This window comes from Patagioenas fasciata, chromosome 1 (genome assembly GCF_037038585.1).
Source record: "Patagioenas fasciata isolate bPatFas1 chromosome 1, bPatFas1.hap1, whole genome shotgun sequence".
NCBI classification, from domain to species: domain Eukaryota; kingdom Metazoa; phylum Chordata; class Aves; order Columbiformes; family Columbidae; genus Patagioenas; species Patagioenas fasciata.
Genome location: NC_092520.1, coordinates 87075808 through 87652523, shown reverse-complemented (window position 1 = coordinate 87652523; position 576716 = coordinate 87075808). Strand labels below are relative to the sequence as shown.

Sequence of the window (576716 nt, the reverse complement as noted above, 5' to 3'; positions counted from 1 at the left end):
CATATGCTTAGATTTGCAGGCAAGGTGCACCTGAAATAGTCTTTCAGGTAAATAAGTCATAATTATGTGGACATTCATAAATCCATAATACAAACCCAGAGGCTGCTTTAATACCTGAAGAATCAAGATCATAGGAAAAAAAAAAAAAAAAAAAGGTTGAATGTGGGATGTTTCAGGGAGAAAATAAATATTTTGTAAAAAATCATGCTACTTCAAGTTAGGTTTTTACAGCTATCTAGTAGTGATCATTGTAGAAGCTGATGTTTAAAAAGCCGGCATATGAGACACACAGAATTCCCTGAGCCATCTTTTCCCTTCTGGTTCCGCATCCATCCCTGAGAAATCTCCATGCATTCCTGTTGCTCTCTCACATCCAGGGCAGCTTCCTTACTCGCCATTCTCTCTTGTGCTTCCTAAAAGGTATGTATCCATCCATCACAGCACATCAGTCATGTGACTATGTGTTAATAAATGTCCAGTTAGGTGAAATATTACAGATTTTCTTAGGACCTTGAAAGTACTATTACACTGAATGAAGAAAAAAGATAAAGTACCCAAGAGATACCACAGATTAGCATAAGGGTACTTTGTGAAATGTAATAAAGCACTCATTTCACAATTAAGTCTTTCTGTCAACCTGTTGTCATTCTGATGTCTTGAGATCAGGCATTCTTTTATTGTTTGAACGTACGCACACACTACTATCCAGCCTTCCTTAGATGAATGATGTGAAAAATGAAAACTTGTGTTCAGAAGCCGCAAACCTTCCATCAAAAGTAACATAAAAATCTGTGGCTCCAAGTCAGGAAATTACCAACTAAGAGCCTGATGAACCATCAAAATAGCTATAGAAATTAAACCAGTTTTATTTTAAAATTACAAAGACTACGTATAGAATATATATTTACACATAAACTATAAGGTTCCACATCCATTATAGTTTGAATGTAAATAACTTGGCCTTTTGTTGACTTCAAAAGTTCAAAACCAAAAATCAAACACCCTGGTTTCCAGAGGGTTTCCTTTAATGTGTTGTATATTTTTATCTAATTTCTAGCTACCAAGAATTCAGCATGAACACTATTATGTTTTTCTGTGACACTTCTGATAATTACCTCCATGAAATGAGATGAGAGGGGAAAGAAAAATTGAGTTGAATCATGAATCACCAACCTATTGTATAATGACTACTGCACATATCATGTAGCCAATATTATACTTCACTCTCTGTACAATTCACTGTTTTATAACCTATAATATTGGGAAATCAAAATATGATACGTTAGACCTTTTGAATTAATTTGCTTGACGGCTTTGAATTGCAAATTTTACATGCATAAAATGTGGCTTTTCAAAAATTCTGTTTTCATTTTGGGTTTTTAATATTTTAAAGTAAAACATTGTAATGTTATCTTAAATCAGATTATTCTCAAAAATATTAAAATGCCTCACCTTGATATATATATGAATTTTAGTTCTTTAAGGAGTTTTGCCAACTACCTTGGATAAATTTCTTTCTAAGTGATATTTACTAAACTCATTGCTTAAAAGACAAGGTATTCATAAAAAATAAAATTAAAAAAAAAAATAAAAAAGGAGGTTATTACATTAGCTTGCGTCTGCAAGGAAAATGTTATAAAACTGTTCAGTGATGTGCTTTAAGGAATATGCACTGAACAGTTGGGATTCTTACTACCACAACATCCTCTTCTTGTTGCCGTAATGTTAACTAAAACACTTAGATGAAAACAGAAGATCCTATTCTCTTCTTTCCTACCACATTTCAGTCCACAAATGTAAATCCTTACTTCATCTTCCCTTGTCCTACCCTCTCAAAACCAAAGTGTGTGGAAACACAACACCACAGCAAGAAAGCATCTCAGACTCTAGCTGTGCCCACACAGCTTCTCAGACAGCTGTCTCCCAGTCAAAACTCGGCTCCCTGAAGTGCAATGATAGCGAGATCATACCCTGAGCCAGAGGACTCTTTTTCATTTTGTCAGCCTCTTGCCCTCAACCGACATGAATAAAAAATACTCTTCTCACTGTTGTCAGTGAGTAGGAGTTACACACATATAGCACCTGCAGATGTTGCTAAAGCATTTTTTTTTTCTAAATCAAGTCACATGTTTCCAATGCATGAGAAAATAAACTGTGCAGAGGCAGAGAACTCCCGATTTCAAACTTCCTAAGCATGACCCATATACTTCTGCCCCAAATATCCTTAGTTTTATAAAACTTTTCCCATCTTCTGTCACTATGTTTCCTCCCACCTCCATCAGGGCATGGAGATTCTCCTTGGCCCTCCAAGAGATTTTGTTTTGATTATAACAAGACAAAAAAAACCCTGAAACTGTACAATTGCATGACCACTACTGCACCGTCCACATGACCACTACACACACAGCATTGAGTTTTGGTTTTGGTTTCTTGTGCTTGTAATCTAAGAAATCTATGCCAGTGCCCCTCCTTTAAACTTAGGAATTAAAGAAACTTGTTCTGCAATACTTTGGACAATTAATTATGTAACAATTACATACAAGAATCAAGGAAGTTAACATTTTTAATTACAGGATTTTGATTAATGTTTACACTGTTTCATTTTAGTACCTATAAAACACAATCTTCAAAACCCCAAGAATTTAAGTACAGAGTTTAAGTTATATAAAAGAAAAAAAACACAAACGAACAAAACCAGTCCAGCATCTGCTCTGTCATATTTGTGATTGGATGCCTTTCGTGCAATATGAAGGCCCTCGTTGCAAGCACAAATTGCTTGGGGTTGAAATTTATCTTGCAAGGCTGGTGGTCTAAACGAATCCTTTAGTATTTATAAGTAACAAGCCCTCTGCTGTCACTGCACTCGCTGCAAGTGTTCAAATGTATATTCCCATGATCTGCTGAAAAACACAACCCATTGAGCAGTTAAATGTTCTTAAGTCAGCATCTTTGTCTTTCTGACAATGTTAATAAACTAATGCTGGAGTTCATGCTGTAGGACTTAATCATTTTTGGCATGATGACCACTTGTACTAGACTATGTCATATGTCGAAGAATTACAAGACTATCAAAATTCTCTCACCCAATCAGAGTACAGAAATGCTCAAGCATTTTATACAAGAATACAGTTTAATTCTAGAGCTTGGATTTAACCAGATTTCACTTGTCTGACAGAAGGAAGGTTATGAAATGTCTCCTCACCTTTTTGCTACCAGGATTTTGCCTTTGTTTAGGTTATTGCCAGTACCTTTTTGTTGTTATTGGTTTTTATACATACATGCATACCTACATACATTTATATATGTGTCTACTCAGACACACTGGGTCCAGAGGTTTTTCACCAGGTATTTATTGAATTTTCACCATCAATATTTTCAATCAGATTATAGTACTTAGTACAACATTTGAATAATATTTTCTGCGATAAAATAATATGAAAGAACACTGGAAAAAAATAGATGAAAATTCAGTTCAGAAAAATAATAGCCCTCTTCAGAAATAGGTCTTTCCAAACCATCCTTTGCCTCCTGCCAACCAAGGTTAGTCTTAATTTATTTATTTATTTATTTATTTATTTTTCTTTCCAGATAAGAGTTTTAAAAGCACTTGGTTCACACTTCAGGCAAAAACCCACCCTTCCATCTGCCAGTGAGCAATATATAGGTTGTGTCATGCTGGGCGGTTATTGAGGGGAGTGCTGGTCTCTGCTGCTGCACTCCCCAGATGTCCAACACATCAGTCAGACACCATAGCCCACCCAGACCTCTCCTTCATGTGCAGAAAGAAGAGGTACTCCTGTTTGATATCTGTATCGCGGAAGTAAAAACCTAAGTTTTGTCACTGCACTACTAAGATTTCATGCAGTTGTCGAGATATTTAAATTCTGCTTGTCCTCATACCTCAGCAAGTAGAAGAACAAAGAGATCATCAACTGAAATATGCTCTGTCTGTTCACAAGAGGAAATTGCACAGTGCGGGTAAGCAAACTGATAGAGGTGGCACCCCATTTTATTGGTCTGCTTTTATCTAAGGCAAGAAATAATTAGTCTCATTTAATAGGATACATTTAACATTATCAGCCATATCACCTCAGCATTTTGAAGAACGCTTGCCTCAGTATCACCTAAAGAGAAGAAAATAGGTTTGGGTTTTTTTTAACATGTTCTAAATGTCAACCTAATTCAGTTCTATCACTTCAGCCACAAGTCCTACTTGCTTTTCCATCCTGAAATAAGACTACAGCAGGGGACCTCATGTTTTTAGGACATCAATGAAGATAACAGACCAAGAATAGAGTACAATCTGAAAGTAACAATTTCATGCTTATGCCTTTGGGGACATAATTGATAAGGGAAATAAACTTAGATAGTGCTCAGTAAATATGCTGTGCAGTTACTGTCTTTCACATATGTTTTTTTATAAAATAACATTTCCTAAACGGTGACTGGGAAAAGAATCAAACAAAGTCCTCAAGTCTTTATTTGAAACAGATTAGCTTGTGCTATGTGGGGATGTTTATAAACAAAACATTCGGCAGAAATAAATAAACGTCCATTTCAGTATCCACAAGACAAATAAAAATTGATCTCTGAAGACATTATTCCTCCCCCTTTGTTTCTCTGTACGTGAAATCTATTTTGCACAGTTAGGATATTCACTGCTCATTCCTTTTATTTTTCTTCTAAGTCGAAAAACTGGAATTGCTTTCAAATTGAAGAGGCAGAACCCCTCTTTTGCTGTCACTATGCAGCAAATTGTTTTAATTGCTTTTGCTATTTCTTAGTCATTTTAATTAAAAGATTCAGACTTCAGTTCTGTAAACTGTTCAAGAAGTGTGAAGTCCATGTCACTTGAGTTATTTACCTGACTGTAAATAAATATTTTCATCCATATTTGCATAAAATAGGTCTACAGGCTCTATCTCTTTTTAGTATAAGTAATAATTAGTTAAAACATAATCCAATTTTATGGTATTAAATGCTTTGATAATACCAAACAAATTATTTATAAGCCTAATGAATCTGAATGTGAAAGCTTTCAGTTCTTCCCAAGATAGTCTTCATAGCTAATCAACATCGGTACAGGGAAAACTTCAAAACTCACAAAAATACTTCTTTGACACTTTAAGCCTATCAAATGAACACCGTATCTCCATACTTTTTAGATAAAACTTTCTTCCTGTGATTTTTGTTTAGGAAATTTCCATAGAGGCATTGTATGAAATTGCTTTTAAAAACTGTCATTAATGGAGTATCAACTCTTCCTCTCTATTGTGAATTAAAACATGCAATTTTTGAGCAGAAAGAGTAATGCTAGCATTAATATTTCATTCACTCTTAAAGACTTCTCATTAGTTTCTTTGTGCTCAATTTTATACCACAAAACTCATGAGGTAATGGTAGAAGGATTAAGCATTTAAGAGACAGCTACCGTTACAGCTTATTTCAATTTATCTTTTGATTCTGAAGGCAAAATTAAGACGTTTTATTAATAACATGGATTAAATTTACCTATAACTGTCTGTCTTCTAGTATACTTCTTGTGTCAGACAAAGCATTACTAGTCAAATATTAAATGAATATGTGTTGTACGTGAAGTTCACACATCTCAGTTACTAAATGAGAAAGAAATAAAAGCAGTGAATAAAAAATAACAGTTGAAATAATCAGCTGTTCCAGAATTCCTCCCCTGATTTATGAAGTGGGTAAATCAATACTGTTTTTACTTGTAAAGCTCTGTATGTAGGCCTGTGAAGTAAATTTTACCTAAGCTAGTCATACCATCACACTGATCAATACTGCTCAGTCATCATTACTGCAAACGAAATTGCAGTCTCATTTGCATAGAGCTAGTATACAGTTCATGTAACAGTAACAAACACCTTCCAACATTTCATAAGCACAGAACCCTAGAGATTACTTTTTAACCTTTGCTTGCGTTTCGTATACATCTACATTACTGTGCTTCTTCAGGCCAGAAGTTCATTAATGTTTTGTTTGGTTTTCCTGATTTTTATTTTTGTATTTCTGAAATAGGCTTTCAAGTGATCCCTCTAGTTGGTCACTGAAGACCACATACAGAAGACTTCCAGACATCAGTTTGAAAACTCAGAACTGAAATACATGTGCTGAAAATTCATTTTGTATGAATAAGTTAAACATCTGGATATTTCCACACAAGATGAAAGGACCTCATCTCCTATGACAGCAACTGCATGATTCTGTTAAGTCACTGAACCTCCAGTTATCTTCAAAGGGACTCTGAACACACACACACACACACACACACACACACACACACACACACACACACGCACACGCACGCACGCACGCACGCACACACACACACACACACACACACACACTGTCCTCCGTAGATTCCTTGAAAGGATAAAGGCCTTGGAATTTGCTAAACAAGTTAACAGGATCTTAAGATGTAAATATGTTCATGAAAGATTTTTTAAACGGTATTTATTTATCAGGAATAATGTGGCATTTTTAAGGACTTGCTTATACAATACTTAAGGCAATTTTCAGCACCTATCTTGTGCTACAAGTGTATACTTCTTCTGCCTCTCAATTTGAGAAGTCTATTGTGCTTTCTCAGAGATAAGAAAGAGCTGAGATAACAGAATTTCTACCTGTTTTATATAGGAAATCAAACAAATGAGGAGTCTTCTGTAGCTGACAAGTTTAGGAGAGAAAACCAGGAAGTTTCAAAAAGTAGAAAAATACCTTTTAATTTGCATTATATTTTTCAAAGAAAGTTAGAAGAAAATAATAATATTGCAATGACAGTACTTTTTCAAGAGGGAAAAACAACTCTTGGATCAACACGGTGGTTTTAAATTTGTTCATTCAAACAAATAAAACAAAAATGCATGTTGGTCTCTAACTAGAAAAATTATACAAGTGTAAAAATATTTTTAATTTAACCTTTTCTGTTTTCAAGAAGTGGTGCACAGGTTTTTGGTTTTATTTTCTTTTTTTAAAATATTTTTTTTATTTTTATTCAAGTATTAGGGAGTGCGGTGTTTTAGAATTCTGTACATGTTACTATCACTCGTATCTACTCATGTTGTATAGAATAAGCAATGCACCATTATAACTCCATTGCTGGATGATGTATTAATGGTTGCCATAACTGTGACAGAAATACATTAAGGATATTTCTACTTAAATTTAAGGAGAGGAAATCTGAGACAAGCTTTAGGAACTGTTCATACTTTACAAACTTGAAGTATTTGTCTGAAACCGGACCCATGTATGCCTACAGCACTAGTTTTAAGGAAAGCTAACACTTTTTCCATTAGGAATTAGTATTAGCAGCTTTAGGAAATCTACTGAGACTTAAATTTGAATAGTAAATCCCAGTTTTGTTATGACTTATGTAATTGCTTAAATAAGCACCTATAGATTTCATACTATTCCTGCATGAAATGATAAACATAGGCACATTTCTAGAACTTTTAATTGATTCAGCTACTTAACTTCAAGCACGTTAGCCAAACTTGAATATATGAGATTTGTCAATGAGATATAAAAGACTAAGTTAGGATTTTGTTATGTTATGCATGATATTATTTTACTGCATCATATGGAATTTCCCATACTGAAACTAAAACATCTGCATTATTTTTTTTTAATGTAAATTTAGGCAGGCAGTGTTCATTGTTATATTATTATATGAAAAAATCAAGATTCTAACATGGTAATCTTTTAAAAGCCAAACATCTCTCTTCATACTCTTAGTTTTAACCTTATTTTCCTGTTGTCTGTCACCCCAAACACCTAGAGGTGCCTAGCCTCTCCAGTTGTAAAGCTGATTTCCTATCAGAATCCTCACTTGGTTTTCTTTCTCATTCAGCCCATCTAACAAGCAGCAAAACACCAGATTATTGATGGTAAAAATAACAAAATACCAGGAAAGAGCTATGGAGCAGCTGCAGTCTTAAAGTCTGACTCCCCTCATACACACTGCCTATGGTCTTAATCACACAACCTCTCCCAGACTGTCATTAGCACACATTCATGTTAACATAAGGAACATGAGTTACATGTCAAGCATTTTCATAATCAAGAAAGTCAAAGTCTTTTACATCCATTAAGACACAAATGTATCACTTTTGCTAGATCTTATGTCCCGTTATGTGTACCTATGAAATATCAACATCCCCAAACTAAGCATTCAAGAACAATCAGTTACAGTGTCATAAACCAGTTCAGTTAGACCTCATAAAGCAATAATTTCAAAACCAAGGACAAACAAGGATGGGGAGCAATAATACATTCAACTTATTTCTGCAATTATTAGTATGTACTTATAATTTAAAGAAGAATTAATTTACAAAGACAGTACTTTCAAGATTGAGGAATTCTCAAGTCCATAAACAAAACCGGGTATCCTCACTTTAATGGTTAACCATGTAAAAGCATCTAAATATCACACAATGCATAAGGAAATTCAGGTACCTCAAATGTGATTCCTACTTGCCAGATTCTTGAGAACAGATATTTCTTACCTTTAGTGTTTCTTTTTGCCTGCTTGGTTATCTAAAACACAACCTCCATCCTGATGATGGAATTTGCCAGCACTTCAAATCTACTGCATATGTGAAACTGAAAACAGTAGTCTAAGTCTCTGAGATTCAGATGCATATGTAGACCATTTGAGAAGGGAGAACAGGTTACTTTACTTTAGAAGGCAGACAAAGGATACAGTATTGTTACCTCTTATTTTTTTATGAAACATTCTGAAGAAGAAGTTATTTCATATGCTTTTCTTTCAAAGTGATCTCTCATTTTGACCTTTCAGCAGATCTGTCACAGTAGTAAGATACAAGGAAGGCTAAATTAAGTAGTGGAGTACTGGATCAAACTCCCCAGGGAGGCAGTCATGGCCCCAAGCCTGACAGTGTTCAAGAAGAGACTGGACAATGCCTTCAGACACATGGTGTGAACTGTGGGGTTGTCATATGCAGGGACAGGAATTGGACTCAATGATCCTTGTAGACCCCTTCCAACTCGGGACATTCTATGATTCTATGACATAATCCATACCATTTCTTTCAATAGGCAGCAAGAAGAAACTATTAACAAAATTGGACAGCATGCACAATAAAGGAGAGCACAGTATCACAGACCAGTAATAGATTTTATTCCCTGCTTGGTAGGATTGTATTCTATCTTTGGCCAAAGGCTGCTGAGGCAGGTAGAATTATAGAGGCAGAAATCACAAGCCCACTCATCACTGGGCTTCTTTCTTAATTTTGCAAACCACTTATCTGTGCCGCAGGACCTTGCTTCAATAGAAGTTAAATAATTTTTTCTAATTTCAATCAAGTCTATAACTTAGGGCTTAGATTTATGAGACATAAATATGAGTTCTTAATACAATGCATCTGCTATAAATTAAACAGAAATAAGTCCTAAACTTTAGCACAGTGAGTTAATCTTTGGAGATATTCAAAACCCAATGAACCAAGTCCTCAGCAACCTGTTCTTGCTGACCTTGCTTGGAAGAGGAGGGCTGGGCTAGACAATCTCCAGATGACCCTTCCAACATCAACCACTCTGTGAATTTACTTACTCCCTTCTTATTCAGTACAAGCAAAAAGTTTCAGCAACTCCAGTAAAACCAGCATGCAATCACCCAGCCCTGTTCTCTTTGTTTGCAACACAAACTCAAAGATGAGCTGAACCAGCAGTTGCTGCCTTACTTCACCAGCTCTAAACCTATCTCTTGAGTACTGTTGCATGTGAGTTTACTTCCCAGTGACATGGCATCACTCAGCCTGTACATGAAGGTTAGAGTACAGAACACACATGTATTATTATTTGCATTTCTAATTTACTTGAACAGATTTATAAAAATAAACCTTTACATATGTTTCCTGAGATTGCAGTAGGGACATGGGCTGAAGAGCAAATCAGAAAGCAATACACTTTTTCCAGCAAAGGGGTAGAAGAGCCTGACACCAGCGAGAAGAAACACTGATAACATTTAGTACCCTTAACTAAGTAATGACACAGGAATTATTCTTCCTTCTTCCTTTTTTCTCCTATGCTTGAAGAAGATGTTAACTGCCTTTTATATCATAGCACTTTCTCTGTTGTTCCACTATAAAATCCAATATTTTATGTATTTCTGGTTTTTTTTTTTTTATTGCTCCCTAGAAAATCTTCTGCACAACTAAAGCTTGCACTCTTTAAATGACCAGTAGTTTATAATTTGTTGTTTATGTTTGTACCCTTGGTGTCCCTGATATTATCTTGTACTTGCGCTTTCAAGGCTTTCCCTGTCATCCTGCAGCTATGCTCTCAGCAAGCCTTGCTACAGCATGGATGGGAAGGGTGAACTGAATTTGGCATATTCCTTCTCCTCCTCTTTATGACTCTGAGGCACATTTTCCTAAGTATCTGAACAAAAGCAGCTTATAGCTTCTTAGGGTAAAAACACAGAGAATGGGGAAAAGTCCACTTGCTACAAAATCTACCCTTCTTATTTATGCCATTACTCTTAAAATCAAAATAGCAGTGGCAAGTACAAACTCACTTGCTCCTGGGAACCTACCTGCTGCTTATCTACTGTCTCCATTAAATACTACCTCAATGCACCAGACCGACCACAGTGATTCTGGCAGATTCCAGGGCCAAGATAATGGGAACCACAGTTTGATTTTAAAATATAAAAACTGTCAGTGCTTTGTAAGTCAGATCTTTAGAAACAAAACTTCAAATGCGACATAAATGTTTAATCTCTGATCTACATTTAACAGAATTATGTAAGTCATATATCAATTGCATGTGCTTTTCTCACATTTGAGATGCTCTCACAAGTTTGAGACCCACACAATTAGCCTGACTACTCTGTAAATACCGGTAGCACAGGAGCATAAGAGTAATCACTCATACCCAGCCTTGCTGGCAGTGAGTGTGAACACATCGAAACAGAAGAGTGCACCTTGTAGAGATCCTGCACCACAAGCTGTCTCAGGTTCAGAAAAAGGCTATGTGAAGTACCTGCTCTGACCAAGCCCCAGTTTAAGCATGTCACTACGGAAAGACAGGCCTGGAATGCCTTTAATGTCATGTAACCAGCATTGTATATTAACGATTAAGCAGAGATCATCTTTCTGCTTACTATCTGTCATGGAGGCACCCCGAGGTTAGTTTAAGGGACAACAGGGTCCAAAACAACTTTTATTAAACTGGTGAGAAACAGGGTTTTAGCACTCCAAAAGTGACTTAAATAGAGGTTTGGATATCAGTTGAGGAATATTATTAAAGGGCAGCAACTAATACAACAGGCGGTCCACAGAGTGCATGCACGTGGCTTCACTCAAAACAATGCCGGAATCATCTCTGAGTCCCGGAGGAGTACACACTTGCCTGAACACGGTGCAGGATTATTCTTAAAGAGATACAGGTACTTGTAGTGAGTATGGAACGTGTACGCTCGCGATTCCGCGAGGGTAAATTTATAATACACTCGCAATCCTGCGAGGGTTAATTTACTTACACGTGCAAATGTGCACGGAATACTACACGTGCTTATATGGAAGCACGGGAGGAAAATACACTCGCGATTGTGCGAGGAAATAATTTAAAGTACGCTTGCAAATGTGCACGGAAAGTTACTCATGGTTGTATTAAACACGGAAAGTTACACATGCTTATGTGGAAGCACAGGAGGAAAATACACTCGTGATTGTGCGAGGAAATAAGTTTATATGTGCTTGTATTAAGCACGGGAAGTTACACGTGCATATGTGCACGGAAAGTATAAATATACTCTCAATCCTGCGAGAAGTTTTACTCACACCCGTGGCGGCAAGGCAAGCGGAGTCTCCATCCCAGGTAGGGGGGCTCTCGGCAGCAGCATCTCCCTCATGCTCCGAGAGACCCGCGACAATGGGCAGAGTCTCGACGAGAGTCCCGTTTTTTATAGGCTGATCCGACCTGACTGTAGACATTCTAGAAGCTTCTCTGCACCCACACACCGGCTGTGGGGTGCCCCTGAAGCCTCCAAACATCCCCCACACTTGTCGCAGGTGCCCAGTGGCTCACTGGCACCTCGGCCCTCCCTTCTCCTAATGGCCCTGACCAGGGTGTTCTGGGGCCAAACAAAAGAAGCTGTTGCCTACTCCTTCCATACTGAAGGAGGAGGGGGGGGCGAGAGGGGGCTTGCATTCTGCCACACTATCTTAAGAGAAAAATGAAGTAATGAGATTCAGAGAAAATATCATAGAATAATAGAATCATTTTGGTTGAAAGAGACCCTCAAGTTCACTGAGAACAACCATTAACTTAACTGGCACCAAACCACGTCCCTAAGAACCTCATCTAAGTGTCTTTTAAATACCTCCAGGGATAGTGATTCAACCACTTCACTGAGCAGCCTCTTCCAGGGCTTCACAATGCTTTCTGTGAAGAAATTTTTCCTAATATCCAGTCTAAACCTTCCCTGGCACAACCTGAGGCCATTTGGTCTCGTCCTATTGCTTGTTACCTGACAGAAGAGACAACACCCTCCATGCTACAACCTCCTTTCAAGTAGTTGTAGAAACCGAGAAGGTCCCCCCTCAGCCTCCTCCAAGCTAGACAGCCCCAGTTCCCTCAGCTGCTCCTCATCAGACTTGTGATCCAGGCCCCTCACCAGCCTCATCACCCTCTTCTGCACTCTCGCCAGCACCTCCATGTATTTCTTGTAGTGAGGGGCCCAAAACTGAACAGAGTATTCAAGGTGGAGCCTCACTAGTGCCAAGGACAAGTACAAGGGGCGATCACTTTCCTAATCCTGCTGGCCACACTATTCTCGACACATTCCAGGATGCTGTTGGCCGTTTTGGTCACCTGGGCACACTGCTGGCTCATATTCAGCTGGCCGTCAATCAACACTTGCAGGTCCTTTTCTGCCAGGTAGCTTTCCAGACATTCTTCCTCAAGCCTGTAGTGCTGCCTGGGGTTGTTGTGACCCAAGTGCAAGACCGGGCACTTGGCTTTGTTAAACCTCATACAATTGGCCTCAGCCCAATGATCCAGCTGGTCTAGATCCCTCTGGATGGCCTTCCCACCCTCCAGCAGATCAACACTCCCATCTAACTTGGTGTCATCTGCAAACGTTCTAAGGGAGCACTCAATCCCCTCATCCCGATCTTTGATAGATTGAACAGAACTGGCCGCAATACTGACCCCTGGGGAACACCTCTTGTGACCAGCCGCCAACTGGATTTGACCCCATTCACCACAAATCTTTCGGCCTGGCCCTCCAGTCAACTCTTTACCCACCAAAGAGTATGGCTGTCCAGTCCATGAGCTGCCAGTTTCTCCAGGAGAATGCTATGGGAAACAGTGGCAGAGGCTGTGCTGAAATCCAGGTACACAACATCCACAGCTTCTCCCTCATCCACTCCATGGGTCACCTCTTCATAGGAGGAGATTAAGTTGGTCAAGCAGGACCTGCCTTTCATAAAACCATGCTGACTGGGCCTGATCAGTTTGTTGTCCCGTATGTGCCATGTGATGGCACTCAGAATGATCTGCTCCATAATCTTCCCTGGCACCGAGGTCAGACTGACAGGGTTGTAATTCCCTGAATTCTCCTTCTGGCACTTTTTGTAGGTGTAGTACATCATTAAAAAAGAACTGTCTAGCAATTATCTTTGTCTTTATAGCAGCTACAACACAATGATCTGTTAGCTTATATTCCTTGCCTGTGTATCTTTAAGTAAAAATAATACAAATTTATATTTTCTTTGACTGCTCTGCTCTCAGCAAATTATAATGTTTCACAGAAAGTCTCAGGAAAAATAATGTTCCTTGCTTACATAATTTTAAGACACATGTGAAAGATGCATAAATAATTATTGGAAAAGTAATCTTGTCACAATGAACACATTGTAGAGCAAAAAATCACCATCATGTTATATCTCATCCTATGCATCTAGGAAGTTAACAATGCTCTCTATACAGTATGGAAACGATCATGTCCTAAAAGTGAAATTGCATTATTAATGGCAGAAATCTAGAAACACTGGAAAGATGAAGACTTCACCCTGAAAATATTTTTCTGATGATTTCTAAGGAAGGAGATCCTACTCACTCTGAAATTAAAAATACCCTCGGTTTGACTTCAGTGGTAAGAGGATCAAATACTAACAAACAAATAAATGTATCACATACCTTTTTAGCTGCAGAAATCTTAGCTCTTCCTTTTTCTTAGCTTTAGAAAAAAAATGTCTAATTTGAACACAAAAGCAAAAATAAATTCAACATGTCATGTACCTTTAGTTGCTCAGAAAGAGCACCGCATACTCAATTTACCATTTTTATGAGATATAAGAACATAAAAACGTTGTTCAAAACAAATACGTTCCTGTGCTTGACACCATATAGCAGTATGAAACAAACCTGAACTCAGCTCCCCAAACAGGTTTTCAAGTTACATAGTTTGGATAGAGTTAGGCATCAAAAGCAGTTGAGCAACAAATGAATATAGGTTAAAGCAGCAGAATAAATTACCCAGAATAAATTAGTCAGCAGTATAAGACTACTGATAGTAAAGAGCATATGAGCAGCAAAGGCATCAAAGCTGAGTTCTCAGGTTATCTGAATAGGCTTAAGTTTAATCATAAATATTAAATGTCTCCCTTGGACTATTTATTACTAAACTGAACAGATTCAGATCTCATTGCTGATGTTTAATATCGATATGGTAATTCCTTGTGATATCTGCTTTAAGAATTATTTCATCCATTAAACGAAACAAAAAATAGTTAAGTCCACTAAGTTTACTATGGAGTAGGTAAGCCTTTGACTGTCTCTCCAAACACAACTGAGGCAGAATACACTATGGTTGATAGTTAAGTATTTTAAAACTAGAAATAGGTCACTATGCTGAGTTGAAAAAACACCCATTTCAACTCTTCTTCTTTACCTAGTTATTGTATAAAGTTGTTACCAAACACTCTGATTTTCTGCTAAGATTCCAGATGCTCACAACTTACCGTATTGTTGAACAGAACCTGCATACTGCTGAGACAGTTTTTTAATACCATGCTATATTTTAAACTTACAATCTAAACAATTTATGTGCTTGTATGTTAGTGTAATTACTATATAATGATGCTTTAGCAATGTACTATTGACTTACAGGAAGCAATATGATAATAATAAAGGATAATCTGTTCCTTAATGCAGTTTACAGTGTACCAGAAACTTGCTTTGATTATTGTAAGAACAGCTTGGCTCTACCTAGTAAGACATAATGCAACAATATCAATTCCACAAGAAACACAAAAGAAACCCCTGTCCTTCTTAGTCTCCTGGTTGATATCTGAACAAAACACCAGAATCTCTGCTTCATCTATAATGTCACACACAGAAAAGAGTAACAAGGTGCGTACAACATATTAAAAGCCACACATAGAAGCACCATCGTGAGTTGAAATACTCCCCACATTAGAAAAAAGCCAACAGAAATACTTAATTTAGATACAAATATACATGTCTACATACAGACACACACGCAGGTACGTATGCTCACTTTGGGCAGAGACCATTCTGATCATCAAATCTGATCTTCCATTATCACAGATAATCACGTAAAATGACTAATCCAGAGTCTATGAGACACCTGTGCAATCTACTTTTTGTCTTCCCTAATGTATATTTTCTAGATTGTCTAGTATTTTTACTCAGGAAATCATGGTCATAAGCTTTCTGTCAGTTCTTCATACTTTCTATTTAATTATCCTTTGAACTTTGAAGGAAGTGGAGTGAGTACAGAAGGTCTTACAGTTGTTAGTGGGTGGGGAGGCTTAGGGCTTGTGATACAGATTGAATAGGCACCACATATTACCTGTGAGAGAGAAATTATTCTGAGGGGAAAAAACATTTACACCTTTTCCTTAGTATCTGTCAGTGCCAAACATCTGGAAATTCCACCCTGGAAGAAATTCAGGTCAGAGTAGTTAAAGGTTTTGAGCTTCTGTGTTCATCACAAGTTCACACAGCAACTAAGGAAGATGGAAGTACTGGAGACAAAATAATTACTAGTTCATTACAAATACTTAAACATCTCCAGTGCTCTCTACAATATACTGGTAACTCAACAGTCAAAAGAAAGTTTCATCCTGGTTGAAAGTGTTAAAACCTGAATCAGAGATGTGTGTAATGGAAAAGGCATTACAAATATTTATGGTAAAGTTCTTTAATCCATTATTTTAAGGTGGTTTTAGACAAAAACAACTGGCTATCAGTTTTCCTGCCAACAGCTTTCAGAACAAATATTTATATTCAACAGAACGGTGGCCATATCCAATCCCATTCATTTCCTGTACACAGTGAACAAACTGGGCTGATATACTTAGTAGATCAGTAGCAACATTTCCTAATTTGTTCACACCTCCTAGAAAGGATGTGGCATTACTCTCACCCCACAACATGTATAAATCAGTTGCTTCCTTGTTCAACAGGTTGTCCTTGCATGGGGGATGCCGGAAACAATTTAAACTACAATACAACAGAGAAAATCAAGGTGGAATCGGGGGGTGGTGTTGGGGAGAAGTGTTTCAGATGTTTGAAAATAACACGGTTCAACTCTGTATACAAATTAAACCAAAATTCATTCATTTAAAAATCTCCCTGTTATGGAATGTAATTACCATCCCATCATGCCTCCTTAACCTACCATTGTAAGTCAATTCTCTGAAAGTGTCTTGAAACAATGGTGGGTTTCCATTTTGGTGTGATTGCAAATATACTGAATTAAGTTTCTGTCAAGAGACAGAAAGAAAGACTAGGCTTTAGTCTTGAGTTACATGGGTGTCAGTTTCAGAAGAAACACTGAAATAAAGAGGAAAAAAAAAAATTTACAGAGAATCAGAGAAACTAGCTTAAAAAGAATAGCCAATTACCCCTTTCTGTTTGGAAAAACCTGCATTGAATTTCTTAATAATTTCCTAAGCAAAACAAAACAGTTTGGCAAAGATCCCAGGTCTAATGACAATGGGGTTTTGTTTGTTTGTTTGTTTTGTTTTGTTTTGTTTTGTTTTGTTTTTACAGAAATATTGCTGTTATTGTAGGGAGATGAAAGTATTACAAAATTCAGTAGTGGTGCAGGACAGAGAAGTACTCCATTACCTTCCTACAAGTTAGAACCCTGATCAGTGAGAGGCATTTTCACTGCTTCTGGAGTACAAACTTTCAAACTGGCTCATAAATCATCTCAGAGGGAACACTCTTAGGATAGTTCAGACAAGGTGCTGAGGAAGTGAGGCAGTTATTAAAACGAATCAGTTCCCTTGAGAGGTGGTATATAGAGAACCAGACGCTGTTCAGTGTTTTCTATTATCGTGAAATAACACAACCTAGATTAAGGTAAAAGCTCAAGGTTTTGTTTACAGTATCCAAAATAGAAAACTGACACATTTATCTAAGATACAGATGAAACAAACAAACAAAATCACAAAACCAAACAGCCTAAGCTGAAGTTTCTAAGCCTGTGCTTACTTGGCTTGCTATAGAAGGCTTCCCTGACACACTGTCATAAACTGTTTTGCCAGAACACCCGATATCTCAAGTCTCGTTCATCATCAATAGTATTTACTTTGTGGATACACGAGCTTTCAGTTTCCTTTTAATAATCTGTATAGGGTTTGAAGTGATTTAATCTTTCCCTTGCTCAAAAAAAAAAAAAAAAACCAAACTAAAAGAACCTAAAAAAACCACAAACGCCTTGAGGAGATAGTGTCATCTTTCTCTAACATACACAAAACCAAATTTCTTGATGATGCAAGTGTTTATTAGATCAAATGTTATTTCCTGTACCCAGCTGTACACAATCGATAGCTGTCTACAACAATCACGAGTGTCTCAACATGCACCACACACAGTGTGACGCAAATCTCTAGTGGTCTTTGTATTTCACATTACTCTGTATATTAACAATTTTTCCATGTAAAAGTTTTCTAGTTCACGTTCCTGAGATGAAATACTAACCACTTCAAAGTGACAGTGGTTTGGGGATAATCATGCACATCCAGTATCAAGTGGTACTTCAACTGACATTGTGAAGTCAATCACTTTAAAATATTGAAGATTTCTGTGGCAGGATGCAAACCCCCGTCTCTTCCCCTCCCTCCTTCAGTATGGAAGGAGTAGGCACATCTCCCTCTCACTCTGTTGTTTGAGGCTAACAGCTTATTTTGTTCAGCCTCAGAGCACCCTGCCAGGGCCATTAGGAGAAGGGAGTGCCGAGGTGCCAGTGAGCCACTGGGCGCCTGCCGCCAGTGTGGGGGATGTTTGGAGGCTTCAGGGGCACCCCATAGCCAGTGTGGGGGTGCAGAGAAGCTTCTGGAATGCCTACAGTCAGGTCTGATCAGCCAGTATAAAAAGGGGACTCTCGTCGAGACTCTGCCCATTGTCGCGGGTCTCTCGGAGCACGAGCAAGATGCTGCCACCAAGAGCCCCCTCCCTGAGATGGAGACTCCGCTTGCCTTGCTGCCACGGGTGTGAGTAAAACTTCTCACAGGATTGCGAGTGTACTATAAATTTACCCTCGCAGAATCTCGAGTGTACTAACTTTCCGTACTCACTACGAGTACGTGTATCTCTTTAAGAATAATCCCGCACCGTGTTCAGGCAAGTGTGTACTCCTCCTGGACTCGAGACAGCTCTGTCATTGTTTTGGTGAAGCCATGTGCATGCACTCTGTGGACCGCCTGTTGTATTAGTTGCTGCCCCTTAATCATTTCTTCAACTGATATACAAACCTGTATTTAAGTCACTTTTGGAGTGCTAAAACCCTGTTTCTCACCGGTTTAATAAAAGTTGTTTTGGACCCTGTTGCCCCTTGAACTAACCTCGGGGTGCTTCCGTGACAATTTCAAAAGGAAAGTCATTCGAGTAACTAAGATGTGAACTTTTTTTTTTCTAAAAAGCTCAAAAACATTCAGGTTTAGCCCTCCACAACTTGAGAAATGCCATAAAATAATGTTTTTCCATTTTCTCTGGTTTATCATTCACTGCAGAGATGCTGGTAGAAATTTGCAGTTTATTCTGACTTGCACTGATGTCAACATTGCTCCTGGAAATGTGAAAACTCTTCTTCTCAGATATGAGATTTATAAGCAAATATAATCTGTAGTCTTTCAAAAGTAGTTATGTTAATATACATATGAATTCGTACACATTCCTATTGCGCAGAAAGGGAAAACATAGTCAGAAAGTGGAGAAAACTCTGAGTTGCTCTGATTACATTTAGTTCCTGTTCATCCATGCTCGGCAGATTTCATTACATCTAGGATGCTAGATGGGAGAAAAGAAACCACTATAACATGAGCAGCCATGTCTATCTTAATCACCATCAAGATCATTGGAGATAGAGAGCAGAAACTACGCAGAAACTTCATGATTAATTTATGACAAGCCATTTAAAAGAAGAGATAAAAATAAAACCTTATGGAATTTATCTACTCATACTATACCTCTTAAACATGACTGTCCAAAATGACATTTCAATGTCATTGAGAACATAAAAGTTCATCCAATCCTTCGCACATCTCTAAATGTAATAAATGTGGCCCCAAAATGTTGAAATCTACAGTATTTGATAACAAATATTGATACTTCTATAAATGCATGAGAGAGGACAACACAGGATTGGGTGTACTGTAGCAGGAATCATAGAAAGTTGCATGACTGGAAAATGCAGGAGACACAGCTAATTGAAAAAACAAAAAGAGAAAGTCAGGATGAACAGACAATACTATGTATTCTCTGTGGACGAGTCTCTTGAAATGTATTGTGTCTTACAGATGGTGGTACATTATCCTAAGCAACCATTGCATTGCTTTGTGTTGTACTAATGCCATATGAACAACAAACTCAGGTGGGCTATTTCTGCTCACTGAAAAATGCTTAATTGCTCTTACTACAGATTTTCAGTGCTGACGTACTCTTGCACTGCAACACAACTATGTCACCTCAAATAAATCAAGAATAAGTACAGATATGACAAACTACTTCAGGACACCAAAGTACTATATACAACCTGTTCCCTTCTGCTAAAATGAAGTATTCCTTTACCTGTGCCAAAGGGAAACTACAATAGTGGTACAAATCACAACAAATAATGCATTTTTCGCCCCAAAAATGCAACTTGTTCCATTTAGCAAATCTTGCAAGATCATTTGTGTGCTACTTGGTGGCTTTTGTCATCTAGTGACTAGCATCGCCAACAAGGATGGATTTTTATAACTTTAAACATGATTCAGGAACTTTCGGGACATATTTACGACATTTTAAAAGACTACATGAATTATTTCAGTTTATATTTATGTACTTATTGACTGACATGGAAATTATATTGATATAAAATAAAATACTAAGTTAATAGGAGAAAAAGCTTTTCAAGACAGCTAGGTACCTGTGGATTCGCTGAGATAACAAACTGTGTTCATTATACATATACAGCAAAAATTTGGAATGTTATTAAATAGTTTGCACATCACTATTAATATTCCAACCAAAATGAATTAAATTGTTTTGGGTTTTGTTTGTTTGCTTATTTTTCTAATAGGACTCACAATTAAAAGTTAACAGATGATTTTTAGTCAACTATTGAGAAAATGTGTGTGAATTTGATCCTACCATGAGACTCTTAGTTTTATTCTAGAAAATAGTATTTAATAGTGAATTTTAATAGATTTATAAAGGCTTTACTAATGTCATTGATATATTAAGTAGAAAACAAGTATCAGACGAAAGTAATCCTTTTTAAGTAGTTATGGTAGCGCATTATACCATGTACTTGCCGGAACCAAACTACACAGCACCTGGGATACCTACCTGACATTCTGCCCTCAAAGGACCTCTCCTGCCTAGAATGTAAAATGAACTCAGAACTTTAATTAATGGGCCTGCTTCAAGAAGGCCATCCCATTCTGAAGTTGTGACATTTATGTGTTTGAAGTCTATAGCACTCTCAGTGAATGAAGCTACCTAGTGAAGAAAAGCATTATCATCAAAACTTATGACACTCATTAAGTCTTTTGATGAGCATAGGTGAATTTAATTGCTCAGCAGAGCCTGGAAGGTAAATTGTAAAGCTTGCATACAAAATTAACAAGATCACCTCAAGAAACTGGTGGTTCCTTATTGACATCCCTGAAAATAAAATGGTCTTCATATATCACCTGGGGATTCATTACTCTTGAGTAATGGATTTACCATCTGTGTTCGTCCTAAACTGCTTCTGCTAGAGAGTCTGAACTTCATAAATATTCTTGGGTAAACAACTCTCATGCTTCTCTAGATAAGTGAACAGATAATTATTCACAGTCTCATTTTTCTTATATAGAAATAGTAAAAGTAGTCAGCTAGACTAAAAGTATGTTTTAGATCAGGAAACAATGCTTGATTTTATATAAAAGGTCTCAAATTTGTTAAATGAAACCAACTGGGATACCACATGTTTCAAAACCTTCTAGGTTTGAAAACTGTCTCCAGTTTTCATTAATTTTTGATGTGAATGCTCCTTGTCTGGCACTGTAACTTATGATCACAGTATCACAGTATCACACAGTATCACAGTATGTTTGGGATTGGAAGGGACCTCAAAAGATCATCTAGTCCAATCCCCCTGCTGGAGCAGGAACGCCTAGGTGAGGTCGCACAGGAATGTGTCCAGGCGGGCTTTGAATGTCTCCAGGGAAGGAGACTCCACAACCTCCCTGGGTAGCCTGTTCCAGTGCTCTGTTACCCTCACTGAGAAGAAGTTCTTTCTCAAATTTAAGTGGAACCTCTTGTGTTCCAGCTTGATCCCATTGCCCCTTGTCCTATCATTGTTTGCCACTGAGAAGAGCCTGACTCCATCCTCATGGCACTCACCCTTTATATATTTATAAACATTAATAAGGTCACCCCTCAGTCTCCTCTTCTCCAAACTAAAGAGCCCCAGCTCCCTCAGCCTTTCTTCATAAGGGAGATGCTCCACTCCCTTAATCATCTTTGTTGCCCTACGCTGGACCCTCTCCAGCAGTTCCCTGTCCTTCTTGAACTGAGGGGCCCAGAACTGAACACAATATTCCAGATGGGGTCTCACCAGGGCGGAGTAGAGGGGAAGGAGGACCTCTCTCGATCTACTGACCAGCCCCCTTGTAATACACCCAAGGATGCCATTAGCCTTCCTGGCCACAAGGGCACAGTGCTGGCTCATGGTCATCCTGTTGTCCACCAGGACCCCCAGGTCCCTTTCCCCTACACTGCTCTCTAATAGGTCATGCCCCAACCTATACTGGAACTTGGGATTGTTCCTGCCCAGATGCAGGACTCTACACTTTCCCTTGTTAAATTCCATCAGATTATCCCCCGCCCAACTCTCCAGCCTGTCCAGGTCCCGCTGGATGGCGGCACAGCCTTCTGGCGTGTCAGCCACTCCTCCCAGCTTAGTGTCATCAGCAAACTTGCTGATAGTACACTCAATTCCCTCGTCTAAATCATTAATGAATATATTGAATAATATTGGCCCCAGTACTGACCCCTGAGGCACTCCACTAGATACTGGCCTCCAACTGGACTCCGCACCATTGACCACCACTCTCTGGCTTCTCTCTTTAAGCCAGTTTGCAACCCACCTCACTACTCTATTGTCGAGACCACACCTCCTCAATTTAGCTGTGAGGATGCTGTGAGGGACTGTGTCAAAGGCTTTACTGAAGTCAAGGTAGACCACATCCACCGCTCTGCCATCATCCATCCACCTTGTTACATTCTCATAAAAGGCTATGAGGTTGGTCAAGCATGACTTACCCTTGGTAAAGCCATGCTGACTGCCCCTAATGACCCTCTTATCCCTGATGTGCCTTGAGATGGCACCAAGGATAAGCTGTTCCATTACTTTCCCAGGGACAGAGGTGAGGCTGACCGGTCTATAATTACCCGGGTCCTCCTTCTTGCCCTTTTTAAAGACTGGAGTGACATTTGCTTTCCTCCAATCCTCGGGCACCTCTCCCGTTTCCCAAGACTTGGCAAAAATGATGGATAGCGGTCTAGCAATGACTTCAGCCAGCTCCCTCAGCACCCGCGGATGCATCCCATCTGGACCCATGGATTTATGGATGTCCAGACTACTTAATTGTTCCCTAACCCAGTCCTCATCGACTAAAGCAAACTCCTCCATTGACCTGGCTTCATCCGGGGTCTCAGGGGTACAGGGTTCCCCAGGACATCCTCCAGCGGAGTAGACAGAGACAAAGGCGGCATTCAGCAATTCTGCCTTCTCTGTGTCTTCTGCCACCAGGGCACCCACCTCATTCATCAGTGGGCCTACATTGCCTCTGGTATTAGTTTTATCTGCTATGTATTTGAAAAAGTTCTTCTTGCTGTCCTTGACCCCTCTTGCCAGCTGTAATTCTAAGGAGGCCTTGGCTACCCTAGCTGCCTTCCTGCATCCTCTAACAGCTGCCTTATATTCCTCCCAAGTGGCCAGTCCCTGCTTCCATGACCTGTAAACTCGCCTCTTCTGCTTGAGCATACCCAACAGATCCCTATTCAACCACGCAGGCCTTCTGGCTCCCTTCCTCGACTTCCTACGTGTGGGGATGCTCTGATCCTGAGCATGGAAGAAGCAATCTCTGAATGCAATCCAGCTCTCTTGGGCCCCTTTTCCTTCAAGCAGTCTTGCCCATGGGGTTTCCCTCAGCAGTTGCTTGAAAAGGCCGAAATTAGCCCTGCCAAAGTCCAGGGTTGCAATTCTACTTGCTATTCTGTTCCTGCCACACGAGATGCTGAACTCCACCATCTCGTGGTCACTGCAACCCAGGCAGCCCTCAACCTTTACTGCTTCAACCAGACCCTCTTTGTTAGTGAGGATGAGATCCAGCAGTGTACCTCTCCTGGTCGGCTCCTCCACCATCTGCATGAGGAAGTTATCATCAATGCACTGGAGGAACCTCCTGGACTGTGGCTGGCTGGCTGAATGGTCCTTCCAGCAAACATCAGGGAAGTTAAAATCACCCACAACAACCAGGGCCTGTGACTGTGAGGCCACTCTCAGCTGCGCATAGAAGGCCTCATCAACTTCCTCAGTCTGATCTGGTGGCCTGTAATAGACACCTACAACAGTATCACCCCTACCAGCCTGTCCCTTGATCCTGACCCATACACTCTCAACTCGTTCCTCATCTGCTCCTGGGCAGAATTTAGTACATTGCAGTTGCTCTCTCACATAGAGAGCAACTCCACCACCACGCCTGGCTGTCCTGTCTTTCCTGAAAAGGGCATAGCCATCCATGACCACATTCCAGTCATGTGAACTGTCCCACCACGTTTCTGTAATTGCCAACAGATCATAATCTCCCGACCGAACACAGGATTCTAACTCCTCCTGCTTATTCCCCATGCTGCGCGCATTGGTGTACAGGCATTTCAGGGAGCGAGCAGAGCACACCAATTTCTCCCTAGGGGCACAGGAGGCCACCCGGTCCTCATCTGTTTTAGAATGCTGCCCCTCTGGGGCAAGCCCAACTACAACCCCATCCCCCTTCGAGGCTAGTTTAAAGCTCTCCAAATGAGCCCAGCTAATTCCTGCCCCAGCATCCTTTTGCCTCTGCGAGATAAGCCTTTCCTGCATAACACTGTCCGGACTGGAGTCTTATAAAACCAGCCATTATCAAAAAAAAAAAAAAAAAAAAAAATGATCTACAGCTCCAACCATCTGAATAGCTGAACATTTAAGTATTTCTAGGGATAAAGCAATAGTCAGTGCAAAGAGTGCAAGAGTTCAAAAGTCAACTTAAAAAAAAAAAAAAAAAGTCAACAAATGAAAACAAATGTTTTCATGATTCTTATGGTTGCTTTAAACTTCCAAGAAGCCTTCTGGAAGTTTTATAGCATCTCTCAGAAGGTCAGAACCCCTCCATACTGTTCTCTAATTCTGATAATGGCATCTCACCTGAGAAACTTCATCTCTTAAATCTGTGGGTGGCCATTTGTCCTGTTCTTAATAACCAGATTTTCCATCATAAGAAGCTCTAACGAAATTCCTGACAAATAATATAACTGTCCTTCTGGTAACACTCACTGCCTCCCAAAGCAAGGTTACTTAACTGCGATAAGTTTTGATGGCCTTCTCAAAGATTTATTGATAAATCCCAAGTCTGTCACTAAGTGTCAAACCAGAAGAGCAAAACACACACTCTGGACTGCAGTTTAGATCAAAACTTTGCTTTTAAGAAGTTATTCGTTTTTTTCAGTATTTCTGAAAAGGAGATAGATATTAATGTGATGTTTTAATTCTATACATATATATGTATATATGTATATACATATATATGAAAATATCACAGGTTTCTTCAGTTTCAAGTAACGTGGTTTGGAAGCCGATACACTTTTCTCTGCCAAACGCAAGGCCTACAGTTTCAACACAGACAAAAAACACTACTACACAGGGCTGCCATATTACAAAATATGATGGTCTTGGATCTTTTCTTATAATAAAGGATGTTGTCCAAGAATTTATACACCATAACAGGGTACCTTGGAGAAAGACATAGCTCCTACCTAAAGTTTAAAACAGCAAAGCAGTGCATTATCACTGTTTCATTCCTCTCTTACAGAGTACAACTACCATCCATAGCTCCATTCAAATGGAAGGAATTATATCCATTGACAATAAAGGAAACTGTATGTACAAATAAGCCTATAGAAGAATAAATGGTATTATGTTGCACTGCAAATACATAATGACATTGCTGTACCAACTGGCGACAAATCTATTTTAGAACCAGTATTCAACCAAAGCACAATATAAATACTAAACGGATCCAAGCAAGCTCCCAGTGCTTTTAGATCTTGAAGAGAGAAATGTTCTTACTCTAAGCTAGTTAGACCTGTAAATGGAGCACAGAACTAATTTTATGCCAGCAAATTATTGTTTTTAACAGGTTATACAAGGCACAGAACCACATAATTGCCCTACACTTGAAAACAGGTTCTCATTCAAACAGAGAAAATGAAGTTAGCTGAAGGTGCAGTACATGAGGGAGGGGGAAATCACATTTTATCTGTGCAATGACTTGTTCTTTACAGGTGGTTGGTTAGATAATTAGCAGCTATTATTTTCTGCAGTAATAAATTCTAATATGTGACGAAAGCAAGAACAGATGGATTGCCAGTTCATTGCCACTTGCCACAGCACAATGAAGATTTAATCTTTATGATGAGCAATTAACTCTTTACATAACAACTACACTAGCGTACTAGTATTAAGTCTCATCATCCCGTTTCAAAGCAGATTAGTTTCTCACACTTCTCCGATATACAGGTTGGTTTTATTTTTGTTGATACTATATATTAATTACTCTAATACATTTTAGCCTCACTTAAACTAGATGTTACCCGTCAAATCAGTATGAAAATCAGAACAGTAATACTGTTAAAATTATTTGAAATACATGCTTAAGTGATTTCAATAAGTAGATAGATTTTAATTAAAGAAACTAAAAGCCCCCTGTTTTTTAGGCATAATTCACTTATTTTAATTTTGCAGAAATAAAAAAATCATTATCTATATCTACAACTATAATTTATGTTGGTTTAATGAGAAAAGCTTAATAATCTGACTTGAGGAATTTCTCCCACTAAAATGTACTGGCAGATAGGTGAACACATCTGTCTGTGGCTACAGTAAAGTGATATTTTATCATTCTCTATAATGCTTTCCATTGTATGGCCTCTTACTGTAAAAAGGGCCAGCAATCTGCAATGGGGAAAGCTGTGGCTCAGTAGCATCCCTAATTCTGAATCTCAGCCAGCTGCCTTCTGACCTTCTAAAATCTTTGCAGTCTAACTTTCTAAAAATCTTGAAAGCAGTAAAAACAAACAGACAAAATGAAAACAACAACAGCAAAACCCAGCTGTATATGGCTAATTATTTCTTAGATTAAGTGAGCAAACTTCTTTTTTTTTTTTTTTTTTTTTTTTTTTTTTTTTTGTACTATAGCTATAGCTTCATTTGGAGTATTAGTATTCTATTATCAGGCTTCTGTACATGTCATGACACAGACTATGGGGTTGAGTTGTTTAACAGTTTCTCAAGTAACAGCAGTGGAAACATTAAAAAATATATGCTTTAAAACTGAGCAAAATACAGCATAAGTACCTTCTTAATGGAAAATATGAGATGAAACAGTTTTTGCCTTGCCACTTCACTTATCTACTGCTTTTTTCAGCTTCTTTGTGCTTTATTTCCTAGAAACAGTCTTATCAAAAGCAACAGGATCCCTTCAGCCCTTTGCCTTAGTCCTGCTACCCTTCATTCTGATGTGGAGCTCAGCCTGCTTACATTTGCAGCATAACTCCTCTGATTCCTAACCTTATGCAGCAGGATTACTGATCTGGAGAGAACTCTGGTGTTTGCTTAAATAGGTTCTATCTTAATATTCAGGAGCAAGTATGGAATAATTACTGAGAGGGCAAGTTATTGAAAATAATTATCGAGGATACACTTACTTACAATAAAGTTATATTTACACCTTCAGCATATAAGGCAGCTGCTCAGCAGATAAGGAATCTGCACTGCATGGTTCACCCCTGCAACCTAGCCTACATTTTTGGACATTAGTGCATGGGGGGAGCCCAGTGTGCTAGCACTAAGGAGTATGAGAGTGGAATGGTGTGCAAATACTATGACCAGGCCCTGTGTAAAAATCAGGTACAGGAACCAGATGGTATAGCTGCTGTCAATTTAAAAATATATATGTTCAATTCTGTTCAAAATGCTATTTACTGAGCCAGAAATTTGTCCCGTGGGTGAACTTTGCTCATTATAATCTTATTATAATACCAAAACACACCTTTATTCCAAAAGATACACACCTTCCTCATGCACTTATGCCCTGTTAAGCATGCTCTGTGAAGTTTTTACCTTAAAAATCAAAGCAAGAGAATTTTACACCAATGAATAACAAAGGTATGTATGCTACAGTCACTCAAGCTCCACCTAAACACAGAAAATAATATAAATACCATATTAGTAGGGGAAAGTTAGGGAAGACACCACCACTGAGAAGTCAAGGAAACAACCTCATAGACTTCTGGGATCAGGCAATGGGCACTTTTGGGTAAGATACGCGCACTTGGTTGTAGCAAATGTTTTCCCGGGACACTTACAACTTCAAGTTTTTATTTGTAATCACATCAGTAGAACTATATAGGCATTTTAGAATTTATATATATTTGGTACCAATAAGTACTTCTTACAACTAAAGTGTATTTTTTTGCAACTGAAGGGTGTTTTGCAGGCAGTGTATCAATGGAAATCTAAAAGAACTTGCACCTGTTGCTTTAATAAACCTCATGATTTGGGGATCTGGTAATGATAATTTCTCACTGGATGTGCTCAGACTTATAGTACATACTATACTATTCATGAATCTGTACAAGCACCTAAATTCAATGGCCACAACCTGACCTTGTGCCATTAGTGAATTCATAAATTGTGTGAATTCAATGTAACGCTGGACTGGCTGTTGAGCACAATCAGGCTTACAGTGTCAACTTCACGTTATTTGATGTAATTGCGCATCACTCAGGGGTTCAGCTCAGCTGCACCCAACGCCCAGTGAAATACTGACGACCAGATGGAACACAAGGCAGTTTAACTTCTGCTAAATTAACCTTCTTAATGCAACAGCTTGGTAAAGCTATATAGACAGAGAGAAACAGGCTCCTCAAGGAGATGGCTTAAGTCACCTGGATAAAGCCACAATTTAAAAGCACTACAAAAACACAGGCAGAGTTCTGTGGAGATAAAAGCAGAAACTTGAATGAATTCATAATTGAAATATGGATAGAAAACAAAACAAAAACAAAAAACCCACAAACAAACACACACACACACACACACAAAAAAAAAAACCACAAACCAGAACAAACCAAAACAAAATAAACCCCAACCAACCAACCAAAACTGACCAAACACAACACTATTTTTTGTTCTTTTGCTTATCATCTGCTTGGACAACTTTTGTTTCATGGGTGTTTTATTTATGCAAATAATTATAAAACCAGTAGAGAGTGCTGAAGAATATCCACCATAATTTTAGGCTTTGTAAGAATAATATAATGTAACCTTGTTTTTACATTGCAAAGAGCAGCTTCTCTTTAGCCTGTACAATTGGTACAAATTCAACTCGTATTATAAAAAAGCAAGTAACTCACATTACCCAGCCTATTTATACACCTGTCTTTTGGCTCAACTCTCTGTTTTCACCTAATCTTTTTCAAAAGCCTTTCCAATATCCACACCAATCCATGAGTGCACAGACCACCTCCTGAAGCACTGTAAGCATGTCAAACAAGCTGCAAAGAAGCACAAAGTGAAAACCTTTTACATTTCTGCAAGGTCAGGCTACATGATGAGTCATCTTCCCATACACTGTTCTCAATCAAAGCACTGTTCAATCATCCTCTGGAGTATTGAGGACAGTGAAAGAAGCACAGATTTATGTACTTTTTCAAATGTGCTTTTGGTTCTTTTGCACTCATATCAATCCATATAAATCAGAAGAATTTGAGAACATGAAATATTTTTTTCTTAGATAAGTTCAAAGACAACTAAAGAGATACATCATATTCTGAAACTACTAAAATAAGCTATTTTTCAGTACAGTAAGATAAAATATTGGGGGTTTTGTCTGAAATCACAATTAGTTTCAATGGAAAAATAAATAATAGAAATAATCTTCATAATCTCATTAGCTAGAACCACCAAAAATGCTGTAATATTTTGACTGTGTGTCCTGGCTTTGTTGAAAACAAGACCAGTTTCTCTTTCAATGAATTTTCCTTTCAGCTAAGTTCTTCTAAATAATTGCACTTTTCTGAATTTGGCTACATGTTTCTGCAGACAGGAGCTGATAACATAGCAATGGTATGCAAGGTTACTGATAAAAATGCACATCCCGTAAGTGAGAGGGGCATATTTGCAAGGAGGGGTGAACAGTAGTGGGAGATTATGAGGGTCTTGCTCTCTTCAACCATGGCTGGCATCTGAAGAGGACTGTGCCTGTTGTCCCTGCAATCTGAGGCCTGGTTCCAGACCCTGCATCCCTTAATCCAATTCTGGTTTGCTTCAGAGGCTAATCCAGGACTTCCAGGTGCCTCCCCTGCAGCTGCCAGAGCAGCTCCAGCTCCACTGGGCAACGCTGTACTACCCCAGGAAATCCAAGTTTGGTTTTGCATATTTTGTATTATTTGCTCTATTTTATTAGTAGCATTAGTAAAGCATTTTTAACTTTTTCCAACTTGCAAGTCTGTGTCTCTTTTCCTCCTATTGCCTTTACTTGGTGGAGAGGGCTGAGGGAGGACGGGGTGGGGAGGGGGGTTAACAGAGAGCATCTTCCACGGTTTATTGTTGCCCTGGAGTAAATGGTGACACTGCATAGAAAAAATGTTCATTTTAGGTAATACATTCGGTCTCTTTTAATCACAGAAAAACTTTATGATTACTTCTAGTGTAGTCCTACAAACTAATAGAGGAATAAAATGTCTCTTGAATTGTCCTCTGCCTGCAAAAATACAGGAAACATTTTGAGGCAGATCTGCCCTTTTATGTGCACAGGAACAGACTTAACTGGAGGATTTATAAGGTATGCAATGTGTATTTTGCACACAAATATAAAGGTGTCATTCTCATTGAGTATCCTGGTAGAGAGGCTGTGTTTAAAACTGTATTTTTCAACTCATGTGATCTTTGATGGAAGGCTTTGAAAAATAAGAACTTATTTGATTCCTTGTTGAAATGGTCATTGGCCTGGCTTAGAAATACCAGCAACTAATGCTGTCTAGGGAAAATGTGTACCTGTATCTTTACAAAAACATCAGGATTTGCTGCTCAGTGACATTTTCCACTATGAATTTTTGTTATTACTGAGTGGCATGCAATATTCAGAAGTTCATTTGATTCCCATTTCAAAGAGCTCTTTTTAGACCCAGTTATGGTATTCTCTTTGATTTGGAAGCACAGTAACTGCTGAATTTTGACATTTGTACAGGCAGCATGTGGATGGAGGTAAAAATACCCTTTTCTCCCTTACACAAAAGCAGAAAAAAAAACCCTGAATATTTCTTGCACAACAAGATCAACTATGGAAAACATTAAACAAGAAAACTATCAAAAACCTGTAGAAACTGAAACAGAAAAAACAGAGTAGAACTAATGTCTTTCACAACTATCTAAAATGAGACCTTCTAAAGCAAATATGGCCAATGACTTCAACTAACCCTGGTAGTAAAATTATTAAAAAATTATCAGATCATCCAGGTACTCAAGTCCAGGTGTGTTAACACATATATTTAAAAAATAACACCCCTTGCTTTCCTAGAGGCATTGTGGCACATGGACGACAATTGCTACAGGACTCAGACTTGGACCTTTTAGGTTTTGATCCATTTAAGTAATTTCCTCTTTTAATCAACATATACAAGATTATACCAGAACACCACATCTGCTACAAAGTCTATTGGCTATTAACAGTAAAAAGGGCAAAGAAGACAGAAATTGCAGATTACAAATATACAGTTGTAGGAAGAACCCTAAAGAGACAAGAAGGTGAGAAAATGGTATCTGAAAAAGATGAATGTATATAACAAACTCATTTTTGTCAAATCAATAATTATACTCAGTAAGGTATAAGCAATGGCACTACGCTTCAAGATCTACGTTGATTCTAATGACTGGATTAAAATCTAGCTGTTTCTTAAAGTGCACTGAGCAAGTACCAATACCCCACTCATGTTATAGCTAATTTTTAAATGGAATCATAGGAGCTGGTATGTCTGACAGTCAACAATATTATCTATTACTGATCTTCTGAATATCAATACCATTCCACTCATTTTTCTTGGATTCAGTTTCATGAAAATATAATAACAGCTCCATGCATTTTTTTAAATGAAATTCATAGGTAATAGTTATGGTTTTGGTGGGTTTGGTTTTATTAGTTTGCTTGATTTTCGGTTTGGTTTTTGTTTGGTTGGTTTGTTGCGTTTTTATTAGGTTTGTTTTTGTTTCTGGTTTTATTTTAATTGTGAATTTATTGTCAGTCATATGCCACATAGACACATCAGTATACGAAGTCTACTGCTTCAGTATGTGGCTATTGGCAGTACCAGGAAATCAGCAGCCTTATATATATTTATATATATATATCTTTTCCCTTTATACACAGCACTGTTCTCCATTTCTTTACCTCTTGAAGAAGAAGTTGTGATTAAGTGACAAAAAAACAGCAAGTGTGTAGTACTGGTCAGTCTTATGAGTTTTCATCAAAAATTGAGTTTTTCTTGTATTTAAAAGTAATTTATTGCTTTAGGATGTAGATATGAAATCTTACTACTCCTTAATAGAAAAAAAAAAAAATCTGGAGATACTTATAAGCTAGTATGTGTCTTGCATAAAGCAGAAATACATTTAGCAAATAATAGTACTATGTGTAAAACTCATACATTTTTCAGTTCTGCTCTTAACAAGAAAAATAGAGGACACATAAAAAGATTTTCTTATAAAATCAAGAGAGAAGAAATCGGTGGTGAGACACAATTTCCTAATCTATCACATTCTTTTTTCACCAACTGCTAAGTAATATAATCTCTTTTTCCATCAGTCACAGACTTCACTTTTATTTTGTGGAAGATATCATGGTCAGAAGGAAAAGTGGATGAGGACAGTAAACTCACTGGTGGTTGGACAGGATGATCACAATAAACTCTTGACGCTTTAAAACTAATGGACCTGATTTAATTGATGCTTTCAATTAACGTTTTATCATTTGATTCAAGATTCACCCTTTTACCTTCATCTTTAGAGCAGCTAAATTCAAAGGACTGACATTTCCCTCAAGTATTCTGCATGTGTTACTTTATTAAAAAAAAAAAAAAAGTTGCTCTCCATTTTCTAAATATGTGCAACAACTCAACAGAAAACTTTATCTTCTAGCAGATCTAAGGTATCAGAGATATGATAAATTATGCAACGTAGGAATAAGCAAATATGGTTCCAAATTTGCTAATCAAAAGTAAAACGTTTAGAGTGTATATATTGAACCATGCAGCTGTCTGTAAAGCATCTGCCTTAGGTACAACAATCTCACTAACTTTGAATCCTCAAAATCCAGAAAAAGGAACGTTAAAAATAAATCACTTTATCACTCTAAAAATACTACTTTTTAAACACGTATTTTGGGAACAATCTGCGTGTCCTGTGTTTTTTGACGATTTATTTAAAGCAGGGTAAGTTCCCCACACAGCCACAGTAGCAGAAGTTTGGATTTACTACTCAATGTAAAAAAAAACACTGGAAAAATCAAGACTTTCACATTATCATTCAAGAAGGTGAGTATTTATGAAAAACACCAAAGTGGATACACCTTTTTAAACTCTGGATACTGACGTCTTAAGCTTCACATCTGAGGCAGCTACTCTGCATGTTGCTAGAGGCTGTGCATGCAATCAACAGACAGAAATGGGCATAGTATGTGTGCAAGACACTTAACCTACTTTCAATCCTCAAATTGCACATTTTCTGCTCATTGAAATAAAATGAAAATAATGGTAGCTCAAACGCAAATGTTGTAAAATAACTTAGATGAATCTCAGTTCATGTATCCTTGATGTTATCACCCACTTTTCAGTACTGTAATTACTGAAAACCCTAGAGGAGGAGTCTAAGCTTCTCACTCTTTAGGGTACATGTGGCCTTATTCTGCTCCATTCTGTAGCATTCCCATAAGCACTATCTGCAATTATTTTTTACAGTAAGTGTGGCAGTTGCACTTCCAACCCACAGAGAACTGCTGTGGCAGTTTCACATCCCCCTCTGAGAACTGGAGCCTTCAATGGGGCAGTTAATGGCTCTTTTGTGGGACGGAGTCAGCTGACAGGGTCGTTAGCAGAGGAGGGGCCCAGAGAAGCTGAGAAGCTTCTGGAATGCCCACAGTCAGAGCTGATCAGGCTATAAAAGGGATTCATGCCAAAGATTCTCTTTGTGTGGTCTTCTCGGGGCAGCAGGTCTGTGCCAAAGCCCTCCCCTTAGACGGGAACACCATCTAAGGAAACTTCACGGGATTAGGAGCGTCTCACCTCCTCATTTGGGTGAGTGGTAATTTACTGTAAGTCCTTGCTGTACTAGGCAAGTGTTTATTTCCTACAGGTATCCAGGGCAGAGGGCTCTGGTTTTGTTTCTTGTGAGTGTATGCATGCACACTGTGGATCCTCATTATTCTCATTTGATCCACCCCAATAATCTCCTCAACTGATATTCAAACCTTTATCTTATGTTATCGGAGATCTAACTAATTGTATAAACGCTGTTTTGGTCAGTTCATTGGCTGTACTTTTCTGTCCAGAATAAAGTCTGTTTTGGAACTTGTTGTCCACCTAAAACTGACTTTGGGGTCTCTCCGTGACAGTAAGAAAGTATATTGCTCCTTTGTCATCTTTCTTCTCATGAGTCCACTGCATTATTTTGAGGTCTGTTAAAAACAAGGATTTAGGATGATGACCCAGAGACACGGTGACACAATGTCACACAGAAATAGAAATCCATAGGTGTATCCAGGGTGTGTATGTGTATCAAAGATACATAAAGATACAAAATGTGACAAACAGGAGGAATTAGAAGTTCATGCATTGTTGCAGAGCTGTAATGTCACTGGGATTATTACAGAATCATGGCAGAATTATTCAATGAATAGAGTGCTGCAATGGATAGGCAGACTTTCCAGGAAAGAAAGGAAGAGGAGGAAATTGTGCTCTACGAAGATGACTCTCCACTACAGTCATCTATAGCTGACAGAGAAGGCTGGCCAAAAGCGTAGGCTGAGTTTGGAAGGCCAAAAAGAAGGAACATACTGTTTGATGTCTGTTACAGACAACTCAGAAAGAGAAAGTGAAAAAAACAAATTTCTTTCAAGTATCAGAAAACTAAGTTGCAGACCTGTGTTCACATGGGAAAATTTACATCCCAACATCTTCATGGGATCATCATGGAAAAAATTGTTGGGCATCAGAACAGGTTGCCCAGGGAAGTGGTTCAATCACCATCCCTGGAGGTGTTTTAAAGATGTACAGACGAGGTTTGGTGACAATGTTAGGTTAACAGTTGAACTCAATGATCTTGAAGATCTCTTCCAACCAAAATGATTCTATGATACTCTGGAAAGGCAACATACCATGGTACCAATAACCTCAATTTATATACTTAGTTGGGGACAATTTTTTGATGCAGTTACTAGAGGAGATGCTTTGCTGGATCTGCTATTCATAAATAAGCAAGCAGTCACTAGTCATGTGATAATCAATGGCAGAGTTGCCTGTAAGGACCATGAGATAGAAGAGTTTAAAGATATAAATTACCCATAAATTACCATGCCACAACAGAAACAGGAAAGTCCAGCTGAGCCTCAAGTTAAAACATGAAGGAGAACAAGAGTTTCTATAAACAAATCAGCAGAAAAATTAAGACCATGTAGGTCTGCTGCTGAGTGAAGCAGGTAATCTAACTGTCAGAGAACATGGAAAAGGCTGATAAACTCAGTGCCTCAATCATTCCTAGCAGGGTCTGTTCTCATGTCACCCAGGTTCCTGGTGATAGCAAAACTTAGGGAAGAGCAGTATTGCTTATTGTAGAAAAGGATAGATATACACAAGGCCTGAGATCCAGAGAGAATTTATCTGAAGGTGTTGAGGTGTTATTGACTTTGAGGCCAGTCTACCATCTCTGACAGATTGGGGTGACTGTGGGAAGTTCCTGAAGGAAACAGGCAAATGTTACACTCTAAGGTAAGAAGGAAGGTCAAGAAAGCTACAAGCCAGTCCAGCTCACCTCAGGCTGGGGAAGACTATGGAACAAATCAACATGGAAGCCCTTGCCATACATACAACCACAGAGAAGACCAAACAAAGCCATCATTTCTAAGGGCAAGTAGAATTTTGAGCTTCATTCTCAACACAACCCTAGACTTGTAGTGCAAGCTAGCTAAGCCACTTTTTAGTTACTTTGTTTTTCTGTATAATGAGTATCACATTACCCAGCACCCACTGGTGTTTTAAACTAATCTGATTAGCACTAATAACATGATCCAGCTTTTCAAGAAAGAATCTCAAAACTCTCTCCAGTGTCATTATCTGAAGGTATATGTCCTTCAGACACCTTTTATCTATCACATTAAGTAATGACCTTTATAGAGGAAAGAGTTCTATAATTCGTGAACTTCAGTTTGTTTAGCACATCTCTTGACAAAATGTCATATTTAAATTAGTATGCACAACATGAGAGCAGCCTCAAATCATTAAAAAATTCATATTCAAAATACTTTCGAAATTAATAGGACCCGATACCCTTGGCTCATTATTTCCTACTCCAGCAGAATGTACACTGGCATTACAAATTTGCGTGGGTCATTTCAGAACTTTCCGAGGCACCATTATTACTCTAGATAGTCATCCATGTTCTGTCACTTGACTTTGAAGCACTACAGTCATCTGCTAGCTTTTTCCTGAGGCACTTGGAAAGATTCTGAGTAGTCCTCAGAAAAATTTGCTTCCTATCTGTTTTCACCATGCGTAGGCTTAATGTGTGTTTTGACTTTTCTGAGAAGTCTTATATTTAGGCTCCTGTGAGATGTAGTTCTATTAGGTTGGTGCAAAAGTAATTGCAGTTTTGAATAATTAATTTTAAATCTTTATAGCTATACTCAAGCACATCTTAAATTAATCAAAATAGGAACCATTACAATCAACATATATTTGTGAAAGATAAAGAAGTTTGTTTATTCCTGTAGGATAAAAATCCATACTTCAGGATTCAAGGAACTCTTGGATAGCATTTTCTGCATCCCACTGCCTGTGGAAGTATTTTCCCTGCAAAAAATCGTCAAGATGCTTGAAGAAGTGGTAGTTGGTTGGTGAGAGGTCAAGTGAATATGGTACATGAAACAAAACTTCGTAGCCCAGTTTGTTCAGCTTTGAAAGTGTCAGTTGTGCGACGTGCAGCTGGACATTGTTGTGGAGAAGAATTGGACCCTTTCTGTTGACTGATGTCGGCTGCAAGCATTGCAGTTTTTGGTACATCTCATCAATTTGCTGGGCTTACTTCTCAGAAATAACACTTTTGCCGGGGTTCAGAAAGCTGGAGTGGATCAGACTGACGGCGGACCACCAAACAGTGACCATGACCTTTTTTTGGTGCAAGTTTGTATTTGAGAAGTGCTTTGGATGTTCTTCTTAGTCCAACCACTGAGCTAGTCATTGCCAGTTATCATATAAAATCCACTTTTTGTCGCACATTATAATCCAATAAAGAAATGGTTTATTGCTGTTGCACAGAGTAAGAGAAGATGACACTTCAAAATGACAATGTTTTTGATTTTCAGTCAGCTCATGAGGCACCCACTTATCAAGCTTTTTCACCTTTCCCATTTGCTTCAAATGATGAAAGACCATAGAATGGTCAATGTTGAGTTATTTGGCAACTTCTCATGTAGTTGTGAGAGGATTAGCTTCGATGATAGCTCTCCATCCGTCGTTACCAACTTCTGATGGCCGACCGCTCTGCTTCTCATCTTCAAGGCTCTCATCTCCTTTGCAAAACTTCTTGAACACTGCACTGTACGTTGGTCAGCAGTTCCTGGGCCAAATGCACTGTTGATGCTGTGAGCTGTCTTTGCCAGTTTACAACCCATTTAGAACTTGAATAAGAAAACTGCTCAAATTTGCTCTTTGATGTCATTTCCATAGTCTAAAACAAACAGCAAGTAATAAGTCAGCAGCTAAAAAAAAAAAAGGGGGGGGGGGGGAAGAAAAGCTCATTAAAATTATACATAACATAACCACATTTATTTAAGAATGCATCCAATATTGAATGGCAAATTTCAACAATGTGAAAACTGCAATTACTTTTGCAGCAACCCAATGCATCAGCTCCTCCCCTCAAAAAGAAAGACTCTTTTATTTTTCAAAACCAACTGTTTATATCCGGGTGGTTTGAATCTTGACTGGTCCTGCCTAGAAAGAAACAGTACTGTAATTTCAATTAAACATTGATTCCTCTCTTCCCAGAAACACTGTAGTCCCCAAGACCTGCTATTGCTTTTTCCTTCATGACAAACAATTTGTCAGTGGTGCCAAATAAGTGGTACAAATGTAATTTCTACATTTCTGTTCCATTCAATGTCAGGAAGATTGTAACTGAAAAACAAAGACATAGCAACTTTAAAAGAGTTTAGGGAAACAATTCTTTACAAAATTGAAATAATGCATAAAATTTAAGTGCAGTGAATCAGAAGGTGCTTTGATGAACAAGTTGACACAAGACATTCGTGACTGATGTGCTGTATTTTTCTGCTGAGAGTCTGCCCAGGCAGTGTTGTGGAAGAGACATGCTATTTTACCCATTATTGCTTTCAGTCCTTGCAATTGCTAGACAAAACAAAGTAAATTAGGAAGAGTGGCAGCTGTCAATTAATTTTGATTTCTTTTTAATTTTTTAAATTTTCATACATAATTAGTTTTATAATTCCCTTAATATGCTTGAAAATTACATTTCCCTTTTCAACCTTCCTTAAATAAAAGCTGATTCTTTTTTCTATTGAAAGCTACACTCCCTTATTTCTAGTGTAAGGGAAACAAATTTGGCTTTTATGGCTTTCCCCTCTACATTTCTTGGCAGCAAATGTGCTTTTTTTAGTCACACAACTGAGAACTTGCACTGTCTTCTTATAACACAGGTAGACAACTTGCTTTCCTAGTGTGACTTTAGCTTGTGTGTATGAAATATTAGTGTTTACAAATATATTGCATTTTCTAGCAGTCTCCTCCCAAGTTTGTATACTATGAGATCATTCTAACATCTAGAAACTGAAATTGGTTGAGGAAAGATTAGTCAATCATTAAGAGCCAACTGCAAAATTAGCTGGGAGTTATTTTGTATTGGGGCTTAAATATGTATTGCTTACAGGGTGAAAAATTACTAATGAGAGGGAAAAACACATATCATTAAATACATATAAACATATTGTTAAATTATGATGAGAGTTTAAAATTTGATTTAAACTGATGCTCTTTATTCTTAATACTGTAATTATGCAGCCAAGTCAGGATTCTCCCATGACTGCTAACTGCAGATTTACCTCCAGCATTGCTCTCTGAGGCATATGGAAGCGAAACATTAACGACAGTCTCCAGCAATAATTCTACCTATAGCCTGTCATCAGAGTCTGCTGGACATATGGGCACATTCTACTTATTTTATCTTAGGGAAAACTGAAAGGAAAAACAACAAATCAACCTTGCTGGCTAGTTACGAACACACATGGAGAACAGATGGTTCCTTTGTTTTCTCTGTACTAGTTTACCTAGGATGTCAAAAATCCATGGGTATTAATAACAGAGGAACCAGAGAAACCCATTAAATTTTGCCAGGTTGTGAAATATACCAAAAGATACTGAAAATCATACAGAGTATAGACAACCGCAACAAATACTAGTAAAGTGTAATTCTCTCACAACATGAGTGAAATTTAAAATACGAAGAAAGTGATTATGTTGTAGCAACTACAATTAGAGCACAAAGAATGAGTAGACTAGCATGAAAGTTTCTCCAGCTAACCAGGGAAAGTTTCTTTACTAAAGGAATTGGAGATTCCTTAAACCAAAGGGATTCTTTAGATTTAAAATATCTTCGCTATTCTTACTCACCATGATGAATCATTAGATCTCATTTAATATCAAACATGTCCTACTAATGTACTGCCAGCCTGGGAGAAGAACTTATCTCTTCTGGCCATGCCTTGGACAGAACCACAACCACTGCTGTGCTAGCGAGAACACATTTTTGCTCTTTATAAAGCAGAGCACAAATCACATGCACCACTAGTTCACAGCTGGCATAAGTACCTATTATGCACTGTTCTTTCTGCTACATGAACATCAATCATAATCACTTTGGCTTAATCAGACAATATAGTTATTTGATTTTTGTGAGGTGTTTCCAGTCAATAAACAACCCCCTATACTGCCCCATAGTTCCATGAAAGAAGAGGGAGATGATGATCAGAGGTAGGTATATGAATGGATATGTTTTTAATACAGAGACTGGAAACCACAACAAGTGGTAGGACTGTCAGATATGTTCAGTAGCTATATACATATACATACATATTTATCACATCACTTATTTATTGCCAGAAAGGGTTTTTCTGCTTTCCACTTTTCCCAGATGTTCAGTGTTGAATAAAAAAAAAACAAACAAACAAACAAAAAAAACCAAACCTGTCTATTTATCCTCTGTAGTAGACTTCAGTTGATGATTCAGACCACTGTTTATCAAAGGAGAGCCCACCTCCTGCCAAGAAAACAGGCAGACTAAACACATACATCACCATTGGTTCTGAGTACATGATTGCTACTTGTTAGGCATATGCTACATTTACTGGTCAGGTAATTGCTTTACAAAGCAGCCACAGAACATCCCCTTTCATAGTTTGAAAGGAGAATGAAGAGGGGCAAGAAATTAAGAAATTCATAGAATTTAAAGTAAAAATCATAGAATGCCCTGAGTTGGAAGGGACCCAAAAGAATCATTGAATTCAATTCCTCTTGCTGCATATGACAACCCCACAGTTCACATGATGTGTCTGAGGGTATTGTCCAGTCTCTTCTTGAACACTGTCAGGCTTGGGGCCGTGACACCTCCCTGGAGAGCCTGTTCTCCGGGGGAAGAACCTTTTCCTAATGTCTAGCCTAAACCTCCCTGGGACATCTGCTGGTCCCTCAGGTTCTGTCATTGGTCACTAAAGAGAAGAGTTCTGTGCCTACCCTTCCTCCTCCCCTTGTGAGGAAGCTGTAGACCGCAATGAGATCTCCTCTTAGTCTCCTCTTCTCCAAGCTGAACAAATCGAGTGACTTTAGCCGCTCCTTGTACAGCTCCCTCTCCAAACCCTTCACCAATTTCATAGCCTTAAATCTTATTTTTTTCACTGATATAGTCATATTTCATCACTCTCCCATATGACATTGTATACTGAAACATTGACTTGCAATTCTTTTTTTCAGACAAAGACCAAAACACGGAAGCACACAATGGTTGAGATTGTAAAGGACCCCTGTGCAATCTACTCTAGGTGTACCTGCTTTAGTAGGTGGGTTGGAGTAGATGATTTCCAAAGGTCCCTTCCAACCCCAACCATTCTGTGATTCTGTGATGCTGTCCTCTGGTCCAACTCCCCTGCTCAAGCACAGTTGCATAGACCCAGTTGCCTTCAAGGGTGGAGTCTCCAAAACTTCCCTGGGCAACCTGTGCCAGTGTTCAGTCACCCTTACAGTAAAATGTTTCTCCTTATGCCCAGGCAGCCTCCTGTGTTTAAATTTGTGCCCATTGCCTCCTGTCCTGCACAGAGGTTTCTGAAACCACTAAAAAGAGCCTGCTTCTGTCTTCTTTGCACCCTCTCTTCAGGTATTTATACCCATTATTAGGATCCTTCTGAGCCTTATCTAGGCTAAGCAGTTCCAGCTCTCTCAGCCTTTCCCCATATGAAAAATGACCCAGTCCCTTAATCTTCTTAACGGCCCTTTTCTGGACTCTTTCCAGTGTATCCATCTCTCCTTTGCAGTGAGAACCCCAGAACTGAACGTAGTACTTCACATGGGAACTACTGTAAGTTCAAGAATACTCTTAACTTTCTTTAATGTTGGACAGTTGGATGTTTCTACACAGTGAGGAATATCCTGCACCTTACGTTGCAGTACTTTCTTCCAAGCTCACTGTAAAACCAGCATTTTGAGACTTAAAGATCTTACACAAAAATTAATTTTGCTATAACACTGAGATTGAGATTTAAAGCAGACAAAGCAAGTACTGCCACTGACTTAGTTGTGAATGGGATGCTACTAACTTGGCAAATAAGAACAGCAGAAAGAAAACAGGAAAAGCAATCTGATCTATCACAACTCTGTCATCAGCAGATAGTTATAAGAAAACTCAAAGGTAAAACTTGGGAGGCTCATACAGATCTTTCCTAATTTCAAGCTCACTAGCAGGCACCTCCCAACTACACCATCGTCTACCAGCAGTCCTCTCCACTGCTATCAGCCAGCTACAAGTTTTCTACTTCAGTGCACAGAGACCTCAATCCCCATCCTGTACCCATATCTTCAACCGAATGTACTCAAGTGACTCGAGCATTGTCACGTAACAATTGTTTTGGTAGCCATAATGCTTACTTAAATAACCACATTGAATCAGGCTGAGTTTTAACAATTTTTACCTCTGAGGAAGAAACAGAGTTGCGCCAGAGTATATCTGACTACCCAGAATCAAACAAGGCTAAAGAGTCAAGCCACAGCAAGACTAAAGCTGCTGTTATCAGAATTTGTTTACCCTGTCAGATCATACAGTCAATGTGTCACTCAGAGTTTAGTTCGCAATACAAATACATACAACACAACCAATAAATTAGTGTAGGTTTAATACACTCAAACATGTCACTCATGCCATCACATTTTTGCTACTCTGTCTCTTTAAGCAAGTGTGAACTTTTTTGATGATTCTATACATAATTCCTTAAAACATGAGATAGCAAATTTATTTGCTGGGTAGTTTCAATCACAATTAGGGATTACAATGAGCTAGAGTTAGCCAAAAGCTCAGTTGCATCCACAAAGGAAAAAATAAAATGACCCCTTACTACCTTCCTCCATTAGCTGTCTACATGAGTATATCAAACTATGGCAACACAAAGAATTAAGACAAACAAGTACAACCCCATGCCCATTCACTCCACTAAAGTGTAAGCAACCCTTAACTTAGCAGAGATTTCTCTCTTTGTGTATCTTAATACATTGAAGAGGACAGTATTGAAAACTTTGCTTTCCTTGCCATTTACTCCCATCACAGTCATAAAGTTGATGGACATTTCAAATTCACTTCAACATTGTGTGCTTGAATATTCCTTGAAGAGTTGACATTTCAGCAGGCTTAAACATTTTTTTACAACTATCTTGCAGGGGAAGGAGTGCAGTGAATTTGAAGCATCTGTGCCCTGCCCCGAAACCAACAGCCACTCAGGTGTGCAGTTAATTTAAAGCAGTAACAGAAACAGAAGGAAACTAAACAGATGGCTATCAGCCATTTGATGGTCATTGATATTTTGTCCCTCTCTTAATCGTAAAAAAGAGATATTTTTGTGTGTTGGTTTCATAATCAGGGATTTTGAAGACCTTGCATCAGCCACTGCTATATTTCTGTAGTCCAACTGTTATGAAAGTGTACTTTCCTCTACATTTAATTAATACCTTATATAGTAATCAACAGCCCCAGAGAGTCTATCTTAAAGAAACAGGAAAAGTAACCATCCTAGACCCTTGTAGTCTCAGGAAACCCACATCCATGGTAAACTCTCCTTCCAGGCCCCATATTTACTACTTCTCATGCCTGTAACCCTGTAAAAGCAGAAGCAAAAGAACTTATACAGATGATTCAGCTACTTTAGTAGAACTGGCCACAACAGAGGTGCTGCATTCTTATTTTTAACCCCTAAAGAAAGTAAATAGATTCTTGTGAATGCATACCTGAATTCCCAGGTTTGTATCTCTATCATGGTGTAAAACATAGGAACAGGTCACTAGTGTCATGTTTTAAACTCAGTGACAAACCTGTTTCATCAAAGCTCAGCAAGAAAATAAAATAAACAAAACAAAACAAAACAAAACAAAATAAAATAAAATAAAATAAAATAAAATAAAATAAAATAAAATAAAATAAAATAAAATAAAATAAAATAGAATACCCACTTCTAATAAGATTTGTGAATGACAGAAAATGGCTTGTTTGTTGGTAATGATCAGAAGAATTTTGTTTCTTTTCATTGTGAAGTTGCTTGAAGTAAAATCTGCGTAAACACAGCTAATTTACACTACACTATAAACAGCAAATGAATGGAAATATTAAAGAATGAGGAACACCTTCCAGAAAAACCATATATCTGGACATCCAAATGAAAATTTAATTCAATGAGTTCTCAGTGAGATCCTGTACATGTACATGTAAGAATAGTAAGAAAAATAAGGTAATTTAATCTCACAAGCAGGGCATAATGAAGTATCATGTTCTTAAGAATCAAAACAGACACAACAACATGGAAACACCTCTGCAGGGAGAAAACAGACTTCACACAACAGACTCCAGTGTAACAGAGAACAAATCTAACAAGAAAGGATGGTTGGAAATTATGATTAGGTAATTTAAAATGAAGAATTAATAGCTTTGGATATTTTATGGTACAAGTCATAATGGAGTGGTAGCACTGTTCCTATGGATATTTTCAAATTAAGTCTGCTACACTTTTATGAGATACTCACAGCATATTCCTCAGACACCTCACAAGCAAAATATAATTGTTCCATGTCTTTATCCCAGAATTTCTTTATAATTATATACAAAACACAGTAAAATTACCTTTATCCACATTGAAGAACAAATAGATGGTCTTATGCAAAGACAGATCAGAATTTAATCAATGGGTATTTTGGTATTCATGAGGCACTTAGCACCTTGGGTATTTTAAACCTGGGAAAATATTTCACAACATGGAGTTAGGCATTCATGGTACTTTTATTGGTTATACAAACAAAAATATTCCAACAATATATTGTGTTACTTCACCTGGAAGAATTACATGTGGCAGGAAATTCATACACTATACATACCTTCCCTGTTAAAATGGGTTTTAGCCTTGGTCCTACTTGCTTATTCCAAAGACTCAGTAATCATACATTTTGATTGCTGTAATTTACATACACTTAAGCACCAGCTAACTCTCCAGAAGCAAAATTGCACAAACTCATCTTGAAGTAACTTTTCTTCTAAATCACAAATGTACTAGCATACAGACTAATGCCATAAACATAACACAGAAAAGTATTCACTCCTCATTCACATTACACCCCACAACATGAAATGTGTTGGTTTTTTTCTCAAATAAAATATAAAACCACTGTAAAAACATCAGAAATTAACAGGGTTATCTTTATTCTCTTCCACTCCTTAAAGGCATCTTTATTTTATTCGTTCTACTAATTTTGGATACTTTTGGTTTTGCCATTTGGAAAATCAGCCTAATGCCACCAAACCTCCAGTTGATCCACCAATGTTGTCTTAAGGATAGGACAGCTGGTAAAACACCTTCTCAAAAAGCTGCACTAAGTTACCAGGCAGCTGTGTTTTCCCAATTTGATATTTTTAAAAGGGGCAAAAGTGAATGAGAATTAACTTAGCACATATTGATGTCTTAATTGTGTTCTACACTCAAGTCAGGGACCTGAGAGGACACAGAGTGAAAGAAGATTCTAGCAGAACTCCTGCCTCTGCCTCTTTTATAGGGGTAGATCAACAGGATCACACTTGGGATACATGAAAAGATCAGCAAAGAAAACTACATCTAAAATTATGTGCTGAAAGACAGTTGTAGGCAGAAGTAAAATGAGCCCCAAAATAAACCTGTTTTACGTAAAAAAGGAGAGTACTATTAGATGAGACCAAGGTAACTAGGATGACTAGTAGGAAATTGAACCTTGTGACAGACATTTATGGGAAGATGACGAGAACACTATGGTAAATTATGGGAATTTTAAAACCTTGGAGTAATTGAGTCCAAACAAATGAGATCCTGAGAAACCCATATCCTGGTGGACCGCTGCCATGAAGAATGGTAGAAAGTTAAAGATTTATGTTATATTCAAAGTGAACAAGCTAGTAAGACCTGCAATAACACTTGTAATAATACTTGTGAATAAAAAGGTAAAGCCTTTTAGACAAAATTTCAAAGCATAGTTAAAAGTCCTCTTCACTTCTCAACCTGAGTGGAGAACCAGAAAATATGACCCACTTGACCTGTGTAGACATAGGTCGCTTTGATAGTAAGCTGTTGAACAGTATTGAGGTATAGTTCAATATCAAGGAAAAGGCAACTGGACAAAGTATACCTACTGTACGATAGGAGACAAACTTGCAAGAAATTTGAAGTATCTAGATGAAGAAATCTGAAGAAATTCCTCCAGAAATTTATGACTTTAGAAAAGAGAGCTTTTCAATTACTAACCAATAGCATCTTGGCTTTTATCAGAAATAGTGTGCCCGGCAGGACTGGGGAAAGTGATCATCCTCCCTGTACTTCGAACCGGTGAGGCCTCACCAGTTTTGGGCCCCTCACTACAAGAAAGACATTGAGGTGCTGGAGAGAGTTCAGAGAAGAGCAACAAATCTGGTGAACGACCTGGAGCACAAGTCTTATTATGAGCAGCTGAGGAAACTGAGGCTGTTTAGCCTGGAGAAAAGGAGGTTGAGGGGAGACCTTATCACTGTCTACAACTACCTGAAAGGAGGTTGTAGCAATGTGGGTGTTGATCTTTTTTCCCAAGTAACAAATGATGAGAGGAAATGGCATCAAGTTGCAGCAGGGGAGGTTTACACTGGACATAAAGAAAAACGTCTTCCCAGAAAGGGTTGTCAAGCATTGGAACAGGCTGCCCACGGAAGTGGCTGAGCCACCATTCCTGGAAGTATTTGGAAGATGTGTAGATGTGGTGCTTAGTGATATGGTTTAGAGGTGGACTTGGCAGTGTGAGGTCTGTAGTTGGACTCAATGGTCTTAAGGGTCTTTTCCAATCAAAACTATTATATGAGTCTATAATTCTAAATAACAAAAACAATGGCCATAATGGAAGAAACAACTAGAGGATCTCAGTAAGAGAGAATGAGCTTATATGGACTGAAATGTTCTTAAAGCTAGGGTATGATATTAATTATAGCCCATGCAGAGGTTCTTTGAAGGAGGTTAGGCACCACAATGTAGCAAAATTCCAAAGGAACTGGAAGGAAGTCAGCTTGGAAAAAAGAGTGGCATTTTAAGGCAGGGATCATTTATGACTGAAAGATCTAGACCTTCCTTCAAATACAGCATTTTAAGGGACACCTTTTAAGGGAAGACAAATAATTTCATGAAGAGTAAAAAACATCTATTAACAGGGCCAAGTTTCTAGCAAACCAGTGCTGGCTTATTATAGGCAGCCTTTCTGAGTCACTGCAGTTTCTCCTGGTGACATTTGTTTGCCTTTAGGAAAACATTTCAGTAAAAAAAAATGAGAGACCTAGAAAGAAAGACTAGTCAAAGTGATCTCTTTTGTACAAGAAGCCTGAGAAAATGTACCGCAGAAGACATAAGGGTAATGTGAGAAACAGGACATGTCTAAAATGACCTCAACCACCTAAGTCCTGCAGCTCCCCATCCAGCAAGGATCTGTGACCTGAACCCTTCCAAGCAGAAACCAGTCAACAGGGGATTATGGTGACAGCATGAATTGTCTAATTATACATAACTTTTTCACTTCACAGGAATCAGTCTTTACCTTTGCAATAGCACCTTTGTGAACTAGTCTTGCCTTAAAGCTGTTACCAAAAGCACCATATTTCTAGGTTTCAGAGTATCCCTAAAAATCATGTAGGATTTCTTTGGAAAGGATTTTACCTTTTTTCTAACAATTACTATCCCCTTTCTATGAGTGCATGAAGTGTTACCATTAGTAGGATTCATTTTTGTCTGTTTGAGCCTTCCTGAACCTGAAGGTTGAGTATACGAAGGTGCTCATTATTTTAATTCCTGGTTAGTCTCTTTACTAAACAAATCATACATATTTCTCAACTGCACTTGGATTTTTTTTAATTTTAGTGAGGCTTTTGTACATGAGACTGTCAGCTTCTCAGCATAAGTGGCACAAAAAAAGTTCCCATATAAACTGATTGACGAGTTCCTCACAAAAAAAAAAACATACTGTCAACATTGTTTTTTACTTTATGCTCTAATTTGGGGCAATCGACACTGTCAGAAAGCTAAAATAGAGTAAAATACAAAGACTACTGTAGCAATTCTTAAATAATTTATCATCCAGATCTTGGAAGAACAGTCTTCGTTGTCTTAACAAAGAGAATTTGTTACCCAAAGACTTTTAGTGAAGTGAGAAACTATGGAGAGAAGAAAGATTTAATGCACAAATATTTTCAAGTTCACAGGAAAACAGGACTACTTTCTTGTTTTATTTATTTTGCCTCTTTGCTGAAGGTAGGTAGAATTCTTTAGAGTAAATAAAATAGGTTACATAGTCTTCATTAGTGTACTAACAACTCTATGTTAAACTAGCACAAAAAATTTTTGCAACTTATGCATTTGTTAAAGTATTCATTACTGTCTTTAAATGCTTTTTTGAGCATAAATCTAATTAAACTGCTCTGTTTTCTAAAATAAGACACACATCTAGGCCAACATTTCAATGAACAACACTATCTAAGTAATCAAACCTTTCCTCATTTTCACCCTGTTTTTCCGACTTTCATCCACATTTATAAAATTTAAACTTGAAATGCAACTAAGCAAAGAAAAGTGTCAGAGCTGAAAATATAGTCTGAAAGATATAATACAAACCTTAAATATTTGCATAAAAGAATTATGTATATAAACAGCATTAAACAGCTATACCTGGAGGGTATAGACTGTGAATTCAGAAATTGCTTTCAATGTTTTCTACATTCTGGAGGCTATTAGAATTCACATAAAAAAGCAGTTTTGTTAGTCTTGAAAACTTCACATGAATGTTTCTTCATTTTTTATGTAATGTTTCAACAGCAGCAGAGAAAACAATATTGAATAATCATTAAGCAAATGGAGAACATTATGTATAGACTGTGTGTTTTCAAACAACATTTTACTACTCCTTTTTCTAATATGTCTTGTTCTTACTCCATGGTTAAGAATTAATAAGCAAAATCTTCAACAATTCAACACTACCAGTGAGGACAAACTATGAGAAAAACGAATTAATTATAAAATCAGAATATGCAAAAAATAAAATAATACCAGCACCACTCAACATTTATGGGTTTTTTGTTTAAATCAATTAAGAAAAATTTTTTACTCCCCAGAAAAGTTGTTTCCTAGACACTAAACCCACCTCTTTTTACCTTTGATTATTCAATTGACATGGGCAGTAATACTCATTAAAAAATAATTAATTAATTAATCAAACTTCACAAAGAATCTAGAGGGTTTAGTCAATTGTGGCACGAGTCTATCTGAACAGACACTGATCCGACTGTCAACTTCCACAAGCATTAGCTGTGAAGAAATCCATGTATGTAAAATACACACTGAAAAATTACTTGCAAAGTCCGAGGTAAAATTGAAATCCATGAATTTCATTCTAAGTAATTGTTCATGGTTCATGTCTCGCCCTCAGAATGTACATAAATTTGAATCACAAATTTATTTTTATGGTTATTTTGACATCCACAAGAAGTACTACATCACTAAACAGCCAAACGCATACAGCACATGTGCCCTCATTCTTTCATATATTAAATCAGGTTGACAATACATGTACAAAGTTGAAAATCTGAGCATCAAGTTCAGGTTCCTCTCTTCCTTAAAGCCAAAAAAAGAAAGGCTATACACAAATTGCTCGATACATTGAAATCTATGTAAGACATATATGCACAGAGCAAGCTATGATACAATGTTTAGAGCATCTAGAAAGCTTTGTGTGAAGTGTTCCAGGCAGCCATGGAAGACAAAGAAATAGCAAATAGATAAACTAACAAACAAATAAATATATTAAAAAAAAAACAAAACCACAAATAAAACAAAAACAAAACAAACAAAACCAACCAAAGAAACAAACAAACAAAAAACAACACAAAAAAAAAGTTTGAGAAGTGTAAAAGATCCTAAAGGTCAAAACGTTCCAAGTCTCATTTGAACAATTCCTTTGAAATCGATTTGAAAAAGAGCTTCATGTGAAGAAAGAAAAGGAGTCTGATACTTCAAAACCCTCCTGTATGCTACACTGTAACAATGTAGTCACCATTAACAGATAGAAACTTGTCTCCAACAGCGGTCTAAGAGTGTCATCTTGGGGTCCAAATCTCTCTCTTTAGACTGCAGGCTTGAGATGATCAGAGGAGAATGATATTCACTACTTAAGCAACAAACTGATACAAAACTAATAAATCAAATAGCCATTAACTTAATCAAACAGTTAACACACTACTTTTAATTTTCAATGACATCATTGTGTACACTAGCATACATAAAGCTACTAATTACCTATCTTAAAACCTATGGACCACAGACAGCTACTGCTGAACTACAGATCTCTCTCCTATGAGGGTGAAGGTCTACCCCTCTTTGCTCTAGCCTCCCACACCAAGTCTTTTGAAGGCAGACCTGACTGACAGTCCAGGAGGCTGACCAAGACAGGGTTCCTCTAGGTGGGCTTGGATCTGTGTAGTTCAGCCTTTGCAAAAATCTACACTCCTACCATCAGAAGGGCAGCCTCCTCTCCTCTTTGTGAACTGACTTCACACCTCCTTCTCTATGTTTTTCCCATTTTTGGAACTTCCATTTTTGGAACAAATAAATAACCTGTCTTAACTAGTCTTTCCAATTTTTTCTGTGTCTTTAACCAAATATCTTTTTTCTTGTGTCATTACCTGGCCTACCACAGCTTTATGTGATGTTACTAATACATATTATAGTAAATACTAGTTACTTGCATGGCACAACAAGGGGCCAGCTGCTCCCTAAACAGTGGGGAAGCTGGGAGCCAAACAGGATCCTTGGGCTTTCAGAGTATGGGCCTTGCCACCTAGGGCCCATCCCATATGCCAGGGAGGGAGCACGGCAGGTTGGACGGAAGGGTCCCAGTCTTGAGTCCCAATCACCATGGAAGTCTGTACTGAGTCAGGTCTGACATCAAGCTAGGAAGCTGGGATTTGAGCAGGTTCAGACAGGTCAATGACTGCCAGGCAAGTGAATAGCAACAAGGCAGGTCTAATTTCAAGCTGGGAAGATAATCCACAGGTCAGGACCAACAATATCCACAGCCAGGCAGCAAGCACAGCTGTGAAAGGGCTGCAGAGAGACCCACCTCTTGTGTCAGTGGGCTGATGGCCCCAGGTCAAGCTAAAGTGGGGGATCCTGAATCCATGGCAGCACTGGCAGAGGTCTCAGGGAAAAATGCTCAAGGCCAGGAATGCCCTCTTAGCACCCTCAGCACCCTGACAGTTACCTAGGCACTGTTTGCCTCTCAAGGTCCTAGTCCTCAAAAGGTCAAAAAAATATCTGGGTCATCATAGTTACATTATCATTTGCCTCAGATGCTCCCCAGCACAAATCATTCTATTTAGCCTTGGTACCCATACCTAGGTCAAATTAAGTTTAAACATTTTCTTACCTTATACACAGAGAATCTTTATACTTGAGCAATATGTTTTTCATACAATTTTGTGCTCACAAAGCATCCTGCTTTCTATGGTAGCTGCTAGATTAGAGACCAATGACTTTGAAATGCTCCTTGGGCAACAGTCTGTTTCCCTTCAAGGGTCTTAGCTTATTCTTGATATTCTGTAAGGGCCTTCTTTCTCACAAAGTCAGAATAGCCTTCAGAAGGTGTCCTGCCAGTTCTCTGCTGCTTAAGAGACATAACTGATTTTTGCTTGAAGTTCTTCTTTTAATATCTGTATGACCTATGAACATAATGAAAACAACATATGTATTTCAGAACTGAAATACAAGCAGTCCAAAATCTCATTTTAATGGTAATTTTACTCCTGTAAAACACATATCACTTTAAACCTCGTACAAAGTGTATTCAAAAACAAAATACAACCTTTGTAACACATGAAAAAAGCAAAAGGCTCTGTAATATTTTCTCCAAGAAGTAACAGTTCTCCTGACTTTTTTACAGTCTAACACAGACCATAGCACTGCAGGGTTTTAGAATTTATTAGTATTTTCAGATTTTTCTTCCAGAAAATTATTAGTTTTTCATTAACAGAAAAGATTAAACTACAAATCTAGTCAATGATTAATTATTTGGTAATGACCAATTAATAAGGCATCAGCTCAATGGTATTAATCGATATTGGCAATTCTCTGCTTCTATAACAACATTAAAATTTAATTAAAAAATAACATTTGGTTATGTTTTTAAAAAAGTCATCCCTATTTTCTTTAGATACCTATGTCTAATCAAATTATAATCTAATTACAGTGATGGAATGCTAGACCAACAAAATAGCTTAGAAGAATGTTCAAAGACACATGAGATAATATTCTATTAAGCATTAACTATTTCATTAAGATAATGCCTCTTCATTCTAGGGGACACACCTCTGTGTTTCACAAGGGTTCATGCAACTAGATTGGAAGGCTGTACCCTTTGCTCCCTTGTTCAAACTTCCGTTTCAACGAATACAGGGTCACAACGTCTATCAAGTGTATGGAAAACTCTCAATCATCTGAAATTATGCAGTGACCCCCATGACATTCAGCTAATCAACACTGTACTTTAATTTCTGTGTAATCTTTATTAATTAAAGCGGTCAATCTTTCCGTTGAAGAACCAAGGTGCAATACCTTCAAGAATAGATTCAACAAGAGGGAATAGTGACAAAACAGACTTCGGTATGCAAATATTACAAAATTAAAGGAAATGAAAAAAATTAACAAACTTTCCTAGTTTTCAGCTGAGGGAGAAAGCAAGATACAACCTGTGTTTTCAGAAGTATATTTTATTAGTGTTCTATGTGGTTAGTATCAACTTCAGTTCTCCTTTTTTTACTTTTTTTACACCTGTAGTAGCTTCAGTTTAGTTGAAACAATCAAAGTCAAGGAGATATCTTCCTGCAGTACAAACAACTTCAATAAATAGTGTGCATGTCCCACATATATCCAGGAGACAGGAAACTGAGAAGACATATGCAAGACGTAGAAAAAAGGGAAAACTGTGCTTCGGAAAAGTGGTACTGGAACTGCATTCTGAAAAACCTTGAGGGTCTAGACTGCCATCCTACTAAAATTTTTTCAGATAATAATCCACTTTGCTGTGTGGTCTCCAGACCATTAATATTTTGCCAAGTAAAAATCTCAGAAGACTGATGAACTGATGGCTAACAGAGACCTAAGTAACAAGGGATTCTAGAGGAAGCAGTTGGAGAAAGAATAGCTTAAAAACCATTCTGTAGATATTATTACTAAATATAACACATGTATTTCCAATGTGTCAACCCCTAATGCATAGAATAAATTTACCTCAAAGTCCAAAATAAATTACTTTTCTTCCAATGCTGCATCCAAGAAATACTGGTCAGTTTGAACTGCTGTTTGCATAACATCACATGTAACTCACAGCCACCACAACAGATAGAGCTTTACAGTGTTCTCATGGGAATGCTACCACTTGAGGAAGGTGGAGACATTTCCAAGATGCAATACATGTTCTGTAGCTCAATGTATGGAAAACCACCACCTATGTACTTATTACATGAATCCCAGAGACTACTGCTAGAATTTACACTCTATCATGTTTTCATGTGTCAATTGTCAAAACAAGAATCTTTTTACCAGAAACATAGAATATGTATAGATAAGAAAGGAAAAAGATACGGAGAAACATGTATCAACATCCATATTTTATGAGAACCCAGGTACAAAAACGTTTCGTGATTCTTCCATTTATCTGATCACAGAAGTCTGCAAATTCCATCTTCTATAGCAAGGAGAGATAAGAGATGATGAAAATAAATATTAATCATTCTACAATATGGAATTAGAAGCCTGATCTGAAATTCAGTTTGGTATTCTGTATCAAAACAGAAAATACATTTATTATAGATTCAGTTTCCCAAAACTTTTCAGTTGAGGAAAAAATCCAAACAGCTGCAACAGAAGTATTTGGATGATAGAGTGCTGTATTCTGTAATTGCCAGACAACAATTAAAATACAGATTTTCCATAATTCTACTTATAACAAATATGAAAGAATGTTTCAACACTGGATGTAAAGGAAAATAGGTGCAGTAGGGTCTGATTTCTGTAAACCCCTTTTTCTACACAGTGTGCTTACTTTGCTTTTAATTAACAACTGAGATGCTGCAAGAACTAAGACTCTTATGGTTCTTGGATTTGGTTTCCATTAGTAACAATAAATTTCCTTTATGTCATTTACAGTGACAAAGGAACTCATCACCTGAAATTATTGTAAGTGAACAGCTAGCAGGCACTCTCTTTTCCTCTCTCATTCTTTTATTCTTCATTTTTATACATTCAGGCATTCTGACATATAAATATGCATGTACATATATATTAATGTATACTCATATAATTAACACCCCCTCAGTAACATGGCTTAGATATTTACCTACATATTTTTTTGCTATCCCCTTAATTGACATTACTCTTTCCTGACCTGTTTCTTTCCTTACATAGTCATATGAATGTAAGATCAAAAATTTAGCTAGAAGGACACCATGTAATGAGGTATGAGAAGCAAAATACAAATCACATCATGTACATAAAGCAATTTGTATAGAGACAAAGAAAAATTATTAAAATACTTTTGAGTATTTGTCAACCAAACCTGACAAAAAATTATTTGCAATCTCTTTAATTTTTCTGAAATTATGTCCTAAACACAAGTAGTATTTTTTCTTTCATTTGGAAACAAATTTTAGCATAAAGAGTTGGTTTGGTTTTACTGGTGTTCTCTTGTTTGTTTTGTTTTCCCAGCAGCATTAGATAAAAACAAATGCATAACTTAAAAATTCAAAAGTATCTTTAGTTCACAGATGTAATATGTTTGTGTATGACATACGCTTAGGTACAAGATGAGACCATCATCCTCAGCCTCCAGTACTCCTGATCTCAGTTATAGAGAATTCCTTAATCCAATTATTTCTTGATCACAGTTGCAGAATACTTTTAGCCACAAAAAATACTCTACCAGTGAGCTTTGGCATTTTTATTTTAAAAATATTACATCATCTTTGCTTAAAGAGCCCCTACTACAAAGCATTGCTTTTTTTCACTGCCCTTTCTCAGTCCGTCATCTTCTTCCCTCCTACTTTTTCTTCTCCCTTGTGATAGTTTTAAACTCTTTTTTCTGCCAACCTTCCTCCTTCTCTAGCTTTTATTGGCTTTCATTATCTCATCTTTATAGATTTTCATACTGAACTTCTCACTAACACCTGCTTTCAAAGGCAAGAGATATTCTAAGTTCTCCCTATATATGAAGCTACCAAAAAAAAAAAAAATTAAAATCAATAAGTTCTTTTGGTGTAAGAAACATTAAGCCTTAATGTCCTATAATCTCCTTACAAGCCTATATAGCACGAAATATTTTGTCAGGAACATACTGCCTGGGTGTTTACTGGACATTTGGTTAACACTCCTTATTGCTATATCTTTCCTTGCTCTGAGGAAACTTTTGTCTTCTAGGGAAGCAGCCAGTTCTGCTTCAGTGACCAGCATTATCACTTTACCTAAAAAATGAATACTCTAGTTTTATTTCCAGCCATTTCTGCTCTGATACATGGGTAAGTATGGTGCTATCAGGGAACAGTGAATATAGCTAAAGAGGTAGGCAAAACTATTAATCTGCTAACTAGTAGAGTCTTTAATATCAAAACCAAGATTCACATATAGAGCTATAAAATTTATAATAAAACTCCCAGCAGAGATAGTGTGTTCCAAGCAAAGAAATTGTATAAGTACACCCATGAAATCACATTCTGGCCAAGATACAGAGGAAGGGATGAGAAAAGAGCATCTTTTGAAGATACTTTCTTAGATTCTCCCTATGTTCCTTCAGAATGCTCCTTACCTGCCATTAGAGAACACACAGAGAGGCCAGCATTGCCACGTGGTCTTGACTCCCCTAGCTGTGATTTCAGCCCTTTCAAAAGACTGAATAAAAAGCAGGGAGGGAGGAGGAAAGGACATTGTTATGTCTTATTTTTCACTTCAACAGTTTGGATAAGGAACCTGCACAAGCACTTGCTATGTGAAATAAGCATGCAAAAATTTTACCTCAAAACAGTTACAACATTTCCCCTGTCTACTTTTTATGTAGCTTCAACAATTCAATACATTTGCTTGGAATTTATTATAATCTAGTGTATTTCCATTCCACAGTAGCAATTTAGTAGCCTTCTGAATGCAAATAGACCTGGATATATTTGAGATCCATTGGCAACCATGATAGTATGTGCATGAAGATTTTAAAATAGCATTTCTAGCTCTTCTATTTTTGATCCCACATAGTGCTCTGTGGGCTTAAGTACCTATAACATACTACAGTTAACTTTTTAAAAATGAATTGGAAGAGAAGACTAATGTAGGATGGGAGTTAGCGCCAACAAAATAATATTTAATTTGTAACTCAGAAATAAGTGGTAGTGTTCCCTTTCAAATATTTTGAGCCCTCACTATTTAATATATTATAAAAGTGATCTATCATATGTTTTAAGTACAAATTATCTCTAATAATCTGTATTTATATACACTTTTATAGAAACATGGTCACATGAGCCCTTATCCATTTCGGAAGGAGAAACAGAGACTACCAGATACACCAACTCATAAACTGTGATCAGACCAGTTTCTCTGCTGAAATTCCTATAAATACAACCATCAGGTCCAACATTTCCCTGGTTTCCTCTGACAAACAGAATGATGCAGGAAAAATTGTAATCTTCTTTGATGTAATTATTCCTGGTATTTTTTTTTTTTTTTTCTGACAGACATCAGAAACATCTATTTAATACATCTGTAAATCCACAAAGTATTTAAAACAATTATTAATGTCATGCTCTGACATAGTAATGAGATACCTTGTTATGTCAGTGCTGCCCATATTTCAAGGAAATTTGACAGGAGTGGTTACTAGAGCGCATCATGCTCACTGAAAGATACAAGATCTGTTGTGACATAGGATGCGCTAATGTAAGAATACAGACAAAGGGAATACATGCACTATAACAATTTAGAGCAAAGCTTCCCATTGTTTGCTACTTGGAATAACAAAAGAACAGTTTGAGAAAAGGCACATGTTCTGACATCCCTATTTATGTTAAGTACTGCCTTATGTCAGTAGCATTCAAATGAGATTCTGAAGTATTTTTTGCACTTAAAGCAGTATTCAAAACACAGACTCTGTCCCACAGCACTCTGGGGTTTGACTGACAGAAAGGCTAGCTTAAAGGATGAAATTATCTCCTAGCTCTGATCAGTACAAGGATAAATGAACCCACTGTACCAGATTTAATATCATGGCACTGTCTCGTGACAGGACCTTTCTTTTCTCAAAAGTTCCCACACAGTGCAAAACCTTAGCTTGGCACTCACCCCGAGTACAGGATGAAGGAGAACACACAAGAAGCTGCAGCTCAGCTACCACAGGTACCACCATGCTACAGCCACGTCCTGACTGTACCTTACCACAGTTCATAAAGCAGATAAAGATTTTATTGCACACAGGCTCCAGTTACTGAACCAAGAACAGCCAGGCCTCCTTTCATTTCTTCTACTTACAGAGGAAAGATATTAAGTAAAATAGCTTGTGTTCTCATTTCTCTATGCCAGCAGGGCATTCAGATAACACTGCCTATGTAATAACTTAATCTTCAATAACTAGATAGCCTCATTCTGGTAGAAGCATGTTCTATTTACTTTAAAAGTTACACAGCAATCTAGAGATGGGCTCTTCTTATTTCAAAGCATCTCATAGTCCTGTTTTTCAAGTAGGTTATGTCAACTGTCTTCTCTAACAGCAATTTATTTAACTCCTTCATCCCAAGCAAGAACAAAGTCTCGATTTGAGGCTACCATGATTTTGTACTTCTTACTAATCATACAAATCTGGGACTTAGATGTAACACCAGTGACAGCATCTCAGCCTAGTGTAGCTTAAGATCAAGAGTCTTCTTGTGCTGTTCTCGCATTCAGTGTCATCTGAAACTGTAGTGTCACTCTGCATCATCATTCAGATCACTAATAAACATAACACAAAACAGAACCAGAGAAACATCATCACAGAGCTCCACTTGATAATACTCTTCCAGAGAGTGAGTGCTCCAAACAAACTTTTTGTGTATTCTTATTCTGATCTTGCAGGAGTTTTAAATAGAGTATGGTCATCAAAATAATGTTAAGCTCTTCACTAGGGTGTTGTGGTTTTTTGTTTTCAAAGCTTTCACATAGCCTGAAACATGGCCTCCTTCAACAAATTCTGTTGCCTGTTATTCTTGTCACTACATTCCAAAACTACAGCTCAATTTTGTGATTGTTTCTTCTGGTACTTTATTGGAAATTTTAGAGAAAGATTTATAACACTCTAGTTCTTCCCTTTCTTCTCTGTAATAAAAAATATCAAAAAAAAAAAAAAGTAAAAAAAAAAAAAGTGTTTTCCGTTATTCAGTCATTTCATATTTTACTTGTCCTTTGAAAATTCTGGAACACAACTGCTAATACCATTGAGATTTCACATGGTCATTAAATGTCTAGGAATAATGTTCAACAGGCTCAGCTAACTTGAAAACTTCTAGCTTACCTAAGCATTCTTTAAATCCTTTTTCTTTAGTTAAGGATGATGTGAGTTTGTGGCCAGCATTTGTTCTGTTAGACAACAGCAGTAACCCTTTTAGCAAAGACCAGAGCAGAACAGCATTAAGCACATCAGCTTTTCTCTGCATTATCCATGAAAAACACAGTCTCACACTGTGGCAGGATTCTATCATTAGTAGGAAGAAAACTAACTAGCAATGTCCTTATAGAGTAAATGGATTGTTTTCTTGGCTTCAGTTCCTAGTTTCATTCTGTGCTTTGATCATCCCAATGTTGACCTTGAAATTACAGAAATCACCAAAGGAGAAGAAAGGGATGATTTACTGATCCTCACCTTTCTCTGTTGATAACTCTCACCATGTAAATGCTGAACAAAATTTTAGCAATGAGATCCCCAACCCTCTTGGCTTAGACAGATCCACTCTTCTGCTGACAACAGGTTTTATACCTTTAAAATGCTGAAATACATGGACATTTGATGATAATCTATTTCTAGAGAGCAATAGAGAGCAACAGAGAAGTGCCAGATCTCTCGTAAGTTAACTGAACACTGACAAAGCAAATTTTTGAAGATATAAATGTAAATTATTTTTTTTGTTCTTGTTGGAAAGAGAGGATTATTTCTGAGTGTATATTATCAGTTGCCTCCAGTGTTACTTCTGAAACACATTATTTTATAGCATGCTATTGCTTCAGGCATAACAGTTGTGTCTAACAAATTATCATAATTCCCTGAACCCACTATTTATCACAGATCTTCTCTGTCTTAGCACTAAGATTTAAGCCTCTTTTGTGAAACTGACATAGTCTGGTTGCCATGCCAGATATCACTGATAACCCAGTTTGCACCAGCTACAATCTTTCCCATTAGCCTGTCTCACAAGGTGTGCTCTCTATAAAATTCAAAGTCCACTTGGGAGTTGAATATGTAGCACCAGAGCTGGTTATTGCTACCATTATCTTTTCAGACTGGAGGTCTGAAAAGTATCCTCCAAAAACCACCTAAAAGGCAATACACCAAAAAATATTGAACTGTATTAAATATCTCATTTATTTCTTCTGAGCAATAACTATAGAAAATGCTTCAGCATGGCAATGCTGTTGCATTGCTAACCCGCTCTGATCCAGCTACAGGAGGAGCACAAACTTGCACATCTAAACCACACGTTTCTCTCAGCCAGTAGACAACGCTTCTGCCAGCTAAAACTGGTACCAGCTTTCTGAATCATCTCAATGCTATTCACATGCCATTACCCAAGCCTAGACCACAGCGTCAGAAAGATGCTGGCACATAATGACACTGATCTGACTATCATGAGGCTGAAGCTCAAGGACTACTGAAGTGGCAACTGTTTCTCATTAGTTTCATTTTGGGAAAGACGATAAGGCAGTTTTGTATCAGTCTCTTCAAAAAGAACACCAACACTTTGGCTTTATTTTCATATTTCACTTCAAGTTACTAAATTAATAGAAACTAACACCTTATTATCATGCCAAGGCATAACACCCATTATAAAAGTGTGTTTCTCTTCACTATCATCATGTCTTCAGTTCTTCTTTGAGGTTCGGTTGACATAAGAGCTTTGTATTTATTATTGCTACTAAAGGGTGCTTCAAAAACACGGACCAATTTCAAAGCAGTATATTTCACGATGGCAACATGTTACAATTACACAAAAATTTACAAATTGTTTGATGACTTATCAGGCAGTAATCATTTGAAACACTATGCCCTGCCCTTTCAAGTTTCATTCATTGGAAGTTCGTGGTTGCAGAGATATAGTGATTTCAAATTGGGTTCATCTTTTTGAAATGCCCTGTACAATTTGAGAATACTACGTTAGGGATAATACTACCTGCAGTTCGAGCTATTGTGCTTACAAGAAAGTCTGCAGCCTTAGAATTTAATCCGGTTCCTATGTGCAGTACCTCACACTTCTGTAATATGCGATGGAGGCTAAAAGCCTCCTGTATGCAATAACCACTCATGCACATTAAAAATGAGGTTCTTCTAAGACACCTCAGCAATCAAAAGTTTTACACTTCTACTGCTTAATCAATACATCAGTGTGAGAGAATGCTAGTTCTGTAAACAAATTATTTGCAATTTTAGTAAACGACAAGCACCTTTGATTACATGTTCTATGGACAATGCTTTTGTCCATTTCTACAAGACTGAAATTACATGCCAGATTTTTTTAGATTAATAAAGGTGAAGTAGAACTTTATGGAAAGAAAAAAGATTTATCATGTGAATGATGACTATCTTTAAACAACAGCTACTCTCTAAGCTTCTAGTATTCTAATATATCACTTTTAAAAATCACCTTACTGTACAAAGGAATGTAGCTATTAATGTTCACAAAAAATATGGAATGCTGGCTTAATATTTTATGTCTTAAGAATTTTGCAATTTGATCATAAATGGAATTTGAAGCATATAGACTATTCTGAAATTCAAAATTGCTTTATGGTTTATTGAAATATTTTCAACCAAGTATTGAATTTAAAACAAATTAAGCTGTATAATTACACAGAAAAATACTACCATTTTGAATATCAGCAAATGAAAGTTGACTGTGTTCTATAAAACAACAATTAAAGCGCTTGCTGCTGGATATATTCGTATCCAATTATTTTATGATAAATCATCCCCTGCTACATGTGCTTGGCAGAAGACATTACTTTTGCTCTAACAGCTGTCTTTTGAGTTACAAGACTTACAAGAACTTCTGATCACAATTATTTCAACAACAAACTATCATAGTACAAGCAGATCTTCCAGGTAAAATCTCTTCCAGAACAAAACAGTGAGAAAAGAAGATGGCTTGCGGGGATGATTCATCTATAGTTATAAGCCACCCTGAGAGTAAACTAGCCATTGAAAGGAAAACAATCCCACAAGCCTAACAGGACTTGTAGGTTTAGCTTTACATAGCAACTTACCACTGAAAGTTTTAGCAACTACAAATGCAGGGCTGCAAATATATCCTAAGATGTCAATATAACTCACAGGTTAAAATACAACTTATTTAATGCACTAGGGAATAATGAAGGGATAATATAAATTTTTTTTAAATGGGTTCTAATAGCAATAATTTATGATTAAAATTTGCCTGTGAACTGGTCTATATCTGTAATTACCTATACATACATTTACTGGTATACTTAAAAAGGAATGGCCAGAACTAATCTGTTGTCAAATACGTTTTTATCATCAGTACATAAAACAGAGCAGTTTGTCATATTTAAAGTACACTGGAATTCAATAAGTCCATATCTGTCTCTAAGAAATGTTCCAAAACGTTCCATCCTAAATCTCCACCAAAGCTTTACCTCACTTCAGCACCAGGTCTGTAAAAAATACCTATGATGAGAACTACTTTCTATTGGTATCAACAGGCAATCAAAGCTGTATGACAGATGTATGCCACCGGCAAAATTTTAGGGTGAAGGTGGGGGATCAGGCCTTTTGCTTTCTACAGTCCATATTCCTAAACCCATGGAATTACTTTTATTTCATAAATGGCTGGTTTTATAAGACTCCAGTCCAGACAGTGTTATGCAGGAAAGGCTTATCTCTCAGGGGCAAAAGGAAGCTGGGGCAGGAATTAGCTGGGCTCATTTGGAGAGCTTTAAACTAGGCTCGAAGGGGGATAGGGTTGTAGCTGGGCTTGCCCCAGTGGGGCAGCATTCTAAAATGGATGAGGACCAGGTGGCCTTCTGTGCCCCTAGGGAGAAATTGATGTGCTCTGCTCACTCCCTGAACTGCCTGTACACCAATGCGCGCAGCATGGGGAATAAGCAGGAGGAGTTAGAATCCTATGTTCGGTCGGGAGATTATGATCTGGTGGCAATCACAGAAACGTGGTGGGACAGTTCACATGACTGGAATGTGGTCATGGGTGGCTACGCCCTTTTCAGGAAAGACAAGCCAGCCAGGCGTGGTGGTGTAGTTGCTCTCTATGTGAGAGAGTAACTGCAATGTACTAAATTCTGCCCAGGAGCAGATGAAGAACGAGTTGAGAGTGTATGGGTCAGGATCAAGGGACAGGCTGGCAGGGGTGATACAGTTGTAGGTGTCTATTATAGGCCACCAGATCAGGCTGAGGAAGTTGATGAGGCCTTCTATGCGCAGCTAGGAGTGGCCTCACAGTCACAGGCCCTGGTTGTTGTGGGTGATTTTAACTTCCCTGATGTTTGCTGGAAGGACCATTCAGCCAGCCAGACACAGTCCAGGAGGTTCCTCCAGTGCATTGATGATAACTTCCTCATGCAGATGGTGGAGGAGCTGACTAGGAAAGATGCACTGTTGGATCTCATCCTCACTAACACAGAGGGTCTGATCGAAGCAGTAAAGGTTGAGGGCTGTCTGAGTTGCAGTGACCATGAGATGGTGGAGTTCAGCATCTCGTGTGGCAGGAACAGAATAGCAAGTAGAATTGCAACCCTGGACTTTAGCAGGGCCTTTTCGGCCTTTTCAAGCAATTGCTGGGGGAAATCCCATGGGCAAGACTGCTTGTAGGAAAAGGGGCCCAAGAGAGCTGGATCGCATTCAGAGATTGCTTCTTCCATGCTCAGGATCAGAGCATCCCTACACGTAGGAAGTCGAGGAAGGGAGCCAGGAGGCCTGTGTGGTTGAATAGGGATCTGTTGGGTATGCTCAAGCAGAAGAGGAGAGTTTACAGGTCATGGAAGGAGGGGCTGGCCACTTGGGAGGAATATAAGGCTGCTGTTAGAGGACGTAGGAAGGCAGCTAGGATAGCCAAGGCCTCCTTAGAATTACAGCTGGCAAGAGGGGTCAAGGACAGCAAGAAGAACTTTTTCAAATACATAGCAGATAAAACTAATACCAGAGGCAATGTAGGCCCACTGATGAATGAGGTGGGTGCCCTGGTGGTGGAAGACACAGAGAAGGCAGAATTGCTGAATGCTTTCTTTGTCTCTGTCTACTCTGCTGGAGGCTGTCCTGGGGAACCCTGTACCCCTGAGACCCCGGATGAAGCCAGGTCAATGGAGGAGTTTGCTTTAGTCGATGAGGACTGGGTTAGGGAGCAATTAAATAGTCTGGACATCCATAAATCCATGGGTCCAGATGGGATGCATCCACGGGTGCTGAGGGAAATGGCTGAAGTCATTGCTGGACCGCTCTCCATCATTTTTGCCAAGTCTTGGGAAACGGGAGAAGTGCCCGAGGATTGGAGGAAAGCAAATGTCACTCCAGTCTTCAAAAAGGGCAAGAAGGAAGACCCGGGTAATTATAGACCGGTCAGCCTCACCTCTGTCCCTGGGAAAGTAATGGAACAGCTTATCCTTGGTGTCATCTCAAGGCACATCAGGGATAAGAGGGTCATTAGGGGCAGTCAGCATGGCTTTACCAAGGGTAAGTCATGCTTGACCAACCTCATAGCCTTTTATGAGAATGTAACAAGGTGGATGGATGATGGCAGAGCGGTGGATGTGGTCTACCTTGACTTCAGTAAAGCCTTTGACGCAGTCCCTCACAGCATCCTCACAGCTAAATTGAGGAGGTGTGGTCTAGACAATAGAGTAGTGAGGTGGGTTGCAAACTGGCTTAAAGAGAGAAGCCAGAGAGTGGTGGTCAATGGTGCGGAGTCCAGTTGGAGGCCAGTATCTAGTGGAGTGCGTCAGGGGTCAGTACTGGGGCCAATATTATTCAATATATTCATTAACGATTTAGACGAGGCAATTGAGTATATTATCAGCAAGTTTGCTGATGACACTAAGCTGGGAGGAGTGGCTGACACGCCAGAAGGCTGTGCCGCCATCCAGTGGGATCTGGACAGGCTGGAGAGTTGGGCGGGGAATAACCTGATGAAATTTAACAAGGGAAAGTGTAGAGTCCTGCATCTGGGCAGGAACAATCCCAAGTTCCAGTATAGGTTGGGAAATTACATATTAGAGAGCAGTGTAGGGGAAAGGGACCTGGGGGTCCTGGTGGACAACAGGACGACCATGAGCCAGCACTGTGCCCTTGTGGCCAGGAAGGCTAATGGCATCCTTGGGTGTATTACAAGGGGGGTGGTCAGTAGATCGAGAGAGGTCCTCCTTCCCCTCTACTCTGCCCTGGTGAGACCCCATCTGGAATATTGTGTCCAGTTCTGGGCCCCTCAGTTCAAGAAGGACAGGGAACTGCTGGAGAGGGTCCAGCGTAGGGCAACAAAGATGATTAAGGGTGTGGAGCACCTCCCTTATGAAGAAAGGCTGAGGGAGCTGGGTCTCTTTAGTTTGGAGAAGAGGAGACTGAGGGGTGACCTTATTAATGTTTATAAATATATAAAGGGTGAGTGCCACGAGGACGGAGCCAGGCTCTTCTCAGTGGCAAACAATGATAGGACAAGGGGCAATGGGATCAAGCTGGAACACAAAAGGTTCCACTTAAATTTGAGAAAAAATTTCTTCTCAGTGAGGGTGACAGAGCACTGGAACGGGCTGCCCAGGGAGGTTGTGGAGTCTCCTGCTCTGGAGACATTCAAAACCCACCTGGGCCTGTTCCTGTGCGACCTCACCTAGGTGTTCCTGCTCCAGCAGGGGAATTGGACTAGATGATCTTTTGAGGTCCCTTCCAATCCCAAACATACTGTGATACTGTGATAATTGCACTCTCTCACCCACTTCTTTCCTTTACATCATTGGATGTAAGCTATAAAGAGTTAGGAAAGTTTTTATAGCTAGAAAACCCAAGTGTTCACTAAGTAAAAAGTTCTTATTGCTATAGGAAAACATCACGAGACATGCACATCTTTTTCAGTCTTCTTTTCACACTACAGCCGTATCCAGCCAGTCTAGTAATCAAGACTTCTACAGTCAAGGAATAGACACAGCCTGTGCTAAAGGACAGTTCATGAGTCTCTCCGTCTTAAAAAATGAGAAATGTCTGTGTTGTGTTGGCTGCCTACATGACTCAGCATATCTAGGCCAAATGGAACACCTCTATCCCTTTAATGCAACACCATACTGAACCCCTGTAAAAGCAGCATACAAAACCTACCCTAAATCCATTTGTGAAATTGAGTTCTGCATTTCCAGGGGCTGTGACTCTAAAATGTTATAAGTTAATTGAGCAAGAGGAATTTCTCAAAAGAACCAGTCAGAAGCATACTAAAATATTGTGGAATAAATTACTGGCAGCACTTGTAACGATGTGATATATCAGTTGTGAATATAACCATTTTTTCATTAGCTCTTCAGAGTTAATTTCAACAAATGAATTCATTTTTAAAGCTCACTGTACTGTACAAGATTTAGCCCTACATCTACAAAGAATATTTGACAATAGCAAAAGAGTTTCTGGGCTTAGTTGACATTTTATGGCTTAAGGTGAAAGAATTAAACAAATGGGAGTTAGGCTTGTTTGACATTCTAGATACTCTTCAGTTTATATACTAAAGCTGTCCTAATTTTGCAGCAATAAAACTGTGCTGCCTTAAAGCCTACTGTCAGAACTATATAGTTCTGAGTAGCCTCACAGTACACCCACAGTTTTTAATTGTGGGTGGTCTTGCTCTTGCTTAATTACTCAGATTTCAAATTAGTAGTGGAAATATTTTCGTCAGAATACAGATTTCACAGAGTATTTTGCTGAAATTGAAGAAACTGAGGGTCGTTTAACTTCTGCAGTAACACAATCTCCACAGCCTGTTTTTCTGAACCTTTTGGCTGAAAATGCAAATACTTTCTACAGAATATTAGAACTCACAGAGCTTTTCATGGACTGGAGTTCAACTCAAAAGCATAAGTAGATTTTACCTATAAGTTTCCAATAGATCTAAACTGAGATCTTCCAAACCAGAAGATTACATTCATAGAGGATAGCATATTTAAACTAATTGAGTGGATTTTAGAATGTCTAGATTGAGCTCTTGAATCTGACACTCTTCACTTGTGTTACAACAATATGTAAGCACACATGTATCAAATAGAGATCCATTTAATTTATCCAGGGGCTCATTTTCCAAACATAAAATAGTTCTTCCTCTATTTGCCTATCTTGTGGACTAAGATTATACAATATTCAGAACTAAAGAGATCTTTGAGAATTTCTTAGTAAAATGGATACCCCAATCTCTAGTCTTTTAATATTGACTACAATGCAAATAACACACCATAAAATCTTAAGAACTCCAAATCTGTTAAAAGTAAATAGTAAGACAGCTTCCTAATGCCTTAAAGCATTTTTCCTAAGTTCTCCTGTACTGAAAAGTCTAACCGTATTGGAAGAACATTCATAGAACAGGGATTTCAGAAACACATCTGCCGTACCTGATCCAAATTCACCCAAATTCAAACTCATTAAAGCTTTAAGGCTAAAAAGTATTGATAGATGGTTTTACTATTACTATTTAAATTACAGCCAAGGCAACTGCACGAAAATCATCATTCTGGTCCTGCCAATGGGAAAACTCACACAATCAATGGAAAATAGTTGACACATAAGGTTGTCTACTTTAAGATTCTTTGCATTCTAGGTAACACAACAGATCTGAACTACACAAACAACTTTTATTTTCATTTCAACATAACAGGCCTTCAGACCTGCAGTGCTGGAATCACTTGATCAAGACAATGGTTGATTTTTTGTCCTTTGCTCTTATCTTTCCAGGTTCCAAGAGCTTCAGTCATTATTAAATACATTATTGAGACCACGGTTAAATTTAAGAAATGAGTTGTAGGAACTAAAAGCAATAAATAGCTTTCAAAATAGAACTGAACCTGTTTTTCACTTGCTTGGACAAATTTTAACCATGTATTCTAGTGAAAATAAGAAGCATGCTGCTAATTTAGTGTATAATGGGCCTTGAGATAACCATTTAAAAATCTTGCAGAAATAGTGTGGTACAACAGCTTACCTAAATTGACAGGGAGTTCTTTTGTTTGTTTTTCTGTTTTGTTTTGGGTTTTTTTTGTATTTTTTGGTTTTGGTTTTTTTTTTTTTTTTTGTAAGGACACATATTTTTATGACAAGAGACTTCTCAGTTAAACTGCAGTTGCCTACTCTAAATTTATTGAGCTTGATGAAAGCAAACACAAACTCTATGCTGCCCCTGGCACCATCAATCAAAGTGCTAGATAGTAAAATATTACATCTTAAGCTTCTTGATTGAGAATTCCATTTGTGCTTGTTTACTGAGATGTGCAATGCATGCTGATGCACCTGTGGATGAAGAAAAGTATTGTGATAAACACATGATGTATTTCCTCTGAGATCAACAAAATACAGAAAACTGTGACAAATGAGAGATCTAGTGGGACTATGAAACATTTTATTAAAAAGTCAAATGTCTGATTACCTTATCTGCTGTAATTTATCACTCTTTTCTCTCAAGACTTATCATCTTTGCAAGACAATCTCAGAGGTCTAGAAAATTTATTTTAATTTTCCCTCTAAAGCTGAAATAGTATATGTACCACATGTAAGGTTATTCCAGAATCACAGGAAGCTAGTGAAAAAGAAAAAAAAATATCATATTGAAAAGTCTCTTTTTCCTTAGAGGAAATTAACTGTCAGAAACACCTTGTACTTATATAACAATTGGGCCAAAGCCCAACTAGAGCTAAGCCTGGCTACTGCCGTAAAAGGGAACAACAAATGGTTCTATAAATACATCAGCAACAAAACAAGAGTTAAGGAGAATCTCCACCCTATGATGGAGGGGGGAAACAGCGAGAGAGGATGAGGGAAAGCCTGAGATATTAAATGCCTTCTTTGCCTCAGTCTTTAACAGTAAGACCAGGTACAAAACCCCCTAAGCTGGAAGACAGGGAGCAGAATGAAGCCCCCATAATCCAAGGGGAAATGGTTAGCAGCCTGCTACACCCACAAGTCTATGGGGCCAAATGGGATCCACCTAAGTGTACTGAAGGAGCTGGCGGAGGTGATCACCAAGCCACTTTCCATTATTTCTCAGAAGTCCTAGCTAATCGAGAAGGTCCCAGTTGACTGGAAGTTGGCAAATGTGATGCCCATCTACAAAAAGTACCAGAAGGAGGATCTGGGGAATTACAGGCCTTCCAGTCTGACATCGGTGACAGGGAATATTAGGGCGCATATTACGCTGAGTGCCATCACATGGTACACACAAGACAACCAAGTGATTGGGTCCAGTCACCATGGATTTATGAAAGACAGGTCCTGCTTGACCAACGTGATCCCCTTCTATGACAAGGTGACCCACCTAGTAGATGAGGGAAAGGCTACGGATGTTGTGTACTTAGACTTCAGCAAAGCCTTTAACACCATATCCCACAGCATTCACCTGGAGAAACCGGCAACTCATGGCTTGGACAGGTGTACTTTTCACTGAGCAAAGAACTGGTCAGGTGGCCAGGCCCAAAGACTTGTGGTGTATGGAGTCAAGTCCAGTTGGCAGCTGGTCACAAGAGGTGTACCTCAGGGCTCACTACTGGGGCCAGTTCTGTCTGATCTCTTTATCAATGATTTGGATGAGTTTGCAGATGACACCAAATTGGGTGGGCGTGTTAACCTGTGGGAGGGTAGGAAGGCCATACAGAGGGATCATAAAACAGTCCATTCTCCTTTACCAGTCAACTCATGTTCTACAGTGTTAACATCACATTTCTTAAAGTTTTCTATTTTGTTCTGCTTAAGTTCTGTTGATGCAGAAACACAGATTCAAACATCTTGAATTTCCACTCAATGTAAGCACAGGTACTTTGAACACAGCTAAATAGGCACAGCTTATCAACACAAGTGAGAAACAAGCACACTGTGCATCTGCACTAGCTGCCTGTAAAGTCTTAAAATGTACATGGAATATTACTGTAGTATTACGCAGCTACTATGTTTTTAATTTTTTTTTTTTTTTTTTTTTTTTTTTAAACTGTGTGACATTCCTATTTTTCTCCGAAGTTTTCTGGAGAAAGCAGTAACTTAATTTTTCTGGTGTGTTCTGAAGTTTTTAGTACAGATAGTAAGATAAAGTCGGACACATTTATTTTTAAATAACATTCATCCCAGACTATAAGATCAGAAGACATTACTAACCATACTTAAATACCTGAAACAAAACATTCAGGAGCTAAAAGGAGTTAAAAACACAAGAAGATAACTAGATTCTTTTCCAGCTTAGAGTAGAAAAAATAGTGATGTTCAGAACATAAGACTTTTTCCCAGATACTGAAAAATAAAGCATCTTGTTAAAGAAGGAAAATCTTCATTCTCTGCTGTGTTAGCTAGAAGCCTGTAATGCAAGATAATGTGGTCCCAAGATTCTGACTAACTGCTGTTACAATTTATGGAAATCAGACACCTACTTAGCTTTTAGCATAGCTGTTAAAGTACAGAGCACATCTCAGTCCACAGAACAGCTGGACAGAGTGTTCATAAACATCCAGTTTTCTGTGGGATAGTTCTGCCTCCCTCCGCTAATGTAAGAAGCAAAGTATCAAAAGATCATAGTGAAGCGTCATGTCAATAAAATACTCATTGTAGTTTAAAAACACACAGTCATTAAAAAAAATCATTATACTAGAACTTGTTGGGTTTTGTATTTCAAAAGTTTTGGTACTGGAAACCCAGAAGCAACACAGCACTAATTACAGGCATCGGTAATGCCCAGAGGAAGTAGTTGCAGATTTTCTCAAAGGCAAAGGATAAGCATATACATCTTGGTAACACTATCCAAAATTCCTATAGAAAATTTTCTGTAATTGGTAAGGAAAAAAAAGAAAAAAAGAAAAGAGCATTTTCTGAAATTTCTATTACAAGAGTCAAACTGTTGCTCAGTTATCTGTTTTATATCTCCCAAAATTAAAATTATTTTCCTTCAATAGACACTAAAGCAGAATTTAGTGCAAATACATTTCCAGCTCTTAGCCAGGTACAGTATGTGAAATTAAAATACAGTATGAAGCATTTTTCTGCACTAAATGCACAGACAATAAGAGATCTTTTAGTTATGTGGATATCTTTTACCATGACCATTAGTGTTAGTTTCTAAAAATACCTGCATAGTTTTACCACAATAAGTTTTCTTTCCATTACTATCAGTGGAGTACAGTAATCCAGTATTTCCCCATGGAATATATTAACTCACATGTTTCTACTTCTGTAACACTAACAAGTGAAAGATTTTTCTTGTTACTGATGACAAAAATGGAAATATATGATTCAACACCAACTCCACTCAATGAAACAATCGGACTTCCAAATAAGCTGTTACAACAGCTATATCTCATCAACTTCAACTCAGAATTCCCAGTAACTTAAGAGGATGTCCAGCTTTCTTAAATTCTTTCTGAAATTCTTAAATGTAACTCAGGTAGTACACTGTTCTCTTATATGAAAAAAAACATATGAGTGGTTCTAATACAGGATTTTTCCATGGAAGCATTTAATTGTTTCAGACAACTCTTCAACATCTCTTTCTTTCAACAAGGTTTATTTATTTTCTGTTATATAAATACGCTTTGTTAACCAGCAGTTTCTTTACACTATTTTTCTTTGAAACCTCATTTAAGTTCATGTATTTAAAAATAAAACACAAGACTCTCAGAAGCAACAAAAATATTCCCAAAACACTCCATTACAAAAAGATATCAATTTCCATTATTTTATTTCATCTTAGCTTCAAGTGTATAAATTCAAGCCTGTGTGTTGCTTAAAAAGGATCTTGTGAAGATTTAGTATAGTATGTTATACCTGCTTACATTAATTACATCAGACAGGAGCTATATGAACACAGGCACAGTGAAGTATTATACTGTTAGAATATGTGGAAAAAAAAAGTGAGTTAACACAATGCCATTTAGTTCAGCTCATTTTCAGAGAAGCTTTTTTCTGCCAAGTTACGGTAGAATATGTCTACATTAACATTTGTTTTTAGATCAGGAATACACTTCTGAACCGAACATCTCTTATCATGTGTTGCACTGCCTTGGTTTGCATTGCAAAATAGTCTCAGAAGACAAAATTGCATCCCTTTCAAATCAAGGTAAACTGACACTGTACTTCAGAAACATCTAAACCTTCAACTGTTCTTGACAAGACCAGAGTAGAGTCAGTCCCAGGTAAATCCCTTGAAACTTGCATAAATACATAAATACACAGATTTCAGGTCTTTAACCACAAACTTTTTTGTTGTAGGTTCACTCCTGTAATTCACTCCTACAGTAATTACTAAAGCAGAGACAACTTACACACCACCACCAGCCTTGGTGTCCTCAGTGGAACTGCTGGCAGAACCAGCACCCTGATGACAATGGACTGGGCAGACACTCAGGCAGCAACTGTTTATAGACTAGCCAGCCCTGGTAAATTGAAGAGAATCTCTCTTCTTCCTCAACCCCACGAGCTTGCATCTTGGCTGAGGAGAAAGTGTTCCAACAGGTCCACCAACTCAAAGAGAGCAAGTCATCTTCTCCCCTACAGGCTAGGGTCTCAGCTATCACAAGTGCTATATGGAGTCAGGGCAAAGGTAAAGGGAACAATGTGTGCATGCCACGTACCACCCTGTTGTTGTATCTGCATAACCACTGAGGAAGAGGGGTGATACACCTACATGTGGTTGGAGGCAGGTGAACTGTGAGAAAAAGCTGTGGCCAAAAAGCATACATCCAGGAATTTTACACCTCCAGGCAAAGCAGAAGATCTGAGGACACTTCTGATCCTGATGAAGGGACTCCTGGTCTGCAGTTACAGCAATCAGGCAATGAATGCTCTGACCAGCAATAGAGGGACTCTACCTCCAGCCACGCAGGGGAAAGAGACAACTAAGTTTACTGAACTGTATAGAACAGATTGTGTGGCACATCAGACCAATGGGAGCATAATGGTTTGGAGAACACTGGTGCTCAGCATAACCTAATGCCATCAGGATACATGGGGGCAGAACCTACCTGGGTTTCTGGAGTGACAGGGAATCCCAACTGGTGTCTTTGTTGGAGACTAAAGTGAGCCTAACAGGTAACAAGTGGCAAAAGCACCCTACTGTGGACCAGTCCACATGCTCTGGCACCCTTGGCATAGACTACCTCAGAAGAGTATACTTCAAGGACCCCAAAATGTACCACTGGGCCTTTGGTGTAGCCACTGTGAATACAGAGAAGATTAAACAACTGTTTACCTTGCCTTGCTTTCCATATGATCCTTCTGTTGTGGGGTTGCTGTGCATCAAAAAACAGCAGGTACCAACTGCTGCCATGAAGGTGCACTGGCAGCAATACTGTACACTCTGAGACTCTCTGGTTACCATCCATGAGGTGGTTCATCAACTGAAAAACGAAGAAGTCATCAACAAGATTTAATCGCAATTTAAGAGTCCCATACAGCCCATGCAAAAGTCTAATGGAGCATGGTGACTGAAATAGACTATCATGGACAGATCAAAAACACTCTACCACTGAGTGCTGCTGTACTGGACACACTAGAACTCCAATACAAAATGGAGTCAAAGGCAGGCAGGTGATATGCCACAACTGATGTGATCAATGCTTTTTTCTCTGTTCCTTTGGCAGCAGACTGTAGGCCACAGTTTGCTTCCATGTGGAGAGGTTTTCAGTACCTGGAACTGGCTGCCCCATGGGTGGAAGCACAGCACTACCATTTGTCACGGATTGATATAGACTGTACTGGAACAACGTGGAGCCCCTCAATACTTGCAGTATGCTGATGACATAATGATGTGGGACAATGCAATGAGCGAAGTGTTTGAGAAATAATTATTTGGATTATTATCTTACCTAAAAGCTGGTTTTCGCCAAAACAAAGCAAGGTCAAAGGACCTGCTCCAGAGACCTAGCTTCTGGAAATAAAATGGCATATAGATATCACCACACTCTAGTGGATGTGATCAATACAATACCAGCCATGTCCCCACCAGCTAACAAAAAGAAAACACAGGCATGATGCATTTCTGGATTCCTTGGTTACAGCCAGACTGAGAGCCCTCTCCACTGAGTGACAAAAAATAAGTATTTCAACCAGGACCCTGAGCAGCGACAAACTTTTAAAGAGATTAAACAGGAGACAATTTGTTCAGTAGTCCTTACACGAGTTGGACAGGACCAGATGTAACAGGCATGGTTTAAACCGCAGCCAGGAAACATTACTGCAACTAGAGCCTCTGTCACGGAGGCACCCCGAGGCTAATTTAAGGGACAACAGGGTCCAAACCAACTTTTATTAAACCGGTGAGGAACAGGGTTTTAGCACTCCAAAAGTGACTTAAATATAGGTTCGGGTATCAGTTGAGGAAAATTATTAAGGGGCAGCAACTAGTACAACAGGCGGTCCACAGAGTGCATGCACGTGGCTTCACCCAAAACAACGCCGGAACCACCCCCGAGTCCCAGAGGAGTACACACTTGCCTGAACACGGTGCGGGATTATTCTTAAAGAGATAAAGGTAAAGCGTACACTCGCGATTCCGCGAGGGTAAATTTATAATACACTCGTGATTGTGCGAGGGTTAATTTACTTACACTTGCGAATGTGCACGGAATACTACACGTGCTTATGTGGAAGCACGGGAGGAAAATACAGTTGCAATTGTGCGAGGATAAATGTATAATACACTCGCAATTGTGCGAGGAAATAAAGTTACACTCGCGATTGTGCGAGGAAATAATTTACAGTACGCATGCAAATGTGCACGGAATATAAAGTTACACTCGCGATTGTGCGAGGAAATAATTTTATACGTGCTTGTATTAAGCACGGGAAGTTACACGTGCATATGTGCACGGAAAGGATAAATACACTCGCGATTATGCGAGGGGTTTTACTCACATCCGTGGCGGCAAGGCAAGCGGGGTCTCCATCCCGGGGAGGGGGGTCTCGGCGGTAGCATCTTCAACTCGTAGCTCCGAGAGACCGGCGACAATGGGCGGAGTCTCGACGAGAGAGTCCCGTTTTTATACTGGCTGATCAGACCTGACTGTAGGCATTCTAGAAGCTTCTCTGCACCCCCACACCGTGTGTGGGGTGCCCCTGAAGCCTCCAAACATCCCCCACACTGGTCACAGGTGTCCAGTGGCTCACTGGTGCCTCGGCAATCCCTTCTCCTAATGGCCCTGGCCAGGGTGCTCTGGGCCAAACAAAAGAAGCTGTTAGCTTCAAGTAGCAGAGAGAGGGAGATGTGCCTACTCCCTCCATGATGAAGGAGGAGGGGGGGGAGAGAGGAGGGTTTGCATTCTGCCACAGCCTCTGATAGAGAGCACCTGGAGAGACTCAAGGTCAGTCTCTAGGGGTTTGGAGCTGGGGTACAGAGGATCTGAGGCCTGATATACCCTAACTGAAAAAGAGATACTGATAGTACACAACGTCGTTCAAGCTGCTTCAGAAGTAGTTGGTACAGAAATATAGTTCTTCTTTGCACCACAAATGTCTGTGCTGTATTGGGTGTTCAAATGAAAGGTCCCCTCTACACATCATGCAATTGACAGTACATATAATAAGTGAGTAGCATTGATCATGCAATGGGCTCCAATAGGAAGGCCTGGCTACCCAGGAATTCTTGTAGAGATCATGAGCTGACCACCGGGCAGGGATTTCAGAGCATTGCCCAAGGAGGTTATTCACATCAAAAAGGTCCCAGTGTGTAATATGTTACCAGAGAGCAAGAAGCAACATGCTCTACCAAGGAGTCCTGTTGCGTTGTGGGAAACCACTGGAAATGGAAAGCTATTATATAGAGTCCCACTCAAGTACAGAAACTAAAGGAAAAGACAAATCAGGTCAGTTTGCAGAGGTGAAAGCTATCTAGTTGCTTTTAGATATCACTGAACAAGAAATGCGGCCAGAGCTCTCCCTCTGCATGGATTCATGGATCCAACTGGCAGCACAGGCATAAGGCCACATAGCATCTAGGCCACTATGTTGCAGCAGGATGTTGCTGCCTGAGTGCAGAGTCTTGTTGTAAAGGTCTGTCACACAGATGCCACTGATGAACATCAGAACAAGCAACAGGTAGACCAGGCTGCTAGAATTGAACTGGATCATGTGGACCTGGACTGGGAACACAAGGGTAAATTACTCATAGCTTGTTGAGCCCAAGAAAACATCAGACTATGGCTGAGGTACCAAAAGAGGAAAGCCTAACAGGTTAAGTATATCACACTACCATGAATATGTTGATGGAAACATGACAGGCTTGCTGTAGTGGAGGTGACTACTATATGGTTAGAATCATACCCTGTAACCAATGCCACCACCCAGAACACCTTGAGCGTTGAAAAATAAGTTTTATTATGATTTAACACTCCAGAAAGAACTGAATCAGACAATGGGACTAATTTCTGAAGCCACTTCGTAGACATCCAGGCCAAGAAACACAGCGCTGACTGGATGTATCCCATCACCTATCATGCACCAGCCACCAGGAATGCTGAACAATGCAACAGACTGTTAAAGACTACACTGAGGGCAATAGGTACTGGGACATTCAAGCACAGGGATGCAAATTTACTGCAAGCTACACATCTGGTAAGCTATTCATGGAAGGACCCAGGTGCATTTGATGGTTAATGGAGGAGGATGGAGAAATCTGATGCGTACCTCCAAGAAATTTAACGGTGGAGGAAAAATAACACATTATTTGAATTATCACCATAGCTGTATTTGATTGAAAAGTACCACAGCAGGAGTCATCCAAGCCAGTAAAAGAAGAGCCTTGTAAAGAACCTCTTAAGTTCGGTAGTGATCCAAACTGAGCTGGCTTCTGTACCAAACAATTCAATGAAACACACCACATCTCTCCCCTCCCAAATGACTACCAAAGCAGACCGAGACGAAGTCATGGACTTCTTTCCTCCCCATCCTGCTGGAATTGTGGGGCAAGTGGTGACATAAGCAGGAGACTGGTGACTACTTAGTTGCTATCTGTGTTCAAATAACAATAGCTAATTTTTTTTTTTTAAAGACAGAGTCAGATTCTTGGCTGGACAAGGGATCCTGGAGTAATTTTTGTTTATTCTAGGAATCATTTTGGCCAAAGTGAAAGTGGTATGCATTTAAATATCTGCTATTTTGTGCATTCATCCTTGGGTGCTAACTTCCTATAAAATCTTACATATATACATGCATATATAGTTTTCATATAATCAAACAATTTTTGGTTCTTGTAGCTCGCATCTCCCTGCTGAGTTTAACAAATGAGAAAAAAAAAACAGATATAAATATCTGTACACTACTAATACCACTAAAACCTAACTTAATCTGCAACTCCCTTGTAAACATCTGTTCCTAAAATACATCCACCCTTTCAGCAATTATAAGACTACCAGGGAGCAAATCAACATCTAAATAATCTTTATTTCATTTCACTTCCCACTGAAAGTCTCTGGGATATATATTTCCTTCACGCTTTCTCATCTTATTTTCTACCCCCTTCTGTCTCTTCCAAAGTATTTTTATACTGCATGTATGCCTCAAAACATGAGCTGTTTGTCAGAAAACATGCTCTAACTTTAAAACTTGGCCAAAGTTATAATAGCTATTCCTCTAAGCCCCTATGAAGCAACCCTGTAATTAACCATCTGCTTCCCTGAGGGTTGGTGTCACTCAGCATAAATCAGAGAATGTTTTCTTATTATTAAACATTTATTTTTCTCATTATGAAAGAAAGCAATTGGTATTTTTTCTAAGATAATGCAGCATGCAAATTAAGGACATTGAAGGTACTATATTTTTTTCCCCATAGCTGAACATCCCCCAGTAATTTTTGTTTTGCTGCACTAATATTTAAAGATCTGGGGTTTTTTTATAAGCACAGATTCCTGTGATAATGTAGCTGGTTAGGAGATTGAACATTTCATGCCATAGGACAGTTAGATTGTTCCACTGAAACATTTTTCCCCAAAAGGGAAGAGTTTTTACTCGTCACTCCCCATAAAGCTTTTGCCCTGACTCCTGAATACTGTCCCATTTTCTGCAAGGAGGATAGTTAACATGACCTGGACCACAAGCACTGAAGAGGTCAATGGATTTATCAGTAGCCCTCCAAGATGACTGGGAGAAAATTAGGTAGGTTTCCTATAAATAATTCTCTTCAAGCAGTTTGTACCTTATTCCCTCAGGAACTCTGCTGACTTTTACTATGTAATTGATTCTGACTTGAATAGAGCACATAGGCATATGCAGACTAAACTTTAGCCAAATATATTATACCAATCCATTATTCTGTAGATGCAGCAGCAGTAGTAGTAGGATCACACATGGTAAGTTCTATCCAATGAATATGCAGAGTTTTAATAAGAAATCAGGTCATGCAAAAAGTGTAATGCATAAAATTCAAAACAATATTGTAAACCCACAACAAACTAGTGCCAAGGGAATCCTAAAAGAGCCTGGGTCAAATTATCATGGATGACCTCTTCATATTATTCGATCATAATATCCTGCATACTTAATCTGCTAGTCCTAAATAGCACACTGGCATCCTATTTCAATAGTAAGCAGAAACGAAGTGATACTTAAGAGTATCACCCTAAACTTCAGTTACCTACATCACATATCCATCTCACCGTTGTCCTGGTAAGAACACATCTCAAAGCACAAGTTTGTCACAGATTGAAGCATCACAAGTGCACTAGCAGAAATATCTGGAGAAATAAGTAATTCCATCTGTGAATATTGTGGATCATGACTGTAAGTCCTAAGCCTGAGAAGCCTAACAATGCTGACTCAGCAGGACATCTTTCAGCACAATATGGTGTTATCTCTGCTTACATAATTTTGCCTCAGATAAGAAACTTCCAGCAGTTTATAGAATTTTCCCTCCTGAGAAGAGCACACCCCTTCAGAAAAGGCACCTCAACCAGTTAGGAAGATAACACACACAAAACTGCGTATTTTCAGTGCAGGATTTGGTGCTTTGTAGGTCTACAAAAGGAATTGTGTGGCATGGTAGCTGCAACAGGAAGTCAAATAATTTGATGACCCAGAAAATCCCTTCCTACCATGCAATCGCAGCCCAATTAGACTACAAATCAGTAGGCAGTTCTCAGAGTAGACATGGTAATACGCGAACACTAGTATAGAAATTAAATATCCAGTATTGTCTCAAAATACAGATGTTTGGGTTTTGTCACTGAATAAATGATTAAAAAAAAACAAAGCCTTGAACAAACAAGTATCCTCAATTTTTAAATTAACCTTTAGAACAAATTCAGTAATGCATACGATTTACATTCTAAAAAATCCTCTAGTGCCAGGAATGGACACAGTTATGCCCTGCAACTCACTTGATTTACTTTCCCTGTTATACCGTGGAGTTTATACAAAGTAACACCAAACTGTCATTTACAGCACCTGAAACGCATGTCATAGTAATGCTAATAAATTCACATTGGAGAATTGCCTTAAATTGCCTTAAATTATCAAAATTCTGTAGCTACAAAATTAAATATTTTTTACAGGCTGGCTACTAAACCTGAGTTATTGTTTTCTACGCAGACTGGAAACAGTGCAGTCGGCAGAGATGTAAACCAGATTGTAAAGTCTCCTATAGTCCTTATTCATGTAACAAAGCTTACTCAGCAAGATGTGTTTATAATAAAGTAACTCATCATTCTCAATTTCATGTTTATTTTTCCAGATGATGAGAAAACATTAAATGTAGGTAATTCAAACTTGCTTTCCAGAATTTAAATTCTCACCATAGTTTTCATCATCCCTCTTCAGTTATAAAAACCACACCAGTTTTCAACTTGTTATTTTGTAGGAAATAACACAGTATGAAGCACAGGACACTTCTGTCTAATAATTCACTCTTAAATTACCATGTTTTAATAAACAAAGATGTATTTACAGTAATGTCCTATTTATTTGTTATAACCAAGAAAGCAAAAAAAAAAAAACAAACCAGATCATTAAAACAAGCATTCCTGCAAAATAGATAGTAACAAAATGTCCTGTAATTCTTTTGAAGAAATAACTCTTCTTCTTCTATCAACAAATATATTAACATACACTCAACTTCAGTCCAAGTAATTACAACATAATTTACAAAACTACTTGCATACTTAAATCAGACCTGTACATGTAGTTACACAAATAACTAAACCAGGGCATAGTTAAAATTCAAATATCTGTTTCTGGGTTTAGATTTGTTTTTCTTTTACTATGATTCAACTTTTCTTTAGTCACTAGCAAAACAAAACAGACAAACAAAACCACAAAACCAAACAAACAAAAAACCCACCACATTTCCCCCACGGACAAGTCTTCCTATGCTAACACAAATCACTGAAGACCTGAGCAGTTGATCTATATTTCTCCACAATCCCCTCCCTCTCTCCATCACTATTTGTGAAAAGCCCAGATCCTTTGACTTGCTGAAAAGTTTTAGAGAAATTACCCTCCTTGGCCAGTTTAGTTGGACCTCAAATGTTGTCGCATAACAAAAAGGCATCTGCAATTTTTCTGCCTGTTTAACAGCTGAATATATTTAAATCACTTTGGAGAACAACTGAATAGATACTATTCTGAAAATAAAGTGCACCTGTTAAGAGTGCCCCTACAAGGTAGCTTTGCTCTTACCCACACAGGGAGTTGTGGATTTCCCAACAACCTGACAGTTACATTGCCTGGCACAGCCACTAGTGATGTCTTAACAAGTGTCCCTGTTGCAGTCAACACTAATCAACTGTCATGATAATAGCAAAAGGTGAAGCAAAGAGAAACAACGGACCACTGTAGGCTGTAAGTATCTTAAAAGAAGTGTAAACATTATCAGAGTCATTAAAAACACTCTCAACTATGCAAAATATACTTGCCATATATTATGAAGGACTATTCTACTTAGGTTTTTGTATCAATAGCTCTCATAGCTCTAATTCAAGAGATAAATGTTCATCTTATGGGCCCACGGTAAAAATATTAGTATTTATACATTACAAAAGACCACTTCTAGACATGTAATATACATCTTCAGTAAATCAAAGCAACTATGAACTGTTCTGTTTTGAAATCTAGTACATACTTTTAGAAAGCATTACAGTAGTCACAATTAACATATATTCAACTACTGGAGCAATACATTATACCACTTGCATAATCTCTGAATTAAAGATCATCTGTCCAGAGAATTACTTTACATATTGAGGCAAATAAAGGTCAGTAGAAAATAATTTCACTCATGAGGAGCTTTCCAAAGTATCTAAGTAATAACCAACTATGTTTAACATATTTTTTTTTTACTAACTGTAAAACATATTTTTATTCTATAAAGGATTTTAACTGCAGATACATTTCAAAAGCAGGAATTCTCAAGAGGGAGAGGGAGACTACAACCCATAGCTAAGAGAAGCAATGGATCTAAGCAGTTGAAAGTAAGCAGTGTCACACAATGAGTAAAAGAACGACCTCAAGTAACAACAAAACAAGGCTTTCCTCAAACTTATGTACACAAGTGACCACAGTCTGGGGAAAAAAAAAAAAAAAATGCAGAAGGAACTAGAGCTCCAGCTATTCTGACTGTGGAAATAACTGAGAAGTGTTGGGAGAGTTTGCATTACTAGAATGCTGTGATGCACAGACTCCAGCTCTTCACGAGAAAAAGGCTAGGAAGACCAGAAAAGGGAATTGCCCTCTGTGCAAAAGAGCAGCTGAGATTCAGGGAGCTTTTCTGCAGGATGGGAGACAATTTTTTTGACAGCTCATGGCTTAGAATCAGGTGAGAGGCCAGTAAGTGTGATATCCTGGTGGGATTCTGTTACAGACTACCTGACTGAGGTGAGGAACCAAGTGAAACCTATAAAGAACTAGAGGAAGTCTGTATCACAGACCTTCATTCACAGGTGCAGCTTTGACCTCCCAGACATATGCTGGGAATACAACATTTCTGGAGAACGTCAGGGACTAATTGCCATATCACAGGGATACATATACTGCATGGAACAGACAAGGATGATACACACTTGCATCTGCTACTCACTTATCAAGAAAGAAATTAGTAGGGCATGTGGCAACAGGTGGTAATCTTGTTAGTCCCTTAGCAACTATCCTCACAATGCAAGGCACATAGCAGAGCACAGAACCTTGACTTTAAGAGAGCAGATATCACATTATTCAGACAGTTGGTAAATGGGATCCCATGGGCAGCTTTGAACAGCAAAGAAGCTCATGAAAACTGGTTGATCTTTAAAAACCTCCAAGCACAAAGAACAGTTCAGCCTGTTGATGGAGAAAACAAGCAGACATACCTTGTTTTCTCAAAAATAAGACCTAGCCGGATAATAAGCCCTAGCATGATTTTTCAGTAGTTTTGAGGATGCTCAAAATATAAGCCTGTCAAGGTTTAAATGCAAGGCAAACATTAACTGTGGCAGATGCTCTCTGTTATCCCCTCATTCGCCCCTGCCTTTAGATAGGAAAGATGACAAGGAGGAAGGGAGGCTTTGATTTGCAGGGTTGGAAAAAGTTTTAAAGGCTTTACTGAAATGCTACTAATAAATAGAGAATATATACAAAGTATATAAAACGCAGTCTCGAATGTCCCAGCTAGCAGCGTTTAACCCCTCATGTGGTGGGCAGAGCTGGTGTGGCTCCAGTGGCTGCACAGCAGGCACCCAGAAGTCATAGGCAGGACTTCACAGCAAACCAGAAACTGGCTTCAGGGATGCAGGGTCTGGATTGAGGCCTAGGATGGCAGTGACAGCAGGCATGGTACTCTTCAGATGCCGGCCATGGTCGAAGAGAGTGAGACCCTCGTGATCTCCCTCTTATACAGAGTGTATGACGCTTATGGGATGGAATATTCAGCTGGTCAGTTTTAGTCACCTGTTCTGTTCACCCCTCCTGGCAAACATGCTCCTCTCAGTAATGGGATGTGTGGGCTTTTATCAGTCTTTTTTGGCTGTCATAGCAATAAATCTAAACATGGGGCTTCTTCAGCATTCCATTGACCACTCTTATCTGGAGTGCAGTGTCTAAGAAACGTGCAAGAAAAAATATTCAGAAAAGTGCAGTTACTTAGAAGTACTTAGCTGAAAGGAAAATTCACTAAAAGAGATCTGGTCTTGTTTTTAACAAAACCAGGACAAAGCCTTACTTCAAAAATAACCCCTAGTTACAGGTCAGGAAAAAAAAAAAAAAAAGTCAATTAAAATAGTGTCCAGCCAGTTACACATGTAAAACAGTAATAAGTTGTGGAGGAAAAAATAATATAAGACCCTGTCTTATTTTCAGGGAAACACGATATCAGGAGGCCATTATGACTAAAACAAGGATCTCATGAAAGGCATCTGGTGCAGTGTAGGTTATTTCTTCTGCTTACCATACCAATAACTGGGAAAATAAGGACAATAAACCAAATGTTGAGACAGCATTTTCACATCCCTAAAGCATTCAATGAAGTTTTTTACAATCCAAACCAAAAGCTCTGAGTCTTGAACTAGTCTTCCACATCTACTTGACTGTTAACTTACAATTTCAATTTAACACAAGCAACTTGTGTATCAATAATATGAAGAAAAATTTAAGTGACACTGTTATTAATATGATGTACAGGCCTAAAACAATAATGATAAATTAATCTGGTCTCTCTACAGACCATATATTGCCAAATTCATAGCTGAAGAATCCCATATGTTTTCCATAAATGATATGTTAATCTTTAAAACAAGACACTAAAGTTAGATCTAAGTGTGCATTTAACTTTACAATATTTTCATTTCAGAGCTTGAATTGATAAACATAATTTTAAAGGAAAATAATTAATAAGAGATACTTTCAGTACGATCTTGCATACGAAAGGTTTAAGATACATTTTCTGGAACTGGAAAGAATTGGAAGGTGACTGTAAAACATCTCACTGTAGGGTATTTAAACATTTGAAGCCAGAAAGTTTCTCTGTTTCGCAGAGCTAAATGGAGAACGCTGACTTTTAGAAAGGTTAATAACACCCAATGGCATGCCCTCATGCTTATATTTAAAATATGATGATGACCAGTTATGATGGAAAGAACAAATACCAACAGCCATCCTTTAAGGACACGGATCCTTCAGGACTCTGCTCTTCCACCATTGTTATGAAATCTGCTTTTAAATCTGTCTCAAAGGAAAGCTGACAAAATGCATGTATGCTGGTATACGCTACAAATCCTGGCAAAGGCACTGAGTATGAAGGAGGCTGCTGACAAATTAATCTCTTTTAATAACTGTAGGCTTTTGAGATGATGGAGCTTGTACTTTCCTGCACTAATCACCTTAAGGTCTCAAGACACATTCTTAAGCTCACGTTCTCTCAAGATTTTTTTTTCCAGTAGCTTACTTCCTTCTACATCCCTCCTGAAATCTTTCAGTAAATGAGTTTTTATAGATTTTAAATTAAAGTATCACATTTTATCACAATTTACAGCCCACAGTAGTTGATTATGTAACTGTAGAAGAGGCACCAGAGATTTCACCAAGTTTGCTTCCAGCTTCGCTATCCTCATTTAGCCTTCTGCTCTGCTGAACAAGGGAGCAGAAATAAATTGAGGGAACCAAAAACTACAGAAGCTAGCATTTCATTCATACTCCACCTGTTTTAATCAATCTTACAACACATAACACAACCTATATGATGGCAAAAGTACAAATGATTAGGTGAATTATTAGCCATACAGTTTCCACAAAACAGTCCTATTTATACTTTAGTGTGGTAATTCAAAACACCTATAGTTTATAGTTGCTATATGTAAGCAGCAATTCTAATACGAGTAGCAATAACTACACGGAAACCAGAATGTGGTTTTTTGGTGTTTTTTGTTTGTTTCCTGCCCCACACTATCCACCCCCACAAAAAAAACAAAAACAACAACAACAACAACAACAACAACAACAACAGCAACAAAGCTTGAATTCCAGACTTTGTCAAAATGCTTCTCTAAAGCAAGAGTAGGCCTGATCCAGCACCTTCATATCACCAACACGACATGCACAAAATATTTCAGAGAACTGAGGGATTACAGTATCTTAGTACCAATTCCCAGGTAGAAGACTTGTTACCCAGGGATCCTTCCACACTATCGAAGGACCTGGCTGGACCTGATGCTGGTGACAGGTTTGTAAAAAATACTTTGTAGCCAAAGGTGGCAATATATTCCACCCATAAGTGAAAAACTGCCAAACAAATCCTTTTTTTTCTATTTTTTAAACTTTGCCTCATCAAAGGAAAAGGAGAAATACTAAATAAAATTTAATACAAACGAGTTCTAAAATTATATGGGTTATTTTTCCCTCTCTACTGGCTATATATGCAAGACCTTCCACAAGTGTCCTTTCCAAAAACCTGGAGTAGGACTACCAATTCAGAGTGTCTCTCTCCATTGTCTTCTATAGAAAGAGAAAGCTGAAATAAAATGATTGCTGCAATGTTCATGTCTGTATCTTTCACATTTTGTGTAATAACTCTTCCCACATCTACCTTTGCTACTGCCACTTTCTGAAGTGAACCCCTTCCTTACTTTTGAAGGCTGTCCCTGTACCACTATTGTCAATATTGGAGAAACTGAGAGCATTGTCAAATTAAAATAAATAAATAAATAAATAAATAAATAAATAAATAAATAGATAGATAGATAGATAGATAGATAGATAGATAGATAAATAACACTCTGACTCTCATTGTACTACATTTTAAAGTTTTGGTATTAAGAGAACTAGTTAAATGCAGTCTTCAAAGTTTGAAGCATCTCGTTAAGTATTTTGAAAGTAAAAAATGCTTTTGTAGCTATAGTACATAGTAACTAATTGGAATATCTCAGTTCTTGGGGGGGATGTATTGTTTGTTTTTTTCAAATGTGATATAATTTCAGGTGATTCCATTTTCTTAAGTGGCAGAGTACTCAATAATCTCTGGAAACTGCTGAGCAGGCACTTCTCAAAAAGCAGAACCAGTACAAATTTTTAATAAGTATCTATTTCTGAAAATGTAGGGCATGCTTATTATTATAGATGGCACTGCTACCAATGTACTTTAACAGTTTCTTCCACATTTTTTAAACTCGTTTCTTCACTTTCCCATTTGTAAAACTAGTCTAATTTAATTTACCTTCTTCATATGGTGGTGTGAAAGTTAATTAGTTTTTGACAAGCATAGTTAGTTATTTTTGTTGTGCTCCTTAACAGCCTTGTGTGCCAAATACCCTACCAAGAAATACCATTTGCTGGCCATTACAAGCTGTTTACCAATGAAAAACTGTATTATTGGAAAGCATAGATGTCACTATGAGGCATAGGTGATATGAAAAATTTAGTGGCAGTCATTACAGCTGTCATATGACACAAAGTATCTCCCTATCAATTAATTAAATGATGCAAAACTACTCTCAGATATTATGGGCTTACCAAACAAATTTGGTCAGTCAAATCCCAATTCTGCAATAAGTTTTATGCAGGGAAATCCCTGTGGTCATGTAGAAGTTACTCTAAGACTTTCCTTATTTCAAATTGCATGCAAGAAATGCTTACATTTCTCACAACATATCTGTACATCTTTGTTTTTGCAGTTAGTCATTTTACTGCAACCCGTCCTTGTGTCTCACCACAATGCAGAGGCCCACCTGCAGATGTGAAAGCTTTGTATTTCAGCTCTCAGCTCAACTGATTCCACAACCCAGCAGATACTTAGGTTTTGAACATTGGGCCCTCCAGAATAATTTCCAAAGTGAACATACTTGTTTTGTATACTAATACTGTGATTTACATAGTTAAAAGATGCTGCAAAAGTCAGATTTTTGAGATGCATAGTTTTCCCCTAGTCAAACAATTTTCATTTAGTGGGGTTAAATGCATTGCCAGTTTAAGCAAATGTTTAGCCTTCAAAATTAATGCTAGTAGTTTTTTTTTTGTTGGTGAAGCCTCCTAAAATGTTAGTCTCAGGAATAATATTATATCCTCATTTTCTATTTCTGTTTTGTTCAAAAAGCATCATACTACTGTCCTTGAATTTGATGTCTGTATTCAAAATATACAAATGGGCACAGCATTTCTGATTTCCACTGCAGAGGCTGCAAATGGCCAATAGAGGATTTGGTGCAGGGCACTCCAGGTGTCTCTGGGGATCTTGCTTCTCTGGAAGACCATGGCACTTGTTGCTTGGGCTGCAAGGCCATCAGGCAAGGAAGGCAAGGTCTTAAGAAAGAAGAGTTACAGGTAGGATCTTGAGGTTTGACATACAACTGATCCAACAAGTCCCAGAAATCAGTCCTCTTAACTACAGAACCAAAACCCCTCTTTTTTCCTTGCAAAGGCAGAAAACCAATACTTTTCCAAGGCAGAGGTATTGTCTGCTTCAGTAGAGGTGCACCACAAGCTGTTTGGCAGATTTTATGCTTTGTTTATGTTTAAGACTAAAATTAAAGGCATTTAAAATGATGAAGTTATCTTTTTTTTTTTTTCCTTCTATGACTCAAAATAGGAATTGGACATTCAATGCAAGCTCCCTTTCTAGTCTCATTTCTAACCTATGACCTTTCCCCATTTACTGTTTCAATTAAATATGACAATCAAGTTGCGTATTCAAATAAATCTAATGTAATGAAATGCTGGGTTACTCATTATGTTAACCTCATTAGCATTAGATTAATGTAGTGATAAATAGATTGAACTGTCTTTAACTGATGACAAACTGAAAATGGAGTACTAAAGAACTCCCAGCACTAATTTAAATAATAAACCAATTTCAGTTTTCTAATTAATTTAATGTGATATGAAAGCTGTATCTGGCCTTCAGTTAAACCAAACTGCATTTCTCTTAGCTCATTTTAAATAAAATTATGCATTTTCTTACTATCAAGCAAATGCTGTTACATTTACCTCTTATCTACAGTCATTAATCTCCTTGTTTTCTCATCTAAACTACACACAATCAGTTCTTTGAAAAAATGTAACGTGATGAAGGAGGGTTATCATCCACAACTTCATCTGTAGACAGAAAAGAAACCTGGAATTTTGACCTACAAGAATGAGAAAGGGGAAAGTGCCCCTGCAATCGAGAGAGAAGGAGACTTCACAGTGGAAGCCACATATGTTCACCTAAAGCCAAAGATAAATATCTCAGTTCAATATTAATTTACACTAAAATACTGCCTGGCACTACCACTAAAGGAGGTGAAGTTCTTCTGCTGTGGAGCCAGAGATGAACAGTACTAGAGGCAGAGAACAAATGCAAAACTTTTTCCTTAAGGTAAGTTCCCCAAGTAGATACCTTCTAATATGGAATACATTTAACAGTTGCATCTTCAATGATTTAATCCCATTGCATTCTTCTTGTAAATCACCAGTAGTTTTGATCTTCGCTGTTTATTTCTTAATTCTTTACACATTTTTCTGCATCCAGTTTAATGAATATTTGTTCCCATTTGTAGTGTAAGATGGTAAAGTGCTTAAAAGCAAGTAAAAAAATAAACCTACATAGGAAGAGATCAAAAATTTTGTTTCTAAGGCCTTCAGAATATGTACAGAAGTGAAGTAATCCCTAGATGTACAAATAAATGGCTACTAATCACCAATGAAATGACAATGTTAAGTATATGAAGGTGTTCTGTTTTCTCTTCACATTTATATACATGAGCTTCATATTAAGACAACTCCCCTGCTTGTACAGGGCTTTCCTTCACATTTTGAGGTGGCCCCAAGATGCTACTCACAGCACTCCAAGTGGCAAGTTTAGATGTCCTAATTATCAGTTCCATTAAATTCCATCAAGTTCTGCCAAGAGATCTGTATCCTTGCCAGTAATGCAATCTGCAACTTCAGTCCTACAAACTCCCAAGTAAAAAGCAGACCAGGACTGACTCTACATCATCAGTCAAGAGGCTTTTATTTAATTTTGAAATTGTGCTAGTCCTCACATTTAAAGGCCAAATCAAGACTATGACAGTTCATTCAGGGGTAAGCAGGCTGAGAACATCATTGATCTTGCCAATACATTCACGAACCAAAAAAAACAAACACCTTCATAGATTAAGATTTCTGCAGTATGATCCCAGAGGAAAAACAAAAACAAAATTAAACAAACAAAAACAAGCAAACAAAAAATAGAAAGCAGCTAATATAATCAAATGTAGTATAAATTGCAAATTGTGAAAAAAAAAGAAACACACAACATAGCCACAGGTGTACCTATGTAACTAAAAGGCTAGAAACCCCCTTTTTAGAGTTTAATACGATAATCCCAGAGTTGAAATGTCAAATTACTTCATAAAATATGACAGTCTTAAATTCACTACAAAGACTATATAATTTCATATAGTATAATTTGCATAGAATTGGAACACTGAGAAGTAATTCAGTGGCTGATAACATAAATCAAATTGGTCACAGTTAAATGAACCCATTACAAAGCACTCTTCACACTCCACTTGGATAGTGTCTGACCCACAAGGATTTAATTGATTAGTCATGATTAAGGCTGACTTGACAATTCTGAATTTAGCCAAAGACCATCATGTTTTTTCTGTTTGGTAAACTTCAGAAAGATGCAGACCTTTTCTCAGGACCACTAAAAAAATACCAGAAATGATCAACAAATCTTTACCTCTGATGCTGGTTACAGAGGAATTTCCAGTTTCAGGAAGCTTCCTAAACTAGCATGAGTTCACCCTGTCTTACCACAGAGAACAAAGAACTCTTACTAGAGTCAGTGCTAAGAATTGTACACTTGTTTTCCACAATGAAACAAAACACTGAAGAAAAACTGCTGACAATTGGAGCTTGGATAGCTTCTACTAGCTTTGCACTATCTACATGTATATCACTCATGAAAATAGAGTCTTTATGGTTTAAGATGCCAGGAAAAGTAAACATTTACATAATTGGACACATTTCTTCCTCTGGAAGAAGAAATGTGCTAAAAAGCAGCTGCCAGAGCAACACCTTACTCCATTTTCTTGATGTCTGCATGTTTTGATGAAGGCTGTGCACCAAATCTAAACCACTGAGTGGATGATGCACTTAATCTTTTATGCCAGAACTGATTTTAAGCCTCCACAAAAGTACTATTGCATACCTCATGGAACAACAAAATACATTAATAACATGTATTAAAAGGGCTAAATGTTATTCTCTTGTGGTTCAACCTGAGCTAGCAATCCAAACCATGATAGCTGCTCACCACCCCTCACCCCCAATATGAAGCATGATGCTAATGCCATGGAATATTCTTACTGATCAGTCTGGATGCCCCCCTTCCTACCTGACTCACACTTGCAGACAGAGAATTCCATATTTCTGTATTAATTCTGGGGATGGCAGTAGTTCTTATGTTTGGGTTGTTTTAATAAAGTGATCTTGGTAAAAGTGCATATCCATCGAATGCTGCTATATTGACAAAATACAAACAGGAAGCCAGTCTCAAATATTCTTACTGCAATACTGGAGCTCCATAGAAATCAGGGTTCAGAGGTTTTCTCCCTCTTTTTTCAGGGTTCCCATGTAAAGCCTAAATGGTATTGTTCTCAAAATCTTTGTTTACAATAATCTCAGCTTTAATTAACCAGGCTGAATAACTCTAATTTTGATGAATCATTGAAAAGTAGTTATCAAATGGTCTTTGAACCTGTGGGGCAGAACAAGATATCACGTTGAATAGATACAACATTAAACATCATGACATTGCAGTCAGAAAAGTAAGTTTTCACTTGTCAGTTGACGCTTTGACTCATTTTAACTTAAGGTTTTCTTTACCAAAAAACTGTTATTGAAAATAGATACACCCTGCTCATCTCAGCTGCAAGTGTTGGGAGAATACAAATTTAACACACATTTGTATAAGCATAGATATATGACTTAGAGAAGAACAAACAGCATGAAGGCCCTTCTATCAAACACAATAGAACTTGGACTGCTGCACAAAACTTTATTCATTTGTAAAGTCACCCACTAACATGAACCAGGTTTTGTGACTGGATCTGAGGAAGAATTTCCACGCATAGTTAATACAAGTAACAGTATGATCCACTGCAAAAACTCCTAGTTCTATTTGTCAACAGTAACAGACAAAAGAAAATATGTGTCATTTCTTAATTTATTAACTACACTTTAAATAATAAATACACTCATTAATGTTTACCTGACTTGCTTTAAGGGCTTCCACAATTCTTATTCCGTCAGCCATACAAAACTATTACTCAACTCAACCAACTGAAAAATCTCAAAGTCACACAACAATTTCCATAAAAGCCCAATGTATTCTTTTCTCAGAGACCACATACTCTGACAAATAAATGAAAACCTCTCTGTAATTTATCCAAACCCATTATTAAAGCAAAAAAGTCAATTAACTTAGAACTAACAAGGATTACTCATTTGGAAAATTCACCTTGCTGTTCTTGGATTTTGATTTTTAAACTCTAAATAAACTGGCACAATTTTTATAGGACACCTGCTATACACAGAGATTTAAATAGCTCAGATGCACAATAAAAAAGGAGCAGATACTCCTGCTTCATAACGTAGCTTTACCACTTTCTTACAGTGTTTCTGAACAACCAAAGTAAGTATATTCTGTAGTAACATTTGAGAATAAGAGCAACCTTTACAATGTCTTCATACCAGCAGAATCCATCCTCAGAACCAGGTGACAGACTGCCTAATTCCCAGGCACCTGAAAACATTAAGAAAAAGACCATTACAGAAACAGTATAAATTTGAAAATATAATTAAAATAAATGCTATGTTAGACTATATGGTCCTTAGCCATTTACCTTCTTTCAATAAAGTGAAAATACCAGTATTTTTTGAAAGCTTGGATAAATACAGAATATATGTATGCAATTTTAAAGTACTTGGTTCTACTTAGCACTGCATTAAAATCAAAATATGAAAACAAAAGAGACAGTAATGATTTGTTGACAAGTACATCTAAACAATATCTTTCACATTTGTATTTTTTTTCCTGAATAGAGATAAAATAGTTCTGGCAAGTAACTAAAAGCAACCTAATGTAATTACATCTGAATTATGTCGAAGTAAAATCTCAACACTTAAATGGATTCATTTAGGCTAGGCATCAGGAAACCTTTAAGATACAGCTGAAGAACCAGTTAAAGACATTGTGAACAAGCATGCATGGCTTCAGAAATATGATCCTTGTAAAAAGTGCATACCTTTTATAGTTAATAGGATTGTTAAAATCCCCCAAGTAGCTGTAGACCTGTAATTTCCCCTTGGAAGGTTTTAGTAAAGAACAATTCAATCATCAAAACTGCTGTACTTGAATATATACACAGCCACAGCCCAAAAACTCCAGGCACCTGAAGAACTCAAAGTGATGACATTAACTGTTCCATTTTCCACTACCAGTACTTTGAACACTGTTAGACTCTTCCATTTATTTTCAGGTAGTAACTGATTCACACCTCACCATAGATACAACTTAACCTTTTTGGTTATTCTTCTCTTTTAGGAGGAAATCAGCCCTTCACAGACCTAGTCGTTTGTATGGCAAACTGCTCATCACCATCTTCACCTTGGACAAGCCAAGCTTTCACATTCCTGATACCTGAACTGGGTATCTATGGTAAATAGTTTTCCATAGTTCTGTTATTAAAACACATATTTACATGTAATATTATTCCATTTGGATAGACAAATAAATTGGTAGACTTGGGGAAACAAGTGTACCAGTAAACCTATATAAATTTGTCTTTGAGTGAAGGGCAAAAAGTCTTCCTGACAATTTTCTCTGCTTTTTGAAATAGATTTTGTACTCTAATACTATATTAAGACACAATGTCATTTTTTAGGGAAGAAGGAATGTTTGAAATTAATCACGGATTGTGAGAGTCATATGAATTATTATTTGGCCAGATTGATTCCAGACTTCATTAGGGGAACCACACAGAAATTGTATTACTGTTGCATAAATATTTGCATGAATTTTGTCGCAACTCTTTCCTAATTCTGGCTGATGAGAAAGCTATGTTTATAGCCCTTCTGTTGTTTGCTTGCTTTCCAAACTGCATATTCCCTATATCATATCTATGGTACCCATTTAATCTTCAAACTGTGGGTTTTTTTTTTTAATACTTACTGATTAATATTATCACAAATCACCAGATCTTAGTTTGCCAACAAGAACTGCCTACTAAAATGTTTGAATAAGTAAAACTAATATTTTTGAAATTTTGCTGAGTTAAACTAACAGCGAAATATTGAGCATTTTTGAGACACAGATTTAAATGAAAAGAACAAAACTAAACAAAGAGTTAATAAAGCAAAACTGCTCATCACTGTACCTTTCTGGATACTCACAAGAAAATATCTGGTATCCTCCAAATATTGCTATTGTCCCTAATTTGAAAGCAATTTACATTTGTTTCTGCTCCTCTTCATTGACAGAGAATAGGCTGATGAGCTGAAAGCACTGCACTGGCCTGTTTTTTAGAAGTACCTGCTTCATCTCCCAAATGTATCAATATATTTTGACTTTCACACATCTCATAGCCAAACAGTAGGTTCAGTTAAAAGCCCTCCAGGGTCTTCAATCTTGTTTCTAGGTAACTCTTCAACAAAAGTGCTGGAGTGTGAAAGTAACACCAATGAAAGTTAAATTAATGCAATACAACCATATGAGTCAGGAGAAAATGCATAGTATGCAGAGGTTTGAGGGCTCTGTGGAAGTTTGCTGATATAAATCTCAATGCTAACAAAGGAGTACATTGAGACACACATTTATTCCATTTCCTCACCTTTGCAAGAATTATTCGTAATTAAAGGAATTTATTCAGTCATCATTTGCAACGACCAAATAAATCTCAGTCCTCAGACTTGGTGCCAAACAGCCAGTTTGTACTTGGACTAGATGGGTTATAAGCCCAGTCATTACATCCCCTTAGAGCACAATCACTTAATGAGAGTTAGTTCAATCGCTTTGTATACACTCTTGTATTTACCAGGCTTGTTTAGCTTGCTCTGTAAAGCAACCGTTAAAAGGAGATTTTTTCTGGTAAATTCCCATGAGGCAGAAAGGATATACATAAGAACATATTAGCAAACTTGGTGAAAAAATATTTTCAGATTCTTCTCAAGCAAAAGCAGTAGCAGATTTCACAATGTTGTGTCTTCCCCCATTTATCGGAAATATTACGATGGACTCAATCTCACCATTATAAAAATACACAAAATTCACTGTTAAAATGTATTCAAGTAATGTTTTTTTCTCATTGTTTTTCTTAATAGCTTTATACTGCACAAAGTCTTACTCATTTCAAAATAGCCACTGTCATTACTGTGAACAGATTGTGTATGGCAAGGGAGGGAGGCAAGAGGACAGGCAAGCAGGAGACCCAGGGTCCAGTTAGGCATGAACATCACTGGGAGAGCCCTGAGAGCCCAGGGGTATTGAATCATACTTCATTTCCTCTGCCCAAAAACTAATCAGGGGCCACCCCTCCAGCTATACACTTGACAATTAACAGTAGTTTTCCAAAAACGAGAAGAAAACAAGTCAAAACCCTCTAATTGTTAAAAAGGGTTGTAAATACGAAGTTTTTTCTCGTTTTAGGTCTAGCCAAGCCACACAGCTGTCAAAGTTGATGCTTTGGGAGCCTTGGCTGTAGAAAACCTGATTATTAGCAGATCAAATAAAGCAGTATATTTTACCCAAACACTGGTGCTTCTGATTACAAACCACAATGAAAGTGAAGATGTTGAAGAAGGACTGCTGTCTGAGGATACTGAAAGATAACAGACTTTTTTTCCAGCTATTTATAATCGGATGGTTTTGCTGACAGTGAACAAAGATGTTTCATTTTCTTTTCTATATTTGGGCATCGGTCAGTAAACAGTGTAGGATACTTGAGTCTGGACACCTAATTCTTGTTGATTCCAATGGAGGACAGGAATCTAAGCCCTTCTGAAAGGGATATTTATTTCATTCTTTTATATCTCCACATGATCTAGTACTTGAAAATCTAGCTACCTATTCTCACAAAGTTTCAAGATGAAATCAAATTTAAAATTCATTTTTAAGAAGTTTTTACTCTCACCTGTTAGGCTGCAGAATATTTTAGGAGTTCAGAAAGATAAATTCACTATAGAACCACATGTTAAAGGGTCTTTCTTTAATCATCTCCAATTTCAAACAGACTATTAACACATTGACATACAAGTTATAGCATAAATGTATACCCTAACTACCAGTAAGCCAGGTTACTCAACTTGTGGCTTCAAATTTTAACTCAGCTGTAGTAGTTGTGTTTTTGGCTGGATTTTTTGTTGTTGTTCCTGGTGTTTTTTGTTTCATTTGTTTGGCTGGTCTATTTGTGGGTTTGGTTTTTTTGGTTGTGGTGTGTGTGTGCTTTTTTGTTTGCTTGGAGTTTGGTTTTGTTTCTTTGGTGTTTTGTTTTTTTTCCAGTGGGGTTGGTTTTGTTGTTTTGTTTTTATTTGTTTGCTTTTTTTCCTTAGGAGAAACTCAAAAGCATATGAAACAGTCCATTACTTTCTCCTAGAACTTAAGTTAATTGAGAGGCTTGTAACCCAACATAAATAATTTATCTGTTATTCTCTGGCATGATATCTTTAAAAGGACTAATTTTTAACATCTACTTCACTGAGTAACACTCAAGACATTGCATTTAATTGTCCTCATTTTTGAACCAATTCTTATATTTTTTATTCCTACTCATCAAAATCTTTGTGAGAAGATCAGAGATTGTTGTTGAGGAACTTTTTTTTTTTCCTAATGTATTAAAACATGAAGAACTTGCAATGAAAAGATCCTTTAATATTAACAGTAGTTTTCAGAATATATATTCAGTACCTTGTCATTTTTAATGTGAAGGAAAGTCATGTAAGCTCATCATCACAAATCAGCTAGACTCTACTTGCAGCAGATAAATCACTTTAGTTCCATGCCCAAAATAAACCCAAAGGCAGACTGAAAGCACAGCTTTGGTTCTGTCTCTTTTCACTAGTCTTTTTTTTTTTTTTTTAATTAAATCTAGTACACAAAAATAGTACTCATTCACAAATTTTCAAAATTTGACTTAATCTACATGAAAGACTCAATTAAGGAAGTTACAGACTGAAATCTGATTGCTTCCACTTCATGATAATAACCCTGAATTATGCACAATTCTTTATAATTTAAGTAATAATGTCAAAAATATAAATACAGATTTGAATTGTCCTGTTTGTCTGACCAACCTAGTGGCCCTCTATGTTGGAGTGACCACATCAGCAGACAAGTGAAATGCTACGGACGTCATCAACCTGGACTTCTGTAAGGCCTTTGGCACAGTTCCCCATAGTATACTTACAGGTTTCATGAGTGGGCTGCTAGATGGATCAGGAACTGGATGGATGACTGGGTGCAAAAAGTTACAGCCAATGGCTCAATGTCCAAGTGGAAACTAGTTAATGAGTAATGTCCCTCAAGGGTCTATGCTGGGACCAATGATATTTAATATCATCACCAATAACATAGTGGTATTGAGCACAACCTCAGCAAGATTGCAGATGACACCAAGCTGTGTGGTGCAGCTGATTCACTCCGGATGCCATCCAGGGGGAACTTGACAGGCTTGAGGAGTGGGCTTATGTGAACCTCATGCAGTTCAACAATGCTAAGTGCAAGGTCCTGCTCATGGGTTGGGGCAATTCCCAATATCAGTACAGACTGGAGTATGACTGAATTGAGATCAACCCTACAGAGAAGGACTTGGGAGTACTGGTGAATGAAAAATAGGACATGAGCTAGCAATGTACACTTGTATCTTAGCTGCATCAAAAGGAGCAGGACCAATAGGTTGAAGGAGGTGATTCTGTCCCTCTACTCTGCTCTGGTGAGACCCCACCTGGAGTAATGTGTCGGGCTCTGGAGCCCTTGGTACAGGATAGACATGGACCTGTTAGAGAAGGTCCAGAAGAGGCCACAAAACTGATAGAGGGCTGGAACACCTCTCTTATGAGGACAGACTGAGAGAGTTGGGGCTGTTCAGCCTGGAGAAGACAAGGCTCCGGGGAGACCTTATTGCGGCCTTCCAATACTTATAAGGCGCCTATAGGAAAGATGAGAACAGACTTTTTAGCAAGGTCTGTAGTAACAGCACAAGGGGTAACGGTTCAGAAGGCAGATTCAGACCAGATATAAGGAAGAAATTTTTTTACTATGAGGGTGGGGAAACACTGGGATAGGTTGCCCAGAAAGGCAGTGGATACTTCATCCATGGCAACATTCAAGGTTGGGCTGGACGGGGCTATGAGCAACATGATCTAACTGAAGATGTCCCTGCTCATTGCAGATGAGTTGTACTAGATGACCTTTGTAGGTCCCTTCAAACTCAAACTATTCTATGATCCTATAAAAGATGAAACAAAACTAAATCTGTTATATATTATATATATAAAACAAAGCTTATTTCAGTTGTAATTGTAATAATTATTACTGTAATTATAACAATACAGTAAGAATTGTAATAACTACACTTTTCTGTATTTTACTCATCGATAAAACCATCTTCTTGGAAACAGACAAACTAATAAAATGTGAAGTTGACATAGAAGGTTGTAATTTTGTTAAAGCAGGCAGATAAAAATTAATTCCAAAAATTAAGACCCTAACATCCTTTAAAGAAAAAAAAAAAAAAAAAGATCAGTCATTCAAAGCCTTCTTGAAAGATCAGACAACACGAGTATTATGAAGAATTTAAAATAGCCTACTCTGTTTTCAATGCCGAGGCTGAAAATCTAGTCTTACTGAATTTAGGAAAAGAATTCTGGCTTCAAAGAGGGCATGATTTACTCCAGATACAGCAAATCTGGAAGCACATTTCAACGTGTTAAATACAATTTCTTCTGCATACTCACCCCAGGCACAGTGGTCTGAGCAAAGCCAAGACCATTTTCTTTCTGTTTCTACAGAGCCTCAGCATGCACAGATCGGAAGATGCATGTTCTGAACATTTTTCACCTAAGTTTTATGAAAAGCTCTATTATGAGTCTTAGTTAACTAAACACCAAGCCCCGCAAGCAATTCAGAAGGAAAGGAAAAAGATAATACAGCTTTTATTCTCATAAATGCATTAAGACTTGAATTGGTAGGCTAACACATCTGGCAATTAAATTTATTTTCTGACTATTCACTGTTACACAAGCCCTAGATTTTACCAAAATATGTCTCTCTAGCGATAAGTCACCATCACAATTGCCATTACTGATCTTTAGAGTCAGTAGAGCCAGTAGCTGAATCCATCTGTGGGTTTCTGTACCATCTATGTTGATTTTCCATGGCCTCATCCTCCTACCTAAACCCGTGAAACTGTCATCTGTGGTTTTATATCATTTTTATTTGACGGACCCAAAGAAACTTTGCAGTTCTTGTTTTTAAAATGCATCCCAAACTATGCTATTGCATCCTGAATACTCCATTTCACTTTATATTTTGTCTCCTGAAGGATAGCAGATTTAATAACTTTTAAGCAGCAGGATGTCAGAAATACCAGCATTAGAAATATTTAAATTAGACATTTGATATGCAATTCTTCACTTCCCATGAAATGTCTTCAAGCTTTTGTTGCCCATTTCAGCAAACAGGGTTCTTCTAGTCATATTTTAAGGTGTTTTCTTCGATGTGAAAATAAATGTTCAGATAAGAAAATGCAATATATTTTGTGTACTTCATGTCAGCAAATCAAACAGATGAAGTAAGATTATTTTGTATTGAAGGCAGAAAATGTCAGAAGGCATATTTAAAATTAAATATAATTGCAAGAAAATGTGTTTTAATGTGCTATTATAATAACAAGAGAAGACAACAGATTAAAAGGTAGAAATAAATTTAAAATACCTCTGCTAGCTATAACGAAGTACAGCAACAGAAGTTTTATAGGTACAGAACCACTAGACATACTTTAAATAAAGGAATCTGATGTTTTTCTTGAGACTTTAGGTACTATAAAAACTGAGGCAATTTTGTCTATCTTCCAATATCTATAAAGATAATTATGTCTACTTACAATGAATAACTAATAGTAGACTTGCAGTTTGAGAAGCCTAAATTAGACTCAAAACAATAAAAAAGTTCTGCTGACTTATAGAAGTTACATATTTGTCTACAGTTCAACTATTCAGTTGTGCTATAATTAATTGACAGAAACTACTTACAGATGTTCTTGGCTCCTGATAGTGTCACAAAATTGTTATTGAGATGAGGAAAAGAAGTGCCAAAAAACAAGTGGGTAAACCATAACAACAGTTACATCGGTGTACATTTCACAGAATGAGAGTCTGCTGGACGTTGCTTTCTGGAGAGTTACTATGCAATTAGTTTAAACAAGTTTGTGAAATGAATGGTTTAAGAACAGAAATCTCACCAACACAGCTAACATTTTCCCTTATACTTTGTTCAGGGCACAGGATTTAGCTAAGCATGGAGCTTTTATTATTCTAGACAAGACAAGACTCTACATTCTCTACAAAGCCATATATCCAAATCCTGAGCACAACTGGGAATCTTGTTCTGGTGTTTCTCCAATCCACCCTCTTAATAGTGTTAATAGTGTCAAAATCATACACCACCTTTTGTTTTTTTTTTTTTCTTTTTTAAGCAGATGATAGGGAGCAGCACAACTACTGGAGCACCTGTATCTCCTGCAGCTGTGTGTGATCACAGACCCAAGAAAGGGTATTTGTTTTTGTAACCATCAGGGGACAAGAGTGTCTGCAACTGCAAGGATTAGTTGCAAAAGGATGTTTTGAATGTGTAAAGTTTACTAATGCTTTAGAAGTCTTTAGTATTCTGTTTCAACTGTTGTATTAGTCATATTGATCCCAAATGTCTATTTCACTTATTGCTGGCTAATTGTGCATGATTAATAAATCACTAATTAATTGAACCCCTTTGATTCTGATTTGGTTAGCTTTATTTCCCAAGCAGTGCTTGTCTGTGAAGGTGCCAGCTCAGCAAATGCGTAAGTGATTCCTAGAATTGAGAATTCATGCAGGTAAATGTTATTTTCTCGTTGTGTTCATTTGTATGCAACTCCAACTTGAATGTGCAATTGCCACATGAGACTCACTACTCAGATTTAGTGTGCTGGCCTTTCTCTAGCCATACAGAATTTCTAAAGAGAAAAAAAATAAAAATCTTTCTTTTCTGGATATTTAAATATTTTAAAAAATAGAAATATAAAGTGGAAGATAATTTTAAGTAACATAAATACTAGGCTAACTAAACTTTTTCTGCAACTACTCTAAGGTAGTATTTACCTGGATACTCCGACAAGGTGAAACATAGTCAAGTAGGTAGATTCTGACTATCAGCTGAAAAGTATCACAGATCGGCTAGTGTAAGTTAGAAATCCTGAGTACATCAAACCAAAACAGATAAACATACATCCACAAATGTCTCACACAGTACTACCAAACAGCTACCATGATGCCCTGTATTACTACTGCATATATGTAGGTTTCTCACACTCCACTGTCTCCAGTCTTACTGTGATCAAACAGTTGCTCTTTAGAAACCCAATCCTGATTTTCCTCCTCACTGCTGAGATGAGGAACTGATAAAATAATTTGTATAGGATGAAACTGAGATTGATCCATTGGATTTATATTTTTGGGAAGTTTCATATTACCTTATAGCTCATATTATGGTTCTGCACAGTTTGTATATAGAATATGTATTTGTGACATTCAGAAGCAGAGCACTGAAACAGAAACAGCAATTTCCCAGCAAACATAAGGTCTCCGTCTGAATTCCTTCAGGCACAGAAGCAACTTGTTAGAGGACATAAAAATCAACATCTGTCTCAAAAAGCTGCATGGAAAACACTGAAGATAAAGCATCCTAAATACTGCTCAAGACAAAAGTTTGTTCATTGAATTACTTATCTAGATTTCATGTATTTACCCTTGAATGGCAGTTAATCAAAGCTTTTATGGAAGGGATAAGTGTTTGCTGTCTCTTATGGCCCTTTCAGTGATCTTCCAAAGCTTCCATCCTAGAGAAGAGAAGCATGAATGCCAGAGGCTTGCTATTTTTCTTCCTAGACCATCATCTGCAGTACTGAAAGTCACCAGGTATGTTAAAATTGTTAATGAAAACAACAGTGATCCAGAATGTGATATACTCTAGCAGCTTCCAGATGCTTCACCATTTACAGTCATACATTTATCCAATCTCTTGGCCTCACTCCACTCAGTTGTACTGAGATGAACATTTGCCTCAAAGATCTGGGCATGAAACAACAACTTAATCTACAGATAGCCCGATTCATAATGGCACCGGGAAAGCTGAAAAATGACTTGAAGTTGTTTTAAATACTTCAAAAGCAGACAGAATCTGTTGGGACTACCTATGGTGAAACTATAGAAGTTGCATTCAGGAATGTCAAGGACATAAGGAGAGAAGTTATACATCAGTCCTAGCAGTTCAAGATGATGGGGAGGTTCCCCATACATTCCTTGAGGAAGAAGAACAGAGGAAATGCATCAGTTTGTAGTCTTTCTATATTAAAAAAAAAAAAAAAATAAGGAATTATTAAATCAGATGCAGAAATTAGATGTTGAAGGACAGTATTCAAACAAGAGCTTGGAGGGAACTCAAGCAGTTGTAGGACTACGTGTAAACTATTGCCATGCCAGGGGACTACTAGGTTTGCCAGGGTAACCCTTGTCTGCCAAAAGGGATTTACAGGGGATTCCAGGAACTAGTGACTGATGAGTTTGATTTCCATTCTCTGGTAAAGTGGAGAGTCTACAGTAAGAAACACAGTCACTGAACCTGTTCGGAAAGGAACAGTCTGGCTTTCTGAAGGGAAATTCTGGCCAAGCAGCTTGCCAGAGCTCTTGAAGAGGGTCAATAACCATGTGACCATTCAGCAGGCATATCTGGATTTTAAAGAAGCTTTTAAAAATGTTTCACAATAAAAATTGCTATAGAAACCAAGCTGGTCTAGAGAACAAGTGTTATGAGGAGTAGCTGAGGGAACTGGGACTGTTTAGCCTGAAGAAAAGGAGGCTGAGGGAAGACCTTATTGTTCTCTACAACTACCTGAAAGGAGGCTGTAGCATGGAGGGTTTTGGTCTCTGCCAAATAGCAAGTGATAGGATGAGAGGAAATGGCTAGCAGAGGTTTCGATTGGATATTAAGAAAAATTTCTATGTGGAAATGATTGTCAAGCACTGGAACAGGCTGCCCAAGGAAGTGGTTGAGTCACCATCCCTGGAAGTGTTCAAAAGATGTGTAGACGAGACTCTCAGGGACATGGTTTAGTGCCAGAGTTAGGTTAATGATGATCTTGAGGGTCTCTTCCAACCAAAATGATTCTCTGATTCTATGAGTGGGGATCTTTCCATAAACTAAAAAGCTGATTAAGAGAGAGGAAGCAAAGAAAGAGCTTAATGCTCCCTTTTCAGGTCAGAGAAAAGTCAGTCCTGGGGCCCTCCAGGCACCAGTGCTGTGATTGACTCCTTTAATTCACCACTCATGACAGAAAAGGAAGTGCACTGTCAGATCTCCAAATCTACTGACAATACTAAGCTTTTCCAGGTAGACAGATGCCATAACAATGGTGAAGACCTCACTAAACTGAGTGTATGAACATCAGATGGCAGGTGAGCTTCAGGGCAGACAGATGCAAGGTTGAAAACAAAAGGAAAAAAATGATCTGAGACTTGACTATGTGATGCTGAATTCTGAACCAGCAGAAAACTCTGGGTCCACAACCAACAGCTCTTTGAAACCTTTCAATTAAGGTGTAGTGGCAGACAAAAAATGCCAACAATACATTGGACACCCCTAGAAAGGATGCAGGGAAAACAAAACAGAAACTCACATTGCAGGCATTTTCGATCTCTGTGTCAAAATGCAGCTTGAACAGCTGCCTCATGCAGAAAAGACAGAAAGCTCTTCAACCTTTCATTTTGAAGAGGAAAATGCTGAAGGGGATATGATCATGTTTTAAAAACCATGAAGAGAGTGTAGAGTGTAGAGGCAAAACTGTTACAACCAAATAATTAAATACTGGCAGAAGGAGGGCACTTCATAGCTGATTTAAGAAACATGACACAGCAGACTATAAACTTCAGGGACTTGATTCTGTCAGGTTGTGAAGGCAGGTTATAATGGCAGGTTCAAAAGTTGTTCAGACAAATTCAGGGACCACAGATTCATTAATGGATATTAAATAGGAGTAGGCCTAGAATTAGCCTCTTTTGCCTGCAGCATCATTCTGGATGCGAAGTGAGTTGAGGGAATGGAAGGCAAACAGTGGGCAGGATCTCAAGATCAATACCTTTGCCTTTTGTCACTGGACAACGGAAAACAGGCTAGATGGACCACAAGTCTGACTCAACAGACCACCAATTAGGCTCTTGTTTGTGTGGAGCAGGAGTCAAATCACTGCTGTAGAAAGGGCTCCTCTCCCTTTTTACCTTAGTTATATACATCTGGACCTATTCAGCTTAGATGTAAAATGGCATGATTCAATCCCAGCCTCTATCATGCAATCCTTATCTGATCAGGCAATTAGTTCATATGATAAGAAATCAAATCCCAATTCTTAACACACATTCATGTTTACAATACTCCCAAGTTTTAGCAATAAGTTTATAGATTATGATTTTTTTTTTTTTTTTTTTTTAATCAACTGCATTTTACAGATCTTGGCTTCCTTGACAAGTTTTTCTAGAAATGTTGACTCTCTTATTGTTAGACAGGGAGCACTGACTTGAGAAATCAAACCTTGCATCAAACATTGAGTTACTATTCAAAAACCAAGAAAGCACTTAAATGATTTAAATTTCTACTCATAAGACCAAGTAGCTTGATTGCTGAAAACACCTATTCAGCAGTCAGGTACAAGGGGAAAAAAAAGACACCAAAAAATCTTGATGAGAGGGGAGAGAAGGAGGAAAAAAAAATAATAACTTCATAACAAGAACAGGACAATCCATGGAAGATCAGTTTGCTCAAACATTTAATAGGCATGCATCAAGTGAACAACAAAATTTTAACATATAGCTTTTTTCAACAGATTTCCTGGTGAACACATCCAGCTTGCCTACAGAAAGCAAGCTTTTTTTTAATGATGGCTGCAATACTTTTAGAAATTTTATCTTTTATATTGTTCTCTTTCTCATATTATGCCACAGAACTTTACTGAGCACTTGTCTGCTTGACGTTCTCAGGCTTTTCCTGTTTTAAAACCTGGTACTCTCCTCCTGAATCCAGGCTGATATAAGACCTCAGTCAACTTGAGGTGGTTCATCAGCTAAATTGCATGTTTAATAACATTTGCTCCATATGAATGAAAACAATAAAAGTTAAAGGTAGACTTACAAGCAGTCTGTATGCCAAGGAGTCCAAAAATAATCAGGCAGTTGATAATAGCAGGAGTAGCCATTACCATTCTTGACCATTTGCACTATGCTTAAATACCTTTCAGTGATGTAAATTTCCAAATACCCTCTTTGTATATTAAATGGCCACAGACATCCTATTCTAAGTTACAAAGTTAACAGCGAAGATTCCTTAGAACAAATTTACATGTTTAATTCAATATTCTAAATAGCAACAACAGGATGTCTGTAAGTCAATTCAACATCCTTAACTCTCCCTATCTCAGGGAGAACTGCTGCACAGTTGCAGAAAAACATCTGCCACACTAGTCTTCAGCAAATAAAACTCAAATGAACATAAACTGGCAATAAAACAGCAATTTCACTTTTGTGAAATCTTTTCTGACTCAGTATTAGGGACAGGAGGACTGAGAGCAGTGGTGAGTAACCAACCCTGTTAATGCCTATCAATACAGGATTTTGGCAACGCAAAATCCTGGTTCAAGTAGAGCTTTGGGAACTGGCAGGTTCTGAGACTACTACCACAAAGTGTAGGATTTAACCAAAATGCTGGTTCTTTCAGAAAGATGTTAACACACCTCTGGCCACATACGTCAAGTACCTTCATTCACAGTGCTTTTTTTTTCCTTGGTTTCTCCATTTTGCATTCAGAGAAGGCGTGACAGAAATGTTAAATAGTGGTCACCTGTAATGGCTTGTAAACCACAACTAATAAGGAAACTTAATTATAATTATTTCTAGGAATAACATTACTATTAGCTGCAAATAGTTTTTGAAACACCCCACAGCTGCAGTTTTGCTAGACACATCACAGACCTTACAAAGGCATCTACAAAAACTGTTTCCATCCAAATGCTGATCATTTGGTAGAAAAGGTTAATAGGCTCGGTTAGCTTTAGGGTTATGTTATATTAAGAACTGTTAAAAAAAAAAAAAAGCATCCTGATATGCTTTTCTTTTAACATGGTCACACAGTGTCCTCTTCTGAACCATATTCTAGTAAATGATACTAGTTTTCAGAAATTAGAAAATACCATTTTTTCCTCATTTTAAAGTAGAGGATTGCAACTTGCAATAACCAAAACATCTATTGTAAGCATAGTTTGTTTAAAAAAACAATTCTCAATGGGATGAAAAATTTGGTAACATTACATTTTTATGTGAAATGTTTCTGCTCTCTCCAGAAGAGTATTTTATTGTCGTTGAAAAGGCAAACATACCACTATAGGTGTGGTTAGAATACAAAGATTGGGAGAATTTAGCTTTCCTTATTTTGTTTGTGCTTGTCCTCATCTGCCACGATGCATCTTGACAACTCTTATTACTGAAAAAAAAGGACATGAAGTTAGGCAATAGAAACTCGTGAGGGAATCCAACTGGTACAGAAAACTTATCACACTTTGAACTGTAGGTCCATACAACAAAGCTGTAAAATTTCAAGATGCAAGTTTTCTTAAACTTTCATATCTTTATAATTTTCATTCATAATTAAAGATCATGTATGGGGAGTGAATTTCCATATAAGTGCAAGTTTTAACATAGAAATGACACTGATATCCCCAGACATTTTTTGAAATAAATATTTCTATTTAAGACCCATCACATTCTGTCCTGGCACAAAGAAAACTAGCCCACAGATAATCAAAACTATCTTTTCAAAAACATTTTAGGATAATGAAAGAAGTTATGACCTAATAACATACTAGTAAGTGAAAGCTTACCAAAGTCCTGTTTATGTGATAAGAAAGCCTTTGGTCTTGAGCAATTACAGACTATCAAACTGTGTGTGAATCATGTGAAATGCAGATAAATTTTAAAAAAAGAAGACTTTTTATAAAAGGAAATGAGTACAGGCTTACAACATAATCTCAATTAACCCCTACACTTTGAAGCAGAAAAAAAAAATCTAAATCACTCCAGGAAGCTATTTCACCAGCCAAGAGCATTAGAAAAACATCCATTTAAAAAAGTTATTACAAAAGAAATTCCCATGGCCATAAAAGTTCTTAAAGTCAATAACTGAGTACAGAAACTACTTAGTTTTCATTGGTATGAATTTAACCACAAAAACAAAATTTAAGAACATAAACAACAAGAAACTCATTACCATTTTACTCTGTGAACACATTCTATATTCAGACATTACTGTGTGCACCTATGCACACACTTTTAACAGGTTAGGTGAAAGATAAGTATTTACTTAAGGTACATGGAAAACAGACTTCAAAACATCCTTTCATAAATGAAAACTATCAAAACTTGGATGTTATCCTATTTGTGGTCCTGTTCTGTTAGCACTGAAGTACACTGAAAGGAGTTTGTTATTTTAGAAAATTCAAATGTAAGAACAAAGCAGCTTCCATTAAAAAAGAAAAAAAAAAAAAAAAAAAAAGGACACCATTACAGTATATGAGAGAAGCCAGGTGACTTCTAAAAAATATTTACTACAACACTTGGTAGTCTCACTGACTTCAAAACTGGGCCACCCAGCATGTCACCACCTAGTTTCTGTTGATTTTTAATCACAAATGAATGAAGTTGTAACCATTTTTAGTTTAAGAAGAAAAGTGTTATTATTAGCAGATAATTTAACAGTAACTATTCTAACTGAATCTGGACTCATCTGTAAGTTTCCACAGAATCACAGATCACAGAATCACAGAATGTTAGGGATTGGAAGGGACCTTGAAAGATCATTCAGTCCAACCCCCCTGCCAGAGTAGGAACACCTAGATGAGGTTACACAGGAAGGCGTCCAGGCAGGTCTTGAATGCCTCCAGAGTAGGAGACTCCACACCTCCCCTGGGCAGCCTGTTCCAGTGCTCTGTCACCCTCACTGAGAAGAAGTTTCTTCTCACATTTCAGTGGAACCTTTTGTGTTCCAGTTTGTACCCAGTGCCCCTTGTCCTATCATTGGTTGTCACCGAGAAGAGCCTGGCTCCATCCTCGTGACACTCATCCTTTATATATCTGTAAACATTAATGAGGTGACCCTTCAGTCTCCTCTTCTCCAAGCTAAAGAGACCTTCTAATTTTTCTCACCTTCCTAGCATTCTTACCACTGCAAAGATTTTCATTCTATTCCACACCATTTCACTAGAAAAAAAAAAAAAAAAAAATCTGTTTCCCCTGCCAAGTTTCCCCTCTCCACATGCCTTAAAGTTCAGCATCACTCTGTAGCAAGTCTCAAAGGATACCAGGGTCTTTTTTTCACATCTACTTTGTAATTGCTATAATTATGCATGCAAAATATATCTGATACGTAGTGGCAGAGCCCCCCCTGCCCCAGCGGGATGGGGTTCTCACCAGCCTGGCTGAGAGGTGAAGCCAGAGACAAGAGAAACTAAAGGAGCACCATCAGAAGGTAACAATGAGTGAGCAATCACTGGACACACGCATGCAGAGCACGTGGACAGTACATGCAGCCTATCACATTATTGTATAGAACGAGTTACAACCAATCACATTGTTGTAAGGCACTTGGACAGGGCAGCTGTGCTATAAAGCTAGCCCAGTCCGACAATAAAGCGAACTCTGTGAATATCATATTGGTGTGTCAGGTTCTGTGTCTCGCATGGAAAAAGCAACACTTATATATTACATGTGGTCATCATTAAGAGTGTAATGTATGTGTAATCTTACAGCAGCAAGTAAATACAAGGACTGCATCATGCGGATGGCCACACTGATAATGAAAGAACATCTTCCTTCTGGAGCAGCTTCAGGTAAAAGCTTTATCTTTCACTATTTCCAAATAACATATTGGCAAACTGAAAAAACTCTTTAATTGTGTTTGACTGCTGTTGATGAACGAGAATCTAAAGCAAACTACCATTTTGTAGTGAAGTTGTTAATAATCATAAATTCCAAACATATACTGTTATAATTGAAAAGTAAGTAAGCCTTTAACATGGTTGGGATTAAGAGATTTTCTCTGTAAACCTTCTATAATGGAGACCCACAAGTTACACTTCTCTTAACATACAGTACATTGGCACACACACCAGAGCCAGAACTCAGGCTCATTTCCTGCAGTCTTCTGCAAGAGTGAGCTTAAAGTATGAGGAAATGTTACAACATAGTTTTTCATATAGATGTTCTGAATATGCAAATACTAATGCATATATAAAAGAAATGCCAGCATTAGATGCTACATGTTCTTCAAAAGAGGTAAAAATAAAAACCATGTATTCTTTTGATGAAAACAGAAATTTTAATTAAAAATTAAGTACCATGTCAAGTAGCATGATGCTAACCCTTACATGAAGTTGCTTTTTTTTTTACTTTTATCCCCATCGAGCTAGTTGTCTACTAATGGCTGTGCAGAAGCAACACTAAGTGGCTTCTGATCACTGATTTGTTTTCTCCAGAATGATATATAAGTAACTCAAACTATACAAAAGCTAAATAACAGTAACTAGGAAGGTAAAAAGAAACCAATTTGAGAAAGCATAGATTGTTAAAACATAAAGACAAATGTCATTTTGAATTCTGCCTGAAAATGGACTTCATGACCAAGTCTGTCATGCTGTAAATTTTGGATTTTGGTGAGTTTTTTGATAGGACAGTAGTGCTGACACAACCTGTCAAATATAGACTGTCCACTGCCAGTAGGGACAGTAATTTTTAGTGATCAGCTTTTTATATAAAAAGCAGGTCAGAGTCTGACACATGACAGGGTTTTTTTGAGGACAGGTATATATAAACAATGCAAAATTGTCCATTGATATGAATAAATACATTCCATAATGCAGTCATAGTAGTTGTATTTAAGGCAACAGAACAATCCTTGATGGAAAAAAACTGAACAGAATTGAAAATACAATGAAATGAAAGAAACTTTATGAAGGTTTGAGTCTGTTACCATTTTTTCTAGAAAATTTCACTGAATAAAAGAATAACCATGACTTGCAGAGAGACACATACCTTCACGTACTGCATATAGACTAATCTCTAAAATATTTGTCAGATACTTGGAAAGCTTAATGAACAGTTTCAAACCAGTTAGTCAGAAAAGTCTCAGGTGAAAACAGAACATAATTCTGTTTTCAGCTTAAGAAAATTAAATGTATGTAACATGTAGCATTATACACAGTGTTTACAATCCCATACATGTTCTTTATTAATATGTTTACTTGTTACTGGTGCACTGTACACTAGAGAATGCATTACTCAAAGGGTCATCCAACATTTGAGAACAAAGAACTAATCAACACTGTCCTTCAGAGGAGGACAGTGGAAAGCAGACAGTATTATATTGTCATGGAGGCACCCCAATAGTCATTTTTAGGTAAACAAGTTCCAAAACTGACTTTATTCTAGCGAGAAAAGTATAGCAAATATACCGACCAGAAAAAATTATTTAGCACTCTGACAACATAAAATACAGGTTCAGATATCAGTTGAGGAAGTTATTGGGGAACGACAACATAAGAATAATGGGGATCCACAACGCGCACTCATACACTCAAAAGAAACAAAACCGGAGATCTCTCACTCCAGGTTACCCACAAGAAATAATCACTCGCCTGGGTTAGGGGAGGGTTCACACTTGCCTGGGTTAGTCAAGGACTCATTCAAGGATATATCCACTAAATAACCACTCACCACAGGAGGAGGTGAGGTGCTCTCAGTCCCAGGAAGTCTCCTTAGACAGTGTCCTAGTCTAAGGGGAGGGCTCTAGTTCACAGACTCGCTAGTCCTAGAAGACCACTCAAAGGAGGTCTTTGGCAGCAATCCCGTTTTATAGTCTGATTGGATCTGGCTGTGGTCAATTACAACATGGTCCAGAAACTTCTCAGCTTCTCTGGGCACCTCCTTTGTTGAGGACCCTGTCAACCAACTGAAGTCACCCAGCCCCTAATGGGGAGGATGTGACTGTCAGCACCTTGGTGCCACCCTCAATGTGTAGGTTGGGACAGGCACAATGTGGCACAAATGTGCTAAAGAGCCATCGACTGCCCTATTGAGGGCTCCACACCTCAGGGGAATGTGCAACTGCCATGTGTATGTAAATTTAAGTATCTTGCATACATTAAAACAAACAAACAAACAAGCAAAAACACCACAAATCAAAACAACAACAAAAACTAAACCACAAAAACAAAACCAAGAAACAAACAAACAAACAAAACAACCAAAAGCTAAAATAATCTTTCTGCCGTCTGAAGATTTCAAACATTTATTTGTACATGAATAAAAAGTTGTGTGATGTGTTTCACTATTCCAACTCTAATTCTTTTTACTTAGAAAGTATAAAAACCGTTCCTCAACATGCAAATATTGTATTGAGAAAGATAACAAACATGTTCTTGAGTTTTTGTCTGTACTGGCTACACCACATGCTTAGAAGCCATCCTACAGTTTGGGCATAGTCTGAGACTACAGGCATAGTCTGTGAGCTGCACTTTACAGCAGATTGTACAGATTCACAGCATCACATCTAGCAGACCTCACTGCTACAGGTACTGAAAGATGTCTAGATTCTCAGAAATCAAGCTGCTTAGGAAGAAAATTAAGTATCTTATTTCCAATGAGACTTACTCTGCACTTGTTCTCACAAGCAAACACTTGCCTTTGTATGGTCATATTATTTTCCTCTAATACATGAAGCCTCATCAGAAATACAGGATAGGTTCTTTTTAGGATTACATGCCAAAGTAGTGCTTTTTGCAACCAAAACCAAACTATTATTTACCTAGATTTTTCTAATCCAAATAAACCTATGTCAATAATTCCAATAAGGATTTTTAACCATTTTCTTGGCATACTTTCTCTGCCCTGAACCTTAGGAATGTGTTCTGCTGTTGCATACTCTGTCTACATCAATGCACCCTGTATCCACATCAACATTTTTTTAAGACAACAACCTAAGAATGGTCTATTCATTAAATAGGTGACACTTTTACTACCATTTTCAAGATAGAATGCCTCAAGCTTTTTCCCAGGTTTTAAATATGGAGCCCACAATTACAAGGTGAAACCTGTAGCCCCAATTTTAAGTGAAAATTACTTTAGAAACAATGGGAACAAAACATATGTAAGTGTTCTTCTTGCATTGATTATTTAAGGCAGAATATGTATGAAGAGTAAGTTCAGTTCGTATACATAATATATATAAAGCACATGACACTACCATGTGTCCTGGTTTTGTTAAAAACAGGACCAGTTCTCTTCTAGTATTTTTTTTTTTCTGCTTAGTTCTTCTAGGTGGCTGTGCTTTTCTGAGTTTTAGCCTGCGTATTTTTCCTTGGATGTGGTACTCGGTGCTGATAAGAAGACAAGCGGAATGCTAAAGAAGCTCGTGTTTAGATTTATTACTATCACAGACAAGAAAGACTGATAAGTTTTCTCATGTTCCATCATGAGAGGGGCATGTTTGAGGAGGAGTGGATGGAACAGGTGACTAGAACTGACCAACTGAGGATTCCATCCCATAATCGTCATACCCCCTATATAAGAGGGTGACCATGAGGGTCAAGCTCTCTTTGACCATGGCCAGCGTCTAGAGAGGACCCTGCCTGTCTGCCTGTTATCTACAGGTCTCAGGCCCTGCATCCCTGCAACCAGGTCCTGGTTTGCTGTGAAGTCCCACCTGTGATTCCGGGGCCTGAGCTGCACCTGCTGGAGCCTCCAGCTCCGCACACCCAGCTCCGCTGCTGCTGGAGTGATGCCAGCTCCACATCAAGCATTTAAGATTACTTTTGTGTATTTTGTATATATTCTCTATTTGTTAGTAGCATGAGTAAAAGCCTTTAAAACCTTCCAACTCAAAGTCTTTCTTCCTTCCTCCTTATCTTTCCAATCATCTTTCCTATTGAAAGGACGGGGGGAGCGGGAGGTGAGGGGTTAACAGGGAGCATCTGTCATGGTTTATTGCTGCCTTACCTTAAACTTTGACACCATGACTAACTTTTATAAATCATTAAGCTTCACTAATGAACATTTTGATTCCTGAACAGATTTTCTAAACCTTCTAATCCTTGCCAAAAAAAGACTTACAGCATGTATTTTAGGATATACACTAAGGTTTCTGTATTTGGTGCTCAGGTGTAGGATGCAAGTCAGAAAACAAACTCTAGAGATACATCCATCACCAGTAATCTCTTGGAAACCATTAACTATTGGAACAACATGAAGGTTAAGCAGTCTTCAGGTAATGATTTACACTTAAATTACATGAGGTCTCAAATCAATAGCATCAACAGAGAGATTCTCACAAACCCTACTTTTCTCAATGCAGGTGTTTGTGGGGTCATTTTGTGAGTTTTTTTTGTGTGTTTGTTGCTGTGTTTCGAGTTTTGGTTGTTGGTTTTGGGAGGGTTTGGTTTGTTTTGGTTTTCTGCAGCTCAATTATTTGGACTGGTACATGGTTTTAAAAAGCAGAAACCTTTCTTATTAAGGAGGACTTTATTTTCAAAATTCATTATAATTTACACATTTGCTAAAAGTGAATGCTTACACTCATGATTTTTCCTCTTTTTCAACTTAAGGGAAATCTTCCTGAAGAGTGCTGAACAATAAATTTACGAAGCTTAGAATCCAAATAAAATATACTATATGCCTACATGTAATGATTTTGTTGGGTATTTTACGGTTTAAAACTATGTTTAATTCCTTAAAGGAGATTAACATATGGTGCAGGATGTATTTTCTTTTATGTCAGCAGACTTGAATCGTTTCACAGATAGAAAAGTTACTTCTCAAGCAGAATTTAAGTCATTTTTCTTCTGTCAGGTCCAAGATGCATCTTTCAGACTTATTTCTGTCATCTCAGATTTGTAGGGAGAGCTATTTCAGAAAATTTTTATGTTCAAAATGTTTATGCCAAGAGTGTAGCATAGGCAGTAGGTCTCTTTAGGGAAAAAAGATCACATTGTGTTAAGTTAAACTTGATTGCATTGCACCATAAACAAGAAAGTGAGTAGATGTGAGAGCTGATGATACACTAATGTTGCTAAAAAAATTTTAGCAGAAGCATTTACTGTGGTACCAAGATTCCTGATGCCTCTTAGTCCGAAACAACAAGTTCACGAACGGAAGACTTTTTATCTCTGGAGCAACAACACTGGATGTATCTGTGTACCTCCAGACTGTTATGCTTCCCACAGTCAGCTCACATGGCCCTAAGAGTTTTCATGTAGAAACAGCAAAGAAGTTATTGAGACAGTAATCTGAAATCTGATTCCTCTGAAACAGTTTCAGCCAAAAAATGTGACAGATCTCAAAAAGCATTTCTGCTGCGTAAAAACTATTTGTTTCTACAACTGAAACAAAGGCATTCAACTATTTAACTGATACTAATTCATCATTTCCTGCCCTATTGACCACTTGAGTAATGATATAAAGTGTTAAGCTTGTAACATTATTATGTATTATGGTTAAGCCACGTTCTTCAGAAGGTTATTCTGCTTTTCTGTTTTCTGATGTAATTTAAATACAACTAAAATGTATATGTTTTAAAACTTCGAAAAAAGGTTTTATCGAATCTCTTGAGTTCCTATTTTTCAGATGAAGCCTTTACCAAGACTAACCATTGGTTCATCAGTATTAGCAGTGTATTGTTGAGGTTACTTAATAAAGTTATTTAGCTTCCAGTTAAATCAGATTTTCATCATGCACGTCATTTAGCAAACACTTAAAATCAGTAAAAAGACAAGGAACTAAGGCCCTGCACTTTGACTTCATGCTAAGAACTCCAATGAATAAATACCCAGTTTTGCAATTTCTTAAAATATTACATAATTTCTCAGTATAACAAAAGCTGTTACATTGCAATAGACATTCAAGACCTATGGACTTCCATCCTTACAAGGTAAGCACTTTATAAAGTCAAAATCACATACTACAAATGTCACTTCCAGTTCCAGATCTACACCACAATTCTCTGAGGGGAAAAAAAAAAAAAAAAAAGTTTTTTTAAAAAAAATCTATAAATATGTCAAGAAAGAAAAAATATGAAAGAAAGAACAACAACAAAAAATAGATCTGAAAAAGAAAAAAAAAACCCACACCTGTTTGGTGGATATCATCAGTCTCTAAATGTCTCAGCAACTGAAGAGCATATGGATTATGCTCTGCTTCCCAGACTGACTTGAAAAAACATTGGTGTTCATTTCTAAAGGTATTTCAATGCCTTACTGGCAGAGCACTGTGTAATAGCTAAATTCTTTGTATTGTAAGTGCAGCATCAGTGAAATTTGTTCCGAGTCATTTTTGTTTCTCTATTTAAGCAGTTTCTGGAAAAATACAAAACACCAGAGAACCTATAGAAAGCAAATGAATGCAACATACACAAAATTACAGCCATAGTAGTGTACTATGGAATAATCTTTTGATATCAATAAATTAAAAAAAAAAAAAAAGCCTGTCATAGCATCTGCTGCGTATTTTATGTCTCTTCATCCTGCCAGAAGTGGCCCCTGCCACTACTGCTAAACAAGCAAATTCAAACTACACAACTGTTTTCTATATATCTTATTTTTTCAGCTGCCACCTCCTTTTTTGTTCATATGGAATCTAACAGGGTAAAAATGCTTTCTATTTGTCACCTGCTTTGACTGGACATATTTCTTATGCCATGGTGTCATGGTTTAACCCCAGCTGGCAAATAAGTATCACACAGCCACTCACTCACACCCTCCTGGTGAGATGGGGAAGAGAATCAGTAGAATAAAATTAAGAAAATTCATGGGTTGAGGTAGAGACAGTTTAGTAAGTAAAACAAAAGCTGCATACACAAAGAAAGCAAAACAAGGGATTCATTCACTACTTCCCATGGGCAGGCAGGTGTTCAGCCATCTCCAGGAAAGCAGGGCTCCATCACATATAGTGGTTGCTTGGGAAGATAAATGCCATCATTCTGAAGGTCCCCTTATTCCTTCGTCTTCCCTCAGCTTATATACTGAGAATGATGTCATATGGTGTGGGATATCCCTTTGGTTAGCTGGAGTCCACTGTCCTGGCTTTGCTCCCTCCAAGCTTCTTGTGCACCTGTAGCTTTCTTGCTGAAAAATCCCTGACTTGGTATGAACATTGCTTGGCAACAAGAAAAACACCAGTTTATTATCAACATTCTTGTCATACTAAGTCCAAAACATAGTACTATACCAGCTAATAGGAAGAAAATTATCCCAGCTCAAAGCAGGAAACATGTTTTTGTTATACATTGACTATAGACCAGACAACTTTCTGGTGCCCATAGACCAAAGACCATAGAACGTTCAAAAACTGGAGATCACTTAGTTCAATCCCCTGCTCAGAGAAGAGGCGCACAAGGCAGGCTGCCCAGGACAATAGCCAGTCAGAATGCGGACATCTCCAAGGATGAAAATACCCCTTAGGACAGCTTTTTCAGCTATTCAATCACCATCACAGTAAAAAAGGGGGGTTCTTATTTAATTCCATTGTCTCTTCTCCTGTCATGCCACACAGAACCAGTGACAAGAGCCTGGCTTTGTTGCATTACTCCTTGCTCTATCAGGTGTTCACACACATTGACAGATCTTTCACATCCAGTGTTACACAGCTGCAGTGTACCAGAGCTGACCTTGAGCACCAGCAGCAAATCCTAAGGAAGGCTGAGGGGAAAAGCACGCCCAGAGCCCATTATTGCACTTAGGTAATAAGTAAAGGGAACATATTATCCAAGTTTAATGTAGAGGTGTCCCTACCACATCTCTGGAAACATTAATACAAATTACTTAAGCCTAACAAGCCGGACACTGCAGATCAGCTACAGCCATGAAGCTGTATGTACTGTTTGGTCACTGAAGAGTACACACAAATCTGGTGGAAAAAGTGCAAATTCATTTAATAGTCTCTAAAATAACTGACCTTTATGAATAGAAGAAAAATCAATAGGTCTTCATGTGAGTAGATCAGAAATATTCATATAGGGTTGGTTTTATATAACGTATCATGGCAACAGTAATCCTAAGTAGAAGGATGCAGCTTTATGCGGAGCACCTGTCCAAGACCAAATTCCTCAACTCTGGCACTGGCATGCACGGGCATTCACTTAGCACATGTTACTCATGCTGTCCCCTATTGGCAAAAGAAGCAAAGACACATTATTGCTGTATTTTTCCAAAGGAATCAAATTTAAAAAATACAGGAAGATGTTGACTAAAAGCATATAATGATATGTAGGAACTCTGAAACTCGCCAGTGATTTTGAAGAAAATTACACATTTAGAACATTCTGAGCTCCTATTTATTATTATAAACAAGCAAGCAAACAAAAAACCCTAACAAATATAGCTGTTAGTTTATTACCACTTTAGGAACAAGGAAAAGCTGGAATGCACTCACAGTACATTGTTCACGATTTATTTCCTAGCCTTCATTACAATAGTTTCGCTATTGCTCTTGAAGACTGACCTTTCAGTGACATGTTAAAGAACTAACAGTTTAAACAGTAAATACAGCTTTTGTGTAGCAACACAATTCCTCATTCCACTGCATTTCAGCTTTACATAATGTTACCTCTACTTGTCAATATTTTTAAATTATCTGCTTTCTGCAGGAAATATTTATATCCACACTAGCCCCTGAGAAATACAGGACAGTATGTTTTTTGCATTACTTTTCACTGTTGTTACAAATTAAGGTGCTACATGACTATTATACCCTGAAGCACAAATTGTTGCATATGATTAAAATTAGAGGGGCTCTGTGTTATTTTTTCTTATGTTTTCCCCCATTTTCTTCAATTTCTAAATAACTTTTTGTTTGTTTGTTTCTTTTGGAGCACCTAAAGCTTCAACACAATCTAAAATTCCAAATGTCTTGCAAAAACAAAGAATAAAGTTAATTTTAACTTCTACTACCCCCATACTTTCTTCCAAAACATGATCTATGCTGCACAAAGTACTATAGTGTAGTTAGATAGCATAAAATATAAGATAAACATAACTGATGGGCAGCAAACAATACAGAAGACACAAACGTGTCTATTGAAAGGTTAAGTCATGCCAGCAAGAAGAACATCATCAGCATTTCTGACACTGACAAAAAACATGGGAGAGGTTCTTTACTATACTGCTCAGAGAACAGGATGCAGGATTAGTTTTCCCCTCATAAAAGGAATAAGGCATCATGATTTGTTTTCAGAAAACTGTAAGTGAAACTAACAGAAAAAAACAGGTAAATTAAAATTTTTGAGACAGGACCACTACACTGGAATTGCTTATAACTATAGGTGTTTTCCCCCTCTCCTCCAGTGCTAGGAAAACTTATAAATGAAGCAAAAGCAATGTATGCAATAAGAGGTAAGATAATTAGTTTCTTCATACATTTTTCACTTTATTATGATAGTTTTTGAAGAAACATAAGGATGATTTATAATGAACAAACCTTGTCTGGCTGATGAATGCATACTAAGTCAGCCCAAAGAGGCCACAATAGCTCATGAAGATGGTTACTAATGGCAAAAGTGTCTTTGCATCAAAGGAATTACAGATCAGGTGGAAAACACTTTCTGTATATCCAAAGAACCCCCTCCATAAAAATGCCATTATCAGAACCACAGTGACCTTCATGGGGGCACTCGATGCCTGAAACCTGCTCTGATGAGTCTTAGAGTCTTTACGTTCAATAAAATTTGAGATTAACTGAAGCACCAAAATTAGTCACACGAATTCCAGCTACAACTACAATTTTCATAGTCATGTGATTCACTGAGATTGAGAGAAACTGTAGAGACAAACAGGTTTCCTCTGAACTGCACATCTCCCTCCCGACTAGATAAAAGGACCACAGTTTTCCTGAATCTTGGTGTCTTAACTTTTGACAGCTACCTCTTAAAGGGTTATAACAGAAAACTTCTGTTAAGTGTAATAAGTAATATTTTAAGTTAATGCAACAGATTACTAACAGTTTCTTGAATTTTTCAAAGTTTTCCATTACTGAACCTGAAACATGTCATGAAGATACAATCAAAATATGGTTAAGGTATCTGCATTGTTATGTTTTCTTCACGTGCTTACTCATTTCATCCTAACTTTCCTATGTAGACTCCCAGAAGAGCACAGCACAGAAGAGACAGTATAGGAAGCATTTCAGACCAAGTTGGGTAGGTGGGATTAGGGAGAGAATCTCTCCGGAGAAAGTTGCTAGTTTACATATATAATAACTGAGGATGTTTAATCTTTTTCTTCTGTTCAATTATGTGTTGCAATAATAAACTGATATTAACAATCCCCATAAGAACCACATTTTCTAATACAGGCAAAGCTTTTGATAAAACAGGATGTGTATCTTAATAGAAAGATAAAGTTGTGGCTGTGATAGATTCACATCAACTTTATTATTAGCACCCATATGCAGAAAGACATACGTGTTTGTGATTTGCAGGATAATTAGTTTTATCATAAAAAGTTAGATCAAAATCTATTTTGAATACAGCCACTCAGTATAAAATAATAATGCTTGTAGCAATTCCTCCTCCAAGACCAAAACCAAAGCAAAACACAAAAATACCCTACCACACCAAGCAAGTTTAAAGTAACCTGCTAAGTCACTTTAACCACTAACATCCTGTCATGAAAACAGACCAAAGCTATATAGACTAAGACAAGACTGAAAGAGTAGATTCATCTGTACCTTACTGGAATGACACCACACCATTTGTTGGAATAAAGAATGAAGGTATTGTCAACTGCTATCATTGATTTTACACAGAACGAGTTACAAGACTGCAAGCATGAAAAGTTGCATATTGCTTACAAGAAAGCTAGGTAAGAGCCATAAAACTCCAGTGCAATTCTTCTTATCACAATAGCAGATATTAAATGCTTTCTTCCTCCAACACACTCACCACCTATGTGCTTCCATTGATGACAGAGGAAATCAAGTGAAAATTCTCTATCCTACTTCTGATAAATACTTTGGTTTAATACTTTTATTTACCTCAAATGACTGGTTTAAGCCATTTAAGCTAACCTACCTGAAGGAAATTAGAAAGTAGACTGAGAGGTGGCTCTACTGGTTGAACAGTGGGAATTTTAACTCCTCTGACAAAAAGGTAACATTGAACTGAGGAACAGGAAAATTTTAAATAACTGTGCTATTGCACAAGGTGGCCATCTGTCAGGTAACTCAGCTTAATGCAAAGCTAAGCGCTCAATACCTTGGAATACATGCAAGCTCCAGAAAATATTTTCAAGTTCTGCATATATTTTTTAAATAAAAAATCACCAGTGTTGTGGTTTAATCCTTGTAGACAACTGAATAGAAGACAGCCACTCACTCCCCTCCTCAACAGGAAGGGGAAGAGATTCAGAAGGATGAGTCCAAAAACTCATGAGTTGAAATAAAGGCAGTTTATTAGGTAAAGCAAAAGCTGCACATGCAAGCAATGTCAAAAGAGGGATTCATTTGCTTCTTCAGTCTGAATGTCTCCTCATTCCTTCTTCCCTCAGCTTTTATTGCTGAACATGATGTCACACAGTATGGAATATCCCTTTGGTCAGCTGGGGTCAGCTGTCCCAGCTGTGTCCCCTCCAAACTTCTTGTGCACCCCCAGTCTACTTAGTGGAAGAGCAGTGAGAGAAACAGAAAAGGCCTTGACTGTGTGAGCACTGCTCAGCAATAACTAAAACATTCCTCTGTTTTCAACACTGATTTTACCACAAATCCAAACTATATCTCCATATAGAATCACAGAATGTTAGGGGTTGGAAGGGACCTCAAAAGATCATCTAGTCCAATCCTGCCACTGGAGCAGGAACACCTAGATGAAGTTACACAGGAAGGCATCCAGCAGGTTTTGAATGCATCCAGAGGAGACTCCACAACCTCCTTGGGCAGTCCATTCCAGTGCTCTATCACCCTCACTGACAACCCCTTGTTGTCACTGAGAAGAGCCTGGCTCCATCCTTGTGACACTCACCCTTTACATATTTATAAACATTAATGAGGTCACCCCTCAGTCTCCTCCAAGTTAAAGAGCCCCAGCTCTCTCAGCCTTTCCTCATAAGAGAGATGCTCCACTCCCTCAATCATCGTTGTTGCCCTGTGCTGGACTCTCTCCAGCAGTTCCCTGTCCTTCTTGAACTGAGGGGCCCAGAACTGGACACAACGTTCCAGATACAAACTAGCATGAAGAAAATCAACACTTTTCCAGCCAAAAACAGTACCACCAAAAAAACACTTTGATTTTGAGGATTTGTCAAAGTGGCACAGTAAAGAGAAACTGAGGCAGTTGTAAGAAAGCTAACTTAGATCCCAAGGAAAAACAGTAGCCTGTTAGCTGTGCTAAGTATCACTTCAGAGTACAAATGCTTGTTTGTACTTTTTGGTGATGATCGTAGTGATTAAAATTCAGCCATGGACATGTCAATGACCACAGTGAACACACAACCAAACTAATGCAGAACTGAACCAGTACAGATATAAATTAGACAACAAAAAAATTCAGATTTGAGGAACAAATAGCTTTATGGAATCCATGATCTGCCAGAGGATAGTTCATAAAAAGAAATTGTCAACTACATTATTAGTGATTTCCTGATTATTGTTTTTTTTCTACCACAGTAGATCCTGACACTGTGAGTCAGTTTGTTACAGTTAACTCAATTACAGGAAGCTCTTCAGTAAAATAAAGATAATAGCTACCTACTTACTGGAAAATTAGCAAAATTTCTCATATACTTTTGTTAGCGATGCTAAAAAGAATGCTTATTTCTACAGATTTCTTATTCAGTCTAGCTCATGTCTCTTAACAACCTAAATGTGAAGCTTACTTTGAGAATACTGAAATGCAGTGACCATCAGTAAACAGTGATAAATAATATTACTGAGAGCTTGGGGGGGATTAGTATGTAAGTGCTGGTAAAGGCTCATCCTGCAGTACGTGCTCCATGAGCAGAAGGTTTATTAGAAGTGATCACAAATCTTTCCCCAACCATGCACTTCTGCCTAAAAATAGGGACAAAGACAATATAATGTATATATCTCCTTATGACATAGAATTTCAAAATTTTGTTATAGCTCTTTCTGAAAGCCCAAAGCCCACAGCTGTGGGGTGCTTAATAGAACACAAAATATGAAAACAGACTAAGATCTTATGTAAAGGAACCACATAAATGAGGATTACACTTGCGAAGTTACAAGCTATTAGTTTCAGAAGCACTTACTTTTGCTGTCATTATCAAGACTTTTGAGAAGTGTTCAGATTTGGAATGCACTCAGTTTGTCTTATTTGCTGTTTTCACACATAATTGCCATACCTCAACTCCAAGAGTACAGATTACACTGTGAGTCTGCTAAAGGTCAATCAGTCTTTGAACGTATAAGAAAAAACTTTCCCTAGACCACGTAGCACAGGACAGAACATACAATCCAAGATTTCAAATCTGAAACTGTTTTATCATAAGAACTCACATGCTTGAGTGTTTCCAGGATCATACCCTCTCACAAAAAGATGTGATTCAGAAATATTAAACTTCAAGTCCTTCACTTCAATAGATTAAACACAGCTTATTTGTGGTATCCACATTTTACTTCCTAATCTCAAAATGTTTATTTCAAGATGTTTACTATGTATTTCAAGGATGGTTTTTTTTGAAGGTACATAGCTTCCTAGTAAAGTTAGTTTACTCCACAGGAAAAGTTAGGATATAAGGAGCGTTTATAGAAATTGCAATCCCCTTATCTTACACTCTCAACAAGTCTTACCTTTTTACAGTAAATTCCTATCATTTAAGTGCTACACTCACAAATTCAGTATTTCCTGATTTAACAAATATCCAGATTCCAATAAACGGTGATGTTGAGATGATGCTGAGATTGCATAACCATAAATGCAAATACTATATATCAGAAAAAAAAAAAAAAAAAAGGCTCTACACTCCACAGAAATATGACTGATACTTAGGGCTGTACTTTAACAGTTTATTACTTCATAGATGTTCATTCTGCCCTGCCCCCCACAGCCCATTTCTCCAAACTGATTTTTCAGACTCTGCTAAACATATGAGAGAGAGCTGGGGACTTGTTTTATTTTGTTTAATTCTATCAGAAATGTATTGTTAGGAAAGTCTCACTCTCTGTTTCCACATATCACGTCACACTGAAGGAAAGAATTACTAGAACCTGTTCTTGTGGCATTTATGTCTACAAGCACTAAAGTTTCCAGTATTATTACTTCCAAGTTGCGCACACATTCATTTTCTTATTTTCTTTAGAAGATGTTTCATAAGGTCTTTTCAAAAATTTATGCACGTTGTTTCCCTTTCCACTATGTCCTGCATGTTGTTTGTGTATCATATTTTCCAAGCATGTGCACAACACACTGAAAACAGTCTTAATCATACCATGAAAGATGACATTAACAATTTTTAGAGGCATAGAATCAACTGAAGCCATACTCTAAGGAGAAGAGTAGGTATAAAAAATACCAGCAGTACATACAATAACAGAAATGCTTCCTCAACAGTAAAATCCTGCTTGTAAGAAAATCCCAACAAAAATTACTTGCCATCAGCAATAGTTTCCTCCTTGAAAAAATAAAAATCTTTGTTAGATGCTTTCACCTTCCACAGATAAATGATACAAGACCTAATCATTCAGTCTGACAACCACTCTGCAATTCATATCTATTTTGTCACAGGATTTGGGTAATCACACAACCTATAAATGTGGATTAATTTCTAAGCATTTCCTTTTATTATAGTAGTGTAAATTAGCACTAAAGTAACAGAAAACCTTCCTTGTCTTACTCAAGCTCATGTAGATACAAAGGAAGGGCAACAGATTGTGGCTGAAATTCCCAGCACCCTGCACAACTCAATTTTACTTGGTCTTAATTCCTTTTTTATAAAACATATGAATAATTAAGCGAATGAAATTAATTTCTCCAAGAGAAATAAAAGCGTGAAGAAAACTTCTCGGGCATAACAACAAAATCTCGGAAGCATTGTCCTTTGTTTCTCCTCATCTTTCCTCTCCCTTGAACAATGCCATTTCTTAGTTGTACAATATTATGGGCCCATGAGGTGATGAGGGAAGAAATCACGGAATGTGGGCCACATGGCAGCTCTGTCACTGTTAGGGAACAGACTGCCTTAGCTTATTGAATTATTGCATATAGCTCTTGTTATTGAACTTGTTTAGAAACTGCTTATATAGAATTCACTTAGCATAAGTTTGTTTAGCATAACTTCTGCAAGCTGTGAACTTTTGAACTTTCTTCCTCATTAAGAAAAAATGTATCCAGAGTGGTTCAAACTAGAAGATAAGGGGAGCTGCATCCCTGGAGATAAGTAAAGGAACAAAACAGCATCTGAAAGAAGGTGAAACAGAGGAATGTTTTGGTTATTGCCAAGAACTTACTTTTCTATAAGTGCAGGTGAAAAATAACAACTAAAGGTCAGGACTTTGATAGCCTGCCTGCTGTACGGATCACATAGACATCAGATCTCCACGTGAGCTGACACATACCATCCACAAGCGGTGAATGAGAACCTGCTCTTTTTCAAGGAATCTACTCATGAGTAAGAAACAAGGAGAGAGGAGCACATACATATTTAAGGAGACCTGCTGATATAATTCTGGAAAGTTGACTAGTTATTTCAACTTTGCACAAATTTTAAGATGTCTTATGTCCAGACCCACTCAGTGGGGTGATGGCAAAGTTAACATTGGAATACTCTGTGCGGTAACCAAGAGTAATGACAATTACTCGAGAGGTTCAGTTAAATCACTAATTTACTTAAAACTCAGTGAAATTACAGCAAATAGTGGGTTAGCAAAAGTTTATAAGTATATCATAAAATTTAACAAGACATCAGCAACAAAACTCAAAATTATATTACCCTTAAGTGCCCACAGTAAAATTAGAAGGAGAGAAAAAGAGAAAAGAAAGATAGATTGAGATATCGGAAGAAAGGTAAGATTTCACCACTCCATTGATCCAGTGACGATCTCTGTCGCTCTCTTGGTGGTGGGTGCAATGAAGCTTCACTAATGCTGCACACACACCTGTTGTCCTGAGTGAGGAGATGTTATACTTCGGTCCATTTGCATGAGAGATAGGAGAGGGGTAGGTCATCTCCTCCCTCTGCTCACTCTTCATGCTAATTAAGGAGATTTTTCCAGAAATAGGTCAGTGGTCTTGGAAAATACATCGGTGGTCTCAAAAGTGCCTAGAAGTGAATTGTTTTGTCCTCTAGGGACAACTGATGATTTGTTATTTCTCAGTGATCACTGAATGATCCTGCCTTGGTTCCAGCCCAATTAATTAGGAATCAGGACTGAGGCCTTGGTAGGCCTCAAGGAAAAAACACTGCTAGTGCTTTTATCTCAAGAAATTACGCCTTTATTTTGCAAAGACCTTCAGGAACAGGTCAAAGTTCTCTCTCTACAGCACTTATCTATTCCTGTCAGAAGTGGTAAAAAAACCCAGCTGTTTAAGGAATAACATACCGTTAACAAGGTCCTTGTTCTGCAAAGAACAGGGAGGCTTCAAGGCTGGATAGCACTACTACTCAGTTTCTATATTTCATTTTCCTAGAGCATTAGTACAAGCATCAGTGAAATACTGAGGCACCAGAGATGCACAAATCTCACTACCTCCTCTGTGGCTGCCTTGCTGGCTGACTCTACCTGCAGCCCAGCGAATGGTCAGTCTCATGAATGTTTACCTCTTGTTCAGGAGCCTTCAATAGCATATCTGTTTTAGTAAACTGGACCAAAATAAAAAAAAAAAATAAAAAAATAAAAAAATAAAAAGAATAATAAAAAAAAGACTGAAAATGAACTTAGAGATGAAATTATGACAGAAGAGTTTAAAAAAAGAAACAGAGTAAGAGCTTTTGCATCCTGCCTCCAGTCTCTCCAGTCAACATCTCCACTATTTCTCTTTTCTCTTCAGATCACACTTTCCCCTCAGATTATTTTCCAAAATATTTTCTTTTTTTCTTCCCATGTTATGTTTCTCTAAGTGTCAAAGAGTATTCTTTTGGTATTCTGTAGTTCATTTGTCTATGGAATTTAAAGCACAATATTCCGTTGTTAAAGAACAACATTAAAAAAAGGATTGGGTTTTTTTTACATGACCCCCTGTAAGTTTCTTCCAGTTCAATTCCTCTGCTCCTTTCTACACAGAAACATACATTCTGCTACATCATGAGAAATTCTGAAATGTGTCAACCTGAAAGTCACTTCATACTCAATTAAGAGAACGTGTGAAAGGAAGTCTTAAGAAACTACACCAAAAAGTGAAAGGGCACAAAAATGTATATACTGCTAGATGTGATGCTGGAAGGCCACTTACATACAAAGAAATATACATCTGCACACATTAACTGCATTAACTGCTAGATAAACCTGTGATATTGGTATTGTAGAAATGTAAGCTTCCCTGCCTTTTGCCCCACTTCTCTCCTGAAAATAATTTTAAACAGTTTGATCTTAGCCTTCAGTGTAAGTTCAGTCAGTTTCTTGTGGCTCAAATGAATAAGTTGATGAAGACATAAAAGTACAATTCAGAGCTTCACACCTTTCTTAAATCTCTAGCTAATTAACAAAATACTAAAAAAGATAAAATAGTCTTGCCAAAGTGCTGGTTTGATTTTAACCGTAACTTTACCTATACTTCCACGAGTGTTCTCAATAGCTTACTGACACCCAACAAGTCCCAACTGTACTAGTATTTCCTCCTTCCTTACTTTAATGTATACATTTGAAAAAATAAATATTCAAAGTTAAAATATTATCATACTTTTGTCATGTTAGCTGACACAGCAACAAATAATATTACTAGCTCTGCATGAGTACACTTAATTCTGATTCCTGCAGCTGCCGGAGGATGAAAAACCCTCGAATCTAAAAATAAATACTGCAGCATCTTTGCTTTGCCCGAGGATTGGAGAAAAAGGGTAAGTGCCACGAGGACGGAGCCAGGCTCTTCTCTGTGGCAAACAATGATAGGACAATGGGTAATGGGATCAAGCTGGAACACAAAAGGTTCCACTTAAATTTGAGAAAAAATTTCTTCTCAGTGAGGGTGACAGAGCACTGGAACAGGCTGCCGAAGGAGATTGTGGAGTCTCCTACTCTGGAGACATTCAAAACTCGCCTGGACATGTTCCTGTGCAACCTCACCTAGGTGTTCCTACTCCAGCAGGGGGATTGGACTAGATGATCTTTTGAGGTCCCTTCCAATCCCAAACATACTGTGATACTGTGATACTGCAGCATCTCCACATCCCTCTGTATGGCCTTCCTACCCTCAAGCAGGTTAACACTCCCACTCAACTTGGTGTCATCTGCAAACTTACTGAGAGTGTACTTGATCCCCTCCTCCAGATCACTGATAGAGAGATTAGACAGAACTGGACCCAATACTGAGCCCTGAGGAACACCTCTTGTGACCAGCCACCAACTGGACTTTACTCCATACACCACAAGTCTTTTGGCCTGGCCACCAAGTCAGTTCTTTACTCAGTGAAAACTACACCACTTCAAGCCATGAGTTGCCGGTTTCTCCAGCAGAATGCTGTGGGATATGGTGTTAAAGGCTTTGCTGAATTCTAAGTATACAACATCCATAGCCTGTGGGAAATGGTGTCCAGGTAAATGACATCTGTAGCATTTCCCTTATCCACTATGCAGGTCACCTTGTCACAAAAGATCAGGTTGGACAGGCAGGACCTGACTTTCATAAACCCATGCTGGCTGGACCTGATAGCCTGGTTGTCCTACGAATGCTGCATAAGGGCACTCAAAATGATCTGCTCCACAGGCTTCCCTGGCACTGAGGTCAGACGGACAGACCTGTAGTTCCTGGGATCCTTCTTTCAGCCCTTCTTGTAGATGGGCATCACATTTTCCAACTTCCAGTTAACTGGGACCTCCCTGGTTAGCCAGGACTGCTGATAAATGATGGAAGTGGGTTGGTGAGCACTTCTGCCAGCTCCCTCAGTACCGAGTGGGTCCCACCCAGCCCCATAGACTTGTTTGTGTCTAAGTGGTGGAGCAGGTCACCAACCTTTTCCCTTTTGGTTATGGTGGTTTCATTCTGCTCCCTGTCTCTGTCTTCCAGCTGAGCAGGCCAGTTACTCTGAGAACATCTGGTCTTTATTAAAAACTGATGCAAAAAAAAAATAGTAAGTATCTCAGCCTTTTCCTCATCCTTTCTCACCGTGTTTCACACTACATTCAATAAAGGATGGAGATTCTCCTTAGCCATTATCTCATTGCTAAGTTCTGATGAGAGACACTGAAGTGTATTAATACTCAGGAAAACAGAGAAACATGCTTCATTGGAAAAACACCTTTCCTCCACACCAGTGCTTTAGATTTCACTGTACTTTATATAGTAAAACAAATTAACCTCAGTACAAGAGTATGTTAAATAAAACAGTTTAGAAAGTCCAAGATGAAACATTACAAAAGACCTCACCCATCCACAGCATCTACGTTCAGTTTCATACTCAAAATGATCAATAGTTCTGATAAAGTACAAACCAGAAATGCAGAAAACCAAGCCTCTCTTTAGAGCAAAGATTTGTAAGAAATTGGGAAATGCATGCAAAATATTCTAATATTCTCAACAGTTTGAAGAGTTTCAGGCTACCATGATCTTCTGGTTTTGTGAAATCATTCAGAGAGGTCACTTCTGTTCTCAAGTAGAACTCAAACAGAATCATAGACTAATTTGTCTTGCAAAGAAACTTCAAAGGTCATCTAGTCCAACCTTCCTGCAATGAGCTGGGGCATCTTCAACTACATCAGGTTCCTCAGAGTCCTGTCCAGTCTGACTTCGAATGTCTCCAGAGATGTGGCATCTACCACCTCTTCGGACAACCTGTTCCAGTATTTCACCATCCTCATTCTAACAAATTTCTTTCCTATGTCCATTCTAAATCTGCCCTCTTATAGTTTAAAACCATTACCCCTCATCCAGTCGCTACAGGCTCTACTAAAAAGTCTGTCCCCATCTTTATTATAAGCCCCCCTTAAGTATTGAAAGGCTGCAATAAGGTCTACCCAGAGCCTTCTACAGGTTGAACAACCCTAACTCTCTCAGCCTTTTCTCACAGGAAAGGTGTTCCATCCCCATGATAATTTTTGTGGCCATCCTCTGGAATTTCTCCTACATGTCCATGTCTTTCCTGTACTGAGCGATCTAGCGCTGAATACAGTAGTCCAGGCACAAAGCTTTAGTACCCTTACTGGGGGAGCGGGATTGCTTGTATTTATGAAATTGAACTGTTTTAAAGGTAGTCTTCACCTTAATAAATTCTTGTCTATTGTGTAGTAGTTCCATAACTCTGACATGAGACAAAACCCTGCAAGGTCCCACACAAATTTCTAGGACTGAGTAGACTAGACACCTGTATCTGTTTCTAATAGTACTGTATATTTGTATATGCACCGCTTATCTCTAAATTAAGGTTCCATATCAAATGCAAAACTCAAAACCATCATATTTTTTAGAAATGAAAACAATTCATGAGATTTCAGTAAAACTCAATTATGAACATGAATCGCATCCTCACTTTAGTGTTGAAGCTTTGCTAAATTCAAAATACAGTTCCAAATCCTTCACCAGCTTTATGGAAGTTGGAAGGAGTATTCTAAATAAAGTACCATTATATAGCTACCCATAAGTATTGTTCATTTGTGTTAAACTTTGACAATACTCCATCATAGCTCTGTCTCAGTAGATGATTCTGGTATGATCTGGGAAAATACACGAAGCACAGATAACTGTGATGGGGAGGTTTCACTTCTGTTTAAATTTAAGGTTTTTTCATCTTTTCCTATCAAAACAATTCTATGATTCCAGGATTCTAAGTAAGGAAAGAATTCTGGTAAAAGTGGGACATCGTGGGTACGGTGCTTTTGGTATGTAATGTAGGCAATTAAAAGAAACAAGGCAGCGAAGGTGAATTCTTTACAACTTTACAACCTTATGACATTATTTGCGCAGAGTCCTGAAGGTGACCATAAAGCAAGTTATAAAGTCAAGTTAGTGCAAAGTTGAAGTCAAACAACCAATGAGGCCATTGTCAGCTTTGTCAACCATCCAAGTTAGAAAGCCACAAAGCATGAAAACAGCTGATTTTGCTGGGACAGGGGCAATGTCTGGGAGCAGCATAATGTCAGGCTACCAGACAGAACTTCTACACCTCTACCAAGGTCAAGTAAATGTCTTCTTCCCCCAAGTCCATGATGCTGGTTATAACCTAATCAGAAGCCTTTACTGGGGAAAAGAGAAGTGTGCTAGAATAAAAATTGTTATCTATCTGCTTTGCTCATCCAATTTAGTAAGAAGATCTTGGACTCTCTGTCACTAAGTTACATGGTTGTGTCCTGACGACTCCTTTCTGGATTCTCCTGTGGTGATGCTCTAACAATTCTCTTCAAGATTGTAATTTCTGATTAACTCCAAAGGTAACAGATTTACTAGACCTTTAATTTCATTCATATAGCTGCCTCATCTTAAACCTCACCTGAATACAGTACACACAGGGAACAGAAGTTTTACATTATCATACACAATACTCCATCTAAGGTTCTGAAATTCACATACGTCCATACACAATTCAAACCATCTGTCTTCAAGAAGTATGACTCAGGCAGTAGTTACAAACAGAGGATTACAACAGAAAATATTTCTAAAAAAGGTATTTTATAGTGCATGGGAATTTGTATTTTGTTCACATGCAATATTTCAAAGGAGACTACTTACTATGTGGAATACTGACAGGCAGACAGTTGCGCATTTGTTTTATTGGCAACTAATTAGTAATACCATCATTCAGTTTCTTTTTAACAGGCCATTTAAAATTATTTTGGGAAAAACTGTATGTTATTTCAATTTACAGTCAAAACGCTTATTACTGCACACCTACTGAAAATGATCACTTATGCATGCAATATTTATATGCACAGTTAAGTCTTCCACACTTGAATAGCAGAACATAACAGAGAATATAAATCAATCCATCTATTATTCCCAATTAGACAAAAAAATCCTGTTCAAAAATTTACTAAACTTAATTGACAACTTCTGTTGATGCTTTCTGGAATTTAGTGAAAACAATCTAAACGAAGTTGTGATGTCAGTGAAACAGCTGGGAAATATTTGCTATTAGCCCTTTCATCTCTCTGATCTCTCAAATAAAAGTATAAATATCTTCTAAGCTACCATTATCATCATCATCAAACAAAGCGTAGTTTAGATCGTGCTAGAAGCTTTTCTAGCTCTAAAATTTCAAAAGTATAACTCACACTTTTTCTTTGTGCTTCTATACAGAGTAACTAATTACTGTTCCTCACAATGGTGAGTACTAATTATATACCATGGATTTTAGGAGGATACAGGCTTTACAGGTGTCTATTTTTACACTAAGAATCTTTCTGTTCCTCCTTTATCTAATGCCTACATGTTAAAACATTAAACATAATGTAAAACTGCAAATAACGGGTGAAAATTTCCTCTTCAAATTTCTCCCCCTTCTACAGAGCCTCAAAAATGTGCAGCTTTTATTACCCCTATCATAGACCACACCTGCATTTTGTGACTATTATCCACTATGTGACAGATCATGGACAGAAATACAGAATGCTACCATACTATGCGTGAGCTTAGTTCTTCCATGTACGTGACAACTTATCCCTTCAAAAACATTTGGGCAACATACTGAACAGCTTAGTAGCTTCAGCAGTTGAAATGTCACTACTCTGTACTTACATAAATGTATTGGACATTTACCCTCCAAGTTCATATGTTTGATACCCCATCTCCAAGCAATTTTGCACCTTGCTTACCAGTGATCCATGCATTGAGTTTTGCTATGTTACAGAGCTAAACTAATAAACACATAATCACTACTGTCTCCCTCTTTTAAAAAACAACAGCAACAACAACAAAAGGGAAACAAACAAAACAAACCCACAAAAAAACAACAACAACAAGAAGCAGTGCTCTCTCCTGGTTACACGAAAAATATTAATAGAAACAAAGCAGTGCAGTGCATGACACAGATAATTAAGCACAACTGCAACACAAATAACAGCAAAACCAAGCTTTATAATTAATGTTACTGATTGCAATATTTTGAAATATCCGAAGACAAAAAGAATAATATAGAACAATTATGTAATTAAACTGACCTATTCAAACTTTTACGTATGTTAATAATTCGTAACAAATTCTTGCTCCAAGTACTTGGAATCTATGTTGATGCTTGATGCAATAAGACAGAACTTCTAGTCAAATAGAGCACAAAGCACTACTGTATTTAAAATACTTCCATGGATACCATTAGTAATGCATCTGAATACTTAGAGTTGTGAATGCATTTGTCCTCAGAAGGAACTTCCAAAAATAAAAAAAATTTTATTCTGCTCTTTGGCACAGAAAGCACAGTAAAAAAGGCTTTAGTTATCAGAGTGCAGTTGAGAAGCTGCTTATCACCAAAACAGAGCTGGTAGCCTGTAGGCTTAAGGATCTTCACAGAATGACCAGGTTAGGAGGTGTCTCCAGAGGTTGCCTAGTTCAGTCCCTGGCACAGAGAGCTCGTGCACAAGGCAGGGTGCCCAAGACAATGGCCAGTTATAATAAATCGTGAGTATCTCCAAGGATGACAATAGCCCACTTTGTCACATGGGTGCATTGATCACTCATGGTACACTTGGACTCCAGCAGGATATCACCACCACTCTGTGCCTCTCCCATACCTTCTTGTCCAGACTGTTTTCCAGCCTGTCCACTCCCCAACTGTACTTAGGAACCAGGTTAATCCTCCCAAACACAGGACTCCATGTTTCCTGTTGTTAAACTTCATAACATTCCCCTCCATACTTTTCTCCAGCTCATCCAGGCTCCTTTGGAAGGTTGCACAACCATCTGGTTAGTCTATCATCCCAGTTTGGAGTCATCTATAAATCTTGCTGAGGGTGTGCTCTATCTCATCATCCAGCTCATTAATGAGTATATTAAGCAGTATCAGACCCAGCATCGTGCCATGTAGAACACTGCTAGGGACTGGACTTCATCACTGATCACAACCCTTTCAGCCCAGCCATTTAGCCAGCTTTCAGTCCAGCTTCACTGCTCATTTATTTAAGTTCACACTCCATCAGTTTGTCAATTATGATGTGATGGGAGATAGTGCTGAAACCAGCAACATCCACAGCTCTCCCCTCATCCACCAAGTCAGTTGCCTCATCATATAAACCTAACAGGTTCATAAGGCATGATTTTCCCTTGCTACTGCTCTTCAGGATCCTGAGCTCCACCATCTCATGATCACTACAGTAAGACCGCTTCCAACCTCCACACCCCCAACCAGTCCTTCCTTCTTTTTTAAATACCAGCTCTAGCAGTGCATCTTCCCCCATTGACTTCTCCATCACCAGTGTCATGGAGTTATCATCAATGTACTCAAGAAACCTCCTTCATAGCTTGTGCCCTATTCACTGTACTCTCCTCTCCAATGGGTATCAGAGTTGTTCAGAACACACCTTTTCCATCAGAAAACAAAACACAGACCATCAGCCCTTTCAGAGTTAGTAGTTACTTTCAGACTGAAGTGTCTCTCCACAATGTATCCTAGTGATTACATAGGCCATTAAGTATTAAAAAAAAAAAAATCCCACACAATAACTTTTATCATTAACGTAATTAAGACAAATCTGTATGAGTGTTAGAACATTTTTTTGCATTCAATGTACAACACTGTGTAAAAGGATAAAGCAATAATGACAAAAACCACTGAAAAACCGTTTTCAATGTAGTAACCAAAGATAATTGACTGAGGGTTAAACAAATGTTATTCAACCTGCTGCCTGGCAAAAAATACAGCACACTGGATGAGGCAGGACTGTCTCTACAGTTTATGCATAGTAACCTAAAATACTTTTCCTATGAGAAAAATAATGATATGAAAACATAAAACTCAAACATCCACAAAATGTATACTTGTATACTTACATTCTCAGATGAGCACTGTGTCTGAATCTAATTTCCACACAACTGATTCAAGCCAATTTGCACTAAAATCCATTTAAAAACCACAGATTGTTTAGCTAGTAGTTTTTCCATACTTTGGCTTAATGGTGTGCATATTTATGTTTTGTACACGTGCTTCTACAGCTAGAAATCTTTCATTTAGTTCAGCAGCACAGCTGTATATAGCATGTATATAAAGTATACACAAAGACTATAAATGTAAAACATTTAAAATGTGTATACATGTAAAAAATGTAAAACGTGTATACGTCATTAAAAAGAGCTACTTGGTTACCCGTTAGAATGTAATTATACACTCTACCAAGAAAACACACATTTACAAATTGCAGAGAAGTATCAATAAAGTCATTATGAATTTCCTCAGTTAAACATTATCTGCTGTCATCCCTCCCTGCCCTTCCAAAAAAAAAAAATCCCAATGCAACAAAACTGTCACTAGCTATTAGACAAAGTTATTGGTAAATTTATGCTGTATGGGATTTACTTGAAAGCAAAGATTAACATCAAGTAGAAATACTCTATTTCTCTATTTTCTTTTTTTTTTTTTTTTCATGGTAGTATAATTTATTGAACATGTTCCTAGCCTAACAGGTCATGTATGAAGTTTCAGTTAGAAATAATTTTTTACAAATAAGTTTCAAGTCCCTTGAGAAGGTGAAAGACTCTTTAATTAATCATAGACTCTGCTACCACCACACCTACAACTAATCCAAGCCTTGTGTATTTTCCTTTCAGATTACAGAAAGTTTCTGTTAAGACACAGTAAGACTTACATATAATATGGCACCAAAATTGCATCGTTTTTTTTCTAGGCAGTACATAATTTGAGCTATTTCGTCTGATTGTTATTTCACAATGTTTTTTAATTGAATTTCTTTAGTGAATACAATAATATATGTTCATTGTTTAATGCTGTTACCTATGCAATATCACCTATAGGGCTTGCCTACCAGATCTGCCCAGAAAATCTATTGCCATAAACCATTTATACCAATATTGCAATGTAAATTCTGCAGGCTTTTAGACATAACGCATATTTACTGGGCCTGCATTCAACATTCTTGGTAAGAAGAATCAAGATACGATGTGTTTTTTTTCCAGAGTATATCCATTCTGATCTCCCAAAGCACAGGTAATCTAAGAAAACACCCATTCATCTGCAGGTAGCCAATGAAAAGAAAATTAATAAAGTTTTGTCTTGTCTAGGACACAATAACAACTGTATGCTGGCCTGCCTGGAAAACCTGTAGTCTCAGCAGAGTATCACAGTATCACAGTATGTTTGGGATTGGAAGGGACCTCAAAAGATCATCTAGTCCAATCCCCCTGCTGGAGCAGGAACGCCTAGGTGAGGTCGCACAGGAATGTGTCCAGGCGGGCTTTGAATGTCTCCAGGGAAGGAGACTCCACAACCTCCCTGGGTAGCCTGTTCCAGTGCTCTGTTACCCTCACTGAGAAGAAGTTCTTTCTCAAATTTAAGTGGAACCTCTTGTGTTCCAGCTTGATCCCATTGCCCCTTGTCCTATCATTGTTTGCCACTGAGAAGAGCCTGACTCCATCCTCATGGCACTCACCCTTTATATATTTATAAACATTAATAAGGTCACCCCTCAGTCTCCTCTTCTCCAAACTAAAGAGCCCCAGCTCCCTCAGCCTTTCTTCATAAGGGAGATGCTCCACTCCCTTAATCATCTTTGTTGCCCTACGCTGGACCCTCTCCAGCAGTTCCCTGTCCTTCTTGAACTGAGGGGCCCAGAACTGGACACAATATTCCAGATGGGGTCTCACCAGGGCGGAGTAGAGGGGAAGGAGGACCTCTCTCGATCTACTGACCACCCCCCTTGTAATACACCCCAGGATGCCATTAGCCTTCCTGGCCACAAGGGCACAGTGCTGGCTCATGGTCATCCTGTTGTCCACCAGGACCCCGAGGTCCCTTTCCCCTACACTGCTCTCTAATAGGTCATGCCCCAACCTATACTGGAACTTGGGATTGTTCCTGCCCAGATGCAGGACTCTACACTTTCCCTTGTTAAATTCCATCAGATTATCCCCCGCCCAACTCTCCAGCCTGTCCAGGTCCCGCTGGATGGCGGCACAGCCTTCTGGCGTGTCAGCCACTCCTCCCAGCTTAGTGTCATCAGCAAACTTGCTGATAGTACACTCAATTCCCTCGTCTAAATCATTAATGAATATATTGAATAATATTGGCCCCAGTACTGACCCCTGAGGCACTCCACTAGATACTGGCCTCCAACTGGACTCCGCACCATTGACCACCACTCTCTGGCTTCTCTCTTTAAGCCAGTTTGCAACCCACCTCACTACTCTATTGTCGAGACCACACCTCCTCAATTTAGCTGTGAGGATGCTGTGAGGGACTGTGTCAAAGGCTTTACTGAAGTCAAGGTAGACCACATCCACCGCTCTGCCATCATCCATCCACCTTGTTACATTCTCATAAAAGGCTATGAGGTTGGTCAAGCATGACTTACCCTTGGTAAAGCCATGCTGACTGCCCCTAATGACCCTCTTATCCCTGATGTGCCCTGAGATGGCACCAAGGATAAGCTGTTCCATTACTTTCCCAGGGACAGAGGTGAGGCTGACTGGTCTATAATTACCCGGGTCCTCCTTCTTGCCCTTTTTAAAGACTGGAGTGACATTTGCTTTCCTCCAATCCTCGGGCACCTCTCCCGTTTCCCAAGACTTGGCAAAAATGATGGAGAGCGGTCTAGCAATGACTTCAGCCAGCTCCCTCAGCACCCGCGGATGCATCCCATCTGGACCCATGGATTTATGGACGTCCAGACTACTTAATTGTTCCCTAACCCAGTCCTCATCGACTAAAGCAAACTCCTCCATTAACCTGGCTTCATCCGGGGTCTCAGGGGTACAGGGTTCCCCAGGACAGCCTCCAGCAGAGTAGACAGAGACAAAGGCGGCATTCAGCAATTCTGCCTTCTCTGTGTCTTCTGCCACCAGGGCACCCACCTCATTCATCAGTGGGCCTACATTGCCTCTGGTATTAGTTTTATCTGCTATGTATTTGAAAAAGTTCTTCTTGCTGTCCTTGACCCCTCTCGCCAGCTGTAATTCTAAGGAGGCCTTGGCTACCCTAGCTGCCCTCCTGCATCCTCTAACAGCAGCCTTATATTCCTCCCAAGTGGCCAGCCCCTGCTTCCATGACCTGTAAACTCGCCTCTTCTGCTTGAGCATACCCAACAGATCCCTATTCAACCACGCAGGCCTTCTGGCTCCCTTCCTCGACTTCCTACGTGTGGGGATGCTCTGATCCTGAGCATGGAAGAAGCAACCTCTGAATGCAATCCAGCTCTCTTGGGCCCCTTTTCCTTCAAGCAGTCTTGCCCATGGGATTTCCCCCAGCAATTGCTTGAAAAGGCCGAAATTAGCCCTGCCAAAGTCCAGGGTTGCAATTCTACTTGCTATTCTGTTCCTGCCACACGAGATGCTGAACTCCACCATCTCGTGGTCACTGCAACCCAGGCAGCCCTCAACCTTTACTGCTTCGACCAGACCCTCTTTGTTAGTGAGGATGAGATCCAGCAGTGCACCTCTCCTGGTCGGCTCCTCCACCATCTGCATGAGGAAGTTATCATCAATGCACTGGAGGAACCTCCTGGACTGTGGCTGGCTGGCTGAATGGTCCTTCCAGCAAACATCAGGGAAGTTAAAATCACCCACAACAACCAGGGCCTGTGACTGTGAGGCCACTCTCAGCTGCGCATAGAAGGCCTCATCAACTTCCTCAGTCTCATCTTGTGGCCTGTAATAGACACCTACAACTGTATCACCCCTACCAGCCTGTCCCTTGATCCTGACCCATACACTCTCAACTCGTTCCTCATCCGCTCCTGGGCAGAATTTAGTACATTGCAGTTGCTCTCTCACATAGAGAGCAACTCCACCACCACGCCTGGCTGGCCTGTCTTTCCTGAAAAGGGCATAGCCATCCATGACCACATGTATGGTGTAGCAGAGTTCGGCTGAGTGAAAACTCTTTCTAGGATTCTTCATATTAGCCAGGAGAAAGAAAGAAGGTGAAGCCTCACTGCTAGGACTCAAGTGCATCACTGTCCCTCTGTGCATCAAGGAGAGTACATAGCATACATGTCTTGCTAGCTACAGCTCTTTTGACAATATTCTGTAACCACAAAGAGCTAACGGAAAAGCCCACCACTAGATTTCCACATGGAGCCTGGAATTGCTTAAGGCAAATAGCAGGAGCTCTAAGAGATCTGCCGGGAAGCTGATTAGGTACCAGTAATAAGCACAATGAGGAAAAAGCTCTTGCTTTCCATTCTAACCAGGCATACATCTGGGAGATAGATGCACAGTGACCAACAGTGCCTCCAAGAAGGGCCTGAGAAAGAAAGTATTTTTCTCTGGAAAAGACTAATTTCAAAGGGCGGTATTGCCAGAAGTACCATCTTTCCCATTTCTAACAACATGCTCACTCTCTGATTGACAAAGGGGAAAAATCCACTTGCTACTGCTCTTGTTTTCACTTCTTGTTTTCACTTCTTGTTTTCAATCACTGCTGTAGACACAAAGTCAACTTTTAGAAGTGGCAAGAAGCACCTACAGTGGTAGACTGCCAGATACGGCACTAGTGTGATTGACAGAGCAGTGCTCATGCAAAAAAATAAATTATATATGACACATCTCCAAGGACAAAGATAAGATTTTCTAAAGTGAGACAAAACTATGATGAAATATGATTCATTAAGAGACTTAGTATTCACTGCATAGATCAACAAGTTCAGTCATTTCTATTTTATTTACTTCATTCTAACCCTTACAATCTTTACAGTCTTATGTGAGAATAAGTTCCTTATTTACAAGAACTGAATAGCTTCATGTACTTTTATAATGATTGGGTCATTGTCAATAAATTAAATATTCAAATGGATCTCCATTAGTTTTTAAAAGCTTTAGACATTAATATAGAATTAACATCTGATTTTATGAAACCTCACTGTCAATATTTTTTCCAAAGTATATCAGACCTCGCTCTCAGGAGTGTCTTTTCAATTAAATTTTCAACAGACAAAGACAAAATCAAGGCAAGTAATTGATCTTTTCTACTCTTGCATATTTGTAGATTTAAGTGAATTAAAAGTTTTACCCCTTACTGTTACAATCAAATCAGCAAGCCAATTATGTTTACATGAAACTCGAAGAACTTTAGTTTTAATTTGCAGTATACAGACTTTTCTACCAGTTCTTTCTACCTTGAATTTTGCATCTGAACAGGCAAGGGCAAAAATTGCCACTGGAGTATTTTATATTCAGGTATATGGTGCACCACATCAGTTACTTGAGCCAATCCAGTGTTTCTTATAATCAGCGAGAGGTTCCTCGCTGATAATCATGTTCTTGAAGCGTAAAAAAATCATGACCAGGAAATTTTGCTTTCCTTTCTTGTCTCTTCTATAAGTAATTAATGTCCACACACCTCGAATCCTAAGGATTATGACCATTTTTCTCCCTTGACCAACCAGGATAAACCAGAAAATAAAATAAGGGGTTTATTCATGTGAATGTCCCTGGATAATTTTGTACTGGCCAGACACCATCTAGGTCTTAATTCCAAATTACCTGCCAAAGAAAACGTACCAGCAGCCCCACACTCCCTGCTCTCTTCAAAATCCATCTGTTACAACAAACAATCTAATGCTAATGGTCATTCTCCATCTGTTCTTTATTGAACTTACTCCTAATCTTTTGAGCTTTGTGGTTACCTGTATATTGCTTGAAGCAGTTTCTGTTTTTTCCTTGCTATCTCCTAATCTAATTATTTTAAAGAGTCATACACATTACAATGCTATGTAAATAATTATCAGCATAATCCAAAACAAGAAAATCAGAGCAAAAAAACTGTGGTCATAATCTGTAAAAATTGCCCACAAATAGAATGGCAACACTGAGTATGAGCAGACAGGTATTTTTTTGCTTCTGTTCTGTGGACAGGACTTCAAAACTTCCTAGATTGCTGACATAACTAAAACTGTTCCCAAATACATAAAACCTGTTTTCCTGTGGTTTTAAACCAGCAAGTCTCAGAAATCATTGGGGGTGCATTCTTGAATTTTTGAAAATAAGTGATTAATTTGGGAGCAAAGGATTCAGATACCTACATTTGAAAGACTGAGCCCATTTCTTTTTGAGCCAAGTCTACTCAATGCATTCTGACAAGCCTCTGTGACAATTAACAGATTTCTGGGAAGACAGAAAATGTCTTCACTTCAGGTTCTAAAATGATTCAAGTCGTCTCAGTTCCCACTTTGAGTGGTTGATACAACAGATGGTTGTGCTGACATTCAGGGGCATCTCGACAGGCTGGAGAAATGGGCTGACAGGAACATCATGAAGTTCAACAAGGGCAAGTGCAAAGTCCTGTCCCTGGGGAGAAACAATCCCAGGCAACAGTATATGGCTGGCAGCAACCTAGCTGGAAAGCTGCTTTGTCCTGGAGATTCTGGTGGACACCAAGTTAAAAATGAGCCAGAAACGTGCCCTTGCAGCAAAGAAGGCTAATGCTATCCTGGCCTGCATTTGGAAGACTGTTGCTAGCAGGTGGAGGGAGGTGGTGTTTCCCCACTACTCAGTACTGGTCATAAGGAGTGCTGAGTCCAGTTCTGTGATCCTCACTGCAAGAGACATAGAGAAATGGGAGAGAGTCTGGTGAAGTGCTGTTAAGATGCTTAGGGACTGAAGTATCTATCCTAGGACAAGGGGCAATGGTTTTAAACTAAAGGAGGGGAGATTCAGGTTAGACATGAGGAAGAAATTTATTACGAGGGTGGTAAAGTATTGGAACAGGTTGCCCAGGGAGGTGGTGAATGCCTCATACCTGGAAACATTCAAGGCCAGGCTGGATGAGGCTCTGAGCAAACTGATCTATTTGAACATGTTCCTGCTCACTGAAGGGGAGTTGGACTAGATGATCTTTGAAGGTCCCTTCCAACCCGAACTATTATATGATTCTATGGGGAAAAGCTGAGAGCTAGAACCTTTCAACTTGGAGGAGTCTCAGCGGGGGATCTCAATGGATACAAATACCTATAGGGAGCATGATTAAGATGACAGAGCCAGGCTCTTCTCAGTGATGCCCAGTGACATGACAAGAGGCAGCAGGCACACTGAAACACAGGAGGTTCCATCTGAACATCAGGAAACACTTTTTTTACTGTGAGAGTGACTGAGCACTGACATGAATATCCCAGGGATGTTGTGGATTCTCGAAAACCACAAATGGTTCTCAGATTCTCAAAATCTATCTTGGGCATGGTGGCTCTAGGTGGCCCTGTTTGGGCAGACCAAATGACCTTCAGGTACCTCTTCCAACCTCAACCACTGCGTCATTCTCTGAACTCTAAATCACAGGAATCAGCTGTGTTCCTGTTTCTCAGGCTGTGTTTGAATGAGTATCCAAACACTTGCCTAGAAAAGGTACTTGTCACACAGGGTTTCAAGCAACACACAGTGTAATAGAGAAAGACAGAAATGGATAAACCAACACAAATCCTGATCGACTACAACTTGATACCACACAGGATGGAAAGATACAGGTGCTTCTGATATTCAAGTGCAAATGCTTCCAAGTAGAAGGAAGTGAGATGTCCTAAACAACATCCAGGACACAGTAGCAACAAGTATCCTTCATAAAGCCTTGAAATAGGTATACAAAATGTCAGAATTTGTTTATATCTGTTAGTATTTATTGACAGTTTGAAAATATATTCCACAGTACAAGAGTATCATAGAATCTACTGAAAATATTCAGGAATGTCAAGGCTGCATACACAAATGAGAAATTATCTTCACAAGTGAAGAAATAGAAAGAGACACAATTCATTGCAGACAGTAGCACACAGCTGTGTGTTGGTTTCCAGTGACTGACACTACCAAACTCACAAGCAGCAGCACGTCGGCACTACAGACATGGCCCTCATACAGAAAGGGACAATTGTCTATGAGACTTCTTCCCAAGATTTTAAGGTTCACCAGGAAAGCCACCTAAGATCTGACTAAACCATTGCAAGTTGTTCTTTTTTTGTAAGAATAATGCTCTTGAATATATAAAAGAGTGTAGTCTGGGTTTCAGGTCCTATTATTCATTTGCCATCTTTCAGATGTTGCCTTTATAGAACTACTTCATGATCTCACTGAAGACAATGTTTCACTGAACAAAGGTAGCAAGTGTAGGTAAATAATAATAAAGTTGGTGAGCAAAAACTCAGTTACTAGGAAAACTTCAAGGCAAGAAGGTAGAGCTCAGTGCACCCTTCTACAATCACTCACAACAGCAAAACTATGATACTTGCACATAGCAGAGGAAGAGTAGCATGTAAAAAGCAAACCATATAAACCTGATACATGGTACAGCAGCATAGAGGTACAGAACAGCTTCTGCAAGAGTGTGATCAGTACTTATTTTGTATTTATTCATATATGGGGACTTCATCATCCAGATGAAATAGGTCCTCCTGCCCTTCTTTTTTTTTTTTTTTTTTAACACAACTGATAAACAGCACAGTATGTGTGATTTTTATAACCACTTCATCTTAAATCTCACACATGAGGCATAAGAGAAGTATGAGCTTACCAAGGTCAGAACTCAAAAAACAATAATCAATGCAGGTATTACTGCAGCATTCTCCTTTCTTCATTCTGAGTCATGTAAACAATTACCCAAGTCAAAATGCACATTTTATCTGAGCAACAGTAACAGCAGTTTCTGTACATGCTTGAATGGAATTCTGCCTTATACCTTGCTTTAATTATTATGATAAAATCTTTACAGTTGTTACAATCCCACCCAAATGTTATTTGGAACCTGGCAGCGTGTTTTACTGGGCTGCAAATTCTCATGCAAACCTCATGGCCAATTACACACCAGTGAACGCTTTTGTTCACATTTATATTGATCTACCATGATGTTAAACAGCCGATATAAGAACTCCTTTATGCAATCCTGAATTTTCCAAGTAGCTAAAAATATGAAAATATATTTTATTTACTAGATAACTGTATTGCACAGATCACTGATCAAATATGTTGTTGGTTTGAGTTTTGAATGAACATTTTCTTAAAGCATCTGTTTTCCACAGAACATTTCTGATTTTGTCCTTAATTTTTTGCCCTCTTCTCCTCCCATCTTCCAGAAATGGGCAGAAGAACAATTATTTAATTAATGCAAGGCTCATATAGTGGCTACTGTGGTAAAAGCATTTCCAGTGAGTATACTGTTAAGTTTCATTAACTCATATAGTTGAAATAAGACATTTGAATATATGTAGTCATATAAGGGAAGTTAATCAACAGTTAGCCTATCACATCTCAGAAACCAGCCTTTCAAACTGATGATCCTTTGTAGCTAATACAAAAAATTAAAAGTTCCTTTTCATTAATAAAGCCTAACTCTAAAAGTATTGATAGAAAAACAAAGTTTGCTAAAACCCTTCCAGAATTTGTTCTTCGAAGAACATTGAAATAACGTTTAATACAAAGTAATTGATGAAATTCTTATTGTCAGCCTTTGAGCTCTTAGAACTTGACTTTCCTATATTACAGGGGTTATGAGAAATCACAATCCAAGCACAATGGGCCAACAAAAGATCATTAAGTTTTAACCTCAGCTTTGAGCCACTTTTTTTTCATGCAGCAGTATTCACTGGAAGCTTAGTTATTGCTTTTACTATGTAGTGATATAACAAATTCAACATGAAAGAAGGTAGAAACAAGTAACAAATAACATGAGTGGAGAGACTAAGCACTGTGTCAAATATGTCAAAATCTGTATGCTACCCTACCAAAATACATATGCTAGCCTGTCATATGAACAGTATACCATGACTGCAATGGGAGAGAAGGAGAAAGACTTAAGAAAATATAATTCCTCAACTCCTCAGAGCAGCCTTTGGAGTAGCTACAAACACAGCAGGTTTGTACCTGCCTTCATCCCAAAGGTGCCATGCAAGGAGTCCACTGGGCACCCTGGCACCATGGGGTCAATGAGGGCAGGCTGTATCTCACAGGAGACCTCTCTGAGTGCTCAAGACTGTGCTTGTTTGCATGGTGCGTGTCATTAACACACAAAATCGTCCCATGTTATAGCTGAGCTGCAGCAAGTTGAATGCAGCAACACTGGCATCAACTCTTGAGGAGCTGCAGCAGGCAGCTATTACTGTCAGTGATGCAGGGACAGATAGTAAAATATATTTTTCTTTAATCATTGAAGCTTTTCTTTAAGGCTATATCAACACTTCAGCTGCTTTATACTGTTCTGAAGTACTTTGAGAATGCTGTCTTGTGAAACTGGTTTAAAGAGTCTCCTCATTTTCAGGACATGGCAAATTTGATATAAACAATCCATTTTACCCCCATCACCCTTAACACTGATCAATTTTTTTAGGGTCCTGCATTTTATTGAACATCTGACTAATTTCTCCTAAATTCTCAAGAACATAATACAAGATTATAGATACTCCACTATTTTCCAGCCTAACTTCAGTGAATTGAGATGTACTCAGGGCTTATAAAAGGGGAGGAGAGATTGTCATTGTTTGTGTAACAGTACATGTGTGAAAGCACAATGCATATCTGTGCTACTTACAAAAGGGTTTAAGAAGTATAGGTTTCCAAACAGTTTATCAATTAGTAGTTTAGCAATTAAATGAAGGTCACTACCTCAGTAAGATAAATCTCATGGAACAGATGGCCATAATGCCTAGCTCTCCCAAATGACAGTGAAGCCACGTTATCTGAAAGATACAGAGCCTCTTACCTTAGAAGGAGACTGCATTTTGAAACAGCATTTAGAGGCAGCTGAGTCAATGAAATTAATCTTTCCTAGGTTACCCAGGAAGCCTCCACCAAGGAATACTACAGACCTTCCTGTTATTCAGAAACTAATGATTAAAAAAAAAAAAAAAAGTATTTACAACTAATTAAAAAAAATATAAGCACCAACTGAAATGCAATAAGTGCAAATGGCTAAAGGTGTAATGTATGCAACTGATTAAGTATTTAAGTAACCCAGAAACTACTCACCAGTTTGATATTTGACAATTCACTTCTAAACATGCTGCAAACACCCTGCATTTGTCACAAATCTCCCAGTTCTATATTAGTATAAAACCCCCCTCACCTTTAGCAATGGAGTGAGAACAAATGCCCTTTGAGAACACACCAAATAAGTCACCCCTACAGCCCTCCATCAGTCTTTGACAGGTCAGTGATGACTATGTCAATCTTACTGCTGACAAAATATTTCTCTTTTTATTTCCAGTGTATAAAGATAGGACCCCATCTCCCAGAACTCCAGCTTACCTGAATAATGTCTATGAAGCAGGTTTGCACTGTGAGAAAATGTCCAAGAAACTGTGATGCTGACACAATTCAAAGTAGCCTTTCTTTTGTTATAAATGAAGTTGGCTTATTTCACTCAGGAGGCACTAAGACGGCCCAAAGAAACAGGAAGACTGAATGCACTGGGCTTGCTTCCCTCAGTCTTCAGCATCCCTCCAACATTGCAGACAAACAGGAAAATGGGAAAGCACAGTGCTCTTGGTATGAGCCTGCCAAGGATGGTAAGAGAATTATCACCAGTCCTCTTCTGATGGGAAACTCTGAATATTATCTGTACCTCAACGCAATAGGGGCTTGAATGCGGAGTAATTTTTCCATTTTGTAGCATTACAAGCATTTCTAGACTACAGAAGTAGTCATTTCTACTTAGAAAGGAATATGCATAGCCAGTGTTGTCCGTGTGACATCACATACACATGAGACATGATGATCTTAGGCATTTTACTAAATCACAACATTAAAATATTTCCCAAATAGATGCAAAAGGACAAGTAAAAAAAAAAAAAAAGTCTTAAAATGAAGTAACTGTTTTGACTTATACAAATAGACGCATTTCTACAGAAAAATATCTCTAAAAAGATCTCTAAGTATCTCTATGTCTTAAATATTTTTAGTTCATTTCTTAAACAGCATAAGAGCATAGGTCTAACACTTACTAAAGATCCTAGTTTGTTTAAAATACTAGTTCAGGAAACAAAGTCCTTTGATTTATGTATTTGAGAACATCATATTATTTTATTTCGAACACAAAGGCACCATTTCTGTTTTTCTGCAAGCTTCTAAGTCCAGTGACATACTACTGGTGTGAGAGCAAAAAGTAGCCTTTATAAGGGACTAAACAAATATTATTACCCATAGGTTTTGTTTAATCACATTAACTGTTCAGGCAGAACTCATCCCACCTAATTACCTATCTTCAAATAGCTATCAAAGAACAGAATGAATCACCTTCAACCAGAGTTGGTTGTTGGAATTTTGTCTACATAAAGTATATGTGTACTTTTCACATGACCACTGAATATGTCTGTTGCTGAAAGATAAAAGATTCAGAATATTTTAAAAGACAATTCTAGTTTGAGAAGGTAGGTAAGTTGTTGTCTCTTTAAAGAATTACTCAGGATCAATAAATAGCTGAGTAGAAGAAGAATGAAGCAATAGATCAGCCTAATACAAAAAAAAAAAAAAAAAAGTTGTAAAGTATACCATATCTTTCCATATCTTTCCATGTTATCTTAGAAAATTACTGCTCAATTGTGACCATGTATGTTGTTACTAAACCTAATTGCCAAGCAGAAATTCCTGTCCATTTTACCTAATCACTTCTGCCATCTGGTCAGCACACAGAACAACCCTGTAGACTGCCAGGGACCCCACTTTCACCAGGAATGGGCTGGAATGAGGTGGGGGACCAGAAGACTCAAGTAACATAAGGCTCTGCTCACTGAAAGATGTTATGTTCTGGAAAACAGGCCTTCTCTGGCCTTTCAAGTACCAGAAATTAGCAGGATGTTTGAAACAGTCTCTTCAGCTTCCTCTCCCTCACAAGTGATGAATATTCACATGCATAACTCACTGGACAGTGTTTCTGATCCAACAGATGATCTGTCTATGGATTTTAGGAAGGTTGCACACTTTGTGTATATGCTTTCCCTAATAACTGCAGATGTTGAGTATGGGCAATCGAATTCCACCCTTATTCCCAAGACTGGACTCAGGAGCCTCTGAGACACAATTTCAGTAGCATACACACTCTCAAATCTTGGACATATTTAAAGCAGACCCTGAATAACCTTACACACAGGTAGGTTTGGCATGCTGCCCTAAAAGGCCAGCCACAATCTGAGGTGTAAACACGTTCCTGTGGGATTCTTTTCCCATTTCAAAACTTAAATTATTTGCCTAGTATGCTAAAAACAGTCAGGAGTAAAGCTGCATGGCTTAGTTGAAACAGACTTGCATTTTTCTTGCTGCTACACATAGCTCCTTTCTGAACATCTTAAGATGTATTAGTTGCACAAGAAATCAGATGACTGCTTAGCTACATAAACAAATAGCTTTTTCAAATGGGAAGACACAAGGAGGAAGCATCCTCCCTTGGAGGATGGAAGGGGCACAGGACCAACAGTGAGGAAAAAAAAAAGTCTGGCTGGATCCTTCTGAGTCTTATTAGTGATCCAGGTGATGCCGATCTGCCTTGGTTTACTCATTAAAAGAGCCAGGAAGCTCAAAAGAGCCTGCTCATGCATCGACAATCAGCATAGAATGTGAAGGGAATAAACTTAAAAAGCAAAACTGAAAGCCTATGATCACATCACTATGAGAATACTTAAAAATAAATGTCACAGGCAAGTCAGATGACATAAGAACTGTATTATAAGAACATATCCAATTTTGTCATGTAGAGGTTTTTGTCAGGCCTCCAATCAAAGGTCATTCTACAACAGCCAGGAGTATACATTTCAATTATCCATTAGTCATACCCCTTCTGTTGTTCAACAGCATATCCCTTGACAGAGAGCTTCCCCAGTTCTATTACATAACAACCAGAGATGTTTTCATCTAATCAAAACCTTAAAAGGGAACAACGACAGCAATCTAAAATAACCACAATATTTAAGCTTTCTTCCACGTATACCAAAGAACTGGATAATTTAGTCCTTTGAATATTCTCTTCTCCCCTGCCCACCAAGGGATTTTTATAACCAGAAAACTCAGGGCATTCAGTGACTTCTTTTTAAAATTGTTTCCAGAACTTTAACATGCTGTTGCATTTCTCTGAACATTCAGGGAGTAAGTATTTTCAGACTGTATGACCTTTATTTAAAAAAAGACAAGAACAAAAATCTGTCAGAGCACAATTATTTTTGTCCTCCCAAAAACAGGCCAAGATGCTTCCAAATGTATTTGTGGTGAGCATTACCAGTGCTACTACAATTCCATCTGAGACTCATGTGATTACTTTCCATCATTCTCAACAGGTTGCAACCTCTCTGCTGTCTTTGATTCCCAGGTGCCTTCCTAGACACAGGCTCTCCAGCTGTTGAAGATCCACAAGAACAGCAAGATCCAAACACATCCGCTGCTCAGGCACTTAACTGTCCGAAGTTGTCTCTCACAAACATTTTGGTGGTATGCATCAATGAAAGCAAATAAGAACAGAAGTCCGCAACAAATCCCAAAACAACTTCAGGTCAGAAGATTTCCAAAAATACCAATGCATTTCCTCGCCTGACTTCACATACTACTTCTGATCATCTTCTTGAGTGCTAGTCCCTTAAGTCGGAACTCCTGACCCGGTGCAAAGTTCATCCTGCAAAGCACTGAATCTCTCTCCTTTAAGGAAATTTATGTAATCTCTGTAGCCACAACAATGAAGAGAAGTAAAAGGGTAACTGAAGGATAGATTAACACACAACATCACTGTCAATATCAAACAGGAAGTGTCACAAGATGTCTTACCATTCACCAGTACACAGCAGCAGCTCTCCAGTGGCTACGTAATGAATTCTGACCACTAGCACAAAGGGAAATCTGTCCGTAATGTCCAGTGTAACTGTTCCCTACACTAATCAAACTAAGCTAAAGATAGGATGTATATACATCTAACCACATCTTCATTTTCCTTTTAAAACCTGGTTGTGAAAACTTTCCAACTGACCTGCCAAAGCTGTTCAGGAATTCTCTAGACAAGAGAGATCACAGCGTCCTGCCATGTGCTACATTGTTTGCTTACCTTGATTTACAAGTTCAGACCTGGAATTTTACCTCATGCAGGAACTCAGGAGGGCAATAGACATCTCCAAAGCTTATTTCAACACACAGTTAAAATCAGACTAAGCCCTACTGTTAGCTCCATACTAGGTGCAAGATTTTGTTCTGGCATGTCCTGTGAGTTTAGCTCAGTATGAGAACAGAAGACAGACATGGCAGAAAAAAAAAAAAAAAAATCACACTTCAAATGGAGTTTACAGTCTGACACTGTTACACAGAATCCCTTACACCAAGCAAAATTCATATACTTTACTCAAATACTTAGCACAGATTGTTACAATAACATTACAAACCAAAGAGTATATGCAATGCTTTCTTCAACTGGCATTTAAAGCACAGTATTGTTTAATTTATACTGCCCATTCTGCATTTATCATTCTCAGAATAACATTCTGTTGCCTTGACAATTAAAAGATGTGCCAGGAGTCGCCATCCCTGGTACAGAGGCAGTGTACTGGTGAACCACAGAACATTTTATTTGCTGGGTTTCCTGTATATAATCAACGCTTTAAAATACATACCCAACATAAAAGCAATGCAAGCAGCTGAATCTGGCATACAGAGCAAGTGCTCAAAAATGTAAAAGCACATTGCAGACATGTGCTGGTAATCTCAGAGGTGCAGGAGCAGGCCGTCCCTGTGTGCCGGAAGGCGAGCCAGTGAGGAAGAAGGTTGGCCTGGTTGAATAGAGCGCTGCAGCTAGAACTTAGGAATAAACAGAGAATTTATAACCTTTGGAAGGAGAGAAGACTACTCAAGATGAATACAAAAATGCCATGAAGTTAAGCAGGTAGAAAATTAGGAGGGCCAAAGCCCAACTAGAGCTAAGTCTGGCTACTGCTGTAAAAGGCAACAAGAAATGTTTCTATAAACATATCAGCAACAGAAAGAGGGCTACGGAGAATCTCCATCCCCTGATGGGAACGAGGGGAAACATAGAGACAGAAGATGAGGGGAAGGCTGGCGTACTGCATGCCTTCTTCGCCTCAGTCTTTAATAGTCAGATCAGTTGTGCTTCAGATACCCAGCCCCCTGAGCCAGAAGACAGGGATGGGGAGCAGTATGAAGCCCCAATATTACAAGGGGAAATGATTAGTGACCTACTACACCATTTTGACACCCAATGGACAAGTCCATGGAGCCAGAAGGGATACATCAAAGGGTGCTGAGGGAGCTGGCAGAGGTGATCACTAAGCCATTTTCCACTATCTATCAGTAATGCTGGCTAACTGGGGAGGTCCAAGTTGACTGGAAACTAGCAAACGTGACACCGATCTACAAGAGGGGCCAGAAGGAGGATCCAGAGAACTACAGACCTGTCAGTCTAATCTCAGTGCTCGGAAAGGTCATGGAGCAGATCATCCAGAGTGACAACACAGGGCACATCCTGGAAAACCATGTGATCAGGTCCAGTCAACATGTGTTTAATAGAGGCAGCTCCTGTTTGACCAACCTGTTGTCCTTCTATGACAAGGTGACCTGTCTAGTAGACGAGGGAAAGGCTGTGAATGTTGTACTTAGACTCCAGCAAAGCTTTTGACACTGTATCCCACAGTGTTCTCCTGAAGAAGCTGGCAGCTCATAGCCTGAGTAGGCGTACTCTGTGATGGATGAAGAACTGGCTGGATGGCCAGGCCCAAAGGGTTGTGGTGAAGGGAGCCAGCTGGCAGCTGATCATGAGTGATGTTCCCTAGGGCTCAGTATTGGGGCCACTTCTGTTTAATCTCTTTATCAGTGATCTGGATGAGGGGTCTGAGTGCACCCATCGTAAGTTTGCAGATGACAAAAAGTTGGGTGTGAGTGTTGATCTGCTGGAGGGTAAGAAGGCTCTACAGAGGCATCTGGACCAGATAGATCATTGGGCTGAGGCCAATTGTACGAGGTTTAACAAGACCAAGTGCCAGATCCTGCACTTGGGTCACAACAACCCTATGCAATGCTTCATGTTTCGGGACCTTAGCCAATACTAACAAAGCTTATATATGTGACCCAGACTAAATGTTATTCACTAAGATGGGATATTTCAAAACATGTTTAACTCTTCTCTAACAATGCTTAGCCACTGCTTACTACCATTTGAAACTCTTTATGGAAATAATTCCCCCTGCTCTGCACAAAATATGAAAACTATTCAGGCTCTCCTGTGGACAGCATAGAACTGCAAGCCAAACATATTTCCTGCTCCTGTAGTTGATTATAGATCTGAGCTGAAGTGTGAAATATTGTCAACTTCCATTAACTAGAATGAATTAAGAACGTTGCATCTTCCTGAAAGCATAGCACAACTTTCATGCTGCCATTGACAGCAGTGTCTTAACTCCAACAAACAGGTTTTAAAAGTAAAGATACAGATCTTACACAAACCTCCCAATATCTTCAGTGATGATACTCTCTGTACAGTGTTCAGCATCAAGCTCTTCACAAGCAGCATGTGTAACTAGGTATCTCCTGATGAATCAAGCATTTTTTCCTTTGTCCCACCTCATGCCTGAACTTTTCTTTAGAATCTTTCCAATAAATACTGTGAAGATGCTATAATGCAAGGGGGGCAGGGAGATGGGGCTTCTGTATTTTATTTTTTTTAACCATCTTTTTCATAATTACACACTGTTGCTCATTTTTGCCAATGGCATAAGAAGTGTCTTAATTACTTCTGAAGTGTACTAGATACTGAAAAATTACTTTTAGTTCTACAAATTTACCTTCTAGTCTGAGTATTGTGTAACAATGAGTTATACATATAACAAACCACAATGTTGTGCCCAAGTTTCCTAACTGCCTACTGAGAGACTATCCTTTTATTGTCAAAATGAGCTTATTTCTCTTTTACTCAAACTGCTGAAGTGCAATAAAGAATATGGAAATATACCATGAAAATTTATTTTTATTTTTTCAGCATTTATTTTTGCTGGCAGGTGGGTGTGAGCCATGGGGGCACAGATGACTTTTTCCAGAAACACCAAGATTAAATTGAAGCATTTTCTCCCAAATGGCAGTGCTTTTCATTCTGTGTCCCTAACCAAAGTCCTTCAATTGCATAAGTATATTCTTTGTATTACATTATGAATTGTGGTATTAGTCTCAGGAACCCAAGGGAAACAATACAATGCAGAATAGTTTTTTGTTACGTAGTAGAAGCCATGTTCAGCGGTATAATTGGTAATGTCAGTCAACAGTAAGCAATACACTTTGGAAATGTATTTGGGTAGCATAGACAAAATAAGTTCAACCTGAACGTCAAAAAACTGCAGATATCCTACATTGTTATTTTATCCCAGGAACCTGGGATAAATGGTTTATGGTTTTGGTTGAGAGCATTGGTCTTGACAGCACTGCATACTTCTCCCATATGACATACAAGATAAAAGTCCCAAATAAATTATTTTACTGCACCAGCTCCTGGAGTTTTTCCTCTTCTTTGGCATAATGCCATCGAATTTTTACACTTGATCTAGCTGAGCCCTGAAATTAAGAGGCAGATTCACCTGATATCAGAAAGGTCTACAAGAGCAGCTTATTTTACATAAAGAAAGGCTGTCTAGAAGCTCCAACAACCTTATAAATAAAGGAATATCCCTGAGGATGGTTACAAGCTCTTCTTTGCTGTATACAGTAGTGAATGAAAGGTCTCTGCCTAAGAGCAAAATCTACACACAACTTAATTCAACAGAACTCAAGCTGACCCTTGTAATTTACACTTTGTCCTTCACAAGTAAAAACCTACCAGCAACCGCCTTTGCGTTAAGTCAGAGATACCACTGAAGTGTAAAGATACTCTAAGGGCTTCAGTTCAGCATTTAGTACAACCCTGACCTTGAAAGTAATGATAAGAATTTCCGTTAATGTCTACAGGAATTACATACGCATGCCATGGAGAGCATGAACCTCTACATATGTTTATTGTATGATTTAGTACCATTTTAAACTGAGTACCATGGTATTTTAGGGCCTAATTCATCTCACTTTACCCAGTCAAAACTCACACAAGGAAGAAAAGTTTGGACTCATAAAGCGTACTGAGTTAAATCCCATAAAAGAAACCAATTGCTTACCAGAGTGATTAAAATCAGATATGTTTCCACAGGGAAAATAAGAAGGTCTCTTTATGAAAATTCACTGACAATGGGAACTAAAGTTCCCTTTGAACATACTGACTCTTTGCTTGAAGTATTTCTAACAGGCAATAAGTGAGGGAGTAATGAAACTTAATGCTTTCTTTCCTTTTCATATGTCAACCTCTTCACTCCTCCCTTGTTTTCCTCACCGTACTTTTTATTCTTTCAGACAGAGCTATGAGCTCCTATACAAACAAGCACAATTTCTCCTCAAAGCATTGCAGACAGTTCTATTCTTCGATTTTCGGATTTGTTATGATCTGTTTCTCTTCCCCACAAAGCTCCTTCTCAACAAATATTTTTTCTTCATAATATAGTTCTATGTTTCAACCAAAGGTTTGAGTAAACAAGTGTCACAATTGTGTTAAGTTTTCATTGTATTAATATATGCTAGACCAGCATCTCATATTGCAGCAAAGTTGTGAAGACATCTGAAAGAGTGCAATTTTTGCTCATGAAGCAAAAAAATTCTAAACACCTTTATTTTGGTTTTGACACAAAACCCTCCAAAATTTCTGAGAAAACATGCCTTTTATTGCAAATGATGTTAATCTGTCACTTCAAAAGAAAAAAGTTTTACTATCAAGTAAATTTTTGCTATCAGTCATTTTTATGTCAACCGTTACTATTTTATCTGCTGTTTCTATTTTGTCCTTTTCAAGCATGCCCAAGTTAAAGATGGCCTAATTCATTTTCTCTTACAAATGGTACATTTTCACCATCTTTCAACTTTTTGGGGGCTCCAACATTACATGTGACAGTTATAGAAATATCTTTATCCTTCACAACATATCCGGAATGATTAATTTCCATAGAATTATATTCCCAACATCAATTTTTGTTACACTTAAAGTACAAGAAGCTCCTTTCATTACATGTCATGGATTTGTGAAATCAGTTAATTTTCAGACTTACTCATCACTGCACCCATAACTAATGGAAGTCCTGATGACAGAATCCCAAAATTAAGCTTTTTGCAAGAGGTCCAACAGAAATGTTCAGGATTAGGAAAATAATATTTCTAGATCTTCTCTCATACCCTCCTTAGGCAAAATTATCACAGAAGCACAGAAATCATAATAAATATTCAGGTCATGAACTGCAAAATAGATCCTGTCACCTCTGCACTAGCAAACATCAATAAAGCAAGACATTTGTGTGACGCAAAATTAATCAAGACTGTTCTTACAGATTCATAGTAGCTAGTGCTTCTCTCAGTCCTTCACAGTATTTCCAACTCAGCCCTGAGTCCTTGCATGCTGGAACAAGTTTGGGCAACTTCAGGCAGGCACAGCACCATGCTCTGTGTATGCTGATTGGCTGGTCTAGACACATGCCCTCATCAGCCACCTGACTTGTACTCCTAGGCAGGACCCAGCTGGTAATTGCCCTTTCACCAGTTAAATCATCAGTTTTGGTTTCCCTCCAAGATTTTCTTAACTTTGCTTCCTCAAGCCTTCTGTTAAATTTGGTTCAAACAGACTGCATTTTTAGGAACAGCGGATGAGCAGAACACACAGTCATATGTATATGTCTCCTCTCTCAGCGTATGGAAGTAGGGCAAACAAATTCACTGAAGGGAATTCATTAAAACCAGGTTTGGAGAAATGAATTTGCAGGTCTCTCTGGATATTACTCTCCTTCAGTTCCATCCTCAAAAACCACACATCCACTCAGATGTCAGTGTCCCTGAACATCTCCCTGCAATGCTTCACATAAGCAATATATCTGAGAACATGGTAAATATCCATCAACCAAAAAAAAAAAAAGGGGAATCTTGGATACTTTAAAATATTAATGGCTTTGTTTTCTGAGAAATAACTTTACAAGTTGGTGATAACTACATCAAACCACCAAAAATCACAGAGGAAACAGCTGACACAAGTAATAGAGGTGACAATATTTTGTTCTTGGAAAATGCATCTGCAGACACAATTTTCAAACTTTACCCATATGGGACAAAGTGGCACATGCACACATACATAGCTCATGAGTATGGCAAGGAAAAATATGCAACTGCAGTGCTCTTTCACTTAAGCAGCCCTGTGAGCTGCTATTTATAACTTCCCTGTTTTCTCCAGTTTATCGTTGCAAAAAGTCACTCAAACACATACTTTACTTCCCCCTTACCTTCAACATCACACAGACCAATGAGGGAAGTAATGAGAACATACTCTTTACTGCCAATGATATGATGCTTTCCAACCACATTCCTCATTATTTTCAGAACTGTAGTAAATCCTGAATTAATTCACCCCATACCATCTCTGGACAGATTCAAACTAATTAAAGAAGGAAGATTTCTTGCTGACAAGCCACATTCCATTCACTCAGCATCTAATAGGTTGGCCCTACCTGTTTCTTTCTATAAAGAAAGGTTTGGGAAAACTCACAGCACTAATTAGCTCAGTATTTATCATCAGCAGTCTAATAATATCTGTGGAAAAAAATATTGACACCTCAAATCTCAGCTTGTTAGGAACACTTCTCTTTTTACCTAAACAAAGCTCTATACAAAACAGCTAAAGCGTCTCCAGATCAACCTGCTGGTTGGATGGGGAAAAGACAGCAATACTGTAGGGGCCACATAACTTAAAAGTAGGCTATAGTTGCACGCTACACCAGGCAGCTATTTAATCTACTCCCTCTGGCATCTTCTAGCTGTGTTTAGTACAAGGTTCTCTTCAGCTAAGAATGTACTCAGTATCACTGGTCATTCCCATTCCAATATGCTGTTAGTTCTTAACAACACAAATCTTAAAAACAGGCTAAGAAAGCAAAATATTTCTTATGAATATGTGTGTGCTGCTGAGAATAAGTTTCAGAATGATAACTGAATTAAGACATGCAGTGCATCCACCACTGTTACCCAGTATACATATAGGAACAAACACAATGCAAAATTAAGGAAAAGATACAAGGCTTCAGAGTTCCATTATGGGCTTTATGAAACATATGTGATTTATCTAGAACACAAAAAAAAAAAAAAAAAGAACAGGAATAAGAAGAGTTTGGGTAGCAAACACCGGGATATTTTATTGCCCTATTTTACTCATACTTAGTAACACACATATGATCATATGATCCTATTTCTAACAACCTTAAAAAGAATATTGCCTTCAAAGGAGCTACAATTCATTTGTCTGCTTTATTTTGATAACTAGTATCCTTTCTTCTTTGTCTCTTATATCCCCAACTCATCTGTTTGAAAGTGATCTACAGCAATACTAGCAAGCCAACAAGAAACACACAAAATGAAAGAGGACAAAAGCAAATTAAGATATTCATGAAGAAAAAATAAAGGTATGTTTTCATTATCCTTGCTCCTTGAAGAGTAATACACTTAGATTGTTTTTGCCCAATGCATACACTCCAAGGAGCCACAGAATTTTGTGAATATGACAGAAATGATGTCTCTCAAAATTCTTCAAAGCAACTGGTAACAACTAACTGGGGATGTTTCAAAAGCCTGATGATCAAAAAAAAAAAAAAAGGAAAAAATAATATATTTATATCGCTCTGATCATACAGAAAAGCCAGAAAGTTCCAAATTGGAAGCAATATTCAAATCAGCATTCATGTTTTTGTACAGTATTGTAAACATAAAAGTGTGCCTCATGTGGGCTTTCTGTGGTGTATTTATCATTCCTCTAGAGGCACAACAACTTGGGGGATGGCTACTGCGCTCTTAAGAACAGTATCCTGGAACAAGATTTCTAATTTCATCCAGTCAAATGTCATTAAGAAGCAAATATAGACTTGCAAAAAATGTTTACTGCAAAACAATACTTAGCATTTCACGTAGCTGAGTCTCATATTCCATCTATCCCAGCTTGCCAAGCCTAGCCGGAGATTGGCAGTGAGCTGCCTGAAGTCAGCATGAGCTCACAACAAAGCCAAAACCCTGCAGCTGACTCGTGCTATTTGACATACAAGACTTGCTTTGCCAGAAATTAGTATGCTTACACTGTGTATTTGTAAACAGTGGATACTAATATATATATAGTCAGATTTCCTCAAGGTTCTACTAGGAGAAAAAAAGACTTTAGTGCCTCTGCTGAAAATCACATTGTACAATTATTCAATGGCAGCCTTAATAATTCCAGCCAATATCAAATGAAACACATCCCCACCCTTGCCAGCACCACATACTTCTGGGGATATGTTAGCCAGCTACTAGTTGCTACACCCTCTGTCTCTGCTTTCTTTTGCACAGTGGACAGCATTTCACTCACAAAAGCCAGCAGTCTAACCAGAAACATAAGTCAACTTTAGCCCAAATTTCTTTATCAGCCACAAAAACAGAAGCTTGTTTTCCTGCTTTGAAAGGAAGACTAAAACTCAACAGGTGGATGTTGAAAAAAACAAAAGCAATTTTCTTTTTGGCCCAGTGGGCAAAACTGCTATTAGCTTTAGGTAAGGCTGAGTCCATAACTACTCACCATTCTATTTCTGAAACACAGCAGTGGGGAAAAATTTTCAGTCATTACAAGTATCTGCTTTGCTTTCATACTCCTGCAACATTTACTACTGAAGATCAATAAAGACAGTGGATATAGGTTGCAATTAGATTTCTATGGCCCTACAAGAACAGTTTAGAGAATCTAAACGGTTACCTCTCCTCCAGTGACTGGCTTCTTACACCCCTAGCCAGTTTACATAAATTCTGGTTTTGCACTTATGCTTTCTGATTTTCCTCATAAAATGTAAACTTCTCACAATGAAACTGAATTAGCAGATCTGCCCCTTCCTCCACCTTGGTTCCCATCATGACTTCTTACTGAATTTATGTCATGCTTTCAACCTATCACTTTCATGTATTACACAAACACACACTTGGACTTTCTTGTCTTCTTCAACACCTGCTCAGTTCCGTGTTCACTCCTCTCCACCAATATCTCCATCTGAACTAAAGTCCAGCCCTCACAAGTACTGAGCAGCTACCACATCTGGAGATTCACCACACTCAGTTCACCACCCTGCTGGCACAGGAACCTCACCAAGGCTAGACCAAATGCAACATCTACAAAAGCAAAAACAAACAAAAACCCCCAAACCACACCACCCCCACACTGCTTAAGCCCTACAAGCCCTACCATCTCACAGCTGTCACTCAGAACAGAGACCTCTGACACCAGGAGAGCTACCAAATCAGTGGATATTGGGGTAGAGGGGGAAGGAGGGTTGGGCAGAAACAAGGTTGTGGCAAATCTCATGAGCAGCAAGTATCATGCTTCTTTATGCCAACACATCCCTCACAGACCGAGGAGGTGCCACATATCAGACTTGCTTCCTCTTGCCACACCAGTGGCAGTGGTAGAAGAAATGGGCACCCAGAAATAGCACAAGCACACCTGTGCTCGGCACCAGGCTGGCCAGCCCAAAACCACCCCTCCTCTTTCATTTTAAAGTCATTATCTCATGTTATATCACTACATGCACTTGTAAAAAATCCCTCTCCAGCTTTCTTGTAGGCCCCTTTTAGGTACTGGAAGTCTGCTATTAGGCCTGCCCAGAGCCTTCTCTTCTCTAGGCTGAACAGCTCTCTCAGCCTGTTTTCACAGGAAAGGCATTCCAGCCCTTTGATAATCTTTGGGGCCCTCCTCTGGATTCACTCCAACAGGTCCACATTACTCTTATGTTGAGGACTTCAGAGCTGAACTCAATACTCCGGGTGGCATCTCACAAGAGCCGAGCAGAGGTGGAGAATCACCTCCCTTGGCCTGCTGCTCATGCTTCTTTTGATGCAACCCAGGACACGATTTGCTTTCTGGGCTGTGACCGCACATTGTATCCATGTTTAGGATTGCCCTGACGCAGGTGCAGGACCTAGCTGAACTTCATGAGGTTCACACAGGCCAACATCTCAAGCCTATGAAGGTCTCTCTGGATGGCATCACTTCCTTCTCAAGCATCAACTACACCACTCATCTTGGTCTCATCTGCAAGCTTGCTGAGGGTGCATTCTATCCCACTGTCCATGTCCCCAACAAAGACCATGAAGGCAAAGGTGAGTCTACTGGGGACTGAGGGAAAGTTGCATTCAAATATGCATTCAAATGAATAAATTTCTGGAGAGGGGAGAGCAGTGGATCAGGAGGGAAAATGGCAGAATATGCTATTAAAACAAACGAACAAACAAAAAACAAACTACATACTATCAGCATGGTTGATCAGAAAATTCAGGTGCTGGGAATAATTTCTGATCTCCTAGGGCTGCTGGCCATGTTAATGCATCATTGTTGGTATCTGTGGGCTTGTCTCCAGGTTTTGATCGTCCCTAGCATTTGCTCCATGGAAAGAGGTAAAAGGCTCAAATCAGAGACATCTGCTACAGTCATCGAGTACCTTGTTTACTAAATGCAACAACAGGAAAAAACTGCAGTAGCTCAGCTGTTCTCTTTCTGTCATAATTGGGAAATAATATTTGATTTCATGGGACACAAAGGAGAAAAAGGCAGTGTGAAACACCAAAATTCTAGCCTCCAATAAGAACTGAATTCAGGAAGTTTTGTTTTCTTTTTCCCACAAAACAGGTTACAAGGTGGGAAACAAGCATATCAACACATCTGAATTTCAGTTTTTGAAGAAAGGCAAACCAACAGCTAGTTATTAAATTCATATGTTTGCATCTGACCTGAGAAGTTGGTGATATATTTGGTCTTATTTTTCCTAAATTCAGTTAGAGTTGAGCCTCTTGCAATACGCAATTATGACCAAAAAAAAAGATCTAATTTGAAATGAATGTTTTTCCTCCACCTTCCAGCTGTATTCTGTCATGCCAAAAATGAAACAAATACTAAACTGCCTCCACAGTTTAGTACCATATATAAAATAAAAAGGTAAAGTATTAGGTCATGATAAAATTCCCAAACAAGCTTATATAAGAAACTTTTGCAGGCATGAACGGTTTGGGTGATATTTCTGTTATTCCAAGAGTGCTACTGGGAGCATACCCAAAATTAGCTTTTAGCAGGATATTCTTCCCTCACTGTAATGATGTTTTTCTGTGCTTTTTGTTTGTGTGTTTTTCTCCCCTCTCTCTTAATGTCCAAACAGAACTGTAAATAGAAACGGTCTACTCTTTAAAATTTGCTTGGTGGGAAACTTGGCTAAATTATTGAGTAGATCATTAAAATGTCTAAGTTAAAATAATCTCCATGACCAACAGACACTATTTCCTGTGCTGGGGGAAGGGGAGGAGGCATAACATCGTTAAAAACTCTCCGATCATTTAAGTCAAAGTGGTCTCTGAACAATACCCAGATACTTTACAAATAAAAACACCACCATATCTGTCCTCAAAACCAGTTTAAAAAAAGCAAAACAAAACAAAAACAAACAAACACAAAAATCACAGCATTCAATGTCATTCGGAGAACACAATGGAAGAACAAGAACAATAGCTATGAAAAACGTGTATCTTGTGATTACATTTGAAGTTCCCCAGGAACTCTAAACAGGCAACAAAACATCTACGGAAGATGTTGTTCCAGGTGGTAGTTAAACTCCTGACAGCTTTCAGCTACAGCACACTCCTCCTTACCAAATGAAAAAAATGCAACCTAAATGCCAAAAAGATCTAAAATCAGGCAATAGGACAACCTTCTGTTTTAACTTCTTTAAACTGAATTTGCAAGGCTCCTTCCCACTTTCTCTGTGATTTGAGAGTAGGGAGCTTAGCATACATGACAGTGAAAAATTAAATACATATTTCCAACACCTGCTGGGAGGGAATGTTACGCTCAAATATCACAGGTGAAAGAGAGTGTAGCAGAAGTGCCCCAAAAATCAATATTGGCTGGAAATTAGCTTCAAACAGACTTTATTATAACCAGAATTGTTTAGTGGAGGACCAACTTGAAACGAGATTTATTGAAAATCATTCAGCACTCCAACAACATTATAAAGGACAGATTCAGATACTGGTTAGGAGTTCAATTATTATACAGCTGACTCAGATTCAAGGGATACCAAAGAATGATTATTCAAAATGTGAATCTTCCCACTCATAAAGAGTGAGGACTCTTAAAAGTACCCAGAAGACATAACCGCTTACTGTCACGGAAGCACCCCGAGGTTAGTTTAAGGGACAACAGGGTCCAAAACAACTTTTATTACACCAGTGAGAAACAGGGTTTTAGCACTCCAAAAGTGACTTAAATAGAGGTTCAGATATCAGTTGAGGAAAATTATTAAGGGGCAGCAACTAATACAACGGGTGGTCCACAGTGTGCATGCACGTGGCTTCACTCAAAACAATGCCAGAACCGTCTCTGAGTCCGGGAAGAGTACACACTTGCCTGAACACGGTGCGGGATTATTCTTAAAGAGATACATGTACTCGTAGTGAGTACGGAAAGTGTACACTCACGAGGTCGCGAGGGTAAATTTATAATACACTCACAATCCTGCGAGGGTTAATTTACTTACACGTACAAATGTGCATGGAATACTACACGTGCTTATATGGAAGCATGGGAGGAAAATACACTCGCGATTGTGCAAGGAAATAATTTAAAGTACGCGTGCAAATGTGCACAGAAAGTTACAATGTGCACGGAAAGTTACTCGTGCTTGTATTAAGCATGGAAAGTTACATGTGCATATGTGCACGGAAAGGATAAATACACTCGCGATTATGCGAGGATTAATTTTACACGTGCTTATATTAAGCACGGGAAGTTGCACGTGCAAATGTGCATGGAAAGTATAAATATACTCACAATTCTGCGAGAAGTTTTACTCACACCCGTGGTGGCAAGGCAAGCAGAGTCTTCATCCCAGGGAGGGGGGCTCTCGGCGACAGCATCTCGTTCGTGTTCCGAGAGATCCGCGACAATGGGCGGAGTCTCGACATGAGTCCTGTTTTTTATAGGCTGATCAGACCTGACTGTAGGCATTCCAGAAGCTTCTCTGCACCCCCACACTGGCTGTGGGGTGCCCCTGAAGCCTCCAAACATCCTCCACACTGGCCGCAGGCGCCCAGCGGCTCACTGGCGCCTCGGCACTCCCTTCTCCTAATGGCCCTGGCCAGGGTGCTCTGGGGCCAAACAAAAGAAGCTGTTAGCCTCAAACAGAAGAGAGAGAGGGAGAAGTGCCTACTCCTTCCATACTGAAGGAGGTGGGGGAAAGGGGGGATTTGCATTCTGCCACACTTACGAATAAGGCAAAGTGTCTGAATCTTTGAGGAAATTTCTTAAGATGGACAGTCTCAGGATCAGAATCTTCAACTGCAGACCCACTGCTTCAAAGAAGACCATCTCAAAAGGGATCTCCAGTGGGTTCCATTCATATCCTGGTTGAATCTGAGTTGTGGTCATTTATGGTAGTGGTCTAGAAACATCTCTCAACCAAGGCTTTTAATCGGTCAAGGACCCTGTCTGTTGACCAAATAGCATGTGCATGACCATAGTGGTCTATTGGTCTAGAAGTGTTTTGGGGTGGCAGGGGTAGGGAGTGTATCTGCCACAATAAGCACACAATGTACCTGGAGCCAAGAATTCATTATCAGTCTAGTTAATGTTTTGGCATTCTATTAGTCCAAATTATGTAATACAGAAAAGTCACAATTATTAAAATTGTTATATTTATATATGTCTATATTAAAAAAGACCTTCCTATACCTTCTTTTCTATGTTACGCCCATGCTTATGAATCCTGTCTGGGTCTGACGGTCAACAGCTTCGGTGTTCCAGAAGCAGTGATGTGGGGTGTCTCACTGGGAGGGGCCTGATGCCAGTGGTGGGGTCCCTTCCTTTTCAGTGCCACAGTCCACTTAGATTTCTTTGCATACATTTGTGTACTATGGCCTGCTTTCTTCCCCCTGCTACCAGGGAAGGGGTGAAAGCTGACTCACAGCCCCTCAGTATCCCTGGGACCATTTGTCCAGCAGGCACAGTCCCTTCTGTCAGCCACTTCTGTCAGCCCTTTCCCAGGCAGCACTCACAAAGCTGGAGCTCAGACAGGCTGGGCAATGGGGACTGGGGACTTGGCCACGGGATGCCTGCTAAACCCAGCTCAGCCCTGCTCAGGCCTAGGGCAGCCCAGGCACCCGTGGGACCTTCCACAGCCTGGTATTTGACCCAAGGAGTGGCAATATCATATTTATTGGGTTGTAGAACATGAGCTTCCTGAAGCTGCATCTATGTTGGTATGGAGTCTTTTTGCCTCTACCTGTCTAAGGCCACTAACCTTCTGTTCTTTGGGTGCAGGCTCTCAGGGAAGATAATTTTGTCTGACCTTAGAGAGATTCATACTATTTCATGTGGCAGTATACACAGTATTATTTTCCCTGTGTCATTTTATGGCAACCTTGAAAAACAGAAGGAAAGAAACTCAAAAAAGAAGCACATGAGCAGCATAGAGTAGAATAATTTCAGTTGGAAGTGACCAATAACAATCACCTAGTTCAACTTCATGATCACTTCAGGGCTGACTAAAAGTTAAAGCATATTATTAAAGGGCATTGTTGAAATGCCTCTTAAACACTGACAGGCTTGGGATATCAACCACTCTGCTAGGAAGCCTGTGCCTGTGTTTGACCACCCTTTCAGTAAAGAAATGCTTCCTAACATCAAGTCTGAACTTCCGCTGCTGCAGCTTTGAACCATTCCCATGCATCCTATCACTGGACACCCAGGACAAGAGCTCAGCACCTCCCACTCCCATCCTCTCCTCAGGAAGCTGCAAAGAATGATGAGGTTGGCTCTCAGCCTCCTTTTCTCCAAACCCCAAGTCCTTAACTGCTCCTTAAAGGACATTCATTCCGGTCCCTTCACTGGCTTTGTTGCCCTCCTCTGGATGCGTTCAAGCATCTTGACTTTAAGAATCATGACAACTTCAGAGCAGAGGAGAATGCATGGAGCAGAGATACTGAACAAAATACATTTAACATGTTTTTGCTCTTTTAGATTGCATGTAGCTACCTGCTTTAACAAATTTAATTCTAAAGCTGTTCTCCAATCTCATTCATCTGTGTCCTGGTTTTGTTAAAAACAAGTTTCTCTTTTAGCGAATTTGGCTGTCAGCTAAAGCCTTCATATTAGCTGTATTTTCCTGGAGAACCCGACACATGTTTTGGTTAAACCTAGCAATGGAATGCAAACCTATTGATAAGCACGGATGGACATCTCGCGGGAGGGGCAACGAGAAACTGGTGATCGAGAGACTGACCAACGGTGTATAACATTCCATTCACGTGAATACTTCATATAAAAGTGGGAGATCACAAGGATCTCGCCCTTTTCCTTCCCTTCTGCTTATGGTCGACATTAGGAGAGGACCTTGCTGGTCGTCCCTGCGAACTGAGGCCTAGTGAGAGACTGAATCCAGCTCCGGTTGGCTACAGAGTCTAATCCAGGACTTTGGGTGCTGGCTCTGCAGTTGCTGAGACTTTCAAGATTGGTTTTGTATATTTTGTATTATTTTCTCTATTCTTATTAGTAGCATTAGTAAAACATCTTTAACTCTTCCAACTCTCTTCTCTCTGTCCTTCTTTCCCTCCCGATCGCCTGTCCTGAGTGGGAAGGGGGGAGAGGGAGGGGCAAAAGGGGGAAGTGAGGGGGAGAGGAGGTTAACAATACATCTGCCAGGGTTTGATTGTCACCCTGCAATCTTAACCCTCGACAATCTGCTAAATAAAGAGATTGGCACCATTTGAAATTTTTGCTTTTAGACATGACTAGCTGGGGAGCTGTAATTCATATTTCACTGTCTGAACTAGTTTCAGTGCCTGCTTGCTAGATTTTAAGGTTGTTCAGGATTATCACTCTCATTTTCACCCTAGTTCAGTAAGAGACTTAATCAGGATAAGTCCTATTGGCTTCAATAGGATTTACTGCTTAAATTAGGCAGATGCTTAAGAGACTAATTCAGGAAGGTGTTTAATTATCAGAGCCCACCTGTCAAAATAGTATCCCTAATGGGAGACTCTAAAATATATATTTATTTTTGAATTCATTATTTTAGCACTGTGCCGAATAGAAAGGAACATAAGCATATGCTTAAATTTACATGCTACATGCTTTGCTGAATTGATTTAATATTATTTGAATTATTAAATTAACAAGATAGTAGAAGGATTTGTGAATACTTTCAGCCTTTTTCCTGATAGCCTCATCAGGAAATGTCCTGTATATACATACGTACACACAGAAGCTTCAGTTAAAAAGGAAAAAAACCTACAATTTTTATTAGTAATAGAAGAGGTATTTGATTAACATTTTGGCCTAGAAGAAGAGTCCTTTATACTGTTATGAAGGTGTTCATAAAATGGGTGAAAACGAAAACTTGGAAAGACTATAAAATGCTATTACCATGACGAACTTTCTTGAACAGAGATGAAAGTCATCTCAAAGTTATCAAAAATTTGAAGAACTGCAGCACTACAGAAATATCTATTTTTAATTAGTGTACAGAGAGAAAAAAAAAATGCAATTCACTTAGTATTTATCCTGGCCCTGATGACTGGTTTTAAAAATGCTTGCTCACTTGAAATGCCTTAATTCTAGCGTCACTGTATGAGGATGACTGCTCAAACAGGCTTCTGGGCATCCATACTTCCTCCTGCTTTGTTTGTTAGTATGAATGCTCAACTCCTGCTGAACATCAGATGAAAGCATACCACTGATGCCACTATATGTAAGCTTAAGTTTCTAATAGGTTTATATAAGATATTCTATTAATTGTCTCTTTATTAGGTAACAATGAAACATTCCAACATAGGAAAGGGTACAAGAGTATACTTGGTTATATCTTATGTGCCTTTCTGAATAGTGGACTGAACAGTTTCTGAAGTGGAGATAAACTCCCAAACTGGACACAAGGCCAGAAGGACTTGCTTCAATCAATATAAGCTAGCTAAGTAATAATATAATGGTCTGAAATCCAATGACCTCACAGTTTGTTTACCTTTTTCAGAGATACTGCCACATTTGGGATCAAGGAATACAAACCAGCTAGTTTCAAAGTAAACAAGATACAAGGCTGGAAGGGTCTCTGCAGCACGTTAGTTGGAGAGTAGCTCTTCATTGTGCAAAATCTCCTTTTATGTCCTCTTTCTTAAGACAGCTGAACAGCATATGACCTTCAGGAGAAAAGATTTTTTTTTTTTTCATTTATGTTTTAAAAAAAGACTGAAGATACAATTTGAAAAAGAACTATTTTTTAAAGTTACATAAACAGAAATTTACACAAATGATATTTTTAAGGTGCAAATTATCAGAAAAGCAACAATAAAAGATAATATTTCTCCGTTCCAGGTCTGATGAAATGTATTTACTGTAGTGACACAATTGTATATATTTATCTGGATATAACATGACAGCAATAGTACTTTTTACATTGCACTATGGAATTACCATAATTTCTAATAGAATTCCTGCTGGGATGCCATACATCACTAGTATCAGGATTTGTATCAACAGCTTCTTCAGGAACAGAAAAAGAGTATAAATTCCTTTTCATGTAAAACCATGTGGAGTTCACAATTTAAAAATTAGCTAACGCGTAGATTTTTTTAATTTGAATCCCAATGAATAATAATGTATGGATGAAGACATAGTAATAAAAACATGATTAGACCTTGTCAAAACTGGACCAAGCTCTCAATAAGTGGACTTTTATTTTGAGGCGTGTGTAAACAGCCTGTTATAAAATGGAGCCCTTCTCTAACCTCCAGAGCATAAACATATGAGATAATAGTAAAAGTTACTAGTTTTTGACTGTGACATAAAAATCTTTCTCCTTTAAAGACTTAGCCTCTAAATAATGAATTCAGGAAGCAAAAGGTTTGAAACTACCACCATAAGCACAAGAAGGAAGACCAATAAAGACTTCTAAAATAATGTACATCTCAATTTTTGTCGAAAAGGAAAGTTTAATTCTGTAATTTATGCTTCAACCTGTAGACAGTTGTCAATTTTGAGTTCCAAATATTAAGTTAGCAAAGAAGGAAGTCTTCTCTATATTTTTAAGTATATTTAGATGTTTTGATATTTTGACATTAACTAATAACTTGCTTGAGTCGCAAATACATTTGCAAATCACCCGAACCCTGTCAAAACCAGACAGTAGTAGGACCAATGCCATGGTCACTGAAGTACTGTTTTCTGCAGTTGTTCATATTATCTGTGGAAGCATTGTTGCAATAAATCATTTAATCTCCAACCGAGATGCTTCTGAAGCTATGCCTGAATTACTCTGGGACGTTCTGCACTGAGATGTCATTGGCACAGACTGGTTCAGAAGGTAACTACTCTTCACTTTACCATTAGGTTAGCACAATTTTCTGTTTTCCTGTTCCCTGTTTAATTTTCTGGCAAATGTTACAGTAGCTCCATTAACGTAATTTTTTCAAATTTTCAAGAGCAGAGTTACAAAAACAGGTGCTTTTCTGAACCAATTTCTCAGAATATATTTGAGACTTGGTTATGTCATCCCTAGTTTTGTTTTAAAACCACAGAAAATGTATTGTAATTTGAACATTTTACATTGGCTTCTTTATTTGTAATAATATAACTTCTATTCATGGAAAAGAAGCAAACATCTTCAAAATTTTATCTCTGATTTCTGCCTTGTCTGAGATTTTAAGCTTCATAGGGGAAAAAAAAAAAAAAAAAAAAAAGAAGTGGAAAATGCAGCCATCAAGAAGGCTTGGAAGGTATTTACATGAGCCAGAGCTGTGCCCTTGCAGCAGAGAAGGTGAATGTTACCCTGGGCTGCATTAAGCAAAGCATTGCCAGCAGGCACTCTCCTCAGCACCGCTGAGGCCGCGTCTGGAGTGTTGTCTCCATTCTGCACTCCCCACTGCATGAGAGACGTGGGCATAGTGGAATTAGTCCAATGAAGGGCCACAAAGATTATTAAGAAACTAGAGCCATCTCTGCCATGAGGAAAGGCTGAGAGATCTTAGACTGTTCAGCCTGGAGAAACAAAGGTGCAGGAGAATCTTATCAATGTATATATTATAAATACTTGAAAGGAGGGTGAAAAGAGGATGGAGCCAGGCTCTTTTCACTGGTGCCCAGTAACAGGACAAGAGGTAATGGGCACAAACAGAAACACAGGAGGCTCTGTCTGAACATAGGGAAACACATTTTTCATTGTGAGGGTGACAAAGCACTGACACAGGTTGTGCATACTAGCATTAGTTTGATGACATCCACAAGTTTGAATTCCTGTTATTCTGCCAAACTTTTTAAAAAACACAATATTTTCATTATATTAATAGAATTGTGAATCTTTACCACTACAATATTTTCTTCATACTTTTTCCTTTTTTTCTTCTTTTTTTTTTTTTTTTTTTTTTCCTGATAGTCTTCTTCCAGCATCCTTTAATAATACAACCTATCCTCAAACCAACATTGGGTTCTAAGATAGTTTGTATGACAAGCTCTTCTTTCCTTCAACTTTCGGAGTACAAGATACCCATAAAGCAAGCTTCAGCTACAAAAATTTCTAAAGGTTTTCACTATTTGTCATTCACCTTGAGATTTTATACATTATAGAAATAAGAATATTCACAGTAATCTTTATCTATAGTATAATTTCTGTTATCCAGCAGCAAAATATAAAACAACTCTGTGACAGACAGCATCAAAATGTAATTGTTCTGCTATTCTGTGTCTTGTACATCAAGAGGTTTTTATTTTTATTTTTTTTTTTTTTCAGCCTTAGCACATTGCTATGCTAGGATTAGATGCACTGTACAATCAAAGGTATGTGTGTACAGGTATGAACATACAAACACACACACACACCAACAGACATGCTTTGTACAACAGTCTTAGTAATGTTATAACATAGAGAGCAATTACCAAGTCCTGAGTAAAGTCGGAAAACTAGCAGGCTGTTCATGGAGAAAGTATTTCAGGTACAACTCTCCTGACCTTCAGTCTTAGGCCTTTGCTCAGATACAAGCTTTTACTTCGTCTTCTTTAAGAATATTCACAGAGTGCAAGCCTAGTTGTGCCAACTTATTTATTTTTAACCTTGTCAGATATTTAATTTTCACCATTATCTTTGGTTGAACCAACTATTGCTTATTAAAGAATCTGGATGGGGGCGGGGGGTTGTGGGGATGGTACAGGGGAGAGGAGAGAGAGGGGAGGAAGGGAAAAGGAGAAGGAATCTAAAATTATGTCTGCTTCACAGAGCCAGAAGACATTATACCCTCATTTAAATGGGACTGTGATAGCATGCCTGCGTATGGTACATGACTTGTCTTCCCTAATCAGCATTCCTCAGTTTGACATTAATATATCCTAACAAGGACAGCCAGAAGTTGTGTAAAAATAAAGAGAGATTTGGCAAAGGGCTGAAGTTGTCAATAAAATCTTGTAAGTGACTCAAGGTTACTGTGTCAAATAACACACTTCAGCTAGTGTAAAACTACAAATTGACGTGGAGAAGACAAACAGTTTTTCAGAGCCCTTTCCTTGTCTGCTTTTAAACATAGATTCCAGACATCTTTCAAACTGGGGTTTTGAAATCTAAACACCGAAGTCTCACATTGCCATCACCTACATCATTTGACAGAATAAATTTCAGGATACAGAGAAATCACACTTCATTCAAAGCTAACGTAAGTATCTGTTGTCCACGTAGGCATGACCTCAATGAATATCTGCTCTACCACTGTTAAAAATAAACAAATTAATTAAAAAGATTAAAAATATAGGAAAGGGATACTGAACATCAGGGGTAAAATAACAATGCTCCCACATTTCATTCTGAAGACATGAGGAAGATACCAGTAAGTAGTAGAAAATTCAGTAGTGCGTTACTTTTAATTACACAATAACAACAGAGGCTGCAGATGGAATTTGGCTACCATTGTTCACATTACAAAATTGGAATAAGATTAAAGATGAAAAAGAAACTGGTTATTTGAAATAAGCTACAGGTACAGGAAAGAAAAAGACAAGGTTAAGAGCTAAAAATAAAAACTATAGCATAGAATAGCACAGGCAACTTGTGTATAAATGAAGTAAAGCATCTCTGTTTATGAATTAATTATTATGAGAAAGTCAAAACTGTGTATAAGGATATTGACTCAGTAAAACAACCATCATTAAGAGTCATTTCTCATAGTTTTTTCTGGTCACTATGGCCATATGGAAAGTAGAGACCTTGAAAACCATCGAAGTATGTTATCACTACAATCATATTCTTGTCTGTGCTTCTTTGGTCTAAGCATCTGTAAATATATGTCACTCCTTTTTTAGATTTATTCTTTATAGCAAATGCACAGCTCTTGAAAAAGGTCTAAGTCAATGACTCGGGGTGGGGGGCATTCATGAGACAGCAATATACTATTAATAAGTACTACTGCATCTGTTGGCAGCTTGGAACACTGAAAAAAAACCTGTAAGTATCTGAGAATAAAGGATAAGTTTTGAATTATACATGCTAAAGGTTGGCAAGTAAGCCCAGTTTATCACTATTCCATTAAAGAATAACATCATCCCACTTGGAGGAAAGAAGTACTATATCTCTGTGACATATACATGAAAATGTGTAACTGGATTCAGGAACTTAAGTTGCAGGAGAAGTGTTACATCTTATTTCCTCTTGAGAGATTTTGTGTAGGTAGCAGCAGCTGTTTCATCCAAACAAGCATTTTGGAAATTAAGAAAAAAATCCAAAACAACCAAACAAATATTTGTAGCAGTTTAGCAACCTAATAAGAAACCCAGCTGTTAAAACAAAGTTGGTTTTGAAAAACAGAAAAGTCATTTTTAAAAAGGTAATAATATTCTCCTGTGTTGTTGTATTTTTCTCCTTGAAAAACTGTTATTTCTAATTACAGAAAGAAAAAAGTAACTTGGTCTTGTCTTGAAAGGAATGAAAACAGAACAAAACAAACAACAAAATTCTGTTTGTACTATTCAGCACTGCTAATCAAATACCTGTTAGCTGTTGCTGAACACTTAATGTCAGAGCAAGGTATATTAGCACAAACTATTAATCTAATATTTTTGAACAATAAATAGATGTTCTTTTACATTTTACCTCTGATCAATCCAAAAGAAAAAAGGGAAAACATTTGTCAAATAAATTGTTCATCGAAAATTAGCCACCAAGTTCTAAGAGTAGAGGGCTTATATGTATGTTTACAACTGGTTTATAGTGCATTTGAATTTTAGATGTGTCTCTGGAAACTCTTTAGAATTATAGGGTGTTTCCAAATTGATGGAGAACTTTAAGGCACAGGAGACACTTGGGTTAGGATTACTTACATAGGTGTATATTTGCCTTATACCATACTTTTCATTTTCTAGTATTTTTCTTTCCAGGAGTTACCCTTGGCTAAATTATCCTGTAAAAAAAAGTGGAGACAGAGAGCAAGACACACAAAACCTCTTTTCTGCATTCTTTTGTTTCGATGACATTTAAGTATGCCCTTTAGAAAATGAGATAGAAGATCTAAAATGTAAATAGCATTTGCACTGAATTTCAGACTACATGTTAAATATTCTAGAATGAACTTACAACAAACCTGGAGAGGAAAACTTCCCCATTAAACTGCTCTACAAATATACATTTTCATTTAATCTTCTTCGTACTGTGGGTTAAGATTTATAAAAGTTCATTAGTAGTCAAGAAGCACTTAGACTGTGCCAAACTGTTGCTGTGTGACCTCTGTGGTGTGACTATTGATCAGGACCTGTAAGTGACACCAACCAGAAAAACTGTATAGTTTTTTATATGTAGACTTATACACATATATATGTACAGCCTTACATGCACACACACACGTGTGAGTGTGTATTTATATATATATGCACACCCAGTTTCTCAAGACTTTCTTCCTGATGAAATACTACTCAGCTGAGGAAAAAAAAAAAGTAGACCTAATAGTAGGCTGTATGGTCAGTACCAACTGCTTGCTGGAGCAAGTGCACAGTAGGATCAAATAATACTAAATAAGCAGCAATCAACAAGGTTTTTCAAACCAGTGAAAGGAAAATAATAGGTTACATAAGTAAAATTATAAATGTAAGCTACTTTCAAAATTATGTTATTGAAAGAGTTCATACCACAAATATGAAATCTAAAAACTTTAATTGACAAAAAGGACCCGTCAATATGTGCTCTGAATTAATATTAATACATGTTTTGTCTCCTTGTATTCTTGGAGAATTCATTTTATTCTGGAAAACTAAACTACTTAGTAGGAAAACCATCCACCTCCGTCAGTGGTAATATATTTAATTATGGCTCTCTCTACCTAAAGAGAAAATAGCTTGATGTTCCTAAATTCAAGCTGTATTTCTTTTTAATGTTTTTCTCTCCCTACCTGTATTTTATCAGATGTTTTCACTTTAGGATTTCCTGGAATCCCAATGGACATACACAGATTTTTTTAAATGTCATTAAATTCTCTCTTCTTCCCTTGAAGGACAGGGATTCAAGTTTTTCTTGGACATATTACAGTTATTGGGATGCCATTAATGTGATTTTTCATAGGAGAAAATCTGCTTACAATGTTGAGCTTGCCCATCTCATTTAAAAAAAAAAAAAAACAAAAAAACAAAAAAACAGCAACAACAACCAAAAAAAAACAACTATGAAAACATTTCTGCAGTCAGTTGAGTTTGCCCTGAATTTTAGAGATGACTGACTTTGAAAATACTGTTTTTCTTGAAGTGTACAAAGATGAAGTAATTTTCAGACAGAGTACTTACAAGAAAATAGGATACTTACGTCACAAGTGTGAAAAAAAAAAATAAAGTCCCTGTAGATTCTCCTGCCATTTTGTTCTCCACCTTGATAAAGCAGAATACATGTCACCTTAACTAAGGGCCCCACCAGTCAGTCAGAATGGTCAGTGAGTACAGGCACTTGGCATGTATTTATATACATATACGTGTGAAAGATTTCTCCAGAATGGAAATACTTCTGGAAATGCAGAAAGCATTAAGCTTTAGGCTGCCCATTGAGAACCTTCTCTTTGGAAAGTGAGGATCCTGACAATGTCTGAGACACGGGTCCACAGCTGCTTCTCACAAAAGAAGCAGAAAAGGCCTTGATTCTGTATGAGCACTGCTTGGCAGTAATGAAAACATCCTTGTATTACCAACATTCTTTTCAGCACAAATCCAAAACGTAACCCCATAGTACCTACTATGAAGAAAATTAACTCTTGCCCAGCCAAAACTAATACAAGAGGGTCTGATGCCTCCAACTCAACTAACGCTACTATGCAAAACCTTCAAAAAAATATAGTTTAAGTTTCTGTTCCAGATAACATTAGTAAGATATCCTGTATCTCAGATGTGGATGACAATAAAGTCATAGTATATTAGCATAATCATTAATTATGGAACAGCACAATAATAAAGGTTTAAAATAATTTTTGTGTGTTAACAGACAGGACAAAAAAGGTTAGCAATACTTTCTTATACATAAGTAGGACTACACAAGCAAAACAAAATACTGCCTGAAAAAAAAAAAGGGACTAATTAGAACTCTTACAGTTATCACTTATTATATTAGCACTACTTGATTAGACCTAAAAACAACTGGTATGGTTTGATGTGGATCAGTTTCCACCTCCCTAAACTCTTCATTAAATAAATGGTAGCTCTGTAACCAGCTCAGCATTTAATACCACACCATAAATGTGTGAATTTTAAAGTGCTGAAGCTTTGGTTCAAGAGTCAACCTTGTTTCAGCAAAGAATATACATCTAAATGCAATAAATGTAGATGATTATCCTGAACTATCAGTCAATGTTTGATTTGCATGCGGAGACTAACATTAACCATTGCATGTTGATGCATACCTCTGAAAATCTCAGGGTCACACTGCCTATTCACTCAGCTTTCAAAATATGCTTATATTCAGGTTTACTATCTCATTCTGAAAGCTTCCTAAGTCAGCAGCAGAATGTGGGTGTGCTGTTACAAAAATATCTTAGTAAATGAGAGATTAGGGTCAGTCAAATTTAAAACAGCAGTAATAATGGTTATACCTTCCTCATAAACTCACACAGGAGCATTCTTCACATCTGAGACTTTAAAATATAATTTCATAATTAGTTGTGAAATTCCACAGGCTTTATGTTCATTTGATCATAGACCAGGTCCCAGGGGTTGGCCGGGCTGCCCTAGACCTGAGCGGGGCTGAGCTGGGTTTACCAGTTGGCCCATGGCCAAGTGCCCATTGCCCAGCCTGTCTGAGCTCCAGCTCTGTGAACACCACTGGGGAAGGAGCTGACAGACCCAGGCTGTGCCTGCCGAACATACAGCCCCTAGGGATACTGGGAGGCTGCAGGGCAACTTTCATCCTTTCCCTGGGACAAGCAGGAAGGAAGCAAGTGGGGATGTGAAAACATGTAAAAATAAGTTAAAGTGTACCCCAGCACTGAGGAAGAAGGGACCATGAAGATCACATGCATCCTGGTGAAGACACTGGTGAGTGGCTGTGACAGCCCCTACCTCTTTGCTTGGAGAAATCTCAAACACTCAACCATCAGATCCAGAGAGTTATTGAATGGACAAACATGACACCAAATAAGTTATCTTATTTAAACAGTTTTAATGGCATGATTATTAATGAGGCTTTTCTGTGCTGATTTGGACTGTGTTTTTATTGCTGGACTAGTAACAACTATCATATTGTGATTAAGTCTTGTGATTTTTTGTTAGCAACAAATTCTTGATTCTCCCTCTCTTTTATATGGTGTATTCTTTCTTGTCCTTAACGGTAACTTGTTACTATGTACGTCTTAATTTATTATATTGTACTATAGTGCAATAGCTCAAATGAACTGTATGTCCCATTGTGTTAGGTTTTGCGCATATACACAGAGAGCTCGAAGTCTAAAGCTGTGATCTTTTTAGATACAACAGGCAGGGGACAGGATAAGGCACTAAGAAAATAAACAACTGTTGTTTTTACTCAAATGAGGAAAAAAGATCAAATAAACTGCCTTATAGCAAAAAAAAAAAAAAAAATCATGTAATAAAACTGAACTAAAGGTTCAAAGTCCTCATCCAGAGCTATGCCTGTGCTGTCACCTCCAGTCTCACAGCAGTGAGGAATTATGAAATGATTCAGAGTCTTTCTGCTTCAACGTGGTAAAGTCAACATATGCCTTACTGAGAAACTAATTTTCTGCTTTCTCCCCTGTGTCTTTTAATTCTTATTAAATATATTATTAACTGGCCTTTTCAAATACAAGGCTAGTTTGAGAAGTTTGTGCTTCATCACCGTTAAAATTGGCTTTTCATGCATGACAGCTTGTCAGCTATGAAAAAAATCAAATTATGTTCTCCACAACAGGGAAAGTGAAGTGTCTAAGCTGGGTATTAAATTTTATGATAGAGGAGCAAAAGGCCTCTACAAAGACTTGCAGATGCCTGACCTTTTTGATGCAGTCAGCTGGATCTAGATTGACTTGGGTAGGACTGTATCAGCACAAACCAGCAACTTGATAATCTCATTAGGGCACAAACAGACCTCTCTACCCTGCACATTTAGGTGCCCTTTCAGGGGTAGAAATCACTAATGAGGATAGAAGAAAGCCCTGCCTTGAGACAAACTGAGAACAAACACCCAGGACACAGGGTTTACAACTCTCCAGATTTAAAGGGACCCATTATGAAGAGGAACACATATCTTACATGCCCAGCATGCTGGGAAGCATCTGTTTCAGTTTCAGCCTGTGCTATTCTGAGTCTTTTCAGAGGGTGGGTCTTTCCTGCTCAGACATGGTATCACAGGAGAGCGTGAAGCTATTAACAGCCACTGTCCCTGCAATGTGAGTGCAAAGAACTTGGTTTGGTACTCTCCAGAGTTCCTGCAGCAGCTGTGCTGAGAAAATGGGTGAGAAGAGAGGAAATTCCTGTTGATTACCTTTTAGTCCATGGGTTCAGACAGAACTGGAGGTGATCATTCATGTTCACAACTAAACCCAAGGCTCAGTGAGAGTGGCTGGGGCACCCCTACTCTGTATCTAGCATTTTCTTATCCATACAAAGAAGGATGGATCAAATGGCTGTGGCATCTCATCATCGTCTCTTCACTAACATATGAAATAACACACCAAGTGGACAGACTCTGATGTGGTTTAATGTTGGATCACAGAAGAAGAGCTTATTTTCTGACTGTAATAAATAAATAAATAACAAAAAACCTCAAACAAGCAAAAAAACCCATAAAACTTGATTCTTATGAAACAACTGCCCAGTAGTCCACTATCCAGCTTTTCCTTCTGCCTTCCTGCTTCATTTTTTTCCTGCTCATTTTTACATAGCAGTATGCCATGCAGTTGTTTTGTATCTCTAGCCAACATATGTGTATACTGCATTTCTATTTAAGTAACTGGGAATTTCATTAGGATAATAACTAACTAGGCAGTGAAAACTTTTCTTCTTCCTATATTGAGCCCCTCATGCTGCTGCACAAGTGGAGGATGTTAATTGTCTTTAACAAAATGTAAAAGTCATTCTAGTGAACAGTAAAAAAAAACTAAATGGGTTTAAGTTAGCATACTTTCTGTATGATAACTCTTGCACACTAGTAAATGTATTTTAGCTTAGCAAATATGGCACACTCAGTTGAAAATGTATGTACATAAAAGTCTTCAGCAAGAGCTGCACTAAGAGGTAGATGTCATATGTCATCAATAAATACAAAGCACCAACTGTGAGGCACACGGCACTTCATCTTCTGCACAGAGCGAGAGGAATCTCGAAGAGATTGCATTATAAGGAATGGGTTATACCTGTATGAAGACAGTTCTCCCGAAGTTAAGTCCAAGACAGAAGACATGTATGCTGAATAAGTATTAATAGTGAACAGTGTCCATTACCCCTTCCATGCCTGTGCAGTGAGGCATAATGAAAGACAGCCTACTTCCAGACTCCTTTAATGTGGGTTGAATTTGGTTCCATTAGAAAAGTGAAGCTTTAATTAAAACACTAGTAGTCTTTGAATGCACTGAAGCAATTTACTTCCTTTCACTGTTAGTGGGTTCCACAGCAGATCAAACATAGTCTAATTCTGTTTGGTTTTTTTTTGTAGGTGGTAGAATCCATGGTGGCTATTTAAAAATGCTAGAGACTGACTTAACTCATTTATGTCATGTTGGGACTAATAACAACTTCTCTGGGATTTTGCATATTCCTATTTTCATTCTCATGCAACACCAGAAACCTTAGCACAGATGGTTCATCTTTATAATACTGTAATTGAATGTGTTTTGTCTCAGATGTTTTGGCAGTTCTGGATGGTCTGAAGAGGTTGGCTGGCACAAGGAGTCAAGCTGGTACAATATTGTGATGAAAAGGAAGCAATTATGATGTTTATTTGCAAAATATATTGTAGTGAGTGATGAATCTATCTTAATTCATGTGCAAGTACAGATTTTTCACATTGAAGAAATTAAACTGTTAAGAAAATAAACCAAAACAAACAATCCATATCTATCTGTCTGCTGAAAACAAGCTGAAAACCTTTGTTTTGGGAAAATGCTGTCTCTTCATACAGTGACAGAGTAACGTGTAGTGGAACATAAACATACAGAAGAGAATTCACACCTAGAGGCTGTGTGTAAGTAGTCTGCATCCATCCCAACTCAGATCTAATAAAAAATTACATTATAATGCTATTATATTATGTATTAACCAAAAAAACCCTATGAAATCTAGATTTATACTATATCTTAATTTACAACCTGAAATATCTTTTAAAGGCAATTATCATTCCTTGCGGTTTTAAATGCAGCACAATGTGATGGTGGCTTGTGTAAAAGTGTAGAGGCACAAAAGTAGTCAGAAGAGCACTGCAACTGTCATTGCAAGTTTCTGCTATATTCTAATGCATTCCTGATTAGCACATTCTGGCACCCACCGATGAGACTGGCAATCTCCTGTTAACTGACTCCAAGTAAGAGACAAACAGTTATCAATTTGGCCATAAAGAAGACACAGGACAGAAATTAATCTTAATATAAGTTCAAACTAATTTTCAGGGACGATTTTGTATTACTAAATACACTGGGTTTGTTGTTTGAGGTTTTGTTTGTTTGCTTGTTTGTTTGTTTGTTTGTTTTCTAAGTACTCTTAGTTACAAGGAGACAGTAACTTCCATTACTATCTTAATGGTGTTATCTACTGCAATGTTTTCAGGGAGATATTCAGAGTGCATTTTTCTTCTGGAAAATCACAGTCTGATTTGAACTCACTTGAAGTGATATGAATGTTAACAAAAGAAAGCATATAGATAATCAAAGGTCCACAAATTAGCTATTTTTTTAAAAATAGACACCTGTTATTTTACTGTAGCAAAGAGATTTTTAAGACACACATACTACACGGTCATTCTGAAAGCAGGTCTAGTAAGAACCAAGTAAATGAAAATCAATTTAAAAATAAATCAACCCTATTCCAATAGATAAGTGAAATGGTAAGTCAAATTAAATTATTTAACCCCTATATTATGGCTTCCTGCAACCACAGTGGTAGTCCACTGTGTACTAGAGGCCTAATCCATATTATTAGAGAAGCTCAAAATGCACTCAGATAGTTTGCATGATCACTGTTGACTACCTGCAATACAGCACAGTTCCACCCAGCCAAAATTAATTGCCAATAGAAGGGATATGAGAGGCTCTTCACCTATGTTATCACAGTGCAACACTGTGCCCATACCCTTACACAACCTGTATATACACTTATTGTAGTCTTAAACTGCCTCCATAAAAATTAAAATTGAGTAAATATTTACAAAGCCTGGGAGCCCAACATGATATCCTCTCCAAGTCCACCTAAATGGACACATCTGTCTAAGGCAGCAGTTGCCCAGAAAAACCCAAGTACCACTAAAATCTTCTAATTATGCAGACACTTTGTTGTCCAGCATGCTGCTATGTTCTGCTTACTTGCTCAGCTAAATGACTGAAGTAAAACATACAAGTTCAAACACAACTTACCTGCCTGACACATTTTTGAGATTGAAGACATGGAGATATGTTAGGACCACAACTATTGTAAGAACTGAAAGTCATGTAATAAGGTCATGAATAAATAGGTACATGAATGATCCAAGGCTCCAAGAAAAGATCTGTGTACAGAGAGGTGAAGAAAAAAAGACACAGTATGCTTCTTGTGTTTGTCTTTTTTTACAATTAAAGCTCAACAGGGAAAAACTAATGTAGTAGAATAAATATCCAATTACAAAAATTGAGCTTAATCCCTCTCTAAGGCTACTTTAAAAAAACAGCCATAAAAAGGCAAGAGACAGGAAATATAATTTATCTGAACTTTGCAACGATTCCACCTCAGGCAGGGCTTTGCAACACACCTAAATGCCACAGGGTTGTCAGTAAAATTAGAGAAGTAAAGCCTGAGAGGAAGGAAAGCAATTGCTTGCAGGAAAAAAAAAAAAAAAAAAAAAAAGGTTCTAGTGACATCTCCGTGTTAATTATATAGGAATAGGCTGACATTATACAGGCCACCATCCCGAAGGAATATTTGGAAAAAAGAGATCAAACAAAACCCAAGCTTAATAATATTAATAATAATAAAAACAACAACCACCAAAACTCAAGCAACCAACTAACCAAAAACCAAACCACACACCAAACCAAATAACTGCACAAAGAGCAGCTTGGTTTAGCACAGTTTGTCAATTATACCTTTCAGTGGCTTCACAGTTAATGAAGGCTGAAAAATGGAAAAGGTGAGAACACACGGTTTACCCTCCTCTGCTTCTTTTCTGGAATTTGTTTTTAACAAATCATGCTGCAGGCCTGTCAGTTTTCATCAGCCTACCAAGGCAAGGCAGGACCAGGACTTCACCGAGAATTTGAGACAGCTGCCATCACTGTGCACACACAGGCTCCCCATAATAGCTAAGCAAGAAATACAGCCACTGTATGAAATTTTCCCATTCCCACTCGAGATTAGCGAAAGAGCAACAAGATATATCCAGAAAGTTATGAAGAATTAGGATAAACCTCACCTAATCACTAACTGTGGTTATCAGTGAAAGGTATCAGATCAGGAAGTCTGCGCATCCTCCAAAAATAATTATTTACGCAGACATCTGCCTAGTTCCCCCAGCACAGTAGCACAACAAGCTAAGGTTTCCTATGGTGTCCATCTAACATTGCACTTTTTCTTCAGGTCAGCACAATAGCTCTGCTTCTTTTTCACTTGTTTTCTGTTGTTTAAAAAATCCCTGTTTTCTGCCAGCAAATTACTTTTTTGGTTTCATTTAAACTTATCCTATTGTGTTGGTTTTTTTCCTTGTATATTTCCCTAATGTTCTAACACATCTTTTTCCTAACTGTACACTATTTTAACCAAAGTCTTTCTGCTAATCACCTCAACCTTCCCACTACTCTTCAGAATAAAATGCAATAAAGAATTATTAAACCCATAATTCTTGCCCTCAGTACAGATTTCCTACTTTTTTTCATCAGGTTTTCCTCCTCCACCCTCCTCCGCTTTCTCTTGTTTGATTCCTGATTTTTTGTGACTGCAATTGTGTTTCCACACCACCTCAGCCTGCTCTGAGCTTTTAGATATTGCAGTAATACAAGCTGCAGAATCTAAACAACAAAGCCTGTTGTTTAACAAGAATCAAGCTTGCCTCTTACAGTCCATCTACCAATAACTACTTTTCTTAGGAACAAGAAAGAATGATATCACAACACCTAATCATACTTACTTCCAGGAAAAAGAGAAGCTGCAAACACCAGCCATTTGCAAAACAGCTGCACCTCACCTGCATTTGTTTAACAAATTTGAGGTTATAGTAGCACCCTCAAAAAGGCCTACCAAGAAAAAAAAATCCTCAAAGAGATTAATTCTGCAATTGCAGATATTTAAGTATGTTCTCAAGAATGATGTTTTGGGAGATGCTGCTACTAAGCTAGTGTTTCCTTTGTTGTTACTGAAGTATTTCTAGGGAAATTTGGGTGGTCTGGTATAGGGTTCTGCCTCTGTTTTCTGAACAATGAGCTAATTCATGGTTGTCCTTTCACACGGAAGTAACTGTCTGAACTTCAGAGCAATATGTCTCACAGAGATCGTAATCTCTCAAGACAGCATAAGTTTTTGAAGCTAAGCATAAACATTCAGGTTTTTGCAATTTGATAAAGAATCCAGCATTCTTCAGATGAAAGTTAATAATATCACAATTATTGATAATAGGTTTGGCTTGTCTAGCTTGCTGCTAGAACTTCATACAGTGAATTAATCCTCTGCCCAGGATTTGGCTATTACCCTCATGCTCCAATAGTGGTAACAACTCAAGTATTAAACCGGTGACTAGTAATAGTTGTATTGCAAGAATCAAATGCTCTAATACATTAAAACACTAGCACGCTAAGACTGCACGAAGCAGTAGCATGAAGATTTCTCTGACACAAGACAAAAAAACCCCACTTTTAATCTAAGGTTTAAATCTTGAAAACAGTCTATCCTTGTTCTTATATTTATTGTGAGTGGTCTCACTGAAATCAGGAAGATAAATGAGTCTGTAAATCTTTAGCACAAAATAGACAAGGAGAGAAAAAGAAATATTACTCTCTCCTGGCAATTGATTTGCTCAATCTAAGCAACTGGCAGCGAAATGGAACTTGGGTCCTCTGACCCCTAATCCAGTGTTTCAGCTTTTCTCTCTGTCAGTCTTCTGCTCTTCTACTTAAGACTAATTATGAACTACAGGGAGCTTATCTCCCAAGGATCTCATACAAAATATAACCAAATCAATCTGCAAAGAGTATGATTATTCTACTTGTAGCACTATACTTTTCTTAGCTAAGAAACGTGCTTAACCTGAATTGACATTGTCTGAGTGATCAACATCTTACTGTGCTAGTATCTTGGCAACGGGCATTTCTCCAATACCTTTCTTTTTTTTCTTTTTCTTTTTTTTTTTTTATTCTCAACCTTTAACTGAAGGCTGAGAATACATAAACTTCTTATTTCTCTGTGAATTTTCTCTGTAACTTTGTAACTGTCTGGACTCTGGTAGCCCTGACTGTCTCTGCCCATGCCCTGGAGATCCCCTCACTCTGCCCATAGGCCGGGACCCCATGTCAGCCTCCCTGGGCCATCAGCCCTAGTCCCAGCAACACTTGGGGTGGGACTGTTCCCATCTCATCTGCATCCACAGACCAGGTTGATCTTGACTCCCCAGCTTGACTTTGGCCCTGTTTCAACATCATAGACTCACTGCGGTTGGAGCTGCCTCAGCACTCGCCTTGGTCTTATCAAGATCTCTGAATATACTTTTAAATAATTTTTCTTATATTTTGGATAACATGTCTGAAATACATCAGAACATTATGTATAGTGACAAACCTGAATTTTAAGAAGTTGAGTCTGTTTCTGAAGACATCACACATTGTCTGCGTTATCAGTAATGCACAATAGTTGTTTTTACTGCTCACCTGTAAATTAAAGGGGGACATATCTTGTGGCCAGTGCACTGAACTGATTGATGCTTGAGATATCTGGACTAAATCTATGCATCATTTGGTGAAGTCTGGCTTTTTATGAGCAAGAAACATGACTACATGAAAAATTTTCAGTGCTGCACTGATATTAGCAGGAGAGTGAACCAGTTCCCCTCGGCTCAGTTTTTCAATACAAGGAGACTTTTTGCTAATTGTTGATGCTGCCACTTTACATTTAGGGAAGTACATACCTAAGATGTCTGCAGGATCAGAGCTTAAGGATATGTGGAAAGAAAAAGATACAGCTGAGGAGACTTTGCTAGGCAAAACATTATTTTTTTTTCCTATGTATGGCCCCTCCATTCTTTGGCTGGTGTGGTTTGTTAAAGCCTAGGTGGGATTCAGAAAGCTGACGTTTAAGCACAAAAGCACAATTTCACAAGTTTCCATGGGAATTCAGCCTCTTAGGACACTTGGCTTTATTGATGGTAAAACAGAGGTCACAGATGTGGCTGAGCTTCATTGTCTGGGGTATACTTAGCCCATTCTTCACCTTAGTGAAATACAAACCAGTCCATTTCATTGCAGAAAGTGTCCAACCTGTTATGACCAGTTCCTGGTGGTTCTAATGTGGTTATAAGACTTTTAGAAGGCTCAAAGTTTGGCAAAACAGGCTAGCTTCTGCTGATAATATCTTTTCCTGGCATATACTAAATACTTTAAAAATGTTTTCTTTGGTAAGAAAAGACTGTCTTTCAACAATAACATTTAGGGGGCTGATCATAATGGGTCTCAAGCTCAGTTGGAGACTCAGGATTCTACAATAGTAGTTTTTAACAGCAGTGATGTATTTTGACAGAAAAGAGAAAAATAAATTGCAGGGCTGCTTGAGCATTTTTCAGAGCTTCTATAACAGAGGGAAAAATAATTGATATGTTTCTTTTTTGGCAATAAGACTCCCAATGAATCAGACATCCTTGACAGAAAGACACTTAGCAAAAATAAATGTAACTACAACACTTCATTAAAGTAAAAGTATCTTTACTATTAATATACAAATGGTGAAGAGTGACAAATAATTGATATACTTTAAGCCATACTTTCAATGTCTTTCATAAATACAAAACCAGCATCTGCAATATTACTTCTTTTTACAGTATATAGAGAGATATATATATACACAGCATTTCATAGGGACATAAGATTTTGAAACAATAAACAAACTAACTCCAGTGGTAGCTAACTCATCAATACATAATTCAGGTGGCATATATCGCAAGTGGGCTGTTGACGACAGGTGGAATAACAAAAACAAGATATGGTATGCTTTAGCTTAAACTGTACACAGCATACAAATACATACCGAGTGCTCATTGTAGCAGGAAAGCTATTTTTTTTTTATAAAACCTTGTCTAAGTAGTTCAAAATTCTTAGTGAGAACTCTTCAACATGAGCAACAAAATTATCTTCTGGGGGCGGTCTGGCTGCTTTATGTATTTGGCGTTGATACAGAGATTCTGAGGGTTTGTTTTGACTTTCCCCCAACCCTGCATTTTAGGTTTAAAAATGTAGCCCATCTACACGGCAGAGTAAAAGGGTACAGCAGGGCTAATGTTCCCTCTCTGCTGCTTTTCTCAGCCTGTAGCACCCTGCCTTTTGGCAATGCCCTCCAGCAGCCTCTCGTTTCAGTAGCTCCCCATTTCCCTTGTCACTGCTAGCAATAGAGGATCACAGCACCCGAGCCATCTCTCAGCTCAATCTTTGGCCCCTGTTCTCTCTGGTAGTGGCTTTCCTGAATTCCATCACCACTGCACCAGTTCATAGCGCCTGCTCCTGATCTCACCTGTGACTTAAAAGCTGCCAATACAAATTTGGCAATAAATATTAATTTCATTTCCCTGGACGAAGAATGGCCAATATTCAAGTTTAAAAGTCAAACATCATGAGGCTCACAATGCCTGTTAAGAGGAAAGATAGACTGGTAAACCGCAACTTCTCAGAACCTGATCCAAAGCCAAATTTGACACAGAAAGGCTTCTTTTTGGCTCAAGTTCAAATAAAATAAATTAAGAACACATTCAGTGGAAATATTGAAGATTACTTAAAACTTAGTGAGTGGTTTTCCCCCACCACTACAGAATGGCTGTCAAGTGGATTGGGTACTCCAGGAAATTATAAGAAAAAAGTCTGAAAAAGGGGGTGGATACCTTTTAACCATGGTAGCTTTGCATTGATCAGCCCAAATATCTGAAGTTAAACGAAGGGATTTAAGAAGAAACATTACTTCTGAAAATGTTTTCATTCACATTTTTGTCACAATCACAATGAATTATTTGAAAGGATGTTTCATTTATGTGATTTCTGGGCATGTAGTAATGTATGGGATAAAGCAGTGATAAGATGTTTTTATCAACATTTGCTGATCAGTACAAACTCCTGATAGCAAAACCTCCTCTGGGTACAATGTTAGCAGGACTCTGGCAGGACACTTAAGTTCTACTTTCACCTAGAAGTCCAGTTCACAAAAGTGATGCAATCAGCCGAGAACATGCAGAGCCTCCCTGAGATGGACAGGTGAAATTCAGGCCCCACTGAAGTAAATTTGTGCTTTAAACCCCAGTGAGACCTGGGTTGCACTGCGGCCCTTCTTGCAGCACTCTCAGCACCCCTCCATAGATCAAATTGTAACAGGGGTCTTGAATTTTTTCAGTAAATGGTCTTTTTGGAGGTCCTTTAACCAGGAGTTAATGTCACCCAACAAACACAACACTTACTCTACAAAGATATTACTTCCTATGACAGCTTACACAGAGATAAATGACTGTGAAACAAATATTTACTGCAGTTTTACTCCAGAGATAAAATGGTGGGAAGATGCTCCACATCATCTTTCAGATTTGAGAAATATTTAATGGTTTAGGTTTAAGTACCTAAATGGAACTAAGGACACTTTCTATCTAACTCTTCAACTTGAAAAATTGGTCAAAACACGTCTACGCACACTCATGTGCTCCACCTACTAAAATCTTTTCAGCAGTAATATACCCACTCTGACCCTCACTAGAATTGTGATCTCAATAGATTTTTGCAAATTCTGTGTTTAAAATTTTTATATGATTTGAGAATACTATCCCCAGTTTACTTTAGGTGAGTATTTGAGCATATATAAGCAGAAAAGTATGCCATGATAAAGCTTCCAAATATTTTAAACAGGCTTTGTAGACAAATTATTGAAGAGTTTTCTTTAATAAAGCAGAGTGGCATGCTATCAAAAGGCACAAATACATTTCCATTACCCGGTCTAGGAAACAGAAAAATTGCATGATTATTATACTACAGTTTAAAGATTGGCACTTAAATAAATAATCAAAGTAATTACCATCATAAAAGGAAAGCCACTTTTTTGGATGAACATCAATGCAAAGGCTGAAGACAGCAGGTAGAATTCACTATACCATGGACGGTTGTCAAACAGCCTTTGTAAATGACTGTCACTGTGTAACAACGTTATACATATCTATGAAGAGATAGAGAGTAGGCCCAATCCTGCAAGCTCTCCCATGAAAGTATATCCATCCTCCTGCTTACTTCGACCCCACTGATGCCAGTGGGGTGCCCTACAAGGGGTGTGTTCAGCCACATAAAATATCTTGCAAGACTGAGGCCTAAATAAATTAATCTTTGTCACATTAGGCATTAGCATCACCATAATAGTAAATATTTCAGCAACCACAAAAAAAAAAACTTTGAAGATGAAAAAACAAATAAACAAACAAAACCATAAAACATAATACTGTCCAGAGTACGTGTATACTAAATTGTAAAACATTAACTAAAATTTTTGTTACTATTGTGGTAAATCAGAATGCATGTCTACTAAAAAAATAATAACAAGAAGCTTTAGGTTATTTTATTTAATTTTACTCCTTATTTTTTCTTGAAGAGAGATTGTCACTGCCACATTTCATATTGTCAATAATTTTAATGGCTCCCTCCCACCCTCGTCCCTGGAGTATGTTAGTGTAACAATTCAGTTTACTTTTACAAATAGTTATATTCTGTCAACTCCTCTGACATTTCATACTAACACTTAAAATTACTTTTAGACAGTAAAAGTGACATCTATACAAGATATCTGTTGTGTTTTTTTTTTTTTTTCTTTTTAGTCTAGAATAGGAAAAGAAAATAAAGAAATGATGTTATTCCAGTTCTACACATATCTTACAAATTACTACGCACTGTCCCTCATTTGGAAATACTTGCAAATATCAAAGGTTTTGAGCACTCTTTCATAGTTAAAGTTTGGCTTTCTCCTGCACAGCACAGAGTCGAAGTACAAGAGATAGCCTATTAATCCACAGACCAAAAGGTATGCTTGGAACTGCCCATCAGTTATTTAGAACGGATTAATTCTCAACATTCACATAGCCCAACTGCCAAGAGACTTAACAGCAGGAAGAAAAGAAACACTTCTGGAAACAGCTTTTGATTTGTAATCCATTACAGTGGGAAATGCTTTTGCTTTCAGTATTGAAATAATGTTGTAGTATATTTTACTTGTAAAGAGTAGCACAGGAGTATTAATAATAAATGTGCCGAAAAGACCTTCTAAATCCTCTAATCCCTTCACATTGTAATTAGAGGACATATTACGTGAAAAAATAATGAAAAAAATACGACACAAAACAAAACAAAACCCCATATATAGGTGTTAGGCCACGAAGGTTTCTTTTTTTGTGTGTGTGTAAATCTCAATAAGAAATTTGAAATGCATCTACAGTTGAGGCTAGACAGCTCTGCCCACATTGTACAGGAACCTTGTTCTGCAAATGATCATGTTGGCTTCAGAAAAAGCACTGTATGCCTGGCAAAGCTTGACTTACGTGAATATGCATGGCACCACCTAACTTTGTGATGGTAGGTAGAAGAGGAAAGGGTGTTTCCTACCTTCATCCTCATACTGGTAAAATTACTGCGTGAGATAATGTGGGGTGGAGATGTCCAAGTACCAACAGCATTATTCTCAACTGCTTGAATTTTCTAGATTCCTTCCTTGCATTTTGATGAGAGAGAAAGCCCAGTTACAAATATATACTTTTTAGAAAGAACATATAACAACAGGTATAAATGAGGCAACTGTTTTTCTTAATTATAGGTTAGGGGACAGTCCTGCTTTCTGTGCACTTACTCAGAAAGAAACAGGACAGAAATTTAATAGACAAGCAGCTATGTGGTAGTACTGCCCGCTCAGTATGTGGGAACAACAGTGAGAGGTCATAAAAGAATGTCTTTGTCTTTCCTTGACCCAGAAGTAGTGCCTCAGCATTTAAAGAGATTTCTTTGCAGCAGTTTTAAATTATTCTCTTTCATGACTTTCATCTCACATTGCTGTCTCCTCTTACCCATTCTTTTCACTTTGGTTCTGGTTTTCTGGTTTAGTGGAAACTTGGCCTCTTATCCTATCCACACTGGTGGTTTGCTTCTGTCTGCAACTACTTGGTTCATTATAGGTATTTCCAAAAGTGAGAAAAAGTTGAAAAAAACCCCCATAAAATGACTTGGTTTTGAAAAATAAGAAAGACTTATGATTTAAATATATCCTCAGTTCTTTCAAATGTACTAAAGCTTGGGTTAACAAGGTTAGCCTGCCATTCCCCCAAACTGAAGGGGACGTTTCTCTTTCAGCTTTACTGCACAAAAGTCAACCACTTTTCCATGACTGCAGAATATCAGCTAAGGCTTGATGATGTTCTGTGGGAAATCAGGAAGTCTAAGGACTTCAAATATTAGCAAAATTCAGATATAGTGTGGAGAAGACCTAATTTGCTGAGTAAAGCTACACATAAACTGCAGGTATCACTTCGACGTGTAAAATCCACAAGGTACTCTACAATTTACTCCTGACAAGTTGAACTTCTCAGTCTGGTTTTGTATATGGTTTATCTACTTCTTCCAAAGCAAGACTTTGAAGAGTTTGGTAGGTGTGGATACACTATGCTGGAATGGAAACAAAATATATTGTTCCAATTAGTGGCACCATTAAATCAATGATAACAAATAAGAATGAATTTTTAATCAACTAAATTAGCTGAATTTTAGAGTACTGCATGTTGATCAGAATAATAAAAAGGATTATCTTAAGGAATGTTCCATGGGAAAAAAACATATTCAATCTAATACAAGAAGCTATTCATTAATAATTTAAAACTGTTCCTAACTATTTAGTCAAAGTTCTAATTTCCATCTGCCCTAATGTTGTTGTGTTGGTTTTTTGTTGTTGTTGTTGTTGTTGTTTTGTTTTGTTTTTTTGTTAAGACAAAGGGTATAAAACCATAAATGAACAAGTGTTACTTTAATAAGGCCAACTTTTAATATTTCATGTACTGATTCGGGGAGAAAATGTATCTACTATACTAAAATGCAGTTTTATCTCTTGACTAAATGGTTAGAACTAAAAGAACTAATACTGTATAGGTATAAATATGTTAGGGCAAATAATTTGAGCTTGTGTTTATTGTAATGTTTCACTGGAAGCCAAGATTATGATAAAAAAAAAGTTCTGTTTTCACACCTTTGCTGGATGTTATTTTAAATGCAACTTCCCAAATATTAATACACAAAACCTGAAGCACTGAAAATCCTACAACCTTTCAAAGTCACATTCATGTAGTTAGGATGAGGCCCAATATACTGCTACAAATTTTATCTGATTTTATTTAAATCTGTACATCCTGTTTATCAACTTTTTATTATAACAAAGAACCCAGGTAGAACTGCAGGTGGAGCTGGCTCTGTGTTGAAGAGTGTCTTTTTTTCTGTCTCTTTCAAGTGATAAGCACAGCTGGAATGACTACTGAGTCTCTGCCAGTGCTAAGGTCTTAAACATTATACTAAGACTGGTTTTCCCTCTTTTTTTTTTTTTTTTAAAGGCAACCTAAACTTTTGCTTCATGATAAATGGAAACAAATACAGCAGTATATGGCACTTTATGTAGCTTGCACTGTAGAATCTGGAGAGACCTGATATGTTGTTTATGGTTAGGGGTGCTTTGTAAAGTATTCTTCTAAATAGATATACTTTGTCTTATAATAAATTACAGTTCTTATTCTGCAGATTTTTCAAATTTATACCATGGGACTTGGTGTCAGCAAAACTACATACTAAAACCATTAACAAAAAAATAGAAAGGAACCATAGACAGAAACTGTTTCATCATATGTACACATGTACTAACTATTCCAAGCTTAAGTTTTCCAAGATATTAAGGTCAGCTGTAAAGTTTTGGTCACGGGGTTACTTCAATCCAAATGCATTATCCAGACAGCTGTAGTTTATCTTATCACGCTTTGCTATCATCTTCTTTTGACTGGATGATGTCATTAGCAACTTTGATTTCTATGGTTTCTGGATTTAAAGCTTCTTTCCCATTTTCCTCCTTTAGTGGCAGCTTCCTGTCAGAAGAAAAGAGGAGTCATGGTAGCACATGAATAACATAGAATCCACAATTTAAGTCTACAATGTATGTATTGTTTACACAGTTCACAGTGTTTCTGAAAATCTAGTTTATTGAAAATAATGTATAATTACCAAGGTTCTTTGCTTTTAAATAAATTAATATTAACTCTTTCCATTTCTACAAAGCCAGAAAATGCTAAATAGCATATTACACTAATATTGCTGCTGCCCAAAATGCAATATCTTTTAATAAGACAACTGAAACAATAGAATGCCAAATAATACTGACTCAAGACAATACAGAGGTATGTGATTCCAAAGATACCATGAAACACAGTCAAGCCTTTTGCTGATTCTAGATTATACTCTTTTTTTAATATCTGTTTCTAAATGTAAATTCAATTGCATTTGAAAGAAGGTATCTATCATTGGAGGTTATGCCAAGACATAAAGGAAAGAACTTCTTATAGCAGAAGGAGATAATGGAAGTTATTTTATTATTTAGAAACTTTTACTATTCATTTTTGTAAAAGCACACAATCTAGCTGTGTTAATAAGTTACATTCTTTTAAGACTAACACAGTGAAAAATCTGAAAAAATGCCACAAAAAGAAGCTGACTACTTATTTTCATCCCTGTCATAGAAGCTGTTCTTATTTGAATGTAAGAAGACCTTCAGATGATATTTTAATTTCAGAAATGGCCTAAACATTCCTTTGAGTTTTATAATGCTTAATTCCAATGGCAAAGGAGTCCCCTTCCTCACTTTACAGGAAAGGCAAAATACTGATTTCATTCAAAAAAGTCTTGAAAATCATTGATTGTCTACTGCCAGCAGTTAGCTGTTAAAAAATATAGCTGTCAATAATATGTATCGTTTACTAAAATGCTCTTGTAATAACGGCTCATGGGCATAATAGCTGTTTATAGTGATTCCAGTTTGGGTTTTCTTTCTGGTTTTTAACTAGGGAGTAGTATGCATATGCTTTTTTTGTATTCATAACAACTGTTAAATATTTCAGTAAACTTCCACTTTGATGTTCCAAAGAGCAATATACTGTTCAAAACCAGTCTGAGGAATCCCTTAAGAATGTCTTGTAATAACAGTGTTTAATAACAACAAATAAACCAAACCAATACCCCGAATGCCGGTCTGAAATGAACTAAGAAAGACTGTTTATCCATAGGTTAAACAAAAAGCACAACCCATATCTGAGAGAAAACAGAGAGAAGACTAACTTGTCCTATTTCAGTAAAATATGTGGGATACGTATGAGCTGTCTGGCTTTGACTGTAGAGGGAAATCTCTAGTAATTGTCTGTTTCACATGGCACACTCAAAGGAAAAGGATTTTAGCCCACAACATGACGCCTGAAAGAATGGAAACAGCAGAATCAACACACATCTATTTTTAAAAGAGAATAAAACAATGGAGCAGAGGAAGTATGGCTCATGAGACGCATTTTAGGTAAGCAGGCACCTCTGTTAATTGCCTGATAATACAAATCACTTAAAATAGTATAAAAAAAGACCTAATTTAATCTAGTTATATATAAAGGCAGAGTAATTTCTCCAAAAATGGTACTGAAAGGGAGGAAATATTGAGTCAGTGTAATAACTGGGCAATTGACAGACTATACTGTGTGGAAATTTAAATAAATTGTGTTTTGGAGAAGTGAATTAACAGCATGTAACAAGTAAGTTCAAATTATTTGCATGTGGTTTAACTGCAATAGTCTGCTGATATTACTCATACAAAACTTTAGCTGGAATGTTCACTTTCCTAGTTTATAGGAAAATGGCTTCTAGATATTTTGATACCGGAATTCACCCAGGTTCATTAATACCAAGAAAAACTCAACCGATACTGGAAAAAAATGTCAGACTAGGAATGTAATTATAGTACCACATTGTATGTGATATTTTAATCATATTACAGAAATGTAATATCAAATGCACAGCTTAAATTGATTTTCTGCCAGTATTATTAAAACTTGTTGACTTCCAAGTAAAAGTGATTTATGCTCATCTGTCAAACATGGATCTCAAACCTTGCTTTGACAAGAAGCATCTGATTCAAGGTAAAATGTAGATTACTGAATAATATACTGAGCAATATAAGGAAAATATTCCATTATTGTAAGAGGCAGTGATCTCTATATTAATTACTTTCCACAAATGCTTAAATTGTATTTGAAGTTCTGAGTATAATTTGCTAGCATTCAAAATAATTCAACTAATTATTCAAAATATTTAGTGTAATTTCAATTGAAGGTTTATCTGGTATACCTTTATGACAGCCATAATTAGTCAGAGTGAATCCCACCTTGTATGAACATCACCTGCCTGGAATTATCCTTGAAACTTTTTCTTCCTGCAAGCTAAGCTCTTCTGTCCAAGATCCCCACTGGTCATTCATGCCCTGCCCAGCCTTTCTGGCTGACAGCACCTGTTGTTGACCATGTTTTTCTGTGCTATTCCTACTGAAACACTTCTACCCTACTGCGTCCTCCATTCTTTTTGTGACATCTCATCCATACTTTACATTGCTTCTCTCTTTCATTTGTTATGACTTGTGTCTTTCCATGTTTCCCTAGTACAAGTGGCCCTTCAGATGTCCTCAGTGCATGATGATCTATTCATCTTTGGTTTCCTAAGTGACACTGTCCAGAAACTTTAGTTGACCTCCATCCAGCTGTACCTTGGGAGTGCTGCCTTTTGCCATTGCTTGTGGGAGAAGAAATTACAAAGAAGGAAACTGTCATTATTATTAATATCTCTTAGCAGTCCTATTCTCCCAAGGACATAATACCCATCAAACTCCTTATCAGTTGTTCCTATCCTTTAGTTATTTTTCTGAGCCACCAGTCACTGATTATTTCCCTTTTGCCTAAGATAATAAAACAGTTTTGATCTTAACATTCTCATATTTCACTCCTGTCAGTTGTTCTAATGACTGGGACAAGCAGGGAGAACTGAACTTACTCTTTACTTGCATCACGTCCCTTGCTAGGTGTATCTCAATTGTATTTTCAAGATCTGGTGGTACAAATAGTCTTGAAGCATGAAAAAATATGGAGTGATGCCTTACTCACTAATACATCCAAGGCTGGACTTCTACAATGTTTACAACTACATTCTCCTCACTCCTTAGATAACTGTGAGTTCTCTAGAATGCTCTTCAGTATAAATTCTAATATGAACAGTAAACATATCTAGTCTTTCAACAAATTCCATAATTATTTAATTGGCATGTGTTTGAAGTCTCTAAATACGGGTTCTTTAAAGAATTGTATAGCTTGATGTGCAGTTACTTAATACCTTTCCGCCATTTACTACAAATGCTAATGACAGCCAATAACACATGCTTTTTTCTTATTAAAGGTTCCGGCATTTGCAGGTCTAGGTAATGGCAAGGAAGTAATTTTTTTTTTTTTTTTTTTGTATTTTCAGAAAGAGAAAAATACTTTTAGAAGAACATCCTCTCCTTTTAAAAATCAACTGTGATTCCATCAAATAATAAACAGGTCAGTTTCTATACTTAATACAGCTTTAAGATCTCCTGAGGTAGGAGATTTTCACAATACATTAAAAGCTTCGGGCTCAAACCAAAGATACCTTGTGTTTTCTTTAATAACTTCAAATCAAGAAACTTTTGAGGCTCAGAAATGAAACTCTTGAGCAATAAGCTCATGTCTCTTAACACCACTAGTCAGGTTCTTAATAGAAGGAATGGTACTGTCATCACCTTTGTTGAAATATTAGTTTCTCTTCAAACTAAATTTTCAGAAGTAAAAAACAAGTACATCAGAAGCTCTCGTGATATTAATCTTCTTAGTAAAATAGTTCCGCACAGTGAGGGTGACAGAACACTGGAACAGGCTGCCCAGGGAGGTTGTGGAGTCTCCTTCTCTGAAGACATTCAAAACCCGTCTGGACACATTCCTGTGTAACCTCATCTAGGTGTTCCTGCTCCAGTGGGGGGATTGAACTAGATGATTTTTTGAGGACCCTTCCAATCCCTAACATTCTGTGATTCTGCGATTCTGTGATTCCTTGTGCCCTGTCGCAAATGTTAGTTTATCCTCCACACAGTTTTCAAAAAGTGCTATTGAGGAACAAACACCAGCCACTCTACCCAGTTTAATCCATTCCAGGGGCTGCAGTGGCAAAATGGAGGAGAGGACCTGACTGCCAGCACATGGGATACCCTAGCCCAAGCCTGGTTCCTGTGACCCAGGAGGCAGTCAGAACCTGCAAACCCAAGGGGGAAACTGCTGTGATCTCTGTGCTGACAATCACTTGCAGGTATGGGAAGGGAGGATGAAGGAGCTGGGTGCTGCCCTTCAGCACTGTTAACACAATCATACCACGTAGTGAGCTAAGCTGTCAATTAGGTGAGTGAAAGCAGGAAGGGACCACTCAGTGAGGAGCTGGGTTTCTGGAGCATGGGATCATTGTGGCCTACACACAGGGCGTGTGTGGGGATGTCTGTGTGATCCAACCTAAGTCCACTCCAGTGAGTCAGATTATTCCCACAGAGTGGTTAATAACTACTGGGCAAGCCCTGGGTATATAGTCAAGATCAGCTGCACCTGAATGAAAAAATCCTTGTTCTCATGCTCAGCCAGCACTGCAGGGTCAGGAGGGCTGATGGGTGAGGTGACTGCAGCTGCCAGGGCTGAGAGAGAAGGGGGCAAAGCTGTGACCTGCCTCTGCTGCCATGGTCCCCCCATGGGGTTTAGAGAGTAACTGGGAGCAGGGGAAGCATCAGGGCGAGCTTTGGAGCTGCCAGAGAGGGGAGGCAGGGACATGATCTCACTTTCCAGCCCCTGCAGCAGGCAGAGCTTGGGTGGCAGCAGGATGCAGGTACGTGTCCCACTGGGGCCAGCACTGGGCATGGACTGCTAATGAGGCTGGAGGTGATGTGGGCTCCTGGACCCTGGTCAGGGGTATGGGTGGGCTGGGGAGGGTAAAGCAAGGCTGCCTGTGCCCCCCAGCCCTGACACAAGGTCCGTTTTCACAAAGAGCACAGGGGGAGCTCCCCAGGAGTCAGAGGAGTCAGGGCAGCAGGGAGGGCCAGAAAATTTCTCTTGATACTTGCTAGTGTCCAAACAGGTGGTGGGGTAAAGACAGAATGCAGGATTGTCGCTATCATGGTGTTGCCATCCAAAAGCTGGATAATGCGCAGATGTGAATGTGCTCTGGGTCACTGTCCTGGTTTTGTTAAAAACAAGACCAGTTCTCTTTTAGTGAATTTTCCTTTCAGCTAAGTTTTTCTAAGTAACTGCACTTTTCTGAATTTAACTACATGTTTTTTGAGACACTCTTTACTCTGGACTGATAAGAGTGACCAACAGAATGCAGAAGAAGTCCCATGTTTAGATTTATTGCTATAACAATCAAGAAGACTGATAAGATTTCACAGGTTCTATTGCGAGAGGGGAGTATTTGCAAGGAGGGGTGGACAGAACAGGTTCCTAAAACTGACCAACTGAGCATTCCATCCCATACGCATCATACACCCTATAGAAGAGGGAGATCACGAAGGTCTCGGTCTCTTCGACCATGGCCAGTGTCTGAAGAGGACTCTGCCTGCTATCCCTGCAATCCAAGGCCTGAGGACCCTGCATCCCTAAATCCAGTTCCAGTTTGCTGTGAAGTCCCGCCCAGGACTTCTGGATGCCTGCCCTGCAGCTGCTGGAGCCACACCAGCTCCCAGCTCCACTGCTGCTGGAGTGATGCCAACTCCATATCAGGCAGTGCTGCTCTACCCTGGGACATTCAGGATTGGTTTTGTATATTTTATATATTTTCTCTATTTATTAGTAGCATTAGTAAAGCATTTAAAAACTTTTTTCCAACTTGCAAAGTCTTTCTTCATTCGTCCTTATCACTTTTTCCTATCTAAGGGAAGGGTGAGTGAGGGGATAACAGAGAGCATCTGCCATGGTTCATTGTTGCCTTACATTAAACCTTGACAGTCACAGAAAGAAGAGAAAAATTGTCGTACATAGGGTACCATGATTCAGATGGACTATTGTAAAAAATCACACCAGTAAACTGCATTGCCACATTACACCATTCTGACAATGCTGTGTATCTCATTCCCAGAGTATGGGAAAACCAGTCCGTCCTCGCAGCTGGGAGAAGCTTGTGTGAAATGCTGGGGAATGTCAGGCTACTTACTCTGGTTCTGTGAGGGGAGTTGTCTCATTTGGCTCATTTACTGGACTCCCGTCTTCATGATTAGTAATTCTTTCATCCTCTGTTCGCATTTCCACTATTGGCTCTTTTGATCCATCTTTCCTGAAAATTATTAAAAACGTCTCAGTCTCATGTCATCATACTAACCACATACATTGGACATAACTGATTACCAAGAACCCATCTCTCAAGTCGGCAAAGAAAAGGTAGAACTAATTATCAGTGACTTACACGACTGAGACCATTTAGCAGTGTGTTCCCAATTCCTTGAAGTCTTCAAACCATCCTGTATCCATGGTTACTTACCTAACTCCACAAATACCATGGATTAGCATCTCAAAAGAGTATTCTTTTTATTACTAAATAATAAGACGATGGCGTCTTCATGGGAACAGATGTAAATTTTCCTAACCTAACACAATAAATATAGGTTCTTGATGCCTAGTCATTCATGAACTTTTCTGAAAGTGTAAAGAGCCTTCATGTACACACTGCAGAAGTGTACTTTAATCTCCTGAGGCTGTGGCAATCCCAGCTGCCAGAATTGGGTAAAGAGCTCTTGTGTGATAAGAAATTAGCCCCTTCTGTTAGAAGAAACTTTGTTTCTATAATATGTCATATTCCTCCCATTTTAGGAACAAATGCTAGTTTCTTGCATGTAAGTGAATGAACAACTCTTGTACCCACGGGACAACGAATTGTAAGTAAGATGAAGAAGTGAGAACTGTCACTGCACTTTTGTTGGTGATATGGCCATGATATGGCAAGCACTGTTCCCTGCTACAGAGGTATTAACGATATTACTACTAATTAAAAACTTGCATATAATTTTACTCCTGAAAGACAGATCAAAGGATACCCAAGATATATGTGATATTTCCAAAATAAAACCTCTTTCCATGTCAACATATCTTCCCTATTCCTGCCATCAGATAACAAATTTTTTCCTGGAACTTTATCAGCTGCAGTCTTGAAACAGAGGGTAACTGAGATACAGACAAACAATCACTTTTATATTTCACAGATTATTTTCTGGACCTCTGATGTTCTAGAGAACAGTTAGACTGCTATGTGCCATAGCAAAGACCCAGCTAGACCCTTCTCTAGTTCATATTTCACATTTTTGTATTATTCCTCAGAAGATAATCTTTAAATGGGTTTGTGACAACCTTGCAGCACTTCCCCTCACCCATCCTTAGCAGAACAAAGGACCTTGTTATGCCTCAAATGTCTATTTTTTGTTACTTTGGGAGGAAAAGATAGATGATACCTCATCTTATCTCTCCCAAAGTTTTATGGCCATAGAGGCAGACACCTTGGAAAATAAGAGCAATTAACAGTGTTGCTGTGAAAGGCCTCATGGCCTAATTGGGATGATAGAGATGAACCATCTGTTGGACAACCATCTAGCAGAAGAAACCACAAACCAACAGCTACCCCTCATAGGCAAGACAACTCATTTCTGGTCAGCACCGTAAATTTCCCCTAGTTTGAAGACCCCAGACCCATTTCCAGAAGAGTCTTCCTAATTAGCATGAAGAGTGAGTAGAGGGAGGAGGTGAACTGCCCACATGTAAACGAACTGTGTTATAAAATGACCCCACAAGTCTTCAACGCATCCACCATCCCTTCACCAGACATCGCTGGATCGATAACCTGTGGAGTGGTGATATCTTACTCTCTTCTTCTCTCTCTCATATCTTAGTTTATATCCTACTCTCTCTCTGATATCTTAGACTTTCTCTCTCTTTTCCTTTTTCTTGAACATATAAGCATAACATAATTTTAAGTTCTGCTGATAAAGTCTTTTTAAGTTTTGTATTTTAGTTACTAATTGTTGCCAATCCACCATTTGTAGAAGTTCTTTTGCTGTCAATGTATTGATAAGTTTTGTGATATTATAACATAATTTTGCCAAGTCACTAATAGCTGTAATTTGTATTCTACCACGTGCTTTTAGTAAATTCGTAATTGCACCCCCGGAGTGACTGTCTGTCATTCACTTGGCATTACCGCATGGAATTACCCAGAATTAACTCACACCTGATCTGATCTGTTGAGTCAGAGTGCGTGACGCGTTCAGAGTTAACTCATCCCTCATCCTATCTGTTGGGACGGGATAAGGCTGTTACAAGTACAATAATCCAGCTAATCAGGAAGTATCTGGAAAACTACCATCCTCTGGTAGGTATCCTCAAGGAACATCTTTGTGCGGTAATAAGAGTATAGGGCAGGTAAATATGTAGCCAAGAAGTTGACTATGGAAGGATTAATGGGTAGAAGTTGAAAAGATTCTGGTTATTTGTTAAAAAACCCCTGCATTATTTGTGCTTATTCACATCTGCAAGTGAAATTCTACTTCAGTAATATCTACTTCAAGATACACAAATGGATATAATGCTCATTTCTGTAGATGATGCACATGACTGTCATCGCTACCTCAAATCCGTGAAAAGACTATGGATCATAGTAGGACTGGTGGAGGGAACAGTAAGTTCTACTTAGTTTGACTGTACGTCTGCAGTCTTACAGACAAACGTTATTGCAAAACCAAAAGCCTAAAAGAGATGTTATTAGTGAAGAGTGTTCACATAAGTTTGAGAAACTGATCTGTACAAAAGTACAAACTGTGTAACAATTAAACATTCCACAGACAGGACAGAGATTTGTAGGAAACACATTGTATTATTTCTGTTCCAGGTGGCTGTGTGTGTGTTACATTTTATCATCTACATTCATTACATATGGAAAATATTCAATGACTATATATATATATCCTACAATCAAAATGTAACAAATAAACATACCATAAACCCATACAAAAATCCAGAATGCAAACTGACATATTTAAAAGCGTGACATGTCAGTGTCTTTTAGGGAACTGCAGTTCACAGGAAACAAATTCAAATTTTGACTCTTCACGCCTGTCTTGAAATTTTAGCCTGACAGTTTATTTATGCTAAGAACAGTCTCAGATATTTTATGATCTAACTGACTGAGGATCACCCCAACAAGGAAAGAAATGTAATTAAACAAGTTAGTTGTTTTTGCAAAAGAAGTGTCATTGAGGAATTAAGTAATCAGCTTCATGCTATTCTGGGACAGCATGGAATGGCATTTGGGTATGAGATGTTGATAGCATGGTATAAACTGCTGTCAAGTGACATTTGCAACTTTAGCTCCCTAGGATCTTCCCATTCAGAAAGGGCCTGTACACCAATTCATACTTGGTCACTTCCTGAATGTCAAATCAAAGCATAAGCTGAAGTGCTGTGCTCGATAGGAAAGGACAGCTGAGTCAGAGCCAGAAGCTTCACATCTTGATTCTATTAACCCAGGCGTGCTGGCTGCATATAAAAGGAAAAATGCTGTTATTCCTTCTCTTATTGTAAGCAATGGAGAATTAGGAAATAGCTATCTTATGGCATACCTTCTATTCAGAAGCATTATTTGATGTAAATACTATGTCCCTGACTATGATGAGTTTTGTTCTATGGAGGTGTTTCAACAAAAGGATTGAGAACCCAACCAAGGAATGTAATCAAGTTACCTAAGACACAGTCTCTGAATCCAGAACTAAAACCAAAAAAGACATTTATACCTCCATTGCCATCCATGAAGAAGCCCAATATGGCTATGAATAAAGAAGGCTGTGAAATATGATCTGCTTTACAGGCATCTGGGGAAGGATGGATCTTGGAAGCTGCAGGACAATGAACTGCAAAGCCTGACTATTAGGAGAGCTACAGCACACAGGAACTGGAACAGTAAATGTTATTTAAACCACATAAAGAAAGCATTCTCACAGATATTACAGTGTATGGATAACAAGTCTATCAGATGAACATAATGAGGAAAGTATGCAATTTTTAGTTAAATAAGAGGAACTGCCTAAAATGAGGGACAATAAATAATCCTTTCTCCAGTTTACCTTTTGTAAATGTTTGGTCTTTAAAGCACCATAATTTTATGCAATCAGTACTTGAACTGTTTTGCCAGAGATCTCACTATCCACTCTTACCATTTAAGGAAACATATTTGCACATAAATGATGGGTTCATTCACATTTGTCTGATGAAGTAGCCACTATACAAGGGTATTTGTGAGAATCAGGATTGTTATTTCCCCACTCATGTTTAGCAATCATTCACTGTTGTTATGAAGAGCAATCACACGAGCATTTCACCCACATTCAACGCAACAGTCCTATTTTTAAAAATCAACAATACATTTTATTCCTAAAGACTATGGACAAAATCCAAGATTTTCCATCAAGCGCTATATATAAGAAGAAAAACTCTTTCACAGATTGAACCTGATAATATGTCCTTTACTCCCAGATTTAATGACTGTCACGACCATATGCTGCGATTTTGGGTATTAACAGCTCAAAGACGGATCGGCAGAAATGGAGTTACAATGATCCGTTGCATGTTACTCATAGATCAAAGATCTGCCTATAACTATTAATCAATTAATGAATTATGACTGACTTCCTTTGCCTCAAGCTACAAGAGTGAAGTATGGCAAATGCTGCCTTTTTTTTTTTTTTTCCCAATGCATTTTTCTTTTAAGGCAACACAAACAATTCTATACATTTCAGTGGAACATTTTTCCAAGTAACAGAAACATTTTAGGACTTCCCCTTGCCACCGTCCAAAATGGCCACAAAGTTAATGCAAGTTGGACAGCCAACTTTTTCTTTTAATGTAGTTTCCAAAATATATGATTAATACTCACAAGTAAGCTGCCTTTCCTTCTTCGAGTTCTTTACTTTTTCCACTTGAACCACTCTTTTTCCCACAAATCCTCCTGGTGAGGCACATTAGCAATCCACATTGTCGTACAAAGAAGCAGCTAACATCAGTCACAACCAGGATTAACAAAAGGGCTGCCACTCCCAGGCCAATGACAGCACCAAGTCCAAGACCATTAAAAATAGTGTCTTGAAGGAAAGAAAATTAAAATTTATTAATAAAATTCATCCCAAAGAGTACCATTTGCTAAAGCTTTTAAGCTGTAGTCCAGAAGACTAAAGGATGTTTAGAAATGAACCATTCAGAAATTAATGAAAATAAACCATCACGAAGATTAAGCATTTATACAACCTGATATAAAAAAAAAAGCACAAAAAAGAAATCTTTTCTATATAATATTTTCCCAGTGCTAAAATTTAAATAGGGTCACAGAGCATAAATGACATTATTTAATAACAAATAACATAACATTTTAAAATTCCAAGACCACGAGTATCATTATGCAGCCTAAGAAAATAATTTTAAATGTCCAGCATATATAAATATGCTGATATAAGTAGTCATTTTCCACATTTCAAATATAATTTATTAGCAGTATTGCTAAACAGAATTACTGGAAGTTTTAAGAAAGTGCTAAAACAGTATTTATTCACGCAAAGTCATTTTTTTGAATTAAAGTAGAATGAAAAAAAGTCTCCAAAGGAACGATCGTTTAATCTGCAAACAATTGCACACACTTAGTCTTAAATAAATGAGTATGAGGAAAACTATGTATATTATTAAATTATCATGGAGTTAGGACCTCATTTTGTATAGTCTTGTACCTTGAAAATACATTCCTGTACTTCAAAACAAACATATGCCACACCTGATTTTGCCTTCTGTATTTGCATTATGAAATCTGATGCTTAGCTATTTTTACTTCATTACAAATCTCAGGGAAAAAAAAAAATAAAATGTTTTGACTTAGTTGACATTTCCATAAGAGATACAGACTGTTTTCAATAGTGTGATTCTCAGAAGAATAGTTATTGTGTTTGTGAACTCAGATGATCCTTATGAAGGAGATGACTTGTATCTGATCAATAAACTAGGGAAGAAAAAGGTGCCACCTCAGTAACAGTTCATGCTAGTTCAAGAAGGTGTCAGTCTAGTTCAGAAATCCGCTCGTGACAACTGGTTGGTGTGAGGTTATGTCCTGAGCAAACTCCACAGGGGAGTGGAACTGGGTTTTTTGCACCTTGGTGTTGCACATCAGCACTGCATACTTAGTGGTACAATGCCTTGGAGTCAGCAATGCAGTGGCACATTCCCATTTGCATCTACGCCTGTTGCCAAAACAAGAGCAAGATTTTTCTGACAGGAAGTTATTTGAATCATGTCATGACACCAAAACTTGATATAATGTAATATAATATAAATGTTTTAATGGGGCTATCACTATCATCTTCCTCTTCTGCCTCTACCCCTCCCTGATACAATGTGGACTGTTTTTAAATTAAGAATATAATTCAAGCTTTCATATTTCTGTGTAAGTAATTTTTAAGAAAATATCTATTTACCCTTTCAAATATAACACAAAAATTATTTTCTTGAGAACTTCTAAATCAGTGCATGCTAACAGAAATATATGCTTTGTTAGCCTATGTGACATAACAAATGGAAAAGTGAAAGATTTTTTCAAAAGAAGAACCTTTTAATTCTTATGCAATTGATTCAATTGTCTTTTGTATGGTTTGATTTCTTATAGAACTATTTTTCAGAATTCTTTTGTACAATAAAACAGAATTCAGAGGATATATATTTACATGGATGGATAGGCAGATAAACTGGCAGATATTACTTCAAAGTTATTTTCTTTTCTTCAGAACGCCTTAAAAAGCACTATGTAAGTAACAAAAATAATGGTACCGAAATAAAACAATGTATCATTTACATATTGCCCCATCAGCAGTGTTGGAAGTTGACATTTCACATTTTCTTTCTTTATATAACTTCTGAGACATCTTCCAAAACTTACTTTATCTATATATCCACCCACCTATCCAATGACTTCCTTTCTAAACTTCAGTCATTTGTGTTTACTGATATGAATCATCAGGAAGGTATAAATATTTAATTCTAGTTTTTTGAAAAAGCTCATGTTTGAACAGATATAGAGTCCCATTCTTGAGACATTATACAGCAAAATTTTCCTCCCTATACCATGTTAACCACTAAATACAACCATGGAGGATAAAAATTATGGTCTTTTAATCCACATTTTAAAGGGTTTCAGGGTTGTTTTGTTGCTGTTGCATTTTTAGGATTTTTATTTTTTTTTTTTTTAATGAAGTGTTAAGAATTCTTTACCATGGGGAGGTGTGTTTTTCTCTGATGTAAACAGCATTTCCATTGTCACTGGAACATTGTGATGTGGCAGGCTTCCCACCCTGAATGATTCAGTGACAGAAAAGCCTACACAACATTTTCACTGACAAGTGAAGGACATGTTTATAATACAATATTGCTCTTTTGCACAATGATATTCATGTTCATTTGCTGTTGTGGGGAAGACTTTGTTTTTCATTTTTATTCTCCTTGGTATTGGTGAGACATCTGAGACCTACATACTTGACGGTTGCATACTTTTCTATTTCTTTATGATTGATAATTTCCTTTGCATTCAGAGTTCTCCAACCTTACTACTGCCCTGTTTGCCCCAAGTCCTATTTTTCCTATTTGCAACCCACCTGTTCCTACAGGTATCTGTTCCACAGCATTTGAAAGTCTGATTTCTTATGATTGCCACTACTTTTCCAAATATTACATCTGCATTTCTCTCTTTCACCTCCCACACCCCAAAGAATGGCAGGAACATGGTCACATCCTCTGGCGGGACCTGGGGCATGGCTATCATCAACCTTCTCACCTCTCTTAGGCTCTTCATATCCTTTCCTCTTCTAAAGACAGTCAGAAATTGGACCATTATGTGTTTTAAAAGCATCTGCACTATGGTATATTTTTAATATTCATGAAAATATGTAAAAGTAATTTTCTAAAAGTTCATCTTTGATTTAATTCTGTTCTTGCTTAAATTATTGGGACTTTGTACTGGTCTATCTTCTTCCACAAAGTCAGCTGTAAAACTACTGTCAATTACATTCAAAGCAGACTTTGGCTTGTCCTGACTCCTTTCAAAAATCATATCTTAATATAGCTATGGTATCACAATAATGTGATTTTTTTTCTTAATAACTTATGACACTAGAAGTACTAATTCTGTGACTGGACTACATGTTAACGTCATGCTGCCTACAGCCTTCCATCCAACTTTGAAAAACACCTTTGTTATCAAAAAGTTTTTCCCTAAATGAAATTCCTATTAGCTTTACTGTGATAGTTCTTAAACAATGCCAAAAAGCTCACCATAAGCAGCAATTATTTTTTTTTTTCAGTGTTCCTTTATGTAGCAAATGGACTCAAAATACAAGTTCCACTTCATGCTCTACAACAATGATGTATTTATACATTATATACCTTCTTTTTCTAGTTGAAAACACGTTTATTTTAAAGCATAAAAGTTTAATGTTAATGTGAGAGACTCAGTTCTTAACAATTTTGTGAAAAAGCTTATTGTATACCTGACTTAGTAATTTAATCATAGTGGAGCCTTTTAAAACACTGCTTGGAAAAAAAAAATAGTAACTTCAATAGTTCTGAATAAGTTTTCAGAATAATTTGTCAAAAATATGCTAAATTTAAACTAATATGCTTTGTGTTATATAGAATGTGGCATAAACAATATAATACTCCTTGTCATGATAATGAGGGAAACGGTCAACTTTAAACAGTCACTTTATTAATTCACTTCTTCAAATAAGTTCTTGTAAATGAATAGTTATGGAAATAAAATTACAAAACTTTCAGAAATGCGTTAAAAAAATGAAACACGTTTCTGTAAATGGCAGGGAAAGTGCTGGCAATTTTCAAATTCTCACTCGTTTGATAAGTTGCATTTCTAACTTCTAACAAAATAACTGAACATTTTTGCACAAATCATTATTTGAATAATGGGAAAGAACAATGAAGAACTTTCGCAAGTAAAACAGAATTTCCCAGAGAAGATAAATAACTGGAAAGATAAATTTTCTGGACCCTCAAAAGTAAATTCAAGGTGAATTCTTTTAAGGAGTCTCTGTCAGATACTCTAAACAGAAGCAGGCCCAAAGAGAGAGCCAGCATCTACATTTGTGTATAGAGTGTATAGATACATTTTGTACACAGAAAAATACAGCTACTGGTTCTGCAAAAATAGCTGGGAATCTAATAGGCAACATTCATCTATTCAGACTGATCTTACATGAATGTTTGTCCTTCAACCAAAATTTCTCTGTACTCTTACAGAATCCTATATATGTAGTTGCTGGTACAATAAAATAATAATTGCAAGTGTTATACTAAGTACTCTCCTTGAGCAGGGGGTGGTTGGACAAGATGACATCCACATGTCCCTTCTAACCTCAACCATTCAGTGATTTTAAGGTTTCTTGAAAAAAACAAAAGTTAGCATTTTTTTGTGCCTTTCTTCCATTTGCAGGCATGGATTAAAAGGATAGATAATTCCATGTAGCCTTTAGCCTTTTACAGTAATGCACATTTTTAAGAAAAAAAAAGCAATTCTATTAAGCATTTCCCTATGCTCTTACGGGAGCACCTGGCAGCTCCATTTGAAAGGCTGTGAATCAGTGCACGGGGATATTATGTCTAAGTTTGTCCTCTCTTTCAGGTCAGTTTGAAGCTAAAGTAGGAACTCTCTTGAGCTGAAGTAGTTGAAAGTTACGAGCTAGAGGATGAATCTGAAAATATTGCACTGGATAGTGGCAGAATTAAAAAAAAAAAAAAAGTCTTTTCTATTACCTTCTTGAACTGCCCTGTTATATTGACTCTTACAAAGGTTGTTCAACCATGACAGTTATTTTTGCACTGAATACAAATGTTGTCTTTGATTTTATATCTGAACTGGAACTTTTCTTAGAATCAAAGGCTTCCAAGGATTCTATACTTATTAAAACCCTCTAAAAAGATAGAAAGCACAGATCTTGAAAATTACTAGCCATTGACTAGCATCCAAACAATTATGACGTAGTATGAAAAAATTAAACAGCTTTACAAGCTTTTCATAAGGGTCTAAAGCCAAGACCATTGCCAGAACAAGCACTGTGAAGCTAAGGATCAGGTGGAGCAGAAAGGAAGGATAAACATTCAAACAACAAGCACATAATGAGAAAAACAAAAGCAGCAACAGAAAAAGGATTTATGGAAATGTTATAGAATTCCAGACAGGTAATAAGCATCTCTAATACAGGTCCATCCCAGATATAAAAATGTATACTATGAGGTGTGTGCTGGAGGCAGGGTATTGCAAATACCCAAAGGATGGTTCTTCCTTTCAAACATTGCAATTAATCATTTGTTTCAGATCCTTTTAAACTTTTTTTTTCTTTCTCTTTGGGGATGTAAGTACATTCAAATTTGTGCATAATAATTGGAAATAATTTCTCAATTGATAGCAGCTAAAAAGAGTAATTCCTCTTTTAAAAATAATTGTGTCTGATATTTATACTTCACTGTCTTTAAATGCTTTGCATTTTCTCATATTGAAAATGGATATATCTAAGTTGTGGGACGTGCATAACTTCAATCACTGCCTGTCAAAATATCTTCCTCCTTCCAACAGGAAATGTCCAAGAGGGGTTTAAATGGAGCTGTTCTGTGCTCTAGCTACTTAGATGTGGGTGATTGGGATGCAAGGACTGTGTGGCACCCAGCAAACCTCACAAGTTACAGGTACCCAGAGTGAACTCCATCTTCAGTAGCATGTGAGGGTAGCATGTAGCCAACTTTTTTAGTGAGAATCATATGATGCTGGCAGACAATATTAATTAGAAGAGGAACCACTTCTTAGCTTTGTTCAAGAGCTTCCCGTTACTACACACTCCTGTGCCTTATTGAGATAAAAATCATGAGATGCAAAAAGGAGTAACCAAACACTGATCCCTCACCACTACACAAACAAGCTCTAGTAATTTGGCTGCCACAGCCAGAGCTGCATGAGCTGCTTTTAGCAGTTTAAAACAATAAAATTTGGCTTTTAAGCCAGATAAGTGCCCAGCAGCTACATGTCTACCTTCCAATGAAATAAAAATATCAATACAGTTGCAGCATCAACTTTTTTAAAAAATACTCTGATCTATTGCAAACCTTTACTGTAGAAATATATAATGCAAAAGAGACCATGACAGTAAGTAATCTTCTTTTCTAGACCATTCCTTAACACAAAAAAAATGCTAATAAAGCTATAATTGACATTAATTTTAATGTTTTTTATTCCTCAGGGAATTTTCCTGTAAGTTTCTACTAGGACAGATACTGCTGAAGGGCAGTGTACAAGCACACGATGATATGTGCTCTGTACTGCAAGACTGAATAATATGTTCTGACACACTTGACACACAGCTTCGAAAAATAAGGGGACAGTATTATTGATCCTGATTTAACTAACTAAAGAGAAGGTTTCCTCTAACTTTCTTCTACCCATAAATGACATATCTTCTTTGTCTACCATCTCTAATGAAATATGAGCCCAATTACAGCAGAGTTTCAACGGTTTCACTGGTATCAAGAGGAGCCACAGACGACACACAGAAGGGATCGGCATTCACAGTCAAGGGAGCCTGTGGTGTCACCAGGATTATCAATTAGAAGAGATGGGAGCCAGTAAAATGAGTACGTCTAAAACGGTATCAGAAATGCTGTGCTTTTCTGATACTTACCTAAGTGAGGGAGATTTTCTTTATTATGGCAGATACAGTCTTGCCAACAAATTTTCTGAAATTACTTTTTTCCTCTAAATTTGACTGGAAAATTTCTTTTATTATGACTCTTTCGGGCTATTAAGTAAGACACACTTGGCTTCTTATTTACTCCAATGGCCCTTTACATCACTTTTCATATGAAGGTGTCTTAAACAAAATGTAAATAAAATAGCTAAATAAAACAAATGTAATGTAAATATCAACTTGAGTATCAACAGTGTCTTGTCTGTGGGTGCTGAGGGATAAGAAGAAAAGGAGACGATGTCAACTAGAAAAATTGTCCTGGGTTGTGAAAATGTTCTTCAGAGTTGTGGCTTATCATTTTTTAAACAAAGTTTTAAAAATTACTCCTGGCATTATCAAACTGTCTCCAAGCAGCCTCTGAAGCATATCTAATGTGCCTAAAGAGTTCTCAGGTAGCTACAGCTTCCTCTTTCATGTATTTACTCAGTCACCATAGTAAAGAGAATTTTTTTACTATTACCAACTTCTATGGGAAGCCCCAGAGAAAACTGACCAGAAGTCCTCATTCTTTCTGTGGGAGAAGCAGACACATAAGGCTGAGAGAGGAAACAGACTTCTAGAACTGGCTGCTTCACCCTTCAGCTGGCTGTTTGACACAATTTTCCTGGTATTTTCAGGGCAGAAAGTGAGGGAAACCCTCCAACACGTGTGTTGGAAAGCAATGCCTTCTGCATTTGAGAAAGAAAAGCTAATGGGGAGAGCAGAGAGAACACAGCATTGAGGGGGGAGAGGTTGTTGCAATGATGGCAGCTTTGTGGAGTTTGTGGCATCAGCTCTGTGCCCAGGTTTGAGGTGGCCTCAGGGAAATGACTCAGTTTCTGTGTCCCACGATTCTCTGATCAAACTGACAGCATATTTACTGAACATGTCTCTTAGAGGAATTTCCAAGAAGCTGTGCAGATTAATTAAGATAGGCATGGGTATTGAAAACGTACACTTATGTGTGGTTCTAGTACTGCTATTACATAAAAGGTTAAATTATTTTAATTGCATTATTTGGGAGAATTCAAAATCACACTGTGCACATACCACAGAGACCTGAGATATTTTTGCATCTTTATACTGGATGACAGCTGACACCAGAGTACTGTAGTCAGGAGACCTGAAAAAAAGTCGAACTACGTTGGGATTGTATTTGAATTGATAAAATATTTCGGGTTTGACAGTCCTTTCTTTTAGCTCTTTAAGACATAAGCAAATGTAAACACAACAGTTTTGATAAGTATTACTTGGAATAATATTTTAAATGTATTATTGTTTTACAGCATTATCGACAAAAAGAGGAGTTTATTATTATATGTGCTGCCAGTCTGTGATGCGTGTTTTCACTTGAAATGCTTACACTGGTACAACTGCAGTGTGAGTATCTGAAAGCGTTGTGTACCAATATAGTTTCTCCCAATATAAAACACCTGCCTTTTGTGATATAATTGTTTCGAGCAGGCAGATCAAATCAGTATGAATCAAGTGCTCAGGCTCTGTATTTATACAGACATTTCACATACTTGCTCCATTAGGGGGGGTAGCATGGCAGCCACCCAGTATAAACCAAACTAAATATTGGGGAATTCTAATTTTTTGTTTGCTTGTTTGTTTTTGTTTTTTGTTTTATTCACTATTGGATAAAACACTGAGGTTTACTGTTGAAACAAAAACATTTATATAATGTTAAAAGTCTCTTCAGTTACAAAATATATTCAGTAGGTAATATAAAAAAACAGTATTTATCAGCAATAAAGAAAATACAGATAGAAATGCTTTAAGTAAGTATTCTTTATTACAAAAAATGAAGACAAGTTGCAAAAACTAAAATGAACTTCGAACAACACATGAAAGATGCACAAATTTACATACACTTCTTGACACTGCTCAGAAAGATGCTGAGGGACATTACATTTACACTATGCACACATTCTTCAGGGAGAAAGCAGAAAGATGACAGCAAGTACTGCATACATGAAAGAAATCAGTGGAGCAAAGTGGTAGTGAAACATGAACGAGATGAAAAAAAATGCCGTTGTTTCACAAATGAGAATAAACTGGTTTAAATTCAGATTTTTTTCTTGCCTTTCATACTGTTTTTGAAACAGAAACTTACAGAAACTGCAGTGCTTGCAATATTTTTCACAGAAGCAGTTTTTAGTACATTGTATATATTTTCAAATGTAATTCTGTTGGAAGTATACACTCAGTAAGATTTACTTCACTTGTATTAAAGCTCATTTATGTATTATAATTAAAATGATATGAAAATAACACATTAACTAGAAATTGTCTCTGAAAAAATGTTAAATGTAAAACAAATATTCACAGCTATTAATATCATACAGTGCAATGGGACTATGGTGGCAAGAATTACTACTACATTTCCTCAGGACTTTAAACTGAATAAAAATGAATAGAATGGGTATTCCTACCTCAGCTGTTTGATGTAGTTTTTGTAAAGCATCTAAACTTAACATAGCTCTCAAGTGTACAGCTACTGTTTCTGAGCAGGCAAAGTTGGTATATTCTCAATACTTGATTTTTTACACCATTGGCTTTTTTAGGATGTTGTCATTGGCATCACAAGGAATAGGATTTTCCCTGTGAGTTTCTGCCGCTTCTACATTAAGGCTGATAAATGTGTACCAAAGGAAAACTGAAGATTCCTTATATGCCTGGAGAAATGGGATGGATGAAGTACAATGTGATAAGCTCAAAGGAGCTCTAGATGTAGCAAAGATTTGAGTGATGTCATTATAGACCTCAGAAGCCACATTTGTCTTGATATTGTTCAAACTACTTCCCAAAAGTAAGAGTTTTTTTTTCCTTTTCTCCTAAAAATCCTGATAAAATGAGCAATTAGAAATCATCCACATACTGGACAATGGGTAGAAGATTGAGGCTATTGGCACAATCACAAATTGTATATGAGTCTCCGTTACCTCTTTAAAAAAATAAAATTGTTCTGTTGGGCTTAATTAATTAACTTTACATTTCCAATAGCTCCATGTGAGTGGAGCTATTCAATTTAGGGAATGAGGTTTGCATGCTGGGAAGTATACATGGTAAGGTCCAGGAATCTTACTAAGTATTGGTCATATGGTTACTTATTTAATTAAACCATTATATCTGTTTGTCTGTTTTAAACTGTTTTTACATGCACATTATGCATTTTTACATCAGTGCTTGGCTTTATAATTCTATCACGAAATTAAACTGAATGTTATTTTGTTGCTTGGTAATAATATATTTCGTATACCTCATAAAAGCACACATATTTTATTTCCAATGTATGCAGTATATGTGTCTTTCTCTGGACAATATTTTTCCTCTTTAGCTAGACAGCAATTTATATTCTAATAACCCTACTGTAATAAATTAAGAGTCACATTTGAAGTTGTATTATGAAATACTTTAATTCATGAACTATTTCTAAATGTTAGGAACTTGTTAAAACTCTGGAAACAAGAAAGACAACAAGTAAAATCTGATTAGGAAAGAAGCCACCCTTAGACTCAAAAGGTTGTAAATCTAAACATTTAAAAAATACTGTTCCTTGGAGATATACTGCTACATCACAGAATAATCACCATCCTTTTTAAGTTTCTGTGGCATCAATTTGGATTTAAGGGATAAGTTCAATGTAGAATATTTTAGGACTTCAGTCTTACAGACAGTTGAATATTAGCATTTCAAAATATGTAACAATGTTGAAAAAATTGTAACATTTTACACTGTCAATCATAAGACCTAAAATCGCTTTCACAATTACTGCATTTAAAAGAGCAAATTTACTTATCTAACATCTAAGTACTAATGACAGCAGAATATTAAATTCAATTTGTGAAGACATATTTATCATTTTAATGCAGTTTAAACTACAATTTTAAAGCTGTTCAGTCTATACCTACCAATTATAATTTAATTTGCCAATGTCTCTTTTCACATTTTCTTGATTCTTGTCTGTAGGAAGACAAGATTTTAAAATCTTCTTTATCTTCCTACAGATTGTACAAAATATGGTAAAACAATCTTATTCTCATTGTTTCTAAAGATAGAATAATGAAACATTTTTAAGGAGAAATAGAAACAAAACTGTATTAGTTATTCATCTCAGGAGATACGTGACAATCCAAGGACATTATTCTCTTCCTCTTTTTATGTCTCGTTACAGAGGTTTTGGGACACTGCCCAGAGCTGCCTGACTCAGCTGTCATAGAATCTCTATAATATTGGCTTAACTCATCCTTTTTGGACTTTGATGGGAAGGGTAGGACCAAAAGAAAAGGATGATATTAAAAGTACCTGATAACCTCGAAGTGCATAATGCAGAAGAATATAAATTGGAACAGACCTACAATTTCTCTCATTTAACAGGGAAAACTTATGTACTTTCCAGCTGAAGCTACTATCAGTTAGAAAAAAAGATAAGTGATCCAAATTCGTCTCATCCCACTGGCATTGTGACACTAAGGATAAAAGCCAACTTGTCATTTATAATGTATATTTAGCTTCTAAAATTTCTCAAGGCTTTTCATTAGCTCTTTCACAATACATTTGGAGATTTCATAGTCAATCACTCCCTGTACTCTAATTCCTGTCTCATCTTCTTATATACCTATCTGCAATGTGAGAATGACTTGCTAAGATAATAAATTTATAACTGGGAAAGAGTACTTCTAATATTTAACCAAAGTAGGAAAATGACTTAGAAATTTTCATTTTTCTACTTTTATGCACACCTGTAGTAGTCTCCTGCATCACTTTATGAAAAAAGTAAGAACAAGGACAAGATATGACAGCTAAAATATATAACAAAATGTTTAGTAGAACAGCTTTAAGGTTTCAAATTTTAGGAAATTAGGAAAATGCTGCAAAACAAGCAAATACCAGAATCGGACTGTCTGTGCAATCTTAATGAGGTCTCATTTTATGTTTCATTCTATGACACTACCTAAGTTTTACTGAAGACCTTTTAATCCAGTGGCAGGTGCTCACTAGTTGTGGTTTTATCTGCAATATGGTTTTCCTTATTATTCAAAACAGCACTCTATTGTGCTCACAAGACAAATTTTTGTTTCCTTATATGTATCCAGTCCCTATCTTACAATAAGATCAAAATGCAGAGTGACATGACTGCAGTCAACAGCCTCTTGAAAGTATTTGCTGCTCTCCCGGTTCAACAAGGAGCCTGAATGATTGTGCGCCACTTTTCCACTGCAAGGTGGGAAAGCGCTCCTGGGAGCAGAATGTGGTGGCTTGTGCTGAAGCACCCTCAGGAGAGATCAAACAATTTGCTTTTGACTATTTGTGAACTTAGATTTTCAGAGGCTTCTGATGAGGCCAGACTTAGTCAGAGTTTGTTTTTTTTTTTTTTCCTCCCCTTGGGAATACAAGCAGCATCTACTTAGTACATATTTGCCAAATGTCAGTTCTCTGATTGTGAGTAGAGATGTACTTGCAGGATTTTTTTGTTACTACAGGGAAAAAAGTGTCAATAATGACAACAACAAATGTTTTCACTATCTAGTTTTTAGAACTGGTTAGAAAAAAAATAAAGCCTCTTGCAAAGTTCCTGCCAAGGTGATTCTTCCCCTAAGAAAATTTAGCATAAGCAATAGCACTTGTCAGAGATATACTCAATTGAAAATGTGTTCCCACACATTAAAGTTTTTAATAACTTGTGTAGCCAGCAGTTCCAAATCCTCTTTATCACAGTTAAAGAGAAAAGTTTCATTTTAAAAGATAACTCAATGTCAACATCCCTATCCTTCATTAATGATGGTCTGTAGATTCAATAAGCACTTAAGCATTAAACAAATTGTTGTGTGGGTTTTTTTTTGTTTTTTTGTGGTTTTTTTGTTTGTTTGTTTGTTTTTTCCAATAAGAATAACACTTATTAAACTAAATAACAAAGTCAATGCATACATTCTCATTATTTGTGCATGGAAAAGCAGACTTTCACCCAAATGACTCTGACTAGGAACCCAAAGTTTCAACTCTTAAAAAATTAGAGAAGAAATGTTATTTCTTCACCACGTGATGCACATGTCAATGTAATGCAGTTCAAATTAATGGCAAGGCATTAGGTTAAAGTGATAGAACATAGTGGCAAAGGCTGTGGATAAATAGTGGCCCCCTTTAACACAGTGAGAGATTTTCTACAGATTACAATGAACCAAGCATTTTTAGAATAGTATTTGCTGAATTTCAGATACTTCATTATACTAAATTTACTACATTAAAAAAAAGTATTTATATCAATAAATTATGTCTTCAAATTCACACACGTGCATTCTAAAGACATCTCACTTGTGACATAGGCCAGTTTTCTGAAATTATTGTTAATTGTTTTAGGTGAGAAGAGGTTTTATTAATGGTGTTTTAAAGTAAAGACTGCCCAGAATTAATTGAAACTGGCAAAACTGACCATAACCACTATTTCTAAGAAATAAGAATATTTTTTACACTGGTGAAGATACACAAAATTTAAATTTCAAAGCTGTTAGATAATGGTATTAAACTCCAAAAGAAATTACCTATAAGGGGGAAAAAGTCAATGTATACTGTTAATTTATTATATTTATTATGTTCAGTCACAATTTGAAGGGAAGGATATTAAAACAAATATTTAGTTCTACCTCAGCTCTAAAGTTTACTGCTCTCTTAGCATATTCTGTGTGTAATAGAGGAATAAACTTAGTCTACTACATAAATTCTAATATCAGATATATGCAGTAAAATGTCTCTGTGGACTCTTACTAAATTAACTTTTTTTTCTGAGGTTTTGTTTACATTGTTCTAGTCACAGATTTTGTAAACCATTCTTTTAACGTGTAAAATAGGGAAAACTACCTTTTCCCTTCCTTACTGTCGGTCAAAATTGAGCCCCGTTGATCCTCAAGTCCAACAAATGCCATGAAATGGAATGTGGCACCATTAGAGTCACAAGAAGTGAGTTTGGTGGGCAGGGACCTATTTTAAGTGCTGTGGCATGGCTGCAGAGAGGCACAAATAAATTATAGGAAATTAAATACTAGGAATTAAAGGACCTCAGAGATTATGAACTAGGGAAGAAATGTTTGTTTATGTCCACTAGAAAGTGCGAAATGTCTGTATTAAGTGTAGATTTTTAAGTACATCATGGAAGGAGCAAATATAAGCACAACTCTATGAAAAAGATTAATACAGAATCAAAATGCTCTCATGAAACACCAATTGATGGCGTACCATGAAAGCCATGTGGCTCACAATGGTAAAGTTTACGCATAGATTTCTTTTAATCAGAATATAGTCAAGAAACCAGAATCCAATCACATTGATTAAATTCAGTAAGTCACATTCTCCAACTTGTGTCAGACAGAAAAGCCAGGTACCATCTGCTGAATTTGTCTCAGAAATTACAAGGTTTCTAAAAAGCTAGATGAAGAATTTTGCATGCACAGACTGAAGTAATTACAGTATTTAGGATTTTAACTAGTAATGGAAGCTTTAGAAGAGCTGTAGAAAAGCAGGGGGTTTTTTGTTTGTTTTGTTTTGGTTTTTTTGTTGGTGGTTTGTTTGTTTGTTTTTAATACAGGTCTATGTTTATTTTTCTGTAAATATAAAATTAAGAGGGAAATGAAGAAAACATATCGATTGCCTTATGAGCATCATCAAAACATGCACCAGAAACTTATAACTACAATGAAAGAGAAACCAGCAGCGTTCAGCTGCAGGGACTGGCCTCCATTTTCACGTTTAGTAGGTTCACAGCATCTATCTGTGTGGATAAGAATTATTACAAAAAATCAAGAGTGTAAAAAAAAAAAAAAAAAAAAGAAAGGAGACAAAAGTAAAAAAAAAGTTGATAAAATATGAAAAATAAAGTATCAAAAGGAAAAAAGTGACAGTGGAAAAGAAAAAGAGAAAAAATAATTTAATATTTACATTGTGGCAAAGACAATTGCTTGAAAGACCTTACTCTAATAGAAACATGAAATCATGATTAAAGTTTGGATGAAATTGTAGACATTGAAGTGCTCTGGGCAAATCTAGATGATAAAGTGTTTTTAGCTTACAGCAAGAACATGCCCTAACACTGAAAACAATGTTCCTTTCCAGGATGTGATGAGAAATGGCTCTTACTCAGCAAATTATAGTACTAGTTTGCAAAACAAAAGCAAGTAAGTTTTGTAGTTTTGAAGTTTTGGATATTAATAAATCTGACTGGCGTGATTCCTACCATCTCCTACTCTCAAAACTTGAGATTTTAAAGACACATTTAATCTCTTCTCTTTACTCTCTTCTGAGTTTCAGAAAATAAATTAAAAAAAAAAAAAAATTCCCATACAGCACTATATGCTGAAGACTTTGCTTTACACTTTTAGTTCAGAATTATGATATGAACAAAAGTTAGACAAAAGTCTTCATTTTCAAATTTTGATTTTGGAATAATAATATCCCTCTGCCTATGAGAAAATGATGCAGGTACTTCATAGGGCAATGCTACAGCTTTTCCTTGCCTTTGGAATATGATCAGAGCTGCAACAACCGCAAGGCTTTTCTTTTTGACTACAGCATTTTGTTCTTCATTTTAGATTTAACTAAAAACCTAAATAATCAAAGCTGTAGAAATAGACTAAGCAATCTTGTAATGTACAAAGCTGTACAAAAGAAGTACTCATTATGGTCTTAAAATTTCTGATCCTTGGAATGGAAATTTTACCTTTGGAAAGATCTTCAAACTCCTTCTGTGCTTTTCTTTTTCTTTCTTGGTTTAAATTTGTTATTGTTACCCAAGCTGGTGCAAGGATCAAGGGCCAGAAAGTTCAACTATTCTTTCCCCAGTGATTCCCATTGTTAAAGGTGTGTAAATTTCTCATACAGTATTTTCCTTACTGAACTACAGAGAATTTTACTTCTATACTCAGATATTTATTTTTTAAATGTTTAAAAGAATGTATTGTTTTTGAAGCCTCTGTTCTTTGGCAAATTTAGTGAAATTGTCCACTTCACTGAAAAGTTATCAGAAGACACAAATTATTGGAAGTTTGTGCAGGTATACATACACACATACATGGATGTATGTGTGGTCATGAGCCATAGGTTGAAAATAAGGCCAAAGTATTAATCTTGAAGCATCAGTACATAACATAATTGTACAGTCTTTTTCTATAGGTTTAAACAGGCAATTTAAAGCCCCAAGTAATGACTTTTACTCCTAGCTTAGCAGCCTTTCTAGTTTTTTCTATGGAAAGAGGCTACAAAAGAAGCAGATGACTACAAATGCCCACAATTCTCCTAATTTAACTTTTAATGAATGTAACATAACTTTTCCTAGAGCTAAGAATAAGTACCAGAAACCAACTGCTGACATTACCCTACAGCTAATTGCCTCAGAATGTGGCTGTGTTCCAAAACACACTGGACCTGGAAAGGGTTTCTCTTCAACTGAGCTACATATGATCACTAATGACTAATTTTGGTTACCATCAATTCTGCAAAATACTGAAGAGGGAATATCTACAGTATTTTCCTTGTCCATTACCTACAGAATTGTCGACTAAGTTAAAAAAGCAGACAGTTTATATCTGCAAATGCACATAGGTTACTGATTTTGTACTGAGACAAAAAGTATCACAAACAGAACTTAAAGTCAACCTGACCTGAACGTTGTTCTTGCTACTGAAGTGAAAATGAGGAAGGAAGAAATTTGACTTGGTTTTATGGGAAGATGAGATGTAAATAGAAACCTAGAAAATAAACACAGTAAAGATATCATTGCCTTTAGAAACGTAAGGACACGGAGATGTGAGGAAATTCTGGAGAAAGGATCAGGTCAGGGAATACTTAAAAAAACTAGATGGACATAAGACCATGCACTTTTGTGGTGGGGTACAGAACAAGAATGAAGAAGGCTGCTTCTTGACTTCACTGATGCATGGTCAGGGTCAAGTCAACCGTTCTGGAGAAAAGGGAGGTTATGCCCCCATTCAGAGCAAGGAACACTGTCCTGGGGAGTTTCTTGCAGCCCAGGGGCTGGGATTGAAGGGATGTGAGAGACAAGGAGAGCACCTGCAGCAAGACAGTCTGCTGTTTGGTAGCAAGAGGTGACAGGAACAAAAATTTCCTGCAGCTACAGAGTTGGAATCATATAGAATTTATTTCTAACCAAAACCAATCAATTAATTCAGTGACTCAGAAAAAAATTAATGGGCTGAGCCTGAGAGAAACTTGTGGACATCAGACAGACTTATTTCTATTTTTCTGAATTTCAGTTTCTAGATTAGAAAGTTCATTATCCTAGAATCTATTCTAATAGAACACTATATAGCTCAAAAGCCCTCCTTTTGTCTATGTAATACATCATAAAATGTATATACACAAATTCAAATACATATACATGCATGCATACCTATGGCACTATGGAGCTACTTTTATTGTTCATTCACTTTGACACCACTGGAGAGTCTAAAGCTGCATTTTTCTACAAACTACTAATAAAAAAATCATGTTTGGTATCATCTTTGCTACTACTGATGCTGAAAGAAGATACCATGTATTAGATTGTCCCTCTTCACCTACATGATTTTAAACATTGGTGAAAGACATGTGAAGGGAAGGAAGGAAGGAAGGAAGGAAGGAAGGAAGGAAGGAAGGAAGGAAGGAAGGAAGGAAGGAAGGAAGGAAGGAAGGAAGGAAGGAAGGAAGGAAGGAAGGAAGGAAGGAAGGAAGGAAGGAAGGAAGGAAGGAAGGAAGGAAGGAAGGAAGGAAGGAAGGAAGGAAGGAAGGAAGGAAGGAAAAGAGAGAGAGAGAAAAAGAGAGAGAGAGAAAAGAGAGAGAAAAAGAGAGAGAAAGAGAGAGAAAGAGAGAGAAAGAGAGAGAAAGAGAGAGAAAGAGAGAAAGAGAGAGAAAGAGAGAGAAAGAGAGAGAGAGAGAAAGAGAGAAAGAGAGAAAGAGAGAAAGAGAAAAAAGAGAGAAAGAGAAAAAAGAGAGAAAGAGAGAAAGAGAGAAAGAGAGAAAGAGAGAAAGAGAGAAAGAAAGAGAGAAAGAGAGAAAGAGAGAAAGAAAGAAAGAGAGAAAGAGAGAAAGAGAGAAAGAGAGAAAGAGAGAAAGAGAGAAAGAGAGAAAGAGAGAAAGAGAGAAAGAAAGAAAGAAAGAAAGAAAGAAAGAAAGAAAGAAAGAAAGAAAGAAAGAAAGAAAGAAAGAAAGAAAGAAAGAAAGAAAGAAAGAAAGAAAGAAAGAAAGAAAGAAAGAAAGAAAGAAAGAAAGAAAGAAAGAAAGAAAGATGTGAGATGGGAATACAAGTTTTTCAAGAATGTGAGATGTTAAGAAAAAAAAGTATTCTGACAGTTCATGGAGCACTGGAAGGTAAAAAGCAACAACAACAAAAAAAACCAGACAAACAAAAAACAAACAACCAATATTGCAAAGCAAGAAAAATAGGTCTAAGTGCTTATTATTCCCAAATGCTTTTTCTCATTCTCCTACTACTGTGCCAAGTTATTAATTTATAATGAAGAAGGAAATTCTTCTGATAAACACAACCTGCAGCCACTTTTAATATATCTACTGGCTTTCCACAGAAAGAGCACTGACTGAATAAAAGCCTTTGGAAGACAGCACCTGCATTAATATTCTGCTACTAATTTCTGAAAATGTATCTACCATTTGCAGAAAGTATCCTCTTTTAACACCCTCCATTTAACCTTAAGATTAATTTAATATAAAACTATAGAAGTGTTTTTAGGTTGCAATAGTAATGGTTCAGAATAACAGCTGATTTGGACACTTTTGTGCCAGCTGCATGGCACATCGACAGGATCTCTATTTCTGCCCTGCTGAGAGAGAGCAAATGGACCCAAACAAATGGGCTGCAGTGTCAGTTCTGTGAGCTGATGGAGTTTGGTTCTTCTCAACAACACCAAGTCAGAGGGTTTGTTATGGCTGCAGAGATTAGTTAGTCTATGTTGTCCTAACACTGATAAAGACCTAAGAGCTAAGGTACACAGCTCCTTTGAGAATCCCATTTTATCACATAGGACTAGAAGCAGCTTAACACTATAGAGGAGCCAGAACAAAAATTTCTAAAATATCACAAATCTGTACTTAAAATCTGATAAAGACTTAATTCAGAGGCAAGTACACTGACGTCAGAGTTAACACCTGCCTGCAAGTACTGCCAACTAATATTCTTAGTCAGATATTGGAATACATAAAATACTACATTTAAGACTATTCCAATCTGTCTTCAAAGCATGATTCTTAAATACATGCTCATAGGCCCGGGTAAAAAGCAAAATACAAAGATGGAATTGCCTACTGTAAAAAATTACTCAAAAAAGTAGGAAGTAAAATCACACATACATAATTTACAGTAATGTATATATGCATATACATTTACACATACATGAATAGATTTATACATACATTTATTTAAGGCAAAGTGTTTTAAGAAGTTGGTTCACCGAGTATTTCTCAAGGTCATTGTAAGGTTCCATTGGTAAACCCTTCGGAAAATCAGGAATTTTTTATCAAAAGGATTACAAATTCTGAGGAACTAATCACAAATTTGAGTGATTCAGTGAATAGTGTGTGTTTTAGGCCTAGTAAGAGAAATTACAAAATCAAGTGGACCTATAGTTGAAGGCTACTGAGGCCAACCATGTAAAAATTTAAAGAAATGTCTGTCACGTTTATATACCTCACTGGTGCCAGAGAATAATTTGCAGCCTCAGGCTCCTTCCTAGACCTAAGACTAGTAATGGAAGATCATCATGTTGTGTTATTACAGAATTTGTCTGCCAGCCACGAGCTGGTACTTGCTCACACTTCCTTAGCAAGCACAAGTTGTGGATTCAGTGCCCATAGGAGCTGTGTATTCACTTAAGTAGAATTTTAGCTTCCAGTCCCTGGCCTCAGGGATTACTACTTCCGCCTTATATTTGGTGGGTCTTGAAAGCACAAACAAGCTCCTTCTACAGGAATCAGAACCGAGGTCTTAATTCTTGTGACAACCTCCATTTCCATGGTAAGCAGCCATTAAAGGACACCAAATATATCTTTGCTTCCATCTCTCTTCAGTTCTACGATTCATTGCATTAGCTTGTACAAATTTTCACCAAAATATTTGCTTAGGAGATCCAAAAATTCTCTTAGGATAATTAATATCCATGAGTTTGCATACACAGGATCTACAGATATCTTCTTTTTAAATTACATTTAGAGCAGGACAGAAACACTCAGTTCAGCTGAAGTGACATAGACCTGGGCACATACAGATGAAAACCTTCAGGAGACTTAGAAACTTTTCTAATAATTACATAAATAATCAGGAAGGGAATCTCAGTCATGAGAAGCAGTTAAGTGAGCGCAGGATGCAGATTTCATTCAAAAGTCTACCTAATTTCACTCTTATTGCTTATGTCCTTATTTGGACCCAGCTACAAAGATGCCTAGCTACAAATAGCTAAGCCTCAAAGCAGACAAATAGTGCATCATCTGAATTGACGAAATGATATCAGAAAGAACTATTCTGCTCAAAGTTAAGTATTTTATAGAAATTCTCAATCAATTTTTAAAAAGTGTAGGTTGATACTTTTGCAACAATGTTATATATCTATTCTATTGCAATAAAAATACTACACCATTTAAAAACAAGATAACCATACTAACTCGCACATATGACCATTAATATTCAATTGATTGTAAGTATCCGTTGACATACTTTTTAAAATGGCCTAGAGAAAGTTCTTATGATAGGAATTTCACATTCTTTTCAGGCTTTGCAAAAACAGTTGTCAGGGAAACTAATTAGCTCCACAATCATAATTGCAGTAATGATTTATATAAAGAAGATCTAATGTTAAATAGTGTAACAGACTTCTTACAACTACTTCAAGGTTATAGGAGAGGAATGAAAATAAAAGCCACTAAACACATATAAAATTATGTTCAGAGAAAAATGTTCTTTCTATCTCTCTCTCTTCCTATCTCTCTACCTATCTCCTGAAACTAAATTAACTAAGCTGCTTTTTACGTGAATATATAGAGAGTATCTACATTATCACTTACTCAGGCATATAATATTTCGCTCAGTTACAGCAGCTGTGCTGAAAATATAGAATATTTTCAATAACTATAACAGGTTAAAATTAGATTTGCATCGCAAAATAAGATTTGTGTTTCAATTCTACAAAACTGAAAAATGGCTTATTCATTACATTTACTTAAATAAGTTTTGGGGGTTTCTTTTTCCTACTTTAAAAATATTTTTCTTTTCTTGGGACAACAAGCTCCCCTATATTTCCTTTTCCCTGTTCCGAACATGTAGTGAAATTTTATTTCTGAATGATGGCAACTACAATGCACTATGTTTAAAAATGCAGGGCCCTGAATTCCAGTCAAGATGAAAATCAACTCTCACAACTGCAATTCAAGTGCATAAACCAAATATTTGTACTAGTATTGAATCTGAACCAATTAATGAATTGAAAATGCCTGTTCCTTTCTATAAATGCAAGTAAAAATGCTTTCGACACCAACAAATTGCTATGAAAAATTAAAACATCTTGAAGAGATCTAGATACATAGATTTACTAAGATGAATGCTTGTCACATGTTCTGACTGAAACACAGGTATTGATATGGTTTACATTCTAATATGTTTGTCATTATATTTATTTGGCTAGATTTTAATTTTATTCTAATATTACGAAAGTTTATTACATAGCATACTGAAAATACTATGTTAGAGGATTTAGCACCTGACTTTAAAATGGTAGTGATGACACTGATCTAATTTGGAATTTATTAGTAAAGATATCAACTTATAATTTGATAAAAGGTTTGAAATATCATCCTCAGAAAATTTATTTTACAAAAATTCAAAATATCCATAATATATCAGAAATTATCATCATATTTTAAGTTTATTCTGAATGAAATAATTGTGTTGTTGCACTAAAATATAACTTTACTTTGGGAAGCATTAAACTTTAACAAATTAGTTACTGAAATGCACTCATTCTTAAATATAATGCAGTTTTCCTTAAAAAAAAAATAAACCCAAACCTTCCTATTTATACACTTAAAAAAAAAAGAACAACATTTCTATACATTTCAAAGCTTGTAAATAGGCCCAATAGAAGGCTGTATGATCACCATGTTAGAGTAAATCAGTAAGACAGTATCTAAACAAGACTATTTAAAGCCTTAACCTCATCAGACAGTAAAATAAATACCTTTATTACATCGGTATCTTGAAGCACATGTAGAGACATTTTGAGTTGGACTGAAATCACGAATTCTAACTAAGTTGGTTGGAAAAGACAGGCAGTACAAGGCAACTTAAACACGTATAGCATGTGTATCTTAAATATTATACTTCTTGTTAACTGTCATCATCTGCGCTGAAGATTCAATATTTGTTCTGTACTTACAAAAGTCTTTATTATTAAGAGAAAATTAGGAAACAGGGTTCCATTTAAGGTTTTTGAATCAAGTCTTTGCTGGTAATAGAGTATAAGGTTTTGTCAGTTAAAGAAGACTTCAGTTACTTAATGTTCAACTACACACATTGGTGTACTACAAGTAGCTAACAGTTCATAGAGAGAAAACACTGTAAAATTAACTTACCTGTAATAATATTGGGCTTTGGTGGCATGCTGAATTCATACAAAGTTGGTTCAGAATAACCCAGTCTGTTGGCAGCTGTAATTTGTACTTCATAACCCATGGTCCATTGAAGATGCTCTAAGATGATGTGGTCTCTACTACCCTGCACTTTCTTCTCTAGCCACTGGTCTTCCTTATCTTTCTGTAAAGATGCAAATATTAGCTTAAATTCTTGAAACCTCTTGTATTATTTGTCTAAACTATGTGTCTACGTGATGCACAAAAAAATATGGAGTTCATTTTACAGAGGTTGTGAACATTCAAATAATTGAATTTTGGAGTACTGAGTACTTGGGCTTTTTGTAATTTTGATCACTCCTAATCATGTTTCTAAAATGTGGATTTAGGGATTTTGTTGGCAATCACTTTTAACATCTTGGTTTCAATTTATGTTTTGCTCAAATACTGATGTTTATCTTGGGGAACAGTAGGATAATTATTTGCAAATTCTGCTAAGAATAAATTCTGTAAAACAGTTTTTTTATATAGATGTTTCAATTACGTTTCAATCAATGGTCTTTAAAAGACACTTGCCGTTAAATCCAAATGAACTGTTCATGAATGCAAGCTGTGCTCATATCATATATTAGTTATATAATAAAAGCATACACTATGTGGCACATAGTAACGTTTTGTAAATCAGGTTGTATGCAACAATATAAAGACCATTGAGAAAGTATGCAGTCTTATGTCTACACTGGTGACATGAGACATATAAACCATTAAGATGGTGTTCTAGAAGAAAAAGTGTTCTTATAATTCAGATAATTATCTAAGTCGTCTGTACAAATGGAACAAATGAAGACTTCATTTCACATATTTGGAGTGCTCACCTTTGCAATCACTCCTTTTAGTGCATAATATATTTAATTATTCTTTATACAAATGAGAATTACAAAATGACTAATAGGTAAAACAATAAACAATATATGCTGTCAAACACAAAAACCATCTTGTTCAAAGGAGCAGCAGTAATGCTCAGTAAGAGTCCATGCAGTTTCTGTAAAAACAACAACCAAAAAAACCCAACAACAACAACAAACCCTAAAACCCAAACAAACAAACAAAAAAACCCCACAGCAAACAAAAAAACCCAAACAAACAAAAATGAAAAGGCATGGAAAAAAAACACCAAAAAAACCCAAAACAACAACCAAACAAACTTATTTGCATGTATGTTGAATTCAAATATAAGCATCAGACAAATTTACCTCTCAAGTGTCTAAAAGTTAGATTTCTAAGACAGTTGTAACCTAAGCAGCTAAACACCCTGACAAAAATGAGTAAATAAAGCAGTGTGAAACTTCAGCCTACCATGACCTGTCTGCTTCTCAAAACTGAGGGCACATCTGACAACAGCAGAAGTAAAGCCAATCCACTGTTTAGGCAACTAAATATTTACTGATCTAGAAAATAACATCTCTCTCTTTAGTGATCATTTTAGATTGTACCCAAGATCACATTGTCTGGTGATCTCATAAAAAGTGAGGAAAAGTGATTAACCCCCTTCAACCTTTTCACTTACTCTCAATTTTCCCTAAATTGCTGCTCTGAAAGGTCAGCTCAGACAGATTTGTTATTATGGTGGTCCCTGTGATAAAATGGCAGGACATGCCACACTATCTTGAAAGCACTCAGGAAAAAACACCAAGAAATCCTCACAGAAGGCAATCTGATTATTTAAAGCAGTGACTTCACAAGAATTCATTACATTAGGATGGTGCTTTGTAGGCCTGAGTAATACAAGACAAATACTGAACAAAGCACAAAGTGGCTGATAACATAGATAGTGTTAAAATGTACAGAAAATGCAAGGATCTGGAAGGTAAAGCGGAACTTAAAGATACAAAAAACATTTAACTGTTTTATGGTAGGTATCTTGGAGTGGGAGTAAATGAGAAATTATCTCTTTTTAAATGATTTATGTTTATGGAAGTTTGTTCTAGAACCAATCATAATGCAAGAAAGTGAACACAGTCCTCCAACATATTCAAACAAGAGTGAAGCATATAACCTAGCAATCAAACACTTGTCACTACAAAAATTCAGAGCATTAATAGGAATGCTGTAACAGGTCAACATGGTGAACAACTTTCATGCCTGCAAAAACTAATCACTCCCCTAATGTTTCCTCTAAACTTTACTGTGGACATAAAAATAAAAATTAATTAAATACTGTTGTTCTTCAGAATAGGATTTTTAATCAATTTTTCTTGCTTCCGTCCAAAAGCTTGCAATATTAAAAGATGGATAATCTGATTATTTAATTCTAATTCCAAATTTCTACTGAAACTTGGTATGCCAGGGAAAAACAAAACCAACATCCTCCCTTCCCTTTTTTTTTTTTTTTATTTTTCTAGATTACTGTTGGCATTCTGTGACTTTACAGTACAAAAATATCATTCCTTTTTCCAATCACTAAGAAGCCTATTTCAATACTTCTTTTTTAAACATTACAAAGTAACTCAGGAAATGGTACCAAGATTGTAACAGAAGGCTGGGAACAAATCTCTTCAATATAAAAGACTGATACCTATCTGCAGAGAACAGTGGGAAACATGCACCAAGCACTAATTCACAATTGCAACGTGCAGCCACAGAGTATACACCATCGCCAAAATGCACTTGACCAGTAGGCACAAATGTTTGCTTGTGACTATGTGAGCCATGTGATTATTCCTGTATGGTGACCACACATAGTTTCTTGTGATAAGCTTAACCTGTGTACCTTCCAGAGCTTGCTCTGTAGCCTGCCTTTCTCCTGCAGGTCTGTGCCTGGTCATCCACCTGCCCTAAGCTGCTGCGGCTGTCTCTCCCCTGTATCCCAAGTGCTTCTTCTTCCTGGCCTTCTGTATCTCCTCACCTTTTCCTTATTCTGTGCAACCTCTTCAACCCTCCCCTCTAGTTTTTAATTTATTACTATAGTACTTGGAAAATAACACAGTCAATAAGACCCATTTACAAATTCAGCACACACTTCCTCAGTAATTTGCAGGCATAAAGCTTAACATTCACAGTGCAACATGAGCACATCACCATGTGTGTCACAATCTAGTGTTGTAAGTAGGAACAACCAAAGGTGAGCTTGAGTCTGTCCTCATTAAAACTACACAGTTACTATGAGGGGTCATGTCCTGCATCAGACAGGATGTTTGTCTCTGGAACCCCCATCACTGTTCTTTCTGTCTTGCTACTGGGGAGCAGTTTTCCCTTCTCTTTCTCTCTCTCCTCCTATTTTTTCCTAAGGTAGCTTTGAAGCCAATGTATGGCATCATCTTCAGACTCTATCAGCGAAGCTTTATAAGACCATCTTGACTGTCTTTGTGCAACAGCATGAATCAATTTGAGGCTGCTACTTATAAAAATTGCATAGTACCTACTCTGAAATACAGAAGAAAACATGAAGTTTCTTATTTTCTGATTATAGTAAGCAATTCTTGCCCATAACATAAATAAACTGATGTTAGGAAAGCAATATTTGACAGAATGAACATGTGATTTCCAGAAAAAATTTACCAATAGCTCTAAACCAGGAGACAGTATTGCTATATCTTAAAAGCTGTCATTCTCCCAATTAAAAAACAAACAAACAAACAAACCAAAACAAACCACAAAACAACACCCACCACAAAACAAACAAAGAAACAAACACACAATTCCATAAAACTTCAATAAAGGGGAACTTATACCTAATAAGACATAAGCTGTTACGAAACACAAAGAAGAAAAAGCTTGCTATCTAATATGTGCTATAAATATGGAAGCAAATACATTGGTCCAGGTGCTAGTAATGAGGCTGCCAAGAGTTAGAGGAAAGCTAATTAAATACAAACAATGGGGAAGATAGAAGAGAAGGCGTCAAAAGATAATTAAGAACTTTAAATAGCATCATTCATTCTGATTAAAGCGCAAAAAAATTATTGTGCTTTTTTGTTGTAGGAATGCCTTTAATTCAGTCAAATTGCTTTTTCAAGTGGAAGCTTAAGGAGATATGGATTTGAGGTCCAAGTAAAAACTATCTTCTTCTGTAACTTATTAAGTTTCCAGTTACTGCTTAAACTGTACATTTATATTTCAACAATACACACGGAAAGTCATCTTTTTATACTATAATATTGTATCTTAGTCAAACCACCAAATCAAAATCAGGTTTCCAAAAATATTCAGGACAGATCCAAAATCATTTAGCTTACTTAAATCTCAGAAAGTGGTTAAATTCCATATACTGCATGCATATATTATATGTAAACAGTTGATTTTCTAATAGTCTCAATTCTGAATTCTAAGAGGCATTATAATCTAACTGGGAAGCTCAATCCCACAAAACTCTGTTGTATCTTGTATTGCATATTTTACTACTCTGTCACTTCTTTACAATTAATTTTATGCCAACTGTACTCACTGGACTGAAAGTCATTTAACAAGGTCAATTAAGATTTAGGGATCAGTGATATCAGAATAACGGCTTGTTATTTCCTTGGGCTACTCTAAAAAGCTCTACCACATTTTTATCAATTGATTTGTAGATACTGATCTTCTTTGGTTATACATAGCTTAGGAAAATCATTTTACATGCCAGGTTTAGCACTTGGATAATCCCAGAACTGTGATCAAACAGCTACATTATAGGAAATATCAGAAAATGTTAGAAGAACTATTACAAATTCAGGAAGTTGCTTTTCATTTTTGGGAACACTAAAACAAGTTCTGCATTTAATTTCTCAAAGATTGCAATTTCTGTTACAGTCTTCACTAACTTGTGTTTAACATGTTTAAATATTTGATGTTACATTACCAATCTCTTTTAGACTCTCAAAAAAGACATGTAAATCTGCTATTATACTCTGCTAAATGTCTTTTTGCTGGGTCTAGTTAGATAAAAGTAGTATAACCTTCCTGAAAGCACACAAAGTAGTTATTAGAAAATGCACACTTTTAAGTTAAATTCATTGCTTTTGCCAGCTCTACAGTTACTTCTTCAACCTAGTCATTTCTAAGCATAGTATATCAGGAAAGGAAGGATATTTTAGCTACTTTAATAATAAAAAAAAATGTGCACACTTTATTTTTTATAGAAAAATAAAATACACAGTTCAGAAAAGCCTGTTTTCTAAACTTGCCAGATTTGGTGAGAGAACATCAAATCAGACTCTAGCTGATAGAAGACCAATAAACTGCATGATGCCTGTTGAAGAACTGATATATACACTGAAAATCAAGAAAGTCCTAACAATTTGTCAATTATTCAGCTTTTTGGAGCTGAGCCTTGGAATCTAGGAAGATAGAAAAAATGCAAAATGATCAGATAACTAATCTCATTTAAAAAAGCATATAGAGCACTGGAATTTATCTTTCTATCTCTAGTATGTTATCAATACAGATGCATTTTTAACAGGTTAATAATTTGTTGTGCAAACAACCCTTAATTACATAACTTTAATGTCTGCTAATTTTCTGCACTTTTGAGAGCTGAACACAAACGTTTCTCATATACTATGTAACAAAACAGGTAATATAGCTTTATTGTCACAATGAACTTACAGTTAAAATCATAGCATTATTTAGGTTGGAAAAGACCTTTAAGATCACCAGGTCCAACTGTAAACCTAACACTGCCAAGTCTGCCTCTAAACCATGTCCCTAAGTGCCACACATCTACAAGTCCTTTAAACACCTCCAGGGATGGTAACTCCACCATTTCCCTGAGCAGCCTGTTCCAACCCCTTCCACGAAGAATTTTTTCCTAATATCCAATCTGAATCTACTCTGGTGTAACTTGAGGGATTTTCTCGTCTTATAACTTGCTACCTGGGAGAAGAGACCAGCACCCTCCATGCTACAACCTCCTTTTAGGTAGCTGTAAAGAGCGATAAGGCCTCTCCTTAGCCTCCTTTCTCTAGGCTAAACAACCTCAGTTCCCTCAGCCACTCCCCATCAGATTTGTGCTCCAAACACCTCATGAGCCTCATCATCCTCCTCTGAACTCTCTCCAGCACCTCCATGTCTTTCCTATACTGAGGCGCCTGAAACTGAACACAGGATTTGAAGTGGGGCCTCACCAGCACTGAGTACAGGGGGATGATCACTTTCGTGGTCCTGCTGGCCACACTATTCTTGATGCACACCAGGATGCTGTTAGCCTTTTTGGGCACACTGCTGACTCCTGTTCAGCCAGATGTAAAGTTATACCTTTAGGAAGAATAGGGTGCTTTGCTTTCCTTTTTTTTTTTTTTTAAAAAGAATTTGGCATTAACAGCTTAGTCAACACATAACACTGTATCTTCTCCTCGTAGTACGCAAAAAATTTTGTTACATTTCAAATCATATCAACAGCTCTCTTTATATTAAAAGCACGTATCATTAAGCAAAATCCACCTATTCACTGAAATACTTACACTTCTGTATTTGACAATATATTCCAAAATGGGTGCGCCTCCATCATCTTGTTTAGTTATGCTAAGTTTAAAACTCTTGCCACTTCCTGGTTGTCCATGAATTGAAGGCGGGCTTGGCTCACCTAAACAAAGCAAAAAAAACCAGTAGATACTAATTCAGCAGTAAGTCTTAAGTTACAGCTGGGAGTTTGTCGACAAACAAAATCTTTAAAATCAACATGATCCTGCCAAGCACTGCAGAACATCCTTGTGTTAAATATTTTGCTTAAAGTATGTTCTAAAGTAGATTAATTATCACACACAAGGAAACAAAATTATGAGAAGTATGAAAGAACTATTCATTTCTTTGAGACTTTCTGACTTTTGACACTTTCATATATAAGCTGCTACTCACACTGAAGTTTAGGAGTATCGCTACAGGAAAACTTCCTTAAGCATGAGCTTTAGTCCTATGTGCGAGATCTAAATTGTAGTACAGATATCAGGTAAATTAACTCTTCCATAAATTTGCAAAGGCAAAATTAGATATTTTTATAATAGTCTATATGAAAAATAAATGTAAATAATAAGATTTCCAAAAGCAAAAGCAACTTTCTCTGTAATGAAAGAATAAAAATAATCTTAAATGTACAATTGAAGGGTTTATAGCCAGCTTAAGCCACTTTGCTAATCGAAATAAACAGACTAATTATTATTTCTATATGCAATACCTATTAAGAAGTTTTAAATCAGATCCTAAATAAATGTGTGTTTTCATACTGAAGTGTCTTATCATCAAAATATCTGTAAATTTGCATTCTCCCAGAGAAATAGAGTTCCTTTAGAAATATTTGTAATATTTGTGTTTATCCCTTATCAAAGTAAAGATAAATTGACTTAGATATTAACTTAGTATTTACTTAGCTTTCCTTCAGTTAACATACATAGAATTTCTATCAGTTTCTGTCACTTTTCTAGCAGGCATAATGTTCCATATGAATAACAGCAAATTATTTTGTCTGTCATTCAATATATTTAGAATATGCATATGCTTTAATCAAAAAGAAATTTGAAAGCTGCCACGTTACTGGTTTTAGACAGAAGAAATGTATCAATAGGAATATAATGAAATGGAAACATTTTGTGTTCTTTGTAGTCATGTGGCTTTTATTGTTTGTTCCATTAAGGCAAATATTCTTAACTATACTAACACCCTACTTAAAAAACAGTTCAGTTTTAACAGATTTATGAGAGACTAGTCTAGTGATAGTTGATGATGTATTTTGGTATATCTGTTTGAGCACTATACAGTGTCATCTGGTAGTTTCTTTATTTTTCTTCTCCCTTTGTGTTTAATTTATTTATTATTGTTTCTATTTGAAAGCAATTTGAGAATTACCATTAGCTCTTAATATTTAAATTTGAATTTCTTGCAAATAAAGTTTGCTTCAAATGTAGAATTGGTTTTGTAGCATTTATCATTTGCATGTAATCACAGTTAAAACAATTCTTATTTTTGCATAGCTTAAGATTTCTGTCTGAGGCTTGATAATTGCAAAACCTGTAGCATCATAGTTTGCTGAAGAAATGTCTCCGGAAAGTGCCAATTCATTTCTCACAGTTGTTTATAAGATCCTGGGTGTAAATGAGAAAAAGTTCTTAATCACATGTCTTTCATGGTTTATGCATTTAAATATAAACCAAAGATTTTTCTAAGTCTCAAAAATATAGATAATGGGATAAATTCTCCAATTTAAGTTCATTCATACTACTTGGTCTGCCTGAATAAGAACAAAACATGATTTCTGAGAAACAATGTAAAGTCTGATGTTATACACTGGGAAGTAGTGTAATAATATAAAACATTCACAGTGAATTATACTTGAAATTATTAGCTGATGTGGAGGTAAAATGTTCTAATAATCGTTTACATTTTCATTTAATAGCACAAGTATTACTCACGGACAGGTAGGGTCTGAAACACCTCGATTTTGCTATACTCTCCTCGCCCTTTTCCATTTACAGCAGCTACTTTGATTTCATATGTTGTATTTGGTTCCAAATTGCTGAGAACAACCATTGCTAAAGGAAAGAAAAAATATGGGGAAAAAAAAAAATTGATGAAGCAATACATTAAAAAAAAAAAAAAAAGGCAATTTCATAATTTCTTTGCTTCACTTGCAACTTTGAGTCCCATTTTCTAATAGCAGTTGTTCCAAGCTTAGCTTTGTTGTTGAGTACTAATAGTCCTGTTTTTCCTCTGCATGCAATAATTGTTGTGACTGAGCAAATTATGCTTCTGATGGAATTTAATGTCAGTGTTACAGAAGCCATACGCAGTGTTACAGAATCCAGAGGCCAGAATTAAAGACATTGATCGGAATTGATATCTTGTGTTCAGATTATGAACACAGGAGACACAAATCTGGCAAAAAATTATGGAAGTCTCCTTTCTCCTAGCTGGTAACGGGCATCTGATGCTCATTCAAGCTACTTTCATACAGTTCATTACTTGTGATTTTTCCCTCATGGAGAGCAGTATCAACCATCTTTTGTCTACATTCCTGGAGACAGTTAATGTGCACATTAGTGGTGAATTACTGGTGCTCTGCTCTGCCAGTTCAACCGTGTATTCAAGACCTAAAATGACAAGGTGTTATGATGACCAAAGGAAGAGTCCTGAGTTACCTACTAAGAACATCAAAGTGAATTAGGAATGTTTGTACATTTTTTAAGAGGAGGGGATAGAAATGCATATTAAGTGATAACAACAACAACAAAAAAGTACTTGGGAAGTAAATGGGTTAGAACTTAGGAGGTGCTTTCAGCAATCAAGACTGAATCCCTGGCAGCAATCTTTCATGCAGTCTGAACCTGTCTCTTTGATTCTGCCTGGAGATGCTATTAGAAGCAGAAAACAAGAGGAAAAACTCTCCAAACAGAATATTGTACAGCACTGAGAATACCATTGTTGTAATGCATAGCAACAAATCTAGAAACAAAATGTGGGATTCCAGGATCCTTCATGGGAATGCAGTATTACATATTACCATAGCACTGTATTTTACTAATAGCGATGTTGAATATGCACTTGATAACTTCTATCCACACAGAGTTCTTGGACCTTTAACCTGCCTTTACAAGAAAGTTCCCTTTTCATGTTTCTATAGCAATTGCCAGCTTGCTGTTTGCAAGCTCTGCAGTGAGCTCTCCAGATGTCAAATTCATACTGGGGAATGGATGTCAATTGGATGGACTCTATTTGAAGCACATCAGTGTTTGTCTTACCCAGAAAAGCAGAGGCTGTATTACCTTACAGAAGTATATAGAATTGTAATGTCTTGACAAAGAGCCAGTAGTCTCAGTTTCTAGAGACCATGGGTTTTTCATGATAGAGCAGTATCTTAACAGTTGCTTTAGGTTTGCTTTTCAAGTTATATATTTAATGAAAGTATAATTATTTCTGGCAGTACTCTTTGTTATCCTTTTGAGTGAGATTTATTAGAACTTCTACTTCTTTAGCTTCTGCAGCAGACAGAGGTTCCATTACATATGGAACTAAAAGGATTTAATGAATTTTGGAAAAACAGTAACTTTTACATTTCACACCCTATATGAGCACTTTGCATGAATTTACCATTGAAACATGATAACTGCTTTCTTGTAAACAAAACAGTAGAATTGTGTGTCTTCCAGCACATTTTAACTTTATGATTTTAATGAAATTTACAAACATCAAACTATAAAGTATCACCATGTCAATGAAAAAAGAAAAAAAAAAAGTGCCAGCATGAGAATAAGAACAGAATTTGTAGAAGAGAAGGATTATGATATACAACACTTAGTTATGGTAAGATTGAATTAAAAACCTAAACCAAGCAGTAGCATTGTTTGATTTGTATTTCAGTCATGATTACTTTCCAAGTCTGAATACTTTCACTGAAAATAAACCTTAGGGCATATTCAAAATTAGTGTTACTGTAAATGTTTTAAAAATTTAAACAACATAAAAGCATAAATATGAGTCTACACTTAAAGAAACACAAATGTGTTAACTACATAAAACCTAAGGATCCAATTCTATAAACACTTGAGTAACTCCTGGGGCCTATCTAAATGAATAAAATCACTTATATATGGAGTATTTAAATAATCAGTGTCTACTTTAGAAACTCCTGCACGGCACTATGTGTTCAGATACAGCGTCTCTTACAAATACATTTATGGAATTAACCCAACTGAATCTGATACCATACTATGTCCTCAAAAACTCAAAACACTTGGTATCAGTGAAGGTATGATGTGGCTATATTTTATATATAAGAAAAAAAAATATAAGTGTGTCCTTCTGTAAAACAAAGAAAAGAACCATTCTTGATCAGAATACTTTAAATACTCTGGTTGCAAAAGAACATTCAGAATAATTGAATAAGCTTAAGGACCAGTCCTGCAGTATATAACAAAAGTGCAGGGCTTAAAAGTAATCTAAGTGAAAGCTTCCACTGCTTCCTAAGTGTATGAAGTATGTTAAGAATGGAAAAGTATATTTAATAAGCTAGTTAATTTTAAGGTACTTATCTGTCATTTAAGCATAAAATCAACTTATTCATCTTTCCAATACAAATGACACTCAACTGACAGAGTCTATAGCTCACAGTGCTGGCCACAACAGATATTTTGATTATAGCTTTCAATGACTGCAGAAGTAAATAGCTGTAAAATTTCAAACAGTATTCTGAAAGAAATATAGAACTTTCACTCCTAATTTATTAATGTGAAAAAATTGGTCCACTACTATTGGCATATTCATTGGCATATATCAAGTCATAAATATACTGAAAATGTCTTTACTTCTTTCAGAATATGATTTGACATTTTTCAGTTTTTTCTACCTGTCCTAACTACCTGCTTCTGTTTTCATAGTGTCTTCCTAATCACAGTATCTGCATGCTTTATCAGAAGAATTCAATTTGACTAATTGATTTTGCTGGGATTATTCCATAGCGACTGGTTACATTGAGGAGCAGACTTCAAAGAACTACTCCAAAGGAGAAAAAACATAAGATTCTGTTGCGAATTCTGCAGGTATTGCTGGGCTCAGCTAACATGATGTACAAAAGCTGTCTTTGCCATTTGTGAGATAGACAGCAAGGCTTCAAATCACATTGTACCCTTGGAGGAGACTGTGACACAAGAAGTCATCATTTACTTTGCTTTTGGCTTAATGTACTGTACAGAAAGTTTAAAAATATAAATATTTTTTACAGTTTTTCAAGGAACATTTTCTTTTTGTTAAATTTTTTAGACAGAATCTAAAAAAGAGACACAACCAAAAAGAATTAAAACTTACTGCATAGCAAAATTCAGTTTAACCTGTTGTGTGACCATCCTAAAATTCAAGCAACACTAAAAATAAATTCCGTATTTTTTATTATACAGAACCTTCTAATTTACTAGCAAATCTAAAACATTCAATAATGAACACAGTACAGAAAAAAATACAAAAGTATATATTAGATAGATAGACAAAAATGCAGAACTCCATACTATTTCTAATACAAAGTACAAGCATTTCAACTAGAAATTTAAATTTATTATCGCAGAATTTTAGCTGCTATCTAGATGAACCATAGGAAAACAACATTCGACATTTGCTGTGAAAAATATTGTGTCATAAATCTGAGCCAGTAAAACCAAAAATCACCAGCTGCTTTTCAGGTTCAGGGGTAGGTTGTTTCTATAACCTTATTACAATAGAGTGAGAGGAGAAATGTCTGGCATATTAAATTGGCTTTCACCACAGAAAATCTACCTCAGAAATCTTCTAAGGGCTGTGATACATTATATAAACCACCACCAAAGCAAGGAAGGTTAGGGGAACTAATAGTGTGGTTACAACACATTATGCCCAAAGTAGATCTTATGTGAGCTTAATTAACAGAAATATCAAGTCAATTCATTGTTCTCATTGGAGAGTTAGCTGTTACATAGGACAACGTTCTTCCAGTTACAAATGGAATTCCTTGAGGACGTTAGGTCTAAATAAAGTATGATACAAGTTTATTTTGAAACAGAGTATCTGAGATATATCACTGCTGAAATACCATTTGCACTCATATATATTTCAGATAGTGGTAGCCATGCAAAATATCTGTCAAAGAAGCATTACAAATTTTAGGACTGACTTTATTTATTTATTTCCCTCTAGTCTGAATCTCTTTTCTTATGAAGACTGAATGCAGATTGAATACAGTGAAGGTTAATAACTGGAGTGTTTTGATTTAGCAGTATTTTGCTACACCTTCCATTCATTTTTTTTAGTGCTCTCAAGGAAGAACTGAGTCCCCTGGAAATGAGTGAATCTCTTTCACAGGAAAAATGAATAGCAATTTTATGAAGCTTAAACAGGTTTCTCTTTGTGATAATGAATCATGCTCTTTTAAGGACAGAAGGAAAAGACACAGGAAGATAGCAATGAGGAACTTATGGTAGTAGGACATGTGAGGAGAACGGTGAGGAAACTACGGTAGCACAGGATTAAGATTCTGTACAAATATCTCAGTTTTGTAGATGTCACACAATCCGAGGAACTTCTCCCAAAACCTCTGTCTGCCTGGAATGAGCAACATGGTTTTGTTTAATCTATTTTTGCACAATAAGAGGAAGAGTATAACATTCTCTTTCTAGCTGAGACTTACAGAGTTAGCTCACAAAAGGGCTGACAAAGTGAAGTTAGAAATTGCCACAGAGGAGAAATTCAGGAAAACAAAAAAGGATCTTGTTACACAATCAGCAAAATGTTTATTCATATGCAGAAACAGTCACACTGTCTCAGTTCTATCTGTCTGCCTTGCCCAAATAACCATTAATTTCATAAATACTGATTCAAGCATCTGCCTATAATGTCAGAATTCAACTAACACGAATAAATGAACTTTAATACTGGCAGTATTTCAAGTTGCATATTCTATGAAAAATATAATGGTAGTAAAATCATTGGCATAGCTTTCATTAATATATACAGAGACAGGATCAAGCCTTAAGTCATTCCCTAAACTAAATACTCAGAAAAAAAAATGCAACCATTTTAAAAATCAGAGATAATGGCTCTGTCAGGAATTTCCATCATTCTTTGCACTATCATGTATAATTATTGCATTATTCTGGAATAAAAGTTGTAGTGGCTTAATTAGTGGTGAATAAAAAGATCAGCTGTGAATAAAGATATATAGTGTGGTAGATCAGGTATAATTAATATAACATAATCTTCACTAACATGAATAATTCCCTTATAAAATACCTTTCAGCAGTTGATATAAAAAATGCACTTGGCAAAAACTACTTTAATATTTTGTGTACACCCTGCAAAACATAATTACCCTGCTAAGCTCCTTTTCTCAATAGATTTAATTTTCATTTTTATTGGGTAGGATTCTGAGATGTCAGGTATACAAACAAAAACAGAAGCAGCATTAGCACCCTACAGTCATTCAGGGGATTATCTTCGATACCTATTTTTATTGAAATACAATTAATAAGAAAATACTAAGTAATTTTGGTACAATTATAGTTATAAAATTTACAGTGCTTTAAATTAATGAAAACAAAGCAAGCAAGAGCGTAATCAAAAACTCCTGAGAAAAGAGTAAATTTTTGGATTGACAACGGTTTATAATATATTGAATCAGCATGAATCCAGAAGATGAGGTTTGTCATTTAACATACTCAGGATGAAACAATAAATAGGTTTTCTTTAGAATTTCATTTTCTAGTTTATTTATTTAAAAAGAAACCTTAATTCAACCTGTATTTATTCTAACTCACAGCATAGCACACAGTTTAGACAAAAAAAAAAAAAAAAAAAAAAATCAAATCCTAGAAGAAACATTCCTGGAAGGAAAGCAATTTACTGAGATGTATTATTGTACAAGTAAACTGTCCCCATGTTCTTACACAAAACAGAGACATACTTGCATGAAGTGTATATCAAATAATTAATTTACACAAATTAGTGTTAAGAAAATGAAAAATTATTAATTGTATATAATATTTTTTAGGCTATAGGCTTTTAAAAGATACTTGTACTCGCATAAAAGCCCATAATATCATGATATCTTCTTTAAATTTCTGTGTTGTATCTATTTGGCAACAACACAGAATATTTTATGAACAAATTCTGCCACTTGTACTGATTAGCCTCTTATCCTACAAAAAATCCTGTGCAACTAGGATCTAGCTGTTGTAGATTTTGGTTCTTATCAATAAAATGAAATTTATTTTTCAAACACACAGTTATTGCAAAGCCACTCTTAATCATCTTCGAAAGCTCTTGGAGAACAGGAGAGATGCCTGAGGACTGGAAGAAAGCCAGTGTCACTCCAGTCTTCAAAAATGGCAAGAAAGACGACCCAAGAAAATGGAGGAAAAGAAGGTTATCAGTAGTCAGCATGGGTTCACCAAAGGGCAATCATTATTGACCAACCTGATAGCCTTCTATGATGGTATGACTGGCTGGGTGGACAAGGACAGAGCAGTGGACATTGTCTACCTTGACTTCAGCAAGGCTTTAGACATTATCTCTCACAACATCTTCCTAGGCAAGTTCGGGAAGTGAGGACTAGATGAATGCACAGTGGGATGGATCATGAAGTGGCTGGATGGTAGAACTCAAAGGGTGGTGATCAACAGTGCATCATCTGGTTGGAGGTCTGTAGTTAGTGGGATTCCCCAGGGGTCAGTATTAGGTTCAGCTGTGTTCAATCTCTTCATCAATGACCTGGATGAAGAGACTGAGTGCACTCTCAGCAAGTTTGATGATGATACCAAACTGGGAGGAAGGGCTGACACACCAAAAGGCTGTGCTGCCACTCAGCAAGACCTGCACAGGCTGGAGGACTGGGCAGAGAAGAACCTAATGATGTTCAACAAGGGTAAGGTGTAGGGTTCTACACCTGGGGAGGAACAGCCCCAGGTACCTGTACAGGTTAAGATCAGACCTGCTGGAAAGCAGGAAAGGTGGAAAGCTGGAAAGGACTTGGGAATTCTGGTCAACAACGTGTTGACCATGAGTCAACAACGTGCCCTTGTGGCCAAGAAGGCCAATGGTATCCTGGGGTGCATTAAGAAGAGTGTAACCAGCAGGTCGAGGGAGGTTATTCTCTCCCTCTACTCTGGCCTGGCGAGGCCGCATCTGGTGTACTGTGTCCAGTTCTGGGCTCCCCAGTTTAAGAGGGACAAGGAATTACTGGAGGGAATCCAGTGCAGGCTATGAAGACAATTAGGAGCCTAGAGCACCTTTCTTATGAAGAGAGGCTGAGAAAGGATCTCATCAATGCTTATAAACTGGGTGTCAAGAGGATGGGACCAGACTCCTTTCAGTGGTGCCCAATGATAGGATGAGAGGTAACAGGCACAGACTGAAGCACAGGAGGTTCCATCTGAATATGAGGAGAAACTTCCTTACCTTGAGAGCATTGGAACAGGCTTCCCAGAGACTTGACAAAGCACTGTTCCTATTCAATTCTTTCTGCACTGTCCTTTTATGAATATTCTCTTTTGCTATTTTGATTACACTATATTTACGTAAACAAACATATTAGAAGTTGATTTAGATTTCAGTAAGAAATATCTTACTTACAAAATAATATTTTTTGCAGCAGAGAGCAAAGCCAACATATTTTTTTATCATGCTAATGAGATGTTCTTCTTTTCTTCAACTGTAATAACAGACATTAAAATATATAGATACTCAAAGCTTTACTGAGTATTGGGATGATATCTCTTTCGAAAAAAACTCTCACTTTCCTATGTCTTTCTCTGAATTTTTAGTTTTAAAATTTCCTATACTCCCTTTATGATGACCGAAGCCAACTGGTTCATAACAGATCTTTAAAAATGAAGTTAACTTCCATAAATGGTACTTGTATCTCTTACAGGTGAGGAAAATTGAGGACAAAGAATAGGAAAGGCAGGAGAGAGAAGGGAGGGAAGGGGAAAAGAAGAGGAGAAAGAAAGAACTGACAATTAGAAACTTACTAGGTACTACCATATTGAAAGTTTGGGAGAGAGAATGCTTGAAACAGCCGCTATTCCCTGTAAGAAAATCTTGTTAAACAAAACAAAGGCATATTTAATAAACTGATTCTTTATACAATTCAATAGGCTAAAATGGAAATACGTATTGAGCTGTAAAACCACACAATTTAAACACATTTCAAAAATAAATGCTTTTTGAATACTGTAACCTTTAAAATGTCAAGTCTCCTCCAAATACTCATTGCCCTTCATTCTATCATTAAATAAATAATTATTTCAGAACCAGTTTTTAAGATTTGTTTGGTTTTGGTTTTTTTTTTTTTTTACATAGGATTACGAGTGTTCTGAAGCATTAAATTTTATTTGATGATAAATTAAATAACTTTCATTGATGGTTAATCTTTTGTCATCCTAAAATTTAGAAGCATTAACTTAATTGAATCAAAATTATGAACATTGATCTCAGAGACTGGTGAACTTTGGCTCAGTTCTCAGAAGAACTGATCACACTCTTGTAGTTAACGCATGCAAGCCGAAGTCCCAGTTCTCTAATTCAATGTAACAAAAAACAGCTGCAGAAGTAGAGATTGCAGAGTCCCATCTGGTCAACACTACTCATTAATGTTCACCCATGGAGGGTCCAAGAAAATGCCAAACAGAAACCCCAGTTAGTTCAAAGATAACTGTAGATCTTTGGGACAAGGGTGAAAGGGTCCTTCAGGTCAGGCTTAAAGGCTCGCATAGGAGCAGATGCATGCAGCAGGCCAGCACATGCAAACAAAGCTGCATAGCTCACTGTTACTAGCATGGCAGATTTTCTACTTAAGCTATATTTGGAGCTGGGAGATTGAGGGAAGTTTATTGTCCTTCTCTAGTTAGTGCTGGTAGGGCCAAACCTGGGATTGTGTCCAGAAGGACAAAGAAACCAGACAGGGTCCAAGAGAAGCCTAGGGCACATGAACACTAAGTACATGCTGAGGTTTACTTAGTCTGATGAAAAGAATGCTGAGGGTTGATGGAATAGCCATCTACCAGTGGAGACAGAAACAATGGTGTGAAACTCTTCTCAGCAGTAGCAGATAGTATAATAAGGGCAACCATCACAAGCTGAAACTAGGCATGTTCAGACCGGATATTAGAAAAAAGTTATTCACTGAGAGAGAAACGAAGCATTGAAACAGGTGACACCAAGAGAAGAGGGTGATGAATACCAGTCCTTGGAGGTTAAGACTGAGTTAAACAAAGCCATGCCTGACCTGACCTAGGATTGGCACTAGTCCTGCTTTAAGCAGGAAGTTTGGATCAGATAAACTCCAGATGCTCCTTCCAACCATTCTTTCCATTATCCTATATATTAAAGAGGAATACTATCTTGATTCTTGGAACCCCATTTTCTCCTCTGCTATAAATCTACTTTACACTTCTTAATGCAAGGATTTTAAAGTCCACTGATCAAACAATCAGCTGCTTGAAGAGGACTACACTTAGAACTTTTATGAAACAATAAAACAGTACAGTAAAATCAATGGGCATTTGGACTGCTACCAGATATTTCCCCAATCATGCAAAAAGACAGTATTGTTCAAAATGCTTTCTAGAATATGACTAATGTTCTCAATATAGCAGCGTGAAGGTTCATTGTTAAATATTTATGTGACTGTAATTGCTGCAATGTTCTTAGCACAACTTACACAAACCTCAGACTTATTGCTAAATATAAAATCTGATTAAGTTAAGCCTTTCTATAAATCAAATTTATTTTCTGTAGACGTTAATTTTAAAATTCTCTCACAAGAAAAATTTCTAGGCCACTGATACACCTGAACTTCCACTGGCAATAAAAACACATAAAGACAATAGAATTAAGTCTTCTAATACTTTACTGAGTAAATATACTGTACTACATTATGTAGTAAAGGAATAGCTGTGTTCATCTCATTGAAGAAGGGCAATCGCGTCCCATATTAAGAACTTTTACACTGTTTGATTTGTCCTTTTTTTTTTCTCTTTTTGAACACCTGTCAAGGTTAAAAGCAATGCTTACTAGGAGATGATCCAGAGAATAAATGAGGGTCTTCTAAAGGGAGCAGGGATTCCATTTACCAGGATACTGCAAAGAACATGCTGGTGAAATTTCAGCTAATGCCACTATGAATTCCGTGGTTTATATCAAGGTCTGGAATCCACCCTGGATTGAAGGAAGGAGTGTAATTTGAGGTGGGATGCTGGGGGTTAGCTATAAGGAAGTCAATTGTCTTCCTTTCTTCTATGCCTGCTACAGTTACATCACTTGCTCTCATTCTTCAATTGTATAAATGAAACTGTATCCCATCACAGTTTATCTCATATATAGAATCACAGAATCATTTTGGTAGGAAGAGACCCTCAAGATCATCAACTACAACCATTAACCCAACTCTGGCTCTAAACCATGTCCCTAAGAACCTCACCTACACATTTTTTAAACACCTCCAGGGACGGTGACTCCACCATTTCATTGGGCAGCCTGTTCCAGTGCTTCACAACCCTTTCCATGAAGAAATATTTCCTAATATTAAATCTGAACTTTCCCTGTTGCAACTTGAGGCCATTTTCTCTTGTCCTATCACTTGCTACTTGGGAGAAGAGACCAACACCCTCCATGCTACAACCTCCTTTTATGCCAAAAGCTAGAATCTCTTGCATGGCAGAAATAATTACTTTTTTTTTTTTCTTTTTTTTTTTCCTGCCTGTTTCTCTATTATTCCTGAAATGCAGATTCTCCTGTGAGCTAATACCCCAGTTTAAATTTGTAACACAAAGTCACAGTTGAAAAGGGCTTCCTACATTTAAAACTCTGTGAGTTGTTACTGAGAGATCTTGAGAAAAAAAGCAACATAGGCATCATTTGAATTCATAGTAGACAAACCTTGTGTCTTCTAAGTACAAAGACCACAACAGTTTCTGTGAAGCATCTGGAGTACATTAGGTCAAATGTGTATACACTAACTAATAGTGTAGTAAGTCCATATAGTTCTGAAGATCGTATTAGTGTTTGAGAAAGGCAAGTATGGGAGACCTTGGTATGCATTCTTGCAATACACTGACATTTGGTGGGTCTGTGAGCCATCCCATGTGGGTCAATATTGCTTCCACACTTCTGCACCACCATCGTCACTGGCAAATGGGGCTTTTCAATCTGAGAGCAGTACTGTGCTGAGATGCACAGCTTTAGTTGGAGCTTGTCTCCATCTGACTGACTTCACAGAGTGAGCTGCAATCCTTTTTCAAAAGCCTGTGCAGACAAGTTTCTTTCAGCGTGATACAAATGCCACTTGAAACTGGTAAGACTGGCTAAGCTCCTGGTGACTGCTCTTAAAAGAGCAGGATATAACTCAGAACTAAACTAATGACTTATCCTCAACTAATAACTGATTACTGGTCCAAAGGTCTTCATAAATAATAATAATAATAATAATAATAATAATAATAATAATAATAATAATAATAATAATAATAATAATAATAATAAAACCACAAAAAACAAACAAAAAAAACCCAAACCAAAACAAAGAAACACATAGAAAATGCCTTCCAAGGGTAAGAAAATAATGACAGTAGTCTACTTTTGACACCTGCACCTTTTTCCTATTGTCAGTCAAGGTCTGCAGAGCTACAATAATCTTTTTGTTCCTTTGAGACTTTGCAACAGATTCAAGATGTTTCATGCAATCGATGAGTTTTCTTATAGTGTTACAAAATTCCACTATGTTAGAGATATACAAATAAAAGATGACCTTTCTTAACCAGATGTACCTAAAATACCTACTTAATTACTCTTCAGTCATTACTACAAAAATATCAGTACTCTTACAAAACTCCAAGATAGATGTCAAGAATTCAAGAATTCATAATGTTAAGACAAAGGAATATCTACAGAGCATAAAGGAATGAAATTTTCTAATATTATGCTTAGAGCAGTAGAGATTATTTTCTAGGTAAATTAATATTTTAGCAAGGCTTGCATCTCAGTTGAAATTGCTCTTTAAAATTTCAACACTTTTCAATTTTATTATAAGTCTGTGTACTAACAGTAACAAACAGAACAACATGTAGAAAACCTACCTCTTTTCTTGTTTTTACCTATGTACAGGCAATTATGTACTATAGCATACCACTGAATTCATTATTAGAAATGGAATGCATGATTTTCTCTTTTCTAAACTACTTATTTTACTTGTTCAATTTTATGTTCCAAACAAGCCGCTTAGTCTGAATGCCACCAAAAGTAGTCTCCTATGCACTTCTCTTGAACAGTATATTATTACTGGCAAGATTTTTTAAACTGGAAGCTGTCATTAATATTAATTGTCCCATGATCAAGGTATGTTGCTGCTGCTTTAAGAGCTACCTAGGAAGCAGGTTACTACACAGGAGTTCTGCTTTTCATTCCTCTAACCCATTAAATCTTCAACTCTAGAGCATGTAAAGTACGAGAAAAACTCACTCTACTTGCTCTGTTACAAAATGCAGTAGGTGGCAAAACCTGAACCATCACAATTGGAGGTAAAAATAAACCAGTTCCTGGTGATTGCTATCATCAGGAGCCATCCTCTCAGTGTCAAGCAGAGAGACTAAAATCTGATCTCAAATGTATCTTTTATGACATTCACTGCTGTGAAAAAGCAAAGACCTCAAGGCTGATGTGAATGATGATTTCAACAGCAGTTCATCTGCTTCTTACATGCAAAGATAATTTCTATTTGTAACTTTTTCCTTCCTATTCCCCATCCTACTCCCACATACTATACTTTATTTCTTGCCAATGGAGAAAGAAAAGAAAAAAAGTGATAAAAAAGGAGATTCATTTAATGATACCGTGAAATGTAATATGGATAGGGCTATGCTATCTCTCTGTTGCTCACTCTTGTATTATGTGGAAGAAGGAAAATTCCATTCATAACTACTCTGTCATTCAATGACCTTGAAAATACTTAAGGTACACTTTTCCGTTTTGTATTACAAAAGGCAGAAGTTTATATATGCATAAATATTCCATAAATGTACTTTACCTTTTTGCAAGCAGATTGGCACTCTAAAATAAATGCAGATGAATACAATACAGATTTGAAAGGCAAATTTGCAGCTGCACCATGCATCTCATTTGTCAGTTATTCATATCCAATATTGCATTACATCACCCTTGACTTAACAAGATTAACACCTTTACATCAGATCAGCATGTTTCCTGCAAATTTATTTGAGATTGGGCCATCATACAAAGTCTGAAAAGGTCTAAATAGTGAGTAGCCAAGAGTTATTACAACAGAGAAAGACCAGGTGAAATATATTTGCAATAACTGATTCTCCATTTAATTCTTTATTAATATGTACTACATACTTCTTGCAATCAGAGTATCTTGCATTTGTTTTTACAGATTTTCAAATCTGTGTCTTAAAAAAAAAACCAAAACCTTGAACATAAGTCACATTTAGCTATGAGCTTTGACTGTTTGACTAAACACAACTGCGAACACAGATTTACAGGCTATTGGAGAGTAGAGTAACCTCAGATATTGGCAGTGGTTATATCTGCATAACACTCCATTGCTCTTAGTTACGAACTCATGCTGTGAAGCAAATTGCCTGGATTCTCTTCTAATGTCATTTTATTCACTTTTGAATGTGAAAAGTGCATTGCATTCAGGTCTGTATAAAAACCTGAAATATTTAAACCTAGATTTCCCTTTACACTTCTCACTTTCCAGTCTCTCTAATCCATCCACGTGATTTGGTTTAAGACATTTATTTACAATCCAACCTCTCCATCCACATGAGACTTTTACAGCAAGGATTAAGCTGGATGGAGGCCAAGAATAGTATAGAGACAGAATTAGAAGGCTAAATGACTTTCTTACATGCAGGTATACACACAAATTAATTTGGATAATAGGTCGTCTTTCCCTACTACTTAGTAGTAATCTATATTGGTTTTAAATTTCATCTTTTTTTTTTCACTTTTTAACATTTTTTAATTGTATGACATGTTGCAAATTGTATCATGTCATTTTATTACAATAATTTAGATTTATTAAAATTAAACACTTTTTATTTTTTATTTGTATTGCATCTTATATCATTATAACTTCATACATACATATATATATGCAACTCCTGCATTCTTATAATTTCAAAGCTGGTTTAAGTTGAGAAAACTATTTTTGAATCAAGCTAAATATCCAGTTTCTTTTGAAAAACAAACTCCGCAGGTTTAGGCTTAGCTGTAATATCATAAGTATATTAACTAATATCAGGAAAGATCTAGGTGGTTGGGTTTGTTTTTTTTTTACAATATTATCAATTACTGCCTATTGACAAGAGACGATTTCTTCAATTAAACCACTAATTTAAGTCAATTTGGCAATGTGACAATGAATGTGACATTTTAAGATTCTCCATATCATGCATCAATTGTTGTGGTACTAGTTGGGTATAAAGTGACAACACGTTTTTATCCTTGTTTTCATTGCTATTAAACTGCCTGCCTAACAGTCTGCTAAACAGAGAACCAGATTCTAAAGCCGAATTCACAACTCAGAAACGTTTTTTGAATGACTTATGACTTAACATGTACAAAAATCTCTGAGACTTCAGATACTTCTCAATTTCTGGACTAAATATATGATATTCTAGAAATGCGGAAACACTACTCAGAATTAGCAAGTGTCATTTCAGATCTGAATGTGATCACAATTCATGTCATAGTGAGTCAAATCTGATAGATATACCAAGGAATTCAATGTCTCAAATATTACTAAAAATGTATTTTCTCTCTGGAACAGGCTAATGAACACATTTTTCCCTCTGCTTTAGCAGCTTGCACTAGAAATTAATGAATTCTGCCTTGAAGATTTTCAACTATTAAAATCATTTTGAATGCAGACTTAGCCTTACAAAATATTTGTAATTTATTTCTGTTTGATTAGCAAATAATGCATTCTCTCAAACTTTAAAATTGTTAAGAAAATTATTGAATTACACAGGGTTCATTTTTCTAAGAAATACATTTGAAAATCTTCCCAGTTTAACAGTGAAGCCTCGTTACACTGGAGGAAGTGTTTTAGTAATCAATACCTACTTTCATGCTTCACTACAAAAGAAGTAGGAAGTACAAACCTGTGATGGTTGCAACTCCCTCTCACCCTGGAAATCTAATAGACAGATTGGTTAGAATTCTCATGTACTGTATCTCAGTAGGATTTTGTGGAGGTTGCAACTGCCTCACCCACTCCCAGCCACTTGAGCACCTGGATACCCAGGCAAACAGGGCATGATGGGGAGAAACAATTCCCATTATGCAAGTGCAGTGAGATGAAGCACTGAGGCACCCTCTCTGTGCCCTCCAAACTCTTGCTGAATTGGAAAAGACCCTCCTTCTGTCTGAGAAAGGCAACAACCATCAGTCGCTCCTGACAGCTGAATGCACACATGGCTTTCCCCATATCTGGGTCATAGCTCAAAAGCTTAATGTCTGATGACTAGTAACTGTTAATCATCAGGTCATTAGTAAAGTGATTTAAAATAATTCAGTAAAATTTGTTATAACCAAGACATATACTTAATTAAAGATTTCATGATGGTAGGGTCACACTATACTTACAAAACATAAATAAGTAATATTCACATGAACGCATAAATAAATCTGGGGATGAAACACACGCATACAGGGTTATAAATCACATGCACACTAAATCACCCACACTAATGCACATTAATGCATGGATATGTGGATATATAGATGTGTAATATATGTGTAGATATACCTATTGCTAACATTTCTCTCTCAAGTTTAGTGAATTACTCACATTTAGTGCAGCATTCTCAGTGAGCACTTGTTGAATCTTGAGAAGTGTGCTGAGCCTCACAGACTCATCAGCAGATGATTATCTCGTTTTCATGAAGTCAGCTCTTCGAGCATGCCCGTTAGAGGGAGATACTGTTCACAGCCCACTGCGATCTGAGAGAGCTCAAAGGGTCTCACTTTAGGATTGCTATTTATAAGGTTGCAAGATCATTGACTTTAGTCAGTAAATTTCCACTCTGGCCTCATGCAGGATGAGGTAATTTCTGGTGCTTTCCACCATTTATCTATGTCCAGAACTTTTAGATCATATAGTTCCACATCATCCTGCTTGGGCTACAACCCAGGTATGAGGGGAGTCATGGGTGCATTCAGTTGTCAGGAGTGACTGATGGTTGCTACCTTTCTCAGGCAGAAAGGGGTCTTTTCCCATTCAGCAGGAGTTTTAAGAGCATGGAAGGGGTGCCTCAGTGCTTCACCTCACTGCACTTGCATAATGGGAATTGTTTTTCCCCAACATGGCCTGTTTGCCTGGGTATCCAGGCACTCAAGTGTCTGGGAGTAGAGGGCGGCAGTTGCAACCACCACAAAAACCTACAATCTGTAGTACATGAGATTTCTAATGGATCCACCTTTTAGATTTCCTCCCCATGACAATAACAAGGTACAGTAATTGCTATATTTTGGCATAAGAAGTAATATCTTTTTGCATAATGGTGTTTCTGAAATCTTAGTGAAAAACCATGCACTAAAAACTTCTAAAGTCTCCTGAAAGAATGACTGTTCATGTGCTGTCTATCAAAAAATCTTACTTAAAGACAGATAATGAAGTTCAGCATTTTTACCCAAAAACTTGAACTGCACAGACACACACACATAAATAAAATGACCATTTCACTGCTTGGAATGTCATAAATATTATAAAAAGTAAAAGAGGAATTGCAATGACCTTATTTTAAATTTACCTACTGTTTTCTTACTAAAGGGATTATAATAACACTTGCCTGCATACATGCATGCTTTCTCACTAGTATAGCCAATTCAAAAATAGAAAGTGTAACACAGAAATAGAAAACTTCAAGTTTTAATTACCTCAACACTAGCATGTATGTAACTTCCTCTAACTTAAAGGACACGAAGTAAAAGGAGCATCATTACAAGGCATAACACACAGCAGAGCAGTTTAAGAACTTATCTTGGTTAACAGAAAATCCTTTATCTACTATAATGTGCCTAAAAAAAGTTAAATGCACATGAAAAAATAGTGCAGATGGGAACTTGTTTTAAAAAAAAACTAATTCCACAAAAAATAATGCATTTTTTTCTCATGAAGTCTTTGCGCTAACTCAGAAACTGATCATCGAATGCCCTTTTTTTAATGAAATAAAATTTTATAAAATAAAATTACACAGAAGATTGTGGTAAGATGATTTTTCCCAGCAGAGATATCTGTATGTACAGAGGAAAGCAAGGTAAATGCTCTGAACTGATTGCTATCCCCTTCTTGACAACGGATGGTCAACACCACACGCTCAGGCGCTTACCAGTTGTCTGGTTGAAAGGATGCAAACTCTCTGGGGAGAAAGAACCTTGTCAACACTATTTGCATTTTTGCTACTTCATGATTAGTAGGCTTCTCTACACTACTGACAGGCTCAAAAATGTCTGGGCCCTGAGGGCACTGTTAACCTGCCCACCTTCCCTTGGAACTCTGGGCCTCAGGAGCCGTAATGTGAAATCATGGAGAGATGTGCAGCTAGCCTGCAACAAAACAATTTTCATATTCAGAAGAGCACCTAAGAAGTGCAGAAAGATCTGGCTATGATTTGCTCACTGATCTCTTGGTGAACTACGATAGTGTTGATTATGACTTTTAAATCCCTAAGTAGCCTGAAGTTGGTGTATCAGAAAGATTGCTTCACTTTCGGTGCTCTCCTTCAATAGTTGCAATCAGCACAGACTTTCAAATGAAATCTTCATTATAAAAGACAAAGAGCAGAGAACAGGGAAACAGATATTCTTGGCTACAGCTCCAAGAGTCTGGAATTTTTTCCTTAATTTCATCTGAAAACAGCTCAAACTAGTACAGTTTGAGACAAAAGCCACCTTTTGAGGGATTCTTTGAAGAAACCAGCAGCATTCATTCTAGATGAAGAGAATTGCAGGGTCTTTGAATAGATTTGCACAGAATCCATTTCATACAGCTTAATTTTTTCTGATTAAAAATTATTTGCATGTACTGGATGATTTTATATATAAGAATGCCTAACAACTTTGATAAGTATCTATTGTATTTTTCATATGAATAAAAGCAGACAATTATAATCTTATTTATAGTAGGTTTTATCCATCGTTATTGGGTCATAAGAAAATTAATGACTTGTTAGTGTAAGGAGCAATTCCTTCCAACAACTTTTTGAAACATCTATTAATCATTTATTAGGACTTTATTTATAAGCTAACTTTCCATGATGTTTGTTTCATTTAAAAATATAGTTTTCATTCATTTTATGAGTTTACGGCTGTTCTCTGTGACTGTATGAAGACAACTGCACTATTCTTTATGGTCATAGTAGTGAGGGATCAGAAGACCCAGTTCAGCCTTGGCAGCCTCTGTATTGGAAGCCTAACAGTCTTCCAGACACAACTTTCTCCTGAATGTAAATTTTTCTGCCTCTTTTTTTTAAAAGATGGTCTTGGAATTTATTCATTACTTACATTGTGGCAATAAAGGGGTGCAGTGCTGTATTATCACTCCTGAGTTAAATCAGTTAGGTAAAAACACATCCTGTAAAATTTCAGCACAGTTTATCACTGACTGCTGGGAAAAAAAAGTATGACTCATGTTTTATGTATGCATTGTTACTTGAGATGGGCAAGCAGATAACCGTCCCTGTGTAAACAGCATTTATATGTGAATCTTAGCCATAAACCTGTCTCTAAGATGTGAACAGATGAAAAAAGTGATTTGGTTTCCATTAAAGAATATTGACCAAGTATGCAAATTATGATGACCTAACCACAAATCATAATATAGAATATTGACTGGGCGTAGTCTAAACATCCTCCTCATTATGATGTTGAGGCACTGTAGGAAAGTGGTCCTTAGTTACCTAAGCACAATGAGAAACTTTCTGAAAAACATGTAATATTTTTTCTATAATTCAAAAGTCTTAAAAGTATCCTAAATGTCTCAAAAAGTCTAAAGATGGATGGAAGGATGGAAGGATGGAAGGATGGAAGGATGGAAGGATGGAAGGATGGAAGGAAGGAAGGAAGGAAGGAAGGAAGGAAGGAAGGAAGGAAGGAAGGAAGGCGATCACACTAAGAAAAGCTGCTTTAAAAATTATTTCAGAAACTGAAAATAGGGATGTAGGAGAGGATATCTCAATGTTATCCTACTGCAACACTGTAAGTAGGCTAAAATATGAATGGAGACAGTTTTAAACAGGAATTTTAGAAAACTTCCTGAAACCCTCTGAAAGCTCAGGAAACAAGGAATAGCTATTTTTTTTTGAAATATTCTAGTTATGTTTAGCAGCATTTTCTTTAAAAAAAAGGACACTAATGTTGGTTTTTGACACCTCCATCTGGGAAGACTTTTTCTGCTCTGGGCTGTTCAGTCTGTGCTTTGGTAATACATCTTTTTTTTCTGGTTTGGCCCTACAGCACCTCACAAATAGAATAAGTTTTTAGCTCGTTATAGAATATCTGCAAGAATGTATGATAAATGCAACCAGGTCTCTTTTGATTTCCCTGTCAAACTACATAGTGAAGCACCAACAAAATTTAATTAAAAAAAAAAAAAAAGATGCCTCCTGCCCAGCAAATGTTTTAAATTCTAAAGTATTTTTTGACTTCTAAAGTTGTCCAGAGATAAATTTAGAGAAATACAGGATATACAGTCTCAATCTTTCTATGCAGAGGTATACAAATAGAAATATTTCACAGAACAGAATGAATTAATTATGGATCTAGAATTCATTTTTAATCTTGTCCACTGTTTTCTCAGTAAAGTTTACCTTCCTGATATTTATCTATTTACTAAGTCTTTTTATTTGTAGATGAAGGTGACTCTTCAGGTTGTTTTCATATTTAGAATTTTTTGTCGTCACTTGGAGTAGTCTCTGATAATACATGCTATTAAGAGGTACATTTAAGATGTCCAAAACCAGTGCCAACTATTTGTTTTTTCAAGAAAAACCTCTTAGCATTACAGTTGGGGGACGAAGAAATGAAAATGTATGCTGGAAAGAAGGTAAACCCTCTGAAAACTTCCAAGCAAGAACGAGAATAAACAGAAAAATAAGGGAAATTGCACAAAAGGAGTATGTGGGGAAATAACGTGGCAGCATGCAGGAACTAACACAGGCTTTTTCTCAAAGAAGTGTATATTCGGTTTTATTAGGGATAACAGCAGAGATCTTAAATACTCATAATCTATTTCACAGTGATACTGTGTTCATAAGGACTGCAGGTATTTGTACCTGCCACTCTGTTTTCAGAATAACTTTCCGTATAATTCACACAAATATTGTACTAAAACAATTCCAAGATAACTCATGTTGTACAGAAATCTCAAAAATGACCTGTATACAACTTAAAAATATGTAATGCTGAAAGAATTTTTCAAAATCAAAGTGTGAACTTTTGAAGAAGACAGCTCCATAAAATTCTGATAAGAAGGGTCGGTCCAGTTATATATCTTTCCTAATGTAATCAACTAACATTTTCATAAACTTCATATTAATAGAAATAATGGGAAATAAAGTTTTATGGGAAGTAAGGTAAACACACTGTTCTACAAAGTTAATGCTGTAGACTTTTGTTTTTGTTGTTCTGGCTTTACATTTGAATTAGGAATCTGTGTGACTGCACTCTGTAGTCACTAGGTCTGTTCTCATTTGAGTACATTGCACCCTACTACCCAGACTGGCCACTTCAGGTTTTAGTATTTGGTATACTGTAGTTCTCATCACGGAAATTTATTGCCTATTCATTGAAAGTAGCTATGAGAAAAAAGTCTCAAACTTCATCTGAAACGTAACATGAAAACAAGTGAAGAGGTACACTAATGGCCATTAATATGCATGACCTGCAGGTAGAGGAAACACACTGCATTCTTTAGATCTTCTAGTACTGAACAAAATACAAGCTATATTGGACAAAAATGAATAATATTATGATTTACAGTATTACTTTTATACACACAGTTACTGTGTTTGGTTAAGAAAAACAAAACATAAAAAGCCATTATGTATTTTTGAATATATGTTAACTATATGTTCAGTGCATGCTTCTTTGAAATAATTCTGGTTTCTTTGAAATAACGCTGTAATTTGGAACATGTTCTGCTTAGTGCAGAATTTGTGTGTGTGGATTATGGGATATGAAAGGGAAAGAGATAACACACATTAGATCATTTGCTACATTTTTTCTCCCATCACTGTGCTCATATCTGAAAAACCATTCACCTTCTGATGTATAAAACAGAAGACTGCTAGGGCTGCTTTAACTTGCACTGCCTGTTAAAAATATCAAAGGGTAAATATGGATGCAAGGGACTACTGATCTGTTGAAGGTATTTTGTTAGCATTACTCTGTATAAACATGCCACCTGAGAATGTACTTAAAGAACTGTTGCCTGTTTGAGCAGGTATAAACTCTTCTCTGCCTTTAGAGTAGTACAAAGAAGGCATAGATCTGGCAAGGAACTGGCATCCCAACTAATATAGTAGATAGATAATAAATGTAATATCTAACAAATTCATTTAATGTTTGTTGTACAATATAGATATGCTTTTGAAACACACATCATGAATATTAACAGGTATGTAGAAAGATTACTAAGTAGCTCAAGATCTGTATTTAATGCCAAGGATTAAATATAATGTAACAGCTTATTTAAACTTTATAAGTTAACTGCATATATAATATATACTCTCAAACTGAATCCTCCATGATTTCTATTTTCTTTGAAATTTCCAGCTGTGAAAATACTTTTCATATCTACTTTAATGGACAGTGAAAAAAGCAAAATAATTGTAAATTTGTTCAACAAACTTTTTTAAAACTAAAAAAGTAACAGTTGACTTGTACAAGATTACAGTAAGATTTCTAATTGGTGTAAAGAGATTTGACTTCATTAACTAAAGATACAGCTACTGGACCAAGACTAATGGAGAAACAAAGAATCAGTAACATATACTTGCATTCTTTTCTCTTGACATTTTTTTCAGTTAAAATACTTCCATTTCTTTTTCGTGTACTTACTTTGAACTCCATGGGAGCGAACAATTTTCCAGGTTTCTGAGGCTATCTCTTTCACATCCACTTGGTAATGATGAATGGGCACACCTCCATGTGAATCTGGCTTATTGAATGAAACTTTGGCAGTGGTTTGCGACAACTCTAAAACTCGTACTCCATAAGGATTTGATGGTACATCTAAAAAAGTATAGATATCAATTAATAATCAGCAGCAACTAGATAGACTGAAATAGTTGATGATGTTCCTCAAAAAGTCTCCTTAGCATCTTGAAGAGACAAAAATTAATATTGAATATGATGTAATAATGTTTATGTTAGACAACTTAAGCTTTCTAATACGGAGCTGTATGAAAACCACATTTATTTTCTTGTACGCTAAAGCTATGCAAAAACATTTTCCATTTCTGCTTTTCTTTTTTAATACGATCTTTTATAATAGCTATTTTTGTGATAGGCAAATATAAGATGTTTACTGTATAATTTTGTAAAACTGAATAACAAACTTTAAATCAAATTTAACAAGAGCAACAGTTACGGCTAAATGGATCATTCAGAGTCTGAATTATTCTAAATGAGATTAAGATAAAAAAACTGTAGAAATAATTTGGCCATTTTTATGAAACTCTAAAATACAGCTGAAAATAGGAATCCTTTTTTCATTCTTTTGAAAGACTGGTTTCCAAGCTACTAGCAAGGAATATTAATGGAAGGTTTCTGTTATCTTTTCAGTTTAAGAAACAGAATAGATTGAAAGAAACATTTTCTCTCAAATAAAAAGGAAGTGCATATCTTTCAAAGTAGAAAAGAACTATGAAAATAAAGCAGGTGTCTGTAGATGTTGAGAAGCTAGATATGAAACAAAAGCAAAATATTAACCTTGGGTTCAGTACATCTTTAAAAGCAGCAATATTATGTTACTTTTACAATGTATGACTGAACTAACACATAGAACACAAAAGACTAACTCTTCTAGTTGTCATACGTTTTGAAGTGTTATAATTACAAAAAACTGTATGGAAAATACTAGCAAGAATTTTAGTTCTGTGGACAGAAGACCAGTGATTTGAAACACCATTAAAAGCTTCTCTTCTGATGCAGACAATTATTTGCATATCTGCTTACAGGGTTGACATTGCTTTTGTCTTCATTGTATGGAAGATATTTTTATAAGGACATGCAAGAATTTGAGCCAAAGCCTATCATTTTGTTAGTGGGTACTGAACCATTTACATAACATGTGGTCTTTATTCAAGGGCTGTCAGACAGCTGGGAATAAAAAGAGAATAGATCTGAGCTTCACCCAGTACTGGTACATGAATGAAAATGAGCCAAAAATTCCTAGGAAATATTAAAGAATGGGTTTAAGGACATATTCAGGCATGAATTCTCAGGAAAAGGACACCTGCCAAAGCTGCTCTAAAGGGGCTGATTTATATAACCTTTTACTAATCAGGCACCTTATTTTTTTCAGAGGTTATCTAACAGTTGTCAGAGTGTCTTAATGCTAATATCATACCTCAGTGAATTTTTACAGTTAGCATTTCTGAATATAGGTCTCCTGAAACCTCCAATGCTTGGTGCTCATTGGGTTAAACCAGCATAGATATATTTACGTGGAAGAACAATTCTAATGTCTTCTACTTAAAGACACAACTATGTGAATCCTTGATGTTAAAGATATGAGTGAATGAAAATCTCAGCTTGAGGGATGCTAACTTCAAATCTTTTCTTATTCCAGGGAACATTTTTTTCACCAGGATATGGGATGTTGTAGGAAATTTTCACCCTTTTTAGTGAACCTGTATTGCAGAAGGAATTCAAGATTCATGGTCACACAGAATGTGGCCAAATGTTACCAGTATGCTATACATCCAGGAGAACACAGACCTGGGTTTTAAATATTTTCCTAAACTGATCAAAAAGTTAAGGGTTTTAGAAAAAAAAATCCATAAACATTACAGATTTTCTTCTTTAATCACACAGACAAAGAATTAGTTATGTGAGTTGCTTGCTAAGCAAGCACAGATCCCAAAATTACAGGAGGATAAAGATTAGAACCAGCTTGTGACCCCTCTCCTCAGGATTCTTATTATATCTGAGAACAATACTCTTTGCCCTCTTAGCAACAGTACTGTAAGCATCATTCTGTGTACAGATTATTTCCCTCCCTAGATCAAATGACTATTCTGAGAGGAGTGGGAAAAATACAACATAAGAATGCCAGCAGAGTAATCCAGGACAGCCAAAGCAAAGCAGCATGTCACTGTCTGAGTGACGTGGATACCAATCACCTGGGAAGATGAATATAGCTCTGCAGTGCTGAAGATGAACACTGCGGATTTAATTTCAAGCTAAAAGCTGCTGTGGATACCTACAACATTACAAATAGTTTTGAAACACTTACATGCATTTTCTTTGTTAAGAGTGCAAAATGAAACAAAAAATATTTAAGCTTGAATGAATATTTAATTATGCTCAGACTTTTTATATTAGTTTCTGTATGCTCTTTTTATATGGCAATTAACTGTTACTTCAGTTTGGATCAAAATAATTATTTGGTCAATAGTATGAAACAAAACCATGTTATTCACATATCTACTCTGTTCTTGACTTTCAAATGTTACAGAAATGTCTTTTCCTTGTGTTTTTATGTCTGCATATGATTAACTATAATAAACATGGCACAGGCAAGAAGACATCCTTCAGGAAGAACCTCATGTTCTCTACTGCAGATTCAAGGATAATGGAGATATGATTCCATTTGATTATAAGCATAAAATGAAGCTCCTGTGAAAATCCAGTAAAATATTTTGCACAACTAGCACAACACCATATATTTAAAACTCATTTAAATGTGAAATACATCCACAACACCATTTTAAATATGCATCTCACAATTTAAGTAACCACACACGTAGGTAAGTTAAGTTTCATGCAGTTTTCAGAGTTGAACTGCATCAGTTCTAAAGAGTGAACCACCTAAAGAAAACAGAACAGGAGACATATTCCTAGTCAAAACCAGAAACAAATTCTAGCAATCCATTAAGACAGAATAAAAACACCTACTCTCTCTTTCAGAATAGGCAAATCTGTAATTTTTTCCTCAAAGAAGATCATTAGCAGCATAATGAACTGAATCTAATACTGTAGTTCCCTAATTTGTATGAATTTGGTCATGCAGGGTAAACAGCCCTGGACTCCTGATCTAGCTAAACGTTCCAGCATTTGAGTTGTCCCCTGTCAGCTGAAATTATTTCGGGCATTGTCAGAATTTTTGTGTTAGAATTCCAAGGCTTTTGCCTCAGTGTTTATCAGGGTGAAGAATAACTTGCAAAGGTGTGTACTCTAAAGTCAGTGTGGAAGGATAGAACTCTGGATGGTTCTTGTTCTTTTTCCTTTAAAACCAACCAACCAACCAACCAACCAACCAACCAACCAACCAACCAACCAACCAACCAACCAACCAACCAACCAACTTAATTGTAGAGGAGTTTAGCAATAGGCAGTGATTACTCTTTCATATACTGTTATGGATATAAGTTGAAGGACTATACAATGGAAAAAAATAGGAAATTTCTCTTCTATGATCTAAAGATCACTTAGAACAAATTCTGGTAGATTTTCTTAGAAGTTCCACTTATATCTTTGTTGTCATCTGATGTCAGAACAAGGGATAATTTACCAAAAGTTCAGCCTTTAAATTAACATGAGGCATTAAAAACCACAAGTGTCAGACATGTAGTCAATTTCATCTTCTTGCCACAGTGTCTAGTCCTCTGTTCAGCATGTGACTGTATTCACATATGATATTAAAGAATTCCTTAAAAGAATTTTTTTTTTAAAAAAAAAAAAAAGATCACAGAATCATAGTATGGTTTGGGTTGGAAGGGACCTTAAAGATCATCTAGTTCCAGCCCCCCTGCCATGGGCATGGATACCTTCCACTAGACCAGGTTGTTAAAAGCCCCAATCACCCTGGCCTTGAACACTTCCAGGGATGGGGCATCCACAGCTTCTTTGGGCAGCCTGTTCCAGTGTCTCACCTCCCCAAATAGCAACTGTAAAATTGTACTTGATGTATTTTGTACTCAATGTTTCGAGCTGGTTAGCACAAATGAACTTTGTGATACATTGGTCTGAATTAAATAGTATTGGTTTGGTTCCAAAAACATTATTGCAGCTGATAGAGAAGTACACACAGATTTATCTCCACTGATATGTAAATGTTCTTTCAAGTCTATTACTATTACTCAACCTGTTCAATAGATGACCACCATTTATCACTGGGAATTTTCCTTTCAAGCTATTTTGTTTGATAGTTTTATGGAAGAAAATAATTTTCCTTCTGAGAATTTACCAGTCCTGATGTAAATGAAGAAAAGGAAGTGATGGTGTGAGTATAGGTAGTGGGGTCAGAGATTTATCTTCCAGTTAACTTTTGTCTCCCATCTCCTGTCAATATGTTCCTAGTGCAGTTCTGCAGCTTTTTCTGTCTCTGTATATCTGACACATACATTGACTGAAAGTAGCTATGTCTAAATGCTGAATATAAGTAGTATCAGGATGATGGTAGGGAAAAAAAAAAATCAATATTAAATCTACAGGTTAGGCTTAGTCTCGCCTTGATGTCCTTACTTGGGGAAAACTATAACAAATTTCTTTTACCAAATCATTGGGAGCTCTGGAAAAATAGTGAAATAATTAGGAAACAGACCACAGCTAGCAAATAAATACATACATTTTAAGTGAAAATAAGATACACACATACAAAGCAAAACACTGTTGCCATGTTGATGGTTTCACACGTGTTTATTGAAAATATGTTTGGTTTTGCTTGTTTTTTAAATAAAAATCCTCTAGCTGATGCTGCTATAGATGTGAATGGTAAATTTTAGGACAGAGATCTAAATTTCAGATCTGCTCATATTTCTGTGGAGGTCAATGGGATTTTCGATGCAGCAAGGGGAAAGTTATATAGAGAAAGGAACCCAAAAAGCCTAAAAACAACAAAAAAAAATCTCAGTAAGATCCTATAATGCTATCTTGGAACAAAACATAATTATCTTTTTTATTACATTATTCTTCAGGGAAAGTTAAGCCCTGCTTCTTTGAATTCATTTTGCTTATGTGAAAACACCAATATTTGGAGAAAAAAAGGAAGAACATCCATTAACCAGCACTGAAGTGTCAGCACCAGAAATCCAGACTAGTAAACTGTTAAATTTGATGTAGTCCTCATCAGTGATCAATCCATCTTATAATATTTTAAGTATGACTTGATTCTGTAAAACAGGTTAGAGAATGCAATTTCTGTGAAGCCCAATTATTGTCTTTCCCTTGTCTTCATTTGCTTTTGATGTCATTATTCCCCAACTTCACTTTCTGTGTCTACAGGATGCTTAAAAGACGTGTAATTAAATAAAGTGGCATGGGAAATCTCAATATCTAATTAGATCATAGAATATATTTTAATTTCGCTTTTAAATTCCCTGTACTATTGCTGTAGAAAGGAAACAGACATAGCATCTCTCATTTCTTTAAGTATTCTCACATGTTATCACCTGTACAGGCTGTAATGTCTTTGATGTTCTATAGTATATTGTGTGAAACATGTAACAGAGATGATTTGGCAAGGCAGGTTTGAAATTCATCATCAGAATTGCATGATGTAGCTAATTTGTAAACTATGTTCACTGTCTATTAGTATAGTTTCTGCCAGCAGTTGTTCCTGTTAACACTGAGTCACTGTAAGTCTTTGTGTTGAGCTGCAGTTCCAGGCATTACGTGTTGAGATCACAATCTCAACTTCCATCAAAAATGAAAGTGTCCTTCTGTGTGCAAAAACTGAAAGAAAGAATGAGGCAAAAAGGTAAATCAGACTATTTATTCTGACCTTTTCATCCCTTGTAGTCCCAGAATAGAAGAAAGAATGGGAAAGGGAAGTCTAGGATGAGTAAGGCCATGAGAGTCTTAGAGGTGAACCATGGTTTACTTTTTAGCAGCTCTGGATTCAGTCCAGCTGTACACTGTTATATACAAAATACACATTAATATTTGAAAAAAAACAAAACATTTGAAAAATCCAGTTTACCTCTCTGTGTCATGACGTTAATATTCACCATCTTAAGATAACAAATTATTTATTCCAACAGCATACCCTAGATTACTGATGGTCGTACAATTTTCTAATTATCTATAGAAACTCATTTGAAATAATGATACTGAGATCTGAACAAAAAGAACAAAATGCTTTGCTAGTTAATATCATCTCCCTGCATATTGATATTTCATATAAATTATGACTAAACTAGATCTGGGAAAATCTAGGAATATCTCTGCTCACCTCAGGCTCTGAAAGCCATTGGGACAATCTGCCAGGCCAAAGCCTAAGCCTGTCATAGAGAAAAAAACAGAGCAGCCTTCTAAAATAAAAGTTGTGGCTGTGATGTGAAGTAATTGTTTTGCAGTGGCAAGAAACAAAAAAGACTGTGGTCCTTTTCACATTCTATGTGTTACTCACACAGTATTTTAAATGCTGAAGCAATGAAAAAGGCAAATGTCAACCATGTGGTATTTTTAATAGCTCATCATCACAAGTAAGGTGGTGAGCACAGCTGATAAAGCTTTCAAAAGCACTCAAGTTGCTCAGCATTTACAGTAATGGCCAGCACCTCTCAGTGTGCAACCTTAAATAAGATGCAGTTCTTCAACTGTTTTGAAAGCTTTAAATGAAAGTGTCTGCAATTCAGGCTGATTCAGTAGCTCTGTATAATTTGAGTGAACAGGTATAGTTTTCCTGTCATACAAAACTGTATGGTTGCAAATTCTATATAGATTCTGAAAGAAGTGTTTTTCTAACATTAATAAGTCTAATTTCTTAAGGAGGGAAACAGAAGTAAACATAATGGCATTGTGATAGTATGATCACTTTTTAACTTGCAGTAAATTAAAAAAAAAAAAAAGGTAGTTTCATTTGGTTAAAAAGCAGCAAAGTGGAAAAATAGAACAAAACATGAAGCAACAAATCATTTCTGCAGAATTTTAAGAGACAACTACTCAGTAAAATGATCGTTATTTGTAAAATTTACCCTAGAAGCATACTTTGCTTAATATTGTCTCCCAACTAGAAATATTATTTATTTTTTCCTGACAGAGTCCCTGTGAAAGTTTTCTATGCCCCAGTGTTAGTATTTACAACCAAAGACAGAAAGAAAATGCACAAAAAATTCTGTAGGCTTTAATATGGAAAATATCAATCATTAGGACCTCCTAATCTACAATACCAAAGTAAAGCAACAGAAGTAGTAAAACTAGAAAGAAAGCTGCATTTGACATTTTTAAGCTGTAATTATTATGATATGTTTATCCTTCATCTCCCCAGTTGTTTTTCATTTCCAGCTGATGCTAGTTTAAGTGCAAAAACTCTAACATTAAGCTACATTTGTCATTTGCTGGTTTTTGTTTGTTTTTTAAAGTCTATTTAGATGCAAATGTTAAAAACGTAGTCTTTCAGGATACTGAATATTATACATTACACTACTTTAAGTATTGCCTCGCATAATGGAGCCCTGACACACCCAAACCGAGTGTAATACTACACTACAGATACACTACACTATGTTAAGGATACCTGTTCATTGTTATCATTACTGCAAAAATTGAGTTCTATTTTCTACATTTCATATCATTATATAGAATGTCCATATATAGCTTATGCTTCACATAATAACTTCCTATAATTCTTTATTCATTGTGTATTTACTAAATACACCCTGATTTACCTTTTTTATGTTTATAACTCCTTTTTTTTTTTTTTTTTAAGTGTTCATCAAGTTTTCTGAAGAATTGACTGAAAATCTTTAAGCAAACTGTTGCAAAAGTAGAGAGTAGTAACCTGTTTGAAAAACTGGTATCAGTAACAGCTCTGATATAGTTGTAGTAGAAGGCCAAAACAGGATTATAGCTTGTATGGAGTTATTTACTCTCACTCACATTTCCAGGGGCTTGCAGGTGAGAATTTGCTGAAATACAATGCATAATCAGAACACCATGTTTCCAATTAATAATTTGAATTACTTTGTATTAAAATGAATTATTTATTTATAAAAGCAGGAGAGAAATACATAGCTAAAATAATTTTTAGGGAGTATCATACATTGTGATGGGACACTGTTTTGCAATGCTAAGAGAAAAATCAGCAGATACAGAATATCTGCTGAGATGCTGTCATATGTATATACATCTTTATGAAATAACAGTGCACACTGATAATCACAACCTGAGTTCCTCTGTTTTCATTGACATAATTGCTCTATTTTCTCATCTTTTTCTGTCCTAAGAGGTAAGACGCCACAGGGATGCAAGTGGGATTTTTTTCTTCCTTTTCCTATTCTGGGAGTATGATATGACCTGAGTATTGATGAAAATGGTCCATAGCAATGCATCACAAGGGGTGTATAAATTTGAGTATAGCTGTACCTTCGTAACTGTAAACTGCATTATAATTCCATAGACATCATTAAAGCAGGAACAATTTGCATCATCTAAGTATGTAGATGCAAATGTTGTGAGACCTCAAAAGCTTGCTGAACAAGCACTAGTCCATGCCACAAGAAAATTTAATTGAAAGAAATGCTAAGAAACCCTCATTTGCTCTCAGTTAATACTTATTTCTGCCAAAAAATAAACACACAGTCATATTTTTATATTTGCAAAACAACAATAGATGGACCTAAAAATATTCAGAAATTCTGTAACAATTGGTTGTAGAACATTTCAGATTTAAATTAATTCAGTCTAGCACTCTGGGTCGAATTCAATTATTCAAATAAATAAAAGTGCAAATGAAGATCAAAATTCTTTACTGAACTATTTCAGTCTTTTGTCATTCGTGCTTTATCAAGAAAATAACAGGGAGAAAAGAGAAAAATACTTTCCTAATTCTTTCTTATTTTTACTGCCTGCAAACCATATGCCTCTTCACTGAAATAATGAAAATACACTTATAAACACAGGATGTAACAAGGGCAAAGGAAAAAAATCAGACTAATTCATTTTTTCCAAATTTCAGAAGGTCTTAAGATTAAATCCAAAGGAAATTCCTATTCTGAGGGAACAGGTTTATTTCACTTTATATTGCGATTCAAATTTTAGAGAATTAAAATTAACTTTAAATATTCCATTGAAATAAATTAACAGAGAAAAGTGTCAACTTAATTTTGATTAAAATAGAAAAATATTTAAAGAAAAGCAAACATTTTTTTTTTAACTCACCAGCTTGACCAAGTGTATATTCCTGGTATCTTGTTCCTATTCTGTTTGTGGCTGTACAATTATACCGCCCAAAATCACTGTCAGATGTTGGAGCAATCTTTAAAATGAATACAGTTTGTAAATATTAGTTTCTAATCAAACATCAAAGTTCTTTTTAAAAAAAATTCAGAAATGCAAATACGTTTTCCTTAAGCAATATGCAGATGTGTTCTTACTTCAACCTATCTATTTGCCCTGATTTTGTTAAAAACAAGTTTTCTCTTCTAGTCAATTTTTCTGTCACCTAAAGTCTTCTTACTAACAGCATTTTCCTGATAACCTAGATGCATGTCCTGGTAGACATAGCAATGGAATGCAAGGTCACTCAAAAGTATGGATGTACATCCCACGAGAAGGGCACGGAAGTAGTGAACTGAAACTGACCAACTAAGTATTCCATCCCATTCACGTGATACTTCATATAAAAGAGGGAGATCATGAGGATCTCGGCCCTTTTCCTCAGAGCCGACATTAGGAGAGGACCTTGATAGTCATCCCTGTGAACTGAGGCCTAGTAACAGACTGAATCTAGTTCCAGTCCAGGACTTCTGGGCGCCGGCCCTACATCTGCCAGAGCAGCTGTCAGGACTTTCAAGATGGGTTTTGTGTATTTTGTATTATTTTCTCTATTTTATTAGTAGCATTAGTGAAACATTTTTATTTTTTCCAAATCTCTTCTCTCTGTCCTTCTTTCCCTCCCAATCGCCTGTCCTTAGAGAGAAGGAGGAAGAGGGAGGGGCTAAAGGGGGGAGGGGCTAAAGGGGGGAGGGGCTAAAGGGGGGAGGGACGGGAGGGGGTTAACAATACATCTGCCATGTTTTTTTTGTCACCCTGCAATCAAAACCTTGACACTATTATATTGTCCAAACACAGATCTAAAGACACTCTTTTTTGTGCTAAACTCCTCCTTCTCAAATTCAAATGAGGAAATGAAATAATGGAAAGTGGTGACAACTTTACAACTTCATTTTTAAACAAGGAAAAACATAAGAAGCTTTGCATTTTTTTCACAGATGTTATTTGCACTAACTTTTATTTTGATTGAAATGAACAATGAAAGGTCTGAAAACTGCTGATTCCTAGAGACGATGCAAGAATAATATTTTATTTCTTATTGTTTGCAGGATGCACAACACACCAGACATTTGTGGAAAAAAAACGATGTCAGGAATGTGGCTCAACTGTAAACTGAGGTGAACACTCAGAGAACCAGATATTGTAAAACATATTTTGTGTTGTTAAGCTTTACTTAAAATTAAAAAAAAAAAACATAAAGATGACCTTCAAACAAGAGTAAGACTGCATCTCTTTAAATAAATATCCTTTGCTACAAGAAATGATGTTACTTGTCTGGACTTTAGGGGAAAAAAAAAAAACAAAAACAAAACAACTTTTTTTTCTTTTTCAGTGCACCATACACCTCTTACTCGGGATCTGAACTAGGTGCCCCACTCTGTTCAGCCCTGCAACTTCTCAATTTTCTTTCCCATGGCAACTGAGAACCTCATGCTCAGATATAAACCTGATATTAGGTCTTCTACTTGTGGAGGAAGACAGTGTGTCACCCTTGTAACAGGTGAGACCAGGACTGGAGACACTGGTAACAATTTGTTGCAAAATAATTAATTAAGGACCATGATTTGCTATACGCTATTGCTAGGTAGTCCCTTGTTTAGTTAAGGTAATAAAGTAAATTGGACACAAAGAGTGGATCTTATGTATCTACCTTTCTCACATTTTGTCATTATATGTACCTTTTGGATAACAGAAGAGAGCTTCTATTTTTTGCAATGCCTCCATGAGGTAACAGTCATTATCAAAGACAGCTGCAGGTTATTATCACTTTACCCTTCTGTTTTGTTCTTGATTGAAGGCACAGAAATATTTTTGTATATACCAAGCACCTACCAGGTAGTCAATTCAATGTTTAGAATTAACCCGATGGTTTAGTTTTATATTTATTTATTATGTGTATTTATTTACTTGCAAGAAATGCAAGTTACATTTTTGCTCACTGCAGATGAAAACCTGAGCACAAATTACGCAAATGAGGTTTATTTTCTAACTGCTCATGAGAAATGTGGAGATAAATGAATTCATAAACACAGGGAGGAGAGGTGGGGTTTTTTTGTGTGTGTGTTTATTTTTTTAAGAGTTGTACTTACTAAATTGTAAGTCTTATCCTTAAATGCACTCTATAGTACTTTCAATGGTGCCAACCTGAGGAAGAAATTAATTAACATCACCACATTGATTTCTGTTTTAAGCCTTACCTCTAGAATCAGCTTTCTTCCTGTACTGTAGGTCTTCAGATGTGTTGTATTTTTTACTGGTAAAATTAATTTCCCCCTTCTCCACTGAACTGAGGCAGATGGATTTGCTAGCACTTCACAGCTTATATTGATTGGATTGCCTTCCCAAGAGTAATACATGGTTTGATTTGACACAAATGTTGGAGCATCTGGAAAAAGGAAGTAATACACAAATACATTAACTGTTTTAGTAAAACAAGCCCCATACAACTATCTAAGCATTCATGTTCACACAGAAGTTTAAATTGATTGTTGTATCAGTTTATTAAGGACCATAAAAATACCAGTATTCAACACTGAATTTCTGAAGCCTTTATTTTGGTAGCTTTCTCCTCTCCTGAAACTGTTTCACCTGAAATTCTCATGAAGATAATAGCTCCTAATTATATTCAGCATTGGGAAACATGAGACACTTAAAAGACATTATTTCAGAAATTACAAAGAACATTTCTTCCTGAGGATGAAAAACTCTTCAGCCAGATGCTTGAATGACAAAGGGAGGTGACCTAGGAAACATATATATATAAGCTATTCATTTACTGATTTTATAACGTCATCTTTTGCTATGGAGAAATTACATTCACTCTCTGTATTTTCGTAGATGTCTAAGAGCTCCACCTATTTCTCACTGGAACTACTTTATATTTAATGAAATCTTTCTACAGAGAGATGTTTAGTTGTATGAATAAACCTAGAACAAAAAAATAATGCAAGAATACCTAAAATGTTGCAACATATTATACCTACTTCAGAAAAAAAATGGACAATCTTTATACCAGTTACTTATGAAATCACCCAATGAAAGAAAAGCAAAAAGAAGGTGCATCTTCCTTACAAACCCACCTATAAATGGCTAAGTTAAACATATAGCCAAACACTGAGTCTGATACAGATGAAATTGCTGGTTTGCAAACTATGATTGTCAGATCACATGGCCAGTAGTGACGAGAATTATCTGTTCTACCCTCTATTTCCCTGGACAGCAGGAACAGTTTAATGGTCTCTTTCCCTGGTCATCTACTTATGTCTTGGTAAATAATAGTTTTTGCCTCTCACATATTTATCTGTAAATATATATATATATATTTTTTTTTTTTTTATTTTAATCCCACTCTTGCTATATTTTAAGGTATTAAGAAAATATTCTTTATATTATTAGAAGTCAGGGAAATTCTCTAGCACTTTAATTCCAAAAAAGAATTATCAATTATAGCTCATGTCATGATGTCTCTTTTTAATATTTAGAAAAATATATGTGTATATTTTTATTTTGATAAATAGTTCCTAAATGTTTCTAGATGTGTCTCTGGAAATTCTGTTTTGGGCTTCTCACAAATAGTTTAGCTTTCAGTTAGAAAATTGCTAAGACGTATATCAGAGACGAGAATAGAGCATATTTAAAAAGCAGTAAAATTTAGCTTCAGGAATGGTTTAAAACTACATCCTTGTTTCTGAAGTGCATGTTTTCAGCTTCTTTCTGTGTTTGCCTTTGTCAAAAAGCAGAGCTTTATGGTGACATTATGCTGCTGCTGCTGCATGCATACAGGCTTTGACTGAAAACTGTGGATCCATCCAAATAAGTATGTCTACCTATGCATTTATTTACTAGATATAGGAGTTCATCTTTCTTTTCTGTGTGTTTAAAGAAGTAATTCTGGTGCTCTTTGTTTCTCTTAGACCTTTAAAAAGATGCACATATTAATCCTCTAAACATCGTAAAGCAAAAATGGACTACCAAATGATACACTGACATGGATAGGACACCTCAGACTAGTGGAGCTCTGTGAAGAAAAATGCAAACTGCATATGCTTGTTTTATGGTTAAGTATGGTCAGGAATATCAGAATACCCAGTGTCAGAGCCTTGGCTTTTCCTCTGGAAATGGAGATAGTGGTGAGAACCACTCAAAGGAAAACTGCACAAACTGACTTCTGCCTGGCAGTTTTTGCACCTAATGTGTTCAACACATGGATCAGAAATCTCATCAGAGTATTCATGAGACACAAATGTGATTATTTCACAACAAATTATAGATAAGCACTGTCTTCCAAGGCACAATTTCTCAGACTAACTTCAATCCATTAATGTAACACTGCCATGAGTGTGGAAGAGAGAAAGATGTTCTGTCTGAACCTAACTTTCCTTCCTAGGTGACACCATGCAGTTTGATGCTCTCTTTTGATTTAAACACACATGTGGCAAACATGTATCCTATTTTAAAAGTCTTAGGAGTGAAAAAGTAGTGTAGACTTCTATAACGCAGGCACAAGCATTTAGGAGAATAGGGACTTTCACTTCAGAGTGTTTTCTTTTCTGAAGGGAGATCTAGGATGCCTATAGTGTCTATTTATATTTTAAAGTGATAGGTGAGTTATGGACTACCATCTATAAATGACTACAGATACTAACAGACAGTTTTAACATCCTAAACCACAAACAGGACTAAAAGTCCATCAAATGAATATATATCCCAAAATTAACAACATCCACATGTAAAGCATTAGTAAACAAAAAGAGCTTCACATTTTTCCTCTCAAAAACTCAGGGTAGAAGGCTTTGGAGTAATTTCCCCAGCAGCTGAAACCTCCAATATAACAAAAAGAAGAGGATGCAGGATGACTATGCTAGTGGTTTGATTGAGGCAAATTATCTTAAGTCAGATTATTTTTGATTTCCTAGTCAGCAATAGGTTAAGCTTCCTAGACTGGTATTTCACATGAGAAAATTACTCTGGAAATATTTTTACAGTACAAAAAGAAGTTATTTTACATGTCTTATAAAATTATAAAAAATGTATAATAGTTGGAAGTGAATAACTGGTTTATAAAGATATTTTGTTTTTTCCTTGTATGGTCTTCATCACTAAGTGTAGTATAGTATGCTTACATGGTAACAATTAGTATTTGTCAAACCGAAACACACAATATGTTTAATGTAAAATAGAGCATGAAAAAATAACAAATCTTAAAGCCAAGGCTTCAAAAACATAAAGTTGACTATTTCATATGTCTACAAAATCTGATCCCTCCAATGTTCTAGAATTACTAAGAAAAAAATGAAGTTAATAAACAGAACATGTATCAATAAATTCTATAATCAGAAAATGAAATATAACCAAGCAGAAATGAGAAGTTGGACCTTCTCATATGTTAACATGTGTTCAAAATACTTAAATGCAATATATGCACTGTATAAAAAGAAAAAAACTTCCCTGCAGATCAGTGAGAAAGTTACAACCATTAAAAAAATCAAAATATGCTCTGCTTAGCTTTTATGTAACTCAGGATTAATTTACGCCTGACAAAAAATCAATTCAGGGTGTAAATGAACTGTTCTTTTTAAGCTTTTGTACATAAAGTAGAGCCAGTTAAGACAACATACCAGACTTCTAAATACCTAAATACAGAACTATGAGCTTCAATACACTCCATTTGTGTATTAATGTATTTATTTATTTTTCAGTAACCCTGATGATATTTATTATATCTGAACCTTATGGTGCTCTAGTGAAAAACAAAACAAAAACAACAACAAAACACAAAAAGAATCTACGGCAAAGAAGTACAAAAGCTACTGTTTATGTTACTATAGAAATGCAATAGATCATATAATGGTTTTCATTGGAAGGGACCTTCAAAGATCACCTAGTCCAGCCCCTCTGTCATATGTAGATCAGGTTGCTCAAAGTCCTGTCCAGCCTGGCCTTGAACACTTCCAGGGACGGGGAATCTACACTTCTGTTCCACTGTATTGCCACCCTCATTGCAAAAAACTTCTTCTTTATATCTATTCTGAAATGACTCTCTTTTACTTTGAAACCATTGCCTCTTGTCCTGTCACTACAGACCCTGGCAAAAAGTCTCTCTCCATCTTTCTTATAAGCCACCTTAATGTCTTGAAAGGCCACAATAAAGACTCCGGAGCCTTCTTTTCTCCAGGCTGCACAACCTCAACTCCCTCAGCCTTTCTTCATACAAGAGGTGTTCCAGACCCCTGATCATTTTTGTGGCCCTCTCTGGACTCACTCTAACAGGTCCATGTTTGTCTGGAGATGGGGACCCCAAAGCTGGATGTAGTAATCCAGATGGCATCTCACAACAGGCAGGTAGAATCACCTCCCCTGACCTGCTTGACATGCTTCTTTTTATGCAGCCCAGGATTCAGTAAAGTTCATAATTACTGTTATAAGCTTGATTGGTGAAAGATGGAGTATTATTTTTGAGAGATGAGACAATCCAAATTAAAAAGATGTCTAGAAGGAACAAAGACTATATTACAAAGGTACAAAATTAAATGCATCTATGAGAGTAGGATTCTATAAGCAACTATAGCATTCTAGAATAGTTAATATTATGGTCCAAGCATCACCTAAACTCTAGCTGTTCATTTTCCCAAATAAGAAAGAGACTGGCAGGTCAGCACTCTAATTACAAGAAGTGGTTCTGGATAACCTCCATAACAATTCTAAGTAAGGGAAGCAAACTCTGACTTGAAAACTGTCTCTAGCATTTACGTACCCTTATTAGGTATAATGTCTGAGAACAATGATTCAAGAACAGACTAATACATCATCTGTCTCCTGCAGAAGGCAATTCAATTAACAACTTCAAAGATCCAGCTCTGGTGTATGTTTGACATTACACACAAAATTGGATATGGCAAATTACCTGATTCAGCACGTGTCCAGACAGCTCTAATAGCAAACTAGACATAAGTTTTAAAACTTTTGGTTATTTGTTCCTCAAACAATTTGTTTTCCCCGATCATACAATGAAAATATATGACAGATTGTCAGGTCTAAGATGCTGGGACATTTTATGCAGTAAATTATTAGAAGACTCTCTCTTAGGTGGGTAATACTGGCATAAGTCATCATCAAAGGCTTTAATAAACCACATTCTCAAGCAAATCTAGTACTTTCCTTGCCATCCATCCTGTACAAGTACTTTAATTTTTAGAAAATCTGCCACAATTTGGTTAACAGACTTCTATCTTTCTCCCGTATTTTCTCCCATATACCTGTTTCACAACAGTTAATATTTTGGAAGGAATAACTTTCCCTTGGAGATAAAGTGGAAGACTTAACAAATGAGGCCAGGTGATTAGATTTTAATATATAATCATCCTTAAAAGGAAGATAGGAACTCCAGAGCCTCACGGTTACTAACTTTAACTTCATTGCTACTGTGATACTGTGATCATGATCATGCAGCTGCAAGGAAAAACATGCAAGATCTACATGTGACGTTTCCAAGTAGAAAAGCAAACAAAACATATACACTAGCTTTTAAATTGCCATTATTATTAGCTAAAAGCAGAATTCTTTTTCAGAATGTACCTTATAATTTTAAAAGTTTGAGATCAGCAATTTTGCAGAGGTATGTGTTTTTTTTCACAGCAAGTGTCAGGAAACACCACTCTCAGTAATATTTCCTTTCCACTGCCCCATTCTCTTGGTTCCTCTCAAAATGCACTACATTAACACATTGATATTCAATAGTATAACAGACTAGCTACTAATTATACAGTCTATGCAAGAGTAAGAGTTCTCTCTTACCAGCAAGCACTGCTAGTCCCTAATAACCTTGACTATTACATCATTTTTAACGTGCAAACACCACACTAATTTCCACATTTCCATAAACATAGACAAAAAATTAGTTATCATGAAGATAAGGTATCTTTCTGCTAGATGCCAAGTATGTAGTTGATAATGGCACCTTCAACCTTAACAAATGGTGGGCAACAAACACATGCATTGTTTGGGTGCTTGCTGCTGCCAGAGTCACAGAAATTCATTGTATATATTTACTTTTGAATTCTACTTGACATTAAGGAATTGTATTAAAAATACAATAAATTAAAAAAAAAAAAAAAAAAAACAAAACACACAAAAGCAAAAAAACCCCAAACAAACCAAACAAACAACAAAAAACACAAACCCCACAAAACAAACAAAAACCCCGAGGAATTTTGGTTTCATAGAAATATCTGTTTTGAATGGATAAACATGTCTAAAATTATTGAAAACTGTGTAAAATTATAAGGAAATCACAGGTAGGAAAAATAAGTTAAGTATGTCAATAGTGATGTTTAAAAGAAACTCTCCACATACATCTGTCATTTTTTATGTCAGTAAATCCCTAAGAACACTGACCATCAGAACTAGAACAGGAAGACTCCCCCTATGGGTCTCTCACATTACCAGTAATTTTGATTTTAGTAATAACAATATCAGATGATGCGAATTACTGATACATTATTTTCATATGGCACCAGTATGTATCAAAAAGTCAACATTCCTGGACAGAATTACTGGAATAATTTAGGATGGCCAGATTTCTAACATCATATATCAGATCACATAATTCTCTTATAGCCAAAAGTGAAAAACTGCAATTCCTTTTTCAAACCAGGATCCTAACCTCCATCTCTCTTCCTATACTACTTGTCACATTTTCAGAACAAAATCCTGCTTCATGTCTTTACCTTCCATATTTTCCTATCTGTCATCTTTATCTCCACAATGTGCCTCCTATTGACATCTTCCCTCCATTCCCTAATCTCTGTATTCCCTAATCTCCTGTATTCCTGAATCATAATTGTTGTTCCTTTATGGAACAGTGAATTATCAGCCTCATTATCTCTTTACTTAAGCTTTTGCACACAGTAGTGTCAAGAAAAACAACAACAACAAAATGTCTAAGAAATTTTAAGGAACATACAAAAAATACAAACGGCATTGCTACAATTACCCTGCATATCCAACTCCATTTCCAACACCTGGTACCCCTAAACCTATACCCTACGTCTCTCAGATCTCCAGTACAATGTACTCAAACTCAACCAGTATTTCCCTCTTCACTTTAGCCCTATGCTGCTTCCAGTGTGTGTGGCAACAGCAGCTGAGGGGTGGGCTCGGTGGTGCAGAGGTGGCTGGCCTCAGATATCGCAACCAAAGCTACATGTCTCATGTTTACAGTAAACAATACCGGAGGTCCCTCCTTCAAGCACGAATTAACCTAGTGGCTTCAGGATGTTTCGACACAACTGAAGACTCTTTAGAGATACCAATTTCAAGTAATACCAAGTAATCTGTATTTCAGGTAAGTTAATGGAGAAAAAAAATATTGAGGTTACAAATCTCAATTTAAGATATTTTGTTTTGTTCAAGTTTCAAAGCTTCAACATCACATCATACTTATCATACCACCTGATTATTTTCCTCATAATTCACAGTTGTGTTGATTCTGCTCTGAACCCATCTTGGAGATACAAAGGACAAAGGCCATGCTGTCTTTTTTGCGTTTACAGGTCATCATTGTATAATATAAATTACACTTAACATAATACAGAATGACTTGCAAAACTCTGTTGAATTTTGTAACTATGAAAGCCAGTTTGAAATTTACACATTAACTAGCAATGTAAACATTTTATATTTTTAGTCTGTAAGACTACCTCATGACATACAAACATCTTCAAGGACACATCAGAAAACTCTTGGGGTTTTTTTGGTTGGTTTTTTTTTTTTTTTAACCTTTAACTTTCACAATTGCATATGTGAAAAATTAGATCAGTAAGAAAATATTATTAAAATGAGTAAAATATTAGAAGATGAAAAGAATAAAACCTAAAACATTTTATTAATATATTCATTCAAAATTTTATTTTTTCTATTCTAACAGCCAATATGTTATTAAAAATCTACCTACCTAAAAATTTAGAGAAATTCCTAACACGAATATCACATTTTAACAAGATATTAACATATATAGGCCAAAAGTTTTAAAGCTGAAGTTTCTGTTCTAAAATATGATTACACCCTTAAGGGCTAAAGAATAGGTGGATTTACTATACAGGTGAATAAAGTATAATTTTACCCATTTTGACACATTAATTGCAACATCAGAATAAGAAAACAAAGATGCATTCATCTTTGTTTCAGTCCAGGGAGTTTTGGTGAAATGTTTTTTGCAAAATGACTCTATGTGACAAAGCTCATCTTTTACTCAGAACTTAACATTCTTATTCCCTTTAAGTCACTGTAGTGACATACCAAATTTGCTTCTATGCAAGTCCACTAGGCGGTCAAAGAAATTTTTAGATCTTACAATTGGCATTCATTAGCTCCAAAGTCAGGTCAAAATCATGACATCTTTTTCATGATGTTAAAGATTGACTTTTTCCATGTTTGCTTTTTCATTTTAAGCTATAAGTTTGACAGGAAGAAATGTAACTGAGGCCAACAGCGTTTTAATAGAAGAGATGCAAAATTTTCCATAATATTTCAACATTTCATTTCTCTTGATTGTTTTTCCTATCATTTGTCTTTTTCTTAGATTGTCTTTATCTGTTTTGTTTTCTGGCTGTGACAACAAGATAGGGCTGGGCTGCCACGAATAACAGCTGAAGGGAGGGTGTAAAGAAGACAAAGCCAGTCTCTTTTCAGTGGTGTCCAGTGACAGTACAAAAGGCAATCTCTTCCAACCTCAACCATTCTATGATTCTCTGAGTAGAGACGTGATGTCGATATACTTACTTATTTCAACAGAAACAGAATCCAAGGTATGAACTGTCTGCATTTATTATAATTTATGATAGCAGTGGTAGCTGCAACATTTGTGACATTTTTCATCATATTTTTGACATCTTGCACACAGTAGTATTATTTACATGGACTCATAGCCTTGCTTCCTTGAAGGTAAATAGAATTTGTAGCTCAACTTGTTCAGCCTGCTTTTAAGAAATACTGTATATTTTTGCAATGATACAAAATGAAATATCATGAATCCAAAGCATCTTCATTAACTGTAGTGCAATACAGCTAACATAAAACAAAGTGAAGAGCCTAAAAGACTAATTGATTCAGGAAACGAAGTTCAATACTGTAATAGAAATGAGGTTGATTTCAAATCATGATGGGGGAAGAAAAAGAAAAGGAAAAAAGTGTCTCTGATAAGCAATACAGTAGTATAATAAATACTGCACACATTTCCTTACAGGTAAAGGCTATGTTGCACATCCTGCACGATGTTTTTTTGTACCAATGAATGTTGGTACTTTACTAATAAGGAATACAACTATAAAATTCAGGTTTGGGTAAAAAACAGGAGTAAGCAAAACTTCTCATTTCTGGATGACCCTTAAAATTATTTAAATGTGTTTGTTTAGAATTTTTTTTCTGAGAAATCATATTTGTCAGCCACTCATGTGGCTGACCCAAAGCAAAAATGAATGCAATTACCGAATGCAATATGTTTTTAGGGGTACGGTTTAGTGCCAGAGTTAGGTTAATGGTTGGACTTACTTATCCTGAGGGCTTCTTCCAACCAAAATGATTCTGTGATTCTATATTTGTGATAGTTCATTATGTCCTCAAACACTAGTCTTTGTGTACATTGAGGAAGTAGGTATTTTTGGGCCATCCATCATATCTAATAACTTCAGCATCAATACTGAAACTTGGGAGTTTTCATAGAAATAGAGTGAAGTGAAAACTGGTAATTGTAGCTACAAAAGACTGTAAGTTAGCATGCTTCCCAGGTACTATATGGAAAACCAGAAACTTTTTGATAGAACATGGCTTAATACATTTTCCCCAGTAAAAGAAGTATTCTACAAAAGAATTTGCACTTGGTGTTGCACAGCAATCAGAGAAATCAGCATCTTACACAATGTGTGCACCTAGGAGTAGACAATTAAGTGCTCTGAATACTTCTGACAGTGTTAATGACAGTTTGAACACAATGAAAGGAAAACTTGAAGGGCAACTTGAGAGCCACTTGATCACAGCCACAATCACTGCTGATCATTACTGGCTTGTTTAAATCCTTTCCAACTTAGTAATGCCATCAGTGCATTCTAACCAAGAATAATACTATGAAGAAAGTTGATCCAGCATATTAAGCATGTCAAAATAATGTTTTTTCATTCTCTAATGCTAATCATTACAGTGAATTATTTGCGGAATCCAAGACATAATGTGGTCTTTCATTAGGAGTTTTCTTCTTTAGTCAGATCTGTATTATGCTTGTTAAGATTCCTTTATATTCCTAGCATAAATTTTTCACAATAATTATGTCTCAGCTAAAAAGATAAAAAATACTATATAGAAATGTAAACATTTGCATAGGAAAACTGTAACTTTGAAAGGCACTCAATGTTATTGTATGTACAAATCAAGTTGTAATTCACTGGGATTCATACATTTGTACATTTAACTTCCACAAGCAATTGATGAAATCCATTAGTAAATAATATTTACAATGGTGTCTTTATTTTTCATATAATTTTGATTTATTTTGCATACTTAATATAAGGAAAACTAAGCATAATGAAATACAAAGATGACTGTATAGGAAGAAATCCTTATAAATAGCTCTGGGTTCCGTACAGTTCATGCCCATCTAGCATTTACTGCAGATAAAAGGCAGGGTTAACTGTGCCAAATCGATATCAAACCTGATAATCTCTTCCTGTCCTGAAGAACCACTCTTATCATCAAAAGAAACCCCAATAGAGAACAAGGATAAAGTACATAAACACTGCACAATCCTACTGTCAGTTTAAGTCTTCAATAGGGTTCAAGACGTAAAAGGAAGAGACAGAGATACCAGAGTGCTCTGTGGCTCCATTAAGCCTGTTGAACTGATGTGACAGGACTCCTGACTACACAAGCTGTCAAATGTACTAAAACATAGAATCATAGAATCGTTTTGGTTGGAAGAGATCCTCAGGATCTAACTCTAGCACTAAACCATGTCCCTAAGAACCTCATCTAAATGCCTTTTAACACCTCCGGGGATGGTGACTCAACCACTTCCCTGGGCAGCCTGTTCCAATGACTGACAACCCTTTCAGTGAAGAATTTTTTCCTAATATCCAATCTGAACTGTCCCCGATGCAACTTGAGGCCATTTCCTCTTGTCCTGTCACTTGCTGCTTGGGAGAAGAGACCAACACCCTCCATGCTACAACCTCCTTTCAGGTAGTTGTAGACAGCGAGAAGGTCTCCCCTCAGCCTCCTTTTCTCCAGGCTAAACAGCCCCAGCTCCCTCATATAAATAAAATATTTGTAGTTTTTTTAGAAACTTACAGAATGGCATAGGTGCATTGATTAGTCCTATCTAGGAACTATGGAACAATATAAGCAATTACGTCTTGTTTATTAATTTACAATTTAATGCTAAAATAGTTATTGTTTTTTCTACTAAAATACTACTAAAATGAAGTAAAATTCTACTAAAATGGCTCACTAGTGATTTTGCAAAGAACCAGCCATACCTGAAAATAAATATTCTCAAAAATGGTTTTGAAGAGTACAAAACTAAAACAGCTGAAGTGAAAATTAAAATATTTTGAAGAATTTTATGCAATGTGGTATATGAATATTTTGGAAAAAAAAAAAAAGCAAAAAACCCAATCACAACGTTTCTAATGTACAATTCACATGCTAAAAACTAGCACTTGGAAAATAATACAAGGAGAGTCAAATAATTTATTCAATACTGAATTCAGAGAATCTCATAACAATTCCCCCATTTTCCTATGAGAATATAAATTAGCTGTTTAGTTTTTGAAACATTCATTTCCTGAATGTTTCTAGCCTGCAACTTACAAAGCAAAATAACTGAAATGAAAGATAACTATGATACCTGCTTCATAAAAGAACACATTTGTAGTGTCTATCAAGGCATAAATTCAGACTTATTATGCTATTCCATTTCCTCACACACTGTATTTGTTTGTTCCCAGACATATTCAAAATTAACTCTGCCATATCATAATCAGAAAATGTTACTTTTAAATTCTTAACATATGTCCTAAAAATGTCACCCTGAAATTTGTTTCAGACTATAATAATGTATTAATTTAAATCCAGATCTCAAACAGGCTCACTCAAAGCTATATTCCAAATGTGGAACACACGCCTAGAAAATCTCTAGCAAAATGGAACAGTGATAAAATATATAAGTGTTTTTTTTTTTTTTTGTTTGCTTTAATTTTTTTGAAGACCTTTGCTTCATTAATTTGAAGAACAGTTTGAAGAGACTATTTTCCAATGAATTTTTGCATGTTTCAAATTCATATCTTCTGATTGGTTTCTGTAGCATGAGATTCTTCTCTAGGAAAAAATAATTTACTTTTCTTATGCTTAGCCTTAAGTAAGTGGGTAGTACCACTGGAGTATGATCTCAGACTAAATCCTGTCCCGCTTAAATCACTGACAAGCATCTTTTCAACTTCAGAAAAAAAAAAGATTCCTTCACAGAATTCAATACCACTAATGACAGAAGGACATGTGTTCTCAAATTATGCAAGTTTAAACATGAATTACCAGGAAAAACTGACCTTCCATTAAGAATGTACTTTTTTTTTTTCTTTTAAAACAAATTTATAAGAGAAAACAAAATATTAGAACTTACATTGAATATCAAGGTACATGCTCTTTTGGTGCCCACCAATTCTACTTGCAGCTTCACAGTCATATCTCCCTGAATCTGACAACTTCACATCTTTAATATGCAGTGACGATTTTCCATGCTGCCCTTTGACTTCTATACGGCCATCTGGGCTCTGTTTACATTGATTCAGGAAAAAGAAAGGTTTTTTATATATATATATATATGTATGTTTATATATGTTTTATATATTAAACACCATTGATAAGTATGACTGAAAGCATCTCTTCACCTATGGTGAAGTTACTGCTGACAATTAAGTAACTGAAATTAAAAAAAAATATAGAATAAGATGGTCTGTTTCTAGGCACTATAATCAAGGGAATAAGTACATGCTTAAAGGAACATTGTCAAGGTAAACCAGAAAATATATCCACTTAGAACTGGAATAGTGAATTGCATACTCAAAACCTGTTTATGAACTCACACATGGTTATGATGATGCAGTTAATGAAAACATATGCATGAAAAATCATAGTATCTTAGATTACAGCTAGCATTATCTCTTTTGTCTTTAAAACTATAGCTGTGAAACTGAATAGAAATATTGCCCCCAAAAAATGATCAAAACACAAAACCAGTCAAAGATTTATTTCCATTATTCACATTTTCTTGTCAGAAGCTCACATTTGTTAAAAAAGCATGATCCATAAGTTCAACTGGAATTTCTGGACTTCATTTCCATGTCATTGCATGGAAAAAGGTAAGTGAGAAAACTGAATGCTGGCATCTGATTTTCTAGAACACAAATTTTATACTGAGCAACTTAATAAAAATCCTTATCCATAACACCTCCCCACCTGCCCCCCAAAACTCTTGAATTTCAAGACTATAAAAATATTAGGAAAAACTAAATAAAACAAAAACAAACAAAAAAAACCTGCTTGACACTTGAACCTTCATGGAGTAGTATACCTGAAGAAAAATAAGTAATTTTTTATCTGGTCTACTCTTCACTTGTTTTGTAGCTTTGGGAAATTTGCTTTAACTCATTGTTTTACTTTTTTTTTTTTTGTTTGAGTTAAAATACAGATGGTAAAAAATACTGATATTTACCTACCTTCATGGTCAAGGAAGTTGGAAAATGGAGGGAAAACCAGTAATTATTTCACTGCATCACATTTAAACTTGAAACATACTTTAATGTCCAGTCCTATAAATACGTATTTTCAAATTTACTGCTTTTACACTAAATACTCACCAAGTGGCAGTTGATACTTAAGTGACTGAGCTTTTAACTCTGTACAATTGTTTCTTCACTGAATACAGGAAAAATGCACACATTTTAGATCTTAAAATACTTGACATAAAGCAGTCATATAAACCATTGTGTATATCATATTTACTATGGAAAGAAAAGTATTCTGATCCCACATCAGAATCCAAGAATACTGAATCTTGTTTCCTACGATAACCTCACAGTACAGGTACATAAATTAAAGCTATGGAATTCTAATGCAAGAGCAAACCTAAAAACCCTGGCTTGGTAAAAATTGGTAGCTAAGACCACTTAGTTATCTCTTATAACGTTTCTAATGCTGAAAATTCTATTTTAATTATACCTTTAAAAAAACAGGCAAGAGAAAAGTTATGAATTTACTAGTAAACAGTACTGAATGTCATTTTTGGAGGGATTTCTTGGGATAATTAAAATTTAACTTTTTAAAAACAATATATTAAGTAGTTTTCTACTTTCTGATATATATATATGTATATATATAAATACTTTGTATGATATAGTAACAGTAATATTTACCTATGGATTATTCACTTCTTTTTTTTGAAACACCAAATATGTAATACAATGGAAAACCTACATTAACCCTACCTAAAATACACATAGAATTCGGCAGGTTTTTTTCTGATTTTACCTTGATTACAAATACTTCCCTAAGAAGTCACATTTGAAACTGTGAGAAGACATACGCCAAAACAACCTGTGACTATGAATCACAGGTACAATACTAAATACCGTATTAGTGATTCAATAAGAGCTGCCCTCCTAAAGCAGTACAGTAGCTGCATATAGTAGAGAGTACTAGTAGAGAAGAGGTATTTTGAGAAAAACATTCTCTTTGCCCTTCCTTATAGTCTATCGCAAAACTACAATGAGGAACCAATTTTTTTCTTAGTACCTTCTTCTAGCACAATGGAAAGTATCTTTCTGTGAAATTATATCAATCTATAGCTGTAATGACAAATTCACTGAAGTCATTTCACCATGATTTTCTGAATCGCTACAGAGATTATTCAGCTATCTCAATTTTCTGTTCCCAGTAATAGGTTATTAGAAGCATATATGAAAAAGAGAGAAAAAAAAAAATCCAAACAGTAACTCTTCACTCACTTAAAAGTATGTACTAGTTGTACCTTCTGAGCAGTATAGTTAATAGAATTCTTGTAAAAATAGTTAAATTATTTATAACCCTCACTAACTAAACTAAAAGTATTTTTACATAAGTATAAAATCTGCAGTCCTATTTTGAACAATAACAAAGGAAAATTTTATCAGTTCAATACTAATCCTAAATATTACAATTCTCAGTATAATTCACTATATAATAATATTAATATAATAAATACAAAGATTCTTAAAACTAAATAGCTTTTACAGTAACTTCTCAATCTTGTTTTTGTTTTATGCAATTATTTTCTAATACTGCTGGAAAAAATTACTGTGTTATGTACACATTTGGTCTGTATTCAAAATAACTTTCCTATGTTGTCATGTATGAGATAACAAAAAATTATTCCAACATGGATTACAGAACATAACTTTGGTTTATAAGTAGGGCAAAAAACCCCACCTAATAAATACTCTCAATGACAGGAAGTTTTTGCATGACCACATCGTCTGTTCTCATAATCAAATATATAGTAAGGAACACTTTCAGAGGAATCTACTAGGTTATGCAAATTCCACAAAACCAAATAAAATAAATAACAACTGTGGGGAAGAAAATTTGACTCAAATGATGATAAAAATATGTACTTACAAAAGTTAATTTCTACGTTTTCAGAACTGTCTGAATATGATTACAATAGTCTCTTTGAAATTGCTTAAAATGTAATGTGAAATATATAATGAGACCTTTTCTGCTACATTATTCAGAATGCTTTTTTCCCTGTGGCTTTTTCATGAATTCTTTAAAAAGTCCTGTTCCCTCATCTTATTCTTCAGATGGATTAATTTATAATTTCAAACATGGTGCAATAACTGACTGAAAACGTACTGTCTGGCTGACACTTCTGAACACAGAAATATGTGAAAGAAAGGCAGTTTGCAAATACAGACTAAGAAAACTCCAAAAAAAGAGAGAGAAAGAGAGAGGAAGGCAGGCAGGAAGGCGGGAAGGAAGGAAGGTCTTCAATAATACTTCAATAATACCAGTGTGGCTGTATCATATTGTATATGATATAAATAATATGGTATAAATCAGTTAATAGAGATCTGAGTAAATAAGTCAAGGACATATTATGACACAAACCAATACTATAACAGTGTGTTGTGTATTGATAAGGATTGAAAGCATTGTGGCAAGACTAGTCCAGCCAGGAGATGACACATTCATTGCAGGGGAAACTGCGATCTACATACCAATGACGAGCTAACAGGCCACAGATCAGGCCAGTTGACTGATATGGGAGGTGGAGGATGTGCTGAAGGGCACATAGCCCCATCTTCTAATACGCTCATCTCAGCAAACAAAGAGGAAAAGCTGAGACCCTTCAACGTGGCCCAGGACTTGTCCATCTTTTGCAATCACCGCTTTCCCTGCCCAGACTTTCCTCTACTCTGAGAGCTATAAAAAAGCTCGCCAAAACCAGCACAGGTAGGGAATACCAGCTCGGCCTCACCAAGGGAATCCAGCACCCTGAAGATCCTCAGCCTATTGGCCTCACCAAAGGGAATCCACCCTCAGGACTTTGAACCAGACATCGGAGGACGCTGTGCTCCTGAACTGCAAACCCCACCATCCTCGCCGTGGAACACCGAGGCCACACATCATCGTACAAGTCCTGTCATCCACACTGTGGGGCCATAAGAGACTGGATCCCTCACTCTTTTCTTTCTTCCTCTCTCTCCGCTCTTTCCTTCTCTCCTTTTTTCTATATCCCCATTTCTTTGTCTCTCCTTCCATATATATATTACTCTCTTTCTCTCTCCCTTATACCTTAGTTTTCCTTCCCTCTCTACCACTCTCTTTCCCTTTTGAACGTATAATGATAACACCATCTTTAATCTCTGCTGTTGGATTCTGGTTAAATTTCATATTATAACTACTAATGGTTGCCAATACATTGCTTGTAAGCAGGACTTTCGCTGTTAATGTGTTGATAAGTTCTGTTATACTTTTGCCAAGTCACCATTCGGTGTAATCAATATTCCAACAGACAGACGAGGTCTTCAGAAGTTACATTTTAACAGTATTTTGGAAATCATAATGAAATCTTAAGAAATCAAAATATTTTTAATCATTAATATTAATTAGAGAATTTAATAGAATTCATAAATAAAAGTGTGGTTTAGTGGTGGGGTTTCCCCACTCCCCACAACCTCATCACCAGCATAAAGATAAAACAAAAGTGACAAATCTTCAGCAAAGACTTTCACAGCTACAGCTCAGATACAGCTGACTCTGTGAGTTTATTGACATAAAAAGCACATTCTCTAAATCAAAAATTTAACATTCATAGAAAAACACGTTTTTTTTTTTTTTGAATACTGACAGCAGTATAGTTCTCTGTCCTTGTCAAAGAAAACAAAACTGTTATATACAGGTCTCCAAGTAAAGTTAAGACCACCTCTGAAGTATCAAAAAGTGCTTTCTGAAAAAAAAAAAAAAAAAAAAAAAACAACAAAAAACAAACAAACAACAAAACACAAACAAAATATCAAAACCAGACCGAAACAAACAACCACACACTCAAAATAACCCAACCAATTAAACAGAAACAAAACACCTAAGGGTGAAAACTGTCTGCACTTCCAATATTCTTACTCAGAATATGTAGCTTAACACAAATGAATTCTACAATAATCATAAAATGGGAGGTATCTCATCAGCAGAGATTGTACCGATTCTATAGAAGTAAACATATCTGGTTTATTTTGAGAAAATTTTTGTCATGTTACCTATGCTATTCTACCACCTGACCTTTTCTGTCATGCTTTTGCTTCTCACATGATTTGTAGTTCCACATGTGGATATTCCCCAAGTCCTGACCAGCTGATGCTGACCTGACTGGTTGATGTACAGCTCCAAAACCACACTCCAGAGCTCCCAAGGCAGTACCAGATGATGATAATGGTGTATTTCAAGGGTTCCACAGGCAGAGGAGGTATGCAGTTTTCAGGGTATGATTGCTAGAAAGATTATGGATGTGATGAGAGTACAAACTCCACAAAGAGACAAGAACAGCTTCTGGGACAGAATAACATATTCAGGTACCATGGAGTGTCCAATCTGCACAATTCCAATGTCATTGTAGTTCAAAACGTGGAATTTCTCAGAAGGGGAGAATTAACTGCTTATGATGCTTAGAAACTGTCATTCTTTTTCAATTGTAGAAAGCTGTACTCAGGGAGATGTGGATGGTGTGATTAGTGGTTGAGTTTGATTTATCAACCATTTCTCCAGCTCCCACTGAGGAACTGTGGCACCAAATGAGACAAAATTGTATGGCTGCCAAAACGTGCATTTTGAGTTGGCTGCAAGCAAGAGGAAGGTGAGAACAGATGCAGAAATTTGTGACTTGTTTGTAGCTGGATTTTGATAATATTACTTGGACAGTTAGAGAAGCTGTGACTTTGTGTTGATTATATTCCCTCCTACACAGTTTACTATTTGGCTGACAAAGTACTCGTTAATTCCTTCAAGTCCAAGTGCAAACTGCAGGCAAAAATCCTTACATTTAAAATCTAAACAGTTGAAATACCTTTATTTGTTGTTCTTCCAATGTTTAGAGCTCATTTGTAATCAAAGTGCCATTACTGTCCATAGTTACACCACTGCAGGTCAGTTTTTCCTGTCACATATTTATCAAATATGTCTTCTATCACCTTGTGAACTTCAGTGCTATTTAGGACATGCATTGCATGTGTTAACAACAGAAGAGATGAAGAAACAGTGGTTTAGAACTGAGAGTGTTTCTTCTCTTGTAACAGCGCAACAGACCCAGGAAGAGTCCTTGTGAGAACATAAAACAAGTGAAAACTGCAGGACCTTTTCAAGTTCCTCTGAAGGAGCTGCTGCAGATGTACATGGTAGAAGATCCGCACACAGTGGGTGGGGAGTGAAGGAGGAAAAGAAGAGTAAGGAAAAAAGACAAAAAAAAAAAAAAAAAGAAAGAAGCTGTTTTAATTTTATATCTAGCTTGTCTGTCTTCGGATCAAATTGTCAAAAATTGCCAACTCTTTATGTTGTCTTGGTCACATTGCGAGTATGCGTTACTGAATTTTCAAGGACAAAAACAAATATGGATTAACAGAATCATCTTTGGAATTTCATGAAAAACAACTTTTTGAGGAATCTTTCTGATTTTGGCTTGTTTTGATATCCACACGAGAGGAAAACTTCAGATCACATATTTCAGGTTCATGTTTCTTTTATGTGAGATTAAGCAGATCATACCTGCTCATGAAACTGTTTCTTGAACCATCAGGAAAGAGAAGAACTTTTACAACCTGACATACTGATACTAAGACGATAAAATTCCAGGAGTCTATTAAATGTAAGTGACCAGCAATTCCTAGTCTGAAAATCTACCTTTGATGATGAGAAAGGGCTGTTAGTCACAACAGCCATCATCGTGCAGAAGCTGATGGAAGCTCCCTTCTGGATTATGGATGGTATATTCACAATATTTCCCATTCTCTTCAGGTAAATGTATTCTATCCATGCACCTGTTGGAGACAGCAGAAAATTCCAGAGTATTGCTACGTGCACAAGCCTTAGTGTCCAGTGAATCAGAATAATTCTACAGCAGTGTCTTGGACTTCAGTGATTTTTATAGAAGAACTTGTGATTCTTTTAAGAACTGCAGCTCATTAAATATTTATGTCAGCATGCTGCAAATTCCTGAATTTGTTTTCCCACAAAGAAGAAATTATTGAAGAACCTACTGTTTGTAGGTCTATAGTGTAACACCACGGAAGACACAGAAAAAAATAATGTTGAAGAAAAAAAAATATTGTTGTTTTGATTTTCTGTTCATCTGCAGACACAGCAGTTACTTTTAAAGAATTCAGACTGGAAATAGCAGTGTGTTCTATGCAGGTTGTGAACAGCAGGTACAGTTTCAGGAAAAATGTATTCTTGAAGGCTTCATATAATATTTAGAAGTTATGAACTGATACTTGATTGATTCATGCTGGCATTTCTTTTGAACTTAAGTTGTTACACAATGAGATGACACGGGATATCTAACACACCAAAACCACTTACTAAAACATGAAACAGAAAAATGAACTTCTTTCCTTGATTGTTTTTTACTCACGGAAGAGTATGAAAGTAAAATAATAAAGAGAGAAAATATGATGATCAGCCATTCAAGATTATTTCTGCTGAAGATGCAAATCACTTGAAAGAAAAGGTTGATGGTTATTAATGGCAAAAAATATCAGCATCATATGAAAAAAGCTTGTAGAAGAAAATGAGCATTAGTGTTGGCCATAAAAAATGCCAATAGTAGCCACAAACAAGTGTCTGTAACAGTAATATTACAACTGTAATAACTGCATATGTACTTTGCAATTAGAAGTTATGATTCACTCATAAATACTGTATTTAATGGATTTATTCCTAAGAATTTCACTGATGTGAATCTACTCCAACACTGCTATTATGCCATTAACATGGGTGACTCAGAGGGATTCAGAAGAGTAAAATTATCAGGAATAAGACCACTAAGTACAATGTTCTTATTCAGTACAGATCACACATAAAACAGGCCACTAAAAATAATGATTTTACTATACAATTACATCTTGCTTTAGACAATCAAATGTTATTTTAACTTGATTCTTTGGATAAATGAGAAAGAGACATGGGTGATTATACCCCAGCTTTGTAAATCTTTAAAATGGTTGTAACATCAGCGCAAATTGGAGTCACAAGGTCTTCCTGCAAATGATGAGTAAGGGGAGAATCTAGCATAAGCATAGGGTTCCAAATATGTATCAATATGGGATCTAGGACTTCTCAGAAATAAAATACTAACTGTGCTTTGCCACAATTTAGTGATTATTCAACCTCGGTGCATCTGAAGAAGAATAATCACTATTAAATATATACAGCATCAGTAGGAACAAGAATGGCTGTTCTGACTAGGAACTTCAACCTGGTCCTGTTTCTGTTCGAGCCAGTTAAAATCTGAAGTAAATATTACTTCAGCTGTAGAAACAACTATATAGGTGAAACTATACCAACTGTACTACACCAAACTGCCCGTGCAGAGTGAGTTACAAAGCTGTGAAAGAACAAGGAAACATCAAGCAATAAGGTCACAGTTTTCCTTCAGACAGGGGTTGTAGCTAATACGTATGATTCTCCTGTTACCAGTAAAGGCTCTGCCCTGGTCCAGTAGCACAGGGTCATGGGACTTGCCAGGGCTGCCTTGGTCTGAGGTAATTTCAGTTGGCTTTACAATTGCAAGTCCTTAGTCATTAGGAAACTACCCAAATTTGTTTTCCCTTAGCTCTGTGCCAGGTACTGTATATGGCAAAGGTCTAACTAATTCTCTGTCTTAACTGGCACTGAAGAAAAAAGAAATCAAAACAACTTGTAGCTGGAAACCTATGAAGACAAAATATGTAAGCTGACTACAGTACAGAATGACAAAAGTAACTTCCATTTGATCCAAGGCAGGGAAAGAAGCATCGTTCTGCTTAAGTTTCTTTTTAAGGCATTGGAGTTGGAGGTTAAGTATTTGTATTTTCCCCTGGAGAAGAATTTAGGATGCTGATGAATTATCAACACTTCTCCCTCTCTTTTATTTTTTTTTCCTTTTTTTTTACCTCAGGTCTAAGGGAAATACTGACTATAACAATGAAAATAAAACTAGGTTTAGCCTTAGTTGCAGGAATAACTGATGTGGTGAAGGTATGCAGTTATGTATCACAGAACAGCACACACAGAGCAGGGCAATATGTGCTTTCTTTGGTAGGGAGAAAGAAAAAAAAAAAGGATCACAATTTTAGTTTCTCTTACTGGTTTGCTTAGTAGTTTCAGGTAGCTTGAGATAATTTCCAGTTTTCTGTAAAGGTGATGTATATTTTATTAAAATTACTATAGCTAGACAGCAGATAGGGCATCTGTCTGGAAATGGGGATGAGGTGGAGTCCTGCAGGTTTCCTTAGAGGAAGGAAAGCCACAAAAAGCCAGAAATGCATAACTTGAGTGAGTCATAAGGACCAGGGGAATTGTCTCTAGGAAGACATAGATCAAGATCTCACAGATCAAAAAGTCTTTGCTCACAAACCCAGATAATTCTGCAGGGCTATTTGCAGTTGAAGAAACAATAGGGAATTATTGCAGTAGCATGCAAAATGGAGAAAATGAGCTAACCTGGACATCTCTGAAAAGGTACAGAAATATTTGTTTTCAAGTTATTTTACTTAATTGATATCATCCAGCAGAGTTTACCTATTTACATTTCTATCTCTTTTACATGTTTGGTTATAAATAAAATATTATGCATGACAGTCAAATTGGGTCAAACCTATTGCAGAAGGATGTGCTGCTACTGGAGTTTGAAAGAAGTTGGAAAGCAGAGATTACAACATGGTAGAACAAAACCCCATGTAATTCTACCAGGGAAATTATAACTGGGAATCAAAACTCTAGAACCAATCTATAGCTTATTTTCAGTCAGTTTAGAGCATTTTCTACTCAGCTGCACAAATTAGGAAACTCAAGGAGTATAAATATTATTAAATTAAATTATCAGAAGCTATGCATAGCACATTTCTGAAGAAACAGATCTGTAACAACACAAACTGAAGAGAACATGTGGATAAATTGATCACAGCTAAAATATTAGTTTCAGCTCCAGGACCCTTAGTTATGCAGGAAAATTTGGAGGGGAGAGGGAGGCCTGGGGGAAAGTCATCAATTTCTGGGTGAGGAAGGAAAGGAAAAAGAGGAATGAGGAAAATGTGTGAGAAACAGCCCTACAGACACCAAGGTAGGAGAAGGAGGAGAGGGGGACTTCAAGCCCAAGAGCAGAGATTCCCCTGCAGGCCATGGTGAGGCCATCCACCTGCTCCATGGTGGACCCCACACTGGAGCAGGTGGACATGTCCTCAAGGAAGCTGCAACCCACGAGGAGCCCACTCCAAAGCAGGTTCCTGACAGGAACTGTGGTCCATGAGGGACCCACTTGGAGCAGTCTGTTCCTGAAGGACTGCACCCTGTGGAAAAGAGCCACGTTGGAGCAGTTCTTGAAGAACTGTAGCCCATGTGAAGAACCCACATTGGAGCAGAGGAGACTACAATCAAATGTCCTCTTGGTGTGTGGCTGGTAGAGGTAAGAGTTTTCTTTCTCTTTTGTACAGCTCCCAATGTCCTATCCAAGAAACAAAGTTACCAATAGAATTTCCAAAATGAGCAAAAACACCTGTGTTATTTTGTATTTTGGCATTTGCTACAGGGTGAATGTTACATGTGTAATGTTTCATGACTGTACAATTTCATTCTAACAAATATAATGACTAAAGTGATAAAGACAAAAGGATTAATCTGTTTATATAAATCTGTGCATTTTCATACAGAATTTGTAAAGACTTTTAAACATAATTAGGAGTTCAGGAATTCTTAAAGAATATCCACCAGTGTCAAAGTTCTTAGAGGTCTTACATTTAATGCTTATAGTGTTGCTTTTGTGTGAGATAGAGATACTTTTATCTCATTGGATATTACTACAGTTTTGGTATTACTGAAATAATTTTGCATCTGTGATAAGGATACTATTGTAAGAAGAGGAACATTTATAGAGTACTATGTCAATTCAATTTTTTTTTTTTCCAAGTGATATAACCCTGAGGGTTTTAACACTACATATCAGCTACCTATGAGCTATAATAGAGAACCTTAGATGATCAGCTTGCAGTAAGGTGAAGATTACCGCATGCTATTAATCCATTTGCCTTTGGCATAAATGTCACAACTTGATTTATACAAGCAGAAATATACAGAAAGTAAAAAAATCTTACTGCTGATAGCATTATTTATGCTATCGCAACATGTAGAAATTTTAATAACACAACTTATGTCCATACATAGATGGGAGTTACTTTCACCATGGATCTGAGCTCAAACCTGTCATTCAGTTATGCAGTCCAAAGAAATATTATCTACTGAATTTCAGAAGCTGTCAGTAAGGAACGGTGCAAACAGTTTTGACATTTCCCAGTGCAAAGCAATAAGATTCCTGGATTTTGCTTTAGGTTAAGTTGCACATGTCCCTAACTACCACGAATGATGGACACAGACTGGTCCATCAGCATTGTCATGCTAAACTGCCATAACTTGACTGTGTTTGAAACCTGAGAACTGGTATTATACTAATAGGAAGATAGTGTATGGGTAGATGCACACAGGGAGATGGTACCGTGAAAATGTGATAGAAAAATACGGGTTTTTTAACAGCATACTAAGGACATTAATCAGTAACTTAGAACTTACCACTTACTTTCATCCTGGTTTTTCCAAAAGTCTAAATGCCTATTTTCTCCTAATTTAAAAGGGTATTCAAACTGCCTTTCAGGTCAGGAAAACTACTGGCAGGTTTTAATAGCATAAAAACCATTTTTTTCGCCAGCATTACACTGCCGGTTGTGCCATTTCCAACAAGTTACCACAGCACCTAGAAAATGTAACATTTCTGAAATCTCTGAAGAATCAGTGAACACTACCAAATGACTCCAGTCTATAATGTGTGGCTGTATTACTTAATGTATCATCAGATGCAGGATCTCTATTTCACCAGGCAAGTAACAGCTATTTGAAAGTTATTAAACCATTAACAGATAATACAACTGATACTTAGGCAGAAGCTCATGAAATTATGTTTTGTGCAGTGGAAATAATGAATGAATATTCAAGTCCAAGCAACACTGGTATCGTAGGAAATGTTGGTCCATATAAAGTTGCCGAGTAATTTCAGCCTTCATTAGTGTAACAGAAGAAATATCATCACTGATGACTAAATGGAAAATGCTAATATTGGAGGAAAAACAAATGCCAGTTCCAAACTTTTATGGCTTTATTTCAGCCAGTAAATGCAGCACCACAACCCACAGAAAGCACCAAAAAAAACCTACTTGGTACCTAGGTAGTACATAAGCAAGTAGATTCAGTGGGAGATAATTTTTAAGTTTGAAATATAAATTAGGTAAAAACAGGACTATCCATTTACAGAATAGATAAAAGCTTTGTATTTCATTTAAGTTTAGGTCTCATGTTAAACAACGGATAAAATTAGTGATGTTTCTAAATAAATCTCTTCCTTTCCCCAGGTTGTTTAAGCTTTTAAAAGAGAAAATGTATTAAATTTTACATTTTCTTGGGGGCTTTTTGTCATCTTTAAAGAATCAACAACTTTGTCTCTACCTATGTCTGTCCCAGTGGAAAGTGACCTTAAAGTTTTGCTGAAAGGAAAAACTTGCAGAAATGAGAGAATTATAAGCCAGTGTAATAGTAATACAGTCATCCACACAACAGGAATATAGTATGGATGTGTGTATGTAAAGCCATGTGGTCTCCTCTGGCTAACAGAGCATTCAATTTCTCTCCCAGAAGAGAAAGAAATCTGAAAGGTGCTCTGGCCCATGTGACTGAGATTTAGTATTGAGTTGTCCATATAACGACCAACCAAGCCTACATTGAGGAAGAGGCTATGGTACCTCAAAATAATTTCTGGCTTCAGTTTTGGCTTCATTTACACATCACTGAAGATGTTACCTAAAGGACTGTATGAAACTCATATGAGTGATTGGGCTACTTAAGGACTTTGAAATATCCACATTGGTTTGTAGCTTTTCCTACTATAATGCTTCCTCAGCTCACCCAGGAAAGCTGCTTTTTATTTCTAACTGAATACAATGATATGCCCCAAAATCAATCTTCCTACTAAAATACTGTCACCTCCCACAACTGTACACTCTACTTTTAGCTCCTTCTAGTTGACAGAAGAGTTTGTCCCAACTCCATATTAGTGTAACTGAACATGCCATAGAGAAGATTAAGATACCCCAAGACATATGCAGATTTCTATGGATCAGACGACCGGTGCAGGCATCCTATTCAATGCTCATATGTGCTCAATGTTTTGCATATGTCACAGAATATAAATCTATATATTCTCAACAGCACTAATTACCTAACACTTAAGGCCACCTTCCTGCTTTCTAGTCACTCTGAAGTCCATTTATTTACCTTCTCCTTCCAGTCACAAGGTTCTTACTTTTCTATTTCATAGCCTGAACACGTAAAGCCCACCAGGATTCATTTTAGGGTTAAAAACCAAATTAAAAAAAAAAAAAAACAAAACAACCAAACTATGCTTGATTGATTTGTTTGCAGAGTGTCTCAATTGCATTATCAAATGCAATTGCAGCTGGCTACATAAATGGTTCTAGTCTGCATGCATGTGCTAATAATACAACGGCAAAAATATTCTATAATAGTGTAAGGAGAAGCAATTCAGAGAACATTTAGATGAAATAGATTATAACGCTTTTGTTCAATAAGGTAAGGAGGCTTGTTCCTTACATTTTTCCAACTAAGTTCCTGAGACTAATTTACAAAGACTGGGATTCGTACAGCTCAAAAAAGGAAAGAAATCTCCTGGAATCAATTAAAATACCCTAGATACTTCTGTTCTCTGTTTTTAGGTGATTCACTTCAAATAAAGAGCTAATCCTTCATGAGCAAGAATGTAGCAGAACTCTCACTACTATTGCAAAACAAAGGCTACACAATTTGCTGACACTTTGACACTTCTTTTTGTTCAGTGACAGTAGCATAATACAGGGAGTAAAAAAAAAAAATCAGATTCTTTTTATTGACATTTGTAATAGCTGAAGTGGAGTTAACTGGCTTGGAAAAAAAAACAAAACAAAAAACAAAACCAAACAAAAAACAAACAAACAAAACAAAACAAACAAACAGACAAAAAAACAAACAAAAAACCCACCAGAATTTACTTTTCCAAGGAAAAGACAAAACAAACCCCAAATCTTTTACCTTTGTCTACTGCCTGGTCATGAAAGCTATGATAAACTCCAAAAACTCACAATAGTTATGATTTGCATGCCAATATAAAGTTAATTAAAACGTGGAAAATAATGTATTTGTTGGTCTCAGCTCTGCTATATTTAGAAACAATGTAATAGGAAATTTCATGGGAACACCCAACTACCTAGATAATCTTCATTATAAAGTTAACAATCAGGTTTGTTGTTTTTTTGTTTTTTGGTTTTTTTAACTTGTGGCTACAAGAACAATAGTGTAAGGTATTTCAAAGACACTTAGTGAATCTGTATCAAATATATATAAAATACAGAATCATTATATGTATGTTAAATCCAACACCCAGGCTGCAAATGATCTTTTTTTTAGTTAACCAGTGAGCAGGAACCAGTTAACATGTGAGGTGTTATCAAAACTGCACTAACCTCTTTCATTCATTTTACATGTTGAGATGATAAATTCTTCACAGTAAAGATTGTCTCTTTGGACACATGCTGCATACAGTGGAGCTACTATCTCATATCAAGTACCATCTGTTATTGTAATCTGTATTCCAAAACAGGGCTTGAAATGGTAATTACAAACAACCTTGGTCAGCTTTCATATTTCTGCTAGAATTAGATACTAGAAAAGTAAAGCATGAAACTCTGTCCTCACACTTTCACACTTCTGCAGCATGCACAGTATGCACAGACATCAATGACATTTTTGTATCTGAGAATCAAGGTATGTTCGTCTTCAGAGATGTTTATAGATATGTGTATGCATGTGCAAAATCCATTTTATAAGTGATTACAGCAAATCAAATCCAATCACTAGCCTTCCTTCTGTTCTTAAAAAAAAACAAAAAAAAACCCAAACAACAAACCAACAAAAAAACAACTCTTCTCCTGCCCACTCTTTTTACTGGGAGAAGGGCCAGGCCTGCTGGGTGCACAGAGGTGTGCAGGAACACGCCATTTCCAATCACAGCCAAAAGGGGCACAGCCAGGTTGGCAGATCTGTGAAAGGATTTGCAGTGCTGGGGAATCAAGGACTAGAAGCACAGAGGCAGAGCACATACACCAAGCACGGAGTTTTGGCTTGACACTGCAACAGCAGATGAAGCTCTGTCTTGGACTAAACCTCCATTTCTGTTTCCAAAACTCTAAGGGTGAGACAAACACCTTCTGTCACACATAGTCATTCATTTACTCCGGCTTACCCACTCCTATGTACGTAGGAGATATAAAGCCATAAAAGGATTACAGAGGTCATCTAATGTGACCTACTACAAAACTTTTCATTTAAACTTTCAAGAGAGCTCAGAGGAAGTGGAAAGACTCCTTTTTTCAATTCTCAGTGAAATAGGGACCACACAGTGTGTGGTATATTTTTCCAAAGACTAACTGATAAAAGGGGAGAGGAAAAGACTTCTTTGCTTCTGGTTTGAACTCCCTTGGCTTAAACTTTCAAATACATACTTCTGATGTACTGAAAATCCTTTATGAAAGCTATATTTTCCTAAGAGATAATTATGGACTTCTTACTCATTAACATTATCGTCCTTAAGCCTAGGTGGTTATTTCTTTGATCTATGACTTTGGTGCATGTTTTCCATTATACTGGACATAATAATTTCAAAATTCAGAATAATCTGTGTCCTTGTTAAAGAATCAGGAAAGAAAACATTTTGAGTCCATGTAGGCTAAGAATCATCTCACATTCAGCCTTCTTCCTTATCTGTACAAAGTATGCTTACTTTTTAGCAGAACAAGAATAACATGACTGAGGAACTGCACACTAAAAGCAATAGAAGGATAATTAAATATAAGAACAATACTTTCTGTGCTTTTTAATCATGATCTTTTTAATATTATAGTTAGAACAGTTCTTCTATCTTCTGCAGAAAAAAACCTGTCACCTAAAAATGTACAGTCTATACCAAAAAATGCTTTAAAACTGGTAGAACATTCAAAAGATGAATCCTCTGAATGTAGATGATATTTTTCGAATGTATGCAAGTATGTCTAGTGATTGAACATCACTTCAAAAGTTATCACATATTGATAATTTTAATTTAAGACTATGCTACACTCCTCACCCTCCTTTTTCTTCAATTTACCTTTTCCTGTGTGAAAAACATTGCTGTATTATTCAACAATTATTCAGTGACTCAATCACTGCCAGTTTTGTTCCCTATTCACCTAACTTGGTAGGAAAGCACAAGCCAAGACTTTGGCACCCTGAAGCTGGAGGACCACAAGGCAAATGCAGCAGTGTATCTTATAGCTAAATAACATATAGAGCATTACAGAACATTTATTCAACATTCAACAAAAACTCTCCCATGAGCAATACACATAGAGTTATTTCATTGGCAAGAACAAAAGGAAACCATATGAGCATATTCTTTTTATCATTCACACACAGTATGTCAGCACCCTAGTAGAAACTGAATACAGGTTTTAAATTGGTTGTCAATATTATTCAGTTGAATCACAGTTAAAAAAAAATGCTGCAGTAACATGTTTAGATAGTTTAACCATTGGCAGTTTGAATTAAGAATGTAATACTGTCCTATTGGATAAATTTCAGGTTTCAACTGGACCAATATTTTTTAGCTTATTTCTGCAACTTGCTTTCATTTTCAATTTCTGATATAACACAGTTATTTTAGGAACATTCCAAACACAAGTGAAAAGCTACATTTGTAAGCTTTGAACTAAGTGCAGTCTGTGGGTCAGAAAACTGACCTTTGACTTGAAATATATAAGGAGAAAAACTCTTGTTATAATACAAAACTATTAGAAAAAATCCTATATAAATACTGTTATGTTCCTCCAAAATGGAAATCACAGAGCAGGAAAATGGTAGACAGAGCCTCACATAAACTGCCTCAGTTCCAGGAAAGGTAATAAGAGTCTCTGACCAGATGTTTTCCTTCAGAACACTGATAATGGAAGTACATGATTCCTTAATATAAAGCAATTCCCTATAACCTGAGTGACTTACTATGTATCTGATTTCCTCATTGGCATGACTGCTGTATAGGTTTATCAACTGTTTTTTTTTAAGCAAGAGCTATGAATACACAAACATCTGCAAGAAGACTGTCTATTTCACTATTTGATTATCTGGAGTAAAAATTTTGAATTAGCCAGCCAGAAATACGGTATCTCATACTTCGTAACCAGTGCAAATTTAAGTTGTTTGTGTAAGGAAATTAAGAAGAAAATACTTGTTCAAACACTAAAATAAAATATTTTTTTTAAAAAGGGAAAAATAAAAAAGAGTTTTATAGAAACAGCTTGTCATCTAAATGGCTAGGAATGACATCACACTGTTCCCTTTTGCTTTCACCATTCACTGTTCCTTCAGTAACTGACTTTCATTGTCATATGTAATCCTACACTACTCAATTTACTTTGTAAGTAAACATGAAAATAGGAAAAAAAAGGGTGAAAATGGGCCTAATTTGGAGTTATAGACTACTTGATCTGTGTGAGGAAAAAGATAAGAAAAGAGAAAAAATAGGAAGAAAAATCAGAAGTGGGAAATAAAGAGGTACAAAGTATTCAGATTTTTTTATTTCAGATTTCTTTAAGCTCCATTGCATTTTGAAAAATACTGGACAGAGTCCAAATATAATCAAGAAGGACTATGCACAGCCATTAAGATCAAGATGAAATTTAAACCCTTACTATGAAATCCTATGCTTGAAAATTTAGGCCTAGTAAGGGGAATTAGCTTTGAGCAGTTTAAATGTTTTGTTTTGTTTTTTTCTTTCAATTTAAAATTTAGAATCTCCACGTCCCTCTTATTACCTTGGAAAGAAGCAATTCCTTCCAGTTCCAGAGGAATCTAGAATTAATGTATCTCTAAATTAATTTTCTGCTTATGAAAAGAAGATTAGCCAGACAACACATATTTAGATATTTTAGATATTAAGGCTGATTTACCTTATCACCTTCAGAGAAAGTTATTCCATCAATGGCCCTTTTCCAAGTAATCTCTGGGATAGGTTCTCCTTCAGCTTCGCAGATGAGGGTGGCTTTCCCATTCTCAAACGTGGTTTCATTTTTAAGTTGTATTATTTGAGGCTGTACTGTTAAAAATACAAGTTATATTACTCATCCTGCACAAAGAATGTCATGTCAAAATCTTTTAATCCACTCTTTTTTCTTTTTTAAAAGCACAGTAATGTTTTTTTACATAGGATTAATGTTTTTACATAACCAACCACAAGAGCAATCAACCTTTTTGACTTCAAGCTGCACTTCAACCAGTTCTGTATGTCTGATGACCTGGAGTCCCAGGTCAGCATGGCTGACACCCAGGCTGACTGCTCTCTTGCTGGGGTAGTATGGGATGGGCCCTGCCGGACAAGGCCCCTGCCCTGGTGGTTGAGTTCATGTCTTTGCTTTTGGCTTGCTGTCCCTTAGGGATCACCTAGACCTCGCTGCTCTCTGGTACTTCAGGAACGAAGCAGAGATTCAATGTTTCCACCTCCACCTGTGCAGTAACAATGCCATGCACCAGCGCAGGTTGGGGGCCACCTGGCTGGAAAGCAGCTCTGCAGACAAAACCTGGTGGGTCCTAGTGAACAAGAAGATGACCATGAGCCACCAACATGCCCCGAGTAGAGAAGGCTCTGGGGGATCTTAGCCATGTGTATAAATATCTGACAGAGGCGAGGACAGAAAGAGACAGAATTTTCTCAGTGGTGTCCAGTGACAGGAAAAGGGGCAATGGGCAGAGGGTAAAACACAGGAAATTCCATTTAAGATGACAAAAAACCTTTGTTACTGAGAGGTTGACTAAATGGAGTATCCACCCTTGAAGATATTCAAAATCTGACCAGACATAGTCCTGAAACCCCAGCTCTGAGCAGGGGGTTGGTTGTAGATGGCCTCCAGAGGTGCCTTCCTGCCTCAGGCATTCTTTGATTCTATGATAATCTGTGTTTGTATTCAAATACAGATTATTTGGAAAAGATACAGTTATTAATATTATTGCACTTTCATCTTCTGAAATACATTCCTTACACCAGTTACTGAATTTAACATAATCTCCTGATGACAAACATATTGTACTGGCATTAACACTACGAAGAACTGATGTGTCCTCTGATACAAAGGTATTCATCCTGACTTACTGAGTAAATAGGTGGTAAAATACAATTTAAAATTTCCAGACATTGTTTGCATTCTTCAAATCATTCAATTTTATAGCCACAAGTATATAGTAATTACAAATCTCAAACTATACTGTACTCTGTCAAGTTATTTACATATACAATACAATTTTTGGTTACACATTAACATGTTTATTTAGAGGGCTCATTTGTACAACATCACACAAGAGCTCAATTGCAAAGACTGTTACTCTCTTCCATGGCATTCAAGTATCTTCATAAAAAAATATTTTGATCCTATATACTCATTCATAAATTACCATTAATAAGTTTCTCTGGAGCTATCCACTTTACACGCTGAATGAAACACTCATCCCACTGGAAAACCTAGCATGTACTCATGTCATAAGAATATGATTCAATACGTTTACAACAAAACCCAGTGAATTAAGTTTACATGAGTAAATTTTATTTTGGGAGCTCTTAACATTGACTTTGTAAACAATAAGGACATTTGTTGAAAATAATGTATTTCCAATGTAGTGTTCCTCAGTTTTTCTTTTAAGGAAGCACTACTGTAATATATTCTATATAAGCTATGATGAGTGGCATTGTGTGCGGAAAGAAAATACCATGAGTGATCAGGCCCTCTTGAAATGTCAACTGGATTGAGCTTTATTGGATGCAGTAGAACGCAGCAAGCAAAAGCATTATGGAGAGACTCAATTTTGCTGAGAAAGCTGAAACTTTCTTCAATAATATCACAAGAGATGTCATTTGAAAGAACTACAAAAAATTTGAGATAAAACATAACCATGTGAAATGTCAAAATACCTTCAGTTATTATTCTCACTTTCAGGATCATCCAAGTGTCTATGAGACACTCTATTTTGAGTAATTCAGATAATATTTTCCTATAGCCATATCTCCTGACTACAACATAATCTGTTCTTTCCTTTCTTTCCTTTGATCATCACTGGAAACAAAGAGCAAGATTTGGCAGGTATATCATTCATTAAAAAAAATCCCCCAAATTAAAACCATCATGCATATTATGTCAGGAAACAGCAAAATTTGGAATTACATTATTTCTATCAGAACGAGAGGATTTCCCCATCTGGACATGCTGAAAAATATAATCTTCTCAACTTTATGCATGTTTTAAAACATTTAACTAATAATCTTTAATTTTTAATCTTGGACTTATCTTCTAAATTTCTTTAAGATCTTCCTCCAACAGATCACAAGACAAAAAGTTTTAGCTTGACATTTTAGACCTGAGCAGTTGACATTTAAAGGAATAAGCACTGATTAATCATCAAATATATGTAACTGACAGTTATTACTAGGAAGAACAGAGTTCAAATGAGGGATATTATCTAATTTTTCATTTTCATAGGTTGCAAGTCACAACTTGCTATTGATTACCAGTTTTTATACTGTTTGACTATTTTTTAATGACATTCTGGACATCGGAATTTTTTATTTTTTTAATTTTTTTTTTTTTTTTTTTACACGTAAACAGCAATATTTATTTCAGACTGCCAAGACTAGTTGTAGAGCATTTCATAGCAAGGTTTTCATAGCAGGAGGGCTGCGGGGGTAGTTTCTGTGACAAGCTTCTAGAAGCTTCCCCCATGGCTGACAGCATCAATTCCAGCTGGCTATGAGAAGGACTTGCCACAGGCCAAAGCTGAGCCTATCAGTGATAGTGGGAGTGCCTTTGGGACAGCATGTTTAAGAAGGGGAAAAAAACTGCTGTGCAACAGCAGTCGAAGAGAGAGGAGTGAGGATATGTGAGAGAAAGAACTCTGCAGACACCAAGGTCAGTGAAGAAGGATGGGGAGAAGGTGCTTCAGGTACTGGAGCAGAGATTCCTCTGCAACCCATGTTGCAGACACCGGTGAGGAAGAAGGCTGTCCCTCTGCAGCCCATGGAAGACCCCATGCTGGAGCAGGTGGATGTACCCAAAGGAAGCTGTGATCCCATGGGAAGCCTATGCTGGAGCAGGCTCCTGGCAGGAGCTGTGGTTCCATGGAGAGAGGAGCCCATGCAGAAGCAGGTTTGCTGGCAGGACTTGCGATCCTGTGGAGGACCCACACTAGAGAAGTCTGCTCCTGAAAGACTCCACCCTGTAGAAGGGACCCGCACTGGAGCAGTTCTTGAAGAACTGCAGACGGTAGGAAGGACTCATGTTGGAGAAATTTGTGAAGGACTGTCCCCCATGGGGGGAATCCATGCTGGAGAAGGGGAATAGTGTGAGGAATCGTCCCCCTCAGGAGGAATAAGCAGCAGAGATGTGTGATGAACTGACTGCAACCCGCATTCCACATCCTCCTACACTGCTAGAAGGAGGAGGAGGTAGAGAAAATCAGGAGTGAAGCTGAACCCATAAAGATGGGAGGGGTGTGGGGAAGGTGTTTTAAGATTTGGGTTTTATTTTCTCATTATCCTGCGCTGATTTTCATTGGTACTAAATTAAACTAATTTCCCCAAGTTGAGTCTAGTTTGCCCATGATGGTAATTGCTCAGTGATCTCCCTGTTCTTATCTTGACCTACAAGACTTTAATAAGATTTTCTCTCTCCTGCCCAGCTGAGGAGAGGAGTGATAGAGTGGCTTTGATTGGCACTTGATACCTAGCCAGGGTCAACCCACCACACAAGTATTCACTGAAATATCAAAACAGTTTTCCCCCTCCCTTCCCCTTCCCTCAGTTCCTTAACTGTTCCTTCTAAATTGGCAAAGTCAGTCTGAAACTAAACTGGCATTTGCTTGTCTGGCTCCAGGAAATATGAAACAAATGAAAATATAGTGTCTTGGAATGTCAAACCAGGAACCTTCCAGGTCTCTGCTGTTTTCTTCAGTCAAAAATATCAAAATATTGATATTATAATGTACTTAAAAATTGTAAACCGAATGACCCGACTGAAAGAAGGCTTGAATATAGAAGGGAGTTATGTTTATGATTCATTAAAAACATTTTATTTGGAAGGAAAACGACCTGCTCATTAATAGGCATGCATTTTTGAAATATTAACAGATAAATAAATAAAGAGATAACCAAAATAAAGAGATGCCAAATAAAGATATAACATTTGCTGGTTGGAAAGTTTGCTCTCTGAGCAGAGAAGGTTGGTGTTAAGTTCTCAAACACTTGCTCAATATACAGTTTCTTTCAGATTCCTTCCTTGGTCTCTTCTGGATTTGTCTCAGACAAGGGCAATACCTTTTTCACAGAAAGTTTAAGCTCATTGCTGTGTATCTTGCAGTCTCCCCCAAAAGCTTAAGAACAACATTGATGGCAATCTGAGGTTCTAGATTTGTTACTGGTTGCTTACAAAATGGTACACAATTTATTGAATTCACAGAGTTTGACCCTTATCTTTGACAAAAGAAGTTCTTCAGACTTGGGAAGCAGCAAATATATAAAGCTTGAGATATTCCTGATTATATCTCATGAAAAGAACTGGTTTAAACAGCTTGTTATTAAGACAAAGCTGGATTTACTGGTGAGAGGCTTAGTATATGTCTGTATCACTGCCTGATAGGATCTATTGATCAATGTGACACAAGGAATCATATTCTTATGCTATCTTCCTGCACAGACACACTGGTATCACGTGGCAAAATTGCAACTGTGTCTTCCTGGAAACCGCTAGTTCAGTTTGAATTTAATTAACAAGCAAGGGTCCAACAAGGAAATATCTAAGAAACTGATTCCTGCCAGAATAAGGATTCGTGCACACAGCAATATGAAGTGTTGACTTGATTTAGCACATGATACACCTAAGTCTTCGTCCATGTTAAAATGATATAACTACTTCACACTCAAAGGGATTTGAGACTCATCTTCTGAGAGAACTGGCATCGCTGCCTTCATAGATTGCATCATTTTAATGATAAAAAGTAGAGGTTTTCCAAACAGTTAAAGAGGTAAAAGGGAAGAAGTAATATAGAAAATGCATGAACTTTCGACACTACCATCTTTAACCGATGAATTGCACTTCGTGAAGCTGCAGTTGGTACCCTTGATAATATCTGGAATGAACAGATAGTTTCACACGCAGATCCATGGGATTCTCTTTCTAGATATATCAGTGATTTTAAATAAGGAGTTTCCATAAATGTTTTGAATAGCATCTTAAAAAAACAAACCGAACCAACCAACCAAAAACCAAAGTACCAAACCACAAAAAAACACCAAACCAAAACAACAAATAAACCAAACACAAACAAAACAAACAAAAACCAAACCACCACAGAAAAATAACCAAAGCATGATTTAGTTATTAATCTCAAAGGAAAATCAACTAGGTGTGCTCCAGGCACTACAAATAGAAAAGGAATGCACAGTCATTTAGCCTGAAAATAACGGAAAAAATTTAGGTAGCATCTCACCTCAATTTCATTATAGATTCACTGCAGCCTCTTTGGTTTCATGATGCATGGCTTTTGAGGGCCTAGATTAACCTAGATCTTTTGAATTTTAACATTTGGCACACATCTGAGGGGGATAAGACAGGAGAATTCTCTTACATGAAATTCTTTCATGAAATCAATTGTCAGAAACTACTGAAACACCAAAGAAATATTTTTTATAAGCTCAGACTACACTCTTGTTGATCATGTAGGTAAACCAGCCCTAGGGAATTTTGAATTAACATATGCTAGAACTCCTTCCCATTTTTTTAGCAATTCTGATTAAAGAAAAAATGCTTCTCTTTCTAAAAATATAAATTTATAGACACAGAAATTTCTCTTTTTATGGCATATGTACAGAAGAGAGAAAACTTGTTGATACATAAACAATTGAGATTTTCATAGAATGGCTGAACCAAGCACTTGAGTGATTAAGGAGTGGAATTGAGCAACTAAAGAACAAACAAAATGAAGATACAAAAACCACCTTCAGACTATAAGCACTATTCTTATAAAACATGAATATGCCTTTAATTAAAGCTAATTTCGTTTCCTTTAGCTTGGCTGGAGTTTTTATTATTAGAAAGCAGATGAACACCACTGCGATCAGTCTGGAGAAGTAATGATGAAGAAATAGATGCTTAGCTCAGAAAATGAGGTGGTGTAGGAAGGTTTTAAGGGGTTCAATTTTCTTGACTCCTTTTAAATCGCTGCTTGTTTTTATGTTATTTTGGAAATTTTTGTTGGGCTGCACACAGCTGTAAAATTTATTTCACAATTCAAGACGCTTATTCACATGTATCTAAACATACACATATATGCATAGGGCTAATTGCGTCACAAAATAAATATAAGAAAACAATGAAACTGAACAATATGAATAAAAGAGGTACAAAAAGTTACCAAGCAGAGACAAATACTGAAAATATATTTTAAAAATTCAGGGAAAAACACAGCCTCAAGCCATTCAGAAGGACTAAACATAAATGAATTAATAACAAAAAGCTTAGCACAAGTCCTAAGGATTAATATGGATGAGATCTTTTAAATAGTAAAAGATAATGACACAGAGAGAACCATAACAGATAACAGAATGACAGAGATTACCAAATCATGATCAGTAAGAAATCACTCGAGGGAAATGGTTTTATTTACTCTTCTAAGTCTTAATTGGTAGAACAGACAAAATGCACTAATAAAGACGGAGAATCGGGTAGAGCAGGGTGTGTGCATATAGCTTTCCATACATGTGTTAGGGTTCCGGAAAAACTGTCAGAGTAAGAATTTGGTATGAGGACAAAATAGCTTTTTTAACACTGATACTGGAAAACAAAAACATGTTGAACAAAAAAACCTAGGTCATGGATGGAAATGAAATATATGAAGGTGTTAGATGGCACCAAGATGAGCATGTCCATTCAAAAGTCCAGAATACTAGAAATTTTAAATGCTGAATGTTACAATGTTACTGTTATTTTTATTACATTACTTTATTACAAGTTTCAACTCTGCCAGAATCTTGTTGCAGTAGAAACAACAGTCATTGCCCCAAGGAGTTTGCACTATAAATTAAAATTAAAGGTAGCAGGTAGGCAAGACAAGCAAGGTAATGGGGTGGGAAAGAATAATGTAGTTTAACAGGTCATTTTAACACAAACTGGCTGTTTGTGTACTATTTCGCTATGATAGTCAGTCATCTGCCTTGCCATTTTCAGGTTGCAGTTTTCTGAATTAAGAGGATGAAAATTATAAGAAGTTGTTGGCTCTTTATATGACTGAGAGTTTAACCTGTGTGAAAGAAACAAAAGAAAAAGTAAAGCCCTTTGTAGGAGAAAATAGGACTCCGCTCCACATTTACAGAGTTCAAGTAGAGGTGAACTTTTTAAAGGCAGTATTAGCCTAAAATCACACTAGTTTTAGAGATTACAAAGAAGGTAAGAGGTTTCATTCATGACACTATTCCCTAAGGTCAAACTAACAGCACACAGACTATCATAATCTAATTTAAATATATCCAATAGGAAAGCACACAGGAAAAATAATTCTAAATATACATCCTCACTGATGTGCTCTAAATTAGCTATAACTGCTCAGGAGAAAGACCTTGGAGACACTGCAGACAGTTCTATGGAAACACCGGTTCAGTACTCAGGGAGAGACAGAGAGCATGTGAGGGACAGCACCAAGATCCAAGCAGAAACGGCCCTGTGCTGCTGCACAGGTGGGTTGCGCCCCCTGACATGAATCCTGCCCACCATTTAGACCCCACCTGGAGTACTGCATTCAGCTCTTGAGCCCTCAGTACAGGAAAAACATGAAACTGTTGAAGAAAGTCTGGAGGAGAGCAACAAAGATGATCAGAGGGCTGGGACAACTCTCCTATGAGGACAGGCTAAGAGTTGGGGTTGTTCAGCCTGGAGGAAGAGAAGGCTCCAAGAAGATCTTATTGCTTAATTACTTTAAGAGACCTATAAGAAAGATGGGGACAGATTTTTTAGCAGGGCCTGTTGCAATAGGACAAGAGGTAATGGTTTTAAACTCAAGGAGGGGATATTCATGCTAGAAATGAGGAAGAAATTTTTTACAATGAGGGAGGTGAAACACTGGCACAGGTTGCCCAGTGAGGAGATAGATGCCCCATTCCTGGTGACAATCAAGGCCAAGTTGGATGGGGCTCTGAGCAACCTGATCTAGTTGCAGATGTCCCTGTTCATTGCAGGGCAGTTGGATTAGATGACCTTTGAAGGTCCCTTCCAACCTAAACAATTCCATGACTCTGTGATTCTAGCCTTCCCATTTCACAAACAGGGGATTGTAACTGCAGTGGTACAGGAATGCATGGTTCAGAGATTCACTATGGTTTCCACAGTAGGAGAAACTAAATAGACAGGAAACTTGCAGCTTAGAAGATAAATGAACTAGTGAGATAGAAAGCTACGTTTGATGTAAAGAGCATATGGAATTATTCTTCACTTTTTATCTTAAAATGAGAATTATGAGCCAAAGCTATGAAAAGGCTCCAAATTTAAACATAAGAAATAATTTTTAATGCAGGAAATGAATATTTAAGGAATTCAGCACTTTAGGATGTCATAGAAGCAAAAAGTATGTTTAGGTTCAAAATGGATTAAACAAGCTCATAGCATCAATTACATTATTTGGATTTAACTTTCTCGAGAGTCCCCAGAATAGTGGTTTATAAAACACTGAAGAACCTATACAGGTTTCTCCCTTTCCCTATTCTTTGCACTAAAATGTTCTTAAAATTACTTAGGTAACATGCAAAATTCCTTTCTGAAACTTCCCTAAACTTAAATTAAAATTATCAAGTTATTTCTATTACTTTTTTTTTTCCCCCTTCAATTTTGGAAATATGATTGAATAAAATGTTTTGGTTTCTCCACAAAATTCTTCAAGATGTTCTAGCTCTTGAGGCTGGGATTAAATTTAATATGGTATTTCACCTTCTATCCTTTGAAAAGTTATAGAGTAACTTTCAAGTACCTCAGAAAAACAAAGTAGTCCAATGGTTAGGCAACCCATCTGGAGTAAGGAGCACTGGAGACAGCACAGCATGGAGGGCTATGAAGAGTTTCCCAAACAGAAAAGGCAGTGGAAGACACACAGATACAGATATCCTATTCACTTCAGGCTTCAGCCTCAGGCTCCCAGATCCCAAAGCACAGCATTTTCCACTCCAACAGTTTAGCTCTTCCAGTGCAAGTTACCATATTAGCCTCTCCTAATAAAACTGTTTCACTTAGTATAAATTAGTATTAGTTTTAAGCGGGACTTAGAATTTATTTTCCCATGGTTTTAAGTATGTGCTTTAGCTGTTCAAATAAAAATGTTTTTTCTACTACAAGCTATAGTTAATGTAAAAAAAACCCAATACTTTTTTTTTTTTTTTGTAAATTTTTAATAACTAAGCTACAGCATTGATCCTGCACAATGATTGTGAGGAAAGTTCTCTGTGTTCTCACAGATGCCTGCTCTCACTAGGTCATAGCTACACAAAACTTCAAAGAAATGATCAGTTCTGTGTAAAGGACAGAATCACAAACACAGATTGGGTGATAGAGCATAAAAACAGAAATAAGTTTTCATGTTATTATTTTTATCCTTTGAAACTCAGATCAGACAATATTTTTGTGACTACATCTGCAATAAAAACCAAGGGAAACAAATTAAAAATCAGGAACACCGCTGTATGGTGTCTTCTTGTTATAAAACAACAACAACAACACAACAACAACAAACCACAAAAAAAAACCCAAACAAAACCAAAATCCCTACCCTGCTTAGTTGTTCAAATAACCTGTTTTTTCTGCTTTCAGAATTTCCCCTTTTTTCTCTCCTCTTGTTTTTCTTGAAAGCAGCCAACTTTTAAAGGAAAGCCCGAGCGAATTAACAATTTAACACACTATTGTACTGTATCTGGATAGTAGAAAAGCAAATGCCAAAGATAGTCTTTACAAAATTAAAGTCAGATGTAAAGGCTAAAGTAGCCAACAGGGGGGGAAGAGCTGTGAAATTATACAGAGAGAAGTTTGCTGCATCAGTAGATGCCTTGCAGCAATACAGTTACACTGAAAATTGTGAATTATTAACTCAGTCCTCTACTGTTTATATTTAAAAAGGAAAGATGGAACACACTATACAGTACTTACCAAAAACTTGAAGGAATGTCTGTTTTTTATCATTTCCTGCTTTGTTTTTAGCATTACAGATATAAGGACCTGCATCAATATTTCTTATATCTCTTATTGTTAGTTCTGTATTGCTTCCTCTTAGCATATATTTTTCATTTTCTTCAATAAGTTTACCATTCCTGAAAAAATAAAATGTATGTATAAGTCAACCAGTAGGTTCCAAAGACTGAAAAAATGTGTTATGGGTGCATCAATATGTTGAAAATAATCTCTGAGGCAAGAGGTTGCTATTATGCTAGCCTCAAAAATACATTAACTCATGCAGCATAAACTGGCAGTATGTGTAGAAGGGAGATGATTTTAGCACAACTAAAACTGTTCTACAGGATCACAGTGTTTTTTTCATAAGAATACGAACAATCTGTACATGAACAAAGCATTCTGAACTGCATTTCACAATTTTATTTCCAGGTTCTAGAATATATGCATATTTAAAATACTATAATATCTTTATTCTTAGATGTTCAATATTGACTTAATGTCACAAAAATGCATGTGAATAGAAGTCATTAACAGATGGCTTACACTCAAGGAAGGACAGAAGGAAATCAGTCCTACATACTTGTATGTGGGAAACATTTAAAAGTATATTTTCAAAGTGTAACTTTTGTTGCAGTTCACATTAGAAACAATGCAGTGGTTTCCAAAAAAAAAAAAAAATATTTTCAATGGCTTCAGAGCCTATTGGCACATTAAAAAGCCTTCTGAATTATTGACTCTCAGTTGTTGTTGGCTAGCCACAACTTAGTAAGCAGTCATGTCTCCAGATGTTAGAATGAGTTCTGACCAGATGGCACAGAAATAATAAAACATGTGAACGATTCTGAGGGCTGATCAGGGCTTGATCGGTCCATTTGAGCACCTTGGCATACACACAGTTATTCAAAACAGCTTCTTTTTTCAAAGTGCAAGTATAGCTTCTTTTTTAATTTATTATTCTCATTTTGCCTTGTTTGCAGAAGGCTTTGTTTGATCTTATTTCTACTGAATCAACAGTCCTTTCTCATAAGCACCGACATTAAACTTACCTGATTTTCATAAGCACTGATTATCCTGCTGACAATGTCAACTTCTTGAAAACAAACTATTTGCAAAATGAAACTAATATGCATAACTGAAATATTCTAGTCTAGTCTAGTCTAGTCTAGTCTAGTCTAGTCTATTCTATTCTATATGGCTAGTTTAGGACATTTAATTTTACTTCAGGATTTGAGCAACAAGGATTTTTACTTTCTTTCTGCTCAGATAATCCTGATATCTACATATACTTCATATTTTCTAAAATAATATTTCCCCTAAAAAGTGAAAAAACTGCTTCTATCTTGGGAACATTATATACATTAATAGAATTCCACTGGTGTCTATAAGGCTTGCATTTTAGTAACATTTTTGTTAATAGCTCTAGTCCACTTCAAGATATTATTGTGATACTTTTTTATTTGTTTTCCAAAGCAAATGATAGAAATTGTTTTGCAGAAGAGGAAAGGCCTAATTTTCAACATAGGTGGTTTCACAAAAAAATCGAGTTATTTATCTTAAGAGTCAAAAGTCTATACTTCAGGTCAGAAGAAGTTTCCAAGTAACTGTTATCAAAAACATCATCTATATCCATGACAATTTCTAAGCAGAAATGACATTATGAGCATTTTCCTGGACCTTCTAGTGAACAAGGGAGATTCAGATTGATGCCAATAACTGGGAACAGAAAAACATGAATAAAACATTAACAGCAAATAATTCTAAGCCCTGCAGTAAAGACAAAGGGATCGACCCAGCTGAACTTTACTAGTTTAAACTATCACCACAGATGTAAATAATCATCACATTTTCAGTAGGACTATTCACATGAGTAAAGATTTCCAGTTCATGACCTGTACATTTGGATCTTTATTTTTCTGTCCCAGCTAATTTAATTCTATTAGTGTTTTGATTCTCTGCTGATTATACTCTATACTAAGTAATAACAGCTTCAATAGAGATATCAGTTAAGTGGTGAAAGAATTAGATTCAGTCCATGAAATATAAACAAAGTATATATGCGTATTAAATAGAGAAGCAACTAAATCTTGCTGACCTTTCTTCTTGACTAGGTATTTCAAACTGAAAAACTGGTAAGCGAACTAAAGCATTTTTTGAGAAAGAGTGACACATTAGTTCAGATGCCTCCATTTTAATTTGACAAAATCTTAAACATTTTCAGCACATGGAAATGAATAGTGTCAACATAAATAATAAGCTTTGCCACTTTATACACTGTCCTAGAGAGTTTAAAGCTTGAATCTTCTGTCTCACCCAACATCTTTTTTACAGTCAACACAGAGGGACATATGTGCCACCTCAATAGTACCGTCATTTGATTTTAAGAATATAGCCATGTTTCATGCCCTACCTGAAGGTGACCTGTTAAGTCAGTTCATTGGAAACCAAAAAGGAAACAAGACAAAAGAGAATAAAGATAATTTCTTTTTTATCTTACTCAAATATAAGTGGATTGTTAGGAAGGTAAGACTACACAACGATGGAAACAAATTATACAGGCCTTGCAAAAGAACTGGTCTCAGAGCATATTTTAAAAGGCAATAAAGACATGAGAACACATAACTGTTTATAAAACAGGTTCTTAATCTTGATGAACCATCTCAATATATAAGGATGTACTTTCTATGCAGCATAACAAAAATTTTCCAGCATAGTGGAAGAGAAATCATTCCAACCCTTTTTATCAGAGCTTTTCCACAGCTCTCCAGAAGGCTAAATACACTTTTGAATGTTTTACAAGGAAACGCTATTCTTTGTTATATTAGTTTGTCTCTCTCTAGACTTTTTTTCCTTAGGGTAGTTCTGTATTCATAAAATAAGTCACTTTATTACATGTGCCCGTTTTACAAATGGTTAACCTGAGGAAAATTAAATAAAATGACTGAACTCACAGAGACAAATGGTACAGCTGGGAATAAAACTGAATACATGATTCCCATAACTTGCTGTAATCAAAGGTTAGAATCCTTCCAAAATCAGCATTAACACTTAATCAAATTCAAAATGTAATTACACTTGTTTATTAAAAAAGAAACACTTACATAAACCTGAGATTAATATCAACTTGAACTTGAACATCAAAAAATACACTAAATAGCAGGAAATTAGGAATATGACACCTTGGCCATTAATTCAAATAAACAGATTCTAATTCTCAATGGATGATGTGCAAATTACTATTAAATAAATCAGTTCTGATAGACTTTACTATCACTAACAATGCTTTCTACCTTTTTTACAAAATCAAGAAGGATTATTTTGATCTAGTTTTCTTACACACAGCCTATTTCCTCAAGAAAAAATAAAATAAAAAAAAAAACACAACTAAAATATTCTAGAAAATGAAAGTCCTTTATCTTGACATATCTGCAAAGTAAGTCCAAGGGCAAGGACAACAGCTCAGTTGGCATTGGTTTATGAAATGCAGGTCCTGATTGACCAACCTGATCTCCTTCTATGACAATGTGACCTGCTTAGTGGATGAGGAAAAGGCTGTGGATTTTGTGTACTTAGACTTCAGTAAAGCCTTTGACACCATTTCCCATAGCATTCTCCTGGAGAGGCTGGCAGCTTACAGCCTAGATAGGCATACTCTTTGCTGGGCAAAGAACTGGATGGATGGCCACGCCCAAAGACTTGTGGTGAACCAAGTCAAATCCAGTCGGCCATGGTGGTCATGAGTTGTGTTCCTCAGGGCTCAGTATTGGGGCCAGTTCTATTTAATACGTTTATCAATTATCTGGATGAGGGGGTTGAGTGCACCCTCAGCCAGTTTGCAGATGACACCAAGTTGGATGGGAGGGTTGATCTGCTGGAGGGTAGTAAGGCCATAAAGAGGGATCTGGACTGGCTGGCTGGATGAGTTGAGGCCAATTGTATGAGGTTCAACAAGGCCAAGTGCTGGGTCCTGCACTTGGGTCACAACAACCCCAGGCAACACTACAGGCTCGGGGAGGAGTGGCTGGAAAGCTGCCTGGCAGAGAAGGACCTGGGGGGGATGATCAGCAGCTGGCTGAACATGAGCCAGCAGTGTGGCCAAAAAGGCCACCAGCATCCTGTCTTGTATCAGGAACAGCGTGGCCAGCAGGACTAGGGAAGTGATCATTCCCCTGTACTCAATGCTAGTGAGCCCATGACTCGAATCCTGTATTCAGTTTTGGGCCTCTCACTACAAGAAGGACATTGAAGTGCTGGAGGCTGTTCAGAGTAGAGGAATAAAGCTGATGAGGGGTCCAGAGAACAAATCTAATGAGAAGCAGTTGAGGGAACTGGGGCTGTTTAGCCTGAAGAAGAGGAAGCTACTTCTCCTAAGTGGCAAGTGATAGGATGAGAGGAAATATTGTGCTAGGGAAGATTCAGATTGGATTTTAGGAAAAATTTATTCACAGAAAGGTCTGTGAAGGACTGGAACAGGCTTTTCAGGGAAGTGGTTGAGCAACCATCCCTGGAAGAGTTTAAAAGATGTGTAGATGAGATTCTTAGGGACATGGTTTAGTGCCTGAGTTAGGTTAATGGTTGAACTCAATGATCTTAAGGGTCTCTTCCAAGCAAAATAATTGTATGATTATATGACAAAATATCAGCAGATTGTGAATCCTTTTCATTGGCTACCAATATGTGAGTGAAAAGGGACCTGAATGATTCAGGACAGAGATTATAGTAATTTGATGCAGAAATTTAGTACTGGAATACAATTTAGAATCAAGTTTGCTTCCTCCAGAAAAAATAATTTCGCTCCTTTCATCTTTCTTCCCTGTTTGCATATCAACGATAATATACTGTCATAAGGATGAGGGGCCTTTTCCACTTACCGCTTTACAACCCTTCATTGTCAGCAAATTAGATATCAAGAATATTTTCTACTGCCAAGAATGCATAGCTCAATAGCACAAAATAAAACATAATTAAAAAAAAGAAAAAGCAAAAACAATAAAAAAAAACAGGAAAGGGAGGCACATAAGCCAATATTTCTCACTATGAGAGGAATTCCTATATCTGAAATAGGAACAGAACAGAAGCTTCCTAATTTAGGATCCAGTATATGGTACACAAGCCTGTGAAGCTTTTGTAAAATCTCTAAAAAGATTTTTCATGAATGATTTAAAAAAATCAGTTGCTTCAGGGGTGGCAAACCGATAGAAAATCTTTCAGTAGGCTCTGATTGGTAGACAGACATTTCTCTTTGAGCCACTTAGCCTGTGGATGTATTGTAATAGTTATAAAATATTGAAAAAACCCACAACTGTAAACAGAGATATCCACAAATTGTGGAAATTTATGTGTTCTTTCTTAACAATATAAAACATTAATGTTGGTTGTCTCATATCAAGGCTATTTAGGATACCAGATTCCAGGCAACTCTCAAGAATTTTGGCCAGATAAGACATCTATTGTAAACAAATACTTCAAAGACATTAATAATCAGAATATTAAACCTTAGTTTGAATTCAGTATCAATTCTTTAATTTGGGCTCTGCATATTTTGTTTTTCCTTCTCTTCACTAAATTTTGAACTCTAGGGCACATTAAGGAATTAACTTTGCATTCTATTTATTTACAACTCCTGAGATTCAAATTGCATGAGAGAGAAATTTAAATCCACATTTGACTTACGGCATGTTAATATAAAGGTGCCAGTCAAAGGAATCTAACATTTAAAGTAAATCTAATATTCTTCAAATATTTCAAATGAGATTAAGAATTGATGGCAATACCTTCTACGTCCATTTAAAAAATGCAGTGACCTTTAATTCACCTGAAATAATATATGTAGATGAAAAATATTCAGGTCTAAAATAGAAATGTGCACTGGTATGAGGAGTCTGAGATACCTTATATCCCAGGACTCATGCACAACTTTTGTAAAAATTTACATATCTACACACTGTATATTCTTTCAATTCTAACAATGTTATATGCTAAGTGTTCCCAAAAGACATGGCTATACTATGTTCATGTCATTGGTATAATCAAAAAACACACATGAACTTCAAAAGCAGTTTCATTTTTAAAACATATTACCATTTTAAAATGACATAAAATACACTTGAAAATTATTCTGTGAAACATTTCCATATCCTAGGGGTGTCTGAAGTCATACCACTTTCTGAATCTCATTGAAATTGAATCTCATTGAGTTAGGGTTAGAAACTGTTTTTACAAATGGAGAAAATGTTATTTTTGTTATTAGTACTGCTGATCTATATTGGATACTTATTTTTACGTAAGTGCATATGTTTTTACCTAATACATTTATGTGCAAAAATTGTGAGATTTTTTGTTTTTATTGTTTTTGAGATACAGACTCATTGCTTCAGCTTTGCTTCCCCTCAGATATGAAGAAATCATGTCAATATGGTACATTAGTTACTTTTTACATTTATCTCACCTGCTGGTAACCTGAGGGCAATTGAATCTGTGTGAGTTCATTCACTTATTAATGCTGAAACTAGCTTCAGAATTTAGAACACAAATGGACAGCAAATGCTCTTATAATTCAATAAAGAACTCAAGGTTGCACAGATTAATGGACTGTGATAGAAAATCATGACACATTAGAACAATGTGATTTGATGTGAAGACCTCAGCTGAACTTACCTATACCAACTGATTTCAGGTGGAGGTGATCCAGCAGCTCTGCAGAATAAAGTTACGGCCTCTCCTCGATCTGCAGTGGCATTAAAGGATTTCTGTGGCAGAGTAATTACAGGAGGAACTGAAAAATAAGACATTAAGCCCTATTAATGAAAAAACAAAAATGAGAAATAAATGACTATCTGTTTCCAGAGAAACTGAAAGCACAGGATAGGATCCTTGTTAATTGGAATTATGGTTACACTTAAGGATCAAGACTCAATAGGAATCACTGTTATTAGTATTTCTTTACTTTTCCTAAACACACGATTTTTAGTATTATCAAGACTTTTATTTATTTTTTACTAGAATAAATTTTTAGAAGTCTTTTTCAGTAGTTCTTCAGTTTTCTCTACAGAACATTTTAAAGTGACTAAACTTACACCCTGAGTGTATAAGACATGATTGAGTTGAGATTGGCACTAATTTAACTATCTCAAATGAAAATGTATCTGTATTCTCTTTTATCTTTCTTTCAATAATAAAAGTGACATACAACTATATACTGATGTCGGAGAGTGTTTTTAAAACAGTTGTTAGTATGTAGTAGTCGTGATTATGCATATTTAATTCTTTTTACTTAATTCCTGGACAGGAGTATAGCCAGCTTCAAAAGGTGAAACATGATAGTACCCAATGGATACAATCTATTTTTGGAAATTGTGTGTTCTGACAGTGACAAATTTTGTCTGCTCTTGATGAGATTTAATTATTCCTAAAATTGTAACAATTCACAGAGATCCTCAAAAAAAAAAAAAAAAAAAAAAAAGGCAACAATAATTAAAACAGAACAACTTAGAGGTTGATATTCAATATTTCTGTTCATATGGTAATTTTTAGACAGCTGTGCTAAGCCTGTTTCCATTAACTGTCAAGCAAATAAACAAATAAAAATAATCTCAGCAGATTGAAAGAAGATATGTGGAAATGAAGGAATGTCGGGGAAAGCAAGAGGTAAAAGAAGAAAAAATCAGAGCTTCACAAAATATAGGTCTCCGCTAGCAAGAACATCCTATCATCAGAGCGAATCAGAGTTTGTTTTTTTTTTTAACTTTCACTAGAGATAAGAAGGAGAAACAGGTAACCCCAAGGAACCTGTCTTTAGCTTCCCATTGCACTTCCACAGATAAGTAAGATAAATAAAGGTAAGTACCTTTCACACTTTTTAAGGGGGTGCTTCACAGATCACTTCTTTCCCATCTGAAATTGCATGGGTCATTACTCAGCATAAAAACCCCTTATGTTGTGCAACATCTTCCATGAAAAAATGTAACTCAGAAAACACTATACACATTTTAGACATATTGTAGTGCATTCTAATATCTAGAACTGAAAATACACTCAGTAACATGAGAGGATGAAACAATTCTTTGTGAGCAGTAGCTCACAACTAAACTACAGGAATATTACTCTATTCAGCACATTACTTAAGCACTTCAGTCTTCCATGAAATACTGCAATGACAATGTAATGAAACATTATTTTTCATTTCAGAAGTCAAATTTTATTTTCTCATCATACTTTCTGGGAAGAGACCTGTCTATCTTTGGTTCTGCTCTTGTATGTATGTAGGATGGAACTAAGATAAAGTGTGAACCTAGAAGATTAAAAGTCAAATGAAGCTATACTTGGCAAGACTCTCACCTTTCAATCTTAAGGCAAAATGGTAAAATCCAGTCACATTTAAGTGAAAACAATTTTTTTTTTCATTTATGTGTAGCTATTTATTTAACCGCAAGACTAGACTATTTTAAATTTATGTAACGATTACAAAACATTTCTTTTTTAATGTAAGAAATTTATTAGAAATTAATTCTACTCACTACTCCACTAAAAATAAGAAAAAAATTCCAAACAAACAACAACAAAACAAACCAACAAACAAAAACCAACAACAACTACAAAACAAACAAAAAGCCAAAAACTTAAAGTGAAGAATCAAATTTGTGTATATAATTCACCAATAAAACATGTAAAGGCCAATCACAGTTTGCAATCTGACATTTTAGGTTAAATACAGGCTCGCTCTCAGCTCAGCCTCAGAAATATCAGATAGAGGTGAAAGGTGTTCAGAATGTAGGTTCATACACATGAACCTAAATGGCAGAACTGTACATGACCAGGAGTGAAGGTAACCAAGCACCACAACATATAGAGAAGAAAGCAATTTCTTGGAGGTCTTCACTGTGCATAGGTGACATACTGTTACATTCTATCACAATAATCTCCGATTTGCTTGCCGCTGTCTATATAATATCTAAAGGATTCTGCTTCAAAGACTGCTGCTTGACTATATTAATTAAATAATATCTATGTTGGAAGCTACTTTTTCTCCTTAAATTAACTGAGAATTCAACTTACATAATTACTTCTGTAAACTGAGGTTTGCTGAAAAGCACCAGTCGAGGACAAAGCATTTAAAACTCAGAATCTAATAAGCACGATGGAAGCAGTTTCATTGAAAAACTGACATTAAACAGAATGCACAGATAAAAAATGCCCTTTAGCAACTGTGTCCTTTCTGGACAATATATGAAGAGAGATTTATTTTTCAACAGGTCAAACCTGAATTTAAGAAAGAGGTTGAGCTAAATGTTCCATCTTAATCCATTAATATTCCTTCTTAGACGTTTATTTTTAACTGATAAAATGTATAATGCCAGTTTTCGGATAACTTGTTATATATTCTACTCTTCATAAAGATAAAATGTTAAAAATCCGTAAGTACTACTTTTAATTTTAATAAATCTTAATAAACTGTACCTGTGACTTTTGAGACAGTTAACAAAATACATTCAATGCAGTGAAGGTGAATAACTATGAAAAATCAAGTGTGTTTTTCAACAGTAAATGACAAAACATTGAAAAATACAGGGTGAAATGAACTACTATACATTATAACCTAAAATTCTAGTCTTGCAGCAATTGTTAATGTTCCATGAATGATTAAAAACAATAATTTAGCTTTTACATACTCATATGCACTGATATTAAGAAAAGCAATTAATTCTATTTACACAGTATAGAAGATTTTAAAAAAATGTTAAGCAATTACATTTATAGGAAAACAATACTTAACAGCCATGACAACTATATTAACCCGTTTAATCATTATTTTATAGTAGCTGATATATTAAAATAGGCTATGATAATCAAGTAAAGCAAGAAGTCAATTAAAACACTTTTGCTCCTTACCATTCACAATAACAATTATATCTCGAAAGTCAATTTCTCCTCTGGCTTCTACTCTTCCTTCACATCTGTATACTCCTTCATCACTTTTATTGATGTTAAGAATTTGGAGATTATTGTTTGCTAATACTGCAAATCGACCTAGAAAGGCAAGTAAGAGATTAAGTTGTATTAGTAAATCAAGACAGTAAGAGGAACATTCAAAGAACACAGAACGCTCACTGACAAAACACTTGTCAATTTTGGAGTCGAATGTCAGTCAAGACTTATTTTTTTCCCCTAACAGAAAAAATACTGCTATTTCCTAAAATTCAATCTGGATTTTCCATCCATAACTTCCTACTTACTCTGAAGAGTCATCAAATGTAAGTTAAATTTATAAATTACTGCAAAATTAACGGAATATTCATGAACACCTACACAAAATATAAAAACTATTAAGGAGATAGAAAAAAAAGATAAATCAAGCAATTTTAGCAAAATAAGAAAATGCTTCTGCCTTCTCTATCTAGTAGAACCAACTGTATTTGTGTCCATTTTACGGCATTGTGCTTCATAATTTCTCAGGTTGCCTGCTCTCCTTCCCTCCTCCTGTTCCTTTGCTCATTCACTATTACTCAGCCAATGATGTATCTCACCTTTATCTAACACTTCACAGAAATTAGTATGAAGACATTATCCAACAAAACACTCCACCTTCTGTGTAGTCTAGCATAAACTGAAATCCAATAAACCTTTTGAGTAGCTTAAGTTCACTGAAAAAAAACCAGTTCCTGAACAACTGTGCATACACTGTCCTGCACATGGAGCAGCAAAATTATAATCCACAAGAGTGGTAACAGGGGGATTTAGGGCAACCTCTGTGAGGAGAGGCCAGGGCTGTCCCATGCCAGACATGGTTGTCTCCAGCCAGCTCCCGCCAAACTGGGCATTGCTGAGCCCTGCAGTCAAGGTGGTGGTACCTCTGGTAAAACTTGCATACAAAAAAAGGGCAAAAAACGCTGTGCAGCAACTGTGAAAGAGACGAATGAGAAAAACATGAGAGAAACAGCCCTACGAGCACCAAGATGAGAAAAGGCAGAAAGGGAGGAGGTGCTCCAGGCACTGGAGCAGACATCCTCCTCCAGCCCCAGGAGAAAGCACAGTGGAGCAGACATCCACATTCCAGTCCACAGAAGACCCCATTCTGAAGCAAGTTTATCCTGAACAACTGCAGCTCATGGGAAGGACCCATACTGGTGCTGTTAGGGACTGACCACAACCCCCATACTTCATCCTGCTGCAGTGCTTGGGGTGAGGGGGGCAGAGGAGTCAGCAATAAACAAATGAAGATGAGCCTGGCAAAACAGATAGGGCAGGCGTTGTTTTAATTTTGTCTTTGTGTTTCACCATTCAACTCTCTTTAAATGGCAACACATTTGATTAATTTTCCCCAATTCAAATCCTTTTTGCTTGTGCTGGCAATTGGTAATCTCCCTGCCTTTATCTTCACCCACAGCTTCTTCATCTCATTTTCTCCCACATTGTGTTAAGGAGGGTGAGAGAGTGGCTGGGTGGGTGCATGAAGCTGGCCAAGGTCAACCCACCATAACTAGTCAATATTAACGGACTCTTTTGAGAGGAATTACTTCCTGCAGTTCACTGTATATGGTTTTTTGAAGAACCTGCATACATGTTATTCAGCTTTCTCAATCAGTTTGAACCAGCATATTAGAGGATTATGAGATTTACTAGCTTTCAGGTTTAACTAGCAACCAAGAGTCTTTTTCACTTTGCTTTCCATTTCAATTCTGCTAGATTTTTAAAGCATGCTAGTTTTCCCACAGCACAACACTAATATTCCAAAATAGTGATAAATAACACTTGGTAGTAAAGAGTCTATCCATAGAACACATGTGCATACATGTTTACAAATAAAACAGTTTTTTATAACATGTGAGTTCTGTTTCATTACAAAGAACTCTATCGGAAAAATGGAAAAAGAAAATTTAATTATGTTTCACCTGGTAGAGGTTTACAGAACAATGGCCTCAACACATTTTCGTTAATTATGTCTAGTTTATTAAAGTCATGCTTGAACATTAATGCCATTTCACACACTACCACATACAAATTATATACTATTTTTCTTTCCTGCACAATTTCCAGAGAGCTGTGCTTAAAAATGTTTTGAAAAGGTGAGATCTAGCCCCTCTTCAAGCATTGGTAACCTTTTCATTTTTTGTTAACATAAATATTTAATGTGTGAGATGAACAAAAGGACTGGAAATCACCCGTTTTTCTCTAAATTGCTTAAAAAAATGAGGGCTCATTTAGCAACAGAAAATGAAAACTGTAGATGTTGACTGGATATCTTTTCAGTTTTCATTGAAGAATAATATAATGGATACAGTAAGAGATATTCTCATGACTAGCTTAGGTATTATAGAAGAAAAATATTTTGGGTCTTTTTCCATCACTAATACTGTCCACATGCAGACAAAATTAACACGTCGTACTATAAAGAAACTTAAAACATGGAAGGTGAACTGAATGTGTGACTTTGTTTAGAAATTGTTGTTCTTCATGTTTTATCCTTTGGTAGGCTTGTGAAAGAACAGTTCATGCTACTGTAAAAAATGCCACTAAGTATACGATGATGCTTTTCTCATTCAGCAAGAATCAGTTGTGAATAAACCAGATGGCTCAACAAATGCACTGAAACCTTGACAAGCAGAAGTTGATTTTGATGGACTCACATGTTCTGTGGAACACTTAGGAGATTAAGAGCAGTAGAGTAAATTAGTAATACAATATGACACATAGATGGTGAGCATGCAGATAAAGGTCACTCTCCCATGGATACCATAATAATAATTGTGTCCTATACTAAATGGATTACAGTTGATGAATGTAGGCAGTGACTGGACAGTACCCTCCTCCAGCTTTTCACTCTGTTTTCTGGACTCAACTCACTCAAATTCAAATATCTAATTTAGAACAGTCACACCACCTTCCCCTTCAGTCAAATCAGATGTTAAGTGGTACAGGTGACAAGAGGGATTGCCTATGTCTTTTCAGTGCCTCAGAAAATTCCTCAGAGCTTGAGGAATTTTTGGCTTATGGTTTGCAAATTTTACTGTGTTTTAGGGTATGTATCAGGCTATAACACACAATGTCTAACAAAAAGATTAGGCACAGCTGTTCATTCTAAGACTAGGACATGACTAAAGACCTACTAAAGAAATAATCAAAACTTTCTGCAAAAGTTGAAGACCAAGACTACTATTATATATGTCCCTCATACAACCAAACAAGCCATTCTTTACAGGAGGGACTGTTTTTTAACCCCATAATTTCTTCTTCTAGACAAAACACAGCATATTAACCATCTAAAGCTAACACTCACCTTTGCACATCAGTTTGTACAAGTGTATTCAGCAGGTCTATATTGGCTCTGCAGACCAATGGCACCACTTTTTCTAGTACTGTAATTAGAATTGCACAAACTACTGACTTGAGTGGGAAATCTATCAGGTTGGTGCAAAAGTAATTGTGGGTTTGGACCATGAATTTTAAATGATTATAACTAGGCTACACTGAGGAAGGAGCAGAATTGAATTGCCATAGCCTAACCAACATGATCTAGAGGGTTAGTCTGGTTCATTTGAAGTCTCCCTTGTCTAGTCCTTTAGAATAAGAGAACGCTTTTTCAATTGACCACACCAACTATAAGATAACATGTAGTTCCCTAGAATTGTAAGTAGATAGATTTTCAAAAAGTTATTACAGTTTTCCAGAAGCTTTTATCATGTATAAATTTTGGTCTTGAAGAGAATAATCTTGCATAATAAAAATACCTATGCAGCGGAAAGACAAACAAATAAACAAAAAACAAAGAACAAAAAACAAAGAACAAAAAATAAACCAAAACAAACCAAAACCCTAATAGAACTGCATATATGAGAATGTAAACCACTAAAATATATCAAAGCATACAGAAAACATGAAAGATGCACCCTTCCCAAATATTTTCTAACCAGTCATATACAAGATACAATTTCAACATGCACTATAGTTACATACCACACCTATGCTATGTTTATAGAAAACTCCAAATCTGATAGTGGAATTCCGACATATCTTAATGATCTGAGCAGTGATGGAATAAAACATGCATATTTATACAGACAGTGGGTAATTTATATGTAGCATATTTTTATTAACAGAGGCAGGTAACTTTCTTCTAAGGTTCACTCTAATCATATACTAATATACAACTATCTGTACATAAAATTTCTATATTTGCTTTAAGCACTGTAGAATGAGTTACCCTTAATGCCCTTGGGAGGCCGAGAATTCTGCGAAAACCAGAGCAAGTCACTTAGGATTCCAGATAAGATGTAATCAATGAAAACAGTCCTATTCACTTTCATGGTTACTAAAATGTCCCTGACTCCAATACAATGGAATTATGTCATGACAATTCAGCTCCTGATAATGATAGAGAAATTCTTAGAACACTCCCAGAAAATTATTCTTATATGTTGCTCTATTAAACCTTAAACATACAACGTAAGACCATGAAGACTTTTGGAGGTCATTGTTCACCTTGTGGTGTTTTTTGTTTGTTTCTTTTTCCTTTTATCGAAGAATGATGGACTCCCACAGTTTCTTACATCTTTGTTTACAGAACTCAAAAGAGACTATAGATCTTGGTATGATCTAGCAATGGAGTAGATAAGGTACTAGGAATATACAGGAACTAGTTCAGAATGGTTTTCTTTTACTATAATATCTTAATATTAATTAGAACACATAACTTAAAGAGTTACCAAAATACTAACTGTCAGCAGTAGTTGTGACTTCCTCATTCCGATACAACCAGCTTACAACGGGAGCAGGTGAACTAGTAACACGGCAAACAACTTCTGCATCTTCTCCTTGTCTGAACTCTTGTGGAGATGTTATGTCTCGGAAAGTGAGCTTTTCTGAAAAGGAAGAAAACAAAATATAGTAAGAATCTTACAGTTCATTTAACATTAAAATTATATGTTGCAAGGAATCACATTAAGATGACTACTAAGACTTCTCATTGTGACAGTACAGAATTACTGTCATAATATAATTTTCCCAGATAAGAGTCAAGTGGTCTTGGACACATAATTTCCACTCTGCCTGCAGAAATGACTTTATAGTAATTTGAAAATTGATTGTAAAAATTGATTCCAAAACTATTTGGAAAAGTCTTACTAAGAAGGTGGAACTTCAGCCCCGCTGACTGTGAAAACCATCAGCTGAGTAAAACATAAACTCTTAAAAGCCAATGGGAAAACATATGAAAAAAAATATTAAGTCATAAGGATTGGTAGCATTTTTTTGAGGAAATAACAGCCTGATAAGGCTTTTAATTATTCCATCCCCAAATAACCAAACTTTGTATTTATTTTATTAGTGGGTTGAACAAGTTAGTATTATTAGAACTTAGTGTTAGAAGTCCAAAATGGCATTAATCCATGATCTCATACCAGATCTAACACAGAAACCAACTGCCTGACGAAAAATGCTGGAAGATTTTCTTGCACAAAGAAGAAACAAACTGACCCATGCTCTCTAGGATCAAAGACTGCCAATGACATTGCAGAGGATGCCTTGGAGAATATAAATTGGAGACACAACTACACCTTCACCTTTTTGCATTGATACAAGTGCAGGCTCAAATAATCCACACAGTTCCCACAGTACAAGGAGCACACTTTTGTTATATACATCTCTTGTATAATTTTACTAAGTATTTCCATGGAATGTTTGAAGTGTCTGACCATATGTAAGCCAAAAGAAAAACTCTCCCAGACATCAAGGAGTACTAAACCAGATCCTAGGAGAACAGTGTATCCTGCTTTTTCCCTTACAATACATCACAAATATGAACAATGAAACATTTAAGTTACAGTTCTCACAAACCTTAACATTTCTTGTATAGGTCTTCAGGTTTATCTAAGCTGAATTATTAAAATTACCACATACAAACACTTCAAAAGATTTCAACGTTGCTCAGCAGTCTGCTAATGGAGTGGATGGCAGTTTTAGGTATACAAATGATTTCCATAAAACCTGAAATCCTTTGAACTGCCAGCTTTCAAGCCATCATGTAAGCTCTTGTAACTGTTACAATCATTTTAAGGATTGTTTTATCAACAAACTTTTTTTTAATCGTATGTCTTTTGTTATCTGAGTTATCTGTATGCAACAGGAGCAGTGCTTTATGATCCTACTCTGTATTTTCTGTTTCATTGCAATTCCTTAGAGTTCAGCCCATCCACAAACAAATTTTTAATGAATATTAAAAAACAATTCTCCAATGAAAGTACAGAATAACTGAGCTGAAAGGCTGCTGGCATATGCCTCATGCTTTCACCAAAAAAGACCTTCTCTTATATCTTCACAGTGTACTTGTTTAATGTATTGCTTTTAGGCATTTTGATTGATCTAAATAATATAGTACAATTTAAAGTTATTTAACTAAATCAAGAAAAAAAAAATCTCAGAGAATTTCTTACCACAATAGAAAGCATTTAGTTTTCAAATATACTCCTCAATTAGCTGTTTCCAAATGAAATGCTTAGCACATTAAGCTTCAATGCTTTATGGAAAAATTTCATTACAGGGCCAAAGAAAAGAAAAGATTGACATAAAAATAACTACTTCATTCTAAACTCCACTTTTTACATGACATATAGTGCACTTCCTGTGCTTTTTGCATATATTTTTAATAGGTTGTAGATGTATTTGTATCAAGGATTAGGTTGACTTAACTTTTTTCTCATATATCCTCTTTCTCATGAGGGCCATACAGCGCACCCTCATAGGATGGCATTCTAAGATATGAAGGAAAAGTGACCTATGATATTACAAAGTGGCCATCCATTTCATTTATATGTTCCTCATAATATCTATTATCTAAACTGTAGGAGATGCAATTATTTGGAAGATAAGGTTCAGAGCCTGGAAAGATATTCTGATACACTTTACTTTCTCAATAGCAGTGGCTTTTAAAACATAGTCCTTCTTTTGTTAATTCATAATATTTTACTTACGATAAATTTCCAAAACGACAGTAGCTTCTTGACTCTGTCCTTTAGCATCTGTTGCTTGACACCGATATATACCAGCATCTTCTATATCTGCATTATAAATGGTTAGACGTGATCGAACACCCTCTTTCTGAACAACCACTCTTTGACTGGAAACAATCTTCTCTCCTTGTGGGTTGTACCAGTCTATGTTGTCAGGCTCACCAATGGCTACAAACAAAAGAAAAAAACAATAAAAAGTTAGAAGTTAAGGCAGACAATACGCAACACATATGCCTACCCAATGCACAATGTCTATGCAACATCAGAGAATTGCTAAATTATGAGAGTTGTGAGAAAATCTGTAGAAAGATAAGCAAGGCAAAACTGTAGGTAGATGTATGATTGTTGAGAAAGGATAACTAATAGCTCAAGGATTCAAGAGGGAAAAATAAACCACAGAAAGGTATGAAGTCTTAAAGGAAAGAAACAGGATGTTTAGCAGTCACTGAATCACCAGGTCAAGTCATCAGTCGGTTGGGTTCTCAGTGTAGTCAGGCCATATATCATCAGCAGCAGAAGATGGTAACTCAGAAACATCAAGTATCCACATCAGGCAGCTGCAAATGCACACCCTTCTCCTCTTGACTGATATCTGCCTCACCAGGAAAGACTCTTTGGGTGTCTTATTAGGTTGGAAAAGATACTGAAGAAGCATCCTAACAGATATAAATTACCTGTACTGATACAGACAATTCAAACTGAGTGACTCAGAGTCCGAAAGATATAGTTTATAGACTGGAAATGTGAAGCCAGTGAAGATCTGTTATTTATTACAATTCTCACAAGTCAATATGAACACACAACAATATGCTAATTTAAGTTAATATTGTGAATCAATTAATTCAGTTTCAAATTATGTAGAAGCTTGAAAATCTAAGAAAAAATACATACTTAGAAGTAAAATTAATACATACCTGTGCATGTGAAGAATTTGGATTCACCCACACTGAGCTCAACTTTGCTAAGTGAAATTGTAACTTGAAGTAAAGCTGAAAAAGATAAAGTAGGTTGTGAATACATTTTGGTATCTATCAGTTTAAATTTTGTATTTTCAGGTTTTGTATTTTCTCATTCTATACCATAGAACTTGTTCAACAAGTCTGATAAGTTTCAGCTAAGCATTGTAGCTTTTGAACTGAATTATACAGAGAGGTAGAGAAAATAATAAAAATAAAGATTGTACATGAAGTATAACAGTCTCACATCCCAAAACTGAGGACAAAATTAAAGAAGTGAAAGAGATAGATCCAAAAACTGAATGAGAATAAAGTGAATGGGAACACCCAGCATAGACCCAACAACAACAAAACACACACAAAAGAACTCCAACAAACAAACAAAAAAACAAAAACCCCAAACAAACATCTATGCAGTAAATATCTTTTACATGAGATGTAATGAATTGTGGATACTTTTTCGAGGAAATCATCACAAAACAAACTTACTCTTTAAAAAAAAATAAAATAAGTAAAATTTATACCCTTCCTCCCATGAGAAAATAGCTAAGAATGAAAACCACAAAAAGCACTGAAGAACACATCCTGCTTCAGCCAAAAGTAAATATCTGTGTGTACTCTGTTCACTAACATCAACACTTGTCAGCCCATAAAGACTGTCAGGAAGAGGGTGTGACTGTCTGGAGGTGGGGAGGAAACTGAAGTGGACTGTAAAAATGCTGAATCTTGTACCAGAGCAGGTACTAGCACTATTGTTATTGCAATAGCAAAGAACACAGTGAAGGCTCCTTTAGGACACACTCCGCACTGATAGAGAAAGAGACTAATGTGCTTGTTCTCATCTATGGTCTTTATGTCCATGGTTCCAGAAGTAAAGGACAAGCTTAAGTATAGGAAAGGAAGTGAGTTTCAGACAAAGTTTTATTTTTGTTGCAATAAGCATCAGGAGTAATAAATCATCCAGGAGGCTACTCAAAGCCTCACTTCTTTATTTGCCTGTCAGGATAAGCTTCACTTTAACCTCAGGACGTATAACTCCTGGTTGGAAACTAAGGTGCTAATAAATTCAGAGGTTGAGGACTTTCAAGAGATCAGAGCCTGGAAAATTTATTTCAAATCACACTCCTATGTCACCACTTGTCTAGTACTATAATTTTTATAGAGTTTGTAGCCTTGTAGACTTGCTTCAAAAATGCACACGTTAGCATTTTAGCAGTACTGCTTCAAGGATAATTTCACTGCTCAGTTCCAATAACTTGTAACTGATGTTGAACTACGTAAATGTAACAAATTAAGTAATAAATGTCAGGTAGAATGTAAGGAACTGCATGATGAGAGATGAAAAGCAAAGTAAGAGAATACTTCTTCATGAATGAGCTAGATATTTGAGACTATAACACAGCTTTGGCAAAGGGTCAAACTCAATTCAAAATTCTTAACATAAATACAATTATAATCTCTGTGGAGACATGCTAGCTAAATCTCTGAAACTAAAAGGAAATAATATTTTATACATACTGTACTTAAACATTTACAAAATAGAAAAATATAAGACTGTCTGTCTAATTTTTCCAGCCTCTTTTTCTTAGCTCTGCTTCATGTAAATAGAAAAATATTACTTCATGTGAAGTACAATGAAAAATACTGCCCAAGTGATTAATCTAGCAATCCGAGTTTATTAGGTAGTCAGGCAAATAGTCAAGTACTACACTAGGAGAAGACTCCTTTACTGAAAGTAAAATATTGCAAAGAGACAACATATCCAGAGAGTTTTATATTATTTTCAAATTTATTTCAAGAGGAACTACATAGATGCATTAGGTTATTATAAGCTCTGATGAAGATGTCACACAATGTGCACACAATTCTGGTAATTGCTGTACACTGTCAGCTAATGGATTAATATAAAAGGGAGTTGACTGTATCAGGCTGGTCTGAAGGTCTTCAAACACACGGACAAATGCTTATTTTATCAGGTCAGTGAAGATGTTAAAAACATTCAAGTCAGTAGGGGCTGTGTCTAGTTATGTTAAACCAAGCCCAGAAAGGAATAGTAGCTTCTTAACAGATCTGATAAAAAACTGCTTCTTCTCATGTTTCCAAGGATATTACCTAACTAGCTATAACTGAAAAGATATAAAGCGACATTTTAAAATAAAGACAAGATCTAGAAGATCTGTTCAGTTAGAACACTGTGGAGTGTAATGCTACCATAGTATAGCTGTTCTGGGAAAAAGTGAAGTCAGTGTTTCACTGAGTCTTCCATACATGTGCAATTTTATAGCAAAAGAAAAAAAAAAGAACTACTAGCAGTAGGTGATATAACCAATCCCTTCCCTTTTGATCATAGTCATTATAAAAGAATTATTATCAGCTGTACTACACTAAGAGGATTCTGTTGAAATATTCCTCAATGGATTTGAAATTCACTTAGGAAATAAGAATAATAATAAGAGGTCCATTTGTTCTGTTAAATATGGAGACAGATTACTCTGTTCATCAGATCTAATATTTAGTAGACTATCTGATTTCAGTCCCATTTGCACAAGTACCCTTCACATTTCAGAACTACCATCACAAATCTGTCACAGCTCTGTCTCCCCAGATGATGACCTAATGCAACAGAAGTCACTCACATATGTACATCTATTGTCACTTAGCAATATATCAAAACATATTAAATGTGTATACTATATAAATGGATATTTTGAACATATATATATGTAAGATATATAAGATACTGAAAAGGAGACAATATTTGAATAAAATATGAAAAAATATTAGGTAAAACTCTGCTCAAAATAGTGACTCCATCAGCAGCTCCTTGATAATTCCATTTCTTAAAAAAAAACAATACTCAAATCCTCCAAAAACCAGAAAAGCTTTGTTTTGCTTGTATTGAAAAGTATGACACTAAGTAGATACCAAGAACCAAAACATGTCATATTCTGCTCATGTTTCCACAATGTAAATTTGGTGCAATATATTTAAATAGTTTTATGCTATATTTATCAATCTGAACTTATCTTAGAATTTACTTTTGAGCAAGGAGACAGCACTCTATGATGAAGGGGTCTTTCTATACTTGTTGGGCTGCAAACCCACTGAAAGAGAGAGGGTAATGTGAAGGCAGTGAAAAGGAAAAGACACAGCTTTGAAAACAAAACAAGGCTTGGGACAAACATGGATCTAAGGAGAGGAGTGATAGCTACAGAAGATAATTTGGATGGCTTTTGCAGTGGCTTCCAAGAAAAACAAGTAGGGTACAAGATATAGCTGAGAGAAGGACTGTATTCTTTGTGAAGGTCCTAATTCTCTTTAGCGTAAGTTCTCTAACCATAGTTACAACCTGGAATGCTTTGCCTTCATACAGGAAACTTACTTGGGTGATGTCATTTTGCTTTTAGTAAATGACTACACTTAGTATTTAATATGTTTATAAAACTTGGCTTCATTATTCTTGAGCATGAAGAAATTAGTAAAATTCTAATTGGCATCAAACTCAATTCCAGAACAACCATTGACCCAGTTACTCTATTTTTTGCCTTTATTATGCAGGCTTCTGAGAATATTATCTTTAAATTCACTGATTTCCAGATAAAAGTGAATGGGCTTTGAATGAAAATGACACTAGCACAATTCTCACAAAGTGGATTCTCTCTCAAATTTCTAATATTTTATAGTTTTTATATACTTTGAAAGACCAAAAAGGCTATTTGTTTTGTTTTTAAATACTACACTTTACATCAGTTTGGACTCTTAAGCAGAAATAAAGAAACAGAAATCATTAAATGTACACTGAACTTGTTAAGTATCTGTTCAAGGGCATTTTATGTTAAGGAAAATGCCCTTTTAGGTTTTGTTTTGTTTCCAGATCTCAGTAAGTTGTTTTCTACTATTAACTGAGCAAAGTCAGAAATACCAGAACATTATACAACCCATAGAGTTACAGTTTGGTAAGAGAAAGTCTGTTTTCAGCTGTTTCCGTGAGTAATCAAATAATCAGTAACCATACACCTCTGCCCTAAAGAATCCAATTAAAACAACAGTACAAATTAGAGCTAAACTAAACTCTGTTAAGCTGTTTGCATTCAAGAGACAGAATTACCAGATGCAAATAATGTTCAGAGGTATCTTAAGTCACCTAAGGCACTATTTTTTTTTCATAGACAATGAAGAAGACTCTAACATTGTACACCTTCGTAGTAGGAATGGCATGCACACAAAAGATGACCATTAAAGCTAATGGTCACTATTACAATTATAATCATTAAACAGCAAACTCAAAACAAAATGCTAGAAAAAATAAGATTGTACCACATACTGTCACATCTCTTTCATATCCAAGTGAACTGCTTATGGAGAAGAAATTCTGTCATCTGCACACCCACTGAAAAGGAGATTATGTTCTCGTTGAATTTGTAAAGTCTACAAGACTTGCAGTGTTTAAAAACACCTCATACATTTGTAAACCTTTGGAAACAAAAATAACACTAAAGAATTTCTTTTCCTAAGTGTGTGAATCTATAGAAAAAATTCAATCCAAATAGACTATTCAAACTTAATTCACTCAAGATTTTATCAATTAAATGTACTTTTAGATTTTTTTCTCAATTTGTTGTAGCAGTTTAATAAACTACATAAAGTTCATTCGGACAGTATTTTAATATCCTGTAAGCATTATAACTTTTTTTTTTCTTTTTCTCTTATGAATAAAGATATATCAACTGATCTAATGATGACCTGTCTTCCATTCAGTGGCCTTGAATCCTTGCCTGTGATTTGTTTTGTAGAAATATCTGAAAGACAAACTGCATCTGCAAAGCCAAAAATGTAAATTCTATGAGGGCTGGTGAACTTTTTAGTGGGTAAGCTACTACTAAATCATAACATACCACTTCTCCAGGGTATGACAATACTGAGAGATTTTAGTTACATTCAGTTACATTTTTAATTGCTTGACATCAAGTTGCATGATCAATTAAGTAGTTCAGTATAACTGAACTTTCAATTTCATCACATCAGCATTAATTTGGATTTGTCAGTAAGAAACAAAGGCCTGATATAAAGTTCTAAGGTTTTATCTGAAACATTAGGGACTCCTTTTTGAATTTCCATCTTATAGAATAGATAGTGGTTTATTTTTAGGTAGACAAAATACCCTTTGTGCCATTATTAGTTCATTTCCTACATCTGTTGAAGTGTCATTTTCCCTGATGAGAAGAGCTAGAAGTCAGAGAAAGTTCAAACCGCCTTTTGGGGCATAACAGATGTCACAGGGGTGAAAAGCATGATGAAAGAGAACCAGCATGATCCTGATTTGTGCAACAATGGCACAAACACTGAAGCATAATCAGAAAATAATTTTTAAATTTTATTTTCTATGATACTTACAGCAGAAAAAATAAAATAGATAAGCTATTAATATCTGAGCAGAGACACTATAGAACTATAAACCAGGACATTGCTTAAACAAAGTCTGCTTGTTACAACCTTATTTGCAAGACTTATCTCAAACAGAAGTTACTCAGTACTGCCCCCACACCTCAAACTCAAGCAATCTACAGTTTAGGAATAAAATATATAAGTATAAACATTGCGAGTTTTATAGAGACTTCCAGGTAGGTGGATATTGGGAGCTCAGCCCTCTCAAGAAATGGGTTAATGATTTAAATATTCAAATATAGATTTACAAGATAAACCTTATTTAGTTTTAATCAATGTTTAATCCATATGAACATCTTCTAATTGTGCCGTAGAAGCTTATCACAGAAAATCAAGATTAAAATATATCAAAACTAAAACAAAACAAAAAATCAAGATATCTAACTTTATTCACTTCAAGTCTAGCATTGGCAAGAACAATTTTCTGTAAGTGAAATGCATGAACTTTGGAAAACTTCAGCTATAAAACAGGTTCATTCATGCATGAGATGATACAGATATTTAATCTTACTTAAGCTACTTGAGCTAAATTCAGTAGAAGTTCTTATTATGAATGGAAAGAACAGTCAAGTTTGAAATTCATGGCTTAACACAGTATTAAGCTATTTCAACTGTAGAGAAACACACTGAAGAATCTTTGTCATGTATTGATCTCAGAAATAAATAAATATGTAGGAAAAAATAATATACCTACACTTTTCAAAGCTTAACACCACCTTAACAAAATCTCCTCAGTCCAGAAAAATGTTTCTTTTTGGTAGCAATAAACAAAAATTATTTCAAGACCCTATGGATTTTAAGAATCATACTTTCCAAACTGAAAATTATGTACTGAGTTAATTCTCAATTTCATAATTTCTCCTACATTCAACGTAGAATCTTCTAAAAACCAGAAGTACCTCAATAAAAACAAACCTGAAAAATTAGCATCTTAATCTTCAAAGTGTCAGTTTGTAAGTAACAGTAAGCTAGGATTTTTTTTTAATCTAATCTAAAATTGATTTAATAAAAGTTGTGAAACTTAAAAGCTTTTAGGCAAAGAGAGTGATGCAAGCTGACTACAAAACATTAGAAAAAAGCATTTCCCTTAATAAACAGAAATAATTGATCATAGAGATGTTAGTATTCAGTTGAACATGAACATTTTGAATCTCAAGAAACTGAAAATGTATTTTAATATATAATCTCTTCTCACCTACTGTTATGGAATGATGGTACATGCCTTCACAAGAAGCACTTCATAAACTATATCCTATGGCTATAGTCTCTATCACAGATGTGTTGCAACTCCAAGACACCTCTCACCTACAGGGAGAGGCTGAGAGCACTGGGATGGTTCAGCCTGGAGCAGAGAAAGCTCAGAGGGATCTTAACAATATGTGCAAACACCTGATGGGTGAGTAAAGAAAAGGGAGCCAGGCTCTTCTCAGTGATGCCCAATGATAGGAGAAGTGGTAATAGGCACAAATGCAAATAAGGGATATTCTGTTTAAACATAAGTAAACACTTTTTTTTTTTTTTACTGTGAGGGTGGTCAGACATTGGAACTGGTTGCCTGGAACAGCAGCTGACTGTTCATCCCTGGAAACAGTAAAAACTTGACTGGACATGGCCCTGAGCAATCTGCTCTGGCTGACCCTTCTCTGAAAAGGGGGTTGGACCAGATGATCTCCAGAGATACCTTCCTGCTTCAGCAGGTCCATGTGAGTCAGTGTGATCTTTCTTACTTAAAAATCCACCTCACTGTCCCCATGGTCCACCGGACAGTCTTTTATTATAGAATAGTAAATCAGAGACAATACAAAGAAAAACTAACTTAAGGGTAACATTTATCCAGGACCGTAAACTTTATCTTAAACCCACAAACCTTATAAATGTTGCTAAAGGGAAGCACTCATGCTATAAGAGTGCCTCGTATTTCCTCATTATATTTAATTTGGGTTTTGCTGAGGCAGAAACTTTTGAAAACTCCATTTCTTCATTGTTGCTTGGTAGTCAGCACAAGTTTGATAACATGCCAAAACAGTAACTGAACGTGGACACCCTAACTGAAAAGTACATTCATATTGCCTTCAGAACAGCAGCAGAAAACATGGGACTTGGATCAGAAGCTAGAAAGAAAGCCAAGCTGAATCACTGTCAAAATTCTTGCTTCAAAATCAGCTAATAGCCTAAGTAGTCCTTCAAATTGCAGAGGAGTACTGGACTAAGGCAGCATTCTTTCTAAGTACTTGGCCTTTGTAATTCAAATCCAAACAACACATCTCTTAAACTTAAGCCAAAGGTTGTATGCAGTGCGGTTGTATGCAGTGCTTCTGTTGAATGTCAAACACAATAACGCTTCAAATGATCATAAAACCAATTCAACATCACTAATCTAACAATAAGAGGAAAAGAAACAATACTGGAATCATCTTTCTGCATCAACAGGCATAGCATTAGGAAGGTTGTTCTGAGTTGGGCAGTTCCTGCAAGATAATTTCAAAATTATATCCTAAGGCTTGGACATCTCAAAATACTAGTTAATCAAGCAATGTTCATTATGATTCTACTGAGTGGTATAAAACTTTGTGAAGAAGGGATTCCTCCATGTCTCATAGCAGAAGCCAAGAGTTTGCCCATTCTTAAACAATAGAAAACCCATTCTTAGAAAAATGCCTGCAGATTCTACAGAGGACACATGTTTGTTTCTAATGCAAAGTATATGTTAAGAGATTTCTCTAGAAAGAAAACATGGCTTCTAAAAGACGGTACTCTAATAAAGATAGGGCAAGAAATCAGGCCACATAGTTATGAAAACATGTATCTTGACTGATTTAAAAACAAGAGATCTTTGCAACAAAATGTACAATCAATCCATTCTTCTCAACTCTCATCATAAAAACAAAAACCCTGAAATTAGCCTTTGAGGTCAAAAGATATTAGTTGACATCAACAACTCACCTAACACAGCAATAGGCCCAACACAGCAACCATTGCAATTACATATAATTTGTCCTTTGGCAACTGTTGCTAAAAATATAATAGTTTCCATAAAATGTACCAGGAGGTGGCAATTAAGTTAAACCAGAACAATATATAAATTAAAGTTAGCAACAGTAATAGCATTATTCTCCTAATTACATCTTGAACAAAACACACTGAGTAATCAATGTCCGTAGCTGAACAGGAAGTATTTTAAACCTGATTCCAAGAACCTCTACATACACAAATGCATTGGATTTTCTCATGGATTTGTCTTCTTGTGAAAGGCAATACATCCTAAAATAACCTGTTTCAGAGAAAAGGACAGATCTAGCGAAAACATTATGTGCCTTAAAAATCAGTTACAGTCTCTGTCAGGATGTTTCTTTAATACAAGTATAAGGAGTTCATGCTTATTTCTTGGAACTACATGAAATCGGACTACAAACTTCAAGTACACAGAACCCCACATTTTTAACTGTAGGAGTTGACACAGAGATTGTGGAAATGTGACCCAAGAATGTCTGTTTGACCTTTCAAGAAAATTAACTAATAGCTCAAAGAGATCCATCATCCACTGCTCAAGCTTTTCATTATTACTACCGTATGCAAGACTTGAAAATATTATTTACTGGGATTAATTCTAAGAACAGAAATAATGTCTGCATCAGTCAACTAAGCTTCCTTACTTGTAGGATATGAGGAAGTGTTTGACCTTGAAGAGACAGGCCTGTGCCCTTGAGAAGCAGAATGAGCAAGTTTTGAGAAAGTAACAGCAAGAAACAGGATGTGGTTCCAGAGTTGCAGCACTGTGTGGAAAAAGGACTTTAACCAATACAGTGATAGAAGAATACGTGTGATTGCAAGGCAATGAATTATGATCCTGCAGTGCATTGGCAAAATCTGTGCAAGTAGGCAATGCTCGATGGGGACCTCAATGCAGCTACAGCACTTTCATGCCCAGTGGTTGTGTGAGACCACGGGCCAAATACGTGGCAGCCCCTGAACTGAAAATTGATTAAGGGAGCATGCAAAACTGTCATGTAACACGGTTTTATATCCCCATATGCACAGGGTTTGTTGAACATGATTATGAAGGGACACATAATGACTCCTTTTGATGTTAAACAGTTGGCGGAATCTCTATTTACTCCTGTGCAAAAGGTTTTATGTCTCACTGGAGAAACCTTTGTAATGTAGCAGCTATAGATAATCCAGGATGAAACGATGGGTATCTGTTGCAAGGGGTGGGTATCCCCCAACTCTTGGAAGAGACACCAATCAGCACACCACAATTACAGGTGCAATTAGTTTCTGAAATTCTGAGGTAGTCAGCAGACCTTGCATATTGAGCTATCATAAAGGTGTCTGAAACCGGCAAAGCAGCCAAATCCTTTACAACCATCAAACGATGAGAATTACATGCAGTTTATTGGCTGTCTTCAAGAGGCCATCAATAAGCAGGTTGAAAAACTAGAAGCTAAGGAAGCACTGATGTTGGAATTAGCAGTAGATAATGCTAATGTTGACTCTCAACATGTTATCTGTGAGTTTTACAGCACATATTATGTGCTTCTTTGTATTACCTTTCTGAAAATCAAGCAGCTTGTCAGGAACATGAGTTAATTGTTTTACTGGTTGTTACAGTTTTTTCTTTGTGGTATTGTTTGTGTAAGTGCACTGTAAACCTTCTCCTCACTTCTCCCACTTTTTCTGCAAGCAGCTCTGTGCTTCCTCCTCCTTCCCCCTTTTCTCATGGTTTTTACTCATGAGATGGGGTTGGGAACACCTGTTTTCAGCCACGTTCCAAAGAAATAAGCATTGGGAGATGTTTTAAAACACAGGTAAGCACTTGGAAAGATGAGGAAAGAGGATCTTGTGAAATATTGTAATCAATGGTGGCTGCTGTAGAAGTTAGATGATTGGAAAAAGTGGCCAGAGAATGGAACCTTGAAGTATAACACTTTGTTGCAATTAATTTTGTTCTTACAGTGAGAAGAGCAAGACAAAAATACATATCTGCAAGAGATCATTAAATCATTACAGATAGTTTTACAGGCAGAACAGTTTGAAATTCAACAAGCTGAGAGAGAATTAACTTGCTCCCCCTTAGGATGCATCTTTACACATTAGAGTAACTTTGTGGGGGAATACTCTGATAAAAGAAAGTTTGAAACAACATTATATTCACTTGTGGCTTGAATGTAGGATTCTGGGTTATAGTGCTGTATTACAATTAATATTGTTCTGAAGAACTTTGGAAAAAAATAGGATGCAGTACTGTAAGTTATTTAATAATTTTGAGACCAGAAAAGAATTTAAGTTGTTAAACTCTGATTTGCATTGAATTTACATGCTGGTTGGAGATATGGGAAAGAAAACTAAATGTTATGATGGATGTGAACTTGGGAGAAGTTGTATTTATAAGTCGCTAGAATATTAACTGATTTGGATCTAGGAAAATGGAAATAATGGAATTATGGTTTATGTGCTGTTTATTGACATCTGTAAGAAATTGCAAAAGGTAAATGGGGCTGAGGAATGTGACTATTGCTCAACTAATTAGAATTGCATATAAAGTGTATAATAGCAGGAATGAAACAGAAGAATAAAAAAGCAAAATATCCCAGGCCTGTGCTGTACAGCTTGAACATAAATTTCAGGTCTGTGTTAAGTTGCAAGATAAAGGTAGCTCATTGTAACTGAGGAGTCTGCCAGAGCCTGGCAGCTCCCACTTGGTACCAGCTATTACGCCGCCTGCATGGCCTTGCCTGTATCTTAACTCAGCAAAGAGAAGAGAGAAAGAAGAGGGAGGGAGGGAAGGGAGGAAGGGAGGAAGGGAGGAAGGGAGGAAGGGAGGAAGGGAGGAAGGGAGGAAGGGAGGAAGGGAGGAAGGGAGGAAGGGAGGAAGGGAGGAAGGGAGGAAGGGAGGAAGGGAGGAAGGGAGGAAGGCCTGACTACCTGCTGCTAAAGCAGTGAAAGGGGGACTTTATTTCCACACACACACCCCCTCGGCCCCTGCCCCAGTGATGTTGCTGCTGGAGAACCGTAATACTGAATGAAGGAGTCTGAGGGTGAAATTTAAAGGCATCCCCAGTGGATCTGTAGTTCTAATGAAGTTGGGAAATTTAACCAATTTTTTAATCTTTTTTTAATAGACTTATTCTGTGGTAACTAGTTTTAAGAGACTTTTTAGTAAATTTGCTGTGCTAGTTTTTGAGGTCATGGGACAGAAAAAAAAAAAAAAAAAGGAGGGCCATTTTTTGAAACCAATGGCATGCCGAATTTGGAACAAAGTTTTAACACATGAATCTCAGTATTTGCCAGAAAGCCCTGCACCTCTCTTAGGTCAAGATATGTTAAGGAAATTGTAAGCTCAAATAACGTTCTCTGAGGTACAATTAACTGGATATGGCCCATGCTTGGAATTTCTAACCATGAACTCCAGCATCTGTTTAATTTGCTAAAAGGAGATTCAGATTTAACATCTCCTCACACTTTAATTCAACAAGCACAGGGAGAATTAGAACTAGTAGCCCACAAAATTACAAACTTACAGGCTGACCACATTTAATTGAACTTGCAGATTTGTCTATTTATAGTTACAACACAGAAACAACGTGTGGCTATTGTAGGACACTATGATGAGAATGCAAAAAGACTCATATACTTGGAATGGATTTTTTTTTGCCCAATTCTTTCTGTAAAACTATTACTCAGCTTCTAGAATTGACTGTTGCTCTGATCAAAAAACGCAGAGCAGATTCAGGTCTTAATAGGCCACGATCCTTCTGTCATATATGTACTGTTTGTGAAATCTGATTTTGATTTTTTTTATTCACAATCTATGCCCTTGTAAATTGCACTAGCCAATTTTCTTAACAGCATAGCTTTTGGCATGCCTAGATGTAAATTGCTGCAGAATCTGCATGTCTTTGTCATCAGGCCACAGACCATACTTGTATTTGGTCCAGTCCCACATGCTCACGCAGTTTTTGTTGATGGATAGGGTAGTCTCATAAAGCTGTAGTGGTCTGGCATGAAGACAACAATTGGCATCATTCTATTAAAATTATTGACAGCTCAACCCAATTAGTAGAACTTGGCACAGCTTTACATTACTTAGAGATTTTTAAAGAGGAACCTCTAAATTTGATCTGTGATTCTGAGTACGTAGCCAAGGTCCTACAGTGTACCCCCTCCACCTTTCTTGAAGAAATCTCACAACAGCAGCTCTTCGAAATGTTTGTATCACTGTAAACTGCATTACATCTTTGCAGACACCCATTGTTTGTTACTCATATATGGTCTTATACAACTTTATGAGGTCCCATAACAGAAGGAAATGCAGTTGCAGACTCTTACACTGTAGCTACAGTTGGCTTCCAATCTGCCAGGGTTTCACATGTTGTTGTTTTTTTTTTTTTTTTCCATCAGAATGCTGCTGCTTTAAAAAAGATGTTTTATCTGAACAAGCAAAAGACATAGTTGTCTCTTGCCTGGAATGTCAAGGCCTTATTACAAATTTGCGCTCCCTTGGACCTAACCCTCATGGGCTCTACAGCTAATGCCATTTAGCAGACTGATGTTACATATGTCTCATTTTTTGGCTGTTTGAAATATGTACACATTACTATAGATACTTTTTCAGGTATGCTTTGTGCATCTGCTTATACTAGTGAAAAATGCAAGGATGTTCAGTGTCACTGGACCCTCTGTTTTGCTATGCTGGCTGTGCCACAACAGATTAAAGCTGACAACGGTCCTGGCTACACTGCCAGATCCACACAATATTTTTTATAGCAATGAGGTGGTTCTCATGTCACAAGTATTCAACATTCTCCTACTGGAAAGGCTATTCTGGAATGGGCACATTCCACACTGAAATAAATGTTAGAAAAGCAAAAAAGGCGGAATATGATGCCTCAGGAAAAATACAACATGCAACATTACAAAATCAAGCCGCCATAGATTTTTTTGGTTTTGGCCCAATGGCCATGGTTGTGAAGATTTTGATGGAATGTGTTGTATGAATCTGTCTGATCATTCTGTATCAGTCCATAAAAGCATACAACAGCTACGTGAGGGAATAAAAAATTACAGGTTGATGACGGATGGGATTGGTTAAATGGTTTGCTTCAGAGCTGGGGGTTAAACGGAAGGCTGTTGTCACTGGTGAAAGGAGGGCTACGGATTGTGGGAATGATTTTATCTATCATGTTGATTATGACACGTTTATTGTCATGTTTGCAAGGTATGATGCAGAAGATGATACAATGGGTAATGCGTGCAGAAAAACAAAAAGGGAGAATTGTAGGATATGAGGAAGGGTTTGAACTTGATGAGACAGGCCTGTGCCCTTGAGAAGCAGAATGAGCAAGTTTTGAGAAAGCAACAACAAGAAACAGGATGTGGTTCCGAAGTTGCAGCATTGTGTAGTCAAAGGACTTTAACCAATAAAGTGATAGAAGAATATGCGTGATTGCAAGGTTTTACCCTGTCAGCACAGTCCTGATAGCATGTGGACAACAGAAAGAGCTATCAAGCATAGCAGTTTGTGTAAATAAAGGTCTTTGGTCTATATCCTGCCAGAGTCCGTGTCTTCATCCTCCAAACTTAACCTAAAAAAATTCTGCTGAGAAAGAAAGGTATTGGAAGTATAGGGTGTCATTAGTAATTTTGGCATGTTTTCTCTACATATTCCTTTACTCCTTGCTTCTAGAATTTACAGGAAAAGCAATTAAAAAACATCATATTACATAACTTACAGAATATTCAGACAATCTTATTCAGAAATATCGTGATATACAATTATTTGTATAAATATATTTTAACTTTAATTGAAACCTTTTTAGAATATTACCAAATTCAATAGCACACCAACCTAGAATTATTGTTGCATGTATTTTTATCTATAATTTAATGTTATCCTGTTTGTAAACTATAAATAAGTCAGTGATGAATTTGATACTATAATACCCTGTATTGAAAACCCATTGATATATATTAAAAAATCATAAATTACCTGAACAATGCTAAAACATGCCAGATGATAACATTTAAGTTGATGATTCTTCTACTTAGCAATCAACTCAAGATATTCAACACTCAATGAAATGAAAATATTTCAGAAAAAGCATTCCTTCATCACAAAGTCTTACCTTGAATGGTTAAATCCTGAAGAAACAGGAAACCAGATCTAATAAATGCCCATCTAAAAAAGGCTTAAAAATAATTGTTACAGAAGTGCCACTGTTAGAGACATCACACCTATTCTGTGCAGAATGTATTTGTCTCTATGGCTGTTAACATCTCAGTCCTTTGCAAAGATGCACAGAACCTCCATCATGCTGAATCCTCCCAATCCATTTTTAACAAACAGCCTATCATTGCATAAAGTATATTTAATTTCTTTAAGAACTTGTCTTGCTGCTTCATTATATAGATCAATATACTAAAAGGATATGTATATTAAAGTATATAAAAGAAAGGATAATCTATGCACAGAGATAATTAGCTTACAGGTAACTATTTCTTTTCAGCATAAAACTGCTCATCTACAGAAACTCCCAGGCTAAATCTGGGATGGTTTAATTGAGCTGTAAAATTTGATTTTTTTTCTTTATATCTCTGAAAAACTGAGATAAAAATCACAGAATTATTTAGGTTGAAAGTGACATCTCCAGGTTATCTTATCCAACCTCCTGCTCACAGCAAGGCTTACTTCCCAACTTTGATTAGTTACCTTGATCAAATAAGAAAACTCCCTTTTCATGTCTGAGTTAGTTTAGAATCTTATATTAAAAGCTAAAAGGAATAGAAATGAAATTTTAAATATTTAAAAACTTTCCCTCATTATGTCAATTCATTTAGGACTTGGTGGAAGTATTTGTTCATGAGCTGGACTAAGATTCAATTGAATTGTAAATTTATGCTATAAAAAGAGGAAGCATCTTAGAAAAAATATTAAATGTCAAAAAAAGATAATTTCCTCTTTTATTTAAAATTATCTGAAAAAGCAGAATAATTATTTCTGAATTACATCCCCGCAGCTACTTGGAATGAATTCTTCTCCAACCTTCTACTCAGTCCTGGTGAGGTCATACCTGGAGGACGGTGTCCAGTTTTGAGCCTCTAGTTCAACAATGATATAAAGAATCTGGAAGAGTTCAGCAAAGGGCGATGATCAGGGGCTTAGAATAAATGTCTCATGAAGAAATTATGAGGAAAACTGGCTTTTTTTTTTCTGGCAAATAGAAGGCTAAGTATCAAGCTAATAATTTACTACAACTTATTGGAACAGAACTACAAAGATGGCAAAGCCAAGCTCTTCTCAGTATGTATGTTGGTGGACAATATAACTGCTGTATACATGCATTTTATACCTACAGAAAAAAACTTCAGATTTTTTAATTTGATGACGATGTGAGTCTTTTTCCTCTTCCTGTAACAGAAAGTTATCACTTTTTTTTCTGTAAAGTACCATTAATAGGAGTACATTTTGTATAAGAAAGATCACCAAAAGGAATGAAGTATCAGGCATTTGTTGTAACATGCAATCCCAATATCATGGAAGCCTATATAGCAGAGTAACCTTACTGATTTACTTGAAGCAGCACAGTCCTATCTAAGAAGAATGAAGAGAACAATTGAAGGATATTTTTCCTGTGACAATCTTGTGAAAAAAGGCCACATCTTCAGCTGATGCAAATAAGTATTTTAACATCAATGGGAACCCTCCTTGACAACTACATAATAAACACTTAAAATGCAGACATGAAGGCTGGATTTCGATTATCTCATTTCCCTGTTGTCATAAAACTAGGCAGTTCAAGCGCAAAGCACATGACAAAGTTTTTGATCTTTGGATAAATGTCAAAAGCATTTCTTATAAATAAAGTACTCTATTACAGGAAAAAAAGGTTTTATTTAACATATGAATTAACAAAGATTTTTCTTCCATATATGCTATGATCTTTCAAGACCAATGGAATCAGAAAGGAAATACCACATTTAAGTGTATGATCTGACACTGAAACCTCATGTGGGAAAAAACAAATCCTACTGTTAAGCATCCATTCCTGTATTTCAAAGTCTAAAAATTAAATTGCTTCTGAGCTAATTTATTATTTGAACCTTACTATGGAAGCTGTTATTCATTATTCCTCACCATCTGGAAAATAAGATTCTACATATCTAAAAATGATATTTGAGATAACTACCTGTATTTGGGTATAAAATACATGTATGCTTTTATACTCCAAATCACATTTGAATATTTATTCAGATATTCAGTTTGCTTAAAAGTCAGGATGTAGAAAAGTTTTACAGATTCATTAGATCTACTAGAAGATAGGTCTTACACGACTTTGGGAAGCAATGTATATGCCTAATAAAGGGCTTCCTGAATTTCACTTTTTTAACTATTCAGGTACTGCTACTCCCTCCAAAATCAGTAGTTAACTATAATAATATATCACTTAGGAAAAGTGAACAGTTATCTGGGAAACAAATGTCATGAGACACAACTAGAACTGGTTACAACAAGTTTTTCTGTTGCTTAACTTAACATTCAACAGATGTCATTGGAAGTACTCAACAGAAAGTTCATTTGTTCGCGTTAAGTAAAATTTGGCAGACTTCTACAAATTTCTACTGATAATACCATTTTTAGCCTTTGATCCATGGACCTAAGTCACCACTAGGACAACAAGGAACAAAAAGCCTTTCATAATATGTTCTGAAACTATTTTCCTGATACTAGTCCTATGATTAAGTCAGTCCTCCTGGATTTTTATTTTAATAGGATCAGTAGGAATACTAATATCTCTTTAGATATTGAATTCCACGCAGATAACAGAATACCTATCAGGGAAAATTTAATCACCTGTGTGTTTTGATAAATGACTGACTTGGCCCCACATATACCACATGGAGGACATTGTTGTAGAAAAAGGCTAGGGAGGATGTTACTTATAATTATTAAAAAAAAAGTTTTCTAATGTTTCCAACACCTTCCGCCAAAGGATCCAGCAGTTTTATTAGAAATTACACACATTATGGATATGACTGATGTAGAATAAGGTCAATTACAGGTTTCTCACTAATTACATTTTATGTTCAGTTTTGAATAAAAACAATAGTATTTTTGAGATATTGTCAGAAATCTACTATTGGTACACTCAAATGCAAAGTTCTCATTGGTCCTCCTTGAGCAGAGTGCCCAGTCTCTTCATCAAAGGGGTTATATGTAAATGAAAATGTGCAGCCTTGACCTAGTAACTGAAGAATGTTGACAAGGGGCAGGTCCCTTGCCTGTGTCTGCCTTAGCACAACAGAAGCCCTTTGGGTCTGACCTCTCAAAGCCCATGATGTATGAGTTTTAGAAATTTTATTTTTGATTAGCACTTGGTTGGTCCTGTGAACTGAAAGGCCTTCAGTGGGTAAGAGTTCCATAGCTGTAATTCAGGAATACAGGTTTCAGCTCGGTTTCAACAGAAAAGAACCCAGTCTTCTTGCTTTGACATAATTTTGTAACATGAGTCAAAATATGGAAAGAATGTGTATCTGGGAAATATGCTTCTAAAGCATACTGGTGATCCAAACTAAAATGCTAATGTAAAGTCACCCTATAATTTAAGAATTAGAATTACAATAATGAGAACTACGTAGTTCTAGAATTATAAATTAGGATTTTTAGAACTATTTTTCATAATCTTACATAGTTTTGTTTCAAATATCTTTATTGAACCAATTTACTTGAAAAGAGATACAAGTTTGCAAAGTTTTATGATACTTCTGTGAAAATGACCTGAAACTTGAAAACTTAAATATTAAAAATATGCAAAGAACATACATTATTATCACCAGGTATTGGAAGTATTATCGACCACGAAAACACACTTAAATATCTAGTTAATCTACCTCAAAGAAATGACTGCCTATTAAGGTATTATAAAAACTTAAATTATTGCTGTTAATACAGTTAAAATATTCTCTTTGACTTGTGGAAAAATGTCAGAACAGCCTCATGAGCCCCGTCTGGATTACAAAAACAGTCTCTGGCATAAATATTCTTTCTGTTTCAAAAAATTAAAAGTTCAAGGAAATGCTTATAAATAAGTGACACTGCCAAAGATCATAAGAAATCAGACTGGCATTTTCAAGTTTTTCCTTTTAACCCTTAAGCTCTTTGATCTTCAAATGCTATTGTATGGGTACTAGCAAGTTGCCATCCTTAATTATCTTGATTTAGGAAACTAATTTTCTCTCAAAGGATTGCTTTGAAAGCTTTCTAATTGAGAACCAACAGGGTTGCGATTAATATGAAATTAACCAGATTAACAAGCAAACAAAGCAATGTACCAGACAATCATAAGTTTTAAAAATCTGTCTTTTCATTACATTAAATACATATTTATTAAGGCTGTCATAACTCTTCAGATAAAATACTTTACTGGTCAAGTTGTAGCTAGTTTAAAGATCATAAATATTTTCCATATATAAGCACAAATAAACTCTGAATTTCAGACTAAAATCCGTAACACAGGTCAGGTCAGAGGCCTAACTAGCCAGTACTGCAGTTGTTCAAGAAGTCAAAAAACAGAAACCAAGGAAGCAGCACTACTTTATACTTTTGGGTTTTTTTCCCTCAAAGTGTAGGCAATTTGGCATCCAAAGGTCTACTTGAAGCATTCAATTTTAATATCCCCCACAAGACCCATCCTGTTACAGCATATTCAGTACCACCTAAGCACTTAAAACTTCTGGCATTATCTAATTATACTCTTTCCGAAAAGAAATTCTTGTTCTTCAGTGGGTGTCAGATTCTTTCACTCTGCATCTCTTCATTCTCCTATTCTGAATATAACAATGTACATAATAATTTCTTGTTCTCCTTCTCCATTATCTCCCGATTTTATAGAATTCTACAGTAAGTCTTTTCTCTAACTGAAACACAATGTTCAGCCAGACCATTATAATTCATTAGGGTTTCCCAGCCAACATACCATCAGACAGAATTTCAGAAGAAGGCTGAATTGCAGTTCCCAGGTATTCTTGACAACTATTCTTTTTAAAGATATTTCATAAACGACTGGGATTTTTTTTTATGTTACTTTGGAATACACAAGAAATAAACAGAATTTGTATTTGCTACAACAGCCAAGGAACACATTTCATTATAATTAAATACAGAATGAAAGGAATATAAATTAGGATTGTATTTCTACTTCCACTGCTAAATCACTGAACACAATCTATACCAAATAATGCTGTGCTGATTCCTAATTTTTTTTTGTGTACTGATATTACTGTCCTTTGTCACATATTGTGATGTAACATTAACAACAAATATATATCTCCCATTCTAGACTTTTTTGATTTATAGTTCCCCATGAACTATGGTTCACCTTCTCTTTCCAAAAAAAGTATATCCTATCTTCTTTCAATAAGAGAAAAGGGACATCACAAAGCAGTACCACTGATTTCAGTGTCAGTTATAGCTGATGCTGAACGAAACCGAGCGTGAAACTTGTTTCAGGTTACATGTGACCAATTGCTTCCATATGAAGAGAAACTGATGTCTTGATTCAAACCTTCATAGAACTTAACCTAAATGATATATTCTTTCACAGCCAGTTCCACTTCTTCTTCCTATGTTTCTGCTGAATTATTTTTCTCTAGCATAAATAGCTCCTTAAGAAAAACTGGGATGAAACAATATATGAAAATTTTATAAGACTTTCTATAGCATCCACAATTATGGATGTAAAGGACTCATTGACAGGAAAGATAAAGGAACAAAAAGGCTGTGTTTGTGACAAATCATAGGCTTTAGTTCATTCTTTCACAGAAAGCAATTTATTTCATCCATCACTTCCCAATACTGTACAGTATACTTGCATCTGAATATACATTTAGCTCTTGAAGAAAAAAAAGATCAAAGTTAAGCAGCAATTAATACACACACTTTAAAAAAAAAAAGTCTTAAAGAAAGTACAAATTATACAACAAAAAGTGTTACAATTCATTAAACTCAATTGCTCCATCTATGAAGTAGTATCCTGAATTCGTTTCCCAAACATCCCTTCCACCTTCCTCCGTTTTGTTCTATATGACCTTGCACACAAAAATAATTTTCATTTCCAGCACCTAAACCTCTAGCATATTATCCCAATGTTTTCTCATGTCCCTTAACTAAAACCCCTTCCTTGGCAAGGCAAATATTCTACTGCAGATCTCCAAGAAAACCAGAAGCACAACTGTATCTTTAAGCCCTCTATGATTCTGGCAGGTCTGAATGAAATTGGCCATTGAATTCTATACTTATCAGGGGAAATGCTAGAAAAAAATAATTGCATGAGCCTCATATTCTAGGTGTGCAATTTCCTGCAGTTCAATAATATTGCAGTTCGCTCAGGCACTTAAAATGTAAATAAACAAATTATGATGGCAAAGAAACCCTAACAACTACCATGCCAATTGTTTCAACAGTAAGTATAATTAAATTACTATACTGCCAGACTTCCTATGAAATATCAGTAGTGTCTCTTGGTATGTGTAAAGTTGGATGTGCTACTGTTTTGAGTCTTGCTCTACAACCTCCATATTTTTTCAAGACTTATTTAAGCTCAGTGAGCACACTCTCACAGAATGTGAAATATTTAGATTAATTCTCTTACTACTTGTGTGGCCCAGTAAATATATTTGCCATGCTGGGGGCAGGCATGAGGCTGTGGCAGGTCCCAGGGGGGGTTGGGCTATCCTAGGCCTGAGTGGGGCTGAGCTGGGTTTACCATTGCCCAGCCTGCCTGATTTGCAGCTCTGTGAGTGCCACCAGGGAAGGGGCTGATAGACCCAGGCTGTGCTTGCCAGACAAATGGCTCCTAGGACCATGGGACTGTGGGGCAGCTTTCACCCTTTTCTCCCAGTGGCACAGTAGGTAAGAATAAGAAAACAAAAATAAATCCATGTGTACTCAAGATTGAATACAAAGAAAGTATCAACCTCATGCTCCTTTTGAAATAGGAATGAAATGAAATGCCCACTTTGCAGGCACTGAAGTCCACCTGGCAAAGATCTCAAGATGCTGATGACTTGTCGTGAGCATCCCCACCTACCCTTCCTGAGTTGTCAGCCTTAGGACCCAGAGACTAAACTACCAAAAAAAGTGATAAACAATAGGAAGGTTTTTCATATAACCATTTTGAGGTGTTTTTTAAATTAGTTTTGACTACCAATGAGTCAAAAATTAAGGAGACTAATAATAAATTCTTAGTGCCATTTATATTATATGCTTCCTTTTGCCCATAACAAGGTTTTGAGTGTCATCACATAAGGGGATTTGAATTTGGACTGCTCATTTTTAAAGGCAGAATCTCTACCTCAAACCTACAGGATAATTTGTAGTGGAGTGCTCTCAGTCTCTCTTCTAAAGATGTTTGCTTTGCATAAGTAATTAAACATATACTGAACAGGAAATGAACCCAGGTGTTCTCTCTTTTACATGAATACCTTAATGTACTACAAAGCCATACGCACCTTCAGGCTGAAGTTTGCAAGCAGCGTGTGTAACAATTATCTCTAGATATACGGTTATTTTGGTCAGATGTGATATGACACCCCTTTAAAACTTCAGGAAAAATGTACTATTTTATTTTTTCACTCCATGTCCTCTTTCATAAAAGGGAAAAAATACAGCAAAGGGATTTTACAAAATTATTCATTAACATCAGTCGATCCTAGCATACCTATTATATAACTTGTTTTGAGAAGAAAATACTGGTGAGGCAGAAAGCTTGATAAGGTAATGAATTATTCCTTTATGAAATGGAAATAGCAATAAATTTTTCGTATGCTTCTGTAAGTGTTCAACTTTTCCATGGCACAGGAAATTGAAGGTATTTCTTTCACTGATATAATTGATATTTTGATTTACTTGTTTTATGAGCCTTTATGAGGTCAGTGGCCAGACATTTTATTGCTCTCTGATTAGCCCTCAGCCCCATGCCATGTATTTCTGTACAACAGCTCTTTCTAAACACGTCCTTCAGACAGGAGAAAGGGAACAGATCACTGTTCTTTGCTACTAGCAAAATCAATTAAACCAGCTCTAGGACCTGAGCGCTATATGACTCAGCAGGATTTCCCCAAAATAAAACAGAATTAGAGACATGCCCCGAAACACAACACAATACTAGAAATATTTGCAAATATAATTGAACTTATTTGCTCCTTTTTAGGAAACAATAGCTTAGAAAATAAAATAGACAAATTATTAAGAGTTAGTTTGAATTTTAGAAACTATTTGAATTACTGTTATCAAAAACACAACCTGCAGACCACAATGATCTACTGTCTACATTACTTCAGTGCACTGGAGACACTGTGGGTGTCATTCACCTGGCCAAATTTAAATGACCTATTTTAGGTAAGGTCCTAAATAACACATAGTTAGCAGAAGGAAATACACATTTTTAGAGCCAATTGATTGTATCCTAAAACAGCTATCTGAAAAGTATCAGTTGACTCTCAACCTCCCTTTTTTTTTTTTTTTTATTAGCTGCAAAAGGAACCTAACATGAGTAGGCTATCGCCTCCCAAGAACCAATATATCAACATACTTGACACACGTTTGTGATAACTATCTTGATATATACTTATTGCATTTTTCACTCTTGATATATATTAATAATCAGTATATTTTGATATATATTTGTGAGATAAGTTAAAAGGTTCCAATTTGCAGAAGTGCTGAACATCCAGTGTTTGAAAATCAGACTTTCTGTATGTTTTGATGAAACATGCAAAATCCTTGGTTGCATTAGAAAATGAAGCTCTACCCATGATTGAATACATTAGGAATGAAATAATAGTTCTTATATCCACACAAATATCTATATTGATGTTTGTCTGATTTTGGCTTTTTACTTTCTCACACATTATGTATTTCCTGGCTAGATTCCTCACCATTGCACTAATATAATCATCTTTACAAATTCATAAGTAGGGACCAGCAATATTCACTTGTTATATTTCTGCTACATACAAAATCATATCTTTGTATATATACATATACATATACATATATATATATATAACTCAGTATTGAGTTTTGCACATCTCCTCTGCCATATGGTTTGTAGAAAGGGTAAGGTCCAGCAGCGTAAGCTACAGAGACCAATGCTCATAATACTAAAAACTCCCATTCACACTATTCTAAGGGAAAAGGCAAATTGTTGTTATATAAAAAGCTAGAAACACCAGAGTTCTTTTCTTGCATGATGCATGAAAATTAAAACTAGAAATATCATTAAATAAAAATGTTTTCTTAATTATAAATAATTATCCCAGAAATTCCCATAGATCTTTCAACATTCAATTTTTATGAGTTTTTATGTTGCCTGCTAAACTAACAGATTAATAAATAATCTCTAGTCTTACTTAACTGACCTAATCCATTATGATTAAGCACAACATTTTTTCCAGCTCATTGCCTGGGGAAATCCAGGGAAAGCTAAATGACTAACTGTTCCTTTCTACAGTTTGGATACATTGTGTAACAATTGCTGACATTAATTAAGTACTTATCTGCATATGTAATAATATATACTCTTTAAAAAAATATATATTTTCCAGGAAAAGTGTGACTAGGCAATGGCTGGGACTTAAGTTTCAGCTTCACTGCTGACTGATGCAAAAAACTGACTCAAGGAAGCAATAATGTTGGAAAATAGTTTCAGAAGTGGCTTATTCTTGGTAGCACACAAAGTATCTGAATTAAAAAACAAACAAACAAACAAACACAGAGGAAAAGGTACTACAGAAACTAACAAAGCCCTGAAGATGTTTCCATGTCAAATATAGAAATGGGGGTTATACGTAAAACTGGTCCTGAAAAAGATTTACCAAAAAGAAATAAAGTTTATGAAAAAGAGCTAGAAATAAGTCTTCCTTGTCTAGGAGTGGAGCTCAGAAGATACAGAGTTATTGTCTTATTATAATACCTCAAATGGATGCTGCTCCTCCTAAATGACTGGCTATCAGCCCTTACAATGAATTCAAGTACTAACCAGTCAGTATCGGAACAGCTTGTAGACACCTTAGCAGACATAAAATGTTGCTCCTCTGAGTACGAAAAATATCTTCTCTAGCCTTCCTTATCCTATAGATGTCATTCAATTGGAAAATCTCTTTAGTATATCAAATCAACTTGAAGAACCTAGTCCACACAAAGAACCCCAGTAACAATTTAATACAGTTGTTACAGGATGTGAATAAAACTCATTTAAAAACCTTTAGTGTCTTGAAAATACTTGTTTGTACTAAGCATAGTGAAAACAAACAGACACTATAAACATAAGATAGTCTAAATTAGTTTTGTTAGAGGTATCACATGAGGAAAAGATGTGGTCTTTGGTATCAAACAATTCAATAGTGCCCAGACTATTGTGAAAAATACAACAAACTGTGAATTAATTTCCTTGAAGCCTCAGTTTATAAAAAAATATTTCACTGAAAAGACTGTATTATTTTCTTTCATATTTTGTCTTCTAAAAAACCAATCACATAATGAAATCAAACACTTAATTGCCTGTCTTCACAAAATATCACCACTTGAACTAATGGCCAGTGTACAGCTTCAATGACACAGGCTTGCCTTAGTTATATGGTAAATATCAACTAATAAAACTTAATGATGAAGCAGCGACACTGTCTTAACTACAAATCCAATGAAAAACAGATGTTTGACCAATCTCAGTTATTTGTATAAAAAGGCTGTGAATTAATTGAAGAATTATTCATTTGCCATCATGTTTCTATTATATATTTACCATATAAAGAGAGAGAAGCCTTGTTTCCCCCAAACTACATGCTTGGGAAGAGCACAATATGTACATGTACTCCACTGATTATGACATTTTACTAGAGCATTAGTACTTTACAGAAAAGTACCATAAGTCAGAAGACTCATCACATTAAGCAAATTCATTTTTTTATAACATAAATCAAGATATTTAATCAGTATTTATGTAGACTAAAAAAGGTTTGGAGACTGGAGGTTCAAAGAACTGAAACTGCTAATGCTCTTTAGATCTGCAAGCCAGCACTACTATTAGAAACTGAAAAAGCCTAATCAGATTATGAAAACTGATTATCATTTTGGACTTCTGTAGCTGTACATGCAACCCTGAAAAGAAATTCAGACAAATATGAAACTAAATAAAGCAAATGTGTCAGTTTTTGCATAAAAGCAAGCACTATATAGCATATAATTTCAAATCTGAAATATGAACTTCTGTGTCCATACTACTACTATTCATTGCAGATTGTTTTAGTAACACTGGAAATCTAGTATGTTGCCAAGGGAGGCTCAAGATAGTCTTTATAGTGCCTACTTTTTAGAGGAATGCTAAATAAAAAACATACACTTCTTGACAGAAAGCTTAATATGAAGGCTCATACAATTTTTCAGCTAAAAGTTTGTTTGGTTGTTTTGTTTGTTTGGGTTTTTTTGTTTGGTTGGTTTTGTTTTTGTCTTTTTGGGTTTTTGGTTTGGTTTTTTAAATTATTTTTATTTATTTATGTATTTATTTTTGTCCCTCCCTTCTTTAAACTAGCAAACCCTTATACTTTGACGTCCCACTGATACCTTCAGTGATATCTCAGAAACCCTCTTGAATTTCTGAAGCTTGATTACCTGTAGGCAATCTAGTTCAGAAATATAAAAACAGTGAAGGCGAAATGGTCATATGGCTTCTACTGGGTCTTCCCTGCCAAAGGGTATTAGGAGAGAAGATAAAAGCTTCCGTACTGATCAGTAACCTGTGCACATTTATTAACCTCATGAGATACCAAGTCTATGTGTGCATTCGCTGTGTACATCACTAAACACCAGAGTGGTTCTGTTGTTTTAACTACTTAAGGGTCAGGTCATGAAAATATGACAGAATGAACTGAAAAAAAATCCTTCTGTTCCTATCATCAGCAGAATTCCAGAGGTAGATGGTCTTGGAAAGGCTTTGAGCCAGATGGAGTGCACATTGAAAGTGATGCATGTGTAAAGATTCCACGTCTCACAGAATTCAAGCTACTAGCAGGAAAACATCTCTTTAGCATTCCAGTGATAGGCAAGATATACATTAACACTGGAGGAGCACCTCAAATCTTTCATTGAAAGAAAACGAAAAGAGAAGGAATACGCTTCAGTTTCATTCCTGAATTGATTGAGGATGAAAATGGATTTGATAAATTGTTTGTGAAACACCTGGTGGCACCTTGTCACCTGTCATGTGCATTTCTCAGTGGTACCTCCCATTTAGTTTGAACTCCAGACAAGTGCACTCACTTCCACCATGAATTTGGAGATCTCACAATAAGCATTAGCCAATTAGAATCTCAGCATAGAGATTACAGAAACTTCTTAACCTTCGAACAAACAACCTTGGAAGTATTTTTAGACTTTTCAAGAAGGCATGAAACTGCTGCAAACCCAATCCCCTAAATGACATTGAGAGTAGGAAGGATAAACTCTGTATACATCAAGTTTAGAAAAAGAAGACAGGTAAATTATTTTCCTGGCTCAGCTAGAATTCTCAAATCACCTCAAGAGAGCTGTAAATAGCTTCTACAGGATACTTTATCCAGAAAGAACATGGTATTTAGGAAACTAACCAGAAAGTATGATTCTTTTTCAACCTTCTGGTAGAACTAACTGTCAGCAAAAATGACATTTTCACTAACACAACCAACCATAACTAGACTATAACTGCAAGTGAATCAGTAGAGCTTGGATTGCCAGGGATATCATCCTCAGATCCTGTCTTTCACAGGACTGTGGCTCTTTCACAGGTAGAAGCTCTGTGACTGACCCTTCAAGAATTTGGAGGCAATCTTTTGTTACTAAAATTGAGACATCCCACCAGAGTAAGTGATGGCTCTTTAACTGAACCAATAGGTAAATCAGACTTCTTTTGCTTCATTAAGTGAACTAGAAAGGTAGAAAATGTTGTCTCTCATGGAAAGGCAGATTTACAGGAACAGCAGACCTCATTAAGACAAGAAATAATCCACAAACTCCATTTTGTTGGATAAGTGTGTTTCATAAAATTTTTATTCAGAACCTGTCTTGCAGGAAAGAGATAAAGTGATGAAAGCAATCCAGCATTCAGACCATGAGGTAGAGAAGTTTAGAAATCTGTATCAGAATTCTTTTATGTGTGTGTCAGTGGAAGAGGATGAATGGAGGAAACCAGCTCAAATTTTGTGTGCTCCTATGATGGGGCTAGATTACCGAGATATCTATTTTTTTTTCCCCACTAGTCTCCTGTCTGTTTTGATATGAGTATTTGTGTTTGAGACCTCTCACATTGCCTATTATCATAAAACCTTAAGGGGAAGTTACAGAAGCCTGTCTCGGTGCTGAACTCCCTGAACAAAGAGTTGCAAAGGAGTTAATCTCTTCAGCTGCAGAAGTGCACTTAGAGAAAAGTGGCTGCTAACGAGTCTGAAGAGGTCATTTATTTTAATGACAGGTCCTATAGCCAGATATTAAAAATAACAGAAATAATTAATTTATCTCAGAAAAGTAGTTGAGAAAAGCTGAACTGGTGACGGATATATGACTCTAATAGGCTCATGCTCCAAACACGAAGGACAAAAACATCTGCTTCAACTGGCAAGAGCTATGTATGTGCAGAGCATGAGTGTACATGTGACTTTATTTTGTTGTTGTTGGGGTTTTTGTTGTTGTTTTTGTTCTTTAAGTCTAAATCTCTGAAAAATGTATGTACACATATTCAGAGATGTACCTTTCAGAAGTATACAGAATTATACTTCTCAACAAAGGCAAATAATGGAATATTATAGAAGATGACAAAGCTTTTAGGGCCTGTTTTTAGAGAGCTATTCTTTAAAAGAAGATTGGTTTGTGCAAAGGAGAGAGAGGAAGCAAGAGACTGTGCTACCAGGAGGTTGAGATTTGCTGACAACACATCCTATTACCTTGGGAATGACCATGCTAAAACCTTGTTTGACCTATTTGATGAAGCATGGATGCCTCCAGAAAACTGAGTTGAATCATGTTATTGCTTTCTGCATTGCCTTCACTTCTTTCCAACTTTGTTACTGCACTTTGCAGTGTAACCATGAAAGTCCTAAAGAGAATCATCCTATGTGATATTGATTCAACTTGGGAAGCAGAACTTGAGTCCTAACATGCTTTAAATACTAAACTGTCCTCTGCAATACTTCCTTCATAACCACAAGGCAAAGCCTCAGAAGATTTAGGAAAAGAAAAGGCAGTATAACAAACAGATTAAACACACCTGTGCATATTATATGTTATCTTCAGCAGAGTACAGCCTTATGTGACATTTACTTACAAATCTTAACGTGCAAATAAACAACTCTGAAACAAAGAACAGCTAAATCTAAATGCTAAAGATAAGCAAACACATTAAACAAGTTAATCTTCCCAATTTCATACTACTGCTGCTCAGTGCAATACTATTTATAACTTTTATAGATTTAATTTAGATCATATTCTTGAATCCATTATGAAAATAAAATGCAAAATATCAGATTTTGCTTGTTAATTAAATATTTTTAATTTAATTTCTTAGAATAAAATGAAAACAGGCCTATATTGTGCACTAATAGCGGTTAAAATGATTGATGGATGTCCCTATAATTGTGTCTATAGAAGCCAAAATTATATTGAGGAATACATCTTAGGATTGTTTATTAAGTTCCTCTGATTTAATAAGCAAGTTATATTGACTACTTTGCAATATGTTCACTATATACAAGCAGCTTTCTTAAATTTACTACACTTTGAGCTAGTGAATCAACTCTCCCTACAGAAATGAGACAAAGACTGCTTCTGGTATTTATTCTACTTTTTTTTTTTTTTTCAATGAAAATCAATAAACGGATTCTACATTATTAAAAATGATTCCATTTCCAGATCATTACAAAATGCATACCATTAATCTTGACTTTGTCCTTAATATCTCAGTAAATAAAGTAGTGATATTAAACTTACTTGAATTCTGAAGACAAAAATTAGAGCAAATAATTTCAAAAAATTACCATTACATGAAAATTGAACTAATAAGAAAACAGATAAGAAACTTCACAAATATAATTGGTTAAGTCCCTCAAAACTACTGTGAACTAGTGACTATCCTTGCTTTTGTGCTCCACATGCCTTTTTTTTTTTTAATTTTAATCTGAAGATATCAGTTTCTAATACTAGACAGGATTCTGTCTTGCTCAGAAATGTAAGTGGGAGAAGTTATCATCAGTCACATGATATATCTGTCAAAAATTCTGTATGGGCAGGGTATGTGTGGAGTGCTGCATTCTGTTTCAAGCCTGCAATATCTGCCCTGCAGCAGCAACACTAAAGTGGAGAATACAATATCTCTTCCTCCAGGTCTCTGATAAAATTGTCAAACAAGACAGGCTAGCACCAAAAGGAACTTTACATGGAAATAAGCCTTCAGGTAAAATTCAAATCATTAACTAATTTCTTTAGAGCCCAATGATCCTGCCAGTTTTTCATCCATCCAGTTCAATGAACTCATCCAGACCTAACATCCCAACCTGTATATAATGACTCTATGGGAGACCATATCAAAAACCTTTCTGAAATCAAAGTGGGGTAAATCCACCAGTAACATCGCACCCACAGAGCTCATAATTTTACCACAGAATGCATTTGGAGTGCTCAAGTACAATCTATTCCTGTTAAATAACTACTGGCTATTCCAAAGCATCTTATTCTCATTCATGTGCCCAGAAATGGCTTCTGAAGGAACTCATTCCAAGATTTTTCCAAAGACCACAGTGAGGCTGAATGGCCTGTGATTCCCAAGATCATTCTTCTTGCCCTTTTTTAAAGCTGGCTGTAGCAATTGCTTTCTCCAGTCACCGGGACTCTCCTCCAGCGTATGTGACATTTCAAAGTTGATAGGGAATACTCTTTCAGTGATAAAAGAGATCTCTCATCACCTTCCGATGCATCCTGTCTGGCTCTGTAGACTTATATTGGTCAGGATTTCTCAAAAGATTCCTTATTCAAGCATCTTCCGTTATTTATGGCTCCTCTCTTCCTTGAACCCTGTCACTAGGTACAAAGGCTAGGAGACCTTGCCAGTGAAAATCAGGGCAAAAAAGGCATTGGTTACTTCATGATTACTTTGGTGCTAGCTATATCTGCTTGTTGTTAAATGGCTTAATTCATCAGCAGACCTGCATGGTCTTGCTTACCTTTCTACTGTTACTGTAAAGGCAGAAGCTCTTACTGCCATCAATGTCACTTGTGACTCTCAATCCAAACAGAGCTTTGGTTTTGCTATTGGCATCACTGAAAATTCAGGCAACATTTTAATATCTCTCCTTCGTAACCTGTTTAATTTCCAGGTATTATATGCTCTCTTTTTGCGACCAATAGAGCTGGAACAACACAAATAACAAAACAACTATCACAGCAGCTTGTTCTGTCAGTCTCCCAGTTTCTCCTTACACAGAGCTCAAAAATACTCCATCAGGGTATGTTTTTGCCTACAATAGATATTCATGTCAAGAACTCCCCCAGGACTTTCCTCATTTATTCCTTGTATTACAGGGCAATCTTGACATTCTCCACATGTTATTTTCCTCAAAATAGCATGCAGCAGGAGTCTAAGTTTCTAAGAAAGAAATAACGACTCACTAAAAACATATATACACATGCACATACTTAATTGAACCTTGTATGTTGTGTTTTTTTTTTTTTTTGCAAAGGAAGTCCTTATCTATCCAAAAATCTTTTTGACACAATCACAAAGAAAATTTCTCTGTTCAGTGTATGTCTAGAACATGTTAAGGAATATTAGTTTAATTCTATTTTCTGCTCATAAAAAAAGGGAAATTCACAGCATATTTCAAAATTTCTTAGACACTGAACAAATTATAATTTCTTCATACTGAGGACTTTACTGCCCTTGGAAGCTGCTCTGACTTGCATCCATGGACTTTTTATTAGGCTAGCCTGACCGGTAAGCTAATTTTTTATTCTGTATCGTAGTATTTTGGTACTCATATTTGAAATAACGGAATTTACCTTCTGGGCATGCCACCCAAATACAATATTCATTTCTATTTGGCTATAAAGACTGTAGTAATAATTTTCTTACAGCACATTTTGTTACTTCATCATCCCTGATTTTCTACTCAACAGTCTAATATTTTCTTTTACTCCTCCTATAGTAGTACTGAACATTAAGAAGGACATTTTTAAGACCTTCCCACAGCTGTTTAACTTGTCTTGGTGAATTCAGTAACACATAGACCCAGCAAATGGTGCAGCTGGTAGGAAACAACTGTAAAATAAAGCAGTATTTAAATTTTACTAACGATAAGCTCAAATCACTAAAGCAGCTTAGAGATCTGTCTCTAAGACAACCAACTGAACCAGCCAATAACTGTTAGCATGATGATCAATATTTGTAATCGTGATCCCCATCCAATGTGTTCTATGTTGTAAGTCATTCAGGTCTGGTAAGGGATTTCCACATGTACAGAACTGCAGCATATTCCCCTCTCCCTAACACAAAATATCTCTGTTTAATTTCATAGTTTTAAAAGCTGATACTGTAACTAGAATTCATTAAGAACAAGTGCTTTCCTGACAGACCGCAAGTGTCCAAAGGAGTATTCAGGATCTTAGATTAACTAAGTGAAGAAGATTATCTCATCAGTCTGACACTGTGCACATTAATCTCACATCACCTACTGAGAAGCAAATCAGCTTCGTGGACAAGTACTCTTTGCTGCAGTACTTCAATAGATTTAAGCTTATTGTAAACTTCTAAGAGATACATCTGGGCAAGAAGTGGAGAAACAGGAAAATTTGCCTATTACTTGGTCCAAGAACTTATCCCTCTTTGCTTTAAACAACTAGCACTGGTTTTAGCAGGGTTTTAAGAACAGCAGTATCAAGCCTTTGATATGTGACGCCTTTAAGGAGCAACAACTCCAAGAGTAATGATTGAATCCCACAATACCACTCTAATTTTTCTTCATGCAAGTAACATGTTAAAAAAGCAGTTGGCTTCCTCCATCTTTTCCTGTTACAACAAAACCAGCTCAACATTGCTATATAGAAATTAACCTGGAATTAATTATACAAAAATATAAAATCTAAATTTAGATTTAAAAATTTTGCACCAAAAAAAAAAGTGATGGTCACTGTTTGATGGTCTGCTGCCAGTTCGATACACTACAGTTTTCTGAATCCCAGTGAAACCATTCCATCTGAGATTTATGCTCAGCAAATTGATGAGGGTGCCAGGGCACTGGAACAGGCTGCCCAGAGAGGTTGTGGAGTCTCCTTCCCAGGAGACACTCAAAACCTGCCTGGACATCTTCCTGTGCAATCCACTCTAGGTGAACCTGCTTTAGCAGGTGGGTTGGACTAGATGATCTCCAGAGGTCCCTTCCAACCCCAACCATGCTGTGATTCCATGATTCTGTGATAAGACTTCTACATATTCACTTCTCTCATGGCGAGTATTTTCTCATGTAGTCAAATGCTACATGTGCTAATACATAGCAGTTCAGCATTACAGGGGCTACAGTTTTATAAACCTTTCAATCAAAGGATGTAATACATACCAGGACAAGGACAATTCCCATTTCCAAATAACTGGTTTTATCACAAAACCAGATTTGGTGACAACTCTGCTTTCCAGTTTTATCAATATTCTACAGCACAGAATCCGTTCAGAGCCTCCACTGAATCTGACCTAAACAAAGCAAGGTTTTAAAACCTGATATCCTTATTAACTGCAAAAGCTCAAAATAAACCCACCCCAACAACAACAAAAGAACACCAACAAACAACAAAACAACAATAACAAAAAAAAAAAAAAAAAAACAACAACCCACCACCACACAAAAAAAACCACCTCAACCTGTTTCACTTTATTGGCAAAACTCTACATAGCGTTTGAGCACATGCACAGATGCTTATGTGTGTGTGTACACATATCTTAATATGTGCATACATACATGTAGATATGCAGAATATTTGTCTTCTACTTGAAATCTACATTAGTTCACTCAGCATTTAGCAACATCCAGAATTGTCTCCCACATTGGTAAAAGCATTTTGCCTTGTAAAAAAGTCTTGCTTTCACAACAATTACTTCAGATATCCTTTGGATTCCCTCGCCTCACACCTAAAGTTAACAGCAATGAAAAAAACATAGCAACTCCATTCTCAGGTAAATTCTTCATTCACTGCAATCCTATTCATTATTTCTATTTTGCAAGTGGCTAGAGCCATTACTGTGGAATTTGGGTTAGGTATCCCCTTTATGAACAGCCTCAGAGCCTTTAAAAGTTTCAGTAGTGAAGTCATAGCATTTTTTCTTGAATTTCTGTACTCTTCCTGGAAAAATATTTGTTCCATTGGTTCAACAATTGTTTTTTTCAATTTCTGTGAATCAGAGAACATACAGCGAACAGTTGTACTAAACCCAGTAATAATCATCACATTTGCACAGCTATTTCTCCTAGAGGATTTTGTACAAACAGTAACTGCTGACATTGTTTGACCTATAATTAAAAGACAGATATTGTACGGGAAACACAGATGGAAAACCTTCCTGTGACAGTAACATGTGCTTGTTACATTGAAGCAGCTACTCCTTAGCAATACTGAAGAAGTCAAAACTACACAAAGCAGGGTTTCACAGCCCTGGTAAAACAGGAATATTTTCTCAAATTAGGTACATTTATAAATTTCAGCCTGAAGACAGCATGCTTAAGTTGGTTTTAAAATATGGCAATATCTCTATACAATTAGTTGTATAAATCAGCATTATTTTTTAGCACTTCAACTCTGTCTTCTGCATCTTTCAGGAATGATTGTTTTTGAAAATTTGAGTTTATTTTCTTGATTATACTTGAATATAATTCTAAGTGTTATTCTGAGTGTTCTGGCACTCTCTCCTGGTTGTTATCTTTTTAAGTACATTTTTCTACAGCTATTTTGCTTATTATTAATTCACTCTGTTACTTCCCCTGCTGTTTTGAACACTGCATTACAATGTTTCAGCGCTCTCCTTTTCACTTTGAAGCAACTTTTCACTCTCACCTGCATGCCTTTAACATACAAAAGTGGAAAAAAAGTGATCAGAATACCAAATAATTGCTACTGCTGTGGTCCAAGCTGTTGGCTATTGTTGGTGCTGTTCCTGTGACCAACATGGCTTCTTTCAGGGCTATTTCAGATATGTTTTCACAACATAAGTAACTGATTCACATAAATTCATAAATGAATTCTCATTAGATATCACACAATAAACATGAGAAATACTCCCTCAGAAAAATAAGATGCATCATTACACACACATACAGAATACCAGGTACCTTACCATAATGGACAACTATTACAGATAACAGATTTTTTTTTTTCCTCTGAGACAGAGAACTGAACGAAAACAAGCATTGTGACTGTCAAATAGGCAGAGAGCCTGACAATCATCAGAAACTTGAGCTGTCTCAACCTGAGTTTTCACTGGTTTCAGGCACTCTGATCACTACTTTGTGGATTCTCTATGTAGGTCAAGAGCTGTGGTCCCAACTCTACCCACAAGAATGCCCTCACCTAATTCTTCATACAGGAAACAAACAGGCTATAAAACAAACTCATTTTCTAGGACTGGACTGAGGAAAAATGGGAGAACTGGAGTTGAAGGTTTGTGTAGATGTCCTGTGCTGTTTAAGAATTCAAAGCAATGTTTTAGGATTTGGAAATCAATGTTCTAGTGATTTTCTCTCAAGTGCAGGAAAGGGCATATATCACACAGAACAATGCCTACAACTCCCCACCCCACATGGGGAAGCTGTTTGGGAGAAGCAGCTATGGATATAAGATTCACACATATAAGACTTTCCAGATGTTAATCCTTGACAGATCTCAAATTCTAGTATTTCTCTGAAATGGACATAAAAACATAGAAAAGTTTGGGTTGGAAAGGACCTTCAAAAGCTATCTACTCCAACTTCCCTGCAATGAGCAGGGACATCAACTAGATCAGGTTGCTCAGAGCCCCGTCCAGCCTGGCCTTGAAAATCACCAGGGAAGAGGCATCCACCACCTCTCTGCGCAATCTGGGCTAGTGTTTTACCACCCTCATTGTAAAACATATCTCTCTCTTGTCTAGCCTGAATCTTCTCTCCTTTAGTTTAAAATCATTACCCCTTGTCTTGTCGTAACACACCCTTCTAAAAGTCTGTTCCCATCCTCCTCATAGGCTTCTTTTAAGTACTGAATGCCTACAATAAGGTCTCCTCGACATCTTCTTTTCTCCAGGCTGAACAACCCCGGGTCTCTCAGCCTGTCCTAACAGTAGCAGTGTTCCGTCCCTCTGATCACTTTTGTGGCTTCCTCTGGACCCTCTCCAACAGGTCCATGTCTTTCCTGTACTGAGGGCTCCAGAGCTGGGCACAGTACTCCAGGAGGGGTCTCACCAGAGTGAAGTAGAGGGGCAGAATCACCTCCTTCAACCTGCTGGCCATGTTGCTTTTGATGCAGCCCAAGATACAATTGTCCTTCTGAGCTGCAAGGGCTGAGTCATGTCAGCTGATTATATTATTTATCCCTTGCTATATAAATGGTATATTTAATTTGCCTTCCCATTTTTAGTTTTAATCTTGCAGATAGATTTATTATTCGCTAGTTACAGAAGCACTGTTTTGATGAAGTACAAATCAAAGTAGATTAAGCATAAAATGGATAATTTCAAAACATAGCCTTTTCTGTGCTTTGAGAAAATATCCATGACAGGATAAGTTTTACTCATTTTTATTAGTTTTCAGACCATAGAACATATCTGTGTTCATTGGTAAATTTTCAGAAATAGCATACCTGCTTATAAATGCTTTTTGAAATAAAGAGATCTCTGTATCTGTGTCAGACAACAAATCCTATATCATAAATGACCTTTTCTTTCAAATTTTTGCCTTTATTTTACTGAAATTATGATGGACAATGGTAGCAAACAAATAAAATTAATTACATCTTTTTCAGCCTTCTGTTTAAATGAAAGTTCTGCTGAACAAATCTGGCCACAAACCACAACTGAGCTACCAAACCAGCCTCATTACCAGAACAGCACATTCTTCGGTTTCCTGGCTGCCTGGCTCATTATTTAATATATTCATTATAACTCTTTTCTTGTATATGGAGAAGAGACAAATTCAGAAGTTCAAGCCAGTGTTGCTCAATTAGCGTACAGATTAACCACATGAAAGACTAAATTGGAAGCAGAAAGATTATGTTGCCATGCCTTATTGTGCTTTGTCTGCAACAGTTCAAACAGAACTAGCTCTGCATAACCATCCAGTTTTACATTCCCTGTGTTCAGAGCAAACAAAAGACGGTAAAATGCATCATGCATCAACCAATATTAAAAAAAAAAAAAAAAGACAAAGAAGTGTCTTACATCATTTTGAACAAAGCATTCCAAAATGCTATTAAGCTTAACAACTTTTCAGAGTCAGATTATCAGTGTGAGGGGAAGACAAACACACTTTCAAGACAACAACAGGATTATTTATGTCATACTAACTTTCTGGTGTATTTCTATGGCAAACAGGAAGCTGTGCTATTTTATACCGATTGTGGAAGTGATCCGTAATTAAATAATTGACACACAGGAAACAGCTCTCTGTTTTGTTATGTATAATATACATAAGCACATCTGATTAAACACCACAGGGTAGCTTTATACACCTAAATCATTCTTGGAATCAAAATGGTAAACTTACTTAAATATGTCACTATCTACATACAAACAGAACCTACAGTAAATAAAGGGATAATGTGTCATTCAGTTTCTATAAAAATGAAAGCTGGTTACAGTATATGATCTTGCTACGATTTAGAAGGAGTTTTAGAACATGCTGAAGTAATTTTCATTACCTTATTTTAAGAATGTTTTCAATTTTTATGTTTAAGAATCGTACTATTATTACAGTAATATTTTTAAACATCATAGATAAGAAATAAATATTTAAGGATTCTCTTAGAGCTGAAAATCAGAATATGACATTTAGGCAGATGAATTACTATGAAAATTGTAGTGGGCCACACATTAAATTTTTGTATTAAGCTAGTAAATTACATTTATTGGAACCTTTTCTCTCCACATCACCAAAATAAACTTTTGCACAATACATTATAATAAAAGGGCATTAGAAATTTGATGATTTCCATTAAAAGTTTATGGTATTCACTACTATTTCTCTCTTTGAGATCATTTTTTTTTTAACAGTAAAAAGTTTGCATTAATGCAAAGCCTCTTTTTAAACAGAATGTGGAAAAATAAGATCTACTACAGTCTTATTAAAATAATATTTAATATTTAAACAAATACAAGTGGCTCTTGTTTTTTCTCTTGTTTTAATCTGAAGTTTGTCTTGTGTGCTAGATCCTTCACTGAAACAGCTCAAGAAAAGAAACACCACAGTCTCCAGGAATTTTGATCATGTAAGGACACTTGAGTCTTCACCAGAAGTTCAAACACACTAGCTTCCTATAGCTGCAAGTCTTCAAAGCACAACTATTTCAAATACTTATAAACTACATAGTACTTAGATATTATGATACAAAAAGCTTTTTTTTCATAATAGAGTACTAACTTGAAATCTGTTTTCCATATTAACTTTAAAGTTTTGTGTAAATCTAAAGAAATGCAATATTACTTTGACTTTAAGTACAGAACTTTAGCTAGATGTGGAATAGAGGAAAAATACTTAGATGCTACATTTTATAGAACACCTGGACTGTTAAGTAGCAGTATTTTCTTAGTAAGACATTTTACCTGTAAGTGGCAGTAAGCACACAAAGATTTTAGTAGGTTTTTTGACAGCCTTCCCTTGGGGTGTATTTTTAAAAGACATTAGAATATTACGTTTAAAAACAAGGACAGAATAAGTAATTCACTTGAATAATTTGTTCTACTTTTATCAAAAAACATCATTAGAGAAGAAACCCATAAAAACTGTTGTTTGTTTGTTTTCTTTAAACAAAAATACAAGAAGAATCTTCCTGCATTAATTTTGTTCCAAACGTCTTTTCTCTACTCCACTCTTTCTCTCCTCTCCCAAACGGATGATTTCTCTCTCCCACTTAAATAAAATTAACATCTCATCCTTTCATATTTGCTGTCCCCAAAACATAGAAATCACATGAAATTCTGCAATAAATAGTCGGTTCTATATTGTGTGAAATACAACATGAGTAATGAAAAATAAACAAGTGTGTTAAAAAGAAACCGAAATGATGTGTAAGGAATTGATATTTTTGTACTAGTGAGAAGACTATTACGTGAAAAATTGTACTCCTCCTTTTGCAAGACATACTTGAGCAAAACTAAATGAAACGGCAGATAGGAGAATAAAGATAATTTTTAAAAGCTGAAGCTGCCTCGAAATAGAAAGGATCAGAAATTCTACAAGGTCAAATGTAACAATAGACTGAGGCAGTCAGAAAAAAAAAAAAAAAAGGTCTGAGGAACACCTTGGAAAAGTTGAAAAACTATTAATAAATCCTTTCTAAAACACATCAGAAGTGAAAGCCTGCCCCAAAGAGCATATAGGACCAATATGCGATTACAGGATATAGAAAGAATTCTAAGAAGTTAAGGTGACAGATTTTTTGCTTCTGTGTGTACCACAGAAGAGGTTTACATCAGAAGCCTTCTCTGTGGAGGACACACCAAAGGTCTTGTCTCAAATCAAAGCACAAATAAAAGTAGTTATGGAACAAATTGACAAAGTTAGCAGGAAGGAATCACCTAAAACAGGGACTACTCAACCAAGTTCAGAAGGAACTCAGGGATGAAACATCTCAACTAATAACTGCTATACATAACCTCTTTCTCAAAACTACAGTGATACCCAAGAATTGAAAGGCGACAAACATTATGCCTGACTTCAGAAAGGGGTTCCAGGGACAATGTGAGACAACAAGATGATAAACCTAACTTCTGTATTGGCCATATTAAAAAGGCACTTCAATATAAATACCGAATCATAAATAAATATTTGTAGTGGGTGTTGCTGAGATGGAGCTAACCTACTTCATAACAGCCTGTATGGTGCTGTGCTTTGCATTTGTGGCTGAAGCACTGTTGATAATGCACTAGTGTTTCAGCTGTTGCTGAGTAAGGCTTGCACAGCCTCAAGGCTTCCTCTCCCTCCCCCAGCAAGATGGCTGCGGATGGGACAGGCATTGGGAGGCAACATAGCAGATGTTACATAGCCCATGATGTTGATCTCAGAAATAAAACCTCAGAAAAAGGAAGGAGGGATGTTGTGGTTATGGCATCTGTCTTCCCAAGCAACTGTAACACATGCTGAGGCCCCACTTTCCTGGAAGGGGCTGGACATCTGCCTGTCAATGGGGAGTAGTGAGCTAATGTCTTGCTTTGCTTTGCTTGCATGCAAAGGTTTGCTTCACTTATTAAACTGGTTTTGTCTTGTTGCATGAGTTTTCTTGCTTTTGCCCTTCCAGTTCTCTCCCTCACTGCCAGCAAGCAGCTGTAGGGGTCTTTGCTGCCTACAAAGGTTAAGTCACAATGCCACTGTAAATATATATATCTAGTAAATAAAATACCCAAAGAGATGTGACATATTTAGATTTACATACACAGAAGATAAAAGTACTTTTATCAAAAGAGCCTTCAGAAGTAGCTTGGAGTAGGGATTCAAAAATCACTTCAAAGCATACCAGTTTCCAGGTACGTTCATTGTTTCCCAAGTTAGTCACCATCCTTGCGTCATTACAATCACCTAAAGTGTTATTACTAGATTCATGCAATGTGAGAGCTAGGAAAAAGCCCTGCAATCAGCAAAACAAAGGTTATCAGGACTTTAAGAAAACTGCTTAAGCAGTTCCTTAATTGCTTAATGTTCTATTGTATTTCAGCTGGAGTTTCCAAGAGCAGCAATCATTAAAATTTCTCCTTTATTTCAGACAAATGCCAACTAAAAGCAGGTTTCGGTCTAGGCTAGTTGGAGAAAGAAAGTTATTTCTATAAAGAAGGCAGAAAGAATAAGAAAAATGTTAGCAAAGAAAGTATTTAGACAAGGCAGTGACGATACCTTGGTTTGGTTCTCTTGGAATAGGCTCCAACGTGCTTTAAATCAATTCCACAACAATGTAGTGATACGCAATCATCAGGCTTTATTCTAATTATAAACCAACACAATGACAATCTGATGACACAAATACTTTATGATATGGACAAATAAGAAAGTAAATATTTCATTGTTATTCTAAAAAGACAAACCAGAGATATGACACAACAAGGAATAATAAAGAACAACGTTGTTATCCTTTTTTTAAAGCTGAAGTTCCTTCAACTGCACAAATGCTCAGATTTTTTTCATCACCATATGAAAAGCTGGAAACAACAGTGACTCATGTAGCTACAATACATACATGTTCACTCCTCATTCCAACTCTGTATAACACCTATTACTTTCATAATAAAAAATTGAAGACTTTGTCTCCTGCTACAAAAACACCTGTGTGGTAAAGTTGTTTACTACAATTGGTTCAACCCTGCCTCACAACTTTTAACAGGTGTGCATAAATAATAACAAAAGTCCAGAAATTTTTCATGTTTCAAAGTCTGGAGCTTTGGAAACTCAGTTGCATAAGACAATAGAATGGGATTTTGTCTCAAATTCATGTACAACTCATATAAAGTCATCCTCAGATACTTTGCACTAAAGTTACAAGTTCATTCTACCTAAATTCTGACAATCCTTTTGAGGTCCTTTCCAATCCCTGACATTCTGTGATTCTGTGAATTAAAAGATTTCTTCTGATCCTCCACACGGACAGCTAGTCACATCAGATCACCAACTTCCTTCCAATTTTACTTACAAAGTATTCATAAATTATCTAAAGCCATGGACACCATTATTATTAAGCACTTTAATTTTTCTATGAATTTTCTAACACTTTCTAAGCACTATGGGGTTTATACACTTTTTTTTTCCTTTTTCAAAGGGAGGTGTGGAATTGCATCATTGGAGTTATATAGGATATCTGTTATGCAAATATTTTTAAAATGAAATTTCAGTTTCTTAGCTTCTTACATTGTAAAGCACATTTGTGTATATATCAAATTTACTTGCATTCCAAGATTTTAGATCCTTCTCTCCCTACATGGTATCGCATCTGTTCCCACATTGATTTTCATCCTAGTGCCAGCTCCCATGTCCTTCACTTTTCATTTTAAATGGAAATTAATATCAACCTATTTTTTTTCTTTTATTTATTTATTTGGGGTGTTTGTTTGTATGTGGGGTTAGTTTGTTTACTTTTTGGTTTTTCATTGTTGCCAACTTTGTGGGTTGTTGTTTTTGGTTTTTTCACTGTTTTGTACAATCTCTGGTAGTAACATTCACAACCATAAACATCCTTTTCAGACTGAGAAATCTGCATGATTTTAAAGCCTTAAAGTGATATGCTGCCCACTTATTTTTCTCAGTCTGAGTGTTGAGGGGTTGGAAGTGCTAAGGCTGTATTGTTGTTGAGACTGTTTCATGTACAATTACCAGTTATGCATGAATTGATTATTGGTATTTACATGGTTTTTACAGACACGTTTTAAGTAATTTTGCTAATCAGAAAGACAAAAAGTTTACTTGATGTTGACATCAGCTATTCTAAAAGAAAGAACAAATGTTGGAAATATATATGGAGCAAAATGCCACAAATCCTTCCCTGCTTACAACAGTTAGGAAAGTTCTTGTTTCAAAGACAGTCTTTATTTCAAAATTCAGTTTCTCAACCAGTTTCCTCAAAATAGGCAAAGAAATGAGTCACTTATCAATCATCATCGCAATTACTGTCAATCAGTCATTGCACATCGTTGGAAAGCTGACACATGTAGGAAAGCTTCAACATACAGAGCTTATAAAGTAAGTGCTGTAGCTAAAAATCTTTTCCCTTCATTCTGAATATGTATCTTTTGCTTCATGTAGTTTCAAGTTGAGCTTCATTTTAGGCATTACAAAACACCAAGTACTAGTGATCTGTGCACAAAAGTAATCAATTCATTAACTTACTATCCCTGGTATATACCACATGTCAGTTTTTTTTTTTCTGGTCTGGTCAATTAAGTTAGTCATGAATAGATGTGAGAAAGCCTATGTCACTGTGAATACCGATTTGTGGTGAGGAAAGAGTTTATCTGGTGATTAAGATTTCAAAGTAAGGGAAAACATGTTTGCATATGGGATGTATTATACCAAGTATTATTAAAAACAAACACACTAAAAAGTTACACTTATTTCAAAGCCAATATATCCATGTTCTGTATGCAAATAATACATAGTTATAGTATGTCTCCAACTTAATGGATAGACAACCGCACCCAAATGTTGCGAATAATTAGACACTTAAAAAAAAAAAAAAACAACAAACGCTAACCCACAAAAAAATCTCACCCAAAGCCCAAAACATGGAACAGGCTACGTTACTCATGTACAATCACTAAAAGTGACTCAAGGCCCAGGATTTCTTTAAATAATCCCAATTTTAACTATCCTCCATTTTGAGGCACTGCTTTGATCCTTCTTTTGCAAAGAGAAAAACAACAGCATAGAGAGCAGCATGTCTCAAAAGAGATGTTTCAATGCACTTTGACTTACAGAAAATAAAAGCACTAAGGTGTAGCAGATGTCAGTTTAAGAACTTACGCAGATTTTCACTATGAGGAAGAATTTATTAGCAGAAAAAAAATCATATGACAATCCAGAGAGATAGTTTGGAATGAAAACTGCAGTCAGTGACATTTTGCTGGTAGAAATTGAAAACTCTGAAATGCATAATGCTGACAGAACAGCAAGGCTAATGCATATTCTCAAGTAGAGCAGAATCACTGAGGCTAGGTTCAGTATTTTGCTCTGTGATCACTTGCAGCTCATGATTGTTATAGTATTCCACATATGTTTGGCATGGCCAGTAGACAGAATTTTGGATTTACTACATGTACCTGTTTACAAGTATGCCCTGTTTTTAGGATGTTATTACAGCTGTTACCACTGACAGTAACAGGAGGCACTATGAGGATGAAACAGACACAACACAACACATGAAAAAAATAATGTTTTTCTTCATATGCAGTAACAAGTTTTGGTTTTAAAATGCTCTCACGACTTCAAACAATCTGTCACCCCATCACATATCCAGCAACCTGGAGCAATGAGAACAACTCCGAGATTCGAGGGCAATATTCAATAGCTCTAGTACATTCACTACTGCAAGAATTCACATTAATAGTACGGCTCCTTTGAGAACAGGAAGAAATCTGACCGCCTATTCTGTTGCCAAAAGCTATATATGAGTAACAGAGAGAAAGGCTAATGAGGTAAGAAGGTATAAGAATTTCTCATTTATCAATTTTTCTGCTATTTAGGAAATTCTTTGGGCTGTTGTTGCCCCATCAGCCTTTTTATTAAAAGAAAATACAGTTTCATTAAAGTTTCAGTTAGATTACCTGGGATCAATATAGGCAAAATATGCCACTGTTCTGGATTTCTGACTTCCATTTTATTTACCTTTTGCAACTCAACCTAAGACAGCTTTCTTATTTGAAATGAGTACTAACGTTAGGATAAAAATGAACATTATGACACCATGCATATTATTAACAACTTTAATGATCACAAAATAAATAGATCTTAAGACAGACTGGGAATTTCTCATGAATCATGTTAAAAATGCCAGCATGACTTACTGACTGATTTTAAATTAACAGTTGTAAAAGTAGTCATACAGGCATAGTAACATGGGTGTTGTAGACCGTGGGGAGACATCTATTGAACAGAAAAATAATGTTTTCCAAAACACCCTACTTGTATCTCAGTAATAGTTAAAACTTGATAGATGTTTCAATTATTGAAGATGGAACTACTGCTTAAAATATATCATGATGTTATAATTTAACTTTTGGATGCCAAAACATCTGTGTTCTTAGGAGAATTTTTTGATCTTATATTAAAGAAATCATGCACAATGACAAAGTTGAGCTACCCTTCTCAAGAGATGTCTGATACTCCAACTTCTATGTTCACTCTGAGTAAAGCACACCATAGTTGTGGCTCACTCCTCAGTTCATTTCCCCTGCATCACACTGACTTTTGTAATTACAGGTCTCTGTTTTTCTCTAATACTAGCATTCTCTTATCTGAGCAATTCTACTTTTTGCCCACACCCACAAAATCCTCTCTTGCCTGGATCCTGTCTTGCTATACAACTTTTCATTATGCCAACTGCTTTTTTTTTTTTTTCTTATAACTGATCTTTTATAGTTGATTAGGTGTATTCCCCTTCTTCATGAGCTATGGCTTAGAAACTGTTTTTCTTTCCATCCTTCCATCTTCCTTCCTTATCCTTCTCACTTTCTCAGTACTTCAACTTCTTTCAGACATGTGTGGCTTATAATAATACCAAGGGAACAGTTCAAATCTCCATCAAAGACTCTCTCTTCATACACTTATGCCTATCTTTCTGACCATGTTTCTGGGAGTTACTTACACCAAAAAGCTTCCAAAACTTCGTTATAACATTGTTTATCGTCTGCAGCAGTCTTATCTTAGTTCTTGTCTTACTAAGAACATTAAGACATGAAAGAACACTAACTCTTAGCCAGCCTTCCTACACAATACTGAACTAGTGAAATTAACAACAAATTGAAGTTTCTGAGACAAATGTGCCTGGGTCATATGCATACACTGGCTCCACTGCATTACTTGCGACAACTGCACTTGGATACTTAAATTAATAACACAGGATAAATTCGATGCTGTCAAATCATAGGGGAAAATATAACTTTTTATTCAGTTGAATTGCTCTTGCACATTAATGAGAGTAAAAAGAGAGTTCAGAATTATGCACAGATACCTGGGTTCTTTTCCAGACTCTTTGTTTGGAAGATGACAGACGACTCAAATCCAATGTCACACATGCATGTCTGTCAATTTTAAGCTCTCTCTGACTTCATAGATTCTTCGTGCTTACTTTTCTTGCCTCATAATTAGACATCTTCAGATAACAGAATTTTCCTGTGATATCTTCAGTAGTGGACACCCATTCAACAGGAAAGAATTTCAAAAAATCTTGAAACTATACCTGTACGATCATATCATACAACTACACTTAATATAGTCTTAATCTGCAAATTACATATTCTTTCAAATTTTCAGTGTGTCTCTCATAGAAAATGGAGACACTATTTTTGGCCAAAATTATCAAACCTATCTACCAATATCTTAGAGGTATGGCGATGTATGATAATAGAATGTTTCAAGATGATAAATCACTGATAAATGGAAAGTAATATGAACTGCGTTTTCAAAACTAGCATAAACTATGTAACTTATTTTTGCAAAAATAAATCAAATTAATACAGAACACTTTAGGCCCTTATACTTTGGCTATGCTATGCTCAAGAAATTAATCACTAGTCATTTACAGTTCTTCTAACTTAACTTCAACAGCTTATTTGCCAGTTGGACAGCCAGCAAAATGGCTGTCCTCTCCATTTGTCTCTTGACAGAAGACTCTTTCAGTTCATAGGAAAAATCATGGAAGGCTATCCAGATATCCAGCAGTGCATATGTCTCAGTATATTTCCTCATATTCCACTCAGCTTGTATTATTACAATCCAAAAGCTTTTTGCCATAGGTTCTGTTGATAAATTATTCTATTTTAATTGACCCCGTGACCTCTAGCTCTCTTTTCTGAAATATCTAAGACTATGATTTTTTACACCCATCTTAGAATTTTGATGACTTCTGTATTTCTTTCTTCTATTTAATATAGAAAAAGTACTGAAAATTCAGTTGCCTTGTGACTGTATCTATTCCTTGTAGACTTCTTCCACATTTTAGAGTTTACTGAGATTGTTCTCTCAGAGCAACACTGACTTTGTTTATAACCTTTTTTGATTATCTTTTTTTTTTTTTTTTAAATGCCACAGCTTATAAAGAAAGTAATTTTTATTTCCTGTGATTCCCAATTATTTTCTTGGTCAACATTTTTTTCTACTTCGCACATCACCCATTTGCCCCCAGACTACATTAATCCTGAGCTCTGTATTGCAATTAGTATCTTCTTTCTTTAATATCTTTTACCCTTATCTCTGAATACCTGAGAGACAGTCAAAGAGTCACTGCTTCAGTTCTGGTAGGACAAAATTCCAGGTAAATATTAAGTAAAACTTTCTGCAACAAATGAATGTCTCAAAGGCAGGAAATTCTGTTCCTCATATCTTTATTCCTGTAGCTTAGCTATTTTTACAGCCAAAACTCAAAGTACAACTGTATTGCATTTCAATTCTGACTGCATTGGATGTATTTACTAAGATTAATTAAAAGGGAACTTCCTTTAGAATTGTCTTGTAATTACAAAGTCAACAACTTCTGCTTACCCACTAATTACAGAAAATTGTATTTGATAGCTACATAATTTGATCATATTTGCAAATATTTGCTCTTGTCTTTGGTGCTGTTTGAAAGATATTTCAAGACGTCCGCTCAATTCTTCTGAATTTAAACATGTGCACAGTGTAAATAAAACATTTTATCTATCTCCAATTTAATTTCCATTACATTAATTCTGTTGAGTACAATTTCCTACAGTTTCATCTCTTTCAGCAGATGCACATTCTCTCTTTACAACAGTGTGAAATGAGACCAAAAACATTACATCATGCCAAAAAATTGAATAATCCTATGCAGTTTAGTCTGTTCTGGCCTACACTTCAATAGATTACTTCAGACTTGCACAAACACAAGCTGCAGTGCATGCAAAGACAGTTATATGTCTATCTAGGAGGAGGCAAAGATATTTCCAAAGAAAACCTAAAAAATGCCTATAGATTAATATTTTACATAATTGCCATTATATTAAGAGGTTACCCAAGAACTTGAGATCAACCAGTGTGGGAGATCTGAGAGATTTTCTTGAGGTTGTTGTGTGGATGGGTTTCTATTAGATGGAGATTTATTTATGAGCTAGCCAGGTCCAAAAGGAATTTCAAGGCCAGCTCGAAAGCTGAAAACAGGACCTGATGTGGGAGTGAGGAAGTTCTACAATAACAGGGCCTCAACAAGACATACATCAACAGACCTATTAGCAGTGAGACGCGGGCGCGCGGACAGCTCGTGAACATGAACAATATCCAATCAGCTAATGCATGCTTAGAGCATGGACGCATGATCAGGAAATAACTGCGTATATAAGGAGGCTTGTTTCTGTAATAAATGGCTTCGCTTGAATTCATATTGGATTGTGTGGAGCCCATGATTTTTCACCTCGCAAACTAGAAAGCAGTCTAAGCCACCATACTTGATGAAGTTGCATATAAGTAGAAAAAAAAAACCCACTGTCATTTGCTTTTGAAGATTTTTATTCTTCTTGAGAGTCTCATGGACTCATTCATAAATATTTAACTCCTAATTCTCACTCCACATGACAAGAGGAGCTTGTCTATTATAAATGTAGCCTAGGCTTTAAAATTAACAGAATTAAAAAGTCTAAAAAGAAAACACGTTCTATTTGAATTTATTATGGGACTTTGCTACATTACCATCTTAAAGGCTACAAGCATATTTCATTATAAATACTTGGTAGTTTTTCATGCAATTCTTATACTGGCTTTCTGGCAGTATGAATTTTTGAAAAACAGTTTTTTTCTAATCACGGACAGTGCTTCTCTCCTAGAACAGACTCTCAACATGCACTCATCTCAACTGATAATTCATCTAGACCATCGGATTATTTGAATTAGCTGCAATGTTCAAAAAAGTGAAGTTTATGTGGAAAAATAAATGAAAGAATAAAACGTACAGCAGCGACAAAACACATTCTAAGCATTAATTTTCCTAGGGCCACTGCCACCCACAGCCACCCCATCTGTGCTGTGCTCTGACATATATGGCCCTAAAGCACATCTAGGAAAGAAGAGCAAAAAGAGAGACATGAAGGAATTTTTGGAGGAGCTTAGCATGTGGTTTATTTAAAGAGATGGGGAGAGGTAGAACAGAAATATATAGAAAAATCTGTAGTAAATATATACTTATCCAGACCAAGTTTTTGGAAACCTATAGTAGGAGTAAGTGGCAAACAGATTACACTGAGGTTTCTTTTGCTTCATTCTGTTTCTTTGTTATTTTGTAGCTGGTTCCCAAAACTAAAACACTTTTCTCTGGTTAGAGATGCCAGCATGTACGGAAAGGCTAGCCTCCTTAATTTGCTCTGATGTTGGAGATCCAAAGGTATTATTTTCCTAGCACAGCTTTTTTTTTTTTCCCCCCCTCCTTTGAAAACCACATATTAAATAAAGTTAATTCTGGGAACAGGGAATATAAGCACTGTACAAAATTGCATATATATATATTTCTGTGCACACGTGTATGTAAGTATAAATAAATATGCCACTAGAAACCCTGGTACTGCCACTAACAACTCAATATTGCCAGCAGGAGAAGAGATATGAGATAAAGAACTATTATAGTGCTTCCTAAGCTGTCAGCTGCTGAGCTGCTCATTCACCTTTACTCTGCTGCACCCTGTTCCCCGCTTCCCTCCTTCAACCTTTATCCAAGTTTCATAACTAGGATGCAAGTAACAGGCAATCTAACAGATGACAAGGACAGAAGACAGCGAGGTTTCAGCTTTAAAAAAAAGCTGAATCTGGATTTAATGTCACAATGATGGATGAATCTTTTGGGGCTAGATGTGAAATTAAATTTCTCGAAGCAGAAAGCCTCAGGCATTTCTGTTACACTTACATTTTAATGTGTATGACATAAGAAACACTGTGTTGGTAATGGGATTATTACATATTAAAAATAGATACTCCAGAATAGGCTCTAATAGCGTGGTTTAGTTGTTGTTATAAACAAATCTAAATTTTGCAAAACTCTCATCTCGCTGCTCCCATGGCTTTAAGACCTAAAATATGAAGGATTTAATTTCCTTTTTTTTATTGCTGAAAATGTCATAGTGAGTTCAAGAAGAACTTAAATCACTGCAACTGTGTAAAATGAACACTGACTTTTTCTAATTTTTTAACCATAAAAACCCCAACAACAAAACAAAACAACAATAACAACAACAAAGGCAAAACAAAAATAAACACCCAAAAAACCCAAACACTCACAAGACATACTGTGGTCTGAAAGCAAAACTGAATATTTATTAAGCAGTTGCAATTTTGCTAGTGTTTTTCTGCACAAGTCCTGGTGAGCCAAATAGATGAAGTCTTTGAATTTAAAAGGGAAGCATTTCAAGTCCCAATACTTAAAACCAAGTTCATAAAACCTCACTCAGTATATTCAGGAAAAATAAGTAAGCATAAATCCCTAAATCCCATTAACTTTTAGACTAATGAATGATACACACATCAGGAAATTGCAAAAGCTAACTCATATTTTCCATCTCGTGCACCTTTCAAATATCCCAAAAATGTATATATAAAAAAATCACATCACATACTAAGAAAAAAGGTTGGGCTTGGAGCTTTTAGGCTGTCACACTCAGACTTATTAGAGGGATAGTCACACAGAGATGACACTTATGATGGGCACTGAGAGGTATCAGTACCTGATTTCTTACACATAGGCGAATTATTTGCCAAAAAGAAGAGACAAGTCATTTTGGTCTGCCTCACTACCTTTCATAAGTGCTCCAAGAACCTCTGATTGAAAACAGAATACTTCAAAATCCAGTGATGCAGATTTTGGGAATACTTTAGATTTCAGAATTGTAGAAATAGATTTGCTAGTCAGTAAGAACAAGTAAGAGTAGTTCTGAGACACAAAAAATTTGATTTGGGCAAATTTCTAAAAATCTTAAAGTGTACCTAAATATATCTAAAACAAAACAAACAAACAAACACAAACCAACCAACGAACCAACCAAACAAACAAACCACACACACCAAACACTTCAGTTGGCATAATTATTTTCCAAATGGAAATTATAAATGGGAGTAAATAATTTGAATAGATAAGATATGCATTTGGTAAATCTCAGCAAGCCTGCTTTCATCATGTTCACCACAATTAAAAACTAATGGCCACAGGCTATGACATACAGTATTAACACTGAAAGTGCAAACACTTTGTTAACAGGTACTGTCTCCTGATGTTAAAATTGTTCATTCCACTGAAGGGCCATTAGAAATGTTGCACTAAATAGAGATGGCTGCTATTTAGTTTCAAATAGAACGCACAATTTTTCATCTTTTTGGAAAGAAGTAGGATGTCAACAAACTAAAATGAAACTCTTACGTTGAACTAGTACACACGTTTAAATTGCTAATTTATTAATTACTTGAAGAACTAATTTTACAACAGATTCCTAGAAAATAGCAGTTTATAGTGTACTGCTGGCAAATCAACATATATGGGTAAGGGGTGCAGAAACTCAAGTGTTCAGGATCCCAGACAAACTCCTTATTATAAATGAATAGAGAAGAGGGTGATAGTATGAGTTACTGGTGCAAAATTCAAGGCACATAATGTAGATTATCAGTGGTTTCCAAACATAAAAGTACAACTTTATGTGGCACTGAGAGTGGGGATTTAATACCTTTGCCTTACGATGAATAAATTCACCAGTACAAATGCCTTGCATTCTAGGGAAAGCATGTACTTTAGGAAAATAAATAGTTTCTCAAAGTACTTCTCTTTGTTGCTGATAAAAGGACTTGAAATATAGATGTCTAAAGCCAAGTAAATAAATCCCACCATATGTGCTCAGATTTGTTTAAATTCCTTGTACCCTGCATTAAAAACAAAAAGTTCATTGGATAGAAATACCTATCACTAGAAAAAGCAGTTGAGAGATACGCTTTCAAAGCACACTTTCCTCACATTTAGACTTGTAAAGATAATTGATAAAATATCTGTTCCAACAGTCTGAATAATTTGCCTTTTTTTTTTTTTTTTTTTAACTGAAAATGACACGCTGTAATAAATTGCTAATGAAAGGCACTGTTTCAAACTGTGGAAAAATTGGACCTGGAATCACAAAATGGGAAGGATTATCATGCTTTTTTTCATCTTCAGAACTCCGGAAACATGGCCCTTCAGAAGTAAACATCATGATTTGACAGACAGCTACTACATTATAACCGCCACCGTAAACTATTCTGCCAGGAAATCATTCAGTAATTCAGGAAAAAAAATAATAAAAAAAAAAGAGTAATAATTTATTTTTAAAAAAGTATTTGATATTTTACTTTGCAACAAAGCGGATAAAAAAATTGACTAATCAGAAATTAAGTTTTTTGAAGATGATGAATTATTTAGTATACAGGAATTCTGATTAGAGTTCAGATCATCTATTGGAAATATTTTTTCAATCAATCAATATAAGTCTGTTGATCAACAGATAAACAGTGACAATAAAGAAAAATGAACCCTGTTTTTGAGGTTGCAGCAGTGAACAAGAGTTATTTATAAATTCATTTGCATTGCTTTTAAAGAGATAGCACTCAGTTTCTAGAAAACATGTATTTTGAATTATACGTTGAATCCATTGGTGCCAAACCCCAAAATTATTCCACATCTGTGCTCCTCTTACTTAGAAACAGGAACAGCAGAAAAGGTGTTCTAAAAATAAATTTGGCCCCTAAAGTAGAGGAAATTATTAAATTGATCCTTAGAAAAGTAGTTCTGGGAGATTTTGTATAGTAATTCTGAGATATTATCTAAAACCAAATCAGCACATTATGTTGGTATCACATACTAAATTCTTTGCAGAAGAAAATAATTCCTGCAGTAGAATTCAGAATTTATACACAAAGGTAATTTTCTTTTTTTTTTTCCTCTTTTTTGTTGTGCAGGGAGAGGTGAGGGAAAAAAATAGTAGTGATATAATGGATTACAATGGAAAATGAGGGATAGGATCCTAATAGTAATAATAAACCTTAAAACAAGTAGCTATTTTTGTATGACAATAAAAGTGAAGATAACACTTTTCAGTCCAAACCAGAATATCTAAGGAACAGAAGTGATGTGATCATTCTGTTCTGTCTGCTGTGCAAGGAAAATGCATAAATCTATATTGAATTTCTAATTAGTAACAAATATGCACTGTTAAGTGAGCAAACTAAAAAAAAAAATACTTAATTAGAAAACTATTAATTCTTCACATCCAACAGAATATCTGTTTTATAGTAGAGAAAAATAATTTTAACTTACCTTTTTGCAGTAACAGGTAGGACATTATCAGTCATATTGCAATTCAAAGAAAGAAGAACAAAGCCAGTTCATTCACATAAAATTAAAAAAAAAAAAAAGAAAAAAGAAAAGAAAAATTAAAATCATTATTCACAGTCATCTCTGCTCTTAATGTATATGAAAAGCCAAATAATTTCTTTCTTAAGGAAAAGTCTCCTATATTAACATCTCTTGATCTTTAAAAATCCTGATTTGTTCTAATTTGCAATTAAGGAGTCAAAAGCATGACAAGTAGTGACATACAAATCAAAATTATTCATATACTTACAGTTTACACAAGATTAACAACTTCTATGTACAAAGTATTCCCTAAAAAGAACCCTAGCTTAAGTTACAAAGCCATTAAAATATATTGAAAGGCTTGCAACATTTTTTATAATATTTATATTTAAAGAATGAAAAATATAACTGCTTAATATTTTAAAAGCTCTAAATCAGAAACTGCACTTTGCATGAAGAATGACAATGAAGCCAACAGACAACACAGCACACAAGAATATTTCCACTGGAATTTATGCTGTTTTCAGTGAGTATTTCCAATATTCACATTTTCAATTACTGGGTCATTATTTCTTGGTCTATACAGAATCATATGGTATAGTCCAGAACTGAGGCTTGAAAATCATTCCAAAGCAGTTTGTTGCAAATATCATTAACAAATTGACAAATTCCAATGATGCATTAAATTAATTTCTAAAGTAATATTTCTATTTAATCATCCAACTATTTAGCAACCTCAAAGGTAGACTAATATAAACTAAGAATTCAAAGGAGAAATGTATCTCAAGTTAAGGACATCTTGATAGCCTGGGATGCCAAATTCATGATCTCACATTCATAAATCTATATCATCTTGTATGAAATTTCAAGATGTCTAGTTTTATTTTCAAATTCTAGTGATCTAATGTTTAAAACATCACAGAATTACCTTTCTAAAGTAATTTGACAGTTATTAGTAGTTTAATACAGCACTAGTTCACCCAAACACTATCAGTATGTTTCTTTTTTTCTAGGTCATACATTATGAATGATGTCATGGGTATTGCTTCAAGAACATAGTTCTTCATAAAGTACTTAATCATAGAGGTGCACCAGCTGCATAGAGTAGAATTTTTCTTTTTTTTTTTTGTCTATTGCTGCTCTATCCTCTCCTTATAATGGAAAAAAAAAAAAAAAACCCACACCAAACAAACACACACACACACAAACAAAAAAACCCACAAAAAAACAGAGAAGTCAAGAATCGTCAACCAAACCCAAAACCAAACCCAAAACCAAACCCAAGAAGAATATACCTTGCTGTTTTCACTTGTTCAACAAGTTGGTTTTTGTTTTGTTTTTCAGCCATTCCAGCAATTAAACAGAGATATACACTCATATACACAGTCCACCAGCAAAGCTGGTTAAAGCAATTTTGTGCTGCAGGTGTGAAAAGACAGACACATCCCCTACACACATCCCTCAAAAAAAAAACAACCAACCAGACAAAAAAAACTCCTCTCTTCTGCTTTCAATGATTTTCATGACAGTTCCATGAACACTGGAGGAGGAATTGGTATCACACAAATCCAGAGAAAATATCAGATTCTTGTCTGAAACATCATGCTTCCAAGTCCCAAGGTAATCTAGTGGCCACAGAAACTGCAAGCCCTGATGTTTGCAGGCTAAGTGAAGCATTTCTCCCAAACACTCCTTCAAACGATGTTTGCTATTTTTTTTTTTGGTATTGCATGAACTTTTGTCCTCCTTAGCAAAGACATCCTTCAGACACTTTGTCTAAATTTGTTAAGATGCCTGCTCATCCTGATTTGCCTTTTCAAAATTTACCTGATTTTATGGCAGGATTTCCTATGAATAATCTTAGTTCTTCATACACCCCACTTTTTTCACGGATAATGCAGTTTATAAATTTACATTCATTATGAGACTGAATATGTTGATTAAATAAATGTAAACAATTTTAGGAGTGGCAACTAAGAGCATAAAATCTCAGTAACTTAACATGAAATTATTAGACATTTAGATAACTGAAATATCCATCTTGGTATATGGTTTGAATATCCACAAGATCAAGTAGAGCACATGGAATTCAGTTAAGAAAAGTAATATATTAATAATTTATTTCACCCCCTGTAAACTCCCCCCTTTTTTTTCTTCCCTTCTTGGCAAACTTCATGCAAATAAGAGTTATAGGTAATTACATCTCTACAAAGTTTTGATTTCTACTTAACCTATTTTTTGTCCCAGTACAGCTTTCTTATCTGGAGCAGAGACATAGTATATAAAAGCTTATTTATGTAGACTTTGTACTTAATTTCATAACCATCTTTAAATGATTGTAACATATAATCTGCACGTTCTGAAAAGTAACTCTCTTCTGGACTAGGAAGATTTATTTTCCATTTTGCTTGCACTCTGATGAATGAATCCAGTCATTTCTTTCAGTAGATATCTTCTCTCTGTAATATCTTGATCTTGAAAGAAATTAATGTACAAAGGCATACGTGAGAGAGTATTGATGTACAAGCATAGAAATACCTATGCAAAAATTGCATTTAGATTTGATCAACATTCTGACCAAGCAAATCTAAAGAAATGTTTTTGAGATATAGAAAGTCATTTAGTATCTATGTTGAAATAAACAAAGGATTTGCAATTTCTGGATTTATCTGTTTTTGAGGGTTTTTTTTCGCCTACATTTATCATTCATGCACTTGCTTCTAAATATACTTTCTAAGAGCTTTTTATGCTCCCAAGTGCAATAAGGGGACAGCTAATCCTGGTGTCTAAATGATTTTAATTAGAAAATTAATCTAGCTTGACAACAGTAATTTCAAATATAAAGTACATTGTAGCTATTCAAACAAAAGACCAAGACTGACCTCAGAGAAAAGGCCAAAATATTTTAATGGTGGTAACTGTCAGGAACAAAAGCTTTCCAAAAGAAGTCCCAAAAATGTGGCTTCTGTAGCAATTTAGACCTTGCACACCTTGCTCTAGAGAACTCTTTGAATGTTCACTCTGAAGGAGTGCACTCAGAAGTGTTTCTTGAGGCTTGATTTGCTTAATCTGTGGTCTTCTAACATAAATCACTCCTCCTTAGCTTGCAAAATCAGAACCAAGAGAGAAGGATAAAGTATTTGTGTTGAATGATGTTCATCGCCCTATCTATTATGCCTTAAAAGAAAAAGGTCCCATAATCGAGTTAATCTGCACAATAACACCAACGAAAATAGAGCATTCAAAGACATATTTGACATGAAATATGCTTTTCCATGCGCACTTCAGGTTATTAACAGGTTGCCAAACTGAAAGTGGTTTACTGCATATGAAACAGATGCCATTCACCATATGGATCATTATTTCAGGAAACTGAAATGTTGGTTAGTATTAAATTATCTCTGACACTTGATCATGTAAACTTTTTCACTTACCTACCAATATTTCAGAAATCACCAAGGCACAAATGAATGACTGCAAAATATGATTGCAGAAATTTGTAGTCCTTCCTGACAGAGAGGACCACTTTGACACCTACAGTCACAACACTGCCACAGCAATCATGAACCTTTTAATTACCCTTAAGATGAAATATAAAATTGGTATCTTTGATGGCAGAACAGTATCTTAAGAACCATTCAAATTCTTATTTTTACTTCAATGTGCCATTTAGAATGGGATGATACATATTTGATAGGATGTTACAAAATAAATGGCTAGGCTTATGTTGCAGCATTACTTGAACAATCATACTGGTAATAGACTAATTAATAAACATTACAAAAAAGCCTCTATCAGTATTTGGTAGTGGTTGCTTCAATAGAGCATCTTCCTTTAGCAAAAGCAATGTCTTGGTTCTAGAGACTAAGCATTTTCACATATTTCAATGTTAATATTTTCTCTCTTACATTGTAACTGCCTACTTTCTCTGCTCTTCCTATCAAACAACTGCTAGATCTTGCCCAATTTATAAATATTTCCATTTCTCTATACTATCGATTTTCTTTGTCCCTTTTCTTTTATGATGGCTGTATACAGTTCTGCACTTGTAGGCTTCCTCATAGGCTTCAGTTTCTGAACTGTCTGTCATGTAAGATTCAACTTGTCATTTTAAATTACTATAGTGTATAAATATGGTACTCCAAATGAGACCTCATCAGGACCAACTAGGAGAAAATTATTTTTTTCTTTGGTAAACAGCAGTAGTTCTATTAATGGCATCTCACAGAATGGTGTCTTAAAAATACAGTTCTCATTTCATTACCATGATATGCAATACACAGATATTTCTCTCAGGACTACTGTTAAAACATTGTTGCCCATTTCTTCGGTAATTTCTGCGTCTGATTAATGTATGAGACTCTAGAGAGGTGAGGAACTCACCATAAAATTAGATTCTAATTCAACAGATGAAGTATTTCAACTGTACTACACCAATGAACACCACCCACTTCCATATGCACACCTTTGAGGTATTGCCTGTGTTACCAGACTTTCAGCCTGAATAGGTAACTATTCATTTCAATGTAACGTGTAATGAACATGGCACTTAGGGACATAGTCCAGTGGTGGACTTGGTAGTGTTAGATTAACAGCTGGACTTGATGATCTTAAGGGTCTTTTCAAACCTAAATGATTCTATGATTCTGTGAAAGTATTTATCTTCCCTCAGCCAGGGAAGCAGACACCAAAATAAGACAGCTGCCCCTGTTCTTGTTCTTAATGAAAATGAACTTGAATGCCACTGGAAAAAGATGCAGACTCCTTCCCATTTAACTCAATCTGGCCACCTGGTTCATTCTTGGCTGTAACTTAGCTGTGCTTGAATTGTCTGTGAAGCATTCTAATGCCAGTTTGCATCTGGCTGTCTAGGCTGAAAGCAAAACTAGGAAAAATAAAATTAAATTTCTTCAGGTTGAACAAGTATTCATATTATCAACACATTCAGCCAATTCCTTGGAGTTCTGAAATGAAAGTGGCATGTCTTGCGTTGAATCCAATGTACTCTGAATGAATTGTCATTTCTGTGCTAAACCTTCAACAGAGGCTAGGCAAAGACAGGCATTTCTTTTAAGTCTCCAAATCACAAAAGAAAAAGAATGGGGAAATCAGACTGCTTCTGAATATAAATGGGAAAATCCAGGTAAAATGGTTAGGCCTTCTTTGCTCCAAAACATGTATTGCTTTTAGAGATCATGGATGAGGTTGAGTTTCAGGTTAGCACTGGAGAACAGGGTGGTTTGGGTAGACAAATTGAATACTGCCTACTTAGTACTTTACAACTTTGTCTCATTTAAAAAAAAAATCAATTAAAAAAAAAAAAGCCTTCGAATTCCCATCCAACTGTCATAAATCTAAATTTTACTATACCAACAATGTTTAAGTACATAATACTTTTTGAAATTTACCTAATGTCATACTACTCTCTGTCCCATTTTCTTTTTCTAGTCTCATTATTCTATCCTCCTAAAATTTTACAAAAGAGAATCAGAGGTTTACAACATTAAGCCATTAACATTTTCAAATGGATTTTATTATTATTTCCATCTCTTAACGGGGAGCAATCCCCTCCTCTCAGAACTTTTTACATAGAGAAGCTGCACAGGTAGCTGTACAGTGAATGCTTGTGAAGAACACTATAAATAAACAAGATTTTTAAAAAGTAAAATAGACTACAAGAATCTCCAATTTTCCTTGGAAAACGGAGGCATCAAGAAGAAAGCAGGTTGTCCAAGAGCTCAAAAGAACTTCTTGACAGAGCAAGGCACAGAACTGAAATATCCCTAACACACAATAACCAAAAGCAGTTTTTAAGTAATTTATCCCAAGTTGTTCTTCCACCTCTCTTTCCTCCTATTTTAACAGGTTTTTGGCTTTGTTTCTGGTTCAGAGCTGATTTAAGATTTCTTCTTAGATAATAAGGCAGAATTCATTTTCTGCAGGAATGCATTGGCTCTTGCAGCGGTTTGCAGAAGCCATAGATTTTAGCAAGAATGAGGATGTGTGTGTCACCCCAGCTTCCCAAAATAGGATGTCTTTTGTCTTTTCTGGGTGTGACCACCTCTCTTTAGACTGTTCTTAAACTCACAGGCATCCTTTCCCTTCTGTCTGATGCAGCTGCGAAAACTTCTCACCTAGTACATATCCCTAGGTACTGGCAATGGGGAAAGAAAAGATATGCAAAAAGCCTCTAACACTCTTCCTTCTGTAGAGAGAAGTGCCTCTAGAAACCAAAAGAAATAACTCTGATTTTCATTACTATCTGTGTCTCTAAGTGAATAAGTAGCCCCCAGTACTAACCACTGCATATCTACGTTGGGAAAATCAACCTTCATTTCCCTGGTCCAGGTAAAATAAAGATTCTAATCTGCAATTGCCAAATTCTCTTACATTAAAATCCACTGGTTTAATTTATAGGGAACTGCAGCCTTCTAAAACAGAGTTTGAAAGACAAGGTGTGTGTGGCTACTTGAAAGACTTCAGAATAAACAAGTAAATTAAAAAAATAATAAAAACAAAAAGCAAGTCCCCCCCACCAATCAAGAAAAACAACAACAAAAACACCCCACAAACAAACAGAAAACACCAAACAAGCAAAAAAAAAAAAAACACACACAAAAACAAAAAAAACCCACAAACAAACAAACCAAAAAACCACACAAAACAAAACAGGAAAGACATCCTCCAAGTGTTTCAGGCATGGTGCTGAAAATTGCATTTTATCCAACAATTTGATTGGAAAAGAATTGACTGAAATGAAAGGAAAAAAAAATGCCTAACTTACTAAGACAGAACAAGTAGAATGCATGGAGCTCCACCTAGGAACACATAATCAGCCAACTGGGAGTGTATAGGTGAGGATTTAAGAGAAGACAAGCAAGGGTGATGTCATGGTGTCTGCTACAAGCCACATGACCAGGAAAACCAAGCAGATGAGGCCTCTACAGGCAGATGGGAACAGCCTCACATTCACAGGCCCTTGTCCTCATGGGGACTTCAACCAGCTCACTGTCTGATGGAGGGACAACACAGCAGGGCATAAGCAATCCAGGGGCTTCTTGTTTAGCATCAACTTCCTGACATAAGTGACAAGCCAATGAGAAGAGGTGCTCTGCTGGGCCCCAGTGTTGGAGAAACAACAGTGTGTAGCGTGAGTCCTGGCTTAAGCAGTTAGAGTTAGTAGGAAATGCAGAACTCTCGGTTACACTTATATTTCAGAATGTCTCATTTCTCAGGCAGAAAAAGGGCTTCTCTGTTAGAAGTCACACAAGCTGAGAAAAAAAAAAAATGTTGTATTCTCATTATAGTTCTTCCTAAAAACATCTGGCATATCAAATATTTCACAACTCATTAAGTAATCTAGAACCCTTGACATACCACTTTGCAAGGGTTCTAAGGTCATGCTAAGTGCACAAAAAAGGTGCCAAAAGTTACTACCATAGCTGTAATTTTCCCTGTATAGTTCTAATTCTGGTCATAGTATGAATGGAATATTTTGAACAAACCCCGCCAAGTCAGCATATGGCTGTCCCTATAATCCAAAACAACGTTTCATAACTCTTGATAAAATAAAATTTAAATGCTATTAAATGCATTCCAGGTAATCAGCTCCTGGCTGCTCATCCTGGTTAAGCTGACAATCCCATTTTCTGAATTCCAATAAACGTAGTGTGAGCTCTAATACTCTTCATTTACACAAAACCAAAACTGCCATGGTGTTAGCAATCTGTATTTCCTGATAGTGACTGCTGTTGCATTCTTCAGTGGTGGTCCCAAAAAAGCAAAGAACTAAGAAAATTAATATTTTCTCATCCTGAATCTGCTAAAGCTGAAAAAAAAACAAAAAAACAAACCAAAGAAAAAACTCAAACCAAACCAAAACAAAAAAAACCACAAGCTTCCATCCTTCCTTGCCTGGCCTTGAGAAAAGCCAGTTAGTTGTCTTCAGTAGGACTTCCTATAAAAGGGACTAAAGAGGTAAACTTGGTTAATCTTGACAAACACAACAAAACAAATTTGCAGTGTGTGTGTGTGTGTGTGTGTGTGTGTGTGTAAGAGTTTATAATTTCCAGGGTAACTTTGCAAGAAGCAAAGTATACTTTAAAAAAGCATTTTTCTTTCTAAAGAATCCTTTATTTACCTTTGGCTGAGTACAATACCTGTCTTTTACATGCACATGAAGGTTAAATACATAAAAGAAGTGATAATGATGTACAACTAGGCCAGCCTTAAAAAGTATGGTAATTGGACAGTTTTCTGTGAATGACGGTTCTGTATTTAGACACTGCTATTCTAAACATTTCCTATATGCTGCTATTCTAAGCATAATCTTAACCTAGCTTTTAAAAACCTTTCAGTTCATTAATTGTATCAGCAAAAAGCAGAAAGCTGGTCTAAAGGTACGTATCCCTTTATGCATGCAGACCAAAAGGCAGTGAGAGAACCATGCGTAAAAAAAAAGTATACCACTTGGTACATTTCAGAAATCACCTGGAGCTGATTAGCAATTAGCAATTATATTTTACATTCAGAATGAGGTATTTTTAATATTAAAATATTAAAAGTCCAACTAGAACCTCTATGTAACTATCTATGTATTCCTGAATAGCATCCAGAACTGCAAATATTTTAAAGCTACAGATTTACTTTTTCTATCTTAATCAGAAAAATAGTGATTACTTTTTATCAGCTATATTGTCTCATGCAAATAAATCTATATTTTATACATGAATGAAAATTCTCGTGTTCCATTTATTTGGCATATTATTATTTCAGAATTAGTATATTTAGAAATACCAGCACGGAATCAAAGACCTTATGACAGCAGTACATAAAGTCCACACTGTGTTGCCAGCCTTACAACATTCACAAGATGAATATAAATATCTCAATGTACATTTGGTCATCCTTGATGTTTCTAAGGAGTCATCTATGACTATCTTGACAGATCTATCTTGACAGATAAGACAGAGTTCTGCTTTGAACTCTAATGTGAGCCAGAAGATACCATTTGCATTTCTTGGCCTGATTTGAGTCCACTGTTTTAATCTTCTTGGAAAGAGTTCTAATCACTAAGATGTTGTATAAAAGTGAGGTACTATCATCTCTGCCTTCGCTTGTGTCCTAAAGAAAAGTTTTTGCATTTCAGTTGTTGGCTGAGTGCTCCTAGGTGTGAGTGCACAGGCACACTCAGCCTCCTGGCACACCGAAGGGATTGCCTACCTGGGGCACTTGAGCAAACACCAGTTTTAGATCCCATTGTGCCTTTGACAGGAAACAGTCTGAACTAGTCTGGATGTGCAGAAACACTGTCATTTAGTAAATGTTAAAGTTACAACAGGTGCATGCACCTGCATGATTGGTTGTAGCAGTTTAACAGGTAATTACAAATCCATCCCATTTCATGCACAAGAGCTTGATCTCCTTTTAGGTAGACTACTTGTCATCTAAGCAATTATTAATTATACATCACGTTGTCCTCTCTACGTCTCCTTTCCTCATCTCACACACATCGAGCCACGTGTATATCATCACAAAATCTTAATCTAAGCAAGTCTACAAACAAGGAAGGAATAAGATAAACCTTCAAATAAGATAAAGAAGGGCAAGCTTCAAAATGCACCAGTTAAAACTTCAGCTCTCTGAGACAGTTACCTAGTTCTGGAAGAAGGAGAGCCCAGATTTTTCTCATTTTTACAGAGAACAAACTGGTTTATGGACTTAAAGAAATTTTGCTTGGCTTACAAATTCTCAATACCAGCTTCTCAGAAACCACTTAGAAATAACAGACTTTGAATCTTTATTTTCTCTGTTCATATTTATTACAAAGAGAAGAAGATAAATATGTACAAACACCTGTGTACTGTTCAAAATTCCATGACTGTCAGTTTCCATCATGCTGAGGAAAATTAATTTTTAAAATTAAGATTTTGTGATGATATACACATGGCTTGATAGGCATGAAATAAAGAAAGGAGATGTAGAGAGGACAACGTGATATATAATTTATAACGAAACATACTTGCTGATTAATTTCTGTTCACCAAGGGTGTTATTTTTCAATGTATGTAAAACAATGATACATGCCAAATAAATTTTCTTCTACAGACTGCAGGAGTAAGTTAACTCTTTCTACGCATTTCTAAAATTCTCTCTTGTCTCATTCTTTCCTGAAAGATGTATAGATATCACTAAAGACTCAAAAATACCTTCGCTACCTTTGCAAATGTAATCAGGAATGCAGGACAGATCTGAGGTCACGAATTTCTTAGACACAAGAAAATCGTAGCACTGTGGACAATTCAATTTACAATCAGCCATTGGACCATTCTGTCCTTGACTTCAGCTGTGTACAGCAACTTAAGATGAAATACAAGGATGATGAGGATAACCTAATTGGAAAACAAAAGGTTTAAAAGTGGTACCATAACTGGTTATGGGTCAGTAGTCTGATCTGCCTGTTTTCCTTATATTTGCGTTTATCTGCAAATGAAAACAGAATTATTAGTTAGGTAAATGGCAAGATCTGAAAAAAAAATCATCCTAGGGACAAATAAACTCCATGATTGCCTACATTTATTAACTTGAAAGCAAGCAAGAAAAGCATAGTTAGTGAAACAATCAGCTACATTTCAATTTATGCTAATTTTATAACATCTGTGAATTTAACATAATGTGGTGATTCAAAAGTGATGCTTTGTTTGTTTTTTCACCATCATTAAATCACACAACTATTATGGATAATATTATTCAGTGCCACATATGAAAGAGACCGAAAGGGCACGTGATAATTGCTCACATTATCATAACAGCTACGGACAGACTAACCAATCAATTCCTTCTTTATTCTCCCTTTCAGCCCCCAAACCCAACACTGCAATGTCTTTTTGGGAGAAAACCCATTGTTTTAAGTTTGTTGCTGAGTACACAAGCAACCGATCCTTTGATTACTAAGTGTCTTAACTTAGGTTTTGTTTTGCTTCTCCATTTTTTCCTTCCCTCCTGTCAGTAATGAACATTCCTTCTGAAGTGAAGGGGATTTATTCTCCTACTCTATCAGAAATCCCATGGACAGTTATGCATTATAATAACTTCAGCAGATGGATTAGGGCACTAAGTTATCTCTTAAATTTTTCATAGCCCAGTGATGATCTCCCGCATTAAAACAAATTTTACTACTCTTGCTAATAATCCATCACAGTCACAAACAGATTAATAGCAGCCCTTGATTTATTTATTTTTATTCACAAAGTAACTCAATGAAGAATAAAACAGAAACAAAGAAAATCTAGCCAGAACAACTTTTTGTATGTGCATGCATGTGTGATTGGTCCCAGGATGTCTCTTATACAATGCTTTTGCATCTCTGTACTTCACCTGGTTTAATAAAATGCTTGCAATTACAATCAGCCAACAGCACTCCTTATTCCAGTAGCTACTAGTAGAAAAAACTGTGCCAGCTAGTTACTCTGCATTCAGATAATAACAATAATCTTTAGCACAATCAAGCGAGAGTAAGTATCTTCCTTTCTTCGCCTAAAAAATAGATACTTAATTTCTCCATACTCCATTCTCAATAACTTTTTCCTAGATTTTTCCATTTTACTGAATATAACTTTCTTGTCAGTCTGCCCATCCTTACTAGCCAAAGCACTGTCATGCATATTTCTAATCCATATGATTCTTCTATTTTGTTGCCACATGGACTCTGTGTGATTTTAGTGCTATAAAAAATAAAAAAATCTTAAGAGAAGCACTGAATTTTAAGACTTCTGCACATGATAGAATTGCTCCTATTTTTAATCAAAAAGCTTTTTCTGTCTTTAAACATCTGTTGTTAAAAAGCAAAACAAATAACCTCTAGACATTATAAAATCAACATACTAAATAAAATAAAAGTATTTTTGTTATTAGTAGGAAAAAAGTATTTTTTACTAATTGGACAGTTCATTATGTAGATATTATTTTTACTAACATTACACTGATTACTGAACATATTAAGCAGTTCCTCTGTCACTGTCCAGTGTTTTGCTCCTCTATAGTATAGACATATTTAAGGAGCTATTTAAACTCAGAATGTGAATTTAACGAAGTTATTAAAATTTCTACACTGCTTTTCTCTAACAACACTATGCCTTAAGGAATATTTCATTATTTTATTCCAAATACCGTGTTTCTCAAAACAGGCATCAGTATCTCTAAAGCACCATTTTCTTCTTCACTGACAGTCTCAAACAGAGAACACACAACATTGTGTAAAAAATATAAGGATTTTGCTTCATTACTGAAGTACAGACATAAATTACATATTATGATGCAACATTTGATAAAGGCCTTCTCATATTTGTTTTTCTCCAAGTGGAATCTATACCTATAATTGTATGGATTAGTGAGGCTCTGCAAGCTAACCTATCCCAGCCAGCTCCTCACTCTGTGGGGAGACACTGTGGCCAGGGCAAAGGTGAGCCCTAAGCTACCACCCAAGTTAGCCCTGTGATCCTCAATTTTGCTGAAAACTCAGCCATTTCTTTCATTTTCCAAATCTTTCTAAACACAAAGATTCTAGATACTATTTTATCAGATCTCAGCTTTTTCAAAATATCACAGGGAAATGTAGATAGGTGTTGCTCAGTCCATCCTGTCAGAACCAGAAAAACTACAACTTTGTAGTAATCGATAAAAAAATCAGGTGATTGGCATGTAAAAATCGAGCAATTCTGTTTCATAGGTGGGATAATAAAATAAAATATATATTAAAAAGTCAACTTGAAAATTCAAGGAGAAGTGGAAAACAATTTTAAAATCTACAAATACACCTTATCGCACAGAAACTGTAATTATTAACTTAATTTTATATTTTTAACATATTGTGGAATAATAGTAATACTTATAAAACTTAACCTGCATTTTTTATTTTGTTGAAGTGTAAGTCAGAAACTTTGCACCACAAAATCTTAATTTTGTTCTGTTAATGATGCTAAAGGATTACCTCCAGGACTGAAAGAAAATAGTTTTTACATTAGTTTATTCTTTGGACTTGTTCAGGAGACAAAATGTAACTGAGAAAGCATGACAAATTATTACACTTCTGATTTGCTGTAGACTTCTTGCATATTATTTTACATACCAAGACAACAAGGATCAGCATGGAATTAAGAAATGTAACCATCAAGCTAGTTCCTATCCATCTAATTTTGCATAGGTAACAGACTTGTTCAGTTTTCTTAGTAAAATATGACAAAACGTCACCAAACCAGATCCAATTAAACTACATTAAGAAAGTGCTACCCTGCTAATTAAATTTTATAAAACTATCTTAGCAGAGAACCACCAGGAAGAAATGAAGCAGAAAATCTTCCAAGTTAGACATAAAATGGGAAGGTTTCCTTCACACAGAAGATGATCAAAATGTCTCACAACTATGGAGGCAGCTGCCAACAAAACAAGCCAGTACTAATAAGCAGTTCATAAGCAACATTAATGCTTCCTGGCACAAAGTGTTAGCAATGACTAGGAGACTGAGCAGGTGGCAGTACCTGCCAGCCACTTCTAGTTTTCGGGAGAAGCACTTTCACTATATTTTTTGGTTTGTTTGTTTTTTTAAGGTTCAGACTAAAGCATACATTCCATTTATTTTGTTGGAAATTAACAATGGAAGCAATGTTTCTTACTGCATGTCCTTCTTTCTTTGATAATTTGAGAATTAATTGTTGATGTGGTTAGATACTTGCAAAAAAAATACTTACCCCCTATCATCTTAAAGTCCCAAGTTCTTCAGCAGCCTGTGGAACCACCATCATTAGAGGTCTTTCCAAATAGGTTAGTCATGTATATGTTGATGTGTGTATGTTAGGCAGGAACAGCATGATCTTATGAGGAAGGAATATTTTTTGGGGTTCCTTCTAGTTTTGTTTTGTTTTCTTTTAATGGCTTCAGAATTTTCCAAAACTATTCCAACAAAATAGCAGTACACAAGATGTAATAACTATGAAAACTAGGTAGTCACGAGATGGCCAAAAGGGGTGTTAGAATACAAATTTGAACACACTGAAATACTCAACCAACTGATTTAAAACATGTTTAAGCTTTAAGACAATAAGGTTCTTTCGCATAATAACTTCTATATCCACCAAAGTGTGGTCAGGGTATAACTAGCCAGTGTTTGACTCAGATTTAGATGAGTCTATGTTTTGCTGTGTCCCCTTTTCACCATCTTTCATGTTTCTTGACCATGTTTTCTGAGGTTCAGTTATTCTACTAAAAACTGCATGAAATAAGAGAAGACCAGACTGCAAAGGGATACCTTTGTTATGAAAATCAAATTCTCTCAAAATTGGAAAAATGCCATACCTTTGAACAAGTTTCATTCAACAAAAAACATTGCTCTGATCATCATGAATGACTCAATTGGTATTGTGAATGGATTATTTTTAAAATATAATTTGGCCTTAGGTATATTCAGTTGACTATCATAAAGGAAATTAAAAACATCTTCATACTGCTTTAGCAAAACACAAAGATCTGAGAAATGAAAGAAATCATGAACTCTAAGTTTCACAAGCTCTTGAAAAGAATTAGAGCAACAGGGATACAGAAGAGAAATGGGAGAAACAGAAAAGGAAGCAGGTGCAAGGTATCAGTTATAACAATTATCTTGAATCTCCCTTTTCAATAAACATTGAAATTACTTCTCTATTCTTTATCCAGAAGAGCTTCATCTCTTTTCTAAAGCATCCTGCATAAACATTCAGCATCATACATGAACTGCTTAGTAATTCAGGAGTTGGAAAAAAAAAAAAAAGGCAAATAATAATATTTAATGTTTGCCATGAGATATATTTTCAAATATTAATAATATGTCCTATCCTGCAGACAGTACTTATTTTAGAAATGCTATTTTAATTGTCATTAAATCACTTTGCTTTAGAAAAATAAGGAAAATTTGAAACCAAGCAGGAATTCTCTAGATGCACATAGCTTGTAACAGCTAAAAAGCAGAAACTACTTTTAAATCTTAGCAGCAGAACAATTAGTAGAAGGGACACAGTAATTGCATACTCTCCCAAAAGTAATCTAATGTGGACATGGTAAGATGATTTAAAGTAGGGAACTTCTATACACAACCAAACTGTAAGCCTGCATACAAGGAGGCTTGTACAACAGTTTCCACAAATGTGACGAAATGATTCAAGCAATTTCCTATTGCCTAAATGTGCTTTTGAGACAGAAAATCCTCAGTAAGTATGACAGACAGTGGCCTTTAAAAACTGCACTCCCTAGAATGCTGAGAAAAAAAGCAAAGCCGAACTCAAGAGTTGCGAGAACAGCCATTTCCAAAATAAAGATATTTAAGAATTAGGTAGAATAAAGTACTATTTACACAACACTGAGATTTATCCTTCAGACACATTTCAAAAGCTGTTACAGAATGGCAGAATGGTTGGGGTTAGAAGGGACCTCTGGAAATCATCTAGTCCAAGCCATCTGCTAAAGCAAGTTCACCCAGAGCAGACTGCACAGGAATGTGTCCAGGCGAGTCTAGAATGTCTCCAGAGGAAACTCCACAACCTCTCTGGGCAGCCTGTTCCAGTGCTCTGGCACCCCCAAAGTAAAGATGTTTTTCCTCATATTCAGATGGAACCTCCAATGCTTCAGGCTGTGTCCATCACCCCTCATCCTATCGTTGAGCACCACTGAAAGGAGTCTGGTCCCATTGTCTTGACATCCACCCTTGAGATATAAGCATTGATGAGATCCCCTCTCAGCCTTCTCTTCTCCAGGCTGAACAGACCCAGCTCTCTCAGTCTCTCCTCACAAGAAAAATGCTCCAGAGCACTCATCTTTGTAGTTCTTTGCTGGACTCCCTGAAGTAAGTCCCTGTCCTTCTTAAACTGGAGAGCCCAGAACTGGACAGAGAAGTCCAGATGCGGCCTCAACAAGACAGAGTAGGGAGAGCAGATAACATCCCTTAACCTGCTGGTCACACTCTTCCCAATGCACCCCAATTATTATAATAATGCAGTCTTAATAATAACAACAACAACATATAATTAACTGAGAGAGCTCTGTCAGGACAGTTCATAACTAACTGTAAAATGCAGTATCAAAAATAATATTAACTGCAAATTAGAATGTATTGGTACATGCAAGTGGACATATTACACTAACCTGCTTTTCCCCAAACTTCTGTTACATATATGTCCTCAAATAGACTCAATTTAGTGGCTGTTCTAAAATATGTATTTATAGCCATATCACTCAAAACTCTTTTTATGCACATGCAATATCACAATTTTAACTGAAAAGGACTGTAAATTAAAACTTTATCCAGTCCGTATCCTGTTTTAAGTTAATATTCTTATGCAATTCTGCCTTAAGTAAAAATGAGTTGAGTGTTCTCATACTAAATTTCAGTAAACACGTATCACGTTGCTAGAGTTTTGTCACAATCTTTTCATGTTCAAATCCCTTGTCAGATTCATTTCAGAATGAAATGAGAAACAAGAATTGAACCGCTAGATTAACGTCATGATGATTTTAGATGTTCCGCACTTGCACATTTATCTGAGGAAGGCATTTCTACTCCTATTTTTTAATAGGAATTAATCCATAGAGATTAACAGCAAGAACAAATCCTAAATCTTAAATGATCTACATCTGAACTCCTGAGATAATTTTAATAGAACAGTACCTCTACTTAAAATGATAGAAACAGCAAAAGATGGTTAAACAATCAACTAATAATAACATTCAACTCATGGTGATGTGTCCTCTACACCACAGTATTTTTTGCTTATAACACTCCTGGAGCAGCGTAAATTCTGAACATGTACAGGATTTCTCCTGGAACTGAAAGACAGACATTAAATTTGCTACAATCTGCGCAAAACAGCTGTTCTAGAATGTAACCTTGGATGCCTGGTACAACCACTAGGGAAAACGATCAAGGGCTACAAGCCAAAGGCATGCTGTTTCAGGAGGACCTTCCATATCATGGCCAAAAGTTGTGGAAGCACCATCTGTTCAGACAACAAAGAACATTTTTTATTTGTTTGTTTGCTGTTTGCTCCCTTCCAGTTCCAAGCTTAATGTTTTCTTGACCTGTGACATTGCAATATGACTCTGGATTTGCAATGTATGCACAGTGTACAATAGGGAATGATGTTACCTTCTTCCAAGAGTTTTGCATTATGTAGCTCATAGTAGGGAGCAATACTACAAATTTAACTGCAAAAAAACCCAAAAAGTTACAGCATAAAGCACAGGGATTTTCCATTCTACAAATCCCATTAATGAAATCCACACAAATAAGTCCCTAGCTTGTTTCTCAAACAGTAATGATAAAGCATCTATTTATAATCACATGTCCTTTTCAAAAGACTAACAATCACCAGATTTTAATGACGTGTCTTTGGAGACTATGGACGTATAAAACATATAAATCTAAAATAATTGTTTGGCTGGAAGCCTGGTTAAATCAGTTCTGTGAGCAAAAATCTTTCAGATGAAACATACTTTGTTTTTTCATAATAGAGTTAAACTCATTGTACAAGTCAGGCTGTAATTTGAAGTCAGCAATTTAGAAAAGCCTTTTCGTTCTTCAAAAGTAAAAAAGAAAGCAATAAAAAGATTACCATTCAAACTAGCTGACAACTTTCTGACAGTGTTGGAAGAAAATTACTTTTTTGACAAATGCTTCTAAGAACCTGCATTGGCGCAGGAAAAAATGGAATGTTATGGAACTGATGTTCATTTAAGATTTATAAAAAGAACCTTACTAAAACGTTCATATACACAATTAATGAAACAAACTGAGGTTTCCTTTTTACGAGTTAAGGTGCAAGGGTCAGGAGGGAAAAGGAAAAAACAACGAAGACAGAAAAGAAAAAAAAAAATGCCATTCTAGAAATAACTGAACTTCTACCACCTCCAAAGAAAATGACAAGTGACTAAAGCATCAATCACCTGGACAAATTATTAGCAGCACATTGGGGAAAAAAAAAACAAACAAAAACCTAAAAATCCCGCCACGCACACACACATGCACACAAAAAAACACAGCAAAAAACCCCAAACAAAACGAACACCACCTAAAAAAACCCCCAAATCCACAAAGAAACACAAAACAAAAAGAAAACAAATAAAACCCACCCACGAAAAAATGGCTAAAAACACAGCTACGTTATTTGGTCACTAATACTCAGCACACCCCCTACTGAACACAATGTGGATTGTTTTGTTTTTGTTCTTTTTATGGGAAAATTACTCATCTTATTTTCTAATATCCAGTGGTTTCTGGCACTCCAAGTTAGCTATTTCAGGACACTAAAATCTCACATCCAGGGAGAAAACAAACAAACAAACAAAAAACCAAAAGAACAAAAACAAAACAACAACAACAACAGAAAAACAACAAAACAAAACAACACAGAAACTCCTTAATTACTCTTCTTCAAATTTAAATATCTCATAAACAGGTATTTTAAGGCTGTTATTCTTAAGTGAGAATTCTACAATTTTAATTTTTTTCTGAGACTTGCATGGTAACATCATTACAACATGAAGACAATCTTAGCTTCAAACACTCTTTTTACTTTTGTGAAAATTTCTCTAATAAAACTGTTTTTGATAGCATAAGATACACAAATCATATTAAATTTTATTAGTTATAAACTTCCTAATAAAACACTGCATTTTAAATTATGCAAATTATACTATAGTTGCAGAAATGTCAGGATATTTGCATGGCAAGTGGCGGTACTAGATAATCTAAAGAAATAACTGGAGAGCAAAAGAACGATTAGCATCTCCAGTTTACAGATGAGGATGCAGTCCACAAAGAGAGTATGTTATACTGATATTTGCTTCCATACAGTCTAATAGTCCTGTAACCAAACGGATTTTATATTCTAAATACATTGTTCAGGAATAATTATGTCATTTTTCAGATATAGCATGATAAAATACTTACATAAACTCATGAAACACAAGTTCTATTCGAAAATTATGATTCATCAGAATAACTGAAACATGGTGAGACAAGTCACACAACTGGAGGATTGCAATGCATGGGTATAGCTTATTTCATGAAGACAGAAAGGGAAGAAGAGGAGGAGGAAGAGGATCCAAGCTCTATGTTAAGGAGAACTTTGAATGTATAGAAGTCAACTACAGTGATTATGGAAGCTCTGTCGAATGCCTCTGGGTCAAGATCAGAGGGGTGCTCTCCAAGGGTGATCTTACAGTAGGTACCTGCTGCTGACTTCCACACCAAGATCATAAGGCTAACAAAGATATAACTAGTTCACTTAAGCAAGTTTCAGGTCAACAGAACCTTGTTTTTATGGGTGACTTCACTACCTGGACACTTTTTGGAAGAACGATACAGCAGCTCATGTGCCATCCAACAAGTTCCTGGAACGTGTAGAGGATGGCTTCCTCACACAAATGTTAGATGTGCCAACCAGGAATGAGGCACTGCTGGACTTGCTACTCACAGACCAAGAAAACCTGCTTTGTAACATCAAAGCTAGTGATATCCTTGGCTACAGTGATCGCAATATCTGTGGAGTTTGGGATCCTGCTGAGCATGCTGAAGGTTAGTACCAAGACATGGATTTTAGATTTCAGAAGAGCAAACTTCAGCTCACTCAGAGCTCAGTTGGGAGGGGTTCCATGGGAGGATTCCATGGAGGATAAAAAGGCTAATGAGTGCTGGAATTTTTTCAATAATGCTCTCCTGGAGGCACAAAAACAGTTCATCCCCTTTAAAGGTAAGGGAAGTAGGCAGAGCAAGAGATCCCTCTGGCTTAACTGCAAGCTTCTCAGTCTGCTCAAAACCAAAGAAGAAACATAACAGAGATGGAAAAGTGGATGAATGCTGCTGTGGCAAAGAAAGCCAACAGGATGCTGGGTTACACCAACAAGGGCATCACCAGCAGAGATAAAAAGTCATCAACCCACTCCACTCAGTGCTTGTCAGGCCACACCTGGTACATCATGTTTAGTTCTGATCCCCGCTATACAAAGAAAAAAAAGTGATGTGGACAAGCTGGAGAGGGTCCAGAAAGAGACCACAAAGATGATCAAAGGAATGGGAAGTGTGACACATAAGGAAAGGCTGAGAGAACTGGACTTGTTCAGCCTTGAGAAAAGTAAGCTTAGGGGTGACCTTATCACCATGTTCCAGTATTTAAAGGGTGGCTACAAAGAAGATGGATACTCCCTTTTCACGAGGAGTCACATGGAAAAGACAAGGGGTAACAGGTACAAATTACTCCTGGAAAGATTCTGATTGGACACGAAAGGAATATTTTCATAATGAAAACAATCAGCAGTTGGAATAATCTTCCCTCCTCCAGGGAATTGATGGATTCCCCAACACTGGACACTTCTAAGGTTCAGTTGGACAGGGTGCTGGGCCATCTTGTCTAGACTGTGCTTTTCACAAGAAACGTTGGACCAGAGGAACCTTGTGGTCCCTTCCAACCTGGTTCTAGTCCTTTCCAACCTGGTTCTATGAAGCTGATATTGGTGTGGCTTTACCACACTAACCTCTGAGTAATTTTATTAAGAATCTACATTGGTCTTTCATTTACATAAAATTACCGCATTTTCCAGGTGAAAAAATGCTGCTAATTTTCCAAGTGTTTTGTCAAGGAACACCTTGGACCACAGCTGCAACCTTATATTCAGTGCATTCATTTCTAACAGTATGAAGTCTTCTTGAGGGTCTCTACTAGCTGAAAGATTTCAGCTATGAAAAGGCTCTTTCAAATCAGCCTAGTCTCATCTTTGGGTGAATAAAAAAATCTTAACAGAAACTTAACCCAAGAAATATTGAAAAGTTGTGTTCACAAACAGAAGGAATAGTTTAGGAAATATTTAAACACACACCACTTTTGGTTATGGATGTATGATATAAATATGTAGATATTTGCCTTATTCAACAGAATTAAATCCAAAACTCAGTCCTGTCTAGATCTTAAATTTTTCTGCATCAGCTACTGAATGTATCTTCAACATACTCAAGGGATGGGAGATCCTAAAGGAAACAAGAGTCAACAAAATACACTATTGAAAAAATAAATAATAGTAAAATAAGCACTTTTCGAGCTGAAAGATATGTAAAAGGATTGCTGGAAAATTGTTCTGCCTAAATTCACAGTAATCCAGTGTTTCAGAACATGAAGAGAAACTAAACCTCCATAAATCATATGAGAACCTTTTAAAACACTTTTAAAATTTTAATGTAATATGCTTTCCATAAAAAAACTGTATTTGTCTGCAAATGTGTATGTATTACAAACACATTTTGCATCTAAATCTATAACCAAACAGAATATTTTCACAGCTGTTTAACAGGCCAAAAGGATACGCACATGCAGTGAGGAAGGAGGGAAAAGCTAGAGGCATCACAATTGACACTGAAAAAAAAATGGTCAAATTCTAACCATCTGAAAAGAAGTTAAGAATCCATTCTGGTGCCCAGGTTTTTACCTAACCACTCTGCTGTTATGAGATTGCTACTGTAAACAAATAATAGGAACTGTGAGTTTAAACCACTATTTAATTCCTGTCACAGTTCACTGGGCAAGAACCAGGTAATGGTCAGGATAAGTACCTGTAATATTTTTCTTGTCATTCCTAATACTAACCCCGACAGGCAAATTGCTCTACCATGTTTTTCTTTAGCAGTCAGATACAATCAACCTTTTTTCTTTAATAGCAGGTTTTTCAACTGGGGCTGTTGAGAAGGAAAGCAGGGGTAGGGTGTAGACTAGAGATTATTAGAAAAAGTAAGAGGATCAAAAAAAAAAATTAATACCATTTACAAAAGTGACAGGTTGAGTATTAAAAGTAAGCAGTTTGACATACTGAAGAAGATTGTCTCAATCTGTTTTAAAGTGCATTTTCACAAAACAAGAAATCTTATTAGACAGAAACAAAAATGACATTAGCATTCATCTTTCTTCTTCCAAAACTCATCTTTCTTTTCCTATTACAAGTAACAGAAACAAGTTCACAAATAATTTACATCTTGCTTGTATGCATAAAAATATGATAAAAAATAATCATGATATCACTTCAATCACCAGCTGAATCCAAATATACTTAAAATAAGTTCTTAGACCTTTACTAGTCCTAAGCAAAAAGAGAAAGAACAAGAAATAAACAACAGAGAGGAAAATACAAACATATTTCAGAAAACTAAGTGCAGTGTTTTTTTGAGGTCAGATTTTTTTGAGAAATATTGAAAATTTACTAAAACATGTAAAGGACTTTATTTTCTACGTTATTATGATACAATAGTGCAGACTCTTTCTTAAAGTATTTCAAATTGCTAGGTCCCAGAAAATAATTAATATGGGAAAAATAAACAGGGAAGATACACTAATGGGAGAACTAGAGCAATTCTAAAGATGCAAGGTGTACTTTGTGAATATGTTCTCCATTTATATAGGAATCACATTTAATGATTCTTGCATCTTTACTCCTGCAATTTCTTTCCACAGACCTTTGACTTATGTCAAAGGCATTTGATACTGAAATATATGCAGCTGAATCTGGAATGAAAATGAGGTCTTCATATGTGAACCTGGAAAGCACATAAATAAGTTTTATTTCACATAATGAATATTACAATTAATTTCTATCTTCAAATAAGATTATTAAGAAAAATGTCCAAAAAAATAAAAACAGAACCAAGACATTTCTGCTTAAAGACAGGGAATCTTTCCTATGTTTTGAAAGTATCTTATCACAGAGTTTTGTTTATCTGTAGACTTTCTCTAATAAAACATATTCTTCTAAGATTAATTTTTCACAGTCTGGACAATGTATTTTTCTGAAGGCATAACAAACTATATAAGAAGTCAGTAACTTCTGTTAAGAAAACAAAAAAACAAACAAAACAACAACAAAAAAACCCAACAACAACAAAACCCAAACAATCAAAACCAACAAACAAAAGCCACCACAAACCATAACAACAATAGAAAAAACCTGCCACCACAGAAACATATTCATATTGTGTGTTTGATTGTTTCTGTCGGTCTCCTCTACATTTCCCAGCTTATCTTTCTCTTCCTCCTCCTCCCTGCTCCATCCTCTAATCTAATGGTAAACTCGAGGTATACACTCCAGAAATAGAGAGAAAACCAGTCAAATAACTTCTTTTTAAGCAATGTCACAATACTATACTATAAAGGGCCTCTTAGCTTGAGCATGTATGTTAGCACTCATACTGTTGAACCAAGTATTTTCTGCTACGATTAAAAATTGAATCCTTCCAATGACAATTCAACATCTTCTATTTTACAATACTGTGGATAGAACATCAACGTCCATAATAAATGCCACAGGGTAACATAACACTTTTTTTTTTCCCCCACCTATTTTTTTCTAGATATTGGAAAAAAATCCAGTTCTACTTGGATATTGATAAAATCTGGTTTTCCTTGATTACTGTGGCATACTTACCAGAATTTAGACTGTATCTTTTCCCTTCACAGACAGTACAGAGTCCTTTACTGGGTGTGTTCAAAATTTTTCTCTTTACCATTACTTAAGGTCTGGCCAGTTCAGAAGAACGATGTGTCTCATATTTCATTTCAGGTATTTCCATGTTTATAGTAACTTTGCAGTCCAGTTCCTCATTATTGAAGTTAAATGTCAGGACTGATAGTTCTGCTGATTTCAATTCCTAATAAGAAATACAAAGTGGATTAACTAAACTGCTAGGGAAACCACCACCGAACATCAAGGAGTCCAGGAAGGTTGGTGTCTCTTCAACAAAGTAATCTTAAGAGGCACAGGAGCAGGCTGTCCCCATGTGCCAGCAAGTGAGTGGTCCAGGAAGAAGGTCAGCCTGGCTGAACTGCATCTGGAATTTAGCAATATAAAGATAATCTACAACCCTTGGAAGGATGGGCAGGCTACTCAAAAGGAATACATGAATTCTATGAGGTTATGCGGGGAGAAAATCAGAAGGGCCAAAGCCCAACCAGGGGTAAGCCCAGCTACTGCTGTTGAAGGCAACAAGAAATATTTCTGTAAACATATCAGCAACAAAAGGAGGGCTAAGGAGAATCTCCATCCCCTGATGGATGCATGAGGAAACATAGAGACAGAAGATGAAGAAAAGGCTGAGGTACTAAATCCCTTCTTTGCCTCATTATTTAACAGTCAGAACAGTTGTGCTCCAGGTACCCGGCCCCTTGAGCTAGAAGACAGGAAAGAGGAACAGAATGAAGCCCAAATAATCCAAGGGGAAATGGTTAGCAACCTGCTACACCACTTGGACACACACAGTTCTATGGGGCCAGATGGGACACATACAAGGGTGCTGAGGGAGCTGGCAGAGGTGATCACTAAGCCACTTTCCATTATCTATCAGCAATCCTGGTTAACTGGGGAGGTGCCAATTGACTGGAAGTTGGCAAACATGACACCCATCTACAAGAAGGGCCAGAAGGAGGACCCAGGGAACTACAGACCTGTCAGTCTAACCTTGGTGCCAGGGAAGGTCATGGACCAGATCATTCTGAGTGACATCAAACAGCACATACAAGAAAACCAAGCAATCAGGCCTGGTCAGCATGGGTTTATGAAAAGCAGGTCCTGTTTGACCACCTGATCTCTCTCTATGACAAGGTGACCTACCTCGTAAATGAGGGAAAGGCTGTGGATATTGTGTACTTAAGACTTCAGCAAAGCTTTGGACACCATAACCCACAGCATTCTCCTGGAGAAGCTGACAGACAGCTCATGGCCTGGATGGGTGTACTCTGCAATGGATAAGGAACTGGTTGGAGAGGCAGACCCAAAGTGTTATGGTGAATGGAGCCAAATCCAGCTGGCGGCTGGTCACAAGCTGTGTTCCCCAGGGCTCAGTACTGGGGCCAGTTCCATTTAATCTCTTTATCAATGATCTGGATGAGGGGATTGAGTGCATCCTTAGTAAGTTTGCAGATGTCACCAAAATGTGTGGGAGTGTTGATCTGTTGGAAGGTAGGAAGGCCATACAGAGGGATCTGACTGGCTGGATCATTGGGCTGAGGTCAATTGTATGAGGTTTAACAAGCCCAAGTGCCAGGTCAAGCACTTGGGTCATAACAATCCCAGGCAGCGCTACAGGCTTGGGGAAGAGTGGCTGGAAAGCTGCCTGGCAGAAAATTATCTGGGGGTGTTAACTGACAGCCAGTTGAATATGAGCCAGCAGTAAGCCCAGGTGGCCAAAAAGGCCAACAACATCCTGGCTTGTATCAGGAATCATGTGGCCAGCAGGACCAGAGAAGTGATTGTGCCACTGTACTTGGCACTGGTGAGGCCCTACCTTGAATCCTGTGTTCAGTTGTGGGCTCCTCATCATTGAAAAGACAGTGAGGTGCTGAAAAGAGTTCAGAGGAGGGCAATCAAGCTGGTGAGGGGTCTGGAGCACAAGTCTGATGAGGAGCAGTTGAGGGAACTGGGGCTGCTTAGCCTAGAGAAAAGGAGGCTGAGGAGAGACCTTATTGCTGTCTACAATGATCTGGAAGGATGTTGCGGCATAGAGGGTCTTGGTCCATTCTCCCAAGTAGCAAGTGATAGGACAAGAGGAAATGGCCTCAGGTTGCACCAGGGGAGGTTTAGATTGGATATTAGGAAAAAATTCTTTGTAGAAAGGGTTGTCAGGTATTGGAACAGGCTGCCCAGGGAAGCAGTGGAGTCACCACCCCTAGAGGTGTCTAAAAGGCGTATAGAAGAGGTTCTTGGGGACATGATTTAGTGCTAGAGTTAGGTTATGGTTGGACATGATGATCCTGAGGCTCTCTTCCAACTGAAAACATTCTATTATTATGTAATCTGCCAGCCTGGTCAATAACTCCTTGCTCTTCACTCTTGACTTCAAACTAGCATTGTCCAAGCTAGCTCTGAAACTTGAATCAGAAAAGCATTCCTCAGAGGAACTTATGAGTTTGATTTTTGCCTCCCGAGGGAATAATTATACTATGCTGGAACTGGTATACCTGCAGGGGATCATACTGAACTGTGTAGATGTGCCAGCACCCTGGAGCTAGCTCAGGGATCACCAGTCCATCAGTACATTGAATCATGTTGATAAGTCTAAAGCCTTCATAAGTATAAACAGTAGGTAATCTCATTAAGGTTTTCTACACTCAGAAAACAACTTGCATAGCCAAAAAGTTTGCAGCACTTAAGCGGATACAAATAATTTGTCATTGGTTAGGGTAATTATGTCTTAATCCTTAAAAACATATAAACAAAAAGAAAAAAAAAAAAATCAAAATTGCGGGATAACTTTAAGGAAAAGCTAACTGAAAAAAAAATACAGAAGGACTATCAAGTTAAATAAGTTAGACCTTCCATTATTTTTCCTTCAATATTTTGTAATTATAGTATATTAAGATAAAGAGTGTACCGTTTCACTGGAAAAGCAACATGTACTAAAATCATGTAGGTTTTCCTTGCCTCTTTGAAGAATGCAGGTTCATGGATTCATGCCATAATGAATTGCCTGTAACACAGGTACTTTGATTATCTGCTGCTGTAAACATATTTGTCCTTGTAACTGTTCTTTTTCTCTATATCTTAGTGGTACATGATAAACTCAAAGTTCTTTTGCTTTAAGTTATGGATCAAAAAAGAGCAAGAAAATTCTTGGTGGACGGAAAGACACATCACTAGAAAACACTAACCAAAATTGCACAGGAGTCACCTGAATGTATCAAAATATTGGTAGATTGTAAAAGGAAGCAAGGATTGAAGGGAAGGGTACTATTATAGCTCTGTAAATTTTAGAAGAAACTTTTTTTATGCATAAGTAATCTGTGGACAATGCATGAAAATCTTTGAAAAATGGATGGAAAACAAATAATCTTGCACTTGGAAAAACAAAGTTAGGGAGAATTCCATGAGAAACAGTCCTAGAGATAAGAGGGGTCCAAGAGTATCCTCAAATGACCTTTAAGAAAAACAGAGACGCTGTCTAAGTGTGTAGGGATGGAGATATTAAAACCCAAGTCCACCTAGAGTTGTATATGGCAAGGGACATGAAGAGCACCAAACGGGCTTTTACAGGTTCATGATTAGCAAACTGAAGACCATGGAAAATGTGGGCCCACTACTGAATGGGTCAGGAGACCTGGTGTTGGAGGATATGGAAAAGTCTGAGGTACTTGGTAACTTCTTCATCTCAATCTTTACTGAGAAAATTCACCTACAGGAATCTGACAGTCTGGTGTCAACCAGAGAAGTATGAATGAAGAAAGACCTACCCTTGGTGGAGGAGGATCAGGTAAGGGAACATTTAAACAGACTGGACATATACAAGTCCATGGGGCCTGATGAGATGCTCCCACAAATGTGAAGGGAGACGACCATTGTCACTGAGAGGCCACTCTTGATCATCTTGGAAAGACCGAGGTGGTAAGGAGAGTGCCTGAGGACTGGAAGAAAGCAAATATCACTCTTCTCTTCAAGAAGGGTCAGAAGGAGGATCTGGGAAAGTACAAGTCAGTCAGACTCACCTTGGGCCCTGCAAAGATGATGGGACAAATAATTCTGAAATTCATTTCCAAACTTTGGTGATTGGGAGTAGTCAGCATCCCATTTAGACATTCCGAACATTCTAAACATCATAATATCCTCATAGACAAACTGATGAAGCATGGGATAATTAAACGAACAGTGATGTCAGCTCAAAACTGGCTGAATGCTGGGCTCAAGGTGTGATCAGTCTACTACTAGAAAACTATTCCCAGGATTAGCAACAGAGAATAAACTAATCTTAAGCAGACACCTATGTACATTTCATTACTACACGTAAAACATTTATCAACAATTATATATTTGTAATTTTTACAGCTTATTTCCAAAACTGTTCAAAGAATTTCAACAACAAGTAACTAAAATGGAAACCACAATTGGAAAAACAAAAACTTCTGTAATTTCCTCTAATTAACTGTATCACTCAAACAAACTTTCATAACCTTACTTCCATTTACCCAGATATCTGGACTTCTGCGTTTTTCAGAGGGCAAATTATGTTGTTGAAAATACCGTCAGTCATGTACCAAGTTTTGATGAGCTAAAGATCGCTTTCCCTAAGAGACTGACAAGCACAACTTCCTACAAAATCTACGAGGACAAGACATCAGTAATTACTTTAATCCCTTTTATGTTTTATTAAAAAGCGTTCAAAAATTGAATCTATGATACTTCCTTAAAATATCTAATACAAGGCATTCTGATGACTCATGAAAGCTTTTCTAAAGCTTTTTCTCTAGACCTCAAGTGATTGAGCAATTACATAATCAATATCTGCAACATAACTATTTGATAAAGCTTTTAAATGTTATTTCCATAATCAATGATATCTATAACATTTTTGAGTTATTATTGCTGAAACTTCAAACAGATGAAGTTTAAGATTTACCAGGTGTTGGTTGACACCAATGACCTCTTAAATAAACCATGTAAACTCCCTGCTCTGATTTGAATGCCAACTAGAGCTTGGATGTAACATATACACATAATTTTGGAATTATTAGTTGCTTGTTTAGAAACAAACCTAAATCAGTCCTGCATTGCGCACAGGTAACCACACGTCTGATCAATCACTTCATTTTTACTTTCATCCTTCTTCTAAAGATGAGGGCCATGTAAGTTATACCAGGTTTATTATCAGTGTTCCTGCAGTCGAACTTAAAATTTGACACATACACTCAATCCATATAGAGAAGGCCATCAGTGACTTCTGGATAGAATTTTACCTCTAAATTTTAGCTATTTTTTTTTTTACTTTTGGCTCAGAAAATGGCTTAAAAAAACACTTTAAGTTGCCAGAATTTGGCCTGCCTTGGTCTTGTAGCAATTGCCAAAAGAATGACAGATGAAATCAAATAGAAACCACCAATTTTAAAAACAGACAATTTTTTTATTTATTGTATGGAAAACGTAAGATGCATAAGAACGCTCTAATATATATTTCTATAATGTGAAATTTTACCTCTTGCTTTTTGTGAGATATCTTTATGTTATATTTTCATCCTTTCCCTACTATGCTGAACTACAACTTTAAAGTAGTTCTGGGATGCTGCATTTTATGTTACAGAGATTTTAATAGAATTACTATATGTGCTTTTGTATTTCTTACAAAAAGGAAATATGTGGAAGTCCTGGCACAGAGATTACAGTTCACAGCAGCAGGGCATTAATGAAGTTCCAAGTTGAAGAATATGCTATACAGAAGCTAAAGACTCAGATGTAAATATAGTTTCAGGATCCAGCCACAGGATATTCAACATTTAATGGATTGGTGAATTCTGACAGGTCAGTACAATTTGGCCACTTACTAATATGAGGCTGCAGTTAAAGGTGTCACCTCATTACTCCTAGATAAATGGCAGTGCTGCACACACTTTTGCATTAGGTTTACTGAAACTTTTGAAGAAAGTTTCATGCACATTAGGACACAAGATTCAAAGGTTAATTATAGAACCTGCCAGCCCAATCTACAGTGTATACTAACTCTCTTTTGATTTTAAACCTCACAGCTTAGCTACTGTAAATTCTTAGAGGTGCCGAATATTACATGACAGAGGTAGGCTTCTGACTTAACTGGGAGATGCTGTTTAACATATGTAAGCAATATTATATGAAACATTAAAACGAGTTTAACAAACATGCAGACACACAGCACATCACTGGTTAACAATGTCAAATGTTTCAAACCAGGAGTAATTAAACTGTAAGAAGACTGGAAAAAGAGAAAATATTTTTTTGCTAGTAGCCACTCTACACAAATATCAAAACTTCAATGTTAGAGCTACTGACATAGTATTTATGCATAGCTTGGGCACACTGACAGTTTTCATCTCTTTGTAGCTGAAGTGTCAAACAAGATCAGCAACAATAGGGTTATGGTAGAGAACAGACATAGAAAGACAACATAACAGCATGGAAAGAACAAAAATTTACAGTGTTACTGAGTCAGAATACAGACACCCTTCACCTTGGTAGCAGTTTTTTAGTAAGTATAAAGGTACTGTTGCAGCACTTGGTCAGTTAACTTTGATTGTTTGTTTTATGTCAATAGTGATCACATGATAAGTTTTTCTTTCAAACACTGATGGTGGTTGTGTTGATCACCATTCAATTAATGACTATATCATGGCAAAACAAACAAAAATCCCCCAAAACAAAACAAAACAAAAAACCCAAACAACTTCACAAAACCAAACAAACCATCACCACCAAACAAACAAGATCAACAGAAATGAATCTGAAGTGGTTCTGCTGATAGCCAGACTACAGGAAGGAATTTTAGAATAACTGACTCCTACTTCCTGAGTCTGAAATTGGTATGAAGGTATGCAGAATTTTGGTCACATATAAATATTTTAATCAGGATACCAGTACTCTGAAAGTGATGGTACCATCCTCAGAACACAGACATGTTGTTCAGGAACTCTCTATCCCACATACCATAATGCTTCTTATTCACAACAGGCTTAGAGACATAAAAATATTTTCAGAATAGTCCCAAATAATAAGCCTTCAATGCATCCATTTCCTTTCATTACAGGGTGATTTTTGAAGTATCCTCGTGCTTTTTGGATAAATACGGATGTGAATGTCTTTCCAGTACTTGAAAAGCTGGCCAGAACTCTGATGTATAATAGAATTGGACTTTTTTTCAGAAATTTCTGTCAGTTAATGGTCTTGAAAAGAGAGGGCTGTAATAAAATGAAAAAGGCAGAATGTTTTTTTATATGAAGAATACCAGATACTTTCCTAGAATCCACTGTCACCTGTTGCAGAGAGATTACATCTCAGGAATCCAACTGAGGAACAGGATAATTTACCTCTCTTATATCACATATACACTTACTTTATTAAACATAAGCAGTTTCTTTTGGAGGCGTTCTTTTCTGATGTCAGCCAGACAAAGCCAAGTCAAGCTGATTCCTGCTGTTCTTAAAATTATGCTTTCAAGGCATGTAAGACCTTTGGATCTCTACAGATAAAAAGATTGTCCATAATGTACCCAGATTAAAATTATAATTTCCATTATGAAAATGCAAACGAGATTGGAGGTGTAGAAAGGTCACTTGCAGTGAATACTTGGCAATACATACTCTTTTCAACAGCTCACTGATTATCAGCAGGACTGTTTTTTTTCATTTGTTTTGTTTCTGAGAAATCAATAGTACACACAAGGGCATAGAGAAGTAGTTTGTTTCTTGAACAAGAAACATAGACAAGTTAATACAACTGCCCAGTTTTCACTGTGGTATTCTCAATGGATCTTCTGTTCATTTTCTGACTGGAGATAAATGTGTCAACTACACTCATGGAGTGTGATTGCAGAATCACAGACTTGATGAGTTGGCAAGGTTTCATCATTTTATTGTTAAGCACTACACAAATCTTGGTATTGAATTTGTTGCCCTAAAAGGCATTGCAAGCTCAGAAGCATTCATCTATGACAATTGGAATAAAAATTATGGACTTGATTTGGCAGATGCTTAGATCATTGACAAGCAAAGAGAGTGAGACATTCACCAGTCAGAGGTAAACTCTGTGATATGTCTCTCTCTGAACACCACCACAAGATAATCAAAATAACTGAAAGTGAGAATAGTAGGTTAAGCCTAGAGTGCTTCAAGAGAATCATGGCAGCATTCATGGATGGCTATATCAAAGGCAGAATGTGCCTATGATTCAAAAGTTTGAGGCAGACTTGAAGAAAATAATCAGAGAATTTTTAAAGAAAAATTACTGGGAGCTCATGAATTAACATGCACATGTAAATTTAAATCAGTACACGTTAAAAAAAGTAGAGCAGAGCAGGAAAACACATGGGATTTGGGTACAAGAAATAGTGGTATTGAGCTTGAGGTGGTAAACAAGTCTCGTCTAAATTACTGACTGTAAACATCAATGAATAGATTAGTCTTTGCCTAATATCACTGTCAGAAAATATGGGAATTACAGCAAGTTCAGTGGATTTCACAACCAATGTAACCCTAAATTTATTCCATTTTGAACACAATTTTTCCCCAACAGACAGAGTTAATGCATCAGTCAGGCTTCAGGGTGAACAAAATGGGCTTAGAAAGTTTAAACTAGGTTGAAAATCATCTCTGAGGGGAAAAAAATAGTCAGCATCTTTCCTCAGCAACAACAAAAAGGCAATGCTATTAAAAATTGAAGAATACAAGGACATATATATTTCAATCTCAGAAGGCAAGACAATACTGGAGCATAGAATCTATGTATAAGAAGGATTAGAAATGTCTTCAAAGTCAACAGATGACCATCATTAGTTACTTTACTTCCATGAGTTTTGAGAACAGGAAGTGTGAGGGGAGAGAGAGAGAAAAACTAACTCCTGGAAAACATACTGTCATTAAAGAAATAACATCTCAAACAAAAGTGTTTGAAAGCAAATGAAAATCACAAGAAAACATGGGAAAGTTTTTCTTCTAGATGAACTGGAAGAACTCTGCCAACTGGTAGAGAAAGGGTGCTGTTTTTTTTCTAAATATATATATAGAAATAAATAAATTCCACCTACTATTCTACCATATAAGAACAGAAATCATCATTAGACTCCAGCAAAAATAACCCTGTTCATGTTATTTCAAAAACACTAATTCTGAAAAAGAGGCTTACAAACTTCCTGAACAGAAAAAAAGAGGTTTAAAAGTTGCTTATGAGAGTGAAGCATTTCCTGAAAATACAGGAGTTATGTCTAACAATGTCTCTTTCATTCAGTGAAAGACTATTTAGCAATGGCTTTTCTGTTTTAATTACTCCCTATAATATTCCCTAAACTTTTCTTAAAAAAAAGAGCAAACACATGAAATAAATTAAAGAAAAAACTTTTGAGGATTTACTTTTTTTGAGGCTATTGAAAGATAAAATTTTTTTATATGTCATATTGTTGTTTTTTTCTGAACTTGTAACAGGTTTAGTAGCACTAGCCGTTACACTAAGACACTCTCAGGTTCCTTAGAATCTGGTGGGTTTTTTGTTGTTTTTGTTTGTGGTTTGTGTGGTTTTGTTTGTTTGTTTGTTTTTGTGTTGTTTTTTTTTTTTTTTTTTTGGTTGTGGGTTTTTTTGTTTTGTTTTTTAATTACTGTTATCTACTGGTTTCTTTCTTAGTGTTATTCAGGAAGAAATCAGAAATAATATCTGCCAGTGTAAACACCACACCACTTTATAGGAAAAGCACACTTTACCTAATGTACAGGACAGCTGCTGTTAATAACTTGTGTGCCATAGTTCAACGATCTTAGAATACTTACTACTAACTGGTGGAAACTCAGGATGAATCTAGAAACACGTAGGAAAAACAGCTTCCAGTAATTATCAGGCTCTTACCTAAAGGCCTTTTTTTTTTATCCAAGGGTTGTGTGCACAGTGATAGTTTTTTTTCCAGAAACACAAAACAAAACAAACAAACACACCAGCCCTGTGACATGGTCAATCAGCAGGAATGAAAAAAAATAATCTAGTAACAGAATTTCTATCTAGGTAAGTTCTCAAATTCACATAGCCTTGAGAAGTAAGCAAGTGTTTTTTTTTTTAATTTTCTCCCTCTTGTTTGAAAGTTGACGAGGTTAAGGAAAACAGTATAGAGCTCTGAAAACTCTTTTCATTTTCCTGCTCTGTGTTCTCCTACAATTTATTTGCTTCTCATATCAGTTCAAGTGAAGGACAAGTTTTCAAAGAAGGGAAGAAAATGCTACACTTTTCTCCCCTCCCCCCAGCAATAAACAAAACTGTTATTCTCTACTACACACATACATATATTATACTGCTTATGGGGTTACAAAGGCTGTAACTGGGATTTGGTTGTGAATATTGACAAACTTAAAAAGTTACAGTAAATTGTTTTTCTTCTCCACAGAACAAATGCAATCATATACTTGTACATGATGTTACTTGCTGCTTATTGCTTTCACAATTAAGATTACAAACATAAACATCTGTTTTCCATTTTACTGTGTTACTTTCACTCAACATATTCCCACATAACATACTTTGACAAGTAACCACTAAGTACTTGGCAACAAAGAAGATTTAAAGAGATATATTTGATATTTAACAGTACAGAGATTTCTAACCTATTATAAAGGAATTTCCCAACTCTCTATATTGTGTAAGAGCATACTAGCTATGCTACCAGATAGTAGAAGTATCTAGTAAGTTAAAAATATCAGCATGACATTAATGGAATACAAAAAGGTATTTTTGAAGTGAAATAAAAACCTGGTAAGTACACTATAAAAATGACAACTTTGCAAGGTAGAGGATCAATGTTGTACTTAATGCCAAGCATGCTATGCTAAAAAGGCACATCAAACTGCTCTGAACAGTTTCAGTTCTTTTCATTGATCATGCCATTTAATGCCTGTATGATTAAGATATTTCAATAAGTAAGATCTAGGGTCTCAAGCAATATTTAAGTAATTTCTTAAAACATCTTTCAAGAAAACTTGGATTTTGGACTCTCTCTTCTCCCCTCCTCTTCTTTCTTTCCTGACAAGAGGAAACCATAATAAAAATTGCTTAGAGAAGACAGTAAAAAGGGAAGAAAACTAATCAGCCAGGAGGTAGAATAATTTAAGGAGGTGGTCCTCATTTTAACTCTTTTGATGATTCTTTGAGGCCTCACATCAATAATGACATCATCACATTCAATAATATTATTTTGATATGTCATCATTAAATTTTGATCTATTATTGTTTACAGACAACACAAATTCTTTCCAGAATTAAAAGGTTTTAAACAAAAGCTAATAATACATATAAAATTTGTAAAAGAGAGTTTAAAAAAAAACCACCAAAAACAAACAAACCCTAGTGTGTATTGATGTGATCCTAATTTAAAAAAATATTTTAAAACTGTATTTTTCCTTATGTATTGACATTGACTCGTTTGTTAATCATGTCCCTTACTGCAGCTTTTAAAAAGTAAATAACAAATATATATGTAGCTTGTCTCTAGTATATTCAAACTATTTACTACCTTCAGATATCTACAAAAACACCCTGCAATTTATTTTTCACACTTAAGATTTATTGTAATCACACTATCCTATGGGTAAATATATTTATTCAGATTTAATTGCAGTTGCAATGATTCAAATCTGCACTACCATCAACAAATTTAATGAAGTGCACTGTTTGAAAAGACTGCAAGTTTTCTACAAATACATGCCATACTGTACTTTTAATGTCACTTTTTATAAGACCTACATAGAAGACCTAGCTGCCCAGGGGGGTTGTGGAGTCTCCTTCCCTGGAGACATTCAAAACCCGCCTGGATACATTCCTGTGCGACCTCACCTAGGCGCTCCTGCTCCAGCAGGGGGATTGGACTAGATGATCTTTTGAGGTCCCTTCCAATCCCAAACATACTGTGATACTGTGAAACCGTGAAATGTTAGAAATGAAAATAATATTTTGATCAACCTTCAGAATACGCAGTTGTAACTTGAAATCCTATGATGACTTGATAGAGAATTTTAATAATATTTTCAGAACTTGTTTTCCATTTTTTATTTTAAATTTCATAATCGTAGGTGTTGTCATCACCTTCACAAGAAGTATTTAACAGAATTTTGTCTTTTAAGTCTTAATACTTCAAAAAGATAAGCCAAACACACAATTGCTATCATTATACAAAAATCATTTCAAGAAGAGACATTTTATTTAATAAAATTAATCTTAAAAATATATATATATATTTTCAAAGGAAAATGCTCACATTTGGTTTACACTTCGAAGTATGAGGCGCTTTGCCAGTTGTTTTCTTTGTTTTTAGGAGAAAGACTACATGTCTGTTGACAGATTCCTTTGCCATCACAGTATTAAAAGTTATTACTAAGTTCAATGTTTAACATGAGTACTCAGTCAAGCACTGCATATATGTAAATTAACATTGTACTAAAATACACAAGAGTTTGTTTTGGTTTTTTTTTTAATAGTTATATGTTTAGGATTCACAGGTGTTAATAGGGGCTTTTAAAAAAATCACTCAGCTTAAAATGATTATTGTTTGAGTTTCTAGAAAGTCTGAAAAACGTACAGCAAACTGTCCCAACTTGTTGATGTCTGTCACATTAAGTTGACAGCAGGTGCCACTGGTAGGGAACAGCACTCATTAGCAGTAATCCTTGACATTGACTGTCATCCTGTTAAAATACTCTTAGGCAACTTACTGCCTACACATAATACCAGATTTATACCCACAACTAAACCTCTGCAATTCACTACTTTTTGAGTGCATTTTCCAAATATACATTAGAATGAGATGTAGCCCCCAATCACCTAGATTCGTCACTGAAGAAGCAACATTTAGTAATAACAGATTTAGTGAAGTTCCCTACCATAAAGATTCTGGTAAACTAATCCACTTAAGGAGAAAATATAGATCGTAACACTGCATGAAATTTATCAAAACTTTTATTTTTTTTTTTAATGTTGGTTGCATATATTTTTTTCTTTCTATTCCTGTATTAATCAAATTGTTGCTAACAATGACTCTCATTCAATGGTTACATCTTACATCGCTATACTGCAGTGTGTACAAATATGCTTTCTTAAGGGGAAAGAAAACAGCAAAGTTCCTGGCAGACTCAGAGACATTTGAGATATTTTTCAAAGTGTATCTTATTTCTATGAACACTCTCATAGTTAATGGGGTTTTTTTGGAACCATATTTGCTATTTAACCTCTTTTTTTTTTTTTTTTGGTATATAACTTTGCTATACTTGCAAAGAAATAGCAGAAGCTTGAAGAAACAAACTGTAAGTAGTAGCAGGTAAAATTGAACTCTTTATAATTGATGTTAATCTAAATGTCATGATACTCATAAGCACCAGCATTGGTAGCCTCTTATTATTTGAAGATAGAAATTTAACAAGGCAACATGAAAGCTTCATAGGGACTACATTTTCTGATCACTTTCATTAAAAAATGTCAACATTTACAGAAAAAGGCTTTTTGAATGCTTAGGGAATGGAGATCTACCTCATGAAAAGATGAAAAAAAATAATGTTGCAATGGGGCTGTATGCTAGTTTGGAAGAGAAAGAAGCTAAAACATACAACCCATACCAGAGTGAAAGCAGAAGAAAATTTGAAGGCTTCTTATCACTAGAGGAGTGAACAACTTCAGAATACCTTTCAAAAAAAGCCATGTAGCATAAATCATCTCCAGAAAGGACTCTGTTTGGATAACCTTGAAACTAAAATATTGATTGATGTGATAGACAACTGCTTTCATCTGACGCGCATCCTTCAAGAGGCAGGTGGTTAAAATCCTGCCTTCACTTCTCCACCCCATCTGTTTCAGTGTCTGTTTACCTTCCTATTCTTCCCCTGCTGTAGAACTCAAACACACATTTCCCTTCTCCTCCCAGTGTAAGAATTTTTTTTTTTTTTTTTTTTTTTGGCTGGTTTCACTAATTGTTTTCTCTAAGGCATTTAGGATTGCATCAGGCAAAAAATATGGGTGTCAGAGTAGATGCTAATATCCCAAATAACTGAAAATATTGACTCTGTTTTTTAAAATCAATGTCTTGTTGAGAGACAAATATACACACAAGATTAAAGGTTTAACAGGCAAAAAAGGAAAATTAGTATTGCAACTGGCGCATGCTTAAGCAAATGCCATTTCCTTGTTTCTTGGAAATTATTCCTCTTTACTTTTATAGATTTGCTCCAGAGTTGTGTATGAACAAAGGTATAGTTTCACTTGAAATGACAAAGTTAACCCCCTTCCACAACTGTATCACAGTAATTGCTGTTATTTTGGAAAACTACCTAAAAGTTTTACAGCAATGCATTTAAAAACATTACTTTCACAAACATATGGAGGAGATATTTTTTGGGTAATTCAGAAGATAATTCTGATGCAGTATTACTTTTTTGTTGTTGTTTTCAGATATAGAGACTATACTTTTTTTAATTTTGTATTTATCCATATAAGAAAGTAAATTGCTGAAATCTAGACATTCGTATGTTACACTATATGCTAAAAACAATTTGTGTTTACAAATGCTCCCTTTAGAAAAGTAACTATAAAACTATAGTTCTATTATAGTTACTATTCCTCTAGTAGCAGACTAGTAACTGTAAAGACATATTACTCTTAAGACATGAACCACGTTAACTGTCTTCTGCAGAAGTTGTTGAGTGTTGACTGAAGGTGGTTCTGCAGCAGACCATGAAAAATACGAAGTCAAAGAACATTCTTAAAGAGAGAAGTTCATTAAACCATATTCAGCACCCTTTCGCCCACTTCATAGCACTTGCTTTCAGAACGTGTAACTATCTCTTCAAAACACTACAATTCTAATGAAGTATGAGTGTACCACTGGAGAATTGTACATAACTAACTACAAATGTTAAGGAAAGACAACAATGTGATTCAAGTATGTTTGAATTGAACATAATTACCCTAAAAAAGTTAAAAAAATAAGCATGGAAGAAAACAAACTGAAAAACTCAGTATGTAAAATAAAATGTCAGGAAGATAAAGTTGTAGAAATTGTTATGAAATTCTTGCCTTTGAGGCAGTTTGAGTTCCAAATTTATATTGCTTTTTTGATACAAAATGATTCTGATGGCATGTCTTGGAGCAGTCTACTTTCACTGTTGCTCACATACAAAAATAGTCATTTCGCTACGAAAATATTTCACTTTCTTTTGTAAGAAAGAACTTTTATGAAACTTTTCATACTGAATTTAATATTTCAATCACAGGTTATAGAAAAACTCTTATTACTATTACGTAGATTTTATTAAACAAAATTTAAACAAAAGTTAAGTAATTTAACTGTATGTGTTGGTTTTATTCTGAAGTGAAATGTGATTTATCTAAATAAATGATTTCCCTCTTCATCTGGTCAAGGACTCGCAGAGGTGACAAACATTTAAGCTTGGCTGTTTCACAGCTAAACACAAAGATGACACCCCAGATGGCTTTGAAGGTAGAAGTTTGCTTAATATTTCAGGTAACTCTAAACACGTCATACCTATACTAAATATAGTATTTTTTTTAAGGCAGCTTCTATGTTAATCTAAAGAGATGGTGCTAATCTTCAGATGGATCTAGGTGATGACTGTACCTAAAATCTTTTCCTTCTATCAATCTATCTTATGAAGACAGAACTCTCAGTCTGTCTCAGCGTGTACATTTAAATATCCTCCAAAGCTTTACATTAAAGACTGTCTCATTATACTGTTATACAGAAAGTATATATCAAAAAGACTTCCTAAATGAGTATTATCTTTCTGAAAAAAAAAAAAAAAAAAAATCCTTAAAACCTTAGAAAAAAAAGTGTTAGAAACCTGGGACATACTAATTTTTAAATGCCATAAAGACATATCTGCTTGATAATAATTTAGAGATTATGACAGTGTCAACCGTGGGACTACCAGGCTAATTTCTTACTTATGCCCTAAAAATACCCCTTGGTCAAAAAATTCCTCTTAATTTTCCATCAGTTGCCAGTTTGTATTAAACCTAACAAAGTTATGATTCTGGGGAGAGAAATTTTGAACTAGGCCAGGGTAAAAAAAAAAAAAAAAATAAATCCCAAAACTCAAAAATCTTCTCTTTCCACACAAACACCAGCTTTAGCAACCAGAGAAGTCCATAGAGTTCTCCAGATTCTTCTATTATCTTTCTTTATTGGATATTACTATCATACCCCTCTTAACAAACCTCTTCAAGCTTGGGTAGATCTATTTGTTTGTCTACTGTTCTCCCCTAAGCAGTAAGTGTTTCGTTCAAGCTTGTGAAGATTAATTTCAATTCTGGTAACCAGAGCATGGGATAGCATCCTTCCCCTCTCATCTCCTGTCCCCCTTCTTCAGAGGGTTAGAGGTAAAAACATTCTAGTGCTCTTTTTTTGACTTCAAACAAAATGTAATGCCTTGAGTGGCTCCACTGAATCAGTGATAGCCATTTCAAAACAAATTCTGCAAATTTTTACACATCTTCAAATTGTCAAGATCCCTTTTTATCATAAAAAAAATTTCCTAGTTGCAAAAGCCTTGTCTGGCTCTATCACTAGAATACTAACCTGCAAAAGCTAGTCTAAAAATAATGACAGTATCTCCCGGGCTAACACAAATGAAATGTATCAGATTCATTTAAATGCACTTCTCCCCTAAAACTTCAGGAATCATCTAGTCCTTATCTTATATAATTTACTTAATGTGAACTTTAGATAATTTAAATTTCAGGCTGTAAAGAAGAAAAAAACAGCTGCATACTGCTCACATTGATTTTAGTAATAAACTTTTAAATATTTACTTCTTAAGAAAACAGTTAAGATTATAAAATGCTAGATATGCATCTACTGGATGTCCACACTGATACAATTTCAAGGCACACTAAGAAAACTAAGCAAAAACTTATGGAAAACCTTTAAAGTCCTTTAAGATTTGCTTACCTTAGATGCCCATAAATGACTCAACCTAATAAGTTAGCCTTTAAGAACTTACAAGAAGGCTGTTTCTTATCCTCTGTTGATGCATTACACCAGGTTTTAGTAGATGAAATTCAATTATTTGCCCATTCATGCTATAAAAAACTTCTACCTTATCAAATCTCATGACTTCTGACTGAGCTGCAATAATATCAGTTCTTCAACAATGAAGAAACCTCCTTTCAAATAATTTACAAAATCTGTGGACTGTTTTTTAAAATTCTTCAGAATATTCAAAACGTTCAGGAAATTTAGTCTACTTAAACAGTATTTTCTTTAAAAGTAAGGAAAGGAAAACTCTGACTTGTTTCTCTCTGGCAACGATATTAGAAAAAAAATCTAAGGAGAAATAACAATGTTAATGCTTATTAGGCATCTCCTTGATATTTTTGCACTAAAGGATTTTTGCTGAATAAAGACAGATAGGTATAATCAAAACTAATCTATACAGATCTGGAAAAAATTATTCCTTCTGAAAACCTATATATAATAGAATGGGCTATACACTAAATCATTGTCTATAAGGTACATGGAAGAAAATAATAGTAATTCCCATTTGCAGTCTAGTTCTCAAGAAATATTGATTTTGCCTGATGGCAAACACTTCTTAATGACAGCAGAGTTTTATGTCATCATAACATTTGGGGAAAAACGAAGTCAGAGTCGGGTTTTAATATGTGTGTGTGTGTGTATATATATATATATATGGATATACTATTATTATAAATTATTTTATTTGAATGAACAGCTATGACTACTTACTCACAAGTCTTCAGTGGGACCACAGTAATATACAAACCAGTCTACTTAGAAATGCTGTTCAACAACATTCTTAAAAGTCATATAAAAAAGCTTCATACCTTCTGTAGTACTCTTCTCTTACATATGTCCTATTTGAATGTCATTAAAAATATGAGAAAGGCGTGTTCACTTTTTTCTTTACCAAGCCTGCAAAGCAAATGCCTCTCACTGTGTAAAAGTGTTTGGTTTTGAAAAAATATGTTCCTAGAATACTTTACCTTCAGTTCTTTTTTTGATTCCATTTAAAATACTCGTTGTCACAGTCAACAACCTCACACCCACACTTTGCTCACTCTTATGTCAGGTAAAATTATACAGAAGTCACCTAATGCCACCTATATTTTTCTTGAAGTCCTGGTGATTAGCACAGCTTAAAATGGGAAGAAGTGAAAATGAGACAGTTAATCCTCTTATGCTGCCTGTACAGAATAATAGAAGAAGGCTCGCCTAAAGGGGAATATAAACCATGATACCACCAAATGTTCCCCTGTCATAACTGAGGATGTTCCCTATTTTAATCTTGCTAGAGTAAGGCTGAGCCTTCATGCAACCCCGTCTCCTTATGCCTTCTTCCAGTTGGATCCAAGGGGGAGCATTGAAAAACTAGTGCAGTTAGTGCTGAACAAAAGAGAGGTAAATTTATTCTCTCTGTGGATGTCTTAAGGCTAGGAAGCTAAAACTATTCTTTTATTATAAATTAAAGCTGAGTTGAACAGCAATTTACCAGGAGAAAAAGGCAATACACTTGCAGCAAGAATGTTAGCTTTTGATGTTAACATCTTAAATGTGATTTCTGAAAAGTTTATGCTCATTTGCCAAATTACTAGCACTCAGTTTTTCCTAAAACATTTCTTAAAGAAGCTCCACAGATGTCTGCTGAAATAATGAAAAGTAATATATCCTCATTTTCATGAATGTGAATTTATGCAATGTGTTGCCATCAGCAGTAATGGAAGTTGTATGCAACTATCCCAGCGGACACTAATAGAGAGGCACTCCTAAATACAAAAAGGAAGTGAAAAAGCTAATAAATTCAGTCTTAAAAGAAACACAGAAGATGTTTATTGTACATTGTACATGGCGATTTAATGATCTAGAATGGAAATATTACCATATTCAAGTGCTGTATTTACCCAGAAGATGCTCTCATCTTTAAGGCAGATAGGCATACATTACATTATAAGTCTCCAGCTACAAGATACCAAATCGAGCAAAACACTAACTTCTGTTTGCCATTCCCCATCCCCCTCATTCCTCCTCATTCACACAGGGCTGGGATGGCAGGACCAGAACAATGAAGCCTGTTCACATTCAGAAGTTACTCAAGACGCAGAAGAGATACTTCAATTACTGCTCCCAAGGTCAAAATACAGAAATTACATTGTCTCAAGTTAAAGTAAAAATATTAGGTACTCAGAAAGGACCAGCCTCTCACCTAGGAATATATTACAGATGTATAATTATGAGATTAATAGGTAATAAATAATACCAAATATATACTTCTATAAGAAAGGTCCAACAAATTTTTTAAAAATACTTAGTTCAGACTTGTTGATATAGAACATGGTAGTCAATGAGGGCCTTTAAATCCTGAATGTATAATTTTCAGTGAACATATGTGAGCAGGAGTTCTCATTATGTCCTTACAGAAGTGTACACACAGACTAGCTTGAAAAGTGTGTTTTATAACAAAACAAATAAATTTTAAAAAATCAAGACCATGGGATGAAGACCAGAACAATGTATTTTCTGAAAGATATAATGTCTTAGAGTAAGGAAGAAGATCAAAACAAAGAGGACAGAAAGATTGTATGAAAAGACAGAAGGGATGAAATCTGGTGATAGTGGAAGTAACAAAAAAGGTAAAATAAATTTCTGTAGCAAGGTGGAATAATAGAAGTAGAGGTAAAAGTAGTCTGCAGGGAGTAAGCAAGAAGTACAGAAGGAAGAGCAAACAATGCATTTTAATTCTTTGTGTTGATGTATATCCCTTGTTTGTAAGCAAACAAGTAATATTTTTAACATTCTTTTATCTCCTACAGCAGTATCTTTTTGAACCTTCATGATGTGATGATAATTCCCCTGGCTAAATGCCTCTCATTTAAGTTTATTCATTTTGAAATTGTCAACTGTTTTACATAGACATGTAAAAAGCCAAGAATAATGTTTTCAGAGGTTACTGTGTTCTAAACAAAATAAATGGGAGAGGCATCCGGTATCATCACAAAAAAAAAAAAAAAATAAAAAATCGTCATTCATGTAACTGTAGACACAGACTAGCCCCAGTAATATTTTCATATAATATTTTCCCCCTCCCAGTAGTATTTTCACTGGATCCCTATTTTAGAATGTGACTTGGTTGGCAAGTAGCAGCCTCCTTTCCAATTTCCAGCCGAATTAATTCTTAGGAGCTGACTAGCTTTTCATTAAATTTTGACTTTACTTCTGTGATAGAGCAGGCTGGGTTAGGTGTGGGCTCCACCACTACCCCAAGCTGAATGCAAACCAAATTAAGGGGTCTAAGAAGTGAAGGCATATTCGACTCTAGCGTTCTGCCTGAGTTAATAAAATGGCATGAAGTCACTCATTTTCTGCACATTCATACAGACACTCCTTCAGGCTTTTCTTGTATGACATGTTTTCTGTTAGTCTTTTCTAGTGACTTTTCTACATCTGTTCTAACTTTTTAAATCCATGAGATATCTTTAACATGATGACTGGGCTTGAGCCAAGAGTTCCAAATGAAGCCTCATCAGTGCTAATCTATAGAAGGGCAGTAAAAATTCCAGAATCAACAAAAAATAAAACCCAACCCTGATCACAGAATCAATCAAAGCCTTTGGCTGAAGTAATGGGCACACAAAATACTTTAGCAGTAAGTGTAAAAATTACTTCTAGATATTTTTCCTCCCAAAGCTTCTAATGTTTCTAATAGAGTTCTTATATGAAGCACTGGAACCACTAATACCAGGAAAGTAACAAAAAACCAACCTCTCTTGCAATCTCATAATTTATGGTCTAATTACTCGCTATATTAGTTTCCTAACCTCACAGATTTCCATAAATAGAATATAATTTTATCTAGATGGCTTTGCAGTTTCACATAACAAACTGAAAATGTTGCTCTGATATCAAAATACAACTCAAAATGACCTCTAGAATCTTATGGAATTATGCAACACTCCTTTCCAAAAATATTTGTTTTTACATACTACTAATAAGCAATTATTTGTGTAGTGTTCACACTTGAGCTTGAGCTTTTTTTCTTTTTCCTCTACTGAGGCACAGTTGAAAGCTAAAACAACTGGAATGTAAAGAATTATTTTCACCCTTGTGTATAAAGCAGAGTGCTCCAGTTTGCATGTTACAAACTGTCACATGGGCTACATAACAGTGCCTCTTTTCAGTGAGAGTACCTACAGCAGCACCCTGTCTTCAGAAGTGACAAGAAACAAGAATCTAAGAGGAGACTGCAAACAAACTCTTGCTACGTCCTCAGCACATACACAGTGAACAATCGGTATCACACAGGCTGTTGGAAGGAGCACCTATAGGCTTAATCATATAAAGTACGGTTGTATCAGAAGGAGAAAGTAGCATTTCCACTATAGGTATTTGTACTAAAATGCACAGGAAACATGGTTACAGCATGAGAATAAGCACCTGTAACACAGAAACATGCCTCCTAGCCAGCTGCTTCTGAAGTATTTGTTCAGAAACAGTTACAGTCTTTTTATCCAATTTAGACCTAGCACTTATTTCTTGAGGAAAAGCGTTTCAGTGCTTTCAGGCTACAGTCAGTAGCCGAGAGCAAGTGCTAACATGAGTATGGTGGGCAGATTTATTAGCTTTTCTGAAGACACATAAGAATATGACTTTATGTGTCAAAGTAATGAATCTTCAGATCTCACCACCATGAAGATATTTAAGAAAAACAAAAAAGAAAGAAAAATCTCAAAACACAATAATGCAAACCGGGAAACTTACTATGTCACACAGGAATCAATTTAGAAATGATCTTCAGTGATGTGGGGGGAAAAAAAAAAAAAAACAAAACAAAAAAACCAGTAAGCTATAGTTTGATTAATGACAGCAAATATGGATTCAGACAAGGGAGGTCTTACTTGACTAACCTTCTCAAGTTCTTTGAAAAACCTAACTTAAAAAAAAAAAAGTGAATACAGCATAGTTAGATTTTTCAAGGAGCACTTGACAGTGTTTTTCCTAATAGATTAATTGCCAAGCTAACATCTACGCAATAAAAACTGAGATAGGCTACTAAATATGAAGTTGTTTTGAAAAGTGAGGAAGTGACAAATAAAATGTCCTAGTAATTTTGGGAGTTTTCAGATCCCCCCCTTGCTCACAAATATGTATAGCTAAGTAAGTCCTGACTTTGGTAAAAGTGACTTCAAAAAAAATTAGTATTCACTATTAATAAGTACTAGTGTTATATCCAGTAACATTAGAGTGTCCAGTAGGCCTCCATGTAAATTCTATATACATTTTTGGAGTTTGTGAAAACAGAATTCTGTATTCATGACATGAAATTCAGAACTATGCATTTCTAATATTAAATCTAGCAACTGAAAAATGTATTTAGTCGTGTAAACCAGAGAGAATCATGGTACCAGCTACTAGTTCTGAGTGAAAAAGGCACTGCAATACTCCTATTCAAGGAGACATATTTGAGAAAAATTTTACAAGGAAGCTGAAAGTGATATGGTTGATTTATTTTATGTATGTGTCCTGGTTTTGTTAAAAAACAAGTTTCTTTTTTAGTGAATTTGCCTGTCAGCTAAAGCCTTCATATTAGCTGCATTTTCCTGGAGAACCAGATACATGTTTTGATAAACCTAGCAATGGAATGCAAACTTATTTATAAGCACGGATGGATATCTCGCAAGAGGGGCAATGAGAAACAGGTGACCAAGAAACTGACCAACTGTGCATAACATTCCATTCACATGAATACTTCATATGAAAGTGGGAGGTCACAAGGATCTCAGCCTTTTTCCTTTTTCCCTTCTGCTTATGACAAACATTAGGAGAGGACCTTGCTAGTTGTCCCTGCGAACTGAGGCCTAGTGAGAGACTGAATCCAGCTCCGGTTGGCTACAGAGTCTAATCCAGGACTTTGGGTGCTGGCTCTGCAGTTGCTGAGACTTACAAGTTTGGTTTTGTATATTTTGTATTATTTTCTCTATTCTTATTAGTAGCATTAGTAAAACATCTTTAACTCTTCCAACTCTCTTCTCTCTGTCCTTCTTTCCCTCCCGATCACCTGTCCTTAGTGGGAAGGGGGGAGAGGGAGGGGCAAAAGGGGGCAGTGAGGGGGAGAGGAGGTTAACAATACATCTGCCAGGGTTTTATTGTCACCCTGCAATGTTAACCCTCGACAGTATGTCACTGCCAACCCTGACAGTGCTAACTTCACATCCATTTTCCTCCTCTGCAAGATGCAAAGAATAAGCCAAGTAAGTTGATGAGATGAACAACCTTGAACATGTAGCTTCTCTTCAATACACAACACAGGAAAACAAAGGTCTTTCTTTTTTTCCTTGGTGTTGCAACTGTGTCACAAATTTTGTGAAAGTTGGAGACAGTATAAAACAAATCAATTAGATGATTTTTGGGTACTCACACAAGATAAACTATGACAGCAAAAATTGTTAGTCATACAGAATAAAATATTGAGTTAGGACACAAAAAAGTGAGTTTGAAAGTCCTTTAGACGTTGTAAATAAGGGAAATGATCAATGATACAAATACAGCAGAGGTACATGGAGTTAAGAGCAAATTCAATTTGCCAAATCAATGTCTTCCAGTTTCTCAGACTTTTTTCTTAATATCTGAATCATCTATACCCATACTAGTAAATACAGATTTTCAGGTTTGTGTTCACGTATCCTTTTCTTTTCATGCATGATCAATACTAAGTTTGCAAAAAAGAATGAAGCTGCTCAGGTCAGGAAAATCTCTGCTTCTTAGTCTTCAGGTTAAAATCCAGTGTCAACTAGACTTGGATGTATGAAAACACTTCCGTGGGAAAAGGAAGTTTATACACACACCTTAGAAGCAGAACTAAAGCCTGGAATGAAGAGGGGAAAACAAAAAATTCAGCAAGCAGGAAAAATTATCATATTAGACTAAATGTCAAAAATCTGTATCTGGTGGTATTACAGAAGATTCTGATATATAATGTATTCCCTGTAGCTAATTCTCTTTTGTTTACAGATGATTGGTTTTTTTAAGGGATCTTATGTAGTATCTGACAGATTAGACCTCTTATGAAACAAGACCCTGTAAAAGGCAGCAACTGGTATTGTCCCCTCACAAATCAAACCATTATTTAAAATACTTAATGCCTGACTATACCACAAGGTTTTATGAAAGATACTGTCCTAGGAAAACTGTTGAAACATACTAATGGAAATGCAAGTTCAAGTACTGACAAGATGTTTTTGTTGAAAAGGTAAGACAACATTCCCATAAAAGAACCTAAAAGGTGGCTATGCATTTGTAGAACTACAAAGGGCATTTTGGCTTTGATCTATAATGAAATGGAAGGAGTAAGATTCAGCCTTTGTCTGCTTCATAACTTTATGTCAACACAAGAACCATGAATTGAATGTTTTAATGTATATAATATAAAAGTATATATATAGATAAATATATACATTAATATACATCTGATACTCCCTTTGACTGAAACGATTGATCAAAACCATGACTAAGTACTATTAACATAACACATATTTGATTGCAGAAGCAATTGGTAATGAGGGCACAGGAAAAAAGTTCAAAATAGGAAATACAGGAGTATCTCCCACCTCTTGCCAAGTGTTCATTTGATGTGATTTCTACAAACAAACAAACTGTAGCTCCTTCAGGGAATATCCACCTGCTCCAGCATGAGGTCCTCCATGAGCTGCCGCATGGATATCTGTACTGGTGTGGTCCTTGCTGCAAGGAGATAAGTGCTGCACCATTGTCTTTCTCATGGGTTGTGGGGGAGTCCCTGCACCAGCAAAATCTAGTTGAAAAACAGTGAATAGTTGAAATATAGGTTACACAATAGTACCCTAAGTAATATATTACTCTAGGTACACCTGTTCCATACTCCGGCCCATAGAAGCCAAAACCAGAGGCCCTGAAGGCCCTGTCCAGCTTTCTGTATGAATGAGGCAGAACTTATAAGATCACAAAAACCTTACTGCATGGTTTATACATACACACTTTTGTTACTGTTGGTTTCTAATTTTCCATCATCCTCTGTTTTTCACTGAAAAATACCCTAACAGAACGTCTTCAGAAATCTGCGAATGACATGTTTGAGAAAACTAATCCTGAAGAGATGGAAGTTCAGCCTGTACTAGAGTACTCTTAGTATATAATTAAATATATGTTCTCAATATAGAAGTCACACTAAAAATCAGTGGGAGTATTCTTAAATGTCACATAAATATTCTGTGTTTAGGGTTACTCATAGCAATCAGCAGGATGTTTAGCATTTTGACCAACCTAAAAATCAACAGATGACATCCAAAAAAAGCTTAGCTAGACAAAAAAATATATATAAAACAACATTCACTTTCTCTTCCATCCTCAGTTTCTCTGCAGAAAGCAGGAACATAAAATAACTTTCACCATTCAGACTTCCAAATATGCTCAGACAGACTGTTAATGTACATTTGAAATATGGTTTATTTGAGTGAGATTGTTCGCAGTGTAAAAGTCACTTCAAGTATAGTTGTAGATTTAGCATACATAGAAGCTAATTTTTGGAAGACTGGAAAAAATGAAAAATCAGCAAATGACAGCCTTACATAGCACAAATCCTTTAACTGACAGTGTATTTTAATTGAATGTTTATCTATATATAGATAAATGGATTATAGATTAAACATAGTTTCAAATACCTAATGTTACTATAAAATGTGTTTCGTAATTTCTAAACTGAAAAATATACTAATTCAGCTAGTGTTACTTCAATTTTAATTCTAAACTTATTTCATATAATCCAACATTAAACAGAAAAAAAATTATAATGCCCTTAAAGACCTGTTTACACATATAAACAATATAAGTAGTACAAAACACACTGTAGGTCAAGTATCAGTGAAGGATTGAACTTGAAAAATAACAGTAAAAACTTGGGGTTTTCCTCATGAATGATGAACAAAACTTAGATATTTTACCTGCAAAATATAGAAATTAAACATACTCTCTAATTTTGGTCACTGATTAATAATCATGAGCATGTCTGAATACACATTTTAGTAGCATATGTAATCTTATTTTAATAGACAATGAATCCTCTCCGATACTTTTATATAATTTTTATCTATCAGTAGGAATAAAATTAGGCCTTTTGCTGCAAATTCTCCCCATGTTTGGACTGAAACTGTTCTACATACTTAGGCTTTCTCAAAATTGTGTACTATTTATCAAAAGTGAAAGTTATTTTGCTTCTTGTTAGTAAAATGCATTTATTTTCCAATTCGCATTAGTGATCACTCCTCAAGTATAAAGAGAAAAATGTTGTTCAGATCTATCATAAGTTTTGATCTGAATAAATATGTGTAATAAAAAAGTCAGGGGTGGGTGTAATCTGTCTTTCAGTTTAAAGGAAGAGTTTCTTGAGATCATTGGGATTTGTTAAAAGTGTAAATAAAGGAATAAAAAAATGTTCATTTAAAAAAAAAAGTAGGCAAAGGGTTTTTTCACACACCCCCCCTCAGCATATCCTATAATAAAAAGTCACAGGTAAAGGAGTTTACAGAATGTGCAATAAGCCCTTCAAATTAGAAATAAGTGTCTGCATCACATTAAGTAATGCAGGAACTTTTTTCCTCCCTATTTCAGCATTATGAGACAACACTTTCTTCCACTGCTTACACATTCTTTATGTCCATCTGGTGCTCTTGTACAGTGTCAGATTGAATAAGATTAAATATCTAAAAATATTCTGATACTGTATTATTGTAAATTCATGAGGAAAACAATTTGATTACATACTTGTGAGTAGAGATCAAAACGGTTTATGTGTACACAATATTCTATGTCTTAGAGCAAAGTCTTTGAAAAAGGTCAGATCTTCAAACTGCAATACAATCTGTTACAGGTTCTTGCCAACCAATCCATTGTAAATTAAGTTACATAAGTATTATTTTCACCTTTCTTCAACTAACAAGGACACTACTACTTTCAAACTTTAGCACCCTTTATGTGCTTCCTGTTAAGTTAAATCATTTAGTCACTACATTGAGTTACCTATTTAAATGTATATAGATTGTGTGTCAGTTCAACTTGACTCTGTTCTTCTCTTATTCCTAGAAGACCAGCGTTACATTTCCCTTTATCCTTCCCATCCTCATTCTAATAGGTACTGTTAGCTTTTGCAAGGTGTTACAGAATTCATTAGGGTCTATATATACAGGCCTCAGTGTGCTGCACGCTCAGTGGGATTCAGTTGCCTAAACATAGAATTTTAAATTATCTAAGATATACTCAGCTTCAAAGAGGTGCTTTAGAAGGCTATGAGTCTCCTACAAGTCCCCCTGACATATCTTTTGGTCTTGTAAAGATGACTCATACCTTAGAAGGACTTGAAGAGCCACTGTAACAGATGTTCTCCATTTAGTCTAGATGATCCTATCTTTTCTAAAACAACAATTGAGTATCTATCCCAAATAGTTCAATAAAATGTTGTGCTTTCTGGACTCTCATCTCACTCAAACAGTTTAGAATATTTTGAGAGGACTTTCCAAAACCCACTCTGTCTAGAAAACAAGTGATAGGTTTTATAAATATATGTTTAAAAGTAAAAAATGAAGTGAGGACAGTCAGTGACACTTAAGGGGATTGAGAATCATTAAACAGCAGAGCACCAGACACACCCCAATTGTTTTTAGTTAGAAAAAAATTCTTGTTATTTCAAAGGAAAACGAAACAAACAAAAAAACACTATAAAAGCGTTACTAAAAATGCTTTAAGCTACTCATCTCAATCATGAGGACTTTTGATTATATAAAAACTATTACTGCCATTAGAAAGTAAAGGTTATATGTTGTTTCAAATAAACACTCCTATATTCACCAACTCTTTGTTGTCACTCACAGCAGGATGAATGTGACCAACAGTTGTTAGATACGGCAGTCCCCAACATAAGGGGGGAATTCTTCACTACGAAGGTGGTGAGACTCTGGAATAGGCTGCCCAGAGAAGCTGTGGATGCCCCATCCCTGGAAGTGTTCAAGGTCTGGCTGGATGAGGCTCTGACCAACATGGTCTAGTGGAAGGTGTCAGGGGGGCTGGACCTAGATGGTCTTTAAGGTCCCTTGCACTTTAAACCATTCTGATTCTATAAGCTCTATGTAAGAACAATCTTGCACCAACTGCAGGAATTTAAGGGTATTTATAAGAATAAAAAGGCAACAAAAACACAGAAAACTCAAAGAGCTTCCAAATAATAATAGAAGTGTTGTTGTTCTCTCCCCAAACATACCTCAAACCTAGTAAGTTGCAACAATGCAGATGCGGAAATAATAGATATAAGCTAAAGAGCCTAAATCCGGCAGACTTTATTTATTTTCACTAGGAAATTTATGGGCGAATAAATATGTCATAAACCAAAGAAGACTGAAGGCAAGAACTTTTTTTGAGCTCTAAAAACAATTGGATGTAGGTATCAAACAACTGCCAGTGGACATGACTACCAGATAGTGAATTAATCTTTGAAAAAGCAAGGAAGTCTTTCATAAATACTGCTCAAAAAGAGCAATGGTAAAAACACATTATGGGTGCAAAACAGTACAAATATTAGGTATCAACCTCTGCTTACATAAGTCTTCCATGCAAGCATCCTTGAAACACACGATATACTAGGTAACACTTTCAAATCTAGTATTGTTTTTAATTGGCCAAATATAGACAAGGAGCAACTATGCAACAGCAATACATATCTAGAGCAGCATATAGCTGATGAGTTAGAGAATGACAGATAGTTTAGTAAGGTAACCAAAGCTTTACTCTAAGTAACTCATTTCAAGAGCTTATTGGCCTAAGGTTGAACTCCTTGAATTGGCTTGAAAGACATAGTTGACATGCTTAAAGTTAAGAAACAGCAAACACAGTTGCAGAGCTGGAAATCACCTAATAAACCCAAATTTATAAGCAATCATACAAAGAATTTCAGCAGCTTCAGTAACTTCAACTCAGTTTTTTCTGCTTTTGCACAGGTAGTAAGTGTTCTTAACTGAAGATTTCACAGGAGACTTGGAGAAAACTTTCTCATAGGAGTTATTTTCTTTTGTACTACACCAGCCACACAGGAACTGATGTTTTTACTAAGTGTTTTGCTGTTAGTACCGTAAATCTCTTGCATACAAGTAGCATGAGTAGCCCATACTAAAAACAGTCCAAGACATAATACATAGTAGATGCGCTTATCTTTAATCCAGTTGTGTTTGTCCAATCACAGAATTAGGCAGAATATCTTTAGAAGAAGCACAGAGATTTTTATAGTGAGAAGGGTGACTACTTTTTACCCTAAATCTCTGAGTATAAATAGTAGCACCAGGACACTGTTGGAGAGGACAGCATACTGAGCCAGCACTGATATATTGATTAAAACAAACTAACTAAAATAAACCACACTAGGCAGGATGGAAAAATGGGCTGGCAGGAACTTTATAAAATTCCAAGGAACCTGAGATGGACTAACCCTGTGCAACAGTCAGTACCGGCATCTCACTGCCTAGGGAGCAGCTTTACAGGAAAAGATTGGAGGTCCTGGTGGGCAGTTTGAACAGGAGTCTGCAGTGTGCCTTTGCAGGAAAGAAGGCCCACCATGTCCTAAGCTTCATTAGCAAGAGTGTAGCCAGCAGATCCAAAAAATGCTTCCTTCTCTACTTAGCACTGGAGAGTCTACATCTGTGTAGAGTTTTGTGCTCTATAGTACGAGAAAAACATTGGCATACTATAGCATGCCAAGAGGAGGACTACCAAAATCTTTATGGGGCTGAAGCATTTGATATATACAAGGAGAAACAGAAAACTACATTTGTTCATCCTTAAAACAATGTCAAGATGAAAAAAATACACCAATCCAGGTGCAGATGTAATTCCAGGGTTTTCTTCCCTGATGCATTTGCATGGACATTGATGATGCTTTTATTAAACATCAGATTCTACCACACATGCACAAAAACTCTGGAATAGGTACCCAGGGAGAGAACATACACCCCGTACTAGTTATGAGCTATCAACTAAATGGTCTTGGGACACACTGAATGGGAAAATGCTATGTTTCAAAAGAGCTTCTCTCAAATTAATACAATGAGACATACATTCATTAAAACTGGATTGACAACACCAAGTTATTTAGAAACAGTGCAATTCTATGGTATCTGTCCAAAGACTTTCCAGTTTCAGGAAACCATTTTCTCTGTATGTGACTTACATTTGCCATTTTCTGTCTGTTCAGCATGTTTTCTTTGGTACAGAAATAGTGTTTAAAAGCATTGATAAATTATCCTCAAAAGAATAATCAAAAGAAGTGGATGTTCTCTAAAGCAGGAAGACCTTGCTTTTATTGAATATGTACAATATTAAGCAATATAGGGATTATGAAAAATAAAAAATAAAACAAAACTTCTACAGACTGTTACTCAAGTGTTTCCTTGACCTCTGGAATTAAAGCAAATAGAGAAAGAGCATTTCTTGGAAATCTTAAGCTCATTTCTCTACCTTTCATCACTGGTATTTTCTCACTTAAAGAAATACAAAGTATTAATCTTCTGCTGATGATCAATCCTCTTTGAAAACTATTTAGGTACTAAGGATTATCAATGGCATATGTTTTGACATTTTACCTATTAGCCTGAAAGATCCCATCTGTGTGTGTAAAAAAAAAAAAGGTAGCTTTCCCTGTACTTTGCAATTTAATCTGTAGAACAGAAAGAACAAAAGCAAGATCTCTCTTTCTTTACACCTTTATGTCCACCAATACCAAATAGTTTCTGGACTCCACTTTCTGGCATTATATCAGGTTTTATGCCTTCAGTAGTCTCCAAGAATTCAGTGCAGACCAAAAGCTTTCATACTTATACATCTTCATACATTGCACAGTCCTGTACATTATATAGAACCTTTCATTCCTGAAGCTGCAACACAATCTTAATAAAGCAAATATCTGGCCTCTGCAATTATCTGTTGATGTGTTAAATCTTTTCAAAGTCTGAGAATACACTGTGGCAATCATTTTCAGTTCAGGAAACCTAGAAACAGTTTGTGCAAGCAACTTCCATATACTCCGTTATTTGCTTGGGTAATTTGACACAAATGCTTTCTTCTGGGAAAACAATTCTTTTATTACTACTGTTATTCTTGGTAAAGGTTAGCGAGCTGAAAGAAAAATGCAAAATTACTTTTATGGCTTCCTATGCAGGTGGCTTGTGCACTCATTATGTACTTTTAGAATAAAGTACATAATAGATGTGATAAATAAGGAAGAGTACAAAGTCAAACTTAAACAGTTAAGTACCATCTTGACATCTCTGCTATCTCTAACAATGTGTTATTACATACAAGACAAATTCTTTAACACACCAGAAAGAGCTGCTGAGCAGGCCTACAATATAGTCACAATACATTAACTTTTACACAGAAAGTTGAAAAGTGCATAAAAATATAAACAACCTCCAAAGAGAAAATAGATTCATTTGAAATTAAGCCTTTTTTTTTCTTCCTTAAAATCACAAAGTGGTTGCAAACTGGAAAGGGCGTCTGGGAGTCATCTGGTTCAACCCCACCTTGTTCAAGCACCGTCACCTACAGCCAGTTGCCTGGAATCTTCGGGTATTTGTTTCTGTTCCTTTAATACCAGCAGTTTTTACATAACATATATATTTTTTCCCCATTAGTGTGGCAAGGCAAAATGCTCTCCTCTACTTCTTAACAGTTAATCTGCCTGGCCTTAAAAAAAACCATATTAGTGTCCCAGGGTTGAATGGGGGCCTGCAAAACTGCCAAATCACAAACCCTCACCAATTTGCTTGTTCCAACAAATTCAGCGACTATTATAACAGCAAAATTGGAAGAACGTTCTTGGTCAAATCAATACTGACTTTCTACAGCGTCCCTCTGACCAAAACAAATGAAAGGTCAACTTCTTCCCTTATATTTGCCACACTTCAATCAACATCTCACTTGTGCATATTTCCAATTCCATAGCCAGTAAAATCACTGCCTAGACAGGTAATCAAATCGTGAACTTCTGTGCTTCTAAGAAAAATCTAAAACCAGGTAATGCTCAGTCTTGCCACTGAGCACTGAAGTAGTAAATTGATCTGAGAATTGTATTTGCTGTCTTTATCTCCAATCAGAAAATAATCTCTTCAATTACTCTGATGATCTTATCAGACATTCAAAGATAAAGTTTGTTTTCCTTTAAAGGAACAGAAAAAATAAAGTATTACAATGCTGTCAAATAAGCTAAGGTGACTCAGTTTTGTACTAGAATGATGGGAATGGGTGCTGGGAAGAAGAAAGCTCTTTGTTTAGATGATATTGCTAAGTACATAGGTATACTGAAACCTCCAGTTCATATATATTTCAGAATAGACATTTTGATAAGCTCATGCTCAATCATACACTATTTGCAATGACAGAATACATATATTTCAGTATGAACATATTTTCAGTTAAGTAAATTTATCATCTTCATTACTCAGTGACATCTCCCAAGAATTTTCTATCCTTCAGGTAATTCCACTCATGAGATACCTCAAACTGAAATAATACCATTCTGCTGCAAATCAATCTCAATACTAAATCTAAAATCCAAACATGCTACTGTAGAAAAAAAATGTTTCAACAATATGCCAGTTAGATTTTCAGATAAACACATTCATACTCACTGAACTTCTCTGATTTCAGAGCAACTCACTTTCTCAGGTTGCTTTTTGTTTGTTTGTTTTTGTTGGTTTGTGTGTTTTTTGGGTTTTGTTTGTTTGTTTGTTTTATGTTTGGTTTGGCATGTTTTTGTTTGTTTGTTTAATTGTCAACAGCTTTGCACTATTTCTACAGAGAAACAACTATAATCCCTCCAACATTATTCTTATTTTTGTAAACGTAGGTAATAGTACATCAATATTCACTACTGTGAAACATCACTTGAAACAGGATTTCTGGCATAACAAGATCATTATTCTCTAACAGACAATGGTTGATCCAAAATAAACACACTAACTCAGCCTAGTAAGTGAAAAATATTTTTCAACAGAAATATCCATTTCCACATTAAAAAAAAAAAAAAAGCAGTAAAAAGAGTGGTATTGTTTCTATCACACACAAACATTTAAATTCGATTTAAGAACTAGTAATTCCTAACATCAATGAGTAATGAAAAATTTTCAAAAGTCAGGTTGACATTTTTCCTTATTATAACGTATACATTATACATGTAAAAATTCTGGCAATACTGAAGACAATTTTAGTGATAAGTCAAGAACACAACATCTTTCTGGCAACATCTCCCTCAGAGCTGAAAAAGGATACTTCTTAGATAACTATTTCAAGTACTGAGGGGGCATTTTTTTTTTCTCTCAATTATAATGATATCAGTGAGAGTTTGTGGTATTAATTAATTGCATAGTCTCTTATGTAAAACTACAGTTAATTAAGGACATCATAATAGCTTCAAAAACCAGCTACACATCAGCAGAATAACCCAACATTTGTATGCAGCACAAAAATTGTGTCTAAACCATACAAAATATTATTCCAGAATTATTCATTTAAGGGTAAGAAAAAAGTTTTAAACATTAATCTTACAACTAGGTTAAGAAAAAAAAAAATGCCCTCAAAAAAGTAGTTTTACTCATCAGTCCAGATATCTTTCAAAATAATGGTGACAAAGGCAGGTTGAAATTTCTCTCAACAAACCTCCTTTCTGATAGAAAATGAAATAACTTCATAATGTTTATATTACATTTTTGATCTCAGTAATAAATATTTAATCAATAACGTAATCTCTTCGTAAAGAAAAACACAGGATACATCAGAATATAGAGTGAGGTATGCACAAACACTTCGCCAAAGATGATGCTTGCACAACTTTGGTTGTTGGCCAGGTACAGGAGCAGTCCTGGCAACAGGGAAGTTGGAACGAGTTCTGTTTGGAAGGCACTTGTGCTGGTCAAACCTGATCAATGGAAAACAGTGTGTTACAAAGCAGGAGGGATGGGTACCTCCTGTGGCCAACAGTTATCCATTGTCTGACCTGATCCTTGGGCTTGCACACCCAAGACTAAGATCTGGGACAAGGTAGAGACTGCTGACGCTTATCTGCTTCTAAGACCACTTTCCTTTGATGTTTATTCACATGGGTACCATTGACCTTGATAGTGGAGACCCTGAGAGTGACTACAACCTCTAAACTTTTGGGTAAAGAACTTGAAGACACAGATAGTGCTCCTCCTCATTCTGTGGCCAAGGAGAATGGCTTAGTAAGGAGCAAGAGTTTTCTTCAGATCAACACACCACAAGAACTGACTAAAGAGGGGTGGATCCCACTACCTTTACAAATAGGTTTCCTCGTACTGTCAACCAATAATAGTTTCAGTCCACTGATAGATAAATTGTCTAGAAAACTATCTAATTTTATTTAATATTTGGAATTTTCTAAACAACATCCCAAATTAATTAAGTTAAATACCAAAGACTGACTACATCACATTAAAAAAAAAAACAAAACAAACAAAACACAACTGATTAACATGGTTGACCAAGAAAAAAAGATATGGCAGTAGCTAGGAATTTGAATAATTGGAATACCAAAAGAATTAGGATATCTAGTTTAAACCTGCTTTGCATGTTCTTCAACTCATTTATAAGCAAGACCTTTCATACTGATGATTATGGAAGTTCACTCTACTCAATCTGCTTTTTTTACTTTTATTAAGAGGCAAATGTTTTTCACTCCCATGATCCATTTAATGTGCTAATTATAAATATCAAAATTCATACTATTAAATGGACAGAGTACAGATGTTAATCTCAAAGATTGAAAGACCTAATTTTCTTGTTTTTTATGAAAAAAGTTATTGAAAATATTTCATAATACAGCACATGCAGTAGCAGATTGATTTAATTGAAATCTTCAAGCTTGTTATAGATAAAATTTTTAAGTGTAAGAATTTATCATAAAAGTCAAGTTACCAGGAAGATATTTTTTTTTTCTTAATTAGACACAAATTCAAAGAGCATACTATCCAGTAGTTCAGCTGTTCTGATCCTGCTGCGATCATGTTCACAGGTTAAAGTGTCATTCAATTATCTAAATCCTATATCCACATTTTGAGTCAGCTCTCCTGTTACAGTTTAACCCCAGATGGTGAATAAGCCCCAGAAAGATGCTTGCTCAGTCCATCCTGGTGAGATGAGGAAGAGAATCAGAAGGGTAAAAGTGAGAAAACTTGTGGATTCAGATAAAGACAGTTTAATAGGTAAAGTAAAAGCCACACACGTAAGCAAAGCAAACAAAGAGTTCATTCACCACTTCCCAAGGGCAGGCAGATGCTCAACCATCCCCAGGAAAGCAGGGCTCCATTACATTTAACAGTTATTTGGGAAGACAAACATCATCACTCTGAGCATTCTTGCCCTTCCTTCTTCCCTCAGCTTTATATGCTGAGCATGTCTTCATACTATGTGGAATATCTCTTTGGCCAGTCAGAGTCAGATGTCCCAGCTCTATCTCCTCCCAACCTTTTATGCACTCTTCATCTTCTCACTGGCCAACCGATATGAGAAGCTGAGAAGTCCCTGACAACTCAGCAACAACTAAAACATCAGTGTGTTATAAATATTCTTATACTAAATTCAAAACATAGCACTATATCAGCTACTAGGAAGACGACTATTCCAGCCAAAACTAGGACATCCTCACAGAAGCATAAAAGGGAATGGCAAAACCTGTTTTATACCTTTTGAGTTCATATTATTACAACTGATATTCTATAACAACAAAAAATAGAAGAGAGTTCTTAATGAACATACTTCTTCAATTTCATAAGTCAGCATTAGCTGGAGTGCGAATGTGTAAGTCATCTCCAAGATTTATTCTGGAACTAGTATCAAAGTTAACTTGGGAGGGAACGCAACTTCTATTTGCTTTGACATTTGCTTGATACACAAAATTGCATTTCAGGATATTAAATTCAAAGAGAGCATTTCTGTCACTGAAATAATGTCTTCTGACTCAGCTTTCTGCTGAGAAAGTATCTAGGAAAAAAAAAAAGAATATTTACTAGGGTTCTATGAATGCCATGCAAGTCTCCTGCTGACACCATCACAAATCTTTTAATTTAGAAAAAGCAAAAGAGAAACTTCAGCATACCTGCAAATACATACATCACTTAAGAAAAATAAAAACACAGCATAGAATCTTTGAGGGAGTACAATGTACTTTTTTACATTTCAAGCTTTGCTGAGTAACAGGATCCAAAAGAAAAACTGCAACATCCAGACCATAAAAAGTTATGCAAAAATATTTCATAAAGCCCTGATATTTTCAAAATAAATACTTCTTCAGGACACATGGAACAAACTTTGTGATATGGAAGTTTTCTCAGGTATTAAAAAAAATTTAAGTATGTATGACCTGTTAAATATATTTTCTTTCATGGCTTTCTCAACCACAACACACAGTCCAGTATAAATCATTGTGGTATTGTTATACTAATCAGTGAAAGAAAATGAATGATCTTTTTCATGCTCATTACACTTATTTTTTTATATTTTTTAACTCTGTAAATGCATAGCTAGAGGGCACTCTAGGGCCCAGGTTTTCAAATAAAGCAATAAGAAACATTGTTATATAAATCACTCCTTTCAGTTTTAGGGTTTAAGAACTGCTAATATAGTTTCTCATTAGACTGCTGTTCTGCCTAGTGTTCACTACTAAAAATATGATCTAACATATAGGCTCCCTCCTTTACAGAACCTTCTCCAATCACTGAATAACAACAAATTTCCTCATTTAAGCCTCTGTCTGCATCTTACTGACACTTCAGTCAAAATGTTCCTCAAAGGAATGTAGTAGGGACTGACATAGAACCACAGAATGTCCCAAGTTGGAAGGGATGCACAAGGATCATTGAGTCCAGCTCCTGTCTCTGCATATGACAACCTCACATTTCACAACATGTGTCTGAAAGCATTGTCCAAAAGCTTCTTGAACGCAGTCAGGTTTGGGGCCTTGACTGCCTCCCTGGGGAGCCTGTTCCAGTGCTCCACCACCCTCTGGGGGAAGAACCTTTTCCTAATGTCCAACCTAAATCTCCCCTGGCACACCTTCCTCCCATATCCTCTGGTTCTATAATTGGCCACCAGAGGGAAGACATCAGTGCCCATCCTTCCTCCTCCCCTTGTGAGAAAGCTGTAGACCGTGATAAGGTCTTCCCTCAGTCTCCTCTTTTGCAGGATAAACAAACTAAGTGACTTTAGCTGCTCCTCATATGGCTTCCCCTCCAAACCCTTCACCAACTTCTCAGCCCTCTTCTGGACAGTCTGCAGTAGCTTTATATCCTTTTAATTCTGTGTTGCCCAGAACTGCACACAGTGTTCCAGATAAGGCCACACCCGTGTAGAGCAGAGTGGGACAATCACCTCCCTGGCCCAGCTGGCAATGCTGTGCTGGATACACCCAGGGCATGGGTGGCCCTCTTCACTATCAGGGCACACTGTCGGCTCATGTTCAATCTGCCATTGACCAGAAACCCCAGATCCCTCTCTGCAGCACTGTTCCCCAGTATCTCATCCCCCAATCTGTATGTACAGCCAGGGTTGCTGTGTCCCAGGTGCAAAATACTGACACTTGCCCTTGTTGAACTTCATGCAGTTGGTAATTGCCCAGTTCTCCAATTTGTCCAGATCCCTCTGCAGGGACTCTCCGTCCTCAAGAGTGTCAACAGCATCTCCCAATTTTGTGTCATCAGCAGATTTACGAAGTATTCCCTCAAGCCCTGCATCCAAGTCATTTGTGAAGACACTGAAGAGTGCTGGCCCTAAGATGGACCCTTACAGAACCCCACTATTGACTGGTTACCAGCCCGACATAACCCCATTTACTAGAACCCTGTGAGCCTGGCCCGTCACCCAATTGCTCACCCACTGTATTGAGTTTATCCAGCTTTATGCTTGTCCAGGTGGATACTGTGAGAGACAGTATCAAAGGCTTTACTGAAATCCAAAAAGATCACATTGACAGGTTTCCCTTGGTCAGCTAAGTGGGTAAATGAAATTCATTTGGTCAAGCAGGACTTTCCCCTCATGAACCCATGAACGCAGGTGTTTTACAGTAACTCCTGTGGAGAGTTCTGGCTGTGTGCTGTGAACAAGCCAGAGCTTGACGTGGCTGTGATGTGGCTTAGACCTACATGGAAGGTTTTCCTGGAGACACCAAAGACAGAAGGGAAGTAAACAGAAGCTGGTCTGCCCTCAACCCAGGCTGCAGGAGGGGCGCCGTCGCCGCTGCGCTTGAACAGTCTGTGAACAGTGCACTATAGCTAATCACCATAGTGGGGGGGGAAGAGTGACTGCAAGTGTAACCAATTGTAGCCTGCGCTTGCCGCATGGCCTTTGGGTAGAGAGTATATACAGGCTGGAAAAACGTGGTCTGGCAGACATTGATATTCAGTGTTGTTAAGAGTTCATTAAAGGGTACTGATGTTAAATTCATATTGAATTGGACTCATTACTCTCACCCGGCCCACAAGTCGCACTCAAAGGGATCCTGCCGGCAATTTTCATTCTCCACATCATACATCATATGGTAGCAGAGGGGATGGTTCGCAAAGCAGATTCTCAGGAGCGCAATTTACTGCGGTAAGCAGCATCCATAAAGACGGAGCCACGCCGGGTTGTAAGGGAGTGTGCTTTGTCTGGTATCAAAAGACAAGCACCAGACGAGCTGGTCACTCGCCTCCTACTTTAAGACCGCGCTGATAAGATAATGGATATTGAAACAGTGGCAGCACTGTTGATAACTGTTCTCTCTAAGAGAGGTATGGAATCGTCACAGAAAAAGTTAATCACATTGATTTTTTTACCTCAGAAGTGGGGACACTTGAGAAATTCCACTTTTGTTTTCCCCAATGGAATGGAGATTAGTGGGGGACACCATGTGGGATAAGACTATCAGAGGGGAAGAAGGGAAAGAAATTAAAGATTTGAGAGAATTGTGGAAAACCGTGTTAGAATCGTTAGAAATAATGAAGTGGGATCAAAGCGCTGCCCTGAGAGCCGCAAGGGCGCTTGTCCCAGAGCAAACCTGGACTGATAAAACTTGTTGGCCAAAAGAAAAGAGGGGCCTGTGGGCTACTCTGTGGGGTCTGCCTGCCATTCGGAGTGGTCATGGGGTCCCAGCTCAGCCAATACTCTCGCAATCCGATCTGCGGCGGGAGTTGGAAACCTTGCCATCCTTAAAGAACCAGAAGTTTCCCCCTCTGAGTCTCTGGGGCAATGTGAGAAGAAAGCGGAAGTGCAACTAGTCGACTGTCCAGATGTGGGAGGCCCTGAGTGCCGCCCTCCTCCTACCGCTCTGCCTCTGCCCTATCCCGAGTCAGACACGCCCCTCTCCGAGACTATTGCGGGCCTGGCCAGGCCGCCGGGGCTGGGACCGCTCCGCAACTTGCCTCCACAAACACCTGCGGAAGTTTCTTGTGAGCCTTCTTCTACATCATTGGGCTCACCCCAAGCAATAGAGCAGTTACTGCAAGTTATTACCAGCAAGCTTGAACAACTTGACTTGCGGGTGTCAGATGTAGAGAAAAATAAGAAACAAATCGAGTTTCAAAAACCAGCTTGCCTTCCACAAACAATGCAACCAAAGGTACCTATAGATTCTACTGACCAACCGCAGCCCCGACATGGCAGATGGTCAGGGGTCAAAGATGCCATCCTAGAAGGTGATTGGTCTCCAGCAAAATTAGCCCTACCAGTAATTCAAAATATGAACACCCAGACAGCGGTATGGGAACCACGGGAACGGAAAATTTTACAGCAAGCAAAACAAACAATCACCAACTATGGTATACGTTCAGAAGCGACCAGACAAATACTGCATTGGATTTTTACCGCTGACTTATTGTGTCCCATGGACTGTCAAAATTTAATGCGCCTATTATTAACTCCAGCGCAATTCCTCCTGTGGGAATCAGCCTGGTATCAACGAGTATAGCAAGAAACAGCAAAACACACCAGTCCAAATGACCCATTAACCAATGCGGTACCTGACGCCTATATGGGTCATGGACAGTATGCTACCATAGAAGTTCAACTGCGATTTACTGCTGAAATTCGCCGGAAAGCTGCACAATTTGCCCTAGATGCCTTCTTAACCTTACCAGGACCATTAGCTCCCTCATTCAGCGGAATTCGCCAAGGCACTACAGAAAATTTCTCACATTTTATTGACCAGCTACATGAAGGAGTAATATAAAACCTGGACTTATCAGAAGAAATGAAAAATCAAATGTTTCAGTTGCTAGCTTTTGATAATGCAAATTCAAAGACCAAACAAATATTAGCAACTCTGCCACCAGGATCTTCAGTAGAACAAATGCTGACGCGAATAGCCAGATCAGAAGAGAACACCGAAATGCAGAGGTGATGGCTGCCACTTTTGAAGGGGTCATGCAGAGATCTGTTCGACAAGTTAGCCAGCAAGTCTCTTCTACAATACAACCAGTTGTAGCAGCAGTTCAGCGATCTACAAATAAATTCTATAAATCATCATACAATTCCTGTCATTGCTGCGGAAGTAAAGAACACGTCCGAACGAATTGTACCGCAGCAGTTTGGTGTGACAAATGCCAGTCTAACACTCATGCTACAAAAACTTGCCGGAGATTGGGAAATGGTCAAGTGAGTGCGAACGGAGTGCGCATGAGGACACAAAGAACATCTCTGAACCTGTATCACAATCAGCAACCAACCGTGAACCAGGTTTCTTTCACCTCAACAAGCCAAGCACCGCAGGAAGCCTCCAAGTTGATGTGGAGACAGCAGTAGATATAACATTGACCAATACTGCAGTTCATAGAATACCAACAAATGCTAAAGGACCTTTATTTCGACAAGATAGTCTCACTGGAGGCCTATAGATTGGCTGTTCTTCTGCTCGTATCAAGGGTCTTCTAGTAATACCAGGTATAATTGATGCAGATTTCACAGGAACTGTTCAAATCCTGGCCTACACTCTGCATCTGCCAATTTTTATTTCTTCTGGGAGTAAAATAGCTCAGGTAGTAGCATTGGAAAACTGCCTACCAATGCTTCCAGGAGTTCCTCCAGCATCCTCAACAGAAAGGCATGATAAAGGATTTGGATCGACAGGTCCTGCAGTTTGCTTCACCTCATCAATGACTCAGCATCCCATGTTACGTGTGCAGCTATTTCGATCTGATTCTACTGTAGATGTAGATGTAAATGCAATGCTTGATACTGGAGCTGATGTCTCCATCATTAGTCAATTCAAATGACCACGAAAATGGAAACTTCAAAAATCAATCTCTTCCACTGTAGCTGGAGTAGGGGGTCAAACTACTCCAAATATAAGTGTTGATCCAATTTCCATCAGTTTCCCTGAAAGTCAATGTGTGACCCTTAGGGTGTATGTAATGGAATTGCCAAGTAGCCTTGAGGCGCTTATTGGACATGACATCTTGGGGCAACTTGGTGCTGTGTTAACTACTTCACCTTTTCCTTAGTGGTCACTGGAAAGCAGTTGCCCAACCCTCCATTGACCTGGTTAACAGATAGCCCAGTTTGGGTTGACCAGTGGCCATTAACGGAAGAGCGACTGCAAAAGGTACGTGAATTAGTAGAAGAGCAACTAGTTGCACGCCATATCAAGCCTTCTACTAGTCCATGGAATACCCCGATTTTTGTAATACCAAAAAAGAGTGGAAGGTGGCGATTATTACATGACTTGCGAAAGGTAGATGATCAAATGCAAGCCATGGGTGCCTTACTGCCTGGATTACCATCACCTGTAATGTTACCAGAAAATTGGCATATTCTAATTATAGATTTAAAGGATTGTTTCTTTACCGTTCCTTTACATGAACAAGATACACAGCGTTTTGCATTTACACTGCCTTCAGTAAACAAAGCGGAACCAGCTAAAAGGTATGAGTGGGTAGTGCTACCGCAAGGTATGAAAAATTCTCCTACACTGTGCCAAATGTATGTTGCATGGTCACTTCAACCTATTTGTGCATCATGGAAACAAAGTTATTTATCATTATATGGATGATATTCCGTTCTGTCAACAAGCTGAGTTCACAGAAAGTTCCATAGTCCAAATTACGATCAAACTCAAAGAAAAGGGGTTGGTCAGAGCTCCAGAGAAATTTCAAAAGTCTGCACCTTGGAAATACCTTGGTTGGTCCATTTGTGATGCACAGATTCGTCCACAAAAAATTGAATTACATACTGATTTACAGACATTAAATGATGTCCAAAAATTGTTAGGGGACATACAATGGATTAGAAATTGCATAGGCATTCCTAACAATGATATAGCACCTCTTACTTCACTTCTAAAAGATGGTGATCCAGCCAAGAAAATAAGCTTAGAGTCCGTGCATCTCAAATGTCTTTCTGATATTATACAAAAGGTGCAGACAAATTGGTCTAGCCAAAGACTTTCTGATTGACCAGTTTCCCTTCTTATTAACAATCTAGAACATCCGTGTGCAGTCATCTGCCAGTGGCAAAACAAAGACGGGGAATTCCCCATAGATCTTGCTGCAGATTCTTCCTTTTGTGCCACTGTCAGACTGAAAACAGAAAATGATTTACGATTATTAGAATGGGTTTTTCTTAGTGTCCAACCAAAATTCAATATTCAAACAAGACCAGAAGCAATTGGAGAATTGATTCGAAAAGGAAGATCTCAAATATTAGAAATTAGCGGTCAGGAACCAGATGACATCAGTATTCTGATAAATGGAGCCGATTTAGAATGGTGGCTGAGCCATTCAATGCCTATTCAGAATGCATTATTAGGATTTATAGGCAAGGTACATTTATGACAACCAAAAGGGAAGCTATGGCAATTCCTTAGAACAAATCAGTGGTTAGAGAGAAGCAAAGTAAAAGCAAAACCTGTTGAAGGCCTTACAGTATATACAGATGCAGGAAAACGAAGACACCAGGCAGCATGTGTCTGGCAAGAGAACAGTCAGTGGAAACAGCATTTAATTGAAGGTTCAAAAGAGAATTCATTGCAGACTTTAGAGCTCACGGCAGTAATATGGGCCTTAAATAATTGGCTGAAATCTGCTTTACATGTTGTCACAGATTCTTTGTATGTAGCAGGTGCAATACCCAGAATGGAAAATGCTCTGCTAAGACAATCGAATAATCCTCAATTAGGAAAATTGTTTGTACAGTTGAGAGCTATTTTAAATCAAAGAAAAGAACCCTGCTGTGTGATTCACATCCGCAGTCATCAATGGAATCTTGGTCTAGGTGAAGGAAATCAAATTGCAGATAGTTTAGTAAGTTCAGTACAGCACATACCTCCAACAGATAAATTCCAACAAGCGAGACAAAGTCATGGGAGCTTTCATCAAAATGCCAGAGCTCTCCAAAGACAATTCGATTTAACTTTAAATGAGGCAAAAAGTATTGTGCAGGTATGTCCCCAGTGTGGCGGTCAGATGTTAGGTATAGGAATTGGTGTCAATCCTCGAGGTTTAAAAGCCTTAGAAGTATGGCAAATGGATGTGACACATGTGCCAGAATTTGGAAGACTTAAATATGTGCATGTCACAATTGATACTTTTTCAAAAATGATATGGGCTACTGCTCTACCAGGGGAAAAAGCACTACATGTATGTAAACATCTCACAGCTTGTTTTGCTGTAATGGGTGTCCCAGAAAAGATTAAGACAATGGCCCTGCCTATGTTAGCCAGAAAGTTAGAACTTTTCTAATGAAATGGGGAGTGAAACACATTACAGGTATACCTCATTCCCCAACGGGCCAAGGAATCATTGAGAGGGCACATCAAATGATTCAAGGGTATTTGAACAAACAGAAGCAGGAAGAGTTAGATTGTCAACAGCGTTTAGCAAAGGTATTGTTTACCTTGAATTATTTATGTTTAACTGGAGACCATGAGGAGCCTCCTGTGATCATTCATCATTATCAGATCAGACTAGGAAGGAAAAACACTTTACTGGAATTCATGGTGAGATATCGTGATCCCACCACTGGATTGTGGAAGGGACCAGTACCTGTTATTGTTAATGGTAGAGGGTATATGTGCCTCTCCACAGATCAGGGTCCATTGTGGGTTCCAAGCCGAGTGGTAAAGCCGGAGTTAAAGCAAACTCAACCAAATCATCTCCCTGCAACAGAGCCTTCAGAGGTCACAGAGTGAGGCGTAACCTTTGCATTAATTTAGCTGTGACATGTATGTGTAATACAGTTATATAAGTAGATCTTTAAACACCACTACCTTCTGAGTAAGTTTATCAACACCCAGCACATCGTTTGTTACATGTTGAGTACCTTTAAACCAAAGTTCTTGGAATTTGTTTAATCAATCCATTGCGATATTTAAATGGCAATGGAATACCTCAAGTTTACTAAGAAGAAAAATATTAGCACATGGTTTGACAACCATGACAATTGCAATGATCGCCTTTCCATAGGGCCAGAGCCACAGGAAATTGAACCGATTGATTTTTTGGTTTTAAAAGAGTAACAAATTGGCTTGGCCTAGGGGGGTGGATTAAGGGTTTATTGCAAAGTACATTGTTTACATTGATTATTGTTGTTATTGATATGTTATGTATAAGTTTTTTTTTAATCACGTATCAAAGAAGGATTAGAACGCATAGCTAATCAAGCCTGGCTTGTCCAAAAAGAAAAAAAAAAGGAGGAATTGTGGAGAGTTCTGGCTGTGTGCTGTGAACAAGCCAGAGCTTGATGTGGCTGTGATGTGGCTGAGACCTACACGGAAGGTTTTCCTGGAGACACCAAAGACAGAAGGGAAGTAAACAGAAGCTGGTCTGCCCTCGACCCAGGCTGCAGGAGGGGCGCCGTCGCCGCTGCGCATGAACAGTCTGTGGACAGTGCACTATAGCTAATTACCATAGTGGGGGGGGGGAAGAGTGACTGCAAGTGTAACCAATCGTAGCCTGCGCTTGCCGCATGGCCTTTGAGTAAAGAGTATATAAGGGCTGGAAAAACATGGTCTGGTAGACATTGATATTCAGTGTTGTTAAGAGTTCATTAAAGGGTACTGATGTTAAATTCATATTGAATTGGACGCATTACTCTCACCCGGCCCGGGAGTCGCGTTCAAAGGGATCCTGCCGGCAATTTTCATTCTCCACATCATACTTCAAACTCCCAGAATAATCTCCATAATTTTGCCAGGAAGAGAAGTGAGGCTGGGGTCATCCCTGTTGCCCTTCTTGTGTATTGGGACACCATTTACCAGCTTCCAGTCATCTGGGACCTCTCCAGATTCCCAAGAGTGTTGAAAAATCAGAGAAAGGTCTCGCTATGACATCAGCCAGCTCTTTAAGTACCCTTAGATGAATACCCTTAGGCCCCATTGACTTGTAGGGATCTATCTGGAGTAGCAAATCCCACACAAGTTCCAGATCGATTGGGAGTTTGCCATTCTCGCAACCATAGTTCCCCACCCTGGTGGTCTGTGGGTCCCCATGTCCATCATTGCTGTTGAAGACCGAGGCAAAAAAAGCTTTAAACATCTTGGCTTTGTCTATGTCCCTGTTTATGAGGTGACTATGCTCATCAAGCAATGGGTAAATGTTACTTCTGGCTTGCCTTTTGCCATAAATATATTTTAAAAAGCCCTTTTTATTGTCCCTCACAGTACTGGCCATCTTCAATGCTAACTGAGCTTTGGCTACACAAATTTCCTCCCTGCAGTGGCAAGCAGTATCTCTGTAGTCCTCCCACAGTGCCTGACCTCGCTTCCACTGAGCATTTTTAGTTGGTTTTCTGCTAAACAGCCTTAGTTTGAATAAAGCCTGTTTGGAGCTTGTTGCCTGTCTAAACTAACTTTTGGGGTGCCTCTGTGACATCATCAAAAAAAAAAAAAAATCACACAGAATGTAAGCTAATATTTGACAGTGTCCCTGAGGCTGAGAGAAGGAAAAAGGTATTTCTCTTTTCCATTAGATGATACCACTAAAAATATAACCAAATACAAGCTGCTGTATAGTTGTGGTTAGACTAGAGTGAGAGATGGCACAGTACTAACATCTTGGGAAGCTGTTCTCCTGCCATCACTGATATTTCCTAGAGAAGCAAAACAAGGACCTCTCCAAGCTACCAGAAATTTTGTAGGAAGTAGTTGATATCTCACAGTTAATATGCAGAAGCTTAAGCAATGAAGAAGAGGGCTGCTTTTATTATCATTTAGTGATGAAAAAGAAAAATTCTGTTCTAAATATTCCCTGAGACAAACTTTGTCATGAAATGGGATGACCTTCACAAGTACTTATTTGGCTTGTTTGATTTCTTGAATTCAGTCTGAGAAACTGAAAATCTGAACTTATAGATATTGTTTCTATTTTGGGTACCATTATGGACTTGTCTTATTAAATAAAAGACATTTAAGAATTGTGTGAGCCTGTATGTGTAAGGACATGTACACAGAAGCTGCAAAAAATGTTTTACTGTACTAGACATTTGTCATTAGAAAGCTGAAACAGTGACTGTGGGAGAAATTTAAGTGATGTTAGGTGACAGATGAATTGCAGAGGTTGGTTAATCACCTTAACAAGGCATAATACTAGAATTAGCATTAACTGAGTTTATTTAGACATCAAATTAGTATACCAAGAGACACTAATACTACAATTCAGATTGCTTGGTGTGAAATTTTCCTCCTGGCGTATTGCCAAGGAACAGGAATTGCATAAATGCAACACAGCGATGCATATCTACTTCTTTCTCAGTTCCTCTCCTAACTGTTTCTGCTCAGGCATACATATATCCACTTTAATATAATTAAAAATACATTAACATACAAAATCATCTCTTCAAAGTTGAGACTCAACTGCGTATGATGGAGAAATGCTTCAAGTATTAACACTTCTATTGCTACAACTAGCAACATCCAGATATGGAACAGTATTGGGGTTCAATCTGAGTTTGGACTTAAGTGGGGCCCTGAAAGATCACATGGTCTATTGAAGAAACCTACCACCTCCCAGGTGTAGCTTCTTTCTGCTTTTCATGCTTTTTTTCAGACACCACAGAAGAAGTTTGAACTTATGTTTGCCTCTGCTGTACTACTTACATTTAAGAGCACTTTTCCAAGAGTTGAAAGTATAGCACTGTGAAAAAGAATAATTTTAACAGTTTTGGTAGGTGAGGAATTGAAGCAATATCAAGACTGCCCATGAGGAGACAAATGACAGCACAAATGCATCTTTAAACATCACAGTAGCTGAATAAATAAATTTCTAATGAAAACAATTTTTTAAAAATAATTTCTCACCGTTCTTATGGTGAGCAAAATATGCTGTATGATATGTCTGTTCCCTCTTGACTTCTGTAAAGGTTACTGATCACTTAGAGGTATAGAATTCAGGAGTACCTTTAGGGTTTACAATCACATTTGCCTGAGCTGACAGTTGTCATTGAGGATAAAACCACTGGTTACAGACTCAAATTTTGTTTCTTGTAAGTAAAAAATAGAGCATTGCCATTCAGCAACAAGAACAAGTAAGTTATCTCTACTGAAGCAAAATTAAAGGATCGGATAGCTGCAGACCCCAGGGAAGAAAATAAAAACAAAACAAAAAAAAACCCAGCACAATCAAAACCAAAACAAACAAAAAACACCCACCACCACCAAGCAAACAACAACCACTCACAACACAAACCCACCCCAAAAAAACCCACCAACCACAGAAGATATGGAGTACTCATAATAATTAGTGATGTCTTAAGGAATGATATTAAAATTCACTCAAACTAGGCTAGAAAGGGGTAAAGGTGGTTTGAAGAAACTAGCAGAGTTTTTGAAGGATGTGCAGAAGAGTACTTGGAGCATAGAAAACTTTTTGTGAGAAGCAAAATTAAAAGTTACAGCACACTCCACTGTTGGCCAATTAACTTCAATAGTTCCCCTTTTTTGATTTAATTAGATTTGCAAAGGATCTAGGTACCTAAAAACCAGCCAGGTGCTGCCACAGTTAAAGAATTGCACAAATGAATGCCTAGTTAGAGAACTAAACAAATATTGTACTCTGGCCAGTTTCAAAACTTTCATTTATTCCCCTTGTGTATCTTTAAATAATGTTTCTGCAGACAGTATTATCTCACTGAATTTAAGTTGCAAAGCTATTACTCGGGTTTGAAATGAAAAGGCAAAATTAATTACTGCCTGGCAGAAACAAGAGAATATTGCCAATGGTCTCCTGCGAACCAGAAAACTAAAACTGATCAAAGCAATGACGAAAATCTCCAAGGACCACTAAAATGTGCTTGCATTAGATCATTTTATTTTTCAAGACATTATGTGAAACTGATAACTAACTTCTGAAGCTGAATTTCAGATGTCTTTCTAACAAGTTACAAAATTAAGCAGTGAAAATTTATTTTAAGCATAAACTTTATCATTATCATTTGTCCATATTGCTAAGCTTATATGTAGATTTCTGCTTATTTATATATACACAATTAACAGACTCTGCTCACAATGTTTCATAAGGGAATTACAGATTTTCAGCTATTTATTTTCTTTGTATTCTCTCAATGTAATACATTGATGACTTTTTGCCTCGGTCTTCCTTAACAAGTTTTCTAGCCACACTGCTTGAGTTGCAAAAGGCAAAGGCAGAGACTAAGAGAAGGAATAACCACCCACTGAAGGAGAAGATCAGGTTTGAGGCCATCTAAGGAACATGAAGGTGAACAACTCCATGGAACCTGATGAGATGCACCTGTGGGTCCTGAGAGAACTGGTGGATGAAGTTGCTAAGGCACTATCCCTCATATTTGATAAGTCGTAGCAGTCCACTGAAGTACCAATGACTGGAACCAAAGAGGAAACATAGCCCCATTTTTAAAAATGGAAAAAAACGAAGACCTGGGGAAGTACAGGCCTGTCAGTCTCATCTTTATGCCTGGCAATATCACAGAGCAGATCTGCTTGGAAACTGCATTAAGCACATGGAAAATAAGGAGATGATTGGTGACAGCCAGCATGGCTTCACTAAGGGCAAATCATGCCTGACAAATTAGGTGGCTTTCTACAATGGGCTTACAGTGTTGATGGATAAAGGAAGAGCAACAGACATCATCTAACTGGATGTGTGCAAAGCATTTGACACTGACATGTAACATCTTCGTCTCTAAATTTGAGATACATGGATTTGATGGATAGACCAGAAAGAAGCATTTAAGAGAGAAATAAGAGAGGCAAATACACAATTATTTGCCATTTTTCTTTTGCTTTTTAAAAGTTAATTGTTTGGGGATGGTCAATGTGTATCATTCTTTCACTTCTACTTGCATACTTACCTGGAGGAAAAGAAGGATGTCCCAGTAAATGTTAACTGAATCTTAATCTTTCACTGAAATAGGTAATTTTTCATGCTCTTGGACCCATTCAAGAAATTCATAAAGAGAAGAAGACTATTTAAGAATGATGGTGTAGTTCAAAAGAGAAAAGATATGTAACAAAAGTTAAGTACAAAGAACTAGATAGATTAACTGTTCCTCTTCACAATAAATAGAGGTGTAAAGTAAATATGATTTTCCATTAGCTTCTCTGGTAACAGACTTCTGACTTGTATTGGCCTGAATTGATTTTACTTTAACCGTGACAGCAGTCATCTAATGGTCAGGTGGTCAGGTGACTTTTTCCTAAATTAATTTCTTGCAATCATAATACCTATGGTTAGTCAACAGCTCATAACATGTAGGGATTTTGCTAATGGCCCTAAGGATTATAAAGAAAAAAAAAAAAAAAACTAGAGTACATAAGTAGCTGTTTTAGATTAAGCACTACAAATGTTTCAAGTAGACCCAAGAATGAAGAAGACAACATCACCACAGACATCATACTTCTGCTGGCAAAGACTTTGGGATGATGACTAACTCCTTACTTCTACTAGTATTAAGCACTGTGGAAGTTGTCAACCTTAAACACAAAAAACATTTGTTTCATTTTGATGAAACTGGTAAACATAATTGGAGTAATAATAAAATATAGATATAAAAATCTACCACACTTCTTCCTCTTAGACCTGTCCTGTACTTCCACTGTTGTGACTAACGTAAAGTTCAAACCTTTTGAGTAATTAAAGAAAGATCTTGTTAGAATATTGAACTGACTTCTGCACATTTTCAAGCTGGAGATGGGTATATGGGCATTTTTAATCCCCAAACTGGTCATGCACATAGACTGCAAATTGACTTGAAAGTATAAGATGCCTTTTTCCTCCTCTGTATGCAGCGAAAACTTACAAACAGTCAGAACTCAGCAATTTAGCTTTTTCCCTATCTGGAGCAAGAGTATGATCATATGATCACAGATGTACAAAGTATCATACCCTTTACTTACTGTATGTCAGTGTGCCCATATGATGGTTCACATAAAGTATTACAAAAGAAGTCTCTCTAAGCATTACAATAAAAGCACACCACAATCTTCAGATTATTTCAGTACCACACTTTTACATTAACTTATTCTTCTGAGAATCAATTAAAGGATCAAAATTATTTTGTTTACAAAACCTTCAAATCACTACAATTTAGAACTCCTCTATTGCTGTATGCACCTTACCACGTACCCAGGTAGGCACAATACGAATTATGATTTCTGTGGTTAATGACAATGTAGCAATGTTTAGCACTTTGATGAGGGCAAGAAAACAAACAAACACACACACACACCACACACAAAAGCCACACACACAAGACCACGCAGAATTTCAGTATGAATTACTAAATGCTAAAACCATGTAGACTGAGCTGCAGCTTTAACTTTTAAGACAGTGCTAGTTTTACTATGCCACAAATATGGCTATGATTGATAAACAGAAGCAAAAGTCATAAATGGCAGTATTACATATGTAAGCAATACAGATAGGGTTTCAGAACAAATATAGAACACAAACATGAGTCCTAGGAATTCAGGGTAATCCCCAAAATACCCATTTGAATTGAAAAGCTGCACCTGCCACTGACTTTTTATAAAATACAGAATAGTAACACCTTCTGACTTTTCCAGAAACGCATAGTGGCTTAGGCATTTGAAATTTCAGTCTTATTAAAACTATACGCATACTTGTCTAAAATAGTGTAGCTACTTAATTTTACCCCTCTATATGGTCTTCATGAATTCCTGACTGAAGAAGTTTATATCCCTTTATAAGACTAGGAATTTAGAAGGGAAAACAAATTAAAAAAAAAAAAACCACACCCGCACCAAACAACCAACCAACCACAAACACAATGCTTCACATTATTCTCTGTAATAGCACTGCTATTAAAGAAAAGTTTGTTTCAACCCAAAGCACCAAAGTAACAGGCACTATATTGAGACACACCATGAAATACATTTGGATGAACTCCAAGATTGAGAACCACCAGAAAAGCAATTGAGTGTTTAAGAGCTCATCTGTCTTTCTGACACAGTATGGATTCAGTCTCCCCCAGATTAAAACATCCTGGCAAAACCAGCAATAAACCAGCAGTCCTAGTTTCACTTCTTTAGTAAATAAAGGGTAATGTAAAATTTTACCTTGATGTCCTCTCTTGACTTAGGACACCAGAAAAAGGTATGAAAAATGCATTATATATTTAAAATGGTGCTGCATAACCATAATTATTCTAAAAGCAAAATATTAAATACTAGGATATACACAAAGTGCCAGACAAGGATATGCTGTGGCAATTTCAGTTCATTCATACATTACTGGAAGAGGACTAAAAGGTAAAAGTGTTCCAATGGTTTTGAAGCAAAGGAAGGAGAAATTTCCTTTATTAGAACCAGCCTATGAACCAGTCTTAACTACTGTACAATTAGAAATAATTCCTTAAATCTCAACAGTGTTGACATCCTGTAGCTTTTAAACCATCTGGTACATCATCCGAGATATTATCCACAAAATTTGATTATACAATTATTTTTGGGGGTAGCAGCAAGTACATAAGTGAACGTATATCACCTCATAAACACTCAGCTGTTTAGATTTGCTTAATTTCGTCAATATTAAAATGAACAGTGAAGAAATGAAGTTCCATGCCACAGGACAAGAATTTTTATTAAAGGTCTTTCTAAACAGACATTTACAATTCATAAGTCCACAGCATACTTGTAGGATCAAAGTAAAATATTTCAGGGATTAGAAGTCAGTTTACAGAATAAGCTCCACTACCGACTCAGCTGAATGCATATACCCTGTACAGAAGAAGCAAGAACATGACTTCAAGCAATACAGTTCTTTGGTTAGATTTATGTTGTTCTTACCCTGAGGAAGTGCTTGCTTTCAGAAACCTGCCCCTTTTTCACAGATTATTTCAGGTTAAAATATTTTACAGGAGAGGAAAAAAAAAAAGTACTTTGAGAAAAAAATCAAGATGAAAAGACTTTGCAAAAGAATCACTCTCTCATGAAGTCTATTACTGTCTAGTTTGAGAACTATACCTTCAAGTTTTTCTTTCCTCGACATAGCAAGTGGTAAAATTAATGTTGAAGTAAAAACTCACTTTCATGTCATGATGGTTAAAGAGAGGCAGCAGGCTTCACAGGGCTGCTATGTCCCTTCACCCCATACAAGTACAAAGGAATGAGCAGGCCACAGAAGAAGTCCTCTTGCTTTCCCAGAATGACAACACAAAGCATCAGACCTACAAATGGTATAATTTGCTGAGAGAAAATGGGCAACTGGGAATCTGGTGGTCTGAACTTCTGAATAGCTATGAAGACATCTGAGTACCTGACTTGGGCCATAAGTTTCCAGCTCAAGAGTTCTGTCAGGCAAATCAAACCTTCCTTGACAAATCTTCAGTGTTTCTTATTTCATTTTTGTAAAATTTAAAAAAAAGATAAAAGTAGTGACAGCTTTTTATAATAAAAATATCTGCCATCAATAAAGCAGCAGGAAATCCTTCTTTTGTTAAATTTTATTTCCATTAATGAGGATTATTTACCCTATAGCTGATACTACCTAATCTACTCAGAGCTGGTCAGTTCAACAGCTACAGGCTGAAACACGCTGCCATATAAATGAAGAAAGCAAGTAGATAAATAGCAGCTACTCTTTAAATATTTCATTTTTATAGCTCTTATATAAAAACAATTTATTGATAAATTCATAAATACCTTACCAGCCTAGAAACTACTTGACACATGAGAGGAAAATGGAAGCCTTTTTTTCCCCACAGAAAAGCTCAATATACAGAGAAAAGAGACCCGAATAGAAACTTTGCCTTAGTCAGTTCTATTAGATGAATGCAGCATGACAAATCAACATAGTATTGCCACATATATGGCTTGTAAGAGATTGGTTGTTCTGCTATATAAATGTTATTTGCTTGGTTGGGATTCTTCACCTTTCCCCTTTCTTCCTTGAATTCAGATTTTATGCATCTGACAGCTACAGAAAAATAAGGTGAGCACAACCAGACCTTCTAAGTCTCACCAGACATAACTGATGCTTTCAGTAAGTATTATAATTAACTACCTTGTGTCTCTTGCTCTTTCTATTTAGTGCTTATAGACCACATTTTCTGTGGCTTTCTAAGGCTAAGATGACTTCAGCAAAGGTCAATTCTTTAGTTCTTACCCAGGACAATGATTTAAGAAGTATTTCATCTAGACACAAAAAAGGAACCACTAACCTACACACACGCACACATCAAGCCCTGAGAACAGACCATGGACTTTGCAACAAAGATACAAGCTTCCTTTTAGATTGCTGCTAACCTATTCTTCTCTTTTTTTTTTTTTTAATCTTTAAAAACCACTTTTTAGCTTTACCATATGAGGTTCTAAATCTGTAAGTTCTTTAGACTTGTATTTAAACCAATAAAGAATTTGTCACAAGCCTGTATACTTTGTAAGTAGCTATATCAAAATAATTATCACTGCACAGACTATCCAAAGTAACGTATGCTACCACCTAAACTCAACAACAAAAAGGGTAAGTTTTAGTTTTCCTTTCCAAATAGAAGTAGAATTATAATTTTTAATACTAAAAATTATATTAAAAAAGTGATTCTATTTCAGTCAATGTCTATAAATATAACATAGCAAATAAAATTACATATAAACAAATGTAAAAGCTTCTCAATCAGCAGCAAGTTCTTAGGTGTTAATCAGCTTTGACAAAAAATGTTTTGACACTATGACTTCTTATTGTGGGGGGGCAAGGAAGCAGTGGGAAACAACACAGTAAATTCACAACCATTGTAGTTTCAGACTATAGTAACTAAAACTGTGTTTGTGGTTTTTTGAGGCCCCAAAAAAGAGAAAATCTAATGGGTTTCTACAGGAAAAAACATTACCTTAAAAATCTCTTCCAATGTTAAAGGAATCTTTCATATGAGAATTAAGCTAGCCAAAGCACTTGACACCACCCAGGGATGCTGTAGCTTCCTTCAGTTGTAAGAATTTTTGAAAATACAGCATAATCTCTAATTTCTTTTCCAACTGTGCCCTCAGAATCACTCTATAGAGTACCCTTGAAATTTTAGATAGAGATGTAAATATGTAACATATAAGAGATTCTTTTATTTATAAGACAAAATAATCACTCAGCTGTGGACAGGCAAATAATTATATTTTTCTGTAAAAATCTCAATCATATGTAGTACTTTTCCTAAATAATATGGAATTGCTTGTATAACTTCAAATGCAAACCTTGTTCTGACAACTTTGTTGTGAAAAGTCTTGTAGGTAAGTTCTTATAAACACATTTTAATTACATAGTTTATTGTTCTAAAAGTTTCCTTTCTTCACTGAGGAAAACTGGCAATTCAGCACTTCAGCAAAGAGCATTTCTTTGCAACAGACTACAAAATATGCTTGAAGAAAACACATTATGCAAACTTTGCACAACATGATCCATATTTTATAACTACAGGAATAAGTAGAATATATATGTAAAACACATCTGAGTGTTGACTTTACCCATGAAAATACCTGCACAGTACTTTTTAAATTAAGTAATGCAGGCATTAATATAGTTATGCTAACAGAGCTTTTGGCAACTGAGTTACATTTTAAAGGCATTTATGCATAAGATACTTACCAGTTAAAGATCCACATAGTGCTTACACCAAATTACAAACAAGACACCACAGTTCAGCTTTAAAATATTTCATGCATATCTACAGGTTTTTTTAAGGAATGACTCATCTGATTTAACTAGCTTTGATGCTATGTTTCTGTAAAGAAAAAAAAAGTGTTCCAGTTCTTGTTACTCTGTTGCTAGCTATGACATACTGCCACCAGGTGGAGATAATTTAATAAGTTACCTATTTATGTATAGAGACAGTGGGAAGAATTTCTTAATTTAAATTTGTTACTGTAAATGAAACAATGAAAACAGAATATGAACTCTGGGATATACTTTGTACCTACTGCCAACATAAACATATATAGACATCAGAACTCGATAAAAAATATTCTGAAAGTATTCTCAGATTTTATGTTAAAAAATTCATAACATACAGAAATTCATTATAAAGTCTCAGCAGCAGTCAAACTGGAGAAACAGTTCAAATGCAAGCCTACAGCATTATATTACACCATCTCACTTGAAGGAGGGTGTGTATATGTGAAAGACCACTTAAAAGAAACAAAAGACAAAGTATAATAATTTGAGGCAACCAGATCATGCAACTGGTTCGACAGAACTGCTGCTTCTCTAACATATCCAATAGAAAGAAGACAAGTGTATATTTTAAATGACAGCAGTAAAAAACCCTGATTGTCAAAGACAATACATGCCTGCTCTCTTCACAGAGACAGATGACAGTGTTACATGGGACCGGTACATTGTTTTCCTCAAGGTCTGTTGTGCCACTTATACTGAGTAGCTTCAGGATGCAATATGTACTTTCAGGGGAATACAAACAACTTTAGAAAACAAACATTAGCAAATACAATAATCGAATGATGTAGTAGAGTGACCCTGCCTTTTTTGTGATTTGCACTAGCAACAAAATCTACTCACATGCACCTCCCTGCCTTAGATCACAGGGAAAAAGAGTGAGCATTTCTTTTGTCATTAAATGGCTGGATGTAGGTAATGAAGACAAGGAGGAAAAGGTAAAGGCAGCTGAGAAGCAAGGAAGATACTATATCTGAATTTGGCCCTCTGGAAATTTCCAGCCAAAGACACTGCAGTATCTAGAACATATCATTGTCTCCAAGGACAGACACCAGTAGAAAAGCTTTGCCATCAAGAGGATTATAGTTTGGTTGGTGGAGAAGTTCATAATTGGTTCATTAAAAAACAAAACCACATTCAACTTACAACAAATTGCATAGAAAAGCAAAGATGGAGACAATTTGTCATACAAAAAATGTATATTAATTTTAAACATCTAGCTGTGGACTTAGATAATTTATCAGATATTTAGTATTACACAAAAACTAAAATTGAGCAGTCTTCATATTTAAGATGTCATTCCCTATTCTTCATGACACTTTAGTTTTGGTTTAGTCCTTCAGGAGTCTTTTGTTTGTTTTTGTTGTTGTTTGGTTGGGGGTTTTTTATAGTCATTTTCATATGTAATTGCTCTTGAAAGCACCTGCTTCACATTCTTATTTTAAATTAATCTTTTCATAGTATGTATTTGAGAGAGTGTGGTTTTTTGTTTTAATTTGTAATACAGAAATTCCTCTCTGGGCAAAGAGCACAACAAAAAATATACTGATATCACAAGAGATATGAAGTATTTTTAATTATATTTGGTTATCTGTTTAAAGAAACACAGAATTATGACAATGCAAGCAGAAAATTAGCACAAATAAATAAACTTAAAATATTTATACTATATTCCTCAGACACAAGTTTTTATGCCATAAATTGAAGAATAAACTATCAAGGTGAAGATTAAATGTTTCAGAGGTGATTTTAAAAGGAGTGCATTATTTCTAAATCAGGAGCCTCACAATGAATTAAACTTAGTTTAGCAAATACAGGTAGAAATCCTGTGGCTAGTATTCTGCAAAAAGCTAAAAATTCAGATCTAATAAGGAAATATTGACAAGATGTATCAACTAAGGATGTATTAAATTGGAGTTATGATGCAATTCCATGAATTAGCATACGCCTGGTAAAGTATTTGAACACAAACCAGAATGAGAAAGATGTTTCCAGAAACCTGAGAACAGTTAGTCTATATTAAATACTAGAATACTAGGTATACAAGGTTGCAATGTGATAGTACAGCAATTCTCCAGCATCGTATCATTAATCATTTAAAAACATACACAAATTCACAAGTAAAATTCTTGCTCTTCAAGATGAGTCACTTTCTCCGATCATGTCTGCAGAGAATATAAACACTGATCATTTTATTTCATGTTTTCAGTGACAGTTTGGTGAAGCTTACTTGACTATGACTTCCCTAAATACTAGATTCTTCTTTAAACATCCCAGAACAGGTTTTGTCAGTTCCACATAAAAAAAAAAAAAAAAAAAAAAAAAATATCATGCTTTTGTGTTTCTAATGGTTGTCATTTCCATAGTTCAAGAACTGCTACTTAGTTTATGAAGTCAAAGCTCTGGGAATGCATTTCTTTTGGTGTTTAAGAGCAGACCCTAAAGGCGTATCTTCAAGGTACTAGTGAAATGCTACCTATTTTTAATCTCAGATTTTGAACTTAATTAATCATCACTAATTCATGAGAAAATGACATGAGTGGAAACAGAGCTAATTCTCATTTCATGCTAAATCACTGTACAGATTTTAAACATCTGAAGGTTCTAGAAACAATTTCTTGAACAAATATGTTATTATTTAGTATGAATTATTTGAATTATTAACTGTTATTACATTATTAAATAGTTAATTTCAATGGTCTTTTGATTTGCTAAACATAAACTTAAAGAATAAATGCCAGGGTTTAATTCCAAACACTTAATCAAGACTGCAATAGAAAAGTAGGTTTGGGGTAAAATATTCTAGAGTCTTTCTGTAGGCACAACATTCCCCTCAAATCCCTCTACCTCCTTCGTAAAATCAGTTAGTTCTAAACAACCATCATTTTAAAGGCTGTTCCACATTTTCCTTCCTCTTATGGATGGAAGTAATCCTTATATTTTTCAGACTAAAATTGTTCAGACATTTCAAATCCATTTGTTCTTGCACCAAGCAGATACTTTAACCATGCCCTGATGCCTTCTTTCTTACCTTGCGTGAACACTTTTTCCTCAAAAGTGAACTACTAGACTTGTATACCATATTGAAAGAACAGATTTCATGGCAGTCTGGGACAATGTCTTAACTACACAAAGTTATTTGTATTTGAAAACTACATGAGATATATATATTTAAAAACACACAGATATATAGTATTGCATACGGTATATGTTAGAGGAGCAAAGCTGTACTGGCCAGACACCTTCCTTCTACCTTTTAAAAAGAAGGTATGGCATTCCACAGAATCATGGAATGAATGGTTTGGGTTGGAAAGGACCTTAAATATCATATAGTTCCTACCCTCTGCCATAGTCAGGGACACCTTCCACTAGACCAGGTTGCTCAAAGCCCCATCCAACTTGGCCTTGAACACAGAGGGGGCATCCACAGCTTCTCTGGGCAGCCTGTTGCAGTGCCTCACCACTCTCACAGTAAAGAATTTCCTCCTTATACCTAACCTAAATCTACCTTCTCTCAGTTTAAAGCCATTGTCCCTTGTCCTACCACTACAAGCCCTTGCAAAAAGTCCCTCTCCAGCTTTCTTGTAGGCTCCCTTTAGGTACTGGAAGGCTTCTTTAAGGTCTCCCCAGAGCCTTCTCTTCTCCAGGCTAAACAACTCCATCTCTCTCATCCTGTCTTCACAGGAGAAGGTCCGTGATCATCTTTGTGGCCCTCCTTTGGACTCACTCCAACAGGTCCATGTACCTCTTATGTTGGGGACCCTAATGCTGAACACAGAACTCCACGTGGGGTTTCACAAGAGCAGAGAAGAGGGGGATAATCACTTTTTTCTCAACCTGCTGGCAAACACTTCTGATGCAGCCCAGGATATGATCAGCTTTCTGGGCTGCAAGCACACATTGCTGGGTCATGTTGAGCTTCTCAACAATCAACACGCCCAAGTCCTCCTCAGTGCTGCTTTCAATCCATTTTCTGCCCAGCCTGTATTTGTGCTTGAGATTGCTCCAATCCATGTGCAGGACCTTGTGCCTGGCCTTTTTGAGTTCCATGAACTTCACACAGGACCACCTTTCAAGCCTGTCAAGGTCCCTCTGGATGGCACCCCTTTCCTCCAGAGTGTCTATTACACTACACAGCCTGGTGTCACTGTGAAACTTGCTGTGTGTACTCAGTCCCACTGTCCATGTTGCCAACAAAGATGTTAAACAATGCCTGTCCCAATACAAACCCCTGAGGAATGCCACTTGTTTTTGTCACTGAATCTCCACTTTCATTCAAGATCATGGGATGAGGATTATCTGCTCATTCATTTTGGCTTCTGCTTGCAATACAGAAATTTTCCTATCACTATGCCCACAGCTCCGTTCTCAGCACTGCAATAACTAATTTAAAAGATTCTGGATTCAAGAACGCATGGGATACCTCAGAATGTGTTCTGCAATCACCAGCATGTTTGAGAAGAATTGCAAAAAGTAACAGTAGGAAATTATTATGAAGGTGGTTGAAATTTCAGAAAGAACTGAGCTCTAAGTGTATAACTTGAGGTGAAGATAGGTTAGATATGAGATGGGAATTACTAGATTTCTTGATTTATGTATCTCCAATTGTTTTGTCAGCAAAGGCTCATAGATCTTCCACAATAAGAGGAAGGGAGAAGAAGCAAAAAAACAAACCAACCCAAACAAATAAAACAACCAACCAAACAAAAACCACACCACACACAAGAAAAGGAGAATGCCATTCCTGTCTTCTACCATACACACTGAGTAAGTTGAGGGCAGACAAACAAATCCTGCTTGTGACTCACAACCATTATTCTACAGAGATGGAAAATTATGCATTACAACTCTAAAGCATTCTCACTCATGTGTAGGGGAAACCACTGTCTGGAGTCCCTTTTCAAAATGAAACAGTACTGTTTTAAGAAGGAAACTAGGGGAATAAGGGTGGGGGAAACACATAGAAGGAGGAATAAGTGCTAAAGGACTGGGACTGCAGATTCACAATCTGCACGTTAGGTGTAAATACTACTTTCTGCATAGGCTGCACCACTGTCAGTGATCAAGAGGTAACATTTATTCCACAAATCTATACAGGAAGCCTACAATTTCTAGCTATGCAAAGACCATTTCCCTCCACTCCCTCATTTTCTTAAAAAACATACATTACATTCTAAAATGAAAGTTCAGCAAGTGCTAGATTTTTCCACGAGTTTTCATGTATTTAAAGTTACACCCAGCTCAAGTTTGTTCACCATTAGTCTCTAGAGAAGTTCTTCTAACTCAAAGCACACACCCAGTGTGATCCCAGTTTGTGTTTTCCGGAGTTTTAATTATTATTTTTATAAATAACAATAACAGTTTTCTCCTTGTTAGATTACTGACATTTCACCGCATGGCTTCCTCTTTGTTCTGCCTAATAGGACATTCAAAAGTTTCACTTACTGCAACTTGAAAATAACAGGCCTCAAATGAGCTAATAAAAAAAAAGAATTCTGCATGTCTGTAGAGTTCTAACTCCTGTCACCACAGTGAAAAAACAAGTGAATCTGCTCCCTTATGCAAGATAATGAATATGACACCTGTTACAACAGCCTCTTTTGTCTTCATTTACTACCAGTATTTTCATGTTAAGCTCAACAAGACAGAATACATAAAAATACACAAAAATACACCTTTTAGAGTAAAACTATAGAAAATAGAGTCTTATGTGTACTAAAACAGCAGTTTGAATTGCAAAACTTTCCTGCTGAGATAGTTGATCTCAAATTTAGGAAAAAAAGGTCTACATGCATCTTAAAGAACTAATTAAATACACTGTGGTTTCAAGATGTTCATAGCACATTTTTCACATTTCACTTTAAGAGGAAAATTTGCCAAAAATAAGGACAAAATATGAACAGAAAATTTTTATAAAAACAAATGAAAGTTTTCTCTTTGTTAGACTACCTTTATTGAAAATTACCTATGACCAACCATAATTTCATCAGATACTTTCATTATTCAGTGATCTGGCATGTTTTGATTTAAGAATCAGCTAAGTATTTTTGTCTACCTAGAAATCCCACCTAGAATTGTTTTTTTTTTCTTTTTCTCAGTAGTTTTAACAGCCTGAATAATTTAGATGCAAAATGTGCAGTACTTGTCTTTCATTTGAGCTGTTCCTGCCTTTTAACTAGCTGTTAACTAGTCAAGAAACAATGAACTGTATTTGTTACAGCTGACGCATTCAGAAGTTAATCGCCAACATAGGTTTGGCAGCTATCCCAGTACAGGAAAAAAAGAATGTATGGATTAGAGCTACTTTGCATTCTGGTCAGAAACACACACTAGCAACATGACAACGAACTTTGCACTCAGAAAGATCCTTCTTTTATAAGGCTGCATTAAAGACTGAAGATTAAATAAAACATCTTGTTTTCCAAAGTGACATATTTGGTCTCTAAAATCAACAATCAAGATTAGGAAAAAATCATGGTACATATTGCAAGCAACAAATCATAATTTCTAATAAAATTCTAACTGTTCTTGTCAAGCAAGTTATTTAAACATGAGGAGAGGAAAAAAATAAACAGACACAACAATACTTTCATTGAAGTAACAAAAAGGATATTTTTTACTGGTACCCACATCATTTTCAATAAGCATTTAGATAATAAACTCAGGCATTTACAGTTTGCATGTTTAAAAAAATATATATTTAACTCCATTTGAGAGGATGCTTATTAAAGACCAGAGAATTTTAAAAATATGCATTAAAGATCCAAATAAAGAAAGAAATAAAACTATTCTCAAAAAAAAAAAAAAAAGCAAATGTCTTTGTATCTCTGACCAAGTTGCACTACCTTTCCACATAGAGTTACGCTGGTGGTAAATACTATCAATATTATTATTAATTTAACTTGTTTATCTTAGTATAGGTTATACTTTTCTTCATCCGAGTAGTCTCTACAGGAAAGAAGTAGCATGTTGTTCTTTTTAGCCCTGTGGAACCCAGGAAAGGAGTAGTTCATCTCAGACTGTTAATGGACCTCTGCAGAGCCACCTGTCTGTGCCTCTCATGCCATCACCATGGCTGTAGGCAGGGAAGCTTCCCAAAACGGTCTTTTCAGTACCTAAGTGAGAGTACACTGAACAAAATCCAAGAACTAGGAATGTTAAACAGAAGTTATGGTATTGACGTCAAAAAAACAGTTACAAATATCCATTTGGAAGGCACATCATTTCTGCAAGTCATCTGGAGAATAAGTATGAATATTCATAGATACTCAGAAGGAGGTGGTGATTGATTTTATGAATTTATGAAATATGATTGGTTTTTAAATATGTAATTTCAGCAGCCTTTATATGTAAGTTTAAAGCTTCTGCTGAAAAGTGGAGCCTCAAGCTCTTTACATTGCCAACAGTTAAAACGCAAAGAAATTCTTCTGTATTAAAATACATCTAGTCATAAAAGTGTTGCATGAGTTACCTGTACACAAGTACATCTGCATTCTCTGTACATTTTCTTTTTACTATCTCCTTTTTGTTCTTCCACTATTCTTTCCAAGTCTTTGAGACCTGACTTCAAATAAATTATGCTGCTGTTTATACAGCTAATCCAATTTGCAGCAATAGATAACCTCTTATGTCTACAAACAATGCAGAGAACACACAAATTCTGCCCCTCTAATTACTCTGTTCTCTCATTTGTGGTAGGGGATCAAGGAATGCGTATTCCAATCAGCATTTCAGAGCCCTCCCCATTTTTACTGTATGGATAAAAGAATCTACAGAGGTATTACCAGCATTTGGTGCCCTGTGAAAGGCTCACTCGAAACGCTTGCATTAACATTCTTGCCTGGTTTTTTTATGTTAACAGATAATGAAATTTATATACTTATTTTGCTCTTTCTATATTAATTTAGCATTTTTGTAATACTCTTTCAGTGTGATTGAGAATCTTACAAAGACAGCTATTAACACCATCCCACTTTTATTTAAAAGGAAACAAAACTCGGCAGGACAAAAGTAGGTCCACCTTCATTCCAAAAATAGATTAGAAAAGCCAACGCTAGAGATATCCAGTCTGGCAAATTTAGTAAATAGAGTTTTCAAGAAAGCAGGAAAAAATATTTGGTCAGATTCTGAGCCTATCAATACTGACAGCATCTTTCTCACTCGATTTCATATACTTAAAGTGTCACTGGTCCAGCCTTTAACACTGAAACAGCCTGTTTGGCTATGGAAAGAAAACAACTTGGTTATTCACTTTCATTCTTTAAAGAGATTAACGATAACAGTTGTTATTGCAAAACTAGAAAAAACCAATTTCTTATACAGTGCCAGAGTGGGGAATATAAAAAACATCTTACGGAATCTGTAGGGTGTTTTTTGGTTTTCCATTGGCATTTCCTGGTTTTGTTTGTTTGTTTTTGTTTTTCTCTCTCCTCAATCTAATTTACCACCAAAAAGCATATTTCTATTTTGTTTCCTTGTCTTCTTAAAAAGAAGAACCCAGCATTCCACTTGTTGATATGCAGATGTAAATAAAGATTTCCGGAGATACTCCTTTAAAATCCCAAAGCTATGCCAAGTCATCACACTGATCAAACACTCTAGCCACAGATAAAGCCCATTTAAGACAGAGCTCCTGGAATCAGCATGCACAACCCTAAAGAACAACAGTGAAATCAGTTTACAATCACTGCATATTTTCATGTCAGTCATCGTTCCATATCTTATAAGATAAAAGCACTGCAATGAAGTCAGGACAGCTTGTTCAATTCTGGATTCAAATGGACTTTGTCTGACCTTAATTAAGTTTCCTTAAGTTTCATTCCACATTAATCAAATGGGGAATCTCAGTACAATTAAGGGAAAAAAAAGGCACAAGTGTATGACTTTCCTCATTTTGTGTATTTCACATACACATTGTGGATTTAATGCAAAAAGAGAAACAAATTTTAGCAAAACCAAGGCAGTAGAATTCAAGTAGTTCTGTTTCCCAGACTATGACAAAACTAGAACAAAATCCAACATCTTAAGTAAGGATTACTGACTAAGGTGCAACCTGAACATTTCCTTTTTCTTTATTATGCCTGAATTATTTGATTCAGAATATACATTGGGCCATATTAACAGGGGAAATTCGTGAGGCACAAAGAAATTATTTGTATTAAGTCACAAGGCTTTACAATGAGAGAATACAGGTTTCCTGCCTGCTAGCAAGGTTGTAGGTATAGACACTACAGTGTCTCATACTTCTTCATGAAACAATTCTTCTCTGTTTAAATGGTTATCTATTCTATTGTCTAGAAATGGTTGATATTCAATATTGAGTGTTCAAAATTATGGTGCAACTTTTAAGGTACCACCCTGAAGACTCAGACTGAATCCAATTTATTGCTCTGTGTGATATTTCCTCTGTTTACATCATATATGCACAGTTGTGAACTAAGCTAGCCATGCCTATGACATCAGTAGCAGAAATGTTAATTATGATGCAGACAGCCTAGCTTAAATCAACATGGTCAGAACCTATGGCAAATGGAACTATTTACTTGGAGTCAGATGTTCTGTTGCTGACAGCAGTGGGCACTCTGTGTCATCAGGACAATGCTGTACCATTGAGATTTACCGGTTTAGGTTTTCTTTAACTTGAGGATCTTTGCATCATCCTGCCTTTATCTTGTTGTGGGCATGTCAACACAATCTTTGGCAAGAAGATGCACGCTCTGAGTTGGTCAGATGCAACCTAATGGCAATTTGTGCATCTGTAATTACCACAACACAATGCTGATGTTAATAAGCCATAAAGACAGTTTGTTCAAGCACTGTCACAGGAATGGCAGTTTCAGTCTTTGATTTGGGGCTAGCTTGTCTTCAGTTAACTGGAAACATGTGCAAGGAGAGTTTTTATCTGCCTAGAAGAGAACAAGTGGACTTACCTGCTAACTTCATTCCCTACTTTTCCAATGGGTTAGTACATTTCATATTGAGAATTCCTCAACATGTTATTGATACAAGGTGGCATACATGTTTCAAAGACAAGTGTACAGAAGTAATTTTAGACTTCATCAATAATACTGAACAGATAATTATGGAAAACACATTCTTTAATAGAGAACCTTATGCAAAAAATAAAGTGGTCTTTACTTTTCAGATCTGCAGAAACTATTTCTAAAATTAAAAAACAAAGTCTCCATTCCCCATTTAGCCTCCTTTAGCCTCTCTCTTCAGGCTAATAAAGATGCCATTTGTGTAAGTTATGATAATACATTTCATTATGTGAATATCTATCCATCTGACATTAAAAGGACAGACAATGTACTTTTAAAGATATAGGTACTATATCCTGATAACAAAAAATATGTTTTACTTGATGCTTGTAATTACCAGCAAATCACGTACTTCACTTTTCACTTGAATCAGCTCTTTTTATTCTCAGGCCGTAAGCTGACCATCTGCATTACCAAATGTAAGAGGTTGGAATCAAAAGTTTTTTTTCAAAAAAATACTTACCTCCCTAACATGGTATTTCATAAATTCAGTTTAGATAATGCAGTTACCTTGCACAATGCAAGTGAATGGAAACATTGATACAGAGTAGAAATTTTGCCAAACGGATGTAGGGCAAAGCTCAGCATTAACGAATCAGAAGGTTAACTGTTTCCATTCTCATTTTACTTCTTGTAAGACAGCAGGACCTCAAAAGCACATTTATAATGTGAAGACTAAAAAAAAAACTTATCCAAAACAACTCTTTAAGAAGTTAGGAATTAAGCCTTACACAATGATACTTCACAAACAATTAAACTCAGACTGATAATGCAAATATTTGTTTTGTATAAAAGTGTTTACTGTGAAAAGTAGCTTTTGCTTCACTGTGCAATTTTTTCCTAATAACTGTTTAGAAAAGCTTATATTATCCTTTTGCTGTTTTAATAATTCTTTGTCAGAGATGTACAGCTTTTTTTTTCTGAAATTCAGCCCTAAAAATAACACTCAGGTAACTAAATTTTAAGATATTACTTTTAAAACTTATTTGATAATTCAGGCAAAATACACTTGGAACATAAGTATTTTTGCAAGTGTGGCTACAAATGGAAATATGAACAGCAGAGCTATTCTAGGTTTTTATGAGTCTAATGAACTCTCATGAGAATACCTAGATTACCACTTGCTGACATTTTGAAAACCTCCTAATAGCCTATTTGCAAGAGAAGTGATCAAAGTTTCCTAAGAGTCAACAGTAGGTAAAAGGAATAGAATCAGATGTTAAAATTACACCACACAATGTGTCACAATTTCTACAAACACAGCTCCTAACAGTGTTCACTGTATCTCCAGGAAACAATCCAGTTGACCTTTCTTCAGTCTTCTGTGTTATGGTGACAAATACCACAACTCAGCACTAAACACAAAAGGCCTGTCATGCAGAAGATACCTCTAAGTAAGGCTTGTCTTCCAGTGTTGAAAATAAAACCTTTCAGAGTCATTATGTGAAACTTTGTGTGATGCTTGAAAACAAACATGGACTACGAAATCAGAACTTTATTTTTTTTGCAGCACCCTCAAAAAAAATAGTAATAAAAAAAAAAAAATCAAAAACCCACATACAACACACACCAACACAAAAACATAACACAACACACCAATGAGCAAGGTGAGACACATCTCTTCTTTGATGAAAACACATACTTTCAATAAATATCGGGTCTTCCTGCTTGAGTTTCCTCTCTTTTTTTTCCCCCCATTCATTCTAACACTGGTTTTCCTGAACAAAATTTCACAAATGTGGTTACAAAATTAGTTATGCCATGGAACACCACTGCAGAAACAGATTGTTCTACAGGCTGACAGAGATGTTACTTCATTAATACTTGCAGGTCACATGTAATAGACTGTGTGGTTATGAACAGAAAAAGGTTTTCTTCAGGTCTAACTCTCGTTGACTTGGGTATAAATAGAAACTATCTAGAAACCTTTCAAGACCTTATTCAGTGGGCTTTGTAACATGGAAATAGTCAAATACTTTCAAGGTGCATTAAAGCAGGAGCAGCATTCACTAATCACAATTAAAAAAAAAAAAAAAAAAAACCACAAAAACAAACCACCAAGATTTCTTTAGAATAGCTTTTATAATATTTTCCTTATAACAAAGTCTTTTTCTTTTAATTTTCATTCCACTCAATGGCTACAGTTGTCTTTCCTGGTTTAAAATGGGCACAGAACAGATATCAGGACTCCATCTAACAGCAAAAGCACTCTCCTCTTGAAAAGGAATATTTCTTGCTTTTGTTTAGTTGTGGTGTTTTTGTTTGTATTAATGAGATCAAAACTAGCTGAAAATGTAAAATACACTATTCATAGGAAAGTATTTCTTTTTGTCAAAATTTCTACAGGAAACAATAGTTTCTCCAACCAGATCTGCTCTGAAATACAGGAGATAAAGTGTTCATTCATGTACTTAGGATGGAAAAAGGAGAGGGAAAAAAAAAAGGCTATTAGAGTGTGGAACAGAAATAGCTGCACAAAATAAAGCAGGTAGTTCCTGAAGTTTTAGAACACACCTAGGAATCTTTTGATTTATGCTCTTTGCAAGTGATACAGAAAAATTAATATATCAAAATTAATTTTAAAATTAGCAGCATGTAAGCAAATCATGCACTCAGAACTGAAACTCACTGCCATGACATTAAATGAACATCTGTAGGTTTATTTCTAAGAATGGTAAAATCAGAATAAACCTATCATGAGATTAGGAGAACTGTATATAAAACATCACCTACGAGAGAGTTCTCAAACCCAGCAATGCAAATGCTGTATGTACACAGGCTGTATAATTCAAAGACATTCACAGAAATGTGATGCAAAGGGACTGGGGAGGATTATTTCAACTAAATGCTGAAAGCTGTTGAAGCCAATGTGTGGAACAGGCAGAAATCCATTTAGCATCTGATCAGTCAGACAGTATGCTTACAGACCTACAGGCATGAGCTGAATGCTGAACAACCAAGGAACAATTTTGACTAGTGTCACAAAGCCACAGAGGAAAACAAAAAAGTAAATCAGAACTCTCAAAACCACAAACAAATCGGAATAATGAATTTTTATACTGAATGGTAAGCTCCCCAACACTAGCTATGACCTGGGCTGCAACAACTGACTGGAATGATTAATTGCACAAAGCTCAGCTTTCTCATATGTTCCCAGAGGGAAAAAAATTAAATCAGCAGCTTACAATACTTACATGTCTTGGCTTTTATTATTAAAAAATACAGAGAGAAAAATATCCTTTTTGTCTCTCGTACTATCTTTAATAGAACACGGCACACCAGAACATCCCTTTACTTCTTAGTTGTTCTGTGCTGTTGGATTAGCCCCACACATTTTCAGCACTACTTTATAAACATGCCTGCTACTTAAATATACCTAAAGTTAGAGCTTGATTTTCTGTTCTTTACTAAAACAAAATTCCCACATACTCACACAGGAGTTATATAACAACTCCTGAAAGCTTCAGTCAGACCTTGAAAACTGCAATGAGTACAACCCCCGAAACAGTATTCTTGGCACACAAGTCTCCCATTCACTTTAGTGGGAGTTCCATGATTGCAGGGTGTGCACAGTTTCTGACAGCAGAACTCATCTCACATAACATGATTTTCTTAAACTATACAGGCTACAGATAGATGTAGCATATTATATCATAGATGGTCTTCATTAGAAGAAATCAATATTTGTCTTTTTTTCCTAAATCTAAAGTTAAGGTATCATTCACCAATGTAAAAAGCACAGAAGTACATTAATTATTTATTACTGATCGCAATGCCCAGTTGGGTATAATTCATCTTGCATTTCAAATCCCTGATTAGATATACAAAAATCAGAATTCAGGAACAAAAAAACAGAAAGTAACAAAAGCAAACCCTCTATTGTGAAATACAGATATCCAATACAAAATCATTCAGGTGGTTCGCGAAAACCCAAATGTTTCAATGTTGTGCAATTTTATCTTTGTAATTCTCTATTATTGTTAAATATACAAATACAGCATTTAAGTCTGCATTTTCTAAGAACAATCTTCTTCCACTTTCAAAGAGATGTGAGCAAGTGAGAAAAAAGTGAGACATTAAAAAAAAAAAAAAACACGTAGAAAAAGGTTTTGACACCCAAGCACCTGGGGTTTAAGTTTTCCCAGAACCAACTATAGAGAGTATTTTTTTTTAATTATTTTATATACATATATATATTTAAATATACAGACAACATCTACTAGTAACTCCAGCAGCATTTGCGACAGATACCAAAGATACTCTGGCAATTCTTACTGCATTAAGAATATCTGCCATGTAACAACTACTAATGGATGATAAATTCTCAAATAATTATATTTTTCAGAATGTATCATACAGCAATTTGAAAATTATTTTTTCCCCTTATATCTTGAGAACTTTTATATGAAAAATGTCTTAGAAGCACACCATTCGAAAGGATCTCCCGGGACACTCTGGGGACCCATTAAATATAATCCTTTCATAAATTAATAAAGAACCATCTTAAGAACAGTCATACTTCTTCCTCCTCTCTCATAATGCTCCGGAGTCATTGCTTTTTTGGCCAAAAATTAATTTTCATCCTGAAGGGTTTTATTGTTTTGTTTTCTTTCAACAGGTTTATATCCATTTGATCATATATCATCCTTTCAAATACCTCTGTACTCTCTGGCTCTTCGTCACTGGGAATCATCTTCCTAGCCATTAAATCTCTCTCAGCGTGCATTTTACCAGAGTAACTACTTGAACACTTTTAGGCCCCACCACCTTGCAAGGGAGAATTTGCAACACTGATTAGAGTGAAAGAGAGATACTAATGGACCAGGAGGTTTTTTTTTAAATCAGCCTGATGCAGAGCATCTTAAAATTGAAGTGCTCCATGTTACCATTTGTTAAATTAAGATAACCATTATCAAATGCAAGGAAAATATAAAATACTTTACAAAGTAGGAAAGAAACACCCACCAACACACACACAAAAAAGTAATTGAATGGCTGGAAAGTCCATGAACAGAACATGTAGTTTTGAGCTCATCACACAAGAGATGGGCAGCTTCTCTATAGTACATAGAGTTATGAGTGTCATGGAAGAGTTGAGCAAGGAATTAGTATTACTCTTTCTTACGACACAACAACTACGGGATAAACAGTATTTTTTTCAGGCTTCTTTCAGCATTTTTCCCTTGTTCAAGTTGTTGACATAGTGTATCAAGTAGATCAAAGTATTGACAGGTTTAAGAACAAATCAATGCAGCAAAGATCTGCAAAGATTGTTAAAGAAGATCACATAAACATAACCTGACACATCCTGGAATGTTGTAGGGTGTACTGACAGAAGCATCACAATGTTCTTGTTCTTTACTTATTCTGTTTCTTTACAACCCTTGCCTTGAGTCTCTGTCGGATTCAAGGTCACTGGAGTACGTCAATCTTTGTTCTGATCAAGTAAGTGCATTAGTTTACGAGTATAGGATGTTCAAGTGCTTTACAACTAATGCTATGTTATGTTATTCCTGTTAACTCGTTCTCAGCACATTTAACACATCCCCCTTTCCTACCTCATCTTGCAAATGCAGGACAAAGGTCTATGAAGTTAATGGGTTTGAAATTTCTTGCATCTTGACTGAATATGGTACAATGTGTTTCAGTACCAAGAAAAGTGATGGCAATTATCTCATTTTTAAACTGAATTTGTAGTATGCCCCAAATGGCACCTCTTGGGCAAAGTGATGAAGACAGCAACTTATTGTATGAATTCCATATATGAATTCCAAGTATCAATTTCAGGTCATAGCCAAACAACTTGTATTTTTACTTAGTCTACAACAGCAATGTAAGTAATCAGTTTAATATTAGCTAACTGGAAAAGTAATTTTGAAAAGGGAATTTTCATTCATACCCTAATAAGTTGTTCATATCCTACAGGTATAGTATGTATTACCTGGCATTTTATGGAAATATTAAGTTATTCATCAACCTTTGTCTGCTGTTTAGCAATACTATTCAGGTAATTAGAATACTATATTAAAAACAAACAAAACACCACTACCACCATCACATACAAACACACACACACACACAAATCCCACCACCGAACTGTACTCTTCTTGTACTCTTCTGAACTCACAAGAATAATTTAGGTGTGGGGGAAAAAAAATATAACTAAGCAAAGAGAAAAAGGGCTACTTCTACACCTCTCTCCTCTTCATCTTTTTTTTCTGGAAAAGACCCACTACATCAAACATAATTCAACATGTCAGTATTTTAAGCTTTTTATGGAAAGTTATTCTTGAAGGAATTTATATAGTACTTGGATAAGAGAAAATTTATTTCAGTAATGATAGGCAGGACCAATTAAGAAGTTAACAAAGCCCCCATAGTACTTAATGTTGCTTCCCCAGTTCATCTGGCTGTTGTCCATCCACAAACTGGCTATTTCAGCTAAGATTATACTTAGATTATGGAAACTGGTGCCAAATGACAGCATTGGTTAGTAGACCTTCACCCTTTCTGAAAATATGTCTTCAAACAGGTTTTTGAAAGACTTGATCTCTTCACCCTATTTGCAATGCTCCTTTTGTATTTTATTAAATAACTGGTTTTTTATTTTTCTAAAAGGATCAGAAAGCAGGTAAAACATTTTAGAGGAGAGGGTCTTGATTTGGTTTTGATTTTTAAAAGGGTAGTAGTACTTAAATAGGTAGAACCTGTGTACACTTCACACTCTACCTCCTTCCCAAATGAACTTACTTGAGATAGATAGTAAAATAATTGCTTTTAGAGAACCGGTCCTGTTTGATTCTCATGCAAATGCAAATTTAAGTCAATGGATATTCTCCTTTGATTAGAATCAATAGAGTTTGGTCACAATGCTCATAGTCATCTTCATATTTAGTAACTATGTTATAAATATCTCTTTCTGCAGTAGATTCTACTTCGTATTTGTAATTCAACCCACTACTCCATGTCATTAGAAAACTAGGCTCTGATGCATGGACACGAAGAGGGAAACTTTCTGTTACTCAGTTTCCTAAATCATAACAGCAGCATAAATGGATAGTATTGTCCCATCTCACGTAGTTTCAAAAATTAAAGATGTTTAGTTCCTGCCATTTCAAGAGATACTTCCACGTACTCCACTGCTCCAAAACCCACTGAAGTCAACAGACTCCTCAGCATGGCAGCCTCTGGATTAGTTTAACCAACAGTGCTTCCATGGAGCTACTCAAATGCAGGTTATTCAAAGGCTTGGAGATCTTGTTAAATGAGGTTTTCTTAAAACTAAAGTTGTGTATGCACATGTATTTTTTTTCCTTTCCACATATTTTTTAATTAACTTTCAAGTGGATTTATTTTCCAGTATAAAAAGTTTTTAATATCATAACCTGTCACCTCCCTGTTTGTTCTTTTTTATTCCTGTCTAATTCTTTTCATTCAAAAAATTAAGAGGTAGATTCCGAGCTCACCTACAACAAAGCAAATCAGAAAATGTCTTCTCCAATTAATGATGACATCAATCAAATAATAACTAATATAAAAAATAACCAAATAACAAAAATAAGAAACCTGCTACCTTTATTTTTGAAGATGCTCCATTCAAGATGTTATAGCATAACACAAGACATCTGAAGAATGCATCTTGCGATTTTAAATTAACTCTTAATTTTCCTGATATCCTTTAAGAATATCCAAATCCATATGAACACACTACTATGTGAAACTGAGCTACAAAAGCTATAAAAATATTTTGTGAAAGGATGCAAAATTATGTTACTGAAACTGGATATCCTCAGATTCTTGAAGTAACAGCACATAGTGCTCTGAATGCTATTTAATATTCAAAACTATTCTGAGTTTTAAACTAGTCATCAAAAATTGCATTACTCTAGCCAAATATCTAAACTAGAAAGCAGTTAAATAAATAAGGCACCAGGGGTGGGCAGAGGAAGGTGGTGGCACATAATTACTAGGTCAGAATTAGGTCATGATTAATTGATTAGGTCAAAACAAAAAGTGAAGTTATCCAACAATAGGCCTGGATCTAGTCTAAAAGACTCCAATGAGCATTCAGATTTGAATAAATTAGGATGTCTTTAAGTTTGTTCTCAAATCTCTCCCATTTCTAAATTTCAAGAGAAATCAAAAATGAAATTCAAATGATCTGTGACAAGTAAAACCTCAGCATACACTTCAAGTATACGCTTCATCAAGTATACTGTCCTTATTTTTTTTTTTTAAGTGTTTGCTAAAAAACAAAAGCAAATGAACTAGTTGGTGTAAAACGTTTAAAATATGAATACCAGTTATTATCCAGATTCTTTACTTAGAGAAGTCTACGTCCTCCTCTTTCAATAACGGGTTTTCAACTCATAGCCACAAATTACAGTGTGGTTAAAACACATGTTTCCCAAAACATCATAGTAACTAGACCCAATTGTGCTGGATGTAACTGAGGCCTACTATAGTAAATTGGAAGAAAATCAGTAAGTAAACATGAATCACTTGGGAAAGGTGCCTCGAAGAAAAGGTCAATGAAAGGGCAAACAAATATAGTATTTGTTTTCAAAATACTTGTTGAAAAAGAAGGCCACGATACACAACTCACATGTAAATTGATCATAACACTCCAATAACATTCCCACAGATAAAAGTAATTAGGTATTTAAATGCACACATGAACTGTACTGTAGGATAAAAATACAAAGTCAAAATATTGCTATTCAACCTCTTAGAAAATACTTTAATGTTTTATCTCTATGACTTTATCTTTCATACATCGTATGTCTTAGACCCACTGCAAATGATAAAAATATCTCTAACTCCATTTCTCAACCATCCAGTCTTAAGTTAGTTTTTTTTTTTTGTTGTTTTTTTTTTAAGGGTGAAAAGGAGAGGAGAAGGTTCTAGACATATTTGTATCTTAATGCAGTTGTACAAATCAACTGGCAGGAGAAAATAATGGTTAGCTGAAGTCTTAGGACATATTCAGATTTCAGTATACAACTGCAATAAAATATTAGCTCTACTTAATCCAGTAGACACAGCTATTGATTTAAAAAACTCCAGATTTCATGGATTCCCTGCACAAAAAGCAGAAAGAAGACAGATTATAGGAAGTGACTGCATTGTGGTGAATAAGATGCACATGCTGGAATCTCTTTTGGGAGATGTTCCTTATTAACAAATAGTCCCTTATAAGCACTTGTAAAGAGAAACTCTTCAGAGAAAAAAAGAAAACAACAACAACAAACAAACAAAAAAACACAACAAAAACCCCACAACAAACAAGCACAAACTCCGTATCAAAGCAGTGAAAAGAGGTAACTGAAAGCACAATGACTGAACAAGTACTCACTCCTATGAACCTCCCGGATAAGCACAAAATATGTTAAATTCTACATGCAAAACATTTTCTACTGCAATGTAACTAAAATTTGCTAACCTAGAGAAGTGTATATTGTGCAGAGTGATAAAATAGGATTTTGCAATCTGGGAAGATGTCAATTTTATCTACTTTAAGTCAATGTCCCCAGACACTGGTAAAACCAATGAAGCCTCCTGAGTACTGTATCACTACATATGTTAAAAAAGCAGGTTTACAGAGTGAAGTAGGCTATTTTGTTGGTGTGGGGTATGGGGTGTGTGTTTTGTTTATTACAGCAAAGCTCATTAAATTTAGGCCTTTCACTCTGAATGAATTGTCTGGACAGCTTTGAAAGGTTAAGAAAAACAATCCTTTTGTTTTAGCATAATAACATTGCCAATTGGAAGTCCCTTGTGATGAAATTAGGAGAGGGAATATTTGGCCCTGGTAGATAATGATGACATTCATAAGCTCTTAACTTCAGGGGCTGGGGGAAGGGGTTGCTGTCTGCTACTTGTTTTCAAACTGCTCCGATTTTCTGAAATGGAACAAATACATCACAGTTCCCTCTCCCCAGTCTTAAACACCAGCACTTCCCAAAGAAAAAGCTCCAGTCATTCTTCATAAAATCTACTGCAGCTTTATTCCTCAACCTATGACTTTCAGTATTTCCAAAGTGAATAATCCAAATCTAGTTACTGGGTGTTTTGTTTTGTTTTTTCCTTAACCATACACACCCTTCTCCATCTCTACTTTAACATCAAAAAACTCAACATCATCATTTAATCCTCTGGTAACACTGGATTTCTTAAAAAGCAAACAAACAACAAGAAAAACCTTACAAACATCACAGCCTTCAGTTGATATAAGTGTTCCCCACCACTGCATTCCCAAAACAAGATAAATCCCAATAATTTTGGGAATAGTTTCTCAAATTATTTGTATCACTTCAAGAAATTCTGAAGATTACTTCAAGGAGGTGTCAGAAAATAAAAATGCACAACAAATCCCTCACCATGATAAGGTTCATTAAAATAATTAAAAAAAAAATCACTGTAGAATAAAAAAATAACTGTAGAATTTTCCTCTACCCTAGCAACATAAATGGGAATATTTTCCATATGCAGATGTTTTCCCACTCCCATTTACTATCTCATGCTGTGGATTTAGGCTGCATGTACCTGCTATTTCCACAGCCAGTTCAAAAATGTTGCTCTTCCCCCTGCCTTTACAATTAACCCCATTTATTATTAAAAAAAAAAAATATTTGTTTGTTTTAATTGAGACTAATAACAACTAACTATCGATGTTAGACTTATTCAGCTTTCCTCCTCTTCTTTCCATCTCCCCCTCATATCTATCTCCCTATAATTTTTACAACTTGGCTTAATAGCATCTAGGATTTCACTCCATTATTTATCTCCTGACATTCGTGATAGTAAGCTACCAAAACTATGTAATCCTCCCACGCTGCAGTAATCACGCTTCACAAAACAGCTTTCTACCATTCCTCCGTTAGAGGAATCACAGACCATATCTCGATAAACATCACACCTAGGCAGATCAATGCAAAGCCTGCAGGAAGCTTTCCCATTTTCCTCCTCCTTTGCCATCCCAATGCTGGGTGTGCTGAAAAGCCTCCGTACTGTTTCCGAGTCGCCCGTTAATAGGGACACCTCGAGGTGGTAAAAGCACAGAAGCATTTCTCTATAAACTGAGAGTACCTGGTGGCTCTTTGCTACTTATCACCGAGACAAATCGTCTGTCTAGTATGAGCTTTAGCAATAAATGCACTGAAGGAGACTTTCAGAGCTGCAGTCTTAATACCTCAAGGCATAATGTCGCGTTCCCCCGCTTTCTCAAGCGCAACAGATCTCGGTACCCCTCACAAGGCATCATGTAGCGTCTGCTGAGACATTCAGGCCTGGCGCTCCGGAGCGCGGCTGCCTGCACCCACCCGCACACCGGCGCAGACCCTCGGTGCCTGCAGCGGGAGCGTAGGGGGGCGGCGGGGAAGCGGGACTAAGCCGCCCCCGTCCCGGTGCGGAGCAGCGCCCCAGCACCGGCGGCCGCCGTGGAGCTCTGCCGCCCCCTGCTGCAAGGCGGCGGCACCGGGGGCCGAGGGCCGGTCTCCGCCGCTCCCACGCCTCCACTGACACCCAGGTGATTTTTTTTTTTTTTTTTTTTCTCCCCTAAAACGTCGTTAGAAAAGCACCGAGCACGAGCCCCCGCCCACCCCTTCAGGTGCAGGGAATGCAGCGCTGTCAGGCGTCTGGTGGAGGGCATCCCACAGGCGGCTCCGCAGCCCGGTTCGGCCCCAAAGGAACGCCAGAAACTTGCCCCAACAGTTTGGAAACACCGGGACCATCTCTCACCGCGGGACACCCTCGCCGTCTCACACCGCGCACGAACGCGCTCCCAGAGACCCTTCCCCTTCCCATCACCCAAAGTAGCACAAATCCTCAAGTAATCACGTCGGTGACATCAAAATTAATTAAATAAATAAATAAATAATGCGACCCCAAGAAAACAAACAAAAAAATCCCACAGCCTCACCACAACCCCTAAGTCTGTATTTTACAAAGCGCTGGATAGATGTATGCACATAAATACGCACAAGGCGAGCTGTGCCCAGAGGCGCAACCCCGGCTCCGCACACACCTGCCTCCGCGGCGTTATTTCATCTCAAAAAGTCTCCGCATTCGCGGTCGTGCCCCCCTCCCCCTACGCCGCCACCCCCCCGAGACGGGGGGCTCGGTGTCCCCGCAGAGCGAGAGGAGCAGTTTTCAGAACAGGAGAAACCCCGACAGGCAGAGACTTCAGGTCAGATTTCTCACTGGCTCTACCGACAGCACTTATCTCTGGTCCTAAAAATGAAGCCCACGTTGTCTTCCCCTCAAGCAGGCGCATATTTTTTTTTCTTTTTTTCCCAATCGTTTGATCTCCCTCCCATATTTTTTTGCCCCCCCAAAAAGGCGAAACCCCGTGCAAAACAGCTAAGTGCACTTAGCTCTTCTCAGTTTTTCTCTTTTTTGCCTCATAAATGATATCTCTCCCCGCCTTGAGGACTTAAAAAAATAAAATTTAAAAAAAAAAAAGGGGCTGGTGGGAGACGATGAAGCAAGTTTCAGGTCCTTTTTAATTTGGCTCCAGGGTGATAGATTGTTTTATTTTTTCTCCATCTCTTTTCCGGTCATATGTTAATCTGAACAAGCAGGCAGCGCAGGTAAGAATAATAATTAAAAAAAAAAAAAAAAGCAGCCCCACTCCTACCTTGCCCGCTACTGAGGAGCAATCCGAGCAGGTAGAGAGGCAGGAGGCTCATGTTCAGGAGCTGGCGCCGGTGGACAGTTCCAAGTTAGAGATGCTCGACCAGCCCAGGCAAACCCCACTGCCTCCCGCGCAGCGCCGCACCCGCGGAGCGCCGCTCGCCAAGTGCCTGCCAGCGCCTCCCCGTGCCGCACTATATCAGGGAGGCAGCGGCCGCCACGCAGGAGGCGGGCACACGGCGGTCCTGCGCGGATCCCTCCGCCCGACACGCACGGCCGCACCACCGACAAACGGCGGGGCTGTCAGATTCTTCCGCCGCTGTGAGAGACGGCCGCAGGCGGGAGGCTTCGCTTCCTCGTCGCCCGCCGGCTACCACCCCGGAGGGGAGTGAGGCAACTTCTCCGGCTCGCCACCGAGGTCCCTCGGAGCCTGATCTTCCGCCGCCGCCTGAGGGGAGGCAGCCTAAGAGGACAGGCAGCGACTTGACGGAGAAGCCTACCGGGCAGCCCCGGCCCCCCGGGCACAGAGAGCCGAGGGGGTCGGCGTGGCCCAGACACCTACTGCCCAGCAGTGCCCTGGCTCGCGGCGGCGGCGCCCCCGACTGCTGCTCGCGAGGCTTCCTTAAGGGGGCGGCGGGCGCGTGCCGCCCGCTGCCGCGAGGTGCCCGTGGGCCGGTGCGCCCGCCCCGGGGCCCGTCCGGGCAGCGCAGCCGAAGGACCGCGGGGGCTGCGCGGGGCCTGGCGGCTCCCCCGCGCCTTCCCAGTGCGGTAACGGGCTGCGGCGTCGCTGGGAAGCGTGGCCGCTGTGAGCCTCGCGTGCGGGTGCGCCTCGACTAATCACGTTGGGTTTGTACCTGTTCGTTTGATTGTCTAGGAACTCGCTTTTTTTGACTTTTGTTATTAGTACAGATGGAAAAAAATACCTCTACTGTTCACGAGCGCGGGAAATAAAATGGATAAAAAATAAATTGCCGACCTTTTTGATGCATCAGTGCTGTCTTGCTGAGGATCTTCTTTTGTGTAGAAAAATCCTTGTCCTGAAGTAAAGAGGTGGGGTTTTGTCCAGCTTGACTTTGAAGAGGTTTTTTAGTTTTGTTTTTATTTGTTTGGAGTTTTTTTTGTGAAGCAGCACTGATAGTAGCTAATAAAAGATTAATCCAAATTACCACATCCTTAATAATTTTTCCAACCTTTTTTTTTTTTTTTTTTTTTTTTTTTTTTTTTTAATCTTTTCAAGAGAATTTGGGTTTTGGGGAGGAGGAGGGAGACAAGAAGTCTCTTTGCAGAAAACTAATACAAATGACACAATTAGTATCTTCAGCTTGATTCTTGCTGCACAGGAGTCTTATGAAATATAGGAGGAAGAGATTATATAGGCAGTTCTTGCTGGGATCAGCAAAATATGTGATAAAACTGAAAGTCTCTCCTCAGAAGGTGATGTTTTAGGGCACCTGCAAACATGTAAAGAAAATGCTGGTAGAGGGAAGAGAGCTTTGTGCTGTTGGCTCATTGATCTACACCACATAAATCAGAACCGTATTACTTGACTATACACCATGTAGCCCTGCTCTTGGAACTAGAGATTTTTGTAACCTAGTATAAAAGGAATAGATTCATTTTCATGTGTATTTAAGTGGGCATGGAACTGTTAATTCCTCATGCAGTTTTGGAAAACCAAAACATGGGAGCTTCAGCAAAGTCTTCTAGGTGAGAACTGGATTTATATTTAGGAGCCAGTCTGTTCCTGAATGCTGAGAGAGATGCCTAATTGCAGACATTTTTGGTTGGAGCCTTCATTGCAGGTTCAAGAAAGCACAACAAAAGGAAGTGTTTTGGTGAAGGAGCTTTCCTAAGCAAGAAGGTTCCATCAGCCCCAGTACTCAACTATAAAAATAAATGTCATTAACTGATTAATACAGAAAGATGATGAAAATAAATGCTAGATAAAAATCTTAAAAGAAAAATAAATATAAATCTTACTGGGAAAAAGCAAAAACCCCTCACTATGGAGTGCATAGGATGCTGAATTTGTCAAATTCATCTTTGGTTTCAATGTGTTTGGAGCATTACCATGCAGCTGAAGTGGAATAAATCTAGAAGCAAAACCAGTATTAATAAATAAAACCAAATAACTGGTATGCATAACTTAACATCTTCTATAGTCTACTTTAATTAAGGGCCCAAAGTAGTACAGAAGCACCATGATCTGGAGAGGTGTGTAGATGCAGGGACTGTAATCTGTGTACAGCAGACACCCCACAAGAGCTAAACACAATAGGAAGAATACTACTATCCCGAATTTGCTTATTTTACATCGTATATACGGTAAGAATTTCAACAGTGTCAGATCTGAGTGGCCAGTTCTTGCTCCTTTGAAGTGGGATGAGGATGCTTTGCTTCTAAACAGGATTCCTTGTCTGGAGAACTCTGCCCAGTTGCTTGACTGCACAGTGAACAGAGCCTGCCATGTAGGCTGTCCACTTCCATATTGCTGCAGGATTTGGGGAAATCTGGTTTTAGTCCAGTTTCTCAAGGAAAAGGGGAACCTGCTCTTCGCTTCTCTGAAGCAATGGAGTAACAGCAAAAGATAGACTTAAGTCTCAAAGATAATCACATTCTTGTAGTAGTACTACTGTAAAATAGAGACCTCATTGAAGGAAGGGGCAGAAGCTGATCCATCCATCACTAGACATGTAGATCCAAGTACTATGTCAGATGTATCACCTAAAAAGTCTATGTTCAGATCCTGACACCATGCAGTGGAGGGATAGGGAGCAGAGAAAGGGACAAAGTACATACATATGCAGGGCTTCATTGTCTCTGCTGCTTATGGAACAACTCATTTGTTACAGAAGAAAGATCTGTAAAAAAGTGTATCAGAGTGAACTACAACAGCAGATCACACTGAGGTCATGCAAATAGAGATTAGAAAGACAGAAAAAGTGTTCAGCTTTTCTGCCATCCATATGACTTGGTGTTTGTGACCATACATTAAATGAACCAACAAGAGGAGCATTTCAAAGTGCTGTAAAGCATTAATTGGTATCAATAACAACACAACTGTAGGATTTGTCATTCTTTGGCTAATGGCATTTTTCTTTAAAGAGTGTGCTGTTTACTGGGGGGAAGCCTGACATGGAGTTTAATGGTGGTGCTTAGACTGGGAAATTAGAAAACACAATTTCTGGGTAATATCACATGCATAGCAAACATGCTGGCAGAAAACAAACACATTTTCATGCTATGTAAGTTTTAAAAATAAGATCAAAAATAAACCACAGTGAGTATTATCCCATATGAACTGCCAAGAGGTGCACCGTCAGGAAGCATGATAATTGTTCTGTCGGGGCGATTATTTCAAAGGTGAGGAAATCAACCTTGATAGGTTCTCATAGCAATTAAAATATGACGTCAGTGACTGAAAAGACTCACTGGAAAAATCTCAGCGGAAAATAAGAGAAAATATTACCTAATATTATGTACATGTTTGATTTGTACCTTAGATCTTTTGGGATACCATACTCCAAATCTGAGCGGATGAATCTGTAAGTTCCCTGTCTTTTATCTGACACACAGTAGCCTCCAGCTTTCACAACTGTGCTGTCATATGCAGCTTTTCTCCTACAAAGTTTTACTGCCTGTGAAGTTAGCAAAAAACCAGCAAGAATTAATTTTCCCCCATGTTACTTGCATGTTTCACTCTGAGAGATTGTTTATACAGTAACCTCTCAGCTCATATGAATAAAAGTGGCAAAATCAGGCTCTGGCAACAGAACCATTTTAGGCTATCATCACTGCAGTTAAGTCGGTTTACAGGAACTGAGGATCTGTAAACTTGCTGTAACTGAACTTGTTTGTAAAGAGGCATCTTCAAGGTGGTTTTGCAAGGATTATTTTTTTAATTATTATTTTTTAATTGATTGATGATTACATGTTCCATTCAAATGTAGTTAAACAGAAACTTAAATCTTGGTGATGATTTCGTAGTGGATATTTGTACCGAAATACATGTTTCCCCATGGACACCCAAACTGCCAAGAGATCCAGCTGGATTTGCTAACTTGTCTTACTTAAATGGAAATGTTAAGGAAGCACCTTAGAAGTAGCTGAGCGTTTTAGGGGAACTTAGGCTAATGGCAGAGTTATAAAGAAAGCACCGAGAGATCATATGTCTAGAAATAATTGGTGAAGGGTTATAAGGAAATTGGTGTGTCCTAGAACAAGTTATCAAAAGTTTGTTTTTTGTTTTGTTTTGTTTTTGTTTTTGGTGTGGTTTTTTTGTTGTTGTTTTGGTTTGGTTTGGTTTTTGTTTTGTTGTTTTTGGGGTTTTTTTTTTGGGTTTTTTTTTTTGTTTTTTGTTTTTTTTTTAGTAGGAAAAAAGAAAAGGAAAAGAGAAAATACTCCTTCTTGCAAAGCTAGTATGTTGCACTTGGAAGAAAATGCCTTCTGCAGACAGGGTAATTTTCAGAGGTGCTCATGAACCAAATTGCTGATCATCTCCAAAGTAAGCAATTATCACAAATAGGATGCTTTCCTATGAACACTGAAAACACAATTAAAGTGGCACTAAGATAAATTATACAACAGTGAACAACAGCATTATTGTGGTGAGGAAATGATGCACAATAAACAAAAGACAGTTTCATAAATGTTTGCACCACTATTTTGTTTCCAGTTCTTAACATCTTATAGAGACTTTCATAGAGATTTAAAATCACTTTGGATTAACATTTTATGAGGAAGAGCCAAAAACATTGTTTCTGTTCTGTTTCAAGTCACTTTAAATAAAGGACTCTCCTTTCTGTTAGAGAAACTTACAAAGATCTTGAAATTATTCAAATGCTAAGAAGAGACGCATGGATTTTGTGTAGGGAGGATAATTTCCTGTATAATTTCTGGAACTGAATAATGACAAGGGCATGTGTAAAATATTTTTTTCCAGATAAAGATGACTGCCTTAATTTTTGAAGATAGCAAGGTTGCTTGAAGTACAGTGTGCTAATTTGATTACAATGTAAAATGTGCTGACAAAAGAAATCAATAAGCTGAATTTATATGTCTGAAGGAAACATTGTACTCTTCTGTGTCTAGTGCAGCAAAAGTAGCATTTGAGAGATGAGACAATGTAACTCGTCTGAACTCTAGAGGCAGATCTTCATGTTGCCAGATTACCACGTTTCTAGATGTGTGACTCTTCCTCTTCTCAGGTCACTCAAAAAACATAAACACTCAACAGTTACTATCCTGTCACTATCAGCTTGGGATATTTGGGCAGGATTAGGGAAACATTGATTATTCTAGCTGAGAATGAAACTGCCAATGCCAAGGTGCTCCAGCTGGCTCAGATAGAACTACCTACATATTCAGCAGCATTGCAGTTGTGTACTTTACCTCTTCTATGGGCTGCTTATGAACACCCTCACCCCCCCTTTTTTCATGATAGCACCCTTCTTTCCTATTAGTTAGCAGTGCTTCATGCATGACAGATGTAAACACCTGGTTTTGGTTACTGACGTCACACCAGTCATTTGTTACTGTCTCTTAGATAAAAAATTATTCCTCCATGAACTGTATTACCAGATCATAGAATCATGGAATCATTTCAGTTGGAAGAGACCCTCAGGATCATCAAGTCCAACCATAATCTAACTCTAGCACTAAACCACGTCCCTAAGAACCTAATTTAAATACCTTTTAAACACCTCCAGCGATAGTGACTCAACCACTTCCCTGGACAGCCTGTTTCATAGCCTGACAACCTCTTCCGTGAAGTTTTTCTTAATATCCAATCTAAACCTCCCCTGGGGCACCTTGAGGGCATTTCCTCTTCTTCTATCACTTGCTACTGGGGAGAAGAGACCAACCCCCTCCATGCTACAACGTCCTTTCAGGTCATTGTAGACACCAATAAGGTCTCTCCTCAGCCTTCTTTTCTTAAGGCTAAACAGCCCCAGTTCCCTCAGCCGCTCCTCATCAGATTTGTGCTGAAGGCCCCTCAACAGCTTCATCACCCTCCTCTGCACTCTCTCTAGTTCCTCGATGTCTTTCTTATGATGAGGGGCCCAAAACTGAAAACAGTATTCAAGGTGGGGCCTCACCGGTGTCGAGTACAGGGGCATGATCACTTCTCTAGTCCTGCTGGCCACACTATTCCTGATATAAACCAGGATGCTGTTGGCCTTTTTGGCCACTTGGGCACACTGCTGGCTCATATTCAGCTGTCTGTCAATCATCACTCCCAGATCGTTTTCCACTGGGCAGCTTTCCAGCCACTCCTCCTCGAGCCTGTAGCATTGCCTGGGGTTGTTGTGACCCAAGTGCAAGTATTAATATCTGGTTTAGTGTGATATCAGTTAAGTTAGTTGAAGGGATCTTCAATAATGTTATGTTACTGAAGCACTGAAGAAGAGACAAGAAGATTTTCTAGCATTAGTGAAGATGTGCAGGAGGCATTCTAGCATGTGGAACAACCAAGAATGGTTGCTACATGAGAATTTGAAGAGCGCTTGTTTTTAAAGCGATTGTGTGTGCAAAACACAGACCTTTCTCATCTGCTGTTCTGTGACTGTGAAGCTTCTTCCCCAGAGTGCTTTGAATCATGATGTATTTCAGAGACATTCAGAACAAAATGTAAATCTCACGCATTCAACTATCCATACTTTCATTAGCAGCAAAGACTAAAACCATACAAAACTCCAGACCAAAGAAAAGTTATCTATAGAACGTAAAATTAGACATAAACTGAAAATCGTAAAGTTCATGGATACCTTTGGGTTACAGTTCTGTGTCATGGTGCTAAATGTGCTACACATTTTAAGCACCACCTAGATTAAACAGAGTATCTGGGATTCAGAACTATCCAGCTACTGCAGTCCACATCACTGTCCCAGTTTTCATTGAAATCAAGTAGTTGTTGACTCACGTGTCATACAACTGACCAAAGAGGTATGTTTGTTGATATGAGGGATGTCGACAGTCAATGAAACCTTTATGGAGGACTTAGTTCTAAGTCCTTATTTATATACATAAATAAGATTGCGGGAAAGGGAACACATATGATTTCGAGTATATTGATTTCTCCAAGTGATAAAAAAACTGTGTCCACATCTCCAATTCTCAACATGGAGGAAAGGTCATGATGAAAGTGTTCAGCTGTGAATTCAGAACAAGATTAATGACTAAACAATGATGGAAAATTCAAAATAATGTGGATTTTAACTCCAGACTGCTATAAAGGCAAGTGATCTAAACTCCATAGTTTATACCAACACTTATCTTTTAATTTAATTTCAGACCCACAAGTTCGGAAGTTCTTACTCATGAGGAGACTTCTGCTCCTTTACTGAGACATTCTGAGTTCTTGACATCTTCTAGTATCTTGATACAGCAAGCAGTTTCAAAGGTTAGCTGTGTCACACATTTTCTTTCATTAGTTTTAAATTTGATGAGTTTTGAAACATAAGAGTGCTAATTTTGCTTTCTCCAGGTGCTGTATTATAAGAATGAACATCCTCCTGTATGTTTTCTAGTTAGGGTGATCTGAATTTATTCATTATCTCACCTGCTTTTCTTCCTGTCTTTCTAATACAGTATTCATTAACCCTCAATGTCTGTTATAACTCTTAGGAAGGTAAGGAATTAAGCACAGTACTACAGATGAGGATAAGCTCCTATTTTATAGTGAATTGTATTGACACCCACAAATAGTGTTTTTTTCATAGCAACTGCCTTGGTCACCTTTCAACTCACTTCAAAGCCAGATTGCAATTCCTTACGTATCTTCCATCATTTAAAAAAAACCTGTGATTATGGAAAAGTTGTAAATACATTTCCAAGACCATTCAGCAAAACAGACAACTCCTTTTTCATTGCTTTCTTACTCAGTTTTTTGATGTAAATAATGAATTCTTTCTGATAAATAACCATTTGAGTTGGCAAATGTCAGGGTGTTATGACATTTGTCTTAATAAGGGGGAAAAATCTTGTATTGTTAAGTAAATCTATGTTATGCGAAGTACATAGAAACACAAAAGAGGATTTTGCTTTGGAGATACATAATTTTCCAGAGGTTTGTTTTTTTTTTTCCAGCCATTCAAGTTGTTTGGGTTTGTTTGTTTTTGTTTGTTTGTTTTGTTTGTTTTGTTTTTTTAACAACATTAACAGAGTGTGGTATATAAAGAAAAATAGTTGTAGAGCAGTACGTATTGTAGGACACTAAAAATTCTCTGGGCAAGGACAAACTCACTTGGAAAGATATTTAACTCTAAATTAGGAAGCAAACAACCAACAGTTCGTAGATATATTGGCAAGAATCATACTGAAATTAAATGTATCTACAATAATAATAATTTAGTTTACAATACATTTGTTTATGCCTTTTTATGATTAATTTATTCTGTAGAGATGTAGTTATAATTAAATAATGAGTGAAAAATAAATTTTGAAAGAGAATTTTTACACCAACTTCAACAAAGTTAAAATTGGAATGCATTTTTAAGATTACGTTTATAATGAGTTTAATATATTGGTTTGGAAAGAGTTGTATTTGGAAATTTTATCACATAGGGAAACCTGTTCCGTAGATCTGTGTGTAACAAGCTGAAAACTTCAGAGAAATCTAGCTGGGAAATAAAATTTAAAATATATGAAGGCCTAAATTTTCCTGATGGTTTTATGTGAGCAGTCCTCAACCTTTTCAGAGCCTGACTGGCCCTGTGAAAGCATAAAGATCTTTTTCTGCTGAAATACTTATAAAATGACGTTCTCACAGATCTAGTTTCCAGGTGTTTCAGTTTCTGTTTTCAGGTTCACACAGTGTCTATGCATGTGTTCAGGCTCTTTAAAATTGGACTGTTCAATAGCATTAGTTTATTTATGCCCCAGAACAGCTGGTAGCACAGTCAATGAAATTGGTACTCAGAATTAAGTTCAGGTAATCCTTCTGACAATTTCTGCTGTAATTTAGAGCCAGTATCTACCAATATAGTAAATATCCTAAGAAACTTTTCTTATAACTTCATAGATAGAAACCTTTGAGTTCCAGATACACTCTTTGAAAAAAAAAAAAAAAACATTTTAAAATCTCACAGTTACCACAGATAAAGGATGATTCTGCAGAATACTTACATTACTGCAGAAGAAGCAAGATCATCAGGGAAAACAAGCTAAGAAATCCTTTTTTGCAACAACTCTACCAATAACACTGATGAAATCATCAGTTATGTTTTTGACAACCAAGTGAAATCAGTGTACTGTATATATTGCACCAACTTGTACTTTGTAGGAAAAAGAAAGGGCGGAAGGTTGAGAAGAATCAATATTTGTCAGAAGGACAGTTAGAAAGGGAAGAAAAGTATCACGTAAGGGATTAATAAAAATATGAAAAATATATCTTTCTTGAGAATTTTCTGTATGTTTGTTTAATTTAGCAACTCAGCAGAACATAAGCAAAACCTGTAGAAAGAATTCAAAACTCTTTTAGGACTGGACTGTTCCCTCTATTTGCAGAAATATAGGGGATCAAGACCCACTAAAGTTGTATGTAAATAAAGAGTAGTACCTCTATCATCTGCTTTGGACTCAGGGTATTTACTGAAGTAAAAATTATTTTTTTACTTGCAACTATCCATGTTGGTGGAAAAGATCATAAAGGGTGATAAATGAGACACATTTGGAGTGCTGGGTCCACTGCTGGGTTCCATGATACGAGAGAGAGAGATGCATTGGAGCAAGTCAAGTGCAGGGCCATGAGGATGATTAAGGGCTTGGAGCATCTGATATATGAGGGGAGGCTGAGAGAACATGGAGCATTCAGCATGGAACAGAGGAAGTTTGGAAGGATTTTATCAGTGTTTAAAAATACATGATGGAAGACAGAAAGGAAGGTGGAGCCAGTTTCTTCTCAGGGGTGCCCAGTAACAGGGCAAGACAGAAAAGATACAAACTGAAATACAGGAAGCACTGTTTAAAATTGAGATAAATCGCTTACTTTGATGATGGTATCCTAAAGAGGTTGCTGAGTCTCTTTCCTTGGAGATACTCAAAATGTGATTGGACACAGTCCTTGTCAACCTGCTTTGGTTGACCTTGCTTGATCAGGGGTGTTGGACTAGAGGACCTCAAAAAGTGCCTTCCTGCCTTAGAAGTCCTTCTGCGACTCTGTCATACAATTCCCAAGCTCAAGAGAAAAAATTATTTAAATCTTTCTGTTATATTTTCCTTTCTCTTAGCACCCTAGTTGCCTCAGGAACATTTCCTCCCATTAAGTGACTTCTATGATACCACGGATAGCAGTCATAGAAGTGTTCATGGTTTTTTATTTATATTAATTGTCAACTAAATCTCAACTTGAAAATGTTTAAACACAAGAAACATGAAAGCATTTTTCTCCTTTTTTCTTTTTAATAGCATCCTTGTTGTGAAATTCCAAGCAATTGTAAATAATGAACAGTATGAACTCTCGAGTTGCATTTTATATGTGTGATGAATTTAAATAATAATGGCAATTATTAATAAGCTCCAGGAAAACTGACAATTATTAAAAAAAAAAAAAAAGTAAAGAAAAAGGACTCTCTGATTCAGACCAGTCATACTATGTGTTAGGAATGTCACTTAAAAAAACAGTTACCCTTAACAGCTCAGGCTGTCTGTAGCTGCAGTAGTAAAATAGTTTTGAGGAAGGAGAATTATGAGACATCACAATCACTATCCAATACTTATTGTTTACTCTCATGAGATAGTTATAACCAAAGTAGTGTTTCAGGTTATTTTTAGGAGTAGGCCAATCAACCTTCTCCTGTGGTATATATGCTACTGCACAATATAGCTCCTTTCAGGGTGATTCTTTGATAAAGGCTAACGGATACACTCAATTTTGACCTTTGATATATGTATCTGCATCCATTTTCATAATTTCTATGCCTACCTTATTCTTCCATTTTCTCTCTCTTTTTTTTTTTTTTTTTTTTAAGCTCTTTAGATGAATTGTTAATTGCTCTCATGGTATTTTCCTTTAATAGTCCTTATTATAATTTTGTTGCCTTAGCATCCTTTGATACCCATAAAAACATAATTTGCCTGCTGTTTGCAATTGCAAACCATGTTTGCTCTTTATATTTCTGCAGACCATGCTTTGGCCAGACTTCCACAATAGCCTGCTACTCAGAATATTTTTTTGCCCCAAGTTATCCACAGTGCTAACGTGGCTACTGAACTGGAGCATGCAGTTTTAAAAAAAACTTTCTGATGGCCTGAGGATGCAAGAAGTATGTGCTTACTCTGTGTAACAAGAACAGACAGGCAGCTCTTTGAACTAACATCTATAGAAGACAGCACAGTGATACATGCTACAGCTGTAGTTCACATGTTGGTGTAGATCTATCGTATAAGAAAACACAAAAAGAATTCTAGAAATCTTAATTGGCTACAATATTAACATTTGTCCATATATTTTAATAAATTCTGCAAATACATTTGCCAAAATCTCAGTACATATGACTTGATGCTAAACTTTCTATTTCTCACATGTCACTTATTTAAATTGTCATAAAAATTACAAACCTGACAGCCAGTAGTATATTGTACAACGACATTGATTGATTCCTGATTATTTTATTGCCCTTGCTTGCAACACTTCTACTTGAGAGTCAGCTTGAGGGAATTATTTTAGTGTTTTAATTTGGTCTAAATGTGATTTGGAAATATAGGTCTGGCTTTTTCATTCTGTGATCAAGCAAAACCTCCTGTGATGTCCAGTGTGATTTCAGACTTTTTTCCTATTCACAGTGAGTAAGATTTGCAGAGCTGAAAGGATGCCTTTTCATAGATAACACTTTCCATGAGAGTCAACAGAGCAGTTGTTATCTGAGGGCTCCTCAATCCTTAGAAACCTTTTGAGGAAAAACAGGGGGAGAATGTGGAGATGTTACTTTTGCTTTGGTTTTAAGACCCAAAAGGTTTACAGTAATGTATTACTGAGATTTCTGTGTAAAACAATGTACTCCTTTTTGTCTAGGTACTGGCAATATCGTTATTTTTTCATCTATGCATAAAAACAATTAAAAAAAAAGATGGGCGGGAAGGGGTGAGCAAAGTAGATACCTTTTATTGTTTTAATGTTGAGAACGTCTTGTCTACCCAATTTAAGTGCAAAGCTATACTAGCTTAAATACCAAAATGATAGAATTTCTTAAATGCTCCATTCCGTGATCTATGTACATGCAACATTCAAAAAGATACAAATTATTAATCTAGAAAAAAAGAGTATTTTCACAAAAATATGAAAGTAAATAGAAAGTCAAGGCCTCTGGAAAAGTAAGTTTTTATGTATGTTCAGCACAGATGCAATATTTTCACTTAAGAGTTCAAGCAAAGCCAGTATTTCATTTCCGTGCATGTACTGCCAGTTATACACTGAAACACAAATGACTCTTGAATGACTGAATGTAAGTACTTACCATCTTAGTGTTTAAAAACCCTCAATTGGGAAAAGTGATACACATTCCCTTGTGCTAATGTATGTTCATATGTAGGAAGGAGGTACCCTTAAAGACCAAACGAGGAAAGGGATTTTGCATTTGATCTAATAGTTGTCAGCTTTCTTATGAATTTTATTCCTGGAATACAGAGTGCCATAGTCTAGATCTTCTTCATCAGAACGTTCCAGTTTGTGTATATTTTCTAGCTTGGGCAATGGAGTCATTATTTGCTTGGAATACAATTGCAAATCATGGAAGCAAAAAAGCAATTAGATTGCAAAGGGTCTCTGGAGGTCATGTAGTCTCCCCTTTTCTACTTAAAAAGGGATAATTTCAAATTGAAATCAGATCACTGCAAGCTTTATGAAGGCTACAAAGATACTACGATTCTCCTGAGTAGCAAGGACAAAATAGGTATTTAATGGAACTGTAGTCTATTAAGTAGAGAATCAGTGATGGCTGCTGTGCTCTGCATGAGGAGTAAAGCATTTTTGAAGATTTTGGTTTGTTTTGGTTTTGTTTGTTTGTTTGTTTGGGTTTTGTTGGTTTTGTTTGGTTTTGTTTTGTTTTGTTTTGTTTTGTTTTGTTTTGTTTTGTTTTGTTTTGTTTTGTTTTGTTTTGTTTTGTTTTGTTTCTAATAGCAGCAGTGAATTTACAGCCATCTAAAAACACTGATTGGTGTAGGAACATTGGAATTGCAGAACATAAAATTTGTCCATTTAGTTATCTATTATTTATGCATCACTGACCAGCTCAGCAAATGGCTCAAAAAAAAGTCTCCGAACCAGCAGTAGATAGTCTGGTATAAGTCTAATACTTTCCAAAAGCAATAGCTGATGATTGCAGATATTCTCGTTCACATGAAAGATTCATTCATTTTAAAAATCTCTTTGAATTCATCTCTTTAGTAAATCTTTATTGCAATGAGTTTGACAAAGGTACATAAGAAAGTATTTTCTTTATTCATTCTGAATTTGCATAGTCTTATTCTACCAAATACAAACGGTATAATGGTATGATTTTCACTGCCTTCTGTCATAATGCATATATTAAGCAACACAAGGACAATATCCTTTGTCTTGTCTGAAAGTCTCTCTGGCTATAAATTGATCTATGAAAAATGAAAAGTATGTTTAATGATAAAATAGCCACGTCTAAACCAAACATCTTTCTGTTGAGTAAGAGTTATTACTTAGAGGGCATCTAGGGGAGCAATAGTCTGAAAAACAGCACTCCAGAGTTCTGGTCAAAGAAGAAATTGCAACCTTCTGTCCCTCTGACTGCCATAAGAAAGGCTAAAGTACAGATCAGTCTCACCAATTTCAAATATCATATGGTCAGATAGTCTGTTATAGTTTGTTTCTGATGTCAAATATTTTACCAGAAGGACACTGGGCACTATAGCTGTTGAAAAGCAAAGAAAAAAGAAGCTCATATGAGCTCAGTGCATTCACAGCCACATCCATATCCACAGAGAGGAATTCTTCAGAAATCAAGCTATTGTGACAGTAACTTCAACTGGATCAAACTTGACATATTTGAGGTAATGGTATATCATTATCAGTCTATTTCTATTTATGTATTTCCTATAATTTTAAGTCTTAAACTTGATTTCTGTCTTCATCTGTATGTTTCTGATTCTTGCTGTCATTCTTAAACTATTATTTTCTTTGTGTCTCATGTAAGGATAGATACTTCTTATATGATCAATTGTTGATGCCTTTATGAACGAGCTCTCCAATGATATAGAGATCTACCATTACAGCAAATTACTTTTTTCAACTATACAAAAAGAGTAAAAAAATGCAACTAAGTCTTAGCCAGAGTATTTTTTAATTCTTTAAATGAGGAAAGAGAGGTTTATAACTGACAAATTAAAGGGGAGAAGTTTTAATCTAGTAGCAAATGTTTTACACTCGATTAACTTTACAAATAAAATTGACTTAAGAATGATGTTTCACTAAAACAGATATAAAAATGAAATAAAAATAATTTATTTCGATTAACAATATTCATTGGGGGCCTTACACTTGTAAAAATTTATAACACACACATTGGCCAAAAGACTTCTCACTGGCCTGTGGCAGAGTTGGAACCCTTGTTTTGGCAACAAAACTTGTTTTAGGCAACAAAAAAGGCAGTGTACCCACCATTCATGAGACTATAGCAACTCAAGACAATGTCAGTGCTTCTACTGACGCAGCAAATGGCGTTTTAACCCACTAAGATATGTCCAAATGGGTACTTATGCAAGTTCCCAGAATATTAATACATTTCATTTGGAAAGATGAAGTTTTGAATTTAAAAGACTGACACAATCATACAATGAACTGATTTGGGAGAATTCTATATGTGGGCTATAATTTGTACATTACTACCCTTCTTCTGAAGAATACTATAAGAAAGACCAAAAGAGGTTCTTTTTGCTTCAACTTCCAACCTGGAGACTGTGGTTATATTTGCAAGGACAGTTTTTATTCTCTGAAATGAAAGAAACGAGGAAAACATAAAATAGTCAATTAAAATCCAATTCCTCTGCTTGTGTCTGACCTGCTCATCAGGAACTGAATACCCTGTAATTGAAGTTAACTATCCATATCAGTACACATGTGAGTAGCTCTACTGCTCTACTATATTCCTCTAATCCAAGAGATTAATAAAACATAAAGCAATAAATTGGATCAAATCCCAGGTTGCTGGGGGTGGGAAGAAGAAAAAGAAGGTGCTGCAAGCTATTTGGTCTTAAATGCCTCGATGAGAAAAGTGGACTCATGACTGCTGGGGTCATTTTCAAGAACATACCCTGGTTACTCATTGTAACATTGCTTTCCATCACATAGAATTTTCACACCGTGTTCTAGGGCTCTCTTGGATTATCGCTTATAGGAATGATCTGTTGAATTCCCTAAGAAATGTGCTGAATGTTTATTTCTTAGAATTATCTTAGGCTTTGACATACAAACAAAACAGGTGGTTGCCAAAGGTATGAAAATATTAAAAGTAGCAGAAAGTTTACTGACTGTTGTAAAAAACTACACTCCATATAGATCACATTTTCTTTAATTTCTTCTTGACAGTAAAAGTTTGAGTTGAAGCTGGTTTGAGAAAAAGTGGATAGAATAGTGAGATGAAGAAAAGACATGTTTCGATAATCTTTTGTATTGATCTGTTACAGGACAGAAAGGTTCATTTCGAGTAGCATATCAATATTTCATTAGATGTCAGAAATGCAATTTTTAGCATTTAGTATAAACAAGCTATGTTGGTCTCTCTCTATTACTGAAAAATTATCTTCACAGAATACCTGTGTACAGCTGTACCACTACATTTCAATCCTATATCTATTTAGCATTGTTCTATTTAGGTAGACAGAAATATGCACATAGATTTGTGCCTCGATGTGCTTTTATGTGACTGTGTGTGCATGTTTATGTTTAAAAATTATGCATAAATACATATTTATATATGCATATGTACATATATAAGGAAGAATATATTTATGTCAGTATTCTTTCTTTCTGTTTGTACATGGACTGCATTCTGGAAACAATAAGGTGATTTCTTATGGATTTATTTGGAAGGACCTTCTTTGGCCAGTTATGAGTTGAAAAAACATCTGCATCAGAATAATGCCTATCCTTCAGCATAACTGCTAGTCAAGTACAAGGAGACTGCTCCTCCTGCTCCTCAGGAACAGAGTGAATTAGTGCTATAGTTTAGAAAGTGATGTAAATTAACTTTACCATATAATATAAAAAATAGAGTATAATGAACTAATATACAGAGCCTTTAGGGGAGCTGTAGGGGCATCTGCACATAGAAGAATATTACAATTCTTCTTTAGATTTTTAGACATTTTGTTATTAAAGCTCAAGTCACACCTACAAAATTTTAAAAAACTCATATTGCCTCAGTAGCCACACTGAGGTTCACCTACTTCACCTCTGCTTAGCCCACAACTTACTGCATTTTATTGTTTCATAGCATTGGTATAGGGAGGTAGTTGGCTTTAGAATCCCTCATCTAACTGAAGTATTTCCTCCATGCTGTCCTCTAAATCTTAAAGGAAAGAACACAAATCAAGCATTTTTAGTACAACTGGTGCACTCTCACTAAAAGGAAAAGGGGTTTTCAGGAACAGTTTTGGTCAAATATGCATGTAAAGAATTTTGTGACTTTTGTTTGGCTTAGGAAAGGTAAACGTAGCAGAGAAGACACTGGTGCAAACCAACTGGACAGGAAAAAAAAGATAATAAGCAACCAACTGAACCTTCAGTTTAGAGTGCCTCTAAAGCTATTTCAATCTACCAAGTATAAAGAGCTATCCTCAAAGAGGTACACTGCAAAAGAACATTCATAATTCAAGAGTGAGAGCTCTGTGTGAAAAACTAGTCAAAAATGGTGGCGTTGGGGAATGTCTGCTCTGGTCTGGCAGAGAATTAGATGGCATGTGGTGCTTGCCCAAGAAACAAACTTGGGCGCAGTAAAAGAACTTGAACTATTTTCTGCAGCAAAGGTCACGATCAGATCTATCCTTAGTATATAAACTCTGTACTACCATTAAAACATAGCTGTGGATTGCAGACCTTCCCTGGATTTTGATCTCCTGCATTGTGTTTAAGAAAGTTGTACATAGGTTTAGTGGACAAGAAGACTCCAGTATCTGGTAGAAATATTGACCCTTTCAGAGTGGACATGATTAAGGATTAATACATTCTTTTATTTTATATATTTCATATTTCTGTTTCTGTTCTATAGGATATTTTATCTTTCCTCTCTGTATAGCAGATACTGTTTCCTACAATTTGCCTTTCAACCATAGGGGAATATTTCAAGCTAGTATAGATGGGAATATAAGGACTAAGTGCTGCAACTTCTGTTTCTTCCCGTTTTATTACAGTCTTTACATTTAAGTTTTAATATATCTGCACATATTTAAGACTTCGCTACACAAGTATACACCAATAACTTGTATTATGCATGTTCAATTCACATCCTCTGTAAGCATCTACAGCTACAGAGCTACAGTGGGGATACCATGATACTACAGTGAAGACCTCAGTCCATATTACTTCAGTTGAATACAGCTTTTCAGTTAAAAGTTGGAGATGACTATTCGGTTAGATAAGCTTCTAAAATTAGATATCTCTCCAAGACAGCATTTGCTTCTCCATCTCTTGTCATCTTTTCAGAACGACTTTGGAAATGAAAGAGCTGAGTTACATTTTGCTGCTCGGATTCATCCTGAAGTAAAGTTGTTCTTATGTGGGGTTTGATTAGACTCTTAATGCAGGAAAGTGAAGGTGTCTTCCATAGGCATAGCAAAATCAAACCGTATAATATCTAATAATCATAAAAACCTTGAACCAGGGGTTGCTAGTTTGTTTGGTGTTTTATGTCATGATGTGGCACAGTGAGGCTTTGGTATGGAGGAGAAGTCACACAAACAACAACATAACATGTTTTCCTTTCCCTCACCCTTGCTTCTCCAAAGGAAACACTTTAAAATTATTTTGAGAAAGCAATATTCTTTGCCAAAAGTGAAGGACAGTTTTCTCAGGTGAATAAAAAAAAATAAAATGAATTACTGAGAAGAACAGTTCAGGTTTGCACAATGCAGTACTTCATGTGTGCTCCCTGTACTATTTTTGATGCAGAGACAGGCATCGAGTATATTAACACCATGGAAGTATGACTCTCCAAAGACATCACTGAATTGCCAGAAAATAGAATCAGGTTTTATGATTGGGTAGAACTGGCATTTGTGAAAGCATACAGAGACTGGAAGGATCTTGGGAAAAAAAACCCCTACATATTGAGTAAAATCTCCATTGCCCAATATCTGACAATAAAGAGAGCAGGGTAGCGATGGAAGTTTGCTATAAGACATAGCATAAGAAGCACAGAATAGCATTACACAACACTGAACACAGCAATTTAAAAATAATGGAAAAGAAAAAAGCCTAAATATTATTGCAAGGCTAAAACGTACATATTATCTTCAGAATGTCAGTTATATTGGTGTTTTTAGTAAGGTGGTCTCTACTGAGGAACATTTATATTAGAGACATCATCAAAACAAACAATTTAAGCAGTAACTAGCTGTACATCCTTGAAATGTAATTGTCATCATGTAATTAACAATTCAAATGTATCACAAACATGTACAGAAAGGAATACTGTATCAATTAGTTTTTCTAGACATTGAGGCTTGAAAGTATGCAAAAATATATATACACAATATATACTCACAGGTTAATCTTGTCCTAGAGGCACTGTTATGCTGAATATGAGAAAGGTCACTTGAAAGAGTTTTTAAAAATATTGTTCTCTATCTGTTCTGATAGGTTTGCAAGTTTAAACGGGAAACCATATGGTAGTCATAGGGACTACTATCAGTGAATCACAGAATCACAGAATCACAGAATTGGCTAGGTTGGAAAAGACCTCAGAGATCATCAAGTCCAACCCTTGGTCCAACTTCAGCCCATTTACTAGATCATGGTACTAAGAGCCATGTCCAATCCCAGTTTAAAAACCTCCAGGGACGGTGAGTCCACCACCTCCCTGGGCAGGCCATTCCAATGCCTGATCACTCTCTCCGTAAAGAACTTCTTCCTAATATCCAGCCTAAACTTCCCCTGGCAGAGTTTAAGCCCATGTCCCCTTGTCCTATTGCTAACTGCCTGGGAGAAGAGACCAGTTCTCACCTGGCTATAACTTCCCTTCAGGTAGTTATAGAGAGCGATGAGGTCACCTCTAAGCCTCCTCTTCTCCAGACTGAACAACCCCAGCTCCCTCAGCCTCTCCCCATAGGTCATGTGCTCAAGTCCCTTCACCAGTCTTGTTGCTCTTCTCTGGACCCGCTCCAGCACCTCAATATCTTTCCTGGACTGAGAGGCCCAGAACTGAACACAATACTCCAGGTGTGGCCCCACCAATGCAGAGTACAGGGGAAGGATCACTTCCCTTGTCCTGCTGACCACACTATTTTTGATACAGGCCAGGATACCATTGGCCTTCTTGGCCACCTGGGCACACTGTTGGCTCATGTTGAGCTTCCTGTCAATCAGTACCCCCAGGTCCCTTTCTGCCTGGCTGCTCTCCAGCCACTCTGTGCCCAGCCTGTAGCGCTGCAGGGGGTTGTTGTGGCCAAAGTGCAGGACCTGGCACTTGACCTTGTTGAACTTCATCCCATTGGAATCAGCCCATTTTTCCAGTCTATCCAGATCTCTTTGCAGAGCTCTCCTGCCTTCCAGCAGGTCGACGCTGCCCCCCAACTTGGTGTCATCAGCAAATTTGCTGATGATGGTCTCAATCCCCTCATCTAAATCATCAATAAAGATGTTAAACAGGACTGGACCCAACACTGACCCCTGGGGGACACCACTAGTGACCGGCCGCCAGCTAGATGCAGCCCCATTCACCAGTATTCTCTGGGCCCGGCCCTCCAGCCAGTTCTTAACCCAGCAGAGAATGCACTTGTCCAAGCCACGGGCTATCAGTTTTTGAAGGAGTATATTATGGGAGACAGTGTCAAAGGCTTTGCTGAAGTCTAGATAGACCACGTCTACAGCTTTCCCCTCATCCACTAGGTGGGTCACCTGATCATAAAAGGAGATCAGGTTGGTCAGACAGGACCTGCCCCTCCTAAACCCATGCTGGCTGGGTCTGATCCCTGGTCCATCCTGGAGGTGCTGTGTGATTGCATTCAGGATGATCTGCTCCATCACCCTGCCAGGCACCGAGGTCAGGCTGACAGGCCTGTAGTTGCCAGGGTCAGCTTTGTAGCCCTTTTTGTGGATTGGGGTAACGTTTGCCAGTTTCCAATCATTTGGGACCTCCCCAGTGAGCCAAGACTGTTGGAAGATGATGGAGAGCGGCTTGGCGAACTCTTCTGCTAGCTCCCTCATCACCCTAGGATGAATCCTGTCTGGTCCCATAGACTTATGAGGATCCAGATGACTCAGTAAGCCACCAACTATTTCCTCTTGGAATGCAAGGGGACTGTTTGGCTTCCTATCCCTGTCAACCATCTCCAGAGGCCAGTTATCCTGAGGGCTATCTGTTTGACTGGTAAATACTGAGGCAAAGTAGGTATTAAGTACCTCAGCTTTCTCCTCATCTTTGTTAACTATATTTCCCTCAAAGTCCAGTAGAGAATGGAGGTTTTCCTTGCCCCTCCTTTTGTTATTAATGTATTTAAAGAAGGACTTTTTATTATCCCTAACAGAATTGGCCAAATTAGCTTCAAAGTGCACTTTTGTTTCCCTGATTTTTTTCCTACATGATCTAGCTATTTTCCTAAATTCTTCATAGGTAGCCAGCCCTTTTTTCCACAGTCTATAAACTCTCTTTTTATTTCTGATTTCCTTCAAAATCTCCCTGTTTAGCCAAGCCGGTTGTCTTCCTTGCCGGCTAGCCTTTCGGTGCACTGGTATAGCCTGATCCTGTGCCCTCAAAACCTCCCGCTTGAAGCATGAACAAGAAAGAACAATTACAGAAATAACACCAACAAACCAAACAACCAAACCCCTCCAAAAAACCTAAGGAAACAAGATTACATTTCTTACATCTTGATTGAGACTTTATCACCAAGAAATCAGCTCTCTTGCTCCAGTGCCTCAGTTTCCTTTTACTAATATGGAAATAATAGACATTGCTTCTCTACAATGTACTGAGAGCTTAACTCATTAGTTACTATAAAGCATTTAGGTCTTCACATAAAAAGTATTTCTGTAGTGCAAGGGCATTATTATAATATAAAAATAATAAAGTGTGAAATATAAGATACTTCAAGCACAGAAATGAACGATAAGTTTATAGAATGAGGCCAAAGGAATAGAAAAAAATTTTAAGGAAACGTGAAACCAAGAATGAAATAGTATTACTGCAGAATTATAAGGGAGAAAGGGAGTCTCTTGGAGTGCGTAAGCTTTTTAGAGGCAGTAGCAATAATTTATTGATAGAGGTGATTGTCACCATGGGCTATTGATGTGAACTTGTTGCTTCAGCATCTTCAAAGGAGGAAAAAAAGGCTGAAGAGAGAAGTAACAACAGAGAAATAACTTATACCAAATCAGAACAAGAGAAAAAAACTTAAGGAACATAGCATTACCTGAGGAAAAAATATAACAATTTGAAAAAAAGAAACAAATCTGAGAAAGGAAGTAAAATCAACAAGACCTATTATAAAACAGGGTAAAAAAAAAAAAAAAAAACAAAAACAAACAATAAATGATATAGTTGCAGGACCTATTATAAAACAGGGTAAGAAAACCCAATAAATTATATAGTTGCAGGCATTGTAAGGCACACTCACTCAGAAGTGACAATTAAAAAAAAAGAAATCAGACTGTCCAAGTCTACAGTTACATAAAGCAAGCAAGATAGTGCTGAGTAAAGATAAAACAGAGAAAAACTAACAGCAATATTCTTTAAGGATTATTGCGGTGGTTTCATAAAAGACCGTGGTGACAAACATAACAGTTATATATGAGCAAATAATACACAGGATTTGTCAGAGAAATTTTGGACAGAATTTACAGCCTTAAGAGAAACCTTATGAAATCTCTATTACATGACCGCCCAAAGATGACTTTCAGCAAGGTCATCTGGTATTGCAGGAGATACGTGCAGTTTATAAGGATAAAGAGTTATCTTGAGGAGTAAAGACAAATAGCATGAGTGAGAAGAAACAGGCAGAAATGGATATATGTGACAAATGCAATACTGCAGACATCCTTATTGCATCCTGCTCTTTTCACTATGCTTGGGAAGAGACGGATGTTCTATTTAGTCACAAAAAAATAAAGAGGAAACAACATGAACAGCAGCGGAAGACAAGAATTAAAAAACTTTTCAGACAAGAGCAATTAATCTTAAAATAGCCTGTGTAATAAAACAACTTAAACACAATTCAAATGCCACTTCTTTTGCCAAGAGCTAGTCAGAAAATGTTGTTAAAATATAGTTCACCAATAAAAATGAAGAAATTACTGTTAAAATAAAATTTGAAATCTAAATCTTTGAAAATAAAAGTCATCACCTTCTTTGAGGTTTACAATAGTTTGGGAATCACACTTTTTCCAGTTGTGAGGACAAAGTAACTTTACTAATGATCAAAAGATCAAATCAGGACTGAGTATCTAATAACAAAATAAATAGTTTTACAAAGCTAATTTCCTTCATGATAAGAAATAGTCATTTTAGGGGAAATTATCAGGTGAGCAATGCAACTTTTGTAAAAAAGACTGCATTTTGGTCTAAAGCATTGTGGACATTTTGCTACGTCAAGACAATAAGCTGGCCATTATTGCAGGTTTCTGGTATCTTGCAAAGGTAAAAAGTGATCATTTCCTTGATAACAAGTGATTATGGCAACATTATATTTATGTATATAGGTGGAAAGAAGAAATTAAGGGGTGGAGAATCTATTGAAAGTATTTTTCTCTTACCTGTAACAAACTGTAGATTTTTCCCCAATAAGATTATTTACATTTTGCAAATATTGCATAATTGTAAAAGTATGCTGCTATATTTTGTAAGGTCAACCTGCTGTCATATGAAAGGGGAATAGAAAGCATTCCTTTCAGCCATTTTATTTTTGAAATCAGATGTAATTTTGTCAGGTTTGAAGCATTCAGTCAATTTATTTTCTTCCAGAAATATTTGTAAATTCAATATTTATGCAGTTCTGCAAGGTGCTTGGGCGTTATAATTGATTTTCATTTACTTGGTTTTACTTTCTACTTTAATAAAAGACCATCAGAATCCCTTTCTGGCATTACATTGCCATAGGAAAAATACCAGACCCTGACCCATCTCTGCTATTGCTCTTGTAATATTTCTAATAAAACGTGAGTGGAGAAGCAGACAAAAAATATACCAAAAAGCAGCATGGTGCCACACTGCTGAAGCTTTATAGCACTATGAGTAGGACGTTTCGAATCCAGGGAGGTTTGCTGCTTGCCAGAGTCTCAGAGCTGGGACATTGTGGAGAGACTGATGAGGCTCAACCAGCCCTCATGCAGTTACTCCCACCGCTCTCCAATATGGGCACAAATGGTATGGCTAGAGGAGGCCTGGAGTATATCAAGCATGATTGAACACCTCTGGGGGAAGGGGTTCTAGGGCATGGGCACCAGATAGTGTCTTTTTGGTCTTGCTGGTGGGGCAGAGTGGTCTGAGGAGTGAGAAGACCTTGCGGGTCAGTGCCCAGGTGTGCAGATGGTTTTGATGACAGGGATTTCTCTTTTACAATCATGGGACCGTCTCTGAAGATGGAGGACTGAAAGAGAGACGGGATCCACCTGACCAAGTGGGGCAAAAGCATCTTTACCAACAGGTTCACCAACCTGTTCAGGAGAGCTTTAAGCCAGAAATTCTGAGGGTGGGCGATGAGCATCCACATTCAAGTGGGGAAGTGGTAGACCTGACTGACAAGTGAAAGGAATAAGATGATACGGAAAAGAGAGGCTTTGAAAACGGCAAATCAGGGCTGAAAGGGACTCAGTCCAGGCATATGTATAAAAATGAGTGTGGAGGGAAGAGCATGATGGGGGAAGCTCTTGTGCCTTTTCTGGGAAATTTGGGCAGTTGGGTCCCTCTCTGAAGTGCCTGTACAGTCATGGGTGGAGCATGGAGCACAAACAGGAGGAATTAAAGATGCATGTGCAGCTGCAGGGCCAGCATCTCATAGGCATGGCAGCAGTGTGGTGGGGTAATTCACATAACTGGAGTGCTGCCACGGATGGGTACAAGCTCTTTAAGAAGGATGGGACAGGGAGGTGAGGCGGGAAAGTTTTGTTTTATGTGAGAGAGCAGCAGGGATGCATTGAGCTCTGCCTTGGAAGGGGCGATGAGCCAGCTGAGAGCTGATGGGTCAGGTTGAGAGAGCAGACCAATGTGGATGACACTTTGGTGGGTGTCTGCTACAGAGTTCCTGATCGGGAAGAAGCAACTGGGGTCTTCTTCAGACAAGCAGAAGAAACTTCCTGTTCACAGGCCCTAGCCATCATGGGGATTTTGAATTACCATGATATCAGCTGAATGGGCAACACAGCATAGCATGAGCAGTCCAGGAAGTTTCTGAAGTGTATTACTACCTTGAATGGTTTTCTGGAATACATTGATTCCTTGAACTTCCTGAGACAAGTAATAAAGAAGTAAAGAGAAACAAGAAGGGCTTCTATACGTACATCAGCAGGAAAAGGAAGACTAGGGACAATGTGAGCCCACTACTGAATGGGGCAGGCTCCTGGTGACAAAGGAAATAGAGAAGGCTGAGATACCCAATAATTTTTCCATGAATCCCAGCTCCTGAGTCTCATGGGACAGTCTGGAGCAAGGAAAACTTATTGTCTGTGAAGGAGGATCAAGTTGGGAACACTTAAAGCAACTGAACATATCCAAGTCTCTCAGACCTATTGGGATGGATTCACAAGTGCTGAGAGAACAAGCCAATGATACTGTGAGGCCACTTGTAATTATCTGTGAAAAACTGTGGTAATCTGGGGAAGTTGCTGAAGACTAGAAGAAAGCAAATATCACCTCTGTCTTCAAGAAGGGCAGAGCCAGGGAACTGCAGGCTAGTCACCCTCACCTCAGTCTCTGGGAAGGCGATAGAGTAAAAAATCCTTGTAACCATTTCCAAACACACAAAGGACAAGGAGGTGACTGGGAGCAGTCAGCATGGATTTATGAAGGGAAAATCATGCATGACGAACCTGATAGGTTTCTATGATGAGATGACTGGTTTGGTGGATGAGGGTAGAGAAATGACTGTTATTTATTGTCCCCTTAGTAAGACTTTTGACACTGTCTTCCATAAAACCATCACAGGCAAGCTGATGAAGTATGGGCTAGAGAAACGGCCAGCAAGGTGGACTGAAAATTGACTGTGATGAGCAGCACAAAATCAAGCTGGAAGACAGTCCCTAGTGATGTACCCCAGGAGTTAATACTGGGTCCAATCCTGTTTAACACCTTCATTAACCTGGATGATGGAACAGAGTGCCTCATCAGCAAGTTTTCAGGTTATATAAAACTGAGAGGAGTGGCTGATACAACATAGGGTTGTGTTACCATTCAGAGGGACCTCAACAGGCTGAAGAAGTGGTCTGATGGGAACCTTCTGATGTTCAATGAAGGGAAGTGCAAATGCTGCACCTGGTTAGGAGCAAATAGTACAGGTGGTTAGCCCACTGTCTGGAAGGCAGCTTTGCAGAGAAAACCCAGGATGTCCTGGTTAGCATCAAGTGGACCATGATCCAACAATGCTCCTGTGAAGCAAAGAAAGCCAAGAGCCTCATGGGCTGCATTAGGCAGAGCATTGCCAGCAAGTCAAGGAAGGTTTTTCGCTTCTCCCCAGCCCTGGTCAGACACATCTGGAGTCATCCTTCCAGTTGTGGGTTCCCCAGTGAAAGAGAGACACCGATCTACTGGACTGAGTCCCGTGAAGTGACACAGAGATAAATAAGAGCTTAGAGCATTTGCCATACAAGGAGAGGTTAGGAAAGCTGGAACTGTTCATCCTGGAGCAGAGAAGGCTCAGGAGGACCCAAGTCTAGTGCATGTACCACCAGACCATTCTCAGTGGTGCCTAGTGAGAGGATGAAAAACAATAGGCACAAGTTTAAATACAATAAATGTCATTTAAAATCAGAAGCCTTTTATTTTGAGGGTGGCCAAACACCGTAGCAGGTTGCCCAGAATACTTCTTGACTCTTACTACTTAGGTATTCACAACCTGACTGGACATGACCCTAACCAACCTGCTCTAGCTGACCCTACTTTGAGCATGAGATAGGACTAGATTATGCCTTCCTGCCTCAACTGTTCTGTGATTTTGTATTTAAAATGTTCAATACTGAAAATCATTATAAATTAAACTTTAAAAATATTCTGTGAAAGCCTTTGAAGATTTCAAATCATTAGATATATGATATTCATTATCAAGAAGTATGTTAGAGTAATACCAACTTAAAGCCAACATAAATTTGCTTAAAATTATCTTGTGAAATAAAATAATAAATTAACTTCTGAGCATAAATCTTATAGATTACTTACATTTAAAGTACTTGGAATTAATTAAAATATTTACACAAAAAGTACCCTTTTAGATAGTACTAAAAAGATAAAATCACCTTAAATCAATATAAACATCAATAGAAGGAAGGCAACAAACCAGCTACCAAACCACAACATTACTTATAAACTGACACCCAAAATATAGCCAGCTTTGGGAAACTGACCTTCCTACAGATGATCTGGATTTCAAATTTCACCACATTTTAACCTAAATTAGAGCTCTCTTGAAGGTAATGTAGATTGTAAAGAAAATGGTATGGACTTAAATTAAGCATCCTATTTTTTGTCTGTTTCCTTCACCAATGAGAACGCTATAGGCTATGGGCAAATACTTCTTCCTAAGGGGCTGAAGATAGGAGTTTACTGAGTGATACACTCCATCTAAATACATCTCAGATACAGTTAATATACAATTAATTCTCTAGGATGAACTTTTCTATCTATCCAGTTGTAATTTTTAATCATTTTAGACTTTGTATGCTGATGTATTTGATATATGCTAAGGGAAATAATCTACTCAGTTCTGTAGGTTATGACATACTGTGTTATATTTTGAGATATTGTGCCAATATCTAATATAAAAATGTATTTTTTTTAAATTTATGGCATCAATACCTCTCCTGCAAGCAAAATCCTCTCAAAATTCAGAAACAGGGAAAAGTGTGCCCTGCTTTTAAAAACGTGATATTGTCAGGGAAATTTCTGACTGATTTCAAGAACTACTGATGAAACGGTTGAATAAAACATATGAGATTAGATTTTACGGAAGTAGTTGGTCATTTTCTATTATCAGTAGCCTGTTTAGTTTGTCAGAGAGTACATAAGCACATAAGCTCTTTCTGAAGGGAATGTTATAGGTTTAATAAGTTTTAAATTATATAATTAGCCACATTACCACAGTTAACTGAATCCAAGAAATTACTGATGAAGAAAGCCTATTAGATTATTTTCTAGTCTCCCTTCCAAAGCAGGAGTACTTCATAGACTGTTGCTCACACATGTTATTTTTAATGGAGTCTAAAATATATTATAAAAGGTGAATATGTTTCAAGCTCTCAGGAAACTAATGAATACAGTTTCACAATCCTACATCTGCAGGAGCCTTTCAAATGTAAGGCCCTGACTTTGCAAATATTAATGCACTGAGTCAGTTTGTATGTACTAAGTTAAGTATTCACTAATACCATCTGATGACAGCCTGTGCCTGCTAGATTTAGTGCTGCATAAAGTCACTAAGAAACACTCTTCCCAGCTTTTCTGGGGAGTTTTATTTACAGTTAAAACATTGAATTGAAATAAAAATGCAGTTGCTCAGTTGTAAATGATAATACATTTATGATCTGAGTAAGGACAGTGCACTATCATGACAGAAACAATTAATAAAAGAAAAGAAATAGGAGAGGAATTATTTAAATTCTGTAATGAAGTTTCATTAAGTGGTAGAGATGATGTGCATCTGAGGAGATAAGGACCAATTTTAGCTGCAGAAAGAATTAAAATACTCCTCAAATGCTTTAGCTGCTGTGCACTAGACAGCCTCATACACTGGGATTATTGCAATTCAATAGTAGTTGATCTGGATAGTCAGGGGTCATAACTGAGTTTGAAGAGAGTTGGTGAGTGTAAGTCATAAATTATGGCTCTTGCTTAATCTTCTAGTGGCAGCATAATGTGGACAGTGTGAAGTGGTATTCCAAAGATAGCCCATTCCAAATACAATTCAGAAAATACTGATTTCAAACAAGGGATATGGTTCTAATGACTGACTGAGAAGATTTGAGCTTCTCTACAGTTGCACCATCAACAGTTAGACATAAATACAGCACAAGGCCCAGGAAATTCAGTAGAAGTGACACCTTTTCCATAGAAGGTACTGTAATATCAAATTCTGCTTGTTAGAACTTCAGTTAGGAACCAGCTAGATTTCAAGGATAAGGAAGGTCTGAAAGTATTTGGAAAAGAAGATAATCTTTGCTTATTACTGTTCAAACTCATGTAACTTGCACTGGATTATTTTCTACTCCTTGTAGAGAAGATCATGTGATGTTTCTCAACAGATTATCCTAGGAAAAAGAGTTGAAAAATTTCCTCAGTGTTCAGTATGTGAATCTGACTCTGATTCTCTTGGTCTCTCTTTTGAACATGTAAAAGATAAACATCTTAGTAATATCAGAGTAGACAATATGTATAAATAGATAATTCTCTGTTTTCCTTCAGTAATGGAGACTATTATCTTTCACTCCAAGAAGAAAAAGTAAGCTGTTATCTTTCCAAATTATAAGACCACACACAAGACCTTTGCAGAGAAAACTGAATTCAGAGATTTTCTGGTATGCTACTTGGGGAGAGATGGGAGCTGGTGACACCATAGATGGTTCAACCTTCTAAAAATAATTTCCATCACTTCTGTTATCAAGCAATGGAGTTGATGGAGCTATCTTCTTTTGAGTCTCATCTGAGTTTATTCTGCAGAGGGCAGAGACTTTGGAATGATGTGCTTAAATATGTATCATCATCTGGATAATGCATACCAATGGCCCCTACTAATCAAGAAAGTGTGATATAGCACTGCAATGTTTCTTTGTTTTGCTAATTCTTTCTTGCCAGATGTTTCTAGAGCATCTTTTACGTGATGCCGAGACACAGATTAGTACTCATTACATGCAGTGACACCAGAGGGCAACCCTCCATTTTACCATCTGTTAAAATGTTTCACTGAATCCACCCAGCACATCAGTGCAGACTCTGTGTTAACCAAAGGAAACAAAATGCTAATAAATCAGTTCACTTACAATATGTACATAGCATACAGACCCTGAAATATCTTGTGATCTCTCTAGTTTCACCAAAACTTTTCGAGAGTAGGAATGTAATCAGATTATTCTGTATAACAACAAATAGATTAATGTAAGCTGTCTATTCCAAATGAAAGTAGAAGCATAACACAGAGCTAACTTGATCTCAATACTAGAGTGGAAGAAGCTGCTCCCCAATCCCCCATTCTAGCCAAGAAAGTTGGGAGTCTATGGTACTTGCTATTGTACAGCCATCTGTTAAAACATCTTACAAGGTTAATGCACAACAAAAGTAACAGATGGAAGAGTCAACAAAAAATAAAGCAAAAACCACTGATAGCCTGGGACAGGTGGATTTAAAATAGTAAGAATAATATGTATTTTATGCAGTGTGGAACATTCAATATCCTTATGTGTAAATTAGACTGTTCAAGAACATGAAAAAAAGAACTCTAGAACTTGTTTAATATTAAGATTTTGACACAGAATGGAAGCACAGCAAGGAAATGACATGTTAACACACTGATTATATCCTTTACTTATATAAATACATATCTATGTATTTATCAAGCCCTGCCACCATAAGTCACTCACTTGCTTAGGTTTACATTGGAAGTCTTGCTAGGGAACACCCAAAAGCATTGTACAAAATCAATAAAAGAACAAATATGCTTAAATATTCATGAATACAAATGTTTAATGGCACATGGTCTCAGTTTAGTTTGAAAAGCAGGCAGGGATTCCAAGGATTTACTCTTTTCGTATTCAAGAAAGCACGAATTTCACAGTGAAGAGTTCATTAGAAATGCATTAGATTAGATGAATACAAAACTGTACAAATAGAACAAGTAACTACACGCTCTGTACAAAGCTTGACAGCATAATGCTCTATGGTGGCAGATGAGCAGTTAGAATAGAAGAAAGCTGTACAGTCATTTCATAAGACTCACAGCAGCCCACGGCTATGAAACCTTGTAACCTCAACTCATTTTCTGTGGGAAAGATGAAAAAGTACCATACTGTAACTTGTATAACCCACAGCAGCAGATCTTATTATAAATGCATTTGTGTCACACAAATTTCTTTAGACCCCACTTCTTTCCAGAAGTCCCTCATCTTCCTACTTCACATCCTTGGTGAGATGCCCAATGATGTGATTTATCTGCAGAATTATTCCGAAGAACCCTGTTTTAACAAGTTTGACATATCCGAGTGTGTCCTGGTTTCAGCTGTGGTAGAGTTAATTTTCTTAATAGTAGCTGGTGTGGTGCTGTGTTTTGGACTTAGAATGAAAGTAGTGTCAATAATATAGTGATGGTTTAGTTTTTGCTAAATAGTAAGGGACTTTTCAGCTTCTCACACCATGTCAGATGCACAAGAAGCTGGGAGGGGGGACAGCCAGGACAGCTGACCCCAACTGACTAAAGGGATATGCGATACCATATGACATCATGATAAGTATATAAGTATATATATTTTGGAGGAAGAAAAAGGAACATGGGACGTTTGGAGTGATGATGTTTGTCTTCCCAAGTAACCATTACATGTGATGGAGCCCTGCTGCCCTGGAGATGGTTGAACTGATGGAAAGTAGTTAATTAATACCTTGTTTTTCTTTGTTTGCTTTGTCTTTCTCTCAGCACATGAGTTTTCTCACTTTTACCCTTCTGATACTCTTCCCCATCCCACTGGGGGAGAGTGAGAGAGCGGCTGTGTGGGACTTAGTTTCTGTCTGGGCTTAAAGCACAACAGATGTGGAGATGATCTATATGAGATTACAGTCTCCATGAGATAAAGAAATGTTGAGGTCTCATTTCCAACAGATCCATCTTTCCTAACCAATTAACTATTTAACTGGGATAGACTAACATTTTCTGCTATTTTTGAGTGTACTTCATAATCTCACACAGAGTACTTTGTGCCAATATGAGTCCAGTTTCCATTAGTAGCAGATTTCCTTTGATGTTATGTAAAATATCTCGTTGGCATTTGGGCTAATAAAAGCTATTAATGGTGAACTTGTGCCTCTTCAAGTTGTGTTTACTCTACTGGCCTGCTATGCATTTTTATGAAAGTTCAGTTACATTAGACAATGTATTAAAAATTTTGAGTGGAAGATAGAGACATATTTCCATGTCTCCCTAAAGCCTTGGTGCTTCACAATGTCATCAGCTGCCTCCAAGGGTCATTAAACTGGTATTATATTTTCAAAAAACCTGTATTTCACAGGTGGGGTTGTCACAGACAATAATTAATAGAATAAGGACCTTGAAGATGACTATTCTCTATACAGAGTCACAAGAATAATCTCTGATTAAAGCTCAGCATCTCACTTCTTAATCCACACTGAACAAGACTTTGACTATCCAGTTTAAGGACATGCTAGGTCATGTTGCAGATTTTCTAACAATTATGACACCAAGAGAAATCTTTTGTTTCATCTGACTGCCCGTTTTTTACACATTTGATTATATTTGAATGTGTTTCTCCAGACAGCTGTGACTGTATTAAGCCAATACACTCATAATTTGGGTTAAAGGGGACACCAGAGACAGAATTTGATCCTAGAGGCCACATTTTTGTTGGCAGTTAAGCTGAAAACATAATATCTTGCACAGACTCCATGATGGTGTTTGAGCTTGGTCAGGTAACAGACTATGATTTGACACTTATCCATCCAACGCTTTTGTATAGTTCAGTTGCTATAATGCCTTTTATGGTTGTACAGATCAGAACCTGATTTGGATTGAAAATTATACAGAGATTTTTGTCTCATGCAAAAGAATGTGCTTATACATAGTTTATTATTATATGTCCTGTGGATGAGTAGGTTTGGAGGAGAGACACTTGATTTAGCTTTCTGTATATACTGAAATTATTTTTATATAGTTTACTAGAATTCATAACCCCATTAAGAAAAAACAAATAAAACCAAACCAAACCAAAATAACATAAAGAGCTAAAAACTTAGTTATTTTTAAGCTGTATTGAAACTAAACATGAATTTTGGGGACAATGTGGCAGAGCTTTTGGAAACAGCGAAGACTGATAAAAATATTTACTTCAGTACTTGAAAGAAAAGTTTAAAGAATATCATTTAATGATTGGTTCTGTAAACTGGAAATAAAAAATTATTACCCTACAAAAATAAAATATTTTAATATATTTTCTAGTGAGTATTTGAAGGTAAATTGAGTAATAATACTAGCTTATCTTCTCTGTTTAGCAAAACATGAAAAGGCTAAGAAAATTTATCTTCAAGAATAGCTAATTCTTAATCGTTAATTGACAATAAGTCATAATTGACAGAAGAGTCACTGACTTTGTCTCCTACATTGTCTTTTGATTTAAAAAATCTGACCTGCTGTCTAAGAATTAATCTCTGGCAAACTAACTCTAGGACCTTTCCAAAATTAAGTGAAATATTTCCAGAATTTATCTATATAAATGAAAATTTGGCAAATAAAACTTCACTCTTACAAAAATGATAGAATTACATTATGAATTTTGGCTTTGGGTGAATTAAACTGCGAAGGTAATTGTTTCTTTCTTGTGGAAAAGAAAAACAATTCCACTACTGAGTTGTATCAGTAAAACCGCAGTGGAAAATATGATGAAATTATTATTCTTCATTTCTATTTTGTTTCCATTAGTATTAATTTCTGAATAAATTATTGCTTATATTATAAACTGTCTGACCTTCCTTTTCATATCCTAAAAAACATATCCTTTTGGAAAACTACTTGAATTAAAACCGTTCATCTATCCACTGTTCAGATGTGAAGTATCGTATCTATCAGAACTGTCTATACAGGTTCTGGTGAATATGCATCACTTGAACTATACAATAAGGCTCATTTTTTTAAATAGTTACAAATATTGTAAAAATAGACAATCATACCTATGCCCTACTGGACTCTGTAACCACAAGGGGGCAGAACAAACATTAATCAGAGAAATCTTCCTTTCAAGACACTTCAAGTTTCATTCTCTAAGTATAGCACTAGATTTCTCTTTCAGCTGGATTAAAGAGTCTTTCCTAGAGACATTTTTTAGGCAGTTTCCACATCCTTATATTTAATACATACAATATATTAAAGGTAACAAAAAAGAAGTATTGTATTATTTTCCAGAAATTTTAAAAGCGTCCCTTTGGTGCCAAAGGTGATTAAATAAAAAGGTTTTTGTTTCTGTTTTACCCTATTTTTTATCAAGTGGAAGCATTTTAGATTCATATTTTTGATGAAGAAATCAAATTATGAGACTGTTCTCAATTTAGACCTGAAAGTTTTCTTTCAATTCTGAGGCTGATTCAGAATGGGAATGTGCCAGTATTTGAATCCTGGCAAGGCAAGTAACTCATTAGAGTGATTATAGTATGACTTATATTCGTCGTTCAGAAGCTAGTGTGGTGTTGTTAGTGAGTATAGAATGTGTATGTTAAAATAAGTGAAATAGTATTATTTAGTTTTGTTTTGATGCATTTGTCACTGACTCCATAAACATAAAGGCCAAGATATCTGGTACAGTACTGAATTTTCTGTGTTCATACTTTGTATTATTTAAGAAAAAATACAGCATATACAGAAAGGCTGACATTTTAATGTTGCTTAAGTAGGCTGTGGGTTTCAAGACTCACACTTGTTTACTAGTGAAATGCATGGGAAAAAAGGGGGAGGGCAGATGGACTAGAAGTAATCTGCACCCAAACAGTAGCAAGTTCTGTTTACAAACAGAATCTCTTTCAAAGCAGTTGGAGATTGTTTTTATAGAAATGTTAGCAGAACAGTTTATGGCTTAGATTCATATTTCCCTGCTTGCCAAACAATTAAGTGGTAGCCAGATCGAGACATGTGCCACATTCATTCTGGCTCCCAGTAAAATGCTGCACTGGAGGCTTCTATGGTGTTTTAATGAGCTGAAGAGAATCAGAAGCATCTGACACATGGCAGGAGACCAATCTATGTATTAACACACATACATATAGATACATGTGCATAAATATATTAACACACATAAAATTATGTAGTACTTCACACATACCTGCTCTGCTTCTGATGGAAATGAACCACATGCTGAACCACACATTATTATAGATCAGCTAATGGTCAGACTAAGAAAAATGCTGCTGCTGCTAGACAGACAGGCTGCAAATTGCTCTGCTCAAAGACAAAGAGTGAATTTCCTCATCTTCATATTGTACAAACTGCGGCCTTAATTTCAGGGCATTCCATGGCATTTCGAAAGAATGCTGCTTTCCATACGAAGGTGGAATGAACTTGCTCTCAAGTTATCAGATCTTTTGATGGCCCTCAGAGTCCATGCCATTACAGAGATTGCAAGTTTTTTGAGATTAGAATTCAAGATGATGTTGGCAAAATGAACAAGTGGTCTGTAAAGAAAATTAAAAAATAATGAAAGTATGAAAAAGAAAAACTGTTGCAGTGTTCAACTGAAAGAATATGGTACTTGAGTGCAAGATGGCAGCTACTAGCTTTCTGAGAGAAAAGCTAAAGAATTGTAGTTGCAATCGAACATCAACAATTTCAGGCTGCTTGGGAAAAGGCAAAATGGGGACAATAAAAAAAGAGCATAAGCTGTCAGATGTGTAAACTTGTATTAATACTACTTTATTTTACATTGGCAGGATCTCAGAGCATGAAGTACAGTTGGAATAGATAAAAATGCTGTAGAATTTTGGACTCCAAAAGCCAATAATTCATTAGAATTAGTTCAGGGGAAACCGGTAAGGATACTATTTACAAATAATGACTAAAATGGGGTTATTTAGACAACAGAAGAAAAAAAAAATATACATATATATATAAAGAGAGGAACCATTACATCTGTTTCCAGATTTTCAAAAGTTAATTCCATGAGAAAGAGAATAGTTTGTTCTTCATGTCTTTAATAAAGAAATTACAGCAAAGAAAGATTAGGTTAAACATCAGAAAAAATCTTTGTAATGATTAGATAATGAACCACTGAATTTTTGTCAGAAAGAGTATAAAATCTCTGTATCCTTGAATATTTTCTTGAAGACACTGGACGAACTCCTGTTTCATATACAGGAGGGAAAGGCGTGCAGCAGTAGAAAGAGTACCTTTGGTGTTCTTACTCCCCATCTTTCCTGTGATCCAGAAATGTCTATTTCTTAATAAATTATTTATTTCCAAAAATAAATCAAAACAGAACAAAGCAAAAAGCAGCACATGGCGTTTTCTGGCTATTCAGTCGATTGTTCTTCTAAGCCACTCTCTCATTTCCCTTATCGATATAAGGGAAATAACAGGGATGTAAGTAGTGATGTAAGTAGTCCAGGGAGAGAGGAAAAGAGAGACACCATTGTCGCAAGAGCAACCTCTTAAAATGGGGCCAAAACCGTGGACTTGTTCTACCAAGTTAGGAAAATAAAAGCATTCTTCAATAAGATCGTATACAATCACAAATGTAGAGAATAAAGTGTATTTTTCTCTACCACGTATAGAAAAGAAAGAGTTCTCTAAAGTCTCTGAAATGATGGTGGCTGAAACAGAATAGTAGACCTAAATGTTCTCAAAAGATAAAATTTCTACAGAGTGAAAGGAAATTATAAAAGCATAGGAAAATTTTGTGAAAGAAAGAACTACAAATGAAAATTTGTACATTTATGATATTTTCCATATGACATGAAATCTGTACTTGGACTGAAGAAGTAATTTAAGTTTTTGAAATAAGTTAGAATTACAAAAAGTTTGTGCTGCAGTAAAAAAAAAATAGATAGGGCCTCCTATCAACATCCATAGTTGATGCTTGTAGGTATCATTACCTACATATTTTACCTACAGTACAAAAGATTGTGTAAGTATCTTTATAGTTTCAATGGGAAAAGTTAACTAAACTAGGGTGCCCTAGAAATTACCACAGCATACTTTGAGGGAAAAAAAATGTAATATTTTCCCAAGAAAACTTCATTGGAATAACTATAAAATCTGAACTTCACTTTGGCTGTGCATTTAATTTATTGAAGTGCTGCCTTATAGATCCATTTCAGTGAATTATGATATGTAAACTTAGCTCTTTAACGTTCATCTTTAAATTGACCAACAAAACAGTGCCTCTGCACTCTGTATTGACATAAATATTATGTTGTTTGTGCAGCCAATAATTCAAAAATGTAAAATATATTCAACCACAGTCACATTCTCAAAGCATAACGTGAAACTGGCAGGATAAGGATTGTAGTGAAAGCATTTCAGGTTTTAAGGAGTTGTTTTGGGTGGATCAGTGTTAAAAGTTAGTTCCTAATCTACATGTTAAAAACTTGCCTCCAGTGTGTTCTCCACTCCTGTTCCCTCTCCAAAAGCCTTGCTGCAGGGAGTTCGTTCTCCCTGACCACTTGCTTTCTTAAAACTCATCACCAGGAGCCGCTTGAAATAAGACAACAAACTATTCTTTATCCATCTAAACAGCAAGAAAAAGTCATCTGGATGGCTCCCAGCCTTTATGGGCTACATTTTTCTTTTTCCTCAAAGGGAGCATAGAGTTGTTGCTGCTAGGAATTTGGAAACAGTCCATGAGGCCATCACTGCAAGGAATCTGTTTTGACTGTCAGAAAGGGGCTGAGGGGTCTGTCTGTGAGGACAAGCATCCTGCATCTCTAGCAACAGTGTCATGCAGGTGGTGCTGCATGACCTGGCTTTTACAGATCCTCCTAAAGCTCCCACACTGCTTAGGGCCAAGGTGTCTTCAGCCAAACGGCAAAATCTAGCAGTATGGCAGATTAACCCTGTTGCTTTTCTACTGTAATGTGGCATTTTCTGGCCACAAGGTTTTACCTTAATTGCAATTCAGTTGAATACAGTTTGGATGATCTGATAAAAATCCAGAGTGAATTTAGTGAACAGGACATTTTTCATACCAAAAAAAGTGAGTCAGATATTGACTTAATGGATTTGGAGAAGGCTTGGATGAGTCATTCTTCTCCCTGTTAATTGATATTGCTAGGACATGCTAAATGTGTCCCTAAATAGCGAAATAATTTATAGAATGTGCTTTTCTAGCTGTTAATTGTGCAGCTGGATAACTGCATTTAAAAGCTCATCCAATTCTCTTGAAATCACTAGAAGGTTTTCCACTGACTCAGAGGAAGTTGAAGTAGCTTTTGAGGGATCATTGTCAAAGGCAAGAGGTGATTTGGCTGTATAAAAACCTCAGGATCTTATTGCTATAAATGTACTGTATCGTTAGAGTATTGCCAAAGCCCCAAGGACAGAAGAAACCCTCCTTTATCATCCTTCTAGTTTTCTAGGGACATAAATCTGCTGGGTCTCTTTTTTTTTTTTTTTTATTTAAGGACTCTGACCTTTTCCAATAGCCTTAAAACACTTCATGCATACAAACTGAGGGCCACAATGCAGTTGACAGGTTAACAGTCTGAATAAGAGCTCCTTTGGGTCCTAAGACTTACATGGTATTATTTGCTCTTGATACGTGTCTTCAAAAGTGCGTATTTTACAAATATTTACTATAAGCTTTGTTGTGATGGTCTCACGTTTCTTTCCTCTGATGTTCAAACCATTTCGACCACTGGAAGTCTAGCAATAAATATTATAAACTTGGAGTGAAAAATACAAAGGATGTTGTCAAATGAAGTAACTTGGTCATTCATTAATTATTGGCATGCAGTATTCACTAACCTAATTCTCTTTGAAAGCAATAACAATTACTTCTTTAGTACTATTTAAGACAGACATTCTGAGTAGCACTAATAATGCAATATATTAAAATAAATATGCTACTCTCCTACCAGGAAAACAGGAGAATAAACATATTCAGCCACCAGAAAAAAAATGCAAAGCTACTGAGAAAACAAATTAATTATCATTATATTGCATAGAGAAACTAAAATATTTTCTGTTACCTTATTATGTGAAACAAGTTCAGTTTTGAAAAGACATACACAAGAAAGAATCCAAAGGGAGGAGGCCCTTTGTATTTATATTAATATCAACTCTGGTCTTTGTTATGGCGGCCAAGTGTGGAGTTAAAAAGATCAAAAGAAGAAGTAGATATGGCTTGATTTCTTTTTAATGTTTAGCATTTTTTTAATCTGAAGGTCACTAGACCTGAGTTCTGATAAACTGCCAAATGAGGCAGATTCCAGAGGCAGTCCTCTGAATGGCACACTCAAACTGAGACATAGACATGAGTTTTCTTCCAGCTTATCTCAGCTGCAGTAACAGTGTTGTGGTTTATCCATTGCTTTAAAGGTCACGAAAACACCTTGAATTGTACTAAGAATGTCAACATGAAGATTTACCTCAGGGTAAAATATTTAATTGTCTGTGTAATGAGAAGTCATTCATCATTCTACACATAATAGCATTTACAGTGTGAAAGTTAGAAAACAGTTGATTGATTTTCAGCAGGAAAATTTTAGGAAGACATGGTCACACAGTCCATTCTCAGATGATGTCAAGTGATTGCTGCCCTACAAGAGTGCAGCAGCAGCAATGTCTACAGTCATATCATCTAGCTCTCAGGAAAGAGTAAACCACAAAAACAGCCAAGAGAGCAGGGGACTGGACTCCTGTGGGAGCTCCTTGTTCTCCAGCTTATGACAACTTATCAGAACTACCTGGACTCATCAAAATCGGACCAAACATACAAGCTCAGACTTACTTACGTATCAAGTTCATTAACGTAGGAAAATAGATCAAGTGTCTTTTTTCACACAACAGCTTCAAGAAGTATTATTTTGCAGACTTACAGTATGGGCAACTGAAGGTCAGATGTTATGTAGTTACCTAGGTCCATAACAAGTCTATTTTTCCCTACAGAGGGTAGCTGGTTTGTCTGTAAACAGCCAAAAATTTTAAGTCTGTTTTATTCAATGATCTATCAACAACTCAACATACCTGTTCATATGAACAAATTCCATATGACGGTCTATGTCCAGTGTGAAACTAAGACAGTGAGAACTTAGCTGCATGTGCTGCTTTGTTCCTTGATTTAGCTCCACCGAAACAACCCAAGCTCTTCCCATAGATATCCAGCATCATTCAGGGTGAGTGACTCAACTTTCTATGGTCACTTAGTATGCACAGAACTATGAAGTGCAATAATTGCTTAATATCATCATGCTACACCACTGAAATACTGCACACTATTGGATTGTAATCTGTTTGTCTTTGGAGGGTTGCGTATTACTATAGGCAATGTTAGTTCTGCTCAGTGCTTGAAAAATGATTCAAGCAATGAATTAGACAAATAGAAAAAAATGCCAAGTATGTATGAGAAGACAAAATACTACAATCTAAACAGTTTCCTAAGAAAATTCAAACATAATTTAAAATTTAAGCAAATAAGTGTGAAAGTTCAGTAGTGTGTTAAGAGCTTTTATGTCACTCGATACATGATTCATCTGCATGTCAGACAATCCGCAAGCACAGCATGGACTAGAAGCCAGGGATACAGTGAAGACCACAAAAACATTTTGTATAGTAGCCGTATTTGGATCAGCTTTATTTCATTCTCTGTCATGGGAAACGGTGATCTTTTTCAGCTTTTGACAGTGTGCATAGAGAGTCAAAGGGAAAAGCAAAACCATTAATCTCACTATTTGGAACACTTTCAGTATATCAAAAGCAAAGTACTTAACTTCTGTACCTCAATTACTCTGCTGTATCTCTGAAGTACTTCGTACAGTGTCTTATCTTCTGAACCAAGAAAGTACATTTAAAGAGATACCAGATTGGAGACTTCTGTTTTTTTTCCCCTTCCCTTGACTAAATCTGATGCCACAGACTCACGCATTCTCAAATCTGCGTATGATATTAATAGCTTATTCATTCTGGCAACCTCTAGGAAATTTAAGAATTATTACCCTCATTTTACAGACATAGTTAGGGTGCAGGTGAAGCTCAACAGAAACTGTAGTTTAGTTTGCACAGCACTTCTGAAATTTGAGACATAAACAATTTATCATTGACACAGGACAAATAAATTATAAATTTTGGATTAGTAACCCTTGAGTAGAGCAGAACACTGAAAAATAAAGCTTCTTTGATAACCACATGGCAGTTTGATTTATTTATGACCTTTATTTCTTGCAATTTGAAAGCATTTCAGTAAATGAATTACTGTTTGCATAAATGTTTTAATAAGAAAAGAGGCAGCTGTTAAGTAAAAAAAATCCATACAACTACATAAAACACACTGTCACTGTGGCAATGTTTTTCATCATGCTTTGGTTGCAAAACTTATTTTCTTAATTAATTAGTATGCAAAACAATGACGTGAGGTTTAGGTGGCTGATAGCATGTCATGGTGTGCCAATAGCAAACACTGAATAGCCAAATGACAGTTCACCACCTCTTTCCTCCCAGTCACACTCCTCTTAGCCTGACAGTTCTGAAATCATTGCACTGTTTATAAATGGTTCATGAATAGAAAGTCTGTTTACATTGGTACTGAATGATCATAGTGACCAGTTCTTCCAAATTATTGTTCACATCAGGTCATGGTGCCTTCCACTGGAAGTTCAACTCAAAATACTTTTCACCTTATTGCAAAGCAGGAGTGAACAGAATTAGTTGCCCAATCGCTCATAAAACACAAGGTTTGTTCTCAATTGTTGCCTTGTGCTTGAGCTATGTATGCTTAAAAACTTGACAAATCTTTGTACAAATATTTTGGAAAGTGTTATTTTCCCCAAAGCTTTAACATCTGATATTAATTTCCTATATTTCTTTCCTATTGAGAAGGTTTCCTTGATGTCTGAAGCTCAGTCTTTCTGAAAGACTAGCATATCTCTTTATTTTTATACAAGCACGAAGCAGAAAAATACTACATTATTTGTTATTATTAATAAGGTTCTGAGCTAGCAAACCACATGTATTTCCTTTGTTAACTCTATTGTTAAAATTGCCTCACCACCCTTAAACAAAACCTGTCATTTCAATGCTTTGCACAGTTCATTTCAATAAGTACATTCCAGGTCCCTTATGAAACCTCACCTCCCACTCAGATACCAAAGAACATGCAGACTTATACGAAAACTCAGCCTTAAAATTGCGAAGTATACAAATGTCCAATTACACAAGGGAATGCTGATCCAGAAAATAACAATGTGACAAGCTGTACAACCTGGTTTGATTCAGCAATTAAATCAACATAAGACAGAAGACATTTGTCATTTACAGTTTCATCAGGAGTGTTACAAAATAACAGGAAAAGAGTTTGTTTTGAGGAAGACCATAACCTCAATGATGATTTTTCAGTAAACTGGAAAATGAAATTCAGTCATGTTGCTTAAAACATTGTTCCTTCTGCCTTGAAATAGGAAACAAAAATGCTGGTTGTTTATTTCTATTGACAAATAGAAAATCAAAAAAATAACAAACCCAATTGAAAACCCAATAATAAACTCCTGCCCTGTAAGCCCTAAGAAGGGGAAAAATAAGAAACAAACAAATCTTCATAAGAGATGTATACTAGTGTTTTCACAATCATGAAATTAAATTAGAATTCTTTCATGACCACTCTGTCGTTTCCAACTGCATAACTTTCCAAAAGGTGCCAGGTTTTTAATGGCTTTGATTACATTGTGTACAGCTCTTAGGTATCAAACAAGTTTGATTTCCCAATTCTGAAAATTCAGCTGTATAGTGGCAAAAATTTTAGACAAGAGAGTGGAAGAGAACTGGAGAGGTAGAGAGAATGTGTGTGTACCAATTTATTGCTAAAAATGGAAATAAATAAAAATTATAACATAATATTGAAGGTTTCATTATGCTGTGTTTTTAACTGAAAACTAACAGTACACCACTAAAGAAACTGCAAAAATGCTCAAAATAATGTCTTTTACAAAAGTAAATGCAAATGTTTACATCTTGTGAAAATGTGGAAATGTTAAGATAGTTTTAAATCCCATAGCTTACACTTCAGCAATAAAACCAAGTATTCATGCATTCCTCATGTGTTCTAAAGTTACATTGTTATTTAAAAGTATTTCCTCTACTTCACCCTTCCTGAAATATCAAAAAAAGGAATTGTAGAACTGAAGTTTTAAGAATAGGAACAAAATAAATTACACTTTTCATTAAAAAATAAGATTTTTAAAATTTTCTTTATCTGCAGTGATAAGAATACTGTATTAGACCATTATCAAGAAAATTATTTTCCTGTTATTATACGCATTTGGAGGTGTGATGGAGTTTGTTTGGTTTAACTAGATATCTATCAATCAAGCACACTATATTATAATCTTTGTAGTTTTGTACCAATTCCTAAACTGTCCTATTTCAACTTATTTAAATATATCAGCAAGTTATCATACACTTTTACATTTTTTTAAAAGGAATTTATTAGCTGGCATGATACTCTTAAAAAGTGATGTTAATGGATCATAATAAACTGTTCTTTAAGTTCTGGTTTGGCTGCCTACTCCTTTCCCAGAGACCTGTATAAACCCTCACAACATAGCTTTCCCCTGAATTTCCAACCACAGCTACATTCCCTCATGTAGTTACAGCTTCTTTCTAGCCTTCAGTCTTCTTTCTTTCTTTCTCCTAGTTGTCAGTTAAATGAATCAACAGAAATGCCTATGCATATCCTCCTCCTCCTTTCCAAAGATTTAATGCTACTGTCCAGTTCATTATATCCTGGATTGTTTTTGGTAGAGTTCAAAGAGGAAGCACAGTACAGACCCCAGAAGAAGTTAAACTCATAACCATGCAACAAATGCATATCAAACTATGACTCCAATAGCTGCAATTGTATGACGGAATTTTACAGGACAGTGCAGCTGCTTAACGTTGTCATTACCTGCCTATTGCTACTTTTTATCTGCAGGCTACAGATGCTTACTTTCCTTATGGATAACTGGTTTTGAACATGACAGGAGCTTTAAAACAATAATTTCATAAGCATAAAAGTTGACTGAAAACCCCATGGCCCTGTGTAAAGAATGACTGTGCAAGGTTCTTTGCACCAAAGAATAAAAATATTTCTTAAAAGTTAGGTCATAATAACTGTTACTAGTTCTCATTGGTCTTTGCAATGATTCTATATTTGTGAGTGACACTGCGAGTCTTACCCAAGATAGCAAGTAATTTCTAAGTGTGAAGAACAGAACCCAGAGATGAAGCGGAGATGACGCAGTGATAGTACATAATTTAATAAATCAATCTATTTATTGACTAGAACAATTTATAGAACTATGATATACTATCAACATTTTAACTTGTTGGCTTTCTGTATTTCTAGCACTGTCCTGGCTGTTGCAGTCACACTATCAGATCTCTACTTATTCTATGTAATACTTCTTAATGCTGTTTTAACCGTACTGTGACAGTTCATTCTACTTCATTTTCGTTGAGACCTATTACCTTCAGAGAAGACTAATTTAATGCTAGTTCATCACTAATATATTCCTCCTTTCTTACCAGTCTGAGCATTCAGATCTTTAGCAAATTATCTAAATTACAATATTAAGAAATAAAGTCTGATTTCAAGCCTGAGAATCAGGAACATTTCTTATTATCCACTGGCAATGACTAATAATTTAATCTTATATTTTCAATAGAAAATCATAACGTGAAAGAAGGCCTCATGGATACAGAGAAAGAATGAAAATCTACTCTGCAGCATTCAAAATCCATGTCCACAGTTGAAATAATAAATACTCTGCTTGATAAATTCAAACTATAGGTTTCTCTGTGAATTTTCTCCCTTAGATACTTCATTATTGTTACTCCTAAACTGCAGGACATGGGAAGACTTCCCAGTTGCTGACACATTGAGGGTGTGTCTTTACTGTCAGAGGACCACGCTCCATCCTCATTTTCCTCCCTGTGTTTTGTTTCAGTTGGAGAGAAACTGCAGACTCCAGCAAGGAGGGACTTGAGAAGCACCCTGTGGAAGAAAGACTGCTGGATGTATTATAGAGCACATATGCCTCACATCTTTATTGGGCTGGAAGCCAGGTATTGGTCTGGGGGAAGCTCACTGCAAAATTTCTGTTAACATCAGCAGTGTTAGATAAGGTGGGTGTTTTTTGATTGTTTTTTGTTTGTTTGTTTGTTTGTTTTTTTGTTTGGTGTTTTTGTGTGTGTGTGTGTGTGTGTGTGTTTGTTTGTTTGGGTTTTTTGTTTGTTTTGTTTTTTCTGTTTTGTTTTTATTTTTTTCATGCTTTTGTTGTTGTTGGTTTTTATTTTTTTTTTCTTTTTTTTTTTTTTTTGACAGTTTGGAGGTTTTCTTTGGACATGAAGCAAACTTATTCAAAAGAAAGCTCTCATGGGATATCCGAGCAATGGCAAGACTTAGGTTTATGTTGTTCTATGAGCAGTTTATAATTGTATAGGCACCCTTACTTTGATTAGTACCACTCCACAGAACATAAAGCTTCTTATGGTCCTCAGCAAGGACATGAGGCAGAGTCCCTTGCTAGTGAGACCTGCTGTGGCTTCTGCTTCTATTTAGAAAATGCTCAGAATCTGCACTGATGGCCCGTAACCTAGGCAGGATTCCCATTCCAGAGCTCTGAGACAAAACTGTGAGAAACAAACCCTGTTCCTTTCACTCAGAGGTAGAAAGTGTCATGGAGGTAGATTAAGAAAAAAAGATCAACCCCCCTGTAAAAAATAAAACCTTTTAGACCCTGTGTTTCCTAGGGCACATCCTAGAAGCAGGACTGACTTGCTGGGTGCCTGGCTGTTTCTGAAGAAGATGACAACAATTTTCCTGTGAAACTGCAGTGGAACATCCTTTTCCAGAGGCTTACTGGAGGAATGATTAAAGACTTTTGTCCTCTGAGAAGAGGGAACATAACATGAGGAAGAGAGATTTTGCCTCTCCTGCTAATCTTCAGGATGCTTTTGGGCGCTGTTCTAGCTGTGGATTTCACAAAAATCTTATCATAAAAACAGAAGGCATAGCCCTATCACTCAACTAGGAGCTGACAAAAATATTCCTCTAGATACTTTGTTTTGCTTTCTAAAGAAGCAATGAAAAATTAAGACATTTTCTCAAGATTCAGAAGATGACTCTTCTCAGCTGAAAATAAAGACATAATTTCTTCTTGCTCCTCAAACTGTTTGCTTTCTCTTCTCTATATCCACCACTTCTTATTCACATTCAGTGTGAGCTCCCTGGGTTTCTTGCAGGCACCAATTTATCTCAAATATTAGGACAGCTGGGACACAGCAGGGAAGAAAATGAGAGACAGGGCTGACTGTGATACTGGTTGAGTTCTGTTCTTGTTCTTCAGACTGACTTGCATCATCTTGGGAATGTCACAACCTTTCTGTATCTCAGTTCATATACTTTCAAATAGATATGATTATAAACCTTTCAGGGCTGCTCTGGTGGTGGATTTTACACTGAAATATGCGGCTGAGAAGAAGTCTAAGGGTGCAGATCACTCTCTGTATAAACAAATTATTCAGCACTATTGGTCCTGTAAAAAAAAAAAAAAAATGGAACTGTATTTATATTATTAAATGTTAGACCAAGAAGTATTTTCTTTTTCTAAGCATCACTACAAGGTCAATGACTTATTTTTTTGTTGACTAATGTGTGTGAGGATATTATCATGTTCAATATTACGAGTGTGTAAGGTGTTGCTGTGCCTATGCACTTTGGATGCAGATACACAAAACCGCTATAGTCTGCAGCGAAAAATCTAAAACAAATTCATGATTGCAATGACAGCTTTCTACCTAATATATTAGACAAAATATGCATTTCCTCAGGTACACTCTAAAGACTGCATTTAGAGAATTAAATGCATAACTCTTGCTATTTTGGCATTATTATTTTTAAAGAAAAACAAGATACAAGCATAAACCAATTCAGAAAATACTGAGAAGGTATTTTAGCGTGTCTGATCCCCACCTGGGTTATTGAAAAATAACAAATAGGCATTGCTAACTACCTCATTATCATTAAAGAACTGTATGAATTTAGGAGAAAAGATCACACTGACTGTATGGAGTTCCTATCTGGGCCCATCCCCCCCTTACTTGCTCTTTTTTGTATTTTCCTCTTTCTCCTTGCTTTTTTGCCTCTCATTCTGCCCTATAAGGAAGGAAAACAAAACCTTGAAAGGTAAAAAAACTCCAGACCCTAGAAGTAAAACTTAGACACCTCTTTGTTCTTCTGGTTTGATTTTGGAAGCTCAGGATCGGTGTATATTATAGTCTAGCATTTATTATCTTTGCACATTTTTCTCGGCTTGAAAGACAAGAAATCACATACTTACTGCAACAGAGCTTTGACTAGTATACAATATTCCTGGTTTCTCCAGGCTTACACTCATGCTCATCATATTGATATACTTAAGTGCCCAATCTTCCCTGAAGGGGCAAAAATGAAGAAGAGACCATAAAGGGAGATATTTCAAACCAAAGAGAGAACGCTGAAGTATACAGAGAGGTGAAAAAAGTCACTGTCAGTAAATAAGAATTAGAAACACAACAGCAGAAAGATGGCTTTATATCTCCTGTAAATCTGTTCAAAAACATAGGAGAGGGTAACCAGTGAGGAGTAAAAGAAGAGGTGAGGGACACTTACAGACAATTTCAGGGGAAGGTGCAACAATATTACAGCTGGATACCACTGTGTCCTTACATGACTGAAGCAGATTGCAAGAGTTAAGAGACTCTTTCCGTGTGTAACAAGCATAATGGCTGACTGTAGCACCTTCAACAACTTGACTACAATGATCTGAAATGACTGCATCTTCTGTGTTCAGGTAATGTGCAAGGCAAGAAGATATCCTGTGTTATCCATACAGCACTGTAACAGAAGTGCATGCATTGGTGTTTATATATGCACATGTTCACATTTCTCCCTCATTCCCTTACTAGGTTTCCTATCCCCACCTAAATATTTGAATATATATTTTCTTTCTTAAATTAAATGTGGGTAGCCAAGTAATTTGAATTAAAATATAAGCAAATAAATATAATACATACAAAGCTAAAAAAAAAAAAAAAAAAAAAAATTCACAATAAGCTTTCCAAGGGAACAAATAAGTACCAAATTATCACCTTTAAGGAGCTGCTTTACTTGAAAGCAATCAGCTGTCTATTAGCATGAAGCACACAGGTATTAGGTAGGATCAAAAACCAAGCAGATGTCAATATCTGAACTAACCACCATAAGGCTGCCTTTATAATCAGAAGAATGAAAGAGTCTCTCTTGCAGCATGGTACAGTATCTGTTGTGTCCCAGAAGTGCTAATTTATTCCACGGACATAAGAACACCAAGGACAACTAACTTCAGAGACAAATATTTGTAATTTTGCTTAAGTCAACTGAGATGCGTCTCATCTAGAGAGCCACTGCAAAACACAGAGAGACATTTCTTATGTGCTTTATCTATCTGTCTTGCAACTAATACTGCCGAACCATAAGTAAATGTTATGCTAAACATATGCAAAGAGCTATGCGTTTTTAATTATTCATTCCAATAGCTATGAAGTCTGATTTAACACAATTCTTCTATGAAAAACGCTATACCCGAATACTGTACTGGTCACTGAAATATGTTATTGAAACTGGAGCAACTATATATTTAGTACCACATCTATTTCATGACTCAGAGACTGAATTTTCTTGTTTTGTTGTATTATTTGTTTACTTGCCACATTCATATCTTCATTACAGGCTCGGTGATGGAAACATTTGGTGAAAAACACGTGGAAATATCCAGATACTGAGGAATTCGAACAAATTAGCTTAGCCATATAACTAATTGGTATTTAGCAGTGTAAATGAACACATGATCAGTTCTGTGTAACACAACATAACACAAAAAGTCTGAAACACCAGTTAACAGTTACAGTAGGTTCAATGATCATCACTGGGGTTTCTGGGGTCCCTTTATTCAGGGACAGCTGAAGAGCTCAAATAGACTATAGCTGCTGAAGGAAGAATGCTCTGATGACTAGAACAGTGATAAAGCAAATCATAGTCTAATAGACAATAATACTTCGGAAGTAGAGTTGAGCTTTCCTAAACTTGGTACCCATTTGACAAGCAGTAAGCTGGCTTCTTCCAAGCAGGAAGTTGTATGACTTGAACAGAAGGAAGTCTCCTATGATTCATGTAGCTACCATATGTTCTTACTACATATCATATCATATCATATCTAGCTACCATATATTCTTACTACATATCATATCATATCATATCATATCATATCATATCATATCATATCATATCATATCATATCAATCATATCATATACATTGTTCGAATACCTAAATGGAGGTGGTTCTGCCATGAGTACAGATTTGAAAATAACTGACACAGATTGACACAGATTTTAGTTCCTGGCTCATCCACATGCCCTGTGACCTCCATGAAAAATTCTATCTGTAAAATGGAAGGATTGTATCCCGTCTTTGCAACAGACAGGGACAGGAAAATCCATCAATAACTTAACTGATCAGGCAGTAACAAACAGAAAAATGTACAGTCAGGTCTGACAATGGCTAGCTCAACAGCATCAAAGACCACAACTATGCTAAGAACTACTGGATCAAAAGAATTGTAAATAGCAATTGTTATTGCCATACGTACATGTGTGACTAGGGAAAGCTCCTCCCCAATACCTCTTGTATTAATTTTTTGTGCATAATTTACCATATTTACCTAAAAAAACTCCAGAGGGTGTCCAGAATACAACAAATATGATGCACAGTAATAAGTTTTACAAGTTAGGCCCAAAGTTGTAAGCCTGAAGTGATCTTGGATATAAATACAAATGAATTTACAATGATCCATATCAAGCAGTTCTCACTCAGGGGACATAAACATACTACTTTTACAATAACAAAATATTTACCTTGCATCTAGAGCTACTTGAGATAGAAAAAGAAACCATGGATTTTCTCAAATGCCTTACCAGAAGGTATTCCCAGGGGAAGGAGGTGTGGAGAAATGTGGAAGCAGTGTCAAATGTAGTAAGTTAATAAAAAGCAAATACAATCTATATGTTTTAAACAAAACCTAATCCATTATTCATTAATATCTTTCTCTCATGCAGAAAGTTTAATTCATCATCCAGTTTGCTATATTTTACACCATCAATTACAAAACAGGCCTTCTCTTCCTCTCCAAAGTCAGCAATACAGTTTCACAGTAAAAAAAAGTTAATCTATTATGACATTTACTAACTTGATGAGAGATGCATAAAAGCAAATCAGCACAGCTGAAAGAAAATCAGCATGTGAGAAAGAAAAAACAATTTACTTTTCTTTTTTCTTATTCAGTTTCGATTTTTCTAGCTTAGTCCAGTTTACAAAGCTGTGGCTGTGGGAAGGAGGAATGGGCAGGGTGACGTTGGTTCCCGCCCTCCCTCAGTGTTTTCTTTCCAGTGAAGGACTAGATAAATAGTGAGGTGTGGGTGGGTGGAGAAAGAGACAATGAAAATCACCACAAAACAGAATTAAGAAACATATGAAGAAATTATTTTAAATCTCTTTTTCTATTAACTACTGCTAAGACTAATGTACATCTGGACTTTAGACCTGGGCTACACAAATCTACCTAGCTGTAACTGGATTTTGAGTGTTATTCATATGCATTTTTAATTGTTTCTACCTTAGGAAAGGAAACAAGTTCCAAAGATATATATGTCCTTTCAGAAATATTTTACTGGGGCCACTATGGAAGTTTTTATGCTTACAGATTTGTTGTGTGCTTTTAAAATTATTCTTTGTCTGTCTTTTTTTTTTTTTTTTTTTTTTCCCCAGCTGCTATAGGAACCTAACAACACAACTGCATCATGCAGACAGGCAGATACAAAAGTCATCATAGGACATTATTAACTGGCACTTGAATATTCATGACCTGAGTATCTCTGTAAGGAGAATAGATTGGGTTTCAAAACACGGTATCTATGCTATTATAGTTTTGAACCCAGTCTGTCCTTAGATGTTCAGAAGTCTGCTGTTGAGATTACCCAGATTTGGATAACAACTTCAGCTTTTATGCTGTGCCCATTTCCTGAGTAGCTTTAAAATATAGTATTGGAGAGTTTTTCACAGTGAAAGAGGTTTTGAAACCTTTTTTTTTTTTTTCTTTTTTTTTCCCCCTCTACATTCCATTGTTGTCTTCTCTGTTCTCACTATACTCATTTGCTATCAAGCCTGGTGATAAGTCCAAGTGAATAGGACTCAAAATGATAATTTTTCAGAAGGGTTTGTCGAGAAGATGCACTCGTTCCAGCTGTAAACTCAAGGCACATGCACCAGCATAATGGCACAAAACCAGACATGGGAACGTTATAAAAAGTAGCAAAATCCAATTAAATACTGGTAGGTATGTTTTCAGCAAAGAAAGACACATCTTATCAACAACTGCAAAATCAATAGAGCATGAATGCAGCGCTTCCACAACCTAACCCTTTCGACTACATTAAGAAGAAACTTGTCACATCTACCTAGGCTTTTCTCTGGCCAATTCAAATCTCAATTACATCTATGGAGCCTCTGCTTCATTATTCTGTTTGTGATTAGTCTGGGTTCCTCTGAGAAAGCAAAGGAATATGGAGCACATGGAAGAGGCCCAGGAGATGTGAAAGATGTGTGACCCTAGCAGCTGTAAGACCTGTAAGGATGGGACTAACCTTTGATGGCATTTACAGAGAAGTAAAAGTACTACATGCCCTGCTCTCCAAAGTCCGGTTAGAGCTCCACATTCTCTTATCGTTGCAAAATATGCAAGCAGCGTAAATGTTATCAAATGTTAAGACCCCAAAAGCAGAATTTCAGTATGTCATCACCACTGTGCAAAATACATACATCAGTCAATGGAAAATTTTAAGAGTTAATAAACAAAGGACCAGTTCATTACTCTTTACAATTTTTTTTTTCCTTATTTGTCCTTACATTCACAATGTTTACAAATCAAACTGATCAAAACTCCCAGCTTGCTCTGCATTCATCTCTCTCTCTGTTTCTGTGAACTGTTTTGGGGGTTTTATTTTTGTTTTGTTGTTTTGTTTTGTTTGCTTGTTTTAAACCATCACCAAGAAAACCCCACCCATGCCGAAGGAGGTTACAAGTGATAACTTCTAATTCAGTCTGGAAAACACAAGTGAATAGAATGTATATATAGGCTGGAGAGCTGGGAGACAATGTTATCTCAGTTCTTTTTTCTTCTATATCTCAATCTGTTCTCACTCCACTGCTTGAGGTTGTTCAAATTTTCTTTTGATTGTAGGCTCTTCTGTGCAAGGACTGAACCTTTGATTGGATCGTGAATAATCCTTAAAATGTTGTGAGTGCTATTAGGCAATATGTACAACATAAGTCATAACTGACATAATACTGATGAGAGCAACATTGCATGCATTTTTAATACAACATTCTGATTGTTCTTGGTTTTTGCAACTTATCAACAGCAACATGGGTTCCTGCAGTTAATTAATTTTGTTCCCATTAACAGAGCAATTCACAGAAACCTAGAGTGTATAAGCATTTAGATTTTTTAAGTCTCTCTATAGGAAACATAAATAAAGTTATAGGAAAAAGTAACCATAGAGTTAATAATCTTTCAAAGAGCTTAATAAATGTATAGGTTGTGGATAAAAATGAAAAATAAAAGCTAGAATTTAATTAAACATATATTTGATTCTATTCCCATCCAATAATATTTGAATGAAGTATTTCATAGCCTTTAATGTAAAACTTGTGTATTAATTTGAATGTAAATTTAGCACATATATTGCTAATGATGTACCCAAAGTCTAGCTTATCAGAAAGTTGAATGTTAAGGTTAAAACTTATGAAAAGACAAACTGAATAATTTATATTATTATTTCAATAAAACCGAAAAGTTTTGTTTCCATTAAATTAAATTTCATTTATTCTGTAGCTCATATTTGCTTGTATTTTAATCTTTAATTATTAAATTAAGGAACACAAATTCCTTATAAAATGCTCAACTCATTGATTGAGAGCCCTCTGGCTTTTCTAGGTCTACTGAAATTTGTTTTAGACGTATTTTTCCAATTGAAGCCTTGGGATTTTATCTTAACATTAGCTGTGACTTAAGGGGATAACAAGATAATAAGGAGAAAGTATGGAGAGGTATAATAGAGGTATCATTAACGAGAAAGTACAATTAATGTATCATTAAAATCAAGGACATTATAGCATAGAGTTAGCTATTTCATCAGTGAGTATCGAGGAGTTTAAAGGAGTTTTGTTCAAAGAAAAGAAGTCAGTTGGGAACTGTACCCTAAGCTAATTGAAGGAAATGAGTGATAATGGGTCCAGGCAAAAAGAAAAATTAAACTACGGTCACAGACATAAATGATCCAAGCTGGTTCCCCAGGTTCTCTACACTACCAATATAAGTCAAATGAACAATTCACAGGAGCTGGTTTACACACACAATCTCAATAGACTGAAGATTTTTTACTGACAAGTCAGGAATTATGGAATCTCCAGATTATTTTATTTACCTGACTCAACTCAGTAAAAAATATTGTGGTTCAACCAAAAATGACCTAACAGGTCAGTTTTAAGTTTGTAATTTAAAACAGAAGTTTCAAAGAACAGCCTAAAAAAATTGAAACAATGACAAATTAGAAGTGTTTTGAAGATTCATTGTCATTTGGCAGGACAACCTTAAATTTCAGAATACAAAACCACCTAATATTAATGTAGTACTTAGCTTGATTGCTTTCACAGATAGAGCATCCAAATATCTTGATTTGCTTTGGATTACAAAATAAGACATTAAAGAGAAAATTCTAGATAGTGATTTAATTCAAGCATTAAGATAATATGGTGCTGGGCATATTTTAAATACCTAGATATGTTATTACCACTTCATCAAAACGTGTCTTCTGCCAAGAAAGGCTGAACTCCCTGAAAACCATTTCTGATGAATCAGCAGGTGATAACAGTTGAATTACATGAGATGCACCATTCTTAGCGTACCTAAAATCAATACTTTGTCTGTGATTTGAGCCTCTGCTGGCTCAAGAAGTAACACGCTGGAGTCAGTAGTTCTACACTAAAAATTAATTTAGCTCACAATGTCTAGGGCTTAAACTTCAGCACATATTTAATAATGTATGATACCACTAATCATTTATTCTATGAAATGGCAAACTGTAGCTAAAAAAATATGACATGAGATGACAATTGCTTATGAGGTTAAGAAGAAAAATGTTTTGAGACCTTGGCAATTCCACATATGATTCTTCTTCCAAATTTGGAGGTGTCTGTCTGGGCATCACAACTGTCAAATATTGTACTTAATTAATTTGACGGTTCTCATTTTGGCAACATTCTCACTTCAAATAAGCAAAAGCCTCCTTCACATTTCAGAGACACGCACAATGCAGCCTCGTGATAAGAATATGACATCTTTTTCTCTTCTATTCTGGTTTATCCCTGTGGGACAAGTACAGAAGTCTGAAAAAATCTTATTCTTTCTCCAAGTGCTTTATTTTTTGCTTTCTATCACCACATGGAGACAGAAGCTGTTTTCACCCATATTAGTGATCAACCTAAAGAAGCCATGTTTGATATTTTCAAACTATTACCAGGTTCTTGGAAAAATCAGAACTATTTTATTTGCAGTATGTATTTATTTAAGGTAGTATAGTGATACTAAAGTATTGCAGGAAAGTTTAACATATTTTATTACTCAAAAACAACATTCAGTACAACATCATATAACAACTTTAGGGCTTTATCCTAACCCTAGCTTAAAAAATCAAAATTCAGATGTTTTTTAAGGTAGAGAGGACAAGGATGACCTAAGAGTTCTTGACTTGGTTCTCAAGCACAATTGCTTAATTTTTGTGCCTGTTAGTCTGTTTAAGCCTGGTGTCACAGGACAAAGCAGTTACCCACAATAGTGGCAGGCATGCATTTAAGGTCCAGAGACAAAGATGTGGCTTGTTACTTCTGCCATCTCAATATGGAGTATTAGATTCAATAGATTAGAGACAGTAAAAAGAAAACTGTTGTGCATACATACAGTGGGTCCAGACCTATACCAGGGGAGGTTTAGGTTGGATATTAGGTTTTTTTTTTTTCACTTAAAGGCTTGTCAGGCATTGGAACAGGCTGGCCAGGGAAGTAGTTGAATCACCATCCCTGGAGGTGTTTAAAAGACACATAGATGAGGTTCTCAGGGACATGGTTTAGTGCCAGAATTAGGTTAATGGTTGTACTCAATTATCTGAAGGGTCCCTTCCAACCTAAATGATTCTATGATTCTAAACGTCCTCCTTACAGCCTCTTCCATGGATCATTTGCCAGAGCAGGGCCAAGTGCACATGTTGACAGGAAGGTATCTGGTCATCAAAGTTGCAGTATCTCTTTATATCATTACAGCTGAGAAAAAACACCCATCTGAGAAGGCAAAACAATAGATAAGGCAATTGGTTCCCAGTGGGTAGCTTTCCCCTGTTTTCAGAGAAAACTGAAACGAAACCTAATGTAACCTTTGAAAGGCCCTCCAATAGCTGACCTTTACTAAACACAAAGGCATTGTGACAGTTACAAGCAATTATCATTTTTAAAAAGGGGAAAAAAATCTATAAAGGCAGACTTAAAATCCTATTTTGCTATTTTTATTCATGATATACTGATAGCTACATTATTGAGATTGGTCTCTTCCTTCCGTTTTCAGAAATCTTATTCTCTGCACATACTTTAATGAGAGAAAAAAGGACCTGTGTGAAAAACCTAGCTTGATACTTATAGTGTTGACAGATGGTACTAATTTGTGGTTATATTTTACTGTACTATTACTAGTAATTGACACCAGAACTGGAACTTTTAGTTGGTAAAATGCATTGGGAGTACCATAGATACTAAGCTTATGATCACTGAAATAAAGCTCACTTAAGGAAATATTTAAAATAAAATTTACTTTCTGAAATATGAGGTTAATAACAAGTCCTGTCAGTAGCCAGAATTACTACATTTTACAGATGTAACTGTAAGAAAGTGAAAAACTTTTAGGATTAAATATTGATATCTGCCAGTTATTTAGCTAATGTATTTATATGACAAAGCAACAAAGATAATACACTATGGATAATAGATGTAATTAGCAAGTCACCACATATCTTCAGCTCTCTATGTTTTATAAACACAAGTGGTAAAAATAAAAACTGACCACTATGAAAATCATTGTTAGGATTGGATTTCTATGTAATACCTTCTAAAGAGAACCTGAATATTAATATAGTGAGCAAGGGCTCACTATTAGAAACTTAGATTAAAAGAATAAACAAAACATTTTAAAATATGATTTATTAAGAATATTTTTATTGACTTAATAATGTTATACATTATGAAGTTGTTCAAATACATGTAGTTAGTGAAGAGGCCTCAACTTAGTTGAGTATTTTTTCCATGGACCTTCTTGAGTATTGATACATTTTCAAGATTACAGAGCTTTAGACTTTTTTTTTTTTTTTAATTCTTTACTCTTCCTCTCCCTTCTCAGATGTGCAATTGTGAATATGCACTTCATCTACAGTCAATAAAATTCACCGCTGGGTCCCAAAGACTTCTGTGATATCAAAGTGCTATTAATAAGGTAATATTCAGTCATTGTTACTCTGAACGTATGTCCTGGTTTTGGTAAAAACAAGTTTTCTCTTTTTGTGATTTTTTTCTGTCAGCTAAAGTCTTCTTACTAGCTGCACTTTCCTGAAAGTTGCATACATGTTTTGGTAGACACAGCAACGGAATGCAAGGTTATTGATAAAGATGGGTGCACATCTCGCGAAAGCAGTGAACTGAAACAGGTGACTAAAAGCTGACCAACTAAGTATTCCATCCCATTCACGTGACACTTTATATAAAAGTGGGAGATCACGAGGATCTTGTGCCTTTCTACTTATGGCTGACATTAGGAGAGGACCTTGCATGTCGTCCCTGCAAACTGAAGCCTAGTGACAGACTGAATCCAGTTCCAGTTGGCTGCAGAGTCCAATCCAGGACTTTCAGGTGCTGGCCCTACATCTACTGGAGCAGTTGCCAGAATTTTCAAGACTGGTTTTGTATATTTTGTATTATTTTATCTATTTTATTAGTAGCATTAGTAAAACATTTTTAGTTTTCCCAATTCTCTTCTCTCTGTTCTTCTTTCCTTCCCAATCGCCTGTCTTTAGTGGGAAGGGGGGAGAGGGAGGAGCTGAAGGGGGAAGGAAGGAAGAGGCGGTTAACAATACATCTGACATGGTTTATTGCCACCCGGCAATCAAACCTTGACAACATATTTCTGTAATTACTTGGTTTCTCTCTACAATGCACACAAGATATGAAAAGCCCCAGTGCTAGTGTTTAGCTACTGTTTAGCCTAACTTGACTAAAGAATATCTCAGCTTTTACGCCTCTTACCTTATAGTTCCTCTGTCAAATGTAAGAATTCTTAGACAAAAGCATCCTGTCTTTGTTATGCTATTTTTCTCTGTGTTTTTACCTAACCAAAAATTTTGCCTCACATACAAATATATTTTATATTGTCATTTGAATTTTACTGTTTCATGTCTGTATTTTCTGGTAAAATGTTTTATATATTTTGTGCTTTTATCTGTTGACCACTGTCATGTGTGTTCCATCAAACTGTAACAATGGCTTTAGGAAAGGTTCTTAGAAGTGTACTGGAACATCTTTGACAGCTAGGAAGAATAAGGAAAACAAGTTATTAATGCTTATAATCTGAGATGTTTTGATTTTTTACAGTGCGGAACTAGACCGATACAGATGAAGATGATGCATCAAAAATGGGAAGAAACACTTCAAGAAAGAAATAAAGATTGACAGGAAAATTTTTGTTTCAACTACTGCTAATCTACATATCATAATGATAGATAGATAGATAGATAGATAGATAGATAGATAGATAGATAGATAGATAGATAGATATTTTAAGACATTGACATTTCTCATTCATGTTTGGATCAACAGACTTAGCAACGACAATGAAAAGTAGAAAGTTGGGAATGTAAAAGTCAGATTAAGTGAGAAATACTAAAGAAATAAAGAAACATTGGTAAGAAAGAAAGAAAGTGAAAGGAGTTAAAGGTCTGTCGTAGGCTTTCCATTACAACAGAGGTATAGCTGTAACTGAATATAACCAGGAAGATATTTGGAAGGCCTTAGAAAGACTTGAGAAAGTGTGGAAAATATGGAATAAACTAAAAATACAGGTAAAACGGGCAGAAGGTAGGAAAGAGAAGGAGAGATACTGCATGCCGGGATGATGGTAATGATAAATAAGCCCGTATGAGTGAAAAACAGGGTATGAAAGAAATAAAATTAATGCTTTTATCTCATCTGTTTATTTCTTAGTGGCTGAGCAATAAAGACAAACTAAATGATCTACCATAAGAAGTTTTCTTAAGTATAGCTTTATTTTATTCTTGCTTACTGAAAATCCATTTAATTTAAAATATGTATGAAGGAAAGGGAAAAGCTGTTAAGTCTAAAGCCATGCACTGCAGTGTTCAATTTGAAGCACTTTTTTATGGCCAAGTTCCAAAGTGCAGTTGAATGGGATTTACACTGCCAGTGTTGACAGGAACTTAAATATAATATCATTAGATAGCTGCCATGACAACTTTTTGGAAAGAGATGGCTACAGGAAGGTATAGGGTGCAATTAAAGTTCGTTCATTACTGTTTTCTTCTCAACATTGAAAAGGTTAAAGATTTAGGGACCTCAAAGCCACTAAATTTTCTTTCTGGTTTAGACCATCCATAGATACCACAGAAAGGTCCAAGGGATTTTTTTTTTTTTCCTTTTCTTGAGGAGTGAATTTTTTCCAGGGAAAAAAAAAAAGCAAAAGGACATAAAAGCCAAAAACATGACCAAGTGCAACACACTTGGCTTTTATTTAGTCAAAAGACCTACTCTAGATCTGTAAATCTGTTCTACAGATATTTTTTGTAGTTTTTTGGGGGGATTTTTTTCTGCCCTTCCTGGAAATGTAGAGAAGCCAGAAATACCTGCCTATTACCTATTTAGAAATCTGCACTGATAAAAGGACAAGTAAAATACTGGACAGGAACTTACCCTGAATATCACTAGCTTCTGCCTGAGAAGTACCATTTCAGATGGCTGACAGTCACACACTCATTAGAATTTGAATTCCCATCAGCTGACTTAGTAATAATTTAATAATGCATTATGCAAACTAAAAAAACATTAGCTGGATATTTCAAGAAAATAGATTTATTCTATTTTATTGAACTTTGACAATGAAGCATAACTTCATTTTACTTCTGTCTGGATGCAAATCTAGTTGATAGTTATCTGAATCTGAAAAAAAAAAAATGCTTCAGGCCATTCTAACATAAGTCTTACAACACAAAAAAATAGGTCATCTGTAAATTTGCAATTATGATTTTGGTTTGACAAAAGACACTATGTCAATCTCAGTATTGATTTTAGAATTTTATCAACATATTTTTGTCAAGTAAACCAAGGCCATATTTCTCCACACCCACTACTGAATTTTCACTTCAGACAGCACACTCTTAGGATAAAACATTCCTAGCAAAAGCCAGTCAGTGTGACGTCTTCACCAGGATAACTCATTAGCACTGGAGCCTAGAACAACCAGCAATCTTGCAGCCCTCAGGATACAATGTAGAAAACACATTTTGACATAGTTTTCCTGCATGTCATTAAATAAATATAAACAAAAGCCACTTTCTGTCTGCTCAAGGGTAGGAAGAAAAAAAAAAAAAAAAAACTGCAACTGTTAATAGATTTAAAACATCTTAGTGATAGTCAAGTTATCAATAACACTTTAAATTCTCAAAGAAAGTAAAGGGGGAGGAGGTAAAAACAGAGCTTATGGGCTACTTCACTCTGACCATCCACTCTGTACTACACCAGGAAAGGCTTCTTGAGTCCATCCTACTGTCCAATCTATTATAACTACTCTGATGTCATGTTTTTATTACTTTATTTTTCTTGGTGCTTTTGGATAAGAGAGTTTTCAACAAGCTGTTGTTCTAGAAAACTCAGAAGATACTTCAGGCTTCCAAATGTTCTGTTTTTCTAGAGGAAGGTTTGAGCTTGTCTTGTAGGGGTAAGCAGCCACTGTCAAAGGAAATTCAGAAAAATAGGTTTTCTTAAGTAAATGATAGAAGATGTTTTGGAGCAAAGATTATTTAGCATTATACTTGTGTTGAAAAATATTATAATAATGATCTATAAAATATGAAAGTACCAAGTTACATGAAAATATTTTAGAAAGTACTAAGTTATGATAAAAAAATGCCACAATAATTCTGTAAGACCTCTCTTTCCCTCATGCCACACAGCTTTATTTTACTATGCATGTCAGAAAAATGACATTGTTATTGTCAGGTGATAACATCCCTACAAAATTGTGACCATCATTTTCCCTGACAGATAAGAATATTTATTGACACCAGGAGCTGTATAGAAGTCAAGGAAAAACTGGGGTTCCTTCCTAGAGGTTCTGAGAAAGTATCAGGTAATGCAAATATAGAAATTATTATGACAATTTAATACTGGTTATGTTCTTTGTGCATGTTCATATCTGTGACATTTATTTTGATTACTACTATACACTGCCAGTCAATTTTTCAAATATTTTGAGGTCTGAAGAAAACACAGAAAGAAAACAAACAAGTAAATCAAATAGATCTAAAAATCAAGCAATGAAATTACAGCAAGTTTCATCATCAACTGTTAGAATATAATCAGAAGTGAGCAAGATCGGAAAAACAGAGACAAACAGCTAACTTAACCTTCTATGAAGATTCATTATGAATCAAGTGCTTCTCTGTTCAAAAAGCCAGTACGAAGCAAAAGACAGAGTGACCACTGAAAAGAACTTCAGCTGATGGCATGTATCTATTTGCATATCTCTAGATTTGGGCTCTTTTTGATTAGCAAAGTTTGTTTTCTAAACTTCTCAGTCATTTAGGGTAAGTGTGCACCATACCATCTGTAAAAGTTGACAAGCTCATGCATAACAAAGCCAGGTGTCAAAAATTTAATAGGTTGCATTCCCCATCACAAATACCATCGTATCTCCTGCAAGATATGAGCAGACAAAATTTCAGCTCACTGACAGGGAAGTCATAGAGTTACGTATCAAATCCAAAGAGATTCTTTTATCTGAAAAACTAAAAATGGTTACATAAATCAAACAAACTTACATTTTCTCTGAATGGCTGAATGTAAATGCTTTTACAGACAAATGCCTACCAATTGTTATCCTATACAATAGTTTGAGAAATTCACATGTTTTTCCCACGGTTGTAGCACTATACCTAACAGTGATTTCTCATCTTAAGACGGAATAGCTGAATGGAGCTACATGTCAGTTTAATTGCCCAGACTTGTAAATGTTGTACACCTTGTTATTCAAGCTGCATGTAGTAAGCTACACGTGAATGGTCAGGTTTGCCGACAGGTATAACGTAACCGGGATTTAATTGCCTTCACCTTTGGCATCCCTTACCCACAAGGGATGGCAACTGCTACTTCATTTTAATTACGAGAGAGCAGCTGCTTGGTGGTCTTTCACCTGGAAAAGGATCAAGACTGTAAGTGTTAATTAATCAAACTTTTGAATGTTTCGGCTGCTTTTGATTTGTTCTCCAACACTGCAAAATTCCAAAGTTCTTCTGGAACAGCCTGCAAGACTCAAGGTCTGTAATCACTTTGTGGTTTCTGAAAATCATGTCCAATTTGCTAGTAATTAGAAGGCGGCTACTGAACTCCCTAGGGAGGTCAGAGACAAGGAAAGCATTATTCATTATTGGCTTCTGTTCGACATATTTTATCCATTTTTGTGTAATGTACTAAGTCTGCAATTTCCTAAAAATTAGTCCTTGCAACACAAGAGTATCTCTGTGACCTGTGCACCAAACTGGCTGTTAGGTGTCTTGGAATGATTTGTTTGACCAGTCATTTCTCTTACTTGTTACAGCAGACTGTCAGTGTAGTGTCACCACTTAGCCAACATCTCATAACAATTATGGCATATATTCTCCTTATCACCAAGGATTGTAACCCTGTAGACCTGTAGCATGGCATTGTCATTGCTAGTAACAGCCTGTAAGCACTGAACTGAGTTTGCAAGGCCTCAACACTAAGGTTGTCAGTCCTGCTCTGTGTGAACTTTTCTTGATCTGTTTGCAGCTTCATTTTATTTGGTTTAGCTGTGACAACAGTTTCTCTAATTGACCAGGTATACGTGGCTACTTTGTCCTATGTTCTTTTATCTTTGTGTGATACAACTGTAGTTTTATATAGATAGCAGCAACAATCAGTTACTGTGTGCAGAACAAGATATTTATGACTAACACAAAGATGCAGTGTAGGGAAACACAGCCCTGGTACAAGAGCAGAGGCCTTGGGAAGTGGAGCACGGGAGGCTGCCCAGAGATCCACAGGTGTGGGACGGTCGGAACTGGGAGGCAGGGTGGCCCTGGAGGCCCCGCAGCTATACACAGCTCACCCATGGTCCCTTGCGGAAATGCAGACCTGGACAAAATGGGGTTTTGGTGTGACGTCAACACAGAAATAGTATCTAACATACATAAAAGACACTATATACAGCAAATTCAGATGTAATACGGAACTACAGGCCACTGAAGAAGCAGGAAGGTGTGAAAGTGTATTAATGGAGATTTGTTAAAAGCATAGCTATCCAGAAATAATTTGACAATGCTGTCTTTTTTTCTATTTTTTTTTTTTCTCATTGAAAACAGTTTCATCAAAACTTTCGACTTGGAAAACCCCTCTTTACAAGGACAGAATTTCTGATCACAAAGAAAGAGGAAAAAGAAGTGTGGGGGGGGAGGGTAAGAAACTACTAGCTAATTTGCTGTTGCCTTGTGGAGCTCAGTTTGCCTTGAGAGTTATTGTTCAAAAGTAAAGATTTAGTCCATAGTGATCAAAATCCCTCAGCTAAGACATGGAATATTCATGTTTGAATTTCTGTCCCCAAACTTTTTCCACTGTGGGACTGGAGAAATGTTTGACCTGCCTAGATTTTATGGCATAAGTAAACCCTTAACTTGATAAGAAAACTAAAAATTACTTCCATAATACAGTAGTTACAGCAAAAATACACTACTTCTAGTACCTTTTATTTTGAGCTGTCACTACAGTAACATTTAGACTAATATTTATGAAAAGTTTAGCTCCTTTTCTTCTATGAAAAAGTCTCCTATGTAATGACAAAATGTTTCAGGTATGTCAATTAGACCAGTTTTAAAAGCAGAGTAAAAGCAGTGAGAAGTGTGTTTTCCTCTGGGGAAAAAAAAAAAAAAAAAAAAAAAAAAAAAAAAAAAAAATCAGCTTTGTAAAAGCTATTTCTGAAAATTTAGATAATGTCTCTATAAAAACCCCCTATGCGTGTCTGCTCTTTCACTTTTCTTGCATGTTTATGGAAAAAAAAAAAGCTCTGACCTGCATAAAATGGACCATTGAAATAAAGAAATAGAGATGTAATTTCAAGAGGAAGAAATGGTGATACTGCTCAGTATCTGCACAGGTAACCATGCATTAGAATATTTAGACCCATATCACACGTCTACACCTCCAGAAGCACTGGTGGCAGCAAGTTGTCACATGATATCTGTTACTGAGAGCTCTCTTTCCAGATAAGAGATGGCTGGCACAGGTTTTTTTTCCTTTGTTTGGCAGCAGAGTACCCTTCCACCCAAATTATTTTCTGTTTACACTACCTTGTTGCACAAAATATCTCTTTAGGAAAAAAACCTTCAAAGCATAAAGTTTATTCTATTAGCTCATGGAAAACACACAAACAAATAAAAACCCCAAACACAAAACCACCCAAAAAACTCCCACACCATGAAACTCTGAATGGTCTAACAAAATTCTGCTAGAAGTCCAATGTTACTAATGTGTGCTGCTAGTCTATGTCAAATACAACATTTACATTTAACTCTGCATTTGGACGTCTGTATTATTTTGCCTTTTCAATACTTTCTAAGGTTTAGGAACAAAAAACTTAACAGGAAACTCTGCATTTATGAACAGAGCAGATAGAAATGAAGCAATAATAATACAAACTTTCACAATTAACATAACTTACAATAAAATGACACTGTTGAGAATCAGGTACTAATTCGATCTGCATATCTGTTCACAGTTTCCTCAGAGTGACTAGTAAGATCTGTGCATTACCTATTTTGTACTACAGATTTTGTACTACTCCCATGCACACTCTGCAAGTCCCTGAAAGCTCTGCCGGCAAAAAGGTAGCAAGAACAGCTACTATGCAACTGTAATCTGTAGCCCCAGGGCTGCAGATAAGCAGCCTGTTCGTAAGGACAAAAGGCTGCCTAGACCACACAGGTCAGGCACTTCAGTTGTTCCTTGGGGTATACAACAGGATTTTATATGTTGACTAATTACAAATATTGCAGACTATACTGTTCCAGAAGATGTCTCTGAATGAAAGCATCTTCAAGTAAACCTTTACCATATCTCTTAATTGCTGAAGCAGGGGACTGACATTTTTCCACCAATAGGTTTATTTAGCAGAGTCATGCAAAGGCCTAAAACCTCATAAAAGTGCTGGATAAGGTACTTTCCAGCTGGATATTTACTTAGAAACCCAGACAGAGCTGAGCTGCATGCACAGTGTACCACTTTCTGCTTCTCTTCTCTTTCTGTGCTTTTGAAAACTTATGCTACTGAAATAAACATCGAATACACATGGATATGAGCAGCAGCAGCACAGTTTTACTTTCTGTGCCCTTTTACATGTTTCTCCAGGAAAAAAAAAAAAAAAAAAAGTCCAGCTAATTAGAAAGTTCATTTTATGAGGGCTATGGATGCTGTGGATGTTTTATTTCAAAGGTCATTTACAGCTCAAGCTTTTATTGCAACTTAGAAGAAGGAAAAAAGTTTTAAAAAGTTACTTTTGTCACTATCAGGGTGTCAAATAACTTTGCTTGAGAAAGCAATCTGAGTGGCACATAAAACAGATACAGAAAAACATATCACAGCACTAGGCAAAATAATAAATAATTCCCTTCTGTTCTTTTATTTTATTTCCATTTCTGGAAATCTGTTCCTCAAGACTTTTGCAGAAAATGCTTTCCTCTGTGGTGTAAATAGTTGCAATTTTGGAGGAGAAGCAAGAGGATTGTATTAAAAAAAATACACTTGATTACTTTAGAGTTCAAAAAAATCGATCCATTATTTCAATTTGTCACTTTATTTTCTTACATGAGTGGGTTTTTTTGAAGTCACAGCTACATAACTTATAGAAATTAGAGTAATGGCATAACTTTCTAAGATTAATGCTTTTAGCATTTCCTCTTACTGTCACAGTGATGTAAAAACTCAGTCTATTTGCATTTGTGCTAACACCTTCTTTAGCTTGCCGTATAGTAAATTTGATATTATTGATGTTTATTGTGTTCCCATTTTTAGCAGAGATGACCAATGTTTGTCATAATCCACAATTTGGATTAGATTTGGATCTTCCAAGAATCAACAAGACTGGAATATTCCTGCCTGGTATCTAGATAAGGAGAGAGATACAAGTATTCTTCCATTTTGTGATTTCTAAGTTGGGAGAAAAAATAATCGGGTAATTCTGAGGGCTGTTAGATGGTGTGGTTAAAGTGATATTCTTATTTCATAAGAGTTTTCAGCATCTATATTTTATCTACAGAAGCATTCATACCCATGATTTCCAGATAGGCTTGATCTTTACAATTCTGTTGAAGCCAACAGGAGATGAGGATTTTGGAAAAGCAGGCTCAAGCCAAATATGCCATATCCAGAAGTATGTATTAGTGTAATAAGGGCAGCAGTAACCAATCTCAGAAGTCCAGGCAATATACTTCCATCTCAAAACCTTCTTTGGGCAATGAATTCCTATGTACTAGCTAGTACTATTGTTGAGTAGTTGAGTAATTTTGTACGTTACTACACCCAATCTCAACTCTTTTCCTTCAAATTTCTAAACAAAGGTGATGGAAAGATTTACTTATGTAGTTTTTCAGGCTGTGTCTTCTCACTTAATAACATCTACTTCTCTTTTAGCTACTGATCTCTTCTCTAAACAGGAATCTTTGGAAATAATATTGTCTTGAAAGAGAGCTACCAGGCCTGGAAAAAGACTCTGCAAAGGGGATCAGTTATTATTTACAAATACCAAGCAAAATTGTGGTGATCTGATCTGTTCATCTTCCATTTGAAATGTACAGACTAATTAGAGAAAATACATACCTTTTTCAGAGAGGATAAATATTACATAGTGTTTGTAGAAACTGTAATCTTTATAAAGCTGAAAAATAAAAATTATAGCAACCATAAGCCAGATACTTAAAATTATAAATTATTGGCATTAGAATTGTCATTGAAGTTCTGCATGCAGGGTTTTTTTTCCTTCTCTCCTACTACAACAAGATCTCGTATACTAGAATCTACTTTTGAAAGGTTTAAAATGTCAAAATACAGCTGACCTTGTAAATTTTACTAGAAAAATAGAATAAGCTTCTAAGTGGATGCTAGAATACGAGGATCATAATTCCTATTGATTTATGTCTTTCAGTCAATTGATTTTAAGAACTGTTCAAGTTACGGTTAGAGTTTATCCTGAATGAAGAGCATTTCTAAGAGTACTTGGTGCGGGTAAATTCCCTAGTAAGCAACAAAGAATGCTCCCATGTCACATGGGTGGAGTAGATCTCCACTTATAAGGCTTTTTTTCTATACTTTTTCTATTTAAATGAAATGTGTGGATACTCAATATCTGTGATACTTCTTTTTCTTTTGAGTTCACTGACATTAAGGGAAGCAACTGAGAGATGCAGACATCATAAAATTACTGAAGGCTTTTCAAGGGCTAAGTAGAAGCTGAAGAGGGTATTTCAGGCCTAGGTTTGGGACTTCGACAGCTAAGTTCCAGTGTATCCAAATTCAAGCTAAGTCCTTTTATTACAGGTTTTTTGGGGGGAAAAAAAAAAAAAATCTTTCCCTCCTCCCATCCCATCTCCTTTCTTTGTACCTTCTGAAATGCAGAACTGTTTAGCACGCTTCTCTTGCCACAGCAAAAATCTAGTTTTTAGGGTTATGTTTCCCATTTTCATTCTCTAAGTTCATATCTTTGATAACGCCAGTTCACATCTTGTTTGTTAATAGATTGCATCTTCTCAAGCTGTCTTATGTGACAAGATTCAGGCTGGAAATGCCCTCAGAAGGTGCCTGATTCAACTCACAGCCCAAAGATATATCAGCTCTGGAATTAGATCAGGCTGCTCAGGGCTTCAGCCAGACAGGACTTGAAACCACCTTTATACTGCACAGTCTCCAGATAGAAAACGTAAGTTTCAGTACATCACAAAATGCAGGTTTTGATACCAGGTACAGTCCAAATGCCAGTAATTATTGGTTCAGAAAGGTTCAAAGAGTGAAAAGGTATATCCCATTAGCCAGAATGGACCTTTACATAAGTGTAAGATTTAACGGAACTAAACGAATGGTTGGCAAATTTAAGTTCTGGATAAATTAAGCTATAATAACTGTCAAATTAACCTTAGAGAAAGTATAGAAAAAGCACTGTATTCTCTACAAATACAGTGTGTCTAGGCCTGAATTTGTCTTCCAATTGGATCAATAAAAGATTTGCAGTGTAGATAGGCAGAGACTGGCAGACCAAATATTTTTACATTTTCCTTATTTGGATAGGAATTTTTGTTAAAAAAAAAAGTATTTTTGGTTCCAAAGATTCCAGCTTTGGTTTTGTACCAAGTTTAGGATATGAAAAGCAATAGAAAGGACAGCAATGCAATTGTGGTGGTGTCTGGATTTAAACTGTTTTCACATCATCATCGCCATCATCATGAAACAAGATGTAATAACTTTTGAAACTATTCCAAAACATGGTACTTTACCTGAGAGGGAAAGCAAGGCAGCTTTCACTGCACTGTGTGCTGGAAAGGCTACATGCACACTAAAATGCCTGGTGTCAGATGACCCTAACACAACTTTCCCTTTTTTTCCTCTCATAAATTCTGCTTCTAAAGCATACTCTAGTTGTGATTGTCTTTCCTTTAACTTCAGCAGTCACGTAAGTGTGTCACTCTGTGATTCTTGTTGGTAATTGTGTTTACAGTTCCTCAGAAGACTTTAGGCTATAATGCAACTTTTAGACAGGTTTTCCCTTATGTGCAACATAGAAATGTAACATAGAAATGTAACATACAAATGTAACATACAAAACCAGAGTTTTGTTTCAATCTTAAAGTGAAGGCAAGGAACAACTGTTTCTGATATAAAACCATAAGAATGTTGAAATGTAACATATGAGAATTAACTATTGCCAAGACAGACTGTGCACAGGGTCGTGTTGTTTTATTGCAGACTTGATTCTGGTCACAAAGGTTATTCTGAAGGAAACTGGTGGAGCTATGTAATGAGTAAAACAGGTTAACAGGTTTATAGTAAGTAATAGGAAGAAGAATGGTATCCCCTTTCTTTCCACAACCTCACCTCATGAAGTGAATTTTGGACTGGTGACAACCAAATTGAGAAAACAAGGACCTTCTCCCACTAGCTGAGTTGGAGATTCTGTTTAACATCACTGTCAGATAAATAAGAGTACTTTTACAGTTGTGCCTGGGTCTTGAAAGGTATACATTCTTAGATGCTTCAACTAATACATTCTTCTAACCAATTTGGTATATTTTATTTGATGAACTTGAGAGCTAGCTATTTGTTCTTTAAGATATATATTATTTTCACTCACAAGCAGGAAAAAAAAAAAAAAAAACAAACCACCCACAATGTTAATAAAATGACAATAGGCTAAACAATCTAGTAAATACCAGTTTTGCTCTTGATAATTTTTAAGAACAAACAAAGCAAGATTTTTAGCCTCAGAACACACATGCTCATAGCAGTCTTAAGCAGTGCCAGTTTAGCTTCCAGTTACCTCATTTCTTGGAGACAATTTGAGCAGCCAGCAGGAAACACCCTAAAATACCCCAAGCTCAAACAAAGGAAAAAAATCCAACTAAATAAACTATTGACCAAAGATAAATTAAATTGGCAAATTGGAAATGACAAGAGGAGGAAGTAATCATTAACCCTTCTATTCTCCTGGATGTAGGTAAAACCCAAATTCAGATCCCAAACTGGTTTCTGCCCTTCGACATATAGTATTATTTTTCCTTTCAGTTTGCATACCTGCCTTATACTTTTCTTTTAAACATATAACTACATGAGGGGAATTCAAGGTGTCATCCATTTCCATTGAAATGTATTGACTGACTAGACAGAGTATAGAGCTACCTACACAGAGATGTTTGTTTTCCTTTTTCCAGATTTTTTTTTTTTTTTTTCAGAATGTTACAAGAAAGTAATAACTGGCAGATGGCAGAAAACTCCCAAACACTCTGAAAAGAAGAAATATTCTTCATTAATAGCTTGATTTGTGGGTGGGATCCACACTGCTTTTTTTTGCATGAGACACAAAGAGAAACCATAAACCGCACATTTACCCTGCTGCTTTGCATAAGATGAACACAAAAAGGATGAAGTCCAATTTCATACATTATCGTAAATGCTATGCATATCACTATCTTGTTTGTTTGTTTGTTTTTTGTTTGTTTGTTTGTTTGTTTCAGTGGCAAAAGTGAAACAGCAGACCTGGATCCTCAATTATTTAATGTTCTCAAGCTGGGTTATATTTCATTAAAAATTAAGCAAGCAGAAGCAAGTTTCATGAAAATTACTGATGTTTGCTAACAGGTAGATGGTGCACATATTAAAAATGCTAACAAATATTTGAAAGAATATTCAAAACAAAACGTCATATTTTCAGTAATAATGTGTTCTACTCTAAGTTCATTCCTACATAGGTTATACTTGATAATCCTCCATAGACTAAGAAAACATTAAAAAAAGAGAAAAGAAATTGAAACAGAACAGGATAGGTTCATTAACTGTTGTTGCAAGAAGACACCAACAAGTATGCCTGACAATTTTATGATCTTTTCAGTTTGTAAATAAAGTAAAAACAAAGTCAACCAGCATATGTCTAGGCATTAATATATTGTATATGCCTGTACTGATGTTAGTCCATGAAGTGCTGCCAGAGGACGGGAAAACCTGAACAGGGAGGCACTGTCTCCATACTTCGCCTAGGAGCACTTCCAATCTGTCATACAAAGCAATTTCCCTTGTTGCATTTTCAATTTTATTTCCAACTCTCTGACAAAAAGTGCTTTTTCACTTGCTTTCTCCCCTAAGTCCGCATCTTACTACTACTCTTCACTTTTGATACAGGACATCTTAATTAGAATAAAAGTATTTCTATCTATTAAACCAACATGGTATGTACTGGTCTATGTTAGTATCACTTTATGCCTTGCTTTCTCTCTAATCATGGAATTTATATAAATTCAAATATAAACTCAAGCTTGGCGGAAAAAAAATGAGTTCTCTAGGGTAATCCAACAACAAACACCATCTGTTGTTCTTTGAAGCTGAGAATGATGAAATATATTCCTTAAATTTCATAACTCTACGGTGTCCATGGATAATTATATAAAGAAAATCTCACATGATATTTGATACATTATAGGAATACTTTAAGAATATCACTAGTACCAAAGGAAAAATAGAAAAGTAAATATCTCTCTTTGATGCCAAATTTTCAGAACGTCTTAATCTTATGAGAAATACCCTTTTAATTTGAAGCAGCTGTTACTTTAGTATCTTTCTATGTCTAACTTTTCTATTTAAAGCCATTATTTTTAAAAAAGACCAAAACCCCTGTATTTTTCTGAATGTATGTTTATGTCCAGGTCCCCTATCAGTATGGGATAAACTTCCACACAGGTGTACCCCTGGCATAGAATCATAGAATAATTTTGGTTGCAAGAGACCCTCAAGGTCATTTGGTCCAACCATATCCTAACTCTAGCACTAAACCATGTCCCTAAGAACCTCATCTAAACACCTTTCAAACACCTTCAGGGATGGTGACTCCACCACTTTCCTGGAAAGCCTGTTCCAGTGCTTCACAACCCTTTCTGTGAAGAATTTTTGCCAAATATCTAATCTGAACCTTCCCTGGTGCAATTTGAGGCCATTTCCTCGTCCTATCACTTGCTACTTGGGAAAAGAGATCAACACCCTCCATGCCTCAACCACCTTCCAGGTAGTTGTAGAGAGCAATAAGTTCTCCCCTCAGCTTCCTTTTCTCCAGGCTAAACAGCCCTGGTTCCCTCAGCTGTTCCTCATCAGACTTGTGCTCCAGGTCTCCTACCAGCTTTTCAGAGCAAAGATATGCATTTTTATATGCACAGGTTTCATGTTTTGTCACTTGTCTGTGCACATTCAAAGCATATGCCTATCATACTTGTTTAAATTTTTCAGACTACAAGCACTTCCGTTAGAATTATATTTTTTCAAATCCATGAAGGAAGGCTAGGAGACAACAATGCATATTTCAGCTCCAAAACCTGAGATTAAAGTTCCTTTTACATTTAAATATAAAAGGTAAGGTTTTTCATTCAAATATTGACTCAATTGCATAACCATAACATTGGTGCATTATATACAATGAATCTACTTGTCTATACCAATTAAGACCAACTAAAACTATACCAATTATCTTAAGTTGCAGATTCATAGAGTCACAAAATGGTTGAGGTTGGAAGGGACTTCTGGAGGTCATCTGGTTCAACCCTCACACTCAGGCAGGGCCCCCTAGAGCCAGTTGCCCAAGACAGTGTCTAGATGGCTTTTGAGTATGACCAAAGATGAGGAATATAAACCTCCCTGAGCAACCTGTTCCAGTGGTCATGATAAAAAAGTGTTCCCTGATATTCTTACAGAGCGTCCTGTGTTTCTTTTTGTGCCTGTTCCCTCTTGTTCTGCCACTGGGAGCCACTGAAAAGAGCCTGGTTACATCCACTTTGCACCCTTCCGTTCAGGTATTTATATACGATACATTAATGAGATCCACCCTGATGCTTCTCTTCTCCAGGTTGATTAAACAGTCCCAACTCTCTCACCCTTTCCTCATATAGGAGATGGTGTAGTAACAATCTTCCCGGCTTTCAAAACATCAAGAGGACTAGGGCCTGTGAATGTGAAGCTTCTTCCAGTTGTCTGACAAAAGCCTCAGCTGCTTCTTCCTGATCAGGGACCCTCTAGCAGACACCTAACACAGTGTCACCCACATTGGTCTGCCCTCTCAGCCTGACCCATCAGCTCTCAGCTGGCTCATCGCCCCTCCCAAGGCAGAGCTCCCTGCTGCTTTCTCATAAAACAAAGTTTTCCCTTCTCACCTCCCTGTCTTATCCTCCTTAAAGAGCCTGTACCCATTTATGGCAGCACTTCAGTTGTGTGAGCTATCCCACCACATTGTTGCCATGCATATGAGATGGTGGCTCTGCAGCTACACATGCACCTCTAATTCCTCTTGTTTGTTCTCCATGCTCCATCTGTGATTGTATGGGCACTTCAGAGAGGCACCCAACTGCACAAGTTTCCCAGAAAAGGCACAAGAGCTTCCCCCATCATACTGTCCCCTCCACATTTATTTCTGTGCATATGCTTAAAGTGGGTGTCTTTCAGACCTGTTTTTCTGATCATGAGATCCCTTCTGTTCACACCCCCCACACTTATCAACTCAGTCCATGACTTCCTCGTTTGATCATTAGTCATCCTATGCCTCCCCACATGGCTCCCAGTTTAAAACTCTCCTCACGAGGCTGGACACCTTGCTGGTAAAGATGCTTTTGCCCCACTTGGTCAGGTGGATCCCATCTCTTTGAACTAGTCCTCCATTCTCAGAAGGTCCCATGATTATAAAATCCAGAACCTTGTTGCTGACACAAGCTATGCAACCAACTGTTAACACACAGGGTCTGTCCACTCCTCCTCAAATCCCTCTGTCTCACTGGCAGAATTGGAGAGACACCACCTGGCACCTGTGTCCTACATCCTCTCCCCAAGAGCCGTACAGTCATGCTTGACATATTGTGGGTCTCTCCTGGCTGTACTGCTGCTGCCCATGTGGGAGAGCAGTGGGAGCAACTATCTGATGGCCAAACAAGCTTCAGCAGCCTCTCCATTATGTTCTGTCTGAGCCCCTGGCAAGCAGCAAAGCTTCCTGGAGAGCAAGTTGGGTCCACAGACAGCAATCTCCATCCCCCACAGCAGGGAGTCTCCCACTGTTGTCTCTTGCTTCTTCCCCATGATGCAGTTGTGGGCCTCTGGCCTAATCAGCTGAGGTGGTGCCTACCATTTAGTCAAACCTATAGTAGCTGTATGTATTTCATGTGAACTGACATTCTGGTCATAAGACAGAGATAAATCTTTGTCAATCGACTGGGGAGGATGCAACCAGCTACCTGTCAAACCCTCAAGAAAGACAGCTAAAACTCATGTTAGCGATGCATCCTAATGGCTTTCAATGTCTATAGGACCCTTGGAGAGATGATAAGAAGAAACTGGTTGCAGTTTGGAGGGTTGATCTATATGCAAGTTCCGGACTTTAGATTAAGTCACACAGCATAAGAAAATCTTTTTTGTATATATAGTTGTATCTAGTGTTTGATAGTTAAGCTTCAATACCTTTGCAAAATATTTTCTGTATCAGTTTAGAAACAAAATGTCTACATTACAGATGAACTAATAAGATTTTAAACAACAGTTATCTTCACATTTCTGTTAGACTTAGAAGTCTTTGACAGCATATTACACCCTGTTTGTAAACAGCAGTAGCTTCTAGAAACATTCCAGCATCAAATAGGCCATAACAACAGAGTAATATGTATGCTCAAAGGCAGCAAAGTAGCACATTTAACCAGAAAGATCAGTCTTGTGTAAAGTCATAGTGGATCTAGTGTTGTATGCTCTGTAAATTGTTTGAAACACAAGTATCTTGTTTCCCAGATGAAACAGAAATATTTCACAGTCACTTTTTCAACCTATAGAAAAATACACATACAAAGTAATAAAATCTTTTACTACCAGAAGTGAATGATGTTAGGGTTAAATAATTGTTATCTACCTGATATGTTATCTTAAAAAACCCTCCTGGTTTTATTGCAAATGATAGAACAAAAGCGTTCAGTTTTCTGCACACATTATGCTTTATCTTGCAAAAGAAAAAGAGAATTTGCATAGGACCTGGCTCATCTTCAGTACAGGGAGATCACTGATTTTTATGGGCTCTGTGGAACAACATCAATAAAAGATTGGCCACATTACTATTATCTCCACACTGGCTATGAGGAGCACCACTTATGGGTGTCAAGCAGTGACAGTTTGGTCAAAGCAGTGGAGTTCCTGCTCCACACATTGTTACAACCACTCTGAATGAGTGAGTCTCTCAGCTCGTGGAAGCTCCTGAGATCAAAGCTCTGACAGTAACTCCTATGTGAGGCCCACATCGCCCTGCATGCTTTGGAGGGGAGGACATGCCTGAGGGGAGCCTGTTTTTCTTTCATGAAGGGCCAAGAGAGGCTCTCTTGTCCATTTTTCCACTCATAAAAACTGACACAAATTGTGTGCATCAGGCTAAAAATTCAGCCCATTCTTCTGACTAGTAATCCTCCCCTTCCAAACCCAGAAAGCTTATTTTATCACAAAGAACTGTGAAAGGCTTGAGATACAGGGCTTAATTGGAGTCCTGATTTAACAATTCAACAGTATTGTTAGTTAAAAGTGGTGATACAGTGGTATAATTTGTGATGGAAGAATATAAAAAATCAGTGATGCTAAAAAAATAGAGTTATGCTTCTACATAGTACCAGAGATTGTAAACCACTTCTTACACTTCCTTAAGTAACAAGAAATTGAAAAGCAAGTGAAGTTAAGGTACTTACATGACCTCCATTACCATAATGATACCTTTCAGAGGGACTGAGGTCAATAAAATGTACTCCTATCTTTGCCGGTCCACCGACAGCAATAATGAGCAGTTCCTGTGCTGCAGGCAGTATCACACATCACTCAGTTCATCTACCAGTTTCAATTTCTTATTTTCTCATGGCTATCAGAAATAGGTACCACAAACCATAGATTAGGCAACACTTGAAGTCTGCACAGGGATTTTCGTTGAATCCTTTGTGTACTCTGTCTGGCTCAGTGACTACCTACCCTTCCAGATGTAACAGTTGTGAGTGACTGAGGCAGACCTCAGCCCATAATAATATGAAGCCCAGCATGCATCCAACTACTTCTCTGAAAGGACTGGATTTATTATCTCAAAAAGAAAAGAAACTGTATGAATTGATTCCAGGTCACATGTGAATGGTTGAACTTGTAGAATTTTATGGAGTAAGACAAAGTCATAATCCCTTTGCTCTATATCCACTTAGCTGAAATCATAGTTCTATTTAGGACACTCACTTTCTGGAATTAAATGCACCATATATACACTTCAGAGTGAAAGGTTGGTTTTGCTCTATTACTTTTTTTTTTTTTTCTTTTTTTAAGGAGTCAACACAGAGAAGTAGATATTCCCAGATCCAAAGCACCTAAACTGGCATTCTGAAGCTATGTTAGGGAATAGACTGTCTTAAGTTATTGAATTATTTGGTATACTGCTTCTTATAGAACTTTAGAAACTTCTTATATAGAATTCACTTAGCATAAGTAAGTTTGCTTAGCATAACTTCTGCAAGTTGTGAATTTTAGAACTTTCTGAAAAAAAGGCCTCAACATCTTCAAGATATAAGATAAAGGGAGCTGTATCTTCTTTTTCTCCAGGTGCAGGTGCAAAATAGCAACTGAACATCAAGACTTTGATTGGTGGTCTACCTGATGAAAATTAAGAGATCCAATGAAGAATTGGGAGACCCCAGACTCTAATTTTTCAGTTGGCTTGGTGTGACAAGCGGGGGATAGGTGTTTGGATTATAGGGGTATAATTGTTCAAGTCTGTTTTTTCACTGAGGGTCCCTCTTCAGGAGGCACCCAGCTTGAGCTCCTCTATGATGTACTTTATGAATACATTATTTATTTAGGAAGAGTTTCTGGAATCCATCCCTGAGTCTCTGTTATGTGAAACCTAGGGAAAAGAAATTTCCTTAACAGCTAGATGATGTGAATATTGCCTAAATGTACTCTATGAATTCCTGACACACAAGACTCTTAAGGAGCTAACACAGCATTCAACAATGCTAATGTTCTTGAAGGACAGAACAAGGGATGTATTCTCTGGACTTGTGAACATTGTAAAGTTTTGCAGATGTAGATGGAGCCATAAACAGGGAAAAAGAGGGAAAAAAATGTGAAAGTAGGCAGAATAGCAGACAATAGAGTAGTTATGGATTTGAGTACAGGAAAGCAAACAAAATACAAATATCTATGTATATATGAGTTATACGGTATATTTGGTGCCATGCATTTGTAATACTATACCATAGATCATTTGCATGAATTATCTTTTAAGAGATAATAGAAAAGATTGTTGAAAGTTAACGACAAAAAGAAAAATAAATGAGGACAGGAACAGCAGAAGAGCATCTGCTATTAAATATTTAGAGTTGTTTTCAGAGTTGAATATTATCATTAATAAAGAAAATATATGTCTTATTCTATATTTAATTTATTGATATTTCCCTTACAAAGTCAAGACGAGGTTTGGAAGGTCACAGATGTTTAAGATCCTATCTAGACAGAGATTTAATTTTTCATCAACTCGCTGTTGTTTTTTTGTTGTTGTTGCTTTTTTTTTAATTATAAAACCCTGTGATCATACAGCACAATCTGTACTTTAACTGTCCAGTTGGTGCAAATTCTCAGATGAGCTTTTAAAATTAATTAAATTGTTTCTGCTATTTCAGTATATGTAAGGTTCATGCATAACTTTTGTACTACGTTGGCAGTCTTCCAGCTTCTTTCCTGAATTGTCTATATTACTCCAGTGTTTTATATTGTAACCCTTCTGCTTTGGGCTTGACTGGACAAAGCTGATTGTGGGCCATTTGCCTTTGCACCTTTCAATAGACACATACCTCAAAAACATAAACACTGGGAAAAGTACAGTAGCCACTACAGCAGAAAAGCACGTGGTGGCAAATCCAAAAAAATACTGACAAATCTCTAGACTCCACTCAATGTAACAGAGGCAAGAATTTCAGACAGACTTAATAAAATAATAGGAAAAACAACAACAAAGAAAAGATCTCTCACAGCACTCCAGATAGTTGCACTATAGAGAGGAGCTGCGTATAACATCCTTTTTCGAGAGATCATTACAGTGAATTTAATTTCTACAAGACAGCACTTAGAGTAGGTGCTGATATGGCCCAGTGTCTTAGGCAAATGTCCTGGGACTGACTGGGACAGATGGTCCTCTCCACGGGCTCGAGGGAAGTCTCTGTTCTGGCATCTGGAACTCCTCCTCCTCCTTCTTTTTCACTGACCTTATTGTTTGTAGGGTTGCTTCTCTCACATTTTCTCACTCCTGTCTCACAGCTGCTGTGAGTAATTTTTTACTGTTTCTTAAATATGTTATCACAGAGGTACTAGCAGTGTCACTGATTGGCTCAGCTTTGGCCAGGGGTGGGTCCAACTTGTATCTGGCTAAAACTGTTTCTGTTGGACATGGAGGAAGCTTCTGTTGTCTTCTCACAAAATCCACCCCTACAGCCCCTGCCAAAACCTTGCCATTTGGGATTTCTCCCTATGTTTTCAACTTTCTCTAGCTACTTTTCTCCAGTATCAAACCTGGGTTTATTTTGTTGGTGGGGAGATAAATTAAAACTAGTAAAATACTCTACTACAAAAATTCCTCGCAACGTAATAGAATAAGAATAAAAATAAAACAATGTAAAAGTTACTATAGTTCACTATGTATTCTCAGAAATTCTTATTGTCTTTCTCATCTATTCTCATTCTTTGGTTCACTGATATTCTCAGATAGAAAAGCATCAAAACATCAAGGTTTTCAGGTAGTTGTCTGACTTATAATAGTCTCTTAACATAAATAACTCATAAGAAACAGGACCGTCATTGGAGAACTTTTGTGGTACACCTTGTGTGGTGATACAAAACAAGACTTCAGATACAGATTTGATCTATTTTTGTCTAACTGTCTAACTAAGACCTAGTGACAGACCCTGCATCCTTGAATCCAGTTCCGTTTTGCTTCAGGGTCCAACCCAGGACTCCTGGGTGCCTGCCCTGCAGCTGCTGGAGTAGTGCTGAGCTTTGCTGGGGAATTCAAGATTGGTTTTGTATATTTTGTATTATTTTCTTTCTTTTATTAGTAGCATTAGTAAAACATTTTTTAATTTTTTTTCCCAACTTGCAAGTCCTCTCTCTCTTTGTCTCTCTTTGCCCTCCTGTTGGCTTTCCTTAGTGGGGGGTGGGCTTGAGAGGAGGGGGGAAAGAGGAGGGGGTTAACAAAACATCTGCCACAATTTATTGTTGCCCTGCAATCAAACGGTGACAGATTGATGTCTCATACTTCCTTATAAATCTTGGGATCTTGGAGATCCCATAGCTTTCTGGAGCTACACAGACATATCACGACAAGATGTGCTACTTCTGTGTCCCTTTCAGTTGCTTATATAATGCCTCTGATGGAAGGGCTTTCCACTCCAGTGTAGAAGGAATACCTACTCAGTCTGTAATTCTGACCTGCTTTTCCTTATCTTGCAACTTGAACCCACAAACTATGAATTCTGTCCACCCTTTTTTCTAACCAGTGACATACAAAGTTATTTGTGGTGAGACTGTATGAGACATTGCTTGAAATAAGTGCCTAGATGCCCAGAAAATTAAGGAGATGAGTTATCTTCCAGAAGATGATGAGAAGAGATTATGGAAGAAATGAAACATTTTATCAGTGTTCCCATGGAAACTGAAATTAGTGCACTAACAACTTTTTAAATTTTAGCAACTTTCCGAAGAACATGAAGTTGAATCCTGCTAACAGTCAAAGCCAAAAACCTCCTGGGCTAGTTGGAATAGTGTTCAGGCAGCCTCAGTGGTAAACACCCCAGCCTATGCCCAAGAAGAAGGAAGGAGGGGCCTTGCTGTGAGGCAAGAGACAGATGGGTGGCAAGGGAGAAAGACAGGGAGTATGTAACAGCAGGTCTAAGACAATAATTTTACTGAATATCGTACTAAAGAAATACTTTCACAAGCATAAAAGTCACCACTGTTATCAGAACTCAGCTATGTCCTTCACTCCACAGTGAACTCGGCTCTCTGAAAGCAACAGCTCATTCCACAGGTGTTTTGGCCAGAAGCTTTAACATAACCCAGGATGAGGAGAATGCTGAGTTCTGTAACTACCACCCTGTTCCTCGGTCACAGCATTTCCACTAGGCAAAGAATAATCACTGTAGCTGTAAGTTCATCTTCCTGTTCTTCAAGATGCAATCTTGTTTGTGTGTCTCTCACTGCTGTAGAATTTGAACAGCTTTGTTTGTTTATAGTGTGTCAATCTGAAGTTTGGCTTGCTTTGCCTTTTCTTGTTCTGACTGACAGTTTGTGCATCTAATACCATTATTACCTCCACCGTTGTCTAAAACAGTAATTTTCCTACGAGGCAAATGAAGTTTCATTAGAAATCTTCCACATTTTGTCACAGGAAAATCAAAGGTAAAGTATTTGAAATTATGTAGTGTTTCAAGAGGAAAAGATAAACATTACAAGATCTCTGCAGTTTATATATAGTATGATATGTCATACCATACAGTAAATTCTTATACCACAAGGAAGATATTTCTCAATGTTTTCATGTCCATTAGATATTTCAATTTCCCTCTCTCAAAGCTAGAGGATTGCCATATATGTTCCCAATAGTGTCCTCACTATAATCCAAGTAGTATGAACTTATGAAGTTACCAATGAACACCCAAAGACATTATTTTCATTCTGTTTTTGTTACAGTTGTTAGAACTTGGTCTATCCCCAGATTTCAGAATTGAACCCACACCCTTCCACTCCTCACATCCTTGCCTCCCCTCACCCACTAATCCCACTTTTACAACACAAGCAGAGCAGCATAAATATCTCCCTAGGCATTTCTGTCCATATAGCCAAATGCCTTCTTGCTACCAACTCTGCCCCTCACCCCAAAATATGTAGCCTGCAGTTTGTGATAGTTCTAAGATCCTTTCATGCAGTATTGCTTTCTACATGATTATCTCTGCCTTCCCCACTCTCACTTGATTCAGGTAGTTGTTTACACATGCCACGTTATTTTTCCCTGTCACAAAGGAGCCAGTCTTCCCTGTTGAGATCAACAGCTCAACTACATCGACTACTCTTAACAGAGCAGCCAGGAGGCATTAAAATGACAGATGCCTACTCTCTAGTTTCAGTCTAAATAGTTGTTTTGTCCAGAGTTAGATGAGGCTGATCATCTGGCTCCTATAAGGTCCTCCATAAAAGGAAGCCATCTTTGATGTCACTAATCATTTTTAGTCAACAACATGGAATTGGAAGAGGATACTGGAAAACTAGTCTAGATGAACCACTATAATGTGGTTTTTTTTTTTTTTTTTAAATTATTGTTTTTGTTTGTTTGTTTGTGTTTTTTGTTGGTTTTGTTTGTTTATTTGTTTGTTTTGTGGTGGTAGTGGTGTTGTCATTGGTGTTTGTTTCCATTTATGGGCAAATGGTTGATATTTATGATAGCTGCTGAAGGTAAAGTGATCAGTGATGACTGCAGAATTTTAAGGTGGCAAAAGTCACTTTCTAAAAAAGTCACTAGAAAAAAGAAATTTTTTCACTCTGCTCTGGTGATTTGGTCATCCACAGTCCAACTGAAATTTATGTTTTCTAGGTAAACTTATACAGGCATTTGTGTAAGTTATCCACACAAATTTTGTGGTCAGCCTGGTAGAAGTAGGGACCCCATCAGTGGGGACCTTGAAACTAGCCCGCATTCCTCACTGATAACCTGAATTATGAAGTAGAGGCTACCTACTGCCTAGGTGATACCAACCTGGGAGGAATGCCTTCTGGAACAATGTGCTGGCACATTTCAAAAAGAAATTCTAGTAATCAGAGTGTGATAAGATTGAAAGCCTCTCATAGCGAGCAGAAGGATCTCTACAGAGAAAATTCCAGATTTCAGCTGAAGACAAGCATATAGGTATTTGTGTTGCTAAAGAAAAATATTATTCTGCACATCTGGAAAATAACTGAATAATCAAACAACCCAGTGGCAGATGTTTTAGGAAGACAGAGGCCACTGAAGTTACTAAATAGTGAAGTACCCTGAACACATTAATGGCATATCAAGGCTGAAGACAGTACAGGTGCACATCACCAGCAATGTAGCAGCATGAAAGCAAGGATGAATGCTTATCATTTTATTCAGTCACTGAGTTCTGCATGGCATTGTGGCTGGCCAAGATGTCCACTGCCTTCTGGGTAGAACTGATCAGAAATTTTCTAATAAAATAATTGAGTTAACCTGGACCCATTTATCAAAAATCAAATGTTTTGCAAAACAAATTCTGTGCTATCATAAATTCAATTAGAAGGTGGCTGTCACCACTATGTTTACAATCCTAATCCATCAGTACTGTTGGAACAGCTCAAGGGCAGTTTAAAAGCAGTGCTAACACAGATAAATGAATGAAATGATGCAGGAAAAAAAAAAAAAGTTTTAAAATTCTTAGACTAGATCCCATCATCTGAAATATCCCACTCTAAACCATTATTAAGTCTTGGAATGCAAAGAATCCAGCAGAAATTCAGTATATCAGGGTGATGTGGCTCTTAGAGGAGGAAAAAAAAATCAAAAAGAAAGAAGTACAACTTACTAACAGTAGTAATTGTAGTAATCAACAACTGCCTGTAAAAATGAGGTTGGGGTGTGAGAGCAATATTAAACAAATACCTTCTTGAAATAAGTTGCTACAATTTTACACAAACATATGGATTTATGGTATAAGCACAGAGAGATCTAAAGGCCAACACCTCACAGAATATAGCCCAAATAAATTCATTGTGAATCTAAAAAAGCAGCATTTTTCATCAAATCTGATAAGCTACTACAAATAATAAGGCAGGAATAACAATTCTGATTTTTTGATTGCTACTTATTTTGCAGTTTTGCCTTAGGTATTAGATTTCTGTAAGTAAAAGCCTTGCTGAGAGTCTGCTAAGCTCAACAGACATTGACATACCTTTTTGATCCTGTCTTAAAGCAACCTCTAATGTCATTACAAGGCTGTAAACATTTAATGCTGATGGCTTGAACCTGTACATGTCTGCTTTTGCATAAGAGTATACTACTATTAGAATAGCTTTTACGGTAAACATAATTAACTAACTTCACTTAAAAAAAACCAGGATTTTGAAATTTTTGATATTTTGTTGAATAACTTCTGCTTCTCCATAGTCTGAAGCAATCCTCTCCAAATCAAAATATACCAAGAGTTAAAGGTTTGGCTTTCACTTTTATAATGGATTGCACTTTACATGGAAAACATTCTAATAATATAATTTCACCTCATTATTGCAGAGTAATGGAAACTCAATCACATTTCTTTCATTTAATTTATAATATTGACTGGTGAAAACTTTAAGAAATAGAAATACGTTTGGTACAGATTTAAAGATGTCTGAGGGTTTTTGGAGATACCTTATTTGAGTTATACACTCATAGGAGTTTAACTCTGAAATTCTTCAGAACAGGTACAGTTTTAGTTAATCTCAACACACATTCTGGCAAAAATTAGATTTTAGCTTGCCTAGATTATCTTCGCTCTGTCCCATTTCTCCCAGTTAGTATCTCTTTAAAAATAAAGCTTAGTTTTCAGTTGTGTGCTACAGAGACCTGACCTGAAAAACAGTCAGATGATCCTTGTTTGCACAGATGCAATAACTGGCAGTATAAAAGAACCCAGGAATATGTATTTTAAATACACTGCAGCCAGCAAGCAACCATTACATCTTCTGTGAGGCACCAAAACCTCAACACAGCCCCAACATATGTGTATAGCAGTGCGCCACACATCCACCCTATCCCCTCCAAACTGCCCTGTTATTCTTTGTTGTGTAAAACAAAACAAAGCTCTGAATATAAAACTTAATTTGCTTGCATAATCATTTTACAAATCAGTTAACTGTAAACAAATCCTGTTCAAGTTTATAAGCATGACTACAATTAATTAATTTATTACTACAAGTGGAAGCCAAAAATGGGTTAAATACCTACTAATGCAGTAGAAAACAATTGTAGGTTTATTTAAATATCTCTAAGCTTTGGAAAGCAACATTTCCTTCAACTCAGACTATTCATTACACTCTTAATGCATTAGATTTTTATGAATGAAAAGATTAATGATAAAGATACTGCCTTAGGGTTAGCTGTGAGCCCAGACATTAGGAAATGAGATTTTTAGAGAGGTACAGGAAAATAAATTCAGATCATGTTGTGTTACTTACATATTTTGTCTAGCTGTTAACACATAGCTGCTATTGCAATTGTAGTTTATCTGACTATATGACAAATAGAGCAGGCTTACTTAAAAAACAGCTCTATTAAAAAGCAAAAAAAATGGTATAACTTATTTTTAAACAAACCTTTTTTCCACAGTTGGTGAGGAAGCGTGTGTTAATTTGCATGACCTATTATCGCCATCTTCTATTTGTTTGTGGTCTTTGCTTTTAGAAGAATTGGCACTAATTATAAGTATGGAAGTAATTTGAAATGTCAGTTCAGAATTTTACAGCTTGGAACAGCTCATCCTTCAATAATTAAGTCAATAAAATTAACTTAATTTAATTTAAACAGTGATGCTTCTTTTTAGACCTTATGGAGTGATTACAATTAGTATTTCATAGTTAGTATTTTATTGATGCCCATACACTGGATTGCCAGGCATCAAGATACACCAATGATTGGAAGTAATTTGATAAACACTGCATTAATGGCATGCCTCCCAATTATGTATTGAGTTAATGAATGCATTTAAATGTTATGGAGATGAATTTAAAGGACAGCTCAACCTTAATTACTATACCATTTCCCCCCTCTTCCCAGACATTCTAATTATATCTTCTTCAGTAGTTATCACCTTTTAGTATACAAATATCTGGTTCCTCCATTAATGCAGAACTAGAACTTTTTTTTTTTTTTTTTTTAAATGTATGCTAACAGTGCTAAAAGAACAAGGGGTCATTTTACCATAAAAGAAAGACTTGTAGAGATTGACAAATGATCTAATCCTAGTCCTCCCTCATTCACATTTAATTTTTTCAAAGACTAACAGGCTGGACAGGACAGAGAATACCAATAAGTGAAACTCTTTCCAGTGATGTTTTAAATTTCCCTTATATTTATTAAAAAATGCCCCAAAAGAGTGAAAGAGTTGCTATCTTCATCAGTATGTAGGTTGTTTGCAAGTGTGAACAGACAGGTAAGGCAACTTTTTACAGCTCTGTTTCAGCATAATTTAATAAGTGTAATGTCAAGGAGATCAGAACTGAATGCTTCGAAATCCACGGCTGCCCAAACCCACGACTTCACTCACACATGGAAATTATTTGGCCCCAGAAACACATGCCACTACCAGAGCTTTTGCAAAGGAGAGAGTATGTCAAAGAGGACAGTAGTCCTGAACTATGTGAATCCTTGGAAAGTTTGTTCTCTTGTGATCACATGCAAGTCCAGGTTTTAAGGAAAAGCAAAATAAAATTTCTATCTCCAAGGGACAGAAATGAATCATCAGCTACCAGATGGCTAATTTATAGCTGCAATTTCTTAACTTTGCCACATTTAAGGGGACAGCTGATGGAAATGCACACCAGGAAACATTTCTATAAAAGCAGACTACACTGTCAGAACATCCTCACTGAAGCACAAAGCCCACTATAGTACAGAAAACAGACTTAGGAAAAATATGAGGGTTTTGCTATCAGATATACTGTAGCTTTACAAAACAGATATGGTTTCCACAAATCCTTCAACACCTTATAAAATTGGAAGGAAAATAAATGTACAATGTTCACGGACATTATGACATTACAACCTGCCAAAAATAGTCTGTTGTTGTTCTCATAATCTCTGAACATTTCTTATAGCTTTAAAAGTTCTGATGGTATACAATGAAGATTATCTGCATGGAAATAGTGTAAAAGGAATATTAAATGACATGGCTTGAGTGGAGCTTAAAATTTATGAATTTTTACCCTGTCCAATTTCTCTCCCTTCCCTTAATTACTTTTTGCTATCTAGAGTTTCTCATGAAGCTCTCATACACATTCAGAAAATAGTTTTGTTTGTTTCTGTGTTTTTTAAAATTATTTTTTTGCTGATGTAGATTATTGATAGTGGAGGACAAAGACAGTTTTGAAAAAAGAAAGAACAAGTGAGTTAGCTGTTCCACTCTAGGCAAAGAACTGCTGTATGTCTCATGGCTAAAGGTAGTGAAGAACAAAGATACTGCCCATATATAAAGATCTAAAATCTATCTATTCCCATCCCTGCACAGCTGAAGCAATACTGTCTGTGGTGAGAGACTCTCTCTCCTGTGCTGAAGAGGCAGCATCTGGAAGACAGATGGCTGCACAAGTGGTACCAAGAACAGGCTGAGGCAGCATCAATTCAGCATCCCACTTGATGTGTCTGCTCCTAAATTTTGTCTGCATCTCCACTGAAGAAATAGTACAAGTGTAAAAAGGGTTATTTGATATGAAAACATATTTATTAGACTATACAGGCTTCTCATTGCACTTAGGTAAAACCCTGTGAATTCTTTGCTCATTGCACCTCTGCAATTTCCTGGAGTGCAGTGAAAAGAGGGCAGGTAAATTTAGCCTTTATGATTGGCTATAACAAACATGATGGGAATTTCTTCTTGTTCAGACACATCTACACTTGAGAGGATTGTGTGCATGTCTCTTCCCACCAGTCAGGATGGGTCTTGGATATGTACCACTCAAAAGGACTCCAGGACAGCGGCACTATTCAAACTTGCCTAAATTTATTGAAAACATAGGGTAGGAAGAGAGACCTAAATGTAGATTTTTCTAAATTTAAACAGTGATTACCATTGTGTTTGGCTTCTATTCATGGACTAAGCCACAAGCCTCAAAAAGGCAACAAGAGGCTCAAAGTGGCTCTTGCATAGTACTCAGAAGCATCTAGGCTTTATACTCCTACATGAAAGTGCAATTTTTCTTTCAGCATTTGGTATTTCCTTTAAAAGCTTGTATTTCAAATAAAAAAAAAAAAAAAAGAACATTACACTTTGCTATCCGGGCATCTAATAGACGTGACAAAAAATGATCCAAGTATATCTTAAAGACTCTGAAACAATGAACAAAGTGAATCCTGTTTTAGAAAGGGAATGTACCTTTAGAGACCTGACTTTATTCTTTTTTTAACTTTTGAGGTGCGGAATGCTACTTTTTTTTTTTTTTTTTTTTTTTTTTTACTACCAGTACTGCATTGGCCAGCGGCACAAGTATTCAGCATAAACTAAAAAATAATATCAAATTGCCACATAAATGTCAAATGAATGCAGTGTACTGATGTTGATTTTTAGATCAGCATTCGTTTTGGAAGTTATGCCTCCTGTTTTTCATGAAATACACACTCAGAAGTCTACATTGGTAGACTACTGTAGAACTAGAGACCTACAGACTGAAAATACTTTTGATGTAATTTAACCATAAAAGTGCCAAAACACCTAAGTAGTTTAAAAGTCAGGTGTGGTTGTATTTTTAGAATTTCTAAAATCTAGGAATTTTATTAAAGTCAGTCAGCAAGTATGTCTTTCTGGAACATCAAGACCCTAAAGGTTTGGAATTGCACGTAAATACTGTTTTTTGTTGCTGTGCTTTTGTTTGGTTGGTTGGTTTGGAGTTTTGTTTGTTTATTTTTTTTTAATTGAAATCTTTGATCAAGATGACTTTCTGCACTGAGAAGCACCAAGAAATGCATCTGAATTGTCTACCCAGGTTCACACATACAATACGGAAGAAAAAAAGCTGTCAAGTCTTCACCATGTTCCTTGAGTTCCTCTTCACTGCTGTCAAATTACCCACAGTGTGGTCCTAGTGTGGCTTTCTTACCTTGACACAGGCAGTGTTTCTCCATTTTATTACTAGGAATGTCATCCTGGAAGTGGTGTCCTGGAGATGTTATTATTTATTACCAACACAAGCCATTCTTAACCCCTGTTAAACAGATATTTGCATGTTCCCGTGCATACTGCATTCATACAGATCTTCACAGGGTTTTTTTACAATCTCTACAGGATTACCTTCTGAGTCCAGAACGAAAAATGTTATGAATCTCTTGTATTTAATTCTAACAGGGCCTTTAAAAGGTCTAATTTGAAGCTATTATTTCCATTAGGTTGAAGTTCACTAATATTCAACAGTTTCAAAATTATAGATGTAAGCCCACTCACTGAATTAAACTCCCCAGTTTGGTACAAGCTCTGCTTCTTCTCCAAATTCTGTGAAGCACTGTTTTTTTTTTTTTTTTGTTTGTTTGTTTGTTTTGGTTGTTGTTGTTTGTTTGTTTGTTTTTTATTTTACTTTATTCTTATAAACCAGTCTGTGTTTTGGCTTTAGTCCAGTGTATAAAATCAAAATCTAACAAAAAGCTCCATGAGCAAAATGTCTTTCTGTCTAGCAACTGAAGCTGCAGCACCTAACTGTGCTAACTAGATCACTGACAGTTCAACACTGTCAATAAATGACAGTATTGGTATGAGTAATGTGTATACTTAAGGACACATGTAATGGGAATAAAGTGTTCTTATATTGTCAAAAGTGTATCATTTCAAAATCTTCATAGTAGAAGCTTGCTTGATAGCTCAGCAGGTTAGCAGACACGGAAGCTAACAGATAATGACCAGTGCAGTGACAGGTATAGCTGCTATGTATTTCCAGAACATCATGATATAACTGCAACCTTATTAGAGAAGCAGAGGGGGGAGAAAAAAAAGAAAAAAAGAAAAAGAAAAAGGACATTAAAGGGAATTGCCACAAGCTCAAGCGTGGCAGTACATGTTCTGGTGACATTGTAATGCTTGGCCCAGATATGCAAGAATGACAGAATAAAACTTGCAGATGCCAGAGGGTTGATGAACAATCATAATTAAGGAAGTCTAGTTTTGATATCATATCCTCAACATTAAGTCCAAATTAAAAACAAACAAACACCACCACCAAAACCAAACCACCACCCCCTCCCCCAAACAGTTTTGCTAAAGTTATTGAAAAAAGCATACAGAGCATCATTACTATATGTATTCTGGTAGTTTAGTGTTGTTGATCATGTGCAAATATCAGGCCTTCTAGTACTTACTAAAGCTTTGTGAGTCATTCTCTTTTCTTACACAAGTCCTTACTCCCTCTGTGAGCTGTTCAGGACATTTCCAGCTACATGTGGAACGACATAATATTGCCACTATATTTTTTGTCCTGTGTCCCAGTGGGAGGAGAGCTAGAAGAGATGCATCTGGAAGGTGTGGCTGACATCTTAAGTAAAAAGAGTGTGAAAATGTCTAGGGAAAAGTTTAATTTATTAGAACAGCTCTCCTAACTTTATGCCTCTTTCCTGGCTACTGTTGTACCCTTTATGATGATCTCCCTCAACTTCACTGAGCAAAGCTTTCACACTGTGACGGGTTGACCTTGCCTGCCTGTCATATCCCCACCCAGCCCCTCCTCAACAGGACAGGAGGGGGAGAAAATAATTTGGAAAATCTCAGGAACTGAGATAAACCTGGGAGCACTTACCAGTTACCACCACAGGCAAAACAGACTCAAATTGGGGAAAACTGATTTAATTGATTGCTAATTCAAAATGTAGTTAGATAGCAAGAAACAGAGACAAAAAACTAAAACATCTTATCCCTCTGCTTCACAGTCTTAACTTCAGTCCTTCATCCCCAACTCCTCTACACCTCCCACCTCATCCCCAAGTGGTGCTGGAGCCACAGGGAATGAAGAGTTGGACCCATGGGGTTTGGGAGCCATGGGGATATGGGACACCATATCTCTTGTCAGACTACATATTACATTTGTCTCTCTTAGTTCTGATGTCAGTTTTTAGTAAGAAGATACTGGATGGATATAGAAATAGCTTAAGATCTATCCAAGTAGGTAGTGTTCAACACTCTTCAAATGTATGACTTTCCCTCTGTTAAGAAGTCTGGAATGGTAGAAAAATAGGGCTCCTTATACTCCTTTAAAGAATAATTTATTGTTACTCAATTTGAAAAAAAAGTTTCTCCACCTGATCAACAAAGTTTCTAAGGAAAAATCCATGTTTGGGAGTTGAACACTGATTATCCTCCTAAGGAAGTTAATCTGAGAGACTTTTAATATGATGGCACTGGTAAAACAAAGAAAAGCAAAGCAAGCAAAGAAAATTAAACTAATTTAGTCCACCACAGAACAAAACATTCAGGAAAAAAAATGTTGGATATCAGGTATTCCTTTGTTCTCCTTAAGCAAGCATTATGTTCTGCTTTCTATCTATCAACACACTTTTTCCCTCACTTTCATCATCTCATGTATTCTTTACTACATTTTGTTAATCTGAAAGGCACCACTCAATATAGAACTTCAAAGACACCACCCTATAGTGACTGGAAATCCACCAGAGATACAGTTAGTAAGGATCTGCAGATACAAGTTGTTCTAAAAAATGTCATGTTTGCTGCTACACACTTGGTTTCCAGAAAATAATTTGGTGGACTCCTACGTTAAGCTTTAAAAATCCTCATGATACTTCTAAGTGTCAATAGCTCCCTTTATTAAAAAAAAAAAGGCAACATGATACAAACACCAGCCTAAGCTTTCTCTCCCATCTCAGTTGCTCTTGAGCTTTTTTGGATCAAATGTCCCCATAACTCTTATAAGACTGTAGCTTAATGAAACTCACTGAGCAGTACCTGAATGTAAAAGGCCCTTACAGCGTTCAAGTTCCTGTTCCTGGGGCAGAACAGGGCAGGAGAAAGAAATGTTCTTTAATTTTGTGGAAGTGGGAGTGTTGGGAGGTCGGGGATTTGTTTGTGTTGCAAGGTTTTATTTAAAGCAGCACACTACTTGATTTTGCCCTTTATTGCGAATAAGTAGATTACTATAAGTAGAGAAATATACCTGTGTATTTAAACAAGAGGTGGGAAATGCTTTCAATTTCTCTCAAGTAGCCCTTGAAACTGCTTGAAAATAACAAAAAAACCCCACACAACCAACACTCAACCCTCTCATACCCCTGAAAAAAACCCATTATTTCCCAGTGTATGAGGAAATCTGAACAAATAAAGAACTGAACATCGCCAGAGAGATATGTGCATTTGGTTTACCTTTGATGATTTTACTCTGACAGTCAGTTATACAGGACTAACACCAGGATGTGGAAGGTACAGCACTGAAGAAATGTGACAGAGGTCAGAAGTAAGCACTAAGTTACTGACAGGTATTTACTAAGTAATACCACATGTGGACATGAGATTTCCCACAAGGACTGTTAGGGAAGAAGTGTGAACCTGAAACCTTACAACTGACAAGAAACTACACATTAAAAAAAAAAAAAAACAGAGAAGTTGAAGGGGAACAGAGGGGAATAAATCAAAAAAAAAAAACAAAACCCAACAACAACAACAAAAGAAATGAGCTGTAGGAACTGGGAGCTTTAAACTATGTCTAATAAAACAAATCAGAAAGAGATAACAATATAACTTTAAGGAATCTACCATAAAGAATTGCACAAGCAGAGAAGGTATGGATATAGTACAGGACATGTTTTGGGGAAAGGCTGTTAGAAAGTGATTAGCAATGGGCATAAGAGTAGGTAAGTTGAATGGAGACTTGAAAGAAGTTTTAAGCAAATGCTTTAAGCACTGAATTCAAAGGAAAAAACTTGAGACAGCAGACAAATGTGTTTTGAAGAAGGGAAACAGAGATCATGTTTGTCTAGTTTGTGAGGCAGTCTGCAAAGGTAGTGAGAAATCAATGACTCAAAGAAGGAACTGGATTTAGAAATGAGAGTTCCAAATTAGATTTCACTACTTTTAGTAATTCTTCAGCATTGATATATGTAACAAGCAGAAATAAAAACATACCTGCTGGATAAACCTCAACTGATGTGTTAAGAACTGAAGTCTTTAGAAGACATTTTATAAGTAAAGTTTATATGCTTACATAATAGCATTTCATCATATAATTTTGATAATGGTAAAAATCAGTTCTACTATACTTGCCTTTAATATTCTTTCTAGAAAGAACTTTATATTCTGAAAAAAAGTCAAAAACATGCTATTAAGTAGATGCTATGAAAGAGATATCTTCACAATATAATTTTCAAATGAAATGATTTTTCTGTCTGTCTTAAATGTAAAAGGAAGCACAATCTCTGTGTCTTATGAATCAAATAGAAGGCAAAAAAAAAAAATCTATCTTGACGTTTGTGTGGGATAGCTTTTTGCTCTACAAATGCACAGGAACAATGAATTCAACAGCTTTTAATCTTGTTTCAATCAGAGCCATGATGTAGACAAAAACCTGCATTTAAATAGCATTATGGCTAAGATATATGCTGACAAATCCCTGAAAATTCAAAAGCAAGAACATCTTTTCAATTACATATTTAAATTTGAATGCTCTGGCTTTTGTGGTTTGCCTTGTTTTTATGCTCTGTATGTGGCTTTTCTCTTTTGTCCAGTGTTAATACATAAAATGTACTTTACACAGTCTCAAAACATTGTTAAAAAAACATTCAGTGGCAGCCATTCTAGCCTCCCTGGATAACAAACTGATAAATGATTCAGAATAGTTGAATTCCTACTGAGGGCTTTTTAAAGGTTTACAATTTAACTGGTTAAAATGAGTTTTGCAACATATGATTTAAACAATCTTCAGGGCTCTAAAGTATATGTATTTTGATAAACTTACCAATTACATAAAAGCGTTTACTACTATGGACAATAGCAGCTCCTATCCTTTGTCTAAATTCTTTCATTTTGTAGATTATAAATCCAGAGACCAACTGTTCCAAAGGAAATATGAAAGTCTTTAATGCTGATCCAGTTACTAGGCACAAGTCCTAAACTGATGTGCCTAAATATCATTATGAAATTTTAATTGTGTATGAAAGAGCATTTCTAAAATGAAACAGTGTTCTTAATTTCTAAAATATCCAGGGGAAATAATTCACATATAGACTAATGACCTGTAAAATTCTGGTTGTTGACTGTTAACTGCAAAATTCAAGCAGTGTATAAGAGCTCTTCCAGTATAGTACTGGCTTTAAGTCAGTTTATTTAGTTATTTATCCTTCATAGATCAATATACATTCCCCATCTTACTTTTTGGATTTACCTTGGCATTAAACATAGTGGTAGATATGGCAAAACTGCATTAAACACCTCACCTCTCTGCCTACAGCAGCCTGTAGACATTATTCTTGAGATAACTTTTGGTTAGTTAGGTTTAGTATCTGGTACTGTGAATGTGTGTACTGATTCAGGACTTTAGTGACCAGCAAAACAGAGGATAATTTTTTTTCTGGCTGTGGAAAATTTGTGTTCTTGCTTGAAAATAGAGAAGACCTCCCTCTATCTGTTTATGTTCCTAAAAGTTATATAGTCAAGGAAGTTTCAGCAGAGTTGTGTGGAAGGGGAAAGAAACATAGCATGTGCTATGGTAAAACTTTTCATAGAATCATAGAATCATAGAATGTCCTGAGTTGGAAGGGACACACAAAGATCATCAAGTCCAACTCCTGTCCCTGCATATGGCAGCCCCACAGTTCACATCATGTGTCTTGAGGGTGTTGTCCAGTTTCTTCTTGAACACTGTCAGGCTTGGGGCCATGACTGCCTCCCTGGGGAGCTTGTTCCAGTGCTCCACCACCCGCTGGGTGAAGAACCTTTTCCTAACATCTAAGCTAAACCACCCCTAGCACATCTTCCTGCCATTCCCTCAGGTTCTGTCATTGAGTGTCAGAGACAAGAGATCAGTGCCTGTCCCTCCTCCTCCCCTTGTGAGGAAGCTGTAGCTGCCATGAGGTCTCCTCTCAGTCTTCTCTTCTCCAGGCTGAACAAAGCCAGTCACTTCAGCCACTCCTCATGCAGCTTCCCCTCTAAACCCTTCACCAACTTTGCAGCCCACATCTGGACACTTTCCAGTAGCTTTATATCTTTTTTTATAGTGTGGCACCCAGAACTGACCACAGTGCTCCGGGTGAGGCCGCACCAGTGCGGAGCAGAGGGGGACAATCACCTCCCTTGCCCGGCTGGCAATGCTGTGCTGGATGCACCCCAGGACTGGGAGTTTATTGTTCATGCAGCTATGGTTTTCTAGCCCAGGGCTATGGGGGCCCCCAAGTCCATCTTTTGTGTTGAAGACAGAGGTGAAGAAAGCATTAAGTGTCTCGGCTTTGTCTATGTTCCTGTTGATAAGGTGATCATGCTCATCGAGTAATGAGCCAATGTTATTTCTAGTTTGCCTTTTGTCATTAATATTTCTTAAAAAGCCATTTTATTGTCTTTTACAGTAGTGGCCAGTTTGAATTCTAACTGAGCTTTGGCAACGTGAATTTCCTCCCTACAGTGGCAAGCAGTGTTTCTGTAGTCCTCGCATGATGCCTGACCTTGCTTCCACTGACCATAAAATTTATTTTTCACCATATTTCAAGAAGAACCCTTCTCTACCAACCTGGCTTTTTGCCTCACCTGCTAGATTTTCAGCAGCTTGGAATTGCCTGGTCCTGTGCTTTTAGTAGGTGGTACGTTAAAAGTTTAGTTGTTCATTAATACATAAAATGCCACTTGTGGGTGTGGGAAGTTTAGAACTGAGAGGGTTTAGAATAAAAGTACTAGCAGACAAATTATGCATCGCCCCCACCGCCCACCCCCCTCTATCGCAGAATAAGTCAGGTCCAAGATCCAGAGTCATCCTGGATACTGAAATTGCAGCTGCTAAAGCTCAGTGAAGAGTCACAACCTGGGAAATCAAGACTACTTCTTTCAAGTAACCAGGGCAATCTGACCCTTACTCAAATAGAATTACATAGTAGATTAGAGATTGTGTGCTGATGATTTGCCTTTCATATGTATTTGTACAGGTGTGTTTTCTACACATATAAATTCACGGGTTCTTTAAACAATCTTTTAATATAAGTGCTTATGTATGGAGACTTCTACAGCCTTGAATTCACAAGCATGTTTTTCTGATTAAAAAAACAAATCTCTGAATATATAACATGACAAAGTTACCACTTAAAAAAAAAAAAAAAACACAAACAACAAAAGCAACAACAAAAAACCCCAAACAAAACCAGCTAACCCCTAGAACACAAAAACTAAACAAAGAAAACCTAATTTCCCAAGTTGAAAGTGCAGCATTTTAAGCTTTCTAATAATTGTACTACCTAGCTGTTGATTAAATCTGTAATCAGAACCAATCACACTTGGATACATAACTAAAACCATGCAACATTATCATGGATTTGAGGTATGTGAGTTTTGATCTTGGTTTTCTTGGTGGAAAGTTTGCTTTTCTAGACTATGATTAGCAAGTGAAATGAAAATTAGAGCTTCTTCAATGAAGTACTTTGGGATTATCCTTGGGGTTTCTTTGTTTTGTTTTACTTGTTGTTCTTGTTTTTCCATTTAGGTACATATTAAAAAAAAAAAAAAAGTACTTTAAAAGTTCTCCTTTCTTAATTCCACTGCTTGTGTTTGCATAATCCCTTTGAGACTTGACCTGTTTACATGCTCACCAAACATAATGAGGTTTGCATGGTGTTAGGGAAATTTTACATGCTGGTCACCATAACAGGGCTCAACTCTACTATTCCACTGAGGTAGCAAGACAAAAGAGAGATTCTTCTATGAATTTCTCTTTATTCATAACATGACAACTCAAGCTCAGTACCTCTGAAGAAGGACCCTGAACGAAGAAATCTCTGAGCAGTTATACCCTTACAATGTAATTTTCCTACCCCTCACGCAATAGTTCAAACCAAGAAAAATATTGAAGTGTAGGACCTTCTTGCTTCTTCTTGGTTTGATTTGTTTGTTGTTTTGTTACTAGGCAGTTGTCTTTTTATGCCATACGTAGTGGTTCTATTAACATATCCTGTTTCACATAACCTGTTTTGCAGTTAGCTCTATGTCATATTGTAATATGGTTGCTGCAGTTCATGCACCACAGCCTATAGGCTTCGTCTACTAATGTTAAACTACTATTGCTAAGTTGTAAATATATAATGGCCCTATCCAGAGCATTCCTCCCTCTGTTTTTATTAACATTCCTGTTATTTATTATATGGAAGCACAATATTTGTGGCCTCTAAAGTGTGAGCACAGTTGAGTACAACAAATGTCACAGCACGGCATACAAACGAACAGTATTACAAAGATTACTATGACAATCAATAACCCATAAAGAATTCAGTTTTTCCCAGGCTCCTAAAACTAGTATCCAGAAGGTAAGCCAAGACCATACTTCTCAGAATCCTGCTGAAATATTATCCAATTGTACTTTATGCGTTATTTTTACTTGTTCCCCCAACTTGCAGACATTGGCTGAAACTCTCCCACTCTGGTCAATGTACATGCAACAACTGGTATTAATAATTGTGCATATTCCCCCTTGTGAGGCTAGCAAATTATCTAATACTATTCTATTTTGCAGTGTAATTTTGAAGAGTTGTGAAACCTCTTATCATAATGCTGAAATTGTATCAGCAGTGTTATTGCCAAGAATATCTATTGCTACTGAAATGTTAACTCAAGCCTTTTTAATTCACTCACACACAACCAGGGAATAAACTATCTAGACAAAAGAGTGGAATGCAGTCAGCCTTTCTACTAGTGGATTACTATATTTGGTCCTATGAATAAATGTCTGTAACCATGATCCTGCTTCCACAATTAAATTTGAGAACACAGAAATATTGGGAGTAATGGATCCTAAGGCACAAGTTCCCAACTGATCTCTTGATAATTTTTTGTGAGCTCTCTTACCACATATTCAAAACCACCCTTTACCCTCAGGTACAAGCCAAGGTGTACTGGAAAAGTCCCGAAGTATTCCTGTTATTCCTGCTTTCATTGTTTGGTTACAATTATTAAAGTTGCCCACAGGTGTTATGCTATTTTATAGGTGCTTAAGTAGACTGGAGTAAAATTATGTTTTACATATGTTGCATATTTGTTCTTTGCTTCTGGGATCACCGCTTTCCATTTTTGTGAGTCTTGATGGAAAGTAGATGTCACAGAGGTACCCCAAAAGTCAAGTTTAGGTGAACAAGATGTTTCAAAATAGATATCAGTTGAGGAGATTATTGGGGTACAACAGCATCTGAATAATGAGGATCCACAATGTGCATTCCTTCATTCAGAAGAAACAAAACTAGAGGCCTCTCACTCAAGGATGCCCAGAAGAAACAATCACTTGCCTGGGTTAGGCAAAGACTCACTCGAGGATACATTCAGCAGATAAAAATAACTGCTCACCACAGGAAGAGATGAGGTGCTCTCAATCCCAGAAAGTTTCCTTAGACAATGTCCCAGTTTAAGGGGAGGGCTTCAGTTCACAGACCCACTCAAAGGGGGTCTTTGGCGGAGACCCCATTTTATAGTCTGGTCAGATCTGGGTGTGGTCATTACAACACGGTCCAGAAGCTTCTCAGCTTCCCTGGGCACTTCCTTTGTTGAAGACTCTGTCAATTAACTGAGGGTTCCACCCCTCCTGCTCCCTGAGTTGGGTGGAGGTGAAGTCACCCCATCCCCAGGTGTGAGGAGTAGGTGACTGTCAGCGCCAACCTAGGTATGTACATGGGGACAGGCACAGTGGGGCAGAAAAAGCATTGAAGAGCCATCAACTGTCCTATTGAAGGCTCTGGATCCTGTCAGGGCATATGCAACTGCCACAGTAGTACTTGTTCGTAAGGTAGTTCGTGATATGTCATTTGATATAGGGATCCTTAACAGGGGAGTGATAGAAGTGGCTTGGAAGGTGAGTACATGTCCAACAATTAGTTTTATTAGCAATTTGACTATTGTTTGTGATAGGATGAAAAAGAGATTTTTCCCTCCACTTGTAATGAGGCTGTATAGATTTAGATATTCTCTCTAACCATGTAATAAGCATGGCAAAGGTTAGTAACTTTACCACTAGTATTTCCGTAATTTCATCAGGCACTTGAAAATCTTGTGTTCAAGTAGCTTTGGAAAATAAATTCAAATGTTTTCTGTTTCTAAAACAGTAGACACAGCAGATTCTCCTCCACTGGTCACGTTCATCCGCTGAATGATCCTCCAGGAACCATTTAACACATGAGTGGTGTATCCATGCTTCCCTTTCTGCAACTTTTACAGCAAAGAACTTAAAAAGATGGTATATGCCCCCTCCCACCCTGGGCTCTAATTTCAATTGACGGGAAAATACCTGTATTAGAACTCTGTCCCCAGGCTGCAAATCGTGTACCTGTATCTATGGAGAGGTGGGTTTGTACCATTCAGCGTGATTCCTTTCAATTTGAAAGATTTCTTGTAAATTTAAAATACAAACTGTTGAACTCTCATCTCCATTGAAGAGACTAGTTTTGGCTAGGATACAAAAGTCTCCAGTAGAGCTAAATGTCACCCAAAAAGGACTTTTGTCCTAAGGGTTATTTTGGGACATCTTGAATGTCTCATAAGGCTAAAAATCAAAGCTTCTGGCCATTTTAACTCTGTATGTGTGTGCATTTTAGCTTTTCTTTCCGTAATAGTTCAATTCATTCTTTCTTCCTGCCCAGATGCTTGAAGAGTGTGCAATGTTCTTTGTATTCCTAAACTTTCACAAAGTCAGTCAATTATTTCTGCTGTGAAATGTGATCCTCTGTCCAATTCAATAGATTCCTTTATTTCATACTTAGGAATAGTTTCTTTAAGGAGAGCTTTTATTACACTTCTAGTGTCTGCTTTTCTTTTTGGGAAAGCCTCCACCAATCCCAATAACTGGTCTACTATCACTAAAAAATGTTGATATCTACATACTCTGGGAATATCAGCATAATCCACTTGCATTCTTTGGAACAGGAAAAAAGGCCATTGCCACCTTCCCAATTCATGCACAGGTTTTATATTTGAGAATTTCTGGCAGGTAGAACAACCATTAATAATTCTCTTAGTGGCTGCACAGATACTCAGTGCCACCCATAGTTGCTGTGTTTCATTAGCTACTGCTGCCACTCCTCCATAAGCTTTATCATGGAACCTGCTGGTTATAGTCATAAGGTATTTTTCTGGCAAGACTGGTTTTCTCCCTGGTGTCCATATTACGTCTTCATCTTCCATTGCTTCCCATTTTCTCCACTCTTGTTTTTCTTCATTTTTCACATCTCATTGATACGATTTTCTTAGATTGGGCCACGAACCCTCATTTGAAACAACTGTCATAATCTTTACCACAGGCTGGCAAGCTGCAGCTTTTGCTGCTACGTCAGCAAAGGCATTCCTTTTGCTGATTCTGGAAGTGTCCCATGTATGGGCTGGACAGAACCACAACAGTCTCTTGGGGAAGCTGGAAACTACTGCATTGCTTCTGAGTAAATTGCTGGGAGCTACCAATCTCAAAGGACTTTGACTGAATTGCATCTATTTACTCAATCCCTTTTGAGAAATTCCCCCAACTCTAAAAGGATTTTTCATCACTCCTCTGCAAATCTCTTCTATTAATTGACAGGTTTTACAGTACCTACTAGATCAGAATTATAAAAAGAGTCGACTTCTGTCATAGATACCTGCAGTCTTCGTATTGAAACTTAGTCCATTTTTTGTGGCTACAGCATAAGACAGATGCATTTATGATCTGTTACTTGTTTGTACTATACAAAGAGTTAAATAGCTGCAAGTGCTGACATTTTCTTGGGGGATAATTATTTAAGAATTAGTATTTTCAGTATTCAGCCAGCTCTACTGTCCATGACCAATCTGCATCTCTGTTAAAGCATTTCTTTTTTCTGCTTCCTTTGTACATTTTAGTTAAAGTCACTTGGCTTGCATTTCTGTTAGTTTATTTGTCATCCTTTTCTCAGTTGGCATTACCAGCTCTTCTTAATTTATGAGAAGGTGTGAATGTCATTAACAGTAGATCCCTTTCCCACCTCCAAAACAATAATGATGATGTAATGCAAATGACTAATTCTATCCTACCCAAGTAATTAAGAGTCTTAACTTTGATTTACATAGCTTGGGATGAAGTCCATAAAGTAAATTTGACAAGTTTTTCCACTTTGATACATGCACTTGAGCCCACTATTTACTTTTTCATACAGTTCTAATACAGATAATCGTTCCAAAATGATTTGTGTAAGCGTTTAAGAGGAGGTTTCTCCAACTTCTCCAACAAACTGATTAATTAAAAAATTCAGTCAAACCTGAAACACAATTTTTCTAGGTATTTAAACATCATGCTGGTATTTATGCAAGTTTAACTTACAAATGCAAGTGATTGCTGTACATGTGCAAATCAGTGTTGTTGCATGTTAAGGACACTTGCAATTCCATCAGCACAACTTTGAAAATCCAGGTTATTGTATCTGCTGTGGTAATTTCTGCACTTTCCCAAATCACGGGAAGGAGTTTTGTGGGTGTGGAGGTAGTTTTTTTTGTTTGTTTGTATGTTTGTTTGTGAGGGTTTTTGCTTTAAAAAAGTCCCAACACTAAAGTCCATAAGCCTATGACTCTTATGTCACAGTAAAAAAAAAAAAAAAAATTGCTTTGTAGTGGCACA

At 36.6% G+C, this 576716-nt stretch overlaps 1 protein-coding gene across 3 annotated transcripts; it reads right to left on the bottom strand.

Annotated features, from left to right (window-relative positions):
* Nucleotides 1-182550: 182550 nt before the first annotated feature.
* NCAM2 (neural cell adhesion molecule 2) lies at nt 182551-477816 on the bottom strand. 3 transcript variants are annotated; one of them, XM_065843953.2, is made up of 18 exons: nt 477640-477816; nt 323430-323504; nt 322477-322683; nt 320227-320370; nt 315404-315541; nt 312173-312290; nt 305495-305655; nt 295229-295374; nt 276997-277147; nt 264530-264717; nt 262218-262314; nt 252948-253121; nt 230762-230881; nt 228821-228942; nt 222387-222567; nt 199886-200090; nt 195128-195247; nt 182551-188934 (listed from the first exon to the last, which is right to left on the bottom strand). In XM_065843953.2, exons 1-18 carry the CDS (start codon nt 477689-477691, stop codon nt 188823-188825), a joined length of 2511 nt encoding a protein of 836 aa, XP_065700025.1. In that variant the 5' UTR covers nt 477692-477816; the 3' UTR covers nt 182551-188822. The 3 variants fall into 3 exon arrangements, 2 of the variants coding, with proteins under 2 accessions (XP_065700025.1, XP_071666172.1); XR_011739702.1 differs by lacking the exons at nt 182551-188934; nt 195128-195247; nt 199886-200090 and adding exons at nt 214439-214530; nt 216416-216502; XM_071810071.1 differs by lacking the exons at nt 182551-188934; nt 195128-195247; nt 199886-200090 and adding an exon at nt 214670-216502.
* Nucleotides 477817-576716: the final 98900 nt, after the last annotated feature.

Coding starts and splice junctions, on each gene's coding strand:
- NCAM2 (XM_065843953.2), bottom strand. CDS start 477,691: ATGAGCCTCCTGCCTCTCTACCTGCTCGGATTGCTCCTCAGTAGCGGG. Junction 322,684..323,429: donor CAAATTCTTCACATGCACAG/GTATGTATTAAT, acceptor TTTTGTTTGTAG/CCATTGGTGAGCCTGACAAC. Junction 195,248..199,885: donor GAAGGAAAGGCAGCTTACTT/GTGAGTATTAAT, acceptor AATAATTTTCAG/GAAAGATGGATCAAAAGAGC.